Source organism: Pseudopipra pipra, chromosome W, assembly GCF_036250125.1.
Source record: "Pseudopipra pipra isolate bDixPip1 chromosome W, bDixPip1.hap1, whole genome shotgun sequence".
Classification (NCBI taxonomy): domain Eukaryota; kingdom Metazoa; phylum Chordata; class Aves; order Passeriformes; family Pipridae; genus Pseudopipra; species Pseudopipra pipra.
Window position 1 is genome coordinate 42569373 of NC_087580.1, and position 571270 is coordinate 43140642.

Sequence of the window (571270 nt, forward strand, 5' to 3'; positions counted from 1 at the left end):
CTTCTGAAGGAGTTGATCTTGTGTTATTCCTCAGTAGTTAGCACTGAAAATTCTGTATCTGAGACACTGAATGAAAAGGAGAGTTGCTGAGAGGCTTGTTTGGGGGCGAGTGTTTTTTTGGTTAGTTTTAGTGGGGGTCTTTTAGAGCCAAATGAAGGTTGGATCATGAAAATCAGTCTTTTTACAGACAAAAACAGTAAAGGCATTTAAATGCTTTCAGACGCTGTAACCATTTTCTTTTCTTTCACTTTCTCACCCCTTGCAAATCAGAGACAGTTCCTAGAGGACAGGAGAATAAAATAAACAAAACAAGAAATTGTTTTTCTACTCTTGAGGCCTGTGTCAGGTCTGTTTGGAATGCATTTGAATCCTACTGCTTCCATGCTCTTTTTCAAGTAGCACCAGATAAATACCTATGAACTACTGAGATGAGAGTGATCATTCTTCCTTCACAAAAGGTTTCTTTTTTTTTTTTTTCCTATCCTGTGTCCCTTTTGTGTTCCATGCTATGGACTGACTGTATTTTTGTTCTAAGCTAATTCACTGCTGCTGTTTTGGGTACAACTAATGTCAAACAGAAAACCTGTAACATGCCAGAAACAGGCTACAGTGGGTTGAAGACACAGCTTATGTTTGATGGTGTGTAAATACAGAGAGTTAGTTGGGTTTATCTGATAGCCTGGCAGAAGGAGAGAGGAGCAGGACAAACTGTTTTCAGTAACTGTGCTGTTCAGACACCTGATAAGATGGAGAGTGCTTTGGAACTACTGATGTGCTTTGAATAAGAAAAGAATAATCAGGTCCATTGGCACTGGCTTATCAGGAAGGAAGTAAAATGCCAGCACTTTTACATGAGCAAAAGGAAATGTTTTAGACACTTTGGGCCATTTTCCCATTGAAATTAAATAGCAGGGTGCTTTTGAGTGTGCTGTAAGGAGTGGAAGGATTTATTACCTTGACAGAATGACAGGTGAATGTATTCAGAGAGGAGTCCTCAGCAACAAGAACAGCTCTTTGGATAAGTGGCCACATGTGTTCATGCTTCTGGTAGAGATTCAGGAATTCTCTCCTTTCTTTCTCCTAAAGTGCAGTGGCTCACTTACAATGTGCAGTTTTTCAGAGTGTAACACACTTGTGCATTTTGTAATATCCTGGCAGCATATTTGATATTCGAGGTGTAACAGGCTGTTCATAAAATAATGCTGGATCATTGACTGGTGTGTCCTCTGCCTTCAGTCCCTGGGTATTTTCATGTTCCAAAAAGAATATATCTCAGCCTGTGCTGGGAAGGGAAGGTGTGATTCACCATTAACTTACCCCAGCAGGCATGAATCATGCTCAGATGCACTATTATCTTCTCAAAGTTGACTGATTTTTATTTCTGTACCTTTTCAAAATTTATTTCTAGGTTCTTTCACATGCTTACAATTAATTTGGAGATATTCAAATTCGATGAATTGTAGTGCAAGAACACATTTGATTGATTTTGGATTCTAATTGATTCCTGTCAATGAGATTCCTGTGACACTCTGAAATCAGTGATATGTGATTTAACCAAGGCACCACTGTTCTGTACATTAGGTAGCAGTTGGGAATTTAGGAACTAAATGTTCACAAGCTATAAATTGACAAAATGTTTAGATTTCAATAGCCCTTTGTTTGGCATTTATTCACCCAAATATGTTTCTCAGGAAAGTTAGTTTTCCAAAGTGCAGGCTTTCAGTAAAAGAAAGGTCATTGATTTAAGGTTTATTAAATTTTAGCTAAAAACAACAGGCTCCATTGGGATGTAAAATAATTTAAGTATTTCCTGCAGGCAACCTTCATGCTTTAGAGCTGTTGCTCAAAGGTTTCATTCTTCTCTGAAGATGTCAACTGTAAATATAAAAATGACTCACTGAAAATGTAATGGTTCAAAGATTCTAACTGAAATAAAAATTCCTGCCTGGGGAAAGCACTATAATCAAAATAAAGTGCTCTTAACTTTTTTTCCTGTGGAGACCGCACTTGAAAAGAGTGCTTCAAGGCAGCAGGGTTGGTAGGGAATGCCAGTTTTTATTTATTTATTTATCTACTCTCCCCCACAGATGATGACAGTCCAGCTTTGGAATCAGCAACACACTTCAGCCACTAATACAAGGCAATCTGTGAGCTGCTGCCGCTTCCAAAATGCAGTATCCTGGCATTTCAGTCAACTTTATAATCTGGCAAAAACCCACTTGGCAATATTAAAATCTAGCTTCTAAAGCACTTTTATTTCTGAAAGCTTTTGATGTCTTTTTATATCTTTTTAGCATATATTAAATTTCTTGGGAGCAGTGGCCAGGATGTACACTTGATGGATGACTGGGGTGGGGACTCTCTCCCCACCCCCTGCTTTTTTTTTTCCTCCCCTTTAATTTTAAAAAGAGGTGTGATAACTGTGCATTAGGTAAGGCTGGAACATGAATCCTGCAGATGCAGCTGTTTGACAACATTAACGTGGGGGGTTTATACCATTGGTAGGTAAGTTAGCAGAGATTTTCCAAGCTAAGAAGGACAGCCTGCTGCCAAGCTCTGGCAACTCTCTTAAGAAATCTTTTGCTTCAGGGATGCCCTGAGGAAAATGATGACTGTAATCTTTTCTAAAGGCACAAACTGCCTGTTTTCTCTTCCATAGCATTCAGAATGGGACTCCTTCTTCCAGCCTGCCTGTTCAGGTTTTTGTGGTGCTGGGTTAAGGGTTTCATGGGGTTTTTCTCCTGGGATAAAGTTGTGTACAGTGAATACTGATTATTCATCCCATGTCTGGGTCACTGTCTACATCTTGAATTTGACCCAGAGTCTGTGGAAATGAGGAATGCATTGAAACAAAGTCAAGGATCCTTCAGTGACTTGTTTCTCTGAGTTCAGCCTCCTGAGACCTCTGATGAGTCTGGCAGGGCAGTGCCTGTGTGCAGAGGGGCAGGGAAAGAGAGTCCCAGCACAGCAGCAGTGCCAGGGAGCAGCAGCATTTGGCCTGTTGAGAGCTGCTCTTTTTCTCCTGCCACCCTCCCCTTCTGGGCCTCGGCTGAGGCCTCAGTGCTCTGGCCCTTGGTCCCTGGGCTGGGCTGGGTCAGTCCTGTGGCCATGGCACTGCTGGCATGAGCTGGGCTCCACTGCACTCTTTCCACCACACAAGGGGCTCCATTTGCTCCGGGCACAGCCTGAATGAAGCCTCAGCTCTTCTTCTCAAGGGCTCTCAAGAAGAAGGCCAAGGAGCAGACTCTCCAGAGGGTCCTTGCCTTGCTGGTTTCTCCCTGGAGTCCGTGTGCTGCCCTCAGGGTCCCACTGGGGGGGCTGGAGGGGCTGAGGCTGCTCCAGCTGGTGCTGGTGGTGGCCAGTGCCCCTGGAGATGGCAAATGGGGCCTGAGGAGCCCGGGGCCGATTCTCTGCTGCTGTGCTGGGGAGCGGGGCTGGCCCTGGGGCTGCAGGAGCTGCCTGAGCTGATGATGTGCTGAGCATTGCAGACCCAGAGGGCCTGTCCCTGAGCTCCATGGCCTCCATGTCCTGCTGCAGGGCCAGACCTGAGTGTGCTGCTCTGCTGGGCTGGGGCAGGGGCAGGGAGATGGGGGGAGCAGGGAGGGGCTGGACTGGGCAGTGCCAGGGAGGGGAAAACCCCAATGTTGAGCTGAAGTGTGTGAGTGGGCAGGGTGGGGGCTCTGCCCCACCGAGGGCACCTCTGGAGTCAGCGTTTCCTTTGGCAGCACAACTTATCTCAGACAAGATAGTTTTCCAATGTTGGCTTTCCCCCCTCTTTCCCAAGGTTTTCTTTTCTGTTTTTTGTTCCCCTGAGGGGAAAAGGGGGAATAGAAGCACATGTTGATCCCTGCTTTTATCTGTATACAAAAGGAAGTTGGGGTGGGGGAGACAAAGCGATTTCTCCCTCTATTATCTCTCTTTTATCCCATTCCCGCCTATCTCGCCACACCCCGGGCGACTGTTTCACCGCCGCCCCTCCTCGCCCGTCCCGTGGAGCAGCTCTTTTAGCTCCGGGGCGGCGGAGACTCCCCCGGCGCGGCCCTTTGGTTTTCCTTGGTTTATTCTCCGGAGCTGATTCCGTTCCGAGCTCGCCCCCCCTCTCTGGCGACCCCCGCCAGGGCCCGTCCCGGGGCGGCTCCTTCAGTGCCACGGGCGGCAGGGACCCCTCGGGGCGGCTCCCCCAGGGCCCCGCCCGCCGCCGCCGCTCCCCGGGGCCCTCCCCGCTTCCTGCCGGGATCGGACACCGCCGGCGGCCCCGGCCCTGCCGGGCTCCATCAGCCTGAGCAATTGCTGCCAAGGAGGGGCCGGGGGCTTCCTCTTGGCCTTCGTCTCCCTGGCGCTGGGGCTCGGCTTCTACCTGCGCCAGAAGGTGAGGGGGGTCCCAGGGGGTCGTGTGTCCCCCCCAGAGCGTCTGTGCCCCCCCGGGGACCCCCCACCCCGGTGTCACCCCCTTTTCTCTCCCCACAGAGCTCCTGAGCCGGCGGTGGCCGCAGCCCCTCCCCGGGGCCTCGGGCCCAGCCTGGACCTTCCCTGTCCCTGTGAGGATTTTGGGGGAGTCGTGTGTCCCCCCCTCCCCTGCTGCCACTCCTGATCCCAGGAAAGCTTCCCAGTTCTCCCCAGTCCCGGTTATTGGAGGGCAGTGGGGAAGGGGCTTGGGGGAATCCCAAGGTGTGGAGCCGAGTTTGGGGGGGGGGCAGAACCGGCCCCGGGATGGATCAGGAATGGGGACCCCCTGTGTTCCCCCCTGTCAGTCCACTCTGCGGGGGCTTTGGGAGGGAACTAAGCCCTCAATAAGGCACCCAGCACACTTAGAAAGGTGCTGGGAACCCCCTAAACCTCCACACAGGCTCTGCAGGACTGCCTAAACACACTCAAAGCCCACTCAGGACCCCACCCAACCCCTTCTCTGGGGGGACTTCTCTGGGCACTGGTGGTGCTGGGAGCCCCCCCGGCTGCAGGTGAGGAGCTCTCGGGTGAGCGGAGGGTGACAAGGGGGAGGTTGGTGGGAAAAGTGGGGGTCAGAGGGGATAAAGGGGTGGTGGGACCCCAAACTGAGCATGAGAGGGCTGGGGAATTAGAGGGATGATATGGAAGTGGTGAGAGAGGGGGGAAAAAGTAGGGGTTAGGACCCCTAAAGTGATCAAAGGGGGGGCTGGGGATGAGGGGACCATGAAAAGGTGGAAGGAACAGGGAGAAGGGTGGAAAAGGGGAGGTGGTCTGGTGGGTCCAACAGTCCCATGGAGGTCTTTGGGCACAAGGGGGTTGGCAAAAGGGGGCTAGCCCCCTTGAGCTCCCAACTTACTGTGGGGTGCTGGGGGCTGCTGGATCCAATCTCAGCCTTGCTTTATGCCAACAGTTGCAGTTTAGAAAAATTACAGAGGTGGGACTGAAACACTTTTTTTTCCCAGTTTTTAATGATGGAAAATCATATTTATTGATAGAAATGAATTATCTAGGGTTCCAAATGGTCAGACGAAAGATCTTCATCAGAATTATTTACTGCACAATAGAAACACTAAAACTACCAGGAGTACAGGATAAGGTAGGACAGTGCTCTACACTAAAGCAATTGTTGAAGCAATTCTACTCAAGCAGGCACAAAAGCAATGATTGTTAATTAGAGATGGATGGAACTCCCCCACACCAACACTGGTGAGGAGATCTCTACTCTCAACCTCCAGGAGGGACCATAGGCGGTCCCCAGCCAAGGCAGGAATCTCGACACACCCCCCAGGAAGGGTTCTATTGGAAGAAGCTTCCCCTGGGAAAGGGGACTGGCCCTTTGTGGTCGAAAGGGATGGACTGACAGTCACTGGACTCCAGGGGTTGCCTCACCATCAGGGGGTTCATTCAAGGTGGAAGCAGCGACTGTTCTTCCCGCAGTCGGGGCTTCCCTTACCGGTGGGTCCGTTGGTGTTGGGTCAAGCCAGAGCTGTCGGTGAAGCTTTTCCCACACTCCCCACACGTGTAGGGCCTCTCCCCGGTGTGGATGCGCCGGTGGGTGACGAGGGCGGAGTTCTGCTTTCCCGCAGTCGGTGCAGTGGAAGGGCCTCTCATCCGTGTGTGTCCGCTGGTGCTGGATGACATGTGAGCTGCGTTTAAACCTTTTCCCACACTCCCCACACTTATAGGGCCTCTCTCCAGTGTGGATGCGCCGGTGTATGACAAGGGTGGAGTTCTGGTTGAAGCCCTTCCCGCAGTAGGTGCAGTGGAAGGCCCACTCCCCTGTGTGTGTCGGCTTGTGCTTCAAGAGATCTGAGCTGGTCTGAAACCCCTTCCCACATTCCAAGCACTTGTAGGGCCGTTCCCCGCTGTGGATGAGATGGTGAGAGTAGAGGCTGAAGCTGGTCCTGAAGCTTTCCCCACACTCAACACACTTGTAGGGCCGTTCCCCGGTGTGAATGCGATGGTGCACATGGAGGCCAGAGCTGTCATTGAAGCTCTTCCCACACTCCCCACACGTGTGGGGCCGTTCCCCAGTGTGCAAGCGCTGGTGGGTGAAGAGGTGGGATTTTCGCATGAAGCTCTTCCCACATTCCCCACATGTGTGGGGCCGTTCCATGGTGTGGATACGCTGGTGTCAGATCAGGTTGGAGCTGTCAGTGAAGCTCTTCCCACATTCCCCACACATGTAGGGCCGTTCCCCAGTGTGGATGCGCTGGTGGATGCAGAGGCTGGAGCTCTGCCTGAAGCTCTTCCCACACTCCCCACATCTGTAAGGCCTTTCCGCACTGTGGATAATCTGGTGCTGGATCAGAGTGGTGTTGCTCCTGAAGCTCTTTCCACATTGACCACACGATGTTCTCCAGTGTGGATGTGCTGGTGGGTGAGGAGGTTGGTGCTCCTCCTAAAGCTCTTCCCACATTCCAAACACCTGAAGGGTTTCTCCCTGCTGGGAGGCTGCTCAGGGATCACCAGCTCAGAGCTCCGCCTCAAGCTCCGGCCGCCTTCCCGGCACAGGCTGGCTCTTTCCTCCTCAGAGCACCCTGGGATGGCTTTGGAGCCCCTCCTGCGGGGGGATCTCTGGCCCTTTTCCTCCCCGCTGCCTTCCTGCGCTGGGGAGCCCTTCAAAACGGCCTCTCCCACCAGGGTCTCACGGGGGGATTTGTCCTCCGGGCTCTCCGTCCTCAGCTCGGGGCCTGGGGCAGGAAGCAAGAAGGACAGGGAGGGGATTTGCCTCCGGCCCACAGGGAAGGCCAAGGACATCCCCCCAACTCCGGCCCCGGCAGGACGGCGGCGCCAGCGGGGTTGTCCTGCAGCCGGGGCCATGCTCGGCTGACAGAGCCAGCACAACACCCACCCAAAGGGACACTGACTTCCTCCTCACCTGCCTGGGGGGCCCAAGGCATCTTCCTCTTCCTCGCAGCCTCCTCCTCCATCCGCCCAAGCTTTGGGAAGGACAAATCCTGATGGGGGGGAAAACAAGGGCTGAGTGCGTTGGCTTGGGGGTTCCTCCTGCCCAAGTCCATCTCTAGAACTCACCGGGCATCCTGTGACCATATAAACCTCCAAAACACCAACATTAAGTCCAGAAAACCCCAAATCATCGAGATTCAGGCAAAAGCCCTTCAGAAATAGTGAGAAGACTCCTGCCCGCAAAAAGTTGACATTCAGCTAAAAAATACTCTAAAATATGAAGATTAGCCCAAAAAAATTCTCCTAAGAGTTCCCCTTCTCTGGTTTCCCCCCTCTGGGGATGCTTGGGGTCCCACTTAGGGATGCTGGGAGTGTTGGGGGTCCCAGGGGTCCCTTCTCCTCTGACTCTCGCCTTCGGGATGCCGCATTCCCAGACATTCCCCCTCTCCAGGTTCTGCACTTTGTTGTCCTAGGGGATCCCAGGGGTCCCCACTGTCCAGACTTTCCCTTTTCCGTGCCCCCCCTCTCCAGGCTCTTGAAGCTCCTCCCTCTCTCCAGCCTCCCCCACACTCCAGGGATCAAGGCATGGGGACACCGAGGCACCCCAACAATCCCACTCCCGCTCTCCCCCCTCCTCTTACCCCCTGTCTCACCCCTTTCCCATCAGACCCCAAAACCCCGGCTCCCCCCAGCTCCCTTTAGGGGTGACCCACCACCCCTCAAGCTCCCTTTGGGGGTCCCACCCGCTCTTTTCACTTCTCTCTGTACAAAATTGCTTCCTAATATCCAACCTAAACCTCCCCTGGCACAGCTCAAGACCCAGCCCTCTTGTCCTACTGCTGCTTCCTGGCTGAACAGCCCCACCCCCACCTGGCTCCAACTTCCTGGCAGGGACTTGCAGACAGTCAGGAGGTCTCCCCTGAGCCTCCTCTTCTCCAGCCTCAACACCCCCAGCTCCCTCAGCCTCTCCTCACACCACTTGTGCTCCACTCCCTTCCCCAGCCTCGCTGCTCTTCTCTGCACCTGCTCCAGCCCCTCCAGGGCCTTCCTCAACTCAGGGGCCCAGAGCTGGACACAGCACTCCAGGGGTGGCCTCACCAGCGCTCAGTCCAGCCCAACAATCACTTCCCTGCTCCTGCTGACACACTCTTCCTCATACAGGCCACCATCCATTGGCCCTCTTGGCCACCTGGCCACACTCTGCCTCCTCTTCAGCTTCCTGTCCATCCACACTCCCAGCTCCCTTTCTGCCTGCCTGCTCTCCAGACACTCTGGCCCCAGCCCGGGGGGCTGACGGGGCTTCTTGTGGCCAAAGGGCAGGACCCAGCCCTTGGCCTGCTGGAACCTCATCCCCTTGCAATCAGCCCATGGATCCAGCTGGGCCAGGTCCCTCTGCAGAGCCCTCCTGCCTTCCAGCACATCAACACACCCCCAGCTTGGGGTCACCTGCACATTTGCTGATGAAATGCCTGGTTCTGCAGCAGCTGCAGATGCTCAAGGGGCAGCAGGACCAAGTCAGGGGCCTGGGGGGGCCTGGGGGGCTTTGGGGTGCGAGAGGGTCCTGGGGGAGCTGGGGAGGGGCTTTGGGGATTGGGGGTACAAACCAGGACAGACCAGGACAGACCAGTACCTCCTCACTGCTCCCCAGATCTCTCCTGGAGCTGGGCCACGTTGTCCTGGGACATCTGAGCCCCCACCACTGCCTTCCCAGTACAGCCCAGTGCCCCCAGTACAGCCCACTGTGTTCCTGTCCCAGGGTGCCGGGTGATCCCTCTTTGGGGGGGAAGTTGGAAGGGATTTGAGGCGGGGCTGGGGGAGATTTCAGGGGATCTAGGGGGGGGGTTGGATAGGAATTTGGGGAGTTTTGGGGTGCTTTGGGTTCATTTAGGGGAGTTAAAAGGGGTCTTGGGAGGTCAAAGGGATCTGTACAGGGAGGGGATTAAAAGGAAAATGGGAGTTGGGAGACATTTGGAGGGGTTAATGATGTCTAGGGGGAAAGAGGAGGGGCAGCACCAAGAGCAGGTGAGTCCTGAGACCCCCCTGGGGTTTTCAAGATCCTCTTGGTGTCCCTAATTCCCCCCTTAAATCCCTGAGACCCCCTTGGAGTCTCCAATGTCCCCAGGGCCTCTCCATGGCCATAATTCCCCCAATTCCACTGTCCCCAAACCCCATCCCTGATGTCCCCAACCTTCCATCTCACCCCAGGAGCCCACCCTGGACCCTCTGACACCAAAAACATTCCCCCTCCCTGCCATGTTCACAGAAAGGCCAAGGGCACCTGGGGACACACTGGGGACAGTCGGGGGGCTTTGGGTGGCACTGGGTGTTTACTGGGGGATATGGGACACACTGCGGGGAACCAGGGGGCACTGGCAGGGACTGGGGGCGAACTGGGGCACACTGGGGGGGGCACTGGCAGACAACTGGGGAGTTACTGGGGGATTATCAGGACACACAGGGGGGACACTGTGAGGTTACTGGGCCAAACTGGGGCCAACTGGGTGCTCAGTGGGATACATTGGGTGGTCACTGGGGGGTTACTGGGCCATCCTGAGGGTCACTGGAAGGTTATTGGGATATACTGGGGGCACTGGGATCCCCTTACCCGGATGTAGTATATCTCCCCCCTCCGATTTTGGGGGGCATCCCTAGGACCTCTCCCCTGGGGGCTGAGGGACCCCTCGAACCCACTGCTGGGCTTTAGGGGACTCCACAAAATCCCCTCAAAACCCCTGAAATCCTCTCAGAAATCCACCCCAGGACCCACCGAAAAGTCCTCAAAGACCCCCCAAATCCCCTAAGAGACCTCACCACCACCCCCCCCCCGGGCTCCCTAAACCCTCTCAGTGACCTGCAAAACACACCTGGGATCCCCCAAGCCCAGTCAGGGATCCCCCCAGTCCCTCTAAGGGAGCCTCAAAGCCGTCTGGAACCATCTAGAGACCACAAAAACTGCTGCAAAGGTCCCTGCAAAACCCACCCAGGACCCCCAAACCCCCTCAGAGATCCCCCAAGCCCACCTGTGACCCCCCAATCTCCTCAGAAACCCAAACTCCCTGAGAGACTCCCAAACTCCTTCAGCGACCTTCAACCTCCCCCCCCCCGAGTCCCCTCAGGACACCGAACGCCCTCAGGGACCCCTCAAAATCTCCTCAGGAACCCCTGAACTCCTCTGCTAAACCCTCCCGAGCCCTCCAGCCTTTCCACCCCCAGCCGCGCTCCCCGCAGCCCCCGAGGGGATCCCCAGACCCCGCTCCCCCCACAGACCCCCCCCAGCTCACACACCCAAGCGCAACTATTCCCGGAGCCGCCGCCCCCGAATCCTCCACGCGCCAAAGATGGCGCCCTTCGCGTGCTGCGGATGGACACACCCCCGCCGCAGCCAATCAGCGCGCGGCCACGCCCCCTGCCCGCCCTCCGCCCCGCCCCCGCCTGGCGCGGGGCACCCCGGGAGATTCCCCAGTCAGTGCCCGGGAACAGCCCCGGCAGCGCAGCCCCCAAGGGCACACGATGGGCTGTGGGCTGGAGAGGACCCTCCTCAGCCTGGGCAGCAGGGCTGCAGGGGGGGACTCCCTGACCCTCCCCAGATGGGCCCTTCCTGCCCACCAGCTCCTGCTCCAAAGGGCTCCCACACACCCTGGGCCACTTGTCCCACTTGGGCACTGGAGCTGCCCCAGGGCATCTCTGGGCAGTGGCCAGCTCTGGGACTGCTCTGGCAAGTCATGGCCTGAAGCCACGAGTGTGGAATTTAGGAGACACTTGAAACCTCTGGAGAACAGAATTCTTGGTAATTGCCGAAGGCTTCCAGGCCAGCATTGCCAGACCTTAGATTTTTTTTTTTTTAATCTCAACAATTTTTCTCCACTTGTTTTCATTGACAACACCTTCTATATATTCTATTAAGCTGATTCTTTCATTGTCTACATGAATAGTTTTCTGCAGCTACTTATCAAAGTAAATATCCCACCAGTGAGTCAATTATGGAAACCTGGCTCAGAGGAAGCTGCTGATTTTTGGGGCACCTTTCATCTCTCTAATTTTGCCTCTTTTCTTCTTCCTCTCCCTATTTTTGTCTTGAAAAAGCTCTCCAGGATGTGTGTGCCTGGGAGTATATTCATCCTCTGAGCTTTGCCCTGTGCCATGGGACAGGGGACAAATGCACCTTCCAGAGAAATCTGCCACTGCTGCTCACAGAAGCCCTCTGAGTGCCCAGGTGAGATGGTGCCCAGGCTGCTTTGCTGGTGTGGAATGAAAGGGCCAGGCCAGAAAGGCAGGAGGGGGATGGAGGAGACAGGGCCATTTGCAGGGGATGTGTGTGAGGCTGGGAGATGAATGTCCCTGGGCCAGTGAAGGCTGTTCCTGGAGTCACCCCAGAAGTGTCAGGGCTCTGACACGGCTCCAGAGGGCATCCTCAGTGCCCCTCCTCCCTCCACTTTTGGGGGGTCCCACTCCCCTCCCACTCAGTTTGGGGTCCCACCACCCCTTCTGTCCCCTCTGACCCCCCTTTTCCCACTGACCGCCCTCTTCCCACCACCCACTCACCCGAGAGCTCCTCGCCCACAGCCAGGAGGGCTCCCAGCACCACCAGTGCCCAGAGAAGTCCCCCTAGAGAATGGGTTGCGTGGGATCCTGGGTGGGCTTTGAGTATGTTTAGGCAGTCCTGCAGAGCCTGTGTGGAGGTTTAGGGGGTTCCCAGCACCTTTCTAAGTGTGCTGGGTGCCTTATTGAGGGGCAGGCGCCCTCCCAGAGCCCCCCAGAGCGGGCTGACAGGGGGGAACACAGGGGGGTCCCCATTCCCGATCTATCCCGGGGCCTGTTCTGCCCCCACCAAACTCGGCTCCACGCCTTGCGATTCCCCCAAACCCCTTCCCCACTGCCCCGCAATACCCGGGACTGGGGAGAACTGGGAAGCTTTCCTGGGATCAGGAGTGGCAGCAGGGGAGGAGGGGACACACGACCCCCCCAAAATCCTCACAGGGACAGGAGGGGTCCAGGCTGGGCCCGAGGCCCCAGGGAGGGGCTGTGGCTGCCGCCGGCTCAGGAGCTCTGTGGGGAGAGAAAAGGGGGTGACACCGGGGTGGGGGGTCCCCGGGGGGGCACAGACGTTCTGGGGGGACACACGACCCCCTGGGACCCCCCTCACCTTCTGGCGCAGGTAGAAGCCGAGCCCCAGCGCCAGGGAGACGAAGGCCAAGAGGAAGCCCCCGGCCCCTCCTTGGCAGCAATTGCTCAGGCTGATGGAGCCCGGCAGGGCCGGGGCCGCCGGCGGTGTCCGATCCCGGCAGGAAGCGGGGAGGGCCCCGGGGAGCGGCGGCGGCGGGCGGGGCCCTGGGGGAGCCGCCCCGAGGGGTCCCCGCCGCCCGTGGCACTGAAGGAGCCGCCCCGGGACGGGCCCTGGCGGGGGTCGCCAGAGAGGGGGGGCGAGCTCGGAACGGAATCAGCTCCGGAGAATAAACCAAGGAAAACCAAAGGGCCGCGCCGGGGGAGTCTCCGCCGCCCCGGAGCTAAAAGAGCTGCCCCGCGGGACGGGCGAGGAGGGGCGGCGGTGAAACAGTCGCCCGGGGTGTGGCGAGATAGGCGGGAATGGGATAAAAGAGAGAGAATAGAGAGAGAAATCGCTTTGTTCCCCCCCTCCCTCCCCACCCCAGCTCCCTTTTGTATACAGATAAAAGCAGGGATCAACATGTGCTTCCCTTCCCCCTTTTCCCGACAGGGGAACTGAAAACAAAAAAGAAAGCCATGACAAAGAGAGAGAAAAGCCAACTCTGGAAAACTATTTGGTCTGAGATAAGTTGTGCTGCCAAAGGAAACGCTGACTCCAGAGGTGCCCTAGGTGGGGCAGAGCCCCCACCCTGCCCACTCACACACTTCAGCTTCACATTGGGGTTTTTCCCTCCCTGGCACTGCCCAGTCCAGCCCCTCCCTGGTCCCCCCATCTCCCTGCCCCTGCCCCAGCCCAGCAGAGCAGCACACTCAGGTCTGGCCCTGCAGCAGGACATGGAGGCCATGGAGCTCAGGGACAGGCCCTCTGGGTCTGCAATGCTCAGCACATCCTCAGCTCAGGCAGCTCCTGCAGCCCCAGGGCCAGCCCCACTCCCTAGCCCAGCAGCAGAGAATCGGCCCCGGGCTCCTCAGGCCCCATTTGCCATCTCCAGGGGCACTGGCCACCACCAGCGCCAGCTGGAGCAGCCTCAGCCCCTCCAGCCCCCCCAGTGGGACCCTGAGGGCAGCACAGGGACTCCAGGGAGAAACCAGCAAGGCAAGGACCCTCTGGAGAGTCTGCTCCTTGGCCTTCTTCTTGAGAGCCCTGGAGAAGAAGAGCTGAGGCTTCAGGCTGTGCCCGGAGCAAATGGAGCCCCTTGTGTGGTGGAAAGAGTGCAGTGGAGCCCAGCTCATGCCAGCAGTGCCATGGCCACAGGACTGACCCAGCCCAGCCCAGGGACCAAGGCCCAAAGCACTGAGGCCTCACCTGAGGCCCAGAAGGGGAGGGTGGCAGGAGAAAAAGAGCAGCTCTCAACAGGCCAAATGCTGCTGCTCCCTGGCACTGCTGCTCTGCTGGGACTCTCTTTCCCTGCCCCTCTGCACACAGGCACTGCCCTGCCAGACTCATCAGAGGTCTCAGAAGAGTGAACTCGGAGAAACAAGTCACTGAAGGATCCTTGACTTTGTTTCAATGCATTCCTCATTTACCCAGACTCTGGGTCAAATTCAAGATGTAGACAGTGAACTAGACATGGGATGAATAATCAGTATTCACTGTACACAACTTTATCCCAGGAGAAAAACCCCATGAAAACCCTAACCCAGCACCACAAAACCCTGAGCAGGCAGGCTGGACCAAGGAGTCCCATTCTGAATGCTATGGAAGAGAAAACAGGCAGTTTGTGCCTTCAGAAAAGCATCCAGTCATCATTTTCCTCAGGGCATCCTTGTAGCAAAATATTTCTTAAGACAGATGCCAGAGCTTGGCAGCAGGCTGTCCTTCTCAGCTTGGAAAATCTCTGCTGACTTACCTACCAATGGTACAAACCCCCCACGTTAATGTTGTCAAACAGCTGCATCTGCAGGATTCATGTTCCAGCATTACCTAATGCATAATTATCACACCTCTTTTTAAAATTAAAGGGGAGGGAAAAAAAAGCAGGGAGTGGGGAGAGAGTCCCCACCCCAGTCATCCATCAAGTGTACATCCTGGCCACTGCTCCCAAGAAATTCAATATATGCTAAAAAGATATAAAAAGACATCAAAAGCTTTCAGAAATAAAAGTGCTTCAGAAGCTAGATTTTAATATTGCCAAGTGGGTTTTTGCCAGATTATAAAGTTGACTGAAATGCCAGGATACTGCATTTTGGAAGCAGCAGCAGCAGCTCACATATTGCCTTGTATTAGTGGCTGAAGTGTATTGCTGATTCCAAAGCCAGACTATCATCATCTGTGGGGGAGAGTAGATAAATAAATAAATAAAAATTGGCATTCCCTACCAAGCCTGCTGCCTTGAAGCACTCTTTTCAAGTGGGGCCTCCACAGGAAAAAAAAAAAGCGAAGACCACTTTCTTTTGATTATAGTGCTTTCCCCAGGCAAGAATTTTTATTTCAGTTAGAATCTTTGAACCATTACATTTTCAGTGATGCATTTTTATATTTACAGTTGACATCTTCAAAGAAGAAGGAAACCTTTGAGCAACAGCTCTAAATCATGAAAGTTGCCTGCAGTAAATACTTAAATTATTTTACACCCAAATGGAGCCCGTTGGTTTTAGTTAAACTTTAATAAACCTGAAATCAATGACCTTTCTTTTACTGAAAGCCTGCCCTTTGGAAAACTAACTTTCCCAAGAAACATATTTGGGTGAATAAATGCCAAACAAAGGGCTATTGAAATCTAAACATTTTCTCCATTTATACCTTGTGAACATTTAGTTCCTAAATTCCCAACTGCTACCTAATGTACAGAACAGTGGTGCCTTGGTTGAATCACATAGCATTGATTTCAGTGTCACAGAGATCTCATTGACAGGAATCAATTAGAATCCAAAATTAATCAAATATGTTCATGCACTGTCATTCATCGAATTTGAATATCCCCAAATTAATTGTAAGCATGTGAAAGAACCTAGAAATAAATTTTGAAAAGGTACAGAAATAAAAATCAGTCAACTTTGAGAAGATAATAGTGCATCTGAGCATGTTTCATGCCTGCTGGGGTAAGTTAATGGTGAATCACACCTTCCCTTCCCAGCACAGGCTGAGATATTCTTTTTCAAACATGAAAATACCCAGTGACTGAAGGCAGAGGACACACCAGTCAATGATCCAGCATTATTTTATGAACAGCCTGTTACACACCCAATATCAAACATGCTGCCAGGATATTACAAAATGCACAAGGATGTGACACTCTGAAAAACTGCACATTGTAAGTGAGCCACTGTGCTTCAGGGAGAAAGAAAGGAGAGAACTATTGAGTCTCTACCAAAAAAAGCATGAATAGATGTGGCCACTTATCCAAAGAGCTGTTCTTGTTGCTGAGGACTCCTCTCTGAACACATTCACTTGTAACTCTGTCAGGGTAATAAGTCCTTCCACTTCTTACAGCACACTCAAAAGCACCCTGCTATTTAATTTTAAGGGAAAATTGGCCCAAAGTGTCTAAAACATTTCCTTTTGCTCATGTAAAAGTGCTGGCATTTTACTTCCTTCCTGATAAGCCAGTGCCAATGGACCTGATTATTCTTTTCTTATTCAAAGCATATCAGTAGTTCCAAAGCACTCTCCATCTTATCAGGTGTCTGAACAGCACAGTTACTGAAAACAGTTTGTCCTGCTCCTCTCTCCTTCTGCCAGGCTATCAGATAAACCCAACTAACTCTCTGTATTTACACACCATCAAACATAAGCTGTGTCTTCAACCCACTGTAGCCTGTTTCTGGCATGTTACAGGTTTGCTGCTTGACATTAGTTGTACCCAAAACAGCAGCAGTGAATTAGCTTAGAACAAAAATACAGTCAGTCCATAGCATGGAACACAAAAGGGACACAGGATAGGGAAAAAAAAGAGAAACCTTTTGTGAAGTAAGAATGATCACTCTCATCTCAGCAGTTCATAGGTATTTATCTGGTGCTACTTGAAAAAGAGCATGGAAGCAGTAGGATTCAAATGCATTCAAAACAGACCTGACACAGGCCTCAAGAGTAGAAAAATAATTTCTTTTTTTTTTGTTTATTTTATTCTCCTGTCCTCTAGGAACTGTCTCTGATTTGCAAGGGGTAGAAAGTGAAAGGAAGGAAAATGGTTACAGTGTTTGAAAGTGTTTAAATGCCTTTGCAGTTTTTGTCTGTGACAAGACTGATTTTCATGATCCAACCTTCATTTGGTGCTAAAAGACCCCCACAAAAACAAACCAAAAAAATACTCTCCCCCAAACAAGCCTCTCAGCAACTCTCCTTTTCATTCAGTGTCTCAGATACAGAATTTTCAGTGCTGACTACTGAGGAATAACACAAGATCAACTCCTTCAGAAGGGCCACGGCTTGGAAGATTTTGCTCCCTGCCCAGCCCTAGGGAATAGGCACAGCATCTCCCTTCCTCCTTCTCAGGATGACAGGATATCCTCGGGATGAGCACAGTGTTGGAAGAGTTAAACATTAACCTGGCTGTGCCCTGGGCACTCTCATCTGGCTAAATGAAAAGTTCTGGAACACTGGAGAAATCCTGAGTTGCAGCTCTTTGATTAAGTACAGTCTTCTTTAGAAGCTGAAGCTCCAGCCCCTGAGGGGAGGATCCTTCCCACCACTTCTCCCACTGACAGTCCCCCTAAGTAATAAAATATCAAACATAAAAAGACAGTGGCATTCATCCTCCACAAAGACAGGACCAAATCCTGCAGTCAATTTGATGACAGAAAAAAAATTTAAAAGGAAATAAAGAATACACAGAAAATTTCTTGATCCTTAGTTACATTTCCGGTATATGGAGAACTACACAAACTGCCAGTAGCAGAGTGCTCAGAGTACATGAAGGAGTGTGATTTCACCATTTTGTTAAATATTGGTTTTACTAGATTTTTGTGTCTTTTATTTATTTAAAAATATTCACGTGTGAGATTGAAAAAAGTGTTTCTTTCAAAAACAGCTCTAGAAACCGACCCAGAAACAGGGGGAGAGGGGTGAAAGAGCAGCAGTCACGCGTACAAGAATGGTCTGAATACAGCAAGTCACCTCCTGCCCACCCATCCTGGCACCTGATGGGAAGGAATTTTGGAAATGCTTAGGAACAAGCTGGCACTACATTTTAGATATGACTTTTTCATCTCTACATCTACAGGACTTTAAACTGTTTCATGTCTGTAAGGGGGGTACTTTTGAATTAGATGATCAATGGAGCATAGAGGCGTGAGAAAGAAATCATATTAGGATGTGAAACCAGCTAGAGTATGGTACAATGTAACTTCATGGCTCAAGCTAATTGTAAGGTCCATTGTACTTTTTAGCAAGTCAGCTTGATATCCCCTATTATCAGAGCTGAGTTCTTCCTTGGTTTTGCTACATATTGCAAGATAGATACATCTACCCCTGAAACACAGTGGTAGAGGTCATACATAGGGGTGAGAAAGATGATGGTGAGCGGAAGATTCTGTGGGCAGGGGTCGCTGGCCCCTTGCCCTACAGCAGGGCATGCACAGACTGTTGCTATCAGGTGATGAACAGGTAGGGTTTGGCTGCCACTCAAGCATCACCTTATACTGTGTACTGGCCCTACGTGGTGTAATGTGGAGCTGATAAAATGGGGTGTCAGGACTGCTGGGGTGAGCGATCCTCATCCTGCCATGGAGACTGTGTTGTTCCACCGGGACGCCCGCTAAGCACGGGCACCGACCAGCTGCTGCAGATCCTGGCAGCCCTGGCCTGTCTGTGTGGGTAAGCACAGTTTATTGATAGGAAGCAACCGAGAAAGCAAATGTTTTATATCCTTTTTTGATATCCCTTTAGTTCCATTTTTTCAAGTTAATACTATAACAAAAGCTGTTCGTAGTATTCTATGAATGCCAACCGATAAAGCAGGTTTTTTGTATTCTTTTTCAGCTTTTGATTCTCTTTGCCTGTAGTTTTTTCTGTTCTCACTGCAATAAAAGATTTTTTGTAGTGTTTGAATGTCTGTTGTACTTGTCTTTATTCCGGGCATGTATTCAAATGAACTAATACACAGGGGCACAGCTCCTTGGGGCAGGAGACGAGCAGCACCCTTGCCAGGACTCGGGGCAGTGGCAGGTCTCCTTGGGCCAGGACTTGCCAGAGCTGCTGATTTGGGTGCAGCCCTGGCCAAAGGGCTCCCAACAGCATTGGTGCCCTTGCCCACACCTTCCTTCTCGGTGTCAGCCCCCCTGTTTAGGATGGCCACCAGCCAGCACTTCTCCCAAGGAGGCCGTGCCAGCTTGTGTGGAAGGCCCCGTACCCTTCCTGCTGCGACTGAGTCGGCGGCCGAGGGGGCTCCTTGTGCTGCCGTGAGCAGGCACAGGAGGGGAGTGTTTGCTCATTTCTTGAGCTGTTCCTACAGTTCAGGTCCAGCCAGATTAGATACTTCAGAGAGTGGATTCCCTCCAAGGTGGGGCAGGTTGGCGGGGCTGGGGGAGGCCCCAGGCCACGTGGCACTGTGTCCCAGGGCCCTTTGTGACACGCTGGGCACGGCCGGTGGGATGGAAGGGGGCAGGGTGTCCAAGGGCCCTTTATGACCTGCGGTGACAGAGGTGCTGCTGGTGACACGGCCACAGTGTCAACAGTGCTCCTCGGAGCAGGCGACGGGACAGGACGGGACAGAGCGGTGCTGTGCGGAGCCCCCGCGCAGCCAACTCGTGCCTTGCTGACCCGGAGCGTTTTAGAGGATTTTCTCGCTTTCAGGTGACCTCGAGGCATTTCCACAGGATTTGGAGACCCGGAGTTTCTCCGAGGTGTCTCTAATTCCTGTGGCAGGTGCCCTTGAGACCCTTTTGCAGGACTTGGAGACCCGGAGTTTCTCCGAGGTGTCTCCAATCCCTGCGGCAGGTGGCCTCAAGGCCATTCTGCAGGACTTAGGGCCCGGAGTTTCTCCGAGGTTCTCTTTCTCTCTTGCAGGTGCCCTGGACACCAGACTGTGGCATGGCAGGGAGACGCTTCAGCCTGCTCAGGCTGTTCCGGAGGAAGAAGGAGGAGGAAAGCCCTGGGGCTGCTCCAGCACAGCAGCCTGAAGAGGTGCAGCAGGTGCAGCCCCCGCAGGAGGGTGAGTGCTGGAGCTGGGCCACAGGGCTGGTGGCTGCAGTCCCCTTGGCCTCATCCTGTCCCATCCCGTCTGGACATTCTCAGGGAAAGGGAGTTGGGCAGAGGGGCTGAACTCCTGGCAGCCGTGCTCCATCCACTGGGCATCCCGGGGCTGGCCCTGCCTGCTCCTGGAGCCCAGGCCTGGGCTGTGTTCTCCGGCCTCTCCCGCACACCCTCAGCTCTGAGCACGCTCGCTCTTTGCCAGATGCAGGCCAGGAGCGGACAGAAGAGCAGCTCCGTGCCCGTGGCCGCTTCCGCAGGGCAGCACAGGTACCTGCAGCCATCCCCGCCTGGGCTGGGCCTGCTCTCACTGCTCAGCCCGGCACTGCTGTCGCGGCCCTCCAGGGGAAATCCCTCCCTTCCCTGCCCTTCTTTCTCCTGCAGACATTTATGAAATTCATGGGCAGTCGGCGTAGAAAGGCCAGGATCACACCAGCTGATGTCCAGGCCCAGCCTGACACCATCCCGACCCAGGTGACAAAGCCTGATGTCAGCACCGCGTCGACTGCTGTGCCAGCAAAGTGTGACACCGCAACCAGTGATCACACAACCCACTGGGACACCACGTCCACTGATGATGTGTCACACTGTGACTCTGTGCTGCCTGGTCTCACGGAGGAGGCCGACGCCACAATGATGGAGGCCGTGGCGAGCACTGACGCCGCGCCTGTTCAGCGCCTGGCCGATACCCCCAGCCTGGAGTTTCTTGAGGAGAGAGCTGTCTCTGCTGAAGTAAGCAGCCTGTGGCCCCCCAAGCTGGGTGCGCTGGGCCCCCTCAGCCTTTGAGGCTGGCACAGTGTGCTGGGAAGGGAAGCATTTCTCAGGGGAAGCTGGGCAAGTTGCTCACTCTGGCAGCTCTCCACCTCTCCCCTGTGCATCCTCCAGGCCAGACTGTGGGACCTGGGGACCTGGGGCTGCTCAAGGCATCTCCAGTCCCTGGGGCAGGTGCCCTCGAGGCCAGACAGTGGGACTAGATGAGGCGAGGCATTTCCCAGGCTTCTCTCTTGCAGCTGCCTTCAAGGCACGACTGCAGGACTTGAGGAGCCAAAGCTTTTCCATGGCATCTCTGCTGCAGGTAGCCATAACACCAGACGGAGACATGCAGCAGAGACCCCCTACGGTGCCCAAGCTGGCCTGGGTGAAGGAGGAAAGCCCTAGGGCTGCTCCAGCACAGCAGCCTGAAGAGGTGCAGCAGGTGCAGCCCCCGCAGGAGGGTGAGTGCTGGAGCTGGGCCACAGGGCTGGTGGCTGCAGCCCCCTTGGCCTCATCCTGTCCCATCCCCTCTGGACATGCCCAGGGAAAGGAAGGGGGCAGAGGGGCCGGGGCTAATCTCCTGGCAGCCGTGCTCCATCCACTGGGCATCCCGGGGCTGGCCCTGCCTGCTCCTGGAGCCCAGGCCTGGGCTGTGTTCTCCGGCCTCTCCCGCACACCCTCAGCTCTGAGTGCGCTCGCTCTTTGCCAGATGCAGGCCAGGAGCGGACAGAAGAGCAGCTCCGTGCCCGTGGCCGCTTCCGCAGGGCAGCACAGGTACCTGCAGCCATCCCCACCTGGACTGGGCCTGCTCTCACTGCTCAGCCCAGCACCGCTGTCGCAGCCCTCCAGGGGACATCCCTCTCTCTTCCTTGCCTTTCTCCTGTAGCTGGTTTGCAGATTCATCAGGTGCATTTGGCGTGAAGAGGCCACTTTCATGGCCACTGGGGACACGGCAAACTCGGACCTCTTCAATGCCCAGACCAGCGCTGCCCTGCTGGATATGCTGGTGGAGAACGGTGTCTACAAAGCAAAGCAAGTAAGCAGCCTGTGGCCAGGGCTCCAGTCCCCCAGGGATGCTGTGGCCCCTCACACCGGCTGCGCTGGGCCCCCTCAGCCTTTGAGACTAGCAGAGTGTGGTGGCAAGGGGAGCACTTCTTGGGGGAAACTGGGCAAGTTACTGGCTCTGGCAGCTCTCCAACTGTCCCCTGTGTCCCCTCCAGGTGCCGGCCACAGTCAGGTGCATCCATCAGTGGCTCACATCCAATGTGTCTGATGAGCACAGGCTGGAAAAGACTCTGGTCCTGCTGACCAAGGCACACCCCATGGATGTTGCAGTGACCCTGCTGCGCTCTGCCCCAGCCTGTGACAGGTATGGGGCCCACCTGCCTTGAAGGCTCACCTGCCTTTAGACCCCATCCCCCTGGACAGCCTGTCTGAAATGGGGTGCCAGAGACATGGAGACTTCCAGGACACTCCAGCTCCTCTCTTTGCCAGCTTTGGCATGTCAGCCTCCAATCCTGAGACCAGCCTGCCTCCCTGCCCCACAAGGCACCGTGGCTCTGTCACCTGGGCCTCGCAGTTGCCCAGGCCACATCGCTGTGTCCCAGACCCCCCTGAGCCAGAGTTGTGACTCCACAGAGCTGCTCGCACCATGTGGAAGACGCTCATCTCCTCCAGATGGACTAAGGAGCCGGTGCTGCAGATCCTCTTCCGTGTGCTGGAATACTGGCCAGCGCACAGGAGACGCACCTCTGATGGGGATGAGAGGGATGTCTTTGCCCTGGCTGTGAGTTTCTTGAGCTGGCCTCTGCTCGCCCCCAGGTTGCCTCTGGGACGCCTTTCCATCCTTCCTCACCACTGCTTCTCCCTGCCCCAGGCACTGGGCTGCATGCCTGGCTTAGGGGCAGGTTCAGGGACACCAGGCTGGGGGATCCCCCTGTGTCTCCCCTGGCCTGTCCCTGCCACGCTTGGGCCCTGCCACATGGACATCTGGGCCCTGAGAGCTGTCTCTGGGTGCTTTGTCTTTGGCAGGCAACTGTGGCACTCTGGGAGATCATCCAGCTGTCCCACTCCTGGTGCCCAAGTGCAGTGAAGGACAATTTCTCCCGCCTCCTTCTGACTCTGCTCTTCCAAGTTTTCATCAGCACAGAGGAGATGTCAGAGGAGGTCGAGACCTTCTGGAGGCGATGCCGGGAGCAGCGCAGCCTTCCCCCCAACCCCAACAGGCGCTCCATCCCAGTCCCCTCTCCCTGCCACGCCCTCGGGGCTGGGGCCAGGGCTCTGTGCCTGACCTGGGCTGTGCTCTGCACACAGGTTTGCAGTGCAGACCGTTAAAGCCCTGCTGCGCCAGCTGCTGGATGAGGACGTGTTGATGGCGATCGGTCGCAAGTGTGGCTGGGACATGCTCCTCAAGGCTGACAGCCACCACTATGCAGTGGGCCTACTGGCCAGGTGAGAGCCCTTTCTCCCCACTACCCCACACCCCCACAGGTCATTTCTGCCCTGTGCACAGGCCACCCCACACAGTGCCCGTGCTGCTGGGCCAGAGGGCCTTGGCAGCCAGGGATGGCTGAGCAGAGTGGAAAAGGCGGAGAGGGGCGGCTGCACAGGAGGAGCCACCTCCCAAAGTGCCCACGTCCTCTCCTGGGCTGGTGGTCAAAGACCAGGCCTGTGTGAGTCAGTCCCAGGAGAGCTTTGCCCACCTGGCTCAGGGTCTCTGGCGCCTTTATTCCCCCTTGCAGGGAGCTGTGCCGTGTCTCCCGCTCCTTCGGTCGCCGCATCGCCGTCAGCCTTCTCCTGCGGCTCAGCAGGGGAGAGCCCCTGTGGGAACTGCCTGCCCTGTCATTCCTGGTGGAGGTGAGCCTGATGGCGAGCGCTGCCTGGCCCAGCTGCCTCCCCCTCTCTGCCCTCTCACAGCGGCAGCCACCCGGGACGGTGCCTGCACCCTGTGCTGCTGCCTGGGCCCAGCCCCGGGCGGGTCCGGGCTCCTGCCGGCCGGGCACCCCGTCACTGCTCCCTGCCTTTCAGGTCCTGCACTGCCTGACCCCCAGACAATTTGGGCCCAGCGTCCTGCAGATTATTTCCAGGCACCTGCGCAGTCAGTGCCCGGAGAGGCGTCGCCTGGCGCTCCAAGGCCTGGTGGTGCTCAGCAGGGATCCCGCAATGGTGAGCAGGGGGCAGGGGCTGAAGCTGGGCCGGCAGCATGCGGCTGTGCAAGGCAGTAGCTTGGCCTTGGCTGGCCTTTGGCAGCTGTGGCAGCTGTTCCCAGTTCTCCTCCTCCCCATTCAGCTGCCCGACTCCTTTGGGAGGCACCTTTGGCCTCTGAGCCTCGCAGCAGCAGCGTGGGGCTGCACCACAGCATTGTGTTCCACACAGGCTAAGAGCATCCGGAGCCTGAATGAAAGCCTCCTGGAGCTACTGCAGGATGCAGACACAGACACAGTTCAGATGACCCTCTCCGTGTTCATCAATGTGCTGGGCTTGAAAATCATCCAAATATCCAGCCCAATAGCCCTGAAGTTGCTTGAGGTGCTGCGGCCACTCTTTGACAACGTAAGGCTCTGTGCCCCTCATCGTGGGCACTGAGTGCTGCCAGGAAACTTTGGGCCCAGTGTCTTTTCAGGCCTGTGCCCCGGTGGGCCTGGAGAAGCCAGTGCTGAGGTCTTTTCCTCTTCCTTTGCACCAGGAGCACAGCCAGCTGCAGCAGCTCTCCATGCTCCTCTTCCGAGAGCTGATGGAGGCGACAGAGAGGAGCAAGAGCCTAAAGCCACATGTGTACCTGAGTCTGGTGCCATTCTACTTCAACTGGCACAATGAGAACCAGCGTGTGGCAGAGGTGAGGACTCGTGGGCTCTGTTGTCCCCATGGCAGGAGGCTGCTGTGCCTCCTGCCCTGGCCCATGGTCGCCTGCAGCCTCCTCCTGGCCTTGGTGCAGGGATGCAGGTGCTGTGCCCTGGGCTGCGGTGCCATGACCCACTCTCTATTGCTGTGCAGGCCTCTCGGAGAGCACTGTTTGGTGCAGCCAGGTTCCTGAAGTGGAGGGATCTTGAGAACTTGGTAACCATGGAGCAGCCATGGAGGTTTCCTGAGTGCCTGGTAAGGACAGCCCCAAAGCCCCAGCCCCTGGCTCCCCGGGAGCACCCAGCCCTCCGCTCCCCCCAAAGCCTGGCCCCAGCAGCTGCTGGCCAGGCCTCAGGGCTCTGTGGGCAGGGGAGCCCTGTGCTGGGGGCTGGGAGTGCCCGGCCAAGGAGCAGAGCCGGAGCCCAGCCTTCCCTCCATGCCCTGGCGCTCTTTGCAGCTGGAAAAGGACAGGAGCCGAGTGGGCCAGTACGTGCGCCAGGCCCTGCCGTTCCTGGAGAGCCCAGAGGAGCCCCTGCGAAAGCTGGCCATCAAGTTTCTGGGTGAGCCACAAGGCCGGGGTCCCTCCCCACCCCGCTGCAGCTTGGCCCCAGCCCCGGCTGCTGCAGCGGCAGCAGGATGCGGCCCAGGGCATGTGGAGCCCCGAGTGGCCCCGAACGCCTGCTGCCGCCCTGTGCCAGCCCAGCCCTGGGGCGTCCCCATGCGGGAAGGCCCCGGGCTCAGCCCTGCCAGGGCAGGAGGCCGTGTGGCCGGGCTGGCAGCGCTGCTGCGGGGGACCTGTGCCTCTGGGGCCTGACAGGCTCTGTGTTCCCAGGGATCGCCGCCAGGTCCATGAAGCAGGAGCAGCCAGAGCTGCAGCTCATCTGCCAGGGTGAGCGAGGGCACCTTCCAGCTGATCCCCTTGGGCCCTGCTCCCTCCTGCCCATGGCAAGAGCTGGCTGGGATGGCCCTGGCAGGAGGGGCTCCTCACGTCACCACACCACTGGCCTCTCACCTTGGCTCTCTTCCTTTCTCTTTCAGCCCTTCAAGACATGACTGATGACAGCCCCGCCGTCTCAAACCTGGCCATTGAAACGCTCCACATCATCAGAGCTGTACGGAGAACTTCATTCTTCCCATTCTGGTAGTCTCCGTTGCTGCCTCTTCCAGCCTGTAGAGGCGTGACAGAAGACATCAGACTCACCATGGCAGGCCTGGCAATTCAACACTGCTACGTGCCAAGAGCTGTACAGATGGCTCCCTACTGCAGATTCCAGCAGCTCCAAGACTGGCTGTGCAGGGAGTGGAAGACCCAACCTTTTCCGCAGGGCAGTGTCTGCCTGTGCTGCTGCAGCTCTGTGGAGAACTGATGCAGGAAGCTCCATCTCCTGGGGCCACCTGAGCCTGTGGGGAAGATGCCTCTTCCCTGCAAGCACCTCCTTTGAGCCCAGCATGGGAACATGACCAACATGTTATCACGCACAGAGGCCCAGGAGCTTTTTTTTGGTGCCCAGTGTGCACAGGGCCTTGGGGAAGAGGGGAAAAGGGCTCCCCGCGCTCAGCAACACTTGCCCCGCTGTGAGGGTGCCAGCAAAAGACCCGCAGGGGAGGGGGCACTGGGAGGCCAGGAAGGGGTGAGGTGCTGTGGAGGCCCTGATGGGACAAGGGAACAGGAAGCCTTGAGGGGAAACTGTGAGGGGGTGGGTGGCAGAAGGCTGCGAGGGGACAGACTGGGCGCAGGCCCCAAGGGGCAGGGTGGAGGGAAAGGCCCCCAGGACTGGGGGGGCAGAGGCCATAAGCAGCCCCCAGGCAGCCACCTCCTTCCCTGCCAGCTGGCTGCTCTGGTGCTTTCCCGAGGCATCTCCCAGCCCTGTGGCAGAAGCCCTGGAGGCCGGGCCTCAGCAGCAGGGTGGGCACACCCCCAAGGGGGCCAGGCTGGCCTGGATGGGGACAAGGAGGGCAAGGGGTCCCTGCCAGGGCACGTCTGCCGGGTGCTGCCGGCGAGGGGCAGTGGCACAGGCAGGGCTGGCGGCCAGCCCGGGCCCCCGTGGCTGCCCAGGCCATAGGGCTGTGGCCGACACGCCCCTGAGCCAGAGCTCTGGGCCCACAGAGCTGCTGCTACCACGGGCAGGGTGCTGGGCTCCCCGGGCAGGGCTGCGCACTCGCTGCTGCCCAAGCGGCTCCGCGCCCCACAGACAACAGCACCAGAGGCTGCCCAGGAGCAGCAGCACCCACAACGCCTGGGCCTCCTCACCCAGGCACCCACACCCGCCAGGACACCAAAAGTGGGCAGACTGTGGGCACAGTTGCACCCACTTTGGCAAAAGGCTTCAGGGCAAGTGGCCACCACAGCTTTCCAGTGACTCCTCAGCTTCACAACAACCCTTGGCAGCTTCAGCTGCAGCCTGACATCCTGACTGACTTCAGTGGCCCTGCTTGAGGCTGGACACACCTTCCACACTCAGGTGTCCCCAGCCAGCACCACTGGTGCCATCCTTAGAGACTCTGCTGGGACACCAGCCTTGGGCTGCAGCTGTTCAACCTCTCCTCCACGCAGGCACCTTCAAAACACGGCCATGGGCTTCTAAGCTCTACATCCAGCACTTGAGGGCAACAAAGGAAGAAGCGGCAGAAGCTGAAGCAAAGCAGGGCCTCATGTGGTGGAGCTTCAGGGATGGAGGGGAAGTAAGCACCGTGGTGTCTGCTGAAGAGATGGCCCAGTTCACCAGCTCACACTTTGCTGCTGGACGTTCCTCCTTTGGTCCTGCTGGAGCCCATTCCCTACCAGTGCACGGCCCTGCCTTGTTCCCGGATCCAATCTCCGGGAGCCCTGGCAACAAGTGGGCCCTGTGTCCACCTAGAGCAGAAACTGCCAGAACGTCTCTGTTTCCAGCACTTCTCTTGGCTGCTCCTTCAGGCGGGTGGCACCTTCATGGCAGACACAGAACAGCTTCTCATCCCAGATTTCTCCCTGTCCCCTGCACTTCCCCAATGGACTGGACATCAGCTGCTGGCCACAGCTGAGCACACAGACACTGGAGTGTTGAACATGCGAGACTGGGCTGATTTTTTTTCCAGAAGGCAAGAAAACAAGCAAAAAGAACACAAGGAAGCTTGAGTCTCTCTGTCCAATCTAATTGTCCTCTGAAACTCAGCAGCTGATGGTGGTTTTGTGCTGCTGCTAATCACTTCCACCCAAAAATCAGGCCAGGAAGGAGCAACAGCTTCTGACAGATGACAAGTCTTGGCACTAATTGCTCCAGCTGCCGCTCCCAACAGCCACCTGCAAGAGGGCAGACCTCAGTGCCCCTTGGCTTTGGCTGCCCTCTGGTAGAGAAGTCCCCCGGGGGCACAGCTCTTTGGGGCAGGAGACAGGCAGCAGCCCTGAATCCAAAAAATCAGTCTGAAAAACTGCTCAGAGACTTTTTTATCTTTAAGCAGCAAGGTATTTGTTTATTCAATGTTGGGAGCAAGCCAGCTCGCGCTGGACAAACTTGCTCGCCGGCTCCTCAGAAAATCAACACTTTTATACAATTTTCAGATATGATTAAATGCATATTCAAGTGATTACAACATCTATCAATGCATATTAATAATAGGTGGAGTATAGGTGGAGCTCAGGCGGGGCTTGGGGCGGTGCTTCTCTTGGCTCCCCATTTCGGAGGGTAGTTCCCATCTTCCTCCATAGGGGAAGGGGCTTCAACTCATCTTCCTCAGCTTGACCCTTCTTCCTTTCCATTGTTCTTGACCCGCTCACTGAAGCTTGGAAAAAGCCCTGGCTCCAGGCCTATTTCTCCTATTCAAATGTCTACCTGATCCTGTTATATTTCTAATTTATTGCTTCTAGGCCTATTACATGTTCTTGTACTATTCTCTGAAGCTTTGGTCCAATAAGTAGAACAGAATGAGCACAGATCATTTTGGATGTTGGTAACTTGTTAGCAGGCCCAAATTTCTTAGTTAACTCTTTTGGGCCTGGCCTCCTGTTTCAGCCTTGCCAGGACTTGGGGTGGTGGCAGGTCTCCTTGGGCCAGGACTTGCCAGAGGCTTTCCCTCAAGAATCCCAAGAGGAGGCAGGGAATGCTGAGCAGAGCAAGCCCTGCCCGGATATCCCATCAGGATGACACTGTTCTAGGGGGAATTCACTGTATCTGCTAACTCTTCCTGACTGGCTTAATGACTCAGCCATGGTGTGTCCCTGTCACTCAGATCCCTTCTTGGCCACACCTGATGTTGTGATTCGTGTGACTGACCATACCTTTACCATCCCTGTAAGTAATCCTTCTTATTTTAGTTGTCATGGCTGAGCTTCGTGAACGAAGATTTGGGGAGGGCTCTACCCAAGTTTGTTGCAAGCGCGTTGGTGGCTAAAAAGGCCAATACAAGATAGGCATGTCCGGTTGCAAAAGGCACAGCAGAAAGACTCCTTAGGTGGTATATTCTGCAAGGCAAGATTCTTTCTGCGTTGTCTTTTCTCCTCAAGGGTGATCCGGCATGCTTTCTCGAAAGCATCAGCAGCGTTATAGATGGTGTGTCTCCAGGCCTCACGATTGGAGGCCAGAGTAGACCAGTTATATTTTGATCAATATGGCCAAGGCTGAGATGTTGTTTCAGGGAGTCCTTGTATCTTCTCTTTGGGGCTCCTCTCTTGCGGCAGCCGGTGGCAAGTTCACCATAGAGTACGAACTTAGGGAGGCGGTGGTTGGTCCTTCATCCTGGAGACGTGCCCTGCCCATTGCAGCTGTGTTCTCAGCAACATGGCCTCAGTGCTTGTGACTGCTGCTTGTTCTAGAACAGATGGATTGGTCACATCATCTGACCAGTGGATGTTTAGGATTGTGCAAAGGCAGCGCTGTTGGAAGCGTTCTAGGAGTCACAGGTGGTGGCGGTAGATGACCCATGATTCAGATCCGTATAAGAGAGTGGACAACACTATGGCTCTGTAAACACTGATCTTGGTGCTTTTCTTCAAGTGTTTATTTCGCCAAACTCTTTTATGAAGCTTTCCAAAAGCTCTCTATGCCTTTGCTAACCTGTTGTCTATCTCTGTCAATCTTACCATCCGAGGAGATGAGGCTGCCTAGGTAATTAAACTGCTGAACTGATTTGAGTTCTGATTGGCCAATGGTGATATGGGGATGATGGAAGACTTACTGAGGTGCCAGTTGATAGAGAACTTCTGTCTTCTTTAAGCTGACTTCCAGCCCAAAGAGATCAGCAGTATCTGCAATGCAGGATGTTAAACGCTGCAGAGCTGCTTCTGTGTGGGCAACAAGGGCGGCGTCATCAGCATAAAGCAGCTCCTGGACAAGATGGTTTAAGGTCTTGGTGTGGGCCTTCAGTCACCTTAGGTTGAAAAGGCTTCCATCAGTACGGTATCGAATGTAGATACCATCCTGATCATCGAGGTCTGCCGTGGCCCTTTAGATCATCCTGCTGAAAAAGACTGTGAATAGGGTTGGAGCGAAAACGCAGCCTTGTTTCACACCATTGGTTATTAGAAAGGGCTCAGAAAGTTCATCGCCATATCTGACTTGTCCGTGCTGATCCTCGTGGAGTGAGATGATCATTTTAAGGAACTTCGAGGGACAACCTAAACATTCCAAAATCTGCCACAGACCTTTTCTGCTCACAGTGTCAAAAGCCTTGGTGAGGTCGACAAAGGTTACATAGAGACTTTTGTTCTGTTCCCTACACTTCTCTTGCAGTTGTCTGAGAAAAAACACCATGTCTGTGGTGCTCCTGTTGGCTCTGAAACCACACTGACTTTCAGGTAGCATTCCTTCTGCTATAGCAGGTATTAGTCTGTTCAAGAGTATTCTTGCCAGGATTTTGCCAGCAATGGAGAGCAGAGTAATACCAGGGTAATATGAGCAGTCTGATTTAGTACTTTTCTTCTTATACAAAGTGATGATGACTGCATCTCGAAGGCCTGATGGTAGTTCGCCTGGTTCCCAACAGCGCACCACAAACTCATGAAATTTAGCATGGAGTGCAAGGCCCCCACGTTTCCAGACTTTGGGTGGAATTCCATCAACCCCAGCTGCCTTGCTGATTTTCACCTGCTGTATGGCCTTAAGGGTTTCTCCTAAAGTGGGGGCAGTATCCAATTCATATTTCACTGGTTGTTGTGTGATGGACTGAATTGCTGAGTCTTGGACTACACAGTTGGTGCTGAAAAGAGTCTGAAAGTGTTCAGACCATCGATTCAGAATGGAGGTTTTATCTGTTAGAAGCGTTTGTCCATCAGCACTGAGTAGAGGGCTTTGGGCTTGGTATGTAGGCCCGTATGCTGAATAAAGGACTATCTTCTTGTGTATACATATTGATGCCTTAAGCCCCTAATGGTTTTCATTTTTCTAATATTTGTAAGACTTATGAGTTTTATAAGTAGGTTTAAAAGCAGAAACCCCTTCCTTCTTTGTCCCTTGTCCCTTTCCCTTTCTCCAGTACCCTTGTTTATACATTCCCTAACCCTCTTACCCCATTCTGTGCTCCCCATATCAATCCTGCCTCTGAATACAGCAGAATTGTTTAGTCTTTTGTCAAGGCAAGGCCTAGACAGTTGACAGAACAGCATATCAGGGCCTAAACCACAGAGTACGGTCAAAAACTAGGTAACAATGTGCCCTTTGTACTCTGATGAAGCTGAAGATGATGAAGTAGGTGGTCCCAAAAGACCCCAGACCCAATTCTCAGGGGGAGGGCCAGGGGCGGTCCAGAGGAAGGGCCAAAGGGTGGACACATCTGGGATTGGATGGATAATGTTATAAAAGGTAACCTTTCGGACACGGCCGGCGCGCGCGTCTATATCACCTATTGCCTTGGCAAATAAACCCTTTCATATCTCACCCCTAATTAACTGCTCCGGAGATTTTTTTCAGAACCAAAATACACCGGCAACAGTGGTGGAACCCGCACGGGGAGAACTGGACCGGGGACTTCTTCAGACTGGAATTTTCATCAGCAGGAATATTCCTCAGCAAGCCGGCTTTTATCTGAGAGAAATTCCCGCCGGTCTGAGAAGCCCAGCTCCACGGAACCCACGAAAACAAGCACGGAGCATAGAGGTGAGATAAGGAAACGGTACCTATCTGGTTAATTAGCAGCTGCGGGAAAGTTTTGTGTCCCGGGATAGGGGGCACGGATTCCTGAAAATTTTGACTTGGGCCCTCGAAACAGTCTAGAGAGTCAATTTTCAGGGGGAGGCGAACGGGTTGGTTCGCCAATTACCCAGGTCAGGGCGGGAGTTCAGCCTAGGGGCTGTTCTGGTTTTGGAGGGGACGCCCTCCGGTGCTCTGACGCTGTGGGAGAGCCGGTGGGGCTCTGGAGTCGGTGTGACTCGGTAAATAGCTGAGAGGTTACGTTAACAGCCTCGTGACCTAAAGGTTGTCATCTCGAGACCCAGTGTGTTTGACTGGTTTGCTTCTGTTTTGCAAGCATGGGTTGTGTGGATTCAAAATTTAAGATCCCTAAAGAAACCCCCCTTAGTTTGGTTCTAAAACACTGGAAAACTTTAGCTGGTTCTGAGGCACCTTTAAAGAAGGAAGAGCTGTGTAGGTTGTCTCTAAATATTTGGCCGTTGTTTGGACAACTGAGAGGGATAGCATGGCCGAAATTTGGTCCGTTTGAACTCAATACAGTGCTTCGATTGATCTCGCTTCTTCATGTAGAACAGAGGTGGCGAGAAATTCGATACGCAGAGTTGTTTTTGTTCCTATTAACACGTCCTGGATTGGGGGTGGAAGATAAGAGAAACGAAAGCTCAGAAAGGGCAGAAAAATCGGAAATAGAGTTAGAAAAAGAGGGAAAAGATCAAGTTAAAACTACCCCTGTCTCACGAGTTTTATTTAAAAACACGGGGAATGGTGATTTAAATGTGTTAATGTCACCTAATGAGAGAACAAACAGCCCGGGAGAGGCTAGAGATGCAGGAGAAGCTGCCCGGGGACCAGCCCCTGCTGAGCAGGCAGGAGCCATCGGCGGACCCCCTGGTGTGGATTTGGCTGCACCGGGAGGGATTAGGCAAATTAAAGCCTCTGGAGAAGTTAGCTCAGGTCCAACGGAAGTGAGTCCTGTCGGTTTAGTTGGAGTACGCACAGAGGTGCAGGTGAAATCAACTTTTGTTGAAGCCGCTTTCAGCGCGGCAGAGCAGAGCGAAAGTTATGCAGACGCTGCGGGGCTGGCTAGCCCAGAAATAACATCTAGTTTGATTGCAACAAGAGAAACAGCAGGAGAAACTCCTGGCCCCACAGGGGCAATGGCTGCGGAGTCTGCCCTGTCTGTTCCACCGAGCAGGGAAGCAGTCTGTAGCTCTGCAGCAGCTGGCAGCTTTGCCAGGGTAGATAAAGTTGTCATAACAGCGGCAGAAGTGAGCTCGAAAGTAGAGAAACTAGTAATAACTGAAGGTGATAGTTGTACCGGTAGCAGTGAAGAGAAGGCGTCGGCCCCAAATGTAGAAGTGTTTCTGAGAACGAGTAGCCCAGCACCAAGGATGGGTGCTCAGGCAGCTGGTTTTATCGGTGGTGATAGCGATATAAGAACTGTTAGAACGGAATTGCATGCCCCAAGTGCAAGGGATATGAACTGGTCCAAAATGTATGAAACCAGGCAAAAGGCAAATGAGTCGCCCACAGAGTTTTTGAACAGATTGAAAGATGTTGTTAGAAAATATATTGATATTGATTTAGAATCAGACGTGGGAAAGAAACAGCTGGCACGCTTGTTTGTGGGACGGTCCACAAACGATATAAAAAAGAAATTATTAGAGATAGCTTGGGCAGTATACCAGAACAGAGAGCAGAAAGCTAGTACGGTGGGCGGTGAGGCGATTATAAGAACAGCCATTGCCGCGGCAACAGAACTCCCGGCTCAGAGAGCAGGGGAGGCTTCTAGAATGGCCGTTACCATGGCGACAGAACTGGCTGGTGCCGTGAAGAAAAAAGTGTTGCCTGTGTGTGATACAGTGAGGATGCGTGTGATGGAGAAAGCGAGATTAGAGCAGGGAGCGATCCCGAAGCTTAAAACTGTGGCGAGCACAATGAAGCGAAGACAGGAAAAGCTAGTCCCAGTTGTTGCTCCGACCAATGAAGAGGTTTTGGCTCCTATTGGTATGGTCCAGGCAGAGACAGCAAATGCGAGTACCAGGAAGGCTATGAGACCGTTGAGCGTAGCAGCGCGCGAGAGAGATGGGGCCACTGACTTTGCAGGGGTGGCGGGACCCAGCTCTGCCCTTGCTGCTTCGGGAACCGCCCCAGGTGTGGCAGGCGTGACCAGAGGTCGGGAAGTAGCAATGACACCGGGAGCTGCGAGAAAGGCTAGAACAAACAGAATAGATGAGAGTATAGAGCCTCCCCTATCCGTACGAGCTGGCATGGGGGGAATAGTTCCTTCCCCTGTAACATCTAATCCCACGCAGGCAGCTGCAGTGGATGCGAGTGTCGTGGAGATTTTAAAGCCACCCGACGACTTTACAGTTGTCATAACAATAAAGATGCCTGCTCCCATAACAAGCGGAGCAAGGCCGAGAGCCAGAGCAGCCAGTGCCCAACCTACCCCAATGTGTAGGAAAGGAAGGAGAAAATCACATGACCGTCGCAGGCACTGGCACCGCTCTGCGAGTGCCGGGGCAGCGTTAACCACCAACACACAAAGAGTGAGTCCAACTGTGGGACAGTTAAAATCTAGATTTGCTACAGGAGCTGCTGCCGCCTCCGCAGACAGAGCGGGGGCCGTAGCAGGGGCAAAGGCAAATTATTTCCTGGCTGTGGCCAACACGAGTGGAGCAATTCATAACACCTTAGCGGCTGTGAGCAAGAGAGCGGTGTCAGTAGCTAGAGTCCCAGTCCAGTCTAACACAGGACCCTCCGCTCCCCCCATCAGACCGAAAGGGGGGAAGGGAAGACAAAAGCAGTATAAATTCCCGGCGAACACAAAAACTAAAATCCGCTGGTGCAATATATGTCATAAGGTAATAAGGTGATGCTTTGAAAACTGTGAGAACTATCTAAGGGAAAAGAAACTATTTACTAACCCTTACATCTTCTATCTTTTAAAACTGCCGCAGGCTCATAACCTGTGAAAGAATATTTCCTACCCTAACTCACAAAAGGGGAATACTGATCTATTTTAAATGTAAACTAACAATGTGTCAGAAGTTAAATGTTCACAGACAGTTTGTTCCAGCAAACAACCCTGGAAGCTGTACCACTAAAATTCAAACTGAGATGCCATGAGAACAACTTTTATGCAAGAGTAGACACATGTCTCAACTGCAAACGCAATACACCAGACCAAGAGTGAGTAGGTAAAAGCCTTCTGACACAATTGAAATCAGTTTGCACTAAAAGGTGGTACAGAAACGTATACATATACTGTAATTATTGTGTTTCTTTGTCACTTACTATTTTATATTGTTTTAAGCTTCGCTTTTTGTTAGCTTAATTGCTAAGAATTGAAGGCTTATATTGCTTTTGCTTTTGTTACATGAATTGCTTCGAAGCCTACAATGTTTGTACTTGCACTTATCTTGTTCCAACAAAAATTTGTAAACATCTATGTCTCTCTGCAGCTTGTGGAAGAATTTCTCCTAAAAGCAGTTTGATGAAGGGTCCGTAAAATTTGCATGTGATTGTGGAATCTGTTTATCTTTTTAAGATGCTTTTTATCTAGTGTCATCTAGGAATGTGTGTGAACCTGAATTTGCAAAGAAAGTCCTACACTGAAACAGAGGACGGATAAGAAAGTGGCATCAATGCTGTAGTGAAAAGCAGCGGAGCCAAGAAAGCACAAAGTGACCCTTTACCTGGATGCCATCACAGCTTCTGTAAAGCAGCGGTACTACTCTAGCAGGTTCAACGCTGCATCATGAGAATCCTGCTTCTGATTGCTAACCAGGAATTACAGCACTGGTTTTGTGAACCCTCCAATAAGACCCAAAATCTGGCTTGCACCATTGCTTACAATCCTTGAGACAATCCGGTAACATCGTTGTTGGAATAATAGGTTTAAGTTACTTAAATAGTGTACTAAAAATGCTTTCTTAACTTTATTGCTTGGTTGATATTCCCATATCTATAAATGTACCTATTTTAACAGGTGAGGCAGCTTTTATCCATGGAGGCAAGGAGTCCCTGTAAGACTACTCCATGAGGTAAAGATGATTGACTGCAGTCTGGGACAGGTTGGAACAGGACAACCTGCCCCCGGTAAGGCCTAGAATTTGTCCAGAGAGTATAAGCTCTCTGCGGTGGGCTACTGGCACTGCCAGGGTGCTGTCTGCATCCAGACGCAGTCTGCTTCAGGTAAGCTCTTGACTGGCCTATTATATCTGTGACTGGCAGTTAATCGCTTTATTTGATAAAAGCACAAGCTCCTCTCTCAGAAGATTGAAATGCAGGAATTCCAAGATCCAAAATTCCTGTGAAATTGTCATCAGAGAGTCACACTTCATGGACTCCCTAGTTGCATAAAGAGGTTTATCTGTAGAATTGTTTAATGTTTTAAGATCTGCTTTGCAGGAACTGCAAAAATACATCATGTCACCTAAGCCTGTGAAGCTAGACACTCCTGCTCATCTGTTCCAGCCCAAGGACTAAGTTTATGTTACACTAAAGACTGAAACTCCTGCAAGCCAAATGGAAAGAACTGTTTTTAAGTCCAGCAGACCATCTCCAACGTGGACAGTTATCATCAAGGACCCTGAATTTCATCCAAGAAGAAGAGAAACCTCTGTTCCTGAGACGAGTAGAACAGCAAGGACTGTTACAAGAACTGTTAAAATAGTGTTTAAGTTTGCTTTTCTTGTTTGTATTGCTTAGTATGGCCAGGAACTATGAATTAAGTTTAAAGCCTAAATTTACATTTGGCTTTAGCAAAATGCACCAAACATTCTTTATAAGTGAGTGCTGAATTTGCACTACGGATTTGGCTGAAATTTAGCAACAAGTTTAAATTGCATATTGGTAATTCTTAAGATGTTTCATTAAGTCTATTTTCACAAACTTACTTCATGGTTACCAGGCTAAATCTGAATACTAGTGTAAAAACTGGATAGCTTATTATATAGTTGCTGTAGGTGTAAGTAGTAGAGATTGGACAAAGACCTTTGGGTTTTGTCCAGTCTCTAAGGGGGGAACTGATGCCTTAAGCCCCTAATGGTTTTCATTTTTCTAATATTTGTAAGACTTATGAGTTTTATAAGTAGGTTTAAAAGCAGAAACCCCTTCCTTCTTTGTCCCTTGTCCCTTTCCCTTTCTCCAGTACCCTTGTTTATACATTCCCTAACCCTCTTACCCCATTCTGTGCTCCCCATATCAATCCTGCCTCTGAATACAGCAGAATTGTTTAGTCTTTTGTCAAGGCAAGGCCTAGACAGTTGACAGAACAGCATATCAGGGCCTAAACCACAGAGTACGGTCAAAAACTAGGTAACAATGTGCCCTTTGTACTCTGATGAAGCTGAAGATGATGAAGTAGGTGGTCCCAAAAGACCCCAGACCCAATTCTCAGGGGGAGGGCCAGGGGCGGTCCAGAGGAAGGGCCAAAGGGTGGACACATCTGGGATTGGATGGATAATGTTATAAAAGGTAACCTTTCGGACACGGCCGGCGCGCGCGTCTATATCACCTATTGCCTTGGCAAATAAATCCTTTCTTATCTCACCCCTAATTAACTGCTCCGGAGATTTTTTTCCGAACCAAAATACACCGGCAACAATATATATACACACACACTGAACAGAGTGAAAAAGTTGAAGTCTACTCAACTGTTGGTCATAAAGTGGAATTAAGTTTAGGAGAAAACATAACCTAATTAGGAGGTTATGAAAGGCACATTAGTATGTGCTGGAAAAGTAATTTTTATATATGAAAACTATTTTATGCTTTATATTATCTGTATAATACACAGTCTTACACAAACAAACCAAGGATGTGCATGAAGTTCACACTAAAGCTCTGTACTATATTTATTGCTCTCTGTGATCAGTGCTGCATTCAGGTTACATTTGACCTGCAGATGTAATGGAACCTCAGCAGAGTACAAGAGGGCAATCAAGAAAATAATGATCTTGGGGTGGCAAAGAGGTTTCTCTACATTGCTTTTCTGTGATGAAGAAATCACTGTCCCAGACAAATCTTTGCAGGTGACAGGCTTGAAAAGGAAACACCTTCACAGCCAGAGCCAGGAGATCAGAAACCTTGCAAAATTCAACTGCAGCCAATGTGGAGGAATCTGACTTAGTCTTGGTTTTAAATATGACTAATACTCCTCTTCCTTTAGCAGATGCACTAATTCATTTCTATAACCTGCAGCCTCCCCCAAAGTGCAGAAACTCCAAAAGTGAAATTTGTTGAAGCTGAACATCAGATCAAAAGCTTCAGGCCTCTTCCAGCACGATTTCATCAGCTCTGCCTCCTCAAGAAGTCAGGAAAAAAAATACAGCTACATGAAAAGTAAATGAGCAGCTTTTTCTGACTCTGAAACCAGAAAATAATGACATGAAACCCAGATCAAATGCAGCACTATCACTTGTCTTTCCAAATGCCAGCATTAATTCTCTCTCTTGCAGCTCCCAGAGACTTGTCATCCTGATTATCCTCCCCATGCCGTTGGGGGCATTTTTGGAGCCAATTTACACCTCTAATATTTTTTTCTCTCCTGGAGAGAGAACTGATTTTGCTTGCACATTGTAATCCTTTCAGAAGAACTTTTCCCTTTCCCCCCTAGTTTTCCTCACTTGTTGTTATTACTTTTTCCCCTTAAGTTTAAAAATTAAAGCCTTTGCTCTGAAAGAGGGTGAAGGAAGAATGACGAAGCTTCAAACCAAGGAGAAAAACCTTAAAATCCGAATTTCCATGAGCAGCACAAGTCTCCTCCTGCATTAATGCTGCCTCACAAAACGGCAATGGCCTCTGCAGGCAGCTGCCTAAAAACACCCACGGCTCCTCAGGAAAACAGAAATGCAATTGTTATATTTCCCCCCCCCCCCAAAGATTTAATTTTTCTCTCTTTTCATTCAGCCCCTCGGTGACTCCCGAGAGCCCTCTGCAAAGCCATACACTGACTTTTGGAGGAGCTTTTGGACACCCGCTGGGATTCTCCCCCGCGCTGCCGTGGGGCCCGTGGGTGTGTGAGGGGCTGAGGGGTCGAGCGCCTGGACACTGATAAATAAATATCGGCACGCAGGGATACGGGCCCGCCCCCGCCGCGCTGCGCAAACGGCGCAGCAATACGCAAACGGCGTAAGATGGCACCGCTGGCGGCAATGGAGCGGCGCTACGCAAATTGCGTAAGGGGCTGGCAATGCTCGCCGCGCTACGCAAACGGCGTAAGGGGGGTACTGGTAATGGTAATGGAGGGAGTTACGTAAGTTGCGTACGGTTACGCAAATGGCGCAAGGGCCCTGCCTTTAGCGCTACGCAAATGGCGGAAGGACCCCGGTGGCTTCCTAAGGGCTCGCAGACCTTTCCCGGTTCATCCCAGTCCTCTCCAAAGGGCTCCCAGTCCCTTCCTAAGGGCTCCCAGTCCATCCCAGTCCGCCCCAGTCCGCTCCTAACGCCGCTGCCCACAGCCCTACACAAACGGCGTAAGGGGCTCTGCCGTTGCCCACAGACCTACGCAAACGGCGTAAGGGGCTCTGCCGTTGCCCACAGACCTACGCAAACGGCGTAAGGGGGCGCCGGTAACGGCAAGGGAGGGGAGCTACGTAAACTGCGTAAGGCTACGCAAGTGGCGTAAGCGCCCTGCCCTCAGCGCTACGCAAATGGCGGAAGGGCCCCGGTTCCTTCCTCGGGGCTCCCAGTTTATCCCAGTACCTCCCAATCCTTTCCTAAGGGCTCCCAGTTCATCCCAGTTCATCCCAGCTATCGCCGCGTTCTCGCGCTTCCAGAATTTTCTCCCTCCGCTTCCCAAATATAAAAGGGACTTTCTGTGCTGACCACCGAGCCGGGAGCGCTGACGGGCTCGGCGCAGGGGCCGTGTGGTACTTGGTTTCTCTACAATTCATCTTTTATACTGAAGGGGGAAAAGAAGGAAGGGAGCTGCTCCTGCCAGCATGCCAATAATCTTTTGCAAAGGACTCGAGCTCTCAGACCCAATTAGTCCTCCAGTGAACCATTTAGCTGCTGAAATAAATCCAGTCCCAGGCACAGAATCAGCAGGATTTGAGACAGAAAAGCCTGTGTGGGTACTCAGGGCATTGAGCTCATGCAGATTCGTGCACAGATGCAACTTGGTACATTTTAATACTGAGTGCTTTTGATACACAAACTGGCCACTGAAACTCCCTCGGGTCACAACGTGCAAAGGTGGGACAGCTTTATCCAGAACACATAGACCACACAATTTCTCAAAGCTAGATCAGAATCTGTGCCAGCCTGTGGTGGAACCATGAAAGCCACCCACAGGAGTTGCATTTCCCATTCGGATATCAGGTGGGGACAAGTCCCTGCCACAGGAATGGTAAATCCATGGTGGGGTGGGAAGGGCCAAGATGCTGCCCTGGCAGAGAAGGGTGGATGTGCCACTGCCACATCTCCCAGCAACGCTGCTGTGGGTGGAAAAACACCATTAAGGTGGGACAAAGTCTAGGAAAGCAACTGCAGAGTCTGTCTCCTCTAAATGTGATGTCTCCCTCATCCAGACACAAAGCCATGCTTTGGACCTCCCTGCACCAGTCTTGGATTTCCAGCTCCTTAACCGCATCAGAACAAGACCAAAAAAATTACTTCTTTTTATATTCTTGTAGTGAGTTGGCCCTGGCCAGATATCAGGTACCCACTAAAGCCGTTCTCTCACTCTCCCTCTGCAACTGGGCAGAGGAGAGATACAAAAAAACCAGCTAAGAATTCCTGAGCAGAGATAAGAGCTGGGAGAGGTCAGTGACTGATCACCTTCATGGGCAAAACAGACTCCAAGTGGGAATAGTACTTAAATTTATTACTAACAGGATAAGAGCCAAAGAGTGAGAAATAAAAGTCTTAAAAACACCTCCCCCCCACCCCTCTTTTCATGTTCTCCCTCCTCCCCCTCAGCGGTGCAGGGGGACGGGAATGGGGGTCACTGTCAGTTGTTTCTGCCACTGCTCAGGGAGAGGAGTTGGAGTCCTTTCCCTGCTCCCATGGGGTCCCTCCCATGGGAGACAGTCCTTGATGGACCTCTCTGTCGTGGGTCCATCCCTCGGGCAGCAGCTCTTCCCAACCTGCTGTCCCATGGGTCACTCCTCCATGGGGTCAGTCCTTCACGGATGAGCTGTACTGGTGTGGGTCCCCCACAGGGGCCATGAGTCCTGCCCAGGAAAAGCCTGCTCCAGCCTGGGCTTCCCTCTCCACGGGCTGCAGCTCCCTGCCAGGACCCTGCTCCATCCTGGGCCTGCCACGGGGTCACAGCCCCCTTCCTGCATCCACCTGCTGCAGCGTGGGAGCCTCCATGGGCTGCAGGGGGGTCTCTGCACCCCGATGGTTTCCCATGGGCTGCAGGGGGGTCTCTGCACCCCGATGGTCCCCCAGGGGCTGCAGGGGGGTCTCTGCACCCCGATGCTCCCCCAGGGGCTGCAGGGGCACAGTTGCCCCACCCTGCTCTGCCCCACGGGCTGCAGGGCCTCAGCTCCGGCGCCTGGAGCACCTCCTGCCCCTCCTCCTGCCCTGCCCTTGGGGTCTGCATTGCTGTTCCCATGTTCTCACTCCGCTCTTTCCTGGCTGGAATCCCTTCTTTTTCTTAAATATGTTATCCCAGAGGTGTTACTGTCACTCCTGACTGGCTCAGCCTTGGCCAGAGGCAGGAATTCCATCCTGGAGCCGGCTGGCATTGGCTCCACGGGACAGGGGAAGCTTCTGGCAGCTTCTAACAGAAGCCAGCCCTGTAGCCCCCCCGCTACCAAAACCCAGCCACAGAAACCCACCGCACCCAGTTACTTCCACTTGCCCCAGGATGGTTCCAGTTTCCATCAGGATGATCCCAGTCACTCCCAGTCACTTCCAGTTTATGCCAGTTGCCTCCAGCATGCACCCTGTCACTCCCAGTTACTCCCAGTTTATGCCAGTTGCCTCCAGCATGCACCCTGTCACTCCCAGTTACTCCCAGTTGCTTCCAGCAGGATCCCAGTTGCTCCAAGGATGTTCCCTGTTGCCTTCCAGCATGGTCCCACTGGATCCCAAATCCCCCCTGTGTAGTTCCAGTCACTCCCAGTTTGATCCTGCTCCCTTACAGTCACTCCCACTATGATTCCAGTATGGTGCTGGTCACTCCCACTATGATCCCAGTCACTGCCAGTCACACCCAAGAGGATCCCAGTTGCCCCCAAGGTGGTCCCAGTTGCTCCCAGTCACCCTCAGGATGGTTCCTTTCACTCTCAGGGACTCCCAGTCTGAGTCCAGTATGGCCCCAGTCACTCCCAGTCTGAGTCCAGTATGGCCCCAGTCACTCCCAGTCACTCCCTGGAGGATGCCATTTGCCTTTTGCATGGTCCCAGTTGTTCCCAGGATGAGTCCAGTCACTCCCAGTATGATCCCAGTAACTTCCAGACACTTCCAGTATGAAGCTAGTTTGATCCCACTCATCCCCAGCATGGCTGCAGTCCCTCTCACACACTCCCAGTATTATTGCAGTCACTCCCAGTAAGACCCCAGTATGACCCCAGCAGGGGCCCAGCTGCCACCAATATGGTTCCAGTTGCTCCCAGTCACCCCTACTATGGTTCCAGTAACTCCCAGAATGATCCCAGTCACTCCCAGCCACTCCCTGTATATCCCAGTTGCCTCCAGCATGCTCCCAGTCAGTCCCAGTATGATCCCAGTCTCTCCTAGTAGGACCCAAGTTACCCCCTGCATGGTCCCAGTTGCTCCCAGTCACCCCACTGTAGTTCCAGTCCCTCCCAGTCTCTCCCAGTACAGCTCCAGTATGATCCCAGTGACCCCCTATATGGTGGCAGTCACACCCAGGATGAACCCAGACATTCCCTGGCACTCCTAGGATAAACCCATGTGCCCCCAGCAGGATCCCACTTGCTCCCAGTCACCCCACTAGAGTTCCAGTCCTTCCCAGTAGGATTCCTGTCACTCCCAGTCTCTCCCAGTATATCCCAGCTGACCTCAGCATGCTCCCAGTCAGTCCCAGTACACTCCCAGGCAGTCCCAATATGATCCCAGTCACTCCTGGTCTCTCCTAGTATATCCCAGTTGCCTCCAGTGTGGTCCCACTCACTCCTGAATGCTCCCAGTAGCTTCCAGCATGATCCCAGTTGCTCACAGCCACTCCCAGTCACGCCCAGTGGGGTCCTAGTGCCTCCCAGTATGATCCCAGTCACCTCCAGCATGATCCCACTTGCTCCCACTATATCCCAGTTGCGCCAACATGGTCCCATCTGCCCTCAGAATGCTCCCAGTCACTCCCAGTATGACCCCAGCCACCTTCACTGTGGGCCCAGTTGCTCCCATTATGATCCCAGTTGTGCCCAGCATGGTCCCCGTCGCTCCCAGTTCCTCCCAGTGTGATCCCAGTAGCTCCCAGTTGTCCCAAGCATAGAACCAGTTGCTCCCAGTATGATCCTAGACTGATCCCAGTATGATCCCAGTACAATCACAGTTGCCACCAGTATGATCCCAGTGACTTCCAGACACTTCCAGTACAAATCCAGTTTGATCCCAGTCATCCCCAATATGGCTGCAGTCCCTCACACACTCCCAGGATTATTGCAGTCATTCCCAGTATGATCCCAGTATGATCCCCATTGCCCCAGTTCTGGTCCCAAAGCATCCAGTCCAGATCTTGGTGTATCCCGGTGTCCCCCCTGTCCCCCCACCCCGGTGTCACCCCCTTTTCTCTCCCCACAGAGCTCCTGAGCTGGCGGCGGCCGCAGCCCCTCCCCGGGGCCTTGGGCCCAGCCTGGACCCCCCCCCGGCCCCGCGAGGATTTTGGGGGATTCGTGTGTCTCCCCCTCCCCTGCTGCCACTCTGCCTCCGCCCGTCTGCTCCCAGTGTTCCCAGTAAAGCTTCCCAGTTCTCCCCAGTCCCGGTTATTGGGGGGCAGTGGGGGAGAGGCTTGGGGGAATCCCAAGGGGTGGAGCTGAGTTTGGGGGGGGCAGAACAGGCCCTGGGATGGATCAGGAATGGGGACCCCCGTGTTCCCCCTGTGTCAAGCCACTCTGGGAGGGTCCTGGTGGGGCACCGGCCCCTTAAAAGGCACCCAGCTCACCCCAAAAGGTGCTGGGACCCCCCCTAAACCTGCACACAGGCCCAGGAGAACCCCCCAAACATACTCAGAGCCCATCCAGGACCCCACCTGACCTCTTTTTTTGGGGTGGTGGGACCCCAATCTGAGTTGGATGAAGCTGGGGATTGAGGGGATGAAGTGGAAGATGTGAGAGGAGGGGAAAAATGGGGCTTGGGACCCCCAGAGAAATCCGGGGGGGGGTGGGGATTGAGGAGACTATGAAAAAGTGGAAGGAACAGGGAGAAGGGTGGAAAAGGCGGGTCTGGTGGGGCAGATGGTCCCATGGGGGTCTTTCGGCACAGGGGGGTTGGCAAAGGGTGGTGGCCCCCCTGAGCTCCCAACTTCCTGTGGGGTGCTGGGGGCTGATGGATCCAATCTCAGCCTTGGATTATGCCAACAGTTTGTTTAGAGGAATTACAGGGGTGTGACTGAACCACTTTTGTTCCCCAGGTTTTAACGATGGCAAATCAGATCTATTGATAGAAAGGAATTTATTTAGAGATACAAATGATCAGACAAAAGATCTTCAGCAGAATTATTTACTGCACAAGACAAACACTAAAACTACCAGGAGTGCAGGATAAGATAGGACAGTGCTCTACACTAAAGCAATTGTTGAAGCAATTCTACTCAAGCTGGCAAAAAAGCAATAATTCTTAATTAGAGATGGATGGAACTCCCCCAGACCAATGCTCGTGGGGAGATCTCTGCTCTCATCCTCCAGCAGTGACCTTGGGGGGGTCCCCAGCCAAGGCAGGAATCTCCACACACCCCTCCAAGAAGGGTTCTATTGGAAGAAGCTTCCCCTGGGAAAGGGGACTGGCCCTTTGTGGTCGAAAGGGATGGACTGACAGTCACTGGACTCCAGGGGTTGCCTAAACATCAGGGGGTTCATTCGGGGTGGAAGCAGCGGCTGAAGCTCTTCCCACACTCGGAGCACTGGTAGGGCTTCTCTTACTGGTGGGTCCGTTGGTGTTTGGTCAAGGTAGAGCTGTGGGGGAAGCTCTTCCCACACTCCCCACACTTGTAGGGCCTTTCCCCGGTGTGGATGCGCCAGTGGGTGCTGAGGTGGTAGTTGTGCTTGAAGTCCTTCCCACAGTCAGTGCAGCAGAAGGGCCTCTCATCCGTGTGTGTCCGCTCATGCCTGTAGAGATGTGAGCTGGTCTTAAACCTCTTCCCACATTCCAAGCACTTGTAGGGCTGTTCCCTAGTGTGGATGAGCTGATGGGTGCGGAGGCTGGAGCTGTCCCTGAAGCTCTTTCCACATTCCCCACACGTGTAGGGCCGTTCCCCAGTGTGGATGGCCTGGTGTCGGATCAGGTTGGAGCTGTTCTTAAAGCTCTTCCCACAATCATTACACACGTAGGGCCGTTCCCCAGTGTGGACCTGCTGGTGTTTGATCAGGTGGAAGCTCTGGTTGAAGCTCTTCCCACATTCACCACATGCGTAGGGACGTGCCCCAGTGTGGATCTGCTGGTGTCGGATCAGGTGGGAGCTGTTCTTGAAGCTCTTCCCACATTCCAAGCACCTGAGGGGCTTCTCTCTGCTGGGAGGCTGCCCAGGGACCACCAGGTCAGAGCTCCCCCTCAAGCTCCAGCCGCCTTCCCGGCACAGGCTGGCTCTTTCCTCCTCAGAGCACCCTGGGATGACTTTGGAGCCCCTCCTGCGGGGGGATCTCCAGCCCTTTTCCTCCCCGCTGCCTTCCTGCGCCGTGGAGCCCTTCAAAACGGCCTCTCCCACCAGGGTCTCACGGGGGGATTTGTCCTCTGGGCTCTCCGTCCTCAGCTCGGGGCCTGGGGCAGGAAGCAAGAAGGACAGGGAGGGAATTTGCCTCCGGCCCACAGGGAAGGCCAAGGACATCCCCCCAACTCCGGCCCCGGCAGGACGGCGGCGCCAGCGGGGTTGTCCTGCAGCCGGGGCCATGCTCGGCTGACAGAGCCAGCACAACACCCACCCAAAGGGACACTGACTTCCTCCTCACCTGCCTGGGGGGCCCAAGGCATCTTCCTCTTCCTCGCAGCCTCCTCCTCCATCCGCCCAAGCTTTGGGAATGAGAAATCCTGATGGGGGGAAAACAAGGGCTGAGCGCGTTGGCTTGGGGGTTCCTCCTGCCCAAGTCCATCTCTACAACTCACCAGGCATCCTGTGTCCATAAAAACCTCCAAAACTCCAAGATTCAGCCCAGAAAAACTGAAGCCACCAACAAGATTCAGGCAAAACCCCCTCAGAAATAGCAAGAAAACCCTCACCACCCCGAACTGCAAAAAGTTGAGATTCAGCTAAAAAATACTCCAAAATATGAAGGTTCAGCCCAAAAAAAGGTGATGGGGACTGATTTTAACCCTCCAGCAGGAGAGTTGTTTGATTTCAAGCTCGTCTTCAAGGCGCGGCGTGGGATTGGAGCCTGGGCTCTAATTAACCTCTCCTGTGCTTACCAAACAACAGGAGCTGTATGGCCAAGGGACAAACTCTGTGATCCCTGTCAGTGTCCATGGCCCCTGTCAGTGTCCTTCAGGGAAATTGGGAGGAGGAAATGAAGAAACCGGTTTGGAACTAAACTGGTGTTAAAGTGGGAAAAACCTCCTTCCATGGAAATAAAACTTAGACAGTTTTTCCTGGGCTGAACGAGCTCATTCAGAGATGAAGGACTGGGACTTCTGTCAACACCTGTGCTGGTTTCTTTGGACACTCGTGTTCCTTCAGAGAACCCCTGGAAACACTCTGCTGTTCACTCCCAGTGCCACCAGTGCCTGGGTCCTGTCTGCAGCAGCAGATTGCAGTGGGACGGGAGAAATGCTTTTCTGAGCCTCTGGGCTGGACACAGGCACAGCCTGACCCTGAACCCAAGGGAAACAAAGACATATTCCATGGCTTTAGCTGGACCAAGGGTGGGGGGGTTTCCTGAGGGCAGCACTAACCAGACTTTTGTGTGTGTGTGAGACAGGCAGAACCACAAATGCCTGCACAGCCCAGAGCAGTCAGTGTGGGGCTGTGCTTGCTGCTGCAGAGACCCCCAGGGGACAAACCCAGGCAATAGTTTGGGTTTATTCCTTGCTCTGTGTCAGTGCAATAGAATGTTCCACAGGAGCTCTGTCCCCCTCTGTGGCACTGGGTGGCTCAAAGCTGAAGAGAGGGGGGGGTCAAGTGCAAGTTCCCTTCTGAAGTGTGTGTCCCTAAGGAGGACACTTGCCTTATTATTGCTTATTATGTGTAATATCTTATAGATCTATCATACAACAGCTAAGGATGGATTCTATAGAATATGTGCCATATATATGATACAGAATATATCTGATTATTGCTTTATCTGTCTGTCCAGACAGATATTGTGTATGAAGAGAGATTGTATTTGAGGAATATGTTCCTCTCTATACCCTGTGAGCTCCACTCCCAAGGCCAGCAAATTCCTGAAGCTCCCACTTCTGTGCCCTGCAGGTTTTGGCAGATTTGCAAGAGCAGGGGAATCATTCCCTGCAGCCCCTTTGCACTGTAGGAAATGGGAGCCCTGTGCACATCCTGCTGCCTCCAGATTCCATTCTGGGTGTGGGAAGGACCCTGTGGGGAGCAAAGAAATGCCTGGTTCTGCAGGAGCTGCAGATGCTCAAGGGGCAGCAGGACCAAGTCAGGGGCCTGGGGGGCTTTGGGGTCCAGGAGGGTCCTGAAGGAGCTGGGGAGGGGCTTTGGGGATTGGGGGTACAAACCAGGACAGACCAGTACAGACCAGGACAGACCAGTACCTCCTCACTGCTCCCCATATCTCTCCTGGAGCTGGGCCACCTTGTCGTGGGACACCTGATCCCCCCCCAGTGCCCTCCCAGTACAGCCCAGTGCCCCCAGTACAGCCCACTGTGTTCCTGTCCCAGGGTGTGGGTGATCCCTCTTTGGGGGGGGTTGGAAGGGATTTGAGGGGGAGCTGGGGGAGATTTGAAGGGATCTGGAGGGGTTGCATGGGGATTTGGGGGGGTTTGGGGGTCTCTGGGTGTATTTGGGGCAGTTAAAACAGGTTTTGTGGGCATTGGGGCATCAAAGGGATCTGTGGGGGGAGGAGATTAAAGGGAAAATTGAGGTTAAGGGACATTTGGGGGGGTTAAAGAGGCCTGAGGGGGGGAGGGGCTGCACCAAGAGCAGGTGATTCCTGAGACCCTCCCTGGTGTCCCCGAGACCTTCTTGGTGTCCCCAGATCCCCCCTGGACACCCCGAGACCCCCCTGGTGTCTCCAATGTTCCCAGGACCTCCCCATGGCCCCAATTCCCCCCTTGACACCCCCAATTCAACTGTCCCCAAACCCCTCCCCACTGTCCCCAAACCCCATCCCTGATGTCCCCAACCCTCCACCTCACCCCAGGAGCCCCCACTGGACCCTCTGACCACAAAAACGCCCCCCCACACACTCACAGAAAGGCCAAGGGCATCTGGGGACACAATGGGGACAGTTGGGGGGCTTTGAGGGGCACTGGGTGATTACTGGGGGATACTGGGACACACTGGGGGGAAACAGGGGGCACTGGGAGGGACTGGGAGGTTACTGAGGGACGCTGGGAGGGCACTGTGAGGGACTGGGGAGTTACTGGGGGATTACCAGGACACACGGGAGGACACTGGCAGGTTATTGGGCCATACTGGGGGTTACTGGGTGCTCACTGCAGGATCACTGGGCCATCCTGGGGGGCAGTGGGAGGTCACTGGGACACACTGGGTGGTCACTGAGGGGTTACTGGGCCATACCGAGGATCACTGGGAGGTCATTGGGATATACTGGGGGCACTGGGATCCCCTTACTCGGATGTGGTACATCTCCCTTCCCGGATTTTGAGGGGCATCCCTAGGACCCCTCCCCTTGCAGATGGGGGACCCCCTGAACCCCACTGCTGGGCTTTAGAGGACACCTCAAAATCCACTCAAAACCCCTGAAATCCCCCCCTCGACCCATCGAAACCTTCTCCAGGTCCCCTCAAATCCCCTCAGAGACCTCATCCCTCCCCCGGACCCCCCAAACCTTCTCAGTGACCCGCAAAACCCACCTGGGACCCCCCAACCCTATTCAGGGACCCCCCACTCCCCCTCAGGGACTCTCAAAAACGTCTGGGACCCCGTAAACCCCCTGGAGACCCCAAAACTAGCTAAAAGGTCCCCAAAAATCCCCCAGGACCCCCAAGCCCCCTCAGAGACCCCCAAAGCCCATCTGGGACACCTCAAATCCCCTCAGAAACCCAAACCCCCTCGGAGACTCTCAAACCCCTTCAGAGACCTTCAAACTCCCCCTTGAGTCCCCTCAGGACACTGAATCCCCTCAGGGACCCCTCACAAAGACCCCGGGAACCCCGGAACCCCCGCGCTAAACCCTCCCGAGCCCTCCAGCCTTTCCACCCACAGCCGCGCTCCCGAGGGGATCCCCAGACCCCGCTCTCGCCGCCCCCCCCAGCACTCACAGCTCAGCGCAGCGGACGCCGCCTCTTCCCCACTCGTTTCCACGCGGACAAAATGGCGCTCGCTCTGCGCGCGCATCGTCCTTAGAAACCCGCCCCGCAGCCAATCAGCGCGCGGCCACGGCCCCTGCCCGCCCTCTTTGGGCTTCCGCCCCGCGCGGTGCATTGTGGGAGTTGTAGTCCTTGCGGCGAGACAGGGTAGGACTTTTGGGGTTTAGTTTTTCTCTCTTTTATTATCTCCTTTTTCTTTCTTTCGTTTCTTTCTTTCTTTCTTTCTCCTTTTTTTATTCTCCTTTTTTTCTTTTTTCTTTCTCTTTTTCCTTTTTTTTTGGTCTTTTTTCTTTGTTCTTTCTTTTTGTTTTTTTTTCTCATTTTTTCCTGTTTTTTCTTTTTTTTTATTCTCTAAAGTCTAGACAACTTTAGGAATAAATTTAAAAGCCAACACAGTGCCACACATGTAGGATGTGAACGTAAGGAAGTAGTAATGAAATCTTTGGCAAGACTGTGCTCACTAATACTTATCACATCATAAATATCTGCTTTCTTAAAAATGTTAGAAGACAGTCGATCCAGGGAATAAAACTTATGAGCTGGGAAGACAAGAACAGAAAAGCCCTCCTTCTGAAACAGTCACAGAAAAGGCAAATAACGGAGACACAATTATGAAGTGATGAAAGGGAGGTCACACAAGGAAATATTTTAGAGATTTGCAGAAGAATTACAAGCATTGCCCCATTTTGACTAATTCTTCCTTACTTTATTTGCTATGATAAGTAGCACAACTCTCTGTTTAAAACTGGGAGAATTTTACTGATTAATACACTACAGACTACGGGGAGTTTGTGTGCCAGTTCTGCTTCTCAGTAAAGCTGAGCAGAACTTCTGATTAGACAGGAATCCCAAGTGGCTGAATACTGTGCTAGAAGGGAGCAAATCACCCTGAAAAACAAAGTCCCAGTGCTCCCTGGGAGTGCAGAAGAGCAGGGACGGTGTCAGCAAAGACACCTCCTGAGAGGAACACAAACTGAACTCAAGTCCAGTTTTCTTTTTCCTTCTATCAAAGTTATTTGGGAGACAGTTGTGACAGTTTTTCTATAAAATGCAGGTAGAAGGCCAAATCTTGATTTCCTTGGCTTTGGCATGACTGACATATTTGGGCACTTTTTCATTCTCTCACTTCAATTATATGGCAAGACAGCAGAGAACTCTGGGAAAAGGTTTCTTTAACACAAGTTGAAAATTAAGAGGTTATTTTTAGTTTGAAAAAAAAATTGTGATCTTGCCTTATTTTGCATAAAGGTCATATTCACTCACCTGATGATAGCAAAAAAGCCAAAAAGCAACATCAGAAATCTCAGACATTAAGGTATGTTTGGCAAGTATCATTACTATAGAAAAGAATAAACTGCTGTATCTTCCCTTTCTCTCTCCTTTTCTCTCTTCACTCTCAGTGGCCTTTGTGTCTCATTGTCTCAGAATTTTGCAGGGATTTACATTTTCCACACCTTACAGCACAAGGATATCCCCTTTGACATGGTAGCGAAGCTAATGTTTGGTTGGAAACAAGCTATATGAAGGAAAAATATTTTAATTATGCAAACGGTTTCAAGAATTCAGATATAAAATTTCAGATTTTTAAAATTCAATTTCAGATCTTTTTCAAAACTACAGAGAAAAATCCTACAGAGTAATTTTTAACTGTAAATGGAACCAGCAAAAAAAGCAAAAGCACTTTTATGTTTCTCATGTTTAAGAAAGATCATCTTTAGTTTTGTCCCCAGCTAAAGACGGGAACAAAGCAGTGATTTGATTCCCTCTACATTTCAGCCTCAACAAGATCTTAAAAGAATCTTCATTTTCCCACACTTAAGCTTCCCCCCCCCCCCAATATGAAAAGGTGATGAAAATGTAAGAGGGTGACAGAACTTTCCTGGAGGAACACAGAGTTCATTGCAAGCAGAGGAACTTCAAAGCTTCCTCAACTGGGCAAAGTGGCTCAAACCTTCAAACCCTGTCCCTTTACTCAAGTGCTTTATGATGACCAGGCTCACTTCCATAATCCAGATGCTTCAAATGCAGAAAATACAGAATGACATGACAAAAAAACTTCAACCAACAAACAAACAACTCACAGACATTTACCTTTGCTGACAGTTAATGAAAATGCCATTTTATTCTGAAAACTGTAGGGGCAGGAGTTGTCAAAAATTAAAAAATATTAAAAAGTGAGCTTTTTAGAAAAGCAGTGCAAACCACAGGAGTAAAGTAACATTAAAACTGATCCAATTTTTAATACTTACATATATGTGGAAAATGGTTCTAAAGAGAAATTTCAAAGTGTGATTTTCCAAATGTCTCCTGTAGATTTTCACCAGGAATTTCAGCATCATTTTATTGTAGAATTCCTTCAACAGGAGAACCTAACTTGTCACATAAATAAGGTTGACTTTAATTACAGTACTGAAAATCCAGTTGATTTACACAGAATGAAAAGAAAAACCAAAACAAAAAACCCCAAGCATGAATACGATTGAGATTATATAAAAATGGCATACTTCATCTAAATTGTGTCCTTTTCTGTGTAAAACTGAAATTGTTCTAAAATAGGTTAATGTGATTGTAGGTAGTAATTTTCAATAATAATCTACAGCTACATTTCACATTACACATTTTCCCCATTTTTATATATTTTTCTTTTTTTTAGAAGTATAAGCAAGCTGCAGTTTTGCAGCAGGAAATCTCCTCTACCACAGAGCTCTTCCCAGAGATCTTAAGCACAGCCTGGATCTCATGCTAAGGCTGAGGTTTTGGAGAGACCTGGAGTGAGACCTCTGCAATGAGGTGAATTCCCTGCTCACAGATGATCAATCAGCTCTTCCAAGCTGTTGTGCAGTTCTCCCTTTCTCACCTGGCTCTCCCTAAACAGGCAAAAACATCCATGTTCTCCCAGGCAACTCCAACTGCTGTTTGGATCTTCGTGTCCCAACTGTCTCGTGCAGCTCCAGAAGACAGAAAGCAACCCCAAAGCTGATCAGTGCAGGTGCCACATGTCTGCAGCATGGAAAGGGCCCAGCTGGAGCTGGGGGAGATCTGCCCAGCCCCAAAAGCACAGGGGGTGGAGGCAAAGGGAAGGAGGGAATCGGAAGAGAAGGACACAGTTGGAGTGTCACTGCCTGCTGGAAAAACTCCACAGTTTGATGAGCAGGGACTTCCATTAAGCCTCAGTTTAAAGCAACCTTGAGGTGGCCCTTTATGATGTGTGGGGTCGGGCTGAGCCCCAGCTGGCTGCAGTTTAGGAAAGGGAGCAGCAAAGAGGGCACCTCTGTGCCTCCCACTGCCAGAGGCTGAAGACACAACTGTTCAGGAAGGAGACTCACTTCTCTCATCTCTTGCCCTCCACAACACCCACCCAAAACCAAGAACAGACACAGGGTGAGCTCACTGAGAGATGTGCTGAACAGCCTGGGAGAGGGGAAGAAAAGAAGAAAGTAGCACTAATGAAAATGACAATCAGTTCAACACTGCCGAGCTTAGAGAAGAATTCTGGTTTCATTAGAACAACTCCCAATTTTCCACACAAGCACTTTTGCAATCCTACCCTTGTATCCCCATGAAATCATCTTTCTGGACAAAAGGAACTGGAATGGACAATGCACAGCTTGCCACTGACACTATTTAATTAGCTGGGTCATTGATGAGAGATGTAGGAGAGCTCTTTCCTCCTCCCTGCTCTATCCTGCTGTCTCCTTAAACTGCCTCAAGAAAAGAAATGGTCACAATTTTTCATTTAAGAACTTTGTTTAAAACATTTCCTGCTCTTCATCAAAATCAGAGATTATATTTTTCTGAAGTTAGATAGACATCATGCAAATGTTTGAGAATTTGGAACATATTTAAATGTGATTTTTTTCACAAGGAGCTTTTAATTTTTCTTTTCATTTTTAAATTCACATGAAGTGACATAAGAGAATGTAAGAGAAGAAAAATGAAAAAGAAACAGAAGATATAGAATAAAACAAATCCCATTGGAAAAGAATCCTGGTGGAAAGAAGGAAAGAAGCAAAGAAGAGAAAAAGAAGAGAGAGAGAAGAAAGATGAGAGAGGAGAGAGAGAGAGAGAAAGGAGGGAAAGAAGAGAGAGAAAAGACAGAGAGAGAAAGAGAAAGAGGAGGAGGAGAGAGAATAACAACTGTTGTATCCAAAGGACTGAAATTTGTCATAAAGGAAATCTTTCAAAAAGAGTTTTATGATGTGACTCTCAATGCAATACTAAGCAAAATGGAAAAACAAATCTGTCTCACAGGGAAAAATCTCATATATCCAGGCTTGATCTTTTCTCCTAATTAATTCTGACCTAACATCAGTTTGCTGTGTTTGCTGAATATTCATTCCTGTAAGGAGGTCTGTTGGCTTCAGTGATCCACTTGCATGAACAAATTCTTTCAGATGCAAATATAAGTTGTATGATAGGATTCCTACTTGTTTGCATGATTAGATCAGGTATCCTATGATGGGGTTCAACATCCAGTCCCAGAGGTGTTGCTGCCTAAACTAACAGTGGCTGAGATCCCCTGGCTGCAGGAACCATCTCCTGCAGAGATTGAACCAACAGCAGCAGCTACAGGTCCGTAGGGTCAGTGTTGGCTGCTGGGGACAAGCCCAAGCCCATAGGCAGAGGTAATGCAGTATTCCATAGGCAGAGGCAGTGCAGTATTCCATAGGCAGAGGCAGTGCAGTATTCCATAGGCAGAGGCAGTGCAGTATTCCATAGGCAGAGGCAGTGCAGTATTCCATAGGCAAACAAACAGACAGGAAAGGGCAGGTGCTAAAGAGTCCAAAGCAAAATCTCACATCTTTCACTGCTGAACATTCCTGTGTTGTGCAAATCACAGACAGAGCACATGAGAGCTTAAAGAAGCACTTCACTGCTCAGGCCATTCTTTTTTCAGAGTATCATCCCTTTTTCATATCTTCTCTGAGCCTTGCCTGGTGCAACTTCAGGTCATTTCCTCTCTTCCTGTCACTAAAGGCTTTGCAGAAGAGACCAACCCCCACTCCTCTAAAACCTCCTTTCAGGTCATTGTAGGGAGTAATGAGGTCCCCCCTGAGCCTCCCCCTCTCCACACTCAACCAGCCCAGTTCCCTCAGCCGTCCCTCAGCAGACATGTTTTCCAGACCCTTCCCCAGCTCCGGTCCCTTCTCTGGACACGCTCCAGCCCCTCAAGGGCCTTTTGGCACTGAGGGGCCAGAACTGGACACAGCACTCCAGGTGGGGCCTCCCCAGTGCCCAGCACAGAGGGGCAATCAGTTCTCTGCTCCTGCTGGCCACACTCTTCTCCACAAAGGCCACGATGCCCTTGGCCTTCTTGCCCCCCTGGGCACACTCTGCCTCATATCCAGCCGCTGTCAAGCAGCACCCCCAAGTCCCTTCCTGCTGAGCAGCTCTCCAGCCCCTCTGCCCCCAGCCTGGAGCATTCCAGGGGGTTGTTGGGAGCCAAGGGCAGGCCCTGACACTTGGCCTTATTGATCCAGCCTGTCCAGATCCCTCTGCAGAGCCTTCCTGCCCTCCAGCACATCCGCACTCACACCCAGATCAGTCAGTCTCCCAAACAGGACAAAGTCTGACCACCAGCAGTCCAAGGTGTCAGTCCTGCTGCCCCCTCCTTCCTCCACCCCGAATGGAAAACTCCATCATTTTGGGGTCTCTGTGCCCATCATCTCCAACCACCACATCCCCCACCAGTCACAGAATCATGGAATGGTTTGGGTTGGAAGGAACCTTAAAGAGCATCTCAGTCCAACCCCCTGCCATGGGCAGGGACACCTTCCACTAGACTCAGAGCTCAGAGCCCCATCCAACCTGGCCTTGAACACTTCCAGGGATAGGGCAGCCAGAACTTCTCTGAGCGACCTGTGCCAGGATCTCACTACCATCACAGTCCAGAAATTCTTCCTAATATCCCATCTAATCCTTCTCTTTCTCAGTGTGAAGCCATTCCCCTTGTCCTGTCACTCCAGGCCCTTGTCCAAAGTCTCTCTCCATCTTTCTTGTTGGCTCCTTCAGGCACTGCAAGGCCACAATTAGGTCACCCCAAAGCCTTCTCTTCTCCAGCCTGAACAATCCTAATTCTCTCAGCCTTTCCTCACAGCAGAGCTGCTCCATCCCTCTGATCCTCTTGCTGGTCCCCTCTGGACTCACTCCAACAGGTCCATGTCCTTCCTGTGCTGGAGCCCAGAGCTGGAGGCAGCTCTGCAGGGGTGACAACATTACAGCCCTGTGTGTTCCAGCAAGGACACTGTGGAACCTCCTGGAGTAAAGGGGCCATTGTGACACTGTAGGGCCTTCTGGAGCCAAAGGAACCCTGGGACACTGTGGAATCTCATGGAATCAAGGGAGCATTGTGACAATGTGAAAACTCATGGAATTAAGAGGCCATTGTGATACTGCAAGGCCTCATGGAACCAAAGTAACCCTGGGAGACTGTGGAAACTCATGGAATCAAGGGGCCATTGTGATGCTCCAGGGCCTCATGAAATCAAAGGAATCCTGGGACACTGTGGAACCTCATGGAACCAAGGATTCATTGTGCCATGAAGGGCCTCATGGAACCAAGGGAGCCCTGAGACATTTCAGGACCTCATAGAATCAAGAGGCCATTGTGACACTGCAGAGCATCATAGAGACAAAGGGACCCCGGGACACTGTGGACCTCAAGAAATCAAGAGCCCATATTGGCACTGTGGAACCTCATGGAATCAAGGGGCCATTGTGACACTGCAGGGCTCATGGAACCAAAGGATTCCTGGGACACTGTGGAATCTCATGGAACCAAGGGGCCACTGTGATATGTGGGGCCTCCTAGAACCAAAGGAGTCCTAAGACATTTTGCAAACCCATGGAATCAAGGGTCCATTATCACACTACAGAGCCTTATGAAGCCAAATGGACCCTGTGACTCTGTGGAACCTCATGGAATCTAGTGGCCATTCCCACACTGTAAAACCTCAAGGATACTCTCAGGTTCCCATTATTAAAAGACGCCTCTGCCCAAATTCAGCTGCAAAGGAGACCATGTGCCAAAGTCAGCAGTCCAGCTTTGATTTAACAGTAAATAGGAGGGAGAGAAAGAAAGAAATAGAAAGAGAGAGAAAGAGAAGAAGGGGGCAGTGGGAAGCCAGTGAGAGAGAGACAGAGATTAAGTAAATGTATCACACCATGGAGATCCCTGAGGCTCCCACTGGTCCTTCTTCACCCTGCTCTGCTCGGTGGAGGGTCCCCAAGTTGTGCTTCTGGGCTATCACTTTTATACAGCCCAAGCCCCGGGTATTCAGGGGGGTAGATGCTGTTCCCACAGCTTGGGCTGGCACGTCTACAAGGACTTGCTTCCTTTCCCACAGCTTGCCATGGTGGGAGTTTTGCCTGTTGTACTTCCAGTCTACAGGTGGGAATGTTTGCCTGGATGGGTTCCCCAGACCTGCCTTACCAGCCCTGGCTTCCTGTTGGGGCTGTCTGCTCTTTCCCACAGTCTGCACAGTGCAATTCTGTCCTGGGGGCTACTTCCAAAGCTTCACCTCCCTTTAGGCCTTGGAATTAAATGCCTTCCTGTTTGCCACCAGTGCTTATGTGTTGTGGTGCCTTATGGCATTTTCCTGCTTTGACAGTGTTTTGAGACTGTGCCCTTCAAGTCCTCCCATGTGCACACACACACTACTCTCACCAGTGTCTGGCCCTCCAAAGAACACAAGACCTGATGATTTGTAGCTCCCACTCCAGTGGTTGGCACTTGGACCTCCCTCCGTACCCAGAGCTCGGAGCTCCCTTGTCCCAGAAAGTTTAAAGAGATTGTGCCTCATTCTGCCAAGACAACCCTTGGAAAAAAGTGTCCCTCTGTGTTTCCTGGGATAAAAGCACTCTTTTGTCATCTTCCAAAACCTGGAGAGGTCCCAGAGATCTCCCAGGAAGGAATTTGGGGCCTCAAGCACATGACCCATATATAGAGGCTGAGGACTCAGGGGTCAGTGGTGTGAAGATTGAGGACAGTAGAGGAGTAGCCTGAGAGATCTGGAAGGGGGGTGTGAGAGCTGGTGGAACTTTTCTTCCTGTCAGAAAACAGCCTAAGAAAGAACTAGTGCCACCAAGGGTAGTTGGGGTGGCCTAGACTGGGGACAAGAAGTCAGAAATTTCCCTCCAAGGTCAGTGTTGTGGTGCAATATGTCACAAAGAAGGAGTCTGGATGAGCCCAAGGCTTTGTGTGTGCAGGAAGAGCCAGGGAGGACGCAGAGATGTCAGTGCAGGAAGGTGCCAGCCAGGTGGGGCAGCCGGGGGGATGACGACAGCCTGCAGGGAAAGGGGCAGGGCATGGACACCGTAGGACAGCCTGGGCTGGAGAGGAGACAGGGATGGGGAGAAGCTGAAAGGCCCTGACACAGCCACCTTCTGCAGGCCTTTGGCCATGGCTGCTGTCTGTGCCCCTGATGCCAGGAGGAGGGGAGTGGCCCTTGCAGCCCTGGGGCCTCATGGCCTCCTTGTCCCTGCTCAGCAGCCTGGCAGGTGCCACCCCATGGTCCTGCCCTTGGCATTGCACATCCCACATCCCAGTGCCCCAGGAAGAGCCCTGAGGAATGAGGCAGGGACAGGATCTGCCTTCCCAAGGGCTGGTGGTAAGGCCTTGCCCCTTCAGATTAATGAAACACATCCAGGTTTCCTCAGCATCAGAGCCACCTTTCCCTTGCTTGTCCATCCTTGTCATCACTGCCATTTTCTGCTCTAACTGGAACCTGGGGACACTTTCTCAGTTGTGTCCCTCAGTGAGACTCATTAGCACTATGACAAACTTTAGTGTTTCCATCTCACTTTGACTTCTTGAAAAGTTGTTTGAACTTCCTCTCAGGGACTGAGTGTCATGTAAACAACATCAAACCCCCTGAGGGTCATGAAATGCCTGGGGCTGTTGCTGTGCTGCTGAGCTGGGCCGGGCTCCTGGCACACAGGTTGCTCCTGGCAAGCAAGAAGAGTTTCAAAGAGACAGCTCTGCTGGTGAGCAGTTCCTCTGCACAGCCCAGCAGGGCTGAGGGCACTGCCTGCAGCACCCAGGGCACAGGAGAGAAGGCAGAGAGATGAGAGGCAGCCTGGGCTGGGAGGTCACTGAGCTCTCACTACAGGAGAAACCTTCCCAGGATTTGAAGGAAGAATTCTCTGGCTGTGGGAAAGTTCAACTTGCCTTCCTAGAGGCATCTCCTAAAGCTGCCACATCCCACAGCTTCCAGGATCTTTCAGCAGGACTCTCCCAGTTGCTGCAGTGCAGAGTAAGTGGCCATATGGCAGAGCAGGGCAGGAGCTGCAGGCAGCAAGGGCAGAGAGGAGAAGGGAGCAGGAGGTTCAAGGGATCCTGGGGTGGGAGGACAGGGCAGAGCTGCTCAGGGGAGGAACCTTGCCAGCCCTTTGCCACGGTCAGGCTGTGGCTGCAGAGCAGTGCAGGTGAGTTCCTGCAAGTGCCTCTCCCAGCTGCCAAATGGCAGCAGTGGCAGGAGGTGTCAGGATGGCTCTGCTGGATTTCCTGGGGTGCAGCAGGAGAAGCTGCTGCAGAGCAGGACTTGCTGCTGCCCCATCAGAGGCCCAGGGCCAGAAGGTTCCCTGTGGCAGGGCTGGCTGTGGGGTGGGAAGGTGGGGGTGCAGCCAGGGGTGCCCAGGGCTGTGGTGCAGAGCAGGGTCCTGCCCCCAGGGCTCTGTGTGCTGGGGCAGGGACTCTGCTGCCTGCCAGGGTCAGCTCTCAGCCCGGCCAAGGAGCTGCCACGGCCCTGCAGGGAGAAGAGGTTGGTGGAAGGAATGAAGGAGTGACCCCTCAGGGCATGGCAGGGCTGGGCAGGGCCCTTCAGCTGCAGGCTCAGGGCTCCTCACAGCTTTCGCTCCACCTCCTGCCATTTCCAGGGGCCCTTCTCAGGAAGCACATCCCCCCAGAACACCTCCCCCTTCCCAACCACCACAGGCTGTCTGGGATCTGCTCTGCAGCCCCTGCCCAGGCAGAGCTGCCCCTGGGCACTGGGCTGGGGATGGCTCTGGCAGCACTGGCAGGGAGCTGAGCTGGGCACAGGCAGGGGCTGCTGGCAGGAACAGCTCCTCACCCAGAGACAGGCAGGCAGGGAGAGGCAGCTGCTGCCACAAGGGCTGGGCAGGGGGATGTGGGCCCCTCCCTGCTGTCCCTGTGGCACAGACCCCTTCCCTGAGCAGCTCCTCCCCGGGTTCCTTTCCCAGCCTAAGCAGAGCCTGTGCCCTCAGGCCCACGGGGGCTGGGCTGTGCATTGCCCTGCAGCAGCCAGAGCCCAGGCAAGGACAAGGCCCTGATTTCCAGCTGTCTCTCTGTGTCCCTCCTCCCTTGGCAGCAGCACTGTGGCATTTCACTGCCATCCCCTGCTGCCTGGGCTCTCCTTGTTCTCACCAGTGGCTTTTCTGAGCCACTGTGGGGTTTTGGGGGGGGCAGATTCCTGTCCAGACACAAACCCTTTGGGTGCTGCTGTGGGGATGTGTCTGTGGGAGCCAAGTGCCCTCCAGGCACCTTCAGGTTATTCAGCTGTTTGCCTGGGTGTCCTGCAGGGCTGCAGGTGCCCTCCAGAAGGGCACAGCTCAGCCACAGTATCTCTGTGCTGCACAGGATCCCCATGGAGAAAACTCCTCAGTGCTAAATCCATGGAAATGCTCTGGGCAGCTGCAATGAGTGTTTTGTGTCTGAGTCTGGGAGGGGAGAGATGAAAAGGTGAGGAGTGTGTCAATCTGTTCTTTGGACATGGATTCCTGGATCTCTGTGCAGTTTCTCTGTAGGGGAACAGTTGAGTGTGATGCTCCTCCAGCTCCAAGCTGCCAACACAGCGCACCTGAGCCCAGGACTGATGGGCAGAGCAGCTCTTCTCTCTGCACTAAGGGACTATCCCTGTGCCCCTCAGAACCCACAAGACTTGACCTGCAGTGCAATAGAAATGTCAGGGATTTCAAAATTCCACATCCACTCTGAACTGTAGCAGGTGCAAGTAAGTGAACAAATACAAAGTATTCTTTCAGCTCAGTCCTTCATTTGGGCAAATTGCAAACAGCAAAGCTGAGAAGTTCTTTAATGTATCACGAGTACATTTAATTTGAGGTCACCCTGCATTCCAAGTTCCCTCTGTCAGCAGAGCAAGAAGGAGTCTTTGGGAGCCCAACACGGATTTACTGCTTCCAATGCTGCCCTCAGCCAGCAAAAGCCAGAGAGCTCAGGGGAGGGAGCTGCAGGGAGGTCTGAGTGAGTAGAGAGAGCCTGAGAGTGGGGTGGCTGTGAGATGTGTAATGTTTGGCTGCAGAAGCCTGGTCTAACTCAGCAGTGACTTTTTCCTCCTCAACAGATTGAAATACTCTTAGGAAGGAGCAAATGCCCAACAGCAGCTCCATGCCCCAGTTCCTCCTCCTGGCACTCGCAGACAGGAGGGAGCTGCAGCTCCTGCACTTCTGGCTCTTCCTGGCCATCTCCCTGGCTGCCCTCCTGGCCAACGGCCTCATCCTCAGCGCCGTAGCCTGTGACCACCACCTGCACACCCCCATGGGCTTCTTCCTGCTCAACCTCTCCCTCACAGACCTGGGCTGCATCTGCACCACTGTCCCCAAAGCCATGCACAATTCCCTCTGGGACACCAGAACCATCTCCTACAAGGGATGTGCTGCCCAGGTCTTTTTGCTGCTCTTCTTCCTTGCAACAGAGTTTTCCCTCCTCACCATCATGTGCTACGACCGCTACGTTGCCATCTGCAAACCCCTGCACTACGGGACCCTCCTGGGCAGCAGAGCTTGTGCCCACATGGCAGCAGCTGCCTGGGCCACTGGCTTTCTCTATTCTCTGCTGCACACAGCCAATACATTTTCCCTGCCCCTGTGCCAGGGCAATGCCCTGGGCCAGTTCTTCTGTGAAATCCCACACATCCTCAAGCTCTCCTGCTCACACTCAGGCTACCTCAGGGAAATTGGGCTCATGGTGGTTAGTGCCTGTTCAGGGTTTGGTTGTTTTGTTTTCATTGTGTTCTCTTATGTGCAGATCTTCAGGGCTGTGCTGAGGATCCCCTCTCAGCAGGGAAGGCACAAAGCCTTTTCCACCTGCCTCCCTCACCTGGCTGTTCTCTCCCTGTTCCTCAGCACTGGCATATTTTCCCACCTGAAACTCCCCTCCATCTCCTCCCTATCCCTTGACCTTGCCCTGTCAATTCTATACTCAGTGGTTCCTCCAGTACTGAACCCCCTCATCTACAGCCTCAGGAATCAGGAGCTCAAGGATGCTCTGAGAAAAATGATGACTGGATTCTTTTCAGGAGCAGTAAAGTGCCGGTTGTCTGGTGCATAGCATTCAGAATGCGACTCACTAATGGCCCAGCCTTCCTGCTCAGGTTTTTCTTTGAGGTCAATAGATTCTTGCAAAAATTTTCTGTGCAATTAAATATTATTATGCATCTGTCTTCTAATTTAGTGTCTACCCATTGAATTTGACCCAGAGATGTATAAATGATGAATTGTGCTCTCTGACTATTTAAACAAAATAAAGAACCCTGCAGTGCCTTCTTTGTCCAAGACCCTTCTTCTTCGATGTTCCTAAAGGACAGCACACTGCAGGACAGGGGGTATTTGCAAACAGGAATGGGACAATAATCCCAGCCCAGCAGCACTGCCAGGGAGCAGCAGTGCTTGGTCTTTGCAGAGCTGCTCTCTTGCCACTTCCACACTGTCCTCCTGAGCCCCTTTCTCGCTGTAAGGCCTGAGTGCTCTCTGAGCACAGTCCTGTGGGCTGGAAGCCCTTGGAGCACAGACAGGGACAGGCCTGGGAACTTGTGAAGCAGAGCTGGGCTCCCTTACAGCACCTCCAGGATGCTGTGGGATCTTCTGAGGGCAGGGCATGGACTGGGTCACTTCTTGTGTGACCTTGCTCCAGGGCTGGAACTCTCCTGCAGTGTCCCCATGACACTCCTGCTCTCTGCTTCCAGGTTCCATTTTCACATCCAGTCTTCCCCTCCTGTTCACAGGGACATCCTGGGAGTGCTTCAGAGCTGCCATCCTGGGGCAGCTCCTGCCCAGCGTGGGCAGGCACAAGGTCTCTCCACCTGCTCCTCTCACCTCCCCAGTGCCACTGTTTTCTGCAGCCTCCTCCTCCTTGCCCAGCACAGCCCTCCTGGCACAGTTGGACACAGCCCTTGTTCTACCCCCTCCTCAGGCACCTGCCCAACCCCCTCAGCTCCAGCCTGATGGCCAGAAACCTTCAGGGCAGGGAGGCACCGGGGAAAGTGCTGAGGAAACCTTTCAGCTGCACTCAAATCCAATTGGAGGGGTTGGCCTTGAGGAATAAATCCCTTCTTATTCTCCAGAACCACCAGGACAACCTGTTTTGTGTCCTGGGCACTCCTCTGGAAGTGTGGGATGTTGAAAAGGTTTTGGTGTCAGGGCTATTGAGAAGGCTGGGCAGTGTCACTGGGAGACCTCTCCCAAACCCTTGGAAAGGCCAGAGCCAGCCCAGAGCTTCCTGGGGCCTTGGCAAAGGCAGACATGGAACCAGTCTGCAAACAGGGCAGCAAGGAGGGTTGGAAGAGTTCCCGACTGCTCAGGCTCAGCAGGAAAGGCGATATGGCAAGTCCTGCTGCAGCCATTGCCAGACATGGGAAGGACAAGGCAGGGATTGCAGAACCCCTGTGGGAGGGAATAGAAGAGGATGTTGTGTGTCCAGACTTTATCAAGGCCCCTAGCATGGTCTCCTGTGGTCTCCTTATGGCCAGACTGGTGACAGCTGGACTGAAGAAGTGGAAGATGTGGTGGGTGGGAAGTTGGCTGAATGAAGAGTGTCAAATAAAATCCATGGTACAAAGTCCTCTTGGCAGCAACTTCCTGGTGAAATCCCTCAGTGACCAGCCCTTGAACACCACTAGAGAACATCTTTATTATCTCTCTGTACAATGGGACAAAATGTATTTTCAAGTCCTTTGTGGATGATGGCAAATTTCAGGGAGCCCTTGAGCAACCTGTCCTGGTTTAAAGACACATATTGGGGTGGGAACTCCAATAAAATTAATTCACTCCTCTTTTATTCCCCACCAGTAAGTACAAGGAGACAAAATATAAGGAGGTAGAGGTGAAAACAATAAGAGTTTACTGACAAGAAATATAGCAGCAAAACCAGCAATACCAACAGAACAGTTCAAAGCAACAGCAGAGAGAAATTGCCTCCTCTCTATCCATCTGCCCCAACTCCCTTTTGTAAAGAGATAAAAACAGGGATCAACATGTGCCTCCCTTCCCCCTTTTCCCTCTGAATGAACAAAGAAAAAAAAACAAAACCAGGGGAGAGAGGGGGCAAAGCAAAATGTGGGAAACTCTCTGGTCTGAGATCAGTTGTGCTGCCCAAGAACACCCTGACTCCAGAGGTGTCCAAGCGGGGCAGAGCCGGCGACTCCGGTCCGTGCAGTGGCGGGGGGGAGGCAGCGGCTCTGCTTGATTCCATGGAGTTCTGGGGAGGCACAGTGGCCCCTTGGTTCCACGGGGTTCTGAGATGTCTCAGAGTTCCTTTTGTTCCAAAGAGTCATGGAATGGGCCCTTGTCACAATGGTCCCTTGGTTCCATGAGATTCCACAGTGTCCCTGCATTCCTTTGGTTCCATGAGGCCCTGCAGTGTCACGGTGCCACTTGATTCTGTGACGTTACAAAGAATCAGAATGGCCCCTTGATTTAAGGCCAACTGCACATGGGGCTGCCTTGGGGGGAGTGTGGGCACCCAGACAAGGGAGTTGTCACCCCCCTGGACTCAGCCCTGGGGTCACCACATCGGGACTGGTCTGTCTGGGTGTGAGGTTCCCCATTCTGGAGGAATGAGGAAGAACTGGAGAGGATCTAGAGGAGATCTGACAGAATGGAGCTTTTCTCCATATTGGAAATAGAATGAAATCTCCACAAAGAGTAGTACTGAAGGTTCATACTGAAGGTGAGGAAAAAGAAATGTCACTCAATGGGGCCCCTTGTGCTGAAAGAGGTGACCCAGAGGGAGTCAGGATCAGCCCATGGCTTTGTGTTCCAGGGAACAGGCAGAGCTGGTGCAGAGACATCAGGGAGGGTCTAGAAATGCTGCTGGGAGGGGGGTGGGAAAGCAGGAGGGGTGTGTGCAGCCTGCAAGGCCAGAGCAGCAGCAGGGCCAGGGCAGGACAGCCTGCAGGAGAGATGGCCAAGGGCTCTGGCAGGGCTGCAAGGCCCAAAGGCACCCAGGCCTTTGTCCCCTTGCCTCTGGCAGCTGCCTCTGCCACTCAGGCCACCACAACCAACTTGCCTGGCAGGTTCTGCCCTTGGTTTCTGCCTCGCCCCTCCCTCAGGAGCCTGGCAGGGGTTGCCCAGTTTTGGGCCTTTGTTGTTCCTCCCCCTCCCATCCCAGTGCCCCCCAAACAGCCCTGAGCCAGCTGGGAGGGACAGGATCTGCTGGGCCAGGGCCTGGGGCTCAGGCCTTGGCCTTTGTGCTCCACAAAACCAAGGCAGGCTTTGCTCAGCATTGCAGGGGCCTGCCCAGAGCCTTTGTCTGCCTGCACTCCTGGACTCCAAGGAGCTGCTACCAAGGAGTCCCTGGGGAGGCTTTGGCAGTGCCTGCCCTCAGTGGGGCCCAGCAATGCTTCAAGGCACTTGGAGTTTGGCTTCTGACTTCTTCAGCAGCTGCTTCAATCTTCTCTCAGTACCTCAGGATCATGGGCTGGGCTGCAAACGCACCGTGGGGCTCATTAAATTCCAGAAATCCCTCAGGATCTCTTTGTCTTCCTTTAATTGTCTTCAAGGCAATTTCAAAACAAGTTTTCAAAGTTTGTACTTTTTTTTGAAATCAAAGAATGGATATATTTTAGTTCAGAGAAGAGGTGATAGAGGTGTTCTCTGAGTGATTTTGATGCTGAGTGTCTCCTCAGGAGATCCAGACTGACCCTGTATGATCCACCTTGCTCCTCACCCCCCAACCTCACCAGTTCTGACATGGCCCATCTTGGACTGACAGCTGATGCAACTCCGAACAACTGTGGGACCCATTAAAACATTGAAAAACAAATTATTTTTCTTTCTTTAATTGTCCTCAAGACGTCAACAACTAATTGGAGTTGTTTTATGGTTTACCTAAGGAGGAAGATTTTAAAGTGGACGTCACAAAAAATATATATTTTTTTAAGAAAGAGAATGATTTACACAGAGCCTTGGGATGCAAGAGGGTCAGGGTGCAAAGGATTTTGACACAAATATAAGGGGGCAAAAGAGATTACTAGCATTTAATTATTGACCAGTTTAACAGTTATCAAGTGATTCAATAGCATTTGCTACAATTTTAACAATGACTGAATTATAGATTCACAATAACAACATTCACACCACAGTCAATTCACACCCACACCCAGGCAGAGATGTGTGGACACATCAATAGCTGGGTGTGGAAAGGTCCCTCTCCAAATTCTCCTTGTTTCAGGGAAACACTCCCCCAAATCCCTTTGTGTTTGCCACCAGACAAGGGTCCCAGCTGGAGGAGTGTTTGTTGAGGGGATCAGAATTGTCCTGGGCATCAGCGCCGGTCTTTGGAGTGTTGCAAACTGGAGGGTTCCCGAGCTGGGAGAGGCTGCCAGAGGTGTCCCACTGAGAGGGAGGTTTCTGGGGAGCTGCCAGGGCCTCCCTCAGCCCCACTGGCTGTGGGCTCCCAAGGTGACTGGCTTTAGTTATCTGCTGAATTTCCATCCTGGTGTCAGGAATGACTGGAGTTTCCAAAATATTTGGGAATTCTATCCAATCTGGTCCATTTGGGCTACAATACAGGCAGGGAATGTTCCAAGGCTTTTATGGGATGACTGATTATCCTGTGTTCCCCTGCTGTCCCACTCCGGATTGTTCCCACCTTTATCATCCAGGAATACCTGGTCCAGTCCAGGGACACTTCCCCACACCCCTGGAAGATCCAGTTCAGGGGCTCTTCATTGCTCAGCTGGTTTGGTCAAGGCTTGTCAGGAGCTCCTGAGATCATCAACCAGACCTGAGGAGAATGGGGGGAGGATGCACCACCACAGAGGCTTCTGAGAAAGATGGGGACAAACTTTTTGTAGGGACATCCCTGAGCACTCTCCAAGGTGTTTGCAGATGAAAACATTGTGCTCATAGTCTGAGATAGTCACAGTCATATGTTTTACCAAGGCCTGTATTGACAGAATATGGGGCAATGGATTTAAACTGGAATAGGGGAGCTTTATATTGGATAATAGGAGGAAATATTTGCCAATGGGGCTGGCAAGAACTGCAACAGGTTCCCAGAGAAGAGGATGTCCCATCCCTGGATTTTTCCAAGGTCAGGATCTTTGAGCAGCCTCAATTAGTGAAGATGTCACTGTCTATGTGCAGGAGTTTGGACCACATGAGCTTTTGTATCCCTTCCAAGCCAAACCATTCTGGGATTCTTTGAGTCTAATTTCCCAAACTCCTTCTCCAAAGTATTTCCATGTTGAGGACATGAATTACCATGTTTTTGAAGAAGCCATTCTAAGCTCAAAAGGTAACAAATTAATTCCAAGGAAGTTCCAAGGTATCTGTATGAAACTTTAAGCAAGTGGGTCAATGGCAGAACCTCTCAGGGTGACCTTGCAGCTGAGGAGGGGGGATTCGGCCTTGGGCTCTGAGACTCATGATGGGCAGACAGAAAGGGGATTTGGGGACTGGGCAAGACTTGTCATGGGATGTCTAGGAAAGAACCAAAGCAAGGGTAGAATTACAATGGTCACTGGAGGAACAAGCATGAGAAAACAGAGAGCAAAGAGGATGAAAAAGCTGGTCCTGTTAAACAGGAGGCTGGTCAAGACACGTCCCTGGCTGTGCCCTGCAAGTGATCCCCACAGCCTGTCCCGTTTTCTTAAGAACTCCATGGCCAAGAAGTTTCTGTGGGGAGGGACCTCTCTGCTCCTGGCACATATCGTGGCCCAAGTTCCAGCCACTGCAGCAGGAGCCACAACTAGTCAGGTCTTGTGTTCTCTGGGGGGCCAGACTCTGCCCAGACTGGGGGGTGTGTGTGTTGGAAGTACAAAGAGTGAAGCAAATGCCAAGCTTAACACCCAATGTAACCTGACTTTGTCCCTAAGTGGGGAATGAGAATTGGACACAACATGTGCAGGGACAGATGGAGGGGTTTGTCCCCCTGGCCCTGCCCAGAAGGGACACCTTTCAGGAAGGGTTGTGGCCTTGGCTGTGCTGAGGGTTGACCCAGGCAATGCAGCTTGGGATTGCAGTGGCACTGTCAGGGCTCTGCAGAGCTACATCACAGCTCCCCTGTGACATCACATCTGCCCTGTGGTGTCACATCCATCATATGACATCACACCTCTCCCGTGATATCATATAATCCCTGTGTCGTCCTGTCCTCCTGTGACATCATATTGTCCCTGTGCCATCACATCTCCCCTATGACATCACACCTCCCTGTGGGAAAGGACTGGATGGTAGGCCTTGAATTTGAGCAGTTGCAGCTCTGAAGTTGCAGAGGAATGTAAACAACTCTAAGGAAATATTTACTGCAATGCTGGATGGGACAAACATAATGCAGCCGAGACCAAAGGTCACCAATCCAAATGTGTGTAGTGTCACCATGAAAGTATGTACAGTGTCTTCTGTGTTACCAATGAAAGTATGTACAGTGTTTTATGTTTGAGACTTTTAATCAATTATGTTGTAGCACGATAGTATACAAAGAGTATAAAAGAAACACTTGAGAGCAATAAAGTAGCCGTGTGCCTTTCCCTGCTGAGTGCATTCTTGGCCGTTGTCAAACGGTGAACCCCGACGTGATTTATTGCGCAGAAGATTTACTGCAAGGAGAATTCCTTGCATAAGACAGTGCACCTTAGAGCGGTGACAGAGAAGATTTATTGCAGAGGATGTGCCACAGACCTTAGAGCAGTAGGGAGGGGATTTATTGCCGTGGATCTGAGAGCAGTGACTGTGGACCTCAGAGCAGTGAGGATGGAACCCCAATGTAGCATTTGTCGGTGGACCTTAGAGCCGAAAAGTAAGTCAAGACCTACAGACACCTGGAAAGAAGGTGAGCCACTGGGGAATAAATAATGGAAGCACAGATATCCGTGGAGGAGGAATCTGCTGGCATAGTGCTAACAGAGATACTAGAGAAGCACGGTGTGCGATATCAGAAATGTGTGCTCTGCACCTTATATAGTTGGTGTAAAAGAAATGGGGTAGATGCTCAGTCAGCATTTGGTACAGACATTTGGGACTCTGCAGGGAGAGTGCTTTTTAATGCAGCCACTGAGTCTCTTAAGCAGGCTGCCAGCATCCTGAAACTGTGGCGAACGGTCTTTAAAACTTCAAAAGATCATGCTTCTAAAAAATCACCACCCTTCAAGCCAGAAAATAAAGAAAAACCCAGCAAATCACCCTCAGAGACAGTAAAAAGAGAAAGGCCACCCCTCCTTGCCGCTGATAGGAGACTTTTCGGCCATGCAGTCGCCCTGCTGGAAGGGGTAGCACATCCCTGCCCAGCGTGCACTGCACCGATCGAACAGTGTGAGTTCCAGTCGTGGCCGCTGCCACCCCGCGCAGAGTTGTGGTGCAGACGAACACCAGAGAGCCACTCCGGCTGCTGGAGAATCCTAAGGGCGTGGTGAAGCAGAGCTGGCAGCGCCGCACGGGTAGGGCCGGAGTGCCCGGGAGCCGGCGAGAGGACAGCCCGGCAGCAGCAATGCACGAAAAAGCCAGGAACGGAGCAGCCCCAGAGGGAAACAAGAACAGAGCAACCCCGACAAAGTGCCACTTCTCCTTGACAGGAGAGGCAGGCTAGAGAACTGCCTTCCCGTATCTCTGTTAACTCTCCTGTTAATTGCGTTGTGTGTCCAATGTCGCCGTGAGCTCACAGTGTTGCTGACGGTACCGTGCTGGCGTGTGTGTGTGTTGGGGGTTGTGTGTGTGTGGAGAAGCGACCATAAGTTTGTTAGTCACTGTTAAACCCCAGAGATGAGAGTCCGGGAGGCTCTCCTCCCGTTAGAACGGCAGGAGAGGCTGCAGTCAGAAAGAGAAACCAAAGAGTCTTCTTTCCCTTTTCTGTTACTCTTGGGGAATAAGTATTTAAAACAAACAGGTACACACCTTTCCATAGTTCTCGTTTCCATCTTTAACTCCTGCCATTTGGAAATTAGGGAGAGACCGGGGATTTGCCCCGCAGAAACCAAGCATGTAAGTGGTTGAGAAAAGAAAGCAAAATCTCTCTCTTTAGTCCTTCTAAACACCTGGAGATAACTTAAAACCAAAGAATTGCGTTTAACTGCAAGCTAGTATGCAGACAGTTTTAGGGAGTTTTTCCGGGAAATGAGGCTTTGTACAAAAGTTTTAGTGAAACGCCTTCTTGATTGTATTGTACCCCTATAAAAACCTTCTGCCAAAACTTTGTATTCAGAAAAAAAAAAAAAAAAAAAACAAAAAACAAAAAAACCCACAGGGTTTTGACAAAAAGGATAAAAAGCCCTCTTGCAAAACTTGGCCTTTGCCTTAGCAGAGAAAGAGAGAAGGTGTTAGTAGCTCAAACAATAGAGATAATTTGTTGCCTAGGAACCGAGTGGGAGGCTTAAACCTCCTCTGTCCGAACTCAAAAAAGTTTAAATTACCAGTGTCTCGGGGTTGGGGGGGGGAATAGAACCCCCCTGCTTTCTAAAAACTACAGCTTTGCAAATAAGATAAATGGAAAGCCATCAGGCTGAGGATTTCCTTAACTCTTAGATAAAACATCTTTCTATCTCCCTGTTATAAACTGAGAAGTGACCGTGACAGTGGAGTGACCCTGTCAGGTTCTGTGTGTACTTTGCTCAGGGTTTCTCTAGACCCTCAGTCTGCAGGAGTGGGGGAACTGTCTTCTTGAAGCACCCCCACAGCTGGTGCTGTGAATACAAGTGGTATAAAAGGATTAAAGCCAGAGGCCTTACCCTGGGTCGGCATTATGCTGATCACATCTTTAGAACTGTGTTTAAAAAGTTTACTCAGCTGATTTTTACATGATCTTACAACGAGTTATTTGCTCTCCTTTGTGCTGCTTATGTTGTGAATTTTGTTCTCTTACCAGAATTTCATAGACAAAAAAACCCTAAAAATACAAGCAGATAATATAGATCACATCTAATGAACCAGCTGCAAGCTGGAATCTGGCCTTCTCCATCCTTGATTAGAATTTTGGAAAAAGAGAGAAAACAAAACTAAATCTTTAATTTGATCCCAAGTGCAAAAAATGTATAGTCTGTATTGAAAAGACCTGAGATGCACCCGATGTTGTAATTAATATGACTAGCAATACCTTTAATATGCCTTCAAGTGATCCTTATTTGTTTAGTTATATCACAAATCCAAAAGTATTCACTCTCAATCTATCATTAGTAATTCTCATGAATAAGAGGAGCCAATCTGTGGCTCTGGTGAGCCAAGCCCGAGACTGAGAAGATGATGCAGAACACAGTAAATGAGAGAAACTGTTCTAATTGCTTTTGTCATCTTTGTATTAATCAGAACAATAACTACAGCCATGCATTAGCCATTCAATGCAGGCCATGCATCTTGAAGAACAAAATGCATTGGTTTTTTCTTTCTTATATAGCAGGCCTCTTGCCCTAATAGATCCCTGAATCTACTATTACAGAGTTAAGAAAGTCTCTGTCACCAACAATGTGTTTTAACTTATTCTTTCTGTATGTGGTGTTGTATTGCTGGTGGGCGAGGATCAGAGTTAGAGTCAAAACTTGCATTTTTCTCCAGTATAGAGGGTTATAATATAATTGAATTTGTATTATGAATTAGCTAAAATTTGAAAAACAAACTCAAACTTCTGTATCATATCCAGACTGGAAAGGCTTTGAAAGGGTGGATTGCTTGTATAGTTTGAATACTGCTGTCAGGTTGCCAGGCAATACTATAGTTATTGATATTATGTTTTATTGTCTTTCATGAAGATGGGTGTTGTTTATATATGTTTTGTCCCAGTGGCTTTATAGCAAGTGGCAAGGATTGTTTTGAATCTCTCTCTCTCCTCTCTAACTACTGCAACATATGAAGGAAACCTCTTAGTTTAGGAGTCCACACAAGATTATAAATAACAGTGCAAGGGGGGCTGGGCCTCACGGAAGAAGGGGCCTGTGCTGAAAAGCAAAGAAAGTGTCTAGTCCCCCCATAGGCCCCAGCTCGCATCATGCCTGCAATCTTTATTAGACTGCTAACTTCATAGCATGATGGTTGGTTTAAGTTGTTTGAATGTTTTGTCTAACTTGTGCATTGCTTTACTGAATGCCTTCGTTGAGTGAATTTTGATCATGCCCTGGATATTTTTCTTCATGCTCTTCATGCTCTTGGGTTCTTCACAGCACACAGGCCTTGACCATTTAACACAAGCAGTGACAGTGCCTGGTGCCTGATTGTATTGCACTACCTGCTTTGTCCTACATGATTCTCTACAGCCTTTTATTAGTAACTGACAGCCAACCACTTCGTGCTATAGAACCTAAATTCCTCTCATACAGCCAAGTTACAAAAATTCTGAAATTTGAAATTCTTTTGTGAAAATTGTTTAATAGTCCAGGCTCTACTTTGCAGAAATTCTACAAGTTCATTCTGTGCTCTGGACCTGTGAGATTGAGCACTCCTATTCATCTGTTCCAACTTGGAAACTAAGTTTACGTTCAAAAGTAGGATGCTGACCCCCTGTATGCTGACTGCAAAGAGATTATGATTACTTACAGCCACAGCATAGCATGCAAGTGACCCTGGCTGACCCAATGATGCAGGAACAGCTGGAACCTATTCCAATCTCTTCACTAAAGATGGATATGGTTACAAAGAGATTATTGTCTACGCTTTTACTATGAGTCCTTTGTTGTGGATATTTTATGTTGTTTTCCTTGTTTTTCATCAATACACTGTTTAAGTTGTTCAACAATGGCATGGTCCAACCACAGACCATGCGGTGGGAATGTATTTGTGCTTAACTGGATGATGCAAGCGCTGATAGACGGGAACTTTGTCCCTGACACAATCATCTTGTATAACTTGAGATTAATTGGTATTTTGTGCCTAGTTGACAACCCTCCAAAAACATTTGACAGAAACAGTGAAAAAGAAGATGATGTTAAGACAGACCCCTGAGATACAGCACGCCACAGGCAACTTATATAAAAACCTGTCCTTACACAGGACACTAAGCTCAAAGTCAACAAAGCAAGGCTTTTTATTCATGTAACAACTAACCTAACAGTTTAATTTAGGTACAAAAAAAAAAAAAAAAAAAGGGATGGGGAGGGAGTGAGGAAACACAGGTTCATGAGATGGTCCTACTAACTGTTTTTTTGAAGTTGTTTATGTAAACAGTCAAAATTGTTTTAAGATGCATACATGAAAGTGGTGGAGAAGTAGAGCTTTTGAAGTTTTTGTAATAACTACTGACAAGTTCTCTTTGAAGTCCAAAAGCCCATTTGCATAGAAAAGTGTGTGTTTTGCTTTAAAAATAGAAGGAGTATATATTTATCTTTAAACTATAAGAATGTTTGTATGTATTTGGGTTTTGAATTGAACGTGAAGCAGAAATATGTTTATGTTTTCCAAGTTATACTTTCATAAAAACAAGAAATACATAATTAGATCTTACTCACCTGAGGGCAAAACACAAGAATGATAATTTTTCAGCTCACAACCAGAAAACACAGTAAAATACAACTCAAAAATATGTTTGTGTGAGAGCATGAAGTGATGGCCATCACGCATGAAAGTTGTGTGAATGTATGCATGTGAATGTGTGAATATATGATTATTAATATATTCTGGTTTTGCTCACAAATGCATAAACTATATTACCTCACATATGCATAAGCACCTTTAGACAAAAAATAAGAGACACATAACCCTGAGTTAAATGAAGTTTCATTTGCAGAAGAAGTTTTGTGTATTTTATTATGTGTCCCCTGTTTGATATCTTGTGTTCAACGAGTAATTGGTCAGAATTTCTCCCAAGCCTTATTTTTCAATTTAAAAACAAAAAGGAGGAATTGTGGGAAACGACTGGATGGTAGGCCTTGAATTTGAGCAGTTGCAGCTCTGAAGTTGCAGAGGAATGTAAACAACTCTAAGGAAATATTTACTGCAATGCTGGACGGAACAAACGTAATGCAGCTGAGACCCAATCTGAGTGCATTCTTGGCCCTTGTCACCTCCCCATGACATCACAGCTGCCCTGTGACATCACATCCTTCCTGTGACATCACATCTCTCCTGAGATCTCATATCATCCCTGTAACATCCCGTGCTCGACTGTGACATCACAGCTGCCCTGTGACTTCACATCTCCCCTATGGTGACACATCCATCATATGACATCATACCATTTCTGTGACATCACACTTCCCATGTGACATCACAGCTCCCCTGTGACATCACATCTTTGTTGTGACATCAAGGATTCTCTATGACATCACATCCATCATATGACATCACATCATATCATCCCTGTGAAATCACATCCTCCCCATGACATCACAGCTCTCCTGCGACATCACAGCTCCCCTGTGACATCACATCTTTCCTGTGTCATCACAGCTCCCTCATGACGTCACAGTCATCATATGACATCACATCTCTCCTGTGATATCATATAATCCCTGTGATGTCACATCCTCCCCTGTGACATCACAGCTCTCATGTGACATCACATCTCCCCATGACATCACATCTTCCCCGTGACATCACAGCTCCCCTCTGACATCACACCTCCACAGTGACATCACATCTCCCCTATGACGTCACAATCATCATATTACATCAAACCTCTTCTGTGAAATCATAACATCTCTGTGATGTCACATCCTCCCCTGTGACATCACAACTCCCCTATGACATCACAACCATCATATGACATCAAACCTCTTCTGTGAAATCATAACATCTCTGTGACATCACATCCTCCCCTCTGACATCACATCCTTCCTGTGACATCACATCCTTCCTGTGACATCACATCATCCCTATGATGTCACATCATTCCTATGACGTCACATCCTTTCTGTGACATCACATCTCTATGACTTCACATCCATATATGACATCACACCTCTCCTGTGATATCACATCCTCCCCTGTGACATCACATCGTCCCTGTGACATCACATCTCCCCGTGATATCACAGCTCCCCTGTGACATCACATCCAGTCACATCCAGATCCATCCCAAGGTTGGGGGTGTGTGTGAGACAGGCAGAACCACAAATGCCTGCACAGCCCAGAGCAGTCAGTGTGGGGCTGTGCTTGCTGCTGCAGAGACCCCCAAGGAACAAACCCAGGCAGTAGGTTGGGGAGGGTGGTGTCCCTAAGGAGGACACTTGCCTTATTATTGCTTATTAGTTGTAATATCTTACAGATCTATCATACAACACCTAAGGATGGATTCTATAGAATATGTGCAGAGATATTTGGGTTGGGTCTGGCTGAGTTGCAGTTCAGTTCCCCACAGCAGCCCTCCCAGGGCTGGGCTTGGCATTGGCAGCTGGAAGGGTGTTGAGAACACACCAGTGTTTTGGCCACTGCTGAGTGATGCCTTAAGCCTCTAATGGTTTTTATTTTTCTAAGCCTTGTAAGTTTCATAAGTAGATTTTAAAAGCAGCAACCCTCCCTCCCTTGGCCCTTTCCCTGTAGCACCCTTGTTTACACATTCCTTAACCCTCTTACCCCATTCTATGCTCCCTATATCACTCCTACCCCTGACTACAGCAGAAATGTTTAGTCTTTTGTCAAGGCAAGGCCTAGATTGTTGGCAGAACAGCATATCAGGGCCTAAACCACAGAACATGGTCAAAAACTGGGTGACTATGTACCCTTTGTGCTCTGATGCTGGTGAAGATGGGATGAACAGAGGGTCTCAAAATGCACCCCAGACCCCTTTTCAGGGGGTAGACCTGGGGTGGTCCAGAGTAAAGGCCACAGGGTGGACACATTTGGGATTGGATGGATGGTGTTATAAAATGTAACCTCTTGGGCACAGGGGCGCACGTCTTGTACCATCTTCTGCCTTCACAAAATAAACCCTTTCTTATCTCACCCCTAATTAACTGCTCCGGGAGATTTTTTCAGCACCTAAATTCTACAGCAACATGAGCACAGCACCAACACTGGGACATTCCTTCCTTAGCTGAGGGCAAGAGCCTGGCAGGGGACCCAAGTAGGCCAGCTGAGCCCAACTGACCCAAGGGACATTGCAGACCATGGGAGGTCAGCTCAGCTCTAAAAGCTGAGGCAGGGAGCAGGAGGGGGGCATTCATTGTCTGATGGCTGCCTGCTGAGGAACCGTCCCGCGGACCCAAGCCCTGCTCCTCGGGAGTGGCCGACCATGGCTGCTCATGGGAAGCAGAGAACAAACCCTGCTGTCTTTTGCTTTAAATAAACTGCCTTATCTCAACCCACAAGCTGGTTTTTTTTCCACCTTACTCTCTCCCCTGTCCTGCTGGGAAGGGGAGTGATAGAGCGGCTGGGAGGGCACCTGGTGTCCAGCCAAGGTCAACCCACCACACACCTGAACACTTCCAGAGACTCCACCACCTCCCTGGGCTGCTTGTTCCAATGCCTGAACACTCTCTGTGGAAAAAGGTTACTTTAACATCTAATATGAACCTTGCCAATGCAATTTAAGGCCGTTTCCTCTCTTCCTGTCACTAAAGGCTTTGACGAAGAGACCAACCCCCACCCCACTAAAAACCTCCTTTCAGGTCATTGCAGAGAGCAATGAGGTCCCCCCTGAGCCTCCCCTTCTCCACACTCAACCAGCCCAGTTCCCTCAGCCGTCCCTCAGCAGACATGTTTTCCAGACCCTTCCCCAGCTCCGTTCCCTTCTCTGGACACGCTCCAGCCCCTCAAGGGCCTTTTGGCACTGAGGGGCCACAACTGGACACAGCACTCAAGGGGGGCCTCCCCAGTGCCCAGCACAGAGGGGCAATCAGTTCTCTGCTCCTGCTGGCCACACTCTTCTCCACAAAGGCCACAATGCCCTTGGTCTTCCTGCCCCCCTGGGCACACTCTGCCTCATATCCAGCCCCTGTCAAGCAGCACCCCCAAGTCCCTTCCTGCTGAGCAGCTCTCCAGCCCCTCTGCCCCCAGCCTGGATTGTTCCAGGGCGTTGTTGGGACCCAAGGGCAGGCCCTGACACTTGGCCTTATTGATCCAGCCTGTCCAGAGCCCTCTGCAGAGCCTTCCTGCCCTCCAGCACATCCACACTCAAACCCAATGTGGTGTTGTCCATGAATTTCCCGAGGGGGCACTCGATCCCCTGGCCCAGATCATCAAGAATGATGTGAAACAGGAGCAGTCCCAACCCTGAGCCCTTGGGAACCCCACTAGTGACCACCCCACCTGGATTTCCTTCCATTCCCCACCACTCCCTGGGCCATCAGACACTTTGTCACCCAGCAAACAGTTCCCTGGGCAAGCCATGAGCAGCCAGTTTGTGCAGGAGATGCTGGGGGAGATGGTGCCAAAGGCCTTCTGGAATTCCACAGAGACACATCCCCAGCCTTTCCCTCAGCTGCTGAGCGGGTCCTTTGTCAGAGAAGGAGATGAGGTTGGTCAGGCAGGACCTGCCTTTCCCAACCCCACACTGGCTGGGCCTGATCCCCTGGTTGTCCTGCCCCTGCCATGGGATGGCACTGAGGAGGATCTGCTACATGGACTTCCCCGGTCCTGAGGTCAATGGGACAGGCCAGGAGTTCCCCAGATGCTCCTTTGGGCCCTTCCTGTGCATGGGCATCCCATGTGCTTGTTGCCAGTCAGCTGGGATTTGTGCAGTTGTGCAGCACTGCTGGGGAATGAGTGAGAGTGGCTTGGCCAGCTCTTTCTCCAGTTCCCTCAGGACTCTTGGCTGCATCCCGTGTGGGCCCAGGCACTTGGGGGGGTCTCGTTGGCAGAGCAGGTCACTGACCATTTCCTCCTGCATTGTGGGGGCTTCACTCAGCTCCCCATCACCAGCTTCCAGCCAAAGCCTGCCTGCCAGGTGTCAAAGGGGTCAGTTCTGCTGCCCCCTCCTTCCTTCCCCCACAATGGAAAACTCCCTCATTTTGGGTCCCTGTGCCCCAGACGGCTCCAACCACCACCTCACCCACCAGTCCCACAATCATGGAATGCTTTGGCTTCGGAGGGGCCTTCAAGAGCATCTCAACACTCTCATAAGAATTCATTCCTATCTCCTCCAACCCTTCCCTCGATCCGTGTGAAGCCACTGCCCCTTGTCCTGTCTCTCCAGGCCCTTGTCCAAAGTCTCTCTCCATCTTTCTTGTTGGCTCCCTTCAGACACTGGAAGGCCACAATTAGATCACCCCAGAGCCTGCTCTTCTCCAGCCTGAACAATGCCAGTTTTCTCAGCCCTGAGATATTTCTGAACCTCCCAGAATCCAGGGGCCATTAGGACCCTGCAGAACCTCCTGCATTCAAGTGGTCCTTGTGAAACTGCAGGCTCTCCTGGAACCCAAGGATTCCTGGAACACTGCAGAGCTCACGGAACCAAGGGGCCACTGTCCCACTGCAGCTCCTTCTGAAGCACAAGGGACCCTGGGACAGTGGGAAATGTCTGAGAATCCAAAAAGCATTTTGGGACTGCAGGGCCTCGTGGAACTAAAGGAACCTTTGGAGACTGTGGAAGCTCATGGAATCCAGCGGCCATTGGGACATGTGGGGCCTCCTGGAAGCAAAGGAACCCTGAGAATTTCTGTGGGAACAAGTTAAGGCAGCAGCAGCTGCATTTAGTTAATCAGGATCCAAAAGGAGTGTTTTGGCCTTGACTGGTGTTTTCCATCCAGAGAGTGCTGTTTGCCAAAGTGGAAACCACTTGGAACGCTCTGCATGGCAGCCTGTGTTTTTGTCTGGTGGCTGAACACAGCCAGCACATGAGGGGAGGGGAATGTGTGGGATCAGGGCACTGCTTTGGGGCCATGCTGGGAATTCTGGTGGACTAAAAGACAAAGCCCAGGTGCTGTTTCCAAAGGAACCCCAATGAAAGGGGGACGCCGCAAAGATGGGAGGACAAGTCTCGTAATGGAACTCTGTGTATGCAGTCTCATTTTCTCCTTCAGCACCCACAGGAGAGAGGGGGGAAAAAGTGGGGGTTGGGACCCCAAAGCTGTTTGGGGGGGAAACTGGGGATTGAGGGGACAATGGGAAAGTGGGAGGAACAGGGAGAAGGGTGGAAAAGGGGAAATGGTCTGGCCAGTCCAATGGTCCCATGGGGATCTCTGGGCAGAGGGGCTGGGAAAGGAGTGAGGCCCCCCTGAGCTCCCAACTTCCTGTGGGGTGCTGGGGGCTGCTGGATCCAATCTCAACCTTGGATTATGCCAACAGTTTTTATTTAGAGGGATTACAGAGGTGTGACTGAACCACTTCTGTCGCCCAGGTTTTAATGATGGCAAAACAGACCTATTGATAGAAACAAATTATTTAGGGCTACAAATGATTAGACAGAAGATATACATCAGAATTATTTACTGCACACTATATACACTAAAACTACCAGGAGTAAAGGATAAGATAGGACAGTGCTCTACACTAAAGCAATTGTTGAAGCAACTCTACTGAAGCTGGCACCAAAGCAATCATTCTTAATTAGAGATGGATGGAACTCCCCCAGACCAACGCTCGTGGGGAGATCTCTGCTCTCAACCTCCAGCAGTGACCTTGGGGGGTCCCCAGCCAGGGCAGGAATCTCCACAATCCCCCCCCAAGAAGGGTTCTGTTGGAAGAAGCTGCCCCTGAGAAAGCGGACTGGCTCTTTCTGGTAGAAAAGGATGGACTGACAGTCACTGGACTCCAGGGGTTGCCTCACCATCAAGGGCATCTTTCGGGGTGGAAGCAAGGGCCAAAGCTCTTCCCGCAGTCAGGGCACTGGTAGGGCTTTTCTTATTGGTGAGTCCATTGGTGTCTCGTCAAGGCAAAGCTGTGGGTGAAGCTCTTCCCACACTCTCCACACTTGTAGGGCCTCTCCCCTGTGTGGATGCGCTGATGCCTGACAAGGTGGGAGTTCTGCTTGAAGCCCTTCCCGCAGTCGGTGCAGCGGAAGGGCCTCTCATCCGTGTGCGTCCGCTGGTGCTCGAGGAGATGTGAGCTGGTCTGAAACCTCTTCTCACATTCCAAGCACTTGTAGGACCGTTCCCCGGTGTGGATGCGCTGGTGTTTGCGGAGGGTGGAGCTGTCACTGAAGCTCTTCCCACATTCCCCACATGCGTAAGGCCGTTCTCCAGTGTGGATGTGCTGGTGTTGGATCAAGTGGGAGCTCTTCCCAAAGCTCTTCCCACATTCCCCACACGGGTAGGGCAGTTCCACAGTGTGGATGCGCTGGTGTTTGATCAGGCTAGAGTACTGGGTGAAGCTTTTCCCACATTCCCTACACATGTAGGGTCGTTCCCGAGTGTGGATGTGCTGGTGGGTGAGGAGGTTTGAGCTCTTCCTGAAGCTCTTCCCACATTCCAAGCACCTGAAGGGCTTCTCCCTGCTGGGAGGCTGCTCAGGGACCACCAGGTCAGAGCTCCCCCTCAAGCTCCAGCTGCCTTCCTGGCACAGGCTGGCTCTTTCCTCCTCAGAGCACCCTGGGATGGCTTTGGAGCCCCTCCTGCGGGGGGATCTCCGGCCCTTTTCCTCCCCGCTGCCTTCCTGCGCTGGGGAGCCCTTCAAAACGGCCTCTCCCACCAGGGTCTCACAGGGGGATTTGTCCTCCGGGCTCTCCGTCCTCAGCTCGGGGCCTGGGGCAGGAAGCAAGAAGGACAGGCAGGGGATTTGCCTCCAGCCCACAGGGAAGGCCAAGGACATCCCCCCAACTCCGGCCCCGGCAGGACGGCGGCGCCAGCGGGGTTGTCCTGCAGCCGGGGCCATGCTCGGCTGACAGAGCCAGCACAACACCCGCCCAAAGGGACACTGACTTCCTCCTCACCTGCCTGGGGGGCCCAAGGCATCTTCCTCTTCCTCGCAGCCTCCTCCTCCATCCGCCCAAGCTTTGGGAAGGACAAATCCTGATGAGGGGAAAACAAGGGCTGAGCGCGTTGGCTTGGGGGTTCCTCCTGCCCAAGTCCATCTCTAGAACTCACCGGGCATCCTGTGTCCATAAAAACCTCCAAAACACCAAAATTCAGCCCAGAAAAACTCAAACCTCCGAGATTCAGGCAAAAACCCTCTCAAAAATAGCAAGAAGACCCTCGCCCACACAAACCGCAAAAAGTTGAGATTCAGCTAAAAAACTACTCCAAAATATGAAGGTTAACCCAAAGAAATTCTCCCAGGAATTACCCCTCTCTGGTCTGTCCCCTCTGCGGTTGGGAACAGCTTCCCTTTCTGAGATGCTGGGGGTCCCACTCAGGGATGCTGGGAGTGTTGGGGGTCCCAAGGGTCCCTTCTCCTCTGACTCTCGCTTTCAGGATGCCGAGTTCCCAGATATTCCCCTTCTCCAGGTTTTCTACTTTGTTGTCCCAGGGATCCCAGGGGTCCCCACTGTCCAGGTTTCCCCTTCTCCGTGCTCCCCCCTCCAGGCTGCCGGGGGTCCCCCAGCTCCGGCATCGCCCCGCTCCGCCCTCCACACTCGGCAGCTCCCGGGCTCCACACCCACCCCCGGCACTCCCAGGGGGCCCCAAACCCGCTGTGTCCCCCCCGCTGGCACCGGGCTGACAATGGAGCCGGCGGGGCCTGACCCAGAAACACCAACCCCCACCGTGGGGGGGGACCCACATCCCCCCACCCACCGCCGCGGATCTGCTTCCAACCCAGCCCAGCCCCCCCAAAAAACACCTCCTGTCCACCCACAAGAGCCCCCAGTGGTGGAGCAAAAACAGCAACAGGAGGAGAACAATCACCCCCCCATCCCACAGGTGCCCGGGAAGGGGGAACTCGTCCCAAATATCCTGGGTGTAGCGCAGGGGGTCATGACATACTCAGGCTGCCAGCACAGATTTCCCTGCAAAGTCTGCAGTGAGTCAAGCTCTGCAGAGGAGATTGTGCCCCATGGATGGGATTGAAGAGGCTCCCTCAGGTCCCCAGCAGGAATCAGCAACAAGGAATACACACAAAAGGCGCCCACAAAGATTTCAGAGGGAGTGACCTGTAGGGATGGGACAGTGTCACCCCACCAGGCCAGGGCTGGCAACTGGGAGGTTGCTCCCAGGGTCTGCAAGAGGCCTCGTGCTCTGCTCGGCCCCACCACTGCCTGGTACCAACACCCCCGGCTGCCCCCGGCCCTGGGCAGCTCTGCTGCCACAGGCTGTGCCCTCACCACCGCCCTGCAATGGCCATGCCTGTCCCTCACCCGTGGTCCTGTCCCTTGGCTCTCTCTCTGCCAGCTCAGTGTGGGGCACACGGGCTGGGGGTCCCTCCCAAGCCCCCCGGGCAGCCGGCGTTGGCTGGGGGGATGTGAGGGCTGGGCCTGCTCAGCACAGCCCCGGCCTCGTGCCCAGCGCCTCTTTCCTGACCCACACAAGAGCTTCCCGGACCCCCAGGGCTCCCCTGCTGCTGCCTCTGCTCCTGGCCCTGCCTTTGCTGCTCCCTTGGCTGGGGCAGCGGCTGCAGGGGGGGGATGGCAGCAGCTTCAGCTCCACGGCACTTCCTGGGGGGAGCTCAGCCCGGGGGGGGACGGGCAGGGACCTGATGGGGATGGACAGGGGCCCAGCAGGGACAGACAGGGCCTGCAGGGAAGGCACAGGGACAACCTGGCCCCCCACACTGCCAGGGCTGTCTCTGCTCCTCCTTGCAGGCTCCGTGGCCAGGCACAGTTTGTGTTCCTGGGTGCCCACCATCTCAGCACTTGGAGACGCTCAAATCAGCGCCCGCAGCTCTGCAGCAAAGCCCCAGCTCACCTGGCACACAGGGGATGGACACAGCACCTTCTCGGGGATGGGCACTCACAGCTTTGTCCCTTCCCCACCTCGGGGATGGGCACTCACAGCTTTGTCCCTTCCCCACCACGGGGCTCTCCTTCCTCAGCAGCACCTCTGCCTTGCACTTATTCTCAGCCTCACCTCAGGGACAGCTCTGGGCTCACCTCCACGCCACTTCTCAGCCTCACCTCAGGGCCTGGGCTCAAGGACAGGAACCTGCAGGGAGGGGACATCAGGTGCAAGCTGAGGGCTGCCTGCTTGCACTGGCCTCTGGGCTTCTTTCTCCTTCTACAACCAGCCCACAACTTAGCCTGCTTTGCTAACACCACACATTTACAGACTAACTTTGGAGATAGATATGGACAGACATCTCTATCACCCTGGGGATAGAGCCTCAAGCATGTGCTCCCATAGGAATGGCAATCACAGAATCACAGAATCAGCTGGGTTGGAAAACACCTCCGAGATCATCAAGTCCAACCCTTGATCCAACCCTGCTGTGCTTCCCAGACCATGGCACTGAGGCCACATCCACTCTCACCTTCAACATCTCCAGGGACGCTGACTCCACCCCCTCCCTGCCCAGCCCATTCCAAGGCCTGATTACTCTCTCTGTAAAAAATTGCTTCCTAATATCCAACCTAAACCTCCCCTGGCACAGCTCAAGACCCAGCCCTCTTGTCCTACTGCTGCTTCCTGGCAGAACAGCCCCACCCCCACCTGGCTCCAACCTCCTGGCAGGGACTTGCAGACAGTCAGGAGGTCTCCCCTGAGCCTCGTCTTCTCCAGCCTCAACACCCCCAGCTCCCTCAGCCTCTCCTCACACCACTTGTGCTCCACTCCCTTCCCCAGCCTCGCTGCTCTTCTCTGCACCTGCTCCAGCCCCTCCAGGGCCTTCCTCAACTCAGGGGCCCAGAGCTGGACACAGCACTCCAGGGGTGGCCTCACCAGCGCTCAGTCCAGCCCAACAATCACTTCCCTGCTCCTGCTGACACACTCTTCCTCAGCCAGGTCCCTCTGCAGAGCCCTCCTGCCTTCCAGCACATCAACACACCCCCAGCTTGGGGTCACCTGCACATTTGCTGATGAAATGCCTGGTTCTGCAGCAGCTGCAGATGCTCAAGGGGCAGCAGGACCAAGTCAGGGGCCTGGGGGGACCTGGAGGGCTTTGGGGTCCAGGAGGGTCCTGGGGGAGCTGGGGAGGGGCTTTGGGGATTGGGGGTACAAACCAGGACAGACCAGTACAGACCAGAACAGACCAGTACCTCCTCACTGTTCCCCGGATCCTTCCTGGAGCTGGGCCACGTTGTCCTGGGACACCTGAGCCCCCCCCCCCCCGTGCCCTCTCAGTACAGCCCACTGTGTTCCTGTCCCAGGGTGCCCCCCTCTTTGGGGGGGGTTGGAAGGGATTTGAGGGGGGGGCTGGGGGAGATTTGGGGGGATCTAGGGGGGGTTGGATGGGGATTTGGGGGGTTTTGGGGGGCTTTGGGTGCATTTAGGGGAGTTAAAAGGGGTCTTGGGAGGTCAAAGGGATCTGTAGGGGGAGGGGATTAAAGGGAAAATGGGGGTTGGGAGACATTTGAGAGGTGTTAATGATGTCTGGGGGTAAAGAGGAGGGGCACCACCAAGAGCAGGTGAGTCCTGAGACCCCTCTGGTGTCCCCAAGACTTTCTTGGTGTCCTTAATTCCCCCCTTAACACCCCGAGACCCCCCTGGTATCTCCAATGTCCCCAGGGCCTCTCCATGGCCATAATTCCCCCCAGTTCCACTGTCCCCATACCCCTCCCCATTGTCTGCAATGTCCCAAAACCCCATCCCTGATGTCCCCAACCCTCCATCTTACCCCAGAAGCCCCCCCAGACCCTCTGACACCAAAAATGCCCCCCCCTCTCCCCCTAGAAAGGCCAAGGGCACTTGGGGACACACTGGGGACTTTGGGGGGCACTGGGTGATTACTGGGGGATACTGGGACACAGTGGGGGAACCAGGGGGCACTGGGAGGGACCTGGGGGGAACTGGGGAACACTGGGGGACACTGGCAGAGAACTGGGGTGTCACGGGTGACAGTGGGTCTGTCAGCACCTTGGCACATACTGACGAAGCAATAGATGTTGACCAGATCAAAGTATACCCCTGAGATGGACTGAAAGAGAGGACTGAAAATGGAGGCCCTGATCCTGACAACATACTGATGCATCCTGAAGAAGCTGTCCTGTGGGAACAGAGAACACTGTCTCATGAGAACAAGGACCTGTTTTGAATGAGAGTAGTTGGGAAGAACATCAACATGAGAGAAAAATAAGAGCAGGTGCTCGGGACTGTTGTGGGAAAGAACTGGGCTGTTTTGAGAAAGAGCAAAGTTGTTGTGAGAAAGTAGAGTTTAGAAAATGCACCTATTAGCTGTAAGAATTCTGGTGTGAAAGTTTGAACTGTCCTATCCGTGTGCATTACGTGTGTTCAAAAACTGTACTTAAGGGGCTGCGCAGCAGCCCCGGCTGTCCCTGCTTTTTTCTTGGAATAAACTTTGCTGGAACCTTTTTTCGTGTCGCTTTGGCCGTTCCGACACTTTCAGCGACACTGGGGAGTAACTGGGGGATTATCAGGAAATATGGGGAGACACTCGGAGATTACTGAGCCATACTGGGGGTTACTGGGTGCTCACTGGGATACACTGGATGGTCACTGGGCTATACTGAGGGTCAGTGGGAGGTTATTGGGATATACTGGGGGCACTGGCATCCCCTTACCCAGATGGAGTATATCTCCCCCCCTGGATTCTGGGGGGCATTCCTAGGACCCCTCCCCTGGGGGCTGGGCTACCCCCCAAACCCAGTGCTGGGCTTTAGAGGACTCCACAAAATCCCCTCAAACTCCATGTAATCCCTTCAGAAATCCACCCCAGGACCCATCGAAACCTCCTCAAGGCCCCCCCAGCTCCCCGAGGAAACCTTATCCCCCCCCCCCCCGGACCCTCTAAACCCTTTAGTGACCCGCAAAACACACCTGGGACCCCCCAAGCCCATTCAGGGATCCCCCCAGTCCCTCTAAGGGAGCCTCAAAGCCGTCTGGAACCACCTAGAGACCACAAAAACTGCTGCAAACGTCCCCGCAAAACCCACCCAGGACCCCCAAACCCCTCAGAGATCCCCCAAGCCCACCTGTGACCCCCTAGTCTCCTCAGAAACCAAAACTACCTCAGGGACTCCCAAACCCCTTCAGCGACCTTCAACCTCCCCCCCCCCGAGTCCCCTCAGGACACCGAACGCCCTCAGGGACCCCTCAAAATCTCCTCAGGAACCCCTGAACTCCTCTGCTAAACCCTCCCGAGCCCTCCAGCCTTTCCACCCCCAGCCGCGCTCCCCGCAGCCCCCGAGGGGATCCCCAGACCCCGCTCCCCCCGCAGACCCCCCCAGCTCACACACCCAAGCGCAACTATTCCCAGAGCCGCCGCCCCCGAATCCTCCACGCGCCAAAGATGGCGCCCTTCGCGCGCTGCGGATGGAGACACCCCCGCCGCAGCCAATCAGCGCGCGGCCACGCCCCCTGCCCGCCCTCCGCCCCGCCCCCGCCTGGCGCGGGGCACCCCGGGAGATTCCCCAGTCAGTGCCCGGGAACAGCCCCGGCAGCGCAGCCCCCAAGGGCACACGATGGGCTGTGGGCTGGAGAGGACCCTCCTCAGCCTGGGCAGCAGGGCTGCAGGGGGGGATTCCCTGACCCTCCCCAGATGGGCCCTTCCTGCCCACCAGCTCCTGCTCCAAAGGGCTCCCACACACCCTGGGCCACTTGTCCCACTTGGGCACTGGAGCTGCCCCAGGGCATCTCTGGAGAGTGGCCAGCTCTGGCACTGCTCTGGCAAGTCATGGCCTGAAGCCACGAGTGTGGAATTTAGGAGACACTTGAAACCTCTGCAGAACAGGACTCTTGATAATTGCTGAAGGCTTCCTGGCCAGCATTGCCAGACCTTTGATTTTTATTTTTTTTTTTAATCTCAACAATTTTTCTCCATTTGTTTCCACTGACAACACCTTCTATATATTCTATTAAGCTGATTCTTTCATTGTGTACATGAATAGTTTTGTTCAGCTACTTATCAAAGTAAATATCCCATCAGTGATTCAGTTATGGAAACCTGGCTCAGAGGAAGCTGCTGATTTTTGGGGCACCTTTCATCTCTCTAATTTTGCCTCTTTTCTTCTTCCTCTCCCTATTTTTGTCTTGAGAAAGCTCTCCAGGATGTGTGTGCCTGGGAGTGTTTTTGCACTCTGAGCTGTGCCCTGTGCCATGGGACAGGGGACAAATGCACCTTCCAGAGAAATCTGCCACTGCTGCTCACAGAAGCCCTCTGAGTGCCCAGGTGAGATGGTGCCCAGGCTGCTTTGCTGGTGTGGAATGAAAGGGCCAGGCCAGAAAGGCAGAGGAGGGTGATGGAGGAGACAGGGCCATTTGCAGGGGATGTGTGCAAGGCTGGGGAGATGAATGTCCCTGGGCCAGTGAAGGCCATTCCTGGAGTCACCCCAGAAGTGTCAGGGCTCTGACAGGGCTCCAGAGGGCATCCTCAGTGCCCCTCCTCCCTCCACTTTTGGGGGGTGCCACTCCCCTCCCACTCAGTTTGGGGTCCCACCACCCCTTCTGTCCCCTCTGACCCCCCTTTTCCCACTGACCGCCCCCTTCCCACCACCCGCTCACCCGAGAGCTCCTCGCCCGCAGCCGGGAGGGCTCCCAGCACCACCAGTGCCCAGAGAAGTCCCCCCAGAGAAGGGGTTGGGTGGGATCCTGACTGGGCTTTGAGTATGTTTAGGCAGTCCTCCAGAGCCTGTGTGGAGGTTTAGGGGGTTCCCAGCACCTTTCAAAGTGTGCTGGGTGCCTTATTGAGGGGTTAGTTCCCTCCCAGAGCCCCCCCAGAGCGGGCTGACAGGGGGGAACACAGGGGGGTCCCCATTCCTGATCCATCCCGGGGCCTGTTCTGCCCCCCCCAAACTCGGCTGCACCCCTTGGGATTCCCCCAAGCCCCTTCCCCACTGCCCCCCAATAACCGGGACTGGGGAGAACTGGGAAGCTTTCCTGGGATCAGGAGTGGCAGCAGGGGAGGGGGGGACACACGAACCCCCCCAAAATCCTCACAGGGACAGGAGGGGTCCAGGCTGGGCCCGAGGCCCCAGGGAGGGGCTGTGGCCGCCGCCGGCTCAGGAGCTCTGTGGGGAGAGAAAAGGGGGTGACACCGGGGTGGGGGGTCCCCGGGGGGGCACAGACGCTCTGGGGGGGACACACGACCCCCTGGGACCCCCCTCACCTTCTGGCGCAGGTAGAAGCCGAGCCCCAGCGCCAGGGAGACGAAGGCCAAGAGGAAGCCCCCGGCCCCTCCTTGGCAGCAATTGCTCAGGCTGATGGAGCCCGGCAGGGCCGGGGCCGCCGGCGGTGTCCGATCCCGGCAGGAAGCGGGGAGGGCCCCGGGGAGCGGCGGCGGCGGGCGGGGCCCTGGGGGAGCCGCCCCGAGGGGTCCCCGCCGCCCGTGACACTGAAGGAGCCGCCCCGGGACGGGCCCTGGCGGGGGTCGCCAGAGAGGGGGGGCGAGCTCGGAACGGAATCAGCTCCGGAGAATAAACCAAGGAAAACCAAAGGGCCGCGCCGGGGGAGTCTCCGCCGCCCCGGAGCTAAAAGAGCTGCCCCGCGGGACGGGCGAGGAGGGGCGGCGGTGAAACAGTCGCCCGGGGTGTGGCGAGATAGGCGGGAATGGGATAAAAGAGAGATAATAGAGGGAGAAATCGCTTTGTTTCCCCCACCCCAACTCCCTTTTGTATACAGATAAAATCAGGGATCAACTTGTGCTTCCGTTCCCCCTTTTCCCGACAGGGGAACTGAAAACAAAAAGGAAAACCATGACAAAGAGAGAGAAAAGCCAACTCTGCAAAACTATCTCGTCTGAGATAAGTTGTGCTGCCAAAGGAAACGCTGACTCCAGAGGTGCCCCAGCGGTGGCAGAGCCCCCACCCTGCCCACTCACACACTTCAGCTCCACATTGGGGTTTTCCCCTCCCTGGCACTGCCCAGTCCAGCCCCTCCCTGGTCCCCCCATCTCCCTGCCCCTGCCCCAGCCCAGCAGAGCAGCACACTCAGGTCTGGCCCTGCAGCAGGACATGGAGGCCATGGAGCTCAGGGACAGGCCCTCTGGGTCTGCAATGCTCAGCACATCCTCAGCTCAGGCAGCTCCTGCAGCCCCAGGGCCAGCCCCGCTCCCCAGCACAGCAGCAGAGAATCGGCCCCGGGCTCCTCAGGCCCCATTTGCCATCTCCAGGGGCACTGGCCACCACCAGCACCAGCTGGAGCAGCCTCACCCCCACAGCCCCCCCAGTGGGACCCTGAGGGCAGCACATGGACTCCAGGGAGAAACCAGCAAGGCAAGGACCCTCTGGAGAGTCTGCTCCTTGGCCTTCTTCTTGAGAGCCCTGGAGAAGAAGAGCTGAGGCTTCAGGCTGTGCCCGGAGCAAATGGAGCCCCTTGTGTGGTGGAAAGAGTGCAGTGGAGCCCAGCTCATGCCAGCAGTGCCATGGCCACAGGACTGACCCAGCCCAGCCCAGGGACCAAGGGCCAGAGCACTGAGGCCTCAGCCAAGGCCCAGAAGGGGAGGGTGGCAGGAGAAAAAGAGCAGCTCTCAACAGGCCACATGCTGCTGCTCCCTGGCACTGCTGCTGTGCTGGGACTCTCTTTCCCTGCCCCTCTGCACACAGGCACTGCCCTGCCAGACTCATCAGAGGTCTCAGAAGGCTGAACTCAGAGAAACAAGTCACTGAAGGATCCTTGGCTTTGTTTCAATGCATTCCTCATTTACACAGATTCTGGGTCAAATTCAAGACATGGGATGGATAACCAATATTCGCTGTAAACAACTTTATCCCAGGAGAAAAACCCCATGAAACCCCTAACCCAGCACCACAAAACCCTGAGCAGGCAGGCTGGAACAAGGAGTCCCATTCTGAATGCTATGGAAGAGAAAACAGGCAGTTTGTGCCTTTAGAAAAGCATCCAGTCATCATTTTCCTCAGGGCATCTTTGAAGCAAAAGATTTCCTAAGACAGATGCCAGAGTTTGGCAGCAGGCTGTCCTTCTTAGCTTGGAAAATCTCTGCTAACTTACCTAACAATGGTACAAACCCCCTATTGAAATGTTGTCAAACAGCTGCATCTGCAGGATTCATGTTCCAGCATTACCTAATGCACAGTTATCACACCTCTTTTTAAAATTAAAGGGGAGGGGAAAAAAAGCAGGGGGTGGGGGGAGAGTCCCCACCCCAGTCATCCATCAAGTGAACATCCTGGCCACTGCTCCTAAGAAATTGAATATATGGTAAAAAGATATAAAAAGACATCAAAAGCTTTCAGAAATAAAAGTGCTTCAGAAGCTAGAATTTAATATTGCCAAGTGGGTTTTTGCCAGATTATAAAGTTGACTGAAATGCCAGGATACTGCATTTTGGAAGTGGCAGCATCTCACATATTGCCTTGTATTAGTGGCTGAAGTGTGTTGCTGATTCCAAAGCTGGACTATCATCATCTGTGAGGGAGAGTAGATAAATAAATAAATAAAAATTGGCATTTCCTACCAACTCTGCTGCCTTGAAGCACTCTTTTCAAGTGAGGCCTCCAAAGGAAAAAAAAAAGTGAAGACCACTTTATTTTGATTATAGTGCTTTCCCAGGCGGGAATTTTTATTTCAGTTAGAATCTTTGAACCATTACATTTTCAGTGAGGCATTTTTATATTTACAGTTGACATCTTCAGAGAAGAATGAAACCTTTGAGCAACAGCTCTAAAGCATGAAGGCTGCCTGCAGGAAATACTTAAATTATTTTACACCCAAATGGAGCCTGTTGTTTTTAGCTAAAATTTAATCAACCTTAAATCAATGACCTTTCTTTTACTGAAAGCCTGCACTTTGGAAAACTAACTTTCCCAAGAAACATATTTGGGTGAATAAATGCCAAACAAAGGGCTATTGAAATCTAAACATTGTCTCCATTTATAGCTTGTGAACATTTAGTTCCTAAATTCCCGACTGCTACCTAATGTACAGAACAGTGGTGCCTTGGTTGAATCACATAACATTGATTTCAGAGTGTCACAGGGATCTCATTGACAGGAATCAATTAGAATCCAAAATTAATCAAATATGTTCGTGCACTATCAGTCATCGAATTTGAATATCCCCAAATTAATTGTAAGCATGTGAAAGAACCTAGAAATCAATTTTGAAAAGGTACAGATATAAAAATCAGTCAACTTTGAGAAGATAATAGTGCATCTGAGCATGTTTCATGCCTGCTGGGGTAAGTAAATGGTGAATCACACCTTCCCAGCACAGGCTGAGATATATTCTTTTCGGAACATGAAAATACCCAGGGACTGAAGGCAGAGGACACACCAGTCAATGATCCAGCATTATTTTATGAACAGCCTGTTACACCCCCAATATCAAACATGCTGCCAGGATATCACAAAATGCACAAGTGTGTGACACTCTGAAAAACTGCACATTGTAAGTGAGCCACTGCACTTCAGGGAGAAAGAAAGGAGAGAATTCTGAATCTCTACCAAAAGCATGAATAGATGTGGCCACTTATCCAAAGAGCTGTTATTGTTGCTGAGGACTCCTCTCTGAACACATTCACCTGTCATTCTGTCAAGGTAATAAATCCTTCCAGTCCTTACAGCACACTCAAAAGCACCCTGCTATTTAATTTCAAGGGAAAAATGGCCAAAAATGTCTAAAACATTTCCTTTTGCTCATGTAAAAGTGCTGGCATTTTACTTCCTTCCTGATAAGCCAGTGCCAATGGACCTGATTATTCTTTTCTTATTCAAAGCACATCAGTAGTTCCAAAGCACTCTCCATCTTATCAGGTGTCTGAACAGCACAGTTACTGAAACCAGTTTGTCCTGCTCCTCTCTCTTTCTGCCAGGCTATCAGATAAACCCAACTAACTCTCTGTATTTACACACCATCAAACATAAGCTGTGTCTTCAACCCACTGTAGCCTGTTTCTGGCATGTTACAGGTTTGCTGCTTGACATTAGTTGTACCCAAAACAGCAGCAGTGAATTAGCTTAGAACAAAAGTATTGTCACTCCATAGCACGGAACACAAAAGGGACACAGGATAGGAAAAAAAAAAGAGAAACATTTTGTGAAGTAAGAATGATCACTCTCATCTCAGTAGTTCACAGGTACTTATCTGGTGCTACCTGAAAAAGAGCATGGAAGCAGTAGGATTCAAATGCATTCAAAACAGACCTGACACAGGCCTCAAGAGTAGAAAAATAATTTCTTTTTTTGTTTATTTTATTCTCCTGTCCTCTAGGAACTGTCTCTGATTTGCAAGGGGTGAGAAAGTGAAAGGAAGGAAAATGGTTGCAGCATCTGAAAGCATTTAAATGCCTTTACAATTTTTGGTCTGTAAAAAGACTGATTTTCATGATCCAACCTTCATTTGGCACTAAAAGACCCACACAAAAACAAACCAAAAAACCACTCTCCCCCAAACAAGCCTCTCAGCAACTCTCCTTTTCATTCAGTGTCTCAGATACAGAATTTTCAGTGCTGACTACTGAGGAATAACACAAGATCAACTCCTTCAGAAGGGCCACGGCTTTGAAGGTTTTGCTTCCTGCCCAGCCCTAGGGAACAGGCACAGCATCTCCCTTCCTCCTTCTCAGGATGACAGGATATCCTCGGGATGAGCCCAGTGTTGGAAGAGTTAAACATTAACCTGGCTGTGCCCTGGGCACTCTCAGCTGGCTAAATGGAAAGTTCTGGAACGCCGGGAGAAATCCTGAGTTGCAGCTCTTTGATTAAGTACAGCCTTCTTTAGAAGCTGAAGCTCCAGCCCCTGAGTGGAGGATCCTTCCCACCACCCCCTCCCACTGACAGTCCCCCTAAGTAATAAAATATTAAACATAAAAAGACAGTGGCATTCATCCTCCACAAAGACAGGACCAAATCCTGCAGCCAATTTGATGACAGAAAAATATTTAAAAGTAAATAAAGAATACACAGAAAATTTCTTGATCCTTAGTTACATTTCCAGTATATGGAGAACTACACAAACTGCCAGTAGCAGAGTGCTCAGAGTACATAAAGGAGTGTGATTTCACCATTTTGTTAAATATTGGTTTTACTAGATTTTCGTGTTTTGTATTTCTTTGAAAGTATTCACGTGTGAGATTGAAAAAAGTGTTTCTTTCAAAAACAGCTCTAGAAACCAACCCAGAAACAGGGGGAGAGGGGTGAAAGAGCAGCAGTCACACGTACAAGAATGGTCTGAACAAAGCAAGTCACCTCCTGCCCACCCATCCTGGCACCTGACGGGAAGGAATTTTGGAAATGCTTAGGAACAAGCTAGCACTACATTTTAGATATGACTTTTTCATCTCTACATCTACAGGACTTTAAACTGTTTCATGTCTGTAAGGGGGGTACTTTTGAATTAGATGATCAATGGAGCATAGAGGCGTGAGAAAGAACTCATATTAGGATATGAAACCAGCTAGAGTATGGTACAATGTAACTTATGGCACAAGCGAATTGTAAGGTCCATTGTACTTTTTAGCAAGTCAGCTTGATATCCCCTGTTATCAGAGCTGAGTTCTTCCTTGGTTTTGCTACATATTGCAAGATAGATACATCTACCCTTGAAACACAATGGTAGAGGTCATACATAGGGGTGAGAAAGATGAGGATGGGAGGAAGATTCTGTGGGCAGGGGTCACTCGCCCCTTGCCCTACAGCAGGGCATGCACAGACTGTTGCTATCAGGTGATGAACAGGCAGGGTTTGGCTGCCACTCAGGAATCACCTTATACTGTGTACTGGTCCTACGTGGTGTAATGTAGAGCCTTTAAAATGGGGTGTCAGGACTGCTGGGGTGAGCGATCCTCATCCTGCCATGGAGACTGTGTTGTTCCACCGGGACGCCCGCTAAGCACGGGCACCGACCAGCTGCTGCAGATCCTGACAGCCCTGGCCAGTTTGTGTGGGTAAGCACAGTTTATTGAGAGGAAGTAATTGAGAAAGCCACTGTTTTATATCCTTTTTTGATATCCTTTTAATTCCCTTTTTAGTAGTTAATATTGTATTAAAAGCCACTCGTAGTATTGTTTTAATATCCTTTAAATGTTCCTTTAATTCCCTTTTTACTAGTTAATACTATAATAAAAGCTGTTCATAGTATTGTATGAATGCCAACTGATAAAGCAGTTATTTTGTATTCTTTTTTAGCTTTTGATTCTCTTTGCTAGTTTTTTATTCTTACTGCAATAAAAGATTTTTTGTACTGTTGGAATGTCTGTTGCACTTGTCTTTATTCCGGGCATGTATTCAAATGAACTAATACACAGGGGCACAGCTCTTTGGGGCAGGAGACGGGCAGCAGCCTTGCCAGGACTCGGGGCAGTGGCAGGTCTCCTCCGGCCAGGACTTGCCAAAACTGCTGATTTGGGTGCAGCCCTGGCCAAAGGGCTCCCAACAGCATTGGTGCCCTTGCCCACACCTTCCTTCTCGGTGTCAGCCCCCCTGTTTAGGATGGCCACCAGCCAGCACTTCTCCCAAGGAGGCCGTGCCAGCTTGTGTGGAAGGCCCCGTGCCCTTCCTGCTGCGACTGAGTCGGCAGCCGAGGGGGCTCCTTGTGCTGCCGTGAGCAGGCACAGGAGGGGAGTGTTTACTCATTTCTTGAGCCGTTCCTACAGTTCAGGTCCAGCCAGATTAGATACTTCAGAGAGTGGATTCCCTCCAAGGTGGGGCAGGTTGGCGGGGCTGGGGGAGGCCCCAGGCCACGTGGCACTGTGTCCCAGGGCCCTTTGTGACACGCTGGGCACGGCCGGTGGGATGGAAGGGGGCAGGGTGTCCAAGGGCCCTTTATGACCCGCGGTGACAGAGGTGCTGCTGGTGACACGGCCACAGTGTCAACAGTGCTCCTCGGAGCAGGCGACGGGACAGGACGGGACAGAGCGGTGCTGTGCGGAGCCCCCGCGCAGCCAACTCGTGCCTTGCTGACCTGGAGCGTTTTGGAGGATTTTCTCTCTTTCAGGTGACCTCGAGGCATTTCCACAGGATTTGGAGACCCAAGAGTTTCTCCGAGGTGTCTCTAATCCCTGTGGCAGGTGCTCTTAAGACCCTTTTGCAGGACTTGGAGACCCGGAGCTTCTCCGAGGTGTCTCCAATCCCTGCGGCAGGTGGCCTCAAGGCCATTCTGCAGGACTTAGGGCCCGGAGTTTCTCCGAGGTTCTCTTTCTCTCTTGCAGGTGCCCTGGACACCAGACTGTGGCATGGCAGGGAGACGCTTCAGCCTGCTCAGGCTGTTCCGGAGGAAGAAGGAGGAGGAAAGCCCTGGGGCTGCTCCAGCACAGCAGCCTGAAGAGGTGCAGCAGGTGCAGCCCCCGCAGGAGGGTGAGTGCTGGAACTGGGCCACAGGGCTGGTGGCTGCAGTCCCCTTGACCTCATCCTGTCCCATCCCCTCTGGACATGCCCAGGGAAAGGGAGGGGGGCAGAGGGGCTGAACTCCTGGCAGCCGGGCTCCATCCACTGGGCATCCCGGGGCTGGCCCTGCCTGTGGAGCCCAGGCCTGGGCTGTGTTCTCCGGCCTCTCCCGCACACCCTCAGCTCTGAGCACGCTCGCTCTTTGCCAGATGCAGGCCAGGAGCGGACAGAAGAGCAGCTCCGTGCCCGTGGCCGCTTCCGCAGGGCAGCACAGGTACCTGCAGCCATCCCCGCCTGGGCTGGGCCTGCTCTCACTGCTCAGCCCAGCACCGCTGTCGCGGCCCTCCAGGGGACATCCCTCTCTTCCCTGCCCTTCTTTCTCCTGCAGACATTTATGAAATTCATGGGCAGTCGGCGTAGAAAGGCCAGGATCACACCAGCTGATGTCCAGGCCCAGCCTGACACCATCCCGACCCAGCTGACAAAGCCTGATGTCAGCACCGCGTCGACTGCTGTCCCAGCAAAGTGTGACACCGCAACCAGTGATCACACAACCCACTGGGACACCACATCCACCGATGATGAGTCAAACTGTGACTCTGTGCTGCCTGGTCTCACGGAGGAGGCCGACGCCACAACGACGGAGGGCGTGGCGAGCACTGACGCCGCGCCTGTTCAGCGCCTGGCCGATACCCCCAGCCTGGAGTTTCTTGAGGAGAGAGCTGTCTCTGCTGAAGTAAGCAGCCTGTGGCCCCCCAAGCTGGGTGCGCTGGGCCCCCTCAGCCTTTGCGGCTGGCACAGTGTGCTGGGAAGGGAAGCATTTCTCGGGGGAAGCTGGGCAAGTTGCTCACTCTGGCAGCTCTCCACCTCTCCCCTGTGCATCCTCCAGGCCAGACTGTGGGACCTGGGGACCTGGGGCTGCTCAAGGCATCTCCAGTCCCTGGGGCAGGTGCCCTCGAGGCCAGACAGTGGGACTGGATGAGGCGAGGCATTTCCCAGGCTTCTCTCTTGCAGCTGCCTTCAAGGCACGACTGCAGGACTTGAGGAGCCAAAGCTTTTCCATGGCATCTCTGCTGCAGGTAGCCATAACGCCAGACGGAGACATGCAGCAGAGACCCCCCACGGTGCCCAAGCTGGCCTGGGTGAAGGAGGAGGAAGAAGGAGGAAAGCCCTAGGGCTGGTCCAACACAGCAGCCTGAAGAGGTGCAGCAGGTGCAGCCCCCGCAGGAGGGTGAGTGCTGGAGCTGGGCCACAGGGCTGGTGGCTGCAACCCCCTTGGCCTCATCCTGTCCCATCCCCTCTGGACATGCCCAGGGAAACGAAGGGGGCAGAGGGGCCGGGGCTGATCTCCTGGCAGCCGTGCTCCATCCACTGGGCATCCCAGAGCTGGTCCTGCCTGCTCCTGGAGCCCAGGCCTGGGCTGTGTTCTCCGGCCTCTCCCGCACACCCTCAGCTCTGAGCGCGGTCGCTCTTTGCCAGATGCAGGCCAGGAGCGGACAGAAGAGCAGCTCCGTGCCCGTGGCCGCTTCCGCAGGGCAGCACAGGTACCTGCAGCCATCCCCGCCTGGGCTGGGCCTGCTCTCACTGCTCAGCCCAGCACCGCTGTCGCAGCCCTCCAGGGGACATCCCTCTCTCTTCCTTGCCTTTCTCCTGTAGCTGGTTTGCAGATTCATCAGGTGCATTTGGCATGAAGAGGCCACTTTCATGGCCACTGGGGACACGGCAAACTCGGACCTCTTCAATGCCCAGACCAGCGCTGCCCTGCTGGATATGCTGGTGGAGAACGGTGTCTACAAAGCAAAGCAAGTAAGCAGCCTGTGGCCAGGGCTCGAGTCCCCCAGGGATGCTGTGGCCCCTCACGTCGGCTGCGCTGGGCCCCCTCAGCCTTTGAGACCAGCAGAGATTGGTGGCAAGGGGAGCACTTCTTGGGGGAAGCTGGGCGAGTTACTGGCTCTGGCAGCTCTCCAACTGTCCCTCGTGTCCCCTCCAGGTGCCGGCCATAGTCAGGTGCATCCACCAGTGGCTCACGTCCAATGTGTCTGCTGAGCACAGGCTGGACAAGACTCTTGTCCTGCTGACCGAGACACACCCCACGGATGTTGCAGTGACCCTGCTGCGCTCTGCCCCAGCCTGTGACAGGTATGGGGCCCACCTGTCTTGAAGGCTCACCTGCCTTTAGACCTCATCCCCCTGGACAGCCTGTCCCAAATGGGGTGCCAGAGACATGGAGACTTCCAGGACACTCCAGCTCCTCTCTTTGCCAGCTTTGGCATGTCAGCCTCCAATCCTGAGGCCAGCCTGCCTCCCTGCCCCACAAGGCACCGTGGCTCTGTCACCTGGGCCCCGCAGCTGCCCAGGCCGCAGAGCTGTGTCCCAGACCCCCCTGAGCCAGAGTTGTGACTCCACAGAGCTGCTCGCACCATGTGGAAGACGCTCATCTCCTCCAGATGGACTAAGGAGCCGGTGCTGCAGATCCTCTTCCGTGTGCTGGAATACTGGCCAGCGCACAGGAGACGCACCTCTGATGGGGATGAGAGGGATGTCTTTGCCCTGGCTGTGAGTTTCTTGAGCTGGCCTCTGCTCGCCCCCAGGTTGCCTCTGGGACGCCTTTCCATCCTCCCTCACCACTGCTTCTCCCTGCCCCAGGCACTGGGCTGCAAGCCTGCCTTAGGGGCAGGTTCAGGGACACCAGACTGGGGGATCCCCCTGTGTCTCCTCTGGCCTGTCCCTGCCACACTTGGGCCCTGCCACATGGACATCTGGGCCCTGAGAGCTGTCTCTGGGTGCTTTGTCTTTGGCAGGCAACTGTGGCACTCTGGGAGATCATCCAGCTGTCCCACTCCTGGTGCCCAAGTGCAGTGAAGGACAATTTCCCGCGCCTCCTTCTGACTCTGCTCTTTCAAGTTTTCATCAGCACAGAGGAGATGTCAGAGGAGGTTGAGACCTTTTGGAGGCGATGCCGGGAGCAGCGCAGCCTTCCCCCCAACCCCAACAGGTGCTCCATCCCAGTCCCCTCTCCCTGCCACGCCCTTGGGGCTGGGGCCAGGGCTCTGTGCCTGACCTGGGCTGTGCTCTGCACACAGGTTTGCAGTGCAGACTGTTAAAGCCCTGCTGCGCCAGCTGCTGGATGAGGACGTGTTGATGGCGATCGGTCGCAAGTGTGGCTGGGACATGCTCCTCAAGGCTGACAGCCACCACTATGCAGTGGGTCTGCTGGCCAGGTGAGAGCCCTTTCTCCCCACTGCCCCACACCCCCACAGGTCATTTCTGCCCTGTGCACAGGCCACCCCTCACAGTGCCCGTGTGCTGGGCCAGAGGGCCTTGGCAGCCAGGGATGGCTGAGCTGAGTGGAAAAGGCGGAGAGGGGCGGCTGCACAGGAGGAGCCACCTCCCAAAGTGCCCACGTCCTCTCCTGGGCTGGTGGCCAAAGACCAGGCCTGTGTGAGTCAGTCCCAGGAGAGCTTTGCCCACCTGGCTCAGGGTCTCTGTCACCTTTATTCCCCCTTGCAGGGAGCTGTGCCGTGTATCCCGCTCCTTCGGTCACCGCATCGCCGTCAGCCTGCTCCCGCGGCTCAGCAGGGGAGAGCCCCTGTGGGAACTGCCTGCCCTGGCGTTCCTGGTGGAGGTGAGCCTGATGGCGAGCGCTGCCTGGCCCAGCTGCCTCCCCCTCTCTGCCCTCTCACAGCCGCAGCCGCCCGGGACGGTGCCTGCACCCTGTGCTGCTGCCTGGGCCCAGCCCCAGGTGGGTCCGGGCTCCTGCCGGCCGGGCACCCCATCACTGCTCCCTGCCTTTCAGGTCCTGCACTGCCTGAACCCCAGACAATGTGGGCCCAGCGTCCTGCAGATTATTTCCAGGCACCTGCGCAGTCAGTGCCCGGAGAGGCGTCGCCTGGCGCTCCAAGGCCTGGTGGTGCTCAGCAGGGATCCCGCAATGGTGAGCAGGGGGCAGGGGCTGAAGCTGGGCCGGCAGCATGTGGCTGTGCAAGGCAGTAGCTTGGCCTTGGCTGGCCTTTGGCAGCTGTGGCAGCTGCTCCCAGCTCTCCTCCTCCCCGTTCAGCTGCCCGACTCCTTTGGGACGCACCTTTGGCCTCTGGGCCCCGCGGCAGCAGCGTGGGGCTGCACCACAGCATTGTGTTCCACACAGGCTAAGAGCATGCGGAGCCTGAGTGAAAGCCTCCTGGAGCTACTGCAGGATGCAGACATGGACGCAGTTCAGATGACCCTCTCCGCGTTCATCAACATTCTGCGCTTCCAAATCGTCAAAATATCCAGCCCAATAGCCCTGAAGTTGCTTGAGGCGCTGCGGCCACTCTTTGACAACGTAAGGCTCTGTACCCCTCATCGTGGGCACTGAGTGCTGCCAGGAAACTTTGGGCCCAGTGTCTTTTCAGGCCTGTGCCCCGGTGGGCCTGGAGAAGCCAGTGCTGAGGTCTTTTCCTCTTCCTTTGCACCAGGAGCACAGCCAGCTGCAGCAGCTCTCCATGCTCCTCTTCCAGGAGCTGATGGAGGCGACAGAGAGGAGCAGGAGCCTAAAGCCACACGTGTACCTGAGTCTGGTGCCATTCTACTTCAACTGGCACGATGAGAACCGGCGTGTGGCAGAGGTGAGGACTCGTGGGCTCTGTTGTCCCCATGGCAGGAGGCTGCTGTGCCTCCTGCCCTGGCCCATGGTCGCCTGCAGCCTCCTCCTGGCCTTGGTGCAGGGATGCGGGTGCTGTGCCCTGGGCTGCGGTGCCATGGCCCGCTCTCTGTTGCTGTGCAGGCCTCTTGGAGAGCACTGTTTGGTGCAGCCAGGTTCCTGAAGTGGAGGGATCTTGAGGACTTGGTGACCATGGAGCAGCCATGGAGGTTTCCCGAGTGCCTGGTAAGGACGGCCCCAAAGCCCCAGCCCCTGATGCCCAATGTGTGGGGCTGGCAGGGTGCCTGTGTCCACTGCTGCACCCACAGACACCAGCCTGTGCCCCACACACTGCTCCCTTCCCTGGGGCATGCGGGCTCTTTTCCAGGCTCCCTTGCCCCCGCAGCCAGGCTGCCATGGAGCTCCGGCCCAGCTGGGCTGTGGGGCAGGGCCGCCCCACGGCTCCCCAGGAGCACCCAGCCCTCTGCTCCCCCCAGAGCCCGGCCCCAGCAGCTGCTGGCCAGGCCTCAGGGCTCTGTGGGCAGGGGAGCCCCGTGCTGGGGGCAGGGAGTGCCTGGCCAAGGGGCAGAGCCTGAGCCGAGCCTTCCCTCCGTGCCCTGGCGCTCTTTGCAGCTGGAAAAGGACAGGAGCCGAGTGGGCCAGTACGTGCGCCAGGCCCTGCCGTTCCTGGAGAGCCCAGAGGAGCCCCTGCGAAAGCTGGCCATCAGGTTTCTGGGTGAGCCACAAGGCCGGGGTCCCTCCCCACCCCGCTGCAGCTTGGCCCCAGCCCCGGCTGCTGCAGCGGCAGCAGGATGCGGCCCAGGGCATGTGGAGCCCCGAGCGGCCCCGAGCGCCTGCTGCCGCCTTGTGCCAGCCCAGCCCTGGGGCATCCCCATGCGGGAAGGCCCCGGGCTCAGCCCTGCCAGGGCAGGAGGCCGTGTGGCCGGGCTGGCAGCACCGCTGCGGGGGACCTGTGCCTCTGGGGCCTGACAAGCTCTGTGTTCCCAGGGATCGCCGCCAGATCCGTGAAGCAGGAGGAGCCAGAGCTGCAGCTCATCTGCCAAGGTGAGCGAGGGCACCTTCCAGCTGATCCCCTTGGGCCCTGCTCCCTCCTGCCCATGGCAAGAGCTGGCTGGGATGGCCCTGGCAGGAGGGGCTCCTCGCGTCCCCACACCCCTGGCCTCTCACCTTGGCTCTCTTCCTTTCTCTTTCAGCCCTTCAAGACATCACTGATGACAGCCCTGCCATCTCAGACCTGGCCCGTCAAACGCTCCACATCATCAGAGCTGTACGGAGAACTTCATTCTTCCCATTCTGGTAGTCTCCGTTGCTGCCTCTTCCAGCCCATAGAGGCGTGACAGAAGACATCAGACTCGCCATGGCAGGCCTGGCAATTCAACACTGCTACGTGCTGAGAGCTGTACAGATGGCTCCCTACTGCAGATTCCAGCAGCTCCAAGACTGGCTGTGCAGGGCGTGGAAGATCCGGCCTTTTCCGCAGGGCAGTGTCTGCCTGTGCTGCTGCAGCTCTGTGGAGAACTGATGCGGAAAGCTCCATCTCCTGGAGCCACCTGAGACTGTGGGGAAGATGCCTCTTCCCTGCAATCACCTCCTTTGAGCTCAGCATGGGAATATTACATCCATGTTATCACATACAGAAGCCCAGGAGGTTTTTTTGGTGCCCAGTGTGCACAGGGCCTTGGGGAAGAGGGGAAAAGGGCTCCTTGTGCTCAGCAACACTTGCCCCACTGTGCAGTGTGCCAGCAAAAGTGGGCAGAAGCCCCTTGGCCTTTGGTGGCTCTGCTGGAGCCTCAACGTTTCCAGCAAAATGGAGGGGCAGAGGCTGGAGCTGTGGGGAACCCTGAGCACCTTGTCCTTGGAGATGGCCACAAGCCCTCCCCAGCCAGGAGGCAGCATCTGTGTCCTGCCTGTGTGTTACTGCCTGGATTGCTCCACGCTCCCAAGTGCCTCTGGAGCTCCTCTGGAGCTCCTTCAGGGCTGCGCCACTGCCGGGCAGGTTGGCGGGGCTGGGGGAGACCCGCAGGGGAGGGGGCGCTGGGAGGCCAGGAAGGGGTGAGGTGCTGCAGAGGCCCTGATGGGACAAGGGAGCGGGAAGCCTTGAGGGGAATCTGGGAGTGGATGGGTGGCAGAAGGCTGCGAGGGGACAGACTGGGCGCAGGCCCCAAAGGGCAGGGTGGAGGGAAAGGCCCCCAGGACTTGGGGGGGCAGAGGCCATAAGCAGCCCCCAGGCAGCCACCTCCTTCCCTGCCAGCCGGCTGCTCTGGTGCTTTCCTGAGGCATCTCCCAGCCCTGTGGCAGAAGCCCTGGAGGCCAGGCCTCAGCAGCAGGGTGGGCACACCCCCAAGGGGGCCAGGCTGGCCTGGCTGGGGACAAGGAGGGCAAGGGGTCCCTGCCAGGGCACGTCCGCCGGGTGCTGCCGGCGAGGGGCAGTGGCACAGGCAGGGTTGGCGGCCAGCCCGGGCCCCCGTGGCTGCCTAGGCCATGGGGCTGTGGCCAACACGCCCCTGAGCCAGAGCTCTGGGCCCACAGAGCTGCTGCCACCACGGGCAGGGCGCTGGGCTCCTCGGGCAGGGCTGCACACTCACTGCTGCCCAAGCAGCTCCGCCCCACAGACAACAGCACCAGAGGCTGCCCAGGAGCAGCAGCACCCACAATGCCTGGGCCTCCTCACCCAGGCACCCACACCCGCCAGGACACCAAAAGTGGGCAGACTGTGGGCACAGTTGCACCCACTTTGGCAAAAGGCTTCAGGGCAAGTGGCCACCACAGCTTTCCAGTGACTCCCCAGCCTCACAGCAACCCTTGGCAGCTCCAACTGCAGCCTGACATCCTGACTCACTTCAGTGGCCCTGCTTGAGGCTGGGCACGCCTTCTACACTCAGCTGTCCCCAGCCAGCACCACTGGTGCCATCCTTAGAGACTCTGCTGGGACACCAGCCTTGGGCTGCAGCTGCTCAACCTCTCCTCCACGCAGGCACCTTAAAAACATGGGCATGGGCTTCTAAGCTCTAAGTCCAGCACTTGAGGGCAACAAAGGAAGAAGCAGCAGAAGCTGAAGCAAAGCAGGGCCTCCTGTGGTGGAGCTTCAGGGATGGAGGCAAGTAAGCACTGTGGTGTCTGCTGAAGAGATGGCCCAGTTCACCAGCTCACACTTTGCTGCTGGACGTTCCTCCTTTGGTCCTACTGGAGCCCATTCCCTACCAGTGCACGGCCCTGCCTTGTTCCCGGATCCAATCTCTGGGAGCCCTGGCAACAAGTGGGCCCTGTGTCCACCTGAGAGCAGAAACTGGCAGAATGTCTCTGTTTCCAGCACTTCTCTTGGCTGCTCCTTCAGGCGGGTGGCACCTTCATGGCAGACACAGAACAGCTTCTCCTCCCAGACTTCTCCCTGTCCCCTGCACTTCCCCAATGGACTGGACATCAGCTGCTGGCCACAGCTGAGCACACAGACACTGGAGTGTTGAACATGCGAAACTGGGCTGATTTTTTTTCCAGAAGGCAAGAAAACAAGCAAAAAGAACACAAGGAAGCTTGAGAGTCTCTCTGTCCAATCTAATTGTCCTGTGAAACTCAGCAGCTGATGGTGGTTTTGTGCTGCTGCTAATCACTTCCACCCAAAAATCATGCCAGGAAGGAGCAACAGCTTCTGACAGATGACAAGTCTTGGCACTAATTGCTCCAGCTGCCGCTCCCAACAGCCACCTGCAAGAGGGCAGACCTCAGTGCCCCTTGGCTTTGGCTGCCCTCTGGTAGAGAAGTCCCCCGGGGGCACAGCTCTTTGGGGCAGGAGACAGGCAGCAGCCCTGAATCCAAAAAATCAGTCTGAAAAACTGCTCAGAGACTTTTTTATCTTTAAGCAGCAAGGTATTTGTTTATTCAACGTTGGGAGCAAGCCAGCTCGCGCTGGACAAACTTGCTCGCTGGCTCCTCAGAAAATCAACACTTTTATACAATTTTCAGATATGATTAAATGCATATTCAAGTGATTACAACATCTATCAATGCATATTAATAATAGGTGGAGTATAGGTGGAGCTCAGGCGGGGCTTGGGGCGGTGCTTCTCTTGGCTCCCCATTTCGGAGGGTAGTTCCCATCTTCCTCCATAGGGGAAGGGGCTTCAACTCATCTTCCTCAGCTTGACCCTTCTTCCTTTCCATTGTTCTTGACCCGCTCACTGAAGCTTGGAAAAAGCCCTGGCTCCAGGCCTATTTCTCCTATTCAAATGTCTACCTGATCCTGTTATATTTCTAATTTATTCCTTCTAGGCCTATTACATGTTCTTGTACTATTCTCTGAAGCTTTGGTCCAATAAGTAGAACAGAATGAGCACAGATCATTTTGGATGTTGGTAACTTGTTAGCAGGCCCAAATTTCTTAGTTAACTCTTTTGGGCCTGGCCTCCTGTTTCAGCCTTGCCAGGACTTGGGGTGGTGGCAGGTCTCCTTGGGCCAGGACTTGCCAGAGGCTTTCCCTCAAGAATCCCAAGAGGAGGCAGGGAATGCTGAGCAGAGCAAGCCCTGCCCGGATGTCCCATCAGGATGACACTGTTCTAGGGGGAATTCACTGTATCTGCTAACTCTTCCTGACTGGCTTAATGACTCAGCCATGGTGTGTCCCTGTCACTCAGATCCCTTCTTGGCCGCACCTGATGTTGTGATTCGTGTGACTGACCATACCTTTACCATCCCTGTAAGTAATCCTTCTTATTTTAGTTGTCATGGCTGAGCTTCGTGAACGAAGATTTGGGGAGGGCTCTACCCAAGTTTGTTGCAAGCGCGTTGGTGGCTAAAAAGGCCAATACAAGATAGGCATGTCCGGTTGCAAAAGGTACAGCAGAAAGACTCCTTAGGTGGTATATTCTGCAAGGCACGATTCTTTCTGCGTTGTCTTTTCTCCTCAAGGGTGATCCGGCGTGCTTTCTCGAAAGCATCAGCAGCGTTATAGATGGTGTGTCTCCAGGCCTCCCAACTGGAGGTCAGAGTAGACCAGTTATGGTGATCAATATGGCCAAGGCTGAGATGTTGTTTCAGGGAGTCCTTGTATCTTTTCTTCGGGGCTCCTCTCTTGCGGCAGCCGGTGGCAAGTTCACCATAAAGCAGGATCTTAGGGAGGCGGTGGTTGGTCCTTCATCCTGGAGACGTGCCCTGCCCATTGCAGCTGTGTTCTCAGCAACATGGCCTCAATACTTGTGACTGCTGCTTGTTCAAGAACAGATGTGTTGGTCCTACAAACTGATTTACATGTGCACATGAGCAAAACATGAAAATGCAAATATATTGTTTGTACTGAGTATCTCTCCAAGTGTCTATTTATAGATTTGGCTCTTTTTCAATATTTTTTATTCCAAATGCTTTCAAATCTTTGCATGTGTATGTGTTCTCTCATATAAAAATCACCCATAAGGAATCCCTATGCATGTGTCATTTGATGGGGTCACTTTTCTGTGTTAAGTTCCCTGGAATACACCCTCCTTAAAATATGACAGCTGATCCATTTGGAAACTCACCAAAGGACATTTCTACTTTCCTTCATTATCTCCTGAAATTTGATATTCAGGGGCTGAAACATGATGGTCTCTCCTTCTGTCCTGATCTGTCTCCTCTAAGCCCTCCTTTTCCTGTTCACATGCCTTCCACTACCTTGTTAGCTTCTCATCCCCCCCCCCCCCGCTTTACAGCCCCAAATAACACGTTTTTCCTCTCCCCCTGTGAGCCATCACTACTTTTCTCTCAACCATCTTCCATCCAAGCCAGCAGTTCTCTTCCCTGCCAGTGCTGCTGCTTGGAGAACCAGAAATCCTGGGCTGTCCTTTGCATGTTGATAAACAAAGCAATTGGCTTCTACCCCTGGGGACTGAAAGTGTCACCTCCCCCAGACTGGGGCCTGGAATTCCAACCACATTCCTGAGCTTGGGTTTCAGTTTGGGGGAGGGGAAAAGAAAAAAAGGTCAAGAGATTACAGCAGCAAGGAAACTGGGGCTAAGTGTACCTTCATTTTCTCAAGCTGTTCTGTAGAAATAAATAAAAATAGTACTATGGAGGAAAAAAAAAAGCTCAAGCCAGCTATCAGTTTCCTGAATTTGATCAGGGAATGCAGAAGAAGAACATGCCTGCAAACACACATCTGCACTAACTTATCAAACTGTACAGTGCAAAATCTGACCCCAAGGAGTCTGTACAAAACAGTGGGAATGGAATCAGAGAGGGGAAGGAAAAAATCATCAGCAGTGCCTGTCCCAGTCAAGGGGCATTACTGAGCAGCACCTACATTCCCATGGCTCTCTGGGCAGGTCATTTTTCATGTGTGCCAAACAGCACATCTTGAAGCTTCTTCCCTTTGAAATACTAGAGACATTTCAGGGCATCTGAACAGCCAGATTCTTAAAGCACAATGACCTCAAGGCAAGGGAAGAAGTGAGATTCAGTGGCACTTGGCAGAAGCTGCCCAGTGCATTGTGTCAAATGGGTATTTACCAAAAGGAGCAACAAGCTCAAGCCATCAGTGAAAGAGCCAGATGATGGAAGGGTGTTAGCTGCTGAGAATTTCTTTGGGAAGAAGTAGACTTTTAACTTGAGATAGAAATTTGCAATATACCATGGAACCTTATTCAAAGTCCAGCTGCAAAATACCTTGTTGTTAAGAGTGTGAAATAAATCCTAAAGTGTCATCAACTATGTGATTTCCTCTTTATTCCCAATCACTGATTAAAGAAACATAACTTAGATGTGATCTCACTCTGTGCTCCAGTGACATTAACATTAGAACAATATTGTCACTGTCTACTGGTCTCTTGTGCTCCTCACTGGAAGGCACTTGGTGCACCCCTGGATATCCTGCTAATGAGGTAAAAAACTAACCCTTCTAAAGTTCCAGATTTTCCTCACCTGTTTGGACACAGTTGGACAAACTGGACCAAGTTATTCCTTGAAAGCCACCTGCTGGATTTAGCATTAATTACTCCTTGTTTTGATCTGAGGGAAAAAAGCTCACACAACACAATCTCTGAATGCTCCTTTGAACTTACCCACAGTGTGTTCACAAAGACACAGAGCAAGGCTTTTAGCTTTTGCTGCTACCCTCAGTTCCAGCATACAAAGAAATGTCTCTGTGAAATAACAGCAATTGCCTTTCCATGTTACTGAACTACATTCAGTTTATCTGGTCTCAAATAAATACTCCATATTTTCTCCTTGTTTTATTTTCAAGGGCATGGGTATGGGTATTTAGATGACTGCTTTCACTGATACATGATAGAAACTGTTCACATTGCTATAAATGAATATTATTCTCCTGACAAAACACCTTTTCCAAAGCCTCTGACAAAAAGAAAGGGAAAAAAACTCCAGAGAGGAGTGACCCACCAAAAAAGTCTCCTCCCTAAAGATAATTCAGGCACACCCTTCAATATGGATCTCTCACTATCACCCCAATCTCTTTTTTAGTGGAAGTTTCTGTAGGGAAGCTGAAGTGCATCACTGTCTCAGACAGCCAAGGATAAGATGACTGAGGGAATTCAGGTGCTCTCTTTAATTAATACAGGATTATTTCCCTTTCATTTGGTGAAGCTAATAATATGACTGGTGGAATGTCAGTAACAATTAAATCATAAACTAGTGCAGCACCAAAGGGAAAATTTACTTTAGTTATGGAGTACTACCAGCAGAAACCTTGAAAATCTTATGCATATTTAGACTGATAAAATACCACATGTACTTCATGGGATACTGCAAGCTTTCTACAATCCTTGTGACATGTCTTTACAGAGCGAGAGTGAACATTTTGAGATGATACCTTTATAAATGTGTTGCAGTTCTATTGTTTCTTGAATGTTAAGCACCACATCCTAAATGCAGGAACACATTCAAGGTCAATGTCCTATTTTAGACCTTTTCATCACCTGTGATATTGTGATAATCACACTTAAAACATTCCTCTAGAAAGAGTAAATTAGCCCTTTTCACTAGAAGGATTCTTATGATCAAAAACAAATCTGAAAGGGAACCAATTCAGATTTCTTTGTTTGTTTGTTGGTTGTTTTGGTTTTTTTTCAGCAATGCAATAAATTGCTGTCCCGAACTGGGATGGCTTTTCTACCCAAGAATTAACAACAAAACCCCAAAGTTCTGCACTTTATTCTGCACTTATATTACCTTTTGGGTTTTGGGGGGTTTTTTTGAGGCCTCACTTATGTAAAAATACCTTCCTTAAAATGCATTTATGCTTTCTGTAAGAACCAAACCATTCCAGCTGACAAACCATTCTATCACCAATACTGCAGGGAAATGTAATATCCCGCTGAAGCAGAAGGGAAAGAAGACAACTGAGCATCAGCAGCTATTCCTAAGCAAGATTAGGGGTTTAGCTCCATCTAACTGAAGGATGAGATGTGCCCCTCATGGGTCTCTTCCCACTCCCCCACCAGCCCTTCTACCCGACTGCAAGCTTAAAGTTCTAAAAAGAGAAGAAGAAGCTGGAGCGTCTATTTCCCCAGTGCAAACCCCAATAATCTTTGCTGGGAGCTGACAGGAATTGCTGTTCCACTGCCCTGGGATATCCTGGCTTGAGGCGAGAGCGCAGCCCCGCCCAGAGCCCCCAACCCCTCTGAGAGCTTTTGTAGCGTCTGTTTGTCCATGTCCCTGTGGCAGAGGCTCCCCCGACATCTGCCGTGGAGCTGGTCCAGCTGCTGGACCAAACAAGGCATTGTCCAGCCTGCCTTCCCCCAGCCCCGACCGCCCCAGCCCATCTTCCATCGCTCTGCTTCCTTTTCCTGCCCCTGCTCCCCCTCCGCTCCCTTCCCTCTGGTATTTTTATGAGGAACGTTCTGGCTGTTCTCACTGTCCAAGCATAAGCTGATCCCCAGGGGAGCCTGTGGAATGTAACCCCTCAAGCACTAAATTCCTTCCCCTGTGCCAAAGACCCAGGTTTGTTGTTGCTGCCCCTCCCGCCGAGCACCAGCTCCATCTCCTGCTCCTGCCCAGCGGCTTTGCAGAAATCCAGGGCTGGGTGTGGATTGAAGGCTGTGGCAAGGGACAGGATAAAGTTGTTTGGCTTCCACCCTTGGTGTCTCAGTGTTTGTGATCTTGGGAATCCTCACAAACCTGAAACAATGGCAGATAATCTGTTGTTGTAAGATTTTTGAAAAAAAAAGAACAAAGAAAAAAAGAAGAACGACAAAGAAAAAAAAAGAGAAAAAGGAAAGAAGAAAGAAAAAAGAAAGAAAAGAAAGAAATAAAAAAGAGAAAATAAAAGAAGACAGAAAAACTAAACCCCAACAAGTCCGGTCCTCCCCCACCGCAGGGAATACAACTCCCACAATGCACCGCGCAGGTGGGGGCGTGGCGAAGGGCGGGCAGGGGCCGTGACCGCGCGCTGATTGGCTGCGGGGCGGGTCTGTAAAGGCGGAGGGCGCGCGGAGCGAGCGCCATTTTGGCCTCGTGGTCGGGAGTGAGGAGGACTCGCCTGCGGCCGCTGCACTTCGCTGGGTGAGTTGGCGGGGGGGCGGCGAGAGCGGGGTCTGGGGATCCCCTCGGGGGCTGCGGGGAGCGCGGCTGTGGGTGGAAAGGCTGGAGGGCTCGGGAGGGTTTAGCGGGGGGGTTCGGGGGTTCCCGGGGACGTTTTGAGGGGTCCCTTCAGGACTCAGGGGGGAGGTTGAAGGTCCCTGAAGAGCTTTGGGGGGCTCTGATGCGGGTTTTGTTTTCTGAGAAGATTTGGGGTGTCCCAGGTGGGCTTTGGGGGTCTCTGGGGAGGTTTGGGGTTCCTGGGAGGCTTTGCGGGGACCTTCGAGGCAGTTTTGGGGTCTCTAGGGGGTTTAAGGTGTCCCAGACGGTTTGCAGGGCCCGTGGGGGGGATTGGGGGTCCCTGAATGGGCTTGGGGAGTCTCAGGTGGGTTTTGTGGGTCACTGAGAGGGTTTAGAGGGTGCTGGGGAGGGATGAGGGGTTCTTGAGGAGGTTTCGATGGGTCGAGGGGGGGATTTCGGGGGTTTTTAGTGGATTTTAGGGGGTCCCCTAAAGCCCAGCAGTGGGGTTCAAGGGGTCCCTCAGCCCCCAGGGGAGGGAGCCTAGGGATGCCCCCCAAAATCCAGGGGGGGAGATTTACCACATCCGGGTAAGGGGATCCCAGTGCCCCCAGTATATCCCAGTGACCTCCCAGTTACCCTCAGTATGGCCCAGTAACCCCCTCAGTGACCAGCCAGTGTGTCCCAGTGACCTCCCACTGCCCCCCAGTATGGCCCAGTGATCCTGCAGTGAGCACCCAATAACCCCCAGTATGGCCCAGTAACCTGCCAGTATCCCCCCCGTTGTCCGGGTATCCCCCACTAACTCCCCAGTTCAATGCCAGTGCCCCCCAGTGTGCCCCAGTTCCCCCCCAGGCCCTCCCAGTGCCCTCCCAGTGTCCCTCACTAACCCCCCAGTCCTCCCAATGCTCTCTGGTTCCCCCCAGTGTGTCCCAGTATCCCCCTGTAATCATCCAGTCCCCCACAAAGCCCCCCAACTGTCCCCAGATGCCCTTGGCCTTTCTATGGGAGGGGGAGCATTTTTGGGGTCAGAGGATCCAGAGAAGAGCAGCGAGGCTGGGGAAGGGAGTGGAGCACAAGTGGTGTGAGGAGAGGCTGAGGGAGCTGGGGGTGTTGAGGCTGGAGAAGACGAGGCTCAGGGGAGACCTCCTGACTGTCTGCAAGTCCCTGCCAGGAGGTTGGAGCCAGGTGGGGGTGGGGCTGTTCTGGCTGGAAGCAGCAGTAGGACAAGAGGGCTGGGTCTTGAGCTGTGCCAGGGGAGGTTTAGGTTGGATATTAGGAAGCAATTTTTTCCTGGGAGAGTAGTCAGGCCTTGGACTGGGCTGGGCAGGGAGGGGGTGGAGTCAGTGTCCCTGACAGAGCTCCCTGAAGAGCCCCCTGAGAGGCTGCCATGACCCCTTGTAAAAGGTCTCAGTGGGTACTGGCACGTGCTTGCCATGGAATCACCACCAAAGGAGCCAAAGCCCCGGAGGGGACTCCAAAGGGGTCCTGACACACAGCCCAGCCCTGACACACACCCCAAAGACATGGAGTCTTTGGCAGTGAGAGCAGGGACTACTGAATGCCCCCTTTTGCCTCTGGGGTTTGGGTCTCGCTCCATAACTCCAAACCACTCTGTGACAGCCTGACCCCAGCCCTGACATGGTCCATTGAACCCAATCTTCCTATGTCTACCTTCCCAGTGACCCAAAGCTTTTCCCATGGACTCGTGTCTCACTATGATGCCCATTCCCACTGTGCTTTTCTCCTGCTAAAAGGTGACTGGGATTTTCCTGCCTGAGGGGCTGCTGGGAGAGAACACAGCTGTAAGACCTGCTCCTCCCTACCAGGATGGCTTCCATTGCCCTGTCAATCTTCTTGTGCTGGGGCTCACTCTTCATGCTCATGGCCAGAGTCAGGTGCTCCTCAGCCTTCCCCCAGTTCTCTACTGTGGCAAACACCAGCGCGATGTTGCAGAGAATCTGCCGGAGGGATGGGGGCAAGGAAACGAGCTATGGGAGCAGCCAGACCAGGAGGGCAGCACAGGAGAGGACAAGCAGGGTGGTGGCATTGCACCAGCTTGCTTGTTTTTTGCAAAGCACAAAGAGAGCCTGGCTATCTTCTTAGATTTCTTGTGCTGGAGAACAGACTTTTGGGATCAAAACTCACCTCACAAGCAAAGAGCCTGTAGCACAGCCCCAGGATCTTGTAGTCAATGAGCTGGTTGCCTCGCAGCTGGGCCAGTGCCTCTTTGAAATCTTCAATGGCCTTTTCATTGCTGTGGAGGAGAGGACAAGGGTGTCACCAGGTTGTGGTGGCAACCTGCCTGCCTCCAAGCCTATGCCTAAACTTGTGGGAGTTCAGTTGGCTCTCTCCTTGCAGTGTTTCAGACACACCAGGGAAGGAGAGATGATCCAAGGCTGGTGTTAATCCCAGGACTGCAGTGCTGAAGAACAGGAGCCTGTTTGACCTCAAGGGGTTCCAGTTTGGTCCTTGAGGTACCAATCTGCCTGGGGGCATCCTGAGCTGAAGGCGACTGTCTCCACAAGCAGCAAAAGTTAAACTTTAAACCCTTCCACTCACTTCCGCCTCCGGTAAAACAGGGCCAGGCAGTGGGCCTGCCACCTCACCGAGGAGGAGTTAGACTCCAGCAGGAAGCAGTGCAGGAACTGGATGAGGGTTTCCTTGTCAGCAAACTTGTTCAACTGGTTCACCAGAGCTGTGCACAGCTGATCTTCCTGACTGCCTGAACCCTCCCCTGTGGGCACAAGGAACACTTCAGAAACAAGATAAACGCAGTATCTCACAGTCAGGCCACTTTCCTATTTTATACATCACAGAGAGAGGATAATGGGGACAAATTGCTGTGTTTCGGGTATCAAGCAAGTTTAACATTCCCATCTTTTTCAAAAATATAGCCTAGTTCTCCCAACTAACAGAAAAAAATGCTGGAAAACTTGCCACTAAAAACGTGAGAAATGTGCTACACATCCTGATAAAAAGAAAAGGATTGACCATGAGGCACTAAAACGACTCACAGAGAACCATCTGATAGTGAAAGCCAAAATGGTTCCTTGAAGGAAAGCCAAGGCAGAATTTATGCCCATGACTTTTATAGGAAAGCTTAATTACTTTCCCAGGACTGTGGATATTCATTAAGTAGCAGCCCTGGCTCCAACAGAGCTTCCGAGGCAGCCAGAGGAAACAAGTCTGAACACAATCGTTGAAGAGCAGAACTAACTGGGTGTGCATCTCCAGGACTTGTTTTAATCCTCATGAGCATTTCAGCCTCCTACAACCCAGGACAGGCAGGTTAAGTGGGAGCTACTTCATTATTAGATGAAGTAACTTCCATTAGACAACTTCAAGCCCATTCAAGTTAATAAACACGGGGGGGTTGGGAAGTCCTCGCCACTCAATTTCAGCCCAACTCTTAGGGCACAGAGCTTCATCTTTGCCACACACGGATGAGAGGCCCTTCCGCTGCACCGACTGTTGGAAGGGCTTCAACCGGAACTCCCACCTTGTCACCCACCGGCGCATCCACACCGGGGAGAGGCCCTACAAGTGTGGGGAGTGTGGGAAGAGCTTCAGTGACAGGTCTACCTTGACCAAACACCAACGGACCCACCAGTAAGGGAAGCCCTACCAGTGCCCCGACTGTGGGAAGAGCTTTGGCCGCTGCTTCCACCTTGAATGAATCCCCTGATGGTGAGGCAACCCCTGGAGTCCAGTGACTGTCAGTCCATCCCTTTCGACCACAAAGGGCCAGTCCCCTTTCCCAGGGGCAGCTTCTTCCAACAGAACCCTTAGGGGGGTGTGTGGAGATTCCTGCCTTGGCTGGGGACCCCCCCAAGGTCTCTCCTGGAGGTTCAGAGCAGAGATCTCCCCACAAGCATTGGTCTGGGGGAGATCCATCCATCCTTAATTAACAATTATTGCTTTTGTGCCAGCTTGAGTAGAATTGTTTCAACAATTGTTTTAGGGTAGAGCACTGTCCTGTCTTATCCTGTACTCGTGGTAGTTTTAGTGTTTCAATTGTGCAGTAAATAATTCTGATGACGATCTTCTGTCTGATCATTTCTATCAAAAGATCTGGTTTGCCATCATGAAGACCTAGGGGACAAAAGTGTTTCAGTCACACCTCTGTAATTCCTCTAAATTTAAAATGTTGGCAAGATTCAAGGCTGAGATTGGATCCAGCAGCCCACAGCAACCCACAGGAAGTTGGGAGCTCAGGGGAACCACTCCCTTTCCCAAAACCTGGTGCCCAAAGACCACCATGGCACCACCGAACCCAGCAGACCACCCCTCATTTTCCACCCTTCTCCCAGTTCCTCCCACTTTTCTGTGGTGCCTTCAATCCCCAGCCCAACCAGGATCACTTTTGGGGTCCCAACCCCTACTTTTTGCCCCCCCCCACGCCTTCGACATCATCCCCCCACTCCCCAGCCCCCCCATGCTCAGTTTGGGGGTCCCAACCTCCCCTTTTCCTTACTCTTCTGACTTCTCCCACACGTTTCCCATCATCTCCAAACCTCAGAGCCCCTCCTCACTCCACTTTTGGGGGGTCCCACTCCCCTCCCACTCAGTTTGGGGTCCCACCACCCCTTCTGTCCCCTCTGACCCCCCTTTTCCCACTGACCGCCCCCTTCCCACCCCCCGCTCACCCGAGAGCTCCTCGCCCGCAGCCGAGGGGGCTCCCAGCACCACCAGTGCCCAGAGAAGTCCCCCCAGAGAAGGGGTTGGGTGGGGTCCTGAGTGGGCTTTGAGTGTGTTTGGGGGTCCTTGAAAGGCTGTGTGGAGGTTTTGGGGGGGTTCCAGCATTTTTTGGCTTGAGCTGGGTGCCCACTGAGGGGCAGGTGCCCTCCCAGAGCCCCCCCAGAGCGGGCTGACAGGGGGGAACACAGGGGGGTCCCCATTCCCGATCCATCCCGAGGCCTGTTCTGCCTCCCCCAAACTCAGCTCCATCCCTTGGGATTCCCCCAAGCCCCTTCCCCACTGCCCCACAATACCCGGGACTGGGGAGAACTGGGAAGCTTTCCTGGGATCAGGAGTGGCAGCAGGGGAGGGGGGGACACACGAACCCCCCCAAAATCCTCACAGGGACAGGAGGGGTCCAGGCTGGGCCCGAGGCCCCAGGGAGGGGCTGTGGCCGCCGCCGGCTCAGGAGCTCTGTGGGGAGAGAAAAGGGGGTGACACCGGGGTGGGGGGTCCCCGGGGGGGCACAGACGCTCTGGGGGGGACACACGACCCCCTGGGACCCCCCTCACCTTCTGGCGCAGGTAGAAGCCGAGCCCCAGCGCCAGGGAGACGAAGGCCAAGAGGAAGCCCCCGGCCCCTCCTTGGCAGCAATTGCTCAGGCTGATGGAGCCCGGCAGGGCCGGGGCCGCCGGCGGTGTCCGATCCCGGCAGGAAGCGGGGAGGGCCCCGGGGAGCGGCGGCGGCGGGCGGGGCCCTGGGGGAGCCGCCCCGAGGGGTCCCCGCCGCCCGTGGCACTGAAGGAGCCGCCCCGGGACGGGCCCTGGCGGGGGTCGCCAGAGAGGGGGGGCGAGCTCGGAACGGAATCAGCTCCGGAGAATAAACCAAGGAAAACCAAAGGGCCGCGCCGGGGGAGTCTCCGCCGCCCCGGAGCTAAAAGAGCTGCCCCGCGGGACGGGCGAGGAGGGGCGGCGGTGAAACAGTCGCCCGGGGTGTGGCGAGATAGGCGGGAATGGGATAAAAGAGAGATAATAGAGGGAGAAATCGCTTTGTCTCCCCCCTCCCTCCCCACCCCAGCTCCCTTTTGTATACAGATAAAACCAGAGATCAGCATGTGATCTCTATCAGCATGTGATCTTCTATTCCCCCTTTTTCCCTCAGGGGAACAAAAAACAAAAAAGAAAACCTTGGGAAAGAGGGGGGAAAGCCAACATTGGAAAACTATCTTGTCTGAGTTAAGTTATGCTGCCAAAGGAAACACTGACTCCAGAGGTGCCCAAGCAGCAGCAGAGCCCCCACCCTGCCCACTCACACACTTCAGCTCAACATTGGGGTTTTCCCCTCCCTGGCACTGCCCAGTCCAGCCCCTCCCTGGTCCCCCCATCTCCCTGCCCCTGCCCCAGCCCAGCAGAGCAGCACACTCAGGTCTGGCCCTGCAGCAGGACATGGAGGCCATGGAGCTCAGGGACAGGCCCTCTGGGTCTGCAATGCTCAGCACATCCTCAGCTCAGGCAGCTCCTGCAGCCCCAGGGCCAGCCCCGCTCCCCAGCACAGCAGCAGAGAATCGGCCCCGGGCTCCTCAGGCCCCATTTGCCATCTCCAGGGGCACTGGCCACCACCAGCACCAGCTGGAGCAGCCTCACCCCCACAGCCCCCCCAGTGGGACCCTGAGGGCAGCACATGGACTCCAGGGAGAAACCAGCAAGGCAAGGACCCTCTGGAGAGTCTGCTCCTTGGCCTTCTTCTTGAGAGCCCTGGAGAAGAAGAGCTGAGGCTTCAGGCTGTGCCCGGAGCAAATGGAGCCCCTTGTGTGGTGGAAAGAGTGCAGTGGAGCCCAGCTCATGCCAGCAGTGCCATGGCCACAGGACTGACCCAGCCCAGCCCAGGGACCAAGGGCCAGAGCACTGAGGCCTCAGCCAAGGCCCAGAAGGGGAGGGTGGCAGGAGAAAAAGAGCAGCTCTCAACAGGCCACATGCTGCTGCTCCCTGGCACTGCTGCTGTGCTGGGACTCTCTTTCCCTGCCCCTCTGCACACAGGCACTGCCCTGCCAGACTCATCAGAGGTCTCAGAAGGCTGAACTCAGAGAAACAAGTCACTGAAGGATCCTTGGCTTTGTTTCAATGCATTCCTCATTTACACAGATTCTGGGTCAAATTCAAGACATGGGATGGATAACCAATATTCGCTGTAAACAACTTTATCCCAGGAGAAAAACCCCATGAAACCCCTAACCCAGCACCACAAAACCCTGAGCAGGCAGGCTGGAACAAGGAGTCCCATTCTGAATGCTATGGAAGAGAAAACAGGCAGTTTGTGCCTTTAGAAAAGCATCCAGTCATCATTTTCCTCAGGGCATCTTTGAAGCAAAAGATTTCCTAAGACAGATGCCAGAGTTTGGCAGCAGGCTGTCCTTCTTAGCTTGGAAAATCTCTGCTAACTTACCTAACAATGGTACAAACCCCCTATTGAAATGTTGTCAAACAGCTGCATCTGCAGGATTCATGTTCCAGCATTACCTAATGCACAGTTATCACACCTCTTTTTAAAATTAAAGGGGAGGGGAAAAAAAGCAGGGGGTGGGGGGAGAGTCCCCACCCCAGTCATCCATCAAGTGAACATCCTGGCCACTGCTCCTAAGAAATTGAATATATGGTAAAAAGATATAAAAAGACATCAAAAGCTTTCAGAAATAAAAGTGCTTCAGAAGCTAGAATTTAATATTGCCAAGTGGGTTTTTGCCAGATTATAAAGTTGACTGAAATGCCAGGATACTGCATTTTGGAAGTGGCAGCATCTCACATATTGCCTTGTATTAGTGGCTGAAGTGTGTTGCTGATTCCAAAGCTGGACTATCATCATCTGTGAGGGAGAGTAGATAAATAAATAAATAAAAATTGGCATTTCCTACCAACTCTGCTGCCTTGAAGCACTCTTTTCAAGTGAGGCCTCCAAAGGAAAAAAAAAAGTGAAGACCACTTTATTTTGATTATAGTGCTTTCCCAGGCGGGAATTTTTATTTCAGTTAGAATCTTTGAACCATTACATTTTCAGTGAGGCATTTTTATATTTACAGTTGACATCTTCAGAGAAGAATGAAACCTTTGAGCAACAGCTCTAAAGCATGAAGGCTGCCTGCAGGAAATACTTAAATTATTTTACACCCAAATGGAGCCTGTTGTTTTTAGCTAAAATTTAATCAACCTTAAATCAATGACCTTTCTTTTACTGAAAGCCTGCACTTTGGAAAACTAACTTTCCCAAGAAACATATTTGGGTGAATAAATGCCAAACAAAGGGCTATTGAAATCTAAACATTGTCTCCATTTATAGCTTGTGAACATTTAGTTCCTAAATTCCCGACTGCTACCTAATGTACAGAACAGTGGTGCCTTGGTTGAATCACATAACATTGATTTCAGAGTGTCACAGGGATCTCATTGACAGGAATCAATTAGAATCCAAAATTAATCAAATATGTTCGTGCACTATCAGTCATCGAATTTGAATATCCCCAAATTAATTGTAAGCATGTGAAAGAACCTAGAAATCAATTTTGAAAAGGTACAAAAATAAAAATCAGTCAACTTTGAGAAGATAATAGTGCATCTGAGCATGTTTCATGCCTGCTGGGGTAAGTTAATGGTGAATCACACCTTCCCTTCCCAGCACAGGCTGAGATATATTCTTTTTGGAACATGAAAATACCCAGTGACTGTAGGCAGAGGACACACCAGTCAATGATCCAGCATTATTTTATGAACAGCCTGTTACACCCCCAATATCAAACATGCTGCCAGGATATCACAAAATGCACAAGTGTGTGACACTCTGAAAAACTGCACATTGTAAGTGAGCCACTGCACTTCAGGGAGAAAGAAAGGAGAGAATTCCTGAATCTCTACCAAAAGCAGGAATAGATGTGACCACTTATCCAAAGAGCTGTTATTGTTGCTGAGGACTCCTCTCTGAACACATTCACCTGTCATTCTGTCAAGGTAATAAATCCTTCCACTCATCACAGCACACTCAAAAGCACCCTGCTATTTAATTTCAATGCAAAAATGGCCCAAAGTGTCTAAAACATTTCCTTTTGCTCGTGTAAAAGTGCTGGCATTTCACTTCCTTCCTGATAAGCCAGTGCCAATGGACCTGATTATTCTTTTCTTATTCAAAGCACATCAGTAGTTCCAAAGCACTCTCCATCTTATCAGGTGTCTGAACAGCACAGTTACTGAAAACAGTTTGTCCTGCTCCTCTCTCCTTCTGCCAGGCTATCAGATAAACCCAACTAACTCTCTGTCTTTACACACAATCAAACATAAACTGTGTCTTCAACCCACTGTAGCCTGTTTCTGGCATGTTATGGGTTTTCTGCTTGACATTAGTTGTACCCAAAACAGCAGCAGTGAATTAGCTTAGAACAAAAATATAGTCACTCCATAGCACGGAACAGAAAAGGGACACAGGATAGGGAAAAACAAAAGAAACATTTTGTGAAGTAAGAATGATCACTCTCATCTCAGCAGTTCACAAGTACTTATCTGGTGCTACTTGAAAAAGAGCCTGGAAGCAGCAGGATTCAAATGCATTCAAAACAGACTTGACACAGGCCTGACACAGTAGAAAAATAATTTCTTTTTTGTTTATTTTATTCTCCTGTCCTCTAGGAACTGTCTCTGATTTGCAAGTGGTGAGAAAGTGAAAGAAAGGAAAATGGTTACAGCATCTGAAAGCGTTTAAATGCCTTTACAGTTTTTGTCTGTAACAAGACTGATTTTCATGATCATGATCATTTGGACCTAAAAGACAAAAACAAACCAAAAAAACACTCTCCCCCAAACAAGCCTCTCAGCAACTCTCCTTTTCATTCAGTGTCTCAGATACAGAATTTTCAGTGCTAACTACTGGACTGTTCTCACATGCATAGGGGTAGCTAATTATATTTCGGCAGGTTATCATATAAATAAATGTGCACAATTCTGTACAAGGACACTCTAAATGGCTTGATTAGACCGAGAACAAGGAACTTCTATTCCATACACCCTGATATACCAACTTACCACAGCACATGGCCATCCTTCTCCAATTTCAGACTTAAGGTTCTGTGTTAGTGTCACAAACAGTAAGAATTTTTTGGTTTGTTTTGCCTCATAAATTATTTTGATCTAAATCCTTAAATTTCATCAGGATTTCATACAAATTCAGAATGGTGACCCATGGTAAAAATCAGACATTCAGTGGTACAGAAAAACAGCACATGCTTATCTTACACTGTGTGAAAGTACCTACATTGCTCTAATTTTCATTAGATACATTAATAGATATTTCTTCTAGAAAGTAGAGGAAGCTGAAGTGAAAAAAATAATTTTATTTCAATTTTAAAAGAATTGGGAAATGACGCCCTGATTAAAAAGCTACACTACTTAAAACAGGAAAATAATTGGAAATTAGACAAGATTCCCTTTAATGCAAACCTACTATATTAAGGAATAGCAAAAAGAAAAGCCCCTCTTTGAAGGAAATAAAAAATAGTTGAAAAAACATTACAAGTGTTGCCACCTCTCCGGGCAGCCCCTTCCAATGCCTGACAACCATTTTCATCAAGAAAAGCTTCCTCATGATCACACACAAAGCCTCCTGAGGCCTTCAGTGCACCCCAGGCCCCCCAGAAGAAACCACCCTGCCAGGGCTTTCCATGCCACAAGTGTAATACAGAGCTCTTCACTCATTTCCAGCTTCAAGCTCTGGAGCCCCAGCACTTCCCAGGAGCTCTGGGATCCTCTGCAGCCCACTCAGGGCTGAGTGTTCCTTCATGATTCCATCCTTCAGTGCCTAGGGAGGGTCACCGGAGACCCTTTGAGGCCACACAGCTGCAATGCAGGGCTCAGTGGGGCATTTTGTGGTACCGGAGATGGAATTTGTAGTCCACCAAGGAAACGTGTGGCTCTGCAGCTACAATTCAAGGCCGATGGGGATAGTTTGGGATACCAGGGATGAAATTTGAGGCCCCCTGCAGAAAACTAAAGGGCTCTGTGCCTGTAGTTTGGGGACAAGTGAAGCCTTTTGGGGTGTTGGAGGGGGATTTGGGCCCTGCAGCTGTGACATTCCAATCTCTGGGAGACAGCCAACCCCCGCAGCCACACTCAGCCCAAAGCCCCCCCCAGACCTGCCACCCTCCATCTCCCAGAGCTGCTGACACATCCCACTGCCTAAAATAAGCATGACTGCCCCAAAAGTGCCACCTCAGCAGGCCTGAGGGGATGGACTAAGGGAGGGGAGGGAGCCCAAGCTGCTGTGGGGGAAGTTTGAGGGCAGTGGTCATGATGTGGGACAATCTGGAGTCTGGCAATGTCTCCGGGTGAGCTCCTGGTCCTGTGGCAGCTGCAGCACAGGGCTTGCTGCTGTGCCACCTCCTGGGGTGCTGGGCCTGGGAGGACACAGGGGTCACAGAGTGGGGCACCGTGTGGGGACACAGGGATAACTTTGGCTGCCCAGGCTGGAGAAGAGAAGGTTTTGGGGTGACCTTCCAGCCCCTTCCAGTGCCTAAAAGATGCTCCAAGGGAGCTAGAGATGGATTTTGGACGAGGGCCTGGAGTGACAGGACAAGGGGGAATAGCTTCACACCGGCAGAGGGCAGGGTGACATTGGCAGTGGCCCTGAAATGGGGTGAGAAGGCTCAGGCAGCAGCTTGTCCTTTAGCCAAGGTGGCTTCTCCCAGGGAAAGCCCCAGCCAGGGCTCAGCTTGTCCCACAAGCCTGGGGCCAGGGATGCTGAGGGGGGAGCGTCCCGCTGCCTGCGGGACAGCCCAGGAAGGACACGGTCGGCTCGGCACACTCAGCACCGCGCAGCTGAAGGACACGAGGGCTTTGGGCACGTTGTTCCAGCTTTATTCAGCCCCAGTCCTTTAGCCAAGGCAAGCTGCACCTCTGCCGGGCTCACGGCCAGCAGCAGCGCAGTGCTCGCAGGAGGCCTCTTGGTCTTTGCTGCACGCAAGGACTCCTCAGAATGGAGGCTGTCCGAGCTGCCAAGGAGCTGACAGAGATGTCCCAGTCATTCTCCAAGGGCTGAAGTGCTGCGACGGAGAGAAACAGAGCCCAGATAAAACCCCCCGTCTGCAGAGAGCCTCTGGATTCCCCACAGACAACACTCCCCACTCACCGCTCAGGATGTCAGCCTGACTCTCTGTGGTCTGCTCCCTCAGGCGCCGTGTGATGAGTCCTGGGCACAGAGCTCCATTAGCCCCTGCTCCCCAGCCTGCTCCCAGCAGCAGGGCCCCCAGTCCTCCCCTCCTCCCCCTCAGCAGGGCTGAGCCCAGGAGCCCCTAGAAGCTCAGGGCAGTGGGACTGAGCAAGGCGGCCACCAAGCCGTGCTGTGTGGGCAGGGCTGGCAGAGAGAGGCAAGGCCCTGCCCGGGGTGGCCGGGGCTGGGGCAGCCCCAGGACTGCCCCTCGTTGCTGGGGTAGCCCCAGGACTGCCCCTCGTTGCTGGGGCAGCAGTGGCACAGGGGCCAGGCTGCCCCAGAGGCACCGCAGGGGCTGGCACTCACCGATGAACCTGACGGCCGCCAGGCGCACGTTGGCCTGAGGGTCCTGCAGGTAGGGCAGGCTCTGGTGGATGAAGTCTTCAGCCCTGCTCCTGCTCTTCTGCAGCTGCAGAGAGAACAAGGCATGTCTCTCCAGGGCTGTCACTGGGGCAGTTGGCTGGAGCAGTGCCTCCCACCAGCACCCCCTGGGACGGAGAGGCCTCCCCTCCTGCTGGCTACAGGGAAGGGACAGGGGCCAGCAGAAGAGCCCCTGGGGCTCTGTTCTTGAGGGCAGCAACAGGGATGCAGCTCCAGGCTCTGCCCAGCTGCAGAGCTCCCAGCCCAGACATGGGATGAGGGCAGCCCTCCCCCAGCCCGGGCCCCTCAGCTTGTCCTTACCAAGCACGCTCCAAGCTCCCACAGCCGCTCTCTCTGCAGCAGGTGCTTGAGCGTCTTCCACTTCAGCAGCTCTGCGGCAGCAAGAAGGGCTTCCCTGGAGGCCTGCAGGACAGCATGAGCTCAGGGATGGCCCGGGGGCCTGGGCAAGGAGACATCTTGGCTCTGTTCCTGGGGGATCCTGCCTTTAGGAAGCTGGGACATGCCCTAGCCCAAATGTCTGGGAGCCTTTGGGGACAGCCCTCGGGGACAGGCATGGAGGCTCAAAGGCCTGGCCTCTGACACAGCCTGTGGTGATGCCCCTGCTCAGGCCGTGGTGGCCATGGGCTGCTGCCGAGCCCTGCAGGAGCAGGCAGGGCAGGTGTTGCACAGGGCCGTGCCAGCTTCTCCGGCCCTGCTGGCGCTGGCTCCGCATGGACCTTCCCATGGGCTGTGCTGGGGAAGCGCTGCCCGCTGCCAGCTGCCCTTGCCCCGATGCCCAAGAGCCCTGGGGGTGTCAGCTCAGCCCTCTGTGTGTCAGGGCTCAGCCTTCAGCGCTGTACCTTGGCCACGCTGGGGACCTGGTCGCTCATGCGGAAGAGGAGAGGTACCAGTGCTCGCCACACCTCCTTCCTCATCCTCTTCTCATCCCTGCCGACCACCAACTGCAGCAGCTCTGTGAGCATGCAGATGGAGAGCTCTCGCAGCTCACTGCACTCCTGGCAGGAAGCAGGAAAAGGGAGTTTTGCAAACAGCAGCTCCCTGCCCACAGTGAAGAGGGCCGTGATCATGGCTGTGGGGAGGGCAGCGGCTGCGGCCTCACATCCCAGAAGAAGGAGCACTGGGCTGCACGGCCCAGAAGCCATCCCAGGAGAGCCCAGGGGAGCAGAGCTGGCTCCAAGTGCTGCTCACAGGGCTGGGCTGCAGGGTAGCTGTCATTGCCCAGCGCCCATCTGAGGGGCTCAGGCTCCACATCAGCCTTACCGAGTCAAAGAGGGGCAGGAGCCTCCCCACAAGCTGCACAGCGATGAAGCTGGCCTTGGTCTTCTTCAGCTGACGCAGAACGTTTTGCAAGGCCAGCAGGATCTTCATTTTGGCGTCTTCGCTGCCAACTTGCAGGATCTTCATCATGCCCGGCAGGAAGAGTTCAATGTTTCTTGCCTGTAGAGAGAAGAGAATGTCCATTGGGTGAAGAGGGCCGTGCCTGAAAAGCTCCCCAGGCAGCCACCCCAGGCCCTACCATGGCAGGGAGGGCGTTTGGAGCAGTCACCCCACGTTCTGAGTCCCAGGCCAGGCCAAGCCACTGCTTTCCACACAGCCCCAGCCCCCGTTTGCCGACAGGGCTGCCACTGACACCGCCCTGCTCACCATCTCGGCTCTCTGTGACAGCCCGACGAGCCCTTCCAGCAGCAGCCTGGCCGTCCTCTCGTTTGGACAGCCCTGATGGCTCTCGATGTCGGGCTCGTCAGCCAAATCCTCCCACTCAGCCTTCCTGGAGGATGACTGCAGGAGCAAACAGAGTCGTGAGAGGCCGGCAGAGCCTGCAGGGCTGGCGGGAGGGGACCAGGGCCTTTAGTGGTCACTCACAGCCATGGGCTGGGTGCGGGGGCCTTCTGCGGAGCAGCGGAAGCACTGTCTGTGCAGCAGGTTGGCAAAGTCCTCCAAGATCTTGGCCAGTGTCTCCGGCATGGAGGACATCAGCTCCCACAGCTCCGGCGCAGTGCTGGAAGGCAGAGCACTGTCAGCAGGGCTGCCTCAGCCACAGTGCTGTGGCCTGGAGCAGCCCCCCAGAACCTACCCCTTGGAGCCCTGGCTGCACGTCCCTGGGGGCCCTGCCCGTGTGGGCAGGATGGGGCTGAGGGCGTGTTCCCCGTGGGGCTGGAGCACCGTGCTGGCTCTGGGCTGGCTGGGCCAGCTTTGCCTGCTGTGAAGCCAGACCAGCCAGCAGGGCTGGAAAGCGTGGGGGGATGGAGGGCCTGACTCTGCAGGCTGTCCCGCAGCATTCCTTGGCTCTGGCAGCCAGAGAGTCTTGGGGTCCCTTTCCCCACAGGGAACAAGCCCACCCTCAAGGCCATCAGGGCCAGTACCTGTCTCCTTGAAGAGCCGCCTTGCACAGGAGGATGACCACTGTGGTGGGGTACAGGTTGGTCATCAGGCGAAGCAGTGACTCCGCTTTCTCCCACGCTGCCTGTGTGCTGCAGTATGGCAGGCTCTCAAGGATGCTGCTGACTATCTTGGGCGCCTGCAGGGGATACAGGTGAGGATGGCACTGCCCCCGGAGTGCAGCCATGTGCTCAGTTGCCCTTCCCATTCCTCTCTGCTGCCTTGAGGTGGCTTGGGGGGCCCAAGTCACCTGTGCTTGGGAGGGAGGGATGCAGGGATGAACAAGGCCCAAGAGGGCTGAAGGGCACAACAATGCAGCCACAGGCCACTTACGTCCGTCAGCCAGACGTCCGGGTCTTCCAAGGCCACATCCAGCAGGCTGCTGGGCACCTGCTGGTCGAGGATGCTGGCATCTCCCATGGCCTCGATGGCCACGAGGATGACATCCGTCCTCTCGTGGGACTGCAGGTATTTTCCAAAGGTCTATGGCAGCAAGGAAGGAAGAGATGTTGCGCTGAGTGCCCTGATGGTGCTGCTTGGCTGAGCAGCTTGAGGGGCCCTGGCCGGATGTGCCCACCACTGCTGACAGCAGTGCCCACAGCAAAGCTGGCAGCAGTGCCTGTAGTCCCTGCATGGCAGAAGATGAGCAGAGAGGGTCCTCCTGCTGGGGGAGGAGGGCTCATGGGCACAGGCTGCTGGCCCCACCGAGAACCAGGGACTTGCTGGTGGCCAGGAGCACTGGAGCTCCTGCTGGGGCTGAAGCTGCTGCTGGGCCACTGGAGTGCAGCCCTCATGCTGTCCCTGCTCAAGGATGGCAGGAACCCTCTCCCCAGGGAGCTGAGGGCACGCCAGCCCCACTGCTGCGGGGTCCTTTGGCTCACACCAGTGCCCTGCTGGTGCCACGGACAGGAGTCCCAGCAAGGGCGCAGCTCCTTACCTTGGCACAGTCCCTGGCGCTCAGAGAACACAGCGCGGAGGTGGTCACGGCTTCCCAGTGGACTTGGTCTGCTCTGTCCTTTAGCCTGGATTCGACTAAACACCGGGGCAAACACACAAGAGTCAGGAAGGCAGAGCAGCTTTGCCAGCAAGCTCACCAAACCTCCCTGGCATCTGCTGGCAAGGGGGCAGGACAGGAGCAGCCCAGGATTTCATGAGGGCATCAGGAACAGCTTCTTGCTACAGGCACTGGAGGGACCAGCCAGGGTGGGGGATCTGCTCTTCCCCACCAGGGAAGACGTGGCTTTGGGACAGGGAAGTCAAGAGGGGCTTTGGTTGTGGGGCCCACAAACCAGCGGGCTGCAAGATCCTGAAAGGAAGGGGAGGAAGGAGAGCAGCAGCAAACAGATCCTGGCCTTGAGCAGAGCACTCAGCCTCTGCAGCAAAGTGGCAGCTGGGAAGCTCTGGGAAGCAGCTGGGAGGGGCAAAGGGGGTCAGGAAGCAGATCTATCAGGAGATAGAGTAGATGAAGCCCAGCACTGCTCTGCCTTTTTTACTTACAGATGAACTCAGCCAGGGCAAAAAGAGCATGGAAAGCTGCACAGCTTGTCTGCTCCTCGGAGAACCGGAAAAGGATGAGACGCCCCAGCAGCTTTCCTAGGAGTGGGAGCTGGATCTCCCCAGAGCAGACAGGTCCAGCAGTGCCTCTTCTGATGTTGGCATTGGCCTAGATGAGGGAGGCATGAGCAGAAGGGCTGAGGGCACAAAGGTGGTGCCAAAGCCCCCCTCCCGAGAGTCTGCCCAGGGCTGGATTCCTGGAGAGACCAGACTTTGCAGAGCCCTGCGTCCCCGTCTCTCAGAGCAGCCATGTGGGCAGCAGCCCTGGCATGGAGAGCAGCAGGGATGGGGGCATGGCCTGGCTGGAGGGGGCCTGGTCCTTACCTGCAGAGTAGAATAGTCGGACAGCACACAGGTCAGCACATCGATCCTTGCCATGGCCCTCTCCCTCACAGCCTCTCTCTCGCATCTGGTGAAGTCCAGCAGCAGCTGGGACAAGAGAAGCAGCGGGTGAGCCCTGGGAGCAGACTCCAACACCAGCAGCACAGCTCCACTGCTGGGCCGCACTCGTCCCATCCCTCAAGGCTTCCTCTCCCCTCCAGCAAAGCCTGCAGTGGGGTGTCTGCCCCTGGATTCCCACCCAGGTCGGGCACACAGGCCCAGAGCCAATCTCATGGCCAGGCAGGAGGGCAGGTGCCACCCTCTGCAGCCCCTGTGCTCCACAAGAGCCTGGGGCCTGCCCCTGCTTCCCCACAGGAGGTGGGCACCCTCCCCGCAGGGCACTCTGCCTGTTCAGCACTGCTCTGGGCACCACTCAGCCAGCAGTGGGCAAACCCTCCCCTCCAGGCTGAGGAACAGCCCTGCCCCCCCCCCCTTTTTGCTTGTGCCAGACCTCCAAGATGCCCTGCAGCTCCTCGCTGACTCGAGAGGCAGGAAAGCTGAGCACCACTGTCCTCAGCATGCTGTCCATGGAGTTCAGGTGTAGCATGTGACCCTTGTATAACAAGGAATAAGTGATGCTCCTCGTGCGGTGGTGAGACAAAGAGATTTTATTCGAACTCGCGCGCCCTTTTATCCTTACATATCATGTGACTTTCTTAACCAACCAGTTTACTAACTCTGGGGCATGCTCCTTGGGCTCTGTACCTGGCACATCCTCTGTGCCACCTTTGGCCCGCCCCTACACATCCCCTCTTTTAATTATATTAAGAAGTCACAAAAACAGTATGAACAAAAATGCAAACAACAATGCAAACAACAATTTTAACAATCAAAACATTATAAAACTACCAAGCTTCGCAGTGATCCGGCACATTGCTTGCTCAGTTGCTTAACTCTAATGTAAACCTTTTAAAACCTTCTTATATTCCTATAGGGTAGTGCAACTTGGATAATTACTTTATTAACTTGGGGCTTATCTTAACTGTCTATAAACTTATAACTTTTTAATCTGAGGGTTTTTATAACTGGGGATTTCAAACTTTATTTAAGAACAGGGTAATCTTAGCAAACTACAATTTCTCAAAAGCGACCTGTGGCTGAGGTAATGTTATTTGTGAGGTGTTTGGTTTTTATTATTTGACCAATCACACAACCATTTTCATTCACACACTCATATCATACATCGGTGGCCACCGCACTGAACACACACATGAACACACACACACACACACATTCCAGAGATTGCTTTTCACCACGTTGGTCATTTCCTAATGTAAACTTGAAAACATAACATAACTCTTTTCCAAACTTCTGCGTTGCTCTGGTTCCTGTTGCTGTGGTCACATATTTGAATAGGGTTTTACACACCTGGAAGAAACTTGCTTGAGTTCTTTTCTATAACTTTTAGGCATAGCTTTCTCTCCATGTCACAAACCTAGGTATCTCATCCATCGTCCTGAAATCAAATCTTACTATGATTAGCAACTTTGGAGAAACAAACGCCTGAGGTGTGTGCTGCTTATCAGACCTGCTTCTTTCAGCACTGTCACAACTCAAAAATTGATAACATACATAGCTTTTTCCAGATGTTCTTACAGGTTACACCAGTTCTCCCCCCTTTTGTTTAAACTTAGCACGTGTTTCAATATGTGTCTTTACTGTTTTATGGATTAGTGTGAAATACTTGACGTGAGAATTTTCCTATTTCATAGGAAGTTAACAGCTTATTATTAATGTTAATCCATTTTAGAGTACCAAAGGTTTGCTAAGCAACTAACTTATGTGTTTTACACCTTTGTGTTTTGTCTAGTGAATGTAGTGGCAGTTATGTTTTGTGAATGTATATCTATTTGCATGTACAATTTCAATACGTCCAATTCAAAATGTATATCTCTGATCGCCAAGCCTCATTTGCATTTAACTCTCTAGGGTGGTTTCCTGACAGTGTGGCATACTTTGATGATGTAGCTTTATTGATTGTTATTTTGAATGGTCTCTTAGAGAACCTGTATTCTGATGGAGAATGAATGAAGCAATTGCTTGCTTTAAAACTCTGGGTATAGTGTTAAACATTGCTGCTTTAGCAGCTTTCTAGTTTCTGTCAGTCATTGGCTGTGGCAGGTCAGGATGTGATTTTGCGTGCATTTGTGTACAAATCATACCTTTTGTAACTCACAGGAACCAATCAGAACGCATTTCAAAAAACAGGTAAGGGTTAACAATATCTCAAGGAAATTAACTTTCAAAACAGATTATCAACTTCATAGCATAATAAGCACAATTATAACATCAAAGGATTGTTTTAAAATTTTCCCAAGGTAATGACAATCAGTCCAGAACTATACAGAAGCTTAGTTCATGGCTTGAAGTTTTCTCACTGTTCTGTGGCAGGATTTATTTAAGTCTATTGCAGCATATTGTGTTTTCCTAGATGCATATGTGAAGGCCCTGAGGCCTTTCATTGGTTCAGTATTGCATCTGGTGTGGCCTTTAAAGGTAAACTGTTGAATTCTGCCACAATCTGTGCTTAAGGAGATGGATTAAATATTACCACCAAAACTTGCCAGGGCATCTTGAAATCCAGCGTCCTCAGCTGTCATCCTATCCAAATTGTCCTTTCAAGGCTGGAATGTTGGTAAAGGCAGGATTTCTTCCGTCCAGATCCTCAGTCGTGCTCTGCCCTAAATGACAAGCTTACAAACTCAATAGCAACTTACACAGATTTAGGTGGTGGGGTATGACTGAAAGAGCTGTTTTAGAACTAACAGCGGCTTCTCTCAGTTTGATCCCACTGAAACAAAGCTGCAATGCTTCATACCTGCTGGAAACAAAAACTAGGCAGATTTGCCTTTCAGGATCTCCCCTGTTTTGTTTGCTCTTTGTTACCTTGGTATAATTCTCTAATTTTTGGTTTGCCTCTGTAATCAACAATTTGTCAGACTTTAAGTTGGAGTTCTCCCCTAGCAACACAAAGAGAGGTTGTAGGTTCCCTCTGTTTATGGCTAAAACCGGTTTTAAGCAACTGGTAGCCTTCTGAGGTTTCTGCAACTCGTGTAAATACAAGTGTTTTTTACCTCGAACTGTGTCACCTGTGTAGAGCTTTTTTGCTGTGTTGTCTTTTCCATGGCAAGTCCAGAATTGTGGTCGTTGGGTCCTTCCTGAAACAAACTGAAGATCTGCACCTTGGGCAGTTTCGGTTAAAACAGCAGGAACAATTAGCAGTTCATTTCTCGTGGCATTGGTTATTACTGTGTTTTCTGCATAATGATGTATTATGGCTGTCTGATACTTCATTGAGGTATTTTGCATCTCCTGAGGAGGTACAGCCCAGCAGTGAGTTTGAATAGTTTGTGCACTGCTTAAAACCATGATGGGAAAGAGGGGTTTCTGGGCATCCTCAGGGTGACAGAGAATGGTAAAAGAAAGGTTTTTTGAATCAGTTACCACTTGTGACAAATTTGCTAGAAACCCTTTAAATAGAGGCAGTCCAATCTGCAAGGCTTCTGCATGTGTTTTGACTGCGTGTTCTGCTGTTAGCATCTGTAATGTTTTCCACCTGTCACCTTTCTTTGGGGTACCGGGTACATGGTTATTTTGGGGGCTGGTTATTGGTGTGTGGCTTGCCTTAAGTAGTTTTCTCTTTTGCACATGAACAGTAGTGCTAAAAAGGAGTACAGCTAGCAATGCTATTACAAGCAATACAATACTTGTAGCACATCTTTTGTTTTGCGTATGGCACCCTTGGTACAACTGAGTCATTTCTCTGCTGCTAGGGTGTTTATGGAATGTTGCAATTAGGGGTTTCCAGGGACAATTCTCCTGATAGTGATTCACTTCTCCACAACTAAAACAACTAGTTGTGTGTCTGACTTCCTTGTGTATTCTTATCTGGGCATCTAAAGCTGCAGCTAGAGAGGCAGGTAGCTGCTTCTCAGAGCTAGCCTTTTGATAGGGTTGCACTAGCTCAGTAAAGTCACAGTTCTCTCTTGCAGGAGAGCTCTGCAAGGCTCTTGCATTTTCTCTTTCAAAAGCCAAATGCTTGTACAGCATCTCTCTGGCTTCATTGTATTCAATTTGCTTATTTAAAGTCAACTGTAGCTGGTCCAAACATCTTAAATTCAACTCAGTATAACTTTGTAACTCTTCACTATTGGATAGATAATCATTTTGATCTGCAGTGATAATGTTTTTCATAGCTTTTAGGGCTTGCCTGGCTATCTCTTTATGGTATTTTGATTGTGAATCTAAATTATAATTTGCTTTTCCGCCTGATTGATGTGCCGTGGTGTCTGTCTGTAGGTATTTAATATGAATAGAGCAATTTTTCTGGAAATCAGCTAACCAGACTGTATATTGGGTGTCACTGAGAACTAGTTTTATCAGTTCTTTCCAGTCAGATGTAGTGAGTGGGTAGGTGTAACTCAATGCCTCCAAATATTTAAATATATTGGTTAAGGACAGACCAGAACCACTTATCAATTGCCTCAGGAATTCTGCGGCCTCATACAAGGCCTGACTCTGAGGGGGCTGGCTTAGGCTCATATCGCCTGGGCAAGCCTGAATAATATTCAGGTTTTCCTTTCGTATTGCCTCGTCCAGACATTGTTCCCACATGTTAGCTGAAATTTTCCCCTGTGCTCTATTGATCCCTCCCGTTGGAACTATGTTTGGCTCTTTCTCCCCCTCCTTCTCCCCTTCCTTCTCTCCCTCCCTCCATTCGTCCCATTCCTCCCATCCCTCCCCCCTTTTGGTTTCGGCAAACCCGGTTCCCTGTGGGGGGATGGTGGTCAGTGCAGGTGGCGAGTGGGGGGCGGGGCTGGGCTCTCGGCCGGAAAAGAAAGGTTGGAGTACAGTTTGTGTGGGGGAGGAAAATGGCTGCGGCCATGGCTGGCCATGTGGTCGCGGTGCATTTGCAGCGAAAGGGGATGAATACATTAAATTACTCTCCCCATCACTGTAACAGGACTGCCTTGTGTGGACCCGGGGGTCAGAAGTTCGCATGGCAGTGTCTGTCTCTTCCCAGCGACTCGTTTTGCGTGGCTCACGTGTCTCCCGGTATGATCCCTGAGTTTGTGTTATCATGTTGTGCTGTGCTTACTTTCAGCAGTGTGTGCGGGGGGGGGTGTGGTGTGGGTTGTTTGTCTTTCTCTGTGTGCCTCGTGCAGGCAGAGTTTATCAGAGTAAAACTGCTTTATGTTGCAAAGTTTAGCAAAGCTCTAGAGTCTGAGTTTTGTTTCAATGTATCAGAGGTTTCTATGGAAACAGGTGTCTTATGTTACCTTATTTCTAGCGGCTGGGAGCACACGTTTTGAGTCCCTTTGTAGCAGATTGGGCTAACTGCAGTCTTTTTTCTGCGGCTTTTGGGAGGTCCGGGCTGTGTCGGCTGCGGCGAGGGGGGTGCTGCTCCGGCGGCGTGGGCGGTTCTGCGCACGGCTGGAGGCGGCTGCAGCTCGGGGCAGGTCCCGGTGCGGGGGCAGGCTCGGCAGATGCTGGTTCGGCGATGGCAAACCGTGGGGCTCCGGCGCTGGCGGCTGGTGTCCCGGCGCAGACTGCAAGCTCGGGACAGCGGCGGCGGCGGCGGCGGCGGCGGCGGGGGGGCTAGGACCCGCGGGGGCGGCTCCGGCGGCGTGCTCGGGGCCGCGCGGTCCTAGCGCCCGGGCCGGGGCCGCGCGGGGCGGTCCTAGCGCCGGGCCGGCGGCGAAAGGCGGCGAAAAGCGGCAGAAAGTTCTTTTGGGGTTTCCGCGGTTTCTGAAAGGTTTTTCCTCAACTTGAAGGGTCTACACTATCGTCACTAACAGGCAGGGGCCGGCAGGAGTTTGGCCAAGTCTCCTCCGGTGCGCAAGACAGCGCAGGGGGCGGCCAGCACACGTGCTTGGCTCGGCCGCTTCTTGGGTACTTTCAAACTATGGGTTTAGTAGTTGCTAGGCAACAGGCACTAGGTGCCGGCCGGCGGTGCAGCGGGCACGGAGTTCTGCGCTTTCCGCTAGGCAGAAAGGCAATGCGGGGGTCGCGCGGTGGGGCTGGGATGGTACGGGCGGCAGCGAAAGCTTCTCGCACGTGATCCAGCAGCAGTCGGTAGCGGAATACCGCTTTTACCAAACGACCGACACTTAGGGAATCAACAGGCTTTTCCCTGACGATCTTAAGGTGCTCCGCAGCTCGGGGCTCCGAGCTGCAGCCACGTCTCGCCCAGGGATCAGTCTTAGACGTGCGGTACGTCCCAGACAGACTCACCGCCTTTGATGTTGCATGGACCCTCTCCGCACTCTCCGGCTGCCTGCTCTGACCTCTCGGCTTCTTCCTTAACTCTTTCTTCTCTTCTTCCGTGCACTACCTAATCTTTTTTGAGCTCGCTAACTAACTATCCGTCTCTTAGATGCCACTAAGACCACGGGGTTTACTGACGTCAAAGTTTTTTGCGGTAAAGACTCCCATCTCCGAAAAATCGAGACGATCCCGGAGTCACCGGCTAATCTCCTGATTCAGGATATTTATCTCACTTAATATAAGCTAAATTTGTCCCGTTCGAGCGCCATATGTAGCATGTGACCCTTGTATAACAAGGAATAAGTGATGCTCCTCGTGCGGTGGTGAGACAAAGAGATTTTATTCGAACTCGCGCGCCCTTTTATCCTTACATATCATGTGACTTTCTTAACCAACCAGTTTACTAACTCTGGGGCATGCTCCTTGGGCTCTGTACCTGGCACATCCTCTGTGCCACCTTTGGCCCGCCCCTACATTCAGGGTCTGCAAGGAACACAGAGAGCAGTGGCAGTCATTCTGCTGTTCCTCCCAGCCCCAGGAGAGCCATCTGAACCCCCTATGCCACAGGAGGAGGATGCCCACACTTCCTGGGAGAAACATGGGCATAGACAGTCTTAGGGGGTAGAGCAGCCTGTGGCACGGGATGCGGCCAGGCCCATGGGAAAAGGACAGAGGCATGAGGGTGGGAAAGACCCTGCCCTGCCTGGGATCCCTGCTCCTGTGGCAGCATGGGGTAGCCAGGGAGCAGGCCAGAGGGGCTGGAGGCCCCTGGAGCTTAGCCAGCACTTACCTTGATATAGAGGGCAAGGTCTGCTTTTGGCATTTCCTTCTCTGCAGGCAGCCAGAAGACACTTGAGAAACACGTGCGGAGGAGGCTTTTGGCTTTGCCCTCCAGCGCTGTGTCCACCAAGCTGCAGGGAGAGGGCAGGACACGGGTTGCACACGGGTGCTGGAAGCAGCCCCTCGACGACTCGTGTGGGTGGCATCGGACCTCTGGGCCAGGGGGCCCACGACAGATGGGCAGGTACCTCAATTTCTCCAGAGCCAGCATGGAAAGATGCCGAAGGTCTGTGCACAGCTGGTCCCTTGGCTCTTCTTCCAGCAGCGCCTGCAGAGCACAACCGGGATGGCACCTGGCAGCTGCCAGCAGCCAGGGCCTCCAGTCCCTGACCCGCCCAAGCGCTGTCCACACAGGCTGCCTGTGCCAGGGGGCTTTGCTCCCTTCACCACATTGCCCAGAGTGCCCTCACCTTGATGTTCTCTGCCAGCTGGTACATGTCACAGAACAGATCCAGGCCCTGGGTCAGGCCGTGGTTCAAGGCGCTTCTGCACAGCACGGAGATGCTCTGAAGAAATGTGGCCTTGTCTCTCTCCTCCTGCCAGCCAGGGGACAGAGACACAAACACGGATTGTGAGTGGGCAGACACAGCCAGCGGGACTGCAGCACAGGGGGTGCAGTGCCCTGTGGGAGAAGCAGCCCTGCCCTGCCAGCACCCCTCCAGCAGCCTGGCAGCAGAGCCCCTGCCAGCAGACAGCAGCACAGCCGCCCTCCAGCTGGCCACAGTTACCTTGTTGGGGCTGGTGACAAAGGCCAGGATGGAATCAACAGCTTCCTGCTCCTCCTTGTAGATGGGCAACCAGCTGGCATCTAAGGGGGGAAGGAGCAGGGAGAGCTGCAGAGGGTCCAGTGAGAGGAGGGGACAGAGGATATCTGCCCTCCACCCAGCTCTCTGCCCACTGCCTTGGCACAGCCTTTCCTTGCAGCTCCTGGCTGGAGGGTGCCCGGCAGAGGAGCTGCCATGCCTGGGAAAGCCCCAGTGCCCCGGGCTGAGGAAAGCAATGGCAGACAGGCAGGAAAGGCCCAGGCTCCCACAGCACGGCTGCCTCCTGCCAGCCCAGCTGGCCCTCGCTGCCCACAGCCCAGAGCCCCTCTGCCCTGTCCTTCTTTGGGAGAGGCTGTGCTGGGGCCACGCTCCAGCCCTGAGCAGTCCCAGCTTTCAGGCAACATCATGGCTGACCCCCGAAACCCTCATTGTCAGCTGGCCAGGAAAGTGGGATCCCGGTGTGCTACAGGGTGTGCTGGTGGGCCCCAGCCCTGCCCAGCCCCACAGGGCCCCTCACTCACCGAGCTTGAGGGGCTGCATGGTGGTCACCTCGTAGGAGGACAGAAGCTGCAGACCTGGAGAGCGGCTCTCCTGGGAAGAGCTATCTTCCATCCAGGCCTGCCAGGGGCAGGCGGGAGGTCTCTTCTCCATCCTGTGAATCAAAGAACACAGGGGAGCCTGCCTACGGAGGGCGTCCGAATGGTGGAGTCGAACACCCTCGGGAAAAATGCCGCGGCCAAATCGCCTCAGGCAAAGTGCCTCAGGCAAAAGGCCTCAGCAAAAGGCCTCAGCCAAAAAACCAAGGCAAAGTCCCTCAGCCCAAAGGCCAAGGCAAAGTGCCTCAGCCAAAAGGCCAAGGCAAAGTGCCTCAGCCCAAAGGCCAAGGCAAAAGGCCACAGCCAAAGGCCAAGGCAAAGCACCTCGGCCAAAAGGCCAAGGCAAAAGGTCTCAGCCAAAAGGCCAAGGCAAAGTGCCTCAGGCAAAGCGCCTCAGCCAAAAGGCCTCGGCCCAAATGCCTCAGGCAAAAATGCTTCGGCAAAACGCCTCAGCAAAACGCCAAGTTCCCACGGGGCCACCAAGGGTCGTGGACAAGATGTGGACTGCAGTCGGGGGCTTCTCGCCAGCACCGCACTCCTCTCCTGTCCGGTCGCCGTCCTGACGGACACTGACCCACCGTGGGCCACGGCCGCGCTGAGCACACCTGCTGCAGTGGGTGTCACAAAGGGCCCCTCTGTGACCCGCTACCGGCCGCTAGCAATGGGTCCCAGTGCTTGTTGACATGGCACCTGCCCCCAGCAACGGGTCCCAGGGAGCCACCACGCAGGCTGGCACAGGCAGGGTGTCCCTGGGGACACAGGCCTGCCTCAGCCCTTGGCACTCAGCTGCCCTCAGAGTGTCTCCAGGCCCCACTTTGCTCTCATGTCTCCTTGGGACATCCCAAGGATCCCCATGTTCAGACAGCCCTGCGTGCCCCCAGGACATTCCTTTCCTGTCCCCACACTGCAGAGCCTGGCCTCAGAGCCCTTCAGTCACATTAAATGCATAACGTTTGCTCAAGCTTAACTGAAACCATGGCTTTTGTTGCATCTTCTCTTTCTCCCACTGACCAGCAAGAGTTTTTCCCCACTCAACAGCTCTTCCAGCACCAGGCCGCTCAGGAGCCCTCCCAAGGCCTTTGCCGCACCCCAGACCCCTGCGCGTCACCCTGAGCTGCCCCAGGGGTGGCTGAGTGGCCCTGCCAGGCTGGCGGAGTCTTGAGGGAGGCTTAGGGATGAAGGGGGGAGGATGGCACCCAGGGGGATTCCTTGGATTCACCAAGGAAGGCCTAGACTAAACTACCCCAGGGATCCAGTTGGAAGGGCCAGGCTCCTCAGCATGCTGGGAGCTGTCATCTGCTGGCACAGCCCAGCTGAGCGGCCGCATTGGTCCATCTGAGGGGCCAGGAGCTGTAGTCCTGCTGCTCTTGCCTCAGTTCTGTGTCTCTTCTACAGAATCAGACCAAAGAAGCCCCCAGAAGCCCAAAGGGCCCTGGAACAGCCCCTCTCTGACAGCCCCAGAGGTGCCCGGAGCTGCCAGCCAGCCCAGCTGGCCCTCGCTGCCCACAGCCCAGAGCCCCTCTGCCCTGTCCTTCTTTGAGAGAGGCTGTGCTGGGGCCGCGCTCCAGCCCTGAGCAGTCCCAGCTTTCAGGCAACATCATGGCTGACCCCCGGGATTCCTACAATAAATAACTCAAGTGGCCGTTGTTTTTCTACTTTGCTCGATCCCGGAAGTTGCTGCTGCAGCAGGCCTGTGTCTAAAGCTGCTCTTTCCAAGTCTCATAGTCCTGGTGTTCGCCTACAAAAAATTGATGAATTTAAAAAAAAGAAAAGATGTGGCAGTGCTGTTCATGAAGCCTTCAGCAGTCACCAAGAGTTCTTTTCTGCAGAGATTTCAACTATTTCCTAAATTCCACACTCGTGGCTTCAGGCCATGACTTGCCAGAGCAGTCCCAGAGCTGGCCACTGCCCAGAGATGCCCTGGGGCAGCTCAAGGGCCCAAGTGGGACAAGTGGTCCAGGGTGTGTGGGAGCCCTTTGGAGCAGGAGCTGGTGGGCAGGAAGGGCCCATCTGGGGAGGGTCAGGGAATCCCCCCCTGCAGCCCTGCTGCCCAGGCTGAGGAGGGTCCTCTCCAGCACAGCAGCACATTGTGTGCCCTTGGGGGCTGGGCTGCCAGGGCTGTTCCCAGGAACTGACTGGCCAAGGTGAGGAGTCAGAGACTGAAATGGTTCATGACTGTCATGGGTTAAAAAGGGTTTTCCCCTGGAGTTGGAAAGTGGTTAACCCCAGGAGGTGGTATTCTTGGTGTTGACCCAATCAGCACCCCTGCAAAATTAAACATATCACAACAGGCCAGAAAAGAAGAGATTACGTAGCTGAAACAAGAGCAGCAGCCATGGTCTGAGACCACGAGGAGAGAGGGGGGCCAGGGAGCCCTGCTGGGGGCCAAGACCCCCCAGCCCCCCGGCTGGGGCTGTAGAAACTCGGAACAGTGTTAAACTGGGCTGAGTACTGTGGCCAAGAGCCGAGGGAGTTTTTCTCCACTGTGAGTGGGCAGCAGGAGCGGCGGCAGAGACAGCACCAAACAGAGAGCTGTGGCTGAGAGCCAAGAAGACAGTCAGCAGGAACGAGGTGGCACAGAGCCAAGCTGAGAGACACAGAGATGCCCGACGGAGAGACAGAGCACCAGGCTCAGCAGAGACTGTTTGGGGTGAGCCTGGCTTTATTTCTCCAAACCCTTTGAGACCCCTCTTGGAAGGAGGGGGTGGACTTCCACTTGAAGGGAGTCCTGAAATGCAGCAGCAACTAGAGAGAGAGAGAGAGAGAAAAGCTGAGAAGCTCAGAGATGTCCTGGAGCTGGACCAGGACAGCCAGGAGGAATGTGGAGGGGGGAAGAGGCCTTCCTGCCCCCCTTTGCCATGCTGACAGTTTGAGACGGAGCAAAGGAGCTCTGCTAGAACGCGTGGGGCAAAAACTGAACTGAAAGCCCTAAACGTTCTGACTCAGGAGGAACTTGAATCCCCTGAGGAAGGGACTGTCAGGGGTGCCCAGTACCCCTGTGATATGACTGTGGAGAGGTGAGCCTTGTCCCTGCTTTTGCAGTCCACGGGAGAGAGACCTTCGGCTGGAGCCAAAGGGCCAAGGGGTGAGAGAAGACCCCTGTGTTGTAATGGAGACAGAGATTTTCCAGCTACGACAAATCCAGCTGCGACTGCTGCCTTGAACAGGAGAGACAGTGCTGCCCTGAAAGTGGAAAGGATCTTTTCATCTTCCTTTCAGAACTTTTATTGGAGGGAAAGGAGGGATTTGATCTAATGTAAATATATTGCTTTTCCATAGGAGAGATAGTTAGAATTGTGTATATATTGTATTATAGTATTTATTTGTGTAAGTAATAAACTGTAATATAATTCCTTTCCCCCCATACTGAGCTGTGTTTTGTCTGAAAACCCTCTCACACTGAAACAAATTGGGGGGTGGGGGGCTAGGACATGGAAATTGGATTTGTGAGGGTCTCAAACTCCCACAATGATTTATGCATTCTAGGATTGCCAGGGCACTTTTGCAGGCTGGGAAGAGGCAGCTGGACCCATCCCCCCTGCCAGTGTTGCTGAAGGTGTCAAGCCCTGAAAAGGCGAGAAGAGACGTGTTCACCAGGCCCCTCACGGGAACTCTGCACAGGCCCAGCAGACCTTGGAGGCTCAAGGCACGGCCCGGGACACCATCCATGGATATAATAACTCATAACTTCTTGGAGTGTGGGGGCTTCCCTCCCTTACCCCAAACGCATCAAGGCCACCACTTCAACTGACAGACATGGAAGCTGCAACTCCCAAGTTCCATCGCTGGACTCCGTGAGTGGTGACTATGGACATCTTTTCACTCTCATCTCTGCTTTCCCTTACTCTCCCTTACCCTTATCCTGCCTTTCCCATATGCATTTTCCCTAAAGGTTCTCTTTATGCCATATTGCTGAAGATGAGAGATATAGATGATAACACCCAAAATGGCAACATACCTGTTTACCTTTGAAACAAAAGTGTTCTAAAATAAACCCTACATATATATGTTTTCAAACACTGATTATTTAGTTTCATTTCACTCTAATCCACCCCAAGGGATTTATTAATAAGAACCTGGTTACCCCCCCTTTCTGGGGTGGGTGGTAACAGACCCCTTGTAGCAGGATGTTCTACCTGGAAAAGAATCTCATCAGAGAATGCAAGCACTGCCAGCTCTCTGTGGGGAGTTACTGCTGGTGCCAAGGGGTTGGTTTAGTGTTGAATTGTGCCAAACCCAGCCTGGTTCCCCAACCTTCCAACACACATGCTGCTTTTGGAAGCAGAGTTTGACAGATCAGCTGCTCACTGGCCTGGGAATATGTGACTGGCCATCCATCACTGGATAAGCATAAAAGCCCAGGGCCAACTTTGACAGAGCAGATTCTTCCACAGACTTTGTTGAAGTGTGTGGAGCTTCTGCTGTGAAGCAGGGACAGCTCTTGATGGTCACTGCTTGGGCAGTAAAAGATAGAGAGAGATCTGCTTTGATTTATTTCTATCAGACCCCGCCGGGCCCTCCCCGCTTCCTGCCGGGATCGGACACCGCCGGCGGCCCCGGCCCTGCCGGGCTCCATCAGCCTGAGGAATTGCTGCCAAGGAGGGGCCGGGGGCTTCCTCTTGGCCTTCGTCTCCCTGGCGCTGGGGCTCGGCTTCTACCTGCGCCAGAAGGTGAGGGGGGTCCCAGGGGGTCGTGTGTCCCCCCAGAGCGTCTGTGCCCCCCCGTGGACCCCCTACCCCGGTGTCACCCCCTTTTCTCTCCCCACAGAGCTCCTGAGCCGCCGGCGGCCGCAGCCCCTCCCCGGGGCCTCGGGCCCAGCCTGGACCCCTCCTGTCCCCGTGAGGATTTTGGGGGGTCGTGTGTCCCCCCCTCCCCTGCTGTCACTCTGCATCTGCCCGGCTGCTCCCAGTGATCCCAGTAAAGCTTCCCAGTTCTCCCCAGTCCCAAGTATTAGGAGGGTACTGGGGTAGGAGCTTGGGGGAATCCCAAGGGAGCTGAGCTTGGGGGGTGCAGAACCAGCCCCGGGATGGATCGGGAGTGGGGACCCTCCTCTGTCCCCCCGTGTCAACCCGCTCTGGGAGGGCTTTGAGAGGGCACCTGCCCCTCAATAGGCACCCAGCTCACCCCAAAAGGGCTGGGAATCCTCAAAGCTTCCCCAGAGCTCCCCAAGGACCCCCAAACATACTCAAAGCCCACCCAGGACCCCACCTAACCTTGTTTTTGGGGGGACTTCTCTGGGCACTGGTGGGGCTGGGAGCCCTCCCAGCTCCAGGCGAGGAGCTCTCAGGTGAGTAGGGGGTGGGAAGGGGGCAGTCAGAGGGAAAAGGGGGGTCAGAGGTGATAAAAGAGGTGGTGGGACCCCAAAATGAGTGGGATGGGCATGGGACCCCCCAGAAGTGGTGAGGGATGGGCACTGAGGTTTGGGGGATGATGGGAAGTGCGTGGGAGAGATCAGAAGAGTGGGGAAATGGGAGGGTGGGACCCCCAACCTGAGCAGGAGGGGGCTGGGGAGTGGGGGGATGATGTCCTCCAGGTTTTAATGATGGCAAATCAGATCTATTGATAGAAAGGAATTATTTAGGGATACAAATGATCAGACAAAACATCTTCATCAGATTTATTTACTGCACAATAGAAACACTAAAACTATCAGGAGTACAGGATAAGATAGGACAGTGCTCTACACTAAAGCAATTGTAGAAGCAATTCTACTCAAGCTGGCACAAAAGCAATAATTCTTATTTAGAGATGGATGGAACTCCCCCAGACCAACGCTCGTGGGGAGATCTCTGCTCTCATCCTCCAGCAGTGACCTTGGGGGGTCCCCAACCAAGGCAGGAATCTCCACACACCCCTCCAAGAAGGGTTCTGTTGGAAGAAGCTGCCCTTGTGAAAGGAGATAGGCCCTTTCTAGTCAAAAGGGATGGACCTCCAGTCACTGGACACCAGGGGTTGCCTCACCATCAGGGGGTTCATTTGGGGTGGAAGCCGCGGCCGAAGCTCCTCCTGCAGTCGGGGCACTGGTAGGACTTCACTTACCGGTGGGTCCGTTGGTGTCTGGTCAAGTTAGAGCTCTTGGTGAAGCTCTTTCCACATTCCAAGCATTTGTAAGGCCGTTCCCCAGTGTGGAGGCGCTGGTGACTGCTTAGGGTAGACCTGTCGGTGAAGCTCTTCCCACACTCCCCACACTTGTGGGGCCTCTCCCCGGTGTGGATGCGCCGGTGGGGTGACGAGGGTGGAGTTGTGCTTGAAGCCCTTCCCGCAGTCGTTGCAGCGGAACGGCCTCTCATCTGTGTGCGTCCACTCATGACTGAGGAGATGTGAGTTGGTGTGAAACCTCTTCCCACATTCTTCACAGAGGTAGAGACGTTCTCCACTGTGGATGTGCTGGTGTTGGATCAGTCTGGAGCTGTTCCTAAAGCTCTTCCCACATTCCGCACAGAGGTAGGGACGTTCCCCAGTGTGGATGTGCTGGTGTTGGATCAGTCTGGAGATGTTCCTAAAGCTCTTCCCACATTCCTCACAGAGGTAGGTATGTTCCCCAGTGTGGATGTGCAGGTGTTGGATCAGGCTGGAGCTGCTCCTGAAGCTCTTCCCACATTCCCCACATGTGTAGGGCCGTTCCCCAGTGTGGATGTGCTGGTGTCGGATCAGGTGGGAGCTCCGGCTGAAGCTCTTCCCACATTCCCCACACTTGTAGGGCTGTTCTCCAGTGTGGATGTGCAGGTGTCGGATCAGGCTGCAGCTGTCACTGAAACTCTTTCCACAATCATTACACACGTAGGGCCGTTCCCCAGTGTGGACGCGCTGGTGTTTGAACAGGTGGGAGCTCTGGTTGAAGCTCTTCCCACATTCCCCACACATGTAGCGACGTGCCCCAGTGTGCATCTGCTGGTGTCGGATCAGGTGGGAGCTGTTCTTGAAGCTCTTCCCACATTCCAAGCACCTGAAGGGCTTCTCCCTGCTGGGAGGCTGCTCAGGGTCCACCAGGTCACAGCTCTGGCTCAAGCTCCGGTTGCCTTCCCGGCACACGCTGGCTCTTTCCTCCTCAGAGCACCCTGGGATGGCTTTGGAGCCCCTCCTGCGGGGGGATCTCCGGCCCTTTTCCTCCCCGCTGCCTTCCTGCGCCATGGAGCCCTTCAAAACGGCCTCTCCCACCAGGGTCTCAAGGGGGGATTTGTCCTCCGGGCTCTCCGTCCTCAGCTCGGGGCCTGGGGCAGGAAGCAAGAAGGACAGGCAGGGGATTTGCCTCCGGCCCACAGGGAAGGCCAAAGACATCCCCCCAACTCCGGCCCCGGCAGGACGGCGGCGCCAGCGGGGTTGTCCTGCAGCCGGGGCCATGCTCGGCTGACAGAGCCAGCACAACACCCGCCCAAAGGACACTGACTTCCTCCTCACCTGCCTGGGGGGCCCAAGGCATCTTCCTCTTCCTCGCAGCCTCCTCCTCCATCCACCCAAGCTTTGGGAAGGACAAATCCTGATGGGGGGAAAACAAGGGCTGAGCGCGTTGGCTTGGGGGTTCCTCCTGCCCAAGTCCATCTCTAGAACTCACCGGGCATCCTGTGTCCATAAAAACCTCCAAAACACCAAGATTCAGCTCAGAAAAACCCAAACCACTGCCATTCAGGCAAAAAATTTTCAGAAATAGCAAGATCCTTAGTCCCTCAAACTGCAAAAAGTTGAAATTCAGCTAAAAATACTCCAAAATATGAAGATTAGCCAAAACATTTCTCCCAGAAGTTCCCCCTCTCTTGTCTCTACCCTCTGGGGTTCAGAGGGTCTCCCCTGTCTGAGACGCTGGGGGTCCCACTTAGGGATGCTGGGAGTGTTGGGGGTCCAAAGGGTTCCTTCTCCTGTGACTCTCGCCTTATGGGTGCCGTTTTCCCAGACATTCCCCCTCTCCACGTTCTCCACTGTGTTGTCCCAGGGATCCCAGAGGTCCCCAATGTCCAGGCTTCCCCTTCTCCGCTCCCCCATTTCAGGCTCCTGGGTCACTTCTCTCGCCCCTTTCCCATCGTGGCCGCTCCGCTCACCCAACAGCGGCAGGAAGGGCAGGGACAGGGGCGGAGCAGAAACACGAACAGCAGCAAAACCAGCACCTCCCCCCCATCTCGTGGGTGCTCTGGAAGGGGAACTCATCCCAAATATCCTGGGGAGTGTGCGGGTGGTCGTGACATACTCGGGCTGCCAGCACAGATTTCCCTGCAAAGTCTGCAGTGAGTCAAGCTCTGCAGAGGGGATTGTGCCCCATGGATGGGATTGCAGAGGCTCCCTCAGGTCCCCAGCAGGAATCAGCAACCAGCAATACACACAAAAGGCCCCCACGAAGATTTCGGGGGGAGTGTCCTGTAGGGAAGGGACAGTGTCACTCTGCCAGGGCGGGGCTGGCAAGTGGGAGGCTGCTCCAGGGGTCTGCAAGAGGCCTCGTGCTCTGCTCAGCCCCAGCACTGCCTGGTACCAACACCCCCGGCTGCCCCCGGCCCTGGGCAGCTCTGCTGCCACAGGCTGTGCCCTCACCGTGGCCCTGCAATGGCCCTGCCTGTCCCTCACCCGTGGCCCTGCCCGTGGCCCTGTCCCTTGGCTCTCTCTCTGCCAGCTCAGTGTGGGTCACACGGGCTGGGGGTCCCTCCCAAGCCCCCCGGGCAGCCGGCGTTGGCTGGGGGGATGTGAGGGCTGGGCCTGCTCAGCACAGCCCCGGCCTCGTGCCCAGCGCCTCTTTCCTGACCCACACAAGAGCTTCCCGGCCCCCCAGGGCTCCCCTGCTGCTGCCTCTGCTCCTGGCCCTGCCTTTGCTGCTCCCTTGGCTGGGGCAGCGGCTGCAGGGGGGGGATGGCAGCAGCTTCAGCTCCACGGCACTTCCTGGGGGGAGCTCAGCCCGGGGGGGACAGGCAGGGACCTGATGGGGATGGACAGGGGCCCAGCAGGGACAGACAGGGCCTGCAGGGGAAGGCACAGGGACAACCTGAACCCCCACACTGCCACCGCTGTCTCTGCTCCTCCTTGCAGGCTCCGTGGCCAGGCACAGTTTGTGTTCCTGGGTGCCCACCATCTCAGCACTTGGAGACGCTCAAATCAGCGCCCGCAGCTCTGCAGCAAAGCCCCAGCTCACCTGGCACACAGGGGATGGACACAGCACCTTCTCGGGGATGGGCATTCACAGCTTTGTCTCTTCCCCACCACGGGGCTCTCCTTGCTCAGCAGCACCTCTGCCTTGCACTTATTCTCAGCCTCACCTCAGGGACAGCTCTGGGCTCACCTCCGCGCCACTTCTCAGCCTCACCTCAGGGCCTGGGCTCAAGGACAGGAACCTGCAGGGAGGGGACATCATGTGCAAGCTCAGGGCTGCCTGCTTGCACTGGCCTCTGGGCTTCTTTCTCCTTCTACAACCAGCCCACAACTTAGCCTGCTTTTCTAACACCACACATTTACAGACTAACCTTGGAGATAGATATGGACAGACATCTCTATCACCCTGGGGATAGAGCCTCAAGTATGTGCTGCCATAGGAATGGTAACCACAGAATCACAGAATCAGCCAGGTTGGAAAAGACCTCCGAGATCATCAAGTCCAACCCTTGATCCAACCCTGCAGTGCTTCCCAGACCATGGCACTGATGCCACATCCACTCTCACCTTCAACACCTCCAGGGACGCTGACTCCACCCCCTCCCTGCCCAGCCCATTCCAAGGCCTGATTACTCTCTCTGCAAAAAATTGCTTCCTAATATCCAACCTAAACCTCCCCTGGCACAGCTCAAGACCCAGCCCTCTTGTCCTACTGCTGTTTCCTGGCAGAACAGCCCCACCCCCACCTGGCTCCAATCTCCTGGCAGGGACTTGCAGACAGTCAGGAGGTCTCCCCTGAGCCTCGTCTTCTCCAGCCTCAACACCCCCAGCTCCCTCAGCCTCTCCTCACACCACTTGTGCTCCACTCCCTTCCCCAGCTTCGCTGCTCTTCTCTGCACCTGCTCCAGCCCCTCCAGGGCCTTCCTCAACTCAGGGGCCCAGAGCTGGACACAGCACTCCAGGGGTGGCCTCACCAGCGCTCACTCCAGCCCAACAGTCACTTCCCTGCTCCTGCTGACACACTCTTCCTCACACAGGCCACCATCCATTGGCCCTCTTGGCCACCTGGCCACACTCTGCCTCCTCTTCAGCTTCCTGTCCATCCACACTCCCAGCTCCCTTTCTGCCTGCCTGCTCTCCAGACACTCTGGCCCCAGCCCGGGGGGCTGACGGGGCTTCTTGTGGCCAAAGGGCAGGACCCGGCCCTTGGCCTGCTTGAACCTCATCCCCTTGCAATCAGCCCATGGAACCAGCTTGGCCAGGTCCCTCTGCAGAGCCCTCCTGCCTTCCAGCACATCAACACACCCCCAGCTTGGTGTCACCTGCACATTTGCTGATGAAATGCCTGGTTCTGCAGCAGCTGCAGATGCTCAAGGGGCAGCAGGACCAAGTCAGGGGCCTGGGGGGACCTGGGGGGCTTTGTGGTGTGGGAGGGTCCTGGGGGAGCTGGGGAGGGGCTTTGGGGATTGGGGGTACAGACCAGGATAGACCAGGACAGACCAGTACCTCCTCACTGCTCCCCAGATCTCTCCTGGAGCTGGGCCACGTTGTCCTGGGACACCTGAGCCCCCCCAGTGCCCTCCCAGTACAGCCCAGTGCCCCCAGTACAGCCCACTGTGTTCCTGTCCCAGGGTGCCGGGTGATCCCTCTTTGTGGAATGGGGGTTGGGAGGGATTTGGAGGAGGAGCTGGGGGAGATTTGGGGGGATCTGGAGGGGTTGGATGGGGATTTGGTGGGTTTTGGGGGCCTTTGGGTGCATTTGGGGAAGTTAAAAGAATCTTGTGGGCATCGGTGGGTCAAAGGTATCTGGGGGGGAGGGGATTAAAGGAAAAAAAGGAGAGTTGGGGGATGTTTGAGGAGGTTAATGGGGCCTAGAGGGGGAGAGGAGGGGCTTCCCTACAAGCAAGTCAGTCCTGAGACTCCCCTCATGTCCCCAAGGCCTTTTTTGGTGTTTCCAATTCCCCCCTTGACATACCCAATTCCACTGTCCACAAACCCCATCCCTCATGTCCCCAACCCTCCATCTCACCCCAGGAGCCCCCCCTGGACCCTCTGACCACAAAAACGCCCCCTCCCATGCTCACAGAAAGGCCAAGGGCATCTGGGGACACACTGGGGACAGCTGGGGGGCTTTGGGGGGCCCTGAGTGATTACTGGGGGATACTGGGACACACTAGGGGGAACCAGGAGGCACTGGGAGGGACTGGGGGGTTACTGAGGGATCCTGGGAGGGCACTGGGAGGGACTGGGGAGTTACTGGGGAATTACCAGGACACAGGGAGAGACACTGACAGGTTACTGGGCCATACTGGGGGTTACTGGGTGCTCACTGGAGAATCACTAAGCCATACTGGGGGGGCAGTGGGAGGTCACTGGGACACACTGGCTGGTCACTGAGGGGGTTACTGGGCCGTACTGAGGGGTACTGGGATCCCCTTACACGGATGCGGTACATCTCCCCCCCGGACTTTGGGGGGCACCCCCAGGACTCCTTCCCCTGGGGGCTGGGAGATCCCCTGAACCCCACTGCTGGGCTTTAGGGGACCCCCGGGCCCCAGTCCCTTTGGGGTCTCTGTGTGCTGCGTGTTGGGGGTCTCTGGGGTTCGGGGGGGGCATTGGGATCCCCTTTCCCTGGGGTCGGTCCGCCGGGCCGGCAGGGGGCGCTGTGGCAGGAGGGGTAATGGCGGGTCGCGGGCAATGCCGGCGGGTAACGCCGGCGCGCCTGCGCAGTGCACCCACGGTGCTGGGACAGCCCCACGCCCTCCGCGCGGGTTCCAGGCCCCGCGCTCTGACCCTCGGGAACCCCCGAACCCCTCGGCTAAACCCTCCCGAGCCCTCCAGCCTTTCCACCCACAGCCGCGCTTCCCGCAGCCCCGAGCGGATCCCCAGAATCGCGCTCTCCGAGCGCAGCCGCACCTCCACCGCTACCGCTGCCCCGCAGACAACATGGCGCTCTGCGCACGCCCCGCCTCTCGAGCCCCCGCCGCAGCCAATCAGCGCTCGGCCCGTCCCCGCCCCGTCCCTGCCGGTCCCGCCCTGTCGGGTGAGCGGGGCGGGCACGGCGGGAAAGCGGCGGGGGGAAAGAGCGGGGGGGACCCCAAAGGGAGCGCGAGGGGCGGGGGGTCACCCCCAAAGGGAGCTGGGGGAGCCGGGCTGTGAAGGGACTGCTTTTCCAAACTGCCCTGCTTATCCCGCATGTGCACACTTCTCTCCTGCTGGGATCTGGCCCAGACAAACCTGAAAATACCTGGAAGTGCCACCTCCACCAGCACTTCCTCCACAGCTGCTTTCAAGGATTTCTCTTCAATTTGCCAAGGAAATGCTTCCAGATCATACTTCCATCTACAAGTCAGAACAGCAGCCTGCACCAGGACTCCTGCTTGTTTTCCCTGCACTTGCTGACAGGAGGTGCAGAGGCAGGATGTCAGCACTTCATTACCAACAGCCTTAACGGGGGATGACTCCACTTTTTAACCTTGGAAGAAGAGCAGCTTTTCCTTTTCCTCTCCTGTTTTTTGGGGTTAGTTTTTTTTTACCTTCTGAATAAAAGAACACATGTGTAAATTGAAATAATCTGAACCCAACTTTTAAGAAGACTGACACCTTTGAGCAGCTTCCTCTTAACCCTCTCTCCATGTTGGAGGAGTGGCCAGATGAAGAGTTACCAGCCCATCCTGGCTTCCAGAATGGCACAGCTGGTGGTTAGAGATTCATCTCACAGTTATCTAGAATATGCCCAAACTTGTTCTGCCCTTCCTAATTCCTAACTCAGACCAATGGCTCCAAACCCAGCATCTGGGAGGCTGATTAGGTTGGCAAGAACATTTCCCTGTGTGACAACAGTGTGGGCACAAGGACTGGGAGTGTGTCATAAGAAATCTGACTTGCATACATGGGGTAGGAGGTAAAAAAAAACACAGATAAGCAGAAAATGTTTGCAAGGAAGAATTGGCAGCAAGATCAGTGTCAGAAGATCAGTGCAGGTGACTATCAAATACAGGAGAAAACATGATGAAAGGAGTAACTCATGACTCTATCTGAGCTATGAAATGAACAGTAACTTCAGCCACTGATGAGAGATTTTTTTAAATACAGAAGTGAGTTTGCAGTTGTAGCATTTTCCACATTAAAGCCTACAGCTGGTAAATAATAAAATAAGCAATTAAAAAGCAATCAAGCTTGCTGCATGAAAACCGCTCAAACAGGCTGCTTCAAACAGCAACAGTCTTCTTGCTCCCCTCCTTCCCCCAAGCCCCAAAACTTCACCACATCCCAGGTCTGTACTACTCACACACATCACTTGGCAGAGGTAAGCCACACAAAACAAAAGATAAAGAATAATGACTTGTTTTGGTAGGTACTGATGGTCACGTGTGTTGAATGGGAGGTCCCAAGAGGAGTGTCAGCTTGGTGGAGGGTCCCTCTTGGGAAGTACAGTAAGTCACCTGGCTGCAAGAAAATTGATATATTTAGGGCACCAGGTCAAACCTTACTGCAGTCAGAGAAAATACTCTCTGAGTAGGCAGTCTGACAGTATATATCCTTTAGAATCACAAAATGGAGCAGTCCTGCAATGTACACTTTAATAACATAAAGAACACTAAGCCAGAAGTTCAGAACCTTAAACTTTCCAACCTGCTGTCAATATTTACTGAAAACGTGAAACAAGCTTTTTAACATTACAGAACACACAGACTCCCACTGAGCTGCAGGAAGAGGACAAAGAAGCAGCTGAGATGGACCTGCTGGCAACACAGTGGGCTGGCAGAGGAGCAGTGAAATGGAGATTTGGTCAGATCACATCAAAAGAAAAGGCTAGTATTCCACGAGAAAAGCCAAATATTCTATAAAAATGGTAATCTGTTACAATACTGTTGTCTGAGATTTTCAGTTAAAGCACTTAAAAAACACGTACGCCCTTCCTCCTCCTCCTCTCTATCTTTCTTCTCACCTATGTAAATTAAAACTCCACACTGAAAAAAAACTAGATAAGGAAAGTCAAGACAAGAAAGGTGTAAAGCACATAAAATTGCCTCCAAGAAGGAAATAAAAGTTTACTTATGGCTTGTCCTGTAAACACCTATAGAGTTGGACAGCACAGTCAAAGAAAACTGACTTCCTTACCAGAGTGGGGACTACACCAACCAAGAGTATTCTGAATTCTCTTCATTTGAAAGATGGAGAAAGGAAATATTCTAGAAAGATGTTTAGGGAGGAAATAGAGTCAAACAACAGCATCCCTCTCAGAGGCAGCCACAAAGAGACAACCAAACTTTGACACCAGCCACCCAGAAGAAATGGGTCACAGGAAGTGAACAACAGCAAACAGAAGAAAAATAAATTAAAAACTTGGATAACTTTTAAGCCCATCATTATTCCATAAAAATGAAAGGCACTGAAGTCTGGTCCAAAATATTCCAGAAATGAAAAAGGGAACTGTAATTTACTAGACTTTGCATTACCCAGTACACGATGACGATTGAATATTCCCCTCTGTCAAATAACACAGCTCATGATGTCAGCATCCCATCCAATGGGTCACACTATTCCTAAAACACCTACACCATCCAACATGTCACACTATTCCTAAAACACCTACACCCAAATGCAGCTCTGCACACTGAGAAGAGCAGAGAGAGGCTCCATAACAGGCCAAAAGGCAGAGAAACTCCTGAGGATTCCAACATGGAGCAGCACCACCAGCTGGACAAGTACCACTTCAAAAGCAGGTAAAACAGAACAGGACAAGCACCAGATTCCCTGCTGACACTCAGTAATCTTCATGAAATGTTCCTTTTATTCCAAAAATCAACCACCAACCAAACACTTGAATTTCAGGTTTGGAAAAAGGAAGAGCAATTAATACAGCAAGTTTATATGGGGTTTGGTTCATGCTTTTCTTTATCAGCCAAGGATAAATATTTAAATCTCATTCACCAGAACAGTGACAATGTTCAGTGCAGCAGTAAGTCTCAGTGCACAGAAGGATTAGCCTGAGGGATTACAGGCAGCATGTAAAAGCATAAAAATGTTTTATAACCATACACAAACCCAGTGTTTTTTCTGCACACAACTCCACAAACATGACCTAGGAGTCAGGGTGCCCAACCTGGAGAGTACTAGTCAATTTACAGAAATAACTGGGGGTTTTGGCCCATTATTTAAATACTAGAAGCAAAGGATACCTTTAAAAAAGGATACAGACAACTATCACCCAAATTTCTCGTGCTCGCAGTGTGCAAACCCTCCCCTCAGTTTCACAGCCACAATCACTGCCTTCAAGAAATGGACCACTTTTAACTTTTCTGGCAATCACAGCCCAGACCACCTAAGGCAATGAAATTCTCATACCTTTAATATGAACTCATGTGTGGGATTCCCAATCCTATCTTCTGATTCCACATCATATTCCCGAGCTAAAGGCACCCTTGGTTTATAGAGCCGCCAGTGTTTCTCGCCTTCCAGATGAAGGATAAACACCTGCAAAAGACCATAAATCCAAATCCATAAGGAAGTAATTCCTTTCACATTAATTTTTAGATAGCTACAATTCAGAGAAATTTAAATTTGAACTAATTTTTTTTGTCTCTATTTAGAGACAACAGACAGAGGAGTTGTGAAGTGGGATCTGTTTTATCCTAAGGCGGGCATTTGGAAATCCCTGTTTCTCTCCAGTCACTTAAGTAAGTGCTAGAGAACTAACCCAAAAGGAACATCTGCCACACAAATATCCAGAATTTCAGGGGAAAGAGGCTTATCCCCAACAGAGCATCAGAAACCTCTATAGGGTGCCCAATGGGGGTAGGTGGCATGAGTTAGAAATGCTGGATGTGAGGCTGCTGAATAACAAGCATAAGGAAAATGAAACTCCAGGTGTATTGAATGGAAATGAAAATATTAAAAAGCAAAATATACATATAAGGATTGGATTTTTTGATTTGGTTTAAGTGGGATAGTCCAATTTTTTCTTTATAACGCAGTGTATATTTGTATGTTTCTTTTAGAAGCTGATTTAAAATGCAGTTGGACCACAGGAATTCATCATATCAGTAACTTCTTAAAAACAGCAGGACCAACAAGCACAACCAGTCTGCTGTTACAGTCCAGCTGAAGAAAGAGCAAGTACTTAGCAAAGGAAAAAGGACTTGTAAATTCTTGGGGCCTGAATGAAGTGAAAATGAAAAAACAGGTGCTAGAAAGCTTCTGCAGCTCTGAAAACAAACTTCTCTTTCTATCTAATGGAAATACCAGGTCTGGAAAACCCAGTTTACATGATATTATGATTAGATATTACTATTAGTAAATTTTCAGCAAAAATATGTAAGAAAAACGACTACAAGGAAACACAAATAAAAAAACCCCAACATTTTCCTATAATATTTAGTGGGGGGGAGGGTTAGAAGCACACACACAACAGCAAACACTGCCATCAGCAAAAGCCCATGCACAATTTCACAGGCAAGGTTGTGCTGTCCTACCTCAACATCATCATAGTGAGGAGGAAGGCCCTGGGATCCCTGGGGAGTGATGTAAACATTGGACCCCACCAGAGACCCAAAGTAGAACTCCAGCTTCTCCTGAATCTTCCACAGCTCCTCCTGTAAAAAAAAAAAGATGCTGTTACTTGCTGAAGAGCTCAGCCAAGCCCAGCCCACATCCTCCCCATGGCTTGGGAAGAATGATCACATCAGGGACACAGAGGCTGGGAAGGAAGGTGCTCTGTACCAGTGTTTCTCCTGAAGGAGAGCACTGGAGATGCAAAGGGGATCTGCCATGAGAGTCATTGCTAAGCCAGAAAGTCTGGTGGCCCATCCTGGGTTTGTTCTCTTCCCTGTGCCATCTTTAGGCTGCACAACCAGACAGACAAGGCTGAACAGAGGAAAATAATCCCACAAACAGCAAAACACCATAAAACAATAAGCACATGCAGGACCTGCATTCTCTCACCAGAGAGAACATACAAAGGTTAGAGACCTTTCACCAGTTACTCCAATCATTTGGGAATATTCAAAACCAAACTTGACTCATCCACACCCCACATGTGACAGACAAGGCACCGAAGGGAAACAGCAGAACGTGCCAAGTACCAGATCCACACAAGTGCAGCTTGGCCATTAAAGCTGACATCAGCCAGGAACACTATACCTGGGACTCAGCTTGTATTTGGGATCTTATTTGGGTCCACCTCACAATTCAATTGTGTTGACACCTTCAAGACTACCTGAATCAAAGCACCTCCAAGAATCCAAGTCCTTTACACAACTGTGCAGCACCACTGTCTCGTTCTCAAACTCAAGGACTGAGAACACTCAGCTAAAATGGGCTGGTACCTTTCCACGGTGCAATTCACTGGCAAGAACACTGGAAATGTTTCACATGGTTTCACACCTTACCCTCCATTAAAGGGAAGTGGCTCAAAAGCCACAAAGTTTGCACAAGGAAACAGTGGGGCAGAAGGGATAATTTAAGCACAGATGCCTAATCATCAGTTTTGTGCATTTGGTTTTGTTTCCAAACTTTTATGTGACAGAGCAAAATTTTAAAAAGAATATATTATTATACATATTATAGCATGAATCAGATTTTGTTCTTACTGCAGAGCAGTGAAACATGATGGACAGTGCAAAAGTATAAACTGTGTCTTAATACAGCTCATGTAAAGATTTCAGCAGGTCATCAATGTCAACCACTTCCCCCGGGGACAGAGATGAAGCCATGTCTAGTGCAACTCAAGCAAAACACACCACATTATTAAGCCAGCATCAATTATATCCAGTGAAACAATCCCACCTTAAATCTCTGAGGCTGATGAAACTGTATTCTTGCCTTTTTCTGGTCAAAATCCTTCTTCAGCTGCATGTAATTCACTTTGCCTTCTTTATTTAAAACCTTCTTCTTTCCATTCACACACTGCAGATATTCACACCTCGCCCATAGTACAGGCCCTGGCTGCACAGCTCCTTCAAGTCTGACAGCTGGAACAGGGACAGGCAGTAAGCAGCCACCAGGGGATCATTGCTCTGGACGAGCAGTGGCTTTTGCTCCCAGTACTCCTTGAAAAACACCTCTTCTTTGATGGGGGAGATCAAGCTCCCGAAGAGGCTGTCTGGGTTCTCAAAACTCAGGACTGAGGGAGAACAAGCTGCTTCCAGCTTTGCTCGTTTACACTGTGTCTGTGTTTCTTTTCCCATTTCAGCATGCTTCCCTCCTTTCTTGGGCATGGTTCCTGTTCAAGAGGAGAGAGGACCAAAACAATCAACCAGCAACACAACTCAAGAGCTCACGGGCCCAGAGCAACAACTCTTACCCTACCCAGTGGGATATCAGAGTATCCCGGGAACAGCTCTGGTTTCAGAGCCTCACTATTTGCTCCAAAGCATTAACAATTTACAGAAGACAGGGAACATTGTTAGGCCTTCCTGTTGATGCTCTGTAATTACTACATTTACAAGTTTAAAACTTGTAAAATTTACCAGTTTAAGGACTAAAAGGCCAAGATTCTGCTTTCAGTCCTGTCGAGCTGTCAAACTTTGTTTATGTAGAACAAAAAGAATTCTTTCATACAAGCACAGACATTTCATTTTAAAGCTGGAAGTCATTTACTCTGTTTTTCCCAGGCAGATAGTATGATTGTGTACCATTATGCAAAAATAAAGAAGTTGATCTACAAATGGTTTGGCTGCCAAATTCTCAGGAAAGTTAAGGGGAAAATCAAGTAACTGTAGGTAGGTAACTGTGCAAGTCTGGAAAGCCAACACCTGAGAAGTTTGAACGTGCTGATGCCATAATTTCTAAGTAAAAATGACAGCTCTACTCCCTACACCCATTTGATAGGAAATGCTATCAATTTGTTGAGATACTTTTATTTACACAGATCCCGTATTTTGAAACTTAAACTCCAGTTCTGGTATTTACATGCAGCACTTAGTTCTTCTGTGCAGCAGGACACCCTTGCTGGCCCACTAACTCCTGGGCAGTGTTTCATCAGCAGCTCCTGCACAGCCTGTCCCTCAACAGTAACCGAGGGTCACCTCAGCCCTGCAGGAGGGAATTCACATCACCTCCTTCCTGAGAGAATGAACATTCCCAACTGCAGCACGAGGCAAGGGAATGCGTAAAAAATTAAAGACTGAAAATCAGTCCCTGACTGACAGCAAGATCTGAAGATGCTGCTGAAGGCACCAAGATCTGAAGCTGACATCCCCAAACGACAGCAACACAAATGCAACCAAGCCTGGATTAATAGTTTTGAATTCCAGACCTAAATCCATTGTAGCAACCTCTCAGCTCATTCACACTGATTTAAAGAAGTTACATTCAGATATTTACTATTCATAGAACGCAGCTTCATTTACAACACGGGCTGTTCTGTAGCGTTCTGCTGGTTATTACAGCTGTTCCAAGCCCCCTGCCATGGGCAGGGATACCTTCCACAAGATCTAGTTGCTCAAAACCCCATCCAACAGGATCCAACCAGGCCTTGAGCACCGCCAGGGATGGGGCATCCACAGCTTCTCGGGGCAACCTGAGCCAATGCCTCACCACCCTCCAGCAGAACAAAATTCTCCCTTACATTTAGTCTAAACCTAAACCGTTCAGCTTAAACCCATTGCCCCTTGTCCTGCAGCTACAGGCCCTCATAAAAAGTCCCTCTCCATCTTTCTTGCACCACTTAAGTACTGACAGGCTGCAAGGAGGTCTCCACAGAGACTTCTCCAGATTGAGCCATCCCAACTCTCCCAGCCTGTCTCCGCAGCTGCTCCATCCCTCTCATCATCTTCCTGGCCTTCCCTGGACTTGATCCAACAGGTCTGTGCCCTTCTCACGCTGGGAGCTCCAGAGCTGGATGCAGCGCTCCAGGTGGAGAATCACCAGAGCGCGGCAGAGGGGCAGAACCCCCTCCCTCACCCACGGCCCGCTGAATGGGATGCAGGATACGCCCGGATTTCTGGGCTGGGAGCTCAGCGCCAGCTCAGCCCCAACTTTCCATCCACCAGCACCCCCAATTCCTTCCGGGCCGGGCTGGAGGACAAACCCCAGCGCAGAACCCCACACGGGAGCAGCTGCTCCCCGCCAGGGCTGTTCCCTCCCACACCACGGCAGCTCCCTGGGAAGCGGCGGGAATACCGCCGGGCACGGCGGGAATACCGCCGGGCACAGCGGGAATATCGCCGGGCACAGCGGGAATAACGCCGGGCACAGCGGGAATAACGCCGAGCACAGCGGGAATACCGCCGGGCACAGCGGGAATACCGCCGGGCACAGCGGCTCCGAGGACACGCGGTGTCCCCGCTCCCCCCTCCCGGCTCCCGCCGCCTCCATCCAGCCCCTTCCCGTCCCGCGGCCCCGCACTCACCCGGGCAGGAGGGAGGATCGCGTGGGATCGGGGCGGGCCGGGATGGATCGGGGCGGGCGAAGGGAGGCGAGGCCAGGCAGGATGTGCCGGCTGGAAGCGGGAGGCGGTCCTGCCGCGCTGGGAGTCACGGGAGGAGCCGCTTCCGGGCGGCCAGTAGGAAATCCGGCGGCACTCCAGTGTCATTCCAGTGTGTATTCCAGTGGGAATGCAGCAGCACTAAGGTTAATCAATCTGCTTCATACAACGGTGCCTGGGCTTCAGCTGCGTTATTTATTTTTTTTTCCTGGACCAAAAATCTTCTTCTAGAGTCTCCCTGAGTCTCCCTCAAAGAAAACTTTGGAATCCTCACCGAGCACGTGAAAACTTCCAGAAATATTTTTAGATGCCCGTTAATGGTTTGGTTTACGTTGGCTAATGATGTCAGAAACAAAAGGAAATGTTAGGTAGGCTTTGCTGAAGCTTTGTTCTTGTGTACTGGCTTGAAGGATACGAAGCAGAACTAGCAGAAATAAAAAAGGTGGATTTTGGAAACCTCAGCAGCCTTACAGTGCACGGCTGCTGTTGGTACAAAGTTACACTGCCATAAGTGTAACTAGAAGGACCTTTCAATGACAGGTAAGAGAGGGGACTGTGTCCTGTCAACAACTTAAGGAGGGAGAATAACAGAGCCTTGCACATCTCCAGCACCAGTTCAAATCCTTCCCTTTACGGAAAGTGGTTTTCAGTCTTGTTCCTCCTCACAGTGTGGTTGTTACACAGTCATAACTTCTGCTTCCCTGGCACTAGCTGGATCATTTGGAACAAATGTCGTGATTCCAGTGGGTTCTGCATTCATGGATGCATCCAGCAAATTCCTGTGTGCTGAGCAGAGAAAGTGGCAAAGTATAATATATAGAAAAGGGGGATGGAGGAGAAAAAAAGGCAAATGCTGCTCATACTGTTCAGTCCTTGTTCCTTTACCACCTGGACCGCTCTGTCACCAGCTGACCAAAATATCATGGTCACTTGAACATGAAATAAGGATTAATCAGCATGTGGCTGGGTTACCAGCAGAGAGATTTTGCCAGGGGTGAACCTACAGCTGTCCTAATTGTAGAAATGTGTACAAATTAGATAAAAAAATTTAAGTTTCTCTAGAAAGCTTTTTTTTTTCATAGGCCTGTGAGCTTCAAAGAAAAAGAAGACAATCTCCACTTTCTAATTCTGAGTTCATCACTACATCCCTCAACATCCAGGACATTTTGCAAAACTTATTAAACTTCAAATATTTTAATGTAAATGCTCACCAATAGTTGGTATATTCAAAGTGAAAAATAGGTCACTGTCATGAAATTCTCTTTATTTCTTTCATGAGAATTAGCAAGCTTTGAAGAAGGAAGTAGTTCTCCAGACTTAAAAGGTTGCATCACCTAAATTAACACTCACAGGATGTTTTCTCACTACAGATGGGCGTACCAGCAGATGCTAAAAATAGAGAGGCCACATCCTGCACCTCAGCCGGTCACAGACACCATTAAAAGATGTTATTTCTGTTCCAAAAATCCAAAAAGTACCTCAGCCTAACTGCCTGAACACCATCAGGGTGAATACTCAAACAAATACACATTTACAGAATGGCTGTGGTGTTTTTAATTTGCTGTGGGACATAAACCCCACACATCTGACCGGTGGTGCTGGACAAGATCGTCCAGTGACGAAGGCAAGTGCTTCCAACTCCAGGGCTGTCTCTTGAGCCGCCTCTAGAGTAGAATATCAGGGAATATCTCCGCATCTCTGTTCCTTCCTGCGATAGCCTCCATCCCTTCCCCAAGCTCTGGCAGTCCTGGTGGACTGCAGGCAGATTAGCCTCTGCCTAAGGGACAAAATCCAGCCTATACGGCAAGGACTTCAAGTATTTCAGTTTTGAGCCAGTAGGGCACTGCAGTACTGTTGTGTAAACACTAAATAAGGAGAAGGGGAAGGAAGAAAATAGAAACTTTTTTTTTTGGTTGCAAATAGGTTTTTGTCGCGTGGGTTTAGGGTGGATATTTGGGAAAGGTTCTTCCCTCCGAGGGTGGTTGGCACTGGACCAGGCTCCCCAGGGCAGTGGTCACAGCACCAAGGCTGGCAGAGTTCAGGCACACGGTGTGACTCTTGGGGTCGGTGCTGTGCCAGGCAAAGGCTTGGACTCGACGCTCCTCGTGGGTCCCTTCCACCTCAGCATGTTCTGTGATGGTGCGATGAGTTCCCTCTCTTTCAACACTTTTGTTCTTTTTAGGGCTCCTCGCTGCCCGGGGGCCGAAGCCCGCCTTCCGCGCGCCTGCTTCCCTGCCCGTTGTGGCGGCCGCAGCCAGGCGCTGAGTGCCCGCTCCCGGGCGGGCACGGCCGCTCGCTCCAGGAGTGGGGGGGCAGCGCCGGCGCCCCGAGGATTCCCGGGATTCCCTCGCTGGTTTCCAGGCAACGCTCCCCGCGCGCTCCTCGCTCCAGGGCCGAACGTGCGCAGCCAATGGGAGGCGGCGGAGTGGGCGGGGCGAGGCGGGGATTAGGCGGGGCGGGGGCGGGGCCGAGAGGGGCGGTTAGTGGGGTTTGGGTGGGAGCGGGCAGGGCCGGGAGCGGGAGCGCTGCCGCTGAGCGACCCCCGGGCAGCGACCCCCGGGCAGCGGCCCCCCGGGGGAGGGACCCCCCCCGTGCGCGGCTCCCGGTGAGTGACCGCTGCTGAGCGACACCCGGCGAGTGACCCCCAGTAAGTGACACCGGTGAGCGACTCGCGGTGAAGAAGCCCCGGTAAGTGAACCCCGGGGAGGGACCCTCGGCGAGTGACCCCCGGCGACTGAGCCCCGGGGAGGGACCCCCAGTGAGTGAGCCCCGGGGACAGTCCCCCGGTGCGCGGCCCCCGGGGGTGTCTGTCCGGGGCTGGGCGCGTTCCTTCCCCGTGCAGAGCCGAGCGGGGCCGTGGCGGGAGCGGGGCCGGAGCGGAGCCGGCCGGGGGGGCAGAGGGGAGCCCTGAGTCGCCTTCTGCCGAGGGGGCTGCTGGAAAGGAGCCTGCGCTGGGAGGAGCGGGGGACGTGGCCCGAGGCTGAGGCAGGGGAGCTTCAGGTCAGCTCCTGGAGAAAGGTTTCTCCCTGTGTTTTTCGGGGGTAGCTCGGGCACTGCAATGGGTTGCCCAGGCGGAGCCAGCACCCCGGCAGGTGTTTCAGAGGCGCCTGCATGTGGACACGCTTTAGTGGTTTGGAGGTTTCTGGGGCAGTGCTGGGCTGACAGTTGGACTTGATGGAATCATGGAACGTTCTGAGTTGGGAGGGTCCCACCGGCACCGTGGAGTCCAGCTGCTGAGTTTTAGGCACCACTAAAGGAACTGAATCTGGATCGAGCTGTTTGGCTCCAAAAACTCTTCTGCCCCTAGTCTACACTGCCAAGTAAAACAAAACAGACCGTGCAAAATAGAGGCCTGTGTTCCCCCCAAAGGGAAGGCAGGCAGTTACAAACCAGGACAATAAATCAAAGCTCAGAGCTTACATTCATGGTCCCCACAGTTGTATCACACATCAAACCAGTCCTCTGTTCATTACCCGTGTAGAACTCTCATCAGGAACCCCAAACTTTCTTGTGTGTATTTGTATACATATGTATATATACACATACCTATGTATAGATACCTATTTCTGTGTATCTCTGTAAGATTCTGTATCTTTGGATGTGATATTGGCATGCTATTGTTGTGTGGCAACAAGTGGACTTAAAAGGTTACAAGACTTTAGGAGATCACCTTTCTGCTTGTGGGTTCTATTTTTTAAAGAAGGTAACAAGAAAAGAACTCTTTAGCCAAATATAAGTTAAGGGCTCCTCGCTGCCCGGGGGCCGAAGCCCGCCTTCCGCGCGCCTGCTTCCCTGCCCGTTGTGGCGGCCGCAGCCAGGCGCTGAGTGCCCGCTCCCGGGCGGGCACGGCCGCTCGCTCCAGGAGTGGGGGGGCAGCGCCGGCGCCTCGAGGATTCCCGGGATTCCCTCGCCGGTTTCCAGGCAACGCTCCCCGCGCGCTCCTCGCTCCAGGGCCGAACGTGCGCAGCCAATGGGAGGCGGCGGAGTGGGCGGGGCGAGGCGGGGATTGGGCGGGGCGGAGGCGGGGCCGAGAGGGGCGGTTGGTGGGGTTTGGGTGGGAGCGGGCGGGGCCGGGAGCGGGAGCGCTGCCGCTGAGCGACCCCCGGGCAGCGACCCCCGGGGAGCGACCCCCGGTAAGTGACACCCGGTGAGCGACCCGCGATGAACAACCCCTGGCAAGTGACCCCCGGGGAGGGAGCCCCGGTAAGTCACCCCCGAGGAGGGACCCCCGGTGAGTGAGCCCCGGGGACAGTCCCCCGGTGCGCGGCCCCCGGGGGTGTCTGTCCGGGGCTGGGCGCGTTCCTTCCCCGTGCAGAGCCGAGCGGGGCCGTGGCGGGAGCGGGGCCGGAGCGGAGCCGGCCGGGGGGGCAGAGGGGAGCCCTGAGCCGCCTTCTGCCGAGGGGGCTGCTGGAAAGGAGCCTGCGCTGGGAGGAGCGGGGGACGTGGCCCGAGGCTGAGGCAGGGGAGCTTCAGGTCAGCTCCTGGAGAAAGGTTTCTGGCTGTGTTTTTCGGGGGGGGCTCGGGCACTGCAATGGGTTGCCCGGGCGGAGCCAGCACCCTGGCAGGTGTTTCAGAGGCGCCTGCATCTGGCCATGGCTGACACGCTTTAGTGGTTTGGGGGTTGCTGGGGCAGTGCTGGGCTGGCAGTTGGACTTGATGGAATCATGGAACGTGCTGAGTTGGGAGGGTCCCACCGGCACCGTGGAGTCCAGCTGCTGAGTTTTAGGCACCACTGAAGGAACTGAATCTGCATCGAGCTGTTTGGCTCCAAAAACTCTTCTGCCCCTAGTCTACACTGCCAAGTAAAACAAAACAGACCGTGCAAAATAGAGGCCTGTGTTCTCCCCAAAGGGAAGGCAGGCAGTTACAAACCAGGACAGTAAATCAAAGCTCAGAGCTTACATTCATGGTCCTCACAGTTGTATGACACATCAAACCAGTCCTCTGTTCATTACCCGTGTTAAACTCTCATCAGGAACCCCAAACTTTCTTGTGTGTATTTGTATAGATATGTAGAGATATGTATAGGTAGATAGATATACATAGATAGATATGTATAGGTATATATTTGTGTGTATCTCTGTGTGATTCTGTATCTTTGGATGTGATATTGGCATGCTATTGTTGTGTGGCAACAAGTGGACTTAAAAGGTTGCAACACTTTAGGAGATCACCTTTGTGCTTATGGGTCCTATTTTTTAAAGAAGGTAACAAGAAAAGAACTCTTTAGCCAAATATAAGTTAAGACATTAATCAGAGCAAATGTATTGATTTTTATTTCCAATTGTACAGCAAGTCATTCAACTATTTGCATACTCCAAAGCTGGGTTGGAAACTTCTCCCTCAGAAATAAGAAAAACTGTTTTCTGAGGCTGTTACTGACAGCCATGGCAGAGTTTCCAATAACAACTCCCCATCCTTGAAATGCAAAGCCTGAAAAATGAAACAAGCATTAACCTAGAATTCTGGTTGCCAGCACTGATCTGGACAGAAGTTATTAGAGAGTGGAGCAAAGCTAGCACCACAAACAACCTTGGGCTCTGCATTTGTTGCCCAGGGAAGTTCAGCAACAGCACCATTCATTAAATGAACTGTTCTGGACCAGCCATCCCAGAGAGATTGAGCTCCAGTGCTAAACCCCATAGAGTGCCAAGTGCCATAAGAGCTGATTTTTGGCTTCGCTGAGATTCTCTCTTGTTTCCTTTGGTGTAGCTGGCACAACTGGAGCGAAGGCTCTGGGTAAAAGTACATCCTTAGAAGGGTCCAGTACAAATCATGTGGCAAGATTAGCGATTTCTCTAATTGAGGAAGTATATTAGATACAGGAATGTATTTTTCTACCTCCTCTTTCCGCACTGCTGCTGTATTCCTTCATCATGCCCTGTGAGCAGTCCCAGTGTTCTGTGATTGACGCCATAAGGGACTTGCTAACAGGGAACAAACACCTCCGAGACAAAAGGTGCCACCACAGAAAGCGCTTGCTGCACAAGAAGTGCCCAGGCTGCCCCAACAACTGCACCTGAAGCCAAAGGATCCAGACTTTCTTTCCTGGTGGAAAGGGTTGCTGATTCCATTTTTTCAGCCCTGCTCTGCAATGGCCGGGCCCACCTTTTGAAAAATTCAATACAAATGACGATTCCTGCCAGACAAATGGTGCCACCACAGAAACCTCTTGCTACCCAAGAAGTGACCAGTCTTTCCCACACAGTGCACCTCAAAGCCAAAGCTTCCAGACATTCATTCCTTAGGAAAAGAGCTGCTGTTCCCTTTTTTCTGCCCTGCTCTGCAATGGCCGGTCCCACCTCCTGGAAAATTCAATCCAAATGAAGATTCCTTCCAAACAAAAGTTGCCACCACAGAAAGCTCTTGCTGCCCAAGAAGTACCCAGGCTGCCCCACCAACTGAACCTCAAAGCCAAACCATCCAGACTATTTTTCCTGAGGGAAAGGGCTGCTACTTCCCTTTTTTTTAGCCCACTCCTGAATAGGCCAAAGGAACACCCAAAATAGATTCCAGATAAAGATTCCTGCCAGACAAAAGGTGCCACCACAGAAAGCTCTTCCTACCCAAGAAGTGCCCAGGCTGCCCAACCAACAGCACCTCCAAGCCAAAGCTTCCAGACTTTTTTTCCAGGTAGAAGGAGCTGCTGTTCCCTTTTTTCTGCCCTGTTCTGCAATGGCCGGTCCCACCTCCAGAAAACTTTACTCCAAATGAAGATTCCTGCCAGACAAAAGGTGCCACCACAGAAAGGTCTTACTGCCCAAAAAGTGCCTAGGCTACCCCATCAACTACACCTGAAGCCAAAGCTTCCAGACATTTTTTCCTGGTGGCAAGAGCTGCTGTTCCCTTTTTTCAGCCCTGCTCTGTAAAGGCCTGTCCCACCTCCTGAAAACTTCAATCCAAATGAAGATTCCTGCCAGACAAAAGGTGCCACCACAGAAAACTCTTGCTGCCCAAGAAGTTCCCAGGCTGCCCCACCAACTACACCTGAAGCCAAAGCTTCCAGACATTTTTTCCTGGTAGAAAGAGCTGCTGTTCCCTTTTTTCAGCCCTGCACTGCAATGACTTGTTCCACCTCCTGAAAAATTTATCTCAGCTGAAGATTCCTGCCAGACAAAAGGTGCCACCAAAGAAAACACTTCCTGCCCAAGCCGCGCCAAAAACTGCACCTGAAGCCAAAGGATCCAGACTTTTTTTCCTGGTGGAAAGAGCTGCTGTTCCCTTTTTTCAGCCCTGCTCTGCAATGGCCGGTCCCACCTCCTGGAAAATTGAATCCAAACGAAGATTCCTGCCAGACAAAAGGTGCCACCACAGAAGGGTCTTGCTGCCCAAGAAGTGCCCAGGCTGCCCCAACAACTGAACCTCAAAGCCAAACCTTCCAGACTTTTTTTCCTGGTGGACACAGCTGCTGTTCCCTTTTTGCAGGCCTGCTCTGCAATGGCCTGTCCCACCTCCTGAAAATATGAATCCAAATGAAGTTTCCTGCCAGACATAAGGTGCCACCACAGAAAACTCTTGCTGCCCAAGAAGTGCCCAGGTTGCAACAACAAGTGCACCTCAAAGCCAAACCTTCCAGCCTTTTTTTCCTGATGGAAAGTGCTGCTGTTCCTTTTTTTCAGCCCTGCTCTGCAATGGCCTGTCCCAGCTCCTGGAAAATTTACTCCAACTGAACATTCCTGCCGCCCAAAAGGTGCCACCACAGAAAGCTCTTGCTGCCCAAGAAGTGCCCAGGCTGCCCCAACAACTGCACCTGAAGCCTAAGCTTCCAGACTTTTTTTCCTGATGGAAAGAGCTGCTGTTCCCTTTTTTCAGCCCTGCTCTGCAATGGCCGGTCCCACCTCCTGGATAATTGAATCCAAATGAAGGTTCCTGCCAAACAAAAGGTGGCACCACAGAAAACTCTTGCTGCCCAAGAAATGCCCAGGCTACCCCAACAACTGCATCTCAAAGGTTCCAGACTGTTTTTCCTGGTGGAAAGAGCTGCTGTTCCCTTTTTTCAGCCCTGCGCTGCAATGACTTGTTCCACCTCCTGAAAACTTCAATCCAAATGAAGATTCCTGCCAAACAAAAGGTGCCACCACAGAAAACTCTTCCTGCCCAAGAAGTGCCCAGGCTGCCCCAACAACTGAACCTCAAAGTCAAACCTTCCTGACTATTTTTCCTCAGGGAAAGGGCTGCTAATTCCCTTATTTTTAGCCCACTCCTGAATAGGTCAAAGTAACATCCAAAATAGACTCCAGATAAAGATTCCTGCCAGACAAAATGTGCCACCACAGAAAACTCTTGCTGCCCAAGAAGTGCCCAGGCTGCACCAACTACACCTGAAGCCAAATCTTCCAGACATTTTTTCCTGGTAGAAAGAGCTGCTGTTCCCTTTTTTCAGCCCTGCGCTGCAATGACTTGTTCCACCTCCTGAAAAATTTATCTCAGCTGAAGATTCCTGCCAGACAAAAGGTGCCACCACAGAAAAAACTTCCTGCCCAAGAAGTGCCCAGGCCGCGCCAAAAACTACACCTGAAGCCAAAGGATCCAGCCTTTTTTTCCTGGTGGAAAGAGCTGCTGTTCCCTTTTTTCTGCCCTGCTCTGCAGTGGCCCGTCCCACCTGCTGAAAAATGGAATCCAAAGGAAGATTCCTGCCAGACAAAAGGTGCCACCACAGAAAGTCTTGCTGCCCAAGAAGTGCCCAGGCTGCCCCAACAACTGCACCTCAAAGCTTCCAGCCTTTTTTTCCTGGTGGAAAGAGCTGCTGTTCCCTTTTTTCAGCCCTGCTCTGCAATGGCCAGTCCCACCTCCTGAAAAATTGAATCGAACTGAAGATTCCTGCCAGACAAATGTCTTACCACAGAAAGCTCTTTGCTGCCCAAGAAGTGCCCAGGCTGCCCCAACAACTGCACCTCAAAGCCAAAACTTCCAGCCTTTTTTTCCTGGTGGAAAGAGCTGCTAATTCCCTTTTTTTTAGCCCTTTCCTGTATAGGCCAAAGTAACTCCTTAAATAGACTCCAGATGAAGATTCCTGCCAGACAAAAGGTGCCACCACAGCAAGTTCTTGCTGCCCAGGTGGTGCACAGGCTGCCCCACCAAATGAACCTCAAAGTCAAACCTTCTAGCCTATTTTTCCTGAGGGAAAGGGCTGCTAATTCCCTTATTTTTAGCCCTCTCCTGAAAAGGTCAAAGTAACACCCAAAATAGACCGCAGATCAAGATTCCTGCCAGACAAAAGGTGCCAGCAAAGGAAGCTCTTGGTGCCCAAGTAGTGCCCAGGCTGCCCTAACAACTACACCTCAAAGCCAAAGCTTCCAGACTTTTTTCCTGGTGGAAAGAGCTGCTGTTCCATTTTTTCAGCCCTGCACTGCAATGGCCGGTCCCACCTCCTGAAAAATTGAATCCAACTGAAGATTGCTGCCAGACAAAAGGTGCCACCACAGAAAGTTCTTCCTGCCCAAGAAGTGCCTAGGCTGCCCCACCAACTACACCTGAAGCCAAAGCTTCCATCCATTTTTTCCTGTTGGAAGGAGATGCTGTTCCCTTTTTTCTGCCCTGCGCTGCAATGACCGGTCCCACCTCCTGGAAAATTCAATCCAAATGAAGATTCCTGCCTAACAAAGGTGCCACCACAGAAAGTTCTTGCTGCCAGAGAAGTGCCCAGGCTGCCCCAACAACTGCACCTCTAAGCTTCCAGACTTTTTTTCCTGGTGGAAAGAGCTGCTGTTCCCTTTTTTCTGCCCTGCGCTGTAATGGCCGGTCCCAACTCCTGAAAACTTCAGTCCAACTGAAGATTCCTTCCAAACAAAAGGTGCCACCACAGAAAACTCTTCCTCCCAGGAATTGCCCAGGCATCCCCAACAACTGAACCTCAAAGTCAAATCTTCCAGACTATTTTTCCTCAGGGAAAGGGCTGCTAATTCCCTTATTTTTAGCCCACTCCTAAATAGGTCAAAGTAACATCCAAAATAGACTCCAGATAAAGATTCCTGCCAGACAAAAGTTTTCACCACAGGAAGCTCTTTACTGCCCAAGAAGTGCCCAGGCTGCCCCAACAACTGCACCTCAAAGCCAAAGGATCCAGACTTCTTTTCCTGCTAGAAAGAGCTGCTGTTCCCTTTTTTCTGCCCTGCGCTGCAATGGCCGGTCCCACCTCCTGGAAAAATTGACTCCAAATGAAGATTCCTGCCAGACAAAAGGTGCCACCAAAGAAAACACTTCCTGCCCAAGAAGTGCCCAGGCTGCCCCAAAATCTACACCTGAAGCCAAAGCTTCCAGACTTTTTTTCCTGGTGGAAAGAGCTGCTGTTCCCTTTTTGCAGGCCTGCGCTGCAATGGCTTGTCCCACCTCCTGATAAATTTACTGCAACTGAAGATTCCTGCCTGACAAAAGGTGCCACCACAGAAAGTCTTGCTGCCCAAGAAGTGCCCAGGCTGCCCCAACAACTGCACCTGAAAGCCAACCGATCCAGACTTTTTTTCCTGGTGGAAAGAGCTGCTGTTCCCTTTTTTCTGCCCTGCGCTGCAATGGCCGATCCCACTGAAACGGGAGGCCAGACCCAAAAGAGTTAACTAAGAAATTTGGGCTTGCTAACAAGCTACCAATATCCAAGGCAATCTTTGTTCGTTCTGTTCTACTTACTGGACCAAAGCTTGAGAGAATAGTACAAGAACATGTTATAGGCCTAGAAGCAATAAATTAGAAATATAACAGGATCAGGTAGACATTTGAATAGGAGAAATAGGCCAGGAGTCAGGGCTTTTCCCAAGCTTCAGTGAGCAGGTCAAGAACAATGGAAGAGAAGAAGGGTCAGGCTGAAGAAGATGAGTTTAAGCCCCCAGACCCACAAAAATTGAGGGCCAAGACAAGCACCGCCCCCAACCCCGCCTGAGCTCCAGCTATACTCCACCTATTATTAATATGCATAGATAGATGTTGTAATCACTTGAATATGCATTTAATCACATCTGAAGATTGTATAAAAATGCTGATTTTGTGTGAAGCCTTTGAGCAAGTTTGTCCAGCGCGAGCTGGCTTGCTCCCAACGTCGAATAAACAAATACCTTGCTGCTTAAAGATAAAAAAGTCTCTGAGCAGTTTCTCGGACCGATTTTTCGGATTCACTTGGCGACCTGCAGCAGCACACCTTCTCCACCCGGCTGCGGAATCCCCCGGAGGACGGGACCCCCCTGGGCGCCCTTGGGTAAGTCTTTCTACCCGAAGGGGCTCCCTTCTTCGGTGGCTTCTTGCGGGGGCTGGACAAGAACACTGCCTATTGATAAAAGGTATTTGTATCTGGTTTCTGGGTTTGTTTATTCTGGTTCTAGATACCCGTGAGTCGAGGCGGGACGCCGTCTCGCAGGGGACATGGGAGAGGACGCTCTCCCAGGGGAATATCCCCTCTGGTCTGGTCTGGTTTTGTTTGTATTTGGCCAAGTATTGTTATTGTGTACCTGATATATCTTGCTTACCTTGAAACATCCAGGAGCACATAGTTAAAGGTATTATCATGCTAAGAGTTGCTATATGAGAGGTAGTGCTGAAGAGTTAACTATAAGCACATCACTTTGGATAAGACCTAGAATTAAGATTTGTCAGTTTTGCAACTGTTAGTTATATGTATGAGCCTTGTGTAACAGATGTAAGGTTTGCCTCCCCGACAGACAAGGCTGGGTAGAACCAGCGTGCATATTGCAGAAAAGAGGGACACTGGAAGCAAGAATGCCCTGAATTAACAGGTGGAAATACAGGCACAGGAGAGGCTGTTGTTGCTTACAGAGTACTGAGTGAAGGGGGGGGCCTGCAGGCCAGTTCCTAGGGGACCTGCTGGTAAAAATTAAGCTAGGGGAAGAAAAAGAAGAATTAGATTTTCTAATTGATACTGGAGCTACATTTTCTGGTTTGAATTAATACCTACAAGTGATAAATATGTTTAAGTCGTGGGTGCCACTGGCCAATCAGAAAAGCTTTCTTTTGAAATCCCTAAAGTTCAAAATTGGAAAACAAATGGGAGTGCATCAGTTTTGGTATTTACCAAATTTATCCAAAATCGTATTGGGCAGAGACCTACTAGAAAATCTGGGAGCTGTAATAGAATTCAAACAAGGTAAAATTGAACTTAAGGTAAAGGAAGAACAATTAATAGCAGCTCTGAGTTTAGCAATGAGCTATGTGGAGCCAAGCCAGGGTAATTCAGATGTCAATCAAATTTTAGATCAGGTATACCCAGGAGTTTGGGCTATTGAAACACCAGGAAAGTCAAAAAGAGCAGCTCCCATTGAAATAGAATTACGGACAGGAGCAAACCCAGTAGTTAGGAAGCAATATGCACTGAAGCTGGAAGATAGAAGAGGAATTGAGCCAATAATAGACAACTTTTTGAAATTAAGGTTTTGTAGAGTGTGAATCAGATTGCAACACCCCAATTTTACCAGTCAAAAAGACAAATGGAACACATAGGTTGGCTCAGGATTTAAGAGCAGTAAATAAAATAGCTAAAACATACATGCAGCTGTTGCAAACCTATATACCTTATTAACAATATTAAAAGAAAGTGTAATTTGGTTCACAGCATTAGACTTAAGAGATGCCTTTTTCTGCCTTCCCTTAACACAGGAAAGTCAAAGGATATTTGCCTTCAAGTGGGAAAATCCCACCACAGGAAGGAAAACTCATCTCATTTGGACAGTGTTACCTTAAGGGTTAGAAAATATTCCCACAATTTTGGGAATTAATTAGCTAAAGAATTGGAACAATGGCAGTCACCACCAGGAAAGGGTGTACTTTTATAATATGTGAATGATCTATTGATTGTTACTGAAAAACAAGAAGAATGTGTTCAATGGACAGTACCAAATATGCCTTTGGCATAGTTCACGCTCATGGAGCAATTTGGAAAAAGAGGACTTTTAACTCTTCAAGGAAAAGTTGTGGAATATACTGAAGAAACTCTATGATTATTAGAAGCTGTACAACTCCCCTCTCAGGTGGCAATTATGCACTGCCAAGGACACCTGAAAGGTAACGCTGTCCCGGAAATAAGAAACAGAAAAGCTGATGCAGAAGCTGAATTAGCTGCTGCAAGAAGTAAAGAACTACCAGTAGCAGCTTTAGTGCTAGAAGAACTAGACACAGATCAACAGGTAGAATATCAAGAAACAGATTATAAGTGGATACATGAAAATGAAGGTAAGGTGTTAGACAATAGATGAGGTTAACTAAAAACAGGTCAGTTAATACTGTTAGAAAAATTAGTGTGGCAATTTGTAAAAGTAAAACATGATAAAACTATTGGGGCTTAGACTCACTCTATTAGCATTTAAGGACTAGAGTAGCAGGACCAAATTTATTTATCACAATAGAGCCAGTCACATCCCAATGTGAACTTTGTCTTTAATACTGGAACAAAAATACACCAAAGGGTAATAAGTAAAGGGCATTTCCCAGGTGAAATTTGGCAAATTAATTTCTCTGAGCTCCCAAGAAAAGGGGGCGGGGGGGGGTCCTGTTATCTCTTAGTTTTGACTGACACATTTTCTGGATGGCCTGAAGCTTTCCCATGTAGAAAAAAATGAATCAAAAGGAGTGGTTAAAGTCTTGTTGAATGAGATTATACCACAGTTTGGAATGCCTAAGAGCATCTCTTCAGATAGAGGTTCACACTTCTGTGCATGAATTGTACAAGCAATAAGTAAAGCACTAAAAATCAATTGGCAACTGCATATGCCCTACAGACTCCAAGCAAATGGGCAAGTAGAAAAGATGAATCTAAAATATGTCAAGAAACAAATTTTCATTGGTATCAAGCTTTACCTATTGCTTTAATCAGGCTAAGGGTCAAGCCAAGATCAAAAGGGAAACTGAGTCCATTTGAAATTCTATTGGGCAGACCCTACGTGATGCAAACTGTGAATAGTGAAGCTGTAGATCAAATCAGTAATCAATATGTGTGTGATCATGTTATGGCTGTAGGAAAACAATTGCAGAAAAATGCTACAGTGGTGTTAGAACACCAACCCAAGCAGCCTGATTGTAAGTTACATCCATTCAACCCTGGTGATCAGGTATATGTTAAGAATCTTTCAGGAGATCCACTACGGGAGAAGTGGGATGGACCCCAGCAGGTGCTGATGACCACCTTCACAGTGATCTGGGTGAAAGAGAAACCCACGTGGATCCACTACTCTCGAGTCAAGAGAGTTCCAGAGGAAGCATGGACCTCGGGAGAGGAATCATCTACTATCAAGCCTCCTCAATGCTGGTCTTTGGACTGATAAGTACATTAGTGTTAAATCAAACTCTTGCCCAAAAATTATTATGGTCTCAGGCCTATAATGGGAATTCTAGTCTATGATTTGCTATAAATACAGATATTCTGAATTCATCTGAACTGAACCAATACAATGCATCTGTTATAGTCCTCCAAGGAACAAGGGTACTGAATAATTGGTAAAATCCTGGTACCCCATACAATGCAAGTGTTTTAATAGGCACAGATCAGATGGTCACCCAAAATTGACGTTACTGTGAAATGTAATTAGTGGCTGATCAGTGTTGGCACACCTTCACTCTAGATAAATCAGTTTCTGTGATGTGTCAGTGGACATTCAGGGAAGGAAATATAACCAGGAGATTTCCAACCAGCAAATCTCCTACCACCCCATTGACTAAGACCACCACCAGTTCTACAACTCCTTCTTTAACCTGTGAGAGTGTCCACAATTTAACTTATGCTGGACACTCAAATGATTAGACACTCAAATGAGCAGAAGCTGTTGTTAGATCCCCCATATTCACTGAAGAGGGTTCGAATAAACCTTCAAGTAAACATATCAAACATACAAAAAGATTGTCAGCCCTGTATTCAACAAAGCCTTAAAGGCTGGCATGCATAGATGATGGCCAGATCCCCTCGTACCAGAATTCAAAGAGATGAAACCAGATGGTTTGGCACAGGATTAAGTGTATTAAACACCATAGATCAAGAAGTATTAGTGAATAAACTAAGTGCTGTCACATCTGATCTAGGAAACATCTTTGCTCACTTTGGCAGAAACACAATCATTGGCAGTTAAATTGTTAACATTAGTAGCTAACCGCACTGCAAAGGATTTCACCAAGATTATTGACAATGCTGGTGTCATCCATAAAAGGTTTGCACTTGCAATACAATGTCTCCAAACTCAACAGTGGGTACAATCTGTAGCTGCAAGAATATTAAGGGAAGGAACCTCAGGAATATTACCACAAGAAGTAAGAGAAATAATAGCTAGAAACAGTTCTACTACACAATTTGAGAAAAATTACCAGGCGTGGTGGCAGTTAGAGAACTTCACTTACAATCCTCAACATGAACAAATTGAAGCTTATGTACTCACTATCAGTGCAGCCAAAGAAAAGACCATCTTTCCTATCCTGACATTAGGAGCCATACACCAGAATGTAATTGTCAGACCCATAGACCATAATGTTTGGGCAAGTTATGATCACACCAAGAAAAAGTGACAGTCAGTCAGTCCTGAGGCATGTATTCCTAAAGGACAATTAGGATATATCTGTGAAAATGCAGTCGTAAGAAATGAAGATTTATGCTTAGATATTGAAGATAGTGTGTGTACCTTTGAAATGCTTCCCCATACTAAAACCCAATCACAAGTCTATTACGTAGGAAATGGATGTGCATGTGTTAGAACCTTTTGTGTTAATTTTACCATAGATACTTGACATGAAGTAGTCAGTGGTACTAATTTTTTTGTTTTACTAAAATAATAGGCTGTGACTTTGATTATATCATTCTAGTGACTACTAGACAACTGATTGAAGCTGATTATACAATGTATCATGATGTGCCGAAATTGCAGATAGGAATGAACATTAATCTTCTAAAGCAATGCTTAAACATCCTGATATAGAAGAACTGGTCCAGGAAGTAAACAGAACGACTAAACGAATGCTCTGCAAGTGGAACACAACACTGAGAATATAAAAACTGTCTTAACCAAAGTGGAAAAAGTGGGAGAACATCACTGGTTGGATATCTTTACTGGATACTCCCCCACGGCATCACAAGTGTTCCACTATTTGATACATTCAATATTGGTTTTAGGAGCTAGCATGATTATACTGCTGATCCTAATTATTTGGCTATGGTACAAATCAAGCATCATGGTTAGAAAGATGCAGATAATGTGGGCTGTGATGCACACCTACCAAAATCCATTAGAGCTTGACGAAGGAATTTGTAAATTCTAAACAGAAAGGGGGGAATGATATAGGAGGCTAGGCCCCAAAGAGTTAACTAAGAGATTTGGGTCTGCAAACAAGTTGATTTGGGCCTGCAAACAAGTTACCAATATTAAAACGATCTGTACCCGTTCTGTTCTACTTACTGGACCAAAGCTTAAGAGAATAGTACAAGAACATGTAATAGGCTTAGAAGCAATAAATTAGAAGTATAACAGGATCAGGTAGACATTTGAATAGGAGAAATAGGCCTGGAGCCAGGGCCTTTTCCAAGCTTCAGTGAGCGGGTCAAGAACAATGGAAAGGAAGAAGGGTCAAGCTGAGGAAGAGGAGTTAGAGACCCCTGCCCTATGGATGAAGATCGGAACTACCCCTCGAAATGGGGTGCCAAGAGAAGCACCGCCCCAAGCCCCGCCTGAGCTCCACCTATACTCCGCCTATTATTAATATGCATTGATAGATGTTGTAATCACTTGAATATGCATTTAATCATATCTGAAAATTGTATAAAAGTGTTGATTTTCTGAGGAGCCGGCGAGCAAGTTTGTCCAGCGCGAGCTGGCTTGCTCCCAACGTTGAATAAACAAATACCTTGCTGCTTAAAGATAAAAAAGTCTCTGAGCAGTTTTTCAGACCGATTTTTTGGATTCAGGGCTGCTGCCTGTCTCCTGCCCCAGAGAGCTGTGCCCCCGGGGGACTTCTCTACCAGAGGGCAGCCAAAGCCAAGGGGCACTGAGGTCTGCCCTCTTGCAGGTGGCTGTTGGGAGCGGCAGCTGGAGCAATTAGTGGCAAGACTTGGCATCTGTCAGAAGCTGTTGCTCCTTCCTGGCATGATTTTTGGGTGGAAGTGATTAGCAGCAGCACAAAACCACCATCAGCTGCTGAGTTTCACAGGACAATTAGATTGGACAGAGAGACTCAAGCTTCCTTGTGTTCTTTTTGCTTGTTTTCTTGCCTTCTGGAAAAAAAATCAGCCCAGTCTCGCATGTTCAACACTCCAGTGTCTGTGTGCTCAGCTGTGGCCAGCAGCTGATGTCCAGTCCATTGGGGAAGTGCAGGGGACAGGGAGAAGTCTGTTCTGTGTCTGCCATGAAGGTGCCACCCACCTGAAGGAGCAGCCAAGAGAAGTCTCTGCTGGAAGCAGAGACGTTCTGCCAGTTTCTGCTCTCAGGTGGACACAGGGCCCACTTGTTGCCAGGGGTCCTGGAGATTGGATCCAGGAACAAGGCAGGGCCATGCACTGGTAGGGAATGGGCTCCAGCAGGACCAAAGGAGGAACGTCCAGCAGCAAAGTGTGAGCTGGTGAACTGGGCCATCTTTTCAGCAGACACCACAGTGCTTACTTGCCTCCATCCCTGAAGCTCCAACATACGAGGCCCTGCTTTGCTTCAGCTTCTGCTGCTTCTTCCTTTGTTGCCCTCAAGTGTTGGACGTAGAGTTTAGAAGCCCATGCCCGTGTTTTGAAGGTGCCTGTGTGGAGGAGAGGTTCAGCAGCTGCAGCCCGAGGCTGGTGTCCCAGTAGAGTCTCTAAGGACAGCTGAGTGTGAAAGGCGCGTCCAGCCTCAAGCAGGGCCACTGAAGTCAGTCAGGATGTCAGGCTGCAGCTGAAGCTGCCAAGGGTTGCTGTGAGGCTGAGGAGTCACTGGAAAGCTGTGGTGGCCACTTGCCCTGAAGCCTTTTGCCAAAGCAGGTGCAACTGTGCCCACAGTCTGCCCACTTTTGGTGTCCTGGCGGGTGTGGGTGCCTGGGTGAGGAGGCCCAGGCGTTGTGGGTGCTGCTGCTCCTGGGCAGCCTCTGGTGCTGTTGTCTGTGGGGCGCGGAGCTGCTTGGGCAGCAGCGAGTGTGCAGCCCTGCCCGAGGAGCCCAGCGCCCTGCCCGTGGTGGCAGCAGCTCTGCAGGCCCAGAGCTCTGGTTCAGGGGGGTGTCAGCCACAGCCCTGTGGCCTGGGCAGCCGCGGGGACCCGGGCTGGCCGCCAGCCCTGCCTGTGCCACTGCCCCTCGCCGGCAGCACCCGGCGGACAAGCCCTGGCAGGGCCCCCTTGCCCTCCTTGTCCCCATCCAGGCCAGCCTGGCCCCCTTGGGGGTGTACCCACCCTGCTGCTGAGGCCCGGCCTCCAGGGCTTCTGCCACAGGGCTGGGAGATGCCTCAGGAAAGCACCAGAGCAGCCGGCCAACAGGGAAGGAGGTGGCTGCCTGGGGGCTGCTTATGGCCTCTGCCCCCCCCAAGTCCTGGGGGCTTTTCCCTCCACCCTGCCCCTTGGGGCCTGCGCCCAGTCTGTCCCCTCACAGCCTTCTGCCACCCACCCCCTCACAGATTCCCCTCAAGGCTTCCTGCTCCCTTGTCCCATCAGGGCCCCCACAGCACCTCACCCCTTCCTGGCCTCCCAGTGCCCCCTCCCCTGCTGGTCTTTTGCTGACACGCTGCACAGCGGGGCAAGTGTTGCTGAGCACAGGGAGCTATTTTCCCCTCTTCCCCAAGGCCCTGTGCACACTGGGCACCAAAAAAAAACTCCTGGGCCTCTGTGCGTGATAACATGTTGGTCATGTTCCCATGCTGGGCTCAAAGGAGGTGCTTGCAGTGAAGAGGCATCTTCCCCACAGGCTCAGGTGGCCCCAGGAGATGGAGCTTCCTGCATCAGTTCTCCACAGAGCTGCAGCAGCACAGGCAGACACTGCCCTGCGGAAAAGGCCGGGCCTGCCATGCTCTGCACAGCCAGTCTTGGAGCTGCTGGAATCTGCAGTAGGGAGCCATCTGTACAGCTCTCAGCACGTAGCAGTGTTGAATTGCCAGGCCTGCCATGGCGAGTCTGATGTCTTCTGTCATGCCTCTACAGGCTGGAAGAGGCAGCAACGGAGACTACCAGAAAGGGAAGAGTAAAGTTCTCCATACAGCTCTGATGATGTGGAGCGTTTCAATGGCCAGGTTTGAGACGGCAGGGCTGTCATCAGTCATGTCTTGAAGGGCTGAAAGAGAAAGGAAGAGAGCCAAGGTGAGAGGCCAGTGGTGTGGTGACGTGAGGAGCCCCTCCTGCCAGGGCCATCCCAGCCAGCTCTTGCCATGGCCAGGAGGGAGCAGGGCCCAAGGGGATCAGCTGGAAGGTGCCCTCGCTCACCTTGGCAGATGAGCTGCAGCTCTGGCTGCTCCTGCTTCATGGACCTGGCGGCGATCCCTGGGAACACAGAGCCTGTCAGGCCCCAGAGGCACAGGTCCCCCACAGCGGCGCTGCCATCCCGGCCACACGGCCTCCTGCCCTGGCAGGGCTGAGCCCGGGGCCTTCCCGCATGGGGACGCCCCAGGGCTGGGCTGGCACAGGGCGGCAGCAGGCGCTCGGGGCCACTCGGGGCTCCACATGCCCTGGGCCGCATCCTGCTGCCGCTGCAGCAGCCGGGGCTGGGGCCAAGCTGCAGCGGGGTGGGGAGGGACCCCGGCCTTGTGGCTCACCCAGAAACTTGATGGCCAGCTTTCGCAGGGGCTCCTCTGGGCTCTCCAGGAACGGCAGGGCCTGGCGCACGTACTGGCCCACTCGGCTCCTGTCCTTTTCCAGCTGCAAAGAGCGCCAGGGCATGGAGGGAAGGCTAGGCTCAGGCTCTGCCCCTTGGCCGGGCACTCCCTGCCCCCAGCACAGGGCTCCCCTGCCCACAGAGCCCTGAGGCCTGGTCAGCAGCTGCTGGGGCCAGGCTTTGGGGGGAGCAGAGGGCTGGGTGCTCCTGGGGCGCCGTGGGGCGGCCCGGCCCCACAGCCCAGCTGGGTCGGGGCTCCATGGCAGCCTGGCCGCGGGGGCAAGGGAGCCTGGAAAAGAGCCCGCACGCCCCAGGGAAGGGAGCAGTGTGTGGGGCACAGGATGGTGTCTGTGGGTGCAGCAGTGGACACAGGCATCCTGCCAGCCCCACACATTGGGCATCAGGGGCTGGGGTTTTGGGGCCGTCCTTACCAGGCACTCAGGAAACCTCCACGGCTGCTCCATGGTCACCAGGTTCTCAAGATCCCTCCACTTCAGGAACCTGGTTGCACCAAACAGTGCTCTCCGAGAGGCCTGCACAGCAACAGAGAGCGGGCCATGGCACCGCAGCCCAGGGCACAGCACCCGCATCCCTGCACCAAGGCCAGGAGGAGGCTGTAGGCGACCATGGGCCAGGGCAGGAGGCACAGCAGCCTCCTGCCATGGGGACACCAGAGCCCATGAGTCCTCACCTCTGCCACACGCTGGTTCTCATCGTGCCACTTGAAGTAGAATGGCACCAGACTCAGGTACACGTGTGGCTTTAGGCTCTTGCTCCTCTCTGTCGCTTCCATCAGCTCCCGGAAGAGGAGCATGGAGAGCTGCTGCAGCTGGCTGTGCTCCTGGTGCAAAGGAAGAGGAAAAGACCTCAGCACTGGCTTCTCCAGGCCCACCGGGGCACAGGCCTGAAAAGACACTGGGCCCAAAGTTTCCTGGCAGCACTCAGTGCCCACAATGAGGGGCACAGAGCCTTACGTTGTCAAAGAGTGGCCGCAGCACCTCAAGCAACTTCAGGGCAGTAGGGGTGGATATTTGGATGATTTTCAAGCCCAGCACATTGATGAACACAGAGAGGGTCATCTGAATTGTATCTGTGTCTGCATCCTGCAGTAGCTCCAGGAGGCTTTCATTCAGGCTCCGGATGCTCTTAGCCTGTGTGGAACACAATGCTGTGGTGCAGCCCCACGCTGCTGCCGCGGGGCCCAGAGGCCAAAGGTGCCTCCCAAAGGAGTCGAGCAGCTGAATGAGGAGGAGGAGAGCTGGGAGCAGCTGCCACAGCTGCCAAAGGCCAGCCAAGGCCAAGCTACTGCCTTGCACAGCCGCACGCTGCCGGCCCGGCTTCAGCCCCTGCCCCCTGCTCACAATTGAGGGAGCCTTGCTGAGCACCACCAGGCCTCGGAGCGCCAGGCGACGCCTCTCCGGGCACTGACTGCGCAGGTGCCTGGAAATAATCTGCAGGACGCTGGGCCCATATTGTCTGGGGTTCAGGCAGTGCAGGACCTGAAAGGCAGGGAGCAGTGACGGGGTGCCCGGCCGGCAGGAGCCCGGACCTGCCCGGGGCTGGGCCCAGGCAGCAGCACAGGGTGCAGGCACCATCCCGGGCGGCTGCGGCTGTGAGAGGGCAGAGAGGGGGAGGCAGCTGGGCCAGGCAGCGCTCGCCATCAGGCTCACCTCCACCAGGAACGCCAGGGCAGGCAGTTCCCACAGGGGCTCTCCCCTGCTGAGCCGCGGGAGCAGGCTGATGGCGATGCTGCAGCAGAAGGAGCGGGAGACACGGCACAGCTCCCTGCAAGGGGGAATAAAGGTGACAGAGACCCTGAGCCAGGTGGGCAAAGCTCTCCTGGGACTGACTCACACAGGCCTGGTCTTTGACCACCAGCCGGGGAGAGGACGTGGGCACTTTGGGAGGTGGCTCCTCCTGTGCAGCCGCCCCTCTCCACCTTTTCCACTCTGCTCAGCCATCCCTGGCTGCCAAGGCCCTCTGGCCCAGCAGCACGGGCACTGTGAGGGGTGGCCTGTGCACAGGGCAGAAATGACCTGTGGGGGTGTGGGGCAGTGGGGAGAAAGGGCTCTCACCTGGCCAGCAGACCCACTGCATAGTGGTGGCTGTCAGCCTTGAGGAGCATGTCCCAGCCACACTTGCGACCGATCACCATCAACAGGTCCTCATCCAGCAGCTGGCGCAGCAGGGCTTTAACAGTCTGCACTGCAAACCTGTGTGCAGAGCACAGCCCAGGTCAGGCACAGAGCCCTGGCCTCAGCCCCGAGGGCGTGGCAGGGAGAGGGGACTGGGATGGAGCACCTGTTGGGGTTGGGGGGAAGGCTGCGCTGCTCCCGGCATCGCCTCCAGAAGGTCTCGACCTCCTCTGACATCTCCTCTGTGCTGATGAAAACTTGGAAGAGCAGAGTCAGAAGGAGGCGCGGGAAATTGTCCTTCAATGCACTTGGGCACCAGGAGTGGGACAGCTGGAGGATCTCCCAGAGTGCCACAGTTCCCTGCCAAAGACAAAGCACCCAGAGACAACTCTCAGGGCCCAGATGTCCATGTGGCAGGGCCCAAGCGTGGCAGGGACAGGCCAGAGGAGACACAGGGGGATCCCCCAGCCTGGTGTCCCTGAACCTGCCCCTAAGGCAGGCTTGCAGCCCAGTGCCTGGGGCAGGGAGAAGCAGTGGTGAGGGAGGATGGAAAGGCATCCCAGAGGCAACCTGGGGGCGAGCAGAGGCCAGCTCAAGAAACTCACAGCCAGGGCAAAGACATCTCTCTCATCCCCATCAGAGGTGCGTCTCCTGTGCGCTGGCCAGTATTCCAGCACACGGAAGAGGATCTGCAGCACCGGCTCCTTAGTCCATCTGGAGGAGATGAGCGTCTTCCACATGGTGCGAGCAGCTCTGTGGAGTCACAACTCTGGTTCAGGGGGGTCTGGGACACAGCTCTGTGGCCTGGGCAGCTGCAGGGCCCAGGTGACAGAGCCACGGTGCCTTGTGGGGCAGGGAGGCAGGTTGGCCTCAGGATTGGAGGCTGACATGCCAAAGCTGGCAAAGAGAGGAGCTGGAGTGTCCTGGAAGTCTCCATGTCTCTGGCACACCATTTGGGACAGGCTGTCCAGGGGGATGGGGTCTAAAGGCAGGTGAGCCTTCAAGGCAGGTGGGCCCCATACCTGTCACAGGCTGGGGCAGAGCGCAGCAGGGTCACTGCAACATCCGTGGGGTGTGCCTGGGTCAGCAGGACAAGAGTCTTGTCCAGCCTGTGCTCAGCAGACACATTGGACGTGAGCCACTGATGGATGCACCTGACTGTGGCCGGCACCTGGAGGGGACATGGGGGACAGTTGGAGAGCTGCCAGAGCCAGTAACTTGCCCAGCTTCCCCCAAGAAGTGCTCCCCTTGCCACCAATCTCTGCTGGTCTCAAAGGCTGAGGGGGCCCAGCGCAGCCGACGTGAGGGGCCACAGCATCCCTGGGGGACTGGAGCCCTGGCCACAGGCTGCTTACTTGCTTTGCTTTGTAGACACCGTTCTCCACAAGCAAATCCAGCAGGGCAGCGCTGGTCTGGGCATTGAAGAGGTCCGAGTTTGCCGTGTCCCCAGTGGCCATGAAAGTGGCCTCTTCATGCCAAATGCACCTGATGAATCTGCAAACCAGCTACAGGAGAAAGGCAAGGAAGAGAGAGGGATGTCCCCTGGAGGGCTGCGACAGCGGTGCTGGGCTGAGCAGTGAGAGCAGGCCCAGCCCAGGCGGGGATGGCTGCAGGTACCTGTGCTGCCCTGCGGAAGCGGCCACGGGCACGGAGCTGCTCTTCTGTCCGCTCCTGGCCTGCATCTGGCAAAGAGTGAGCGCGCTCAGAGCTGAGGGTGTGCGGGAGAGGCCGGAGAACACAGCCCAGGCCTGGGCTCCAGGAGCAGGCAGGGCCAGCTCCGGGATGCCCAGTGGATGGAGCACGGCTGCCGGGAGATCAACCCCGGCCCCTCTGCCCCCTTCGTTTCCCTGGGCATGTCCAGAGGGGATGGGACAGGATGAGGCCAAGGGGGTTGCAGCCACCAGCCCTGTGGCCCAGCTCCAGCACTCACCCTCCTGCGGGGGCTGCACCTGCTGCACCTCTTCAGGCTGCTGTGTTGGACCAGCCCTAGGGCTTTCCTCCTTCTCCTCCTCCTTCACCCAGGCCAGCTTGGGCACCGTGGGGGGTCTCTGCTGCATGTCTCCGTCTGGTGTTATGGCTATCTGCAGCAGAGATACCATGGAAAAGCTTTGGCTCCTCAAGTCCTGCAGTCGTGCCTTGAAGGCAGCTGCAAGAGAGAAGCCTGGGAAATGCCTCGCCTCATCCAGTCCCACTGTCTGGCCTCGAGGGCACCTGCCCCAGGGACTGGAGATGCCTTGAGCAGCCCCAGGTCCCCAGGTCCCACAGTCTGGCCTGGAGGATGCACAGGGGAGAGGTGGAGAGCTGCCAGAGTGAGCAACTTGCCCAGCTTCCCCCGAGAAATGCTTCCCTTCCCAGCACACTGTGCCAGCCGCAAAGGCTGAGGGGGCCCAGCGCACCCAGCTTGGGGGGCCACAGGCTGCTTACTTCAGCAGAGACAGCTCTCTCCTCAAGAAACTCCAGGTTGGGGGTATCGGCCAGGCGCTGAACAGGCGCGGCGTCAGTGCTCGCCACGCCCTCCGTCGTTGTGGCGTCGGCCTCCTCCGTGAGACCAGGCAGCACAGAGTCACAGTGTGACACGTCATCGGTGGACGTGGTGTCCCAGTGGGTTGTGTGATCACTGGTTGCGCTGTCACACTTTGCTGGGACAGCAGTCGACGCGGTGCTGACATCAGGCTTTGTCAGCTGGGTCGGGATGGTGTCAGGCTGGGCCTGGACATCAGCTGGTGTGATCCTGGCCTTTCTACGCCGACTGCCCATGAATTTCATAAATGTCTGCAGGAGAAAGAAGGGCAGGGAAGAGAGGGATGTCCCCTGGAGGGCCGCGACAGCGGTGCTGGGCTGAGCAGTGAGAGCAGGCCCAGCCCAGGCGGGGATGGCTGCAGGTACCTGTGCTGCCCTGCGGAAGCGGCCACAGGCACGGAGCTGCTCTTCTGTCTGCTCCTGGCCTGCATCTGGCAAAGAGCGAGCGTGCTCAGAGCTGAGGGTGTGCGGGAGAGGCCGGAGAACACAGCCCAGGCCTGGGCTCCACAGGCAGGGCCAGCCCCGGGATGCCCAGTGGATGGAGCATGGCTGCCAGGAGTTCAGCCCCTCTGCCCCCCTCCCTTTCCCTGAGCATGTCCAGAGGGGATGGGACAGGATGAGGTCAAGGGGACTGCAGCCACCAGCCCTGTGGCCCAGCTCCAGCACTCACCCTCCTGCGGGGGCTGCACCTGCTGCACCTCTTCAGGCTGCTGTGCTGGAGCAGCCCCAGGGCTTTCCTCCTCCTTCTTCCTCCGGAACAGCCTGAGCAGGTTGAAGCGTCTCCCTGCCATGCCACAGTCTGGTGTCCAGGGCACCTGCAAGAGAGAAAGAGAACCTCGGAGAAACTCCGGGCCCTAAGTCCTGCAGAATGGCCTTGAGGCCACCTGCCGCAGGGATTGGAGACACCTCGGAGAAGCTCCGGGTCTCCAAGTCCTGCAAAAGGGTCTTAAGATCACCTGCCACAGGGCTTAGAGACACCTCGGAGAAACTCCGGGTCTCCAAGTCCTGCAAAAGGGTCTCAAGGGCACCTGCCACAGGAATTAGAGACACCTCGGAGAAACTCCGGGTCTCCAAATCCTGTGGAAATGCCTCGAGGTCACCTGAAAGAGAGAAAATCCTCCAAAACGCTCCGGGTCAGCAAGGCACGAGTTGGCTGCGCGGGGGCTCCGCACAGCACCGCTCTGTCCCGTCCTGTCCCGTCGCCTGCTCCGAGGAGCACTGTTGACACTGTGGCCGTGTCACCAGCAGCACCTCTGTCACCGCGGGTCATAAAGGGCCCTTGGACACCCTGCACCCTTCCATCCCACCGGCCACGCCCAGCGTGTCACAAAGGGCCCTGGGACACAGTGCCACGTGGCCTGGGGCCTCCCCCAGCCCCGCCAACCTGCCCCACCTTGGAGGGAATCCGCTCTCTGAAGTATCTAATCTGGCTGGACCTGAACTGTAGGAACGGCTCAAGAAATGAGCAAACACTCCCCTCCTGTGCCTGCTCACGGCAGCACAAGGAGCCCCCTCGGCCGCTGACTCAGTCGCAGCAGGAAGGGCACGGGGCCTTCCACACAAGCTGGTACGGCCTCCTTGGGAGAAGTGCTGGCTGGTGGCCATCCTAAACGGGGGGGGCTGACACCGAGAAGGAAGGTGTGGGCAAGGGCACCAATGCTGTTGGGAGCCCTTTGGCCAGGGCTGCACCCAAATCAGCAGTTGTGGTAAGTCCTGGCCCAAGGAGACCTGCCACTGCCCCGAGTCCTGGCAAGGCTGCTGCCCGTCTCCCGCTCCAAAGAGCTGTGCCCCTGTGTATTAGTTCGTTTGAATACATGCCCGGAATAAAGACAAGTACAACAGACATTCAAACAGTACAAAAAATCTTTTATTGCAGTGAGAATAAAAACTAGCAAAGAGAATCAAAAGCTAAAAAAGAATACAAAATAATTGCTTTATCAGTTGGCATTCATACAATACTATGAATGGCTTTTATTATAGTATTAACTAGTAATAAGGGAATTAAAGGAACATTTAAAGGATATTAAAACAATTCTACGAGTGGCTTTTAATACAATATTAACTAGTAAAAAGAGAATTACAAGGATATTAAAAAAGGATATAAAACATTTGCTTTCTCAGGTGCTTCCTCTCAATAAACTGTGCTTACCCACACAGACAGGCCAGGATCTGCAGCAGCTGGTCGGTGCCCGTGCTTAGCGGGCCTCCCGGCGGAACAACACAGTCTCCATGGCAGGATGAGGATCGCTCACCCCAGCAGTCCTGACACCCCATTTTATCAGCTCTACATTACACCACGTAGGGCCAGTACACAGTATAAGGTGATGCCTGAGTGGCAGCCAAACCCCACCTGATAGCAACAGTCTGTGCATGCCCTGTTGTAGGGCAAGGGGCCAGCGACCCCTGCCCACAGAATCTTCCTCCCATCATCATCTTTCTCACCCCTATGTATGACCTCTACCACTGTGTTTCAGGGGTAGATGTATCTATCTTGCAATATGTAGCAAAGTACTCGCAACCTCCCCGTCGGGGAATCGAACCCCGGTCTCCCGCGTGACAGGCGGGGATACTCACCACTATACTAACGAGGGGCCTCTGGTGGTCTAGTGGTTAGAGTGCCTGACTCTCACCACTGCGACCCGGGTTCGATTCCCGGCCCCCTGGGCAGGTGGAGCTCGTCAGCCTTGGTAGGCAATCCACCTAAGAGAAGGTCACTCTAAACAAACCTACATCCTGGGGACCTCACTGCCACTGTCCAAGCTTTGCTCGGCCCCGGCAGATGAACCTCAGGACTAAAGGGTGGGCTCAGTTCAGCGCACGCTGTGTCTCACCTAAAAAATCCACTGCGCAGGCTGGAAGGGTTAATGACCTTTCCCAAAATCTTCGCTCGCGAAGACTGGCCATTATTATTATTTATTATTATGTAGCAAAACCAAGGAAGAACTCAGCTCTGATAACAGGGGATATCAAGCTGACTTGCTAAAAAGCACAATGGACCTTACAATTCGCTTGTGCCATAAGTTACATTGTACCATACTCTAGCTGGTTTCACATCCTAATATGATTTCTTTCTCACGCCTCTATGCTCCATTGATCATCTAATTCAAAAGTACCCCCCTTACAGACATGAAACAGTTTAAAGTCCTGTAGATGTAGAGATGAAAAAGTCATATCTAAAATGTAGTGCCAGCTTGTTCCTAAGCATTTCCAAAATTCCTTCCCAGCAGGTGCCAGAATGGGTGGGCAGGAGGTGACTTGCTTTATTCAGACCATTCTTGTACGTGTGACTGCTGCTCTTTTACCCCTCTCCCCCTATTTCTGGGTTGGTTTCTAGAGCTGTTTTTGAAAGAAACACTTTTTTCAGTCTCACACGTGAATATTTTCAAAGAAATACAAGACACGAAAATCTAGTAAAACCAATATTTAACAAAATGGTGAAATCACACTCCTTTATGTACTCTGAGCACTCTGCTACTGGCAGTTTGTGTAGTTCTCCATATACTGGAAATGTAACTAAGGATCAAGAAATTTTCTGTGTATTCTTTATTTACTTTTAAATTTTTTTCTGTCATCAAATTGGCTGCAGGATTTGGTCCTGTCTTTGTGGAGGATGAATGCCACTGTCCTTTTATGTTTGAGTTGATATTTTATTGCTCAGGGGGACTGTCAGTGGGAGGGGGTGGTGGGAAGGATCCTCCACTCAGGGGCTGGAGCTTCAGCTTCTAAAGAAGGTTGTACTTAATCAAAGAGCTGCAACTCAGGATTTCTCTGGGCCTTCCAGAACTTTTCATTTAGCCAGCTGAGAGTGCCCAGGGCACAGCCAGGTTAATGTTTAACTCTTCCAACACTGCGCTCATCCCAAGGATATCCTGTCATCCTGAGAAGGAGGAAGGGAGATGCTGTGCCTGTTCCCTAGGGCTGGGCAGGAAGCAAAATCTTCAAAGCCGTGTCCCTTCTGGAGGAGTTGATCTTGTGTTAATCCTCAGTAGTCAGCACTGAAAATTCTGTATCTGAGACACTGAATGAAAAGGAGAGTTGCTGAGAGGCTTGTTTGGGGGAGGGTGTTTTTTTGGTTTGTTTTTATGGGGGTCTTTTAGTGCCAAATGAAGGTTGGGTCATGAAAATCAGTCTTGTCACTGACAAAAACTGTAAAGGCATTTAAATGCTTTCAGACCCTGTTACCATTTTCCTTTCTTTCACTTTCTCACCACTTGCAAATCAGAGACAATTCCTAGAGGACAGGAGAATGAAATAAACAAAAAAAAGAAATTATTTTTCTACTCTTGAGGCCTGTGTCAGGTCTGTTTTGAATGCATTTGAATCCTGCTGCTTCCATGCTCTTTTTAAAGTAGCACCAGATAAATACCTATGAACTGCTGAGATGAGAGTGATCATTTTTACTCCACAAAATGTTTCTCTTTTTTTTTCCTATCCTGTGTCCCTTTTGTGTTGCGTGCTATGGAGTGACAATACTTTTGTTCTAAGCTAATTCACTGCTGCTGTTTTGGGTACAACTAATGTCAAGCAGCAAACCTGTAACATGCCAGAAACAGGCTACAGTGGGTTGAAGACACAGCTTATGTTTGATTGTGTGTAAATACAGAGAGTTAGTTGGGTTTATCTGATAGCCTGGCAGAAGGAGAGAGGAGCAGGACAAACTGTTTTCAGTAACTGTGCTGTTCAGACACCTGATAAGATGGAGAGTGCTTTGGAACTACTGATATGCTTTGAATAAGAAAAGAATAATCAGGTCCATTGGCACTGGCTTATCAGGAAGGAAGTAAAATGCCAGCACTTTTACATGAGCAAAAGGAAATGTTTTAGACACTTTGGGCCGTTTTTCCATTGACATTAAATAGCAGGGTGCTTTTGAGTGTGCTGTAAGGAGTGGAAGGATTTATTACCTTGACAGAATTACAGGTGAAGGTGTTTAGAGAGGAGTTCTCAGCAACAAGAACAGCTCTTTGGATAAGTGGCCACATCTATTCATGCTTTGTTTGGTAGAGATTCAGTATTTATTTATTTATCTACTCTCCCCCACAGATGATGATAGTCCAGCTTTGGAATCAGCAACACACTTCAGCCACTAATACAAGGCAATATGTGAGCTGCTGCCACTTCCAAAATGCAGTATCCTGGCATTTCAGTCAACTTTATAATCAGGCAAAAACCCACTTGGCAATCTTAAAATCTAGCTTCTGAAGCACTTTTATATCTGAAAGCTTTTGATGTCTTTTTATATCTTTTTAGCATATATTGAATTTCTTGGGAGCAGTGGCCAGGATGTTCACTTGATGGATGACTGGGGTGGGGACTCTCCCCCCACCCCCTGCTTTTTTTTCCCTCCCCTTTGATTTTAAAAAGAGGTGTGATAACTGTGCATTAGGTAAGGCTGGAACATGAATCCTGCAGATGCAGCTGTTTGACGACATTAAAGTGGGGGGTTTGTACCATTGTTAGGTAAGTCAGCAGAGATTTTCCAAGCTGAGAAGGACAGCCTGCTGCCAAACTCTGGCATCTCTCTTAAGAAATCTTTTGCTTCAAGAATGCCCAGAGGAAAATGATGACCAGATAATTTTCTGAAGGCACAAATGGCCTGTTTTCTCTTCCATAGCATTCAGAATGGGACTCCTTGGTCCAGCCTGCCTGCTCAGGGTTTTGTGGTGCTGGGTTAGGGTTTTCATGTGGTTTTTCTCCTGGGATAAAGTTGTGTACAGTGAATATTTATTATTCATCCCATGTCTGGTTCACTGTCTACATCTTGAATTTGACCCAGAGTCTGGGTAAATGAGGAATGCATTGAAACAAAGTCAAGGATCCTTCAGTGACTTGTTTTTGTGAGTTCAATCTTCTGAGACCTCTGATGAGTCTGGCAGGGCAGTGCCTGTGTGCAGAGGGGCAGGGAAAGAGAGTCCCAGCACAGCAGCAGTGCCAGGGAGCAGCAGCATTTGGCCTGTTGAGAGCTGCTCTTTTTCTCCTGCCACCCTCCCCTTCTGGGCCTCGGCTGAGGCCTCAGTGCTCTGGGCCTTGGTCCCTGGGCTGGGCTAGGTCAGTCCTGTGGCCATGGCACTGCTGGCATGAGCTGGGCTCCACTGCACTCTTTCCACCACACAAGGGGCTCCATTTGCTCCAGGCACAGCCTGAAGCCTCAGCTCTTCTTCTCAAGGGCTCTCAAGGAGAAGCCCAAGGACCAGGCTCTCCAGAGGGTCCTTGCCTTGCTGGTTTCTCCCTGGAGTCCGTGTGCTGCCCTCAGGGTCCCACTGTGGGGGCTGGAGGGGCTGAGGCTGCTGCAGCTGGTGCTGGTGGTGGCCAGTGCCCCTGGAGATGGCAAATGGGGCCTGAGGAGCCCGGGGCCGATTCTCTGCTGCTGTGCTGGGGAGCGGGGCTGGCCCTGGGGCTGCAGGAGCTGCCTGAGCTGATGATGTGCTGAGCATTGCAGACCCAGAGGGCCTGTCCCTGAGCTCCATGGCCTCCATGTCCTGCTGCAGGGCCAGACCTGAGTGTGCTGCTCTGCTGGGCTGGGGCAGGGGCAGGGAGATGGGGGGACCAGGGAGGGGCTGGACTGGGCAGTGCCAGGGAGGGGAAAACCCCAATGTGGAGCTGAAGTGTGTGAGTGGGCAGGGTGGGGGCTCTGCCCCACCTAGGGCACCTCTGGAGTCAGCGTTTCCTTTGGCAGCACACCTTATCTAAGACCAAATAGTTTTCCAGAGTTGGCTTTTCTCTCTCTTTGTCATGGTTTTCTTTTTTGTTTTCAGTTCCCCTGTCGGGAAAAGGGGGAAGGGAAGCACATGTTGATCCCTGGTTTTATCTGTATACAAAAGGGAGTTGGGGCGGGGGAGACAAAGCGATTTCTCTCTCTATTCTCTCTCTTTTATTCCATTCCTGTCTCCCTTGCCACACCCCGGGCGACTGTTTCACCGCCGCCCCTCCTCACCTGTCCCCCGGAGCTGATTCCGTTCCGAGCTCGCCCCCCCTCTCTGGTGACCCCCGCCAGGGCCCGTCCCGGGGCGGCTCCTTCAGTGCCACGGGCGGCGGGGACCCCTCGGGTCGGCTCCCCCAGGGCCCCGCCCGCCGCCGCCGCTCCCCGGGGCCCTCCCCGCTTCCTGCCGGGATCGGACACCGCCGGCGGCCCCGGCCCTGCCGGGCTCCATCAGCCTGAGGAATTGCTGCCAAGGAGGGGCCGGGGGCTTCCTCTTGGCCTTCGTCTCCCTGGCGCTGGGGCTCGGCTTCTACCTGCGCCAGAAGGTGAGGGGGGTCCCAGGGGGTCGTGTGTCCCCCCAGAGCGTCTGTGCCCCCCCGTGGACCCCCTACCCCGGTGTCACCCCCTTTTCTCTCCCCACAGAGCTCCTGAGCCGCCGGCGGCTGCAGCCCCTCCCCAGGGCCTCGGGCCCAGCCTGGACCCCTCCTGTCCCTGTGAGGATTTTGGGGGGGTCGTGTGTCCCCCCCTCCCCTCCTGTCACTCTGCCTCTGCCCAGCTGCTCCCAGTGATCCCAGTAAAGCTTCCCAGTTCTCCCCAGTCCTGGTTATTGGGGGGCAGTGGGGGGGGACTCCGAGGGGTGGAGCCGAGTTCGGGGAAGGCAGAACTGGTCCCAGGATGGATCGGGAATGGGGACCCCCCTGTGATTTCCCCTCTCAATAGGCACCCAGCACACCCCAAAATGAGCCAGGATACTCTGAAAGCTTCCCCAGAGGTCCCTAAGGACCCCCAAACACACTCAAAGCCCACCCAGGACCCGACCCAGCCTTTTTTTGGGGAGACTTCTCTGGGCACTGATGGTGTTGGGAGGCCCCCTGGCTGCAGGTGAGGAGCTCTGGGGTGAACAGGGGTTGAGAAGAGGGAGGTCACTGGAAAAGCAGGGGTCAGAGGGGATAAAGGGGTGGTGGGACCTGAAACTGAGAATGAGAGGGCGGGGGACTGGAGAAATGATATGGAATTGGTGAGAGAAGGGGAAAAAAGTAGGGGTTAGGACCCCTAAACTGCTCGGTGGGGGGCTGGGGATGAGGGGACCATGAAAAGGTGGAAGGAACAGGGAGAAGGGTGGAAAAGGGGGGGGGGGTCTGGTGGGTCTGACAGTCCCATGGGGGTCTTTGGGCAGAGAGGGGCTGGGAAAGGGCGATGGCCCCCTGAGCTCCCAACTTACTGTGGGGTGCTGGGGGCTGCTGGATCCAATCTCAGCCTTGCTTTATGTCAGCAGTTTCAGTTTACAGGAATTACAGAGCTGTGACTCAACAACTTTTGTTTCCCAAGTTTTAATGATGGAAAATCAGATTTATTGATAGAAATGAATTGTTTAGGGTTCCAAATGATCAGACAGAAGATCTTGATCAGAATTATTTACTGCACAATATACGCACTAAAACTACCAGAATTACAGGATGAGATAGGACAGTGTTCTACACTAAAGCAATTGTGAAAGCAATTCTACTCAAGCTGGCACAAAAGCAATAATTCTTAATTAGAGATGGATGGAACTCCCCCAGAACAATCCTCTTGTATGGCCTCTCCCCGGTGTGGATGCGCCGGTGGTGGAGTTCCATTTGAATCCCTTCCCACAGTAGGTGCAGTGGAAGGCCCACTGCAGTGGAAGGCCCACTCCCCTGTGTGTGTCGGCTTGTGCTTCAGGAGATCATAGCTGGTCTGAAACCCCTTGCCACATTCCCCACACTTGTAGGGCCGTTCCCCAGTGTGGATGTGCTGGTGTCTAAGCAGGTTGAAGCTGTCCCTGAAGCTCTTCCCACATTCCCTACAGGTGTAGGGACATTCACCAGTGTGGATGTGCTGGTGTCTGAGCAGGTTGAAGCTGTCCCTGAAGCTCTTCCCACATTCCAAGCACCTGAAGGGCTTCTCCCTGCTGGAAGGCTGCTCAGGGACCACCAGGTCAGAGCTCCCCCTCAAGCTCCGGCCGCCTTCCTGGCACAGGTTGGCTCTTTCCTCCTCAGAGCACCCTGGGATGGCTTTGGAGCCCCTCCTGCGGGGGGATCTCCGGCCCTTTTCCTCCCCGCTGCCTTCCTGTGCCGTGGAGCCCTTCAAAACGGCCTCTCCCACCAGGGTCTCACGGGGGGATTTGTCCTCCCGGCTCTCCGTCCTCAGCTCGGGGCCTGGGGCAGGAAGCAAGAAGGACAGGGAGGGGATTTGCCTCCGGCCCACAGGGAAGGCCAAGGACATCCCCCCAACTCCGGCCCCGGCAGGACGGCGGCGCCAGCGGGGTTGTCCTGCAGCCGGGGCCATGCTCGGCTGACAGAGCCAGCACAACACCCACCCAAAGGGACACTGACTTCCTCCTCACCTGCCTGGGGGGCCCAAGGCATCTTCCTCTTCCTCACAGCCTCCTCCTCCATCCGCCCAAGCTTTGGGAAGGACAAATCCTGATGGGGGGAAAACAAGGGCTGAGCGCGTTGGCTTGGGGGTTCCTCCTGCCCAAGTCCATCTCTAGAACTCACCGGGCATCCTGTGACCATAAAAACCCCCAAAACACCAAGATTCAGCCCAGAAAAACCCAAACCACCGAGATTCACACAAAAATCCCTCAGAAATTGCAAGAAGACCCTTAGCCCCTCAAACTGTAAAAAGTTGAAATTCAGCTAAAAAATACTCCAAAATATGAAGATTAGCCAAAAAAATCTCTCCCAAAAGTTCCCCTTCTCTGGTCTCTCCCCTCTGGGGTTCAGAGGGTCTCCCTTGTCTGGGATGCTGGGGGTCCCACTTAGAAATGCTAAGAGTGTTGGGGGTCCTAAGGGTTCCTTCTCCTCTGACCCTCGCCTTCAGGGTGCTGCGTTCCCAGACATTCCCCCTCTCCAGGTTCTGCACTTCATTGTGCCGGGGATCCCAGGGGTCCCCACTGTCCAGGCTTCCCCTTCTCCGTCCCCCCTTTCAGGCTCCCGTCTGGGACATCTTAAACCTCCCAGAGACCCCCAAACTGCCTCGAAGGTCCCCACAAAGCCTCCCAGGAACCCCAAACCTCCCCAGAGAGCCCCAAAGCCCACCTGGGACACCCCATATCTTCTCAGAAAACAAAACCCGCATCAGAGCCCCCCAAAACTCTTTAGGGACCTTCAACCTCCCCCCCGAGTCCTTTCAGGGATCCCTCAAAACGTCCCCGGGAACCCCCAAACCCCCCCGCTAAACCCTCCCGAGCCCTCCAGCCTTTCCACCCACACCCGCGCTCCCCGCAGCCCCCGAGGGGATCCTCAGACCCCGCTCTCGCCGTCCCCCCCGCCAACTCACCCAGCGAAGTGCAGCGGCCGCAGGCGAGTCCTCCTCACTCCCGACCACGAGGCCAAAATGGCGCCCGCTCCGCGCGCCCTCCGCCTTTACAGACCCGCCCCGCAGCCAATCAGCGCGCGGCCACGGCCCCTGCCCGCCCTTCGCCACGCCCCCACCTGCGCGGTGCATTGTGGGAGTTGTATTCCCTGCGGTGGGGGAGGACCGGACTTGTTGGGGTTTAGTTTTTCTGTCTTCTTTTATTTTCTCTTTTTTATTTCTTTCTTTTCTTTCTTTTTTCTTTCTTCTTTCCTTTTTTGCTTTTTTTCTTTCTTGTTCTTCTTTTTTTCTTTGTTTTTTTTTTTTTTTCAAATTTTTTCCTGTTTTTTCTTTCTTGTTTTCTCTTTTTTCCTCCTTTTTCTTTTTTTTCTTCCTTTTCTTTGTTTTTCTTTTTCTTTTTCTTTTTTTTCCTTTTTCCTTGTTTTTTACACATTGTTTTCTATCAGTTGTACTTTCAATCAGTTGTACTTTCAAGGAAAATGTAAACACATATCAAAACAATCTCTAGGTACATATCTTACAACAACAGATAATCTGCCATTGTTCCAGGTTTGTGAGGATTCCCAAGATCACAAACACTGAGACACCAAGGGTGGAAGCCAATCAACTTTATCCTGTCCCTTGCCACAGCCTTCAATCCACACCCAGCCCTGGATTTCTGCAAAGCCGCCGGGCAGGAGCAGGAGATGGAGCTGGTGCTCGGCGGGAGGGGCAGCAACAACAAACCTGGGTCTTTGGCACAGGGGAAGGAATTTAGTGCTTGAGGGGTTACATTCCACAGGCTCCTCAGGGGATCAGCTTATGCTTGGACAGTAAGAACAGTCCTGGCTCTCTGGGAAGGTCCCAGATGATTGGAGGTTGGCGAATGTCACCCCAATCCACAAAAAAGGCTGCAAGCAGGACCCTGGCAACTACAGACCTGTCAGCCTGACCTCGGTGCCTGGCAGGGTTATGGAGCAGATCATCCTGAGTGCAATCACACAGCACCTTCAGGATGGACAAGGGATTAGACCCAGCCAGCATGGGTTTAGGAGGGGCAGGTCCTTTCTGACCAACCTGATCTCTTTTTATGATCAGGTGACCCACCTGGTGGATGAGGGGAAGGCTGTGGATGAGGTCTATCTAGACTTCAGCAAGGCCTTTGACACTGTCTCCCATAATATACTCTTGGAAAAGCTGGCAGCCCACGGCTTGGAGAGGGGCACCCTGTGCTGGGTCAGGAACTGGCTCGAGGGCCGGGCCCAGAGAGTGCTGGTGAATGGAGCTGCATCCAGCTGGCGACCGGTCACCAGTGGTGTTCCCCAGGGGTCAGTGCTGGGTCCAGTCCTTTTTAACATCTTTATCGATGATTTAGATGAGGGGATTGAGTCCATCATCAGCAAATTTGCTGATGACACCAAATTGGGAGGGAGTGTCGACCTGCCGGAAGGCAGGAGGGCTCTGCAGAGGGATCTGGATAGACTGGAGAGATGGGCTGACTCCAATGGGATGAAGTTCAATAAAGCCAAGTGCCGGGTCCTGCACTTTGGCCACAACAACCCCCTGCAGCGCTACAGGCTGGGGACAGAGTGGCTGGAAAGCAGCCAGGCAGAAAGGGACTTGGGGGTCCTGATCGACAGGAGGCTGAACATGAGCCAGCAGTGTGCCCAGGTGGCCAAGAAGGCCAATGGCATCCTGGCCTGCATCAGGAACAGTGTGGCCAGCAGAAACAGGGAAGTGATCCTTCCCCTGTACTCTGCATTGGTGAGGCCACACCTTGAGTATTGTGTTCAGCTCTGGGCCCCTCAGTTCAGGAAGGATATTGAGGTGCTGGAGCGGGTCCAGAGAAGAGCAACGAGGCTGCTGAAGGGACTTGAGCACGAGTCCTATGAGGAGAGGCTAAAGGAGCTGGGGATGTTTAGTCTGGAGAAGAGAAGGCTTAGAGGCGACCTCATCACTCTCTTCAACTACCTGAAGGGAGGTTATAGCCAGGCGGGGGTTGGTCTCTTCTCCCAGGCAACCAACAATAGGACAAGGGGACATGGGTTCAAGCTCTGCCAGGGGAGGTTAAGGTTAGATGTTAGGAAGAAATTCTTTACAGAGAGGGTTATCAGGCATTGGAACGGCCTACCCAGAGAGGTGGTGGATTCACCATCCCTGGAGGTTTTTAAAAAGAGATTGGACGTGGCCCTTAGTGCCATGATATAGTAATTGGAGTTGGATCAGGGGTTGGACTTGATGATCTTGGAGGTCTTTTCCAACCCAATCTATTCTATGATTCTATGATTCTATGATTCTTTAAATTGCTTTGGGCAAGGTTCATATTAGATATTAAAGAAACCTTTTTCCACTGAGAGAGTGTTCAGGCATTGGAACAAGTAGCCCAGGGAGGTGGTGGAGTCTCTGGAAGTGTTCAGGTGTGTGGTGGGTTGACACCAGGTGCCCTCCCAGCTGCTCTATCACTCCCCTTCCCAACAGGACATGGGAGAGAGTAAGGTGGGGAAAACAAAATAGTGGATTGGGATAAGGCAGTTTATTTAAAGCAAAAATTAATGTGAAGCTTGTGCACACAGAATCAAAAGATAGCAGGGTTTGTTCTCTGCTTCCCATGAGCAGCCATGGTCGGCCACTCCCGAGGAGCAGGGCTTGGGTCCACGGGACGGTTCCTCAGCAGGCAGCCATTAGACAATGAATGCCCCCCTCCTGCTCCCTGCCTCAGCTTTTAGAGCTGAGCTGACCTCCCATGGTCTGCAATGTCCCTTGGGTCAGTTGGGCTCAGCTGGCCTACTTGGGTCCCCTGCCAGGCTCTTGCCCTCAGCTAAGGAAGGAATGTCCCAGTGTTGGTGCTGTGCTCAGCAGTGGCCAAAACACTGGGGTGTTCTCAACCCCCTTCCAGCTGCCAATGCCAAGCCCAGCCCTGGGAGGGCTGCTGTGGGGAACTGAACTGCAGCTCAGCCAGACCCAACCCAAATATCTATGGCACATATTCTATAGAATCCATCCTTAGGTGTTGTATGAGAGATCTATAAGATATTACAAATAATAAGCAATAATAAGGCAAGTGTCCTCCTTAAGGACACCCCCCACCCAAAACTACTCGCTGGGTTTGTTCCCTGGGGGTCCCTGCAGCAGCAAGCACAGCCCCACACTGACTGCTCTGGGCTGTGCAGGCATTTGGGGTTCTGCCTGTCTCACACACACCCCCAACCTTGGGATGGATCTGGATATCACTGGATGTGATGTCACAGGGGAGCTGTGATATCATGGGGAGGTGTGATGTCACAGGCACGATGTGATGTCATGGGGGAGGATGTGATATCACAGGAGAGGTGTGATGTCATATGATGGATGTGAAGTCATAGAGATGTGATGTCACAGAAAGGATGTGATGTCATATGATGGATGTGACATCATAGGGAGGATGTGATGTCCAGGGATGATACGATATCAAAGGAGAGGTGTGATGTCATATGATGGCTGTGATGTCATGGGGGATTGTGATGTCACAGGAGACGATGTGACATCACAGATATGTTATGATTTCAGAGAAGAGGTGTGATGTCATATGATGGTTGTGATGTCATAGGGGAGATGTGACGTCACAGTGGAAGTGTGATGTCAGAGGGGAGCTGTGATGTCACGGGGAAGATGTGATGTCACAGGGGAGCTGTGATGTCGCAGGAGAGCTGTGATGTCACAGGGGAGGATGTGACGTCACATGGATTATATGATATCACAGGAGAGATGTGATGTCATATGATGACTGTGATGTCATGAGGGAGATGTGATGTCACAGGAAAGATGTGATGTCACAGGGGAGCTGTGATGTCGCAGGAGAGCTGTGATGTCACAGGAGGACGTGATTTCACAGGGATGATATGATGTGATGTCATATGATGGATGTGATGTCATAGAGAATCCTTGATGTACTAACAAAGATGTGATGTCACAGGGGAGCTGTGATGTCACATGGGAAGTGTGATGTCACAGAAATGGTGTGATGTCACAGAAATGGTATGATGTCATGAATCCGAAAAATCGGTCCAAGAAACTGCTCAGAGACTTTTTTACCTCTAAGCAGCAAGGTATTTGTTTATTCAACGTTGGGAGCAAGCCAGCTCGCACTGGACAAACTTGCTCAAAGGCTTCACACAAAATCAGCAATTTATACAATCTTCAGATGTGATTAAATGCATATTCAAGTGATTACAACATCTATCTATGCATATTAACAACAGGCGGAGTATAGCTGGAGCTCAGGCAGGGCTTGGGGCGGTGCTTCTCTTGGCCCTCAATTTTGGGGGGTCTGGGGGCTTCAACTCATCTTCCTCACCTTGACCTTCCTTCTTTTCCATTGTTCTTGACCCGCTCACTGAAGCTTGGAAAAGGCCCTGGCTCCAGGCCTATTTTTTCTATTCAAATGTCTACCTGATCCTACTGCATTTCTAATTTATCACCTCTAGGCCTATTACATGTTCTTTTACTATTCTCTTAAGCTTTGGTCCAGTAAGTAGAACAGAACAAGCACAGATCGTTTTGGATGTTGGGAGCTTGTTATCAGGCCCAAATTTCTTAGTTAACTCTTGGGCCTAGCCTCCTGTTTCATTCCCCCCTTTTTGTTTAGAATTTACAAATTCTTTCATCAAGTTCTAATGGATTTTGATAGGTATTCATCACAACCCACATTATCTGCATCCTTCTAACCATGATGCTTGATTTGTACCATAGCCAAACAATTAGGACCAGTAGTAGAATCATGCTAGCTCCTAATACCAGTATTGGATGCATTAAATAGTGAAACACTTGTGATGCTGTAGGGGAGTATCCTGTAAAGATGTCTCACCAGTGGTGCTCTCCCACTTTTTCTACTTTGGTTAGAACAGTTTTTATGCTCTCAGTGTCATGTTCTACTTGCCAGAGCATTCATTTAGTCGTTCTGTTTACTTCCTGGACCAGTTTTTCTATATCATGATGTTTAAGCATTGCTTTAGAAGATTAATGTTCATTCCTGTCTGCAATTTTGGCACATCATGATACATTGTATAATCAGCTTCAATCAGTTGTCTAGTAGTCACTAGAATGATATAATCAAAGTCACAGCCTATTATTTTAGTAAAACAAAAAAATTAGTACCACTCACTACTTCATGTCAAGTATCTATGGTAAAATTAACACAAAAGGTTCTAACACATGCACATCCATTTCCTACGTAATAGACTTGTGACTGGGTTTTAGTATGGGGAAGCATTTCAAAGGTACACACACTATCTTCAATATCTAAGCATAAATCTTCATTTCTTACGACAGCATTTTCACAGATATATCCTAATTGTCCTCTAGGAATACATGCCTCAGGACTGACTGGTTGCCACTTTTTCTTGGTGTGATCATAACTTGCCCAAACATTATGGTCTATGGGTCTGACAATTACATTTGGGTATATGGCTCCTAATGTCAGGATAGGAAAGATGGTCTTTTCTTTGGCTGCACTGATAGTGAGTACATAAGCTTCAATTTGTTCATGTTGAGGATTGTAAGTGAAGTTCTCTAACTGCCACCACGCCTGGTAATTTTTCTCAAATTGTGTAGTAGAACTGTTTCTAGCTATTATTTCTCTTACTTCTTGTGGTAATATTCCTGAAGTTCCTTCTCTTAATATTCCTGCAGCTACAGATTGTACCCACTGTTGAGTTTGGAGACATTGTATTGCAAGTGCAAACCTTTTATGGATGACACCAGCATTGTCAATAATTTTGGTGAAATCTTTTGCAGTGTGGTTAGCTACTAATGTTAACAATTTAACTGCCAATGACTGTGTTTCTGCCAAAGTGAGCAAAGATGATCTTAAAGGGACTTTGAATTTTCCTAGATCAGATGTGACAGCACTTAGTTTATTCACTAATACTTCTTGATCTATGGTGTTTAATACACTTAATCCTGTGCCAAACCATCCGGTTACATCTCTTTGAATTCTGGTACGAGGGGATCTGGCCATCATCTATGCATGCCAGCCTTTAAGGCTTTGTTGAATACAGGGCTGACAATCTTTTTGTATGTTTGATATGTTTACTTGAAGGTTTATTCGAACCCTCTTCAGTGAATATGTGGGATCTAACAACAGCTTCTACTCATTTGAGTGTCTAATCATGTAAGGTCCAGCAAAAGCTAAATTGTGGACACTCTCACAGGCTAAAGAAGGAGTTGTAGAACTGGTGGTGGTCTTAGTCAATGGGGTGGTAGGAGATTTGCTGGTTGGAAATCTCCTGGTTATATTTCCTTCCCTGAATGTCCACTGACACATCACAGAAACTGATTTATTTAGAGTGAAGGTGTGCCAACACTGATCAGCCACTAATTACATTTCACAGTAACGTCAATTTTGGGTGACCATCTAATCTGTGCCTATTAAAACACTTGCATTGTATGGGGTACCAGGATTTTACCAATTATTCAGTACCCTTGTTCCTTGGAGGACTATAACAGATGCATTGTATTGGTTCAGTTCAGATGAATTCAGAATATCTGTATTTATAGCAAATCATAGACTAGAATTCCCATTATAGGCCTGAGACCATAATAATTTTTGGGGGAAGAGTTTGATTTAACACCAGTGTACTTATCAGTCCAAAGACCAGCATTGAGGAGGCTTGATAGTAGATGATTCCTCTCCCGAGGTCATCAGCACCTGCTGGGGTCCATCCCACTTCTCCCGTAGTGGATCTCCTGAAAGATTCTTAACATATACCTGATCACCAGGGTTGAATGGATGTAACTTACAATCAGGCTGCTTGGGTTGGTGTTCTAACACCACTGTAGCATTTTTCTGCAATTGTTTTCCTACAGCCATAACATGATCACACACATATTGATTACTGATTTGATCTACAGCTTCACTATTCACAGCTTGCATCATGTAGGGTCTGCCCAATAGAATTTCAAATGGACTCAGTTTCCCTTTTGATCTTGGCTTGACCCTTAGCCTGATTAAAGCAATAGGTAAAGCTTGATACCAATGAAAATTTGTTTCTTGACATATTTTAGATTCATCTTTTCTACTTGCCCATTTGCTTGGAGTCTGTAGGGCATATGCAGTTGCCAATTGATTTTTAGTGCTTTACTTATTGCTTGTACAATTCATACACAGAAGTGTGAACCTCTATCTGAAGAGATGCTCTTAGGCATTCCAAACTGTGGTATAATCTCATTCAACAAGACTTTAACCACTCCTTTTGATTCATTTTTTTCTACATGGGAAAGCTTCAGGCCATCCAGAAAATGTGTCAGTCAAAACTAAGAGATAACAGGACCCCCCCGCCCCCTTTTCTTGGGAGCTCAGAGAAATTAATTTGCCAAATTTCACCTGGGAAATGCCCTTTACTTATTACCCTTTGGTGTATTTTTGTTCCAGTATTAAAGACAAAGTTCACATTGGGATGTGACTGGCTCTATTGTGATAAATAAATTTGGTCCTGCTACTCTAGTCCTTAAATGCTAAGAGTGAGTCTAAGCCCCAATAGTTTTATCATGTTTTACTTTTACAAATTGCCACACTAATTTTTCTAATAGTATTAACTGACCTGTTTTTAGTTAACCTCATCTATTGTCTAACACCTTACCTTCATTTTCATGTATCCACTTATAATCTGTTTCTTGATATTCTACCTGTTGATCTGTGTCTAGTTCTTCTAGCACTAAAGCTGCTACTGGTAGTTCTTTACTTCTTGCAGCAGCTAATTCAGCTTCTGCATCAGCTTTTCTGTTTCTTATTTCCAGGACAGTGTTACCTTTCAGGTGTCCTTGGCAGTGCATAATTGCCACCTGAGAGGGGAGTTGTACAGCTTCTAATAATCATAGAGTTTCTTCAGTATATTCCACAACTTTTCCTTGAAGAGTTAAAAGTCCTCTTTTTCCAAATTGCTCCATGAGCGTGAACTATGCCAAAGGCATATTTGGTACTGTCCATTGAACACATTCTTCTTGTTTTTCAGTAACAATCAATAGATCATTCACATATTATAAAAGTACACCCTTTCCTGGTGGTGACTGCCATTGTTCCAATTCTTTAGCTAATTAATTCCCAAAATTGTGGGAATATTTTCTAACCCTTAAGGTAACACTGTCCAAATGAGATGAGTTTTCCTTCCTGTGGTGGGATTTTCCCACTTGAAGGCAAATATCCTTTGACTTTCCTGTGTTAAGGGAAGGCAGAAAAAGGCATCTGTTAAGTCTAATGCTGTGAACCAAATTACACTTTCTTTTAATATTGTTAATAAGGTATATAGGTTTGCAACAGCTGCATGTATGTTTTAGCTATTTTATTTACTGCTCTTAAATCCTGAGCCAACCTATGTGTTCCATTTGTCTTTTTGACTGGTAAAATTGGGGTGTTGCAATCTGATTCACACTCTACAAAACCTTAATTTCAAAAAGTTGTCTATTATTGGCTCAATTCCTCTTCTATCTTCCAGCTTCAGTGCATATTGCTTCCTAACTACTGGGTTTGCTCCTGTCCGTAATTCTATTTCAATGGGAGCTGCTCTTTTTGACTTTCCTGGTGTTTCAATAGCCCAAACTCCTGGGTATACCTGATCTAAAATTTGATTGACATCTGAATTACCCTGGCTTGGCTCCACATAGCTCATTGCTAAACTCAGAGCTGCTATTAATTGTTCTTCCTTTACCTTAAGTTCAATTTTACCTTGTTTGAATTCTATTACAGCTCCCAGATTTTCTAGTAGGTCTCTGCCCAATACGATTTTGGATAAATTTGGTAAATACCAAAACTGATGCACTCCCATTTGTTTTCCAATTTTGAACTTTAGGGATTTCAAAAGAAAGCTTTTCTGATTGGCCAGTGGCACCCACAACTTAAACATATTTAAGCTCCAGTATCAATTAGAAAATCTAATTCTTCTTTTTCTTCCCCTAGCTTAATTTTTACCAGCAGGTCCCCTAGCACTGGCCTGCCGGCCCCCCCCTTCACTCAGTATTCTGTAAGCAACAACAGCCTCTCCTGTGCCTGTATTTCCACCTGTTAATTCAGTGTCCAGTGACCAGTGCTTCCAGTGTCCCTCTTTTCTGCAATATGCACGCTGGTTCTACCCAGCCTTGTCTGTCGGGGAGGCAAACCTTACATCTGTTACACAAGGCTCATACATATAACTAACAGTTGCAAAACTGACAAATCTTAATTCTAGGTCTTATCCAAAGTGATGTGCTTATAGTTAACTCTTCAGCACTACCTCTCATATAGCAACTCTTAGCATGATAATACCTTTAACTATGTGCTCCTGGATGTTTCAAGGTAAGCAAGATATATCAGGTACACAATAACAATATTGGGCCAAATCCAAACAAAACCAGACCAGACCAGACCAGAGGGGATATTCCCCCGGGAGAGCGTCCTCTCCCATGTCCCCTGCGAGACGGCGTCCCGCCTCGACTCACAGGTATCCAGAACCAGAATAAACAAAACCAGAAACCAGATACAAATACCTTTTATCAATAGGCAGTGTTCTTGTCCAGCCCCCGCAAGAAGCCACCGAAGAAGGGAGCCCCTTCGGGTAGAAAGACTTACCCGAGGGCGCCCAAGGGGGTCCCGTCCTCCGGGGGATTCCGCAGCCGGGTGGAGAAGGTGTGCTGCTGCAGGTCGCCAAGTGAATCCGAAAAATCGGTCCGAGAAACTGCTCAGAGATTTTTTTTTATCTTTAAGCAGCAAGGTATTTGTTTATTCGATGCTGGGAGCAAGCCAGCTCGCGCTGGACAAACTTGCTCAAAGGCTTCACACAAAATCAGCATTTTTATACAATCTTCAGATGTGATTAAATGCATATTCAAGTGATTACAACATCTATCTCTGCATATTAATAATAGGCGGAGTATAGCTGGAGCTCAGGCGGGGTTTGGGGCGGTGTTTGTCTTGGCCCTCAATTTTGGTTGGTCTGGGGGCTTAAACTCATCTTCTTCAGCCTGACCTTTCTTCTCTTCCATTGTTCTTGACCCGCTCACTGAAGCTTGGAAAAAGCCCTGGCTCCCGGCCTATTTCTCCTATTCAAATATCTACCTGATCCTGTTATATTTCTAATTTATTCCTTCTAGGCCTATTACATGTTCTTGTACTATTCTCTGAAGCTTTGGTCCAGTAAGTAGAACAGAACGAACACAGATCGTCTTGGATGTTGGTAGCTTGTTAGCAGGCCCAAATTTCTTAGTTAACTCTTTTGGGCCTGGCCTCCTGTTTCAGTGAGATCGGTCATTGCAGCGCAGGCCTGCAAAAAGGGAACAGCAGCTCTTTCCACCAGGACAAAAAGTCTGGATCCTCTGGATTCAGGTGCAGTTAATGGGGCAGCTTGGGCACTTCTTGGGCAGAAAGAACTTTCTGTGGTGGCACCTTTTGTCTGGCAGGAATCCTCAGTAGGATTCAATTTTTGAGGAGGTGGGACCGGCGATTGAATCACAGGGCTGAGAAAAAAGGTAACAGCAGCTCTTTCCACCAGGAAAAAAAAATTGGAAGCTTTGGCTTCAGGTGCAGTTGTTGGGGCAGCCTGAGCTCTTCTGGGGCAGCAAGAACATTCTGTGGTGGCACCTTTTGTCTGGCAGGAATCTTCATTTGGATTCAATTTTTCAGGAGGTGGGACAGGCCATACCAGTGCAGGGCTGAGAAAAGGGAACAGAAGCTTTCCGTAAGGAAAAAAAGTCTGGAAGCTTTGGCTTTAGGTGTAGTTGGTACAGCCTGGGAACTTCTTGGGCAAAAAAGAGCTTTCTGTGGTGGCACCTTTTGTCTGGCATGATTCTTTATATGGATTCAATTTTCAAGAGGTGGGACAGGCCATACCAGCGCAGGGCTGAGAAAAGGGAACAGCAGCTCTTTCCCTAAGGAAAAAAAGTCTGGCAGTTTTGGCTTCAGAGGCACTTATTGAGGCATCCTGGGCACTTCTTTGGCAGCAAGAGTTTTCCGTGGTGGCACCTTTTGTCTGGCAGAAATCTTCAGCTGGATTCGATTTTCCAGGAGGTGGAACAGGCCATTGCAGAGCAGGGCTGAAAAAAGTGAACAGCAGCCCTTTCCACCAGGAAAAAAAGTCTGGTAGCTTTGGCTTCAGGTGCAGTTGTTGCAGTCTGGGCACTTCTTGGGCAGCAAGAGTTTCCTGTGGTGGTACCTTTTCTCTAGGAATCTTCATTTCGATTCAAGGTTCCAGGAGGTGGGACCAGTCATTGCAGCACAGGGCAGAAAAAAGGGAACAGCAGCTCTTTCCACCAAGAAAAAAAGGCTGGAACCTTTGGCTTTGAAGTGCAGTTGTTGGGGCAGCCTGGGCACTTCTTGGGCAGCAAGAACTTTCTGTGGTGGCAACTTTTGTCTGTCAGGAATCTTCATTTACATTAAATTTTTCAGGAGGTGGGACCGGCCATTGCAACGCAGGGCAGAAAAAAGGGAACAGCAGCTCTTTACACCAGGAAAAAAAGTCTGGAAGCTTTGGCTTCAAGTGCAGTTGGGGCAGCCTGGGAACTTCTTGGGCAGCAGGAGTTTTCTGTGGTGGCAACTTTTGTCTGGCAGGAATCTTCAGTTGGATTCAATTTTTCAGGAGTTTGGACTGGCCATTGCAGCGCAGGGCAGAAAAAAGGGAACAGCAGCTCTTTCCACCAGGAAAAAAAGTCTGGATCCTTTGACTTTGAGGTGCAGTTGTTGGGGCAGCCTGGGCACTTCTTGGGCAGTAAAGAGTTTTCTGTGGTGGCAACTTCTGTCCGGTAGGAATCTTTATTTGGTTTCAATCTTCCAGAAGGTGGGACAGGCCATTGCAGCACAGGGCTGAAAAAAGGGAACAGCAGCTCTTTCCACCAGGAAAAAACAGGCTGGAAGCTTTGGATTTGAGGTGCAGTTGTTGGGCACTCTGGGCACGTCTTGGGCAGCAAGAACTTCCTGTGGAGGCACCTTTTGTCTGGCAGGAATCTTCATTTGGATTGAAGTTTTCAGGAGGTGGGACCGGCCATTGCAGCGCAGGCCTGAAAAAAGGGAACAGCAGCTCTTTCCACCAGGAAAAAAAGTCTGGAAGCTTTGGCTTTGAGGTGCAGTTTTTGGGGCAGCCTGGGCACTTCTTGGGCAGGAAGACCTTTCTGTGGTGGCACATTTTGTCTGGCAAGGATCTTCATTTAGATTCAGGTTTTCAGGAGGTGGGACCAGCCATTGCAGCACAGGGCAGAAAAAAGGGAACAGCAGCTCCTTCAATCAGGAAAAAAACTCTGGAAGCTTTGGCTTTGAGGTGCAGTTGGTGGGGTAGCCTAGGCACTTCTTGGGCAGCAACAGCTTCCTGTGGTGGCAACTTTTGTCTGGCAGGAGTATTCAGCTGGATTCAATTTTCCAGAAGGTGGGACCGGCCATTGCAGCGCAGGGCAGAAAAGAGGGAACAGCAGCTCTTTTCCTAAGGAAAAAATGTCTGGAAGCTTTGGCTTCAGGTGTAGTTGGTGGGGCAGCCTAACCACTTCTTGGGCAGCAAGAACTTTCTGTAGTGGCACCTTTTGTCTGGCAGGAATCTTTATTTGGATTCAATTTTCCAGAAAGTGGGACAGGCCATTGCAGCACAGGGCTGAAAAAAGGGAACAGCAGCTCTTTCCCCCAGGAAAAAAAGTCTGGAATCTTTGGCTTTGAGGTGCAGTTGTTGGGGCAGCCTGGGCACTTCTTGGGCAGGAAGCGTTTTCGGTATTGGCACCATTTGTCCGGCAGGAATCTTCACTTGGACTAAATTTTTCAGGAGGTGGGACAGGCCATGCAGCGCAGGCCTGCAAAAAGGGAACAGCAGCTCTTTCCACCAGGAAAAAATGTCTGGAAGCTTTGGCTTCAAGTGTAGTTGTTGGGGCAGCCTGGGCACTTCTTGAGCAGCAAGAGCTTCCTGTGCTGGCACCTTTTGTCTGGCAGGAATCTTTATCTGCGGTCTATTTTGGGTGTTACTTTGACCTTTTCAGGAGTGGGCCAAAAAAAAGAGAGTTAGCAGCCCTTTCCCTCAGGAAAAATCGTCTGGAAGGTTTGACTTTGAGGTTCATTTGGTGGGGCAGCCTGGGCACTTCTTGGGCAGCAAGAACTTTCTGTGGTGGCACCTTTTGTCTGGCAGGAATCTTCATCTGCAGTCTATTTAAGGAGTTACTTTGGCCTATACAGGAAAGGGCTAAAAAAAAGGGAATTAGCAGCTCTTTCCACCAGGAAAAAATGGCTGGAAGCTTTGGCTTCAGGTGCAGTTGTTGGGGCAGCCTGGGCACTTCTTGGGCAGGAAGACCTTTCCGAGGTGGCACATTTTGTCTGGCAAGGATCTTCATTTAGATTCAGTTTTTCAGGAGGTGGGACAGGCAATTTCAGCGCAGGGCTGAGAAAAGGGAACAGCAGCTCTTTCCACCAGGAAAAAATGTCAGGAAGTTTTGGTTTGGAGGTGCAGTTTTTGGGGCAGCCTGGGCACTTCTTGGGCAGCAAGAAATTTCTGTGGTGGCACCTTTTGTCTGGCAGGAATCTTCAGTTGGATTCAATTTTTCAGGAGGTGGGACTGGCCATTGCAGCGCAGGGCAGAAAAAAGGGAACAGCAGCTCTTTCCACCAGGAAAAAAAGTCTGGAAGCTATGGCTTCAAGTGCAGTTGGTGCAGCCTGGGAACTTCTTGGGCAACAAAGAGCTTTCTGCGGTGGAACCTTTTGTCTGGTAGGAATCTTCATTTGGAGTAAATTGTTCGAGGAGGTGGGACCGGCCATTGCAGCGCAGGGCAGAAAAAAGGGAACAGCAGCTCTTTCCACCAGGAAAAAAAGTCTGGATCCTTTGGCTTTGAGGTGCAGTTGTTGTGGCAACATGGGCACTTCTTTGGCAGCAAAGAGCTTTCTGTGGTAAGACATTTGTCTGGCAGGAATCTTCAGTTGGATTCAATTTTTCAGGAGGTGGGACCGGCCATTGCAGCGCAGGGCATCAAAAAGGGAACAGCAGCTCTTTCCACCAGGAAAAAACAGGCTGGAAGCTTTGAGGTGCAGTTGTTGGGGCAGCCTGGGCACTTCTTGGGCAGGAAGAGTTTTCTGTGTTGGCACCTTTTGTCCGGCAGGAATCTTCAGTTGGAGTAAATTTTTCAGGAGGTGGGACAGGCCATTGCAGAGCAGGGCTGAAAAAAGGGAACAGCAGCTCTTTCCACCAGGAAAAAAAGTCTGGATCCTTTGGCTTTGAGGTGCAGTTGTTGGGGCAGCCTGGGCACTTCTCTGTCAGCAAGAACTTTGTGTGGTGGGACCTTTTGTTAGGCAGGAATCTTTATTTGGATTGAATTTTTCAGGAGGTGGGACCGGTCATTGCAGCGCAGGGCACAGAAAAGGGAACAGCATCTCCTTCCTCCAGGAAAAAATGGATGGAAGCTTTGGCTTCAGGTGTAGTTGGTGGGGCAGCCTAGGCACTTCTTGGGCAGGAAGAACTTTCTGTGGTGGCACCTTTTGTCTGGCAGGAATCTTCAGTTGGATTCAATTTTTCAGGAGGTGGGACTGGCCATTGCAGCGCAGGGTAGAAAAAAGGGAACAGCAGCTCTTTCCACCAGGAAAAAAAGTCTGGATCCTTTGGATTTGAGGTGGAGTTGTTGGGGCAGCCTGGGCACTTCTTGGTCAGTAAAGAGCTTCCTGTGGTGGCAACTTTTGTCCGGCAGGAATCTTCAGTTGGATTCAGTTTTTTAGGAGTTTTGACTGGCCATTGCATCACAGGGCAGAAAAAAGGGAACAGCAGCTCTTTCCACCAGGAAAAAAAGGCTGGAAGATTTGGCTTCAGGTGCAGGTTTTGGGGCTGCCTGAGAACTTCTTGGGTAACAAAGATCTTTCTGTGTTGGCACCATTTCTCTGGCAGGAATCTTCATTTGGATTCAGTTTTCCAGGAGGTGGGACCGGCCAATTCAGTGCAGGGGAGAAAAAAAGGGAACAGCAGCTCTTTCCACCAGGAAAAAAATGTCTGGAAGCTTTGGCTTCAGGTGTAGTTCGTGCAGGCTGGGAACTTCTTGGGCAGCAAAAGTTTTCTGCGGTGGCACCTTTTGTCTGGAAGGAATCTTCAGGTGGATTCAATTTTTCAGGAGGTGGGACCGGCCATTGCAGCGCAGGGCTGAAAAAAGGGAACAGCAGTTCTTTCCACCACGAAAAAATGTCAGGAAGCTTTGAGGTGCAGTTGTTGGGGCAGCCTGGGCACTTCTGGGGCAGCAAGAGCTTCCTGTGGAGGCACCTTTTGTCTATCAGGAATCTTCATTTGGATTGAAGTTTTCAGGAGGTGGGACAGGCCTTTGCAGAGCAGGGCATCAAAAAGGGAACAGCAGCTCTTTCCACCAGGAAAAAAAGTCTGGAAGGTTTGACTTTGAGTTCATTTGGTGGGGCAGCCTGGGCACTTCTTGGGCAGCAAGAACTTGCTGTGGTGGCACCTTTTGTCCGGCAGGAATCTTCATCTGGAGTCTATTTAAGGAGTGACTTTGGCCTATACAGGAAAGGGCTAAAAAAAAGGGAATTAGCAGCTCTTTCCACCAGGAAAAAAAGTCTGGAAGCTTTGGCTTCAGGTGCAGTTGTTGGGGCAGCCTGGGCAGTTCTTGGGCAGCAAGAATTTTCTGTGGTGGCACCTTTTGTCCGGCAGGAATCTTCATTTGGATTGAAGTTTTAAGGAGGTGGGACCGGCCATTGCAGTGCTAGCCTGAAAAAAGGGAACAGCAGCTCTTTTCCTAAGGAAAAAATGTCTGGAAGCTTTGGCTTCAGGTGTAGTTGGTGGGGCAGCCTAGGCACTTCTTGGGCAGGAAGGTTTTCTGTGGTGGTACCTTTTGTCTGGCAGGAATCTTTATTTGGATTCAATTTTCCAGAAGGTGGGACCGGCCATTGCAGTGCAGGGCATCAAAGAGGGAACAGCAGCTCTTTCCACCAGGAAAAAAAGTCTGAAAGCTTTGGCTTTGATGTGCAGTTGTTGGGGTAGCCTGGGCACTTCTTGGGCAGCAAGAGTTTTCTGTGGTGGCACCTTTTGTCTGGCAGGAGTATTCAGCTGGATTCAATTTTCCAGAAGGTGGGACAGGCCATTGCAACGCAGGGCTGAAAAAAGGGAACAGCAGCTCTTTCCACCAGGAAAAAAGTCTGGAAGCTTTGGCTTTGAGGTGCAGTTGTTGGGGCAGCCTGGGTACTTCTTGGGCAGCAAAGAGCTTTCTGTGGTAAGACATTTGTCTCTCAGGAATCTTTATCTGGAGTCTATTTTGGATGTTACTTTGACCTATTCATGAGTGGGCTAAAAAAAAAGGAATTAGCAGCTCTTTCCCTCAGGAAAAATAGTCTGGAAGGTTTGACTTTGAGGTTCAGTTGTTGGGGCAGCCTAGGCACTTCTTGGGCAGGAAGACCTTTCTGTGGTGGCAGCTTTTGTCTGGCAGCAATCTTCAGTTGGATTCAATTTTTCAGGAGGTGGGACCGGCCATTGCAGCGCAGGGCTGAAAAAAGGGAACAGCAGCACTTTCCACCAGGAAAAAGAGTCTGGAAGCTTTGGCTTTGAGGTGCAGTTGTTGGGGTAGCCGGAGCACTTCTGGGGCAGCAAGAGCTTTCTGTGGTGGCACCTTTTATCCATCAGGAATCTTCATTTGGATTCAATTTTTCAGGAGGTGGGACCGGCCATTGCAGAGCAGGGCTGAAAAAAGGGAACAGCAGCTTTTTCCACCAGGAAAAAAAGGCTGGAAGCTTTGGCTTCAGGTGTAGTTGTTGGGGCAGCCTGGGCACTTCTTGGGCAGGAAGACCTTTCTGTGGTAACACATTTGTCTGGCAGGAATCTTCAGTTGGATTCAATTTTTCAGGAAGTGGGACAGGTTATTGCAGCACAGGGCTGAAAAACGGAACAGCAGCTCTTTCCACCAGGAAAAAAGGCTGGAAGCTTTGGATTTGAGGTGCAGTTGTTGGGCACCCTGGGCACTTCTTGGGCAGCAAGAGCTTCCTGTGGTGGCAACTTTTGTCTGTCAGGAATCTTTATCTGGAGTCTATTTTGGGTGTTACTTTTACCTCTTCAGGAGTGGGCTAAAAAAAAGGGAATTTGCAGCCCTTTCCCTCAGGAAAAATAGTCTGGAAGGTTTGACTTTGAGGTTCAGTTGTTGGGGCAGCCTGGGCACTTCTTGGGAGGAAGACCTTTCTGTGGTGGCACCTTTTGTTTGGAAGGAATCTTCATTTGGATTGAAGTTTTCAGGAGGTGGGACAGGCCATTGGAGCGCAGGCCTGCAAAAAGGGAACAGCAGCTCTTTCTACCAGGAAAAAATGTCTGGAAGCTTTGGCTTCAGGTTCATTTGGTGGGGCAGCCTGGGCACTTCTGGGGCAGCAAGAGCTTTCTGTGGTGGCAACTTTTGTCTGGCAGGAATCTTCATTTGAATTCAATATTTAAAAGGTGGGACCGGCCATTTCAGAGCAGGGCTAAAAAAAGGGAACAGCAGCTCTTTCAACCAGGAAAAAAAATCTGTAACCTTTAATTCAGGTGTAGTTGTTGGGGCAGTGTGGGCACTTCTTGGGCAGGAAGTGTTTTCTTTGGTGGCTCCTTTTGTCTGGCACGAATCTTCAGCTGGATTCAATTTTCCAGGAGGTGAGACAGGCTGTTGTAGCGTAGGGCTGAAAAAAGGCGACAGCAGCTCTTTCCACCAGCAAAATAAGTCTGGAAGCTTTGGCTTTGAGGTGCAGATGTTGGCGCAGCCTGGGCACTTCTTGGGCAGTTAGATTTTTCTGTGGTTGCACCTTTTGTCTGGCAGCAATCTTCAGTTGGATTCAATTTTTCAAAAGGTGGGACCGTCCATTGCAGCGCAGGGCTGAAAAAAGGGAATCAGCAGCCCTTTCCCCCAGGAAAGAAAGTCTGGAACCTTTGGCTTCAGGTGCAGTCGTTGTGGGAGCCTGGGCACTTCTTGGGCAGCAAGAGCTTTCTGTGGTGGCACCTTTTGTCTCGGAGGTGTTTGTTCCCTGTTAGCAAGTCCCTTATGGTGTCATTTACAGAACGCTGGGACTGCTCACAGGGCATGATGAAGGAATACAGCAGCAGTGTGGAAAGAGGAGGTAGAAAAATACATTCCTGTATCTAATATACTTCCTCAATTAGAGAAATCGCTAATCTTGTCACATGATTTGTACTGGACCCTTCTAAGAATGTACTTTTGCCCAGACCCTTTGCTCCAGATGTGCCAGCTACACCAAAGGAAACCAGAGAGAATCTCAGCGAAGCCAAAAATCAGCTCTTATGGCACTTGGCACTCTATGGGGTTTAGCACTGGAGCTCAATCTCTCTGGGATGGCTGGGCCAGAACAGTTCATTTAATGAATGGTGCTGTTGCTGAACTTCCCTGGGCACGTTGCAATTGGCTACTGAGGCTGAAAGGTTTCCTGTAAGGATTTTTATCTTTTGAAACTACAGGCTGAATTTGAGGGATAAACTCCAGTATTCTGAAAGTGGAAAGTTGATAAAACAGAAAAGACTGTTTCTTCTACAACAGATTTGAAATAGTCCACTTGTAAAAATCACAAAGCTTGAAGCCTACTCAGCAGAGCTGATTCCTCATCTGCACTGATCATCAGCAACTGGCCTCTCTCCTATTTCAGGGTCTCATCTGTGTACACTGGATTAAGGCCTTCTAACTTCTTAAGAAAAGTAGTGTTATAAGCTCACAGTTCTGGCAAGGTTTCCTTAGCAGATGGGTTGAAAAGCAAAACTTTGTTGCCATGACCAACAAATGCAGAGCCCAAGGTTGTTTGTGGTGCTAGCTTTGCTCCACTCTCTAATAACTTCTGTCCAGATCAGTGCTGGCAACAAGAATTCCAGGTTAACGCTTGTTTCATTTTTCAGGTTTTGCATTTCAAGAATGGGGAGTTGTTATTGGAAACTCTGCCATGGCTGTCAGTAACAGCCTCGGAAAACAGTTTTTCTTATTTCTGAGGGAGAAGTTTCCAACCCAGCTTTGGAGTATGCAAATAGTTGAATGACTTGTTGTACAATTGGAAATAAAAATCCATACATTTGCTCTGATTAATGTCTTAACTTATATTTGGCTAAAGAGTTCTTTTCTTGATACCTTCTTTAAAAAATAGGACCCATAAGCAGAAAGGTGATCTCCTAAAGTGTTGCAACCTTTTAAGTCCACCTGTTGCCACACAACAATAGCATGCCAATATCACATCCAAAGATACAGAATCTTACAGAGATACACACAAATATATACCTATACATATCTATGTATGTATATCTATCTACCTATACATATCTCTACATATCTATAGAAATACACACAAGAAAGTTTGGGGTTCCTGATGAGAGTTCTACACGGGTAATGAACAGAGGACTGGTTTGATGTGTCATACAACTGTGGGGACCATGAATGTAAGCTCTGAGCTTTGATTTACTGTCCTGGTTTGTAACTGCCTGCCTTCCCTTTGGGGGGAACACAGGCCTCTATTTCGCATGGTCTGTTTTGTTTTACTTGGCAGTGTAGACTAGGGGCAGAAGAGTTTTTGGAGCCAAACAGCTCGATGCAGATTCAGTTCCTTCAGTGGTGCCTAAAACTCAGCAGCTGGACTCCACGGTGCCGGTGGGACCCTCCCAACTCAGCACGTTCCATGATTCCATCAAGTCCAACTGTCAGCCCAGCACTGCCCCAGCAACCCCCAAACCACTAAAGCGTGTCAGCCATGGCCAGATGCAGGCACCTCTGAAACACCTGCCGGGGTGCTGGCTCCGCCCGGGCAACCCATTGCAGTGCCCGAGCTCCCCCCGAAAAACACAGCCAGAAACCTTTCTCCAGGAGCTGACCTGAAGCTCCCCTGCCTCAGCCTCGGGCCACGTCCCCCGCTCCTCCCAGCGCAGGCTCCTTTCCAGCAGCCCCCTCGGCAGAAGGCGGCTCAGGGCTCCCCTCTGCCCCCCCGGCCGGCTCCGCTCCGGCCCCGCTCCCGCCACGGCCCCGCTCGGCTCTGCACGGGGAAGGAACGCGCCCAGCCCCGGACAGACACCCCCGGGGGCCGCGCACCGGGGGTCCCTGCCCGGGGGTCAGTTGCCAGGGGTTGTTCACCGCGGGTCATTCACCGGGGGTCCCTCCCCAGGGGTCACTTACCGGGGCTTCTTCCCCGCGAGTCGCTCACCGGGTGTCACTTACTGGGGGTCGCTCACCGGGGGTCGCTCACCAGCGGCCACTCGCCGGGGGCCGCACACGGGGGGGTCCCTCCCCCGGGGCCGCGCACCGGGGACCACTCGCCGGGGGTCTCTCCCCCGGGGGTCTCTCCCCCGGGGGCCGCTGCCCGGGGGTCGCTCAGCGGCAGCGCTCCCGACCCCGCCCGCTCCCACCCAAACCCCACCAACCGCCCCTCTCGGCCCCGCCCCCGCCCCGCCCAATCCCCGCCTCGCCCCGCCCACTCCGCCGCCTCCCATTGGCTGCGCACGTTCGGCCCTGGAGCGAGGAGCGCGCGGGGAGCGTTGCCTGGAAACCGGCGAGGGAATCCCGGGAATCCTCGAGGCGCCGGCGCTGCCCCCCCACTCCTGGAGCGAGCGGCCGTGCCCGCCCGGGAGCGGGCACTCAGCGCCTGGCTGCGGCCGCCACAACGGGCAGGGAAGCAGGCGCGCGGAAGGCGGGCTTCGGGCCCCGGGCAGCGAGGAGCCCTAAAAAGAACAAAAGTGTTGAAAGAGAGGGAACTCATCGCACCATCACAGAACGTGCTGAGGTGGAAGGGACCCACAAGGAGCGTCGGGTCCAAGCCTTTGCCCGGCACAGCACCGACCCCAAGAGTCACTCCGTGTGCCTGAACTCTGCCAGATCCCAGTCCAGCATCAGCTTCATGTGCCGTGAGGCCCCACGTGTGTGTTTGCTCCCCGTGTCTAGTGGGAGAGATGACACTCCCTTCGAGTGGAATAAAGATTCTCCTAGACTGGAACTGGCAGCTGTGATAAACTGTATCCCGAGAGCATTTAACTGGCAGCAGTTTTCCCTGGGCTCTAGCTTGCTATTTATTATAGTTATTTGCAGACAGGAAAGGTGAGAGAATTAAAAAATCTCCTTCTCCTTGCCCCCTCCACAACAAGTTGGAGGACATGTGGGTGTTGAAACATAGCTTAACAAACAGTCCAGCCTTGAGAGAGTGGGGAGAGCACAGGGGGCTCAGTTTAACCGTTTGTCTGGTTTTCTTCCTTTCTAAGGAGGATTTATTTTTCTTAGGCGGGAAATTGCCAAAAATAGACAGCAAAATCAGACTGCAGTTCAGAGATCACACTCTTATCCCCGTGGAACCAGATCAAGAGAATGCTGTGGGTACAGTGAAGCCACCTCTGTGCATTTGGGGTGGGCTGGGGAGTGCATGTGAGGCATGTGAGTTGTTGCTCTCCTCTGCAAAAGGTCTGTAAGGGTCATGCAGTTACACTGAGCTGGATCCTGCATCCCATTAGGGTTTGTTAGGATACTGTGGGGTTGTTTGTTGAGTGATAGGGCACATTCCAACCTTCTGGAGGGGGGGCTTCAAAACTAAATTCAGCCTATGATTCTCTAGGGGAGGAACATGGCTTTTGTCTCAGGTTTGATGGGGTAGATCATTACAGCAGGTCTTGATAATAGGGGTTTTTTTCTATTCTTTGTATTTAAGAACAGGAATAATTTATAAAAATAGGTTTTCTCAAGAGAGGGAATTCTGCTGGTTGCAGCTGCTGCTGTGGCTGCATTTAGTCTTCACTTCTGGGTTATCTCTGTATCCAAGCAGGTGCCAGGGGCACTACTAAGTTGTTCCACAACATTGATCCATGCATCTTGCATTATGCTGTGTTTATACTGCTTCTTATCCATGAAGGTGTTTTAGTATGAAATTGTAGAAGTGCTTTTTATCTCACTTTAAAAAAAAAAAAAAGGGGGGCGGGACACACAGCAAAGATTATCTTGTACAGTTTGGGGTTTGTTTGGATGAATTGAATGTTTCCCAAGAAAAACACACCATAACTTTCTGATTTTTTTCCTCCATCTTGCTTGTGTCCCTATTGAGACTGTGTAGGTTTTGGAGACTTTTTCCCCCCAATTTTTGGGCCACCTTGCCTTCTGATGTCACACAGATCAACCCAGGATGACAGGACACATGGAAGACTTGTGTCCACAAATTCCATGTGCAACCTGCCCAGAGAGCTCTGAATTGCTTTGCACAGCTCTGACCAAGGACTGATGATGGGCATGTGATTTTTAAGAAACAGATCAGTATCAGGCTGGAAATGTGTTGAGGCACAGCTATTCATTAATACTTTCCCTTAAATGGCCTGTTTCCTGTACAGCATCACTCCTGGGACTCTAGCAGGGGCAGTTTTAAGGCAGAAGATGATTGTAAATAAATTTTCAGAGGTGTTTTGGAGAGTCCCTTATTGCTGTCGGAGGTGGCTGTTGGAAAATTCCTTTGGGAGGGTGACTTGCATGCTTTGTTGTAAGAGTGACTCCAGAATTAAGGAGCATTGGCAAGTGCAGTGAGATGAGTCTGAGGCTGTGGATCACATGTAACTGTTTCCTCCCTGCTGTCTTTTAGGATGAAATTCGCAGGGAGATGGTTTATGTGTATCATTCCTTAAGGAACAGGAGAGACACTCCCATGATGGGGACAGATGACACTGCCAGTGAGGATGGCACGGCCCAGGTTTGTTCCTGCAGACACACCAAAAATTATCTTTCCATGCTGGGTTTTGCTGCCTGAGATGAGCTTGCCCAAAATGGCAGCAGGGCCTGGGTTCTGCCGTGATCCTCAGCACCCAGAGCCTTTCTGCCCAGCCCTGCAGTGCCCAGATGAGCTGAGGCTGCACCACAGAGGCAGTTTAACAGTGGAACTGAGTAATGTGATCTCATGCTTAATTAAACACTGGAGATGTTAACAGGATTTCTGGTGCATGCCTTATGGCCCAGTGAGCAAAGCTACTGGAGCAACTAAAAGAAGCTCTTACTGGTGTGTCCTTAGCACATCCTCTACTGAGGCTACTGGATAGGCCAGCAGATATTCCCTAGGGATCACTGCCATGCTAAACCCAGGTTAGATTCTGTATCCAATGGAACACACTGCAGGGGTGTTCATTTTAGGGTAGGGTGGGTCAGCACTGTGAGTAAAGACCTACCTTGTTCTGAAATGGACTTTTCAGGTTGTCTCTGTTCCTGCTTGCAGGTACAGTGTGCTTTTGCTGGGTCATAAATCCTTCCTAAGCATGGCTTTGAGCTTTGGAACCTTTATTTCTGCTTTTTTGGCAGTGAAATGCTGTGTCTTAGCTCTGTGATCCGAAACACTCAAATGGCAAAACAGGGCACAGTCTGTCCTTGTCTTGGTAATTACAGCCAGGCTTTTTGCCTGGCACTTATTTTTCTTTGGAAGTCAATCTCACTGGTCCTCCAGAGCTGAGGTTGTACACTGGCACCTGAACAACATGTGCAGATCCCAGAACATTCCTTCTTGCCCTTGAAGACTCCAGGCCTGGGAATGGAGCTCCTCTGTGGTTGTGTCAAACTATATCCAAAGACTGCGTGTGGCAGCTAGAAATAAACTTCTGTGAGCTTCCAAAAATCATGGGTAGGGCTAGGCAAGAGTGTAAGTTTAAGGCTATTTAATTCTTCCATGTGTAAACCACAGGAGAAAGCCACATGCTGTAAACATCCCCACCTCAAAAAGCGTGCTAGAACACGGAATAGAGTTCAGCATTTTCCCTACGAAGATAAAACAGGCCTGGATAAAACCGAGTCTTCTGGAGAATGCTCTCAGTGACACCAGTGCCATGTGGGAAGGGAGCACATTCCTGCTGCTCCCTACCCACAGCCTCACACACTGCTGTGCAATAAGGACACTGCTCTCAGCTGAAGGATTTTTTTTCTGTTTCTTCTTCCCCAGCAGACTCACGGGCTGCGCTTTCCTTTGTCATACTTGGAAGCACTGAAGCAGATTTGGAGTAGCAGCACTGTTCATGTTAAAGAGCTCAACCTCACCTCAGATGAAGAGAAGGAAAACCTTGCCTTGTCCCTGTGGAGTGAATGTCTGATTGAAGTTCTTTGATGCTTCTGTGAATTAGCTGCTCCTCTAAAGGAGTGTTTCTGTCTATTAAGCATCTCCTGAGAGCGAGGCTTATTAAATTACTTTTTTATCCATCCAGCCTCTGGTTTGTGGTGCTGTCTAAACAAATACTTGCTTTTCTTTCCTCAGTTTTAGGAAACTGGGCATGGGGAAAAACAGGTAAGCTGCTCACTGTCTAGTGAGCTACAGCTCCATGTCTGGGGATGCACAAAGTCACTCCCAGTGACACCAGTGCTGTGGTATCCCCTTGGATCCCCCTGGGAGAGATACTGGGAGGGAACTGGGAGCACTGGGAGGGAACTGGGAGCACTGGGAGTGATACTGGAAGCACTGGGAGGGAATTGGGAGCACTGGGGGAGGAGTGGGAGTGAACAGAGAGTGAACTGGGAGCACTGGGAGGGAACTGGGGGCACTGGGAGAGAACTGGGAGCACTGGGAGGGAACTGAAAGCACTGGGAGGGAACTGGAAGTGAACTGAGGGCACTGGGAGAGATACTGGGATAGAACTGGGAGCACTGGGAGAGACCTGAGAGTACTGGGAGTGAATTGAAAGCACTGGGAATGAACTGGGAGCGCTGGGGGAGAACTGGGAGTGAACTGGGATATACCGGGAGCACTGGAAGGGAACTGGGAGCACTGGTAGAGAACTAGGAGCGATACTGGGGTAGACGTGGGAGTACTGGGAGAGAACTAGGAGGGAACTGGGAGCACTGGGAGAGAACAAGGGGGGAACTGGGAGCACTGGGAGGGAACTGGGAGCGCTGGGGGAAAACTGGGATCACTGGGAGGGAACTGGGAGCATCGTGGGGGAACAGGGTGTGAACTGAGGGAACTGGGAGAGCTCGTGGGATGGAACTGGGAGCACTGGGAGGGAACTGGGAGCACGTGGGGGGGAACTGGGAGGGAACTGGGAAGGAATTGGGAGCACTGGGAGGGAACTGGGAGCACTGGGAGGGACCTGGAAGCACTGAGAGAGAACTGGGAGCACTGGGGGGGGAACTGAGAGTGAGCTGGGAGCACTGGGAGGGGACTGGAAGCACTGAGAGAGAACTGGGAGCACTGGGGGGGGGGAGTGGGAGTGAACTGGGATGGAACTGGGAGCACTGGGAGGGAACTGGGAGCACTGGGAGGGAACTGGGAGCACCGTGGGGGAACAGGGAGTGAACTGGGAGGGAACTGGGAGCACTGGGAGAGACCTGAGAGCACTGGGAGGGAACTGAAAGCGCTGGGAATGAACTGGGAGCACTGGGAGGGAACTGGGATGGAACTGGAGGGGAACTGGGGGGTTACTGGACGCACTGGGATGAAACTGGGATATACTGGGGAGGAACTGGGAGTGAACTGGGATATAGTGGGAGCACTGGGAATGAACTGGGAGCACTGGGAATGAACTGGGAGCACTGGGAGGAACTGGAAGTGCTGGGGGGGAACTGGGAGTTAACTGGGATGGAACTGGGAGCACTGGGAGGGAACTGGGAGTGATACTGGGAGTGAACTGGGAGCACTGGGAGAGATACTGGGATGAAACTGGGAGCACTGGGAGGGACCTGGAAGCACTGAGAGGGAACTGGGAGCACTGGGGGAGGAGTGGGAGTGAACAGAGAGTGAACTGGGAGCACTGGGAGGGAACTGGGGGGCACTGGGAGAGAACTGGGAGCACTGGGAGGGAACTGGGAGAGAACTGGGAGCACTGGGGGGGAACAGGGAGTGAACTGGGAGTGAACTGAGGGCACTGGGAGTGATACTGGGATGGAACTGGGAGCACTGGGGGGGAACTGAGAGCACTGGGGGGGAACTGAGAGCACTGGGGATGGAACTGGGAGTAAACTGGGAGCACTGGGATGAAACTGGGAGCACTGGGGGGGGAAATGGGATGGAACTGAGAGGGAACTGGAAGCACTGGGGGAAACTGGGAGTGCTGGGGGGGACTGAGAGTGAACTGGAAGTGAACTGAGTGCACTGGGAGGGAACTGGGAGGGAACTGGGAGCACTGGGGGGGGAAATGGGAGTGAACTGGGATATACTGGGAGAGACCTGGAAGCAGTGGGAGGGAACTGGAAGCACTGGGGGGGAACTGGGAGTGATACTGGGGTGGAACTGGGAGCACTGGGAGAGAACTAGGAGGGAACTGGGAGCACTGGGAGGGAACTGGGAGCATCATGGGGGAACAGGGAGTGAACTGAGGGAACTGGGAGAGCTCGTGGGATGGAACTGGGAGCACTGGGAGGGAACTGGAAGCACTGGGGGGAACTGGAAGTGAACTGGAATATACTGGGAGCACTGGGAATGAACTGGGAGCACTGGGGGGGGAACTGAGAGTGAGCTGGGAGCACTGGGAGGGGACCGGAAGCACTGAGAGAGAACTGGGAGCACTGGGAGGGAGTGGGAGTGAACTGGGAGCACTGGGAGGGAACTGGGAGCACTGGGAGGGAACTGGGAGCACCGTGGGGGAACAGGGAGTGAACTGGGAGGGAACTGGGAGCACTGGGAGGGAACTGGGAGCACTGGGAATGAACTGAAAGCACTGGGAATGAACTGGGAGCACTGGGAGGGAACTGGGATGGAACTGGAGGGGGACTGGGGGGTTACTGGAAGCACTGGGATGAAACTGGGATATACTGGGGAGGAACTGGGAGTGAACTGGGATATAGTGGGAGCACTGGGAATGAACTGGGAGCACTGGGAGGAACTGGAAGTGCTGGGGGGGAACTGGGAGTTAACTGGGATGGAACTGGGAGCAGTGGGAGGGAACTGGGAGTGAACTGGGATATACTGGGAGCACTGAGAATTAACTGGGAGCACTGGGAGGGAACTGGGAGCACTGGGAGGAACTGGGAGTGCTGGGGGGGAACTGGGAGTTAACTGGGATGGAACTGGGAGCTCTGGGAGGGAACTGGGAGTGAACTGGGATATACTGGGAGCACTGGGGGGGGAAATGGGAGGGAACTGGGAGGTAACTAGGAGGGAACTGGAAGCACTGGGGGGAACTGGGAGTGCTGGGGGGGGACTGAGAGTGAACTGGGAGTGAACTGAGTGCACTGGGAGGGAACTGGGAGCGTTGGGAGGGAACTGGGAGAGATACTGGGATAGAACTGGGAGCACTGGGAGGGAATTGAGAGTGATACTGGGAGTGATCTGGGAGCAATGGGAGAGATACTGGGATAGAACTGGGAGCACTGGGAGGGACTGGAAGCACTGGGAGAGGAGTGGGAGTGAACTGGGATGGAGCTGGGAGCACTGGGATGGAACTGGGAGAACTTGGGGGAACTGAGAGTGAACTCGGAGAGAACTGGGAGCACTGGGAGAGATACTGGGATGGAACTGGGAGCACTGGGAGAGACCTGAGAGCACTGGGAGGGAACTGGGTGCACTGGGAGAGATACTGGAATGGAACTGGGAGCATTGGGAGGGAACTGGGATGGAACTGGGAGGGAACTGGCAGCACTGCCGGGGGTAACTGGGACGGAACTGGGAGCAATGGGAGGGAACTGGGAAAGAACTGGTAAAGAACTGGGAGGGAACTGGGAGCACTGGGATTTGGGATCCAGGGGCGGAGGGAAGCAAAGAGCCGCCATTTCCCTTTGCCAGGACTACAATTCCCGTGATGCCCCGCGCGCGGGAAAGGCGCAGGCGCGGCTTTCCCACCGCCTTGGCAGCACTGCGCAGGCGCAACGGCGGAGTCCTCGTCAGGGAACTTTGACTCCCATGAGGCCTCGCGCGATCCGCCATTTTTTTTTTCTGCCGCAGCGCCCCCTGCCGGCCCGGCGGACCGACCCCGGGGAAAGGGGATCTTAATACCCCTCCCGAACCCCAGAGACTGTACTGGGAGCACTGGGAGAAACTGGGAGGCACTGGGAGAAACTGGGAGGCACTGGGAGGCACTGGGGGTAACTGGGAATAAACTGAGATGGAACTGGGAGCGCTGGGAGGGAACTGGGAGTGAACTGGGATGGAACTGGGAGCACTGGAAGGGAACTGGGTGGCACTGGGAGGCACTGGGCTAAACTGGGAGACACTGGGAGGCACTGGGCTGTACTGGAAGGCACTGGGATAAACTGGAAGGCACTGGGAGGCGCTGGGAGGGAACTAGAAGCACTGGGATAAACTGGGAGGGACTGGGAGGCACTAGGGGGAACTGGGAGCATTGGGAGGGAACTGGGAGCACTGGGAAGGAACAGGGAGTACTGGGAGGGAACTGGGAGCACTGGGAGGGAACTGGGAGCACTGAGAGGGAACTGGGAGCACTGGGAAGGAAATGGGAGTAATACTGGGAAGGAACTGGGAGTGAACTGGGAGGAGAACGGGGAGCACTGGGATGGAACTGGAAGCACTGGGGGGAACTGGAAGTAACCTGGAATATACTGGGAGCACTGGGAAGGAACTGGGAGCACTGGGAAGGAACGGGGAGCACTGGAAACAAAATGGGAGCACTGGGATGGAACTGGGAGCACTGGGAAGGAAATGGGAGCACTGGAAACAAAGTGGGAGCACTGGGATGGAACTGGGAGCACTGGGAAGGAACTGGGAACACTGGGCGGGAACTGGAACCACTGGGGGGAACTGGAAGTGAACTGGAATATACTGGGAGCACTGGGGATGAACTGGGAGCACTGGAGTGAACTGGGAGCACTGGGGGGGGAACTGAGAGTGAGCTGGGAGGGAACTGGGAGCACTGGGAGGGGACTGAAAGCACTGGGAGAGAACTGGGAGCACTGGGGTGGAACTGGCAGCACAGGGGGGGAACTGGGAGTAAACTGGGATGAAACTGGGAGCACTGGGAGGGAACTGGGAGCACTGGGGGGGGGCTGAGAGAGAACTAGAAGGGAACCTGGAGGGCACTGGGAGTGAGCTGGGATGGAACTGGGAGTACCGGAGGGGGGAACTGGGAGCACTGGGAGGGAACCGAGGGCGCTGGAAGAGATACTGGGATGGCACTGGGCAGCCATGACCCGCCTCGAGGACTACAACTCCCGTGGCGCCCCGCGCGAAGGCGGGGCAAAGGCCGCGGCCGCGCTCTGATTGGCTGCGCTGGGTCGTGTGACCCTGGCGCACGCGCACAGCGTCTCGCTGCTTTGCGCAGGCGCGGCGGCTGCGAGCTCGTGAGGTGACTACAACTCCCATGATGCCCCGCGCGGTCCGCCATTTTCTTTCCTGCCGCAGCGCCTCTTCCGGCTCGGCGGACCGACCCCGGGGAAAGGGGATCTTACTACCCCTCCCGAACCCCAGAGACTGTACTGGGAGCCACTGGGAGGGCACTGGGAGGGGACTGGGATAAACTGGGAGGGTCTGGGAGGAGGTTGGGGGCGACTGGGACGAACCGGGCCGAATCGGCAGCGCTTAGTCCCGCCCCCCGATCCCTATTGGTCAGATCATCCCGCGCCCCGAGCTCCCATTGGTCCGATGTAAAACCGTTGCCGCTCCCCCTGTTGTCCCGCCCTTGCTCGCTTCCCATTGGCCGCCTCTTACATCACCCCGCTCTCCCATTGGCTGGCGCGCAAGGGGCGTGGCCGCGTGGCGCGGCGGGAAAACCGTGAGGGGAAACGGGGGGGGGAGGAAGAATTTGGGGTAAAATCGGGGGAAAATGGGGTCGAAAACGGGCGGGAGCGGCGGTGAAGGGGCGGGGAGAGGGGGTTAAAGGGAACCTGGGGGGTTTAAGGCGGTCTGGGAGGGGAAAAGTGGGTTTGAGGGGGTAAAACGGCGGGTTTGGGGCTCCGTGAGGGCCTTTGGGGGGGGGGGGGGGGGGGGCGGGAGGTTTGGGGGGTCCCTGAGGGGCTTTTGGGGTCTCCTGGATGGATTTTGGGGGTCCCTGAGTGTCTTTTGGGGATCCCTGAGTGTCTTTTGGGGGTCCTGGGGGTGTTTTCGGGGTCCCTGGGTGATTTTTGGGGGTCCTTGAGTGTCTTTTGGGGTCTCCTGGACGGTTTTGGGGGGCCCTGAGTGATTTTTGGGGGTCCCTGAATATCTTTTGGGGTCTTTTGGGGGTGTTTTTGGGTCCCTGAGAGTCTTTTTGGGGTCTTTGAGTGTCTTTTGGGGAGTCCTGGATGGGTTTTGGGGGTCCCTGACCATCTTTTGGGGGTCCCTGAGTGTCTTTTGGGGGTCCTGGGGATTTTTAGGGTCCCTGAGCATCTTTTTGGGGTCCCTAAGTGTCTTTTGGGGTCTCCTGAGTGATTTTTGGGGGTCTCTGATTGTCTTTTGGGGGTCCTGAATGGACTTTGGGGGGTCTTTGTGTGTCTTTTTGGGGTCCCTGAGTGTCTTTTCGGGGTCCTGGGGGTGTTTCGGGGGCCCCTGATTGTCTTTTAGGGGGTCCCTCCCCATTTTGGGGGTCCCTGAGCTTTTTTTGGGGGTCCCTGAGTGTCTTTTTGGGGGTCCCTGAGTGTCTTTTGGGGTCTCCTCGGAGATTTTTGGGGTCCCTAAATGTCTTTTTGGGGTCCCTGAGTGTCTTTTTGGGGGTCCTGGGAGTCTTTTGGGGTTCCCTGAGTGTCTTTTGGGGGGTCCCTGAGCATCTTTTGGGTGTCCCTGAGTGATTTTTGGGGGTCCCTGAGAGTCTTTTTGGGGTCCTGGGGGTGTTTTGGGGGTTCTGAATGTTTTTTTGGGGGGTCACTGAGGGCCTTTTGGGGTCTCCTGGGAGGTTTTTGGGTCCCTGAGTGTCTTTTGGGGGTCTTTCAGTGTCTTTTGGGGGGTCTTTCAGTGTCTTTTGGGGTCTCCTGGGACGTTTTGGGGGTCCTGGATGGATTTTGGGGGTCCGTGGGTATCTTTTGGGGTCCCTGAGTGTCTTTTGGGGTCTCCTGGGGTTCTTTTGGGGGTCCTGAGCCATTTTGGGGGTCTCCTAAGGGTGTTTTGGGGGTCCCTGAGTGTCTTTTGGGGGTCCTGGGGTGTTTTGGGATTCTCTGACTCTTATTTGGGGGTCCCTGAGTGTATTTTGGGGGGTCCTAGGGAGGTTTTTGGGGTCCCTGAGCATCTTTTGGGGGTCTCTGAGTGTCTTTTGGGGTCTCCTGGAAGGTTTTTGGGGTCCCTGAGTGTCTTCTGGGGGGTTTTGGGGGTCCCTGAGTAATTTTGGGAGTCTTTGAGTGTCTTTTGGGGGGTCCTGGAGTTGGTTTTGGGGTCCTGAGTGTCTTTTGGGGTCTCCTGAGTGTCTTTTTGGGGTCCCTGAGTGTCTTTTGGGGGTCCTTGAATGTCTTTGGGGGTCCTGGAGGGATTTTTGGGGTGCCTGAGTGTCTTTTGGGGGGTCCTGGGAGTGTTTTGGGGTTCCCTGAGCATCTTTTTGGGGTCCCTGAGCATCTTTTGGGGGTCCCTGAGTGTCTTTTGGGGGTCCTGGGGGTGTTTTGGGGGTCCCTGAGTGTCTTTTTGGGGTTCCCTGAGTGTCTTTTGGGGTGTCCTGGATGGATTTTAGGGTCCCTGAGTGTCTTTTGGGGTCCCCTGGGGTTGTTTTGGGGGTCCCTGAGTGATTTTTGGGGTCTTTGAAGCTGGTTTTTTGGGGGTCCTGGAGAGGTTTTTGGGGTCCCTGTGTGTCTTTTGGGGGTCCCTGAGTGTGTTTTGGGGTCCCTGAGTCATTTTTGTGGGTCCCTGAGTGTCTTTCGGGGGTCCTGGGGGTGTTTTTGGGGTCCCTGAGCATCTTTTTGGGGTCCCTGAGCATCTTTTTGGGGTCCCTGAGTGTCTTTTGGGGTCCCTGCGGTGTTTTGGGGGTCCCTGAGTGATTTTTTTTTGGGTCCCCGAATGTCTTTTTGGGGGTCCTGGGTGGTTTTTTTTGGGGGTCCCTGAGCATCTTTTGGGGGTCCTGGGGGTGTTTGTGGTCCCTGAGCATCTTTTTGGGGTCCCTGAGAGTCTTTTGGGGGTCCCTCTGTGTCTTTTGGGGTGTCCCTGGGGAGGTTTTGGGGTCTCCTGGGAGGTTTTGGGGGTCCCTGAGTGATTTTGGGGGTCCCTGAGTGTCTTTTGGGTCTCCTGGGGGTGTTTTGGGGTCCCTGAGCATCTTTTGGGGTCCTGGGCAGGTTTTGGGGTTCCTGAGTGTCTTTTGGGGTCTCCTGGATGGATTTTGGGGTTCCTGGAGGGATTTTTGGGGGTCCTGAGTGATTTTTGGGGGTCCTGAGTGTCTTTTGGGGTCTCCTGAGGGGATTTTGGGGTCTCCTGGGTGTTTTTTTGGGGTCTCCTGAGTGATTTTTGGGGGTCTCTGAGTGTCTTTTGGGGGTCCTGGGGTGTTTGGTGGTCTTTGAGTGTCTTTTGGGGGTCCCTGAGTGTCTTTTTGGGGGTCCCTGAGTGATTTTTGGGGTCCCTGAGCATCTTTTTGGGGTCCCTGAGTGTCTTTTGGGGTCTTCTGGTGATTTTTGGGGGTCCCTGAACATCTTTTTGGGGTCCCTGAGTGTCTTTTTGGGCGTCCCTGAGCGTCTTTTGGGGTCCCCTGAGCGTCTTTTGGGGGTCCCTGAGCGTCTTTTGGGGGTCCCTGAGCATCTTTTTGGGGTCCCTGAGCATCTTTTTGGGGTCCCTGACTGATTTTTGGGGGTCCCTGCCCATTTTTAGACCCCCTTTTCTTCCCCCTCCAGCCCCCCCAAAAAAATGTCCCATGAGGGAGCCTCCGCCCGCTTCCAGGTGAGTTTTTTCCCCCCCAAAACCCCCCAAAATCACCCCAAAACCCCCCTAAATTTTTGGGGGGGGTCTCTTTTTGTGTCTCCCCCCAAAAAACAGGCGAAGCCCCCCCGTCCTGACTCGGCTGCTGCAGATTTTGGGGACGAGGGGCTGAGACCCCAAGTCAGGAAGGAGCTGCACAAGGTTTGGGGGGACCCCAAAAACCAGTTTGGGGGTCCCCAAAAAAATTTGGGTGGGTCTGGGGGGAATTTTGGGGTCTCTGAGGGGATTTTTGGGGGGTTTTGAGTGGATTTTTGGGGATTTTGAGGGATTTTTGGGGTTTTTTAGTGGATTTTTGGGGTCTCTGAGGGGATTTTTGGCGCCATTTTGTGGGGTTTGGGCGCCATTTTGTGGTTTTTTGGGGTCATTTGGTGGATTTTTGGGGTCTCTGAGGGGATTTTGGGGGTTTTTTAGTGGATTTTTGGGGTCCTAGAGGGGATTTTGGGGTCATTTTATGGATTTTTGGGCTCATTTGGTGAATTTTTGGGGGTTTTTTAGTGGATTTTTGGGGTCTCTGAGGGATTTTTGGCGCCATTTTGTGGGGTTTGGGCGCCATTTTGTGGATTTTTGGGGTCTTTAGTGGATTTTTGGGGTTTTTTAGTGGATTTTTTGGGGGGTTTTAGTGTATTTTTTGGTCTTTGAGTGGATTTTGGGGGTTTTTTAGTGGATTTTTGGGGTCTCTGAGTGGGTTTTTGGGGTCATTTGTTGATTTTTGGGGTCTTTAAGAGGATTTTTTGGGGTCTTTGAGGGATTTTTGGGGTTTTTGAGTGGATTTTTGGGGGCATTTTGTGGATTTTTTGGGATCTTTGAGTGGATTTTTGGGGTCTTTAGATGCATTTTGGGGTCATTTTGTTAATTTTTTGGGTCTCTGAGTGGATTTTTGGGGTCTCTGAGTGGTTTTTGGGGTCATTTCATGGATTTTTGGGGTCATTTTGTGGATTTTTGGCTTTTTTGTTGAATTTTTGGGGTCTTTGAGTGAACGTTTGGGGTCTCTGAGTCAATTTTTGGGGTCTCTGAGTGGATTTTTGGGGTCATTTATGGATTTTTGGGACCTTTAAGTGGATTTTTGGGGTCCTTGAGTGAATTTTTGGGGGTTTTAGTGGATTTTTGTGGTCTCTGAGTGGATTTTTGGGGTCATTTTGTTGATTTTTGGGGTATTTGAGTGGATTTTTGGGGATTTTTAATGGATTTTTGGGGGGGTTTAGTGGATTTTTGGGGTTTTTAGTGGATTTTTGGGGTCGTTTTGTGGATTTTTCGGGTCTTTGAGTGGATTTTTGGGGATTTTTAGTGGGTTTTGGGGTCTCTGAGTGGATTTTTGGGGTCATTTCATGGATTTTTGGGGTCTCCGAGTGGATTTTGGGGTTTTTTTAGTGGATTTTTGGGGTCTCTGAGTGGATTTTTGGGATCTTTAAATTGATTTTTAGGGTCTTCGAGTGGATTTTTGGGGTCATTTCATGGATTTTTGGGGTCTTTTTGTCCATTTTTGGGTCTCTGAGTAGGATTTTGGGGTCTCTGAGTAGATTTTTGGGGTCTCTGAGTGGATTTTGGGCTCATTTCCTGCCTTTTGGGCTCCCCCAGGCCGAGGCCTCCCTGGCCCGTTCCCAGGAAATCCGGTTCCGCTGGGAAACCCTCTGGAGAATTTTGGGGGAGATCCTGAGGGACCCCCGGGATTTGGGAGCCTTCTGTGAGTTCAAAACCCCCCCAAAAACCCCCAAAAAAAAACCCCAAAACCTTCCCCAATTCGGGGGGATCCCGAAAATCCCAAAATCCCAGAAAATTCCCATTTTTCCAGGTGCTGCAGGAGCTGCAGGAGGAGCTCACCTGGGCCCAGGTGAGGAGGGGCCACCCCGAAATCGCCCCCCTGGTGCCTCCCCCCAAGGTGAGACCCCAAAAACAACCCCCAATTCTGGCTTGGGGACCCCCAGAACCCCAAAAACCACCCTGGGAACACCCAAAATCCCTCAAAAACCACCCAAAAATCCCCCAAAACCACCCTGGGAATCCCAAAAATCCCCCAAAACCACTCAAAAACCACCCTGGGAACCCCAAAATCCCTCAAAAACCACCCGAAATCCCCAAAAACCCTCAAAAACCACCCTGGGAACCCCAAAATCCCTCAAAAACCACCCAAAAATCCCCAAAAACCACCCAAAAACCCTCAAAAACCACCCTGGGAACCCCCAAAACCACCCAAAAACCACCCAGAAATCCCCAAAACCACCCAAAAACCCTCAAACCCACCCAAAAATCCCAAAAACCACCCCAGGAACTGAAACACCACCCAAAAATCACCATAAAAGCCCCAAAAACCACCCTGGAAACCCCAAAATCCTCAAAAACCACCCAAAAATCCCCAAAACCACCCTGGGAACCCAAAGAATCCCCAAAACCACCCTGGGAATCCCAAAAATCCCCCAAAACCACCCTGGGAACCCCCAAAATCCCCAAAAACACCCCAAGAACCTCAAAAACCACCCAAAAATCCCCAAAAACCTCCCTGGGAACCCCCAAAATCCCCAAAAACCACCCTGGAAACTCCAAAATCCCTCAAAACCACCCAAAAATCCCCAAAAACCACCCTGGAACCCAAAGAATCCCCAAAAACCACCCTGGAACCCCAAAAATCCCCAAAAACCACCCTGGGAACCCCCAAAGTCCCCCAAAACCGCCCTGGAACCCCCAAAATCCCCCCAAAAAAACCCCACATCACCCCAGGAACCCCAAAACCCTTCCAGACAACCCCAGGAACCCCAAAAATGACGCTAAAACTCCCCAGACCCATCCCAGAAACCCCCAAATCACCCCAGGATCCCCCAAAACCACCCCAGGACCCCCCAAAATCCTCCCAAACAACCCCAGGAACCCCCAAAATCACCCCAAGACGCCCCAAAATCCCCCCAACACCCCCCAAAATCCTCCCAAACCCACCCCAGGACCCCTCAAAATCACCCCAAGACCCCCCAAAACCCTCCCAAACAACCCCAGGAACCCCAAAAACCACCCCTGGACCCCCAAACCCATCCCAGGACCCCCCAAAATCACCCCAAGACCCACCAAAAACTCTCCCAATCCACCCCAGGAACCCCAAAACCCTCCCAGACAACCCAGACCCCAAAAAACACCCCAAGAACTCCAAAAACCACCCCAGAACCCCTCAAAATCACCCCAAGAACCCCCAAACCCTCCCAAACAACCCCAGGAAGCCCTAAAACCCTCCCAGGAACCCCCAAACCCACCCTACAAGCCCCCAAATCACCCCAAGACCCCCCAAAATCCCCCCAACCCCCCCCAAAATCCTCCCAAACCCACCCCAGAAACCCTAAAACCAAACCCAGGAACCCCAAAAACCACCCAAGACCCCCAAAACCCTCCCAAACTCACCCCAGGATCCCCAAAAACCACCCCAGGACCTTCCAAAATCACCCCAAAACCCCCCAGAATCACCCCAGGAACCCCCCAAAAAACCCCAAATCACCCCAGGAACCCCCCCAAAAACCCCAAATCACCCCAGGACCTCCCAGAACCACTTCAGGAACCCCCAAAATCACCCCAAGATCCCCCAAAACCCTCCCAAACAACCCCAGGAACCCCAAAAATGACCCCAAAACCCCCCAAACCCACCCTGGGAACCCCAAAATCCACCCCAGACCCCCCAAATCACCCAAGACCCCCCCAAAATTCTCCCAAACAACCCCAGGACCCCCAAAAATTACCCCAAAACTTTCCAAACCCACCCCAGGAACCCCCAGAATCCTCCCAAACCCACCCCAGGATCCCCCAAAACCACCCCAGGACACCCCAAAATCCTCCAAACAACCCCAGGAACCCCCAAATCACCCCAAGACGCCCCAAAATCCCCCCAACACCCCCCAAAATCCTCCCAAACCCACCCCAGAAACCCCAAAAACCGCCCCAGAACCCCCCAAAATCGCCCAAGACCTCCCAAAACCCTCCCAAACAACCCCAGGACCCCCAAAAACCACCCCAGGAACCCCAAAATGACTGCAGGACCCCCCAAAATAACCCCAGGACCCCCCAAAACACTCCCAAACCACCCCAGGATCCCCCAAAACCAGCCCAGGAACCCCCAAACCCATCCCAGGACCCCCCAAAATCACCCCAAGACCCACCAAAAACTCTCCCAATCCACCCCAGGAACCCCAAAAACCCTCCCAGACAACCCCAGGAACCCCAAAAGCACCACAAGACCCCCCAAAACCCTCCCAAACCACCCCAGGAACCCCAAAAAAACACTCCAAGACCGCCCAAAATCACCTTAGGAACCCCAAAAACCACCCCAGGAACCCCAAAAACCGCCCCAGAACCCCCCAAAATCACCCCAAGACCTCCCAAAACCCTCCCAAACAACCCCAGGAAGCCCCAAGACCCCCCAAAAGCCCCCAAACCCACCCCAGGACTCCCCAAAATCACTCTAAAACCCCCAAATCCCACCCCAGGACCCCCCAAAACACTCCCAAACCACCCCAGGATCCCCCAAAACCATCCCAGGAACCCCCAAAATCACCCCAAGACCCACCAAAAACTCTCCCAATCCACCCCAGGAACCCCAAAAACCCTCCCAAACCCACCCCAGGAACCCCAAAAACCCTCCCAGACAACCCCAGGAACCCCAAAAACCACCCCAAGAGCCCCCAAAACCACCCAGACCACCCCAGGAACCCCAAAAAACCACTCCAAGACCACCCAAAATCACCTTAGGAACCCCAAAAAACACCCCAAGAACTCCAAAAACCACCCCAGAACCCCTCAAAATCACCCCAAGAACCCCCAAACCCTCCCAAACAACCCCAGGAAGCCCTAAAACCCTCCCAGGAACCCCCAAACCCACCCTACAAGCCCCCAAATCACCCCAAGACCCCCCAAAATCCCCCCAACCCCCCCCAAAATCCTCCCAAACCCACCCCAGAAACCCTAAAAACCAACCCAGGAACCCCAAAAACCACCCCAAGACCCCCAAAACCCTCCCAAACTCACCCCAGGATCCCCAAAAACCACCCCAGGACCTTCCAAAATCACCCCAAAACCCCCCAGAATCACCCCAGGAACCCCCCAAAAAACCCCAAATCACCCCAGGAACCCCCCCAAAAAACCCCAAATCACCCCAGGACCTCCCAGAACCACTTCAGGAACCCCCAAAATCACCCCAGGACCCCCCAAAACCCTCCCAAACAACCCCAGGAACCCCAAAAACCACCCCAGGACCCCCAAACCCATCCCAGGACCCCCCAAAATCACCCCAAGACCCACCAAAAACTCTCCCAATCCACCCCAGGAACCCCAAAAACCCTCCCAGACAACCCCAGGAACCCCCAAAATCCCCCCAAAAGCCCCCAAACCCACCCCAGGACTCCCCAAAATCACTCTAAAACCCCCAAATCCCACCCCAGGACCCCCCAAAACACTCCCAAACCACCCCAGGATCCCCCAAAACCAGCCCAGGAACCCCCAAACCCATCCCAGGACCCCCCAAAATCACCCCAAGACCCACCAAAAACTCTCCCAATCCACCCCAAGACCCCCCAAAACCCTCCCAAACCCACCCCAGGACCCCCCAAAATCACTCTAAAACCCCCAAATCCCACCCCAGGAGCCCCAAAACTCACCCCAGGATCCCCCAAAACCACCTCAAGACCCCTCAAAACCCTCCCAGACAACCCCAAGACCCCCCAAAACCCTCCCCAGGACCCCCAAAATCACTTCAAAGCTCCCCAAACCTACCCCAGGACCCCCCAAAACCCTCCCAATCCCACCCCAGGAACCCCAAAAATCACGCCAAGAACCTCAAAAGTGCCCCAAGACCTCCCAAAATCCTCCCAAACCCACCCCAGGACTCCCCAAAATCACCCCAGGACCCCCCAAAACCACCCCAGGACCCCCCAAATCACCCCAGGACCCCCCAAAACCCACCCCAGGACCCCCCAAAACCCACCCCAGGACCCCCCAAAACCCACCCCAGGACCCCCCAAAATCACCCCAGGACCCCCCAAAACCCACCCCAGGACCCCCCAAAATCACCCCAGGAGCCCCAAAACACACCCCAGGAGCCCCCGAAACCACCTCAAGACCCCTCAAAACCCTCCCAGACAACCCCAAGACCCCCCAAAACCACCCCAGGACCCCCCCCAAAAACCCCCAAATCACCCCAGGAACCCCAAAAACCACCCCAGGACCCCCCAAAACCCTCCCAGACAACCCCAGGAACCCCAAAAATGACCCCAAAACTCCCCAAAATCACCCCAAGAACCCCCAACTCCTGGGAACTGGGAGCACTGGGAGGGAACTGAGAGTGAACTGGGAGCACTGGGGGGAACTGGGATATACTGGGAGGGAACTGGGAGCACTGGGAGGGAACTGGGAGCACTGGGAGAGAACTGGGAGGGAAATGGGAGTGAACTGGGAGCACTGGGAGGGAAATGGGAGTGAACTGGGAGCACTGGGGGGAACTGGGATATACTGGGAGGGAACTGGGAGCACTGGGAGAGAACTGGGAGGGAACTGGGAGCCCTGGGGGGGAACTGGGAGGAACTAGGAGTGAACTGGGAGCACTGGGAGTGGACTGGGAGGGAACTGGGAGCACTGGGAGAGAACTGGGAGGGATACTGGGAAGGAACTGGGAGCACTGGGAGGGAAATGGGATGGAACTGGGAGCAGTGGGAAGGAGCTGGGAGGGAATTGGGATATACTGGGAGTGAACTGGGAGCACTGGGAGGGAACTGGGAGCACTGGGAGGAAACTGGAAGTACTGGGAGCACTGGGAGTAAACTGGGAGCACTGGGAGAGAACTGGGACAGAACTGGGAGCACTGGGACAACTGGGAGCACTGGGAAGGAACTGGGAGCACTGGGAGTGAACTGGGACAGAACTGGGAGCACTGGGATGGAACTGGGCTCCAATTTAACCCCATTTTCCCCCCCAAATTCCCAATTTTCCCAATTTTTCCCAATTTTTCCCGTTTTTCCCAGCGCTCCCCGTCCCTCCCCCCCCTCCTGCTGCCGGAGCTGGAGCGGCGCCTGCGGGAACAGCGGGAGCAGCTCCAGGAATTCCTGCTGGGAATTCCCCCAAATCCCCCAGGAATTCCCGAAAATCCCGAAGGAATTCCCGAAAATCCCCCGGGAATCCCCGGAATTCCGGAGAAACCCCCCGAGGGGCTCCTGGAGGCCCAAAAGCTGCGGCTGAGGCGGGAGAAGCGGCGGGAGAGGGAACTGCGGGAACGGCTGCAGAGGAGCCGGGAGGGATACGGACAGGTGGGAAGGGGGGGTCACACGGATTCACACGAGTTCACCCAAATTCAGCCAAATTCACCCAAAATTCAGCCAAAATTCAGCCAAATATTCACACAGATTGGAGCAAAATTCACCCAAATTGGAGCAAAAAATTCAGAAAAATTTGACCCAAAATTCACCCAAATTGGACCCAAATTGGACACAAAATCACCCAAAATTCACCCAAATTAGACCCAAAATTCACCCAAATTTGACCCAAATTTAACTCAAAATTCACCCAAATTTGACCCAAAATTCACTCAAATTAGACCCAAAATTCACCCAAATCGACCCAAATTTGACCCAAAATTCACCCAAATTGGACTCAAAATTCACCCAAATTAGACTTAAAATCCCCCCAAAATTCACCCAAATTTGACCCAAAATTTACCCGAATTAGACCCAAAATCCACCCAAATTGGACCCAAAATTCACAAAAATTTGACCCAAAATTTACCCGAATTAGACCCAAAATTCACACAAATTGGACCCAAAATTTACCAAATTGGACCCAAAATTCACCCAAATGGGACCTAAATTTCACCCGAAATTCACCCAAATTGGACCCAAAATTCACCCAAATTGGACCCAAAATTCATTCAAATTTGACCCAAATTCCCCCCAAATTTGACCCAAAATTTACCCAAATTGGACCCAAAATCCCCCCAAATTTGACCCAAAACAGCGGGAAAGGGAACTCCGGGAAAAGCTGGAAAAGACCCGGGAGGGATACGGAGAGGTGGGAATGGGGGGGGGTCACACGGATTCACCCGAATTCACCCAAATTCAGCCAAAATTCAGCCAAATATTCACACAGATTGGAGCAAAATTCACCCAAATTGGAGCAAAAAATTCAGAAAAATTTGACACAAAATTCACCCAAATTGGACCCAAATTGGACACAAAATCCACTCAAAATTCATCCAAATTGGACCCAAAATTCACCCAAATTGGACCCAAAATTCACCCGAATTAGACCAAAAATTCACACAAATTTGGACCCAAAATTCACCCAAATTAGGCCCAAAATTCACACAAATTTGACTTCAAATCCACCCAAAATTCACCCAAATTGGACCAAAATCCACCCAAAAATCACTCAAATTGGACCCAAAATACACCCAAAATTCATCCAAATTGGATCCAAAATTCACCCAAATTGGACCCAAAATTTACCCAAATTGGAGCAAAAATCAGCCAAATCGACCCAAAATTCACCCAAATTTGACCCAAAATTCACCCAAATTGGACCCAGAATTCATCCAAATTGGACCCAAAATTCATCCAAAATTCACCCAAATTACACCCAAAATTCACCCAAATTACACCCAAAATTCACCCAAATTGGACCTGAAATTCACCCAAAATTCATCCAAAATTCCCTCAAAATTCACCCAAATTTGACCCAAAATTCACCCAAATTGACCCAAAAATTCACATAAATTGGACCCAAATAGGACCCAAAATTCACCCAAATTGGATCTGAAATTCACCCAAATCGACCCAAAATCCACTCAAAATTCATCCAAATTAGACCCAAAATTCACACAAATTAGACCCAAAATTCACACAAATTAGACCCAAAAATTCACCCAAATTGGACACAAAATTCACAAAATTTGGACCAAAAATTCACCCAAATTGGACCCAAAATTCACCCAAATTGGACCAAAAATTCACACAAATTAGACCCAAAATTCACCCAAATTAGACTCAAAATTCACCTAAAATGGACCCAAATTCACCCAAATTGGACCCAAAATAACACCCAAAATTCACCCAAATTGGACCCAAAATACACCCAAATTGGACCCAAAATACACCCAAAATTCACCCAAATTGGACCAAAAATTCACCCAAATTGGAACCAAAATTCACCCAAATTGGACCCCAAATCCCCCAAATTTGACACAAAATTCCCCCAAATTGGACCCAAAATTCACCCAAATTTGTCTCAAAATCCCCCCAAAATTCACCCAAATTTGACTCAAAATTCACCCAAATTGGACCCAAAATCCCCCCAAATTGGACCCAAAATTCACCCAAATTGGACCCAAAATTTGCACAAATTGGACCCAAAATCCACCCAAATTGGACCAAAAATTCACACAAATTGGACTAAAAATCCAGTCAAAATTTACCAAATTGGAACCAAAATTCATCCAAATTTGACCCAAAATTTACCCAAATTTACCCCAAATTCAGCCAAATTGGACCCAAAATACACCCAAAATTCATCCAAATTGGACCCAAAATTCACACAATTTGGACCCAAAATTCACCCAAAATTCAGCCACTTTGGACCTAAAATCCACCCATATTTGACCCAAAATCCCCCCAAAATTCACCCAAATTTGATCCAAAATTCACCAAAATTTGACTCAAAATCCCCCCAAAATTCACCCAAATTGGACTCAAAATTCACCCAAATTAGACCTAAAATGGACCCAAAATTCACTCAAATTGGAACCAAAAGTCACCCAAACTGGACCCAAAATTCATCCAAATTGGACCCAAAATTCACCCAAATTGGCCCCAAAATTCACCCAAATTGGACCCGAAATTCACCCAAATTTTGGGGGGATTAAAGGGGATTTGGGGGGTCTTGGGTTGATTTTTGGGGGTCCTGGGAGAGTTTGGGAGGGTTTTGGGGTAATTTTGGGGGGTCCTGGGTTGGTTTTTGGGGTTCCTGGAGTGGGTTTGGGGGGTTTTGGGGTCATTTTTGGGGTTTTTGGGGTTCCTGGGGTGGTTTTGGGGGGTCCTGGGGTTGTTTCGGGGGGGTTTGGGGTCGTTTGGGGGGTTCTGGGGTGATTCTGGGGGGTCCTGGGGTGGTTTTTGGAGTTCCTGTGATCCCAAAATTAAATGGGATTTTGGGGCATTTAAAGGGGATTTGGGGGGATAAAAGGGGATTAAATTGGATTTTTGGGGGGATTAAATGGGAATAAATGGGAGTTTGGGGGGATGAAATGAGATTTTGGGGGGATTAAAGTGGATTTTGGGGGGAATAAATGGGATTTGGGGGGGTTAAATGGGATTTTTGGGGGGATAAAAGGAGAATAAATGGGATTTTGGGGGAATTAAATTGGATTTTGGGGGGATTAAATGGGATTTGGGGGTTAAAGGGGAATAATTGGGATTTTGGGGGGATGAAGTGGGATTTTGGGGGGAATAAATTGGATTTTTGGGGGTATTAAATGGGATTTGGGGGGGATTAAATGGGATTTTGGGGGGATGAAATGAGATTTTGGGGGGGATAAACGGGATTTAGAAGGAATAAATGGGATTTTTGGGGGGGATAAAAGGGAATAAATGGGATTTTTGGGAGGATTAAGTCAGATTTTGGGGGGTTTAAAGTGGAATAAATTGGATTTTTGGGGGGAATAAATTGGATTTTGGGGGGAATAAATGGGATTTTTGGGGGATTAAATGGGATTTTTGGGGGCAATAAATGGGAATAAATGAGATTTTTGGGGGGATTAAATTAGATTTTGGGGGGATAAAAGTGGATTAAATTGGATTTTGGGGGGATTAAATGGGATTTTGGGGGGATTAAAGGGGAATAAATTGGATTTTGGGGGGATTAAATGGGATTTTTGGGGGGGTTAAAGGGGAATAAATGGGATTTTGGGGGGAATAAATGAGATTTTTGGGGGTATAAAAGTGGATTAAATGGGATTTTGGAGGGATTAAATGGGATTTTTGGGGGGGTTTAAAGGGAAAAAAAATGGGATTTTTGGGAGGATTAAATTGGATTTTGGGGGGTTTAAAGGAGAATAAATTGGATTCTGGGAGGCATTGGGGGGATAAAATTGGATTAAATTGGATTTTGGGGGGATAAAAGGGGAATAAATGAGATTTTGGGGGGAATAAATGGGATTTCTTGGGGATAAAAGGGGAATAAATTGGATTTTTGGGGGAATTAAATTGGATTTTTGGGGGGATTAAATTGGATTTTTGGGTGGATTAAATTGGATTTTTGGGTGGATTAAATGGGATTTGGGGGGGTTAAAGAGGAATAAATGGGATTTTGGGGGATAAAATGGGATTTTTGGGAGGATTAAATCGGATTTTAGGAGGATTAAATGGGATTTTGGGGGGATTAAAGGGGAATAAATTGGATTTTGGGGGGATTAAATTGGATTTGGGGTGTTTAAAGGGGATTTTAGGGGGATTAAAGGGGATTTTGGGGGGGAATAAATGGGATTTTTGGGGGGGATAAAAGGGGAATAGATGGGATTTTTTGGGGGATAAAAGGGGAATAAATTGGATTTTTTGGGCATAAAAGTAGATTAAATGGGATTTGGGGGGGGATAAAAGTGGATTAAATCACATTTTGGGGGGGATTAAATGGGATTTCGGGACTTTTAAAGTGAATTAAATGGGATTTTGGGGGGATGAAATGAGATTTTGGGGGGGATAAATGGGATTTAGAAGGAATAAATGGGATTTTTTGGGGGAATAAAAGGGGATTAAATCAGATTTTGGGGGGAATAAATGGGAATAAATGGGATTTTTGGGAGGATTAAATCGGATTTTAGGAGGATTAAATCGGATTTTGGGGGTTTAAAGTGGAATAAATTGGATTTTGAGTGGCTAAAACCAAATTAAATTAAATTTTGGGGGTTTTGGGGCTGATTTGGGCCCCCCTGACCCATTTTTCCCCCCCCTGCAGCTCCTGGTGCAGCTCCAGTCCCAGCTGTCCCACCTGGAATCGCTGCGGGCGGCGCAGGAGCCCCTGGACGGGGCCCGGGGGCAGCACCTGGAGGGCAAGGCCCGGCTGCTGCTGCTGCGGGCCCGGTGAGGGCGGGGCCTCATTAGCATCTCATTTGCATAACGCCCAGGAACTCCCAGTAACTCCCAGTAGCTCCTGGAGCCCAAACCAGTAACTCCCAGTAATTCCTAGTGACCCCATATCAGTAACTCCCAGTAACTCCCAGTAACTCCCAGTGACCCCAGACCCCAAACCAGTAACTCCCAGTCCCTCCCAGTAACTCCCAGTAACTCCCAGACCCCAAACCAGGAACTCCCAGTATAAACCAGTAACTCCCAGTAACTCCAAGTTCAACGCAGTAACTCCCAGTAACTCGCAGTAACTCCCAGTGACCCCAGAGCCCAAACCAGTAACTCCCAGTAGCTCCCAGTGACCCCAGAGCCCAAACCAGTCCGGGGCCCGGGGGCAGCACCTGGAGGGCAAAGCCCGGCTGCTGCTGCTGCGGGCCCGGTGAGGGTGGGGCTCATTAGCATCTCATTTGCATAACGCCTGGGAACTCCCAGTAACTCCCAGTAGCTCCTAGAGCCCAAACCAGTAACTCCCAGTATAAACCAGTAACTCCCAGTGACTCCCAGTAGCTCCTAGAGCCCAAACCAGTAACTCCCAGTAACTCCCAGTGACTCCCAGAGCCCAAACCAGTAACTCCCAGTAACTCCCAGTGATCTCCAGACCCCAAACCAGTAACTCCCAGTAACTCCCAGTGACTCCCAGACCCAAAACCAGTAACTCCCAGTATAAACGAGTAACTCCCAGTAACTCCCAGTAACTCCCAGTGACTCCCAGTAACTTCCAGTAGCTCCCAGTAGCTCCTAGAGCCCAAACCAGTAACTCCCAGTAACTCCCAGAGCCCAAACCAGTAACTCCCAGTATAAACCAGTAACTCCCAGTGACTCCCAGTAACGCCCAGTAACTCCCAGAGCCCAAACCAGTAACTCCCAGTATAAACCAGTAACTCCCAGTAACTCCAAGTTCAACGCAGTAACTCCCAGTGACTCCCAGAGACCAAACCAGTAACTCCCAGTAACTCCCAGTAACTCCCAGTGATCCCAAACCAGTAACTCCCAGTCCCTCCCAGTAACTCCCAGTGACCACAGACACCAAACCAGTAACTCCCAGTAACTTCCAGTAACTCCCAGTAACTCCCAGACCCAAAACCAGTAACTCCCAGTATAAACCAGTAACTCCCAGTAACTCCCAGTAACCCCCAGACCCCAAACCAGTAACTCCCAGTATAAACCAGTAACTCCCAGTAACTCCCAGTGATCTCCAGACCCCAAACCAGTAACTCCCAGTAACTTCCAGTAACTCCCAGTAACTCCCAGACCCAAAACCAGTAACTCCCAGTATAAACCAGTAACTCCCAGTATAAACCAGTAACTCCCAGTAACTCCCAGTGACCCCCAGACCCCAAACCAGTAACTCCCAGTAACCCCCAGTAACTCCCAGTAACCCCCAGTAGCTCCTAGAGCCCAAACCAGTAACTCCCAGTATAAACCAGTAACTCCCAGTAGCTCCCAGAGCCCAAACCAGTAACTCCCAGTAACTCCCAGTGACCCCCAGACCCAAAACCAGTAGCTCCCAGTATAAACCAGTAACTTCCAGTAACTCCTAGTAAATCCCAGTGACCCCAGACCCCAAACCAGTAACTCCCAGTAACTCCCAGTAACTCCCAGACCCCAAACCAGTAACTCCCAGTAACTCCCAGTGACCCCCAGTAACTCCCAGACCCCAAACCAGTAACTCCCAGTAAGTCCCAGTGACCCAAAACCAGTAACTCCCAGTATAAACCAGTAACTCCCAGTAACCCCCAGTAACTCCCAGAGCCCAAACCAGTAACTCCCAGTATAAACCAGTAACTCCCAGTAACCCCCAGTAACCCCCAGTGACTCCCAGTAACTCCCAGTAACCCCCAGACCCCAAACCAGTAACTCCCAGTGACTCCCAGAGACCAAACCAGTAACTCCCAGTGACCCCAGATGCCAAACCAGTCCCTCCCAGTAACTCCCAGACCCCAAACCAGTAACTCCCAGTAACTCCCAGTGACTCCCAGTAACTCCCAGTGACACCCAGTAACTCCCAGTAACTCCCAGTGACCCCCAGACCCCAAACCAGTAACTCCCAGTAACTCTCAGAGCCCAAACCAGTAACTCCCAGTATAAACCAGTGACTCCCAGTAAGTCCCAGTAACCACCAGACCCAAAACCAGTAACTCCCAGTATAAACCAGTAACTCCCAGTGACCCCCAGAGCCCAAACCAGTAACTCCCAGTAACTCCCAGTGACCCCCAGACCCCAAACCAGTAACTCCCAGTAACCCCCAGTGACCCCCAGACCCCAAACCAGTAACTCCCAGTAACCCCCAGTAACTTCTACACCCCAAACCAGTAACTCCCAGTGAGCCCCAGGCCCCAAACCAGTAACTCCCAGTAACTCCCAGTGACCCCCAGAGCCCAAACCAGTAACTCCCAGTAACTCCCAGTAACCCCCAGACCCCAAACCAGTAACTCCCAGTAACTCCCAGTAACCCCCAGACCCCAAACCAGTAACTCCCAGTATAAACCAGTAACTTCCAGTGACTCCCAGACCCCAAACCAGTAACTCCCAGTAACTCCCAGTAACCCCCAGACCCCAAACCAGTAACTCCCAGTAACTGCCAGTAACTGCCAGTAACTCCCAGTATAAACCAGTAACTCCCAGTAACCCCCAGTAACTTCTACACCCCAAACCAGTAACTCCCAGTGAGCCCCAGGCCCCAAACCAGTAACCCCCAGTATAAACCAGTAACTCCCAGTAATTCCCAGTCACCCCAGACCCCAAACCAGTAACTCCCAGACCCAAAACCAGTAACTCCCAGTATAAACCAGTAACTCCAGTGACCCCCAGACTCCAAACCAGTAACTCCCAGTAGCCCCCAGTAACTCCCAGTAACTCCCAGTGACCCCCAGTAACTCCCAGTAACTCCCAGAGCCCAAACCAGTAACTCCCAGTATAAACCAGTAACTCCCAGTAACTCCCAGTGAGCCCCAGAGCCTAAACCAGTAACTCCCAGTATAAACCAGTAACTCCCAGTAACTCCCAGAGACCAAACCAGTAACTCCCAGTAACTCCAAGTAACCCCCAGACCCCAAACCAGTAACTCCCAGTAACTCCCAGTGACCCCAGACCCCAAACCAGTAACTCCCAGTAACTCCCAGTGACCCCAGACCCCAAACCAGTAACTCCCAGTAACTCCCAGTCCCTCCGAGTAACTCCCAGTGACCCCCAGTAACTCCCAGTAACTCCCAGAGCCCAAACCAGTAACTCCCAGTGTCCCCAGACCCCAAACCAGTAACTCCCAGTAGCCCCCAGTAACTCCCAGTAACTCCCAGTAACCCCCAGACCCCAAACCAGTAACTCCCAGTAACCCCCAGACCCCAAACCAGTAACTCCCAGTAACTCCCAGTAGCTCTCACACCCCAAACCAGTAACTCCCAGTATAAACAAGTAACTCCCAATAACCCCCAGACCCCAAACCAGTAACCCCCAGTTCCCCCCCACCCCCTAATTAGCATCTCATTAATATTCATTAGGATGGAGGAGCTGCAGCTCCTATTGGACACTTACCCCGCCCACACCCTGGCGGCCCATCAGCGAATCAGGTGAGGGCAGGACCCCCCAAGCCCCGCCCACCTCATTTGCATAACCCTGACCCCTCCGTGTCATAACTCACTCCCTCATTAGCATAACCTCATTAGCATAACCCCACCCCTCATTAACATGATCCCATCCACCACACAACCTTTTCTGGCTCATTACCATAACCCCGCCTTTTCCTGTTGTAACCACGCCCCTTCCATCAACACTTCATTACCATAACCCCGCCCCTTCCTGCCATAACCACGCCCCTCCCACCAACACTTCATTACCATAACCCCGCCCCTTCCTGTCATAACCACGCCCCCTCCTAACAACACTTCATTGCCATAACTCCGCCCCTTCCTGTCATAACCCCGCCTTTTCCCAACAACACTTCATTACCATGACCCCACCCCCTCCCACCATAACCCCGCCCCTCCCAAATCTTCATTACCATAACCCTGCCCCTCCCCAAACTTCATTAACATAACCCCACCCCTTCACAGCTCTTCATTACCATAACCCCGCCCCTTCCAAACCTTAACCCTGCCCCTTATAACACTTCATTACCATAGCGCCGCCCATTTCCACCTTAGCCCTGCCCATCCTACCAGTTCATTATCATAACCCCGCCCCCTTCCCAACATTTTGTTACCATAACCCCGCCCCCTCCCACTTTGACCCTGCCTCTCCCAACACTTCATTACCATAACCCCGCCCCTTCCTGACATAACCCCACCCCTTCCAGCACTTCATTACCATAACCCAGCCCCTTCCCAACACTTCATTATCATAACCCCGCCCCTCCAACCACCACTTCATTACCATAGCCCCGCCCCTTCCTGTCATAACCCTACCCCTCCCAACACTTCATTACCATAACCCCACCCCTTCAGAGCTCTTCATTACCATAACCCCGCCCCTTTCCACCTTAGCCCTCTCCCCCTATAACACTTCATTACCATAACCCCGCCCCTTTCCACCTTAGCCCTCTCCCCCTATAACACTTCATTACCATAACCCCGCCCATTTCCACCTTAATCCCCACCTATCCCACCAGTTCATTATCATAACCCCACCCACTCCCAACACTTCATTACCATAACCCCACCCTTAATTACTGTAACTCCGCCCCCTCCCACCATCACTTCATTACCATAACCCCGCCCCTCCCAGCTCTTCATTACCATAACCCAGCCCTATCCCCATGTAACCACACCCCCTCATTAGCATCATTTCATTACTATGCTCATTAGCATAACCCCACCCACTGCAACCCTTCTGGCTCATTACCATAACCCCACCCCTTCCCACCTTAACCCTGCCCCTCTGAGCACTTCATTACCATAATCCCGCCCACTCCCCACTTCATTACCATAGCCCCGCCCCTCTCACCAACACTTTATTACCATAACCCCGCCCATCCAACCACCACTTCATTACCATAACCCCACCCCTTCACAGCTCTTCATTACCATAACCCCGCCCCTTCCCACCTTAGCCCCACCCACTCCCAGCACTTCAGTTCCATAACCCCGCCCCTTCCCACCGTAACCCCGCCCCTTCCAGCACTTCATTACCATAACCCCGCCCCTTCCAACTCATCATTACTATAACCCCGCCCCTTCCCACCGTAACCCCGCCCCCTCCCAACACTTCATTACCATAACCCCGCCCCTTCCCTCCTTTAACCCCCCCCAACACTTCATTACCATAACCCTGCCCCCTTCCCGGATTGGCCACGCCCCCTTATTACCACAATGGGATTACAGGTTATTGATATAATTAACATTAAATTAATGTAAAATTAACATAAAAAATGGCATAAAAATTAACATAAAATTAATATAAAATTAACATAAAATTGACAGGAAAAATAAGGTAAAAATTAACATAAAATTCACATAAAAGTAACATAAAATTCACATAAAATTAATATAAAACTAACATAAAATTTACATAAATATTAACATAAAACTAACAAAAATTAACATAAAATTAACATTAAAATAACATTAAAATAATATAAAATTTGCATAAAAATAACATTAAAATTCACATAACGCTAACAAAAAATTAACATAAATATTAGCATTAAAGTAACAAAAAATAACATTAAAATAACATTAAAATTAACATAAAAATAACATAAAATTCACATAAAATTAATATAAAAATAGCATAAAATTTACTTTAAAATAGCATAAAAATTCACATGAAACTAACAAAAAATAACATAAAAGTAACATAAAATTTATTTAAAAATAACATAAAATTAACATAAATGTTAACATAAATATAACATTAAAATAACATAAAATTAATGTACAATGAACATGAAAAATAAGGTAAAAATTAACATTAAAATAACATAAATATTAACGTAAAAGTAACAAAAAATTCACATATAATTAATATAAAAATAGCATAAAATTAAAATTAAAATAACATTAAAATAAGAATAAATTTGCATTAAAATAGCATAAAAATTGACATAAAACTATCAAAAAATACATAAAAATATTATAAAAATAACATGAAATTAACATAAATGTTAAGATAAAAATTAACATAAAATTCAATTAAATTAAAATAACAAAAATAACAGAAAATTTACATAAAAACAGCATAAAAATTACATTAAAATCCCATTAATTGAACCTCAAATTAGCATATAATTACCATAGCCCCGCCCCCTCCAGGGCGTGTCTCTCCGAGTCCCTGCAGGGGGCGGAGTCGGAGGCGGTGGCGCTGGGGGCGGAGCTTGCGGCCCGCCGGGAGCTGGGCCCGGAGCTGCTGCCACTGGCCCAGGAGCTGGGGCGTGTCCGCCAGGGGGCGGAGCTCGCCCGGGAGGCCCTGGGCAAGCTCCGCCCACCCCGGCCCTGACCACACCCACTTGAAGGCGGGGCTTCGTTCATGGCACAAATTAAAATAAATAAATCGGGTTTTTTGGGGACTGGTTTTGGGAATTTATAGGGGAGGGAACTGGGAGGGGATTGGGGGGGACTGGGAGGGAACTGGGATGGAACTGGGAGCACTGGGAGGGAACTGGGAGGGAACTGGGAGCACTGGGAGGGGACTGGGACTGATACTGGGATGGAACTGGGATATACTGGGAGCACTGGGGGGGAACTGGAGGGAAATGGGAGCATTGGGAATGAACTGGGAGCACTGGGAGTGAACTGGGAATGAACTGGGAGCACTGGGAGGGAACTGGAAGGGAACTGGAAGTGAACTGGGAAGGAACTGGGACCACTGGGAAGGAATTGGGAGGGAACTGGGAGTCAACTGGGAGCACTGGGAGGGAACTGGGAATGAACTGAGAGCACTGGGGGGGAACTGGGATGGAACTGGGAGCACTGGGAGGGAACTGGGAGCACTGGAATGGAACTGGGAGTGAACTGGGAGCACTGGGGGGGAACTGGGATGGAACTGGAAGCACTGGGAATAAACTGGGAGGAAACTGAGATGAAACTGGGAGCACTGGGAATGAACTGGGAGCACTGGGAGGGAACTGGGAGTGAACTGGGATATACTGGGAGCACTGTGGGCGTGTCCGCCAGGGGGCGGAGCTCGCCCGGGAGGCCCTGGGGAAACTCCGCCCACCCCGGCCCTGACCACGCCCACTTGAAGGCGGGGTTTAGTTCACGGCACAAAAATAAAATAAATCGGGTTTTTTGGGGACTGGTTTTGGGAATTTGGGGGGGAGGGAACTGGGAGCACTGGGAGGGAACTGGGATGGAACTGGGAGCACTGGGAGGGAACTGGGAGAGAACTGAGAGGGAACTGGGAGCACTTGGAGTGAACTGGGAGCACTGGGAGGGAACTGGGAGCACTGGGAGGGAACTGGGAGCACTGGGCGGAACTGGGAAGGAGCTGGGAGGGAACTGGGAGCACTGGGAGGGAACTGGGAGAACTGGGAGGGGACTGGGAGGGAACTGGGAGCACTGGGAGGAAAACTGGGAGAACTGGGAGGAAAACTGGGAGAACTGGGAGGGAACAGGGAGCACTGGGAATGAAGTGGGAGCACTGGGAGGGAACTGGGAAGGAACTGGGAGGGAACTGGGAGTCAACTGGGAGCACTGGGAGTGAACTGGGAATGAACTGGGAGCACTGGGAGGGAACTGGGAGCACTGGGATGGAACTGGGAGGGAACTGGGAGTCAACTGGGAGGGAACTGGGAGTAAACTGGGAGCACTGGGGGGGAACTGGGATGGAACTGGGAGCACTGGGAGGGAGCTGGGAGCACTGGAATGGAACTGGGAGTGAACTGGGAGCACTGGAATGGAACTGGGAGTGAACTGGGAGCACTGGAATGGAACTGGGAGTAAAATGGCAGCACTGGGGGGGAACTGGGATGGAACTGGAAGCACTGGGAATGAACTGGGAGGAAACTGAGATGAAACTGGGAGCACTGGGAATGAACTGGGAGCACTGGGGGGGAACTGGGAGTCAACTGGAAGCACTGGGAATGAACTGGGAGGGAACTGGGAGCACTGGGAGGGAACTGGGAGTGAACTGGGATATACTGGGAGCACTGGGGGTGTGTCCACCAGGGGGCGGAGCTCGCCCGGGAGGCCCTGGGGAAGCTCCGCCCACCCCGGCCCTGACCACGCCCACTCGGAGGCGGGGCTTCGTTTGTGACACAATAAAATAAATAAATTGGGGCTTTTTGGGGACTGGTTTTGGGAATTTGGGGGGGAGGGAACTGGGAGCACTGGGAGGGAACTGGGATGGAACTGGGAGCACTGGGAGGGAACTGGGAGAGAACTGAGAGGGAACTGGGAGCACTTGGAGTGAACTGGGAGCACTGGGAACTGGGAGGGAACTGGGAGCACTGAGAAGGAACTAGGAGCACTGGGGGGGAACTGGGAGAACTGGGAGGGAACTGGGAATGAACTGGGAGGGAACTGGGAGTAATACTGGGAGGGAACTGGGAGCACTGGGAGGGAACTGGGAGAACTGGGAGGGAACTGGGAATGAACTGGGAGCACCGGGAGGGAACTGGGAGCACTGGGAGGGGACTGGGAGAGAACTGGGAGTACTGGGAGCGAACTGGGAGCACTGGGAGGGAACTGGGAGCACTGGGGGGAACTGGGAAGGAACTGGGATGGAACTGGGAATGAACTGGGAGCACTGGGAGGGAACTGGGAGCACTGGCAGGGAACTGGGAGTGAACTGGGAGCACTGGGAGTAAACTGGGAGCACTGGGAGGGAAATGGGATGGAACTGGGAGCATTGAAAAGGAACTGGGAGGGAACTGGGAGCACTGGGAGGGAACTGGGAATGAACTGGGAGGAAAACTGGGAGTGAAATGGGAGCACTGGGATGGAACTGGGAGCACTGGGAGTGAACTGGGAGCACTGGGAGGGAACTGTGAATGAACTGGGGCACTGGGAGGGAACTGGGATGGAACTGGGAGCACTGGAGAGGGACTTGGAGTGAATTGGGATGTACTGGGAGCACTGGGAAGGAACTGGGAGGAACTGGGAGCACTGGGAAGGAACTGGGAGGAACTGGGAGCACTGGGAGGGAACTGGAAGAACTGGGAGGGAAATGGGAGCACTGGGAATGAACTGGGAGCACTGTGAGGGGACTGGGAGGGAACTGGGAGCACTGGGAGGGAACTGGGATGGAACTTGGAACACTGGGATTGAACTGGGAACACTGGGAGGGAACTGGGAGGAAACTGGGAGCACTGGGAGGGAACTGGGAGTAAACTGGGAGCACTGGGAGGGAACTGGGAGCACTGGGAGGGAACTGGGATGGAACTGGGAGCACTGGGAGGGAACTGGGAGTGATCTGGGAGCACTGGGAGGGAACTGGGAGCACTGGGGGGTTGGGGGTGATTGACACGGCTTTGTGGGCGGGGCCTAAGGGCTGATTGACAGGGGCGGGCTTCCCAGTTCATCCCAGTTCATCCCAGTTTCTCCCAGCTGCCCCCAGTTGACCATAGACCCCTTCCCAGTTCATCCCAGTTCATCCCAGTTGACCCCAGAGCCCTTCCCAGTTCATCCAGTTGACCCCAGTTGACCATAGACCCCTTCCCAGTTCATTCCAGTTCACCCCAGTTGACCCACAACCCTTCCCAGTTCATCCCAGTTGCTCCCAGTTTGACCATAGACCCCTTCCCAGTTCATTCCAGTTCATCCCAGTTGACCATAGCCGCCTTCCCAGTTCATCCCAGTTTGACCAATGACCTTTCCCAGTTCATCCCAGTTGCGCCCAGTTTGACCAGTGACCCTTCCCAGTTCATCCCAGTTTGACCGGTGACCCTTCCCAGTTCATCCCAGTTTGACCGGTGACCCTTCCCAGTTCATCCCAGTTTGACCAGTGACCCTTCCCAGTTCATCCCAGTTTGACCAATGACCTTTCCCAGTTCATCCCAGTTGCTCCCAGTTTGACCAGTGACCCTTCCCAGTTCATCCCAGTTCATCCCAGTTGACCCCAGAACCCTTCCCAGTTCATCCCAGTTGACCCCAGTTGACCATAGACCCCTTCCCAGTTCATCCCAGTTGGCCCTTGACCCTTCCCAGTCCCTCCCAGTCCCTCCCAGTCCCTCCCAGTGCCCCCCCCCGTCATCCTCATGGGCCGACACCTGGAAGGGACTGGGAGGCACTGGGATATACTGGGAGGGGACTGGAGCGAACTGGGAGGGACTGGAAGGGTTTCAAGGGGACTGGGGGGCACTGGGAGCAACTGGGAGGGAACTGGGAGGGAACTGGGATATACTGGGAGTGAACTGGGAGCACTGGGAGGGAACTGGGAGGGAACTGGGAGCACTGGGAGGGACTGGGATTGAACTGGGAGTGAACTGGGAGCACTGGGAGGGAACTGGGAGCACTGGGAGGGAACTGGAAATGAACTGGGATGGAACTGGGATACACTGGGAGCACTGGGGTGAAACTGGAAGCACTGGGAGTGAACTGGGAGGGAACTGGGAGGGAACTGGGATTTGGGATCCAGGGAAGGGATTTTTTGCCCCTTTTTCCATGGATTTGGTGCCTTTTTTCCATGGATTTTTTCGCCCCTTTTCCATGGATTTTCCTTCCCTTTTTCCATGGATTTTTTGCCCTTTTTCCCATGGATTTTTTGCCCCTTTTTCCATGGATTTGGTGCCTTTTTTTTCCATGGATTTTTTTTGCCTTTTTTTTCCATGGATTTTTGCCCCTTTTCCCATGGATTTGGTGCCTTTTTTCCATGGATTTTTTGCCCCTTTTTCCATGGATTTTTGCCTTTCTTTCCATGGATTTGGTGCCTTTTTTTCCATCGATTTTTTCCCCCCTTTTTTCCATGGATTTGTTGCCCTTTTCCCATGGATTTGTTGCCCTTTTTTCCATGGATTTTTTCCCCTTTTTCCATGGATTTTTTTACCTCTTTTTCCATGGATTTTTTTCCCTTATTCCATGGATTTGTTGCCTTTTTTCCATGGATTTTTTGCCTTTTTTCCTTGAATTTTTTCCCCTTTTCCATGGATTTTCCTTCCCTTTTTCCATAGATTTGTTGCCCCTTTTCCATGGATTTTCCTTCCCTTTTTCCATAGATTTGTTGCCCTTTTTCCATGGATTTTTTGCCCTTTTTCCCATAGGTTTGTGACCCCTTTTTCCATGGATTTGTTTCCCTTTTCCATGGATTTTTTGCCCCTTTTTCCATGGATTTTTTCTTCTTTTTCCGTGGATTTTTTGCCCCTTTTTCCATGGATTTGTTACCATTTTTCCATGGATTTTTTTGCTCCTTTTCCATGAATTTTTTCCTCTTTTTCCGTGGATTTTTTGCCCTTTTTTCCATGGTTTTTTTGCCCCTTTTTCCAGGGATTTTTTGCTCCTTTTTCCTTGGATTCTGTGCTCCTTTTCCATGGATTTTTTGCCTCATTATCCATGGATTTCTTGCCCCTTTTTCCATGGATTTTTTGCCCCTTTTTCCATGGATTTTTGCCCCCTTTTCCATGGATTTTTTGCCCTTGTTTCCATGGATTTCCCGCCCTGTCCCCACGCTCTGTTGCCACGGCAACCACCTCCCCCCCCATCATTCCCACCTATTTTCCAACTGTGAGAAATAGAAACCCAATCGGGCAATTTCCAATCAGAATTTTATTATATGATAAAAGCAATTTCAGCGCTGGGTGATCAGGGAAGGGGTCCAACAACTCCCAACGCCTGTCACACCCAAAGAAGATAGTTGTTCTACATTTATTCCCGCTACTTCATGCATATTCATTATACCTAAGCATAAACATTACACATTGTTAAGTCAGATATTCAACAGATGCTTTCTTAACAAGAATGTTATCTATAAGCATCCATAATATATTGTCAAATCAGACACTCTGCAGATGTTTGCTTGCTATCTATACAAAGTTATAAATTTCAAGAAAGGTCCTATTATCTATCTAACTAAACAAAATTGTCTCACTATAAATCCTACACAAGGTAAAAGGGAGGTAACTTGTTTTATCTCTTTATAGGGGCCCAATTAAGTTTTACGACTTGTTTTTCTTTTCTCTCCAGGTCATATTGACCCTTCACTGTTTCCTCTTAATCAACTCGAATTATTTTCTCAATTTATCACAATCCCTCCTCTCTTTCTATAAAATTATTAATTCGAGTTTTTTTGCTCTAATCTGGACAATATTAATTTGACATTTTCTTCATCCCGGGAAGGTGGAGTTCTGGTGACTAACAGTACTTTGGCACTTTGAGCCATCTTTGGATCTATCGACATTGTTGATATTTGCATTTCTTCTACTACAGAAACTATCAACCTAATGAAACCAAGGATTAAACATGGTAAAAAAATATTATACTGGCCAACACGCATCCACTACAAATCTAGCACTTAGGTAAATTTAAGGTTTGAATAATATGTTCCATTAAATCAATATATAGGTTAGTTCCATAACTCGGGAGTTGCCAATCTTCTCCTAGTTTGTTTTTCAATTTCTGGTATAAGTCACCTGTGTTGGAAGGCTTTCCTTGTGTGGTTTCTTTTAATGTAGTTTGCACTCTCTGTTTTATTATTTCCTCCCTTTTCAAGTCCTGCATTCTACCACCATCAGAAATGTCTCAATGGCCTTCTTGAGTGAAACAAATCTATTCCTCTCCCTTAGGACAACTAAGTCCCAGCCTAGTTCTCCCTTTTCCTAAATTTTTGCTACCCATAGTTGCTGAGAACCCGTGTTGTAAGTGTTCAGTTGTCTAGAGTCATAGCAGACTTTGTTGACAAATGAGTGGTAGCTTAAGCTTTGAATCATACGGCCTTTGTATCGTGTAATTTGGTAGCATTTTGTACACTCGTCAGACAGGACGTGATCTTAAAAGCAGCAGAGTATCCAAAAGGGTCCAGCATAACTTAAGCCTCCACGGCCCATGCCCAAACGGGGTTGCATCCCGTGGCTGGCTGTCAGTGGCAGGTTCAGAGGTTAACCTGGTCTTGCCCCTTTTAGATTTTCTAAGCTAATTAAGGCCCAGTTTTCCTTTTCCAAGTTAAGGTTCGCTTTATCTCACAACAACGGATTCTGTCAACAAAATTATTCCCACTAATTAGTCAATATATAAATTGTTAGCCATTGTGACATTCTTTACATGGGGTCTATAAAGTTAAAGTCATCCAGTGGGCAGTCAATTTGGGCTGTTTCTTCAGAGAATTTCTTCGCACTGTATCTTAATGCTGCATACCAGTCAGTTTCAAATATTTCCCAATTTACTGGTAATAACAGTTCTCACCCACAGAACAGCTTATTTATCTGTACTGACTCCAATTGGGGTTGACCTCCTTGTGTGTCACGGCACACAGGGCAATGTATATGTCGGTTAAAGGCCACACAGGACCATTTACGGTGACAGTGCCTACACTGACACTCTACCCAACCATCATGCTGAGCCCACGGATGTTTTATACAGCGTATGCGATCTGGTGGTGGTGGTCCAGGAGTTAGGGGATCTTCTTTTTCAAGGTCACAAGCTAACGCCAGGATTAGGTTAACTAAACGATTAGTAAAATATGCACCTGCCCCTCCACTCTGCCAGGGGATGGCTCCTTCTTTCCAGGAAACAAAACGCTGTCTCCTAAGAATTTGTCCTGGGACTAATTGAAACCAAGATCTCAGGCTAGGTTTTATACAGAAACTTTCAGGAAATACTTCTCGGGTCTTTAAGTCTCTTTGTTCTGGGGATAACTCATTCCAGCCTTCGATATGTTTTCTCCATTCAGGTGATGGATTCATAAAGGTCCTTTTTGGAGTTTAAGTCGTAGGTCCCCAGGCGCTGACGACACAGTCCACTCTTTCAGAGGTGATGGAGCAACAAGTCCCTTCACTCTGGTCGCGTGTTTGCATTTGCAGTTGAGACATGTGTCTACTCCTGCATAAAAGTTGTTCTCTTGGCTTCTCAGTTTGAATTTTAGTGGTACAGCTTCCAGGGTTGTTTGCTGGAACAAACTGCCTGTGAACATTTAACTCCTGACACATTGTTAGTTTACATTTAAGACAAAACCCCTTTCCGAGTTAGGGTAGGAAATATTCTTTCACAAGTTATGAGCCTGCGGCAGTTTTAAAAGACAGGGGATGCAAGGGTTAGTAAATAGTTTCTTTTCCCTTAGATAGTTCTCACAGTTTTCAAAGCATCACCTTATTACCTTATGATATATATATTGCACCGGTGGGTTTTAGTTTTTGTGTTCGCCGGGAATTTACACTGCTTTTGTCTTCCCTCCCCTTTCGGTCTGATGGGGGAGCGGAGGGTCCCGAGTTAGACTGGACTGGGACTCTAGCTACTGACACCGCTCTTTTGTTCTCTTGCAGCCTCTGCCCCCCAGCCGATCTCTTGCTCGCAGCCGCTAAGGTGTTATGAGTTGCTCCGCTCGTGTTGGCCACAGCCAGGAAATAATTTGCCTTTGCCCCTGCTACGGCCCCCACTGTGTCTGCGAAGGTGGCAGCAGCTCCTGTACTAAACTTAGATTTTGCCTGTCCCACAGTTGGATTCGTCCTTTCTGTGCGCGTGGTTAACGCTGCCCCGGCACTCGCATCTGCTGTCTCTGCCTGGACCACAATAGCAGGAACTAAAACTTCTTCACTAGTCAGAGCAACAACTAGGACTAGCTTTTCCTGTCTTCGCTTTATTGTGCTCGCCACAGTTTTAAACTTCGGGATTGCTTTCTGCTCTAATTTCGCTCTCTCTGTCCCCAGATCTTTTCCTGTCACACGCATTCCCACTGTATCACACACAGGTAACACTTTTTTCTTCACGGCGCCAGCCAGTTCTGTCGCCATGGTAACGGCCATTCCGGAAACCTCCCCTGCTCTCTGAGCCGGGAGTTCTGTTGCCGCAGTAACGGCTGTTCTTATAATCGCCTCACCGCCCACCGTACTAACTTTCTGCTTTCTGTTCTGATATACTGCCCAAGCTATCTCTAATAATTTCTTCTTTATATCGTTTGTGGACTGCCCCACAAACAGGTATACCAGCTGTTTCTTTCCCAAGTCTGATTCTAAATCAATATCAATATATTTTCTAACAGCATCTTTCAATCTGCTCAAAAAGTCTGTGGGCTTCTGCTTTTTGCCTGGCTTCATACATTTTGACCCAACTTATTTCTCTTGTCGTTTCCTCTACAACAGTACAGCCCGCAGCAAACTTTGGGGTCTCTCTTGCACTTTCTTACACTCTCTTGCACTCTCTTACACTCTCTTGCACTTTCTTACAGCTCTCATATCAGTAGCGTCACCAACAGAATCAACTGCCTGAGCACCCATCAGTGGTGCTGGGCTACTCGTTCTCAGAAACACCTCTACATTTGGGGCCGTCGCCCCCCCTGGGGCCGACGCCTTCTCTTCACTGCTACTGATACAACTATCAACCTTAGCTGTTACTAGTTTCTCTACTTTTGAGCTCACTTCTGCCGTTGTTATGGCAACTTTATCTACCTCGGCAAAGCTGCCAGCTGCTGCAGAGCTACAGACTGTTTCCCTGCTCGGTGGAACAGACAGGGCAGACCCCGCAGTCATTGCCCCTGTGGGGCCGGGAGTTTCTCTTGCTGTTACTCCCATTGCAATCAAACTAGATGTTATTTCTGGGCTAGCCAGCCCCGCAGCGTCCGCGTGAGCCTCCCTCTGCTCTGCCGCGCTGAAAGCGGCTTCAACAAAAGTTGATTTCACCTGCACCTCTGTGCGTACTCCAACTAAACCGACAGGACTCACTCCCGCTGGACCCGAGCTAACTTCTCCAGAGGCTTTAATTTGCCTAATCCCTCCCAGTGCAGCCAGATCCGCACCAGGGGGTCCTTCAATGGCTCCTTCCTGCTCAGCCAGAGCCGGTCCAGGAGGAGCAACCACCACCCCGGCAGCTCCAGCCCCCCCCACCGCTGCTGCAGCAGGGAGTCCGATTTGTGGAACTCCCGGGCTACTCTCTCTCCTGTCAGGTGATATCAACATATCTAAATCATCCTCTCTGGTGTTCTTAAATAGGATTTGTGGGATAGGAGCAGCTTTGACTCGATCTTTCTTTTTCCCTCTTTTTCTAACTCTATTTCCGATTTTTCTGCCCTTTCTGAGCTTCCATTTCTCTTACCTTCCACCCCCAATCCAGGGCGTGTTAATAGGAACAAAAACAACTCTGTGTATCGAATTTCCCGCCACCTCTGTTCTACATGTGAAAGCGAGATTAATTGGAACACTGTGTTCAGTTCAGACGGACCAAATTCCGGCCGTGCTACTTCTCTCATTTGTCCAAACAACGGCCAAGCATTTAGAGACAGCCTACACAGCTCTTCCTTCTTTAAAGATGTCTCAGAACCAGCTAACGTCTTCCAATGTTTTAAAACCAAACTCAGGGGGGATTCTTTAGGGATCTTAAATTTTGAATCCACACCACCCATGCTTGCAAAACAAAGCAAACCACAGTCACACACTGGGTTTCAAACTTGCTACCTTTAGGTTACAAGGCTGTTTCGCAACCTCTCGGCTATTTACCAAGTCACACCGACTCCAGAGCCCCACTGGCTCTCCCACAGCGTCAGAGCACCGGAGGGCGTCCCCTCCAAACCACACAGCCCTAGGCTGACCCGCTCTGACCTGGGTAACTGGCAAACCCCCGTTCGCCTCCCCTGAAAATTGACTCTCTAGACTGTTCCGAGGGCCCAAGTCAAAATTTTCAGGAATCCGTGCCCCCTATCCCGGGACACAAAACTTTCCCGCAGCTGCTAACTAACCAGATAGGTACCGTTTCCTTATTTTTCTTTAGTCCACTCAATCATGCAGTACTGAATCATTTTTGGTTTTTCTTTATTTTTAGTACTCTCCCTCTTTTCCCAGTTTAAAATCCTTACCCTAGAGGACTGTCTAAGGGTATATCCGGCAATGCCTGCCTGCTCCTTTCCTTCCTGGGGCAACTTAATTTACTAATTCCCTGCCCCATATTCCTGAGGTCCCTTCTAAAGTTTTCCTTCCCACCGATCCTCTGGGATCCCTTCTAGGATTTTTCACTGACTCAGTGGTCCTTCCTGAAAAACTCCCACCGACCCCAGAGGTCCACTCATCAATTCAACCACTTCGTCCCTTCACCTGCCGCATTCCTCGCGGAAAAACGGAAACGAGGTTAGAAGGACTCCACTCTCGTGTCGCAGCTATGCTGCGTCTCATTCACCATTCACTCCGACCTCTTTATCCGCCCCCCGAAGTGATACTCACAGTCCATTGTTCTCACTCGGGCCTTCGTGCACAAGAATTATGGGCTTTTTGCTGCAGCACTCCAGGAGCTTTTAATTCCTTGCTTTTATCATATACATGTGTTACCCTTGGTCCTTGTTGAAATATTAGGCCTGTGAATAGGCCGCTGAAAAGCAGCGGGCGCGCTCCTATCTCAGGCGCTAAGTATCTCCCAGAACACAAAGGGTATCACGTCGGGCGAAGTCACCAAGTTTTGTGAGAAACAGAGACCCAGTCGGGCAATTTCCAATCAGAATTTATTATATGATAAAAGCAAATTCAGCGCTGGGTGATCAGGGAAGGGGTCCAACAACTCCCAACGCCTGTCACACCCAAAGAAGACATTTGTTCTACATTTATTTCCAGCTACTACATGAATATTCATTATACATAAGTATAAACATTGTTAGGTACATGAGTATAAACATTACACATTGTTAGGTACATGAGTATAAACATTACACATTGTTGGGTTAGATATTTCTTAACAAGAATGTTATCTATAAGCTTTCATAATATATTGTTAAATCAGACTTCCAGCAGATGTTCACTTGTTATCTATACAAAGTTATAAATTTTAAGAAAGGTGCTATTATCTAGCTAACTAAACAAAATTCTCTCATTATAAATCCTACACAAGGTAAAAGGGAGGTAACTTGTTTTATCTCTTTATAGGGGCCCAATTAAGTTTTACGACTTGTTTTTCTTTTCTCTCCAGGTCATATTGACCCTTCACTGTTTCCTCTTAATCAACTCGAATTATTTTCTCAATTTATCACATCATGGTTCTTCAAAATTAGAAATGATTTCATTATAGAGGTCAACTGGTGGAGCAGCCCAGTCTGGTCTGGCCCCACAGCAGTGCCCAGCCCAGGGTGCTGCAGAGCTCTGGGCACTCCCCCCACAGCCCCAGCCCCTCTGAAGGGCACAGCAGCTCCTGGGGCACAGAGAGGAGTCTCAGCATCCCCATCAGCTCTGGGGCTGGACACTCAGCATGGCAGGAGGAAATGGAGGTCAGGGAAACTGCAGGAGCCCTGGTGTCACCTGCAGGAGATGCCCAGCACAGCCTGACTGTGCCCCTCAGTGCCAGCCCCTCTGCCCAGCCCAGCACAGAGTCCTGGCCCAGGGACAGAACAGCCTGTCCCCAGGGGGGGCTGCAGAAAGAGGTGTCTCTGTGTCAGGGCTTCCTCTCTGCAGGCCCAGAAATGCTGTCTTGCTCTTCTCCAGGGACATCCCTTTGCCCAGGTCAGTGTGTCCAGGCTGCCTCGACCAGTTGCAGATCCCAGCCTGGGATCCCTGCAGGGCCCTGAGCTGGAGGTGCTGCTCTGCACAGGGAGGGGTTGTGGCACCCTGGGCTGACCCTGCACTGGCCATGCTGGTCAGGGTGGGGAGCAGACCCAGCAGGATGGGGATCTCTCCTCTCCACCCTCTGCCATAGTCCTGGAAGGCTCAGTAGCCAAGAACAAGGCTGGGCAGGACCATGGGCTGTTTCCAATGGCACAAAGAGCAGGGCAGGGCTCCACTCCATGCAGCCTGTGGGCTGGAGAGTTCTTCAGGACACCCTCCTGGAAAGCCCACCCCTGGCTCTGGTACAGCCCCCCCTGAACTGGGGAGGCACAAGGGGAGTTCACTGTGGGTGAGACGAGTCACTGGCCAGAGTCCTTTCTCTGTTCCTGCTGCATCCCCTGGGGTTGCAGAACTCTCCTTTACCAGTTCACAGGCAGATTTAGTACTTGATCTCTGGTAACTCCACCCTGGGCAGGATTCTGCTCCAGGGCTCCATTCCCTGCTGACTGGATGGGATGGGCTGTCCCTGCAGATCCTCTGTGCTCTCCTGCACTTCCTGAGTTCCTACAGACAAGTCCTCACCTGCCATCAGAGCCCTCACAAGCTGCAGAGCCTCAGGCAGGTGACTTGGAGACCATTTGTCACTGGCCACCAGCACAGAACATCTGAACCAGCCCTCAGGCCCTCAGGTACCCCAGTGAGTCACTTCTCTCACTGCAGGGACTGAATGGGGAAAGAAGCACAGCAATGAGACTTTGCAGAGTCTATTCCTTGGCCTTGTTCTTTACACCAACCTTTCAAAAAGAACAAAGTCTTCAGGAACTGCCCAGGGGGATCCCCTTTCCTGATGGAAATGATGTCAAGGAGCCCAGCTCTGTGCCAGCAGTGCCCAGGGCCTGTCCCTGCCCATGGTCACAGGACTGACACACAGCAGGGACTGAGCTGCCAGAGCACTCAGGCCTTGGGCAAGGAGCAGAAAGGAGAGGGAGGCAGTGGGAAAAGAGCATCTCTGAAAAGTCCAAAAGCTGCTGCTCCCTGGCAGTGCTCCTGTACCAGGACTCTTTAGCCCTTCTCCTCTGCACACAGGCACTGCCCTCCAGCTTCAGGGAAGTTCTTGGAGGGAGAATCTGGAAAAAAGAATTCAAGTCCTTTATTCTACTCAGAGATTGTGATTCCTCATGTACAGAATAACAAAGGCAGGATGTTTGACAAATACCTTGCTGCAAGAACTTTTATTTTGTTTAAATGCACACAGAGAATGATGCCTCATTTACACAATTGTGGGTCAAAACAAGGAGTAAGAGAGTGAATTAGGTATGAGATGAAGAGTAAATTTCTGTGTAAACAACATTTAAAGAGGAAAAAATGTAGGAAACAGCCCCAACCACCACTCTCAAAAGCTTTAGAAGGCAGGCTGGGCCAGTAAAGGGTTACACAATGAGTGTTGTGCAGAAGAATAGAGGCAGGTTTGTTCTTCTTGAAAAGCATCCAGTCATCATTTTTCTCAGAGCATCCTTGAGCTCCTGGTTCCTCAGGCTGTAGATGAGGGGGTTCAGTGCTGGAGGTAATACTGAGTACAGAACTGACACCACCAGGTCCAGGGATGGGGAGGAGATGGAGGGGGGCTTCAGGTCAGAAAATGTGCAGTGCTGACAAACAGGGAGACCACGACCAGGTGAGGGAGGCAGGTGGAAAAGGCTTTGTGCCGTCCCTGCTGAGAGGGGATCCTCAGCACAGCCCTGAAGATCTGCACATAGGAGAAAACAATGAAAACAAAACAACAGAACACTAAACAGGCACTAACCCCAATGAGCCCAATTTCCCTGAGGTAGCCTGAGTGTGAGCAGGAGAGCTTGAGGATGGCAGGGATTTCACAGAAGAACTGGCCCAGGGCATTGCCCTGGCACAGGGGCAGGGAAAATGTATTGACTGTGTGCAGCAGAGCATTGAGAAAGCCAGCAGCCCAGGCAGCTGCTGCCATGTGGGCACAAGCTCTGCTGCCCAGGAGGGTCCCGTAGTGCAGGGGTTTGCAGATGGCAACGTAGCGGTCGTAGCACATGATGGTGAGGAGGGAAAATTCTGCTACAAAAAAGAAGACAAGCAGAAAGACTTGGGCAGCACATCCCATGTAGGAGATGGTAGTGGTGTCCCAGAGGGAATTGTGCATGGCTTTGGGGACAGTGGTGCAGATGCAGCCCAGGTCTGTGAGGGAGAGGTTGAGCAGGAAGAAGCCCATGGGGGTGTGCAGGTGGTGGTCACAGGCTACGGCGCTGAGGATGAGGCCGTTGGCCAGGAGGGCAGCCAGGGAGATGGCCAGGAAGAGCCAGAAGTGCAGGAGCTGCAGCTCCCGCCTGTCTGCGAATGCCAGGAGGAGGAACTGGGAGATGGAGCTGCTGTTGGACATTTGTTATTTCTTAGCACAGGATCTGTTTCAGAAAAGGAAAGGACAGAGAACAATTAAGACAGCCCCCTCTTGGCAAAGCCAGAGCAGTTTTCAGGGAAATCCCCTCCAAGTCAAGGCATTTCTTTTCTCTGGTTTGTGCTCTCTGAGGCTGCTGTGAGGAGCAGGAGCTCTGCCCATGTGCTGCCAAGGACTCAGCTTTGCTCTGCTGCAGTGCAGACATGGAGCTGGTTTGGGACAGCTCTCATGATCACAGGGGTTGTCACATGGAACCCAGCTTTGGTGGAAGAGTTCAATTCCTGTACTGTTGTCTTGGAGAAATTTCGGCTGCAGAAGAGAGGCACAGTGTATCCTTAAATTAATTTTGACTGGGTTTTTGGTTACAATCATAACACTTGGGGGGTGTTTTTTAGGGGTAAATTTTTCTGATGACAAATCTGACGAGTGTTGAGACAGGACAGGCAGAAGGGCTGAGCTCTCCGTTGCTTATTGCAGAGCCAGGAGAGCTGCAGTGCCTCTCAGTCTGTTTCCCATCTGCCCTGCACTTTCCCTTGGGCTGCCTTGAAGATGACTTCGCACACAGATTCATCTTTACAAACCCCACCACGATCTGTGTTGAGAGCAGGGCAGTGCTGCTTGAAAGGGTAGCTCTGTGAAGTGTCCCCTGTGCCAGCCCAGAGGTGCAGCTGTGCTGGACAGAGCAGGACAGGAACCCAGAGAAGCCAAGGGCTGGGACAGGAGAGTGCCCACCCCCAAGGGAAGGCTCAGCACGGCCCAGGATCCTGTGCTCATTTCTGATCCTGTCTGAAATATTCATGTCTGAGAGTAAAAGAGTTGGAATTTCAGTGCAGCCTCCTGAACTGAGAAAACAATGTCTCTGCTACAATGCCTAAGTAGGAAACACACCTCAGGACTAATTCTTTTCCTGTAGCCCCTGTCTTTTGTGAGCTTTGCAAAAAATTCTCCATTCAATATGGTGTAGTGGTCTGGAGATGTGAGCTGGTCTGACCCTGCAACAGCAAGACATGGAAAAGATCCTCCCTTAGCTGCCAGGTTTGTTCCTTGCCCACAGCCCTTCTGCCCCAGCCCTGGGAGCAGCGCCCCAGGCCGGCTGAGAGCTGCCCCTGGCAGGCAGCAGAGTCCCTGCCCAGCACAGCGCCCTGGGCTGCAGGACCCTGCTCTGCCCCACAGCCCTGGGCACCCCTGGCTGCACCCCCGGCCTCACAGCTCTTCCAAAGTGCCCCAAAACAGCCCCTGCTCACCCATCCCATCAGCTGGGGCTGGGCCAGCTTTAGGAGATGCCTCCAGGAGCTGCCCCTGCACTGCCCTGCAGCCACACACTCACCATGTGCAGTCCTGCCAAGATTCCTCCTGCAGGGAGCTCTCAGTCCTCCTGCCAGTGCTGAGCCCCTTGAAGCTCTGTCTGTGCCCTGCTGGTGTCCCTGAGGTGCCCTGGCAGTGCCCTCAGCCCTGCTGGGCTGTGCAGAGGAGCTGCTCACCAGCAGAGCTGTCTCTTTGAAGCTCTTCTTGCTTGCCAGGAGTTCCCTGTGTGTCAGGAGCCCGGCCCAGCTCAGCAGCACAGCAACAGCCCCAGGCATTTCATGACCCTCAGGGGGGTTGATGTTGTTTACATGAGACTCAGTCCCTGAGAGGAAGTTCAAACAACTTCTCAAAAAGTCAAAGTGAGATTGAAACACTGAGGTTTCTTGTAGTGCTAATGAGTCTCACTGAGGGACACAACTGAGAACTGTCCCCAGGTTTCAGTTAGAGCAGAAAACTGCAGACAGTGATGACAAGGATGGACAAGCAAGGGAAAGGTGGCTCTGATGCTGAATAAAAATTGACTTGTTTTCTTAATCCAGAGGACCAAGGCCTGACCCCCAGCCCCTTGGAAGGGACATCCTGCCTCATTCCTCAGGGCTCTTCCTGGGGCACTGGGATGTGGGATGTGCAATGCCAAGGGCAGGACCATGGGGTGGCACCTGCCAGGCTGCTGAGCAGGGACAAGGAGGCCATGAGGCCCCAGGGCTGCAAGGGCCACTCCCCTCCTCCTGGCATCAGGGCCACAGACAGCAGCCATGGCCAAAGGCCTGCAGAAGGTGGCTCTGTCAGGGCCTTTCAGCTTCTCCCCCTCCCTGTCTCCTCTCCAGCCCAGGCTGTCCTACGGTGTCCATGCCCTGCCCCTTTCCCTGCAGGCTGTCCTCATCCCCCCGGCTGCCCCACCTGGCTGGTACCTTCCTGCACTGACATCTCTGCATCCTCCCTGGCTCTTCCTGCACACACAAAGCCTTGGGCTCATTCAGACTCCTCCTGGGTGACGTGTTCCAGTCCAGTGTTTTCCATGGAGTGAAATTCCTTTTTCCTCATGTCCACTCAGGACCTCCCCAGCTGCACTTGGCATTAATTCTTTCTTTCTCATGCTCTTTTCTGCTCTGACAAAAGGATCCACCATCTCTAAATCCTCCCTTCAAGCCCTCTCAGGGCTATCCTGTGCTGTCCTCAGTCTCCACACCATTGAGGCCACAGCTCCTTAGCCCCTGTTTAGTGCTCATGTGCTTGAGACCTTTAAAGCCCATCTTGGGAGATCTCTGGGCACTCACTAATGTTTTTGCAGATGAAAATATTGTGCTCAAAGCCTAAGTAAATCACAGTTGCCATGACAACCAGCATGCATTACCATTGCTATGGTCAGTTACCATGGCAAATAGAATACATTCCCATTGCCACAGTCAGTTACCATGGCAACCGTAATACATTATCATTGCTATGGTTGGTTACCGTGGCAACCATAATTGCTACAGTCATTTACTGTGGCAAACAGCATACTTCCCACTGCTGTGGTCAGTTACCATGGCAAACAGCATATATTCTCATTGCCACGGTCAGTTACCACAGCAACTACCATACATTCCCATTGCTAAGGTCAGTTACCATGGCAACCATCACACATTCCCATTCCTACAGTCAGTTACTGTGGCAATGATCATACTTTCCCACTGGTATGGTTGGTTACCATGGCAACCAGCATACATTCTCATTGCCATGGTCAGTTACCACGGTAACCATCATATATTGCCATTGGTACAGTCAGTTACCATGGTAACCATCATACAGTCCCTTTTCTACAGTCAGTTACTACAGCCAACCATCATACTTCACACTGGTACAATCGGTTACCATGGCAACCGTCACACATTCCCATTTCTATGGTCAGTTACCATGACAAACATCACACATTCCCACTGCTACACACAGCTACCATGGCAACCATCACAAATTCCCGTTGCTATGGTTGGTTACCATGGCAACCATCATACATTCCCGTTACCACAGTCAGTTACCATGGCAACAAACATACTTCCCACTGCTACAGTCAGTTACCATGGCAAACGGCATACATTACAATTGCCACGGTTGTTACCATGGCAACCATCATACATTCCCATTGCTAAGGTCAGTTACCATGGCAACCAGCATACATTCTCATTGCTATGGTTGGTTACCATGGCAACCACCAGACATTTCCATTGTTATGGGCAGTTACCATGGAAAACAGCATACATTCTCATCGCTACAGTCGGTTACCATGGCAACCATCATACTTCCCACAGGTACAGTCAGTTACCAATGGCAACCAGCATATATTCCCGTTGCTATAGTTAGTTACCATGGGAACCATAACACATTCCCATTCCTACAGTCAGTTACCATGGTAACCATCATACATTCCCATTCCTACTGTCACTTACCATAGCAAACATCATACATTGCCATTTCCACAGTCAGTTACCCTGGCAACCATCACACAGTCCCATTGCTACTATCAGTTACTATGGCAACCATCATCCAGCCGTGTTGCTACGGTCAGTCACTATGGAAACCAGCATACAATCCAATTGCTACGGTCGGTTACCATGGAAACCATCATACATTCCCATTCCTACAGTTGGTTACCATGGCAACCATCATACATTCCCATTGTTACAGTCAGTTACCAAGGCAATCATCATACATTCCTATTGCTACGGTCAGTTACCATGGTAACCACCATACAGTCCAACTGTTACGGTCGGTTACCATGGCAACCACCATACATTCCCAGTGCTATTGTCGGTTACCATGGTACCCATCACACATTCCCATGGCTGTAGTCGGTTACCATAGCAACCATCATACATTCCCTTTGCTATGGTCGGTTACCATGGCAACCATCACACATCCCATTGCTGTGGTTGGTTACCATGGCAACCATCATACGGTCCACTGCTACAATCAGTTGCCATGGCAACCATCATACAGCCACGTTGCTATTATCAGTTAGCATGGTAACCATGTGAATTCCAGTTTCTATGGTCAGTTACCATGGCAACCATCATACAGTCGTCTTGCTACAGTTGGTTACCATGGCAACATTATACATTCCCGTTCCTACTGTCAGTTACCATGGAACCATCATACATTCCCATTGCTACAGTCAGTTACCATGGCAAACATCATACAGTCCCATTGCTATCATCAGTTACCATGACAACCAGCATACATTCCCATTGCTACAGTCAGTTATCATGGCAACCATCATACTTCCCACTGCTGCGGTCAGTTACTATGACAACCAGCATACATTCTCATTCCCACGGTCAGTTACCATAAGAACCACCATACATTCCCATTGCTACAGTAGGTTACCATGGCAACCATCACACATCAGCATTGCTATGGTCAGTTACCATGGAAACCATCATACAGTCACGTTGCTATGATTGTTTACCATGGCAACTAACATACATTCCCGTTGCTACAGTCAGTTCGCATGGAAAACATCATACATTCCCACTGGTACAGGCCGTTACCATGGCAACCACAATACATTGTCGTTTCTATGCTCAGTTACTGTGGCAACCATCATACATTCCTGTTGCTACAGTCAGTTACCATGGCAAACATCATACTTCCAGTTGCTACAGTCAGTTTACCATGGCAACCATGACACATTTCCATTGCTACGGTCAGTTACCGTGGCAATCATCATACTTCCCACTGCTATGGTCAGTTACCATGGCAACCACCATACATTCCCATTGCTATGGTTGGTTACCACGGCAAGCATCAATCATTTCGGTTGTTACAGTCACCATGGCAACCATCACACATTTCCATTGCTATGGTTTGTTACCATGGCAACCATCATAGATTCGCATTGCTATGCTCAATTACCATGGCAACCATCATAAAGTCACATTCCTATGGTCGGTTACCATGGCAACAAGCATACATTGCCATTGCTACAGTCAGTCACCATGGTAACCAGCATACATTCCCATTACTATGGTCAGTTACCACAGGAACCATCACACTTCCCACTGGTACAGTCGGTTATCATGGCAACCATCATACATTCTCATTGCTACTATCAGTTACCATGGGAACCATCATACGTCTCACTGGTACAGTCAAATACCATGGCAACCATCATACATTGCTGTTCCCATGGTCAGTTACCATGGCAACCATCACATATTCCCGTTGCTACGGTCGGTTACCATGGCAACCAGCATACATTCCCATTTCTACAGTCAGTTACTGTGGTAACCTCTTGGTTCCTCTTGGAGAGAAGCAGATGCAGATGAACCTCCCTGTTGTCCACCAACCTTTAGAGCAGCTGTGCTCTAAAAGCCTGTGTGCCAAGGGGTGTCTTGACCAACACCCTGCACAAACCTCTTGGACTCTTTGCTGTCGTGGTGCCTTTCCAGTGAATTCCAGGGTTATCAAAGCCAACTTCAATGGGCTCTTTGTCTCACTCCACAAGGGCACCCAAACCAGTCTCACCTCTGACCCTCACCCACAAAAGTTCACCCAATTTCTTCATCCCCTGGAGCAGCTCCACAGCTCCAAGAAGCTCCTTCCCACTGAGGACACTTCTCTCCTGCTCTTTCTCTCCTGTGTCTCCTTGGCCTTCTCTGCCAACCCATCACAGCCCTGCAACCTGGGAACTGTCTCAGCAGGCCTGGGCTGTTATTGCCTGCAAGTGGAATGAAGAGAGACTTGGGGCTGCAGCTCCTCCTGCCTGTGCCCCACACGCAGGGCATTGGGGCCTGTCTGGCTGCAGCCCCTCAGTGGGGGCACTGGGGTAAGAACAGACTTGCAGTGGGGAAAGCTGCTCTGAAAGCCCCGAGAGCTGGGCTGTGCAGAGGCTTTGCTGACAATGGCCTTGGGGGTGGACGTGCTGGGACTCAGGCCCAGGGGGAAAATCCCAGGCCTGATCCCTGAGGAGATCAGCACATGCTGCTGAAATGCTGGGGGAGAGAAGAGCCAGCAGAGGGAGGAAACAAGTGTGGACAGCCTGGGCTGATGTGCTTTGGACTCGTGCCTGGCCCGGCCTTGGCTGGGCAGAGAAGGGACAGCCTTTGTGTCCCTGCAGGGCTGGGATTCACTCCCTGCTCCAAAGGCACCCAATGTGTCTGAGAAGCCCTGGGTGGTGCCTGTCCCACAGCTGCTGGGAATGGGGACGGGCTTCCTGCACAGGCCCTGTGCTGTCCAGGGCAGCTGCTGCACTTGTGCTGCAGAGCCCTGGCACCTCCCCTGGCACTACAGGCCCCTCTTTGGTTGTTCAATCCAGGCTCAGCTGCCCTGAATTAGGTTCAGCAGTGAAGGGATGTCCAGGAGACAATTGCCATTGTACTCCAAGGACATGTAGAAAATACCCTGCTAAAGAACAGGAGAGAGACCTTTCTCCCTGTGCCACCTGACTCCATTTGGTCACCTGAACACACCTACGGGCTACCCTGGACAGAAGGAACAGTGACAGGTTCCCCTGTCCTACATGTGGGCACCTTCTGCCACTGAAGTTGGCCAAAGCAATGTCCCAGCAGCCTCCAAGGAGATCCCACAGCTGCTGCCCTGTCCCTAGGAACTGCTCCATTGGAGCCTGCAGATCCCAGCAGGAATCTCGGTCACCTCTGGCCCCTCAGAAGGAACCAGGGCTTTGGTCCCAGCAGGTCACTCCTGGCTTTGGTCTTCCTTCATTGCCATGGGAGCTGGGACAAGGAGTCACCTGCAGGGGCCTGTTTTGGGCCCACTGAAGTGGGGCAGGAGGAATCCCAGCCCATGGGGGTTGTGGAGGGAGCTGTGTTCTTCTGGCCCCAGGTCTGCAGAGCCACAAGGAGACACCTCTGTTGACTCAGCAGAGTCCCTTCCCTCAGTGCAGGTGAAGGAGATCCCTCCTGGGCACTGTCTGGGTTTCCTGTCTAATGATGGGACATGAAAAGGGGACTCTTGGACTTAACTCTGTGTCTGTTTGGTAAAATGACAGTGCTGAAACAAGTGTGTCTGTGCCCAGCTGAGAGAAGGAACATCATTATTTCCTTCAGCTATGTGCCAGCAGGTTCCCCTGGAGCCCCAGGGAAAGCTGGAGGGAGCCCAGAGGGGCAGAGAAAGGGCTGCCTGGGGCTGTTGCTGTGCTGCTGAGCTGGGCTGGGCTCCTGGCACACAGGGAGCTCCTGACAACCAAGAAGAGCTTCAAAGAGAGAGCTCTGCTGGTGAGCAGCTCCTCTGCACAGCCCAGCAGGGCTGAGGGCACTGCCTGCAGCACCCAGGGTACAGGAGAGAAGGCAGAGAGATGAGAGGCAGCCTGGGCTGGGAGGTCACTGAGTTCTCACTATGGGAGAAACCTTCTCAGGATTTGAATGAAGGATTCTCTGGCTGTAGGAAAGTTCAGCTTGCCTTCCTGGAGGCATCTCCTAAAGCTGCCACATCCCACAGCTTCCAGGATCTTTCAGCAGGACTCTCCCAGTTGCTGCAGTGCAGAGGAAGTGGCCACATGGCAGAGCAGGGCAGGAGCTGCAGGCAGCAAGGGCAGAGAGGAGAAGGGAGCAGGAGGTTCAAGGGATCCTGGGGTGGGAGGACAGGGCAGAGCTGCTCAGGGCAGGAACCTTGCCAGCCCTTTGCCACGGTCAGGCTGTGGCTGCAGAGCAGTGCAGGTGAGTTCCTGCAAGTGCCTCTCCCAGCTGCCAAATGGCAGCAGTGGCAGGAGGTGTCAGGATGGCTCTGCTGGATTTGCTGGGGTGCAGCAGGAGAAGCTGCTGCAGAGCAGGACTTGCTGCTGCCCCATCAGAGGCCCAGGGCCAGAAGGTTCCCTGTGCCAGGGCTGGCTGTGGGGTGGGAAGGTGGGGGTGCAGCCAGGGGTGCCCAGGGCTGTGGTGCAGAGCAGGGTCCTGCCCCCAGGGCTCTGTGTGCTGGGGCAGGGACTCTGCTGCCTGCCAGGGTCAGCTCTCAGCCCGGCCAAGGAGCTCCCACGGCCCTGCAGGGAGAAGGTGTGGGTGGAAGGAGTGACCCCTCAGGGCAGGGCAGGGCTGGGCAGGGCCCTTCAGCTGCAGGCTCAGGGCTCCTCACAGCTTCAGCTCCACCTCCTCCATTTCCAGGGGCCCTTCTCAGGAAGCACATCCCCCCAGAACACCTCCCCCTTCCCAGCCACCACAGGCTGTCTGGGATCTGCTCTGCAGCCCCTGCCCAGGCAGAGCTGCCCCTGGGCACTGGGCTGGGGATGGCTCTGGCAGCACTGGCAGGGAGCTGAGCTGGGCACAGGCAGGGGCTGCTGGCAGGAACAGCTCCTCACCCAGAGACAGGCAGGCAGGGAGAGGCAGCTGCTGCCACAAGGACTGGGCAGGGGGATGTGGGCCCCTCCCTGCTGTCCCTGTGGCACAGACCCCTTCCCTGAGCAGCTCCTGCCTGGGCTCCTTTCCCAGCCTAAGCAGAGCCTGTGCCCTCAGGCCCACGGGGGCTGGGCTGTGCATTGCCCTGCAGCAGCCAGAGCCCAGGCAAGGACAGGGCCCTGATTTCCAGCTGTCTCTCTGTGTCCCTCCTCCCTTGGCAGCAGCACTGTGGCATTTCCCTGCCATCCCCTGATGCCTGGGCTCTCCTTGTTCTCACCAGTGGGTTTTCTGAGCCACTGTGGGGTTTGGGGTGGCAGATTCCTGTCCAGACACAACCCCTTTGGGTGCTGCTGTGGGGATGTGTCTGTGGGAGCCAAGTGCCCAAGTGCCCTCCAGGCACCTTCAGGGTCTTCAGCTGTTTGCCTGGGTGTCCTGTAGGGCTGCAGGTGCCCTCCAGAAGGGCACAGCTCTGCCATAGTATCTCTGTGCTGCACAAGATCCCCGTGGAGAAAACTCCTCAGTGCTAAATCCATGGAAGTGCTCTGGGCAGTTGCAAGGAGCATTTTGTGTCTCACTCTGGGAGGGGAGATATGAAAAGCTGAGAAGTGTGTCAATCTGTTCTTTTGACATGGATTTCTTGGATATCTGTGCAGTTTCTCATTAGGGGAACAGCTGAGTTTGATGCTCCTCCAGCTCCAAGCTGCCAGCACAGGCCAGCTGAGCACAGGACTGATGGGCAGAGCAGCTCTTCTCTCTGCACTAAGGGACCGTCCCTGTGCCCCTCAGAACCCACAAGACTTGACCTGCAGTGCAATAGAAATGTCAGGGATTTCAAACCTCCACAACCACTCCTAAGTGTGGCAGGTGCAAGTGGGTGAACAAATACAGAGAATTCCCTCAGGTCAGTCCTTCATTTGGGCACATTGCAAACAGCAAAGCTGAGAAGCTCTTGGATGTATCACGAGTACCTTTAATTTGAGATCACCCTGCATTCCAAGTTCCCTCTCTCAGCAGAGTAAGGAGTCCTTGGGAGCCCATCACAGAGTTACTGCTTCCAATGGTCCCCTCAGCCAGCAAAAGCCAGAGGTCAGGGGAAGGAGCTGCAGGGAGGTCTGAGAGAGGAGAGAGAGCCTGAGAGTGGGGTGGCTGTGAGAGGTGTAATGTTTGCCTGCAGAAGCCTGGTCTAACTCAGCAGTGACTTTTCCTCCTCAACAGATTAAAATACTCTGATGATGGAGTAAATGTCCAACAGCAGCTCTATCACCCAGTTCCTCCTCCTGGCATTCGCAGACAGGCGGGAGCTGCAGCTCCTGCACTTCTGGCTCTTCCTGGCCATCTCCCTGGCTGCCCTCCTGGCCAACGGCCTCATCCTCAGCACCGTAGCCTGTGACCACCACCTGCACACCCCCATGGGCTTCTTCCTGCTCAACCTCTCCCTCACAGACCTGGGATCCATCTGCACCACTGTCCCCAAAGCCATGCACAATTCCCTCTGGGACACCACTACCATCTCCTACACAGGATGTACTGCACAGGTCTTCTTCTTTTTCTTCTTCATCTCAGCAGAGTTTTCCCTCCTCACCATCATGTGCTACGACCGCTACGTTGCCATCTGCAAACCCCTGCACTACGGGACCCTCCTGGGCAGCAGAGCTTGTGCCCATATGGCAGCAGCTGCCTGGGCTGCTGGCTTTCTCAATGCTCTGCTGCACACAACCAGTGCATTTTCCCTGCCCCTGTGCCAGGGCAATGCCCTGGGCCAGTTCTTCTGTGAAATCCCTGCCATCCTCAAGCTTTCCTGCTCACACTCAGGCTACCTCAGGGAAATTGGGCTCACTGTGGTTAGTTCCTCTTTAATATTTGGTGGTTTTGTTTTCGTTGTTTTCTCCTATGTGCAGATCTTCAGGGCTGTGCTGAGGATCCCCTCTCAGCAGGGACGGCACAAAGCCTTTTCCACGTGCCTCCCTCACCTAATCGTGGTCTCCCTGTTTGTCAGCACTGCCATATTTGCCTACCTGAAGCCCCCCTCCATCTCCTCTCCATCCCTGGATCTGGCCCTGTCAGTTCTGTACTCAGTGGTGTCTCCAACACTGAATCCCTTTATCTACAGCCTGAGGAACCAGGAGCTCAGGGAAACTCTGAGGAAAATGATGACTAGATGCTTTTCAGCAGCAATAACCTGCCTATTTTCCTCTGTACAGCATTCATAATGAAACTCATGAGCATCTCAACCTTCCTTCTCAGGTCCTTGGTGGTAGTCAGGGGGTTCTTCTTGTCAATACATTGCACACAATGAAATTTTTTTATTCATCCCCTCATCTGGATCACTGTTTACCTCTTGAATTTGTCTCTCTAACTCTGTAATTGAGTAATCGTGCTATCTCTATATTTCAACAAAATAAACTCTCATGCAGTGCCGTGTTTATCTGGGATCCTTCCTCTGCGACTGTGGTGTGTTGACCTTGGTCAGGTGCCCACCCAGCCACTCCATCACTCCCCTTTCCAGTGGGAAAGGGAGTGAGTAAGGCAGAAAAAAAAAACAACAACCATGGGTTGAGATAAGGCAGTTTATTTAAAGCAAAAAGGAAAGCGAAGCTTGCACGCGCAGAAGTGAAAAACAGCAGGGTTTGTTCTCTGCTTCCCATGATCAGCCATGGTTGGCCACTCCCGAGGAGCAGGGCTTGGGGACACGGGAGAGTTCCTCAGCAGGCAGCCATTAGACAATGAATGCCCCCCTCCTGCTCCGGGCCTCAGCTTTTAGAGCTGAGCTGACCTCCCATGGTCTGCAATGTCCCTTGGGTCAGTTGGGCTCAGCTGGCCTACTTGGGTCCCCTGCCAGGCTCTTGCCCTCAGCTAAGGAAGGAATGTCCCAGTGTTGGTGCTGTGCTCAGCAGTGGCCAAAACACTGGGGTGTTCTCAACACCCTTCCAGCTGCCAATGCCAAGCCCAGCCCTGGGAGGGCTGCTGTGGGGAACTGAACTGCAGCTCAGCCAGACCCAACACACCAACAGAGAGGAAAGATTTTGATGAGGTAAAAACAGACTCAGGGAATGCTGAGGGTGCTGAAACACTGACGGTGCAAACACTCCTGTTAGGCCTTTACTCTCTTTGTAACTTCAAATCCCAACACTACCTAAAAGTGCTGCCCCCCCCAATTGAAAGGAATCCAGTGCTCTAATTCCAAACTCACCCTGAACTCAAAGGCAAAGTCCAAACCCAGAACTCCAGACTCTTACCAATCCCAAACCTGTATGGTTGGTATGAAAACCTAAGCTTTAATCCTAACCCAGCCCAAAACCCTCTTCCCCTAATCATGAACCAGACACTGCCAGCAGAACAACAAACCTCCCCAAGTTCTGCCTAATCCCCACCCTGAGCTCTAAACCCCAAGCCCTGACCATTCAGCACCCGCACAGCCCTTAGGAGCAGGGCAAGGACCTAGAGGGCCCAGAGCAGGCCCAGGGGGTTGGCAGAGGAATGGGAGGTGACCTGGATCTGTTCAGCTCTGCAGTGACCCCCAGGAGAAGGGCCTGGGCTCTGGCAGGGATGTCCTGTGGCACAGGGGCTCAGGATCCAAGTTCAGAAGGCCAAGTGCACATGGCAACAGCCAGAGCTGGTGCAGAGACATCAGGGAGGGTCTAAAAATGCTGCTGGGAGGGGGTGGGAAAGCAGGAGGGGTGTGTGCAGCCTGCAAGGCCAGAGCAGCAGCAGGGCCAGGGCAGGACAGCCTGCAGGAGAGATGGCCAAGGGCTCTGGTAGGGCTGCAAGGCCCAAAGGCACCCAGGCCTTTGTCCCCTTGCCTCTGGCAGCTGCCTCTGCCACTCAGGCCACCACAAGCAACTTGCCTGGCAGGTTCTGCCCTTGGTTTCTGCCTCGCTCCCCCCTCAGGAGCCTGGCAGGGTTTTCCCAGTTTTGGCCTTTGTTGTTCCTCCCCCTCCCATCCCAGTGCCCCCCAAACAGCCCTGAGCCAGCCGGGAGGGACAGGATCTGCTGGGCCAGGGCCTGGGGCTCAGGCCTTGGCCTTTGTGCTCCACAAAACCAAGGCAGGCTTTGCTCAGCATTGCAGGGGCCTGCCCAGAGCCTTTGTCTGCCTGCACTCCTGGCCTCCAAGGAGCTGCTCCAAGGAGTCCCTGGGGAGGCTTTGGCAGTGCCTGCCCTCAGTGGGGCCCAGCAATGCTTCAAGGCACTTGGAGTTTGGCTTCTGACTTCTTCAGCAGCTGCTTCAATCTTCTCTCAGTACCTCAGGATCATGGGCTGGGCTGCAAACACACCGTGGGGCTCATTAAAATGCAGAAATCCCTCAGGATCTCTTTGTCTTCCTTTAATTGTCTTCAAGGCAATTTCAAAACAAGTCTTCAAAATTTGTATTTTTTTTAATTCAGTTAGGGATATTTTTTTAGTACAGAGAAGAGGTGATAGAGTTGTTCAAGTGATCTTGATGCTGAGTGTCTTCTGAGGAGATCCACACTGACCCTGTATGATCAAACTTGCTCCTCACCCCCCAACCTTACCAGTTCTGACATTGTCCATCTTGGACTGACAGCTGATGCAGCTCCAAACACCGTGGGGCTCATTAAAACACTGAAAAACAATTTATTTCTCTTCCTTTAATTGTCTTCATGTCTTCAAGACATCAACAACTAATTAGAGTTGTTTTGTAGTTTAGCTAAGGAGGAATATTTTAAAGTGGAAGTCACGAAAAAAATATATTTTTGATGAAAGAGAATGATTTACACAGAGCCTTGGGATGCAAGAGGGTCAGGGTGCAAAGGATTTAGACACAAAGATAAGGGGGCAAAAGAGTTTAGTAGCACTTAATCATTGACTAATTGAGCAGTTTTCAAGTGATTCAATAGCATTTGCCACAATTTTAACAGTGACTGAATTACAGATTCACAGTAACAACCTTCACACCACAGTCAATTCACACCCACACCCAGGCAGAGCTGTGTAGACACCTCAGTAGCTGGATGTGGAAAGGTCTCTCTCCCAAATTCCCTTGTCAGAGAAACACTCCCCCAAATCCCTTTGTGTTTCCCAACAGACCAGGGTCACAGCTGGAGGAGTGTTTGTGGAGGGGGATCAGAATTGTCCTGGGCATCAGCGAGGGTCTTTGGAGTGTTGCAAACTGGAGGGTTCCCGAGCTGGGAGAGGCTGCCAGAGGTGTCCCACTGAGAGGGAGGTGCTGGGGAGCTGCCAGGGCCTCCCTCAGCCCCGCTGGTTGTGGGCTCCCAAGGGGACTGGCTTTAGTTATCTGCTGAATTTCCATCCTGGTGTCAGGAATGACTGGAGTTTCCAAACTATTTGGGAATTGTATCCAACCTGTTCCATTTGGGTTCTGATTCAGGCAGGGAATGTTCCAAGGTTTTCAGGGGATGACTGATTGTCCTGTGTTCCCCAGCTCTTACACCCATCCAAATCAGCTGGATGGTTTATTGACAATGTGTCCCAAGGGGCGGCACCTCTGATGCCATAGAAACCCCTCCCCCTGGATTAGGAAACCTTTGGAATTCAGGAGGTGTTCCAGTGGAGCATGAAAATGAACAGCAATTTTCCTAAAGCCCAGACCCAAGCAGAACAAAGCCAGGCCCCCTCAGTGGCAGAGCAAAGGTCCCCCATCCCTGTGTCCCTGTGGCCGCTGAGGCGGCAGCGCAGGCCCGAGGCGGTGCCGGGTCCTGGTGCAGCCGGGGCAGAGCGGCGGCTGCGCGAGCGGCAACCCCGGCGGTGAGTGCGGCAGCCCCGTGGGAGCGGCGGCTCCGGGCACAGACGCCGGCGGCAGCCGCTGTGGCTCGTGGAACCGAGTGGCCATTGGGACACTGCAGGGCCTCCTGGAATCCAGGGGCCGGTGGGACACTGGGGAGCCTCTTGGAGCCAAGGGAACCCTGGGATGTTTTGGAACATCCTGAAATCAAGGAACCATTGTGACACTGCAGGGCCTCATGGAACCAAAGGAACCCTCAGAGTTTTGGAACTTCATGGAATCAATGCACCATTTCTGGCAGGATGGTCTGATCTGACAATACCTAAAAACTGGTCAGAGAATGCAAACAATGCACACTCTCTGTGATGAGTTACTGCTGGTGTCAAGGTGCTGTTTTTAATGTTGAATTATGCTAAACCCAAAATGCTTCATGAAAATTCAAACACACATCCTGCTTTTTGAAGCATGATTTGACAGATAAGCTGCTCCCTGGCCTGCAAATATGTCTGGGAGTCAAACCCTTGATAACTATAAAAGCCCCGTCCAACTGTCATGTGGCAGATTCTTCCACAGACTTCCTTGAAGTGTCTGGAGCTTCTGCCATGAAGCAGGGACAGCTCTTCATGGTCACTGCCCAGGGGTTGGGTGGAAGAAAAAGAACTACCCCCTGTCATTGTGGGGTGAGTTACCTCAATCTCTGCTGCAGGATTGTTTCTTTTTGCTGGCTTTGATCCAACTACTTTAATAGAATGACTTTGATAGACTGCACTGTCCTATCTTACAGTATACTACTAGGAGTTTTTGGCTTCTATACTGTGCAGTAAATAATTCTGTTTATGGCCTTTCATCTGGTCACTTGTCTGATCAATTGTCTGTTCATTTGTCATAATAAATAATTATTTTATGAAAATATTTCAGATTTGCCATCACTAAAACCTGCAGGACAAAGTGATTGCATCACACCTCTATAATTCCTTCAATTGAAATGAAAATCTGAGCCTGAGATTGGATCAAGCCACAGCCAGGCTCCTCTCTGAGAAGGAATTTGTTAAGCAAGGGGGTCCTTTCTGCCCCTTGTAGCTCAGCGAGACGGCTTCTGCCATCAACTTTGTCTAAGCCTTCCACCCTCCCAGCCCCGAGCCGTGACACATGGGCATGTCTTGTCCATGCAGTGCAAACATGGACCCCTGAGCTGGTCATTTGATGTCCCTCCTTGGAGGGAAGAACAAGCCCAATGGCCTGGGGTGAGAGGCCAGTGCTGGGAGCGGCGCTGGCTGTGCCAGGGCACTGCTGGGTGCCCCCACCCTGAGCACTCCCACCCTTGTGCTGGTCACTGCTCTTTTCCTCTGCAGGGCATTGTGTTGGGCACATCCTGGAGAGCAAAGTGGAAAGCAGATGGAAGCTTTGAGGCCCTGGCCTGAGGAGATGCCCCTGTAGGATGGCAGTGCTGCTGCAGAGGTCAGCTCTGTGCCAGCAGTGCCCGTGGCTGTCCCTGCCTGCAGTCCCTGGACAGTCCTGCAGCAGGACTGGGACCAACTGCCAGAGCACTGAGGCCTCCAACAACACAGGGCTCTGCAGGACAGTGTGGAAGGGAAGGGAGAGGAGGCCATGGAGGAGAAGGGCTGCTGCTCCCTGGCAGTGCTGCTCTGCTGGGACTCTTTTCTGGCCCAGCTCTGCACAGAGGCTCCAACCCTGCAGCTGCAGAGAAGTCAGAGAGGAAAGATGTCAGGCAAACAAGTCAAGGCAGAGTTCTTTATTTGGTTTAAGCACGCAGTGAGTACAATTGCCAATTTGTACAGCCTGTGGGCCAGGCTAGAAAGGCCTACACTGAATTGAAAATAGTGTTTACATATATATATATATATATATATATATGTTTATATATATATTTATAGTTATAAAGATTTTTAGGTGTGAAAAAATTCTCACAAAAATAACACCTCTACCAGCAGTAAAAAGTAGAGAAGATATGGTGGGCCTTTAATGAAGTCCATAACAGGATTGGTCTTTAATGAGGAAGATAACATGCAGAAGAAGGAGAGTTTATTGCTTCTGAAAAACACCCAGTTATGAGTTTTTTCAGGGCATCCTTGAGCTCCTGGTTCCTCAGGCTGTAGATGAGGGGGTTCAGTGCCGAAGGCACCACCGAGTACAGAACTGATAGTGCCAGATCCAGGGATGGGGAGGAGATGGAGGGGGGCTTCAGGTTGGAAAATATGGCAGTGCTGAGGAAGAGGGAGAGCACGGCCAGGTGAGGGAGGCACGTGGAAAAGGCTTTGTGTCGTCCCTGCTGAGAGGGGATCCTCAGCACAGCCCTGAAGATCTGCACATAGGAGAAAACAATGAAAATGAAACAACCAAACCCCAAAAAACCACTAAGCATAAGAAGGCCAATTTCCCTGAGGTAGCCTGAGTGTGAGCAGGAGAGCTTGAGGATGTGTGGGATTTCACAGAAGAACTGGCCCAGGGCATTGCCCTGGCACAGGGACAGGGAAAATGTATTGGCTGTGTGCAGCAGAGAATAGAGAAAGGCAGTGGCCCAGGCAGCTGCTGCCATGTGGGCACAAGCTCTGCTGCCCAGGAGGGTCCCGTAGTGCAGGGGTTTGCAGATGGCAACGTAGCGGTCGTAGCACATGACGATGAGAAGATAATACTCTGCTGAGATGAAAAACAGAAAGAAAAAGAGCTGTGCAGCACATCCCATGTAGGAGATGGTTCTGGTGTTCCAGAGGGAATTGTGCATGGCTTTGGGGACAGTGGTGCAGATGCAGCCCAGGTCTGTGAGGGAGAGGTTGAGCAGGAAGAAGCCCATGGGGGTGTGCAGGTGGTGGTCACAGGCTACGGCGCTGAGGATGAGGCCGTTGGCCAGGAGGGCAGCCAGGGAGATGGCCAGGAAGAGCCAGAAGTGCAGGAGCTGCAGCTCCCGCCTGTCTGCGAATGCCAGGAGGAGGAACTGGGGCATGGAGCTGCTGTTGGACATTTGCTGCCTCTGGACATGGGGACCTGTTCAAGGAGGAAATAACAGTGACAAGTTAGGGCAGAACATTCTGAGAAAAATCAAAGCTGCTTTCCAACACCCCTCTCACTGCTCCATTGGTTTTCCTTTTCTAGGAATCTCTCCTTCAATTCCATGGCTGGAGCCCTGGTTGGGGCTCACTACATCTTCCATGAGGAGCAGACCCTCTGCCCACTGGCTGTGAGGGGTCAGCCCTGCTCTGCACCCGTGGGGTCATGGGCATGGTGGGCACAGGGACCCCTCCTGGTGTTCAGCTGTGTCAGATGGAACTGCTCCCAGTGCCAACGGGCTTGTCAGCATCTGCACTCCCAGTTTCTGAGAAAAACCAGGACAGCAGAAGGCAGTGTCACAGGTTTTTTTTGTTTACCTTTTTTTTTTCCCCAAATCCCTCATCTCTCCTGAGGAGTGTTCCTGGATGTCAGAACCCCTCAGCATTTCTGATGCACTCAGGGAGAACAGAGCAGGTCCTGCCCGGCAGAAGGATTGTCTGGGGCTTTGTGCAGAATGAGGGGAGCTGGTCTGTCCCTCTCTCTTGTTCCCAACTGCCCTGGCTTTGCTCCTTCTTGAGATGGAGATTGATCACACTCCCATTTTGGTCTGAAAAGCCACCAGACACTGTTGAGAGCAGAGAGATCCATCCCAGAGCCCTCAATGTCTCAGCCTGTCTCAAGGGCTCAGCACCCCACTTGGAGCCAAGGACACCCGTTGCTCATCTCCCCAACCCAACAGCATCTCCTGGCATGGGCACAGCATCTCTTCCCCTCTCCACTGGGGCTTTCAGAGAACACAGCTGTGCTGGGAGGATGATTTGCATTCTCCAGGGCAGCTCCCACCTTAGAAGGACACCTCAAAAAAGAGCCAAGTGTCCTAATGACGGGGTCTGATTGAGGGGAAAAGAGCTCCTTACCCAGGCCCACAGACTTCACTGCTCACACCCCACAGGGCAGAGGACAAGTGGAATGTCTCATTCCAAGGGACACATCTGCTGTAGGGGAATCCTGGGATCAGTGTTGGACTGTGTAGCTTGAACTCCCCTCCCAGTGAGCCTGACTGAGAGAAGGAGGGAACAACCTCAGGACCAGGGGCAAGCTGAGAACCAAGGAAATGCACAGGGAGGGTCCAGCTGGGAGAGGCCAGAGCAGAGCCCACTGGGCACTCAGGGCAGCATCACCCTGAGCCAGCTGGGCCACCTCTCAGACACCAGCAGTGCCAGCAAGTTGTTCTCAGCCCTGGGCAGCTCCTCAGAGTTCCCTCTGGAACTCAAACCAGCAGGCACATGGCTTGAGAGCTTGAGAGAAATCCCTGCTTGGACCTTCCCCTTGAAGTATCCCTTGGAAAATATCCTGGGGTGCTCTGGTTCTGTGAGCAGCCCTGACCCATGAAACTCTCACTCAATAGCAGAAGAAACTTGCCCTGCCCTGCCAGGCTTTGCTCTTTCCACCCCCAGCCTCTGCCCAGCCCTGAGGGAGCTCCCCAGCCTGGCTGAGAGCTGCCCCTGGCAGTGGCAGAGCTCCTGCCCCAGCACAGCCCTGGGCTGCAGGACCCTGCTCTGCAGGACAGCTTGGGGCAGCCTGGGTGGCACAGCCCGGCTTCACAACCCTGCAGCCATCCCTGGGAGAAGGGAACCCTGCTGGGATGTGCCTGGGATGGTGCAGCAGGGACTGGGATGTGCCAGCATTAGGAGATCTTTGCACCAACTGCAGACACATTGCCCTTCATGCTGACTCACCGTGAGGAAGCCTGGAAAGATTCCTCCTCCAGTGGATCTTCCTCTTGACTTCCCTCACAGCTCAGGATGTGTGTAACCTCTCTCTGCCTTGCTTTTGTGCCCTGGGTGCTGCAGGCAGAGCCCTCAGCCCTGCTGGGCTGTGCAGAGGAGCTGCTCACCAGCAGAGCTGTCTCTTTGAAGCTCTTCTTGCTTGCCAGGAGCTCCCTGTGTGACAGGAGCCCGGCCCAGCTCAGCAGCACAGCAACAGCCCCAGGCATTTCATGACCCTCAGGGGACATTGAGGTTGTTTACATGAGACTCAGTCCCTGAGAGGAAGTTCAAACAACTTTTCAAGAAGTCAAAGTGAGATTGAAACACTAAAGTTTGTCATAGTGCTAATGAGTCTCACTGTGGGACACAACTGAGAACGTGTCTCCAGGTTCCAGTTGGAACAGAAAACTGCAGACAGTGATGACAAGGATGGACAAGCAAGGGAAAGGTGGCTCTGATGCTGAATAAACTTTGACTTGTTTCCTTAATCTAACAGGCCAAGCCCTGACTCCCAGCCCCTGGGAAGGCAGATCCTGTCCCTGCCTCATTCCTCAGGGCTCTTCCTGGGGCACTGGGATGTGGGATGTGCAATGCCAAGGGCAGGACCATGGGGTGGCACCTGCCAGGCTGCTGAGCAGGGACAAGGAGGCCCTGAGGCCCCAGGGCTGCAAGGGTCACTCCCCTCCTCCTGGCATCAGGGGCACAGACAGCAGCCCTGGCCAAAGGCCTGCAGAAGGTGGCTGTGTCAGGGCCTTCCAGCTTCTCCCCATCCCTGTCTCCTCTCCAGCCCAGGCTGTCCTACGGTGTCCATGCCCTGCCCCTTTCCCTGCAGGCTGTCGTCATCCCCCCGGCTGCCCCACCTGGCTGGCACCTTCCTGCACTGACATCTCTGCGTCCTCCCTGGCTCTTCCTGCACACACAAAGCCTTGGGCTCATCCAGACTCCTTCTTTGTGACATATTGTACCACAACACTGACCTCAGAGGGAAATTTCTGACTTCTTGTCACCAGTCTAGGCCACCCCAGCTGCCCTTGGTGGCACTAGTTCTTTCTTAGGCTGTTTTCTGCCAGGAAGAAAATCTCCACCAGCTCTGACACCCCCCTTCCAGACCTCTCAGGCTACTCCTCTACTGTCCTCAATCTTCACACCACTGACCCCTGAGTCCTCAGCCTCTATATACGGGTCCTGTGCTTGAGGCCCCAAATTCCTTCCTGGAAAATCTCTGGGACCTCTCCAAGGTTTTGGAAGATGACAATAGAGTGCTCTTATCCCAGGAAACACAGAGGGACACTTTTTTCCAAGGGTTGTCTTGGCAGAATGAGGCACAGTCTCTTTAAACTTTCTGGCACAAGGGAGCTCTGAGCTCTGGGTATGGAGGGAGGTCCAAGTGCCAACCACTGGAGTGGGAGCTACAAATCATCAGGGCTTGTGTTCTTTGGAGGGCCAGACACTGGTGAGAGTGGGGTGTGTGTGCACATGTAAGGACTTGAAGGGCACAATGAACTGTCTCAAAACACTGTCAAAGCAGGAAAATCCCATAAGGCACCACAAGACATAAGCCCTGGTGGCAAACAGGAAGGCCTTTAATTCCAAGGCCTAAAGGGAGGTGAAGCTTTGGAAGTAGTCCCCAGGACAGAATTGCACTGTGCAGACTGTGGGAAAGAGCAGACAGCCCCAACAGGAAGCCAGGGCTGGTAAGGCAGGTCTGGGGAACCCATCCAGACAAAGATTCCCACCTGCAGACTGGAAGCACAGCGGGCAAAACTCCCACCGTGGCAAGCTGTGGGAAAGGAAGCAAGTCCTTGTAGATGTGCCAGCCCAAGCTGTGGGAACAGCATCTACACCCCTGAATACCCGGGGCTTGGGCTGTATAAAAGTGATAGCCCAGAAGCACAACTTGGGGACCCTCCACCGAGCAGAGCAGGGTGAAGAAGGACCAGTGGGAGCCTCAGGGATCTACATGGTGTGATACATTTACTTCATCTCTGTCTCTCTCTCACTGGCTTTCCACCCCTCCTTCTTCTCTCTCTCTCTTTCTATTTCTTTCTCTGTCTTTACCTCCTATTTACTGTTAAATCAAAGCTGGACTGCTGACTTTGGCACATGGTCTCCTTTGCAGCTGAATTTGGGCAGAGGCGTCTTTTCATAATGGGAACCTGAGAGTATCCATGAGGTTTTACAGGGTGGGAATGGCCACTAGATCCCATGAGGTTCCACAGAGTCGCAGGGTCCATTTGGCTTCATAAGGCTCTGCAGTGTGATAATGGACCCTTGATTCCATGGGTTTGCAAAATGTCTCAGGACTCCTTTGGTTCTAGGAGGCCCCATATTTGACAGTGTCCCCTTGATTCCATAAGATTCCACAGTGTCCCAGAAATCCTTTGGTTCTGTGTGGCCCTGCAGTGTCACAATGGCCCGTTGGTTCCATGAGGTTTTACATTGTCCCAGGGCTCCTTTGGCTAAATGAGGTTCTTCAGGGCCACAGTGGCCCCTTGATTCCAGCATTCCATTGTGTCCCAGGGTCCATTTAGCTGTATAAGGCTCTGCAGGATGACAATGGTCTCTTGATTCCACAAGGTCCTGAAATGTCTCAGGGTTCCTTTGGTTCCATGAGGCCCCGCATGTCACAAAGGCCCCTTGACTCCATCAGGTTCCACAGTGTCACAATGGTCACTTAGGCTCAATAATGCCCTGCAGTGTAAGAATGTCTCCTTTATTTGATGAGGTTCCATAGTGCCAATATGGGCCCTTGATTTCTTGAGGTCCACAGTGTCCCGGGGTCCCTTTGTCTCCATGACGCTCTGCAGTGTCACAGTGGCTCCTTGATTCCATGAGGTTCTGAAAAGTCTCAGGGTTCCTTTGGTTCCATGAGGCCCTGCAGTGTCACAGTGGCCTCTGAGTCCCCGAGGTTCCTCAGTGTCACAATGGCCCCTGATTCTATGAGGTCCCGAAATGTCTCAGGGCTCCCTTGGTTCCATGAGGCCCTTCATGGCACAATGAATCCTTGGTTCCATGAGGTTCCACAGTGTCCCAGGGTTCTTTGGCTCCAGAAGGCCCTACAGTGTCACAATGGCCCCTTTACTCCAGGAGGTTCCACAGTGTCCTTGCTGGAACACACATGGCTGTAATATTGTCACCCCTGCAGAGCTGCCTCCAGCTCTGGGCTCCAGCACAGGAAGGACATGGACCTGTTGGAGCGAGTGCAGAGGGGAGCAGCAAGAGGATCAGAGGGATGGAGCAGCTCTGCTGTGAGGAAAGGCTGAGAGAATTGGCATTGTTGAGGCTGGAGAAAAGAAGGCTTTGGGCTGACCTAATTGTGGCCTTCCAGTGCCTGAGGGGAACCAACAAGAAAGATGGAGAGAGATTGTTTACAAGGGCCTGGAGTGACAGGACAAGGGGAATGGCTTCACACTGAGAAAGGAAAGGGTTAGATGGGATATTAGGAAGAATTTCAGGACTGTGATGGTAGTGAGATCCTGGCACAGGTTGCTCAGAGAAGTTCTGGCTACCCCATCCCTGGAAGTGTTCATGGCCAGGTTGGATGGGGGTCTGAGCTCTGAGTCTAGTGGAAGGTGTCCCTGCCCATGGCAAGGGGTTGGACTGAGATGGTCTTTAAGGTCCCTTCCAACCCAAACCATTCCATGATTCTGTGACTGGTAGGGGATGTGGTGGTCGGAGCCGACGGGCACAGAGACCCCAAAATGGTGGAGTTTTCCATTCTGGGTGGAGGAAGGAGGGGGCAGCAGATCTGACACCTTGGACTGCTGGTGGTCAGAGTTTGTCCTGTTTGGGAGACTGACTGAGCTGGGTGTGAGTGTGGATGTGCTGGAGGGCAGGAAGACTCTGCAGAGGGATCTGGACAGGCTGGATCAATAAGGCCAAGTGTCAGGGCCTGCCCTTGGGTCCCAACAACCCCCTGGAACGCTCCAGGCTGGGGGCAGAGGGGCTGGAGAGCTGCTCAGCAGGAAGGGACTTGGGGGTGCTGCTTGACAGCGGCTGGATATGAGGCAGAGTGTGCCCAGGGGGGCAAGAAGGCCAAGGGCATCGTGGCCTTTGTGGAGAAGAGTGTGGCCAGCAGGAGCAGAGAACTGATTGCCCCTTTGTGCTGGGCACTGGGGAGGCCCCACCTGGAGTGCTGTGTCCAGTTCTGGCCCCTCAGTGTCAAAAGGCCCTTGAGGGGCTGGAGCATGTCCAGAGAAGGGAACGGAGCTGGAGAAGGCTCTGGAAAACATGTCTGCTGAGGGATGGCTGAGGGAACTGGGCTGGTTGAGTCTGGAGAAATGGAAGCTCAGGGGAGATGTGATGTCATATGATGGATGTGATATCATAGAGGAGATGTGATGTCGCAGGAAGGATATGATGTCACAGGGAGAATGTGATGTCACAGAGAAGACATGATGTCTCAAGGGAGATGTGATGTCATATGATGGATGTGACATCATAAGGGAGCTGTGATGTCACATTAATGATGTGCTGTCATAGGGGAGCTGTGATGTCATGGGGAGGTGTGATGTCACAGGAAGAATGTGATGTCAGAGGGGAGGACGTGATGTCACAGGGATGATATGGTTGTGACATCGTAGGGGAGATGTGATGTCTAAGTGGCAGTGTGATGTCAGAGGGGAGTTGTGATGTCACGGGGAGGACATGATGTCACAGTTGATATGAGATCACAGGAGAGATGTGATGTCATATGATGGATGTGATGTCATAGGGGAGATTTGATGTCACAGGGAGGTGTGATGTCACAGGAAGGATGTGATGTCATAGGGGAGGTGTGATGTGATAGGGGAGGTGTGATGTCATGGGGATGATATGATATCACCGAAGAGATGTGATATGATTCATGTGATGTCATAGAGGAATCTTGATATCACAACGAGGATGTGATGTCATGGGGAAGCTGTGATGTCACAGGGATGATGTGATGTCACAGGAGAGATGGGATGTCATATGATGGATGTGACATCAGCTGTGATGTCATAGGGGACATGTGATGTCACAGGGAAAATGTGATGTCATATGATGGTTTTGATGTCATAGGGGAGCTGTGATGTCATAGGGGAACTGAGATTTCATGGGGAGGATGTGATGTCACAGGGATGGTATGGTATCACAGGAGAGATATGATGTCCTATCATGAATGTGACGTCCTAGGAAAGATGTGATGTCATAGGGGATGTGGGATGTCCCAGGAAGGATGTGATGTCACAGGGAGCATGTGATGTCAGAGAAGAGGTGACACATCCTCCCCTCAGCCTTGCTCCAGCTAAAGCCCTCGAATTTGTCTTTGTTTTCCTTGGGTCCAAGGTCAGGCTGTTTTATTTCCGGGGATGTCTAGAGATGAGTTAAGGGGAGCTCAGACCTTTTGGTGAGGAAGGAGTTGTTTACTCTGAAGCATTTGAACTCAGCCTTTGTTCCTGGTTTCTTCCCACTCTTTCAGAGCAGTTCATTTCCCAGGGTGAAAGCTCTGATTCCCCAGCACAGTCAGGTTCTCCTGAGCTCAGGATCTTTCACTGGTCTCATTTTTCTCTGGTATTGATTCTGTGCCAAATTCTGAGCGCGACCGTGCCAAGTGCGTGGGGTCGGCCACGGGAACTTTGCTTTTCCCTGCAGAGCGCACGGAGGATGGTTGCCGGGCGCACATGGTGTATTAGGGAGGGTTTGAGACATACTGAAACTTGAAAACCAAGACACCATTAAAAGCTTAACAAAAACCAATATTTATTATCAAGAGGTGGCCAACAAAACAAACAAACCCAAAAGGGAGGAAGGAGGAGAGAAAGAAGCCCCCAGCACGACCTCCTCAGTTACCCAACTGTTGTCCATAAATTTATCTTACCGACCTAGCATACCTGTAATTACCCATAGCAGAAGTTGCATCCTTGGAGAGTCAGTAAGTTCACAAACTGGCAGGCGTCCCCGCCAAAAGGCAACATTGTCCTTGGTGTGAAGTTAGCTCCCTTCCAAGAAAGCACTATCTGCTTTTATACAACTAACTGAGTGACCACAACCTCCCAGGTGTGGCCAGCACCGCCCAGCCCGAGGCCCTCAGTCCCACCCCCGGTTATGTCAGTGCATCTCTTCTGGGCACGCGCGAGAACTTCGGAAATCCCCTCACGCACGCGCAGAGTGTTTTGGGGGTCTTTCTTAATTGAGTCTGGGGGTGCTACTTCATCCTTCTCCTCCTCAAATTCTCCTTGAAGCGAACTTGGAGGACAATTAGCCAATAACACAACACCAATTAAAAGAGTTTATACAAGAAGCTCTCTTCAAGGACAACTTACCTATTTATCAGTGCTTGTTTTCCCATAACTTGGCAGGGAAAGAGCAAAACTTTCACAGGTGGTAGGGCCAAACACAGACCAAAAGTATAAGCATAAACTCACCCTGGTACACTCACCAAAAGGCCTGAGCTACCCTTAACTCATCTCTAGACATCCATGGAAATAAAACAGCCTGACCTTGAACCCAAGGGAAACAAAGACAAATTCCACAGCTTTAGCTGGAGCAAGGTTGGGGGGGGAATGTGTCACTCCTCTATGACTTCACATGCTCCCCACGACATCACATCCTTTCTGTGACATCACACCTCCCCTACGACATCAAATCTCTCCTGTGATGTCACATCCATAATATGACATCACATCTTTCCTGTGTTATCATGTCATCCCGGTGACATCACATTCTCCCCTGTGACATCAAAGCTCCGCTGTGACATCACATCCATCCTATGACATCACATCTCTCCTGTGATATAATATAATCCCTATGACGTCACATACTCCCCTGTCATCACATCACCCCTGTGACATTACATCTCTCCTATGACATCCATAATATGACATCACATCTCTCCTGTAATACCATATCATCCCTGTGACGTCACGTCCTCCCGTGACATCACAGCTCTCCTGTGACATCACATCCTTCCTGTGACATTGCACCTCCCTGTGACATCACACCTGCCCTGTGACATCACATCAACCCAGTGACATCACAGCTCCCCTATGACACCATATCCATCATATGACATCACATCTCTCCTGTGGTATCATATAATCCCTGTCATTTCACGTGCTCCGCTATGACATCACATCACCCTTGTGACATCACACCTGCCCTGTGACATCACATCCTCCCTGTGACATCACAGTTCTCTTGTGACATCACATCCTTCCTGTGACATCACCTCTCCCCTATGACGTCACAAGCATAACATGACATCACATCTCCCTTATGACATCACACCCCCTGTGACATCACATCCTTCCTGTGACATGATGCCTAATGGTGCTGAGAAAAGAAAAACTCTGGAGCAGTTAATTGCAGGTGAGATAAGGAAAGGGTTTAATTTGTGCCCAGGTATAGATGTTACAAGATGCGTGCAGGCCGTGCCTGAGATGTTACCACCCGACCAATCCAAGTTTTGTCCATTCCGTTGCTTTTGCCCTGGTCCACCCCTTGGCCCACCCCCTGGGAATTGGGCTGGGGTGTATTTCGGGACCCCTTCTTCATCATCTTCATCATTTTCAGAGCACAGAGGGTACATGGTCACCCAGTTCTTGACTGTGTTCTGTGGTTCAGGCTAAGATATGAGTGTTCTCTAAACAGCATAGGCCTGCCTCGACAAAAGACTAAACATTTTCTACTGGAATACAGGGGTAGGATTGATATGGGGAACATAGAATGGGGTGATGGGGTAGGGAGTGTGTAAACTACTTGTGCTAAAGGGTGAGGGATAAGGGTTGCAGCTTCTAAAACCTACTTCTATTACTTAACTACTTATAAAACTTATAAAATTAGGAAAATAAGAAAAAAAACAGATGGACCTTACGGCATCAGTCTCCCCTTTCGAAATTGAACAAGACTCAAAGATCTTGTTCAATCTCTACTACTTATACTTAACACGATATCAGTAAGATGACTAATATTTATAACATTAATCACATAACAAGCTATTATGTAGATTTAACACTATATTCTATTAACATGAATGGCTGTTCTATTCAGGTTTAGTTTGGTAACTATGAAGTAAGTCTGTGGAAGCAAATTTAATGAAATATTTCTAAGAATTACCCAATATATATATAATTTAAACTTGTTGCTAAATTTCAGCCAAATTCATAGTGCAAATTCAGCACTCACTTTCATGAAGAATGTTAGATGTATTTTGTCAAAGCCAAATGTAAATTTAGGTTTTAAACTCAATTCATAGTTACTAGTAGTACTAAGCAATACAGACAAGAGAAAAAAAACTTAAATATTATTTTAACAATCTTTGTAATAGTTTCTGTTGCTCTACTCATCTTAAGAACAGAGGTTTTCTTCTTCTTGGGTGAAATTTAGGGTTCTTGATAATAACTCTGACCATGATGGAGATGGTTCGCTGGATTTGAAAACAGTTCTTTCCGTTTGGTTTGCAGGAGTTTCAGTCTCATTGTTTAATACAGACTCAGTCCTTGGGCTGGAACAGATGAGCAGGAGTGTCCAGTTTCATAGGCTTAGATGATACGATTAATCTCTGCAGTTCCTGCAAAGCAGATCTTAAAACATTAAACAATTTCACAAATAAACTTTTTTATGCAACCAGGGAGTCGATAAAGTGTGACTCTCTATTTGATGACAATTTTACAGGAATTTTGAATCTTGGAATTCCTGCATTTTGATCATCTGAGAGAGGAGCTTGTGCTTTTATCACATAAAGTGATTAACTGCCAATCACAGATTTAACAGGCCAGTCAAGAGCTAACTTGAAGCAGGCTGCGTCTGGATGCAAGCAGCACCCTGGCAGTGCCAGTAGCTCACCACAGAGAGCTTGTACTCTCTGGACAGATTCTAGGCCTTATCGGGGCAGGCTGTCCTGTTCCAGCCTGTCCCAGACTGCAGTGGATCATCTTTACCTCATGAAGTGGTAATACAGGTACCTCTTGCCTCCATGGATAAAAGCACCCTCATTTATTGAATTAGGTGAATTTATATATTGTGAGTACTAACAAAACAATAAAGCTAAAAAGCGATTCTAAGCAAAGCATTTAAATGATCTAAACAAATTATCTTAACAACTATGTTACCAGTTTGTTTCAAAATTGCAGGCAATGGTGCAAATTAGGTCTCAAGGTCCCATGGGAGAGTCTACAGAACCAGTGCTGTTGCAGTGCTGCCTCAGCACTGAAGCTACTTCCTTATTTGTCCTTTGGTCTCAGTGCAGGACTTCTTATGCAATTCAGCATTCATATATTCCTAGATGACACTAGATAAGAAAGCATCTTAAAAGCATAAGTATATAAACATGATTTCACAATCACATGAAAATCTATTTTTCATTTAACTACTCTTTCAGGAGGAATTCTTCCACAAGCTGCAGTAACTAAAGAGACAGAGATGTTTACAAATTGCTGCTGGAACAAGATACGTGCAAGTACAAACATTACAAACCTTAAAACAATTCATGTAGCAAAAGCAAAAGCAATGTAAGCTTTTAATTTTCTGCAGTTAAGCTAACAACAAGAGAAGCTCATAAGTAAAATAGAATAGAACATAATACAATAGATACAATAATCATAACACATATATATGTACCACCTTTAGAAGTTACACATTGATCTTACAACAGTTCTCAATCGTGTCAGAAGGCTTTTATGTTAGCTTCTTGTTTACTCACTCTTGATTTTATTGCAGTTCAAAACTCCTTGTCCTGGTGTATTTCACTTGCAGTTGTCAAGACATTCATGTACTTCTGCACAAAAGTTGTTTCCATGACTCTTAGTTTGAGTTCTGGTGGCACAGCTTTTAGGTCTGTCTGCTGGAACAGACTATCTGCAAACAGTCAACTTCTGACACATTGTTAGTTCACATTAAGAGCAAAACAATGGCCCCCCTTTTGATTTTGCCACAGCTCCCCGAGCTCAATCAGGGCACAGAGGGCAGAAATATTTACAGCCTGTGAGACTGAAACAGGTTTAGAGTACAGAGGATATAGAGGTCAATAGACAGTTTTTATTCTTCTAGTTTTGCTTGTTGTGGACAAATTACTTGCTTTCCCTTCAGACCTAGACAATTTCTTTTTTAGTGTCCTCTCTCTTTGTGGAAAGAACACTCACCATTTGCTTCATCATGTTGGTAATAGTATTCCTAATTTTTGTGGTGTACACTGTATTTGTAGCATTCCTGGTAATTGTTGGTTTTGGTCTGAGCGTGATGCTGGCCCATACCATTGGGATGACAGCACTCTCAGCTTTTGCAGGGATTTCTTCATGGTTCTCCTGTATGAAAAAGATAGCTGCTTTGACACAATTAGTATCAAAAATCATAACTTTTATCTCCCCTTTGCAGAATTTGATTTCAACTTTTAAGTTCTCTAATGAACTCCTACTCAACAAAGGATTAGGAGAGTTTAACATACAGAAGAATCGATGAATTACCCAATATTTACTCAATTTAAATCCTAAAAGTTCAAAGAGTGGCTTGGTTTCAGTTATTCCTGTAATTTCAATTACAGTTATGGTATTATAACTAAATTTTTCTTTCAAAGTATTACCTATTACATATATTGCACTGGCAAGCTTTAGCTTTTATGTTTGTTGGAAATGCACACTGATATTGCCCCCCCCTTTTGGCCTGGTGGGAGGGTATGGATTATGAAGGCTTAGGAGAGCTGGAGGGGGAGTGACAGCTCCATCTCTGCCCCTAATGGTGGAGCCAGAGGGTCCAGTGTTAGGCTGGGCTGGGACTCTAATTACAGACATTGCTTTAGCTTTTTCTGCAGCTTCTGTAGTTTTAGCTGGTCTTTTGTCTGTAGTTGCACCTGTGGCAGCTGCTTGCGTGGGATCAGCAGCTCCAGGGGAAAGGGCTACTCCCTCTACATTAGTTAGTACAGGCGGGGTAGGTTTTACATGCTTATTCATTCTCCTTGTCCCTGCTTTCCTCGCAGTTCCCGGTGCCTTTGTTAGGACTCTATCTACAGTCCTGTTTGTTATGCCTGGGGCAGTCCTTGGAACAGCAGGGGTAGGGCTGGGTCCCGTCACCTCCGCAAAGTCAGTGGCCTCAGCACTCCATCGTGCCGCCGCGCCTAATGGTCTTAGAGCTTTCACAGCACTTGCATCTGCCACCCTTGCTTGGGTCACACTAGCAGGGACTAAAGCCTCCTCGTCAGCCAAAGCAACAACTGGGACCAGCTCTGCCTGTCTCTGCCCCACTCCCTCTGTCCCCCTCCTTTCTCGCTTGCTAGTATAGTTGGGACAAACTTCGTTTGTTTTTGTCTGGTTATGCGCACTCCTACAGCACTAGGAACAGGCAGCAACTTTCTTTTCCCTGTGCCAGCTGGCTCTGTCACCGTGGTAATGACCATTCCAGAAACCTCCCCTGCACTCTGAGCTGGGAGTTCGGTTGCTGCAGCAACGTCTGTTCTTAAAATTGCTCCACCGCCCATCGTACTCACCTTCTGTTCTCTATTGCAATATACTGTCCAAGTTATATCCAATAACTCATCAATATCCTTTTCATTACCACCTGCTCTTTACAGTTTTTTCTTTATATCATTTGTGGACTGTCCTACAAACAAATACACTAGGCATTTTTTCCCCAGGTCTGACTCTATATCAATATCAGTGGATTTCCCTATGACATCCTTCAGCCTATTCAGAAAATATATGGGCGACTCATTTGTATCCTGTCTAACTTCATACATTTTAGACCAGTTTATCGCCTTTGTATTCGCCACTACAGTAGCACAGTGCTGTGTTTGCAGCAGTCAGCCCTGGGGTCTCTCCTGCAATCGGGGCACGCAGCCCCGTTTTTACAGCTCTCACGCCGCTATCGCCACTGACAGAATCAACGGCCTCAGCACCTGTCTGCGGCTGCTCAGTTCCACAAACACCCCTGGGGCTCTTGTCATTTCTGGGGCCGACACTTTCACTTCACTGCCACCGTCAGAGCCAGCAACCCCTACGCCTGTCACCATCACTACACTGGCCGGTCTCGGCGCATTTCTCGCCGCGATTTCTAAAGTCTCCCTTGCCTCTACAACAGATGCTGCATCTATAGTAACTTTTCCTGGTGTCACCACGCCAAAAGCAACTCTAGTAAAAGCCGACCTTTTAGACTTCACAGTTCTTGTCACGTCACTGGTAGAACAACTTTAGTTCTCAGTCGCTCTGCTGTGCCTGGGCTCACCTCTGTTGTTACCATGACAACCCCATCTGCTCTGGCAAAGCCGCCGTCAGTTGCAAGGGAACGGGCTGCTCTCCCCACACTCATTGGAACAGGCGGGGAGGGTCCCGCTTCCATTGCCCCTGTGGGGCCAGGAGCCGCTCCTGCTGTTATCCCTGTTGCGATCAAACTAGACACTACCTCTGAGTTGGCTCCGCAGCGTCTGTGTTACCCCCGCCCGGCTCTGCCGCGCCGAAAGCCGTTCTAACAAAAGCCGATCTTACAGATCTTATCTGCGCCGCTGTGCCTCCTCCGGCCAAACCGACAGCCTCTGCTCTACCATCTACACCAGCAGGACTTGCTCCCGCCGCCCCCGAGCCAACTCCTCCAGAGGCCCCGATTTGTCCAACTCCCCTGGTGTGGCTGCACCAGGGAGTCCTCCAGCAGCCCCCGTCTGCCCATCCCCTGCCTGTCCAGCAGGAGCTGGTCCAGAGGCTGCCACCCTGCAGCTCCAGTCCCCCCCCGCCACCGCAGCAGCGGGGAGTCCTCTCTCCATCCAGGGCATGTTAATAGAAACATAAACAACTCTGCATACCGGATTTCTTCCCTTTCCTGTTCTACATTAAGAAGCGAAATTAATTGCAACACTGTGTCTAGTTCAAAAGAACCAAATTCCGGCCAAGTCACCCCTCTCATTTGTCCAAACAGAGGCCAAGCACCGACAGACAGCCTACAAAGTTCTTCCTTTATTAAAATTGTCTCAGGACTGGTCAAAGTTCTCCAGTGCTTCAAAATCAAACTCAGAGGAGACCCCTTAGGAATCTTAAACTTTGAATCCACACAACCCATGACTACAAAACACAAACAAACCACACCAGGATTCCAACTCGTTACTTTAGGATTACAAAGCTGTTCCTGTAACCACTTAACTACAGAGCCCACCTGGTTCCTTGCAGCAACAGAGCACTCTGGAAGGGCGTCCCCCTCCGACCTAAAGGAAACCCAGCCCTAGGCTGACAAATCCACTCTGATCTGCTCTCACCAAAAAACCCCTTTCGCCTACTGGAAATTGACTCTCGTGACTATTCTGGGCCCAAGTCTAAGCCTTTCCAGTCTTCCTGTGTTCCCTATCTCCCCGGAAACACAAAAACTCTTTCGCAGCTGCTAACAAAAGAAGGTACCTTTTCCCCTTCTTTTGCCTTTTCTTATCTCACCTCTGTGCTCCGTGCTTGGTTTCGTGGGTTCTGTGGAGCTGGCTTTCTCAGACCAGGGCAGGAATTATCTCAGATAAAATGCCGGCTTGATGAGGAATTCCTGCACGATGAAATATCCGATCTGAGGAAGTCCAAGTCCAACTTTCCCCGTGCGGGCAACAGCTGATGCCTAATGGTGCTGAGAAAAGAAAACTCCGGAGCAGTCAATTGAGGGTGAGATAAGGAAAGGGTTTAATTTGTGCCTAGGCATAGATGTTACAAGACGCGCGCAGGCTGTGCCTGAGATGTTACTGCCCGACCAATCCAAGTTTTGTCCATCCCGTTGCTTTTGCCCTGGTCCACCCCTTGATCCACCCCCTGGGAATAGGGTCTGGGGTGTATTTCGGGACCACCTCTTCATCATCTTCATCGCACAAAGAGGACGTGGTCACTCAGTTCGTGACTGTACTTTTGTGGTTCAGGCTGGGATTAGATGTCCTCAAACAGAAGAGGCCTGCCTGCCTTGACAAAAGACTAAACATTTTCTACTGAATTCAGGGGTAGAATTGATATGGGGAGCATGGAATGGGGTGAGAGGGTTGAGGAATGTGTAAACTAAAGGGTGCTAAAGGGTGAGGGAATAAGGGCTGCTGCTTCTAAAACCTACTTTTGCTACTTAACTACTTATAAAGCTTATGAAATTAAGAAAATAATAAAAATCCAGATGGACCTTACGGCATCACTCCCCACACTTGTAGGGCCTCTCCCCGGTGTGGATGTGTGGATGCGCCGGTGGGTGACGAGGGTGGAGTTCTGCTTGAAGCCCTTCCCGCAGTTGGTGCAGCGGAAGGGCCTCTCATCCGTGTGCGTCCGCTGGTGCACGAGGAGACTGGAGCTGGTTTGAAACCTCTTCCCACATTCCAAGCAATTGTAGGGCCATTCCCCAGTGTGGATGCGCTGGTGGATGCGGAGGTTGGAGCTGCTCCTAAAGCTCTTCCCACATTCCCCACATGTGTAGGGCTGCTCCCCGGTGTGGATGAGCCGGTGGGTGAAGAGGGTGGAGCGCTGGTTAAAGCTCTTCCCACACTCCCCACATGTGTAGGGCCGTTCTCCAGTGTGGATGTGCTGGTGTCTGCAGAGAGTGGAGCTCTGGTTGAAAGTCATCCCACACTCCCCACATGTGTAGGGCCGTTCCCCAGTGTGGATGCGCTGGTGTCTGCGGAAGATGGAGCTCTGGTTGAAGCTCATCCCACATTCCCCACATGTGTAGGGACATTCCCCAGTGTGGATGAGCTGGTGGGTGAGAAGGCAGGAGCTCTTCCTGAAGCCCTTCCCACATTCCCCACATATGTAGGGCCATTCCCCAGTGTGGATGTGCTCGTGTCGGATAAGGTCGGAGCTGTCCCTGAAGCTTTTCCCACACTCCCCACACTTGTAGGGCCGTTCCCCAGTGTGGATGCGTTGGTGTCGGATCAGGCTGGAGCTCCAGCTGAAGCTCTTCCCACATTCCCCACATGTGTAGGGCCATTCCCCAGTGTGGATATGCTGATGGTGGAGGAGGTTGCTGCTCTTCCTGAAGCTCTTCCCACATTCCAAGCACCTGAAGGACTTCTCCCTGCTGGGAGGCTGCTCAGGGACCACCAGCTCAGAGCTCTGTCTCAAGCTCCGGCCGCCTTCCTGGCACAGGTTGGCTCTTTCCTCCTCAGAGCACCCTGGGATGGCTTTGGAGCCCCTCCTGCAGGGGGATCTCCGGCCCTTTTCCTCCCCGCTGCCTTCCTGCGCCGGGGAGCCCTTCAAAACGGCCTCTCCCACCAGGGTCTCACGGGGGGATTTGTCCTCCGGGCTCTCCGTCCTCAGCTCGGGGCCTGGGGCAGGAAGCAAGAAGGACAGGGAGGGGATTTGCCTCCGGCCCACAGGGAAGGCCAAGGACATCCCCCCAACTCCGGCCCCGGCAGGACGGCGGCGCCAGCGGGGTTGTCCTGCAGCCAGGGCCATGCTCGGTTGACAGAGCCAGCACAACACCCGCCCAAAGGGACACTGACTTCCTCCTCACCTGCCTGGGGGGCCCAAGGCATCTTCCTCTTCCTCGCAGCCTCCTCCTCCATCCGACCAAGCTTTGGGAAGGACAAATCCTGATGGGGGGGAAAACAAGGGCTGAGCACGTTGGCTTGGGGGTTCCTCCTGCCCAAGTCCATCTCTAGAACTCACCGAGCATCCTGTGACCATAAAAACCTCCCAAACACCAAGATTCAGCCCAGAAAAACCCAAACCTCTGAGATTCAGGTAAAAACCCCCTCAAAAATAGCAACAAGACCCTCGCCCCCCAAAACTGTAAAAAGCTGAGATTCAGCTAAAAAACTACTCCAAAATATGAAGCTTAAGCCAAAGAAATTCTCCCAGGAATTCCCCCTCTCTGGGGTTGGTAACAGCTACTCTTTCTGAGATGCTGGGGGTCCCACTTAGGGATGCTGGGAGTATTGGTGGTCCCAAGGGTTCCTTCTCCTCTGACTCTCGCTTTCGGGGTCCTGCGTTCCCAGACATTCCCCCTCTCCAGGTTCTCCAATTCATTGTCCCAAGGATCCCAGGGGTCCCCACTGTCCAGGCTTCCCCTTCTCTGCGTCCCCCCTTCAAGGCTCCCCGGGGTCCCGGGGCTCCTCCCTCTCTGTGCTCCCTCCTCCAGGCTGCCGGGGGTCCCCCAGCTCCGCCATCGCCCCGCTCCGCCCTCCACACTCGGCAGCTCCCGGGCTCCACACCCACCCTTGGCACTCCCAGGGGGGCCCCAAACCCGCTGTGTCCCCCCCGCCGGCACCGGGCTGACAATGGAGCCGGCGGGGCCTGACCCAGCAACACCAACCCCCACCATGGGGGGGACCCGCATCCCCCTGCCCACCGCCGGGGCTCTGCCACCAACCCAGCCCGGCACCCCCAAAAAACACCTCCTGCCCACCCCCAAGAGCCACCAGGGGTGGACCAGGAACAGGAATAGCAGGAGAACAATTGCCCCACATCCCATGGGTGCCCAGGAGGGGGGAACTCCTCCCAAATATCCTTGGGGGAGCGTGCGGGGTCGGGACATACTCGGGTTGCCAGCACAGATTTCCCTGCAAAGTCTGCAGTGAGTCAAGCTCTGTAGAGGAGATTGTGTCCCATGCATGGGATTGCAGAGGCTCCCTCAGGTCCCCAGCAGGAATCAGCAACAAAAAATGCCTCCCTGAGGATTTCAGAGGAAGTATCCTGTAGGGAGGGGACAGTGTCACCCCACCAGGGCAGGGCTGGCAAGTGGGAGGCTGCTCCAGGGGTCTGCAAGAGGCCTTGTGCTCTGCTCGGCCCCAGCACTGGCTGGTACCAACCCCCCCGGCTGCCCCCGGCCCTGGGCAGCTCAGCACAGCCCCGGCCTCGTGCCCAGCGCCTCTTTCCTGCCCCACACAAGAGCTTCCCGGCCCCCCCCAGGGCTTCCCTGCTGCTGCCTCTGCTCCTGGCCCTGCCTTTGCTGCTCCCTTGGCTGGGGCAGCGGCTGCAGGGGGGGATGGCAGCAGCTTCAGCTCCACGGCACTTCCTGGGGGGAGCTCAGCCCGGGGGGGACGGGCAGGGACCTGATGGGGATGGACAGGGGCCCAGCAGGGACAGACAGGGCCTGCAGGGGAAGGCACAGGGACAACCTGGACCCCCACACTGCCACCGCTGTCTCTGCTCCTCCTTGCAGGCTCCATGGCCAGGCACAGTTTGTGTTCCTGGGTGCCCACCATCTCAGCACTTGGAGACGCTCAAATCAGCGCCCGCAGCTCTGCAGCAAAGCCCCAGCTCACCTGGCACACAGGGGATGGACACAGCACCTGCTCGGGGATGGGCATTCACAGCTTTGTCTTCTTCCCCACCAAGGGGCTCTCCTTCCTCAGCAGCACCTCTGCCTTGCACTTATTCTCAGCCTCACCTCAGGGACAGCTCTGGGCTCACCTCCGCGCCACTTCTCAGCCTCACCTCAGGGCCTGGGCTCAAGGACAGGAACCTGCAGGGAGGGGACATCAGGTGCAAGCTGAGGGCTGCCTGCTTGCACTGGAGCTGTAGCCTTCTTTCTCCTTCTACAACCAGCCCAGAACTCAGCCTACTTTTCTAACACCACACATTTACAGACTAACCTTGGAGATAGATATGGACAGACATCTCTATCACCCTGGGGATAGAGCCTCAAGCAGGTGCTGCCATAGGAATGGCAATCACAGAATCACAGAATCAGCCACGTTGGAAAAGACCTCCAAGATCATCAAGTCCAACCCTTGATCCAACCCCGCTGTGCTTCCCAGACCATGACACTGAGGCCACATCCACTCTCACCTTCAACACCTCCAGGGATGCTGACTCCACCCCCTCCCTGCCCAGACCATTCCAAGGCCTGATTACTCTCTCTGTAAAAAATTGCTTCCTAATATCCAACCTAAACCTCCCCTGGCACAGCTCAAGACCCAGCCCTCTTGTCCTACTGCTGCTTCCTGGCAGAACAGCCCCACCCCCACCTGGCTCCAACCTCCTGGCAGGGACTTGCAGACAGTCAGGAGGTCTCCCCTGAGCCTCCTCTTCTCCAGCCTCAACACCCCCAGCTCCCTCAGCCTCTCCTCACACCACTTGTGCTCCACTCCCTTCCCCAGCCTCGCTGCTCTTCTCTGCACCTGCTCCAGCCCCTCCAGGGCCTTCCTCAGCTCAGGGGCCCAGAGCTGGACACAGCACTCCAGGGGTGGCCTCACCAGTGCTCAGTCCAGCCCAACAATCACTTCCCTGCTCCTGCTGACACACTCTTCCTCAGCCAGGTCCCTCTGCAGAGCCCTCCTGCCTTCCAGCACATCAACACACCCCCAGCTTGGTGTCAGCTGCACATTTGCTGATGAAATGCCTGGTTCTGCAGCAGCTGCAGATGCTCAAGGGGCAGCAGGACCAAGTCAGGGGCCTGGGGGGCTTTGGGGTCCAGGAGGGTCCTGGGGGAGCTGGGGAGGGGCTTTGTGGATTGGGGGTACAGATCAGGACAGACCAGTACAGAGCAGTACCTCCTCACTGCTCCCCAGATCTCTCCTGGAGCTGGGCCACGTTGTCGTGAGACACCTGAGGCCCCCCCAGTGCCCTCCCAGTACAGCCCAGTGCCCCCAGTACAGCCAACTGTGTTCCTGTTCCAGGGTGCTGGGTGATCCCTCTTTGGGGGTGTTAGGAGGGATTTGGGGGGGGGGGGGGTTGGGGGAGATTTGAAAGGATCTGGGGGGGAGTTTGGGTGGGGATTTGGGGATTTTGGGTGTATTAAAAGAGGTCTTGGGGGCATTGGGGGGTCAAAGGGATCTGTGGGGGGAGGGGGATTAAAGGGAAAAAGGGGGTTAGAGGACATTTGGGAAGAGTTAATGGCACCTGGTGGGGGAGAGGAGGGGCTGCAATATGAGCAGGTGAATCCTGAGATCCACCTTGGTGAACCCAAGACACTCTTGGTGTCCCTAATTCCCCCCTTGACACCCGAAGACCCCCCTGGTGTCTCTAGCATCTCCAGGGCCTCTCCATGGCCATTATTCCCCCCTTGACACCCCCAATTCCACTGTCCCCATTGTCCCCAAACCCCATCCCTGATGTCCCCAACCCTCCATCTCACCCCAGGAGCCCCCCCTGGACCCTCTGAGCACAAAACGCCCCCCCCCCCCCCCCATAGAAAGGCCAAGGGCATCTGGGGACACGTTCAGGACAGTTGGGGGGCTTTGGGGGGCACTGGGTGTTTACTGGGGGATACTGGGACACACTGGGGGGAACCAGGGGGCACTGGGAGGGACTGGGGGTTACTGAGGGATTCTGGGAGGGCACTGGGAGGGACTGGGGGGAACTGGGGCACACTGGGGGTCACTGGCAGAGAACTGGGGAGTTACTGGGGGATACCAGGACACACGGGGGGGACATTGGGAGGCTACCAGGCCATACTGGGGGTTACTGGGTGCTCCCTGGGACACACTGGGTGGTCACTGGGGGGTTACTGGGCCATCCTGAGCGTCACTTGGAGGTTATTTGGATATTCTGGGGGCACTGGGATCCCCTTACCCGCATGTAGTATATCTCCCCCCTCCGATTCTTGGGGAGCATCCCTAGGACTTCTCCCCTGGGGTCTTGGGGACCCCCCAAACCCACTGCTGGGCTTTAGGGGACTCCACAAAATCCCCTCAAAACCCCTGAAATCCCCTCAGAAATCCACCCCTCTACCCATTGAAACCTCCTCAAGGTCCCCTCAAATCCCCTAAGAGACCTCATCCCCCCACCCCGGACCCCCTAAACCTTCTCAGTGACCCACAAAACACACCTGGGACCCCCCCAGCCCATTCAGGGACCCCCCAGTCCCTCTAAGGGAGCCTCAAAGCCGTCTGGGACCCCCTAAACACTACCAAAACTGCCTCAAAATCCCCGCAAAGCCTTCCAACCCGTCTCAGAGACCATTCCAGCCCGCCTGAGACCACCAAATCTCCTCAGAAACCAAAACTCCCTCGGGGGCCTCCAAATCCTTTTCAGGGACCTTCAACCTCCCCCCCCCGAGTCCCCTCAGGACACCGAACCCCCGCAGGGACCCCTCAAAACTTCCTCGGGAACCCCCGAACCCCCCCCGCTAAACCCTCCGGAGCCCTCCAGCCTTTCCACCCTCACCCGCGCTCCCCGCAGCCCCCGAGGGGATCCCCAGACCCCGCTCTCCCCGCTCACCCAGCGCTCACCGCCTCCTCCTCCCGTTCCTTCCCACGCGCCCAACATGGCGCTCGCTCCGCGCGCTCCCCGCTCACGAGACCCCGCCGCAGCCAATCAGCGTGCGGCCACGCCCCCCGCCCGCCCCGGGCCCCCTCGGCCTCCTGAGGCCCCGCTGACTCCTGCCGGCATTGCCGCCCCTCTGCTCCTTGTGTGCCACGGGCTGAGCAGGGACAGGGCACCTCCCGTTCCTCTGCCAACCCCCCGCGCCTGCTCGGGGCCCTGCAGGGCCTTGCCCTGCTCCCGAGGGCTGTGGGGGTGCTTAATGGTCAGGGCTTGGGCTTTAGAGCTCAGGGTGGGGATTAGGCAGAAGCTGAGGGGGGTTTGTTGTTCTGCTGGCAGTGTCTGCTTGAGGATTAGGGGAAGAATTTTTGGGCTGGGTCAGGATTAAAGCTTGGCTTTTCACACTAACACTGCAGGTTTGGGAGTGGGCTGGGCACTGGAGTACAAAGAAGAGTCTGAAGTTCTGGGTTTTGGGCTTTGCCTTCAAGGTCAGGTTGAGGCTGGGAGTAGAGCAGTGGATTCCCTTCAATGGGAGGAGCAGCACTTTTAGGTGGTGTTGGGGCTTGAGGGTACAAAGAGGGAAAAGGCCCATCAAGAATGTTTGCACAGGCAGTGCTGCAGTACCAGCAGCCTTAACTGCACTTGTTTTTACCTCATGAAATCTTTGTTGTCCAAGCCCCTCTTTCCTTCCCCAGTTGTCTTATCCCTTTTGTCCCAGTTCCTCCTGATCTCCCCAAGTCTTTCATCTGGATGGACTCAGCTCTGTGATGACCCTCAGGACCCCTGAGCATCTGCCTGCCCTCCTTGGCCAGTCAGTTCTTGGGAACAGCCCTGGCAGCACAGCCCCCAAGGGCACACGATGGGCTGTGGGCTGGAGAGGACCCTCCTCAGCCTGGGCAGCAGGGCTGCAGGGGGGGGATTCCCTACCCCTCCCCAGCTGGGCCCTTCCTGCCCACCAGCTCCTGCTCCAAAGGGCTCCCACACACCCTGGGCCACTTGTCCCACTTGGGCACTTGACCTGCCTCAGGGCATCTCTGGGCAGTGGCCAGCTCTGGGACTGCTCTGGCAAGTCTGGAGAACAGAAGTCTTGATAATTGCTGAAGGCTTCCTGGCCAGCATCGCTAGACCTTTTTTTTTTTTTTACTTTAAACAATTTTTCTTTGATTTGTTTCATTGACAACACCTTCTATATATTCTATTAAGCTGATTCTTTCATTGTCTACATGAATAGTTTTGTGCAGCTACTTATCAAAGTAAATATCCCATCAGTGATTCAATTATGGAAACCTGGCTCAGAGGAAGCTCCTGATTTTTGGGGCACCTTTCATCTCTCTAATTTTGCCTCTTTTCTTCTTCCTCTCCCTATTTTTGTCTTGAAAAAGCTCTCCAGGATCTGTGTGCCTGGGAGTATATTCATCCTCTGAACTGTGCCCTGTGCCATGGGACAGGGGACAAATGCACCTTCTAGAGAAATCTGCCACTGCTGCTCACAGAAGCCCTCTGAGTGCCCAGGTGAGATGGTGCCCAGGCTGTTTTGCTGGTGTGGAATGAAAGGGCCAGGCCAGAAAGGCAGGAGGGGGATGGAGGAGACAGGGCCATTTGCAGGGGATGTGTGCGAGGCTGGGGAGATGAATGTCCCTGGGCCAGTGAAGGCTGTTCCTGGAGTCACCCCAGAAGTGTCAGGGCTCTGACAGGGCTCCAGAGGGCATCCTCAGTGCCCCTCCTCCCTCCACTTTTGGGGGGTCCCACTCCCCTCCCACTCAGTTTGGGGTCCCACCACCCCTTCTGTCCCCTCTGACCCCCCTTTTCCCACTGACCGCCCCCTTCCCACCCCCCGCTCACCCGAGAGCTCCTCGCCCGCAGCCGGGAGGGCTCCCAGCACCACCAGTGCCCAGAGAAGTCCCCCTAGAGAAGGGGTTGGATGGGATCCTGGGTGGGCTTTGAGTATGTTTAGGCAGTCCTGCAGAGCCTGTGTGGAGGTTTAGGGGGTTCCCAGCACCTTTCTAAGTGTGCTGGGTGCCTTATTGAGGGGCAGGTGCCCTCCCAGAGCCCCCCCAGAGCGGGCTGACAGGGGGGAACACAGGGGGGTCCCCATTCCCGATCCATCCCGGGGCCTGTTCTGCCCCCCCCAAACTCGGCTCCACCCCTTGGGATTCCCCCAAGCCCCTTCCGCACTGCCCCCCAATAACCGGGACTGGGGAGAGCAGGGAAGCTTTCCTGGGATCAGGAGTGGCAGTAGGGGAGGGGGGGACACACGACCCCCCCAAAATCCTCACAGGGACAGGAGGGGTCCAGGCTGGGCCCGAGGTCCCGGGGAGGGGCTGCGGCCGCCGCCGTCTCAGGAGCTCTGTGGGGAGAGAAAAGGGGGTGACACCGGGGTGGGGGGTCCCCGGGGGGGCACAGACGCTCTGGGGGGACACACGACCCCCTGGGACCCCCCTCACCTTCTGGCGCAGGTAGAAGCCGAGCCCCAGCGCCAGGGAGACGAAGGCCAAGAGGAAGCCCCCGGCCCCTCCTTGGCAGCAATTCCTCAGGCTGATGGAGCCCGGCAGGGCCGGGGCCGCCGGCGGTGTCCGATCCCGGCAGGAAGCGGGGAGGGCCCCGGGGAGCGGCGGCGGCGGGCGGGGCCCTGGGGGAGCCGCCCCGAGGGGTCCCCGCCGCCCGTGACACTGAAGGAGCCGCCCCGGGACGGGCCCTGGCGGGGGTCGCCAGAGAGGGGGGGCGAGCTCGGAACGGAATCAGCTCCGGAGAATAAACCAAGGAAAACCAAAGGGCCGCGCCGGGGGAGTCTCCGCCGCCCCGGAGCTAAAAGAGCTGCCCCGCGGGACGGGCGAGGAGGGGCGGCGGTGAAACAGTCGCCCGGGGTGTGGCGAGGGAGGCGGGAATGGGATAAAAGAGAGAGAATAGAGGGAGAAATCGCTTTGTCTCCCCCCTCCCTCCCCACCCCAGCTCCCTTTTGTATACAGATAAAACCAGAGATCAGCATGTGATCTCTATCAGCATGTGATCTTCTATTCCCCCTTTTCCCCTCAGGGGAACAAAAAACAAAAAAGAAAACCTTGGGAAAGAGGGGGGAAAGCCAACATTGGAAAACTATCTTGTCTGAGTTAAGTTGTGCTGCCAAAGGAAACGCTGACTCCAGAGGTGCCCAAGCAGCAGCAGAGCCCCCACCCTGCCCACTCACACACTTCAGCTCAACACTGGGGTTTTCCCCTCCCTGGCACTGCCCAGTCCAGCCCCTCCCTGGTCCCCCCATCTCCCTGCCCCTGCCCCAGCCCAGCAGAGCAGCACACTCAGGTCTGGCCCTGCAGCAGGACATGGAGGCCATGGAGCTCAGGGACAGGCCCTCTGGGTCTGCAATGCTCAGCACATCCTCAGCTCAGGCAGCTCCTGCAGCCCCAGGGCCAGCCCCGCTCCCCAGCACAGCAGCAGAGAATCGGCCCCGGGCTCCTCAGGCCCCATTTGCCATCTCCAGGGGCACTGGCCACCACCAGCACCAGCTGGAGCAGCCTCAGCCCCACAGCCCCCACAGTGGGACCCTGAGGGCAGCACAGGGACTCCAGGGAGAAACCAGCAAGGCAAGGACCCTCTGGAGAGTCTGCTCCTTGGCCTTCTTCTTGAGAGCCCTTGAGAAGAAGAGCTGAGGCTTCAGGCTGTGCCCGGAGCAAATGGAGCCCCTTGTGTGGTGGAAAGAGTGCAGTGGAGCCCAGCTCATGCCAGCAGTGCCATGGCCACAGGACTGACCCAGCCCAGCCCAGGGACCAAGGCCCAGAGCACTGAGGCCTCAGCCGAGGCCCAGAAGGGGAGGGGGGCAGGAGAAAAAGAGCAGCTCTCAACAGGCCAAATGCTGCTGCTCCCTGGCACTGCTGCTGTGCTGGGACTCTGTTTCCCTGCCCCTCTGCACACAGGCACTGCCCTGCCAGACTCACCAGAGGTCTCAGAAGGTTGAACTCAGAGAAAACAAGTTACTGAAGGATCCTTGACTTTGTTTCAATGCATTCCTCATTTACACAGGCTCTGAGTTAAATTCAAGATGTAGACAGTGACCCAGACATGGGATGAATAATCAATATTCACTGTACACAACTTTATCCCAGGAGAAAACCCACATGAAAACCCTAACCCAGCACCACAAAACCCTGAGCAGGCAGGCTGGAACAAGGAGTCCCATTCTGAATGCTATGGAAGAGAAAACAGGCCATTTGTGCCTTCAGAAAAGCATCCAGTCATCATTTCCCTCAGGGTATCCTTGAAGCAAAAGATTTCTTAAGAGAGATGCCAGAGCTTGGCAGCAGGCTGTCCTTCTTAGCTTGGAAAATCTCTGCTAACTTACCTAACAATGGTACAAACCCCCCACGTTAATGTTGTCAAACAGCTGCATCTGCAGGATTCATGTTCCAGCATTACCTAATGCACAATTATCACACCTCGTTTTAAAATTAAAGGGGAAGAAAAAAAAGTGAGAGGTGGGGGGAGAGTCCCCACCCCAGTGATCCATCAAGTGTACATCCTGGCCACTGCTCCCAAGAAATTTAATATCTACTAAAAAGATATAAAAAGACATTAAATGCTTTCAGAAATAAAAGTGCTTCAGAAGCTAGATTTTAAGATTGCCAAGTGAGTTTTGGCCAGATTATAAAGTTGACTGAAATGCCAGGATACTGCATTTTGGAAGCAGCAGCAGCTCACATATTGCCTTGTATTAGTGGCTGAAGTGTGTTGCTGATTCCAGAGCTGGACTGTCATCATCTGTGGGGGAGATTAGGTAAATAAATAAATAAAAATTGGCATTCCCTACCAACCCTGCTGCCTTGAAGCACTCTTTTCAAATGCGGCCTCCACAGGAAAAAACAAGTTAAGAGCACTTTATTTTGATTATAGTGCTTTCCCCAGTCAGGAATTTTTATTTCAGTTAGAATCTTTGAACCATTACATTTTCAGTGATGCATTTTTATATTTACAGTTGACATCTTCATAGAAGAATGAAACTTTTGAGCAACAGCTCTAAAGCATGAAGGTTGCCTGCAGGAAATACTTAAATTATTTTACATCCCAATGGAGCCTGTTGTTTTTAGCTAAAATTTAATCAACCTTAAATCAATGACCTTTCTTTTACTGAAAGCCTGCCCTTTGGAAAACTAACTTTCCCAAGAAACATATTTGGGTGAATAAATGCCAAACAAAGGGCTATGGAAATCTAAACATTTTCTCCATTTATACCTTGTGAACATTTAGTTCCTAAATTCCCAACTGCTACCTAATGTACAGAACAGTGGTGCCTTGGTTGAATCACATATCATTGATTTCAGAGTGTCACAGGGATCTCATTGACAGGAATCAATTAGAATCCCAAATCAATCAAATGTGTTCTTGCACTACCATTCATCGAATTTGAATATCACCAAATTAATTGTAAGCATGTGAAAGAACCTAGAAATAAATTTTGAAAAGGTACAAAAATAAAAATCAGTCAACTTTGAGAAGATAATAGTGCATCTGAGCATGTTTCATGCCTGCTGGGGTAAGTTAATGGTGAATCACACCTTCCCTTCCCAGCACAGGCTGAGATATATTCTTTTTGGAACATGAAAATACCCAGTGACTGAAGGCAGAGGACACACCAGTCAGTGATCCAGCATTATTTTATGAACAACCTGTTACACGCCCAATATCAAACATGCTACCAGGATATTACAAAATGCACAAGTGTGTTACACTCTGAAAAGCTGCACATTGTAAGTGAGCCACTGCACTTCAGGGGGAAAGAAAGGATAGAATTCCTGAATCTCTACCAAAAGCAGGAATAGATGTGGCCACTTATCCAAAGAGCTGTTACTGTTGCTGAGGACTCCTCTCTGAACACATTCACCTGTAATTCTGTCAAGGTAATAAATCCTTCCACTCCTTACAGCACACTCAAAAGCACCCTGCTATTTAATGTCAGTGGAAAAATGGCCCAAAATGTCTAAAACCTTTCCTTTTGCTCATGTAAAAGTGCTGGCATTTTACTTCCTTCCTGATAAGCCAGTGCCAATGGACCTGATTATTCTTTTCTTATTCAAAGCACATCAGTAGTTCCAAAGCACTCTCCATCTTATCAGGTGCCTGAACAGCACAGTTACTGAAAACAGTTTGTCCTGCTCCTCTCTCTTTCTGCCAGGCTATCAGATAAACCCAACTAACTCTCTGTATTTACACACAGTCAAACATAAGCTGTGTCTTCAACCCACTGTAGCCTGTTTCTGGCATGTTATGGGTTTTCTGCTTGACATTAGTTGTACCCAAAACAGCAGCAGTGAATTAGCTTAGAACAAAAATATAGTCACTCCATAACACAGAACACAATAGGGACACAGGACAGGAAAAAAAAAAGAGAAACCTTTTGTGAAGGAAGAATGATCACTCTCATCTCAGCAGTTCACAGGTACTTATCTGGTGCTACTTGAAAAAGAGCATGGAAGCAGTAGGATTCAAATGCATTCAAAACAGACCTGACACAGGCCTTGAGTAGAAAAATAATTTCTTTTTTTTTGTTTATTTTATTCTCCTGTCCTCTAGGAACTGTCTCTGATTTGCAAGTGGTGAGAAAGTGAAAGAAGGAAATGGTCACAGTGACTGAAAGCGTTTAAATGCCTTTACAGTTTTTGTCTGTGACAAGACTGATTTTCATGATCCAACCTTCATTTGACACTAAAAGACCCCCACAAAAACAAACCAAAAAAACACTCTCCCCCAAACAAGCCTCTCAGCAACTCTCCTTTTCATTCAGTGTCTCGGATACAGAATTTTCAGTGCTGACTACTGAGGAATAACACAAGATCAACTCCTCCAGAAGGGCCATGGCTCTGAAGATTTTGCTTCCTGCACAGCCACAGGGAATAGGCACAGCATCTCCCTTCCTCCTTCTCAGGATGACAGGATATCCTCAGGATGAGGGCAGTGTTGGAAGAGTTAATCATTAACCTGGCTGTGCCCTGGGCACTCTCAGCTCCCTAAATGAAAAGTTCAGGAAGGCCAGGAGAAATCCTGAGTTGCAGCTCTTTGATTAAGTACAGCCTTCTTTAGAAGCTGAAGCTCCAGCCCCTGAGGGGAGGATCCTTCCCACCACTTCTCCCACTGACAGTCCCCCTGAGCAATAAAATATCAAACATAAAAAGACAGTGGCATTCATCCTCCACAAAGACAGGACCAAATCCTGCACCCAATTTGATGACAGAAAAAAAATTTAAAAGGAAATAAAGAACACCGAAAATTTCTTGATCCTTAGTTACATTTCCAGTATATGGAGAACTACACAAACTGCCAGTAGCAGAGTGCTCAGGGTACATAAAGGAGTGTGATTTCACCATTTTGTTAAATATTGGTTTTACTAGATTTTCACATCTTATATTTCTTTGAAAATATTCACGTGTGAGATTGAAAGAAGTGTTTCTTTCAAAAACAGCTCTAGAAACCAACCCAGAAATAGGGGGAGAGGGGTGAAAGAGCAGCAGTCACACGTACAAGAATGGTCTGAATAAAGCAAGTCACCTCCTGCCCACCCATCCTGGCACCTGCTGGGAAGGAATTTTGGAAATACTTAGGAACAAGCTAGCACTACATTTTAGATATGACTTTTTCATCTCTACATCTACAGGACTTTAAACTGTTTCATGTCTGTAAGGGGGGTACTTTTGAATTAGATGATCAATGGAGCATAGAGGCATGAGAAAGAAATCATATTAGGATGTGAAACCAGCTAGAGTATGGTACAATGTAACTTCATGGCACAAGCGAATTGTAAGGTCCATTGTACTTTTTAGCAAGTCAGCTTGATATCCCCTATTATCAGAGCTGAGTTCTTCCTTGGTTTTGCTACATATTGCAAGATAGATACATCTACCCTTGAAACACAATGGTAGAGGTCATACATAGGGGTGAGAAAGATGATGGTGAGAGGAAGATTCTGTGGGCAGGGGTCGCTGGCCCCTTGCCCTACAGCAGGGCATGCACAGACTGTTGCTATCAGGTGATGAACAGGCGGGGTTTGGCTGCCACTCAAGCATCACCTTATACTGTGTACTGGCCCTACGTGGTGTAATGTGGAGCTGATAAAATGGGGTGTCAGGACTGCTGGGGTGAGCGATCCTCATCCTGCCATGGAGACTCTGTTGTTCCACCGGGACGCCCGCTAAGCACGGGCACCGACCAGCTGCTGCAGATCCTGGCAGCCCTGGCCTGTCTGTGTGGGTAAGCACAGTTTATTGATAGGAAGCAACCGAGAAAGCAAATGTTTTATATCCTTTTTTGATATCCCTTTAGTTCCATTTTTTCAAGTTAATACTATAACAAAAGCTGTTCGTAGTATTCTATGAATGCCAACCGATAAAGCAGTTTTTTTGTATTCTTTTTCAGCTTTTGATTCTCTTTGCCTGTAGTTTTTTCTGTTCTCACTGCAATAAAAGATTTTTTGTAGTGTTTGAATGTCTGTTGTACTTGTCTTTATTCCGGGCATGTATTCAAATGAACTAATACACAGGGGCACAGCTCTTTGGGGCAGGAGACGGGCAGCAGCCTTGCCAGGACTCTGGGCGGTGGCAGGTCTCCTCTGGCCAGGACTTGCCACAACTGCTGATTTGGGTGCAGCCCTGGCCAAAGGGCTCCCAAAAGCATTGGTGCCCTTGCTCACACCTTCCTTCTCGGTGTCAGCCCCCCCCGTTTAGGATGGCCACCAGCCAGCACTTCTCCCAAGGAGGCCGTGCCAGCTTGTGTGGAAGGCCCCGTGCCCTTCCTGCTGCGACTGAGTCGGCAGCCGAGGGGGCTCCTTGTGCTGCCGTGAGCAGGCACAGGAGGGGAGTGTTTGCTCATTTCTTGAGCCGTTCCTACAGTTCAGGTCCAGCCAGATTAGATACTTCAGAGAGTGGATTCCCTCCAAGGTGGGGCAGGTTGGCGGGGCTGGGGGAGGCCCCAGGCCACGTGGCACTGTGTCCCAGGGCCCTTTGTGACACGCTGGGCATGGTCGGTGGGATGGAAGGGGGCAGGGTGTCCAAGGGCCCTTTATGACCCGCGGTGACAGAGGTGCTGCTGGTGACACGGCCACAGTGTCAACAGTGCTCCTCGGAGCAGGCGATGGGACAGGACGGGACAGAGCGGTGCTGTGCGGAGCCCCCGCGCAGCCAACTCGTGCCTTGCTGACCCGGAGCATTTTGGAGGATTTTCTCATTTCCAGGTGACCTCGAGGCATTTCCACAGGATTTGGAGACCCAAGAGTTTCTCCGAGGTGTCTCTAATCCCTGTGGCAGGTGCCCTTGAGACCCTTTTGCAGGACTTGGAGACCCGGAGCTTCTCCGAGGTGTCTCCAATCCCTGCGGCAGGTGGCCTCAAGGCCATTCTGCAGGACTTAGGGCCCGGAGTTTCTCCGAGGTTCTCTTTCTCTCTTGCAGGTGCCCTGGACACCAGACTGTGGCATGGCAGGGAGACGCTTCAGCCTGCTCAGGCTGTTCCGGAGGAAGAAGGAGGAGGAAAGCCCTGGGGCTGCTCCAGCACAGCAGCCTGAAGAGGTGCAGCAGGTGCAGCCCCCGCAGGAGGGTGAGTGCTGGAGCTGGGCCACAGGGCTGGTGGCTGCAGTCCCCTTGACCTCATCCTGTCCGATCTGCTCTGGACATGCCCAGGGAAAGGGAGGGGGGCAGAGGGGCTGAACTCCTGGCAGCCGTGCTCCATCCACTGGGCATCCCAGAGCAGGCCCTGCCTGTGGAGCCCAGGCCTGGGCTGTGTTCTCCAGCCTCTCCCGCACACCCTCAGCTCTGAGCGCGCTCGCTCTTTGCCAGATGCAGGCCAGGAGCGGACAGAAGAGCAGCTCCGTGCCCGTGGCCGCTTCCGCAGGGCAGCACAGGTACCTGCAGCCATCCCCACCTGGGCTGGGCCTGCTCTCACTGCTCAGCCCAGCACCACTGTCGCAGCCCTCCAGGGGACATCCCTCTCTTCCCTGCCCTTCTTTCTCCTGCAGACATTTATGAAATTCATGGGCAGTCGGCGTAGAAAGGCCAGGATCACACCAGCTGATGTCCAGGCCCAGCCTGACACCATCCCGACCCAGGTGACAAAGCCTGATGTCAGCACCGCGTCGACTGCTGTCCCAGCAAAGTGTGACACCGCAACCAGTGATCACACAACCCACTGGGACACCACGTCCACCGATGATGTGTCACACTGTGACTCTGTGCTGCCTGGTCTCACGGAGGAGGCCGACACCACAACGACGGAGGGCGTGGCGAGCACTGACGCCGCGCCTGTTCAGCGCCTGGCCGATACCCCCAGCCTGGAGTTTCTTGAGGAGAGAGCTGTCTCTGCTGAAGTAAGCAGCCTGTGGCCCCCCAAGCTGGGTGCGCTGGGCCCCCTCAGCCTTTGAGGCTGGCACAGTGTGCTGGGAAGGGAAGCATTTCTCAGGGGAAGCTGGGCAAGTTGCTCACTCTGGCAGCTCTCCACCTCTCCCCTGTGCATCCTCCAGGCCAGACTGTGGGACCTGGGGCTGCTCAAGGCATCTCCAGTCCCTGGGGCAGGTGCCCTTGAGGCCAGACAGTGGGACTAGATGAGGCAAGGCTTTTCCCAGGCTTCTCTCTTGCAGCTGCCTTCAAGGCACGACTGCAGGACTTGGGGAGCCAAAGCTTTTCCATGGCATCTCTGCTACAGGTAGCCATAATGCCAGATGGAGACATGCAGCAGAGACCCCCCACGGTGCCCAAGCTGGCCTGGGTGAAGGAGGAGGAGAAGGAGGAAAGCCCTAGGGCTGGTCCAACACAGCAGCCTGAAGAGGTGCAGCAGGTGCAGCCCCCGCAGGAGGGTGAGTGCTGGAGCTGGGCCACAGGGCTGGTGGCTGCAGCCCCCTTGGCCTCATCCTGTCCCATCCCCTCTGGACATGCTCAGGGAAAGGGAGGGGGGCAGAGGGGCCGGGGCTGATCTCCTGGCAGCCGTGCTCCATCCACTGGGCATCCCGGGGCTGGCCCTGCCTGCTCCTGGAGCCCAGGCCTGGGCTGTGTTCTCCGGCCTCTCCCGCACACCCTCAGCTCTGAGCACGCTCGCTCTTTGCCAGATGCAGGCCAGGAGCGGACAGAAGAGCAGCTCCGTGCCCGTGGCCGCTTCCGCAGGGCAGCACAGGTACCTGCAGCCATCCCCGCCTGGGCTGGGCCTGCTCTCACTGCTCAGCCCAGCACCGCTGTCGCAGCCCTCCAGGGGACATCCCTCTCTCTTCCTTGCCTTTCTCCTGTAGCTGGTTTGCAGATTCATCAGGTGCATTTGACATGAAGAGGCCACTTTCATGGCCACTTGGGACACGGCAAACTCGGACCTCTTCAATGCCCAGACCAGCGCTGCCCTGCTGGATTTGCTTGTGGAGAACGGTGTCTACAAAGCAAAGCAAGTAAGCAGCCTGTGGCCAGGGCTCCAGTCCCCCAGGGATGCTGTGGCCCCTCACGTCGGCTGCGCTGGGCCCCCTCAGCCTTTGAGACCAGCAGAGATTGGTGGCAAGGGGAGCACTTCTTGGGGGAAGCTGGGCAAGTTACTGGCTCTGGCAGCTCTCCAACTGTCCCCCGTGTCCCCTCCAGGTGCCGGCCATAGTCAGGTGCATCCACCAGTGGCTCACGTCCAATGTGTCTGCTGAGCACAGGCTGGACAAGACTCTTGTCCTGCTGACCAAGGCACACCCCATGGATGTTGCAGTGACCCTGCTGCGCTCTGCCCCAGCCTGTGACAGGTATGGGGCCCACCTGCCTTGAGGGCTCACCTGCCTTTAGACCCCATTCCCCTGGACAACCTGTCCCAAATGGTGTGCCAGAGACATGGAGACTTCCAGGACACTCCAGCTCCTCTCTTTGCCAGCTTTGGCATGTCAGCCTCCAATCCTGAGGCCAGCCTGCCTCCCTGCCCCACAAGGCACCGTGGCTCTGTCACCTGGACCCCGCAGTTGCCCAGGCCACAGAGCTGTGTTCCAGACCCCCCTGAGCCAGAGCTGTGACTCCACAGAGCTGCTCGCACCATGTGGAAGACACTCATCTCCTCCAGATGGACTAAGGAGCCGGTGCTGCAGATCCTCTTCCGTGTGCTGGAATACTGGCCAGCGCACAGGAGACGCACCTCTGATGGGGATGAGAGGGATGTCTTTGCCCTGGCTGTGAGTTTCTTGAGCTGGCCTCTGCTCGCCCCCAGGTTGCCTCTGGGACGCCTTTCCATCCTCCCTCACCACTGCTTCTCCCTGCCCCAGGCACTGGGCTGCAAGCCTGCCTTAGGGGCAGGTTCAGGGACACCAGACTGGGGGATCCCCCTGTGTCTCCCCTGGCCTGTCCCTGCCACGCTTGGGCCCTGCCACATGGACATCTGGGCCCTGAGAGCTGTCTCTGGGTGCTTTGTCTTTGGCAGGCAACTGTGGCACTCTGGGAGATCATCCAGCTGTCCCACTCCTGGTGCCCAAGTGCAGTGAAGGACAATTTCCCGCGCCTCCTTCTGACTCTACTCTTCCAAGTTTTCATCAGCACAGAGGAGATGTCAGAGGAGGTTGAGACCTTCTGGAGGCGATGCCGGGAGCAGCGCAGCCTTCCCCCAAACCCCAACAGGTGCCCCATCCCAGTCCTCTCTCTCTGCCACACCCTCGGGGCTGAGGCCAGGGCTCTGTGCCTGACCTGGGCTGTGCTCTGCACACAGGTTTGCAGTGCAGACTGTTAAAGCCCTGCTGCGCCAGCTGCTGGATGAGGACCTGTTGATGGCGATCGGTCGCAAGTGTGGCTGGGACATGCTCCTCAAGGCTGACAGCCACCACTATGCAGTGGGTCTGCTGGCCAGGTGAGAGCCCTTTCTCCCCACTGCCCCACACCCCCACAGGTCATTTCTGCCCTGTGCACAGGCCACCTCACACAGTGCCCGTGCTGCTGGGCCAGAGGGCCTTGGCAGCCAGGGATGGCTGAGCAGAGTGGAAAAGGCGGAGAGAGGCGGCTGCACAGGAGGAGCCACCTCCCAAAGTGCCCACGTCCTCTCCTGGGCTGGTGGCCAAAGACCAGGCCTGTGTGAGTCAGTCCCAGGAGAGCTTTGCCCACCTGGCTCAGGGTCTCTGGCACCTTTATTCCCCCTTGCAGGGAGCTGTGCCGTGTCTCCCGCTCCTTCGGTCGCCGCATCGCCATCAGCCTGCTCCCACGGCTCAGCAGGGGAGAGCCCCTGTGGGAACTGCCTGCCCTGGCGTTCCTGGTGGAGGTGAGCCTGATGGCGAGCGCTGCCTGGCCCAGCTGCCTCCCCCTCTCTGCCCTCTCACAGCCGCAGCCGCCCGGGACGGTGCCTGCACCCTGTGCTGCTGCCTGGGCCCAACCCCGGGCGGGTCCGGGCTCCTGCCGGCCGGGCACCCTGTCACTGCTCCCTGCCTTTCAGGTCCTGCACTGCCTGAACCCCAGACAATATGGGCCCAGCGTCCTGCAGATTATTTCCAGGCACCTGCGCAGTCAGTGCCCGGAGAGGCGTCGCCTGGCGCTCCGAGGCCTGGTGGTGTTCAGCAGGGATCCCGCAATGGTGAGCAGGGGGCAGGGGCTGAAGCCGGGCCGGCAGCGTGAGGCTGTGCAAGGCAGTAGCTTGGCCTTGGCTGGCCTTTGGCAGCTGTGGCAGCTGCTCCCAGCTCTCCTCCTCCCCGTTCAGCTGCCTGACTCCTTTGGGACGCACCTTTGGCCTCTGGGCCCCGCGGCAGCAGCGTGGGGCTGCACCACAGCATTGTGTTCCACACAGGCTAAGAGCATCCGGAGCCTGAGTGAAAGCCTCCTGGAGCTACTGCAGGATGCAGACACGGACGCAGTTCAGATGACCCTCTCTGCGTTCATCAACATTCTGCGCTTCCAAATTGTCAAAATATCCAGCCCCACTGCCCTGAAGTTGCTTGAGGCGCTGCGGCCACTCTTTGACAACGTAAGGCTCTGTGCCCCTCATCGTGGGCACTGAGTGCTGCCAGGAAACTTTGGGCCCAATGTCTTTTCAGGCCTGTGCCCCGGTGGGCCTGGAGAAGCCAGTGCTGAGGTCTTTTCCTCTTCCTTTGCACCAGGAGCACAGCCAGCTGCAGCAGCTCTCCATGCTCCTCTTCCAGGAGCTGATGGAGGCGACAGAGAGGAGCAGGAGCCTAAAGCCACACGTGTACCTGAGTCTGGTGCCATTCTACTTCAAGTGGCACGATGAGAACCAGCGTGTGGCAGAGGTGAGGACTCGTGGGCTCTGTTGTCCCCATGGCAGGAGGCTGCTGTGCCTCCTGCCCTGGCCCATGGTCGCCTGCAGCCTCCTCCTGGCCTTGGTGCAGGGATGCGGGTGCTGTGCCCTGGGCTGCGGTGCCATGGCCCGCTCTCTGTTGCTGTGCAGGCCTCTTGGAGAGCACTGTTTGGTGCAGCCAGGTTCCTGAAGTGGTGGGATCTTGAGGACTTGGTGACCATGGAGCAGCCGTGGAGGTTTCCCGAGTGCCTGGTAAGGACGGCCCCAAAGCCCCAGCCCCTGATGCCCAATGTGTGGGGCTGGCAGGGTGCCTGTGTCCACTGCTGCACCCACAGACGCCAGCCTGTGCCCCACACACTGCTCCCTTCCCTGGGGCGTGCGGGCTCTTTTCCAGGCTCCCTTGCCCCCGCAGCCAGGCTGCCATGGAGCCCCGGCCCAGCTGGGCTGTGGGGCAGGGCCGCCCCACGGCTCCCCAGGAGCACCCAGCCCTCTGCTCCCCCCAAAGCCTGGCCCCAGCAGCTGCTGGCCAGGCCTCAGGGCTCTGTGGGCAGGGGAGCCCCGTGCTGGGGGCAGGGAGTGCCCGGCCAAGGGGCAGAGCCTGAGCCCAGCCTTCCCTCCATGCCCTGGCGCTCTTTGCAGCTGGAAAAGGACAGGAGCCGAGCGGGCCAGTACGTGCGCCAGGCCCTGCCGTTCCTGGAGAGCCCAGAGGAGCCCCTGCGAAAGCTGGCCATCAAGTTTCTGGGTGAGCCACAAGGCCGGGGTCCCTCCCCACCCCGCTGCAGCTTGGCCCCAGCCCCGGCTGCTGCAGCGGCAGCAGGATGCGGCCCAGGGCATGTGGAGCCCCGAGTGGCCCTGAGCGCCTGCTGCCGCCCTGTGCCAGCCCAGCCCTGGGGCGTCCCCATGCGGGAAGGCCCCGGGCTCAGCCCTGCCAGGGCAGGAGGCCGTGTGGCCGGGCTGGCAGTGCCACTGCAGGGGACCTGTGCCTCTGGGGCCTGACAGGCTCTGTGTTCCCAGGGATCGCCGCCAGGTCCATGAAGCAGGAGCAGCCAGAGCTGCAGCTCATCTGCCAAGGTGAGCGAGGGCACCTTCCAGCTGATCCCCTTGGGCCCTGCTCCCTCCTGGCTATGGCAAGAGCTGGCTGGGATGGCCCTGGCAGGAGGGGCTCCTCGCGTCCCCACACCCCTGGCCTCTCACCTTGGCTCTCTTCCTTTCTCTTTCAGCCCTTCAAGACATGACTGATGACAGCCCTGCCGTCTCAAACCTGGCCCAGGAAACGCTCCACATCATCAGAGCTGTACGGAGAACTTCATTCTTCCCATTCTGGTAGTCTCCGTTGCTGCCTCTTCCAGCCCGTAGAGGTGTGACAGAAAACATCAGACTCACCATGGCAGGCCTGGCAATTCAACACTGCTACGTGCCAAGAGCTGTACAGATGGCTCCCTACTGCAGATTCCAGCAGCTCCAAGACTGGCTGTGCAGGGAGTGGAAGACCCAACCTTTTCTGCAGGGCAGTGTCTGCCTGTGCTGCTGCAGCTCTGTGGAGAACTGATGCAGGAAGCTCCATCTCCTGGGGCCACCTGAGCCTGTGGGGAAGATGCCTCTTCCCTGCAAGCACCTGCTTTGAGCTCAGCATGGGAATATTACATCCATGTTATCACATACAGAAGCCCAGGAGTTTTTTTTGGTGCCCAGTGTGCACAGGGCCTTGGAGAAGAGGGGAAAAGAGCTCCCTGTGCTCAGCAACACTTGCCCCGCTGTGCAGTGTGCCAGCAAAAGTGGGCAGAAGCCCCTTGGCCTTTGGTGGCTCTGCTGGAGCCTCAACGCTTGCAGCAGAGTGGAGGGGCAGAGGCTGGAGCTGTGGGGAACCCTGAGCACCTTGTCTTTGGAGATGGCCACAAGCCCTCCCCAGCCAGGAAGCAGTGTCGGTGTCCTGCCTGTGTGTTGCTGGCTGGATTGCTCCGGGCTCCCAAGTGCCTCTGGAGCAGCTCCTCTGGAGCTCCTTCAGGGCTGCGCCGCTGCCGGGCAGGTTGGCGGGGCTGGGGGAGACCCGCAGGGGAGGGGGCACTGGGAGGCCAGGAAGGGGTGAGGTGCTGTGGAGGCCCTGATGGGACAAGGGAGAGGGAAGCCTTGAGGGGAATCTGGGAGTGGATGGGTGGCAGAAGGCTGCGAGGGGACAGACTGGGTGCAGGCCCCAAGGGGCAGGGTGAAGGGAAAGGCCCCCAGGACTTGGGGGGGCAGAGGTCATAAGCAGCCCCCAGGCAGCCACCTCCTTCCCTGCCAGCCAGCTGCTCTCGTGCTTTCCTGAGGCATCTCCCAGCCCTGTGGCAGAAGCCCTGGAGGCCGGGCCTCAGCAGCAGGGTGGGCACACCCCCAAGGGGGCCAGGCTGGCCTGGCTGGGGACAAGGAGGGCAAGGGGGCCCTGCCGGGGCATGTCCGCCGGGTGCTGCCGGCCAGGGGCAGTGGCACAAGCAGGGCTGGCGGCCAGCCCGGGCCCCCGTGGCTGCCCAGGCCACAGGGCTGTGGCCGACACCCCCCTGAGCCAGAGCTCTGGGCCCGCAGAGCTGCTGCCACCACGGGCAGGGCGCTGGGCTCCTCGGGCAGGGCTGCGCACTCGCTGCTGCCCAAGCGGCTCCGCCCCACAGACAACAGCACCAGAGGCTGCCCAGGAGCAGCAGCACCCACAACGCCTGGGCCTCCTCACCCAGGCACCCACACCCGCCAGGACACCAAAAGTGGGCAGACTGTGGGCACAGTTGCACCCACTTTGGCAAAAGGCTTCAGGGCAAGTGGCCACCACAGCTTTCCAGTGACTCCCCAGCCTCACAGCAACCCTTGGCAGCTTCAGCTGCAGCCTGACATCCTGACTGACTTCAGTGGCCCTGCTTGAGGCTGGACACGCCTTCCACACTCAGGTGTCCTTAGAGACTCTGCTGGGACACCAGCCTCGGGCTGCAGCTGTTCAACCTCTCCTCCACACAGGCACCTTCAAAACACAGGCATGGGCTTCTAAAGTCTACGTCCAGCACTTGAGGGCAACAAAGGAAGAAGCAGCGGAAGCTGAAGCAAAGCAGGGCCTCGTGTGGTGGAGCTTCAGGGATGGAGGGAAGTAAGCACTGTGGTGTCTGCTGAAGAGATGGCCCAGTTCACCAGCTCACACTTTGCTGCTGGATGTTCCTCCTTTGGTCCTACTGGAGCCCATTCCCTACCAGTGCACGGCCCTGCCTTGTTCCCGGATCCAATCTCCGGGAGCCCTGGCAACAAGTGGGCCCTGTGTCCACCTGAGAGCAGAAACTGGCAGAACGTCTCTGTTTCCAGCACTTCTCTTGGCTGCTCCTTCAGGCGGGTGGCACCTTCATGGGAGACACAGAACAGCTTCTCATCCCAGACTTCTCCCAGTCCCCTGCACTTCCCCAATGGACTGGACATCAGCTGCTGGCCACAGCTGAGCACACAGAAACCAGAGTGTTGAACATGCGAAACTGGGTTGATTTTTTTTCCAGAAGGCAAGAAAACAAGCAAAAAGAACACAAGGAAGCTTGAGTCTCTCTGTCCAATCTAATTGTCCTGTGAAACTCAGCAGCTGATGGTGGTTTTGTGCTGCTGCTAATCACTTCCACCCAAAAATCATGCCAGGAAGGAGCAACAGCTTCTGACAGATGCCAAGTCTTGCCACTAATTCTCCAGCTGCCGCTCCCAACAGCCACCTGCAAGAGGGCAGACCTCAGTGCCCCTTGGCTTTGGCTGCCCTCTGGTAGAGAAGTCCCCCGGGGGCACAGCTCTTTGGGGCAGGAGACAGGCAGCAGCCCTGAATCCAAAAAATCGGTCTGAAAAACTGCTCAGAGACTTTTTGATCTTTAAGCAGCAAGGTATTTTTTTATTCAACATTGGGAGCAAGCCAGCTCGCGCTGGACAAACTTGCTCGCCGGCTCCTCAGAAAATCAACACTTTTATACAATTTTCAGATATGATTAAATGCATATTCAAGTGATTACAACATCTATCAATGCATATTAATAATAGGTGGAGTATAGGTGGAGCTCAGGTGGGGCTTGGGGCGGTGCTTCTCTTGGCTCCCCATTTCGGAGGGTAGTTCCCATCTTCCTCCATAGGGGAGGGGGCTTCAACTCATCTTCCTCAGCTTGACCCTTCTTCCTTTCCATTGTTCTTGACCCGCTCACTGAAGCTTGGAAAAAGCCCTGGCTCCAGGCCTATTTCTCCTATTCAAATGTCTACCTTATCCTACTGCATTTCTAATTTATCACCTCTAGGCCTATTACATGTTCCTGTACTATTCTCTTAAGCTTTGGTCCAGTAAGTAGAACAGAACGAGTACAGATCGTTTTGGATGTTGGTAACTTGTTAGCAGGCCCAAATTTCTTAGTTAACTCTTTTGGGCCTGGCCTCCTGTTTCATTCCCCCCTTTTTGTTTAGAATTTACAAATTCTTTTGTCAAGTTCCAATGGATTTTGATAGGTATTCATCACAGCCCACATTATCTGCATCCTTCTAACCATGATGCTTGATTTGTACCATAGCCAAACAATTAGGACCAGTAGTAGAATCATGCTAGCTCCTAATACCAATATTGGATGTATCAAACAGTGGAACACTTGTGATGCTGTAGGGGAGTATCCTGTAAAGATGTCCCACCAGTGGTGCTCTCCCACTTTTTCTACTTTGGTTAAAACAGTTTTTATGTTTTCAGTGTCATGTTCTACTTGCCAGAGCATTCGTTTAGTCATTCTGTTTACTTCCTGGACCAGTTTTTCTATATCAGGATGTTTAAGCATTGCTTTAAAAGATTAGTGTTCATTCCTGTCTGCAATTTTGGCACATCATGATACATTGTATAATCAGCTTCAATCAGTTGTCTAGTAGTCACTAGAATGATATAATCAAAGTCACAGCCTATTATTTTAGTAAAACAAAAAAATTAGTACCACTCACTACTTCATGACAAGTATCTATGGTAAAATTAACACAAAAGGTTCTAACACATGCACATCCATTTCCTACGTAATAGACTTGTGATTGGGTTTTAGCATGGGGAAGCATTTCAAAGGTACACACACTATCTTCAGCATCTAAGCATAAATCTTCATTTCCTACTACAGCATTTTCACAGATATATCCTAATTGTCCTTTAGGAATACATGCCTCAGGACTGACTGACTGTCACTTCTTCTTGGTGTGATCATAACTTGCCCAAACATTATGGTCTATGGGTCTGACAATTACATTTTGGTGTATGGCTCCTAATGTCAGGATAGGAAAGATGGTCTTTTCTTTGGCTGCACTGATAATGAGTACATAAGCTTCAATTTGTTCATGTTGAGGGTTGTAAGTGAAGTTCCCTAACTGCCACCACGCCTGGTAATTTTTCTCAAATTGTGTAGTAGAACTGTTTCTAGCTATTATTTCTCTTACTTCTTGTGGTAATATTCCTGAAGTTCCTTCTCTTAATATTCCTGCAGCTACAGATTGTACCCACTGTTGAGTTTGGAGACATTGTATTGCAAATGCAAACCTTTTATGGATGACACCAGCATAGTCAATAATTTTGGTGAAATCTTTTGCAGTGTGGTTAGCTACTAATGTTAACAATTTAACTGCCAATGATTGTGTTTCTGCCAAAGTGAGCAAAGATGATCTTAAAGGGACTTTGAATTTTCCTAGATCAGATGTGACAGCACTTAGTTTATTCACTAATACTTCTTGATCTATGGTGTTTAATACACCTAATCCTGTGCCAAACCATCCGGTTACATCTCTTTGAATTCTGGTACGAGGGGATCTGGCCATCATCTATGCATGCCAGCCTTTAAGGCTTTGTTGAATACAGGGCTGACAATCTTTTTGTATGTTTGATGTGTTTACTTGAAGGTGTATTCGAACCCTCTTCAGTGAATATGTGGGATCTAACAACAGCTTCTGCTCATTTGAGTGTCTAATCATGTAAGGTCCAGCAAAAGTTAAATTGTGGACACTCTCACAGGCTAAAGAAGGAGTTGTAGAACTGGTGGTGGTCTTAGTCAATGGGGTGGTAGGAGATTTGCTGGTTGGAAATCTCCTGGTTATATTTCCTTCCCTGAATGTCCACTGACACATCACAGAAACTGATTTATCTAGAGTGAAGGTGTGCCAACACTGATCAGCCACTAATTACATTTCACAGTAACGTCAATTCTGGGTGACCATCTGATCTGTGCCTATTAAAACACTTGCATCGTATGGGGTACCAGGATTTTACCAATTGTTCAGTACCCTTGTTCCTTGGAGGACTATAACAGATGCATTGTATTGGTTCAGTTCAGATGAATTCAGAATATCTGTATTTATAGCAAATCATAGACTAGAATTCCCATTATAGGCCTGAGACCATAATAATTTTTGGGCAAGAGTTTGATTTAACACTAATGTACTTATCAGTCCAAAGATCAGCATTGAGGAGGCTTGATAGTAGATGATTCCTCTCCCGAGGTCCATGCTTCCTCTGGAACCCTCTTGACTCGAGAGTAGTGGATCCACGTGGGTTTCTCTTTCACCCAGATCACTGTGAAGGTGGTCATCAGCACCTGCTGGGGTCCATCCCACTTCTCCCGTGGTGGATCTCCTGAAAGATTCTTAACATATACCTGATCACCAGGGTTGAATGGATGTAACTTACAATCAGGCTGCTTGGGTTGGTGTTCTAACACCACTGTAGCATTTTTCTGCAATTGTTTTCCTACAGCCATAACATGATCACACACATATTGATTACTGATTTGATCTACAGCTTCACTATTCACAGTTTGCATCATGTAGGGTCTGCCCAATAGAATTTGAAATGGACTCAGTTTCTCTTTTGATCTTGGCTTGACCCTTAGCCTGATTAAAGCAATAAGTAAAGCTTGATACCAATGAAAATTTGTTTCTTGACATATTTTAGATTCATCTTTTCTACTTGCCCATTTGCTTGGAGTCTGTAGGGCATATGCAGTTGCCAATTGATTTTTAGTGCTTTACTTATTGCTTGTACAATTCGTGCACAAAAGTGTGAACCTCTATCTGAAGAGATGCTCTTAGGCATTCCAAATCATGGTATAATCTCATTCAACAAGACTTTAACCACTCCTTTTGATTCATTTTTTTTCTACATGGGAAAGCTTCAGGCCATCCAGAAAATGTGTCAGTCAAAACTAAGAGATAACAGGACCCCCCCGCCCCCTTTTCTTGGGAGCTCAGAGAAATTAATTTGCCAAATTTCACCTGGGAAATGCCCTTTACTTATTGCCCTTTGGTGTTTTTTTGTTCCAGTATTAAAGACAAAGTTCACATTGGGATGTGACTTGCTCTATTGTGGTAAATAAATTTGGTCCTGCTACTCTAGTCCTTAAATGCTAATAGAGTGAGTCTAAGCCCCAGTAGTTTTATCATGTTTTACTTTTACAAATTGCCACACTAATTTTTCTAACAGTATTAACTGACCTGTTTTTAGTTAACCTCATCTATTGTCTAACACCTTACCTTCATTTTCATGTATCCACTTATAATCTGTTTCTTGATATTCTACCTGTTGATCTGTGTCTAGTTCTTCTAGCACTAAAGCTGCTACTGATAGTTCTTTACTTCTTGCAGCAGCTAATTCAGCTTCTGCATCAGCTTTTCTGTTTCTTATTTCCAGCTGAGCCAGGACCCCCAGAGCCATTCCTTGTCGTTCATGGGAGAACAACCAAAAGGGCTTCGTTACGTCAGGCAAACCCAACGCCGGAGTCCTTGTGAGTTCTCATCTCAGCTGTTTGAAGGCTCCACTTGCTTCGGGGGTCCAGATGAGGTTGCCCTTAGTAATTTTCAGCAGGTCATATAAAGGCTTTGCAATTAGCCCATACTGATATATCTATAAACAACACCAACCTGTCATTCCTAGAAAGGCTTGAAGGTTTCTCACCATCTGTGGTTTCGGTGTCTGGCAGACAGTTTCCTTTCTTGTTGTCCCCAGTGATCATTGTCCTTCAGACACTTTGTAATCCAGGTACACCACTTGTTTCTGCACTGGAAGTGCTTTCTGTTGAGAGACTCGATACTCATTTAAGTCCATAAAGTTTAAGAGGTTTACTGTCCATTGGGCACATTCTTCTTGTTTTTCAGTAACAATCAATAGATCATTCACATATTATAAAAGTACACCCTTTCCCGGTGTGACTGCCATTGTTCCAATTCTTTAGCTAATTAATTCCCAAAATTGTGGGAATATTTTCTAACCCTTAAAGTAACACTGTCCAAATGAGATGAGTTTTCCTTCCTGTGGTGGGATTTTCCCACTTAAAGGTAAATATCCTTTGACTTTCCTGTGTTAAGGGAAGGCAGAAAAAGGCATCTCTTAAGTCTAATGCTGTGAACCAAATTACACTTTCTTTTAATATTGTTAATAAGGTATATAGGTTTGCAACAGCTGCATGTATGTTTTAGCTATTTTATTTACTGCTCTTAAATCCTGAGCCAACCTATGTGTTCCATTTGTCTTTTTGACTGGTAAAATTGGGGTGTTGAAATCTGATTCACACTCTACAAAACCTTAATTTCAAAAAGTTGTCTATTATTGGCTCAATTCCTCTTCTATCTTCCAGCTTCAGTGCATATTGCTTCCTAACTACTGGGTTTGCTCCTGTCTGTAATTCTATTTCAATGGGAGCTGCTCTTTCTGCCTTTCCTGGTGTTTCAATAGCCCAAACTCCTGGGTATACCTGATCTAAAAAATCACTGCTATTAATTGTTCTTCCTTTACCTTAAGTTCAATTTTACCTTGTTTGAATTCTATTACAGCTCCCAGATTTTCTAGTAGGTCTCTGCCCAATACGAGTTTGGATAAATTTGGTAAATACCAAAACTGATGCACTCCCATTTGTTTTCCAATTTTGAACTTTAGGGATTTCAAAAGAAAGCTTTTCTGATTGGCCAGTGGCACCCACAACTTAAACATATTTATCACTTTTAAGTATTAATTCAAAACAGAAAATGTAGCCCTGGTATCAATTAGAAAATCTAATTCTTCTTTTTCTTCCCCTAGCTTAATTTTTACCAGCAGGTCCCCTAGCAGTGGCCTGCCGGCCCCCCCTTCACTCAGTACTCTGTAAGCAACAACAGCCTCTCCTGTGCCTGTATTTCCACCTGTTAATTCAGGGCATTCTTGCTTCCAGTGTCCCTCTTTTCTGCAATATGCACACTGGTTCTACCCAACCTTGTCTGTCGGGGAGGCAAACCTTACATCTGTTACACAAGGCTCATACATATAACTAACAGTTGCAAAACTGACAAATCTTAATTCTCGGTCTTATCCAAAGTGATGTGCTTATAGTTAACTCTTCAGCACTACCTCTCATATAGCAACTCTTAGCATGATAATACCTTTAACTATGTGCTCCTGGATGTTTCAAGGTAAGCAAGATATATCAGGTACACAATAACAATATTGGGCCAAATCCAAACAAAACAAGACCAGACCAGACCAGAGGGGATATTCCCCCGGGAGAGCGTCCTCTCCCGTGTCCCCTGCGAGACGGCGTCCCGCCTCGACTCACGGGTATCCAGAACCAGAACAAACAAAACCAGAAACCAGATACAAATACCTTTTATCAATAGGCAGTGTTCTTGTCCAGCCCCCGCAAGAAGCCACCGAAGAAGGGAGCCCCTTCGGGTAGAAAGACTTACCCGAGGGCGCCCAAGGGGGTCCCGTCCTCCGGGGGATTCCGCAGCCGGGTGGAGAAGGTGTGCTGCTGCAGGTCGCCAAGTGAATCCGAAAAATCGGTCCGAGAAACTGCTCAGAGATTTTTTTTTATCTTTAAGCAGCAAGGTATTTGTTTATTCGATGCTGGGAGCAAGCCAGCTCACGCTGGACAAACTTGCTCAAAGGCTTCACACAAAATCAGCATTTTTATACAATCTTCAGATGTGATTAAATGCATATTCAAGTGATTACAACATCTATCAATGCATATTAATAATAGGTGGAGTATAGCTGGAGCTCAGGCAGGGTTTGGGGCGGTGCTTGTCTTGGCCCTCAATTTTGGTTGGTCTGGGGGCTTAAACTCATCTTCTTCAGCCTGACCTTTCTTCTCTTCCATTGTTCTTGACCTGCTCACTGAAGCTTGGGAAAAGCCCTGGCTCCCGGCCTATTTCTCCTATTCAAATGTCTACCTGATCCTGTTATATTTCTAATTTATTGCTTCTAGTCCTATTACATGTTCTTGTACTATTCTCTGAAGCTTTGGTCCAGTAAGTAGAACAGAACGAACACAGATCGTCTTGGATGTTGGTAGCTTGTTAGCAGGCCCAAATTTCTTAGTTAACTCTTTTGGGCCTGGCCTCCTGTTTCAGTGAGATCGGCCATTGCAGCGCAGGCCTGCAAAAAGGGGAATTAGAAGCTCTTTCCACCAGGAAAAAAAGTCTGGATCCTCTGGATTCAGGTGCAGTTGATGGGGCAGCCTGGGCACTTCTTGGGCAGAAAGAACTTTCTGTGGTGGCACCTTTTGTCTGGAAGGAATCTTCAGTAGGATTCAATTTTTGAGGAGGTGGGACCGGCGATTGAATCACAGGGCTGAGAAAAGGGAACAGCAGCTCTTGCCACCAGGAAAAAAAGTCTGGAAGCTTTGGCTTCAGGTGCAGTTGTTGGGGCAGCCTGAGCTCTTCTGGGGCAGCAAGAACTTTCTGTGGTGGCACATTTTGTCTGGCAGGAATCTTCATTTGGATTCAATTTTTCAGGAGGTGGGACCGGCCATTGCAGCGCAGGGCAGAAAAAAGGGAACAGAAGCTTTCTGTAAGGAAAAAAAGTCTGGAAGCTTTGGCTTTAGGTGTAGTTGGTACAGCCTGGGAACTTCTTGGGCAAAAAAGAGCTTTCTGTGGCGGCACCTTTTGTCTGGCATGATTCTTTATTTGGATTCAATTTTCAAGAGGTGGGACAGGCCATACCAGCGCAGGGCTGAGAAAAGGGAACAGCAGCTCTTTCCCTAAGGAAAAAAAGTCTGGCAGTTTTGGATTCAGGGGCAGTTATTGAGGCATCCTGGGTACTTCTTTGGCAGCAAGACTTTTCCGTGGTGGCACCTTTTGTCTGGCAGGAATCTTCAGTTGGATTCAATTTTCCAGGAGGTGGAACAGGCCATTGCAGAGCAGGGCTGAAAAAAGTGAACAGCAGCCCTTTCCACCAGGAAAAAAAGTCTGGTAGCTTTGGCTTCAGGTGCAGTTGTTGCAGTCTGGGCACTACTTGGGCAGCAAGAGTTTCCTGTGGTCGTACCTTTTCTCTAGCAATCTTCATTTCGATTCAATGTTCCAGGAGGTGGGACCGGCCATTGCAGCGCAGGGCAGAAAAAAGGGAACAGCAGCTCTTTCCACCAGGAAAAAAAATCTGTATCCTTTGGCTTTGAGGTGCAGTTGTTGGGGCAGCCTGGGCACTTCTTGGGCAGTAAAGAGTTTTCTGTGGTGGCAACTTTTGTCTGGTAGGAATCTTTATTTGGTTTCAATCTTCCAGAAAGTGGGACAGGCCATTGCAGCACAGGGCTGAAAAAAGGGAACAGCAGCTCTTTCCACCAGGAAAAAACAGGCTGGAAGCTTTGGATTTGAGGTGCAGTTGTTGGGCACCCTGGGCACGTCTTGGGCAGCAAGAGCTTCCTGTGGAGGTACCTTTTGTCTAGCAGGAATCTTCATTTCGATTGAAGTTTTCGGGAGGTGGGACCGGCCATTGCAGCGCAGGCCTGAAAAAAAGGAAGAGCAGCTCTTTCCACCAGGAAAAAAGTCTGGAAGCTTTGGCTTTGAGGTGCAGTTTTTGGGGCAGCCTGGGCACTTCTTGGGCAGCAAGAGCTTCCTGTGGTGGCACCTTTTGTCTGGCAGGAATCTTTATCTGGAGTCTATTTTGGGTGTTACTTTGACCTATTCAGGAGTGGGCTAAAAAAAAGGGAATTAGCAGCTCTTTCCACCAGGAAAAAAAGTCTAGAAGGTTTGACTTTGAGGTTCATTTGGTGGGGCAGCCTGGGCACTTCTTGGGCAGCAAGACTTTCTGTGGTGGCACCTTTTGTCTGGCAGGAATCTTCATTTGGATTGAAGTTTTCAGGAGGTGGGACCGGCCATTGCAGCGCAGGCCTGAAAAAAGGGAACAGCAGCTCTTTCAACCAGGAAAAAATGTCTGGAAGCTTTGGCTTTGAGGTGCAGTTGTTGGGGCAGCCAGGGCACTTCTTGGGCAGGAAGACCTTTCTGTGGTGGCACCTTTTGTCTGGCAGGAATCTTCATTTGGAGTAAATTTTTCCAGGAGGTGGGACCGGCCATTGCAGCGCAGGGCAGAAAAAAGGGAACAGCAGTTTTTTCCACCAGGAAAAAAAGGCTGGAAGCTTTGGCTTCAGGTGTAGTTGTTGGGGCAGCCTGGGCACTTCTTGGGCAGCAAGAACTTTCTGTGGTGGCACCTTTTGTCTGGCAGGAATCATCATTTGGATTCAATTTTTCAGGAGGTGGGACAGGCCATTGCAACGCAGGGCTGAAAAAAGGGAACAGCAGCTCTTTCCACCAGGAAAAAATGTCTGGAAGCTTTGGCTTTGAGGTGTAGTTGGTGGGGCAGCCTGGGCACTTCTTGGGCAGCAAGATCTTTCTGTGGTGGCACCTTTTGTCTGGCAGGAATCTTCAGTTGGATTCAATTTTCCAGGAGGTGGGACCGGCCATTGCAGAGCAGGGCTGAAAAAAGGGAACAGCAGTTCTTTCCAGCAGGAAAAAAAGTCCAGAAGCTTTGAGGTAGAGTTGTTGGGGCAGCCTGGGCACTTCTTGGGCACCAAGAGTTTCCTGTGGTGGCACCTTTTGTCTGGCAGGATTCTTCATTTGGATTCAATTTTTGAGGAGGTGGGACAGGCCATTGCAGCGTAGGGCAGAGAAAAGGGAACAGCAGCTCTTTCAACCAGGAAAAAATGTCTGGAAGCTTTGGCTTCAGGTGTAGTTCGTGCAGGCTGGGAACTGCTTGGGCAGCAAGAGCTTCCTGTGGTGGCACCTTTTGTCTGGCAGGAATCTTCAGTTGGATTCAATTTTTCAGGAGGTGGGACAGGCCATTACAGCGCAGGGCAGAAAAAAGGGAAAAGCAGCTCTTTCCACCAGGAAAAAAAGGCTGGAAAATCTGGCTCTGAGGTGCAGTTGTTGGGGTAGCCTGGGCACTTCTTGGGCAGGAAGACGTTTCTGTGGTGGCACATTTTCTCTGGCAGGAATCTTCAGTTGGATTCAATTTTTCAGGAGGTGGGACCAGCCATTGCTGCGCAGGCCTGCAAAAAGGGAAGAGCAGCCCTTTCCACCAGGAAAAAAAGTCTGGATCCTTTGGCCTTGAGTTGCAGTTGTTGCGGCAGCCTGGGCACTTCTTGGGCAGCAAAGAGCTTTCTGTGGTAAGACATTTGTCTGGCAGGAATCTTCAGTTGGATTCAACTTTTCAGGAGGTGGGACAGGCAATTGCAGAGCAGGGCAGAAAAAAGAGAACAGCAGCTCTTTCCACCAGGAAAAAAAGTCTGGAAGCTTTGAGGTGCAGTTGTTGGGGCAGCCTGGGCACTTCTTGGGCAGCAAGAATTTTCTGTGGTGGCACCTTTTGTCTGGAAGGAATCTTCATTTGGATTCAATTTTCCAGAAGGTGGGACCGGCCATTGCAGTGCAGGGCATCAAAAAGGGAACAGCAGCTCTTTCCACCAGGAAAAAAAGTCTGAAAGCTTTGGCTTTGATGTGCAGTTGTTGGGGTAGCCTGGGCACTTCTTGGGCAGGAAGAGTTTTCTGTGGTGGCACCTTTTGTCTGGCAGGAGTGTTCAGCTGGATTCAATTTTCCAGAAGGTGGGACAGGCCATTGCAACGCAGGGCTGAAAAAAGGGAACAGCAGCTCTTTCCACCAGGAAAAAAGTCTAGAAACTTTGAAGTGCAGTTGTTGGGGCAGCCTGGGCACTTCTTGGGCAGCAAAGAGCTTTCTGTGGAAAGACATTTGTCTGGCAGGAATCTTCAGTTGGATTCAACTTTTCAGGAGGTGGGACAGGCAATTGCAGAGCAGGGCAGAAAAAAGAGAACAGCAGCTCTTTCCACCAGGAAAAGAAGTCTGGAAGCTTTGAGGTGCAGTTGTTGGGGCAGCCTGGGCACTTCTTGGGCAGCAAGAATTTTCTGTGGTGGCACCTTTTGTCTGGAAGGAATCTTCATTTGGATTCAATTTTCCAGGAGGTGGGACGGGCCATTGCAGCGTAGGGCATCAAAAGTGGAACAGCAGCTCTATCCACCAGGAAAAAAGTCTGGAAGCTTTGGCTTTGATGTGCAGTTGTTGGGGCAGCCTGAGTACTTCATGGGCAGGAAGAGTTTTCTGTGCTGGCACCTTTTGTCTGGCAGGAATCTTCATTTGGATTCAATTTTTGAGGAGGTGGGACAGGCCATTGCAGCGCAGGGCAGAGAAAAGGGAACAGCAGCTCTTTCCACCAGGAAAAAGAGTCTGGAAGATTTGGCTTCAGGTGTAGTTCGTGCAGGCTGGGAACTGCTTGGGCAGCAAGAGCTTCCTGTGGTGGCACCTTTTGTCTGGCAGGAATCTTCAGTTGGATTCAATTTTTCAGGAGGTGGGACCGGCCATTGCAGCGCAGGCCTGCAAAAAGTGAACAGCAGCTCTTTCCACCAGGAAAAAAAGTCTGGAAGCTTTGGCTTCAGTTGTAGATGTTGGGGCAGCCTGGGCACTTCGTGGGCAGGAAGTGTTTTCTTTGGTGGCACCTTTTGTCTGGCAGCAATCTTCATTTGGAGTAAATTTTTCCAGGAGGTGGGACCGGCCATTGCAGCGCAGGGCAGAAAAAAGGGAACAGCAGCTCTCTCTACCAGGAAAAAAAGTCTGGATCCTTTGGCTTTGAGGTGCAGTTGTTGGGGTAGCCTAGGCACTTCTTGGGCAGTAAAGAGCTTCCTGTGGTGGCAACTTTTGTCTGGCAGGAATCTTTATCTGGAGTCTATTTTGTATTTGACTTTGACCTATTCAGGAGTGGGCTAAAAAACAAGGAATTAGCAGCCCTTTCCCTCAGGTGAAATAGTCTGGAAGGTTTGACATTGATGTTCAGTTGTTGGGGCAGCCTGGGCACTTCTTGGGCAGCAAGAACTTTCTGTGGTGGCACCTTTTGTCTGGCAGGAATCTTCAGCTGGATTGAATTTTCCAGGAGGTGGGACTGGCCATTGCAGCGCAGGGGAGAAAAAAAGGAACAGCAGCTCTTTTCCTAAGGAAAAAAAATCTGGAAGCTTTGGCTTTGATGTGCAGTTGTTGGGGTAGCCTGGGCACTTCTTGGGCAGGAAGAGTTTTCTGTGGTGGCACCTTTTGTCCGGCAGGAATCTTCAGTTGGAGTAAATTTTTCAGGAGGTGGGACAGGCCATTGCAACGCAGTGCTGAGAAAAGGGAACAGCAGCTCTTTCCACCAGGAAAAAATGTCTGGAAGCTTTGGCTTTGAGGTGCAGTAGTTGGGGCAGCCTGGGCACTTCTTGGGCAGCAAAGAGCTTTCTGCGGTAAGACATTTGTCTGTCAGGAATCTTTATCTGGAGTCTATTTTGGATGTTACTTTGACCTATTCATGAGTGGGCTAAAAAAACCAAAAATTAGCAGCCCTTTCCCTCAGGAAAAAAAGTCTGGAAGGTTTGACTTTGAGGTTCAGTTGTTGGGGCAGCCTGGGCACTTCTCTGGCAGCAAGAACTTTCTGTGGTGGCACCTTTTGTTAGGCAGGAATCTTCATTTGGATTGAATTTTTCAGGAGGTGGGACCGGTCATTGCAGCGCAGTGCACAGAAAACGGAACAGCATCTCCTTCAACCAGGAAAAAATGGATGGAAGCTTTGGCTTCAGGTGTAGTTGGTGGGGCAGCCTAGGCACTTCTTGGGCAGGAAGACCTTTCTGTGGTGGCACCTTTTGTCTAGCAGGAATCTTCATTTGGATTGAAGTTTTCAGGAGGTGGGACAGGCCACTGCAGCGCAGGGCAGAAAAAAAGGAACAGCAGCTCTTTCCACCAGGAAAAAGAGTCTGGAAGCTTTGGCTTTGAGGTGCAGTTGTTGGGGCAGCCTGGGCACTTCTTGGGCAGCAAGAACTTTCTGTGGTGGCACCTTTTGTCTGGCAGGAATCTTCAGTTGGATTCAATTTTTCAGGAGGTGGGACAGGCCATTAGAGCGCAGACCTGCAAAAAGGGAACAGCAGCTCTTTCCACCAGGAAAAAGAGTCTGGAAGATCTGGCTTTGAGGTGCAGTTGTTGGGGTAGCCTGGGCACTTCTTGGGCAGGAAGACCTTTCTGTGGTGGCACATTTTCTCTGGCAAGGATCTTCATTTAGATTCAGTTTTTCAGGAGGTAGGACCGGCCATTGCAGCGCAGGCCTGAAAAAAGGGAACAGCAGCTCTTTCCACCAGGAAAAAAAGTCTAGAAACTTTGAAGTGCAGTTGTTGGGGCAGCCTGGGCACTTCTTGGGCAGCAAAGAGCTTTCTGTGGTAAGACATTTGTCTGGCAGGAATCTTCAGTTGGATTCAATATTTCAGGAGGTGGGACAGGCCATTGCAGCGCAGGGCAGAAAAAAGGGAACAGTAGCTCTTTCCACCAGGAGAAAAAGTCTGGAAGCTTTGAGGTGCAGTTGTTGGGGCAGCCTGGGCACTTCTTGGGCAGCAAGATCTTTCTGTGGTGTCACCTTTTGTCTGGCAGGAATCTTAAGTTGGATTCAATTTTTTAAAAGGAGGGACCGGCCATTCCAGAGCAGGGCTGAAAAAAGGGAACAGCAGTTCTTTCCACCAGGAAAAAAAGTCTAGAAACTTTGAGGTGCAGTTGTTGGGGCAGCCTGGGCACTTCTGGGGCAGCAAGAACTTTCTGTGGTGGCATCTTTTGTCTGCAAGGAATCTTCAGTTGGATTCAATTTTTGAGGAGGTGGGACAGGCCATTGCAGCGCCGGCCTGCAAAAAGGGAACAGCAGATCTTTCCACCAGGAAAAAAGTCTGGAAGCTTTGGCTTCAGGTGTAGATGTTGGGGCAGCCTGGGCACTTCTTGGGCAGCAAGAACTTTCTGTGGTGGCACCTTTTGTCTGTCAGGAATCTTCAGTTGGATTCAATTTTTCAGGAGGTTGGTGCGGACATTGCAGCGCAGGGCAGAAAAAAAGGAACAGCAGCTCTTTCCACCAGGAAAAAGAGTCTGGAAGATTTGGCTTTGAGGTGCAGTTGTTGGGGCAGCCTGGGCACTTCTTGGGCAGCAAGAGCTTCCTGTGCTGGCACCTTTTGTCTGCCAGGAATCTTTATCTGGAGTCTATTTAAGGAGTTACTTTGGCCAATACAGGAAAGGGCTATAAAAAACGGAATTAGCAGCTCTTTCCACCAGGAAAAAAAGTCTGGAAGCTTTGGCTTCAGGTGCAGTTGTTGGGGCAGCCTGGTCACTTTTTATGCAGGAAGAGTTTTCTGTGGTGGCACCTTTTATTAGGCAGGAATCTTCATTTGGATTGAAGTTTTAAGGAGGTGGGACCGGCCATTGCAGTGCTAGCCTGAAAAAAAGGAACAGCAGCTCTTTCCACCAGGAAAAAATGTCTGGAAGCTTTGGCTTCAGGTGTAGTTGGTGGGGCAGCCTAGGCACTTCTGGGGCAGGAAGAACTTTCTGTGGTGGCACCTTTTGTCTGGCAGGAATCTTCATCTAGAGTCTATTTAAGGAGTTACTTTGGCCTATACAGGAAACGGCTAAAAAAAAGGGAATTAGCAGCTCTTTCCACCAGGAAAAAAAGTCTGGAAGCTTTGGTTTCAGGTGCAGTTGTTGGGGTAGCCTGGGCACTTCTTGGGCAGGAAGACCTTCTTGTGGTGGCACATTTTCTCTGGCAAGGATCTTCATTTAGATTCAGTTTTTCAGGAGGTTGGACCGGCCATTGGAGCGCAGGCCTGAAAAAAGGGAACAGCAGCTCTTGCCACCAGGAAAAAAAAGTCTGGATCCTTTGGCCTTGAGTTGCAGTTGTTGGGGCAGCCTGGGCACTTCTTGGGCAGCAAAGAGCTTTCTGTGGTAAGACATTTGTCTGTCAGGAATCTTTATCTGGAGTCTATTTTGGGTGTTACTTTGGCCTATTCATGAGTGGGCTAAAAAAAAAGGAATTAGCAGCCCTTTCCCTCAGGAAAAATAGTCTGGAAGGTTTGACTTTGAGGTTCAGTTGTTGGGGCAGCCTGGGCACTTCTTGGGAGGAAGAGCTTTCTGTGGTGGCACCTTTTGTTTGGAAGGAATCTTCATTTGGACTGAAGTTTTCAGGAGTTGGGACCGGCCATTACAGCGCAGGGCTGAAAAAAGGGAACAGCAGCTCTTTCCACCAGGAAAAAAAGTCTGGAAGCTTTGAGGTGCAGTTGTTGGGGCAGCCTGGACACTTCTCTGGCAGCAAGAACTTTCTGTGGTGGCACCTTTTGTTAGGCAGGAATCTTCATTTGGATTGAATTTTTCAGGAGGTGGGACCGGTCATTGCAGCGCAGGGCACAGAAAAGGGAACAGCATCTCCTTCCACCAGGAAAAAATGGATGGAAGCTTTGGCTTCAGGTGTAGTTGGTGGGGCAGCCTAGGCACTTCTTGGGCAGGAAGACCTTTCTGTGGTGGCACCTTTTGTCTGGCAGGAATCTTCAGCTGGAGAAAATTTTTCAGGAGGTGGGACAGGCCATTGTAGCACAGGGCTGAAAAAAGGGAACAGCAGCTCTTTCCACCAGGAAAAAAAGTCTGGAAGCTTTGGCTTTGAGTTGCAGTTGTTGGGGTAGCCTGGGCACTTGGGCAGCAAAGAGTTTTCAGTGGTGGCACATTTTGTCTGGCAGCAATCTTCATTTGGATTAAATTTTCCAGGAGGTGGGACAGGCCATTGCAGCGCAGGGCTAAAAAAAGGGAACAGCAGCTCTTTCCACCAAGAAAAAAAGGCTGGAACCTTTGGCTTTGAGGTGCAGTTGTTGGGGCAGCCTGGGCACTTCTTGGGCAGGCAGAACTTTCTGTGGTGGCACCTCTTGTCTGGAAGGAATCTTCAGTTGGATTCAATTTTTTTAGGAGGTGGGACTGGCCATTGCAGATCAGCGCTTAAAAAAGGGAACAGCAGCTCTTTCCACCAGGAAAAAAAGTCTGGAGGCTTTGCCTTTGAGGTGCAGTGTGTGGGAAAAACTGGTCACTTCTTCAGCAGCAAGACTTTCTGTGGTGGCACCTTTTGTCTGGCAGGAACCTTCATTTGGATTCAATTTCTCAAAACATGAGACCTGCCATTGCAGCACAGGACTGAAAAAAGGGAACAGTAGCTCTTTCTACCAGAAAAGAAAGTCTGGATCCTTTGGCTTCAGGTGTAGTCATTGGGGCAGCCTGGGCTCTTCTTGGGCAGCAAGAGCTTCCTGTGGTGGCACCTTTTGTCTCAGAGGTGTTTGTTCCCTGTTAGCAAGTCCCTTATGGCGTCAATCACAGAACACTGGGACTGCTCACAGGGCATGAGGAAGGAATACAGCAGCAGTGTGGAAAGAGGAGGTAGAAAAATACATTTCTGTATCTAATATACTTCCTCAATTAGAGAAATCGCTAATCTTGTCACATGATTTGTACTGGACCCTTCTAAGGATGTACTTTTGCCCAGACCCTTTGCTCCAGATGTGCCAGCTACACCAAATGAAACCAGAGAGAATCTCAGCGAAGTCAAAAATCAGCTCTTATGGCACTTGGCACTCTATGGGGTTTAGCACTGGAGCTCAATCTCTCTGGGATGGCTGGTCCAGAACAGTTCATTTAATGAATGGTGCTGTTGCTGAACTTCCCTGGGCATGTTGCAATTGGCTACTGAGGCTGAAAGGTTTCCTGTAAGGATTTTTATCTTTTGAAACTACAGGCTGAATTTGAGGGATAAACTCCAGTATTCTGGAAGTGGAAAGTTGATAAAACAGAAAAGACTGTTTCTTCTACAACAGATTTGAAATAGTCCACTTGTAAAAATCACAAAGCTTGAAGCCTACTCAGCAGAGCTGATTCCTCATCTGCACTGATCATCAGCAACTGGCCTCTCTCCTATTTCAGGGTCTCATCTGTGTACACTGGATTAAGGCCTCCTAACTTCTTAAGAAAAGTAGTGTTCTAAGCTCACTTTTCTGGCAAGGTTTCCATAGCAGATGGGTTGAAAAGCAAAACTTTGTTGCCATGACCAACGAATGCAGAGCCCAAGGTTGTTTGTGGTGCTAGCTTTGCTCCACTCTCTAATAACTTCTGTCCAGATCAGTGCTGGCAACAAGAATTCCAGGTTAACGCTTGTTTCATTTTTCAGGCTTTGCATTTCAAGAATAGGGAGTTGTTATTGGAAACTCTGCCATGGCTGTCAGTAACAGCCTCGGAAAACAGTTTTTCTTATTTCTGAGGAAGAAGTTTCCAACCCAGCTTTAGAGTATGTAAATAGTTGAATGACTTGTTGTACAATTGGAAATAAAAATCAATACATTTGCTCTGATTAATGTCTTAACTTATATTTGGCTAAAGAGTTCTTTTCTTGATACCTTCTTTAAAAAATAGGACCCATAAGCAGAAAGGTGATCTCCTAAAGTGTTGTAACCTTTTAAGTCCACTTGTTGCCACACAACAATAGCATGCCAATATCATCACATCCAAAGATACAGAATCTTACAGAGATACACACAAATATATACCTATACATATCTATGTATGTATATCTATCTACCTACACATATCTATACATATCTATAGAAATACACACAAGAAAGTTTGGGGTTCCTGATGAGAGTTCTACACGGGTAATGAACAGAGGACTGGTTTGATGTGTCATACAACTGTGGGGACCATGAACGTATGTTCTGAGCTTTGATTTATTGTCCTGGTTTGTAACTGCCTGCCTTCCCTTTGGGGGGAACACAGGCCTCTATTTTGCACGGTCTGTTTTGTTTTACTTGGCAGTGTAGACTAGGGGCAGAAGAGTTTTTGGAGCCAAACAGCTCGATGCAGATTCAGTTCCTTTAGTGGTGCCTAAAACTCAGGAGCTGGACTCCACGGTGCCGGTGGGACCCTCTAAGCTCAGCACGTTCCATGATTCCATCAAGTCCAACTGTCAGCCCAGCACTGCCCCAGCAACTCCCAAACCACTAAAGCGTGTCAGCCATGGCCAGATGCAGGCGCCTCTGAAACATCTGCCAGGGTGCTGGTTCTGCCTGGGCAACCCATTGCAGTGCCCGAGCCCCCCCCCGAAAAACACAGGGAGAAACCTTTCTCCAGGAGCTGACCTGAAGCTCCCCTGCCTCAGCCTCGGGCCACGTCCCCCGGTCCTCCCAGCCCAGGCTCCTTTCCAGCAGCCCCCTCGGCAGAAGGCGGCTCAGGGCTCCCCTCTGCCCCCCCGGCCGGCTCCGCTCCGGCCCCGCTCCCGCCACGGCCCCGCTCGGCTCTGCACGGGGAAGGAACGCGCCCAGCCCCGGACAGACACCCCCGGGGGCCGCGCACCGGGGGACTGTCCCCGGGGCTCACTCACCGGGGGTCCCTCCTCGGGGGTGACTTACCGGGGCTCCCTCCCCGGGGGTCACTTGCCAGGGGTTGTTCACCGCGGGTCGCTCACCGGGTGTCACTTACTGGGGGTCGCTCACCGGGGGTCGCTCACCGGGGGCCGCGCACAGGGGGTCCCTCCCCCGGGGCCGCGCACCGGGGACCACTCGCCGGGGGTCTTGGGGCCGCTGCCCGGGGGTCGCTGCCCGGGGGTCGCTGCCCGGGGGTCGCTGCCCGGGGGTCGCTCAGCGGCAGCGCTCCCGCTCCCGGCCCCGCCCGCTCCCACCCAAACCCCACCAACCGCCCCTCTCGGCCCCGCCCCCGCCCCGCCCAATCCCCGCCTCGCCCCGCCCACTCCGCCGCCTCCCATTGGCTGCGCACGTTCGGCCCTGGAGCGAGGAGCGCGCGGGGAGCGTTGCCTGGAAACCGGCGAGGGAATCCCGGGAATCCTCGAGGCGCCGGCGCTGCCCCCCCACTCCTGGAGCGAGCGGCCGTGCCCGCCCGGGAGCGGGCACTCAGCGCCTGGCTGCGGCCGCCACAACGGGCAGGGAAGCAGGCGCGCGGAAGGCGGGCTTCGGCCCTCGGGCAGCGAGGAGCCCTTAACTTATATTTGGCTAAAGAGTTCTTTTCTTGTTACCTTCTTTAAAAAATAGAACCCACAAGCAGAAAGGTGATCTCCTAAAGTGTTGTAACCTTTTAAGTCCACTTGTTGCCACACAACAATAGCATTCCAATATCACATCCAAAGATACAGAATCTTACAGAGATACACACAAATAGATATCTATACATAGGTATGTGTATATATACATATCTATACAAATACACACAAGAAAGTTTGGGGTTCCTGATGAGAGTTCTACATGGGTAACAGCGGACTGGTTTGATGTGTCATACAACTGTGGAGACCATGAATGTAAGCTCTGAGCTTTGATTTATTGTCCTGGTTTGTAACTGCCTGCCTTCCCTTTGGGGGGAACACAGGCCTCTATTTTGCACGGTCTGTTTTGTTTTACTTGGCAGTGTAGACTAGGGGCAGAAGAGTTTTTGGAGCCAAACAGCTCGATGCAGATTCAGTTCCTTTAGTGGTGCCTAAAACTCAGGAGCTGGACTCCACGGTGCCGGTGGGACCCTCTAAGCTCAGCACGTTCCATGATTCCATCAAGTCCAACTGTCAGCCCAGCACTGCCCCAGCAACCCCCAAACCACTAAAGCCTGTCAGCCATGGCCAGATGCAGGCGCCTCTGAAACACCTGCCGGGGTGCTGGCTCCGCCTGGGCAACCCATTGCAGTGCCCGAGCCCCCCCCGAAAAACACAGGGAGAAACCTTTCTCCAGGAGCTGACCTGAAGCTCCCCTGCCTCAGCCTCGGGCCACGTCCCCCGCTCCTCCCAGCGCAGGCTCCTTTCCAGCAGCCCCCTCGGCAGAAGGCGGCTCAGGGCTCCCCTCTGCCCCCCCGGCCGGCTCCGCTCCGGCCCCGCTCCCGCCACGGCCCCGCTCGGCTCTGCACGGGGAAGGAACGCGCCCAGCCCCGGACAGACACCCCGCGGGGGCCGCGCACCGGGGGTCCCTGCCCGGGGCTCACTCACCGGGGGTCCCTCCCCGGGGGTCACTTGCCAGGGGTTGTTCACCGCTGGTCATTCACCGGGGACCCCTCCTCGGGGGTTACTTGCCAAGGGTTGTTCACCGCGGGTCGCTCACTGGGGGTCCCTCCCCAGGGGTCACTTACCGGGGCTTCTTCCCCGCGGGTCGCTCACCGGGTGTCACTTACTGGGGGTCGCTCACCGGGGGTCGCTCAGCAGCGGCCACTCGCCGGGGGCCGCGCACGGGGGGTCCCTCCCCCGGGGCCGCGCACCGGGGACCACTCGCCGGGGACCACTCGCCGGGGGTCTCTCTCCCGGGGGCCGCTGCCCGGGGGCCGCTCAGCGGCAGCGCTCCCAGCCCCGCCCGCTCCCACCCAAACCCCACCAACCGCCCCTCTCGGCCCCGCCTCGCCCCGCCCACTCCACCGCCTCCCATTGGCTGCGCACGTTCGGCCCTGGAGCGAGGAGCGCGCGGGGAGCGTTGCCTGGAAACCGGCGAGGGAATCCCGGGAATCCTCGAGGCGCCGGCGCTGCCCCCCCACTCCTGGAGCGAGCGGCCGTGCCCGCCCGGGAGCGGGCACTCAGCGCCTGGCTGCGGCCGCCACAACGGGCAGGGAAGCAGGCGCGCGGAAGGCGGGCTTCGGGCCCCGGGCAGCGAGGAGCCCTGAAAAGAACAAAAGTGTTGAAAGAGAGGGAACTCATCGCACCATCACAGAACATGCTGACCACAAGGAGCGTCGAGTCCAAGCCTTTGCCCGGCACAGCACCGACCCCAAGAGTCACACCGTGGCCCTGAACTCTGCCAGCCTTGGTGCTGTGACCACTGCCCTGGGGAGCCTGGTCCAGTGCCAACCACCCTCGGAGGGAAGAACCTTTCCCAAATATCCACCCTCACCCCACGTGAAAAAAACCTATTTGCAACCAAAAACAAAAGTTTCTATTTTCTTCCTTCCCCTTCTCCTTATTTAGTGTTTACACAACAGTACTGCAGTGCCCTACTGGCTCAAAACTGAAATACTTGAAGTCCTTGCCGTATAGGCTGGATTTTGTCCCTTAGGCAGAGGCTAATCTGCCTGCAGTCCACCAGGACTGCCAGAGCTTGGGGAAGGGATGGAGGCTATCGCAGGAAGGAACAGAGATGCGGAGATATTCCCTGATATTCTACTCTAGAGGCGGCTCAAGAGACAGCCCTGGAGTTGGAAGCACTTGCCTTCGTCACTGGACGATCTTGTCCAGCACCACTGGTCAGATGTGTGGGGTTTATGTCCCACAGCAAATTAAAAACACCACAGCCATTCTGTAAATGTGTATTTGTTTGAGTATTCACCCTGATGGTGTTCAGGCAGTTATGCTGAGGTACTTTGTGGATTTTTGGAACAGAAATAACATCTTTTAATGGTGTCTGTGACCGGCTGAGGTGCAGGATGTGGCCTCTCTATTTTTAGCATCTGCTGGTACGCCCATCTGTAGTGAGAAAACATCCTGTGAGTGTTAATTTAGGTGATGCAACCTTTTAAGTCTGGAGAACTACTTCCTTCTTCAAAGCTTGCTAATTCTCATGAAAGAAATAAAGAGAATTTCATGACAGTGACCTATTTTTCACTTTGAATACCCCAACTATTGGTGAGCATTTACATTAAAATATTTGAAGTTTAATAAGTTTTGCAAAATGTCCTGGATGTTGAGGGATGTAGTGATGAACTCAGAATTAGAAAGTGGAGATTGTCTTCTTTTTCTTTGAAGCTCACAGGCCTATGAAAAAAAAGCTTTCTAGAGAAACTTAAATTTTTTTATCTAATTTGTACACATTTCTACAATTAGGACAGCTGCAGGTTCACCCCTGGCAAAATCTCTCTGCTGGTAACCCAGTCACATGCTGATTAATCCTTATTTCATGTTCAAGTGACCATGATATTTTGGTCAGCTGGTGACAGAGCGGTCCAGGTGGTAAAGGAACAAGGACTGAACAGTATGAGCAGCGTTTGCCTTTTTCTCTCCTCCATCCCCCTTTTCTATATATTATACTTTGCCACTTTCTCTGCTCAGCACACAGGAATTTGCTGGATGCATCCATGAATGCAGAACCCACTGGAATCACAACATTTGTTCCAAATGATCCAGCTAGTGCCAGGGAAGCAGAAGTTATGACTGTGTAACAACCACACTGTGAGGAGGAACAAGACTGAAAACCACTTTCCGTAAAGGGAAGGATTTGAACTGGTGCTGGAGATGTGCAAGGCTCTGTTATTCTCCCTCCTTAAGTTGTTGACAGGACACAGTCCCCTCTCTTACCTGTCATTGAAAGGTTCTTCTAGTTACACTTATGGCAGTGTAACTTTGTACCAACATCAGCCGTGCACTGTAAGGCTGCTGAGGTTTCCAAAATCCACCTTTTTTATTTCTGCTAGTTCTGCTTCGTATCCTTCAAGCCAGTACACAAGAACAAAGCTTCAGCAAAGCCTACCTAACATCTTCTTTTGTTTCTGACATCATTAGCCAACGTAAACCAAACCATTAACAGGCATCTAAAAAAATTTCTGGAAGTTTTCACGTGCTCGGTGAGGATTCCAAAGTTTTCTTTGAGGGAGACTCAGGGAGACTCTAGAAGAAGATTTTTGGTCCAGGAAAAAAAAAATAAATAACGCAGCTGAAGCCCAGGCACCGTTGTATGAAGCAGATTGATTAACCTTAGTGCTGCTGCGTTCCCACTGGAATACACACTGGAATGACACTGGAATGCCGCCGGATTTCCTACTGGCCGCCCGGAAGCGGCTCCTCCCGTGACTCCCAGCGCGGCAGGACCGCCTCCCGCTTCCAGCCGGCACATCCTGCCTGGCCTCGCCTCCCCTGCCCGCCCCGATCCATCCCGGCCCGCCCCGATCCCACGCGATCCTCCCTCCTGCCCGGGTGAGTGCGGGGCCGCGGGACGGGAAGGGGCTGGATGGAGGCGGCGGGAGCCGGGAGGGGGGAGCGGGGACACCGCGTGTCCTCGGAGCCGCTGTGCCCGGCGGTATTCCCGCTGCGCCCGGCGGTATTCCCGCTGTGCCCGGCGGTATTCCCGCTGCGCCCGGCGGTATTCCCGCTGTGCCCGGCGCTATTCCCGCTGTGCCCGGCGGTATTCCCGCTATGCCCGGCGGTATTCCTGCTGTGCCCGGCGGTATTCCTGCCGCTTCCCAGGGAGCTGCCGTGGTGTGGGAGGGAACAGCCCTGGCGGGGAGCAGCTGCTCCCGTGTGGGGTTCTGCGCTGGGGTTTGTCCTCCAGCCCGGCCCGGAAGGAATTGGGGGTGCTGGTGGATGGAAAGTTGGGGCTGAGCTGGCGCTGAGCTCCCAGCCCAGAAATCCGGGCGTATCCTGCATCCCATTCAGCGGGCCGTGGGTGAGGGAGGGGGTTCTGCCCCTCTGCCGCGCTCTGGTGATTCTCCACCTGGAGCGCTGCATCCAGCTCTGGAGCTCCCAGCGTGAGAAGGACACAGACCTGTTGGATCAAGTCCAGGGAAGGCCAGGAAGATGATGAGAGGGATGGAGCAGCTGCGGAGACAGGCTGGGAGAGTTGGGATGGCTCAATCTGGAGAAGTCTCTGTGGAGACCTCCTTGCAGCCTGTCAGGACTTAAGTGGTGCAAGAAAGATGGAGAGGGACTTTTTATGAGGGCCTGTAGCTGCAGGACAAGGGGCAATGGGTTTAAGCTGAACGGTTTAGGTTTAGACTAAATGTAAGGGAGAATTTTGTTCTGCTGGAGGGTGGTGAGGCATTGGCTCAGGTTGCCCCGAGAAGCTGTGGATGCCCCATCCCTGGCAGTGCTCAGGGCCTGGTTGGATCCTGTTGGATGGGGTTTTGAGCAACTAGATCTTGTGGAAGGTATCCCTGCCCATGGCAGGGGGCTTGGAACAGCTGTAATAACCAGCAGAACGCCACAGAACAGCACGTGTTGTAAATGAAGCTGTGCTCTATGAATAGTAAATATCTGAATGTAACTTCTTTAAATCAGTGTGAATGGGCTGAGAGGTTGGTATAATGGATTTAGGTCTGGAATAAAAAACTCTTAATCCAGGCTTGGTTGCATTTGTGTTGCTGTCATTTGGGGATGTCAGCTTTGGATCTTGGTGCCTTCAGCAGCATCTTCAGATCTTGCTGTCAGTCAGGGACTGATTTTCAGTCTTTAATTTTTTACGCATTCCCTTGCCTCATGCTGCAGTTGGGAATGTTCATTCTCTCAGGAAGGAGGTGATGTGAATTCCCTCCTGCAGGGCTGAGGTGACCCTCGGTTACTGTTGAGGGACAGGCTGTGCAGGAGCTGCTGATGAAACACTGCCCAGGAGTTAGTGGGCCAGCAAGGGTGTCCTGCTGCACAGAAGAACTTAGTGCTGCATGTAAATACCAGAACTGGAGTTGAAGTTTCAAAATACGGGATCTGTGTAAATAAAAGTATCTCAACAAATTGATAGCATTTCCTATCAAATGGGTGTAGGGAGTAGAGCTGTCATTTTTACTTAGAAATTATGGCATCAGCACGTTCAAACTTCTCAGGTGTTGGCTTTCCAGACTTGCACAGTTACCTACCGTTACTTGATTTTCCCCTTAACTTTCCTGAGAATTTGGCAGCCAAACCATTTGTAGATCAACTTCTTTATTTTGGCATAATGGTACACAATCATACTATCTGCCTGGGTGTCATGGTTTGAGATAGTCCCCAAATCCAATTCTCTAGTTCCATTCCCCCTCCCACATCTCAACCTAATGTGAGATGGGCTTTTCCAGACAAAACACACCAGACTCAAAGTGGGGGAAAGGGAATATATTACAATGACTGTACAAATAAATACCATATCACATTATACACACGATCACAACTATCTCTACCATGACATATGTATTTACAATGGACCAGATCTCTTCTCCCCTCCGAATAAAAGTCCAGGAGGGAAAGAAGGACAGATCCCTTCCAGTCTTTAAGCAGCAGCTCCTCTTCTGTCCTCCATGCAGCAGTAACTGGGTTGTTGTAGCTGGATCTCTGTTCAACATACACAAGGGGGTCTCCAAGCCCCTCGGCTCTCCTTCGGTCCAAGCGAAGGCCTCACCTGTGGACTGCCAGCAGGGACAAGACTCGCATCACCACAGGCATATCACGAAATGCCGGGGCATCTTCGTGAAAGTCCCTTCCTCAGGGGATTCAAGTTCCCGTTTGCAGAGCTCCGTGCTCTGTCTCTCAGGCTGCCACCGCGGCAGCAGTGCAAGGGGGGGGAGAACCAAGGTCAACTCCCCCCGCATTCCAGCTGGCCGTCCTGGTCCAGCTCCAGGACGTCTTTTGAGCTTCTCAGCTCCTCTCTCTCTGTGCTGTAGCGCTCCAAGGCTCTTTCAAGTAAGAGTCCATCATCTTCCTCCTTCCAGGAGGTCTCAAAGGAGTTTTGGGGGATCTGGTACAGTCTTACCCCAGACTCTGTCTCTCAGCTGCTGGTTCTCTCTCTCTCCCTTTCCAGGAGTCTTTTCTCTGGTGCTGCATGTTGCTTCTGCTGCTTCTTCAGTTCAGGTCTTATCTCCTGGCTCTCTGCCACCTTCTCCGGCCAGTGTCGGCTGCTGCTCTGCGCCCATGGAGAGAACATCTCCCGTCTTAACTGCAGGCACCTAGCCCAGCTTTATGCTGTTCCAGGGCCCTGCAGCCCCCCAGTCGGGGGCTGGGAGGGGGCCAGAGGCCCCAAGGGGCACAGAGCCCCTACCTCGTGGCTCACAACATGGCCACCACTTCTACAACCCAAACTACAACTCATCTCTTCCGGTCTGGTTGTGATATGTTTACATTTCTGCAGGAGCGTCCATTGGGCAGAATTTCAAAACTTCCAAGGGTTTCCACCCCTTGGGGTCTACTACTTTTCAGCCTCTGGGGGAAAACAAGGTCCAAACCACTACACTGGGGAAAACAGAGTAAATGACTTCCAGCTTTAAAATGAAATGTCTGTGCTTGTATGAAAGAATTCTTTTTGTTCTACATAAACAAAGTTTGACAGCTCGACAGGACTGAAAGCAGAATCTTGGCCTTTTAGTCCTTAAACTGGTAAATTTTACAAGTTTTAAACTTGTAAATGTAGTAATTACAGAGCATCAACAGGAAGGCCTAACAATGTTCCCTGTCTTCTGTAAACTGTTAATGCTTTGGAGCAAATAGTGAGGCTCTGAAACCAGAGCTGTTCCCGGGATACTCTGATATCCCACTGGGTAGGGTAAGAGTTGTTGCTCTGGGCCCGTGAGCTCTTGAGGTTGTGTTGCTGGTTGATTGTTTTGGTCCTCTCTCCTCTTGAACAGGAACCATGCCCAAGAAGGGAGGGAAGCATGCTGAAATGGGAAAAGAAACACAGACACAGTGTAAACGAGCAAAGCTGGAAGCAGCTTGTTCTCCCTCAGTCCTGAGTTTTGAGAACCCAGAGAACCTCTTCAGGAGCTTGATCTCCCCCATCAAAGAAGAGGTGTTTTCCAGGGAGTACTGGGAGCAAAAGCCACTGCTCGTCCAGAGCAATGATCCCCTGGTGGCTGCTTACTGCCTGTCCCTGTTCCAGCTGTCAGACTTGAAGGAGCTGTGCAGCCAGGGCCTGTACTATGGGCGAGATGTGAGTATCTGCAGTGTGTGAATGGAAAGAAGAAGGTTTTAAATAAAGAAGGCAAAGTGAATTACATGCAGCTGAAGAAGGATTCTGACCAGAAAAAGGCAAGAATACAGTTTCATCAGCCTCAGAGATTTAAGGTGGGATTGTTTCACTGGATATAATTGATGCTGGCTTAATAATGTGGTGTGTTTTGCTTGAGTTGCACTAGACATGGCTTCATCTCTGTCCCCAGGGCAAGTGGTTGACATTGATGACCTGCTGAAATCTTTACATGAGCTGTATTAAAACACAGTTTATACTTTTGCACTGTCCATCATGTTTCACTGCTCTGCAGTAAGAACAAAATCTGATTCATGCTATAATATGTATAATAATATATTCTTTTTAAAATTTTGCTCTGTCACATAAAAGTTTGGAAACAAAAACAAATGCACAAAATTGATGATTAGGCATCCGTGCTTAAATTATCCCTTCTGCCCCACTGTTTCCTTGTGCAAACTTTGTGGCTTTTGAGCCACTTCCCTTTAATGGAGGGTAAGGTGTGAAACCATGTGAAATATTTCCAGTGTTCTTGCCAGTGAATTGCACCATGGAAAGGTACCAGCCCATTTTAGCTGAGTGTTCTCAGTCCTTGAGTTTGAGAACGAGACAGTGGTGCTGCACAGTTGTGTAAAGGACTTGGATTCTTGGAGGTGCTTTGATTCAGGTAGTCTTGAAGGTGTCAACACAATTGAATTGTGAGGTGGACCCAAATAAGATCCCAAATACAAGCTGAGTCCCAGGTATAGTGTTCCTGGCTGATGTCAGCTTTAATGGCCAAGCTGCACTTGTGTGGATCTGGTACTTGGCACGTTCTGCTGTTTCCCTTCGGTGCCTTGTCTGTCACATGTGGGGTGTGGATGAGTCAAGTTTGGTTTTGAATATTCCCAAATGATTGGAGTAACTGGTGAAAGGTCTCTAACCTTTGTATGTTCTCTCTGGTGAGAGAATGCAGGTCCTGCATGTGCTTATTGTCTTATGGTGTTTTGCTGTTTGTGGGATTATTTTCCTCTGTTCAGCCTTGTCTGTCTGGTTGTGCAGCCTAAAGATGGCACAGGGAAGAGAACAAACACAGGTTGGGGCACCAGACTTTTTGGCTTAGCAATGACTCTCATGGCAGATCCCCTTTGCATCTCCAGTGCTCTCCTTCAGGAGAAACACTGGTACAGAGCACCTTCCTTCCCAGCCTCTGTGTCCCTGATGTGATCATTCTTCCCAAGCCATGGGGAGGATGTGGGCTGGGCTTGGCTGAGCTCTTCAGCAAGTAACAGCATCTTTTTTTTTTTACAGGAGGAGCTGTGGAAGATTCAGGAGAAGCTGGAGTGCTACTTTGGGTCTCTGGTGGGGTCCAATGTTTACATCCCTCCCCAGGGATCCCAGGGCCTTCCTCCTCACTATGATGATGTTGAGGTAGGACAGCACAACCTTGCGTGTGAAACTGTGCATGGGCTTTTGCTGATGGCAGTGTTTGCTGTTGTGTGTGTGCTTCTAGCCCTCCCCCCCACTAAACATTATAGGAAAATGGTTTTTTTTTTATTTGTGTTTCCTTGTAGTCGTTTTTCTTACATATTTTTTGCTGAAAATTTACTAACAGTAATATCTAATCATAATAGCATGTAAACTGGGTTTTCCAGACCTGGTATTTCCATTAGATAAAAAGAGAAGTTTGTTTTCATAGCTGCAGAAGCTTTCTAGCACCTGTTTTTTCATTTTCACTTCATTCAGGCCCCAAGAATTTATAAGTCCTTTTTCCTTTACTAAGTACTTGCTCTTTCTTCAGCTGGACTGTAACAGCAGACTGGTTGTGCTTGTTGGTCCTGCTGTTTTTAAGAAGTTACTGATATGATGAATTCCTGTGGTCCAAATGCATTTTAAATCAGCTTCTAAAAGAAACATACAAATATACACTGCGTTATAAAGAAAAAATTGGACTATCCCACTTAAACCAAATCAAAAAATCCAATCCTTATATGTATACTTTGCTTTTTAATATTTTCATTTCCATTCAATACACCTGGAGTTTCATTTTCCTTATGCTTGTTATTCAGCAGCCTCACATCCAGCATTTCTAACTCATGCCATCTACCCCCATTGGGCACCCTATAGAGGTTTCTGATGCTCTGTTGGGGATAAGCTTCTTTCCCCTGAAATTTTGGATATTTGTGTGGCAGATGTTCCTTTTGGGTTAGTTCTCTAGCACTTACTTAAGTGACTGGAGAGAAACAGGGATTTCCAAATGCCTGCCTTAGGATAAAACAGATCCCACTTCACAACTCCTCTGTCTGTTGTCTCTAAATAGAGACAAAAAAATTAGTTCAAATTTAAATTTCTCTGAATTGTAGCTATCTAAAAATTAATGGGAAAGGAATTACTTCCTTATGGATTTGGATTTATGGTCTTTTGCAGGTGTTTATCCTTCAGCTGGAAGGCGAGAAACACTGGAGGCTCTATAAACCAAGGGTGCCTTTAGCTCGGGAATATGATGTGGAATCAGAAGATAGGATTGGGAATCCCACACATGAGTTCATATTAAAGGTATGAGAATTTCATTGCCTTAGGTGGTCTGGGCTGTGACTGCCAGAAAAGTTAAAAGTGGTCCATTTCTTGAAGACAGTGATTGTGGCTGTGAAACTGAGGGGAGGGTTTGCACACTGCGAGCACGAGACATTTGGGTGATAGTTGTCTGTATCCTTTTTTAAAGGTATCCTTTGCTTCTAGTATTTGAATAATGGGCCAAAACCCCCAGTTATTTCTGTAAATTGACTAGTACTCTCCAGGTTGGGCACCCTGACTCCTAGGTCATGTTTGTGGAGTTGTGTGCAGAAAAAACACTGGGTTTGTGTATGGTTGTAAAACATTTTTATGCTTTTACATGCTGCCTGTAATCACTCAGGCTAATCCTTCTGTGCACTGAGACTTACTGCTGCACTGAACATTGTCACTGTTCTGGTGAATGAGATTTAAATATTTATCCTTGGCTGATAAAGAAAAGCATGAACCAAACCCCATATAAACTTGCTGTATTAATTGCTCTTCCTTTTTCCAAACGTGAAATTCAAGTGTTTGGTTGGTGGTTGATTTTTGGAATAAAAGGAACATTTCATGAAGATTACTGAGTGTCAGCAGGGAATCTGGTGCTTGTCCTGTTCTGTTTTACCTGCTTTTGAAGTGGTACTTGTCCAGCTGGTGGTGCTGCTCCATGTTGGAATCCTCAGGAGTTTCTCTGCCTTTTGGCCTGTTATGGAGCCTCTCTCTGCTCTTCTCAGTGTGCAGAGCTGCATTTGGGTGTAGGTGTTTTAGGAATAGTGTGACATGTTGGATGGTGTAGGTGTTTTAGGAATAGTGTGACCCATTGGATGGGATGCTGACATCATGAGCTGTGTTGTTTGACAGAGGGGAATATTCAATCGTCATCGTGTACTGGGTGATGCAAAGTCTAGTAAATTACAGTTCCCTTTTTCATTTCTGGAATATTTTGGACCAGACTTCAGTGCCTTTCATTTTTTATGGAATAATGATGGGCTTAAAAGTTATCCAAGTTTTTAATTTATTTTTCTTCTGTTTGCTGCTGTTCACTTCCTGTGACCCATTTCTTCTGGGTGGCTGGTGTCAAAGTTTGGTTGTCTCTTTGTGGCTGCCTCTGAGGGGGATGCTGTTGTTTGACTCTATTTCCTCCCTAAACATCTTTCTAGAATATTTCCTTTCTCCATCTTTCAAATGAAGAGAATTCAGAATACTCTTGGTTGGTGTAGTCCCCACTCTGGTAAGGAAGGCAGTTTTCTTTGACTGTGCTGTCCAACTCTATAGGTGTTTACAGGACAAGGCATAAGTAAACTTTTATTTCCTTCTTGGAGGCAATTTTATGTGCTTTACACCTTTCTTGTCTTGACTTTCCTTATCTAGTTTTTTTTCAGTGTGGAGTTTTAATTTACATAGGTGAGAAGAAAGATAGGGAGGAGGAGGAGGAAGGTTGTACCTGTTTTTTAAGTGCTTTAACTGAAAATCTCAGACAACAGTATTGTAACAGATTACCATTTTTATAGACTATTTGGCTTTTCTCGTGGAATACTAGCCTTTTCTTTTGATGTGATCTGACCAAATCCCCATTTCACTGCTCCTCTGCCAGCCCACTGTGTTGCCAGCAGGTCCATCTCAGCTGCTTCTTTGTCCTCTTCCTGCAGCTCAGTGGGAGTCTGTGTGTTCTGTAATGTTAAAAAGCTTGTTTCACGTTTTCAGCAAATATTGACAGCAGGTTGGAAAGTTTAAGGTTCTGAACTTCTGGCTTAGTGTTCTTTATGTTATTAAAGTGTACATTGCAGGACTGCTCCATTCTGTGATTCTAAAGGATATATATTGACAGACTGTCTGCTCAGAGAGTATTTTCTCTGACTGCAGTAAGGTTTGACCTGGTGCCCTAAATATATCAATTTTCTTGCAGCCAGGTGACTTACTGTACTTCCCAAGAGGGACCATCCACCAAGCTGACACTCCTCTTGGGACCTCCCATTCCACACACGTGACCATCAGTACCTACCAAAACAAGTCATTATTCTTTATCTTCTGTTTTGTGTGGCTTTCCTCTGCCAAGTGATGTGTGTGAGTAGTACAGACCTGAGATGTGGTGAAGTTTTGGGGCTTGGGGGAAGGAGGGGAGCAAGAAGACTGTTGTTGTTTGAAGCAGCCTGTTTGAGAGGTTTTCATGCAGCAAGCTTGATTGCTTTTTAATTGCTTATTTTATTATTTACCAGCTGTAGGCTTTAATGTGGAAAATGTTACAACTGCAAACTCACTTCTGTATTTAAAAAAATCTCTCATCAGTGGCTGAAGTTACTGTTCATTTCATAGCTCAGATAAAGAGTCATGAGTTACTCCTTTCATCATGTTTTCTCCTGTATTTGATAGTCACCTGCACTAATCTTCTGACAGATTTGCTGCCAATTCTTCCTTGCAAACATTTTCTGCTTATCTGTGTTTTTTTTATCTCCTACCCCATGTATGCAAGTCAGATTTCTTATGACACACTCCCAGTCCTTGTGCCCACACTGTTACCACACAGGGAAATGTTCTTGCCAACCTGATCAGCCTCCCAGATGCTGGGTTTGGAGCCATTGGTCTGAGTTAGGAATTAGGAAGGGCAGAACAAGTTTGGGCATATTCTAGATAACTGTGAGATGAATCTCTAACCACCAGCTGTGCCATTCTGGAAGCCAGGATGGGCTGGTAACTCTTCATCTGGCCACTCCTCCAACATGGAGAGAGGGTTAAGAGGAAGCTGCTCAAAGGTGTCAGTCTTCTTAAAAGTTGGGTTCAGATTATTTCAATTTACACATGTGTTCTTTTATTCAGAAGGTAAAAAAAAAGGTAAAAAAACCCTAAACCCAAAAAACAGGAGAGGAAAAGGAAAAGCTGCTCTTCTTCCAAGGTTAAAAAGTGGAGTCATCCCTCGTTAAGGCTGTTGGTAATGAAGTGCTGACATCCTGCCTCTGCACCTCCTGTCAGCAAGTGCAGGGAAAACAAGCAGGAGTCCTGGTGCAGGCTGGTGTTCTGACTTGTAGATGGAAGTATGATCTGAAATCCTTGAAAGCAGCTGTGGAGGAAGTGCTGGTGGAGGTGGCACTTTCAGGTATTTTCAGGTTTGTCTGGGCCAGATCCCAGCAGGAGAGAAGTGTGCACATGCGGGATAAGCAGGGCAGTTTGGAAAAGCAGTCCCTTCAAAGCCCGGCTCCCCCCAGCTCCCTTTGGGGGTGACCCCCCGCCCCTCGCGCTCCCTTTGGGGTCCCCCCCGCTCTTTCCCCCCGCCGCTTTCCCGCCGTGCCCGCCCCGCTCACCCGACAGGGCGGGGCCGGCAGGGACGGGGCGGGGACGGGCCGAGCGCTGATTGGCTGCGGCGGGGGCTCGAGAGGCGGGGCGTGCGCAGAGCGCCATGTTGTCTGCGGGGCAGCGGTAGCGGTGGAGGTGCGGCTGCGCTCGGAGAGCGCGATTCTGGGGATCCGCTCGGGGCTGCGGGGAGCGCGGCTGTGGATGGAAAGGCTGGAGGGCTCGGGAGGGTTTAGCCGAGGGGTTCGGGGGTTCCCGAGGGTCAGAGCGCGGGGCCTGGAACCCGCGCGGGGGGGTTGGGGCTGTCCCAGCGCCCTGGCTGCAGTGCGCAGGCGCGCCGGCGTTACCCGCCGGCATGACCCACAACCCGCCATTACCCCTCCCGTCACAGCGCCCCCTGCCGGCCCGGCGGACCGACCCCAGGGAAAGGGGATCCCAATGCCCCCCCCGAACCCCAGAGACCCCCAACACGCAGCACACAGAGACCCCAAAGGGACTGGGGCCCGGGGGTCCCCTAAAGCCCAGCAGTGGGGTTCAGGGGATCTCCCAGCCCCCAGGGGAAGGAGTCCTGGGGGTGCCCCCCAAAGTCCGGGGGGGAGATGTACCGCATCCGGGTAAGGGGATACAAGTGCCCCTCAGTACGGCCCAGTAACCCCCTCAGTGACCACCCAGTGTGTCCCAGTGACCTCCCACTGCCCCCCAGTATGGCCCAGTGATGTTCCAGTGAGCACCCAGTAACCCCCAGTATGGCCCAGTAACCTGCCAGTGTCTCTCCCTGTGTCCTGATAATCCCCCAGTAACTCCCAAGTCCCTCCCAGTGCCCTCCTAGGATCCCTCAGTAACCCTCTAGTCCCTCCCAGTGCCCTCTGGTTCCCCCCAGTGTGTCCTGGTATCCTCCAGTAATCACTCAGTGCCCTGCAAAGCCCCCCAACTGTCCCCAACGTGTCCGCAGATGCCCTTGGCTTTTCTGTGAGCGTGTGGGGGGGCATTTTTGGGGTCAAAGGGTCCAGGGGAGGCTCCTGGGGTGAGATGAAGGGTTGGGGACATCAGGGATGGGGCTTGGGGCCAGTGGAATTGGGGGTGTCAAGGGGGGAATAATGGCATTGGGGAGGCCCTGGGGACACTGGAGACACCAGGGTTGTCTTGGAGTGTCAAGGGGGGAATTAGGAACACCAAGAGGGTCTTGGGGACACCGGGGAGGTCTCAGGACTCACCTGCTCTTGGTGCAGCCCCTCATCTCCCCCCAAGACCTCTTTCACCTCCCCATATGACCCTTAACCTCCATTTTCCCTTTAGTCCCTGTCCCCCCACAGATCCTTTTGATGCCCCAATGCCCCAAAAACCTGTTTTAACTCCCCCAAATACACCCAAAGACCCCTAAACCCCCCCAAATCCCCATCCAAACCCCCAGATCCCTTCAAATCTCCCCCAGCCCCCCCCCTCAAATCTATTCCAACCCCCCTCCACGAGGGATCACCCGGCACCCTGGGACAGGAACACAGTGGGCTGTACTGGGGGCACTGGGCTGTACTGGAAGGGCACTGGGGGGGCTCAGTTGTCCCACGACAATGTGCCCCAGCTCCAGGAGAGATCTGGGGAGCAGTGCAGAGGTACTGGTCTGTACTGGTTTGTGCTGGTCTGTCCTGGTCTGTCCTGATCTGTACCCCCCAATCCCCAAAGCCCCTCCTCAGCTCCCCCAGGACCCTCCCACACCCCAAAGCCCCCCAGACCCACCCAGGCCTCTGACTTGGTCCTGCTTCCCCTTGAGCATCTGCAGCTGCTGCAGAACCAGGCATTTCATCAGCAAATGTGCAGGTGACACCAAGCTGGGGGTGTGTTGATGTGCTGGAAGGCAGGAGGGCTCTGCAGAGGGACCTGGCCAAGCTGGATCCATGGGCTGATTGCAAGGGGATGAGGTTCCAGTAGGCCAAGGGCCGGGTCCTGCCCTTTGGGCACAAGAAGCCCCGTCAGCCCCCCGGGCTGGGGCCAGAGTGTCTGGAGAGCAGGCAGGCAGAAAGGGAGCTGGGAGTGTGGATGGGCAGGCAGCTGAAGAGGAGGCAGAGTGTGAGCAGTGTGATGTTAGAAAAGCAGGCTAAGTTGTGGACTGGTTGTAGAAGGAGGAGGAAGCCCAGAGGCCAGTGCAAGCAGGCAGCCCTGAGCTTGCACATGATGTCCCCTCCCTGCAGGTTCCTGTCCTTGAGCCCAGGCCCTGAGGTGAGGCTGAGAAGTGGCGCGGAGGTGAGCCCAGAGCTGTCCCTGAGGTGAGGCTGAGAATAAGTGCAAGGCAGAGCTGCTGCTGAGGAAGGAGAGCCCGTGGTAGGGAAGAGACAGAAGCTGACAGTGCCCATCCCCGAGAAGGTGCTGTGTCCATCCCCTGTGTGCCAGGTGAGCTGGGGCTTTGCTGCAGAGCTGTGGGCGCTGATTTGAGCGTCTCCAAGTGCTGAGATGGTGGGCACCCAGGAACACAAACTGTGCCTGGCCACAGAGCCTGCAAGGAGGAGCAGAGACAGCCGTGGCAGTGTGGGGGGCCAGGTTGTCCCTGTGCCTTCCCCTGCAGGCCCTGTCTGTCCCTGCTGGGCCCCTGTCCATCCCCATCAGGTCCTTGCCCGTCCCCCCCGGGCTGAGCTCCCCCCAGGAAGTGCCGTGGAGCTGAAGCTGCTGCCATCCCCCCCCTGCAGCCGCTGCCCCAGCCAAGGGAGCAGCAAAGGCAGGGCCAGGAGCAGAGGCAGCAGCAGGGGAGCCCTGGGGGGTCCGGGAAGCTCTTGTGTGGGTCAGGAAAGAGGCGCTGGGCACGAGGCCGGGGCTGTGCTGAGCAGGCCCAGCCCTCACATCCCCCCAGCCAACGCCGGCTGCCCGGGGGGCTTGGGAGGGACCCCCAACCCGTGTGCCCCACACTGAGCTGGCAGAGAGAGAGCCAAGGGACAGGGCCACGGGCAGGGCCACGGGTGAGGGACAGGCAGGGCCATTGCAGGGCCACGGTGAGGGCACAGCCTGTGGCAGCAGAGCTGCCCAGGGCCGGGGGCAGCCGGGGGGGTTGGTACCAGCCAGTGGTGGGGCCGAGCAGAGCACGAGGCCTCTTGCAGACCCCTGGAGCAGCCTCCCACTTGCCAGCCCTGCCCTGGTGGGGTGACACTGTCCCCTCTCTACAGGACACTCCCCCAGAACTCTTCAGGGTGGGCTTTTGTGTATAGTCCTGGTTGCTGATTCCTGCTGGGGACCTGAGGGCCCCTCTGAAATCCCATCCATGGGGCACAATCTTCCCTCCAGAGCCTGACTCACTGCAGACTTTGCCGGGAAATCTGTGCTGGCAACTGCATCCTGATCCCGAGGGCAGTTTGTATCCCTGAGTGCTGATCCATCCTGGGGACCCAAGGGATCCTCTGCCATTCCATCCATGCAGGAGTCACCCTCCTGCCCTTGACTCCCTGCAGAGGAACAAGTGCCATCTCTCTGTTTGGGAGAAGCCAGATGCTGCCCCTGGGCCATCAGAAGTGGTGCTGAAGCCTCTTTCAGCCCAGCCCCGGGTGCAGTTTTCTCATCCCCTCACCGTGTGCCCACTCCCCCAGCCGGCACTGACCAACCAGGGCGTTTGGCACACGTGGTTTGGTGGTTTGGAGAAACAGCCCCAGACTGGCAGGGGGCCAGATAACCTCGAGGAACAGCCCTGGTGAGTTTGAAGTGACACTACATTAATAGAGCTTTAGATTAATATATAGCAACTCAATCAAGTGCTCATGAAATGACCTCAATCCCCTCATCGTCCTAATTAAATAGTATTTTCTTGGGCCAAATCTTGATATTTTGGAGTATTTTTGGCTGAATCTTAACTTTTTACAGTTTGTGAGGGGGTTTGTCTTTCTGTTTCTGAGGGGTTTTTTGCCTGAGTCTTGGAGGTTTGAGTTTTTCTGGGCTGAATCTTGGTGTTTTGGAGGTTTTTATGGACACAGGAAGCCCGGTGAGTTCTAGAGATGGACTTGGGCAGGAGGAACCCCCAAGCCAACGCACTCAGCCCTTGTTTTCCCCCCATCAGGATTTGTCCTTCCCAAAGCTTGGGCGGATGGAGGAGGAGGCTGCGAGGAAGAGGAAGATGCCTTGGGCCCCCCAGGCAGGTGAGGAGGAAGTCAGTGTCCCTTTGGGCGGGTGTTGTGCTGGCTCTGTCAGCCGAGCATGGCCCCGGCTGCAGGACAACCCCGCTGGCGCCGCCGTCCTGCCGGGGCCGGAGTTGGGGGGATGTCCTTGGCCTTCCCTGTGGGCCGGAGGCAAATCCCCTCCCTGTCCTTCTTGCTTCCTGCCCCAGGCCCCGAGCTGAGGACGGAGAGCCCGGAGGACAAATCCCCCCGTGAGACCCTGGTGGGAGAGGCCGTTTTGAAGGGCTCCACGGCACAGGAAGGCAGCGGGGAGGAAAAGGGCCGGAGATCCCCCCGCAGGAGGGGCTCCAAAGCCATCCCAGGGTGCTCTGAGGAGGAAAGAGCCAGCCTGTGCTGGGAAGGTGGCCGGAGCTTGAGGGGGAGCTCTGAGCTGGTGGTCCCTGAGCAGCCTCCCAGCAGGGAGAAGCCCTTCAGGTGCTTGGAATGTGGGAAGAGCTTCAGTAGGAGCACCACCCTCCTCACCCACCAGCACATCCACACTGGGGAACGGCCCTACCCTTGTGGGGAATGTGGGAAGAGCTTCAGCCAGAGCTCCCACCTGATCCGACACCAGCACATCCACACTGGGGAACGGCTATACCCATGTCAGGAATGTGGGAAGAGCTTTAGGGACAGCTCCAACCTGATCCGACACCAGCACATCCACACTGGGGAACGTCCATACACGTGTGGGGAATGTGGGAAGAGCTTCAACGACAGCTCCAACCTCCTTGCCCACTGTCGCATCCACACCGGGGAACGGCCCTACAAGTGCTTGGAATGTGGGAAGAGGTTTCAGACCAGCTCACATCTCCTCAGGCATGAGCGGTGGCACACAGATGAGAGGCCCTTCCGCTGCACCGACTGCAGGAAGGGCTTCAAGGAGAACTCCACCCTTGTCATCCACCGGCGCATCCACACCGGGGAACGGCCCTACAAGTGTGGGGAGTGTGGGAAGAGCTTCCCCAAGAGCTCTGCCTTGACCAGACACCAACGGACCCACCAGTAAGAGAAGCCCTACCAGTGCCCCGACTGTGGGAAGAGCTTCGGCCGCTGCTTCCACCCCAAATGAACCCCCTGATGGTGAAGCAACCCCTGGAGTCCAGTGAATGTCAGTCCATTCCTTTCGACCACAAAGGGCCAGTCCCCTTTCCCAGGGGCAGCTTCTTCCAACAGAACCCTTCTTGGGGGGTGTGTGGAGATTCCTGCATTGGCTGGGGCCCCCCCAATGTCACTCCTGGAGGCTGAGAGCAGAGATCTCCCCAAGAACATTGGCCTGGGGGAGTTCTATCCATCTCTAATTAAGAATGATTGCTTTTGTGCCAACTTGAGTAGAATTGCTTCAACAATTGCTTTAGTGTAGAGCACTGTCCTATCTTATGCTGTACTCCTGGTAGTTTTAGTGTTTCTATTATGCAGTAAATAATTCTGATAAAGATCTTTCGTCTGATCATTTGTAATCCTAAATAAATTAATTTCTATCAATAGATCTGATTTACCATAATTTAACCTGGAGGACAAAAATTATTCAGTTACACCACTGTAATTCCTCTAAACTGAAAGTGTTGGCATAACCCAAGGCTGAGATTGGATCCAGCACCCCACAGGAAGTTGAGAGCTCAGGGGGACCACCCCGCTTTCCCAACCCCTCTGTGCCCAAAGATCCCCATGAGACTATCCGACCCACCAGACCACCCCCCCTTTTCCCCCCTTCTCCCTGTTTCTCCCATTTTCCCATTGTCCCCTTAATCCTTATTTTCCCCTTGAAACAGTTTTGGGGTCCCAACCCCCACTTTTTGCCCCCTCTCCTGTGGGCACTGAAGGAGAAAATGAGGCTGCACACACAGAGTTCCATTCCGGGACTTGTCCCCCCATCTTTCCGGCGTCCCCCTTTCATTGGGGTTCCTTTGGAAACAGCGCCTGGGCTTTGTCTTTTAGTCCACCGGAATTCCCAGCATGGCCCCAAAGCAGTGCCCTGATCCCACACATTCCCCTCCCCTCATGTGCTGGCTGTGTTCAACCACCAGAGAAAAACACAGGCTGCCATGCAGAGCGTTCCAAGTGGTTTCCACTTTGGCAAACAGCACTCTCTGGATGGAAAACACCAGTCAAGGCCAAAACACTCCTTTTGGATCCTGATTAACTGATTGCAGCTGCTGCTGCCTTAACTTGTTCCCACAAAAATTCTCAGGGTTCCTTTGGTTCAAGGAGGCCCCACATGTCCCAATGGCCCCTTGATTCCTTGGGGTTCCACAGTCTCCAAAAGTTCCTGTAGTTTCATGAGGCCCTGCAAACCCAAAATGCCCTTTGGATTCTCAGAGATTTCCCATTGTCCCAGGGTCCTTTGTGCTTCAGAAGGAGCTGCAGTGGGACAGTGGCCCCTTGATTCCGTGAGCTCTGCAGTGTTCTAGGAATCCTTGGGTTCCAGGAGAACCTGCAGTTTCACAAGGAGCACTTGAATGCAGGAGGTTCTGCAGGGTCCCAATGGCCCCTGGATTCTGGGAGGTTCAGAAATATCTCAGGGCTGAGAAAACTAGGATTGTTCAGGCTGGAGAAGGCTTTGGGCTGACCTAATTGTGGCCTTCCAGTGCCTGAAGGGAGCCAACCAGAAAGATGGAGAGAGACTTTGGACAAGGGCCTGGAGTGACAGGACAAGGGGCAGTGGTTTCACATGGATTGAGGGCAGGGTTGGAGGAAATAGTAGGAAGGAATTCTTTTCTATGAGGATGTTGGGATGCTCTTTAAGGCCCCTCCCAAGCCAAAGCATTCCATGATTGTGGGACTGGTGGGTGAGGTGGTGGTTGAAGCCATCTGGGGCACAGGGACCCAAAATGAGGGAGTTTTCCATTGTGGGGGAAGGAAGGAGGGGGCAGCAGAACTGACCCCTTGGACACCTGGCAGGCAGGCTTTGGCTGGAAGCTGCTGATGGGGAGCTGAGTGAAGCCCCCACAATGCAGGAGGAAATGGTCAGTGACCTGCTCTGCCAGTGAGACCCCCCAAGTGCCTGGGCCCACATGGGATGCAGCCAAGAGTCCTGAGGGAGCTGGAGAAAGAGCTGGCCAAGCCACTCTCACTCATTCCCCAGCAGTGCTGCACAACCGCACAAGTCCCAGCTGACTGGCAACAAGCACATGGGATGTCCATGCACAGGAAGGGCCAAAAGGAGCATCTGGGGAACTCCTGGCCTGTCCCATTGACCTCAGGACCAGGGAAGTCCATGCAGCAGATCCTCCTCAGTGCCATCCCATGGCACGGGCAGGACAACCAGGGGATCAGGCCCAGCCAGTGTGGGGTTGGGAAAGGCAGGTCCTGCCTGACCAACCTCATCTCCTTCTCTCACAAAGGACCCGCTCAGCAGCTGAGGGAAAGGATGGGAATGTGTCTCTGTGGAATTCCAGAAAACCTTTGGCACCATCTCCCCCAGCATCTCCTGCACAAACTGGCTGCTCATGGCTTGCCTGGGAACTGTTTTTTGGGTGACAAAGTGTCTGATAGCCCAGGGAGTGGTGGGGAATGGAAAGAAATCCAGGTGGGGCCAGTCACTAGTGGGGTTCCCAAGGGCTCAGGGTTGGGGCTGCTCCTGTTTAACATCATTATTGATGATCTGGGCCAGGGGATCGAGTGCCCCCTCAGGAAAGTCGTGGATAACACCACGTTGGGTGTGATTGTGGATGTGCTGGAGAGCAGGAAGGCTCTGCAGAGGGATCTGGACAGGCTGGATCAATAAGGTCAAGTGTCAGGGTCTGCCTTTGGGTCCCAACAACCCCCTGGAACGCTCCAGGCTGGGGGCAGAGGGGCTGGAGAGCTGCTCAGCAGGAAGGGACTTGGGGGTGCTGCTTGACAGGGGCTGGATATGAGGCAGAGTGTGCCCAGGGGGGCAAGAAGGCCAAGGGCATTGTGGCCTTTGTGGAGAAGAGTATGGCCAGCAGGAGCAGAGAACTGATTGCCCCTCTGTGCTGGGCACTGGGGAGGCCCCACCTGGAGTGCTGTGTCCAGTTCTAGGCCCTCAGTGCCAAAAGGCCCTTGAGGGGCTGGAGCGTGTGCAGAGAAGGGAACGGAGCTGGGGAAGGCTCTGGAAAACATGTCTGCTGAGGGACGGCTGAGGGAACTGGGCTTGTTGAGTGTGGAGAAGGGGAGGCTCAGGGGGGACCTCATTGCTCTCTGCAATGACCTGAAAGGAGGTTTTAGTGGGTGTGGGGGTCGGTCCCTTCTGCAAAGCCTTTAGTGACAGGAAGAGAGGAAACGACCTTAAGGTGCATCAGGTGAGGCTTAGATTAGATATTCAAAAACCCTTTTTCCACTGAGAGAGTGTTCAGGCACTGGAACAAGTAGCCCAGGGAGGTGGTGGAGTCTCTGGAAGTGTTCAGGTGTGTGGTGGGTTGACTTTAGCTGGACACCAGCTGCCCTCCCAGTCGCCCTATCGCTCCCCTTCCCAGCAGGACAGGGGAGAGAGTAAGGTGATGAAAAAAAAATGTGGATTGAGATAAGGCAGTTTATTTAAAGCAAAAGATAGCAGGGTTTGTTCTCTGCTTCCCATGAGCAGCCATGGTCGGCCACTCCCGAGGAGCAGGGCTTGGGTCCGTGGGACGGTTCCTCAGCAGGCAGCCATTAGACAATGAATGCCCCCCTCCTGCTCCCTGCCTCAGCTTTTAGGGCTGAGCTGACCTCCCATGGTCTGCAATGTCCCTTGGGTCAGTTGGGCTCAGCTGGCCTACTTGGGTCCCCTGCCAGGCTCTTGCCCTCAGCTAAGGAAGGAATGTCCCAGTGTTGGTGCTGTGCTCAGCAGTGGCCAAAACACTGGGGTGTTCTCAACCCCCTTCCAGCTGCCAATGCCAAGCCCAGCCCTGGGAGGGCTGCTGTGGGGAACTGAACTGCAGCTCAGCCAGACCCAACCCAAATATCTATGGCACATATTCTATAGAATCCATCCTTAGGTGTTGTATGATAGATCTGTAAGAGATTACAAATAATAAGCAATAATAAGGCAAGTGTCCTCCTTAGGGACACACCCACAGCCCCCCAAACTCCTGCCTGGGTTTGTTCCCTGGGGGTCTCTGCAGCAGCAAGCACAGCCCCACACTGACTGCTCTGGGCTGTGCAGGCATTTGTGGTTCTGCCTGTCTGACACACACCCAACCTTGGGATGGATCTGGATGTCACTGGATGTGATGTCACAGGGGAGCTGTGATGTCACAAGGGAGGGTGTGATGTCACAGGGATTATATGATATCACAGGAGAGGTGTGATGTCGTAGGAGAGATGTGATATCACATGAAAGATGTGATGTGACATGGATGATGTGATTTCATAGGGGAGGTGTGATGTCACGGGAATGATGTGATGTCATAGGAGAGCTGTGATGTCACAGGAAGGTTGTGATGTCAGAGGGGAGCTATGATGTCACGTGGAGTATGTGACATCATAGAGGAGCACGTGACTTCACAGGGGTGATATGATATCACAGGAGAGGTGTAATGTCATATGATTGATGTGACGTCAGAGGGGGCTGTGATGTCATGGGGAGGGTGTGATGTCACAGGGAGCTGTGATGTCACAAGGATTATATGATGTCATAAGGAGACGTGTGATGTTACGGAGAGGATGTGACATCAAAGGGATGATATGATATCACAGGGGAGATGTGATGTCTTATGATGGATGTGATGTCATAGGTGGGATGTGATTTCACAGGAAGGATGTGATGTCATGGGGATGTGATGTCATTGGAAAGCTGTGATGTCACTGGCCAGGTGTGATGTCATAATGGAGCTGTCATGTCATATGATGGATTTGACGTCATAGGGTATGTCACAGGAAGGACGTGATGTCACAGGGCAGGTGTGATGTTACAGAGGAGAATGTGATTTCACAGGGATGATGTGTTGTCACAGGATCGATGTGATGTCACAAGGGTGCTGTGATGTCACAGTGGAGGACATGACATCACAGACCTGATGTGCTAACATGGGAGTGGTATGATGTCATTATGGATGTGATTTCATAGAGGAGTTTGTGATGTAACAAGAGCAATGTGATGTCATGGGGGAGGACGTGACGTCAGAGGGATGATGTGATATCACAGGAGAGGGTTCATGTCATATGATGGATGTGATGTCATAGGGGAGATGTGATGTAACAGGGATGATATGATATCACAGGAGAGATGTGATGTCATATGATGGATGTGACATCAGCAGTGATGTCACAGGAGAGGTGTGATGTCATAGGGGAGATGTGATGTCACAGCAAGGATGTGATGTCATATGATGATTTTGATGTCATATGGGAGGATGTGATGTCATAAGGGACTGAGATGTCACAAGGATGATATGATATCACAGGAGATGTCATATGATGGATGTGACGTCATAGGAGAGATGTGATTTCACGGGGGGATGTGATGTCACAGGGGAGCTGTGATGTCACAGGGGAGCTATGGTGTCACAGGGGACAGCATGACATCACAGGGATGATATAGTATCACAGGAGATATGTGATGTCATATGAGGGATGTGACAGCATGAAGAGATGTGATGTCAAAGGGGAGGTGTGATGTCACAGGAACGATGTGATGTCACGGAGAGCATTTGATGTCATAGAGGAGTGACACATCCTCTCCCCCAGCCTTGCTCCAGCTAAAGCCATGGAATTTGTCTTTGTTTCCCTTGGGTTCAAGGTCAGGCTCTTTTATTTCCGGGGGTGTCTAGAGATGAGTTAAGGGTAGTGCAGACCTTTTGGTTAGGAAAGAGTTGTTGACTCTGGAGCATTTGAACTCAGCCTTTGTTCCTGGTTTCTTCCCACTCTTTCAGAGCAGTTCATTTCCAATGCTGAAAGCTCTGATTCCCCAGCACAGTCAGGTTCTCCTGAGCTCAGGAGGTTTCACTGGTCTCATTTTTCTCCGGTATTAATTCTGTGCCAAATTCTTGCTTCCTAGGTCAGTGAATTGTTAGAAGAGAGAATCTCACCTGGATCTTTGACAGAACACTTCTAGACTTCTTTATTCTCTTGAATTCTTCCCTAATAGTTCTGGATGACAGGACACCCATGTGGAAAGTCCCTTTTCTGGTTTTCAGGACTTAAAAGAGATGCTTTTCTGATGTTGGTATTTATTGTAGTGTTATTTATTCAAGTGGGAGGGTTGAATTGAGTGTTCCTTGCACATTTAAAAAGCGCAACCGCTTTAATCTCTTTTTTTAAACCCATGCATTAGATGTCAGACAACATAAAGACAGCACATAGAGATAACCCTGATGTAAGTGATGGTTCCAGTCATCCCGTGTATGGAGAAAAGATTTCCAAGGCTTTGTTCCAAGGCTGGGTGCACATGGACTGGGGAGAACTTTGCCTGCTGGAGCCGCTGTCCCTGCACCGCCAGGAAGAGCAGGGACCGCATCGCCCCGGCCGCAGCGGCGCAGAGGCTGCTCGGGAGGTGACAGTGTGCTAGAGGGAGCTGCCCACTCGCTGTCCTTACTGCCTGCACAGCACAGGGCTGGGGGAATTGAGCCAGGCAGGAAAAGGGAATGGCGGCGATCGCACGGTGCTGAAATGATACGGGAAGTAGCAAACAGCCTGGCTGGGGGAGCACAGTTTGGGAAGGGGGCGCAGGGAAAACCCACTGTGATGTTCCGGGGTAAATAACAGAAAATAAACAGAGGAGGGTCCCCTTTCAGATATGGTTTATAGATCAGTGCACTGTGTATAGTGTAAGATAGCTTCAGAAATGTAAGAATGCAGTTTCTACAGCTTTTACTACAGTGACATGTTTTTTATAAAATATGTAAAGAGGTGATAAGTTGGGTGTTAGGTTGGGCTTTCTTTGGTCTGGGTTTTGGTTTTTTTTTTTTTTTTTTGGTGAATGCTTTGTCCCCTCCAACCTCCCCAAAGGAGCTTTCTTGAATGTACCTTCTTACAGCTAATTTGAAGGATTAGTTTAGATAAGCCTCTTAGAGGCTTATTTCATTTAAATGAAACCGGGGCACATGTCTTTTTGGCTCTGGTGCAATATTCAAACTAATTTTTTTCTTCCTCTTTGACTCAATTAAAAGTCATCTTAAAACACTACCAGTGCCAATATATTGTGTGAGCGCAGGGCTTGATGCGTGTGGGATTGAATAGACACAAAGAACTAACATTCAGAAACATATCTGCTTCCCTGTCTCAATTAATAAACCCCAGAGTTTGACACATTAATAATATCCATAGTAATTGTGATTTGACTACATATTGTGACAGGCATATGCACATGTGAGCATAAGGACATAGGAAATAGGTATTGTAGTTTCTGCAGTTCTTGTGTTATGGGTGAGGGGAGAGAGGATTCGAGCTAAAAATTGTCTGAACATTTTGAGAGTGCAGAGACATCTGTCTGACCATCACTAGGCATGCTTTGATTTTAAGGCAGAGCATGTTAAAGAGTGCAATAACTTAAAGCCAGCTGCAGTCTTGAATTTTTGCTCTTTCAACAATAACATAGCACTAATAACTACTAATAGTGAATGAGCTAACAGATGCAATAAATGTTTCTGCTCATTTTGACATATATGTCAGTTTAATAATTTTAAAAGGATCAGTGCATTCATAACAGGAAATCTCCCTTAACTTCTGATTACAATGTAACGTTGACTAAAGGATTATAGAGGGGACTTAATTTTACTGACTGTTTTAACAGTTGTCACAGCTGTTGGAAAAGGAAAGGCAATTGAAACACTCCAAAAAAGGGGGGTGGGGAGAGTGGGAGTAGTTTAATAAATTTAAACATGGTCTCTGAATGCCAAACATAAAAATTGAGCAGATCTGTAACTCCAGGAAGCTGCTGTACACTGTGTACTTTTGCCTTTTGTGGCTCACTGTGTTTCATTCATTTGAACACTGAGCAGTTTCCCTACTTTCTCCATTTAAAAATGTGCAACAGCGTTTAAATGTGGAACAAATTCAGCTGTTCATGTGCCTGGAGTTTCATCTTAGAATGCAACTGATAGAATACTCAACTGACAAGAAATAGAGGCAGTGTAGAATGGCTGTAACATTTAAAAAGTGGACACAGGTGTCACATCCTGTGAATGCTGCAGTGCAGTGATGGTTGGTGTACATATTTTATGTTTTTCTAATGGTTCTCATGTTGTGATGTGGGAATGGTGTGTGGAGTTCCCCTGCGAGTCTGTCTGGGTTATGTCTGTGTAGGGATGAACAGGAGTGTGTGTGTAGATTCCCATGCCTGTGTGTTTGTGTGTGTGCAGGGGGATTCTGTGCTAAACTCGTTGAGCTACGAGGTGCACAAAGGACCCCCTTGCTTTCTAAATTCCTTCTCAGAGAGGAGCCTGGGGGTGGCTGGATCCAATCTCAGACTCAGATTTTGGTTTCAATTGAAGGAATTACAGAGGTGTGATTCAATCACTTTGTCCTGCAGGTTTTAGTGATGGCAAATCAGAAATATTTCTATAAAAACAATGATTTATTATGACAAATGAACAAAAAATTGATCAGAAAAGTGAACAGATGAAAGACCTTAAAAGAGAAGTATTTACTTCAAATTATAAAAGCAAAAACCTCTAGTAGTATAGTGTAAGATAGGACAGTGGAGTCTATCAAAGTAACTCTATTAAAGCAATTGGATCAAAGCCAGCAAAAAGAAACAATCCTGAAGCAGAGATTGAGGTAACTCACCCCACAAGAACAGGGGGTAGTTCTCTCTCTTTCACTTAACCCTTGGGCAGTGACCATGAAGAGCTGTCCCTGCTTCATGGCAGAAGTTCCACACACTTCAAGGAAGTCTGTGGAAGAATCTGCCCCATGACAGTTGGATGGGGCTTTTATAGTTTGACTGTCAGACATATTTGCAGGCCAGGGAGCAGCTTATCTGTCAAATCATGCTTCAGAAAGCAGGATGTGTGTTTGAAGTTTCATGAAGCATTTTGAGTTTAGCATAATTCAACATTAAAAACAGCACCTTGACACCAGCAGTAACTCATCACAGTGTGCATTGTTTGCATTCTCTGACCATTTCATAGGTATTGTGAGAGCAGAGCATCCTGCCAGAAATGGCCCCTTGATTCCATGAGGTTCCAAAAACTCTGAGAGCTCCTTTGGTTCCTTGAGGCCTCTCAGTGTCACAATGGCTCCTTGATTCCACAATGTTCCAGAATATCCCAGGGTTCCCTTGGCTCCAAGAGGCTCCCCAGTGTCCCACCGGCCCCTGGATTCCAGGAGGCCCTGCAGTGTCCCAATGGCCACTCGGTTCCATGAGCCACAGCGGCTGCCGCCGGCGTCTGTGCCCGGAGCCGCCGCTCCCACGGGGCTGCCGCACTCACCGCCGGGGTTGCCGCTCGCGCAGCCGCCGCTCTGCCCCGGCTGCACCGGGACCCGGCACCGCCTCGGGCCTGCGCTGCCGCCTCAGCGGCCACAGGGACACAGGGATGGGGGACCTTTGCTCTGCCACTGAGGGGGCCTGGCTTTGTTCTGCTTGGCTCTGGGCTTTAGGAAAATTGCTGTTCATTTTCATGCTCCACTGGAACACCTCCTGAATTCCAAAGGTTTCCTAATCCAGGGGGAGGGGTTTCTATGGCATCAGAGGTGCTGCCCCTTGGGACACATTGTCAATAAACCATCCAGCTGATTTGGATGGGTGTAAGAGCTGGGGAACACAGGACAATCAGTCATCCCCTGAAAACCTTGGAACATTCCCTGCCTGAATCAGAACCCAAATGGAACAGGTTGGATACAATTCCCAAATAGTTTGGAAACTCCAGTCATTCCTGACACCAGGATGGAAATTCAGCAGATAACTAAAGCCAGTCCCCTTGGGAGCCCACAACCAGTGGGGCTGAGGGAGGCCCTGGCAGCTCCCCAGCACCTCCCTCTCAGTGGGACACCTCTGGCAGCCTCTCCCAGCTCGGGAACCCTCCAGTTTGCAACACTCCAAAGATCATCACTGATGCCCAGGACAATTCTGATCCCCCTCCACAAACACTCCTCCAGCTGTGCCCCTTGTCTGGTAGCAAACACAAAGGGATTTGGGGGAGTGTTTCCCTGACAACAAGGAGAATTTGGGAGAGGGACCTTTGCACACCCAGCTATTGATGTGTCTAAATATCTCTGCCTGGGTGTGGGTGTGAATTGACTGTGGTGTGAATGTTGTTGTGAATCTATAATTCAGTCACTGTTAAAATTACAGCACATGCTATTGAATCACCTGATAACTGTTCAATTGGTCAATGATTAAGTGCTACTAATGTCTTTTGTCCCCTTATCTTTGGATCCAAATCCTTCCTGCCCTGACCCTCTTGCATCCGAAGGATCTGTGTAAATCATTCCCTTTCATCAAAAAATATATATTTTTCATGACTTTCACTTTAAAGTCATCCTCCTTAGCTAAACTACAAAACAACTCCAATTAGCTCTAGAAGTCTTGAAGGCATGAAGACAATTAAAGGAAGAGAAATAAATTGTTTTTCAGTGTTTTAATGAGCCCCACGGTGTTTGGAGCTGCATCAGCTGTCAGTCCAAGATGGACCATGTCAGAACTGGTAAGGCTGGGGGGTGAGGAGCAAGTTTGATCATACAGGGTCAGTGTGGATCTCCTCAGAAGACACTCAGCATCAAGATCACTTGAACAACTCAATCACCTCTTCTCTGTACTAAAAAAATATCCATAACTGAATTAAAAAAAATACAAATTTTGAAGACTTGTTTTGAAATTGCCTTGAAGACAATTAAAGGAAGACAAAGAGATCCTGAGGGATTTCTGCATTTTAATGAGCCCCACGGTGTTTTTGCAGCCCAGCCCATGATCCTGAGGTACTGAGAGAAGATCGAAGCAGCTGCTGAAGAAGTCAGAAGCCAAACTCCAAGTGCCTTGAAGCATTGCTGGGCCCCACTGAGGGCAGGCACTGCCAAAGCCTCCCCAGGGACTCCTTCGAGCAGCTCCTTGGAGGCCAGGAGTGCAGGCAGACAAAGGCTCTGGGCAGGCCCCTGCAATGCTGAGCAAAGCCTGCCTTGGTTTTGTGGAGCACAGAGGCCAAGGCCTGAGCCCCAGGCCCTGGCCCAGCAGATCCTGTCCCTCCCGGCTGGCTCAGGGCTGTTTGGGGGGCACTGGGATGGGAGGGGGAGGAACAACAAAGGCCAAAACTGGGAAAACCCTGCCAGGCTCCTGAGGGGGGAGCGAGGCAGAAACCAAGGGCAGAACCTGCCAGGCAAGTTGCTTGTGGTGGCCTGAGTGGCAGAGGCAGCTGCCAGAGGCAAGGGGACAAAGGCCTGGCTCTGCCCCGCTTGGACACCTCTGGAGTCTGCGTGTTCTTGGGCAGCACAACTTAGACCAGACCAGAGAGTTTTCCAGATTTTGCTTTGCCCCCTCTTTTCCACTGGTTTTGTTTTTTGTTCTTTGTTCATTCAGGGGGAAAAGGGAGAAGGGAAACATGTTGATCCCTGTTTCATCTCCCAACAAAAGGGAGTTGGGGCGGGGGGGGAGAGAGGAGGCAATTTCTCTCTCTGCTGATGCTTTGAATAGTTCTGTTGGTATTGCTGTTTTTGCTGCTATATTTCTTGTCAGTAAAGTCTTATATTTTCACTTATACCTCCTTGTATTTTGTCTCCCTATAGTGGTGGGGAATAAAAGAGAAGTGAGTTCATTTGATTGGAGTTCCCACCCCAATATGTGTCTTTAAAGCAGCGGTTGCCCAAGGGCTCCCTGAAATTTGGCATCATCCACAAAGGACTTGAAAATGCATTTTGTCCCATTGTACAGAGAGATAATAAAGATGTTCTACAGTTCTGCTCAAGGGCTGGTCACTGAGGGATTTCACCAGGAAGTTGCTGCCAAGAGGACTTTGTACCATAGATTTTATTTGACACTCTTCATTCAGCCAACTTCCCACCCACCACATCTTCCACTTCTTCAGTCCAGCTCTCACCAGCCTGGCTCTAAGGAGACCACAGGAAACCATGTCAAGGGCCTTGAAAAAGTCTGGACACACAACATCCTCTTCTTTTCCCTCCCACAGGGGTTCTGCAATCCCTACCTTGTCCTTCCAGTGCCTGGGAATGGCTGCAGGAGGACTTGCCCTATCCCCTTCCCTGCTGAGCCTGAGCAGTCGGGAACTCTTCCAACCCTCCTTGCTGTCCTGTTTGCAGACTGGTTCCATGTCTGCCTTTGCCAAGGCCCCAGGAAGCTCTGGGATGGCTCTGGCCTTTCCAAGTGTTTGGGAGAGGTCTGCCAGGGACACTGCCCAGCCTTCTCAATATCCCCGACTCCAAAATCTTTGCAGCATCACACACTGCCAGAGGAGTGCCCAGGACACAACACAGGTTGTCCTGGTGGTTCTGGAGAATTGGAAGTGATTTCTTCTTTGAGGCCAACCCCTCCAATTGGATTTGAGTGCAGCTGAAAGGGTTGCTCAGCATTTTCCCCAGTGCCTCCCTGCCTTGAGGGTTTCTGGCCATCAGGCTGGAGCTGAGGGGCTGGGCAGGTGCCTGAGGAGGGTGTAGAACAAGGGCTGTGTCCAACTGTGCCAGGAGGGCTGTGCTGGGCAAGGATGAGGAGGTTGCAGAAAACATTGGCACTGGGGAGGTGAGAGGAGCAGGTGGAGAGACCTTGTGCCTGCCCACGCTGGGCAGGAGCTGCCCCAGGATGGCAGCTCTGAAGCACTCCCAGGATGTCCTTGTGAACAGGAGGGGAAGACTGGTTCTAAAAATGGAACCTGGAAAGCAGAGAGCAGGAGTGTCATGGTGACATGGAGAGTTCCAGCCCTGGAGCAAGGTCACAGAAGAAGTGACCCAGTACATGCAGTGGCCTCAGAAGATCCCACAGCATCCTGGAGATGCTGGAAGGGAGCCCAGCTCTGATTCACAAGTTCCCAGGGCCTGTCCCTGCCTGTGCTCCAAGGGCTTCCAGCCCCCAGGACTGTGCTCAGAGAGCACTCAGGCCTTACAGCAAAAAATGGGCTCAGGAGGACAGTGTGGAAGTAGAAAGAGAGCAACTCTCCAAAGAGCAAGCACTGCTGCTCCCTGGCAGTGCTGCTGGGCTGGGATTATTGTCCCCTTCCCGTTTGCAAATACCCCCTGTCCTGCAGTGTGCTGTCCTTTAGGAACATCTGAGAAGAAGGGTCTTGGACAAAGAAGGCACTGCAGGGTCCTTTATTTTGTTTAAATATTCAGACAGCACAATTCATCATTTATACAGTCTCTGAGTCAAAATCAAAAAGTGGACATAAAATTAGAAAGGAGGTGCCTAAGAATATTTAATTGCACAGAAAATTATTGCAAGAAGAACTTGATGACCTTCACGAAAAACCTGAGCAGGAAGGCTGGGCCATTAAGAAGTCCCATTCTGAATGCTACGTACCAGAAACCAGGCACTTTATTGCACCGGAAAAGCATCCAGTCATCATTTTTCTCAGGGCATCCTTGAGCTCCTGGTTCCTCAGGCTGTAGATGAAGGGGTTCAGTGCTGGAGGAACCACCGAGTATAGAACTGATAGTGCCAGATCCAGGGATGGGGAGGAGGTTGAGGGGGGCTTCAGGTAGGCGAACATGACAGTGCTGACAAACAGAGAGACAACGGCCAGGTGAGGGAGGCACGTGGAAAAGGCTTTGTGCCGTCCCTGCTGAGAGGGGATCCTCAGCACAGCCCTGAAGATCTGCACATAGGAGAAAACAATGAAAACAAAACCACCAAATGATAAACTGGCAATAACCCCAATGAGCCCAATTTCCCTGTGGTAGCCTGAGTGTGAGCAGGAGAGCTTGAGGATGGCAGGTATTTCACAGAAGAACTGGCCCAGGGCATTGCCCTGGCACAGGGGCAGGGAAAATGTATTGACTGTGTGCAGCAGAGCAATGAGAAACGCAGTGGCCCAGGCAGCTGCTGCCATGTGGGCACAAGCTCTGCTGCCCAGGAGGGTCCTGTAGTGCAGGGGTTTGCAGATGGCAACGTAGCGGTCGTAGCACATGACAGTGAGGAGGAAATACTCTGATGAGATGAAGGCGGCAAAGAAAAAGAGCTGTGCAGCACAACCCTTGTAGGAGATGGTTGTGGTGTCCCAGAGGGAATTGTGCATGGCTTTGGGGACAGTGGTGCAGATGCAGCCCAGGTCTGTGAGGGAGAGGTTGAGCAGGAAGAAGCCCATGGGGGTGTGCAGGTGGTGGTCGCAGGCTACGGAGCTGAGGATGAGGCCGTTGGCCAGGAGGGCAGCCAGGGAGATGGCCAGGAAGAGCCAGAAGTGCAGGAGCTGCAGCTCCCGCCTGTCTGCGAATGCCAGGAGGAGGAACTGGGAGATGGAGCTGCTGTTGGACATTTGCTGTTCCTTAGGACAGGGTCTGTTCAGAAAAGGAAAGGACAGAGAACAATTAAGACAGCCCCCTCTTGGCAAAGCCAGTGCAGTTTTCAGGGAAGTCCCCTCCAAGTCAAGGCATTTCTTTTCTCTGGTTTGTGCTCTCTGAGGGTGCTGTGAGGAGCAGGAGCTCTGCCCATGTGCTGCCAAGGACTCAGCTTTGCTCTGCTGCAGTGCAGACATGGAACTGGTTTGGGATAGCTCTCATGATCACGGGGGATGTCACATGGAACCCAGCTTTGGTGGAAAAGTTCAATTCCTGTACTGTTGTCTTGGAGCAATTTGGGCTGCAGGAGAGAGGCACAGTGTATCTTTAAAATAATTTTGACTAAGTTTTTGGTTACAATCATAACACCTGGGGTGTGTTTTTTTAGGGGAAAATTTTTCTGATGACAAATCTGACAAGTGTTGAGACAGGACGTGCAGAAGGGCTGAGCTCTCCCTTGCTTATTGCAGAGCCAGGAGAGCTGCAGTGCCTTTCAGCCTGTTTCCCATCTGCCCTGCACTTTCCATTGGGCTGCCTTGAAGATGACTACACACACAGATTCCTCTTTAAAAACCCCACCAAGATCTGTGCTGAGAGCAGGGCAGCGCTGCTCGAAAGGGCAGCTCTGGGAAGTGTCCCCTGTGCCAGCCCAGAGGTGCAGCAGTGCTGGACAGAGCAGGACAGGAGCCCTCCCACAGAGAAACCGAGGGCTGACACAGGAGAGTGCCCACTCCCAAGGGAAGGCTCAGCACTGCCCAGGATCCTGTGCTCATCTCTGATCCTGCCTGAAATATTCGTCTGAGAGTAAAAGAGTTGGAATTTCAGTGCAGCCTCCTGAACTGAGAGAACAATGTCTCTGCTACAATGCCTAAGCAGGGGAAACACACCTCAGGACTAATTTCTTTCCTGTAGTCCATGTCTTTTGTGAGTTTTGCAAAAAATTCTCCATTGAATGTGGTGTAGTGGTCTGGAGATGTGAGCAGGTCTGACCCTGCAAGAGCGAGACATGGAAAAGGTCCTCCCTCCCCTGCCAGGTTTGCTCCTTGCCCACAGCCCTTCTGGCCCAGCCCTGGGAGCAGCTCCCCAGGCCAGCTGAGAGCTGCCCCTGGCAGGCAGCAGAGTCCCTGCCCAGCACAGCGCCCTGGGCTGCAGGACCCTGCTCTGCCCCACAGCCCTGAGCACCCCTGGCTGCACCCCCGGTTTCACAGCTCTTCCAAAGTGCCCCAAAACAGCCCCTGCTCACCCATCCCATCAGCTGGGGCTGGGTCAGCTTTAGGAGATGCCTCCAGGAGCTGCCCCTGCACTGCCCTGCAGCCACAGACTCACCATGTGCAGTCCTGCCAAGATTCCTCCTGCAGGGAGCTCTCAACCCTCCTGCCAGTGCTGAGCCCCTTGAAGCTCTGTCTGTGCCCTGCTGGTGTCCCTGAGGTGCCCTGGCAGTGCCCTCAGCCCTGCTGGGCTGTGCAGAGGAGCTGCTCACCAGCAGAGCTGTCTCTTTGAAGCTCTTCTTGCTTGCCAGGAGTTCCCTGTGTGTCAGGAGCCCGGCCCAGCTCAGCAGCACAGCAACAGCCCCAGGCATTTAGTGACCCTCAGGGGGGTTGATGTTGTTTACATGAGACTCAGTCCCTGAGAGGAAGTTCAAACAACTTCTCAAAAAGTCAAAGTGAGATTGAAACACTGAGGTTTCTTGTAGTGCTAATGAGTCTCACTGAGGGACACAACTGAGAACTGTCCCCAGGTTTCAGTTAGAGCAGAAAACTGCAGACAGTGATGACAAGGATGGACAAGCAAGGGAAAGGTGGCTCTGATGCTGAATAAACATTGACTTGTTTTCTTAATCCAGAGGACCAAGGCCTGACCCCCAGCCCCTTGGAAGGGACATCCTGCCTCATTCCTCAGGGCTCTTCCTGGGGCACTGGGATGTGGGATGTGCAATGCCAAGGTCAGGACCATGGGGTGGCACCTGCCAGGCTGCTGAGCAGGGACAAGGAGGCCATGAGGCCCCAGGGCTGCAAGGGGCACTCCCCTCCTCCTGGCATCAGGGGCCCAGACAGCAGCCCTGGCCAAAGGCCTGCAGAAGGTGGCTCTGTCAGGGCCTTTCACCTTCTCCCCCTCCCTGTCTCCTCTCCAGCCCAGGCTGTCCTACGGTGTCCATGCCCTGCCCCTTTCCCTGCAGGCTGTCGTCATCCCCCCGGCTGCCCCACCTGGCTGGCACCTTCCTGCACTGACATCTCTGCGTCCTCCCTGGCTCTTCCTGCACACACAAAGCCTTGGGCTCATTCAGACTCCTCCTGGGTGACGTGTTCCAGTCCAGTGTTTTCCATGGAGTGAAATTCCTTTTTCCTCATGTCCACTCAGGACCTCCCCAGCTGCACTTGGCATTAATTCTTTCTTTCTCATGCTCTTTTCTGCTCTGACAAAAGGATCCACCATCTCTAAATCCTCCCTTCAAGCCCTCTCAGGGCTATCCTGTGCTGTCCTCAGTCTCCACACCATTGAGGCCACAGCTCCTTAGCCCCTCTTTAGTGCTCATGTGCTTGAGACCTTTAAAGCCCATCTTGGGAGATCTCTGGGCACTCATTGATGTTTTTGCAGATGAAAATATCATGCTCAAAGCCTAAGTAAATCACAGTTGCCATGACAACCAGCATGCATTCCCACTGCTATGGTCAGTTACCATGGCAAATAGAATACATTCTCATTGCCACAGTCAGTTATCATGGAAACCATAATACATTGTCATTGCTATGGTCGGTTACCATGGCAACCATAATTGCTACAGTCATTTACTGTGGCAAAGAGCATACTTCTCACTGCTATGGTCAGTTACCATGGCAAACAGCATATATTCTCATTGCCACGGTCAGTTACCAGAGCAACCATCACACATTCCCATTCCTACAGTCAGTTACCGTGGCAATGATCATACATTCCCACTGGTATGGTTGGTTACCATGGGAACCAGCTTACAGTCTCATTGCCATGGTCAGTTACCACGGCAAGCATCATACACTGCCATTGGTACAGTCAGTTACCTTGGCAACTATCATACATTCCCGTTTCTATGGTCAGTTACTACAGCAACCATCATACTTCACACTGGTACAATTGATTACCATGGCAACCGTCACACATTCCCGTTCCTGCAGTCAGTTACCATGGCAAACATCACACATTCTTGTTTGTATGGTCAGTTACCATAACAAATATCATACATTCCCATTGCTACACACAGGTACCATGGCAACCATCACACATTCCTATTGCTATGCTCGGTTACCATGGTAACCATCATACATTCTCGTTGCTATGGTCAGTTACCATGGCAACCATCATACATTCCCATTCCTACAGTCAGTTACCATAGCAAACATCATACATTGCCATTTCTATGGTCGGTTACCCTGGCACCCATCATACAGTCCTAATGCTACTGTCATTTACCATGGCAACCATCATACAGTCGCATTGCTACAGTCGGTCACTATGGCAACCAGCATACAATCAAATTGCTACGGTCGGTTACCATGGAAACCATCATACATTCCCATTCCTACAGTCAGTTACCAAGGCAATCATTGTAAAGTCCCATTGCTATGGTCAGTTACCAAGGCAATCATCAAACATTCCTGTTGCTATGGTCAGTTACCACGGAAACCACCATACATTCCCACTGTTACGGTCGGTTACTGTGGCAACCATCACACATCCCCATTGCTGTGGTTGGTTACCATGGCAACCATCATACAGTCCACTGCTACAATCAGTTACCATGGCAACCATCATACAGCAGCATTGCTACGATCAGTTAGCATGGCAACCATCTGAATTCCAGGTTCTATGGTCAGTTACCATGGCAACCATCATACATTCCCATTCCCATGGTTAGTTACTATAAGAACCACCATACATTCCCATTGCTACAGCAGGTTACCATGGCAACCATCATACATTGTCATTGCTATGTTTAGTTACCATGGCAACCATCATACAGTCACTTTGCTATGGTTGGTTACCATGGCAACTAACATACATTCTCTTTGCTATGGTCAGTTCCCACGGAAAACACCATACATTCCCTTTGCTACAGTCAGTTACCATGGCAACCAACATGCTTTCCACTAGTACAGTCCGTTACCATGGCAACCAGCATTGTCGTTTCTATGGTCAGTTACCATGGCAACCATCATTCATTCCCGTTGCTACAGTCAGTTACCATGGCAACCATCATACTGCCCACTGCTACGGTCAGATACCATGGCAAACAGCATACATTCCCATTGCCATAGTTGGTTACCATGGCAACACTCTTACATTCCCATTGCTATGGTCTGTTACCATGGCAACCATCATTCATTCCAGTTGCTGCAGTCAGTTACCATGGCAATCATCATAGTTCCCACTGCTGCGGTCAGTTACTATAAGAACCACCATACATTCCCATTGCTACAGCAGGTTACCATGCCAATCATCATACATTAGCATTGCTATGGTCGGTTACCATGGCAACTAACATACATTCTCTTTGCTATGGTCAGTTCCCACGGAAAACACCATACATTCCCATTGCTACAGTCAGTTACCATGGCAATCAACATACTTTCCACTGGTACAGTCCGTTACCATGGCAACCAGCATACATTGTCGTTTCTATGGTCAGTTACCGTGGCAACCATCATACTTCCCACTGCTATGGTAAGATACCATGGCAAACAGAATACATTCCCATTGCCATAGTTGGTTACCATGGCAACCATCATTCATTCCAGTTGCTAGGGTCAGTTACCATGGCAAACATCACACATTCCCCTTGCTACAGTCAGTTACCATGGCAACCATCACACATTTCCATTGCTTTGGTCTGTTACCATGGCAACCATCGCACATTCCAGTTGCTAGGGTCAGTTACCATGGCAACCATCATACATTCTTATTGCTACGGTTGGTTACCATGGCAACCAGCATACATTTCCATTGCTACGGTCAGTTACCACAGGAACCATAATACTTCCCGCTGGTACAGTCAGTTACCATGGCAACCATCATACACTCCCATTGCTATGGTCAGTTACCATGGCAACGAGCATACATTTTTCTTTCTACAGTCACTTACCATGGCAACCATCATGCATTCTTACTGCTATGGTCGGTTACCATGGCAACCAGCATACATTCCCGTTTCTACAGTCAGTTACCATGGTAACCATCATACTTCCCACTGCTACGGTCGTTTACCATTGTAACCATCATACATTCCGGCTTCTATGGTCGGTTACTATGATAACCATCATACATTCAAGTTGCTATGGTCAGTTACCATGGCAACCATCATATTTTCCTTTGGTACAGTCTGTTACCATGGCAACCAGCATACATTGTCATTGCCATGGTCAGTTACCATGGCAACCATGACACATTCCCATTGCTACAGTTGGTTACCATGGCAACCATGACACATTCCCATTGCTACGGTTGGTTACCATGGCAACCATGACACATTCCCATTGCTACGGTTGGTTACCATGGCAACCATGACACATTCCCATTGCTACGGTCGGTTACCATGGCAACCATGACACATTCCCATTGCTACGGTTGGTTACCATGGCAAGCATCAATCATTCCCGTTGCTACAATCACCATGGCAACCATCACACATTTCCATTGTTACGGTTTGTTACCATGGCAACCATCATAGATTCGCATTGCTATGCTCGGTTACCATGGCAACCATCATAAAGTTACATTCCTATGGTCGGCTACCGTGGTAACAAGGATACATTCTTGTTGCTACAGTCAGTTACCATGGAAGCCAGCATACATTCCCGTTGCTACAGTCAGTTACCACAGGAACCATCATACTTCCCACTGGTACAGGCAGTTACCATGGCAACCATCATACATTCTCATTGATACTATCAGTTACCGTGGGAACCATCGTACATTCCCATTGATACTATCAGTTACCGTGGGAACCATCATACCTCTCACTGGTACAGTCAAATACCATGGCAACCATCATACATTCCTGTTCCCATGGTCAGTTACCATGGCAAACATCACACATTACCATTGCTATGGTCAGTTACCATGGCAACCAGCATACCTTTCAATTGTTACAGTCAGTTACCATGGTAACCATCAGACATTTCCATTGCTATGGGCAGTTACTATGGTAACCTCTTGATTCCTCTTGGACAGAAGCAGATGCAGATGAGCCTCCCTGTCTTCCACCAGCCTGGCAGCTGTGCTTTAAAGGCCTGTGTCCCAAGGGCTGTCTTCACCAAGACTCTGCAGAAACCTCTGGGACTCTTTGCATCCTGTCGTGCTGCCTTTCCAGTGAATTCCAGGGTTATCAAAGACAACTTGAATGGGCTCTTTGTCTCACTCCACAAGGTCACCCAAACCAGTCTCTCCTCTTACCCTCACCCACAAAAGTTCACCCAGTTTGTTCATCCCCTAGAGCAGCTCCACAGGTCCCAGAAGCTCCTTCCTGCTGAGGACACCTCTCTCCTGCTCTTTGTCTCCTGTGTCTCCTTGGCCTTCTCTCCCAACCCATCACAGCCCTGCAACCTGGGAACTGTCTCAGCAGGCCTGGGCTGGTATTGCCTGCAAGTGGAATGAAGAGAGACTTGGGGCTGCAGCTCCTCCTGCCTGTGCCCCACACGCAGGGCATTGGGGCCTGTCTGGCTGCAGCCCCTCAGCGGGGGCAACGGGGTAAGAACAGACTTGCAGTAGGGAAAGCTGCTCTGAAAGCCCCGAGAGCTGGGGTGTGCAGAGGCTTTGCTGACAATGGCCTTGGGGGTGGACGTGCTGGGACTCAGGCCCAGGGGGAAAATCCCAGGCCTGATCCCTGAGGAGATCAGCACATGCTGCTGAAATGCTGGGGGAGAGAAGAGCCAGCAGAGGGAGGAAACAAGTGTGGACAGCCTGGGCTGATGTGCTCTGGACTCGTGCCTGGCCCGGCCTTGGCTGGGCAGAGAAGGGACAGCCTTTGTGTCCCTGCAGGGCTGGGATTCACTCACTGCCCCAAAGGCCCCCAATGTGTCTGAGAAGCCCTGGGTGGTGCCTGTCCCACAACTGCTGGGAATGGGGACGGGGTCCCTGCACAGGCCCTGTGCTGTCCAGGGCAGCTGCTGCACTTGTGCTGCAGAGCCCTGGCACCTCCCCTGGCACTACAGGCCCCTCTTTGGCTGTTCAATCCAGGCTCAGCTGCCCTCAATTAGGTTCAGCAGTGAAGGGATGTCCAGGAGACAATGGCCATTATACTCCAAGGACATATAGAAAATACCCTGCTAAAGAACAGGAGAGAGACCTTTCTCCCTGTGCCACCTGACTCCATTTGGTCACCTGAACACCTCTAGGGGCTGCCCTGGACAGAAGGAACAGTGACAGGTTCCCCTGTCCTACATGTGGGCCCCTTCTGCCACTGAAGTTGGCCAAAGCAATGTCCCAGCAGCCTCCAAGAAGATCCCACAGCTGCTGCCCTGTTCCTCGGAACTGCTCCATTGGAGCCTGCAGTTCCCAGTAGGAATCTCGGTCACCTCTGGCCCCTCAGAAGGAACCAGGGCTTTGTGTCCCAGCAGGTCACTCCTGGCTTTGGTCTTCATTCATTCCCGGGGGAGCTCGGACAGGTGCCTGGTTTGGGCCCATTGAAGTGGGGCAGGAGGAATCCCAGCCCATGGGGGTTGTGGAGGGAGCTGAGTGTCCTTCTGGCCCCAGGGCTGCAGAGCCACAGTGAGACACCTCTGCTGACTCAGCTGAGTCCCTTCCCTCAGTGCAGGTGAAGGAGATCCCTCCTGGGCACTGTCTGGGTTTCCTGTCTAATGATGGGACATGAAAAAGGGACACTTGGACTTAACTCTGTGTCTGCTTGGAGAAATGACAGTGCTGAAAGAAGTGTCTGTGCCCAGCTGAGAGAAGGAACATCATTATTTCCTTCAGCTGTGTGCCAGCAGGTTCCCCTGGAGCCCCAGGGACAGCTGGAGGGAGCCCAGAGGGGCAGAGCAAGGGCTGCCTGGGGCTGTTGCTGTGCTGCTGAGCTGGGGCAGGCTCCTGGCACACAGGGAGCTCCTGGCAAGCAAGAAGAGCTTCAAAGAGACAGCTGTGCTGGTGAGCAGCTCCTCTGCACAGCCCAGCAGGGCTGAGGGCACTGCCTGCAGCACCCAGGGCACAGGAGAGAAGGCAGAGAGATGAGAGGCAGCCTAGGCTGGGAGGTGACTGAGCTCTCACTATGCCAGAAACCTTCCCAGGATTTGAATGAAGAATTCTCTGGCTGTTTAACTTGCCTTCCTGGAGGGATCTCCTAAAGCTGGCACATCCCACAGCTTCCAGGATCTTTCAGCAGGACTCTCCCAGTTGCTGCAGTGCAGGGGAAGTGGCCATATGGCAGAGCAGGGCAGGAGCTGCAGGCAGCAAGGGCAGAGAGGAGAAGGGAGCAGGAGGTTCAAGGGATCCTGGGGTGGGAGGACAGGGCAGAGCTGCTCAGGGCAGGAACCTTGCCAGCCCTTTGCCACGGTCAGGCTGTGGCTGCAGAGCAGTGCAGGTGAGTTCCTGCAAGTGCCTCTCCCAGCTGCCAAATGGCAGCAGTGGCAGGAGGTGTCAGGATGGCTCTGCTGGATTTGCTGGGGTGCAGCAGGAGAAGCTGCTGCAGAGCAGGACTTGCTGCTGCCCCATCAGAGGCCCAGGGCCAGAAGGTTCCCTGTGCCAGGGCTGGCTGTGGGGTGGGAAGGTGGGGGTGCAGCCAGGGGTGCCCAGGGCTGTGGTGCAGAGCAGGGTCCTGCCCCCAGGGCTCTGTGTGCTGGGGCAGGGACTCTGCTGCCTGCCAGGGTCAGCTCTCAGCCTGGTCAAGGAGCTGCCACAGCCCTGCAGGGAGAAGGGGTGGGTGGAAGGAGTGACCCCTCAGGGCAGGGCAGGGTAGGGCCCTTCAGCTGAAGGGTCAGGGATCTTCCCAGCTTCAGCTCCACCTCCTGCCATTTCAGGGGCTCTTCTCAGGAAGCACATCCCCCCAGAACACCTCCCCCTTCCCAGCCACCGCAGGCTGTCTGGGATCTGCTCTGCAGCCCCTGCCCAGGCAGAGCTGCCCCTGGGCACTGGGCTGGGGATGGCTCTGGCAGCACTGGCAGGGAGCTGAGCTGGGCACAGGCAGGGGCTGCTGGCAGGAACAGCTCCTCACGCAGAGACAGGCAGGTAGGGAGAGGCAGCTGCTGCCACAAGTGCTGGGCAGGGGGATGTGGGCCCCTCCCTGCTGTCCCTGTGGCACAGACCCCTTCCCTGAGCAGCTCCTGCCTGGGCTCCTTTCCCAGCCTAAGCAGAGCCTGTGCCCTCAGGCCCACGGGGGCTGGGCTGTGCATTGGCCTGCAGCAGCCAGAGCCCAGGCAAGGACAGGGCCCTGATTTCCAGCTGTCTCTCTGTGTCCCTCCTCCCTTGGCAGCAGCATTGTGGCATTTCACTGCCATCCCCTGCTGCCTGGGCTCTCCTTGTTCTCACCATTCGGTTTTCTGAGCCAGTGTGGGGTTTGCGGGGGGTGGCAGATTCCTGTCCAGACACAACCCCTTTGGGTGCTGCTGTGGGGATGTGTCTGTGGGACCCCTCCAGGCACCTTCAGGTTATTCAGCTGTTTGCCTGGGTGTCCTGCAGGGCTGCAGGTGCCCTCCAGAAGGGCACAGCTCTGCCATAGGATCTCTGTGCTGCACAGGATCCCCACGGAGAAAACTCCTCATGCTAAATCCATGGAAATGCTCTGGGCAGCTGTACTTGGGAGCTGCAATGATCCCTGTGTGTGGCAGTCTGGGAGGATAGAGATGAGATCCTAATCAGGCATCCCGAGGAAAGGCAAGGATTCTGTCAATGTGCTCTTTGAAACAGGATTCCTCTGCTCCTAGAAGTGCCTTGTTACTTTTTTTAAGGGAATTCCTAAGGGTGATCCCCCTTTAGCTCTAAGCTGCCAGCCAGGGACAGCTGTGAACAGGAGAGATGGCCAGCTCTTGTCTCTGCGCCAATAGACCACCCCTTTGCCTCTCAGGACTCACAAGATTTCCCTTGGAGCACATCAGAAATGTCAGAGATTTCAACCATCCAAACTCCTCCTGGCAGGAGGAATTCGAAGAAAATCAAGTCCCCCAAATCCCCTCCCTCTGTTCTGCCCTTGGGCAAACTGTGACCAGCAGTTCTGGAAACACTTTGATACATCACAAGTGCATTTAATTGGAGGTCACCCTGTGCTCCAAGTTGCCTCTCACTGCACAGCAAGAAGGATTCTTCAGGAGCCCATTCCAGGGTCCCTGCTCTCAGTGCCCCCTTCAGCCAGCAAAACCCAGAGCTCAGGGAGAGGGATGCAGAGAGATCTTCCTGAAAAGAGGCCCTGAATGTTGAATTGCTATGAGACATGCAAGATGTTTTGCTGATTGAGCCTGGCCTAATTCAGTTCTGTCTTTATTCTCCTCAACAGAAAACAATAACCGGAGGCAGCAAATGTCCAACAGCAGCTCCATGCCCCAGTTCCTCCTCCTGGCATTGGCAGACAGGCGAGAGCTGCAGCTCCTGCACTTCTGGCTCTTCCTGGCCATCTCCCTGGCTGCCCTCCTGGCCAACGGCCTCATCCTCAGCGCCGTAGCCTGTGACCACCACCTGCACACCCCCAGGTACTTTTTTCTGCTCAACCTCTCCCTCACAGACCTGGGCTGCATCTGCACCACTGTCCCCAAAGCCATGCACAATTTCCTCTGGAACACCAGAACCATCACCTACACAGGATGTGCTGCACAGGTTTTTGTCTACATAATCTTTCTTAGAGCAGAGTTTTCCCTCCTCACCATCATGTGCTACGACCGCTACGTTGCCATCTGCAAACCCCTGCACTACGGGACCCTCCTGGGCAGCAGAGCTTGTGCCCACATGGCAGCAGCTGCCTGGACTGCTGGGTTTTTCATTGCTCTGCTGCACGCACCCAGTACGTTTTCCCTGCCCCTGTGCAAGGGCAATGCCCTGGACCAGTTCTTCTGTGAAATTCCACACATCCTCAAGCTCTCCTGCTCACACTCAGGCTACCTCAGGGAACTTGGGTTTATTGTGTTTGGTGCCTGTTTAATGATTGGGTGTTTCATTTTCATTGTTTTCTCCTATGTGCAGATCTTCAGGGCTGTGCTGAGGATCCCCTCTCAGCAGGGACGGCACAAAGCCTTTTCCACCTGCCTCCCTCACGTGGCCGTGGTCTCCCTGTTCCTCAGCACGTTATTCTTTTCCTACCTAAAGCCCCCTTCCATCTCCTCCCCATCCCTGGATCTTATTGTGTCACTCATGTACTCAGTGGTGTCTCCAACACTGAACCCCCTCATCTACAGCCTGAGGAACCAGGAGCTCAAGGATGCCATGAGGAAGCTGATAACTGGGTGTTTTTCAGAAGCAATAAACTCTCCTTCTTCTGCATGTTATGTACCTCATTAAAGGCCAATCCTTTTATGTACTTCATTAAAGGCCCACCATATCTTCTCTTTTACTCCTGGTAGGGTTGTTATTTTTGTGAGAATTTTTTCACACCAAAAAATCTTTATATGCATAAAGATATATATAAAAAAGTATATATATATAAATACCATTTTCAATTCTGTGTTTGCCTTTCTAGCCTAGCCCACAGGCTGTACAAATTGGCAATTGTACTGACTGTGTGCTTAAACCAAATAAAGAACTCTGCATTGTCTTGTTTGCCTGACATCTTTCCTCTCTGACTTCTCTGCAGCTGCAGGGTTGGAGCCTCTGTGCAGAGCTGGGCCAGAAAAGAGTCCCAGCAGAGCAGCACTGCCAGGGAGCAGCAGCCCTTCTCCTGCCTGGCCTCCTCTCCCTTCCCTTCCACACTGTCCTGCAGAGCCCTGTGTTGTTGGAGGCCTCAGTGCTCTGGCAGTCGGTCCCAGCCCTGCTGCAGGACTGTCCAGGGACTGCAGGCAGGGACAGCCACGGGCACTGCTGGCACAGAGCTGACCTCTGCAGCAGCACTGCCATCCTGCAGGGGCATCTCCTCAGGCCAGGGCCTCAAAGCTTCCATCTGCTTTCCACTTTGCTCTCCAGGATGTGCCCAACACAACGCCCTGCAGAGGAAAACAGCAGGGACCAGCACAAGGGTGGGAGTGCTCAGGGTGGGGGCACCCAGCAGTGCCCTGGTACAGCCAGCGCCGCTCCCAGCACTGGCCTCTCACCCCAGGCCATTGGGCTTGTTCTTGCCTCCAAGGAGGGACAGCAAATGACCAGCTCAGGGGTCCATGTTTGCACTGCATGCACAAGACATGCCCATGTGCCACGGCTTGGGGCTGGGGGGGTGGAAGGCTTAGACAAAGTTGATGGCAGAAGCCGTCTCGTTGAGCTACGAGGTGCACAAAGGACCCCCTTGCTTTCTAAATTCCTTCTCAGAGAGGAGCCTGGGGGTGGCTGGATCCAATCTCAGGCTCAGATTTTCATTTCAATTGAAGGAATTCTAGAGGTGTGATGCAATCACTTTGTCCTGCAGGTTTTAGTGATGGCAAATCTGAAATATTTTCATAAAATAATTATTTATTATGACAAATGAACAGAAAATTGATCAGACAAGTGAACAGATGAAAGGCCATAAACAGAATTATTTCCTGCACAGTATAAAAGCCAAAAACTCCTAGCAGTATAGTGTAAGATAGGACAGTGCAGTCTATCAAAGTCATTCTGTTAAAGCAATTGGATCAAAGCCAGCAAAAAGAGACAATCCTGAAGCAAAGATTGAGGTAACTCACCCCACAACGACAGGGGGTAATTCTCTCTCTTTCACTTACCCCTAGGGAGTGACCACGAAGAGCTGTCCCTACTTCATGACAGAAGCTCCACACACGTCAAGGAAGTCTGTGGAAGAATCTGACACATCAAAGTTAAGACGGGGCTTTTATAGTTATCAAGGGTTTGACTGCCAGACATATTTGCAGGCCAGGGAGCAGCTTATCTGTCAAATCTTGCTTCAAAAAGCAGGATGCGTGTTTGAAGTTTCATGAACCATTTTAGGTTTAGCATAATTCAACATTAAAAACAGCAGCTTGACACCAGCAGTAACTCACTACAGAGAGCTTGTATTGTTTGCATTCTGACCAGTTTTTAGGTATTATCAGAGCAGAACATCCTGCCAGAAACGGCCCCTTGATTCCATGAGGTTGCAAAAACTCTCAGGGTTCCTTTGGTTCCATGAGGTCCTTCAGTGTCACAACGGACCCTTGGTTCCATGAGGTTCTGGGGTGTCACAATGGCCCTGATGATTTCATGAGTTTCCACTATCTCTCCAGGATTCCTTTGGTTCCATGAGGCCCCTCACTGTCACAATGGCTCCTTGATTCCATAATGTTCCAGAATATCCCAGGGTTCCCTTGGCTCCAAGAGGCTCCCCAGTGTCCCACCTGCCCCTGGATTCCAGCAGGCCCTGCAGTGTCCCAATGGCCACTCGGTTCCATGAGCCACAGCGGCTGCCGCCGGCGTCTGTGCCCGGAGCCGCCGCTCCCACGGGGCTGCCGCACTCACCGCCGGGGTTGCCGCTCGCGCAGCCGCCGCTCTGCCCCGGCTGCACCGGGACCCGGCACCGCCTCGGGCCTGCCCTGCCGCCTCAGCGGCCACAGGGACACAGGGATGGGGGACCTTTGCTCTGCCACTGAGGGGGCCTGGCTTTGTTCTGCTGGGGTCTGGGCTTTAGGAAAGTTGCTGTTCATTTTCATGCTCCACTGGAACACCTCCTGAATTCCAAAGGTTTCCTAATCCAGGGGGAGGGGTTTCTATGGCATCGGAGGTGCTGCCCCTTGGGACACATTGTCAATAAACCATCCAGCTGACTGAGATGGGTGTAAGAACAGTTGGGGAACACAGGATAAGGAGTCATCCACTGAAAACCTTGGAATATTCCCTGCCTGAATCATAAGCAAAATGGAACGGTTCGGATGGAATTTCCAAATACTGTTGAAACTCCAGTCATTACTGAAACCAGGATGGAAATTCAGCAGATCACTAAAGCCAGTCCCCTTGGGAGCCCACAACCAGTGGGGCTGAGGGAGGCCCTGGCAGCTCCCCAGCACCTCCCTCTCAGTGGGACACCTCTGGCAGCCTCTCCCAGCTCGGGAACCCTCCAGTTTCCAACACTCCAAAGACCCTCATTGATGCCCAGGACAATTCTGATCCCCCTCAACAAACACTCCTCCAGCTCTGACCCTTGTCTGGTAGCAAACACAAAGGGATTTGGGGGAGTGTTTCCCTGACAACAGGAGAATTTGGGAGAGGGACCTTTCCACACCCAGCTATTGATGTGTGCACACATCTCTGCCTGGGTGTGGGTGTGAATTGACTGTGGTGTGAATGTTGTTATTGTGAATCTATAATTCAGTCACTGTTAAAATTGCAGCAAATGCTATTGAATCACTTGATAACTGTTAAACTGGTCAATAATTAAATGCTAGTAATCTCTTTTGCCCCCTTATATTTGTGTTCAAATCCTTTGCACCCTGACCCTCTTGCAACCCAAGGCTCTGTGTAAATCATTCCCTTTCATCAAAACATATATATTTTTTGTGACATCCACTTTAAAATCTTCCTCCTTAGGTAAACTACAAAACAACTCCAATTAATTGTTGACGTCTTGAGGACAATTAAAGAAAGAAAAATAATTTGTTTTTCAATGTTTTAATGGGTCCCACGGTGTGTTTGGAGTTGCATCAGCTGTCAGTCCAAGATGGGCCATGTCAGAACTGGTGAGGTTGGGGGGTGAGGAGCAAGGCTGATCATCCAGAGTCAGTGTGGATCTCCTGAGGAGACACTCAGCATCAAGATCACTTGGAGAACACCTCTATCACCTCTTCTCTGAACTAAAATATATCCATTCTTTGATTTCAAAAAAAAGTTCAAACTTGGAAGACTTGTTTTCAAATTGCCTTGAAGACAATTAAAGGAAGACAAAGAGATCCTGAGGGATTTCTGGAATTTAATGAGCCCCACGGTGTGTTTGCAGCCCAGCCCATGGTCCTGAGGTACTGAGAGAAGATCGAAGCAGCTGCTGAAGAAGTCAGAAGCCAAACTCCAAGTGCCTTGAAGCATTGCTGGGCCCCACTGAGGGCAGGCACTGCCAAAGCCTCCCCAGGGACTCCTTGGAGCAGCTCCTTGGAGGCCAGGAGTGCAGGCAGACAAAGGCTCTGGGCAGGCCCCTGCAATGCTGAGCAAAGCCTGCCTTGGTTTTGTGGAGCACAAAGGCCAAGGCCTGAGCCCCAGGCCCTGGCCCAGCAGATCCTGTCCCTCCCGGCTGGCTCAGGGCTGTTTGGGGGGCACTGGGATGGGAGGAACAACAAAGACCCAAAACTGGGCAACCCCTGCCCGGCTCATCAGGGAGGGGCGAGGCAGAAACCAAGTGCAGAACCTGCCAGGAAAGTGGCTTGTGGTGGCCTGAGTGGCAGAGGCAGCTGCCAGAGGCAAGGGGACAAAGGCCTGGGTGCCTTTGGGCCTTGCAGCCCTGCCAGAGCCCTTGGCCATCTCTCCTGCAGGCTGTCCTGGCCTGGCCCTGCTGCTGCTCTGGCCTTGCAGGCTGCACACACCCCTCCTGCTTTCCCACCCCCTCCCAGCAGCATTTCTAGACCCTCCCTGATGTCTCTGCACCAGCTCTGGCTGTTCCCTGGAACACAAAGCCATGGGCTGATCCTGACTCCCTCTGGGTGAGCTCTTGCAGCACAAGGGTCCCCGCTGAGTGACATTTCTTTTTCCTCACCTTCAGTCTGAACTTTCAATGCTACTCTTTGTGGAGATTTCATTCTATTTCCAATATGGACAAGAGCTCCATCCTGTCAGATCTCCTCTAGACCCTCTCCAGTTCTTCTTCATTCTTCCAGAATGAGAAGCCCCACACCCAGACAGACCAGTCCAGATGTGGTGACCCCAGGGCTGAGTCCAGGGGGTGACAACTCCCTTGTCTGGGTGCCCACACTCCCCCTAAGGCAGCCCCATGTGCAGTTGGCCTTAAATAAAGGGACCATTCTGATTCTCTGTAACGTCACAGAATCAAGTGGCACCGTGACACTGCAGGGCCTCATGGAACCAAAGGAATGCAGGGACACTGTGGTATCTCATGGAACCAAGGGACCATTGTGACATGCGGGGTCTCTTTTAAACAAAAGTATCCCTGAGATATCTCAGAACCTCCTGGAACCAAGGGGCCACTGTGCCTGCCCAGAACTCCATGGAATCAAGCAGAGCCGCTGCCTCTCCCCCGCCGCTGCACGAACCGGAGTCACCAGCTCTGCCCCACTTGGACACCTCTGGAGTCAGCGTGTTCTTGGGCAGCACAACTTAGACCAGAGAGTTTTCCAGATTTTACTTTGCCCCCTCTTTCATGTGGTTTTGTTTTTTGTTCTTTGTTCATTCAGGGGGAAAAGGGAGAAGGGAAACATGTTGATCCCTGTTTCATCTCCCAACAAAAGGGAGTTGGGGCAGATGGGTAGAGAGGAGGCAATTTCTCTCTCTGTTGTTGCTTTGAACTGTTCTGTTGGTATTGCTGTTTTTGCTGGTTTATTTCTTGTCAGTAAACTCTTATCTTTTAATTTATACATCCTTGTATTTTGTCTCCCTGTAGTGGTGGGAAATAAAAGGGGAGTGAATTCATTTTATTGGAGTTCCCACCCCAATATGTGTCTTTAAACCAGGGGTTGCTCAAGAGCTCCCTGAAATTTGGAATCATTCACAAAGGACTTGAAAATACATTTTGTCCCAATGTACAGAGAGATAATAAAAATGTTCTATAGTGGTGTTCAAGGGCTGGTCACTGAGGGATTTCACCAGGAAGTTGCTGCCAAGAGTGCTTTTTACCATGGATTTTATTTGACACTCTTCATTCAGCCAACTTCCCACCCACCACATCTTCCACTTCTTCAGTCCAGCTCTCACCAGTCTGGCCATAAGGAGACCACAGGAAACCATGTCAAGGGCCTTGATAAAGTCTGGGCAGAAAACATCCTCTTCTATTCCCTCCCACAGGTGTTCTGCAATCCCTGCCTTGTCCTTCCCATGCCTGGCAATGGCTGCAAGAGGACTTGCCATATCCCCTTCCCTGCTGAACCTGAGCAGTTTCCCAACCCTCCTTGCTGCCCTGTTTGCAGACTGCTTCCATGTCTGCCTTTGCCAAGGCCACAGGAAGCTCTGGGATGGCTTTGGCCTTTCCAAGGGTTTGGGAGAGGTCTCCCAGTGACACTGCCCAGTCTTCTCAATATCCCTGACACCAAAACCTTTGTGATATCCCACAGTTCCTGTTTAGTGCCCAGGACACAACACAGGTTGTCCTGGTGGTTCTGGAGAATGAGAAGGGATTTCTTCCTCGAGGCCAACCCCTCCAATTGGATTTGAGTGCAGTTGAAAGGTTTCCTCAGTACTTTCCCCAGTGCCTCCCTGCCCTGAAGGTTTCTGGTCCTCAGGCTGGAGCTGAGGGGGTTGGGCAGGTGCCTGAGGAGGGGGTAGAACAAGGGCTGTGTCCAACTGTGCCAGGAGGGCTGTGCTGGGCAAGGATGAGGAGGCTGCAGAAAACAGTGGCACTGGGGAGGTGAGAGGAGCAGGAGGAGAGACCTTGTGCCTGCCCACGCTGGGCAGGAGCTGCCCCAGGATGGCAGCTCTGAAGCACTCACAGGATGTCCCTGTGAACAGGAGGGGAAGACTGGATCTAAAAATGGAACCTGAAAAGCAGACAGCAGGAGTGTCATGGTGACACTGCAGGAAAGTCCCAGCCCTGGAGCAAGGTCACAGAAGAAGTGACCCAGTCCATGCACTGCCCTCAGAAGATCCCACAACATCCTGGAGATGCTGGAAGGGAGCCCAGCTCTGCTGCACAAGTTCCCAGGGCCTGTCCCTGCCTGTGCTCCGAGGGCTTCCAGCCCACAGGACTGTGCTCAGAGAGCACTCAGGCCTTACCCTGAGAAAGGGGCTCAGGAGGACAGTGTGGAAGTGGCAAGAGAGCAGCTCTGCAAAGACCAAGCCCTGCTGCTCCCTGGCAGTGCTGCTGAGCTGGGATTATTGTCCCCTTCCCATTTGCAAATACACCCTGTCCTGCAGTGCGCTGTCCTTTGGGAACAGCTAGGAAGAAGGGTCTTGGACAAAGAAGGCACTGCAGGGTTCTTTATTTTGTTTAAATACTCAGAGAGCACAATTCATCATTTTTACATCTCTGGGTCAAATTCAATGAGTAGACAGTAAATTAGAAGGCAGATGCATAACAATGTTTAATTGCACAGAAAATTATTGCAAGAAGAACCTGATGACCTCCACGACAAACCTGAGCAGGAAGGCTGGGTCATTAAGGAGTCCCATTCTGAATGCTACACACCAGAAAACTGGTGCTTTATTGCTCCTGAAAAGCATCCAGCCATCATTTTTCTCAGGGCATCCTTGAGCTCCTGGTTCCTCAGGCTGTAGATGAGGGGGTTCAGTGCTGGAGGGACCACCGAGTACAGAACTGACACCACCAGATCTAGGGATGGGGAGGAGTTGGAAGGGGGCTTCAGGTAGGCAAATGTGCCAGTGCTGAGGAACAGGGAGACCACGGCCAGGTGAGGGAGGCACGTGGAAAAGGCTTTGTGCCGTCCCTGCTGAGAGGGGATCCTCAGCACTGCCCTGAAGATCTGCACATAGGAGAAAACAATGAAAACAAAACAGCCAAACACGAAACAGGCACCAACCACAAGAAGCCAAATTTCCCTGAGGTAGCCTGAGTGTGAGCAGGAGAGCTTGAGGATGTGTGGGATTTCACAGAAGAACTGGCCCAGGGCATTGCCCTGGCACAGGGGCAGGGAAAATGTATTGGCTGTGTGCAGCACAGAATAGAGAAACCCAGCAGCCCAGGCAGCTGCTGCCATGTGGGCACAAGCTCTGCTGCCCAGGAGGGTCCCGTAGTGCAGGGGTTTGCAGATGGCAATGTAGCGGTCGTAGCACATGATGGTGAGGAGGGAAAACTCTGCTGAGATGAAAAAGGCAAAGAAAAAGAGCTGTGCAGCACATCCCATGTAGGAGATGGTTGTGGTGTCCCAGAGGGAGTTGTGCATGGCTTTGGGGACAGTGGTGCAGATGCAGCCCAGGTCTGTGAGGGAGAGGTTGAGCAGGAAGAAGCCCATGGGGGTGTGCAGGTGGTGGTCACAGGCTACAGCACTGAGGATGAGGGCGTTGGCCAGGAGGGAAGCCAGGGAGATGGCCAGGAAGAGCCAGAAGTGCAGGAGCTGCAGCTCTCGCCTGTCTGCAAATGCCAGGAGGAGGAGATGGGTGGGGGAGCTGCTGTTCCGCATTTGCTGTTCCTTAGGACAGGGTCTGTTCAGAAAAGGAAAGCACAGGGAACAATTAAGACAGCCCCCTCTTAGCAAAGCTGGTGCAGTTTTCAGGGAAATCCCCTCCAAGTGAAAGGCATTTCTTTTCTCTGGTTTGTGTTTTCTGAGGGTGCTGTGAGGAGCAGCAGCTCTGGTCATGTGCCGCCAAGCTGGTGCAGTTTTCAGGGAAATCCCCTCCAAGTGAAAGGCATTTCTTTTCTCTGGTTTGTGTTTTCTGAGGGTGCTGTGAGGAGCAGCAGCTCTGGTCATGTGCCGCCAAGGACTCAATTTATAGTGCCCACCCCCAAGGGAAGTCTCAGCACTGCCCAGAATCCTGTGCTCATTTCTGATCCTGCCTGAAATATTCATCTCTGAGAGTAAAAGAGTTGGAATTTCAGTGCAGGCTCCTGAACTGAGAGAACAATGTCTCTGCTACAATGCCTAAGCAGGAAACACACCTCAGGACTAATTCCTTTCCTGTAGCCCCTGTCTTTTGTGAGCTTTGCAAAAACTTCTCCATTCACTATCATGTATTGATCTGTGAGCAGGTCTGACCCTGCAACAGTGAGACATGGAAAAGATCCTCCCTCAGCTGCCAGGTTTGCTCCTTGCCCACAGCCCTTCTGCCCCAGCCCTGGCAGCAGCTCCCCGGGCCGGCTGAGAGCTGCCCCTGGCAGGCAGCAGAGTCCCTGCCCAGCACAGCACCCTGGGTTGCAGGACCCTGCTCTGCCCCACAGCCCTGGGCACCCCTGGCTGCACCCCCAGCTTCACAGCTCCTCCAAACTGCCCCAAAACAGCCCCCTGCTCACCTATCCCATCAGCTGGGGCTGGGCCAGCTTTAGGAGATGCCTCCAGGAGCTGCCCCTGCACTGCCCTGCAGCCACAGACTCACCATGTGCAGTCCTGCCAAGATTCCTCCTGCAGGGAGCTCTCAGCCCTCCTGCCAGTGCTGAGCCCCTTGAAGCTCTGTCTGTGCCCTGCTGGTGTCCCTGAGGTGCCCTGGCAGTGCCCTCAGCCCTGCTGGGCTGTGCAGAGGAGCTGCTCACCAGCAGAGCTGTCTCTTTGAAGCTCTTCTTGCTTGCCAGGAGCTCCCTGTGTGCCAGGAGCCCGGCCCAGCTCAGCAGCACTGCAACAGCCCCAGGCATTTCATGACCCTCAGGGGACATTGAGGTTGTTTACATGAGACTCAGTCCCTGAGAGGAAGTTCAAACAACTTCTCAAAAAGTCAAAGTGAGATGGAAACACTGAAGTTTCTTGTAGTGCTAATGAGTCTCACTGAGGGACACAAATGAGAAAGTGTCTCCAAGTTCCAGTTAGAGCAGAAAACTGCAGACAGTGATGACAAGGATGGACAAGCAAGGGAAAGGTAGCTCTGATGCTGAATAAACCTTGACTTGTTTCCTTAATCCAGAGGACCAAGCCCTGACCCCCAGCCCCTGGGAAGGCAGATCCTGTCCCTGCCTCATTCCTCAGGGCTCTTCCTGGGGCACTGGGATGTGGGACGTGCAGTGCCAAGGGCAGGACCATGGGGTGGCACCTGCCAGGCTGCTGAGCAGGGAAAATGAGGCCGTGAGGCCCCAGGGCTGCAAGGGCCACTCCCCTCCTCCTGGCATCAGGGGCACAGACAGCAGCCATGGCCAAAGGCCTGCAGAAGGTGGCTGTGTCAGGGCCTTCCAGCTTCTCCCCATCCCTGTCTCCTCTCCAGCCCAGGCTGTCCTACGGTGTCCATGCCCTGCCCCTTTCCCTGCAGGCTGTCGTCATCCCTCCGGCTGCCCCACCTGGCTGGCACCTTCCTGCACTGACATCTCTGCGTCCTCCCTGGCTCTTCCTGCACACACAAAGCCTTGGGCTCATCCAGACTCCTCCTAGGTGACGTGTTCCAGCCCAGTGTTTTCCATGGAGTGAAATTCCTTTTTCCTCATGTCCACTCAGGACCTCCCCAGCTGCACTTGGCATTAATTCTTTCTTTCTCATGCTCTTTTCTGCTCTGACAAAAGGATCCACCATCTCCAAACCCTCCCTTCAAGCCCTCTCAGGGCTGTCCTGTGCTGTCCTCAGTCTCCACACCATTGAGACCACAGCTCCTTAGCCCCTGTTTAGTGCTCATGTGCTTGAGACCTTTAAAGCCCATCTTGGGAGATCTCTGGGCACTCACTAATGTTTTTGCAGATGAAAATATCGTGCTTAAAGCCTAAGTAAATCACAGTTGCCATGACAACCAGCATGCCTTCCCATTGCTATGGTCCGTTACCATGGCAAATAGAATACATTCCCATTGCCACAGTCAGTTACCATGGCAACCATAATACATTCCCATTGCTACTGTCATTGACTGTGGCAAACAGCATACTTCCCACTGCTTCGGTCAGTTACCATGGCAACCATAATACATTCCCGTTGCTACAGTCAGTTACCATGGCAACCAGCATATATTCCAATTGCTATGCTCAGTGACCATGGCAACCATCACACATTCCCATTGCTACAGTGGGTTACCATGGTAACCATCATACAGTCATGTTGATACGGTCAGTTACCATGGTAACCATCACACATTCCCATTGTTACAGTCAGTTACCGTGGCAACAATCATACATTCCCACTGGTATGGTTGGTTACCATGGCAACCAGCATACATTCTCATTGCCATGGTCAGTTACCACAGCAACCATCATACATTGCCATTGGTACAGTCAGTTACCTTGGCAACCAACATACATTCCCGTTTCTATGCTCAGTTACCATGAACAACATCATACATTCCCATTGCTACACACAGGTACCATGGCAACCATCACACATTCCTATTGCTATGCTCGGTTACCATGGCAACCATTGCACATTCCCATTGCTACGGTCAGTTACCATGGCAACCATCATACAGTCCCGTTGCCACAGTCAGTTACTGTGGCAACCATCATACTTCCCACTGCTACAGTCAGTTACCATGTCAACCATCATACATTACAATTGCCACGGTCATTACCATGGCAACCATCACACATTCTGGTTTCTACTGTCAGTTACCATGACAAACATCACACATTCCCCTTGCTACAGTCAGTTACCATGGCAACCATCAAACATTTCCATTGCTTTGGTCTGTTACCATGGCAACCATCATACATTCTTATTGCTATGGTTGGTTACCATGGCAACCAGTATACATTTCCATTGCTACGGTCACTTACCACAGGAACCATAATACTTCCCACTGGTACAGTCGGTTACCATGGCAACCATCATACATTCCCATTGGTACACTCAGTTACCATGGCAATCATCATACAGTCTTATTGCTATGGTCAGTTACTATGGCAAGCATCACACATTTCCCACTGCAAAGGTCAGTTACCATGGCAACCATCATACAGTCCCATTGCCATGGTCAGTTACTATGGCAACCATCATACCGTCTCATTGCTATAGTCAGTTACTCTGGCAACCATCATAGATTCCTGTTGCTATGATCGGTTACCATGGCAAGCATCATACACTCCCATTGCTATGGTCAGTTACCATGGCAACAAGCATACATTTTCCGTTCTACAGTCAGTTACCATGGCAACCATCACATATTTCAGTTGCTACAGTCAGTTACCATGGCAACCTTCATACATTCCTACTGCTGTGGTCGGTTGCCATGGCAACCAGCATAAATTCCCATTGCTACAGTTGGTTACCCTGGCAACCAGCATACATTCCTGTTTCACAGTCAGTTACCATGGTAACCATCATACTTCCACTGCTATGGTCAGTTACCATGGCAACAAGCATACATTTTCCGTTCTACAGTCAGTTACCATGGCAACCATCACACATTTCAGTTGCTACAGCAAGTTACCATGGCAACCATCATATTTCCCTTTGGTACAGTCGGTTACCATGGCAACCATCATACATTCTCATTGCCATGGTCAGTTACCATGGCAAGCATCATACATTGCCATTCCTACGGTCGGTTACCATGGCGAGAATCAGTCATTCTCGTTGCTACAGTCACCATGGCAAACATCACACATTTCCATTGTTACGTTTTGTTACCATGGCAACCATCATAGAGTCTCATTGCTATGCTCGGTTACCATGGCAACCAGCATACATTCCCATTGCTACAATAAGTTACCATGGAAACCAGCATACATTCCCATTGCTATGGTCATTTACCACAGGAACCATCATACTTCCCACAGATACAGTCGGTTATCATGGCAACCATAATACATTCTCATTGCCACTATCAGTTACCATGGCAACCAACATACCTCTCACTGGTACAGTCAAATACCATGGCAACCATCATACATTTCTGTTACCATGGCAACCAGCATACATTCCCATTTCTACAGTCAGTTACTATGGCAACCTCTTGGTTCCTCTTGGAGAGAAGCAGATGCAGATGAGCCCTCTTCTCCACCAGCCTGGCAGCTGTGCTTTAAAGGCCTGTGTCCCAAGGGCTGTCTTGACCAAGACTCTGCAGAAACCTCTGGGACTCTTTGCATCCTGTCGTGGTGCCTTTCCAGTGAATTCCAGGGTTATCAAAGCAAACTGGAATGGGCTCTTTCTCTCACTCCACAAGGTCACCCAAACCAGTCTCTCCTCTGACACTCAACCAAAAAAGTTCACCCAAGTTGTTCATCCCCTAGAGCAGCTGCACAGCTCCAAGAAGCTCCTTCCCACTGAGGACACCTCTCTCCTGCTCTTTGTCTCCTGTGTCTCCTTGGCCTTCTCTCCCAACCCATCACAGCCCTGCAACCTGGGAACTGTCTCAGCAGGCCTGGGTTGTTATTGCCTGCAAGTGGAATGAAGAGAGACTTGGGGCTGCAGCTCCTCCTGCCTGTGCCCCACACGCAGGGCATTGGGGCCTGTCTGGCTGCAGCCCCTCAGCGGGGGCACCGGGGTAGGAACAGACTTGCAGTGGGGAAAGCTGCTCTGAAAGCCCCGAGAGCTGGGCTGTGCAGAGGCTTTGCTGACAATGGCCTTGGGGGTGGACGTGCTGGAACTCAGGCCCAGGGGGAAAATCCCAGGCCTGATCCCTGAGGAGATCAGCACATGCTGCTGAAAGGCTGGGGGAGAGAAGAGCCAGCAGAGGGAGGAAACAAGTGTGGACAGCCTGGGCTGATGTGCTCTGGACTCGTGCCTGGCCCGGCCTTGGCTGGGCAGAGAAGGGACAGTCTTTGTGTCCCTGCAGGGCTGGGATTCACTCCCTGCCCCAAAGGCCCCCAATGTGTCTGAGAAGCCCTGGGTGGTGCCTGTCACACAACTGCTGGGAATGGGGATGGGGTTCCTGCACAGGCCCTGTGCTGTCCATGGCAGCTGCTGCACTTGTGCTGCAGAGCCCTGGCACCTCCCCTGGCACTACAGGCCCCTCTTTGGCTGTTCAATCCAGCTCAGCTGCCCTCAATTAGGTTCAGCAGTGAAGGGATGTCCAGGAGACAACTGCCATTGTACTCCAAGCACATGTAGAAAATACCCTGCTAAAGAACAGAAGAGAGACCTCTCTCCCTGTGCCACCTGACTCCATTTGGTCACCTGAACACCTCTAGGGGCTGCCCTGGACAGAAGGCACAGTGACAGGTTCCCCTGTCCTACATGTGGGCCCCTTCTGCCACTGAAGTTGGCCAAAGCAATGTCCCAGCAGCCTCCAAGAAGATCCCACAGCTGCTGCCCTGGCTCTAGGAACTGCTCCATTGCAGCCTGCAGTTCCCAGCAGGAATCTTGGTCACCTCTGGCCCCTCAGAAGGAACCAGGGCTTTGTGTCCCAGCAGGTCACTCCTGGCTTTGGTCTTCCTTCATTGCCATGGGAGCTGGGACAAGGAGTCACCTGCAGGTGCCTGTTTTGGGCCCACTGAAGTGGGGCAGGAGGAATCCCAGCCCATGGGGGTTGTGGAGGGAGCTGAGTGTCCTTCTGGCCCCAGCTCTGCAGAGCCACAAGGAGACACCTCTGTTGACTCAGTTGAGTCCCTTCCCTCAGTGCAGGTGAAGGAGATCCCTCCTGGGCACTGTCTGGGTTTCCTGTCCAATGATGGAACATGAAAAGGGGACTCTTGGACTTAACTCTGTGTGTGTTTGCAGAAATGACAGTGCTGAAAGAAGTATCTGTGCCCATCTGAGAGAAGGAACATGATTATTTTCTTCAGCTGTGTGCCAGCAGGTTCCCCTGGAGCCCCAGGGGCAGCTGGAGGGAGCCCAGAGAGGCAGAGAAAGGGCTGCCTGGGGCTGTTGCTGTGCTGCTGAGCTGGGCCAGGCTCCTGGCACACAGGGAGCTTCTGGCAAGTAATAAGAGCTTCAAAGAGAGAGCTCTGCTGGTGAGCAGCTCCTCTGCACAGCCCAGCAGGGCTGAGGGCACTGCCTGCAGCACCCAGGGCACAGGAGAGAAGGCAGTGAGATGAGAGGCAGCCTGGGCTGGGAGGTGACTGAGCTCTCACTACAGGAGAAACCTTCCCAGGATTTGAAGGAAGAATTCTCTGCCTGTAGGAAAGTTCAGCTTGCCTTCCTGGAGGCATCTCCTAAAGCTGACACATCCCACAGCTTCTAGGATCTTTCAGCAGGACTCTCCCAGTTGCTGCAGTGCAGGGGAAGTGGCCATATGGCAGAGCAGGGCAGGAGCTGCAGGCAGCAAGGGCAGAGAGGAGAAGGGAGCAGGAGGTTCCAGGGATCCTGGGGTGGGAGGACAGGGCAGAGCTGCTCAGGGCAGGAACCTTGCCAGCCCTTTGCCACGGTCAGGCTGTGGCTGCAGAGCAGTGCAGGTGAGTTCCTGCAAGTGCCTCTCCCAGCTGCCAAATGGCAGCAGTGGCAGGAGGTGTCAGGATGGCTCTGCTGGATTTGCTGGGGTGCAGCAGGAGAAGCTGCTGCAGAGCAGGACTTGCTGCTGCCCCATCAGAGGCCCAGGGCCAGAAGGTTCCCTGTGCCAGGGCTGGCTGTGGGGTGGGAAGGTGGGGGTGCAGCCAGGGGTGCCCAGGGCTGTGGTGCAGAGCAGGGTCCTGCCCCCAGGGCTCTGTGTGCTGGGGCAGGGACTCTGCTGCCTGCCAGGGGCAGCTCTCAGCCCGGCCAAGGAGCTGCCACGGCCCTGCAGGGAGAAGGTGTGGGTGGAAGGAGTGACCCCTCCTGGCAGGGCAGGGCTGGGCAGGGCCCTTCAGCTGCAGGCTCAGGGCTCCTCACAGCTTCAGCTCCACCTCCTGCCATTTCCAGGGGCCCTTCTCAGGAAGCACATCCCCCCAGAACACCTCCCCCTTCCCAGCCACTGCAGGCTGTCTGGGATCTGCTCTGCAGCCCCTGCCCAGGCAGAGCTGCCCCTGGGCACTGGGCTGGGGATGGCTCTGGCAGCACTGGCAGGGAGCTGAGCTGGGCACAGGCAGGGGCTGCTGGCAGGAACAGCTCCTCACCCAGAGACAGGCAGGCAGGGAGAGGCAGCTACTGCCACAAGGGCTGGGCAGGGGGATGGGGCCCCTCCCTGCTGTCCCTGTGGCACAGACCCCTTCCCTGAGCAGCTCCTGCCTGGGCTCCTTTCCCAGCCTAAGCAGAGCCTGTGCCCTCAGGCCCACGGGGGCTGGGCTGTGCATTGCCCTGCAGCAGCCAGAGCCCAGGCAAGGACAGGGCCCTGATTTCCAGCTGTCTCTCTGTGTCCCTCCTCCCTTGGCAGCAGCATTGTGGCATTTCCCTGCCATCCCCTGCTGCCTGGGCTCTCCTTGTTCTCACCAGTGAGTTTTCTGAGCCATTGTGGGGTTTGGGAGGTGGCAGATTCCTGTGTAGACACAACCCCTTTGGGTGCTGCTGTGGGGATGTGTCTGTGGGAGCCAAGTGCCCAAGTGCCCTCCAGGCACCTTCAGGGTATTCAGCAGTTTCCTGGGGTGTCCTGCAGGGCTGCAGGTGCCCTCCAGAAGGGCACAGCTCTGCCATAGGATCTCTGTGCTGCACAGGATCCCCATGGAGAAAACTCCTCAGTGCTAAATCCATGGAAATGCTCTGGGCAGCTGTACTTGGGAGCTGCAATGATCCCTCTGTGAGGCAGTCTGGGAGGAGGAAGATGGAATCGTAATCAGGCATCCTGAGGAAAGGCAAGGATTTTGTCAATCTGCTCTTTGAACCAGGATTCCTCTGCTCCCAGAAGTGTCCTGTTTCTTTTTTAAGGGAATTCCTAAGGGCCATCCCCCTTCAGCTCCAAGCTGCCAGCCAGGAGCAGCTGTGAACAGGAAAGAAGGCCAGCTCTTGTCTCTGCACCAAGAGACCATCCCTTTGCCTCTCAGGACTCACAAGATTTCCCTTTGGAGCACATTAGAAATGTCAGAGATTTCAACCATCCAGAGGAACTGGAGCAAAATCAGGTCCCCCAAATCCCCTCCCTCTGTTCTGCACTTGGGCAAACTGTGACCAGCAGTTCTGGAAACACTTTGATACATCACAAGTGCATTTAATTGGAGGTCACTCTGTGCTCCAAGTTGCCTCTCACTGCACAGCAAGAAGGATTCTTCAGGAGCCCATTCCAGGGTCCCTGCTCTCAGTGCCCCCTTCAGCCAGCAAATCCCAGAGCTCAGGGAGAGGGATGCAGAGAGATCTTCCTGAAAAGAGGCCCTGAATGTTGAATTGCTATGAGACATGCAAGATGTTTTGCTGATTGAGCCTGGCCTAATTCAGTTCTGTCTTTTTTCTCCTCAACAGAAAACAATAACCTGAGGCAGCAAATGTCCAACAGCAGCTCCATGCCCCAGTTCCTCCTCCTGGCATTCGCAGACAGGCGGGAGCTGCAGCTCCTGCACTTCTGGCTCTTCCTGGCCATCTCCCTGGCTGCCCTCCTGGCCAACAGCCTCATCCTCAGCGCTGTAGCCTGCGACCATGTAGTGGTTTGGACTTTGATTTTCCCCAGAGGCTGAAAAGTGGTAGACCCCAAGGGGTGGAAACCTCTGGAAGTTTTGAAATTCTACCCAATGGGCGCTCCTGCAGAAATGTAAACATATCACAACCAGACCGGAAGAGAGGAGTTGTAGTTTTTGGTTGTTGTAGAAGAGGTGGCCATGTTGTGAGCCACGAGGAAGGGGCTCTGTGCCCCTTGGGGCCTCTGGCCCCCTCCCAGCCCCGGCTGGGGGGCTGCAGGGACCTGGAACAGCATAAAGCTGGGCTAGGTGCCTGTAGTTATGCTGGGAGATGTTTTCTCCATGGGCGCAGTACAGCAGCCGGGACTGACCGGAGAAGGTGGCAGAGAGCCAGAAGATAAGACCTGAACTGAAGGAGCAGCAGAAACAACATGCAGCACCAGAGAAAAGACTCCTGGAAAGGGAGAGAGAGAGAACCAGCAGCTGAGAGACAGAGTTTGGGGTAAGACTGTACCAGTACCAGCCCCTCAAACTCCTTTGAGACCTCCGAGAAAGGAGGAGTAGATGGACTCCTATTTTAGAGGAGCCTTGGAGTACAGCAGTACCAGAGAGAGAGGAGCTGAGAAGCTCAGAGACGTCCCGGAGCTGGACCGGGACGGCCAGATGGAATGCGGGGGGAGTTGACCTTGGCTCCCCCCCCCTTGCACTGCTGCCGCGGTGGCAACCTGAGAGGCAGTGGCACAGAGGCCCTGCAAGCAAGGAGCTCAGTCTCCTGAAGATACCAGACAGTCACGAAGACCCCCCTGTGTCTTCGTGATATGACGTGGTGATACGACCTTGTCTGGGGTTACGAAGTCCACGGAAGACCCCTCGGTTGTGAGGCGATGGGGCCGGGGGAGTTTGATACCTCCCTCGTTGAGTGCTGGCAGAAAGCCAGCTATCAGCTGCTGCATGTGGAGAAGACAGACAGACTGCTGCCTCAGAAGATGCTGCTGCTCAGAGACTGGAAGGGATCTGTCCTTCTTTTCCTCCTGGACTTTTATTTGGAGGGGAGAGGAGACCTGATCCACTGTAAATACTATATGTCATGGTAGAGATAGTTTGTGATCGTGTGTATAATGTGATATGGTATTTATTTGTACAGTCATTGTAATATATTTCCTTTCCCCCACTTTGAGTCTGGCGTGTTTTGTCTGGAAAAGCCCATCTCACATTGGGTTGAGATGTGGGAGGGGGGATGGAGTTAGGGAATTGGATTTTGGGGCTATCTCAAACCATGACAGACCACCACCTGCATGCCCCCAGGTACTTCTTCCTGCTCAACCTCTCCCTCACAGACCTGGGCTGCATCTGCACCACTGTCCCCAAAGCCATGCACAATTTCCTCTGGAACACCAGAACCATCTCCTACCACGGATGTGCTGCACAGGTTTTTCTCCTCATATTCTTTCTTGGAGCAGAGTTTTCCCTCCTCACCATCATGTGCTACGACCGCTACGTTGCCATCTGCAAACCCCTGCACTACGGGACCCTCCTGGGCAGCAGAGCTTGTGCCCACATGGCAGCAGCTGCCTGGGCTGCTGGGTTTCTCTATTCTCTGCTGCACACAGCCAATACATTTTCCCTGTCCCTGTGCCAGGGCAATGCCCTGGGCCAGTTCTTCTGTGAAATCCCACACATCCTCAAGCTCTCCTGCTCACACTCAGGCTACCTCAGGGAAATTGGACTTATGTTTTTTACTCTGTCTTTAGAACTTGGCTGGTTTATTTTCATTGTTTTCTCCTATGTGCAGATCTTCAGGGCTGTGCTCAGGATCCCCTCTCAGCAGGGACGGCACAAAGCCTTTTCCACCTGCCTCCCTCACGTGGCCGTGGTCTCCCTGTACCTCAGCACTGCCACATTTGCCCACCTGAAGCCCCCCTCCATCTCCTCCCCATCCCTGGACTTTGTGGTGTCAGTTCTGTACATTGTGGTGCCTCCAGCACTGAACCCCCTCATCTACAGCCGCAGGAACCAGGAGCTCAAGGATGCCATAGGGAAAACGATGACTGGATGTTTTTTTAAGACGCAATAAACTGCATCTTTTCTGCTGCAGAACACTCATTGTATAACACATTTTGGGCCCAGCCTGCCTTCTAAAGCTTTTGATAGTTTTTTTTTGGGGGGGGCTTTCCTGTTTTTTCCCACTGTTCATGTCATTAACACTGAAATTTTATTCTTCATCCCATATATCATTCACTCTCTACCTCTTTTTTTCACCACCAAAGTATACAAATCAGGAATCATACTTTGTGTGCATTGAAACAAAATAAAAGTTTGTGCAACAAGGTATTTGTCAAATATCTTGTGATAGTTTGTACATGAGGAATCACAATCTCTGAGTGTAAGAAAAAACAAAAATTCTTTTTTCCAGATCCTTCATCCAAGACCTTGCCTGAAGCTGGAGGGCATTTCCATGTTTGCAGATGTGGAGGGGAAAAGAGTCCCAGCACTGCCAGGGAGCACCAGCACTGGGTCTGTTCAGAGCTGCTCTCTTTGCACTCCCACCCTCTCCTTTCCTGTCCGTGCCCAAGGCCTGAGTGCTCTGGCAGCTCAGTCACTGTCCTGCTGTGGGTCAGGCCTGTGAGCACAGGCAGGGACAGGCCCTGGGCACTTCTGGGACAGGGCTGGGCTCCACAACAGCAGTTCCAGCAGCAAAGGGGTTCCCCTCCAGGCACTTCCTGAAGGCTGAGGTCTTTTCCCAACACTGCTATGGAGAAGAAGTCCAAGGAACAGACTCTCCAAAGTCTTGTTTCTTTGCTTGTTTCTCCATGGAGACAGTGCAGGGAGGTCAGGGATCCACTGGGACTGCAGGGACTGAAGGCTGGTTCACAGGTTGTGTGTTGGTGGCTGATGGCCAATGGAGGTGACAAATGATCTCCAAGTCACCTGCCTGGGGTTCTGCAGCTTGTGAGGGCTCTGATGGCAGGTGAGGACTTGTCTGTAGGAACTCAGGAAGTGCAGGAGAGCACAGAGGATCTGCAGGGACAGCCCGTCCCATCCAGTCAGCAGGGAATGGAGCCCTGGAGCAGAATCCTGCCCAGGGTGGAGTCACCAGAGATCAAGTACTAAATCTCCCTGTGAACTGGTAAAGGAGAGTTCTGCAACCCCAGGGGCCGCAGCAGGAACAGGGAAAGGACTCTGGCCAGTGACTCGTCTGACCCGCAGTGAACTCCCCTTGTGCCTCCCCAGTTCAGGGGGGGCTGTACCAGAGCCAGGGGTGGGCTTTCCAGGAGGGTGTCCTGAAGAACTCTCCAGCCCTCAGGCTGCATGGAGTGGAGCCCTGCCCTGCCCTTTGTGCCATTGGAAACAGCCCATGGTCCTGCCCAGCCTTGTTCTTGGCTACTGAGCCTCCCAGGACTATGGCAGAGGATGGAGAGGAGAGATCCCCATCCTACTGGGTCTGCTCCCCACCCTGACCAGCATGGCCAGTGCAGGGTCAGCCCAGGGTGCCACAACCCCTCCCTGTGCAGAGCAGCACCTCCAGCTCAGGGCCCTGCAGGGATCCCAGGCTGGGATCTGCAACTGGCCAAGGCAGCCTGGACACACTGACCTGGGCAAAGGGATGTCCCTGCAGAAGAGCAAGGCAGCATTTCTGGGCCTGCAGAGAGGAATCCCTGACACAGAGACACCTCTTTCTGCAGCCCCCCTGGGGACAGGCTGCTCTGTCCCTGGGCCAGGACTCTGGGCTGGGCTGGGCAGAGGGGCTGGCACTGAGGGGCACAGTCAGGCTGTGCTGGGCATCTCCTGGAGGTGACACCAGGGCTCCTGCAGTTTCCCTGACCTCCATTTCCTCCTGCCATGCTGAGTGTCCAGCCCCTGAGCTGATGGGGATGCTGAACTCCCCTCTGTGCCCCAGGAGCTGCTGTGCCCTTCAGAGGGGCTGGGGCTGTGGGGGGAGTGCCCAGAGCTCTGCAGCACCCTGGGCTGGGCACTGCTGGGGGCCAGACCAGACTGGGCAGCAAGTGGGGTTGGGAGAGTTCCAGACTGCTCAGGCTCAGCAGGGAAGAGGATATGGCAAGTCCTCCTGCAGCCATTGCCAGGCATGGCAAGGACAAGGCAGGGATTGCAGAACCACTGTGGGAGGAAAAAGAAGGCGATGTTGTGTGCCCAGACTGTTTCAAGGCCCTTGACATGGTCTCCTGTGGTCTCTTAGAGCCAGACTGGTGACAGCTGGACTGGACAAGTGAAACATGTGGTGAGTGGGAAGTTGAATGAATGAAGTGTCAAATAAAATCCATGGTACAAAGTCCTCTTGGCAGCAACTTCCTGGTGAAATCCCTCAGTGACCAGCCCTTGAACACCACTAGAGAACATCTTTATTATCTCTCTGTACAATGGGACAAAATGTATTTTCAAGTTCTTTGTGGATGATGCCAAATTTCAGGGAGCTCTTGAGCAAACCCTGGTTTAAAGACACATATTGGGGCGGGAACTCCAATGAAATGAATTCGCTCCTCTTTTATTCCCCACCACTATAGGGAGACAAAATACAAGGAGGTATAAGTGAAAAAATAAGAGTTTACTGACAAGAAATATAACAGCAAAACCAGCAATACCAACAGAACTATTCAAAGCAACAGCAGAGAGAGAAATTGCCTCCTCTCTCCCACCCTGCCCCAACTCCTTTTTGTAAACAGATAAAAACAGGGATCCACACGTGCCTCGCTTCCCCCTTTTCCCCCAGGGGAGAGAGGGGGCAAAGCAAAATCTGGTAAACTCTCTGGTCTGAGATCAATTGTGCTGCCCAAAAACACGTTGACTCCAGAGGTGTCCAAGCCGGGCAGAGCCGGTGACTCCGCTCCATGCGGCGGTGGGGGGGAGGCAGCAGTTCTGCTTGATTTCATGGAGTTCTGGGGAGGTACAGTGGGTGCCATGAGACTCTTCAGTGTCACTATGTTCCCTTGGTTCCACGGGGTTCTCGGATGTCTCAGAGTTCCTTTTGTTCCAAAGAGTCATGGAATGGGCCCTTGTCACAATGGTCCTTGGTTCCATGAGATTCCACAGTGTCCCTGCATTCCTTTGGTTCCATGAGGCCCTGCAGTGTCACAGTGCCACTTGTTTCCTTGATGTTACAAAGAATCAGAATGGCCTCTTGATTTAAGGCCAACTGCACATGGGGCTGCCTTAGGGAGAGTGTGGGTACCCAGACAAGGGAGTTGTCACCCCCCTGGACTCAACCCTGGGGTCACCACATCTGGACTGGTCTGTCTGTCTGTGAGGTTCCCCATTCTGGAGGAATGAGGAAGAACTGGAAAAGGGTCTAGAGGAGATCTGACAGGATGGAGCCTTTCTCCATATTGGAAATAGAATGAAATCTCCACAAAAAGTAGCATTGAAAGTTCAGACTGAAGGTGAGGAAAAAGAAATGTCACTCAACGGGGACCCTTGTGGTGCAAGAGCTCACCCAGAGGGAGTCAGGATTAGCTCATGGCTTTGTGTTCCAGGGAACAGCCAGAACTGGTTGCAGAGACATCAGGGAGGGTCTAGAAATGCTGCTGGGAGGGGGTGGGAAAGCAGGAGGGGTGTGTGCAGCCTGCAAGGCCAGAGCAGCAGCAGGGCCAGGCCAGGACAGCCTGCAGGAGAGATGGCCAAGGGCTCTGGCAGGGCTGCAAGGCCCAAAGGCACCCAGGCCTTTGTCCCCTTGCCTCTGGCAGCTGCCTCTGCCACTCAGGCCACCACAAGCCACTTTCCTGGCAGGTTCTGCACTTGGTTTCTGCCTCGCCCCTCCCTGATGAGCCGGGCAGGGGTTGCCCAGTTTTGGGCCTTTGTTGTTCCTCCCATCCCAGTGCCCCCCAAACAGCCCTGAGCCAGCCGGGAGGGACAGGATCTGCTGGGCCAGGGCCTGGGGCTCAGGCCTTGGCCTTTGTGCTCCACAAAACCAAGGCAGGCTTTGCTCAGCATTGCAGGGGCCTGCCCAGAGCCTTTGTCTGCCTGCACTCCTGGCCTCCAAGGAGCTGCTCCAAGGAGTCCCTGGGGAGGCTTTGGCAGTGCCTGCCCTCAGTGGGGCCCAGCAATGCTTCAAGGCACTTGGAGTTTGGCTTCTGACTTCTTCAGCAGCTGCTTCGATCTTCTCTCAGTACCTCAGGACCATGGGCTGGGCTGCAAACACACCGTGGGGCTCATTAAATTCCAGAAATCCCTCAGGATCTCTTTGTCTTCCTTTAATTGTCTTCAAGGCAATTTGAAAACAAGTCTTCCAAGTTTGTAATTTTTTTGTTTTAATTCAATGATGGATAATTTTGTAGTTCAGAGAAGAGGTGACAGAGGTGTTCTCCAAGTGATCTTGATGCTGAGTGTCTCCTCAGGAGATCCACACTGACCCTGTATGATCAGCCTTGCTCCTCACCCCCCATTCTCACCAGTTCTGACATGGCCAATCTTGAACTGACAGCTGATGCAACTCCAAACACTGTGGGACCCATTAAAACAGAGAAAAACAAATTATTTCCCTTCCTTTAAGTGTCTTCAAGTCATCAAGACTTGTACAACTAATTGGAGTTGTTTTGTAATTTAGCTAAGGAGGAAGATTTTAAAGTGGACATCACGAAAAATACATATTTTTTGATGAAAAGGAATGATTTACACAGAGCCTTGGGTTGCAAGAGGGTCAGGGCAGAAAGGATTTTGATCCAAAGACAAAGGGGGAAAAAGAGATTAATAGCACTTAATCATTGACCAGTTGAGCAGTTTTCAAGCAATTCAATAGCATTTGCTACAATTTTAACAGTGACTGAATTCTAGATTCACAATAACAACATTCCCACCACAGTCAATTCACACCCACACCCAGGCAGAGATGTGTGGACACATCAATAGCTGGGTGTGGAAAGGTCCCTCTCCCAAATTCTTCTTGTTGTCAGGGAAACACTCCCCCAAATCCCTTTGTGTTTGCCAACAGACAAGGGTCACAGCTGGAGGAGTGTTTGTTGAGGGGGATCAGAATTGTCCTGGGCACCAGCGACGGTCTTTGGAGTGTCACAAACTGGAGGGTTCCCGAGCTGGGAGAGGCTGCCAGAGGTGTCCCACGGAGAGGGAGGTGCTGGGGAGCTGCCAGGGCCTCCCTCAGCCCTGCTGGTTGTGGGCTCACAAGGTGACTGGCTTTAGTGATCTGCTGAATTTCCATCCTGGTGTCAGGAATGACTGGAGTTTCCAAACTGTTTGGGAATTGTATCCAAACTGTTCCATTTGGGTTACGAGTCAGGTAGAGAACATTCCAACGTTTTCAGGGCATGACTGATTATCCTATGTTCCCGAACTCTTACACCCATCCCACTCAGCTGGATGGGTTATTGACAATGTGTCAATTTGCGAGCGGCAACCCCGGCGGTGAGTGCGGCAGCCCCGTGGGAGCGGCGGCTCCGGGCACAGACGCCGGCGGCAGCCGCTGTGGCTCATGGAACCGAGTGGCCATTGGGACACTGCAGGGTCTCCTGGAATCCAGGGGCCGGTGGGACACGGGGGAGCCTCTTGGAGCCAGGGGAACCCTGGGATGTTTTGGAACATCCTAGAATCAAGGAGCCATTGTGACACTGCAGGGCCTCATGGAACCAAAGGAACCCTGAGAGTTTTTGCAACCTCATGGAATCAAGGGGCCATTTCTGGCAGGATGCTCTGCTCTGATAATACCTAAAAAATTGTCAGAGATTGCAAACAATGCACACTCTCTGTGATGAGTTACTGCTGGTGTCAAGGTGCTGCGTTTAATGTTGAATTATGCTAAACCCAAAATGCTTCATGAAACTTTAAACACACATCCTGCTTTCTGAAGCAGGATTTGACAGATAAGCTGCTCCCTGGCCTGCAAATATGTCTGGCAGTCAAACCCTTGATAACTATAAAAGCCCCGTCCAACTTTCATGTGGCAGATTCTTCCACAGACTTCTTTGAAGTGTCTGGAGCTTCTGCCATGAAGCAGGAAGAGTTCTTCATGGTCACTGCCCAGGGGTTGGGTGGAAGAAAAAGAATTACCCCTGTCGTCGTGTGATGTGTTACCTCAATCTCTGCTTCAGGATTGTTTCTTTTTGCTGACTTTGATCCAATTGCTTTAATAGAATGACTTTGATAGACTCCACTGTCCTATCTTACACTATACTACTAGGAGTTTTTGGCTTTTATACTGTGCAGGAAATAATTCTGTTTAAGGTCTTTCATCTATTCACTTGTCTGATCAATTTTCTGTTCATTTGTCATAATAAATAAATTAATTTTATTGAAATATTTCTGATTTGCCATCCCTAAAACCTGCAGGACATAGTGATTTAATCACACCTTTATAATTCCTTCAGTCAAAATCAAAATCTGAGCCTGAGATTGGATCCAGCCACAGCCAGGCTCCTCTCTGAGAAGGAATTTAGAAAGCAAGGGGGTCCTTTCTGCCCCTCGTAGCTCAACGAGACGGCTTCTGCCATCAACTTTGTCTAAGCCTTCCACCCCCCCAGCCCCAAGCCGTGACACATGGGCATGTCTTGTGCATGCAGTGCAAACATGGACTCCTGAGTTGGTCATTTGATGTCCCTCCTTGGAGGGAAGAACAAGCCCAATGGTCTGGGGTGAGAGGCCAGTGCTGGGAGCGGCGCTGGCTGTGCCAGGGCACTGCTGGGTGCCCCCACCCTGAGCACTCCCACCCTTGTGCTGGTCACTGCTGTTTTCCTCTGCAGGGCGTTGTGTTGGGCACATCCTGGAGAGCAAAGTGGAAAGCAGATGGAAGCTTTGAGGCCCTGGCCTGAGGAGATGCCCCTGCAGGATGGCAGTGCTGCTGCAGAGGTCAGCTCTGTGCCAGCAGTGCCCGTGGCTGTCCCTGCCTGCAGTCCCTGCACAGTCCTGCAGCAGGACTGGGACCGACTGCCAGAGCACTGAGGCCTCCAACTACACAGGGCTCTGAAGGACAGTGTGGAAGGGAAGGGAGAGGAGGCCAGGCAGGAGAAGGGCTGCTGCTCCCTGGCAGTGCTGCTCTGCTGGGACTCTTTTCTGGCCCAACTCTGCACAGAGGCACCGACCCTGCAGCTGCAGAGAAGTCAGAGAGGAAAGATGTCAGGCAAAGTGTCGCGACGGAAAGCTCTAGACACCTCAATGTGAGAATCCAGGAACTTCGTTTATTGTAGATTGACAACAGCTTAATATACACTCTATAATAGGTTCATGAATATTACAGAAATTAGGCTCATTATTGGTGCTCAGTTAGGTGGTGATATCATCTTAACTGTCTTTCATTGTTTACACAGGTGGCTCGTTAAGTGTCTTTGTTTTGGTAATGCCCAGCTCCTGTTTTTCAGCCCAATTTAGAATACCCAAGGACGTTGCTGCTTTCTCACGGCCCTGCTATCTCAGACTTTCTCATGGGCCTAGTCAGACTGCGTCTTATACTTTAGCAGCTCATCCATAGCCTTAGCCATGTTCATATGTCCTCGCATTTCTAACCAATCCTCTACAGCAAAGAAGTCAATGCAGTGTTCTTTATTTGGTTTAAGCAGACAGTGAATAAAATTCCCAATTTGTACAGCCTGTGGGCCAGGCTAGAAAGGCAAACACTGAATTGAAAATGGTGTTTATAGCTATATAAAGAGATATATATATCTTTATTTATATCTTTATAGATATAAAGATTTTTTGGTGTGAACAAATTCTCACAAAAATAACACCCCTACCAAGAGCAAAAAATAGAGAAGATATGGTGGGCCTTTAATGACGTCCATAACAGGATTGGCCTTTAATGAGGTACATAACATGCAGAAGAAAGAAAGTTTGTTGCTTCTGAAAAACACCCAGTTATGAGTTTCCTCAGGGCATCCTTGAGCTCCTGGTTCCTGCGGCTGTAGATGAAGGGGTTCAGTGTTGGAGGAACCACCGAGTATAAAACTGACACCACCAGATCCAGGGATGGGGAGGAGATGGAGGGGGGCTTAAGATAGGCAAAGAATAAGGTGCTGATAAACAGGGAGAGCACAGCCAGGTGAGGGAGGCACGTGGAAAAGGCTTTGTGCCGTCCCTGCTGAGAGGGGATCCTCAGCACAGCCCTGAAGATCTGCACATAGGAGAAAACAATGAAAATGAAACAACCAAATATTAAAAAGAAACTAACCACAATAAGCCCAAGTTCCCTGAGGTAGCCTGATTGTGTGCAGGAGAGCTTGAGGATGTGTGGGAGTTCACAGAAGAACTGGTCCAGGGCATTGCCCTGGCACAGGGGCAGAGAAAATGTATTGGCTGTGTGCAACAGAGAATAGAGAAATGCTGTGGCCCAGGCAGCTGCTGCCATGTGGGCACAAGCTCTGCTGCCCAGGAGGGTCCCGTAGTGCAGGGGTTTGCAGATGGCAACGTAGCGGTCGTAGCACATGATGATGAGGAGGGAAAACTCTGCTGCAAATAAGAATATGAGGAGAAAAACCTGTGCAGCACATCCTGCATAGGAGATGGTTGTGGTGTTATGGAGGGAATTGTGCATGGCTTTGGGGACAGTGGTGCAGATGCAGCCCAGGTCTGTGAGGGAGAGGTTGAGCAGGAAGAAGCCCATGGGGGTGTGCAGGTGGTGGTCACAGGCTACAGCGCTGAGGATGAGGCCGTTGGCCAGGAGGGCAGCCAGGGAGATGGCCAGGAAGAGCCAGAAGTGCAGGAGCTGCAGCTCCCGCCTGTCTGCGAATGCCAGGAGGAGGAACTGGGGCATGGAGCTGCTGTTGGACATTTGCTGCCTCAGCTTATTGTTTTCTGTTGAGGAGAAAAAAGGCAGAACTGAATTAGGCCAGATTCAATCAGCAAAACATCTTGCATGTCTCATAGCAATTCAATATTCAGGACCTCTTTTCAGGAAGATCTCTCTGCATCCCTCTCCCTGAGCTCTGGGTTTTGCTGGCTGAAGGGGGCACTGAGAGCAGGGACCCTGGAATGGGCTCTCGAGGAATCCTTCTTGCTGTGCAGTGAGAGGCAACTTGGAGCACAGAGTGACCTCCAATTAAATGCACTTGTGATGCATCAAAGTGTTTCCAGAACTGCTGATCACAGTGTGCCCAAGCACAGAACAGAGGGAAGGGATTTGGGGAACTTGATTTTGTTCCAGTTCCTCTTGCCAGGAGTGAGTTTGGATGGTTGAAATCTCTGACATTTCTAATGTGCTCCAAGTGAAATCTTGTGAGTCCTGAGAGGCAAAGGGATGGTCTCTTGGTGCAGAGACAAGAGCTGAACATCTCTCCTGTTCACAGCTGCCCCTGGCTGGCAGCTTGGAGCTGAAGGGAGATCACCCTTAAGAATTCCCTTAAAAAAGAAACAAGGCACTTCTGGAATCCCAGTTCAAAAAAGAGATTGAGAGAATCGTTGCCTTTCCTCAGGATGCCTGATTAAGATCTTCTTTTCTCCTTCCAGACTGCCACGCAGAGGGATCATTGCAGCTCCCAAGTACGGCTGCCCAGAGCATTTCCATGGATTTAGCACTGAGGAGTTTTCTCCATGGGGCTCCTGTGCAGCACAGAGATACTATGGCAGAGCTGTGCCCTTCTGGAGGGCACCTGCAGCCCTACAGGACACCCAGGCAAACAGCTGAAGACCCTGAAGGTGCCTGGAGGGCACTTGGGCACTTGGCTCCCACAGACACATCCCCACAGCAGCACCCAAAGGGTTTGTGTCTGGACAGGAATCTGCCCCCTCCAAACCCCACAGTGGCTCAGAAAACCCGATGGTGAGAACAAGGAGAGCCCAGGCAGCAGGGGATGGCAGTGAAATGCCACAATGCTGCTGCCAAGGGAGGAGGGACACAGAGAGACAGCTGGAAATCAGGGCCCTGTCCTTGCCTGGGCTCTGGCTGCTGCAGGGCAATGCACAGCCCAGCCCCCGTGGGCCTGAGGGCACAGGCTCTGCTTAGGCTGGGAAAGGAGCCCAGGCAGGAGCTGCTCAGGGAAGGGGTCTGTGCCACAGGGACAGCAGGGAGGGGCCCACATCCCCCTGCCCAGCACTTGTGGCAGCAGCTGCCTCTCCCTGCCTGCCTGTCTCTGGGTGAGGAGCTGTTCCTGCCAGCAGCCCCTGCCTGTGCCCAGCTCAGCTCCCTGCCAGTGCTACCAGAGCCATCCCCAGCCCAGTGCCCAGGGGCAGCTCTGCCTGGGCAGGGGCTGCAGAGCAGATCCCAGACAGCCTGCGGTGGCTGGGAAGGGGGAGGTGTTCTTGGGGGATGTGCTTCCTGAGAAGGGCCCCTGGAAATGGAGGAGGTGGAGCTGAAGCTGTGAGGAGCCCTGAGCCTGCAGCTGAAGGGCCCTGCCCAGCCCTGCCCTGCCAGGAGGGGTCACTCCTTCCACCCACACCTTCTCCCTGCAGGGCCGTGGCAGCTCCTTGGCCGGGCTGAGAGCTGACCCTGGCAGGCAGCAGAGTCCCTGCCCCAGCACACAGAGCCCTGGGGGCAGGACCCTGCTCTGCACCACAGCCCTGGGCACCCCTAGCTGCACCCCCACCTTCCCACCCCACAGCCAGCCCTGGCACAGGGAACCTTCTGGCCCTGGGCCTCTGATGGGGCAGTAGCAAGTCCTGCTCTGCAGCAGCTTCTCCTGCTGAACCCCAGCAAATCCAGCAGAGCCATCCTGACAGCTCCTGCCACTGCTGCCATTTGGCAGCTGGGAGAGGCACTTGCAGGAACTCACCTGCACTGCTCTGCAGCCACAGCCTGACCGTGGCAAAGGGCTGGCAAGGTTCCTGCCCTGAGCAGCTCTGCCCTGTCCTCCCACCCCAGGATCCCTTGAACCTCCTGCTCCCTTCTCCTCTCTGCCCTTGCTGCCTGCAGCTCCTGCCCTGCTCTGCCATGTGGCCACTTCCTCAGCACTGCAGCAACTGGGAGAGTCCTGCTGAAAGATCCTAGAAGCTGTGGGATGTGGCAGCTGTAGGAGATCCCTCCAGGAAGAGAATTTGAACTTTCCTACAGCCAGAGAATTTTTCTTTCAAATCCTCGGAAGTTTTCTCCAGTGGTGAGAGCTCAGTCACCTCCCAGCCCAGGCTGCCTCTCATCTCTCTGCCTTCTCTCCTGTGCCCTGGGTGTTGCAGGCAGTGCCCTCAGCCCTGCTGGGCTGTGCAGAGGAGCTGCTCACCAGCAGAGCTGTCTCTTTGAAGCTCTTCTTGCTTGCCAGGAGCTCCCTGTGTGCCAGGAGCCCGGCCCAGCTCAGCAGCACAGCAACAGCCCCAGGCATTTCATGACCCTCAGGGGGTTTGATGTTGTTTACATGAGACTCAGTCCCTGAGAGGAAGTTCAAACAACTTCTCAAGAAGTCAAAGTGAGATTGAAACACTGAAGTTTCTTGTAGTGCTAATGAGTCTCACTGAGGGACACAACTGAGAACGTGTCCCCAGATTCCAGTTGGAACAGAAAACTGCAGACAGTGATGACAAGGATGGACAAGCAAGGGAAAGGTAGCTCTGATGCTGAATAAACATTGACTTGTTTTCTTAATCCAGAGGACCAAGGCCTGACCCCCAGCCTCTAGGAAAGCAGATCCTGTCCCTGCCTCATTCTTCAGGGCTCTTCCTGGGGCACTGGGATGTGGGATGTGCAGTGCCAAGGTCAGGACCATGGGGTGGCACCTGCCAGGCTGCTGAGCAGGGACAAGGAGGCCATGAGGCCCCAGGGCTGCAAGGGGCACTCCCCTCCTCCTGGCATCAGGGGCCCAGACAGCAGCCCTGGCCAAAGGCCTGCAGAAGGTGGCTCTGTCAGGGCCTTTCACCTTCTCCCCATCCCTGTCTCCTCTCCAGCCCAGGCTGTCCTATGGTGTCCATGCCCTGCCCCTTTCCCTGCAGGCTGTCGTCATCCCCCGGCTGCCCCACCTGGCTGGCACCTTCCTGCACTGACATCTCTGCATCCTCCCTGGCTCTTCCTGCACACACAAAGCCTTGGGCTCATCCAGACTCCTTCTGGGTGATGTGTTGCATCACACCATTGCCCTCAGGGTGAAACTCCTTTCTCTTTGTTTCCAGTCTGGACCTCTCCAGCTGAACTTGACATTATTTCTTTCTCATGCTGCTTCCTGTTATGACAAAAGGATCCTTCATCTGTGAAAACCCCCTTCAAGCCCTCTCTGGCTACCCCTGCACTGTCCTCAGTCTCCACACCATGGAGCCCAGAGCTCCTTAGTCCCTAAAGAGTGGTCATGGGCTTGAGGCCTCCAAATCTTTTCTTGGGAGATCCCTGGGTACTCTCCAAGGTGTTTGCAGATGAACACATGGTGCTCACAGTCTAAGGAAATCACAGGGATATGTTTTACGAAGGCCTGTGTTGGCAGAATATGGGGCAATTGCCTTAAACTGAAAGACTGGAGTCTCATATTGATAATAGGGGTCACAAGTCCTGCCAGCAAATCTGCTCCAGTGTGGGCTCCTCCCCGGGCTGCAGGGGGGTCTCTGCTCCACCCTGGACTCACCCACAGGTCACAGGCCCTTCAGCTTGAGTTCACATGGAGTTCCAGCCACCACGGAGCCCCAAACTCTGACACACAGCCAGGAGCCCCAGGCAGCAGCAGCAGCTGCAAATTTCAGCAGCACACCCCAGACACATCTGTGGGTACCTCCAACACTCCCAACCCCACCCTGGACACCAACAAAGGCTGTTGTGGTTTCACCCCATGCAGCCCCCAAGCCCCTGCCGGTCACTCCTCATTCCCCCACCAGCAGGACAGTGGAGAGAACTGGGAGAGGAAAAGCTGGAAAACTCGTGGGTTGAGATAAAGACAACTTTAATAAGGACAAACAAAAGCTGCACGCAGGAGCAAAACAAAACAGGGGATTCATTCCTGGCTTCCCATGGTTGGGCAGGTGTTCAGCACCTCCAGGAGAGCAGGGCCCTATCCCATGGAATGGTGGCTTGGGAAAACAATCTCCATCACTCCAAACCTGTCCCAGCTGTGTCCCCTCCCAGCCTCCCCCACACCCCCAGCCCCTCCCCAGTGTGTCTGTGCCAGGGGCAGGAAAGGCCTTGGCTCTGGGTAAGCTCAGCACTAACAAAACCACCTCTGTGTTCTCAAGCCTGTACTCAGCACAGGCCCAAACACAGCTCCACACCAGCCCCTGCAAAGAAAATTAACTCCACCCCGGCCCAAACCAGCACATTCCAGCCCTTATTCCACACCAGTCCCATCGTGCCCAGGCCCCACACAACTCAATACAACTTCACCCCCCACCACCCCCTTCCCATTCTTTGCTATAACACACAGGTCTCCTTCCCTTAGTCTTTGCACCACCCCTGCAAAATGTCCATAAAATGGCCCCAAAGTGTCTGTTGAATTGCTCCAGTCCAGTCCTTTGGGCTCCCCCTGTTCTGGTGGTCCCTCGGGGCAGGAGAGGGGCTGTGTGGGGGGAGTTCCTGGGCACCAAAGGCAGCTCAGGTCGGGTCCCTCTGCCCTGCAACTGCTGCTTGGGAGGCTCCTCCTGCACTGCTTGGGGTGGTTCCTGTGACAGGAATTCCTGTCACACACTGGGCTGGCTTAAAAGGATGCACAGTTTGGGTTATACCCACATGGTGGTAAACTGGTCCCAGCCCCTGGAACCAGGACACAACTATAAGTGTGAACAGTGCTGCACTTATTGAAGTCCTTTGCCTCAGTTTTAGTTCTAGTCTATCTCATGATGATTGTACAGAGCTGCAGCCTCACTCTTTCCTTTATTTTCCTTCCACTTTGTAGAAAAAACCAAGTCTTTGTTTCTGGTGACCTGTTGTTCTGACTGAAAAAGTTCCCCCTTCTGTCAATGACAGCTCATGTGAAATCAACTCCCCCTGTCTGGAGGCTTTTATTGCTCTTCACACCTAGGCAGCAAGTAGCCCATGGCTCACCAGCTCTTGCTGGACCTTGTCAGCTTTTCTCTTTTGTCTACCTTGCGTGCCAGACGTTGTGTTTGGAATAGCCCACATCAGTCTCCAGCTTCAGATTACTCCAAGGGTTATTTTCCAGCTTCTATGCACAATACCTTATTAATGTCTTTGGATAATTTGCTTGGGATAGAGTTTTTTTCTGTATCAATTATGCTAGGGAAAAGTATCCATTTCTTAAACAAAGATAAATTCCTAGTTGTAAACTAGAAAAGCTCCACAGATACCCCCAGCCCCACAGATCCCTCCCAGCTCCACAGACCCCGCAGCATCCTGCCAGATCCAGCTCCCATCCCCAGCCAGGCTCTGTCCTGGCTTTTCTTCCAGACTGGCAGACAGATTGGACAGGGATATGAATCTCCTGTGCATACATTTGATGTGCTGCTCTTTTGTTGTTGGTCTCTAAATAAGGTTTATAGAGTGTTGCTTATTTTTGCTTTTCTAAAGATTCTACTCATGTAAATACATTCCATATATGGTTTATATGTTGTTGCTTTATTGTTGTTCTGTAAATGCATTTCATAGATTGTTGTTGTTTTACAGGCCCGTACAATGTAAATACATTTTATAGATGTTTTTATAAAGGCAGGGGTCCCTGGGGGTGGGGGGACCTGTGCCTAGAGGGGTCCCACTTGGGAAGGTGCCGGCCCTGGGCAGTGCTGGTGTCCCTGGGCTGGGGCAGAGCGGTGTCCCCAAGAGCAAAGCTGTCCCCAGCAGAGAGGGGGGTCTGACGTGAGCGGCCCCTGCAGCGCTGCCCCCACAGCAGGCAGGAAACCTCCTGCTGCCCTTCCTGCTGCAGCCAAAGGGATGTGGGAGAAGGTTTGGGAGCCGGAGGGGCTGATGTTTAAGGCTTTGGACCTCTAAGCGCTCCAGGCTTTGCTTCCCATCCTCATGGCATTCCCCTGGGCCGTCGGAGAGCCCAAAGCCAAACAAGGGACCCTCGCCCTGCCCAGATTCCTGCTGCTGGCAGTGGGCACTGGCCCATGTCCCCCACTCGGGCTGATGCCTGGAACAAACTGGTCTGGTGGCAGATGTCCCTGCCCATGGCAGGGGGTGTCAGAGACTGAAACAGTTAATGATTTATGCATTCTGGGAGACTTCTACAGGCTTTTGACTTTCTGGTGGGCAACTGGGCCCATCTCCCCCCCCTCCTTCAGTGCAGAAGATGTCAAGACCCGAAAAGGCGGGAAGAGCTGAGTTTGCCACGCCCTCCTCGTGGACTCCGCGCCAAAAGAGGGGGACGCCAACCTATGGGGACGGCTCCCCGCCCTGGGGGAGGTGCTAAGTATATGAATTTTGACTGGTGACTTTGGGGGTTTGGCGGGGTTTTTGCTTTTCCTTCTCCCCCCACCACCTGCGGATCAAGACATCGCTGGATCCAGTGGGCGGTGATTATCTCATCTTTTTTTTTTCCTTGCTCTCCCTTACTCTCACCCTGTCTTTCTCTGCCTTATGCATTTTTCTCCTCCCTAGAAAGGTTACAGCACCCAAAAATGTTATCTTACCTACTGATTCAAAATTGTTAAAATAAATCTTATCCATATATGTTTTCATACACCGATTATTTAGCGTCGTTTCGCTGTAATCCACCCCAAAGGAATTTTTGATGGAACCTGAGTTACCCCCCTCTCCCCTTTTCCTGGGGCGGGTCGTAACATTTTTGGCGTAGTCGGCAGGATCCTTTGGATGTGGTGGAGTAATCGGTGTATTCTAAAACTGATACCGAGGGCGAGTCAAATGGTGACCGTCCCCTCGCTGTAAAATTATAGTGAGAATTTTTCTCCTCTCGGTGTGACCCGGGCACATCAGACCTGTTGAAAGGTTTCCTGGTGTGGCCTGGACCTGTTGAAAGGTTCTCTGGTACCTGGACCTGTTGAAAGGTTTTCCAGGAGAGAGTCAAACCAGCCCTCAGAGGGTTAAGGGGGAGAAAGACATTAACCTAAGCTGGGTTAATGACTGAGGCAAAGGGGATGACACCCCAGGTTGAGTTATATGGGGATTATTCCCTCCTGATAGCTATCCTTGGTTTAGAATTGTTTTTTGTGGGTGCTGTCTTAGGCGTGTTCCTTAGAGCAGTGCAAAAGCAAAAATCAGCTATTCAGAAATCTGTAAGTGAAGGGATAAAATCTTTCCAAGAGTCAATGAGATCTTTGCAGGACCAGCTAGAAAAAGAGGCTATTCAAAAATCTACCGGTGAGGTGATAAGGTCTCTTCAAGAGACAATGAAGGCATTACAGGAGCAATTAGGAAAAGAACGCCAGCAGTTAACTGCTGAACGTCAGGCACTGGAGAAGGAGAGAGAGATTAACTCATTGCTTCGATCAGCTCTGCAAGATGAGGAGGAACAAAATGAAAGGCTTAAGAAGATACTGGAAATGAAAAATTGTGAATTGCGAGACATTAGTTCAAAATACCCTAAACCGGTAGATGTTAACAAATCCCTGTACCCCTCTGGGGAATTAGAAGAGTTGAAGCAAAGTTACCCGGAGGACGAGGCAATACATATGCATCCCCTCATTAAAACTGAAACCACTGGCCAGGGGGCAGATCGGCAAACTACCACACGAATTACCCTGTACACGGGGGAAGCACTGGCCAAAATTCAGGAAAAATACAGTCGTAAGGCCAGTGAATCAGAGACTGAATATGTGTGGAGAGTGTCCCTTACAGGAGGGGATCGGATTTTGTTAAGTGAGGATGAGGCCAGAGGATTTTGGGGCCCAGGGGTCTTCCTGACCACAAATGATAACCGAGCCCCGTGGCCGCTGACCCAGAGAGCTGCCTACTGGGCAGGCGGGTTAGACCCTATCGAAAGGGGAGATCCTCACACAATTAAAACCCCCACAATTGGCCACATTGTCGAAAGCGTACAAAAAGCTGCATGCCTCCAATTAATCCATACAAGATTGTTGGACTCGCGGCGGCATTCCCCTATGGAACTCGAAGCGGATCCACAAAGATTTCCTGCCCTGATAAGAGGCCTGCCTGATGCACTAAAAACTCATGCTAAACAACTACAAGAGCGCATAATGACAACCCCCAGAAGAAGGGGTGCTCCACTGGGGATGACCTGGTTAGAGGTAGCCCAAGAATTGGTAACTACTGGTCGACAGTTGGGGGTCTCTGATACAAGTAGTGTTAAGCAAAAAACAGATATCAGAAGGGTAGGAGAGATCCGAAAATCACCTTTGCCAGGTAATCGTCAGCAAAGTGCAACACCCAGTGAGCGAACAAGGTACAGTTTGTGGGTGGAGGGTATCGAGAAAGGAATTCCTCGAGAAGTGATGGATAAACTACCCACAGCTAATTTAGAACACTTGATAAAGCAGTGGGATAAGATCAAAGAGCGTGAGTCACCCCCTGGGGGCAACCCTCCCCAGGAATCCAACACTGTGGTTCCCTCAGCTCCACCAGAAATCAGTTTAACCAATCCCGAGCTGGGAAACGGGACTCGCCGCTCCCATTAAGTGAGCCGGGGAGCGATCAGTGGGTTTATATGAGAAGGCTCACAGAAAACAACCAGGGAGATATGGTGATCACTTTTCCTCTCGGCCCTTTTAAATCTTTGGTTACATTCCTGGTGGACACGGGTGCACAGGTCTCAGCACTCCAAACTGAAGCTGCTACCCAGTGTGGCATTAAGCCAGACAAAAAAAAAATATGGGTAACCGATGCCTTTGGCAAATCCCAACCCCAATACACTGCTCGAGTAAAATGCTGGTTACCGGGAGATGAGACAGTTACAGAAACTACCATGATTGTGGGGCCATTACCAGCTAATATTTTGGGGCTGGATTTGTTAAAGGGGAGGGCTTGGACAGATGCCAGAGGGATAGAATGGGTGTTTGGTCTCCCATCCCTCTCTGTCCGTCTGTTACAAACCGCTCCAAGTCTGCCTCCTTCTAAAGTAACAAACGTGAAACCCTACCCACTTCCTTTAGGGGCACGTGAGGGAATTGCCCCAGTAATTGCTGAGTTGCAAGAGCAAGGAGTGGTTGTTCCTATACACTCACCATACAATTTGCCAGTATGGCCTGTTCGTAAACCTAATGGAAATTGGAGGCTTACAGTAGATTATCGACGTCTTAATTCTAACAGTGGCCCCCTGACAGCTGCAGTACCTAACATAGCTGAGCTGATTGCTACAATTCAGGAGCAGACCCATCCAATTCTTGCAACTATTGATGTCAAAGATATGTTTTTTATGGTTCCCTTACAGGAGGCAGACCGAGATCGTTTTGCTTTTACCTGGGAGGGTAATCAATATACCTTTACTCGTCTACCTCAGGGATACCGACACTCCCCTACCTTGGCCCATCATGCACTTGCACAGGAGCTGGCTCAAATTACTCCTGAGGAGGGAACTAAGGTATATCAGTATATTGATGATATATTAATTGGTGGCTCTGATGTTATACCAGTGAGCCAGACCCAGAAAAATATTATCACCCACCTAGAAAGTTTGGGGCTTCAAATTTCCACAGAAAAGGTACAGTTTGCTTCCTCTGAAGTAAAATTCTTAGGTATATGGTGGAAAGGAGGAGCAGTGTGCATTCCTCCTGAAACCTTAAACACCCTAGAGCAAGTAAAGATGCCAGAGAGTAAAAGAGAGCTCCAGCATGTGTTGGGTTTGCTGGTTTTTTGGAGAAAACATGTGCCAGATTTCTCCATTATTGCTCGTCCCCTGTATGATCTGACACGAAAAAAAAACAACATGGGAGTGGACTCCCATGCATGAAGAAGCCCTAAAATTACTGATCTTTGAAACTAATGTATACCAAACTCTGGGGCCCATACATCCCACAGATCCACTCCAAGTTGAATGGGGATTTGCAATCCACAGTCTGTCCATACATATGTGGCAGCGGGGACCTGAAGGTCCCACTCGCCCCATTGGTTTTCATTCTCGCAGCCTAAAAGATGCTGAAAAACGATATTCTGCTTGGGAAAAAGGCCTGTTTGTGGTCTGCTTAGCCCTGCAGGAAGCAGAGAAGATAATTAGACATCAATCAATTATCCTGCAAGGGCCTTTTAAGGTTTTAAAGCCGGTGATATCTGGAACTCCCCCTCCTGTAGGGGTAGCTCAGAGAGAGACAGTCCGGAGATGGTATGCACAAATTGATCATTACTATCACTCTCGTCAAATAACTGAAGGAGCTCCAAAAATACTCCAAATACAAGAACAATCTTGTAAGCTACCTGATTCAAACCCTCCTCCTTCTTGTATAAAACCTACTCCCGCTTTTGAACCTCACTTAAAAAATGTTTGGTTTACAGATGCTTCTGCCAGACGAGAAGGAAAAGTGTGGAAATATCGAGCCGTGACTCTACATGTTGATTCAGGGAATAGGGTAGTGACAGAAGGAGAAGGGAGTGCTCAAGTCAGGGAGTTAGTAGCAGTATGGAGTGTATTTACCAGAGAAGTAGATATTGAAGGAGACACATACATTTATACAGATTCTTATGCAGTATTTAAGGGATGTACAGAGTGGCTCCCTTTTTGGGAACAAAATCAATGGGAAGTGAATCAAATATCAGTGTGGCAGCAAGAAAAATGGAAAGAGATTCTAAATATTGCTAGACAAAAAACATTCTTTGTGGGATGGGTGGCTGCACACCAAACAGATAACAACCCCGCTCATCTGTTAAACAATCAAGTAGACTCACTGACACGGTTGGCTAACAATAGAGGGAGAGGGACAAAATTGGGAACGTTTGTTAGAATGGTTACATGTAAAAAGAGACCATTCAGGAAACAGAGATTTGTTTAAAGAAGCAATTAGTAGAGGGTGGCCAGTCACCAGGGAACTGTGCAACACAGTGATCTCTGCCTGTAGTCTGTGCCGCACCAGGTTGAAAGATCATGATCCACGGAAGGATCCACCCCTGCACCTGAGGGATAACAAGGGATTGTGGGATACCTGGGAGGTAGACTACATCGGTCCTTTCAGAATTTCTTATGGAAAACAATACATCTTGGTTGGGGTAGAGATAATATCAGGACTAACCCTGGCTGAAGCTGTGCGACGAGCCACGGGAGAGAATACTGTTAAAACTCTAAAGCTATGGTTCAGTTATCTGCCTAAACCAAAGTCTATCCAATCAGATAATGGGAGCCATTTCACTGCCGGGGTGGTACAAGAATGGGCTCGAGAAGAGGGAATTCAATGGACCTTCCACACTCCATATTATCCACAAGCAAATGGTATTGTGGAACGTACCAATGGGCTCCTAAAGCGAGCCATAAAACCTCATAACCCTGAATGGGCCTCCAGAGTTTCTGATGCAGTAAACAAAATCAATAGCCGATGGGGAATAAATGGTTGCTCTCAAATTACAGCATTCTGCCCTGAACCTCCCACTATTGTACTGAGGGAAAACAAAAGTAAAGATCCTGTAAAACCACTCCATTATCCAGGCCAACCCGTATTAGTGAATCTACCCTCTGTAGGACAGGTGCTACTTACTCTAAAAACCCCGGTTAACCCTCATACATGGGTAGCCACAGATGCTCATGGGAAGGACCATCGAATAAACACTCGATGGATTCTTCCTTCTTTTTAACAATTGGCTCGTAATGGGCCAGATTTGTTCCTTTTGCAGAATTCTGTCAGCAGAAGAGATTACACCACATGGTATTGATGAAGTCTTCTACTGCTGCTATCATTAGTTCTCATTATCCTGTGACAACATAAAGTGATAACAGAACTGAAGAGTTATATTGGGGGTTTTTGTGGGTTTTTTTTTTATTATATTGGTTGTTTGTATGTGTTTTATCTTAAAAATGTTATGATTCTAACAGTTTTGAACCTACCACAAACATTGTGTTTGTGTTTTCTATTCTCAAAATTATTTATAATAAAGATTGTTAACTTGTTTGTGTAGTTTTCCTGAGATGTACTGTTCGTTTAATTTCTGTCAAGTTTAGTTTGTCTTTTTAAACGTCTAAATTCAACTAAATGTAACCTGGGAGTTGGCACAAGTATTTGTGCATATTTGAAATCATACAAATATGTACTATATACATTAGCCTTCTGTTTTGAGAGGTATTGAATTTTATACTTGGTTGAATTTAATAAATAGAACTAAATTTAGGCCCAAAGAGAACATAAGAAAACCTTTTACCAGCTCCCAAGTAATTTAATGTTTTAATGTATAATTTCAAGTATCTGTATATGTTTGTAACCTTATTAATGTTAAGAAATTTGATCGTAGTTTATTACTTACTCCGACTATTCATGAGGGGAGAATTGTAGTGCATTGGGGGTATTCCTTCTTTTTCTTTACTTTTCTGCTTTTCTGTCCACTATATGAGAAGTACCGCCCACAAAGAAGATTCACAGAGAGGAAAAAAAAATCATTGAATGCATAAATCACGGGGTGGTGTTAGAGACTGAAACAGTTAATGATTTATGCATTCTAAGAGACTCCTGCAGGCTTTTGACTTTTCTGATGAGTAACTGGAGCCATTCCCCCCCCTTTCCCCCAGCAGCGGCGGCGGCCGGATGTGGGAGCATTGCTGGGACAAGGAGAGCTGGGAATATTGGAGTGCAGCTGTTAAGCCCCGAAAAGGCGGGAAGAGCCAAGTTTACCACGCCCTCTATATGAATTCCGCGTCAAAAGGAGGACACCAACCTATGAAAACAACTCCCCACCCTGGGGGAGGTGCAAAGGATATGGATTTTGACTGGTGACTTTGGGGTTTTGGCGGGGTTTTTGTTCTTCCCTTTTCCCCCCACCATCTGCGGGTCAAGACGGCGCTGGATCCAGTGGGTGGTGACTATATGTACTTTTCTCCTCCCCAGAAAGGTTATGATAGCACCCAAAATGTTAGCATACCTATTGACACAAAATTGTTAAAATAAATCTTGTCAATGTATGCTTCAGACACCGATTATTTAGTGTTATTTTGCTTTAATCCACCCCAAAGGAGTTATTGATAAAATTTGGGTTATTCCCTTCCCCCCCCCCTTTCTTGGGGTGGGTTGTAACAGATGGTCTCTAGAAAGTCGTGTTCGAGTGGTTCTGTAGGCATTCTTCTTTCTAAAAATGAGGCTGGATTCACAATGTTAGTGACTTGGATGGTTACGTCATCTGACTCGGCTAATATTGCCTGGTACTTTAGGAATCTGGAAGGTGACAGCCAATGGCCTCCTTTCTGCTCGAGTACTGCGGATACAGTGTGAGACACTAACACAGTCATTTTCTGGCCCATTGTGAGTTTTCTGACCTCTTCTATATTTGTGATGACTGCGGCCACTGCTCTCAAACAGCTGGACCATCCTTTGCTTACTTCATCCAATTGTTTGGAGAAATAAGACACGGCTCTTTTGTGTGGTCCCAACTGCTGTGCCAAGACTTCTTAAAGTCATTCCTTGCCATTCATGAGAGAACAGCCAAAATGGTTTTGTTACATCAGGCAGACCCAAGGCTGGGGCTTTCATGAGTTCTTGTTTCAGTTTCTTAATAGCTCCTTCGACCTCGGGTGTCCAGGTTAGGACACTCTTAGTCTCTTTTAGCAAATCATACAGTGGTTTAGCGAGTATCCCGTACTGATAGATCCATAAGCGGCACCAACCTGTCATTCCCAGGAAGGCTCGCAGGTCTCTCACTGTTTCTGGTTTGGGCATCTGGCAGATGGTTTCTTTTCTTGCTGTTCCTAGGGATCTCTGTCCTCTGGAAATTTCGTATCTCAGGTACACTACTTTTTCTTGCACCAGCTGCGCTTTCCGTTGAGAGACTCGATACTCACTTAAACCCAGGAAGTTCAACAGAGAAATAGTCCAGTTAACACATTCTTTTTCTGTTTCAGTTGTTATTAGCAGATCATCTACATATTGTAGAAGAGTACCATCTCCTTGTGGTCTTTCCCATTGTTCTAATTTTTTTGCTAATTGATTTCCAAAAATTGTTGGGTTGTTTTTATAGCCCTGGGGTAACACTGTCCAGGTTAATTGAGTCTTTGTCCCTTTGCTAACAGATTCCCATTTGAAAGTAAAAACCTTTTGGCTTTCTGGGGCCAGAGGAAGGCAGAAAAATGCATCTTGCAGATCTAACACTGTGAACCAAATTAAATTGTCTTTTAATTTAGTTAGGAGTGTATAAGGATTGGTTACCACTGGGTGTAGTGTCTTTGTTATTGCATTTATGGCTCTCAGATCCTGAACTAGCCTGTAAGTTCCATTTGGTTTCTTAACTGGCAAGACTGGTGTGTTATAGTCTGATTCACATTCTATTAGTAATCCTAATTCTAAAAATTTTTCAATTATTGGTTCGATTCTTCTTCTATCCTCTAGCCTCAGTGGGTATTGTTTCCTTACTACTGGTCTTGCTCCAGTTATAAGTTCAACAACAATAGGTATTGCCTGTTTTGATTTCCCGTGTACGTCAGTGGCCCATACTAACGGGTATGCTTCTCTCATAATTTGCTCAATATTGTGGCTATCGGGTTTTGGTTCTACGCAGCTGATCATCAAGCTTAAGCTGTGATCAGTCGTTCTTCGTTTACCTGGAATTCAAATTTGTCTTAAATCTCTACTCAGTAGAGGCTTTGGTGAATTTGGTAAGTACAAATTTGTATTTGATAGGTTTTAGAAAATAAGCGTTTTCTGGTTGACCTGTTACTCCCACAATTTGTACAAATTCATCACCTTTTGGTACTAGTTCCTGCCCAGTCGCTGCCCTGATGTGCAATAGCAGCATTTTCAAATTCCTCATTTAGTTGAGGGCAGTCTCGCTTCCAGTGGCCTATTTGCAAACAATTCAAGCATTGATTCGGCCCTATTCTGGCTGGTTGAGGCTTGAATACAGACCTAGTATAATGTGGATGACCAGTTGCTTCTTTTGAATCTTTTTCTGCTTGGGTCTCAGTATCTGTTCTGTTCTTTTTCTTTTCCTTTGCTTTTCCTTGTCTCTGCTCCTCGTCCTCTTCTGCTCTCCAGGTGTTATTCTCGTCACCTATCTGCACCACCACTATCTTTAATTTCTGTATCTGAATCACTACGTTACTTTCTCCTCCATTGCAATTTACTTTGGGGGAGCTATCTATCGCTTTCTGATCTTGGCGTGCTAATTTTACTCTCATATCCCTCTGCTTCCCGTAGGCTACTTTCTGTCCTACAGCTTCTTGATTCATTCCTTGGTTTACTCTCTCCTACGTTCTTCTTTGACTCAAGCATCTGCCTCATCGTGCCAGCATTTTGATACGTCGCATTGTTTGTATTTGCAGTGTCAACTGCTGCTTCCTCTGGAGGGGCAGGTGTATTTGTTAAATTTTCCTGTCTCTTCTTCTCGTCTTCCTTGGCTACTTCAAACTGTTTTGTCAATCTAAAAATTTTAGCCTGCAGTTCAGTAAACGCAGTTTCATGCCTCGGTACATTCAGCTTTCTCTCTTCGGGTTTTCAGGTCTGTCAGAGTCTTGTCAAAGACTCTAAGTTTTTCTTCTAACAGTCCCTGGATAACTTTTTGTAATTTTTGGTCAACATCTTTTCTGTGTAATTTTTGGTCAACATCTTTTCTGGCTGTAATCTTTACTCGGAGTTCTGCCTCACAATCTTCTTCCATGTCTTCTAAGTCTAATCGAGCTAGGTTCCCACTAATATGCTCTAATTGAGTAGCTTTTGGTATGTCAGTGAATTTTCTCTTAGAATAATTTCTTTATTCTATTCTACTGCTTCAAAACGTTTCTTATTCTATTCCACAGTCTCAGGCACACAATGTCCATACGCTTCGTCTGTCTCTGGCCGTTCCCCTTGCGGAATGACGGAACCGCAGATCGAGACTTCGCAATCGCTTCGCGACGATGTCGCGTCTCAGACACACACACGCATACCCACACACTTAGAATAAAAGACTTTCCTACCTTCCTGTGCTATTTGGATAATCTGCGTCACCAAATTAGATCGCGAGATGCTGCTGCAGACCATAAAATACAGGTTTGTTACTGATCGGGTTACCAAGATGTCACTGTGAACTGTAAAATATATCTTTTTATAGAAAATGTAGCCAAGAGGTTATATATACTTGTCTATGAGTGTATTGACAGTAAAATCTTATCCATTTAGTTTCCGCTAAATCCTGATTTGACCAACAGCGTATGCAATGGAAAACAATAACAAAAGGACAGATTTTAATCCTAAGGTGTCGGCGTGCTAATGCACTCCCGTCTCTCTGTGTAGAATTACAATCACTTCCCATGTAAAGTTCTGCTAACACACAGGAGGCAAAAAGACAACAACAATCAATGCATCACAGGTAATAGAGCTATTCATGGTACTTTTCAAAGTTTCTGTTAATTGTTAGCACGAGCGATAGCAGTTGGAAAATATGCCTCCTTTTTTCCTTTTCTTTTTTTTTTTCCCTTTCTTTTTTTTTTTCCCCTCTTTTTTTCCTTTTCTTTTTCTTTCATACACAAGACACGAGCAATAGCAACTGGAAACACAGCAGCAACACTTTATCTCTAACTACAGCATTCCAGAGATTCCTTGGAGGTTTCCCTGGGTCCTAGAGCTTCTTTTCTCAAGAAAATCAAAAGAGAACACTCTCAAATGCAAGCAACAATTAAAGCAAAATGAGACAAGTTCTAAACATAAAAGACAAACATAACAACGTGACCTCAGGTCTGCTGCTCATAATTTCTGGGACTCTAACCCAGTTTTTAGGGATACTGCCGAGGCGTCCCTCCGGTTCCCTTTTTGAAAGCACTTTTCTTTATCAATTACAATACAAAAGTATACATACCTCTTAATTTGGAGGAGGAGGTTCGTCCGCCGGGACGTGGATCCAAGGGGTCCGGGGAGGCTCTGTCTACAAAATTCTGTCTAAGGGGGCCCGAGAGTGTCGCTTGGGCCCCCTGGATCAGCGCCCTGGGGAGTCTACCACTCCTGGCTGGCTCGCCAAAAATGATGCCAATAATTGCCCCCAAGAAGGTGCAGAGAACTGCTCAGAGACAAAATTTAGTCTTTAAGCAGCAAGGTATGTTTATTAGGCAACATTGGAGAGCAGTCAGCTCGCGCTGGACAAACTTCTCTGCCTTTCCAGTGAATTTACAGGTTTTTATACCATTTCTACAGGTGATTGCAACATGTTTACATAAATAGTCATATGATTGCAACATCTGATTATAATATTCATAATAGGCAGAGTCTAGGCGGAGTCGGGGGCGTGGTCTTCAATTTGGGGCGAATCTAGGAGGGTCGTTCCTGTTCTTCATCCTTATCAGCCCCTGGCCCAGGCTCCATCATCTTCATGAACTTTTCAACTTTCTTGATTTTGGCAGACTACATGGTGAATTTTGCAAGATTCTTGGACTCCAAGCTCCACTTTGCCCCTTACTTATCTTACTTAGGTTGGGTGTGTGTGCATTTCATTTAGTGTACGGTACCACCTAATCTCTATCTCTAGTTTCTGGCAGTACATCCTAGTTAAGTGTTTGAAAAGTTCTTTGTGTTTTCGTTTATACTTATATTCTTACATTCTGCTTATATTCTTAAATTCTACTTATATTCTTAAATTCTGACTTATATTCTGCTTTCTAGGCCTTGTCTGGCTTTACGAGCACGGAAACACTTGCTCGCCAGGGACGCCCCAGGCTGACAAACCAACTGCACCAAAAAACCAAAGTTTCCTGGCTATCTTTCCTGCAGAAAAGGACAGTCATTTCCTGTTTTCAGCACTGCTTCCCAACTGATAGCCCGATTCGCAAAATTGCATTTAAACAAATATTCCTCCCAGACTACAGATGCCAGCACAGAAACTCTTGATGTGCATGGAACCTCCAGTCTGACAAACCAACTACACCACAAAGCCAACACTTGCAGGCTTTCTTTCCTGGCGATAAGGGTTGTTGTTTCCTGTTTTCAGACCTGTCTCCCAACTGCCAGCCCAACTGCCAAAATTGCAGGCAAACAGAGATTCCTCCAAGACTAAAGTTCCCAGCACAGAAAGCTCTTGCTGTGCATGGACGCCCCAGGCTGACAAACCAACTGCACCACAAAGCCAAAGCTTCCTGGCTTTCTTTCTTGCGGATAAGGGCTGTTGTTTCATGTTTTCAGTCCTGACTCCCAACTGATATCCCAACTTCTAAAACTGCATAGAAAGAAATATTCCTTTGACACCAAAGATGCCAGCACGGAAACACTTCCTTCCAGGGACAGCCCTGCCTGACAAACCAACTGCACCACAAAGCCAAAATTTGCTGGCTTTCTTTCCTGCCGAATAGGACTGTAATTTCCTGTTTTCATACCTGCCTCCCAACTGCAGACTTGACTCCAAAAATTGCATAAAGACAAAGATTCCTCCCACACCAAAGACACCAGCACGGAAAATCTTGCTCCTAATGGAGTCTCCAGGTTGACAAACCAACTGCACCACCAAGCCAAAGTTTGCAGGTTTTCTTTCCTGGCGATTAGAGCTGGCATTTCCTCTTTTCAGACCTGTCTCCCAACTGCCAGACTGACTCCCAAAATTACAGATAAAGCAAGATTCCTCGCAGGCTAAAGTTGACAGCACAGAAAGCTCTTGCTGTTCATGGACGTCTAAGGTTGACAAAACAACCGCACCACAAAGCCAAAGCTTGCTGGCTTTCTTTCCTGGCGATAAAGGCTATTGTTTAATGTTTTCAGACCTGCCTCCAAACTGCCAGCCCGATTCTCAAAATTGCATACAGACAACGATTCCTCCCACACCAAAGATGCCAGCACGAAAACTCTTCCTACACATGGAGTCTTCAGGTTGACAAACCAACTACACCACAAAGAAAAAGTTTTATGGATTTCTTTCCTGGGGATAAGGGCTGTCATTTCTTGTTTCCAGCGCTGCGACGAATTTGCCAACCCGACCCCCTAAATTGCATACGGACGAGGATTCCTCCAGCATTAAAGATGCTATCCTGGAAACTCTTGCTGCCCATGGAGTCTTAAGGCCGACAAACCAACTGCACCACAAAGCCAAAGCTTGCTGCCTTTCTTTCCTGGCGATAAGCACTGTCATTTCCTGTTTTCAGCCCTGACTCCCAACTGCCAGACCGAGTCCCAAAATTGCATACAGACAAAGATTCCTCCAACACCAAAGATGCCAGTAGGGAAACTCTTTTTCCACATGGAGTCTTCAGGCTGACAAATCAACTGCACCACAAAGCCAAAAGTTGCTGACTTTCTTTCCTGGGGATAAGGGCTGTCATTTCCTGTTTTCAGACCTGCTTCCAACCCACCCGAACGACTCCAAAAATTGCATATAAAAAAAGATTCCTCCCACACCAAAGATGCCAGCACGGAAACTTTTGCTCCCCATGGAGTCTCCAGGTTGACAAACCAACTGCACCACCAAGCCAAAGTTAGCAGGTTTTCTTTCCTGGCGATTAGAGCTGGCATTTCCTCTTTTCAGACCTGTCTCCCAACTGCCAGACTGACTCCCAAAATTACAGATAAAGCAAGATTCCTCTCAGGCTAAAGTTGACAGCACAGAAAGCTCTTGCTGTTCATGGAAGTCTCAGGCTGACAAAACAACTGCACCACAAAGCCAAAGCTTGCTGGCTTTCTTTCCTGGCGATAAAGGCTGTTGTTTCTTGTTTTCAGACCTGCCTCCAAACTGCCGGCCGGACTCCCAAAATTGAGTACAGACAACGATTCCTCCCACACCAAAGATGCCAGCACGAAAACTCTTTCTACACATGGAGTCTCTAGGCTGACAAACCAATTACACCACAAAGAAAAAGCTTTATGGATTTCTTTCCTGTGGATAAGGGCTGTCATTTCCTGTTTTCAGACCTACCTCCCAACTACAAGCCCAACACCCAAAATTGCATACAAAGAAAGACTCCTCCCACACCAAAGATACCAGCACAGAAAGCTCTTGCTCCCCATGGAGTTTCCAGGCTGACATACTTACTGCACCACAAAGCCAAAAGTTCCAAGGTTTTTTTCCTGCGGATAAGGGCTGTCATTTTCTGTTTTCAGCCCTGACTCTTAACTGCCAGACTGTCTCCCAAAATTGCATACAAACAAAAATTCCTCCCACACCAAAAATGTCAACAGAGAAAGCTCTTGCTCGCCATGGAGTCTCCAGGCTGACAAACCAACTGCACCACAAAGCCAAAGCTGGCTGCCTTTCTTGCCAGCCGAAAATGGCTGTCATTTCCTCTTTTCAAACCTGCCTTCCAACTGCCAGCCTGACTCCATGGGTAGTAAAATCTTTCTGTGCTGGCATGTTTGGTGTGGGAGGAATCTTTGTCCATATGCAATTTTGGGAGTCGGACCGGCAGTTGGGAGGCAGGTCTGAAAATAAGAAACAACAACCCTTATCACTAGAAAACAAATCCTGGAAGCTTTGGCTTTGTGGTGCAGTTGGTTTGTCAGCGTGGAGACTCCATGGGGAGCGAGAGCTTTCTGTTCTGGCACCTTTGCTGTGGGAGGAATAATCATCTGTATGCAATTTTGGGAGTTTGTCTTGCAGTTGGGAGGCAGGTCTGAAAATAGGAAATGTCTGCCCTTATCACCGGGAAAAAAAGCCTGCAAGCTTTGGCTTATTAGTGCAGTTGGTTTGTCAACATGGGGAGTCCAATAGCAGCAAGAGCTTTCTCTGTTGGCACTCTTGGTGTGGGATAAATCTTTGTATGCAATTTTGAGAGTCGGTGTGGCAGTTGGAAGGCAGGTCTGAAAACAGGAAACAACAGCCACTATACCTAGGAAAGAAAGTCTGGAAGCTTTGGCTTTGTGGTGCAGTTAGTTTGTAAGCCTGGAGACTCCATGGGGAGCAAGAGTTTTTTGTGATGGCATCTTTACTGTCGGAGTGACGTTTTTTAATATGCAATTTCTGTTCTCAGGCTGGCAGTTGGGAGGCAGGTCTGAAAACAGAAAATGACAGCCCTTATCTCCAGGAAAGAAAGCTTCGATCCTTTGGCTTTGTGGTGCAGTTGGTTTGTCAGCCTGGAGACTCCATGGTGAGCAAGACCTTTCTGTGCTGGCACCTTTGGTGTGGGAGGAATCTTTCTTTATATGGAATTTTTGGAGCTGGTCTGGCAGTTGGGAGGCAGGGCTGAAAACAGGAAACAACAACCCTTATCACCAGGAAAGAAAGCCTGCAAGCTTTGGCTTTGTGGTGCAGTTTGTTTGTCAGTCTGGAAACTCCATGAGCAGCAAGAGCTTTCTCTGCTATCAACTTTGGTGTGGGAGGAATCTTTTAGGAGTCGAGCTGTCCGGAGGTAGGGTTGAAAACAGAAAATGACTGACCTTATCTGCAGGAAAGAGACCTGGATGCTTTGGTTTTGTGGTGCAGCTGATGTGTCATTCTGGACACTCAATGGTCAGCAAGAGCTTTCTGTGCAGGCATCTTTGTGTGGGAGGAATCTTTGTCCGTATGCAGTTTTGGGAGTCTGGCTGGCTATTTGGAAGCAGGACTTAAAACAGGAAACAACAGCCCTTATCCCCAGGAAAGAAAAGCCTGAAAGCATTGGCTTTGTGGTGCAGTTTGTTTGTCAGCTTGGGGCGTGCCTGAGCATCCAAAGCTTTCTGTGCTGGCACCTTTGGTGTGGGAGGAATCTTTGTTTATACGCAATTTTGACGGTTGGTCTGTCAGTTGGGACGCAGGTCTGAAAACAGAAAATGACTGCCTTTATCGACAGGAAAGAAACCTGGAACTTTTGGCTTGGTGGGGCAGCTGGTGTGTCATTATAGGCAATCCATGGCCGGAAAGAGCTTTCTGTGCTGTCATCTCTCATGTGGGAGGAATCGTCGTCCATATGCAATTTTGGGAGTCGGGCCGGTAGTTGCAATTCGGGGCTGAAAAGAGGAAATGATAGCGCATTTTCGCCGGAAAGAAAGCCAGTAAACTTTGTTGTTGCTATGTAGCTGGTTTGTTACCCTGAATAATACATGGTGAAAAATGGTTTTCTGGCAGGCATCTTTGGTGTGGGAGGAATCTTTGTTTGTCTGCAATTTTGATAGTCGAGCTGGCAGTTTTTCAACAGATCGGAAAACAGAAAATTACAGCCGTAAACCTAAGGAAGGAAGGCATGCAAGCTTTGCCTTTGTGGTGCAGTTGGTTTGTCAGCCTGGAGACTGCATGAGGAGCAAGAGATTCCTCCCACACCAAAGATGCCAGCACAGAAAACTCTTGCTGCCCATGGAGTCCCCAGGCTGAAAAACCAACTGCACCACAAAGCAAAAGCTTGCTGGCTTTCTTTCCTGAGGATAAGAACTGTTGTTTCCTGTTTGCAGACCAACTGACCAACGGAAAGCCCAACTCCCAAAATTGCATAAAAACAAAGATCCTCCTGTGGGAGCCCAAACCCAGCTTTCAGCAAAGGAAAACAAGGGCTGACAAAAACCTCATGATCTGAAGGAGCTGGACCCTTCTCACAAGACCTGTTAAAGTTCTACCTTATGGATCAAGCTTGGCTCCAGCAGAAATCAGAAAGGACTTTTGAGACGATTGTATCAAATCATGTCTAAACCCCTATAATCCCTCTATCCCCCATGTAATCCTACTAGAAGAAAAATTAACTATTTGGAAATTGCAGTAAAAACTTGTGGAACTCCCCAATTAACATAGGTTGTCCCCTTCATTAACATACAGCCCCAGATGCCTTTAAAATAGTGTCCTCGTGTTCAATAAACTATTCCAGTTTCCCCATACTGGGATCGTGTCTAGCTTTTATTTTTCAGACCGCCACTTCCTCCCACACCAAAGGTGCCAGCACAGAAAGCTCTTGCTGCCCATGGACTCCCCAGGTTGATGAACCAAATGCACCACAAAGCCAAAGCTTGCTGGCTTTTTTTCCTGGCGATAAGGGCTGTTGTTTCCTCTTTTCAGGCCTTCCTCCCAACTGCCAAACCGACTCCCAAAATTGCATACGGACGAAGATTACTCCCACACCAAAGATGCCAGCACAGAAAGATCTTGGTCCCCATTGAGTACCCAGAATGACATATCAGTTGCACAACAAAGCAAAAGCTTCCAGGATTTCTTTCCTTCAGATTAGGGCAGTCATTTCCAGTTTTCAACCCTACCTCCCAACTGACTGACCGACTCCCAAAATTGCATATAAACAAAGATTCCTCCCATACTAAAGTTGACAGCACAGAAAGCTCTTGCTCCCTATGGAGTCTCCAGGCTGACAAACGCACTGCACCACAAAGTCAAACCTTTCAGGCTTTCTTTCCTGGGGGATAAGGGCTTTCATTTCCTGTTTTCAGCCCTGCCTCCCAACTGACAGCCCGACTCTCAAAATTGCATATAAACAAAAATTCCTCCCACACCAAAAGGAAATGCAGACAACGCCCTTGCTGGTTTTGGAGTGCCCAGGCGAGCCCACAAACTACACCGGAAAGCCAAATCTTGCAGACTTTCTTCTGTGGCGATAAGGGCTGTCATTTCCTGTTTTCAGACCTGCCTCCCAACTGACAGCTTGACTTCTAAAATTCCATACAAACAAAGATTCCTCCCACACCAATGACACCAGCACAGAAAGCTCTTGCTCCCCATGGAGTCTCCAGGATGACAAACCAACTGCACCACAAAGCCAAAGCTTGCAGGCTTTCTTTCCTGGCGATAACCCCTGTTGTTTCCTGTTTTCAGACCTGCCTCCCAACTAACAGCCCGACTTCTAAAATTCCATAGAAACAAAGATTCCTCCCACTGCAAAGGTGGCAGTACAGAAACTTTGTTCTGTTCATGGAGTCCCTAGGCTGACAAACCAGCTGCACCACAAAGTCAAATTTTCCAGGCATTCTTTCCTGCCGATAAGGGCTGTCATTTCCAATTTTCAGCCCTGCCTTGAAATTGCCAGCCAGACCCCCAAAATTGCATACAGACGAAGATTTCTCCCACATCAAAGATGCCAGCACATAAAGCTCTTGCTCCCCATGGAGTGGTCAGAATGACACACCAGCTGCACTACAAAGCCAAAGCTTCTGGACTTTCTTTCCTGCAGACTAGGGTAATCATTTCCTGTTTTCAGCCCTACCTCCCAACTGACAGCCCGACACCCAAAATTGCGTACAAACAAAGATTCTTCCCACAGCAAAGCTGATAGCAGAGAAAACTCTTGCTGCTCATGGACTTCCCAGGTTGACAAACCAACTGCACCGCAAAGCCGAAGCCTCCAGGCTTTCTTTCCTAGGGGGAAGGGGTGTTGTTTTCTGTTTTCAGACCTGCCACCCAATTGACGGCTTGACTTCTAAAATTCCATACAAACAAAGATTCCTCCCACAGCAAAGATGCAAGCACAGAAAGCTCTTGCTCCCCATGGAGTCTCCAGGCTGACAAACCAACTGCACCACAAAACCAAACCCTGTTGGTTTTCTTTTTTGGTGATAAGGGTTGTCATTTTCTGTTTTCAGACCTGGCTCCAGATTGCCAGCCAAATTCCCAATATTGTATATGGATGAAGATTCCTCCTACTCCAAAGTTGCCAGCACAGAAAGCTCTTGCTCCACATGGAGTCTCCATACTGACAAACCAACTGCACCAAAAAGACAAAGCTTGCAGGCTTCCTTTCCTAGCGATAACCGCTGTTGTTTCCTGTTTTCAGACCTGCCTCCAAACTGACAGCCCAACACCCAAAATTGCATACAAACAAAGATTCCTCCCACAGCAAAGGTACCAGCACGGGAAGCTCTTGCTGCTCAGGGATGCCCCAGGCTGACAAACCAACTGCACCACAAAGACAAAGCTTCCAGGTTTTCTTTCCTGGCAATTAGGACTGTCATTTCCTCTTTTCAGACCTGCCTCCTAACTGCCAGACTGACTCCAAAAATTGCATATAAACAAAGGTTCCTCCCACAATAATGATGACAGCACAGAAAACTCTCACTGTTCACGGAGGCCTCAGGTTTACAAACCAACTGCACCACAAAGACAAAGCTTCCAGGCATTCTTTCCTGGCAATAAGCGCTGTCCTTTCATGTTTTCACACCTGCATCCAAACTGCAAGACCGACTCCCAAAATTGCATACAGACTCCTCCCACACCAAAGATGCCAACACAGAAAGCTCTTGCTCCCCAGGGAGCCTCCAGGCTGACAAACCAACTGCACCACAAAGCCAAAGCTTCCAGGCTTTCTTTCCTGGCGATAAGAGCTGGCATTTCCTCTTTTCAGACCTGTCTCCTAACTGCCAGACTGACTCCCAAAATTACAGATAAAGCAAGATTCCTCCCACACCAAAGGTGATAGCAGAGAAAGCTCTTGCTTTTCATGGACACCACAGGTTGAAAAACCAACTGCTCCACAAAACGAAAGTTTCCAAGCTTTCTTTCCTGGCGATAAAGGATTTCATTTCCTGTTTTCAGACCTGCCTCCCAACTGCCAGCCCAACTCCCAAAATTGCATATAAACAAAGATACCTCTTACACCAAAGATGCGAGAAGAGAAAGCTCTTGCTCCCCATGGAGTCTCCAGGTGGACAAACCAACTGCAGCACAAAGCCAAAGCTTCCAGGCTTCCTTTCCTGGCAATAAGGGCTATTTTGTCCTTTTTTCAGCCCTGCCTCCCAAATGCCAGACCGACACCCAAAATTGCATATATTCTTCCCATACCTAAGGCGATAGCAGAGAAAGCTCTTGCTGCTCATGGATTCCACAGGCCGACAAATCAACTGCACCACAAAGCAAAAGCTTGATCGCTTTTCTTCCTGGCAAAAAGATGCCAGTACAGAAAGGACTCACTGTGCACGAATGCCCCAGGCTGACAAACCAATTGCACCAGAAACCCAAACCTCAAGGCTTTCTTTCCTGGTCTGACAGTTGGGAGGCAGGTCTGAAAATAGGAAATGACAGCCATTATCACCAGGAAAGAAAGCTTGGAAACTGTGGCTTTGTGGTGCAGTTGGTTTCTCAACCTGGGGCGTCCATGAACAGCAAGAGTTTTCTGTGCTGGCATCTTTGATGTTGGAGGAAACTTTGTTTAGCTGCAATTTTGGGAGTCAAGCTGGCAGTTTGGAGGCAGGGCTGAAAACAGGAAATGACAGCCCTTATCGCCAGGAAAGAATGCCCGGAAGCTTTGACTTTGTGGTGCAGTTTGTTTGTCTGCCTGGAGACTAGAGTTTCCCAGATGGCATCTTTGTTGTGGGAGGAATTCCCCTCCATATGCAATTTTGGGAGTCGGGCTTTAAGTTGTGAGGCAGGGCTGAAAAGAGGAAATGAAAGCCCTTATCCCCAGGAAAAAAAAAAAACAGGAAGCTTTGGCTTTGTGGTGCAGTTGGTTTGTCAGCCTGGAGACTCCACAGAGAGCTAGAGTTTCCGTTCTGGCATCTTTGGTGTGGGAGGAATCTTTTTTTATATGCAATTTTTGGAGACAGGTTTTCAGTTGAGAGGCAGGTCTGAAAACAAGAAACAGCAGCCCTTATTGCCAGGAAAGAAAGCCTGCAAGCTTTGGCTTTGTGGTGCAGTTTATATGTGTGATAGTTTCACTCTGGACCTTCCTGGAGACCAGCTTGTAACCAGGAAGGAACTAGGAAAGTGATCACGGAAGTATTCCATGCTATTCCTTTACGTAACTTGAGGTATAAATAAAGCCAGCAGGAGGCACCTCTCCCTCTTCCTTTCCGACAAGGTTCGAGAACGGTGGGTCCCTGTCTCGGTCTGGCTTATCTGGAGCTAAGGTCTACAGTGACTGCTGTTATCTGCCACGCGTGAGGGAAGAGCGCTGGACCGTGTCTAACCATCCTGCCTTTTCAAAGGGAAGTGGTGAGATTTTTGCTAGTTTACCTTCAGTTGGCTGGTTGACTTGCTCGGTCTTTGCCCCTTTTTGTCCTTCTCCCTCCCCCTCTTCCCTTTTTGGGGAACTGTTTGGGATTTCTGGAGTTGCGGTGTGTGGTTTTCTCGTTTTGTGTATCTGTCTCATACGTATAATATATATACATATATATATTTTTGCTATAGCCTTGGCTGCTTGAGTACTTTCTTTTCTCTTCCCTCTCTGAGAAGCGGGCCCTTGTTGTCGAGTTTCGGGGGCTTGGCGGGAAGCCAGCTCGAAACTTGCACAATATGTCATCCTGGTGCGTACATGAAGAGCTAGTGCTTTCTGTGCTGGCCTCTTTGTTGTGGGAGGGATCTTTGTTTATATGCAATTTTGGGAGTTTGACTGGCAGTTGGGAGGCAGGTCTGAAAACAGGCAATGACAGCCCTTATCGCAAGGAAAGAAAGCCTGGAAGCTTTGGCTTTGTGGTGCAGTTGGTTTGTCAGCCTGGAGACTCCATGGCGAGCAAGACCTTTCTGTGCTGGCACCTTTGCTGGGGGAGGAGTCTCTTTATGCAGTTTTGGGAATCGGTCTGGAAGTTGGGAGGCAGCTCTGAAAACAGGAAACAACAGTCCTTATCCCCAGGAAAGAAAAGAAACCTGAAAGCTTGGGTTTGTGGTGCAGTTGGTTTGTCAATCTTGGGCCTCCATGAACAGTGAGTGCTTTCTGCTCTGGAATCTTTGTTATGGGAGGAATCTTTGTTTATATGCATTTTTGGGGGTCGGTCTGTCAGTTGGGAGGCAGGTCTGAAAACAAGAAATGACAACCCTTATTGCCAGGAAAGAAAACTAGTAAGCTTTGACTTTGTGGTGCAGTCGGTTTCTCAGCCTGAATACTTCATGGGGAGCAAGAGTTTCCAGGATGGCATCACTGGTGTGGGAGTAATCTTCATCCGTATGCAATTCTGGGAGTCGGTCTTGCAGTTAGGAGGCAGAGCTGAAAACAGGAAGCAACAGCCCTTATCGCCAGGAATGAAAGCCTGCAAGCTTTGGTTTTGGGGTGTAGTTGGTTTCTCAGCCTGGAGACGGCATCGGGAGCAAGAGTTTTTTGTGCTGGCATCTTTGCTGTGGGAGGAATCTTTGATTATATACAGTTTTGCGAGTTGGACTGGCGGTTGGGAATCAGGGCTTAAGACAGGAAATGACAGCCCTTATCCCCAGGAAAGAAAGCTTGGAAACTTTGGCTTTGTGGTGCAGTTGGTTTGTCAACCTGAGGTGTCCATGAAAAGCAAGAGCTTTATGTGCTGGCATCATTGGTGTGTGAAGAATCTTTGTTTATATGCAATTTTGGGAGTCGGTCTGTTAGTTGGGAGGCAGGTCTGAAAACAGGAAATGACTGTCTATCCCCCGGAAAGAAAGCCTGGAAGCTTTCGCTTTGTGGTGCAGTTGGTTTGTCAGCCTTAACACTCCATAGGAAGCAATAGCTTTCTCTGTTGGCATCTTTGCTTTGGAATAAGTCTTTTTTTTATGCAACTTTGGGTGTCACGCTGGAAGTTGAGAGACAGGGCTGAAAACAGGAAATGACAGCCTTTTTCGGCAGGAAAGAAAGACAGCAAGTTTTGAGTTTGTGGTGCAGTTGGTTTGTCATCCTCGAGACTCTGTGGGGTGCAAGAGTTGTCTATGCTGGCGGCTTTGCTGTAGGAGGAATCTTTGTATGCAATTTTGGGACTCGATCTGCCAGGTGGGAGGTAGTTCTGAAAACATGAAACAACAGCCCTTATCACCAGTGAAAAAACCCTGGAAACTTTGGCTTTGTGCTGCAGTTGGTGTGTTTGCCTGGAGACTTCATGAACTGTAAGAGTTTTCTGTGTTGGAAACTTTAGTCTAGGAGAAATCTTTGTCCATATGCAATTTTGGGGGTCGGGTTGACAGTTAGGTGGCAGGTCTGAAAACAGGAAACAACAGCCCTTATCCCTAGGAAAGAAAGTCTGGCATCTTTGCCTTTGCTGTGCAGTTGGTTTGTCAGCCTGAAGACTCCATGGGCAGCAAGCGTTTCCTTGCTGAATCTTTAGCGTGGGAGGAATCTTCGTCCGCATGAAATTTTTGGAGTCGGTCTGGCAGCTGGGAGGCAGGTCTGAAAACAGGAAATGACAGCCCTTCTCAGCAGGTTAAAAAGCCAGGAAGCTTTGGCTTTGTGGTGCAGTTGGTTTGTCAGCCTGGAGACTCCAAGGAGAGCTAGAGTTTCCGTTCTGGCATCTTTGATGTGGGAGGAATCTTCATTTGTATGCAATTTTAGGAGTCGGGTTGTCAGTTTGGAGGCAGGTCAGAAAAAAAGAAACAAGAGCATTTATCCTCAGGTGAGAAAGCTTGCAACGTTTGGTTTTTTGGTGCAGCTGGTGTGTCATTCTGGATACTCCATGGGCAGCAAGAGCTTTCTGTGCTGGCATCTTTGGTGTGGGAGAAATCTCCGTCCATATGCAATTTTGAGAGTCAGGCTGTCAGTTGGGAAGCAGGTCTGAAAACAGGAAACAACTGCCCCTATCGGCAAGAAAGAAAGCCTGGAAGGTTTGTCTTTGTGGTGCAGTTGGTTTCTCAGCCTGAAGACTCCATCGGGAGTAAGAGTTTCAGTGCTGGCATCTTTGGTGTGGGAGGAGACTTTGTTTGTATGCAATTTTGAGAGTCGAGCAGGCAGTTGGTCAGCAGGTCTGAAAACAGGAAATTGCAGCCGTAATCCTAAGGAAGGAAAGCCTGCAAACTTTGTCTTTGTGGTGTAGTTGGTTTGCCAGCCTGGAGACTGCATGAGGAGCAAGAGGTTCCTCTCACACCAAACCTGCCAGCACAGAAAGCTCTTGCTGCCAATGGAGTCCCTAGGCTGAAAAACCAACTGCACCACAAAGCAAAAGCTTGCTGCCTTTCTTTCCTGGGGATATGGACTGTTGTTTCCTGTTTGCAGACCAACTGACCAACGGAAAGCCCAACTCCCAAAATTGCATAAAAACAAAGATCCTCCCACACCAAAGGTGCCAGCACAGAAAATTCTTGCTCCCCATGGAGTCTCCAGGCTGACGAAACAACTGCACCACAAAACCAAAGCTTCCAGGCTTTCTTTCCTTAGGAAAAGGGCTGTCATTTCCGCTTTTCAGCCCTGCCTCCCACCTGCCAGACCGAATCCCAAAATTGCATACGGACAAAGATTCCTCCCGCATCAAAGATGCCAGGACAGAGAGCTCTTGCTGCCCATGGAGTGCCCATAATGACACACCAGATGCACCACAAAGCGAAAGCTTCCAGGATTTCTTTCCTTCAGATTAGAGCAGTCATTTCCTGTTTTCAGACCTGCCTCCAATCTGAAAGCCCGACTCCCAAAATTGCATACAAACAAAGATTCCTCCCACACCATAGATGCCGGCATAATAAGCTCTTGCTGCCCGTGAAGTCCCCAGGTTGACAAACCAACTGCACCACAAAGCAGAAGCTTGCTGCCTTTCTTTCCTGGGGATAAAGACTGTTGTTTCCTGCTTTCACACCTACTGACCAACTGAAAACCCAACTCCTCAAAATGCATACAAAAAAAGATCCTCCCACACCAACGGTGATAGTACAGAAAGATCTTGCTGTTCATGGACGCCCCAGGATGACAAACCATCTGCAGCACAAAGCCAAAGCTTCCCGGCTTTCTTTCCTGGGAATATAGACAGTCATTTCCTTTTTTCAGAAATGCTCCCCAACTGCCAGACCAAGTACTAAAATTGCATATGGAAGAAGATTCCACCCACACCAAAGATGCCAGCACAGAAAGCTCTTGCTTCCCATGGAGTATCCAGAATGCCACATCAGCTGCACCACAAAGCCAAAGCTTCCAGGATGTCTTTCCTTAAGATTAGGGCAGTCATTTCCAGTTTTCAGGACTACCTCCCAACTGACAGCCCTATTCCCAAAATTGCATACACACAAAGATTCCTCCCAGACTAAAGTTGACAGCACAGAAAGCTCTTGCTCCCCATGGAGTCTCCAGGCAGACAAACCAACTGCACCACAAAGCGAAATTTTCCAGGCTTTCTTTCCTGGGGATAAGGGCTGTCATTTCCTCTTTTCAGCCCTACCACCCAACTTACAGCCCGACACTCAAAATGCATATAAACAAAGACTTTTCCCACACCAAAGGTGCCAGCACAGAAAGCTCTTGCAACTAAATGAACTCCCCAGGCTGACAAACCAACTGCACCACAAACCCAAATCTTGCAGGCTTTTCTTCCTGGGGGTAAGGGCTGTTGTTTCCTGTTTTCAGACCTGCCTCCCAACTGACAGTCCAACTCCCAAAATTGCATACAAGAAAAGATTCCTCCCAGACTAAAGTTGACAGCAAAGAAAACTCTTGCTCCCTATGGCGTCTACAGACTGACAAATCTACTGCACCTCAACGCCAAAGCTTGCTGGTTTTTTTCCCTGGCGATAAAGGCTGTCATTTCCTGTTTTCAGACCTGCCTCCCAGCTGCCAGACCGACTCCAAAAATTTCATGCGGATGAAGATTCCTCCCACGCTAAAGATTCAGCAAGGAAACGCTTGCTGACCATGGAGTCTTCAGGCTGACAAACAAACTGCACCGCAAAGCCAAAGATTCCAGGCTTTCTTTCCTAGGGATAAGGGCTGTTGTTTCCTGTTTTCAGACCTGTTCGTCTGTCAGCCTAGGGTGCCCATGAAGAGCAAAAACTTTCTGTACTGGCACCTTTGCTGTGGGAGGAATCTTTGTTTGAAAGGAAATTTAGAAGTCGGGTTGTCAGTTGGGAGGCAGGGCTGAAAACAGGAAACAACAGCCCTAATCAGCAGGTAAAAAAGCCTGGAAGCTTTGGCTTTGTGGTGCAGTTGGTTTGTAAGCCTGGAGACTCCATGGGGAGCAAGAGCTTTCTGTGCTGGCATCTTTGCTGTGGGAGGTGTGAAAACAGGAAATGCCAGCCTTTATCACCAGGAAAGAAAGCCTGCAAGATTTGGCTTTTTGGTGTAGTTGGTGGACCAGCCTGGTCACTCCATGAACAGCAAGAGCTTTCTCTCCTTCTTACTTTTGATGTGGGAGAGATCTTTTTTGTATGCAATTTTGACAGTCTGGTTGTCAGTTTGGGAGGCAGGTCTGAAAAAAGGAAACAACAGCACTAATCGCCAGGAAAGAAAACCAGCAAGGTTTGGCTTTGTGGTGCAGTTGGTTTGTCCGCCTGGGGAGTCCATTTAGCAGCAAGAGCTTTCTGTGCTGGCACCTGTGCTGGAAAGAAAGCGTGGAAGCTTTGGCTTTGTGGTGCAGCTGATGTGGCATTCTGGGTACTCCATGGGAAGCAAGATCTTTCGGTGCTGACATCTTTGGTGTGGAAGGAATCTTCGTCCATATGCAATTTTGGGACTTGGTTTGGCAGTTGAGAGGCATTTCTCAAAACAGGAAATGTCTGTCATTATTCCCAGGAAAGAAAGCCGGGAAGCTTTGGCTTTGTGCTGCAGATGGTTTGTCATCCGGGGGCGTCCATGAACAGCAAGATCTTTCTGTACTATCACTGTTGGTGTGGGAGGATCTTTTTTTGTATGCATTTTGAGGAGTTGGGTTTTCAGTTGGTCAGTAGGTGTGAAAGCAGGAAACAACAGTCTTTATCCCCAGGAAAGAAAGGCAGCAAGCTTCTGCTTTGTGGTGCAGTTGGTTTGTCAACCTGGGGACTTCACGGGCAGCAAGAGCTTATTATGCCGGCATCTATGGTGTGGGAGGAATCTTTGTTTGTATGCAATTTTGGGAGTCGGGCTTTCAGATTGGAGGCAGGTCTGAAAACAGGAAATGACTGCTCTAATCTGAAGGAAAGAAATCCTGGAAGCTTTCGCTTTGTGGTGCATCTGGTGTGTCATTCTGGGCACTCCATGGGCAGCAAGCGCTCTCTGTGCTGGCATCTTTGGTGCGGGAGGAATCTTTGTCCATATGCAATTTTGGGATTCGGTATGGCAGGTGGGAGGCAGGGGTGAAAACAGGAAATTACAGCTGTTATCCTAAGGAAAGAAAGCTTGGCGCTTTGGCTTTGTGGTGCAGTTGTTTTGTCAGTCTGGAGAGTCAATGTGGAGCAAGAACTTTCTGTGCTGGCACCTCTGGATTAGGAGGAATCTTCATCCATATACACTTTTTGGAGTTTGGCTGGCAATTTGCAGTCAGGGTTGAAAACAGGAAATGACAGCCTTTATCGCCAGGAAAGAAAGCCACCAGGCTTTGGCTTTGTAGTGCAGTTGGTTTGTCAACCTGGAGACTCCATGGGGAGCAAGAGCTTTCTGTGCTGGCACCTTTGGTGTGGGAGGAATCTTTGTATGGAATTTTAGAAGAAGGACTGTCAGTTGGGAGGTAGGGCTGAAAACAGGAAATGACTGCCCTAATCTTAAGGAAAAAAAATCCTGGAAGTTTTCGCTTTGTGGTGCAGCTGATGTGTCATTCTGGGTACACAATGGGGAGGAGGATCTTTCTGTGCTGGCATCTTCCGTGTGGGAGGAATCTTCGTCCGTATGCAATTTTGGGAATAGGTCTGGCAGTTGGGAGGCAGTTCTGAAAACAGGAAACAACAGCAGTTATCACCAGGAAAGAAAGCCAGGAAGCTTTGTCTTCGTGGTGCAGTTGGTTTGTCAGCCTGGAGACTGCATGGGGAGCAAGAATTTTCTGTGCTGGCACATTTGGTGTGGGAGGATCTTTGTTTTTATGCAATTTTGGGAGTTGGGCTTTCCGTTGGTCAGATGGTCTGAAAACCGGAAACAACACTCCATATCCCCAGGAAAGAAAGGCAGCAAGCTTTTGCTTGCTGCTGCAGTTGGTTTTTCAGCCTGGGGACTCCATTGGCAGCAAGAGCTTTCTGTGCTGGCAGGTTTGGTGTGAGAGGAATCTCTTGCCCCTCATGCAGTCTCCAGACTGACAAACCAACTGCACCACAAAGCCAAAGCTTGCAGGCTTTCTTTCCTGGCGATAACCACTGTTGTTTCCTGTTTTCAGACCTGCCTCCCAACTGCCAGACAGACTCTAAAAATTGCATATGGACGAAGATTTCTCCGACACCAAAGATGCCAGAACGGAAACTCTTGCTGCCCATGGAGTCTCCAGGCTGACAAACCAACTACACCACAAAACCAAAGCTTCCTGGCTTTTTATCCTGCTGAGAAGGGCTGTCATTTCCAGTTTTCAGCCCTGCCTCCCAACTGCCAGCCCGATTCCCAAAATTGCATATAAACAAAGACTCCTCCCACAGTAAAGATGTCAGCACAGAAAGGTCTTGCTCCCCATGGCATCTCCAGGCTGACAAACCAACTGCACCACATAGCCAATGCTTTCAGGCTTTTTTTCCTGGGGATACGGGTTGTCATTTTCGCTTTTCAGACCTGCCTCCCAACTGCCAGCCCGATTTCTAAATTGCATACAAACAAAGATTCCTCCCACACCAAAGATGCCAGCCAGAAAACCCTTGTTCACCATGATAATTTGTCACACTTTAGAACAGTAGTTTACACATACCCAACCCTATTAACCCACTTCATACCAAACTTTCTAAATTCTTTGGCTTGTTTAGACTTCTCTCAAGGCAGGCCTTCATTCTGTTTAAGAACATTTGCACCCCAGGCCCGAGCAACAAGATACTATCATAAAGCAATTTTCAACCTCGAACCTTGGAGGGGCTCCAAGGACTGTACATGCTGTGAAGAAGAGGAAGATGAGGAAGTTACGACAGCCTAAAGATGCACTCAGACAAGTTGGTCGGCAAGGATTTTATTATAAACAAACTCGGGGGTTTTATCCTTTTTTTCCCTGTCCACCTGCCCGTATTTCATCTCTAATTGGTTTCTTGCTTCTATGCACGCAATTTAGTTCATCTCTTGATAGGTCATCAGCAGCTCTTCTCATGTCCAAACACATCTTTTTATCTGCAGCTGTTTTTCTTCTTTTTCTCACACTTTCTTCCTTAATGATGTTTTATTTGTTCTTTTGCCAGGTTACAGCTGTAGCTCAAGGTCAAAGCTGCTCACATCTCAACCATCCTCCACAAGGAAGGACGGGGGCCTTGGGGCCCCCTGACTAAATTTCCAGAGGGGCGTGCCAGGGGAGGATCTGGGGGGTGGATAATTCTGGGATTGGATGGACAATACCGTAAATTGAGGACACATGGGCATGCCATTCTGTACTCCCGTGGTTAAAGGCCTTCAATTAAAGAAACTGCTCTATATCTTATCTCTATACTAAATTTGCCTGGTGAGTATTTTTTTTGCTCCCGAGCAATCTCAAGGCATCAGCTGGGGCCCAAAAGGTGGAAACCTGGGACCTGTGACTTCTACAGATTGGGAAATTTCATCCTGTGAGAAATTCTTCCTCTGCCAGCATATTTTGGAGAATTCCACACACACCAATTCTGAGAAGCCCAGCTCCTGGGAACCTCACAGAGGTAAGCTAAAGAGCAGCTCTTTCTGGTTAATTTTGCTAGCAACTGTAAAGTGTTTTTTTCTGGAAATTGGGAGTACTTGGTTAGGACTGGGGTGTGACGTTCTTGTTGGGATCCCTGGGTGTTGTGAAAGTTGGTTGTTTTCCCCAGTCCGTGGGCGAAAATGTGACCCAGAAGTGGCTAGGCTGGTCAGTGTGTGGGTCTGTTTCATGAAGTTTTTCTTCACTTGGCGTTTCGCCCAGGCAGCAGCACCACTGCCTGGATTTGCTAGGGTTTTTTGGATTGACTTGGCATGGCTGAAAGAGAAAGATGAAGCTCTCTCTAAGACCTCTCCTGTATGGCTTGCCCTTACTTGAAGTCGTAGTGCAAGGTATTGCATTGTGGTTCAGTGATCATTAGGATCCTGATTTAAAACCTAGTCCTGGTAAATTTTTTCTCTGACTTTTTTTTCCTGCCTAATAGTTGTTATCATGGGCTGTGTTGAGTCCATAGAAGAGATCCTAACGGGACCTCCTGCATTTTTATTATGGCATTGGTATCATCATCAAGAATGGAAAAAGGAGTAAAGTCGCCAGAGAAAGCTCCTATTATACAGGGAAATAAGAGGAAACATTGTGAAAGGTATTCCATCAGTCAGATCTATGCTGGTAGCTCGGGTGGCGAGGATAGGGACCTGTTAGTCACTCCGAATATGCGAGGAGGGAGGGCTCCAGATGCTGCCGTGGCCACGGGACCAGCGGGGCCGGGACCAACCGCGCAGCCATTGCAAGCAAAGCCGCCCCGAGCGCTCCGCAGCTGCGGGCGAGGCTCCTGCTGCAAGTGGGGACGGAGCCGGGGCTGTTACAAGCGGAGCCGCTACCACTCGGAGTGGGGGGGCTCCAGGGGCTGCCGCCACTCCTGTTCTGAAAGGGGAGGTAGCTGCAGCGAGCAGCGAAACGGTTACCGGGGGCAGCTTCCCCGCCCCCACTCTCTCTGCCGCTGCCCCCGCTCCCCCCACCGCTATCTCGGCAATGACTGGGGACCGAAAGGGGGTCTCCGCCGTTACACAGGGGGACGGTTCTGACCCTGCGGCTTTCACGGCTTCCGCTTCGGCAGTTCCAAAAGGGAACGCGGTCTTTCCAACCACCTCCCCCCCCGACACCCTCAGTTTTCACCACACCAGGGAGCTGCTGCAGGTGCATTTGCATTTGCCACCCCAGTGGGGGAGGCAGCGCAAAATGGCTTTGGAGAGCACGGCCCCTGACCGCCCCACTCTCAGGCCAGCCCAGCCCCTGCCCGTGTCGTCGCCCTGCCTACTCAGACTTCTGGCTCGCAGTGTTTGCCATAGCAAGAGCACAGAGAGAGACGAAAACAGGGAAAGATACTTTTTATAACAGGGAAAAGAGTAGCTCCCAAAGGGAGCCCGCCAGGAATGGACCATCACCTGTGGGGAACTGCAGGGGGGTGCAGAAGGCCAGGCGCAGCGGCTCCTCCTCCCCCCTCCCGATGGACTGGCTAAGACGAAAAGGGGTGTGTGTGTGAAGGGAGTTTGCTTCTTTGCTATATTGGAGGCAACAAAACTCTGGTTTTGTCCTTAATGTGAACTAACCATGTATCAGAAGTTGACTGCAGAAAGTCTATTCCACTAGACAGATGTCATGGTTTGAGATAGTCCCGAAATCCAATTCCCTAGCTCCATCCCCCCTCCCACATCTCAGCCTCATGTGAGATGGGCTTTTCCAGACAAAACACACCAGACTCAAAGTGGGGGAAAGGGAATATATTACAATGACTGTACAAATAAATACCATATCACATTATACACACGATTGCAACTATCTCTACCATGACATATAGTATTTACAATGGATCAGATCTCTTCTCCCCTCCAAATAAAAGTCCAGGAGGGGTGAAGTGGCAAGATGGACGACGTCAGATACCAACAGATGTCATCAATAAGATTGTAGCCATGGCTCCACCCACCAACAAGAAGGAGACGCAAGCTTTCCTGGGGGCCATAGGCTTCTGGAGAATGCACATCCCTGGGTATAGCCAGATTGTGAGCCCTCTTCACTTTGTGACCCGTAAGAAGAATACCTTTCAATGGGGTCCTGAACAGCAACAGGCATTCAAACAGATCAAACAAGAGATTGCACATGCCGTGGCTCTTGGACCAGTTCGAACGGGACCAGATGTGAAGAACGTGCTCTACACTACAGCTGGAGATAAAGGTCCCTCCTGGAGCCTCTGGCAAAAGGTGCCTGGTGAGACACGAGGGCGACCACTTGGCTTCTGGAACCGAAGCTACAGGGGTTCTGAAGCCAACTACACCCCTGTGGAAAAGGAAATTCTGGCAGCCTACGAAGGCATACAAGCAGCCTCAGAAGTGGTTGGCATGGAAACACAGCTCCTCCTAGCACCCCGACTACCAGTCCTGAATTGGATGTTCAAAGGGAAGGTGCCCCCTACGCATCATGCCACTGATGCTACGTGGAGTAAGTGGATAGCCTTGATTACGCAGCGTGTACGATTGGGAAACTCAAATCGCCCTGGAATTCTGGAGGTTATCACAAATTGGCCTGAAAGTGGGAACTTCAGTCTGGCAGAAGAAGAAGAAGAGCCAGTGAGCCGAGCTGAAGAAGCTCCGCCATTTGATCAGCTGCCAGATGAAGAAAGGCGTTATGCCCTTTTCACTGATGGTTCTTGCCGTATTGTAGGAAGGAACCGGAAGTGGAAAGCGGCCGTTTGGAGTCCCACCCGACGAGTGGCAGAAGCTGCTGAGGGTCAAGGCGAGTCGAGTCAATTTGCAGAGTTCAAAGCCGTCCAATTGGCCCTGGACATTGCTGAACGAGAAGGATGGCCAAGGCTCTACCTCTACACAGACTCGTGGATGATAGCCAATGCCCTATGGGGATGGTTAGACCGATGGAAGAAGATGAACTGGAGGCGTGGAGGAAAACCCATCTGGGCTGTTGACTTGTGGCAGGACATCGCTGCCAGAGCGAAGAATCTGAATGTGAGAGTCCACCATGTAGATGCCCACGTGCCCAAGAAACGAGCTAATGAAGAACACAATAACAACAGAGAAGCAGACTGAGCTGCACAGATAGGAGTGTCACAAGTAGACCTAGACTGGCAGCAGAAAGGAGAATTGTTTCTAGCTCGATGGGCCCATGATGCTTCCGGTCATCAAGGCCGAGATGCCACCCACAGATGGGCACGAGACCGAGGGGTGGATTTAAGCATGGATGTAATTTCTGAAGTTATCCATGATTGTGAGACTTGTGCCGCTATTAAGCAAGCGAAAAGACTGAAGCCCCTCTGGTATGGTGGACGATGGGATAAGTACAAGTATGGAGAGGCATGGCAGGTTGATTATATCAAACTGCCACAGACCCGCCAAGGTAAGTGCTATGTACTTACCATGGTGGAAGCAACCACCGGATGGCTGGAGACTTTTTCAGTGCCCCACGCAACGGCCAGGAATACCATTCTGGGTCTTGAAAAGCAAGTCCTGTGGCGACACGGGACCCCAGAACGTATTGAGTCGGACAACGGGACTCATTTCAAAAATGACTTAGTCACCACTTGGGCGAGGGAACATGGTATCGAATGGGTGTACCACATTCCTTATCATGCACCAGCTGCTGGGAAGATTGAGAGATATAACGGACTGTTGAAGACAACTCTAAAGTCACTAGGTGAGGGAACTTATAAAAACTGGGACAAGAACTTAGCAAGGCTACCTGGCTAGTTAACACCAGGGGTTCTGTCAATCGAGCTGGCCCTGCACAAGCAGAATCCCTTCACATTGTTGATGGAGATAAAGTTCCAGCAATCCATTTGAGGGGAATGCTAGGGAAAGCTGTTTGGGTTACGCCTGCCTCAGGCCAAGACAAACCCATTCGTGGGATTGTCTTTGCTCAAGGGCCAGGATATACGTGGTGGATAATGAGGAAGGATGGAGTCATCCAGTGTGTGCCTCAAGGAAATTTAGCCTTGGGAAAAAACTAATTGTATGTCCTGAGTTGTGTTTTTACAGGAAGCCAGTCACCAGATGAAAGAGAGAGAGACCTGAACTAAGCTGATGCTGGTATCCAGTGATGAGACAGTCCAGTGATGAAACAGCCATAAATCAGAACTGTAATTGTGACTGAGGAGACCAAAGATCTGAACTGAACTGAACTGACATCGGTATTGATTTTCCAATGACGAGACAACTGCGCCGAGAGACCAACAAGGACTGTATATATGTATATGTGTATATAGATGCGCGGGATGTAGGCGAACGTGAGACATAGGCGTTACGTAAAAATAGTATGGAATAAGGGGTGGAGAATGTGGTGGTTTGGGCTAGGCCTTCCTTGGTGACCAGTTTGTAACCAAGGAAGGGTCCAGATTTACCCAGTATTCCCTACGATTTTTACGTAAGCCAGATTATAAGAAGAAAGGAGGAGAGGCCTTCGATCTCTTTCCTTCCGGCGGCTTGAAGGTGCAGGTTCCCTGCTGTTGAGTCTGCCGTGTTGGGGAACGAGGTCTGGTTAGGCCTTGTCGGCCTTGGGAGACAGAGGTTGCCGGCAATCGTTCCGGAGCGACTCTCGGTTGTCCCAGGAGAGTAGTGAGCTATTTCTTTGATAACTCTTTTAGTTGTTAGATATCGTGTCACTAATCGGGATACATATATATATATATATATATATATATTATTTTAGTTTTGTTCCCTTTTCCTTCCCCTTCCCTTTCCCTTTTGAAATTGTATATTTTAATTATATATATAAGTATAAATATATTTATATATATCACTTTGGTTGTCTCTCTCTCGCTTCGGGTTTTTCTTAGTTTTTTCTCCCTGAGGTTTTGGGGGGGGGGGGGGGGGGGGGGATGGACTTCTGGTGGTAAGGTTTGGAGACTTGGCAGGGAGCCAGCTTCAAACCATATCACCTTATTTTGGTGTTTCCGCCCGGTTATCTCTGATTATCTCCGGTTTGTTTTTGGTTTTGCCACGGTTGTTTGGGAACAAGTCTGGGAAGGAAAAGGGAACAAATCTAAAATAATATATATATATATATATATGTATCCCAATTAGTGACACGATATCTAACAACTAAAAGAGTTATCAAAGAAATAGCTCACTACTCTCCTGGGACAACCGAGAGTCGCTCCGGAACGATCGCCGGCAACCTCTGTCTCCCAAGGCCGACAAGGCCTAACCAGGCCTCGCTCCCCAACACGGCAGACTCAACAGCAGGGAACCTGCACCTTCAAGCCGCCGGAAGGAAAGAGATCGAAGGCCTCTCCTCCTTTCTTCTTATAATCTGGCTTACGTAAAAATCGTAGGGAATACTGGGTAAATCTGGACCCTTCCTTGGTTACAAACTGGTCACCAAGGAAGGCCTAGCCCAAACCACCACAACAGACTAGAAGGATGTGCCACCAGAAAACCCAGTCTGGGAGTAAAATGGATCAAAACAACTTTGTGCAGAAGTAAACGAATAACAGAACATGCCTTAACAACGGCAAGTGAAGTAATCATGACAAGAGGCCTTATCATCTGATACACCAAGACAAAGTTTTGGACTTTAACAAGACTTCCTGAGATGTTCAGGTCAGGAGTAAGTGAACAAGAAAGACCAATTTGTGGGAAAGCTTATGTCATGGTTAAGAACTATTTTAAAACAGGTTATCAGCCTTCCAAAGGCACTTTTAACAGAAGAATCAGACTCCAATCTGAATAACACTGTCAAAACACCAGACAGTGCAATGACTATTGTATTTTTATTTTTGTTATCTTCTATACTTTGATGCCTTTAGGCTTCTTTTATTGTTAGTCTAATTGTTAGACTGCTGCCTCTAACAGGTTGAAGTGGTACCGAGTTTTCTCCTTTGCAGGTGTCCCATAAGAAGGTGATATGGCAGCAGAATTGAAACATCATATTGTTTTACTACATTGGTTTGAAGTTTGCAATGTTTATATTTGCACATATTCTGTCCCAGCGGTTTGGCAGCATTTTGCAAGCACCATTTGGAATATCTGTGTCTTCTCTGAATACTGCAGTTTGTGAAAGAGATTCCTCCCTGGGATGGTTTGGTTTGGAAATCCACATAGAATTCCATGTGATAGTGAGAACAAGTTTATCTACCTTATTTGCCTCTAAAATGCTTTGTCATCCAGTGTCATCTAGGAGTGTATGAAGTGCAGAGCTTCACAGAAGAGTCCTGTGTTATGAGGCAAAGGAGGGTAAGAAGGTGGCTGCAGCACTGCAACAGCACTGGTTCTGTGGACCCTTCCATGGGACCCTGTGACCTGGCTCAAATCTTGCCTGAAATCTTTGAGACAAACTGGTAACATCGTTGGTGGGATAATATGTTTATATTGTTCAGATGATTTGTTTAGATTGTTTCCTAGCTTTACTGTAATACAGCTGTTTTGTTGGTGTTCACAAACACATATAGGCACATATACATGGGTGTACCTAAACCAGTACATGAGGATGTTTTTATCCATGGAGGCAAGAGGTACCTGCACTACCACTCCATGAGGTAAAGATGATTGACTGCAGTCTAGGGCAGACTGTGGCAGGATAGAAATATAAATATGGGAATTTATAATTAGTGTGCAATATTAAGGTAGTTATGTAATTTTTCCATCAAACCTTCCCCATTTGAGGGCTTGTTATCTGTTGTGGGACGTAGGAAGAAGTTAGAAAGTTCTTTCCCAAGAATTTTCTTGCTTCATGCTGGACAAGGTCACAGCTAGATAGCTATGGCTTCATGGAGATTTATACCAAGTGTTGCCTAAAGATTGGGAGCAGAAAAAACCCACCAGGCTAATTTAGTAGAGATAAGATAGAGAGCAGGTCTTTAGTGAAGACCTTCTGGTGCAAGGAGTATGAAAATGCACACGCACCCCGTGTCCAGGGGTTCCACAATTTATGGTCTGATCCAAGAACTACCAGCCCCCCAGATCTGCCCCCCAGGCATGCCTCCCCAGAAACTGAGTCAGGAGTCCCAAGACCCATTTCTTCCTCATCTTCCTCTTCTTCACAGCATGTACTGTCTTTGGAGCTTCTCCAAGGTTCCGGGCTTGAAGGTTGCTTTGACTATGATGGTATCGTGTTGTTCAGGCCTGGGGTGCATATGTTCTTAAATAGAATGTGTTTACTGTAGTCCTGCCTTGAAAGGAGCCTAAACAAGCCTAAAGAATTTAGAAAATTCGATATGAAATGGGGGAATAGGGTTTGGTAAGTGTTAACTACTATTCTAAAGTGTGACAGACTATACAGCTACATCAAAATCTACAAAAAGCTAAAAATTCTAAAAATTCAAAGGCATCACAAGAAAGGTAGTAGAGCCTAGGGCTCTATTTTCTCTCTGTAGTTAAGAGCTGTTTGTGAAAGCCTACATGTTTACTGTGGGAGGTATAAAGATTTCTCTATTACCAATATGTGTGCATGATAACAGAGGAAGAGAAATGTAAGGGCTTTATGGATAACACAGGGCCTATGCTCAGATGAGCCTGGCTTTTTATTTTTCATCCCCTGGAATCCATGCGAATATAAGTATTTGGAAGAATTTGGCAATATGCAACTTCCACCCTTGGATTTTCCCCACTATGGAAAAAATCATTCAAAGAAAATCTCTTCCTTGGGCTTTCTCATTCCAGTTCTTGATGATAAAGTCTCTGCTTCAGTTTTGAAGTTTGCTGTAGAAGGGACATTTATTTTTGAGTAACAGACCCACAAAGAACCTCTCTCTTTTCCCTTCACCTTTTAAAAATTATGAGAACTAAAACTTTGTAAAGGAATGATCTGAAGACTAATGTTCACCTGAAGATAATATAACACCTTAAAAGCAGTTTCCTGTTAATATTTTGGCTAAAGAAAAAAGTGATTGAGTTGCTGTGTAGCAAGAGAGTTTTGCTTTAATTCAACTGCTGTTTCTGTGTAACACTGTTGTCACAACCCACCAGTAGGGAGCGTGATGTTCATTGCAAATTCTCGTCAGACTGAACAAAGACACCGGACACGTGTCAGGAGACTCCTATGCTTTATTGTACAGTCACCATAACTCCAGCAACCAGCCCAATATTTAGACTCAAAAGCGTTGGCTAACAAGATCTTAATTTTTACAGTACACTTCAATAAGCTCTCAACCCCCACAAAAAGCTACTCAGAGGTGCTGGCTCACAAGCCACAACACACTTCCACAAGCTCCCCACTCCCACAACAAACCTCAGTATGGAGTACAGGGGAGAATATGATAGATGTCCTTTGCCCAGGCAAAGCAAAGGAGGAGAGAAATAAAGATAGAAAAGGGAGAGAGAGAACAAAGAATATCACCACTCCTTAGATCCTTGACATGTGGATGGTCCAGAGCTGGGCCAGTGAGACAAAGAAAGAGAGGAAAAAGAGAGTGAAGGGCCCCGATCCACTTCCTTTTATAGTTAACCTGGTGCAGCCTCTTATGTAAACTAGACTTTCCATTCCACTTCGTTTTCACACATGCAGCCAGCCCTTTTTGAGTCCTCCAGGAAGTGAGTTGGGGGGGAGTTGATGCGAGCATGATGAGCACAGTGTCTCAAGGCAGAACAGAAAGTTGGCTCAGAACAGTGCTCCCCCACTTCTGCAGGGCCCTCTCTTCCAATTGCAACTTTCCTGTCGCAACTTTCAGAATGCTTGAGACAAAACATACTTATGCCTGGTCCTCCACACATAGGGACTGTGTCCTTGCACTGTCCCCTACACTGTAACATCTCCCCAGGTGGTCCAGCTGCCCCAGGCATGGTGCTGCCCATGTGCTGTGCTCTCCCCACACTTCAGCTTTGTTCTCTGAGTCCCTTTTCCTGCCATGCACTGGGTGGGACCTGAAGTGAGCATCTGACAACAGTAAGGCCTCCCCATATACCTCAGAGCCCTGCTTTCCTCCATGCTGTCCCTTCCTTCTGCTCATCCATTTAAATCAGTCCTTGGAGCAGTCTTAAAATTTGGCAGAGATGTATTTTCCCTCCTCTTTCCAGTGGTTGTACTTACGATGGCACCATGCATGGCCAGTATCATGACACAACTGTGCAAAACAAGGCTGATTCACTGCCATAGCTGCATTCCAGGTTCCTTCCTTCAAGGTGTTTACTTGTGACCCTGCTGCAGCTTGAGGGGACAGGGAAGATGACAGATGACTCCTTACTTGGCTTCCCCTATTCACTCATGGTCATCTTTCTTTTATCCAAGTTTTTTGAGGAAGCTTCCCAGAGTGGTAGACTATCAGCCCAGCAAGTTAACAAGGATATCTTTGTGGACTTGCTTCCTAGTTTCTTTCTGTTCTGCAAAACATAGTGGTTCAGACACATAAAGCAGGACAAATCATGGGGTTTAGCTCCACTTTTGAATTATGTTGATTTTGTGCAGTTACACAACCTAAGGCAGTCCTTACATATATAGATAAATTTCAGGAATCGTCTTTGTTGCAAGAGGTTAACTTGTGCCCCAACACAAAAGATAACAATTACAGTAGTGGTACTCAAGTTAGGGGTCCACCAAATAGGAGTGAAGTTCAACACAAATTCAATAGCAAAATGGGGATTCACAAACAGGATTGGGTTTACAAGTCTGGGTGTGAACACAGAAAAACTGAGTTCCCCAACAAATAAGTCTGGAGTGCTAAAATCAATCTCCAAGTATGTGCTCCTAAGCCAAATAACACTATTTTACTTGCAGGGCACTTCAATTACATCACGGAATAAGGGACTGCAACAAGAAGGAATCACGCATTACCCCATATCTAATGCTGTTCTGTTTAAAAGAAACAAACACTGACCTATGCTCTGTTGTACTGTTATTTGGCTCTTCAGTATCTTTATTATGAAAATAACATTATAGAGGATTCAGTCTCTTTTTGCTTTCTCAGGTGACCTATAATAATTGCACAGATGCATAAGTTTAACTGCTCTCCATATCTGAAGGTGTGGTTTATGCCTTAGAGACTGGTGTTACCATCATGCTCACTTGGAAAAAACAGTTGTTTGCTTAAAGGACAGAAAGATTTGATTTGTTTTCCCTTATGAATAAATTAATAAAAATATTTAATCAGGAGAAAAATCAGTAAAATTTTGGATTTGTTTGTATTTTCTGATGTACAAACAATCAACTCAGTCATGTAAAAGCCCTAATTCCACAGGTACTTTTAAATATGTGGCTAAATTTAACCACAGAGAAGTCTCACTGAAGTTAGGATGAAAACATTAAAGAACCTTGTTGATCTAAAGAAATTCTAGTATATAAAAAACCAAATTTCTAAAAAGGAAATTCATAGCTTCAAATTTCCAGGTTTTTGTTAGGCTTGTATAATTAAAAAAATGCAACCAAGCTACTTAATGTATAAGACAGTGTTTCCAGAGAACATAAAGGAAACTAAACAAACACCATCGGAGTAATTACTTTTTGCTTTGTTTCACTCATTAAACAAAAATGTATTGTCGTTTTAACCTTTGACTCTAAATCTTAATGTATGTCTTTAATATAATCAAAGATAGCTGTAGGTAACCAATCTCTTTTATTTGACATGTTTCAGGCAACCTTTTATTATGTTTAAGTACAGAATATTTTACTTATTGCGAAGTATCCTGCATAATACAGGTGTTCTGCTATAAAATCTTTTATCTTGCTTATAATTAAGTCATTCTAAATTTAAAATATCAGTATGCAGTGCTAAAACCTCCAATTGAAATGTAATATAAAAATATCATCACAAAACTCCTTTTTAAAGTCTGTTTATTGTGAGCAACCCAAATACCTGTTTAATTACTATTAGTTGCAGTATATTAATAGACTTTGCACCTCTACACTTGCTAATTCATACCATCTCAGGTATTTTTATAAGACATGTTAAGTAAGAAAACAGTAAGTATTCAAAGGGTTAATTTGCTTAGAATAATGACAATAATAAATTAATTTCTTGCATCTTTTTCAGTTCAAAATCCAGCTTTGAGACCAAGGAAGGTTTCCAAATCACAATGAAATACGAGTGGTCCTTTTAACCAGTAGCAGTTTGATTGCCAATGACTCGAAGAATCTCTTTATGAATGCTTGGTTCCTGTGTATTTATACTTGTATCACCCACTTGACCATCTTCGTAACTAAAATAAGAGTACAGAAAATAAAATCAAATTATTGTTTTATTAATCTACCTAAAAACAGTCAAAACTCTGTTTCATTCAATAATCAAAAGTGTTTATTCCATATGTTGACATGTTTCCTATTAAAGTGCTCTGCTGCACTTCACTGTTATATACAGATCCTAAACTCTATAGAGAATGAAGGATGGTAGGGCTGCCCCTGTCATCAAAACCCTGAGGTTGAATAACCCACTAGGACCCAAAGGTAACTTCTGTTGGCACCTGGCCCACCAAGGCACATTAACAACTTCCCTCTTGCTGGAAGTATAAAAGAAAGGGCTGTTTCTGCAGATGCTCCCAGATTGCCCTATGGGAGGCTGGTGCCAAAGTATGCACAATGCCTGCAGTACCCAAACTCCTGTCACAAGTGGGCCTCCACTTAGTGGTGACACCATGAAAACCTCAAAGGTTTTTCTCCATATGAGAACTTGCCTGCATTAGGGATTTGCATGGATAAAGTAATCCTGATCACTGAAAACCCCAGTGTTGGTCAATCTGAAGTCAGCATGCTCCTCCACTGCTCTGCATGACTCTCTTTGCAAGGCTGAAATCTCTTCAATATATAATTAAAAGTCATAGGTGAGAGGGAAAATGCTCACATCATAGACAGGAAGACTTTAATGTATTCTTCAGATTTAAAACATACACCCAAATAGAAGAGATATTTTACAATACATCAATAGATTTAATATAACATGAGGTAATGCTATAGAGTGGGAAAAATCAATAACTCTCCATTAATTTATTCTATAACTAAACATCTCTCATAAAATCCTCATAGGCAAACTCAAGAAGTGTGGGTTGGATGAGTGGACAGTGAGATGGACTGAGAACTGGCTGAGTGGCAGATCCCAGAGGGTTATGATCAGTGGTAGAGTCTAGTTGGAGACCTGTTACTAGTGGTGTCCCCCAGGGTTCTATACCATTCCCAGTGTTTTTTAACTTGTTCATCAATAACTTGGATGAGGGGGTAGAGTGCCCCCTCAGCAAGTTTGCTGATGATACAAAACTGGGAGGAGTGACCAGTACCCTGGAGTGTTGTGCGGCCCTTCAGAGGGACCTCAACAGGTTGGAGAGATGGACAGTGAAGAACCATCTGAAGTTCAACAAAGGCAAGTGCAGGGTCCTGCACCTGGGGAAGAATAACCCCTGGCACCAGTAGAGGCTGGGGGCTGACCTTCTGGAAAGGAGTGCTGCAGATCCTGGTGGACAACAAGCTGTCCCTGAGCCAGCAGAGTGCCCTTGTGGCTAAGAAGGCCAACATAATCCTGGGATGCATTAGAAAGAGCATTGCCAGGAGGTCGAGGGAGGTGATCCTGCCCCTCTACTCAGTCCTGGTGAGACCACATTTGGAGTAGTGTGCAGTTCTGAGCTCCACAGTACGAGAGAGACATGGAGCTCCTGGAGCAGGTCCAGCGGAGGGCTACTGAGTTGATCAGGGGTCTGGAGAATCTCTCTTACAAGGAAAGGCTGAGAGAGTTGGGCCTGTTCAGCCTTGAGAAGAGGCAACTGAGAAGGGACCTCATTAATATGTATAAATATCTAAAGGGTGGGTGTCAAGAGGATGGAGCCAGGCTCTTCTCGGTGGTGCCAACCAATAGGACAAGAGGCAATGGGCAGAAATTGATGCACAGGAAGTTCCACCTGAACATGAGGAAGAACTTCTTTACTATGCGAGTGACCGTATGTTGGAACAGATTGCCCAGAGAGGGTGTGGAGTCTCCCTCACAGCAGATATTCAAGAACCATTTGGACGCAATCCTGTGCCATGTGCTCTGGGATGACCCTACTTGAGCAGGGAGGATGGACCAGATGACCCACTGTGGTCCCTTCCAACCTGACCCATTCTGTGATTCTATGATCTACTAAACCTTTGCCACTAACTTATACATACAATTCCTAACAAAACTAAGTATAGAGATAAATAAAAAATGAAGTGATAATTTAAAGATTTAGAAGAAACATCTTTTATCTACTTCATTCACAGCTATTGGAGGGAACATGGGGTAAAAGGGCCTAGAATGGACATATGTTGAATGTTAAAAGAAGCTTTGTACTCACACAAAGAAAAATCTTGTACACACGTGATCCGTATTCGGAACTACCCATATCTCTCCATGTTTGTGCAGATTGGAAGAAGTTATCACTATTAGGGAAAGAATAAATTCCATAGTGATGAAAACATGACTGGAAAATATTGCTTTAAAATATTTTCTTTTTTAAACACTTTAATATCCTTCTGGGAATGTGTAGTTTTCCAGTGCATGTCTGTGTCATGGTGTAGAATCTGAGCTGGCTGCTAGTACAAACAGGGAAATGAACTTGATTCTTGTTTCCAAAATATGTTATATTTTCCAGAAAACACAGATGTATGGCAGCCAGTTCTTAATTGGAATGCAAAAAGGAAAAGTATATTTATTAAAAAATGATTTTAAATGACCACAGGGCTATTAAAGAGCATCTGAGTCAACTAATCAGCCTTTGGAACAGAGATATTTGTGTTTGATGATGGCTGAGCCAAAAATAAGATGTGAAAGACAAAGCCTGCAACTGAGATGCCACAAAATATTTTTTAAAACTTAGCATAGCAATTATGACTCAAGGGGTTCACAAAGCTTGCCCAAACTTGCCCAACGTTTAGAAGACAGCAATGTATTTGTTGATAGGTTATTTATGAGCAAATGAAAGAAACCTTTTTATTGCTAGGAAGAATCTTTACTATCAGTCTATATAGAACTGAGATTAGCTCAGCTGGTTAGAGCATACTGCTAATAGCCCGGCCGGCCCCAGTCACGCTGAGGGGGCTTTCCCTCCCGGCCGGCCCCGGCCATGTCGAGGGGGCATTCCCTCCCGGCTGGCCCCAGCCACGCTGAGGGGGCTTTCCCTCCCGGCCAGCCCCGCCATGCCGAGGGGGCTTTCCCTCAGCCGGCCCCACCACGATGAGGGGGCTGCGGCCCCAGACGAGAGGAGAGGAGGAACTTCAGAGTGCACAGAGGTTTACCAGTCCAATTTGGGGGAGTGGGAGAGGGCACGGTGGGCCATGTGGTCCCCGGATGGGCGGGAGGGCGGACAGGGTAGTCCTGCTTGGAGGGTTGCGGGTGGGCAGTGCGAGAGAAGTCCTGTAGTAAAATATGTCCACAGGTAGGATGAGCTCACTAGCCTTCTGGCAGTCATCCTAGGAGAAGGACAACTCTGATTCCAAACCCAGGCAGATGGAGCTCGCTTAGCCCTGTAAGGCCATCCATCTAAGAGAAGGATACTCTAATTAAACCTACGTCCTGAGGACCTCGTTGCCACCGTCCAAGCTCGCTAGGCCCTGGCAGATGAACCTTAGGATTAAAGGGTGGGTCCAGATCTGCGCATGCTGCGTGTCACCTAAAAAATCCATTGCACAGGCCTGAAGGTTATACCAACATTTGTAAAGACCTGTAGCGACAGGCGAGGGTCAAAATGGCAGGTGAAAGGTGCACTGGAAGCCGCAAACCCAACCCTGCATGCAGGCGGTTCAGGACTTGGGTCGCCTGAGACTGATCCCGGAGATGATGGTCTATTTGGGCAGCACCCTGAATGACCAAGCAGCCTTTTACAAGGAGAGCACTGCTTGCTCCACATGGAGAGGGGCCTAGAAAAGGTGGCCTAACCAAAGCTCATCTCCACCCTTCACCTAGTTGGTTAACTGTGGCCAATGGGCATCTTCTAATGCGGTCAAACAAAGATTAAAAGACAAAGGCATACGCCTGCATTCAAAGGTGTACCCAAACTGACACTCGCATGCTGGAACATCAGAACCATGCTTGATACTGTGGATAGTGGATGCCCTGAGCATCACTCTGCCCTAATTGCCCACAAACTGTCTCGTCTCAATATCAACATAGCTGCTCTCAGTGAAGTTTGTCTCCATGAGGAAGGTATCCTTAGAGACCATGGTGCTGGTTACACACTCTTTTGGTGAGGTAAACCCAGAACTGAAAGGCATCTTTCAGGAGTTGGCTTCATGATCAAAAACTCTATTGTTCCTAAACTCGAAAATCTGCCAACAGGTCATTCTGATGGCATTATCTCCCTACACCTTCCACTACACAACAAGCAATGTGTTGTCCTCTTTAGTATATATGCCCCAACTCTCCAAGCTGACCCTGATGAAAAAGATAAATTTGACACTGACCTGTGCCACCTTACCCAAAAGGTTCCTGCAGATGATAAGGTCATTATCCTTGGTGATTTCAATGCCAGAGTAGAAAAGAACTTTGCAGTATGGAAAGGAGTATTAGGCAATCATGGTGTTGGAAACTGCAAGGATAATGGTCCCCTTCTGCTAGAATTCTGTGCGGAGCAGCAGCTCACCATCACCAACATTATCTTTCAGCAGAAAAATAGTCTGAAGACAACCTGGATGCATCCTATATCTAAGCATTGGCACCTCATTGATTATGTCTTGGTGCGACAGAGAGATGTTCGTGATGTTCACCATACCCGCGTGATGCCTAGTGTAGAATGCCAAACAGACCATCAACTTGTGCACTGTAAACTTAACTTCAACCTTAAATTCAAACCTAAAAGGGGCGGTATTCCAAGGAGGAGACTCCAAGTTAACGATCTTCAATCAGCCACAGTGAGAGACAGATTCCAGGCAAACCTTCAAACTAGGCTCGAAAACCATTCCATAGATCCCTCTCCTGAATCACTTTGGCAGCATATTAAAAACAGCATCCTGCAGTCCTCTGAAGAATCCTTAGGGTTCTCCTTCAAGAAGAACAAGGACTGGTTTGATGAAAACAATCAAGAGATCCAGGACTTGTTGAGGAAAAAGAGAACTGCCCACCGAGCACACCTTGCTCAGCCATCTTGTCATGTAAGAAAAGTAGCCTTTCATCTCACATGCAGCAAGCTCCAACAGAAACTCTGTGACATCCAGAACAAGTGGTGGATCAGTCTAGCAGGAAAAATTCAATTATGCACAGATACAGGTGATTACAGAGGATTCTATGAGGCCTTGAAAACAGCATACAGACCTACATACCAGGTCCAAAGCCCTCTGCTCAGCACAGATGGTCAAATGCTTCTCACAGATAAAACCTCCATTCTGAATAAATGGTCTGAACACTTACAGACTCTTTTCAGAACCAACCGTGTAGTTCAAGACTTAGCAATTCAGTACATTACACAGCAACCGGTGAACAATGAATTGGATACTGCCCTCACTTTAGGAGAAACTCTTAAGGCCATATGGCAGGTGAAAATTGGCAAGGCAGCTGGGGTTGATGGAACCCCACCTGAAGTCTGGAAGCACAGGGGCCAAGCACTCCATGCTAAATTTCACGAGTTTGTGGTGCACTGTTGGGAACTAAGCGAACTACCATCAGACCTTCATGATGCAGTCATCATCACCTTGTATAAGAAGAAGGGAGATAAATCAGACTGCTCAAAATACCGTGGTATTACTCTGCTCTCCATTGCTGGCAAGATCCTGGCAAGAATACTCTTGAACAGACTAATACCCGCTATAGCAGAAGAACTTCTTCCTGAAAGCCAACGTGGTTTCAGAGCCAACAGGAGCACCACAGACATGGTATTTGTTCTCAGACAACTTCAAGAGAAGTGTAGGGAACAGAACAAAGGTCTCTATGTAACCTTTGTTGATCTCACCAAGGCTTTTGATACAGTGAGCAGAATTTGGAACATTTAGGTTGTCCTCCCAAGTTCCTCAAAATGATCATCTCACTTCATGAGGATCAGCACGGCCAAGTCAGATATGGCGATGCACTTTCTGAGCCCTTTCTAATATCCAGTGGTGTGAAACAAGGCTGCGTTATTGTACCAACCCTATTCACAATCTTTTTCAGCATGATGCTCCAAAGGGCCACAGCAGACCTCGATGATCAGGACGGTATCTACATTCAATATCGTACTGATGGAAGCCTATTCAACCTAAGGCGACTGAAGGCCCACATTAAGACCTTAAGCCATCGTTCGTGAGCTGCTCTACGCTGATGACACCGCCCTTGTCGCCCACACAGAAGCAGCTCTGCAGCGTTTAACATCCTGCTTTGCTGAGGCTGTTGAGCTCTTTGGGCTGGAAGTCAGCTTGAAGAAGACAGAAGTTTTTTATCAGCCTGCACCTCAGGAAGTCTTTCATCATCCCCATATCACCATTGGCGAATCAGAGCTCAAATCAGTCCAGCAGTTTAATTACCTAGGTAGCATCATCTCCTTGGATGGTAAGATTGATGTAGAGATAAACAACAGGTTAGCAAAGGCATATAGAGCTTTTGGAGGACTCCATAAAAGAGTTTGGCGAAATAAACACCTGAAGAAAAATACAAAGATCATTGTCTGCAGAGCCATTGTACTGTCTACTCTCTTATATGGGTCATTTACCGCCACCACCTGCGTCTTCTACAATGCTTCCATCAACGCTGTCTCCGTACAATCCTAAACATCCACTGGTCAGATTATGTGACTAATACGTCTGTTCTAGAACAAGCAGCAATCACAAGTATTGAGGCCATGTTGCTGAGAACACAGCTGCGTTGGGCAGGACACATCTCAAGGATGAAGGACCACCGTCTCCCTAAGATCATGCTTTATGGTGAACTTGCCACAGGCTGCCGCAAGAGAGGAGCCCCAAAGAGGAGATACAAGGACTCCCTGAAGCAACATCTCACCCTTGGCCACATTTATCTCCTTTGCTGGTCTACTCTGGCCTCCAATCGGGAGGTCTGGAGACACACTATGTATAACGCTGCTGCTTCTTTTGAGAACGCACGCAGGATCACCATTGAAGAGAAAAGACAACGCAGAAAGAATCGTATCCTGCCGATACCATCCAAGGACTCTTTCTGATGTGCCTTTTGCAACCGATCTTGTCTATCTCGCATTGGCCTTTTTAGCCACCAGCGCGCTAGTAGCAAATGTGGGTAGAGCCCTTCCCAAATCTTCGTTCGTGAAGCCTAGTGTGCTAATAACACCAAGGTTGTGTGTTTGATCCCCATATGGGTCATTCACTTAAGAGTTGGACTCAGTGATCCTTGTAGGTCCCTTCCAACTCAGAATATTCTGCGAAATCACATTTGAAAAGATTTCTATGAGTGCGTTTAAACACTACCATGAATAAATGCGTATTCAATTTTTATCCCATATGTTATATGAATTGTAATTTTTAACAAACATTTTTCTATTGTAATTGATTTTATTTAAAATATATATTAACCACCTCCTCTAAACACTTTTTTTCACAGAAAAATGAAATAAATATGAATTACATAAAATATATTTTACCAAATATTTAAAATTCATCTATATAGGATCCATAATCCAGTAATAAATATGAGGAAAGAATGACATAGATGAAAAAGACCTTGGGAAAGATGTGATTTATATTTAGAAATTTCAGGTATTGAAGACCAAGTAAATTCTAGTAAACTCTAGATTCATTTCATATCTTCTGAAAGTTTTAGAACTAAACTTATGCATTTTTCTGTCCAGATCAAATTGCATTTTCATGTTGACTGACATCTCCTTAATCATATTAAATATTTCACTTTAAGCATATATAGCTTAAAGTTTCTATTTTCAAATAATTCTTTTCCACTATCTGTCTGAATGTTTACTTTTAAAAATAAATAAATGCTCAAAATGGAGGGCAAACTAAGTTTGATATAATTTCTTTTTGTTTGGCTAATGAGATTAATTACCAATTACTGGCACAATTATTATTCAAATTTCATAATTTGTTGTTCTCACAACCTGCTGAGGTTTCATTAATTATTAAAAGGATAGACAAGTCTTTCAAGAATGACCATGCTCATATGCACTGGATTTTAACTTCACAAAATTTCTGGAGCCAGAGAAAACAAGCTGCTTACCAGATGAAAAATATATTTGCCTGAGAAGTGAAAAAATATTTGGAAATTCAATAGGAAAGCTGTTTCTGACTTGTAGGTGTTTAATTGCTTGTCAAGAGCTTTCAAGAAGTCACTCTTTCAAATAAAGACTATGACTTAGGTTATATTGATGGCTTAGGAATATGATCATATTTGAAACACAGACCAGATGATCAGTTGCTATGTGCATATGATTATTTCATGAAAATTCAGCGTTACAGGTTTTGTTTGAAGAGGGAAATGTTCTGAACTGAAATATAATGGTCAGCTCTTAAGCAAGTACTTGTACGCTTATCAGTATTCTTTTACCTAAAAACAATACTGGAACTAAAGGTCTCACCAATTTGAATCCAGGAACACTGTGTCCATGACTAAAATAGTTTTTCAAGGGCTTTCAGCTTACCTTCACATAAGGCTATGCATTTTAAGTTACGACTTTGCAAAAATTGTGACTGTTGTCCTTTCTTCTGTAACTGAGATGTAAAAACATGAGAAAACTTAATTAGATTGAGGCAATCTATAAAACATTTCTATTGTATTTCTAAATGTAATAGAATTTCTAAAAACATTTATAAGATTTTTTTTTTTGGCATATCATGGGAGGGATTTGAGTTCCTTTATCCAGAAAGAAAATTCCTAATTGTTACAGAATGAATAATATTAAAAATATCAGTTTTACTGACAAACAAATTGATAGCAGAAAAATAATAATTTCAAGGTGAATTGGATCATGGATTCTTTGGCCACTACCCTGATATTTTACTGTCCTTCTCATTTCTGTGGGCTTCTGCTATTACACACCAATCTGTCTCCAAAGCTAAATTATTCTGTAGTTTTTACATGTTAACTATAGAGACTGATGTAAGATTTCTTTTTCAAAATGTAGCCCTACACATAACTGCTATGAGTTTGCTTTAGATAAAGCAGAATCCTACTTGTTTAATGTTAAAACTATGAAAAAGAAAACCTGACTTGCTATAAATGAAATGCTACTCATTTTTCAGTAATAACCACTCTCAATTTTGCATCATTCTTGTGAAAGTCTAGAACTCAGAAAGCAAGGGCTTGCTAAGGGTAATAATGCAATCTGTATTTTGTTTTCTTTCTCTTCCCAAATACTGTTATTTTGTTGTGGGTACCTTCCAACTCAGGATATTCTATGTTTCTATGATAAGAAGGGCACAGGGACCTGCAGTATACTCTGTAAATTGTTACTAAAAGCAGTTTGGCTGTATTTGATGGTCACAGTCTCTGAAGTCGTTGATTTTATTCAGTAAAATAAAACTGTTAGCTTTCACAAAGGGAACATTGCCTCCTTTTCAGCTATCAAGTTCCCAAACATAAAACCATAAATTTTCCAGACATGGTTGATGTACTATACCTGTGATGTATTACTGCCTTTACTGCCTGAAGCTGGTTCATCTTTAGCTGACACCTTCTGCTGCTTCTTGTTCATCCCTAAGAATATTAAAATAGTGTAAGATACCCTGGCATATAAACACCTTCATAAGCAAAGTTAAATATGAAGAATGGAACAGGTAGCACAGTGGGAATCACAGCCCTTTGCATGGCAGTCAAAAAGTTAGTTAACTTTGTCATAGAATATTTTGATTTAATCCTGCAAATTATCAAAACATCTGAATGTGTTGCAAAGACCTTATACCTTATAAAAATCAAATTAGCATTAAGCAGGTGCAAAAGCAGATAAACATGAGCTCAGAAATGCTCTTAGGTGGTTGCTTAAGAAAGTTGCATTTAAGCATGTCTTGAGTCTAATTGACCCTAATCAGGTTGAAATAACACAGTCTGATGTACAGTGGGTGGAACAGTAAAATCATGAGAGAAACAACTTTAGATATTAATCTTTAACACTTTATTTAGAGTCATTAAAAGTCTAAATTTTTAGGAGTAGTTAAGGCATATATAGTTTTAAAGTTTAGCTTGGTTTAATTTATCTGCATGAAAAAGTATTAAATTATTTGTCAGCCACCTTTGATCCAATTTCCAGCTCAGAAATCTAAACACCTACATTTGTGCCTTACATCTCTCTTATATTCCTCATGTTGGTTTATATAAAATTCCTGTATTGTATGCTACTTAAGGCTTCCTTGCTTTTCCAGTATTCCATATTTCTTGGCAGTTTGCAAACACAGACTGAATGATGGAGAAGTTTAAGTCTTTGAAATAATAGGCAGTGTAGGACTCCTCCGTGTTTTTCATTGGCATCAAATATTATATACTTTCTGGAGAAGACTGGATGGAAGGGACCCAGAAAAGTAGAGAGAAAAAAACATATTGAAGCTGACAAAACAATGTTGTCCAAAAAGAAAGGCATTTTGTTAGATAATGATACTTCAACCTGTACTTATAGTGAGTCCTAAAGAGTTCCCCTACTTGTGTAATCTCTGAAAAGCTAAAAGGGCATTTAGAGATTACTGATACTGAAATTCAATACATACTAGTAAAAATGCTGAGCTCTTAAAATCATGGCATTACCTAAAAATACTGAAAATCAGAAAGCATAACTAAAACTCACAGAATAAACTTTATCTACATGCATGCAAACACACTCCTTGACAGGAGGACTGGGACATTTACCTTGAAGCATTGTATGTTTATTCCTTTATTCCAATATGCTCCATTAAGTGCCTTTATAAGTTACCCTATCCTACGTTTCTGGCCCAACTTGGTGGTCTATTGTGCAAGGGGGTGGAATGTGGGGAGGAAGGGGTTGAAAACGGAAGATTGTTGAGGAGAAAGAAAAATAAGTTGGTTTTAGAACTATTTTTGCTCAGAGACCAACTTTGCATCTGGGAGATGCTAAAATGCTCTGTGTGGGAAATTTCAGGTATTTGTGTTTGCTTTGGGTTGTTTTCTGTCAGCTGAAAGAAATGGAATTCTCTCAAAGAAGATAACAGGATGTTGTTAAAGACTTAAAAGCATTCTTTCCCACAGGCCTGGGGGAAGGGAGATAAGAGAGTTCAGAGATTGTAAAAACACAGCCTGGTGAAGGATTGCTCTGGGTTAGGCCCTTTGATATGTAAGACAGGGCACAGGCCTGTTTGGATTTTTTGCCCCTGCTAAGTTTGGGCTAAACTTAGCAGTGTATATGTGTCCCTGAGAATAATGGAATAAATCTACTCTTCACATTTCAGCTGTGGTTCATGGCCATCTTGGTGTTACCTGCATATATTTAGTTTCCAACCCAAAGCATTCTAGGATCATATGAAATGGTAAATACAGCATAACTAAAGGAAAAAGTCACTGTAATTTAAAATCTTTATGAAAGTTTCTTAAAATACACATTGATGTGTCATGTATTGTGCTTCTATTTATCATTTTATTCTTACATGGAAAACTCTGCATCACTCACTTTTTGATTTATTAATGGGACAAATTATATTCCCTCCCCTTCTCATACTAAAATAAACACACTGTCCTGTACTTTCTATGTAACCCTAACATGGTGATACTTAAGAATATTCTTAAATATACACAGTTGAACATGTCTATTGATGAATATTTTTTTTGTCAGATCAGATCCTAAAAGCCCATAAATCCATATACAGTGTTATATTGACTTAGGCAAATACTGACAGAAAACCCCAAAACACAAAGTTGGATTTCCACTGCATAATCAAGACCTGCTCCATCGCACGCAGCATTCAGTATTAGCTACTATTGACTTCAAGCACAGTGTCAAGATACTCAGTACCTTGAAAAACAAGGACAGGTATTTAACAAGGGAACTTAGATTTCCTTTTTTTTAAAATAAATTAAATCTTGGCCTACAAAGATAAAATTTACTACAGTGTTGTAAACAGTGAAGCTGGTAAGAAAAGCAGCAGAATAAGATACCCCCCTATATTTCTCAAGCTTCAGAATGATTTATAAATATCACCTGAGTAACCAAATGATATGCTTGACAATGGACTAAGGTAGATTCCACTTCCAAACATTGCACCATGGAGCTGAAAAAAAGCAGTGACTGTTTAATATCAATTATCTGGACAAAATAATAATGATAGGCACAGATCTTAATGTAGCTAAGCATCTGCCTCACTTCACTAATTTATTGTCATAATAAATGGTGTTCAAAGAAGTCTTTAAAAAAATCATGCTGTGAATATACAACTAAGACACTGTATATTCTGGAAACCATGTCCAAATGCCCAAAGATAATTTTACATCATATTTACATATAAAATAGTTGCATTTTCTGTTTCTAAATCTAACATTACCATGGAGGATGCCACAGAGGGTGCTTCTGTAGATGGCCAAATACACCTTACCCTTAACAAGGCTGAGCAAGTTCAGCATGTGTCTCACATCAAAACCTATGCAGGAACCACAGCCTAAGCCAGACTTTGTGAATCATCATCAGCAACAGCTGCTTTTCTTTTCTTTAGGGTAAGAAATTAAGAGATGGTGATAACAGTCATGCTATAGAAAAATTCAGTCACTAGTTCAGCCTGAGTACTGGAGGAATCAAGCTTTGCCTGAGCCAATTCAGACTTACATATCCCATCATTTTAGGCCTGCACTTTAGCCATAATGCTATCAGTTCTCTGAAGAGAGTAAAGGGAAGACTCTTCTTCAGCAACATCACTGCTCCACGTCATGGAGCTTGGGCTAAGCAGAAAAACTGAGCACTTTTTGTTTTAGCACTGTGGTAATTTTCTTGTCTTGAAAGGGGGAAGTGTGGGCTTCACTTCTCCTCCAGGGACTGATTGCTTTATGTGGAAAAATATTTAAGGAAAACACACAAAGTAGCTGTTGGAGCACAAATGAGAACACAGAGTATCTCCTACCCAGGTAGATATTATGACCACTGAGTTTCAGTCATGCTCACCCTTATTTCTTTCCTCTGACCCAATGACATTATGTCATCTCTGCAATGTGCCAGAGCTCCCATAGGAATGTACAATCATGCTCTCACTTCTCCAGATCCTACAATGTTGTATAGGATCCCTGGTAAGTAGATATTTTTTCCTGACTGATTGGTACTGGGGTAAGCAAAATTAAATGGGCTCAGGATATGCCCTAGTTGTGTGAGAAATTTAAAAACTATGACTTGCATGAAAAATAACTTTACTGCTTTCTCCTCTTCCTAGTATCTCAACCCTGAACAAAAAAAAAATAAGCAGGAACAAAGGGTTTTTAGTGAATTTTAGTGTGTAAAACCTGCTTTCTTGGGAAAGTATCCTGCAAAGATGCTAATAAAATCACCCAAACCAGTAAGAGGAACAGCAGAGATTTCCATTCTTTAGTGATTCTTAGTCAGCACCCTGGGATCCTCCTCCAAGGATTCACGGACCCAGCTCCAGGGAAAGAGCTGTCAAAACCTTGATGCTAAAATACATTGAATTACAGATCCCCAGTCTCTCTGATACTGCCTACTTTGCTCTGCAATAGTGATGTCCAGATGATTCAGTTTGAAAAACCAAACTGAACTTTGCAATAGCTCCCTCCTGGCTAGTAAATCCATATTCCCTTCCCAAGGAAACCAGAGAAGATGCTGTAAATCCAGCTTCTGTAAACCTAGCTTCTGTAAACCTAGTATGCTCATAGTTGCTATAACATAGACATAGTTTATGTAGGTCTAAATTTTAATTCCTGAGACTGCTTTTAAGCAGTACTGAGCTAAGCCTCCTGGAGGTGCTGCTGTGCAACGTAAAATTGAAACACTGATGCCACTTATGGGATTTTTCAGCCATTTTAGCAAACACATTATTTCATTTTAATTGCTTCAGAAAAGTACCTATTCCAAGAAACATGAGCATATTTGAAATCAGCCCTTTTTTCCACCTATATGACTACCAGAACCACATCTCTTGAAAACTCACCTAAGCTTAATATGCAATCAAATGTGCACAGGTTAGCTAAAGTCTATTTAGTCTACTATTTACCTGCAACCTCGTATTGGAAGCAACAACTAAGCCATTCCTGAGGATGGAATGCCAATTTTCAATGTGTGAACCACTAAAAAAGTGAAAGAGAATGTGTTAAAATCCACAGTGTAAAATGCAAAATGAAATCAGTAATTCTGTAAAACAATAAATTCTCAGCTGTAAACCTCAAATGGCAAGAACACAAAAATAGCATAGCATTTTGGTAACCTTTGATTAATATGAATATATGTACTCACTGAAATGCAAAGGTACTTCCATAAAGATTTTTAGCAGCTCGGAAATTGGATTCTTTGGCTGGTGGACTGCTCAGAAGTAGGAACTGGTGGGGAGTGTGCATAAACTTCAGTTGCTGTAAAATATAACAGTGTACAAGTGAAAAGAAGTTGATTAACACAAATGGATTGTATTTCCATAATGGTAGTCCTTAAGACACCGTGTTGTTTCACACAATATATGACTGCATCTAAAGAACTACATGAACTAAGTTGAAATTGGTCTCATTACCATAGTTTTACCTGAAATCAAACAGTAAAAATGTCCTTCAGTTTATGAAACATATGAACATTTCTGAAACAATTCAGAAGTAAGGTTAAGATTTGAAAGGCTGCATATTACTATGCCCTTAATCAGAGGATCAAAGGCACACATACTCAGAAATTAATCTCAGCACCATCCCTCTAAAATTCTAGATCTATATTCTTTCTTACAGTGTATTCATATGTGGATCTCCTTGTACATCATGTCTGTGTACAATTGTGTATTTAATATTTGTCTCAGTTTAACTAGACAGAAGTGTTTGCTAAGGAGGACCGGTTATGAGGAAAATCAAGCTCCTGCCTCTAAGCAATTGTAAATCTGAAATTAAGAGGCTCCAGTCAAGGATATGTGGAGAAAGAAAAAAATAACAGCCCTTTAAAGAAAAAAACAAACAATCCTGCACCCAAATTCCCACCAAAACCATCATCATGGCTAGGCTTCGCGAACTAAGATTTAGGAAGGCTCTATCTACGTTTGTTACAGGCACGCTGGTGACTTATGAGGCCAATACGAGATAGACATATCCGATTGCAAAAGGCACAAGCAGAAAGACTCCTTAGGTGGTGTATTCAGCAGGATACGATTCTTTCTGCATTCTTTTCTCCTCGAGAGTGATCCTGTGTGCGTTCTCAAAGGAAACGGCAGCGTTGAAGATGGTGTGTCTCCAGGCCTCCCGGTTTGAGGCCAGAGTAGACCAGTTATGTTGATCAATGTGGCCGAGGCTGATATGTTGTTTCAGGGAGTCCTTGTATCTTTTCTTCGGGGCTCCTCTCTTGCGGCAGCCTGTGGCAAGTTCACCATAAAGCAAGATCTTAGGGAGGCGGCGATCCTTCATCCTTGAGACGTGCCCTGCCCAGCGCAGCTGAATTCTCAGCAACATGGCCTCAATGCTAGTGACTGCTGCTTGTTCTAAAACAGATGTATTGGTCACATAATCTGACCAGTGGATGTTTAGAATTGTACAGAGACAGCGTTGATGGAAGCGTTCTAGGAGACGCAGGTGGTGGCAGTAGATGACCCATGATTCGGAACCGTGTAAGAGAGTAGACAACACTATGGCTTTGTAAACACTGATCTTGGTGCTTTTCTTCAAGTGTTTATTGCGCCATACTCTTTTATGGAGTTTTCCAAAAGCACTACATGCCTTTGCTAACCTGTTGTCTATCTCCCCATCAAACTTACCATCTGAGGAGATGAGGCTACCTAGGAAAGTAAACTGCTGGACTGATTTGAGCTCTGACTGGTCAATGGTGATATGGGGATGATGGAAGGCTTCCTGAGGTGCAGGTTGGTAGAGGACTTCCGTCTTCTTTAAGCTGACTTCAAGCCCAAAGAGCTCAGCAGCCTCAGCAAAGCAGGATGTTAAACACTGCAGAGCTGCTTCTGTGTGAGCGACAAGGGCGGCGTCATCAGCATGAAGCAGCTCCCGGACAAGATGGTTTAAGGTCTTGGTGTGGGCCTTCAGTCGCCTTAGGTTGAAAAGGCTTCCATCAGTACGGTATCAAATGTAGATACCGTCCTGATTATCGAGGTCTGCCGTGGCCCTTTGGAGCATCATGCTGAAAAAGAGTGCGAATAGGGTTGGAGTGAGAACGCAGCCTTGTTTCACACCATTAGTTATTAGAAAGTGCCCAGAAAGTGCATCGCCATATCTGACTTGGCCGTGCTGATCCTCATGAAGTGAGATGATAATTTTAAGGAATTTAGGGGGACAACCTAAGCGTTCCAAAATCTGCCACAGACCTTTTCTGCTCACAGTATGGAAAGCCTTGGTGAGGTCGACAAAGGTTACATAGAGACCTTTGTTCTGTTCCCTACACTTCTCTTGCAGTTGTCTGAGGACAAATACCATGTCTGTGGTGCTCCTGTTGGCTCTGAAACCACACTGACTTTCAGGAAGAATTCCTTCTGCAATAGCGGGTATTAGTCTGTTCAAGAGTATTCTAGCCAGGATTTTGCCAGCAATGGAGAGCAGAGTAATACCACGGTATTTTGAGCAATCGGATTTAATTCCTTTCTTCTTATACAAAGTGATAATGACTGCATCTCGAAGGTCTGATGGTAGTTCGCCTAGTTCCCAACAGTGCACCACAAACTCGTGAAATTTGGTATGGAGTGCAAGGCCCCCATGTTTCCAGAGTTCAGGTGGAATGCCATCAACCCCAGCTGCCTTGCCGATTTTCACCTGCTGTATGGCCTTAAGGGTTTCTCCTAAAGTGGGGGCGGTATCCGATTTGTATTTCACCCGTTGTTGTGTGATGGACTGAGTTGCTGAGTCTTGGACTACACGGTTGGTACTGAAGAGAGTCTGAAAGTGTTCAGACCATCGATACAGAATGGAGGTTTTATCTGTTAGAAGCGTTTGACCATCTGTGCTGAGTAGAGGGCTTTGGACTTGGTATGTAGGCCCATATGCTGTTTTCAGGGCCTCATAGAATCCTTTGTGATCTCCCGAATCTGCGCATAATTGAGTTTTTTCAGCTAGATCGATCCACCACTTGTTCTGGATGTCACGGAGTTTCTGTTGGAGCTTGCTGCATGCAAGACGAAAGGCTGTTTTTCTTGCGTGACAGGATGGCAGTGCAAGGTGTGCTTGGTGGGCGGTTCTCTTCTTCCTCAACAAGTCCTGGATTTCTTGATTGTTTTCATCAAACCAGTCCTTGTTCTTCTTGAGGGAGAACCCTACGGATTCTTCAGAGGATTGCAGGATGCTGTTTTTAATATGGTGCCAGATTGTTTCAGGAGAGGAATCTGCAGAAACTGTGGAATGGTTTTCGAGCCTAGTTTGAAAATTTGCCTGGAATCTCTCTTGCTGTGGCTGACTGGAGCTTGTTAACTTGGAGTCTTCTCCTTGGGATGCTGCCCCTTTTAGGTTTGAACTTGAGATTGAAATTGAGTTTACAGCGCACAAGCTGATGGTCTGTTTGGCATTCTGCGCTGGGCATCATGCGGGTAAGGTGGACATCGTGGACATCTCTCCATTGCACCAAGACATAATCAATGAGGTGCATCCCGGTTGTCTTCAGACTATCTTTCTGCTGAAAGATAGTATTAGTGACGGTGAGCTGTTGCTCTGCGCAGAATTCTAGCAGAAGTCGACCATTATCTTTGCAGTTTCCAACACCATGCTTGCCTAATACTCCTTTCCAGGCTTCAAAATTCTTACCTACTCTGGCGTTGAAATCACCAAGGATAATGATCTTATCATCTGCAGGCACCTTTTGGGTAAGGAGGCGCAGGTCAGTGTAAAATTTATCTTTTTCGGAAGGGTCAGCTTGGAGAGTTGGGGCATATATACTAAAGATGACAACATGTTGCTTGTTGTTTAGTGGAAGGCGTAGGGAGAGGAACAATAGAGTTTTTGATCATGAAGCCAACTCCTGAGAGATGTTTTTCGGTTCTGGGCTTGCCTGACCAAAAGCGTGTGTAACTGGTACCATGTTCTCTGAGGCTGCCTTCTTCATGAAGGCGAACTTCACTGAGAGCGGCAATGTCGATGTTGAGACGAGCCAGTTCATGGGCAATTAGGGCAGACCGACGCTCAGGACGTCCGCTATCCACAGAATCGAGCATGGTTCTTATGTTCCAACATGCTAGAGTTAATTTAGGTATACCTTTGGAGGCAGGTGCATGCCTTTGTCTTTTGATCTTTGTGCGACTGCATTGGAAGAAGATGCCCATTGGCCTGCGGTTAACCAACCGGGTAAAAGTGGAGATGAGCTTTGTCTAGGTCACCTTTTCTTGGCCCCTCTCCGAGTGGAGCAAGCAGTGCTCTCCTTGAAAAGGCTGCTTGGTTGTTCAGGGTGCTGCCCCAAGAGACTGTCATCTCCGGTCAGTCTCAAATGACCAATATCCTGAACCGCCTGCATGCAGGGTTGAGTCTGCGGCTTCCAGTGCACCTTTCACCTGCCGTTTTGACCCTCGCCTGTCGCTACAGGACTTTTTGCATGTGGGTAAAGCCTTCAAACGTGCGCAGTGGATTTTTTAGGTGAGATGCAGTATGCGCGGAACTGAACCCACCCTTTAATCCTAAGGTTCATCTGCCAGGGCCGAGCAAGCTTGGACAGTGGCAGTGAGGTCCTCAGGACGTAGGTTTGAGTAGAGTGACCTTCTCTTAGATGGATGGCCTTACAGGGCTAAGTGAGCTCCATCTGCCCGGGTTTGGGATTGGAGTTGTCCTTCCCCTAGGATGACTACCAGAAGGCTAACGAGCTCATCCTGCCCAAGAATGTATTAAATCTGGTCCTACGGTTTGACCTGTCTGGCATGGGTGACCCTACCGGGGGCATGTACCACATAGCTCGCAACCACAATAGGGGTACACAGACTACATTCCTATTAGAACGATTTGGGCAAGTCTTTCATTTCCTACTTTATTATCACCTATCTATAAACAATCCGAAGGAGATACCCAGGAACAACCCTTTGTCCTGTCCACCGTTTCAGGATGTAACAGAGCAAAGCAAATATATCCAGAACATGCCGAACCTGGGCAGTAGCCACAGGTAAACCAAAAACAGACAGACAAACAAAGCAATTGTTCTGACCCCAGTACCCATCCAAGGCGGGGGTGCCTTTCATGGCCCCAGCCTGGCCAGGACCCCCATCATTCTAAAAGGACCCACTATCCGCCCTGACCTTATTTTTCCCCCACTGTGTTTCCACATATCTTCAGGTACACTGCTCACCTGCGACATTTCATACGGGATTGTCCCGCTCTCCCTCCTGCTGGTCGGCGGACCCCCTTGGCCCACTCGACACCCTACCCTAATCCTCCTCCCCGCCCCCTCCCCCCCTTCTCCCCCCAAACCTGGAATGGCAAACCTCTGCGTGCTCCGAAGCTTCCCTCTCCTCTTTCATGGAGGCGCAGTACCTGCCGGCAAGGCTCCACCAAAACCAATTAAGTACTTTTTGCCTTTTGGCGCAATTCTAACCACGACCAACAGGGGGTGCTGTTGGATCTCTGGAGGAGCGGAGGCTGCAGTTGCTCTCCGATGGCCGGCAGGACTATGGCACTAACTGCCGGGAGCTCAGATGCTGCGTGTTGAGAACGGAGAGGGCACGGCCACACAGGTCGGTCTGCCTTCCATGAGAGCAAAGAGTGAAGCCGTCTGTACAAAAGGCTTCTGGGCACCTGTCGGCTCCTAAGGCCCCACTGCAAACTCGGGAGGTACCACCCCCAGAGACTGCAGCACAGACTAAGCAAGACGTGCAGAGGAAAACTGAGGAGAGAGGGCTCTAGGGAAGGATCCGGCCAAGATGGCACGCACTTCTCCGATGAAATCCGAGGCAAGTCCAGGCCATGGCCAGGACAGGGCACGAGAGAATGGAAGAGAACCAGGACCAAAGACAGCCAGATGACCCAGCCGAAAACTAAATGAACCCCAGGGCTCCCCCTCCACACACACACACACCTCTGAGTCCGGGCAAAAGTAAAAAAGTGCCGTCTCCAGAGGAAAAAACACCTCCCCCACAGTTTTCCAAAGCAATTAGTCTGGAATGTGCGGCCACTCAACCAGTCCTTTGTGTGTATGCGGCTTCACTCTGTCCATCCCTTCCCCCCTCCCTTGCTCAACACCTTTCTTTCACAGTGGTAAAGGGAAAAAATTCAAAGCAGGGTTTTTTTTCTTTAAAACAAGAAAACCTATGACAATATTCTATATGGTAACAAAACAAATATCAACATTCTTCTCACCCAGACTCAGATGGCTACAAGGTAAACACTTGCATTTGAGCTACTCAAATAGGCTTTTTCTGAGCATTATTCCTTTGATCTATTTTAGATATTCACATGATTCTATGAGTCATGGTCTGAAACTGCCTATTTCTCTCCCCTGTCTATTAATGGAGCCCATGTGATTAATTTGAATGCAGATGCATTTGGACGGGAGACTCCCACCTAAAATGCTAATATGAGCCATGAGAAATGAGAAAATAATAAAGAACCCACAGACACTTACCCTATTCACCGGTAGTTTCACAATATGTGATCTATTACTAGAAATGACCCTAAAATAAGAAAGTTAGATGTATTAGACATGATAACCAAACAGGACTTTTCTTCTTGAGCATGTGTTATGAATGGCCACCACAAAGCACCCAGCTTCAGGCCTTCATCAAATTGAAGCAGACCAAACCTTTGATGTCTAAAAATTTTTAGGCATTTTGTATATTTTAATATAGCTGTATAATTTTCTTTCACTTTAGACAGTTTAGACAGTTACTAAAACCTTTTCTCACGGTTTGTGCTACATTCCAATGAATTTCTGTTTAACAATCTTTTCAAGAAAATTGATTTTAGCAAGGACATCCTGTTTGGGACATGCACCTGGACCGGAATAGTTAGACATATTGTAGTCAAAACAAGATAGAGGGCCCAGAAGCCTTGGAAAGGCTCCAATGGGACAGTTCTGAGGGTGGTACCAGGGGCAAAAATGTTTTTCGGGTTGGATGTACCTACTAGATATGATAATAAGTTAAAGTTATAAAAGTGTGAGAATTCTGTGTGTGTGTGTGCCTATGTACTCTGTGCACCTGAAAACTTTCAATAAAGAACTGCTCTCTACCTTATCTATATAATATTGTTTGGAGAGTTTTTTCTTCCATTTTAGGCATCACCTTGACTACAAATCAGATCTGAGGCCATACAAATAAAATGGAGTTCTTTCAGTATTTTCAGAAGGCCCAGATGGGGACCAGAAACAGCCCATAAAGAAATGCAGTTGCCAATGTCAACCCTGACATTAATTCTTAGGGCGAGTTTATACCAAACTTGTGAAATGATTATTCATTCAACTTGTTACTTTAATAATTATCATTTCATGTGAGTCAATTTTATACCATTGTAGAAGAGGATGAGCAAGTGGGTCTTGTTTGTCCATCTGCTTCTTTATTTCCAAGTACGGTGCCTAGAAGAGAGTAATTATCTTCTTTATTTATAGTTGAAATCATAGGGTTAAATTTTATATGTTACATCGCCCATGCGTCCATGATTTCGTCTATTAAAATGAATACATGGGACTCATTATTAGGCTTAAATCATAGTTTTACTGACATTTAGCATTGTGCCGTTATAAATGTCTTTTGACAGCAAGAAGAATTAATATAGCAATTACTTTCCCTGGAGTAAAATAATAAGCATATAATTGCCATCAAAATGTGTAAATTACAGCATACATTGGGGATCTTAGGGAGAACAGCAGAAGATGTCTATTTATGTTTGGCTCTTGGAATAAGGAACTGGACTGGAACTTCACAAATTTAAGTCTCTTGAAATACCCCAAGATAATCCACTCCAGTTTGTTAACTGTTTTATGGTATAAACTGGCAAAGTAAAATACTGTATCAACTTATAATCTCTTTGAGAACATTTCTTGATTTCAATCACAGAGCAAAGCATCCCTTTAAAGTTCTTCAGTCCAAGAATTATTTAAAAATTAAAAAAAAAAGCAAAACAGTGGTTATTTTTCTTTTAAAAAGACATATTAGGAAATAGAAATGACTGGGTTTTTTAATTTTTAAAAGATGTTAAAAATACCTGTTTTCAATTTATTTTACTACTCTCTATACACCTCATTCTTCATTCCAGAATCCTAAAGTACTTTATGAATACATATAGAATAAGATTTATAAACCTTTGTGAGGTTATATTTATATAACAGTTGGAAAAGCAAGGTACATAGGAGAGGTTTCAATAATCACTTCTAATCAACTGGGCTGGTTGGGAAAAGGAAGTGTAACAATAAACATAAGTACGGCTATCAGATTCTGTCCCACTGTGAATATTCCAAGTCCCCAACCATATTTAACCAAGTGTTTTGTTATAATAGAAATAAATCTATCATTCAGAACACTGTCACAAAATCGATTTCTTTTGCTTTGGAAATAAAAGACACAGTTTGATATTTCCAGAAATGCAGAAGTTGGTGATCATCTTGTTACAATGTCCCCTTTTTCCTGTTATTATCTCTTATTTAAAATTCAAAAGATCTGAGTTCTACTTCATCACTTTTATTTGACTGCTGTTAGGGATACTCTAGGTTTGCTATTTTTAACACACATTTTAATATTATTACAGTTCTATAGGAAAGAGATGATACTATTGACTTCCCCACTAATCATAGGCAAGCAATAAAAACATCTTCCAAGTTCTAGAAATGACGATTAGGTTATGTAAAGATTTTTGAACTCACCTGTGTCATCTCTCTAATAGAAGTGATACTATCCAATGCTTTCATGACTCGATCATAATTCTTCTTCTGATGCAGCATAAAATAAGCAAATAAATTAAAATAATATTGATCTTTGGCTCTACAAAAACATGAATTCTTTGAGTGCTCATAAAACCAAAGTTAGGACCAATGTTCAGTAAACCACTCCTTTCAAATATTTCTAAGCAATGGATTCCATCCACCTTACACACAGACTCTGTCATTCACAGTCCAGGAAAAGTCCCTGAAAAAATATTATCATGATAGTTTTTCTTTGAATTTCACTGGAATCTCCAACACACAACAATGTGACTCATGTAAAAAATTAGGCCACTTTTTAAACAAGTATTTGTAACTAAACACAGTGTTTGCCAGTTATTTGGACAATATTCTATTAAGTTAAATAAATGTAGTGAAAAAATAGATTTTAAATAAAATACTAAATAAGTAGATGTGTTTACTTTGCTAACAGCTCTATAAAACTTCAGAGGCATTTCAGCTTTCCCTCTGCCTCACAGTGAGCCTTGTCTACCTCCTTACTGGGAACTGTTACCAGAGGGCTCCACGTTTTTCTGAGCAGATGAGCTTAACAGTCCATGTGTCACCAGTTCCACATGCCATGATGCCTTCAGGAGCATCATTGTTCCCCATCTTTGGGTCTTGTAAACTTCTGCCCTTGGGTTTTCACCTCGCCCATGCTGGCAAGAAGTTGGGAGGAGGTGATGTGGGCCCTGCCAGCTCAGGAGCTCTCTCCCCTTCTGGTGTGACCCCTTTTAACATTCCCTCATCTGCTTCAAATCCCCACCCTGCTTATCTGCCAGACTAGCTGTCTCCTCATCATCCCCTTTCCAAGAACCTCTTGGCAAATCTTCCTTCCTGAACGCTACAGAACACACTCGTCCCTTCCTCTGAGAAAGACCACTGCTAACTGGCCTTTGTTCAGAAAAAGTGAAATGCATCACAATTCAGGATGTCCAAAGTTCTCATTTTATGCCCTTGACGTGGCTCAAGTGAGCTGTAATAGTTCACAGCTTCTCTAGGGCTTTCCTGAGAGGCAGCATTTGCAGCCTGAGGACCAAATAGTGCAAACACAATTCTTTACTTCCAAATTGATGCTTGTAAAAAACTTGACTGTTATGTCCAACATTTCACAGAATCATAGAATCAACTAGGTTGGAAAAGACCTCTGAAATCATCAAGTCCAACCTATGACCTAACACCACCTTGTCAATTAGACCATGGCACTAAGTGCCACATCCAGTCTCTTCTTTAACACCTCCAGGGACAGTGACTCCACCACCTCCCTGGGCAGCCCATTCCAATGTCCAATCACTCTCTCTGTAAAGAACTTCTTCCTAATTTCTAACCTAAGCCTCCCCTGGTGCAGCTTAAGCCTGTGCGCTCTTGTCCTACTGCTGGTTGCCTGGGAGAAGAGACTGACCACCACCTGGCTACAACCTCCTTTCAGGTAGCTGTAGAGAGTGATAAGGTCTCCCCTGAGCCTCCTCTTCTCCAGGCTGAACAACCTCAGCTCCCTCAGCCTCTCCTCATAGGACTTGTGCTTGAGTCCCTTCACCAGCCTCGTTGCCCTTCTTTGGACATGCTCCAGCATCTCAATATCCTTCCTGAACTGAGGGGCCCAGAACTGGACACAGCACTCGAGGTGTGGCCTCACCAGTGCTGAGTCCAGGGGGAGAACCACTTCCCTGCTCCTGCTGGCCACACTATTCCTGATACAGGTCAGGAAGCCATTGGCCTTCTTGGCCACCTAGGCACACTGCTGGTTCATGTTCAGCTTCCTGTCAATCCAAACTCCCAGGTCCCTTTCTGCCTGGCTGCTCTCCAGCCACTCTGTCCCCAGCCTGTAGCACTGCAGGGGGTTGTTGTGGCCAAAGTGGAGGACTCGGCACTTGGCCTTGTTGAACCTCATACTGTTGCATATATCCAGCCTGTCCAGGTCCCTCCGCAGAGCCCTCCTGCCTTCTAACAATTTAAAATTCAGTTTAAGGACATAATTGTTTGTAAGGAGAAAATGAGATGACAGCAATAACCACTTTATGAATAAAAAGATGGACTAGAAATCCCCCAGTCTACGTTGTCTACATCTCCTAAAGGCCATTGTATTGGGTGTGGCTGAGATGGAGTTCATTTTCCCATAGCAGCCCTCACAATGCTGTGCTTTGCATTGGTAGCTAGAAGGGTGTTGATAAAACCAGCGTTTTGGCTACTGCTGAGCAATGCTGGCACAGCATCAGCACTGTCTCTCAACATGCCCCCCTGCATTCGTGCTTAATTAGATGCTGCTAATTTTGGTCTGTGTTTGGCCCAGCCATCTGTGAGAGCCTGTTCTTTTCCTGCCAAGTTATGTGAAAACAAGCACTGATAAACAAGAACTTCATCCTTGAAGGAAGCATCTTGTATAAACTGAAATTAATTGGGGCCTCACTGTTGGCTGATGGCCCTCCAAGGGCATTTGAAGGGGAAAGTAAAGAGGAGGAGGATGAAATAAGCGCCCAGACTCATTTTGGAAAGACTGTCGGAGGTGTAGCACGCAGGCACAGGGAAATTCCAATGTACACACGCGTGTGCAGAAGAGGTACCACTTACATAACGGGGAAGGGATCGAAGGCCTCTAGCTGGGCGGTGCTGGCCACACCTGCCCAGGTAGACGTCACAGGTTAATTGTCTAAAAAGCAGATAGCTCTTGTTGGGAGCAGAACTCAAGCTTCACATGGAGGACAACGTTGCCTTTGCAGGGACGCCTGCTATCTTGTGAGCCTGCCGACGCTCCAGGGATGCAGCTTCTGCTTTGGGGAATTCTAAGCATTCTGGGATCAGTAAGACAACCTCGTAATTAACGCCTGAGTGAGTGGGGGGTTGTCTTGGGGGCTTGTTTCCCTTCTCTTTCTTGTCTCTTGGTTTCTCCTTTTGTTAGCTACTTTTTTGTAATAAATATTGTTTTGCTGGCCTTTCAACAGTATACTGGTTTCAGTTTCAGCATTCTCCCTGCTACACCCCCTCCATCAAGGGTGGGCAAGATCCTGGGGGGGGGGGGGGACACACAACCAGGCCAGCTGACCCAAATTAACCAAAGGGATATTCCATACCATATGATGTCAGCTCAGATATAAAAGCTAAGAAAAGGAGGAGAAAGGGGGGCATTTTTTTTTTTGCAATGTTTGCCTTCTGGAGCAACTGCTATGTGTGCTGAAGCCCCGCTTCCTGGGAAGTAGCTGAACACCACTTGCGGATGGGAAGTAGAGAATAAACCTTTTTTTTTACTTTGCCTGTGCACACGCAAACTTTCACTTTTGCTTTAGTAAACTGCCTTATCTCAACCTGCAAGTCGTTTTCCATCTTATTCTCTCTCCCCTGTCCGGCTGGGTAGCGGAGTGATAGAGCAGCTTGGTGGAAACCTGGCATCCAACCAAGGTCAAAGCACCACAGCCATCTTTCTCTTTGTGTCCAATGTGTACACTGAAAGACACTAAGAATACCTAGAACTTGTACCCTGAAAGAAGTGTAGTGGGTTTCTGTGGCTAGGTTTTGGTAGTGGGGGGGGCTACAGGGCTGGCTTCTGTTAGAAGCTGCTAGAAGCTTCCCCTGTCTGCTGGAGCCAATGCCAGCTGGCTCCAGGATGGACTTCCTGCTGCCGGCCAAGGCCAAGCCAATCAGGAGTAATAATAACAACGCCTCTGTGATAACATATTTAAGAACAGAAAATTATTGCGCAGTAAAAATTCCAGCCAGGGAAGAGTGGAGGGAGAATATGGGAACAGACACCAAGGTCAATGCAGAAGGAGGGGGAGGAGGTGCTCCAGGTGCCAGAGCTGAGGGCCCTGCAGCCCGTGGTGCAGACCATGGTGGAGCAGCTGTGGAGCAGCCCGCGGAGGACCATCAGGGTGCAGAGTCCCACCTGCATCCCATAGAGGAACCCATGCTGGAGCAGGTGGATGCATGAAGGAGGCTGTGACCCCGTGAGAGGCCCAAGATGGAGCAGGGTCCTGCCGGAGACCTGCAGCCCATGGAGAGTGGAACCCATGCTGGAGCAGGTTTTTCCCAGGTAGGACTTGTGGCCCCTGTGGGGGACCCACGCCGGTACAGCTCATTCGTGAAGGACTGCACCCCATGGAGGAGTGACCCACAGGACAGCAGTTTCGTGAAGAACAGTTGCCCGTGGGATGGACTCATGCCGGAGAGGTCCATCAAGGCCTGTCTCCCGTGGGAGGGACCCCACAGGAGCAGGGGAAGAACTCCAACTCCTCTCCCTGAGCAGCGGCAGAAACAACAACTGACCATAACCCCCATTCCCCATCCCTCTGCACCGCTGGGGGAAGGAGGGACAACATGGAAGGAAGGAGGGGTGGGGGGAAGGTGTTTTTAAGATTATTTTACTTCTCGCTCTTTTGCTCTGACCCTGTTAGTAATAAATTCAATTAATATCCCCACTTTGAGTATGTTTTGCCTGTGATGGTGGATCAGTAAGTGACCTCTCCCAACTCTTAGCTTATGAATCCCTCGCTGGTTTTTTTTCTCTCCTATGTCCAGTTGCAGAGGGGAGTGAGAGAGTGGCTTTAGTGGGTACCTGGCATCCAGCCAGGGTCAACCCACTACCAGAAGCTATTAACTTCAACATAACTTTGAATGCAACTTATGATTTATTCACAAATACCTTCTCAGATGCAATTAAAAAAACTACAAAGTTCTGAAAATAGTCACACACTTGTGCTATATTCTGGAGCTGTATCTCTTACAGTAAAGGAGACTGAAGAGGCTTTGCTTTGAAATCTAACACATGCCTCTAACCAAGCCATGGCATAATGAAAGATAATTACTTACCCTAGGGTTAAAGGCCAGCATCTGAGGATCATTGGGATCAACTACAGAAGGATATGGCTCAAAAATGACAACTTTCCTAGGTGACTCTAACGCAGACCGACACATAGATACTAATAGATCAACCACCTAGGGATAAAGAGAAATATTTATTTAATATATGTACTTTCATATTGTATCATCCAGTCTGCTTTTTTTTACACATTAGAGTAATACTATATTTCATTGTTATCTATATTACTCAAACTATGTTATCCACAGGACATAGTTTAGGACTGAAATTTTTCCATTGACCTCAACAGGCTTTGGGTCCAGCCCTGGTACATTACTCCAGGTGCATAATTAGGACCAGTATCTGGTCCTAAATGTGTTATTATGTCCAATACATTGCTTGCAGTCCTGCTTTTTCTTGTGTACCTGTGGCAATTCCTGGATGAAATTAATTCTCTAGAGAAATGAAGTTGTACTGAATCTGTGTATCTTTGTGCCAGTGAAAAATGTTGAAACAGGAAGGAATTGTGAATCTGTACTGCTGCCTGATGTTCTCCCGAAGATCGTAATCATGGTAATACTAGCAAACATTACTTCTACTAAAGCCAGAACAGTGCAGTGATTTAAGTTATTTACATGGCTCGCATTGGGAGATCCTCTTCCATACTTCCCATTGTACAGAATTATGACGTGGCTTTGAATATGTATGATTTCCAAGATTTCACTGTAATATCATGCATGTAATGTGTACACAGGCATGTATTCACATATGTGCACCTAGGCACATAGGCACAAGTAACAGATTTCTGTATAATTGTTTCAAAATTGTAACTCAGAGTTTAAAAATAGACTACAGCAATCACAAAACTGAGAGAATGCAACTTTCTGGCAACTGTAAAACCTAAATCCAACTCATAATAAAATTCAAAATTGCTAGATAAAATCATAGCTGCAAATTAGCTTATTTCCCCCTAGTTTCTCTGTGCTTTCTGAAAACATTCCTGTGTAAAAACAGACTTTTCCATGAAAAAAGGAAAAGCTGAGATGAGCCATATTTATTAGGCATCCCTGGTTCCTCCCACAGTTCTACATGGATCAGATCTCATTTCACAGCTCAAGCTGTTCTATAAGTTATTAATACCTGCCATTGTATCTGATCATTTAGAGTAAAAAAAAAATTGATGGCCCTTTAGAGTGGCAGAATGAAAATAAGAATCATGAAGAAAGGGAAAAGGAACTGCTCTGTAGTGTCATACTGTTGCTATTCTCCTCTGCTCCTTTAGCATGAATGGACAATTTTCTCTATCAGTTAAAAAATAGTTCGTTACTAAATATTTTGCATATATTGAAAAATGAAGTTGTTGAAATAATGATTCCTTCCTCCATAGTCCTCTGATTTCTTTCCAGTTTATAATACCTACAAGCGTGATGAACGTTTCAAAATAGGGCATCCACATAAGCATTTGCAGGGGAGACCAACAGTCTGGATGCCCAGCCAGGTCAGGCAACAGGCCTGCAACTGTGCAAATTACCATGAAATTGAGCCTGAGTTCATACACCCTGCTTCTCAGAAGCACTTCTTAGCCTCCATTTCCAAAACACTACTGAGTCCCCAAACCTCTTAATACAGTGACCCAAAGTTGTCTTGCTTTATGATTTGCACAAGGGGATTTTTGTCTTAAAATTGGCATAGTTTTTCTTAGGACACAATCACAAAGCCTTCCTTTAAAACAACTGTTGACTCCTATATTGTTTCTTACCGTGATACCAGCATATTATTTTGACATGGGGGAAAACATGCGTAGATCAGGCTTAATTAAACCCTTGATTTCCCATGAGATCATTTTTTTGAACTGTTGGAATGCAGAGCAACTTAAACTGGAAGGTAAGTCTAATACAAACGTCATAATACAAACTTGTTTATGTGTTCCTTGGTAATAGGAGGTGCTGTGGATCTAGTAAACGTCCTTTTATCTGGGCCTGAACTTCTCCTTAACAGTAGGTACTGAAGTACATAAGTTAGGTGTCTGTCATGGGTTTTAGTAGCAGGAGGGGGGCTACAGGGTGGCTTCTGTTACAAGCTACTAGAAGCTTTCACTGTCCTATGAAGAGCCAATGGTAGCCAGCTGCAGGAGGGATTTCCTGCTGCCGACCATGGCTGAGCCAATGAGATGCGCTTCTGTGATAACGTATTTAAGAAAAAAGTTGTGCAGAAGAAATTCGAGCCAGGAGGATTGTAGAGGGAAGCTGCCGGGGCCGGGCCCTGTGGCTCCGGCTCTGGGCAGGCGTGGCCAGCGCTGTGGCTGGGCTGGGGAGGTCCCCCGCCGCCTCCCTCCGCCATAGGCCGGGGGGCAGGCATGGTGCTGGAGCCAAGCCGGGCCGGCCCTGCCAGTGGGCACTGCCCCCCCCTCGTCCCAGCCGAGTCAGGACGGGCCGGAGGTGGCCCTGCCGCATTGCAGCTGAGCCCATGATGGAACAAGTGGATGCATGAAAATAAAGGAGGACTGCTACCCTCATGGGAGGCCCAAGAGGGAGTGGGGTCCTTCGGAAGATCTGTGGCCCATGGAGAGGGAAGCCCACGCTGGAGCAATTTTTTCCGGGTAGGGCTCTGTGGCCCCTGTGGGGAACCCATGCTGGGACAGGACCCTCCGTCAAGGACTGCATTCTATGAAAAACCATCAGGATATAGAGACCCCCTGCACCCTAGGACCTGCGGACCAGGGGAGGGGTGGACCCATGTTAGAAGGGTCCACCGAGGACTGTTTCCCATGGGAGGGACCCACGGGACAGGGGAAGGACTCGGAGCTTTGGCCCCCCTGTAGCCTGTGGTGAGGGACCATGGTGGAACAGACTGTCCTCTGCAGCCCATGGAAGGGTGACCCACAAGTGCAGCAGATATGGAAGACCTGTTGCCCTGTGGGTGAAGAAGGGTGACCCATAAGTGCAGCAGATATGGAAGACCTGTTGCCTTATAGGTGAACTTCTCTTCCTGCACTGATGCAGGGGGAGGAGGGATGGTTGAAAAGTGTGTTTAAAATTGTTTTATCTCTCACTCTTTAGCTCCTATCCTGTTAGTAATAAATTTTAGTACTATCCTCATGTTGAGTCTGTCTTGCCTGTGTAACCTCTCCCAGCTCTTAGCGATTTTCATGGGCGCCTAGATTCCAGCCAAGGTCAACCTACAACAGTGTCCTAGTTAGAGCAGCCGAGACAAGTTCATCACTGTGTGGGTGTAACCTAAACTATGTATTCTACACCCTCTATGTCATTTCCCAGGAACTGTTAACAATAGACCATTTGCAGCAGCTGCCCAGAGCACACCTGACCCCTCAGGCTATAGGCTGGGTGTTGGGAAGCCTGTGAGATAGGAGGATGTTCCTATCCTCACACCAATGACTCAGGTGTGATGACTCCCCTCCAGGGAGTCATTAGCACCTCCACACCCAGCCTGAGGGGTCATGTCTGCTAATGGGCCACCAAGGATTCCAAAAATATCTCATGACTCATAATCACCCATTGTGGAACTCCCCGCCCTGGGGGAGGTACTGGGCATTCCCACTCGAACCTGAGTGTATATAATCTTGGGGGTCTTAGGACTTCGGGCCCATTCATTTGATCCAGAGGAGGACCAGAACCTCGACCGGACTGCGACCACCACTCTTGACCAGACTGCGATCACCACCCTCAACCAGACTGCGACCAGCACTCTCGCCAACAGGTTTTCCTTTCCTTTTACTTTGGACTCAGGGGGACCACATGGGGCTCAGTACAGGGGCCAACAAACACCATTCTGTTTGTGCCCCAGGGTGCTAGGTTATACATCGGGGTTTTGTGGGTTAAAACCAATTGTTTGTCTGTATAATTGTATTTATTGTATTATTTTTATTAAATTGTAACTCTGACATAATCTCTTTTGAATTGGGTTCATTTCTCCTGCCGGTTTACCTTTAAACCAGCACATTAGGATTTAAATATTTTCAAGGAGGACAAGATGACACTTGTTGATGGCAATTATCTCTTACGGCATCAATCTCTCAGACAGCACCTCTTGCTCTGCAGAGACTCTACAGGAAATCTGAACTATCAACAAATCAGACATTTAATTTTCAGGCATTTTGACTACGTGGCTAAAATAAGGCAAGGTGACTTCGGGTTTGAAAGTTTTAAAATGTACAGTCTCATTATTAAGAAGGAGCCATCAGAATATTGTGAGTGACAAAGTAGGGATGTACACCTTAGGAAACTAGCTGAAAGCACAGCAGAAAGTATAGGATGTGATTTCTAATAATGGGAACCTATATTTAGGCTCTTTGACTACAGAAAATGATTTGGAGGAAGATTCATCTGATGAAATGTAGAGATTCACAATGTAAACATCTACCTCTTACTAGTCAGTCTAGTCTCTCTTTATAATCAATGGAGAAAATAACCACTGTGCTGATAGTCTATGCAGTGATTCACACCATCCTAATGTCAAAAATAACTCAGATGAATCAAACCCTAAAAAGTGTTAAATTCTTTCTGCAAACAGGAACGGGAGCTCAACCAGATAAGATGTAGTGAGCTGGGTGCAATGCTATCACTAAAGTGAGGCTTAGCAAAATTTGGTCATCTCAATCCAATGGGACAATTGACAAAATCTATCTAACACTTTTAAGTACCATTAAGGTTGAAATCACTTCAGTAATCTTCAGCAAAGCTCTGTAAGATGTAGAGGTACTCTAGAGCAAGTTCTGCATATGCCTGCAACAGTGATACCTACATAAAACACAGAGTGAGTGCAGACCAGGACCACGTTTACTGTCATCTATATTTAAAAAGAGAAGTGAGAGCTACTTGTTTGTACCTAAATACCATGTAAGTGCCTACACTGAAAAAACAAAACTCTAGCTCCACAGAAACACATAGCTGAGGTCTATCAGAGGACTTCAGGCTGGGGAAGAGGTGGGGCTTCATCAGCACACCTCTACATTTCTTGCAAGCGTGCACAGGTATCCCAATGTTTGGCATGCTAGATGTTGCAAATATAGCTATCTAACTGTCTTCAGACATCAGATGAGTTGATGTTCAGATCCCACAATTATATACTCATGTGAAGAAGCTGGTGTACACTGATTCAAGTTTCTTCCTTTGAGGATATGTCCATAGGTGGTATTCAGGCACTTAGCCGAATAGTTTATTTCCAGTGGCTAGACTCACTAGTGCTGGTTAAAGTTAACTGAACTGAACATTTGGTCTTCAAAAAACATATTGCTTACTATGTAAGTGCATAGTAAGTGACATATGTTTAGGAATTCAGAGGAATGCACTTTTCCATAAGATGTATAAATTTTTAATTTAAGATTTTAAACATAATGTCTTTTAATTTTTTTTATTTATTGAAGTCCTCTAACTATTGTAATCTAAGATTAAATGTGATTTGGAAACAGTTTAAAATACATTGTTTTAAAGAACATACAAAATTATGAAATAAAACAATGATAACTGAACTTGGAGTCAGGAAGCAAGCTTATATTAAATTCCTGATCCTTGAGAAAAGAGAAAAAAAAAATCTATGTAGCAACATCAGTAAGAACTTTTCCACTGTTATTTGATGATCAAAACAACAGATGCTCAGTGGATAGCTGCATCCTAACACCACAAACAGGAAGTAGCTTATTAATTGCATGAGAGTAGTAATTGCTCATTAGGTGAAAATAAATGGGGATTATCTCCAAATGACAATAGCTGCCTTTATTAACAACCCAGGTGACCTAACTGAATACAACATAAGGAGAAAACAGGGTTAATCTAATTACACAGAAGCAAAACAATGGAAGCACCTCATTAGTACTATTTGAAAATGTCATGCATAAAACAGTGTATTTACAGCTATAAGAGTGGAAAAATAAATAATACTTACCCGAGAGTACTCATATGGGGAATACTAGTCAAAATAAATACTAAAAGAGATTGAGAAGACTGAGTATACTCCAGAAAATCAGATGTAATAAGCATTAGATAGTTCTACCTGAGCCCCAGTTGCAATTTCATCAGCAGCTTCATTCATGACTCCTAATGTTTGGAAAGCAAATACACAGAGCTCCCGTTCACAAACAGTGGGCTACACAGAGAAAGTAAGTTAATTATATTTTTGTTTTAATTTTGCATTTTTAATTTTACCATGCAATACCTACAACAAAACCCAAACACATTTAATGTGATTTTTTTTTGTTCAGATATTAACTAAAACATTAATTTCAAATTATGAATACATGTCAATTAATGAGGAAGATACATTAGAAAACCATTTTAATAATCTGAAGAACAAGTGTTAAGAACTCTAAAACTAATAAGTATTCACAGAGGCTACACTAAAAGAAATCCAATCAGATTGCAAATTAGCAATAGTACCCAAATTTCCTTAACCCTGTCCTACCCATGCTGGAGCAGTTTGTGGAAGACAGAGCTATTTCATGTCTTCATCAATGACATAGACAAAGGGATCGAGTGCACCCTCAGCAAGTTTGCAGATGACACCAAGCTGAGTGGTGCAGTGACACACATGAAAGATGGGGCCATCCAGGGGGACCTGGGCAAGCTCGAGAAGTGGGCCCATGGGAACCTCATGAGGTTTAACAAGACCAAGTGCAACGTGCTGCACCTGGGTCAGGGCAACCCCTGGTATCAATCCAGGCTGGGGGATGAACAGCTTGAGAGCAGCCCTGCCGAGAAAGACTTGGGGGTACTGGTAGATAAGAGGCTGGACATGAGCCAGCAATGTGCGCTGGCACCCAGAAAGCCAATCGTATCCTGGACTCCATCAAAAAGCAGCATGGGCAGCATGTGAAAGGGGGATTCTGCCCCTCTGCTCTGGTGAAACCCCACCTGCAGCACTGCATCCAGCTCTGGGGTCCTCAACACAGGAAAGACGTGGACCTGTTGTAGCAAGTTCAGAGGAGGCCACAAAGATGATCAGAGGGCTGAAGCACCTCTCCTATGAGGAAAGGCTGAGACAGTTGGGACTGTTCAACCTGGAGAAAAAAAGGCTCCTGGGTGACCTTATTGCAGCCTTTCAGTGCCTGAAGGGAACCTACGTGAAATCCAGAGAGGGACTTTTTGGAAGGATGTGTAGTGACAGGACAAGGGGGGATGGCTTCAAACTGAAAGATAGTAGGTTTAGGTTAGATATTAGGAAGAAATTCTTTACTATGAGGGTGGTGAGGCACTGGCATAGTTTGTCCAGAGAAGCTGTGGATACCCCATCCCTGGAAGTGTCCTAGGCCAGGTTGGACAAGGCTTTGAGCAAGCTGCTCTAGTGCAAGGTGTCCCTGCCCATGGCAGGGGGTTGGAACGAGATGATCTTTAAGGTCCCTTCCAATCCAAACCATTCTGTGATTCTATGATGACTGTGTCCTGTGGGAGGGACCCCAAAGTGGAGGAGGGGAAGAGTGAGGAAGGAGCAGCAGAGACAGCATGTGATGAACTGACTGCAACCCCCATTCCCCACCCTCGTGCACCACTTGGGGAGGAGGAGGTAGAGAAGTTGGGAGCAAAGTTGAGCCTGGGAAGAAGGGAGAGGTGGAGGGAAAGTGTTTTTAAGATTTGGTTTTATTTCTCATTATCCTACTCTGACTTTTGATTGGCAAGAAATTAAATTAATTTCTCTGAGTTGCATCTGGTTTGTCCGTGATGGTAGCTGGTGAGTGATCTCTCCCTGATGTTATCTCAACCCATGAGCCTTTCATCATATTTTCTCTCCCCTGTCCAGTTGAGGAGGGGCAGTGAGTATCTGCAGTGAGGAGGCTTTGTGGGTACCTGGCACCCAGTCAAGGTCAACCCACCACACTAATTTAACAATTTATTTGTAAACTTTAAGAAAATGCATTATATTTTTATATAATAAACACTGTATTTGAGAAGACCACATGTTATTTTATAAATAAAGACACTTGTTTGCTTTTTTCAGATATAAAAAATAATAAAAAAACCTTACTGTTGAACCATTCTTTGTCTATCTTTTTGAAAATTTAATTCACAATTGCCATCACAATGATCAAATAAAGCAATATATTTAAACTTCTTTATATTGAGTGAGAATTGAGTGTTCTGCCTTCATGAAGCAAAGAAAACCAAAACGAAAAACACATCTTTAAGTAAAGAGAATAAGCATATCTTCATAAGCTTCCTAACTGGTTACATCCCTTACAGTAACTCCATACTTATTTACTGAAATCAACTTTTTAAAGGCTTAAGTAATGAATAATATAAATGGCACACTAGACAAAAAATATTTATTATTGTCATTATTCTTAGATTTTCCACATTCAGAAGGTGGTTAAATCATTTGCTTAGTTGGGGAAGTATGGTGCCTCTACCACCTTGACTATCATAATTGACAGTATACATGGAGTCCTTTGTATTCCAGAACAAGGAATTACTCTGGAATAGCAGAGCAATCTAAGTTTAGTCATGCTTGTCATGAAGAAAAGCATTAAGAAAATACTTACTGTTGTCATTTTGTTTATAACCTCAACAACGTAAGTTACCCTGAGACTTAAAGATGGCAAATGGGACACAGGATTTGTCATCTTTGCTCTTAGTTTTTTTCCTTTTTTTTTTCTGTTATAATCTCAGATATGTCTGAATATCTGTAAAAGGGAAGTTAGGAAAATGGTCATTGTACTTATGTTTGACATTTGAAAGGTCTTTTTTCTCTCAAGTGGACACTGGGGTTAGGATCTTAAGGCTGAAAAACTGTAGGTATGAGGAGAAGCAAGACAGCAAAATTTGAGCTCTGAAAAGGAACAGATATTACTGTTAGGGTCTATAAAATTATTTTGCTTTTATGCATTTGATGAATCTTTATGCCCACTGAATATTTTGTAGAATAAAGACTTCACAAGACAATGCTGATAAAGTAACATTTTAAGCAATGGAAAGAGTGATGGATCACTACATTTCCAAGTTACTCACATCTGAGTATCCATTTCAATATTCAGACAATATACATACAGAAAATATCTTGAAATTGAACACAAAATCATTCAAGAGCTCCAAAAGAATCTCCAGAACCTCACATTCTAGTCAGTGTGATATAATATACAATAAATTATGTGATAATAAAACCAGAGGATCTGCTTTGCTATCTTGGTCTACCTCCTTCAAAACACAAGAAAAAAACACCATTCCCAATAATGGTGTCCTAGTTAGGACAGCTGAGACCGGTTCATCACTGGATGGGTGTAACCCAAAACTGTGTATTCTATAGCCTTCCATGCCACTTCCCAGAAACTGTTATCAATGAACCATTTACACTATCTGCACATAGAGCCTGACTCCTCAGGCTATAAACTAGGTGCTAAGAGGCCTGCGAGATAGGAGTTGCTCTTGTCCTCACACCCATTAAGGAACCCCCCGCCCTGAGGGAGGTACTGAGCATTCCTGCCTGAACTGGAGGATATATAATCTTGGAGTCTTGGGACCTTTTTAACCACTCGTGGGATCCAGAGGAAGACTGCAGATCACCGCTCTCAACCAGACTGCAGACCACTGCTCTCAACCAGACTGCAGACCACCACTCTCGACTGGACTGCAACCACCACTTTTCAGCCAGACTGCAACCATCACTCTCAATCGGACTGCAATCACCACTCTTGACCAGACTGCAACAGCACTCTCACCAACAGGTTTTCCCCTCTCCTTTTCCTTTGGACTCAGGGGGCCCAAAGAACACCACTCTGTTCATGCCCCAGGGTACTGGGTTATATATTTGGGTTTTGTGGGTTAAAACCAATTGTTTGTCTGTATAAACGTACCTATTGTATTATTTTATTAAATTGTTATTCTGACTTATAATGTCTCTTTTGAGTTGAGTTCATTTCCCCTGCTGGTTTACCTTTAAACCAGCGCAAATGGGAATGGGTTTCACCAAAACCATTTCTATTTGAGAAGCAACATTTATTTCAGGAAGCCACAAAGTTCTGCTGTACAAAATTCTAGTAATAGTAAACACCATTTCCAGATTATTAACATTTTTTAAAATGCTATTAAAAATTTAAGGTATCTTTAGTCTGAATTTGTCTCCCTTGACTCACTACATCTTTAATGCATTTTTATGGTAGATTCTGTCTAATTTCAGAAATCATTAATTCCCCGATTGAAGTGGCATTGGTTAAAGAAAAAACACAAAAACAACTCCCCAAAAAATTAAACTCTATACAATGTCTGCATTCTACATACTCTCTTTAACTAAAAGATGGAGCAAATACATAGTTTTGCATTGAATGAAAACATATGGGGTCTGCCAATCTAATGTGGAAAATAACCCAAACCCAGATACTCTAGTAGCCTGCCTTCATATATCCACCCTGGATGCCTTCTTACTCAAACTCCATCCATTTTAAGAGCACTTTTGGATCTTTTTTTCCTGTTTTTTTCCCAATTTAACCAAATCAGAAGATTTCAACATAAATTTCCCATAAGTGTTCATAGAGTGTTCCAAGACATGTTGGTATGGCCATTTCACTGTCCTCTATTCCAGTCATTAGTTATGTTCAAGCATTAAACTCATTTCTTTCCCTCAAAAATGAAAAGATTGGCTTACAACTAAGAAGCAAACATTTGGAGGGCTTTTGTTTGTCACATGATGTTGACTTATCTATTCAGTGTCACATTTCCATATTTTGGTTTTGTCCACAACTCTGCATGCTAGAACCAATGAAAACATATGAAAACTAAATTAATAAATCAATTCTAGAATATGGAGCTTAAAGAAAATCAGAAGCTTTATGGTAAAACTGTGATTCAAGGCTGCTCTTACACTGCTGCTAGTGTTTTGCATATTGTCCTTCATGTCTCCATCTACTTGTCTCTTTTATAATAGGATGTGAACCCTTGGGATAGGAACAGTCTTGTTCTGCTTTGTATCGTAAATGCCCTAGCCACAGCCAACAAACAAGAACAACAACAGTAACACATTAATAAACATTAGGTTATTCCAATGTCATTTTTGGATACTCTTATTTTGGTTCAAGTCCACATACTATTCAGCAAGCTGAACTATCTAACGACTTTCATGTACATACGTGAAAGTATAGACATTCTTTCCAATGTGGATCAATAGCCAACTTCTATCAGATTACTAGTTTCCATTGTTTTCAAAGGGAAAATACATGACTCTTGTTCTGGGAGGGAGTATCGAGCCAGGACCGCCGACAGAGTTCTCTCGCTGTGGTTCCTGTCTCTCACTGCTTTCCAACTGCTTTTCATTATGACAGGACCACCCCTGGCACTTTCTTGCTGCAGTTCCTGCATCAGGTACTTTTCAGGAGTTCCCATCATCGCAGGTCCCATGCCTTTGCTGGTTGCTGCTGCAGCCATGCCAAAGGGACTTGAGAGTTCCCCTTTGTGAACTGCACGAGGTGCCTGGTCACTCGGCCCCAGCTCTGCTCCAGCTACATGGTGATCACGTGACCCCCATTGGGACCTCGCTGCCTTCTCAGTGGCATAGGACTCCTTTCTCTTTGAACGAAATACTCTTTCCAGGTTTTCATTTTAACCAAGAGGGGAGAGGGTGGTTTAGGTGACATTTTTTCTGCTATTGTTTGTTTTTTGTTTTGTTCTGTTTTTTTCTCTGTTTTTCAGTAAAAATTGTTATATTTTTCCTCCTTCATTCAGACACCTAGTAACTTCAAAAATTTGTAATTTAGGGGGAGGGAAATAAACAAAAGAGAAGGAGAGAGCTACCTCATCAAAGGTCCCACCTCCTGAGACATATTGTCATTAAACCAAGACAGCTGACTAGCTGGGCAACTTTGTTCCCCAGTACCTGAAGAGGGCAGCTGTAACTCCCATTCAACAAGAGCATCCAGTGGTCTCACATATACTTTATTTTTAACTTGAAAGGAGAAAATTAACATAAGACCATTGGTTTCCACAAAACTATTAGCTAAGTGAAGATCATTGGTGCTGAGAGACTATTTAGGATAATTATTTCAGTGGGGAAAAGACAGAAAAAAATAACAGCTGGATAGTTAACGTGAGACCACAAATGCTTGGAAGCAGAAGGCACTGATAGAAGCAAAAAGCAATTTTTTGAGCGAAGTTTTTCAGTGTTTTCCTTTAGCCACCCCCATTCTTTACATGTTCAGTAGCAGCCACCGAACTGCTACTGTGAAAAAAGTGCTCATTCAGAGTTTCCATATGCAAGAATGCAAGTGTCACTTCTTACAGCAGTGACTATGAATGTCAGACAAGCAAATCACCTAGATATGACATATTCTGGTTCTTGGACTCATGTATTATTTAAAATATTTTCCAGACATGCTTTTAATTCAAAAAAGTTGAAACTTTCATAGCTGATATTGCTCTATCATGCTACTTTCTAATGTGTGCTGCAGCTGTGCCCAGAAAAGCAATGTGGCAGGCAAAATAAGATTGGTTGCCGTCTCTACCACCTGAGTCTGTATTACCTAAAGGATCAATTATATTTGGGCCACTAAGGATAACATTACTACATCTGAAACAGAATACAGAATTGTAGGAAAGGGTCTCTTTTGGTTGTGTCATAAGTTACATCTGTTAGTCCCAGTTTTAGATCATAGAATCATAGAATATGCTGAGTTGGAAGGGACCCATCAGGATCATTGAGTCCAACTCCTGGCCTTGTGCAGGACACCCCAAGAATCACACCATGTGCCTGAAAGCATTGTACAAATGCTTCTTGAACTCAGACAAGCTTAGTGCTGTGACCACTTCCCTGTTCCAGTGCTCAACCTTTTCTTGATATCCAACCTAAACCTCTCCTGACTGAACTTCATGTAATTTCCTCGAGTCCTGTCACTGGTGATGAGTAAAGAGATCGGTATCTGCCCCTCTGCTTTCCCTGCATTTCCACAGAATATGCCGAGTTGGAAGGAACCCACAAGGATCATTGAATCCGACTCCTGTGTCCGACAAGATTCACACCATGTATCCAAGAGTATCGTCGAAATGCTTCTTGAACTCTGTCAGGCTTGGTGCTGTGACCACTGCCCTGGGGAGCCTGTTGCAGTGCTCAACCTCCCTCTGGGGGAAGAATCTTTTTCTAATATCCAACCTAAACCTCCCCTGACACAACTTCAGGCCATTCCCTCGGGTCCCGTCACTGGTCACCACAGAGAAGAGATCAGTGCCTGCCCCTCCTCTTCCCCTCACAAGGAAGTTGTAGATTGCAATGTCTCCCCTCAGTCTCCTCTTCTCCAGGCTGAACAAACCAAGTGACCTCAACCACTCCTCATATGGCTTCCCCTCAAGGCCCTTCACCATTTTTGCCAACCTCCTTTGGACACTCTCTAATGGCTTAATATCTTTCTTATATTGCGATGACCAAAACTGCACACAATATTCAAGGTGAGGCCGCCCCAGGTCAGAGCAGAGCGGGACAATCACCTCCCTCGACCAGCTGGCGACGCTGTGTCTGATGTACCCCAGGACATGGTTGGCCCTCCTGGCTGCCAGGGCACTGCTGACTCACATTCAACTTACTGTCTACCAGGACCCCCAGGTCCCTTTCTGTGGCACTGCTTTCCAGCATCTTATTCCCCAGTCTGTATGAACATCTGGGGTTGCCCCATCCCAGGTGCAGAATCCGGCACTTGCCCTAGTTGAACTTCATATGATTGGTAATTACGCAGTTCTCTAATTTGTCAAGGTCTCTCTGCAGGGCCTCCCTGCCTTCAAGGGAGTCAACAGCTCCTCCCAGTTTTGTGTCATCTGCAAACTTGATGGATGGGGAGTTTAGACTGTAAGGGTATAATTGCCCAGGGATTTCTTTGTTCGGGGTCCCTCTTTTGAGGTACCAGTTTGAGCTATCAGATCTTGTGATTGATCTGTGCCAATAAATCTATCTGATGGGGATGAGAACCTAGTGTCAAAAATTTCTTTAAATGCACAGTACAGCAGAATTACCTGAAGACTGTGCAATAACTTTGTGCCAAGAGAATTGGCCTGTTAAAACCTGGTTTGCTAGCTCAGCAAAACAATGGCCATCACAAGGAACTTTTTATAAACACAAATTCGCTTTTCTGTGGCAATATCTGGAAGATGGATTCCCAGATCAAATGGGTTATTGGCATGTTTGGAACAGTTGTGACTGTATGAGAAGTCTGCTGAGGGAAATCAAACTGATGGTAATACATGCAGTTGTGGGTAATCCCAGCACACTGTCTGGATCGTCACCAGCTTGTGTGGTCATGGGGAATCCTGGCACTCTGCCTATGACGGCACCAGTTCATGTGATTACAGGGAATCTCGGTGCTCTGCCTGCATCATCACCTTATGGGGTTACAGAAACTGCATAAAACAAAGTAGGAATCCTGGCACTTTATCTGTATTGGCACTACCTTATGTGGATGTGAGGACTGAGACCCAAAGCTGGAGTCCTGCTGCTCTGCCTCCATCAGCAATGCCCTATGAGATCGTGGGGACTAAGCCCCAAGGCTGGAAACCCAATAGTCTGCCAGCATTGGCATTGCCCTATGAGGTTGTGGGAACTGAGGCCCAAAGTCCCAGTGCTCCGCCTGTGCCGGCACAGCCCTACCCTGTACATACTCCTTCAAAACTATCTAGCTTTCCTCCTATAGGGGTCTATCCTATGATCCTACTGTTTTACCAAATCCCGCTGCATTGCAACCAGGGATAGCGGCGGGAAGGGCACCACCTTTACTCCAACTTCTGGATCCCTTTCCCCACCCACGGCGTGGGGCGGCCCAGTTCTAGTTCCATCTCCATCTGAAGAACCATTCCGACGTCTTGAAGGATGGGGAAAGGGAACTCCAGCATCAGGGGTTTCTTCAGGTCCTGAACCTGGAGGGGAGAGGTGCCCTCCCCTCCCCCCATGCACGTGGTCCCATGGTCGGCAGGGAGACAGCACACTGGGCGTGGAGAGGAGGTAAGAGAGTGTTTATTGTTGGGGATGTTACATTTATAGGGTTTAGGAGGATTCACAAAGTAACCAATTAGAAGTCTCAAGGGGCTTACAGGAACACCCAATCACAGGAAGGGGTTAACAAGGTCCAATGAGAAACACCTCAGGACACCTTCCCAGGACATTCCTGAGATAACACTACCGTGGGGGGTCTTGGGAAGAAGAAAGCATGAGTTAGCAAAAAGACTACAAAAAGTCATTTTGAAACATGTTTAAACAACAGTTTTCTCATATAATGCAGGTTTAGTGCCACACCAACTGTATACCAGGCACCCTTGGAATCCAAGTGATTTAGCATTATGGGGGACTCAAATGCCAAGATTGAGGGAGGATGCTGAGAAATATGATCAACTGTTCTCTAATATATGCACTGGACATAACCCAAACTGGGGGGATGCTCAAATGCTTTTGAAAGAACTATTCCATTCAGATGAAAGGGAAAAAATAATTAATAAGGATGCAGAACTGGCTCAGCGGGTGGGAGGAAATAGGAACCCCGGACAGTGAATGACCCAAATTTGGATTATAATACTGTAGGGGGCAGGGTTTCTTGTCAGACTGGTTGAAGAAATAAGATTGTGTGGGGAATGAGGGGTTAACTGGACTAAAGTACTAGAATGTAGACAAAAGATGGACGAACATACTAGCCATTTTTTGGGCTGCCTTCATCAGGTTTTACTGAAATATGGGGGAATGACATCACAAAACTTTAATGATACACTTGCAGTTAGTGTCTTTGTAGACTAGGCAGCCCCTGACATCTGGAAATATTTGAAGGAGCATATGCCAGGGTGGCAGGGAGAAAGCCTGTGGAAAATTTTAAGTGTAGCAGTATTCATGTAGGATGGGAGGGAAGAAAGGCAGAGGACAGATCAAGGAATGGAGAAGAACAACATTAAAGAAACAGTGGTAAGTCTAGTGGACATTGCTGTGAGAAAAAAATCTCCAGAAGAAAGAGAGGAAGAGGGGAAGGCCAAATACATTTAAGGGACCTAGACCAGAGAACAGAAGAAGGATTGCAGGAATGGGGTGTTACTATTGCGGAAATTTAGGACATAGACTAAGAGACTGTCCAATTTATACAATTTATGGAGAACACCCCTGGATCATCAGGGACATAGAGTATGTGGGGTGGAGGGTTGCAACATCGAATTTCTGGTAGATATGGGGGCCACATTGTCCCTCTTAAACTTTACTCCAAAAGGGTCAGTAACCACAAAGTTTTATTACATGGAGTCACTGGGCAGAAAAATAAGTATTTGAGTAAACCCTTGTTAGTAACAATAGGAAATGAGTGTATGGGGGAGATTTGTATTAGCAGAGACTCCCCAGTGTGCTTGTTGGGGAGAGACCTTCTGCAGACCTTAGACAGAGAATTGCGTTTATTGCCAGAAGTAATGGATTTAATAATTATGGGACTGAGTGTGATTACTGAGAACTCCAGAAGTGAACAAAAGATACTAGAACCATTAAAAGTCATACCCTCAGAATTCTGGAGTAAGTCCAGTACAGATGTGGGACTGTTGGTTTCAGCACAGCCCATATGTATTAAAACTAAGGGAGTGTCACTCACTGTGGGACAGGACCCTATTCCCCTGGAAGCTGAGAAGAATATCTAGAAGCAGACAGACCAATACTTATCCCAAGGGATTTTGAAGGTATGTGTGTCTCCATATAACTCCACTATATCTGTAAAGAATAGGTTAGATGAAGATGGAAACCCTGAGTACAGCTTTGTGCAGGATTTGTGGGCATTTAATTAACCAACATGTAGTGACTCCTCACCCAGTGGTGCCAGACCCCTAGACTATACTTTTACAAAAACCACCTACAGCCGAATATTTTACTATAATTGATTTTAACAACTGCCATTTTCAGCATTCCCTTAGATAAAGAAAGTCAACTTTTGTTTGCCTTCACCTGGAAAAAACAGCAACTGACTTGGACACATCTTCCCCAAGGGTTTGCTGGATCCCCTACCATTTTTTCACAAATATTGGGGGATGATTTAAGGGGTATAAAATTACCAGGAGAATTGGTTCTTGAACAGTATGTAGATAATTTGTTATTAGCAAATAGTGATGAGAATGCTTGTATATTTATGTATTGCCTTAGCAAAAAAGGAGACACTGTGCATCTCGTTCCAAACTTCAGCTGTGTCAAAAGGAAGTTAAATATTTAGGCTTTATTTAGGGGAAAGGAAACGAATGATAGATCCAGAAAGAATAGAGGCCATAATTAGCTCCCATGTCTGGTCACAAAAAGCAGGTATGAGGTTTTCTGGGAGCTGTGGGATTTTGTCAGCCATGGATTCCTGGGTTAGGGGAATTGACTAAGTCTCTGACTGAGGCAACCAAGAACAAAGAGATAGAGCCTATTGCATGGGGCCCAGAGAGGGAACAAGCTTTTAAAGCAATAAAAAGAGCTTTGGCATCTGGTCCTGCTCTTGGGCTCCCAGATTATACAAAAGCTTTCAAATGGTAATTATACCTAGATACCAGGTTCCAGAGTCAATTGAATCAGGCAAAGGTGCTCATTTTACAGCAAATATAATTGATCAGCTGTATAAGACTTTGGGCATAGAGAGAAAACTACATACACCATATCACCCACATTCTTCAGGACAAGCAGAAAGGATGAATAGGACATTAAAGGAAAAGATAGCAAAAATACATGCATGCACTAATCTGAAATGGCCAGAAGCTTTAAATTTGGCTCTGAGACAACCCATAGGACTAATACCAGCAGAAATTTTCTTTGAGAGGTGTGAGAGACTGGATTCAAATCTCACTGGATTATTTATTGGGTTGGAACAAACTCTGTGTGTGGGGAAGGGGCCAAGACTGCAGCCTCATGGCAGCCATGGCAGAGCGCATGGAAGTCACATGGCACAGCCTCACGGAAGCCACATGGCAGGGTGCATGGAACCTGTCAATCAAAAGGCCTGCCTGGTAACCCACCCACACCACACCCCCTGGAACCCCTGACCCAGCCTCTGATTAGCTGCACCACCCCTCACTCTGGCCTGGAGGGCACTGAGTGGTCAGTGAGCCAGACATCCCACCTGGGACGGGTGGCCATGGTGGCCAGACCATATAAATACAGGAGCACAGAGTCTCCTCTTTCTCTTCTCTAGCCATCACCATGTGAAGGATTCTAAACGGTAACTATTGTTCTCTTCTTCTAGTCTCTTTCTTTATTCCTTCTCTCTTCTCTCTCTCTTTTCTCCTGTTTCTTCTCTTAATCTCTTTTCTTTCTTTACTCTTTCCTTAATTTCTTTTGGGTAACTTAAAACTGATTGCTTGTATTTTACTAAGCTGATGTGCTGGGTACTTTGGTGAAATACTTTGTGATGTTACCTCTTTTAACCTTGTGCCAAAATGCCTATTTTCCCCCTAAATTAAAAGACATCTCTTGGGAAATTGCATTGACTTTTTCTCTTTACACAACCTCAAGGTATTAAGAACCAAAGGTTCTGCAAGAGTTCAGTAGGAACTCTTGGAGTCTTAAATAAAAGTAATACTCCCAGTAAAGCTTGAGGCTTCAGGACTGGGGTGTTAGAAGAGGAACTTAGCTGCTATACCATAGGCTTATATCCCAGCTAAGACCAGCCTGCTGGATGGACATGAATGCCTGACCCAGTATGTTATATATATGCAGAAAGGTTCAAAGAGCAGAGAAACTATGCACAGTAGTATCAACCCAACCCACCTGAAATACAGGTACATAATATACAACTTGGGGATGAAGTGTTAATCAAAATATTCTCATAAAAATTCAAAGTAGAACCTAAATGGGAGGGGCCATAAACTGTCTTACTGTGTTCTTATTTTGCTGTTAAAATTTTGGGTAAGGAAAACTGGATACACTGTTCTCATATCAAATGAGAAGTGAATGATCAACCAGTTGGTCAATCACTGACTTGAGAACCTTTTGTGGTTTTGTCTTAATAATTTCTACCCTGTGATAATCTTGTTAGCCTTAATTCTGTTGTGTTTGTCACTTGTAATAATGCATAAGGGCAATGGTTAAATGCCCTGAAACTTTTCTTTTTCCTTTTAAGTGTATTGGCAGGTATGCTCGATTAAAACAAAGGAAGGGCTATTGAGGAATACATTTATTGCAGGTAGGTTGGTGTGCAGCTCCAGTGCAAGCTGCAGATTGAGCTCTGGGTGGCAGGAAATGGCTGGAGCCCCAGGTAAGAGGGTGTGACCTGGCACCAATCTTTTGCACAACAAAGGGCATGAGACCTGTGATGCCAGCCAGGTGACCTGCCACTCACAGACACAGCAGGAGCCAATGACTCAGCAGGAAAACCCCAGACTATCAGGCACATAGACTGTAAGGGTACAAAAGCCCAGGGATTCCTTGGTTCAGGGTCCCTTCCCGGATGCACCAAGCTCAAGCTGTATCTGTGTTACTGTGCCATGATTAAATTGCTTTAAGGATCCAGAGGTCTGAGACTCTGCTATGGAAAACCTAGTCTGACTCTGTGAGTGTGGTGTGTGTAGGGAGTCAAGTGGGGCACCCATCGGCTCACTGGAGCCACCCGCTGCAAAGGGGCTCCGGTCCCAGCCAGTTAAACTCTCTGGTGGTAGGAATGTGACTGCCAGAGTGCCTCCTGAATGGTCAGACAGGAACGCTTCCTTGAAAACTAAGTGGGTTGTCTTGTCATAGAAGGAGAACAGGTCAGTCAAGTAAGACCTGCCTTTCATAAGCCCATGCTGGCTCAGCCTGATCCCCTGGTTATCCTGTATGTGTCACATGATGGCATTCAAGATGATCTGCTCCATGACCTTCCCCAGGACTGAGGTCAGGTTGACAGGCCTGTAGTTCCCCAGATCCTCCTTCTGACCCTTCTTGTAGATGGGCATCACATTTTTCAACTTTTAGTCTCCTGGGTCCTCCACAGTTGACCAGGACTGCTGGTAAAGTGATTGAAAGTGGCTTGGTGAGCTCTTCTACCAGCTCCTTCAGTACTCTTGGGTGGATCCCATCTGGCACCATGGACTTGTGTGGGTCTAAGTGGCATAGCAGGTCTCTAACCATTTCATCCTGTATTATGGAGACTTCATTCTGCTCCCCATTTCTGTCTTCCAGCTCAAGGAGCTGGTTACCTTGATGACAACTTGTCTTGCTATTAAAGACTGAGGCAAAGAAGGCATTAAGTACCTCAACTTTTTCCTCATCACTATATTTTTTGTCACTATCTTTGACCCCACATCCAACAAAGGATGGAGATACTCCTTGGCCCTCCTTTTGTTGCTGATGCATTTGAAAAAACATTTTTTGTTGTCTTTTATGGCAGTAGCCATATAAGTTCTAGCTGAGTTTGGCCCTTCTAATTTTCTCCCTGCATAAGCTCACGACATCCTTGTAGTCTTCCCAAGTTGCCTGCCCCTTCTTCCAAAAGGTGAAACACTCTTTTTCCCCCTGAGTTCCAGCCAAAGCTCTCTATTCAGCCAGGCTGGTCTTCCCCTCTGGCTAGTCTTTTGGCACATGGGGACAGTCTCCTCCTGTGCCTTTAAGATTTCCTTCTTAAAGCAGGTCCAGCTCCTCTGCCCTTCAGGACTGCCTTCCAAGGAACTCTCTCAAGCAGTTTCCTAAACAGGCCAAAGTCTGCCCTCTGAAAGTCTAAGGTAGCACTTCTGCTGACCTTCCTCCTTACTTCTCTGAAAATTGTAAACTCTATCATTTTGTGATCACTATGCCCAAGCTGGCCTCCGACCATCACATCACCCACCAGTCCTTCTCTGTTCACAAACAGCAGCTCCGGCAGGGCACCTCCCCTGGTTGGCTCACTCATACATGCACATTTCAAATTGCAGTCTGATTGTCAGCCCTCTCTATCAAGTGACCCAGAAGAAGAATGATTTCAAATGGACCCCTGAGGAAGGACAAGCCTTTGAAAGAATCAAACAGGAGATAGTTCATGCAGTAACACTTTGACCCATCTGGACAGGGCAAGATTATCCCTGGATGTGTTCAAGTCCAGGCTGGATGGTACTCTAAGTAACCAGGTCTAGTAGAAGGTTCCCTTCCCATAGCAGGGGGATTGGAACTAGACAAACTTTAAGGTTCCTTCCAAACATTCTAGGATTCTATGATTTCAAGATGTAAAAAATGTGCTCTACACTGCAGCTGTAGAGAATGGCCCTACCTGGAGTATAGGAACAGCTAGACAGACAACACCAGCCACTCGGATGATAAAAGAAGAAGAAGAAAATACTAAAGAAAAAATATTGTGGTCCTGAGTGAGCCAGAGCTAAGATTAGTGCGTGTGAAAAGAATCACCAGGTCAAGCTGGAAAGCTGCTTGAGGCGTGATCGTTCTTTGTGACTGAAAGCAGTCAGGTGGGCGTGTGTGGTATGTGTGGGGATAAGAAACATCTGGCCTGGCTTGATAGCTCGGCCCCCTATTCTGTATATTATATGGGGTAATAAAGTTACGAGTTAGTTCTGCCTGGACAAAGTCTGTCTCCGCTTGGATTCATTCACTGCACTGGAGCCTCTGGCAGAAAGCAGCAGGGAAGACTCAAGGTCAACCCCTCGGCTTTTGGAGTCAGGGATACAGAGGATCTGAAGCCTGCTATACTCCAACTGAAAGAGATACTGGCAGCTTGTGAAGGGGGTTTGAGCTGCTTCAGAGGTGATTGGTACTGAAGCACAGCTCCTCCTGGCACCCTCGTTACCTGTGTTGGCTTGGATGTTCAAAAGGAGGGTCTCCTCTGCACATCATGCAACTGATGCTACATGGAGTAAGTGGGTCGCACTGATCGCACAATGAGCTTGAATAGGAAACGCCAGTCATCCAGGAATCTTGGAAGTGATCATGGACCGGCCAGAAGGTGAAGATTTTGGAATATCATCAGAGGAGGTGACACATGCTGAAGAGGCCACACTGTATAATAAATTACCTGAGAGAAGTACTATGCCTTGTTTACTGATGAATCCTGCTGTATTGTGGGAAAGCATCAGAGGTAGAAAGTGGCTGTATGAAGTCACTACATCATGGCTAGGCTTCACGAACGAAGATTTGGGGAAGGCTCTACCCACGTTTGTTACAAGCGCGTTGGTGGCTAAAAAGGCCAATATGAGATAGGCATGTCCAGTTGCAAAAGGCACAGCAGAAAGACTCCTTAGGTGGTATATTCTGCAAGGCACGATTCTTTCTGCGTTGTCTTTTCTCCTCAAGGGTGATCCTGCATGCTTTCTCAAAAGCATCAGCAGCATTATAGGTAGTGTGTCTCCAGACCTCCCAATTGGAGGCCAGAGTAGACCAGTTATGATGATCAATATGGCCACAACTGAGATGTTGTTTCAGGGAGTCCTTGTATCTTTTCTTCGGGGCTCCTCTCATGCAGCATCCGGTGGCAAGTTCACCATAAAGCAAGATCTTAGGGAGGCGGTGGTCCTTCATCCTTGAGATGTGTCCTGCCCAGCGCAGCTGTGTTCTCAGCAACATGGCCTCAATACTTGTGATTGCTGCTTGTTCTAGAACAGATGTATTAGTCACATAATCTGACCAGTGGATGTTTAGGATTGTATGGAGGCAGCATTGATGGAAGCGTTCTAGGAGTCGCAGGTGGTGGCTGTAGATAACCCATGATTCAGATCCATATGAGAGTAGACAGCACAATGGCTCTGCAGACAATGATCTTTGTACTTTTCTTCAAGTGTTTATTTCGCCAAACTCTTTTATGGAGTTTTCCGAAGGCACTATATGCCTTTGCTAACCTGTTGTCTATCTCTCCGTCAATCTTACCATCCAAGGAGATGAGGCTACCTAGGTAATTAAACTGCTGAACTGATTTGAGCTCTGATTCGCCATTGGTGATATGGGGATGATGGAAGACTTCCTGAGGTGTGGGTTGATAGAGAACTTCAGTCTTCTTTAAGCTGACTTCCAGCCCAAAGAGCTCAGCAGCCTCAGCAAAGCAGGGTGTTTAACGCTGCAGAGCTGCTTCTGTGTGGGCGACAAGGGCAGTGTCATCAGCATAAAGTAGCTCCCGGACAAGATGGTTTATGTCTTAGTATGGGCCTTCAGTCGCCTTAGGTTGAATAGGCTTCCATCAGTACGATATCGAATGTAGATACTGTCCTGATCATCGAGGTCTGCTGTGGTCCTTTGGAGAATCATGCTGAAAAAGACTGTGAATAGGGTTGGTGCAAGAATGCAGCCTTGTTTCACACCATTAGTTATTTGAAAGGGGTCAGAAAGTGCATTTTGTGGGAAAGCATCAGAGGTGGAAAGTGGCCGTATGAAGTCCCCTACAATAAGTTGCAGAAACTGCAGAAGTTGAAGGTGAATGGAGTCACTTTACAGAGGTGAAAGCTCTCCAACTGGCTCTAGATATTGCTGAATGAGAATAACGGCCAATATTTTATCTCCATACTGATTCATGGATGGTGGCAAATGCCCTGTGGGGGTGGTTGCAGCAATGGAAGCCGAAAAACTGGCAGTGTAGGGTAAACCCATCTGGGCTGCTGCATTGTGGCAAGATATTGCTGCTTGGCTGGAGAACCCGACTATGAAGGTATGTCACATAGATGCTCATGTAGCAAAGAGTTGGGCCACTGAAGAACACCAGAACAACTAGCAGGTGGATCAGGCTGCTAAGATTGAAGTGGTTCAGGTGGATTTGGATTGGCAAGTTAAGGGTGAATTATTTCTGCCTCAGTGGGCCCATGACATCTCAGGCCATCAAGGAAAAAACCCAACATATACATGGGTTCATGAGGAAGGGGTGGACTTGACCATGGACACTTGCAGGGAGGCAGGGGGAATGAGTGAGCAGCTGCATGGTGCCTAGTTGCTGGCTGGGGTTAAACCATGACACGTGACCTATGGAAAAAGACAGGCATCCAAGAGTATAAAGCCATATGTAAATTGAAATATATATTAAAAACAAACCACACAATACTGAGAAGAAATCTTGTGCTGTAAGAGACTAATTTGAAGATACTGCATAACTAAGATAAAAACATAGCCTGTAGAGCAAATCTTCAGAAAGAAAAAACTTTATCTCACAGTTTCATTTGCTACCTTCAGCTGTCCTGAGGATGAGACATCAGAATTATCCAAGTCATTAATAATCAGCACAAAAATTTACACACAGATATGAGAGTTTACAGTATTAAAAGAATGTACTTATTGTGTGATGGCAATTGTTGAATTTTTTAAACTGCATTTCAAGACAATTAATTAAACTACAGTATAGTTCAGGAAAGGTGTCAGGCTGACATACTGGAGGATTACAGAATCAAATAAAAGCAATAAATTTTCTATGCTTTTATAAATTCATATGCTTTCTTCATTGTTGAAAAAGAAGTCCAGAAGGTAAAAGGGAACTCATCATTAAGGATACACACACCCAGACATGACCCTGTGTGCATCTGTGTCAGGAACTATTCTTTAAAGGAAGAGACTGTTGAACCATCTAGAACTATTTAGTCTGTGGCATCTCTCGTGATACAACCAACTACAGATAAAGCCTATCTAAATAATGCCTTTGAGATATGGATGTCTGTAGAAAATGGGATTAAGACACAGAATCTAAAAATATAAGCAGACTGTAACAAGGTTCTGATCATTATGAAATCTGATAAAGTTACTGTGGTATCAAAACCGTGAACACTCTAAAGCTCTTTATGAAGTCTAGGAATACTGCATATGGGATCCATTAAGTGACACAAGGCCCCCTGCATTCTGCTTAATAAAGTGCTGTATTTCTAAAATCTGCTGTTGCAGCAGTATTAAACATAAAATGCTCTTTCAGTTGGGTCATTCTTTATTCCCTTTACATGCATCATATATATATGTATGTATCTGTGTCTGTGTGTGAAGCATACAAATAAACCCTAAAATTGACTACTTTAGGCTTCCTCTGCCAGAACTCTCAGCATAATGAAGCATAAATTTCCTTAAGATTCTTTGGCAAACTCATGCTCTATTCAAACTGAGATCCTTCTACAGAACTGCAAACTCATTAATGGCTCTGTATTGCTTATTGAGTCATTCAAACATACACAGAGCATGCTAGATTTCTTCCTGCTATCTCCTTCTTTCTGGGTTATATAAGGACACTTTTTCATTTTTGCAAAGTTTGCTAGGTTATGCTGCTTGCAAAAGCACTGATGAATATGTAATTAGTGACAAACATGTTTGCACTTTCCTCTGTTTTGAAGGACTGACAAACTCTCAAACGGATGGCTAAAATGACCTCTTTTTAAACTGAAGACAGAAAAGTCATTCTGAGGGATTTTGATCTCTGAGGTGGGAAAGCAAGAATTATGATTTTTTAATTTAGAGCAGATGACTTTCCATTCTGTTTTCTTTTAATAGTTCATCATGTGAACTGGAATAAATCCTACTGTTTGCTTTGTCCTATGGATGACAGATAAAACCCAATTATTTAAATTATTTTATTATCCAAATTTCACAGATTATTCAATTTGCATTATCCTGTCACAGGTAATATGCATAGCAGTGCATTCAAAGATGAACTACAAGGAACTGGTACCTTTTCTATACACTTCTAATAAGGGTTTGGTTGCTCATAAATCTGTCAGAAAAAACATGGGTTTAAAAGGTACATATGAGCTTGAAGAGGCAAATAAACACCTAATAAGATTTTCAAAATTACAGAGGTTTAACCATGACTTAAAATGGGGTTAACTGAATATGTAGATGCTTTTGCAAATCCTATTAGCAGCCTATTTACATACCCTGCCTGAATTGTTTATCCCAGCAAGCATACCACTTACCCTCAGCATAGGGCCATTCTGGAACACATGGGGTTCGTCACAGACTACACAGTATTCATTCAATACTGGTATCCGCTGCTCAGCAAATTCAATTGTCTGGGAACAATGAAAATGAGAAAAACAACATCTGCTTAAAAATAATTAACAGTCAGCTCATGCTCCACAGTGTTTCATAAATGGATAAGATATGACATCCTACCTGCACAAGAAAGCCACGGTCTTGTACCAAAATGCATTTTGCACCATAATTTTGCTGCAAGGAAAAAGTTCAGGGAATTTCAGTGTTGGTAAACTAATTATAAAGAATTTTTTTCTGTGCCATCTGTCATTTGCATAAATCAACCATTACAAATTATCATACCTTTTACTGTTTGGTGAGTGTGGGGTAGATTTTTCTTTTTCATTCTTAAATGTGATGTATCTGTTTTGTATCTCAGCATCCCAAAACCTTTAATCTCAAATGGAAACACCAGGACCTTCACTCCATTCTAATCAACTAGCATTTGGTAACTTCCTTTGAATTTTAACTGTGTATTGTCTGTTCAGATATGGGCTATATGCTTAGGCTTGAGTGATTAATATAACTCTCAGAACAGCTGAAAATATTTTTTATTTAAATATTTGCTAAGATCTCACTTCTGTGAGCACCACGCTAACAGACCTCTGTGCTCAGATCTCACACAGATTCTTTCTGCATTTTTATTTCAATGTACAAAATTTAATTAGAAGGATCTTTTATTATAGGAGTCACTAATGTACAAAATTCCTCTGGGCTGATATTTATATCAATCAGCTCTATTTACAGCTTTTTGGGGGGTTGTTTTTGTTTATAGTCTTATTTTCTTTCATTTCTCTAATTCCAGTATGATGATGACCACAGCTGAAAAGACCAGAAGGAGAGGTGACTTGGCACCCAAACCAGCCAACTGACAGTTCCTTCCCCCACAAAGCAAATAGGGAAATGAGAAAAGACCTGTGTGATCAAGCCAATTTTGCAGCACAGAAGCTCACATTCTACCTGCAGCAAGAAAGGAGGCAGGGAAAGAAGTGGATCATTGAACTTTTCCTATTGCCAGCAGCTTTGCATTGTTGAGCTGTATTCAATGTGAGATGTAAAATCTCTGTCTTGACCTAAGCAAATTCTGAGTTTATAACTTAAATATATGTGCATGCACAGTTGCTTAAATCCTCCTTAAAAGGCTGACTCCATTGCTCTTGTCTTCCAATATATTTAATATATCCAATATATTCACTAAAATATGTCCTAAATACTAATGTCTTTGCATAATAAGCATAATCGTACATTTGGAAAGGGGGCCCCCTGGTGGTCTAGTGGTTAGGATGCGGCGCTCTCACCACCGCGGCCCGGGTTCAATTCCCGGTCAGGGAACCCCTCCGGGCAGATGGAACTCGTCAGCCCTGTAAGGCCATCCATCTAAGAGAAGGTCACTCTAAACAAACCTACGTCCTGAGGACCTCGCTGCCACTGTCCAAGCTTCGCTTGGCCCCGGCAGTTGAACCTTAGGATTAAAGGGTGGACTCAGTTCAGCGCACACTGTGTCTCACCTAAAAAATCCACTGCGCAGGCTCGAAGGGTAATGACCTTTCCCAAATCTTTGTTCGCGAAGACTGACCATACATACACATTTGGAAAATAATAGGAGGAAAATGAGCAGAATACAAAAATTATTACTCACAGCAGTTTGTGAAGGAGATGAGGAAGATGATGTTAATATCCCAATAAGCCCTGAGGTAAGAGAGAGACTCCTGCCCTCTGCTGTGGTGAACTCTTTCAAAGGCTTCATTCTGGATGATTTAGGGGCATTGGAGTAAGTCTTGCTGAGTAATTTGTGGTTCTTCAATCCATCCAATTCTTCCATTCTAAGATTACTGGAGTAGGACCTGCTTAAAAATTTGTGGGACTTCAAGGTGCTGTTGTGTTCACATCGAGGGTCCCCAGAACATGACCTACTTAATAGCTTATGTGGCTTTAAAGTGATGCACTCCTCCTGCTTGACAACTGAAGAGCAAGAACGGTTCAACAGTTTGTGTGATTTAATAGCTATTGTCTGTTCTGCCCTAGCATCACTCAACAATGAGCATCCAAAGGTTCTGTGAGATTTTGTGGCACACACATCCTCTGCCTTAACTGTTCTAGAGTAAGTCCTTCTCAGTAGCTTGTGAGTTTTGGAGATCCCATCCTGTTCTGATTTCAGTTTTGATTTATTTTTACCACAGCCAGGTGGAGGATAGTTTGGTGACCTTAAAAATAAAGAAAGAGAAGACATAGTTGAAGAATAATCAGTCTTGTGCTAATAAAAAAAAAATAAGTCCAGATATATTTACAAATTTTTAAATGCCACCTGTTTTTATGTATTTCACTAGTGATAAACACAGCTCAACATTAAAAAAATGATCAATTGTATGTAGGCCTAATTTCCTAATAATAGACATCTTACTCCTATTTATACACAAACCCATCCATTGAAAAGATGACTAAGTACTTAAGACGTGAGAGATATATCCTTTGTAAAGACCCCTATATCTCAAAACAAACTATTTATTCAGATTATACTTGAAATGAAAACCACATATTTCACACAAGATTATATCATATTTTTCTTATCAAAATCTACCTTTCCTATGTAATCATCATGGCGCAATCCCATTAAAGTTATTGTCTTATGGACATGACATAACAAATTCTGTGTCCAGATCCAATGAGCAGTGAAACTTGCAGGCAGTAAATAAGATTTAATTCAACTGAAATGAACCTTTTAAAAAAAATCACAATAATCTGGGTGCTTTGCGGAAGACAATTTGATGCCCTTCTCTCCTGTTTTAGACAAACTCTAGCTCTGTAACACTAAAAATGAGAATGTGAGGAACCGAAATTATTGTCATGGTTTAGGAATGGTATTCTCCAATTTAGTACTCCCACTAAAACCATACACCCTCTCCCTCCCTCCTCCAATTGGAGACACAAAAGGTAAAGATCATGGGTTGAAATAGGAACAATTTACTGGAAACAGCAATGAGATAAAACGAACAGTAATAGCAACAATATTAATGACAAAGGGTATAAGAAAAGAAACCATTCACATGAACATCCCCCCCCCATCCCTGCCCCGATGGCTCCCTCCCCCGCATTTTCTTGACTGGAAGGAACCCCTTTTCCCCAGAAGAGAGTCCCTTTCCCCTGCCCCCAGCAATGAGATGAGGTGGTAGAGAAAAACCTCTGTGTCCTAGCCATGCCCCCTCCCAGCTACTGCAAAAATTAACCCTGTCCCGGCCAGAACCAGAACAATTATAAATGCAGAAATAAAGAAAAAAGTTTTTTCTGAAAGAACATTCACATGAACTGTCACATTTTAATAAGGTTCATGTTCATCTGTCCTTCCAAAGCAAGAACCAGTATGAGGTATGCTGAATCATTTTTCTACACTTTACAAGCAACCCTAAACTATGTTACCAAGTTGTGACAGTGGAAAATGCATGTGAAGGTTGCTGACTCACTGTTGCAGTTGGCTAATTACCGCCCTTGGGCTGACAGGAGGAAGGAGTGGTGCTTTAGGGAGCAAGAGAGGGTTTCCGTTTGGGTTGAGTGGTCTTTGGACAGGCACTGCAGCAGAAACAGCCAAATCAAGAGGAGAAAGACCAAGTTGGCTTTTGTATGCCCTTTCTGAATAAAATCAAACCCCAAGTTACAGCCTACACTTGGCAATGATGGGTGGCATGGTAGGGAATGGGTAAGCTTTCTACTTAAAACACCATCTTCCTCTTCTGCCTTTGAAAAGACAAAAAATCTTTTGTTATCTTTGACATTCCTCCCTGTCTTGGTTTAAATGTCTGCCAAGGAAGGTGGGACAAATGTCTGCCAAGGAAGGTGGGAACCTTGCTGGAATAGAAAGAAGACCTCTCCCTCTGAGTTATTATAACTTTGAAATTAAGAGGCTTTCAGGCAAAAATGTAGAAAAAGGAATGACAGATCTTTACTAAAAATATATAGAACAAAAACAGAACAAACAACAACACCGTAACTGAAACTTTCAAACAATTAAGTCCTACTTTCCCTTTCGGTGCAGTTATAACCACACCAAGCAGGGGGCACTGGTGGGCTCTGGCAAGGCAAAGGCTGCAATGACTCACTCAAGGCCGGCAGGGGGGAGCTGTTGGGCTCCGATGGCAGTGGCTCCACCGCATCTGCAGGAAACCAGTGCGTGGGAGGAAGCTGGGTCAGTCCAATGCAAGCTCGGAGCTTCCCTGGGTGATGCAGGCTGCTGCTAGCATGAGAAGGGAAAAAGGGGGTGGTCTTCCCTTCAGGGGGTTCCTGCGAACTCACGCTGTAGGTGGCTGAGGTCTGAGTCAGCAGGGGAGGTAGCTGGGACCCTGTGAGCAGCTGGCACAGGTGAGGGGTGCAGGTAGCAACTCCACTGCAATGCTGAGCTGGGCACAGCAATTCAAGGTGAGACAGCACAGCTCAACGCCCACGTGGGCACAAAGCAGCCCCAGTCCCAGAGTGAAAAAGGCAGCTCCAAGCCAAAACTACCAGTCCTTTATTTGACTCCACTCCTCCCTCACAGCCCTCCCTTTGGGTGATCCAGTTGGTATGCAAGGCTATTAGCTTTTCTGTGGGAGAGCCATTTAGATCTGAGCTAGAAAGACAATTGAACCTTGATGTTTATCTCTCCCTAGTAGAAAAGACTTGCTGCTTTTCCTTCAAAACTGTGTGTTGGTGTGGAGGAAATTCATCAAAGGGTTTAAACACATAACATTCTCTTCTTCAGTGTGAGTGATCATTGTGCTCCCTCTCTTTTTTATATGTGGAATTTAGAATGGCAACATTAATCAAAAAGAAGGAATGTTCAAAGAAGTATTCAATTCAAATATACAGAAGTGGTGATCTGTCAACCTTTCATAGACAGGAAAATACGCTAGAATAAATAATCGCATCATTGAAAGAGGTAAAATCAGAGGATGATTTTACAGATACTTAAGAGTATGAGTAACTGGCAGACGTCATAATGAATTCAAATGAACTATTTGCAAACTACTAATCATGTTTTTAATGCCTTTGTTTTTTGAAATTCTGTGCCTGTATTTCAGAAGTGGTAAAAATTCAGTAAGCTTTCTGTATGTTTTACGCCAATATTAATGAAATCACTAACATTTTTCATTCACTGTCATATGCAGTTTTAGGGTCCAATGATCTAGACAAGATGTTGCTCCTTGGTGAAATTTGAAGTCAATTCAGTGACACCAATATTGGTGTAAAACATACAGAAAGCTTACTGCTTGATCCTGGAGTTTTGTTTAAGCTGGATATGTTTCAAACACTGCAAAATAAAATATTTTTTTATCTATTCAGGCCTTTTCTCCCTTTTTGCCTTGTTCTCACAGAACGAGCTGTAAGCATTTGAAAGTACAAAATTTGAAATGCTTCGCTAGAAAGGTTGGGTGGTTGGGTGGTTCCGGCTTAAGAAAGAAGGTTTTTGGGTGGTTCTGGCTTCGGAAAAAGGTTTTTGGGTGGTTCTGGCTTAGAAAAAGGTTTTTGGGTGACTCCAGTAGAAGAGGAGGCTAGAGAGTATAAAGACTGTGTGTGTGCCAAGGGAGGACCATATCCTGGAGCGTGTGTGTGTTCACTCCTCAGGATGGGGGCCGGGAAAAGTAAAAGGTCCCCGGGAAAGAAAGGGTCAGGAAAGAAAGGGTCAGGAAAGACCCTAGGCATTCCTTAGGATAGCCCATTGGGTAGGATGCCGGATAGGTGGGACGAGTCAGGAGAGACTCAGGGTAAGGATAAGGCGGTTATGATTCAATACTGTATGTATGAGTGGACTAAAGGTCCTATAAGATCAGGCAATATTTACTGGCCCAAATTTGGTTCATTTGAAGATTAGATTTGTCAAGCATTGAATGTTTATGTGAATAGGAAGGGACCGTGGAATGCGGAGGAAAGTGAATATGCTGCTTGTTGGACAGGGTCTTTCGGGTTATTCCCGGTCCATACAGTTAGTGGTGATCAAAGTAATGATCAAAGTAACCAGAAAAAGAAGAAGGGTTCTGAGTGGGATCCTTTAGAAAATCTTTCAAGTAATATGATCTTAAATCCTCTCCCATATAATCTTGGGGAGTATGAGGTGCAAAACTCGAACCCAACACCTTCTCCAGGCCCTCCGCGGATGCGGGGTAGAGCCAGGAGGAGACAGGGTTTGAAGGCACCCAGGGAACTGTATCCCCTTAGAGAAGTCCCAATGCAAAGGGCACAAGGGGATATAGGCTATGTGAATGTCCCTCTGATGAGTACTGAGATATAGGAATTTGGGAAAGGAATGAAGAAACTACTAGAAGATCCATTAGGTCTGGCAGAGCAATTTGACCAGTTTTTAGGACCTAATATATACACGTGGGATGAAATGCAATCTGTTATAGGGATAGTATTTTCTGTGGAGGAGAGGGAAATGATCAGGGCAACGAGAATCCGTATTTGGGACTGGGAACATCCCCAAGGGGTGCAGGGTCAAAATAGAGAAACAGAGACAAAAGACCCGGTTGATGGTAGCCACAGTTAAAGAGGTGAATAAACAAGAGGATAGACAGGTTACAGGGAAGGGATGTGCAGGGACATCACAAAAAAGGTATGGTAATCATGAAGGCGGCAAAGGACAAGAAGTTCAAACTTTCAGGGGACCTCCTCAAGTGCTGTACAAGAGGGGAAGGGACAGTGCTATAACTGTGGGCAGAAAGGACATTTCAAGAGAGAATGCCCGAGGCTACAGAAGGACATCTGGGTCTTCCAACCACAGGAGTATTCGGACTAGGGGTGTCAGGGGCTTTACCTCCTGGGGTAGAAACAGAAAGGGAGCCCTTCATAAATTTGAAATTAGGACCCCAGGAGGAGGACACCACCTTTCTGGTGGATTCGGGAGCTCAACAGACCTGCTGTCGTGGTTTGGACCTTGTTTTCCCCCAGAGGCTGAGAAAAGTGGTAGACCCCAAGGGGTGGAAACCCTTGGAAGTTTTGAAATTCTGTCCAATGGGCGCTCCTGCAAAAATGTAAACATATCACCAGAACGGAAGAGATGAGTTGTAGTTTTTGGTTGTTGAGGAGAGGTGGCCATGTTGTGAGCCACGAGGAAGGGGCTCTAAGCCCCTTGGGCCCTCTGGGCCCTCCCAGCCCCTGGCTGGGGGCTGCAGGGACCTGGAACAGCATAAAGCTGGGCTAGGTGCCTGTAGTTATGCTGGGAGATGTTTTCTCCATGGGCGCAGTACAGCAGCCGGGACTGACCGGAGAAGGTGGCAGAGAGCCAGAAGATAAGACCTGAACTGAAGGAGCAGCAGAAAACAACATGCAGCACCGGAGAGAAGACTCCTGGAAAGGGAGGAGAAAGAGAGCCAGCAGCTGAGAGACAGAGTTTGGGGTAAGACTGTACCAGCCCCTCAAACTCCTTTGAGACCTCCGAGAAAGGAGGAGTAGATGGACTCCTATTTTAGAGGAGCCTTGGAATACAGCAGCACCGGAGAGAGAGAGGAGCTGAGAAGCTCAAAAGCCGTCCCGGGAGCTGGACCGGGACGGCCAGATGGAATGCGGGGGGAGCTGACCTTGGCTCCCCCCCCCTCGCACTGCTGCCACGGTGGCAGCCTGAGAGACAGGGCACAGAGGCCCTGCAAGCAAGGAGCTGAGTCTCCTGGTGATACCAGACCGTCACGAAGAACCCCCTGTGTCTTCGTGATATGACGTGGTGATACGACCTTGTCTGGGGTTACGAAGTCCACGGAAGACCCCTCGGTTGGAGGCGATGGGGCCAAGAGAGAGGCTTGGATACCTCCCTTGTGGGTGCTGGCAGAAAGCCAGCTATCAGCTGCTGCATGTGGAGAAGACAGACAGAACCTGCTGCATTAGAAGATCCTGCTGCTTAAGGACTGGAAGGGATCTGTCCTTCTTTCCCTCCTGGACTTTTATTTGGAGGGGAGAAGAGATCTGGTCCATTGTAAATACTATATGTCATGGTAGAGATAGTTGCAATCGTGTGTATAATGTGATATGGTATTTATTTGTCGAAGGGAAGAGGGGGGAAGGGAGAAGGGAAAGGATAAAATAGGGGTAACTCAGCCCCCCTTGGGAGTAGAAGTATCTGATCAGAAAGTTATTGCAATGGGAGCTAAGGGGGAGAAATTTAAAGTTTTTGTGGCACCCTCAGTATTGATATGAGGGAATGAGAAGACATTGAAAAGGGATTTATTAATAATGCCCCAGGCTGGGACAAACTTGTTAGAAAGAGATTTAATGGGGCCATTAGGGATAGGACTAATACCTCAGGGAAGAGAACTTAAACTTTTTGTATTGAGTGTTTAGATATAAATTCGCAGGTATGGGCTGAAAATGGGAATGGGGGAGACTAAAAATAGAACCTTTTTCAGTAAAACTATATATGGAAGTTCCTATTTGGATTAGGCAGTACCCCACCTCCCTAGAAGGAAGAAAAGGATTATCCCAGATTATAGTAGCAGAACCAAATTTTTGTATGAGAAATTACAGGATAGTGCTTCCAAGAGAGATAATTGGGCAGAGTATTCCTCAGAACAAGAAAAATTTGAGGAACTAAAAGAAATTTTGATTCAAGCTCCAGTATTGTCATTACCGGATCTAAAAAAACCTTTCGATCTTTACATGAATACTTCAGAAGGTATAGCAAAAGGAGTAGTGACCCAGGAGTGGGGAGAGATCAGAAAGCCAGTAGCCTTCCTATCAAAGCTCTTAGACCCAGTGATCAGGGGATGGCCAACCTGTGTGCAGGCAGTAGCAGCCACAGCAATACTGGTAGAAGAGACTAGGAAACGGACTTTTGGAGCAAAAATCAGTGTGTGCACCCCACATGCAGTGAGAACAATTTTAACCCAGAGGTCAGGAAGATGGATGACAGACTCCTGGATTTTAAAATATGAGACTATATTGATGGAAAGAGATGACCTCACCCTAACTATCAATTTGCATGTAGATCCTTCCCAGTTTCTATATGGACAAAAAGAAGTAGGATATCAGGTTGAGCACAACTGCTTAGACATCATAAATTACCAAACGAAGGTCAGAGAAGATTTAATGGATAGTCCAATAAAAGGAGGAATGCATCTATTCACTGACAGTTCCTCAAGAGTGGTGGTTACGCAGTGGTGGATAAGGAAGGGTTCACTGTAGTAGAATCAGGAGTCCTTCTGAGTGACTGATCAGCTCAAGCATGTGAAATATATGCTGTGATTAGTGCATTACGGATAGTGGGGGAAGGAATAGGGACCATCTACACTGACTCGAGCTATGCCTGGGGAGTAGTGCATGTCTTTGGAAAAATCTGGTATGAAAGAGGGATGATGACATCTCAGGGGAAGAATTTGAGCGATTACAAACTTCCGGAAATGTTGCTGAAGGAAATTCAGTGACCTCAAGAGGTTGCGGTTGTACATGTAAGAGGACACCAGAAAGGGAAGGATGTAATCTGTCAGGGAAACAGATTAGCCAATCAGACAGCTCGAGAAGCAGCCTTGAGTCATGACATACCTGAGGTTAGAATAATGGCTTTAATGCCAGTGTTGAAAGAAATTTCATAACCAATATTCACTGAAAAGGAAGAACAGAGGTTAATTGAAATAGGACCCCAAAAGAATGAGGAAAGAAAATAACTCCTTCTGGATGGGAGACAAATGTTATCCAAAGCAATTGCACGAGAACTATTAAAAGAGTTGCATAGCAGCACTCATTGGGGAGCCCAGGCTCCAGCAGAGACATTCTTAAGGACTTATGGTTATTTGGGAATATATACCATCACAAAACAAATAACAGATCAATGTTGGATTTGTCAAAAGGTTAATAAGAAGGTGCAAAGAGCCCGTCCCTCTGGGGGACGAGAACTTACCAGCCAACCTTTCCAGAAAATTCAAGTAGATTTCACAGAATTACCTCTAGTGCAGAGATAGAAATATCTCCTTGTAATTGTAGATCACCTCACTCACTGGGTAGAGGCACTCCCAGTCTTAAGAGCTACTGCACAAAGTGCACTTAAAGTATTATTGGAACAAATAATCCCTAGGTTCAGGGTGCCTGAAACCATCGACTCTGATCGGGGACCACAGTTCATCTCAAAACTTTTAAGACTGATATGTGAAGCCTTACGGATAAATTGGCAGTATCACACTCCATGGCATCCACAGAGTTCAGGAAGGGTGAAACGTATGAATCAGACCTTGAAGTGAACAGTCACTAAATTAACATTGGAAACGGGACTTCCCTGAACTAAATGCTTGCCTCTGGCCCTTTTTTTCGAATCAGAACAGCTCCCAGAAGAGACTTGAATTTATCTCCATACAAAATGTTATGTGGGCTACCTTATCCTGCATGTTATGGGCCCCCTGGTGGTCTAGTGGTTAGGATGCAGCACTCTCACCGCTGCAGCCTGGGTTTGATTCCCGGTCAGGGAAACTCCCCCAGGCAGATGGAGCTCGTCAGCCATGTAAGGCCATCCATCTAAGAGAAGGTCACTCTAAACAAACCTACGTCCTGAGGACCTCACTGCCACTGTCCAAGCTTGCTCGGCCCTGGCAGATGAACCCTAGGATTAAAGGGTGGGTTCAGTTCAGTGCACACTGTGTCTCACCTAAAAAATCCATTGCGCAGGCTCGAAGGGTAAAGACCTTTCCCAAATCTTCGCTCGCGAAGACTGACCATACATCCCGCATGTTATAAAAATAGTAGTAAGACCCCCACTCTGAAAGTGGGTGATAAGCACCTCAAAGAATATATTACAGTGATAGCAAAAAGACTAAAAGATCTAAGGCAATGAGGACTATTGCCTCAAACTGTGAAACTGAAAATGAAAACACGTAATATTTCTGCAGGGAACTGGGTTCTAATAAAGATTTAGAAGGAGAAATCACTAAAACGAGAGTGGGAGGGACCTTACCAGGTAATATTAACTATCGAGACAGCAGTAAGAACAATGGAGAAAGGGTGGACTCAGTGCAAGAGTCAAAAGACCAGTAATGCCTACTCCTGCTGTCCCTAAATGGGAATGCCAAGGAGAATTTCCCAAGATAAAAATAACTCGAAAGTAAATCTCTTGCAGAATTCGAGAAGGAGAAGCATTTCAGAAAGACATCTTGCTGTGGAACAAAGCAGGATCTCTGGTTCATGAGAAGTGACGCCAGTGAGAAAATCGGTAAAATAGATACAAGCTGAGTTGTAAGGGCAAGATACAAACACAGGAGATGGACTTATGTCTTACAGTTAGATTAAGGTGTAGTTTGTCCTGTATCAAAAATAGCGTGGCCAGCAGGACCAGGGAAGTGATCCTTCCCCTGTACTCTGCGTTGGTGAGGCCACACCTTGAGTATTGTGTTCAGTTCTGGGCCCCTCAGTTCAGAAAGGATATTGAGGTGCTGGAGCGGGTCCAGAGAAGAGCAACAAGGCTGGTGAAGGGACTGGAGCATAAGTCCTATGGGGAGAGGCTGAGGGAGCTGGGGTTGTTTAGCCTGGAGAAGAGGAGGCTCAGAGGTGACCTCATCACCGTCTATAACTACCTGAAAGGAAGTTCTAGCCAGGTGGGGGTTGGTCTCTTCTCTCAGGCACTCAGCAATAGGACAAGGGGGCACGGGCTTAAGCTCCGCCAGGGGAAATTTAAGTTGGATATCAGGAGAAAATTCTTTACAGAGAGAGTAATCAGGCATTGGAATGGGCTGCCCAGAGAGGTGGTGGATTCACCATCCCTGGAGATTTTTAAACGCAGATTGGACGTGGCACTGAGTGCCATGATCTAGTAAATGGACTGGATTTGGACCAAGGGTTGGACTCGATGATCTCGGAGGTCTTTTCCAACCCAATCGATTCTATGATTCTATGATTCTAACTGGGGATACATTACCTCTTTATACAAAGCATTGTGAATCATGTATTACCGTTGGATGAATATAATAGCTTTTACCAGCTTTTAGTACACTGACTGGGTCCTTGATGTCACTGAAGAAAATATAATAGAGGGCAAAACTGGTTTGGCCTCTGTACCTGCCACAAAGAAGATCTTTTACCCTGCTGTTGGCTGCAAACCAATAGGCATGGGGAGTGGAGGCACATGTCATGCTGGACCTCTGCTTACTATAATAGTGTTACAGCTGGTGATTATTACTGTTGAAAGCAGCTGTCCAAAATGTTATCACAATGCTTATTACAAAGAAAGTGTAATACAGACCTTTAGGGCACACAAATACGTGAACAAGGCATGTAATGATAAAGACGAACAAAAAACTTTTGTGAAGGGCTATAAGTGGTACTGGGTGGTGATAAATTTGAGATCGATAGGAACCAGACTAGGATCAGACTGTCCAGAGGATGAGGAATGGATTTGTTGGGATATTTCGTCTGAGGAAGGGGGTCAGGATTTAGCAAAAGAAGAAATCATTACCAATGTAAAACAGAAAGTACAGCAAAATAAAACACCACTATCATTGCTGAACAATTTATATCTTGACCTAAAGCAAAAATTAATCAAATACTTGGAATTCCCTTCAGTAGGACAAAATTTATTTATTAATCTAGCAGAAAAAATAGCAGTTGAGTTCAACCTTACTCATTGCTGGGTTTGTGGAGGACCCCTAATGACCGAAAAGTGGCCTTGGAAAGGTACTGCCCTAGGTGCGAAAGAAATACTTAAATGGAATTATACCTTTACCAACAGCAAGATAAGTCAACCAGAAGGATGAGTATTGAGTTTTACAACAATTGGGATAGATTATTTGCAAAAAATAGGAACCCCTTTTTCACAATCAGTTGGAAATACCCCCTGTAAAAGAATCTTAAGTACAAATTCAGTTTCTAGTAAATATGTCCCCCGAGCTCCCAGGACTTACTGGACAGGCAAAAACACTTCTGACTGTAGATGGATAGAAAATTGGAAATTGTACAAATGCAAAGGTACAAAAATGAACCCTTTCTCAGGGATAAGGGAAATTTCGAAGTTCTGGAAAAACATAGATAATATCTCCAAAAATTTTGGAAGGCACCGAATGAGCTTTTCTGGATATGTGGAAAAAGAGCACACACTCTCCTCCCAGGAAAATGGACAGGATGCTGTACTCTGGGGTTAACACAACCTGGGTTTTTCTTGTTACCTTTAGAGAAGGAAAATGAACTGGGGGTTCTGCTGTATGAAGATTTAAAATGGGAAAAAAGGACAATTGGAAGAACTCAGAGATGGGGGAAAGATAAATGGCTTCCTCAAAGAATTATAGAAACATAAGGCCCAGCCACATGGGCATACGATGGAAGCTGGGGTTATCAAACTCCTATTCACATGCTTAACCAGATAATACGATTGCAAACAGTAGTTGAGATAATTACTAATCAAACTGCACAGGACTTGGAGTTACTGGCCCACCAGCAAACCCAGAGTAGAGCAGCCATATACCAGAACCGGCTGGCGCTAGACTACCTCTTGGCAGAGGAAGGAGGGGTGTGTGGTAAGTTTAATACTTCAGACTATTGTTTGCAAATAGATGACAATGGAGAAGCAATAACAAATATAGCCACCAATATCTGAAAAATAGCCCATGTACCAATACAAAAATGGAAATCGATACTAAATGAGGGGTAGTGGAGTAATTTATTCAGGAAAAGGTGGTGGAAATGGCTAGGCTTCCTTCATTTCAAACCTTTGCTGGATTGTTATTTCTACCCTGTTTAATTCCATATCTTATAAGATTAATCCTTAGTGTAGTTCAAGGAATGCACCTGACCACCATACTGATGGATCTGAAAGACGCTACACTTAGAAACCCTGAGACGCGGAGGATCATGGTCCTATGCCCCGGCTCCGAGCAAGTAAAGAATAAGACCGAAGCACTAAAGATGCTAACTAAATGGGAACGATCTCGGAAGGACAATGGAAACATCTAATGTTTAGCTTGTAATAAAACCATGAAGAAAAAGAAAAAGGGGAGAATTGTAGGAAATTAATAAGACAGTTTTATTACAAGCAGGGGTTCCCATGGTTGCCTCGTGCTGAGATACCTGGAGGTCATTTTATTTGGGGAGTTGGGGAGCCATCTTGTGGTCGAGGACTGGTGGGTTGCTTACTGTTCTGCTTACAGGGTTGCTTACAGTTACTGTTACTTACAGTTACAGTAAGAAGGTGGGCCGGAAAGTATGTAAGGCAGTAAGACCAGTCTGGGCTCACTGCCAAAGGACCATGCGGCCGGGGGCAGGGAAACAACTTGATAGGTTGGTTAAAACAACCAATGGACTGCAAGAAGACTATATCACCTTTTAAGGAAGAAAAGAGCGAGGCTTGGCATGGGAGGAGCAAGGGAGTGGTTATGTAAATCAAAGGGTCTTAAAAAGGCTCGTCCCTCCCATTCGGGGTGTGCTCAGACCTGGTCATGAGTCCAATGCACCCAGCGTGCTGTTAATAAAGTTCTTTGTTTCACTTTATTTGGCCGTCTCTGAAATTTTAATTAGAGATATTTCTCACAATTCCACCTGAACATGAGGAAGAACTTCTTTCCTGTGCTGGTGACCACACATTGGAACAGATTGCCCAGAGAGGGTGTGGAGTCTCCCTCACTGGTGATATTCCAGAACTGTCTGGACACAATCCTGTGCCATGTGCTCTGGGATGACCCTGCTTGAGCAGGGAGGTTGGACCAGATTACCCACTGTGGTCCCTTCCAACCTGACCCATTCTGTGATTCATGTATTCAAACAATGGAGAGGGGTGGGTGCACAGTCATTAATGACCATTCTACCTTAGAAACATTAAAAATATACACAGTTGTGGAAAAAAGCATCTAGACAACCACAAAAATATTTATATATAAATATTTATACATATATTATGTGTATATTTTTGCTATTCAAGTAACAGTCAAATGCTACCTATCTAGTAAAGATAAAAATACAAAGAAATTGAGTAATAAAAAATGAATTATTGCCAATTCTAGGTTAGTCATGGCTGTTTGAGAGAACAGGGCACTGAAATACTCTGCCTTCAAATAGTCTCAGAAGTTGCAATAGTACCTAATTCACTTTTGATGCCATGCAAGGCAAGGACTGGAAATCCACAAGGTATGATTGAAACAGAGCACTTCTCTGTGGAGAAAAGTCAACACTTCACCTTGCAAAGTTTGCTGTGGATTTTTAACAGGATATGTTGGTAACAGCTCAGTTTCCTTGCTATTACCTGCGCAATGTAGAAAAGATGTGCAGAGGGGATTTCACCTTTTTGTCAGACTCCTTCTTATTGTGTGTACAATTAGATTTTTCTTTGCTGTTCTTCCACTGTTGTGTAACAAATGTCTGCATGATTCTGCAAAATAAAGAAAGAAAAAAAGATTTTCTTATTCCAGCCAAGACATACTCACTTTAATACTAGGGTCACAGTTCACTACATAGGTCACATGATGCAATGACCTCAGATAGAATTTCTCTGTCACACATATGGACTGATGATTGGGTGTTTCAGCTCCTCAAGAATGTGGGGGGTTTTCCACATAGAACTAATTCACATGGAATTCTTATTGAGAATACAGTGTGTGTAAACAACAAGATATTTTAATAACATTACTTCATTTGTATGATTACAAAAATGCTGCACTGAATTTCTTTAAACACCAAACAGCAAAAGACATTTTTTTCTTAAGGGATTCTTACTGTTGTAAGGGTCAGATATTAAACTCTATATTCTTGTCACACATACACAAGCATATGTGAAAAGATGACTCAGCAACGTTATTAAATTGAATTGTACCATGAACAGATGAAACTGCTAATTTTTTCAACCATTCTTCCCTCTTGTCCTCAAAACTTGGATGACCAAATTACTGTGGTACATCTTAGAGGCCACCATGAAAGCATAGTCCCCTTAGGGTATGAATTATGCTAAAAAAAAGATTATTGCTCCAGACTTCACAAAGCAAAAACATTAAATTGAACACTCCTACTGACAGTCTTTTTTTTACTTTTGTAGCTTAGTTCCTAAAAGACAATAAAGTGACAAAAAAACCTGCCAGGCAGCACAAATCAAGTTCTCTCCAAAAGGATCCTTGCACAGGAGTTAAAAGGTCTCATTGAGAGAGCTTTGAACTATATTTAAACAGGGAAGGGGATAAAATCAGGATTGCTGGAGATATGCCTGGGGGCGGCACACCACTGTTTGAGAGACACCATGCTAGCTAGGTCCTTCAATCTGCTGTCTTGGTAGAGGTAGGAGATGAGGATCCATGCAACAGCAAGGATGCAAGAATTGATGTGCTAGAAACTGCTGAAGTGCCTGAGAAGGTTCACTGAGGAACTGGAGCTTCTCCCCCTGAAAAGGCAGTGGGGTTGCTATCCCAACTGAAGTACGTTTACACCAATGCATGCAGCATGGCAACAAACAGGAGGAACTGGAAGCCATGGTGCAGCAGGAAAACTATGACATAGTTGTCAGCACAGAGACATGGTGGGACAAGTCACACAACAGCAGTGCTGCAATGGATGGCTATAAACTCTTCAGAAGGGAGAGGCAAAAAAGGAGAGGTGGTGGAGTTGTGTGTTAGGGACTGTCTTGATTGTCAAGAGCTTAATGATGGTGATAGTATTGAGTGCTTATGGGTAAGAATCAGGGGGAAGGCCAACAGAGCAGATATCCTGGTGGAAGTCTGTTATAGACCACCCAACCAGAATGAAGAGGCAGATGAAATATTCTATAAGCAGCTGGGAGAAGTCTCATGATCTCTGGCCCTTGTTCTCGAGGGGGACTTCAAATTACCAGATGTCTGCTGGAAATGCGAAACAGCAGAGAGGGAGAAATCTAGGAGTTTCCTGGAGTGTGTAGAAGAGAACTTCCTGACACAGCTGGTGAGTGAGCCTACCAGGAGAGGTGTCCTACTGGAGCTGCTGTTTGTGAACAGAGAAGGACTGGTGTGATGTGATGGTCAGAGCCGTCTTGGGTACAGTGAACACAAAATTATAGAGTTTTCTGTTCTCAGAGAAGTAAGGAGGGGGGTCAGCAGAAGTGCTACCTCAGACTTTCAGAGGGCAGACTTTGGCCTGTTTAGGAAACTGCTTGAGAGAGTTCCTTGGAAGGCAGTCCTGAAGGGCAGAGGAGCTGGACCTGCTTTAAGAAGGAAATCTTAAAGGCACAGGAGGAGACTGTCCCCATGTGCCAAAAGACTAGCCAGAGGGGAAGACCAGCCTGGCTGAATAGAGAGCTTTGGCTGGAACTCAGGGGGAAAAAGAGTGTTTCACCTTTTGGAAGAAGGGGCAGGCAACTTGGGAAGACTACAAGGATGTCGTGAGCTTATGCAGGGAGAAAATTAGAAGGGCCAAACTCAGCTAGAACTTATATGGCCACTGCCATAAAAGACAACAAAAAATGTTTTTTCAGGAGGGCCAAGGAGTATCTCCATCCTTTGTTGGATGTGGGGTCAAAGATAGTGACAAAAAATATAGTGATGAGGAAAAAGTTGAGGTACTTAATGCCTTCTTTGCCTCAGTCTTTAATAGCAAGACAAGTTGTCATCAAGGTAACCAGCTCCTTGAGCTGGAAGACAGAAATGGGGAGCAGAATGAAGTCTCCATAATACAGGATGAAATGGTTAGAGACCTGCTATGCCACTTAGACCCACACAAGTCCATGGTGCCAGATGGGATCCACCCAAAAGTACTGAAGGAGTTGGTAGAAGAGCTCACCAAGCCACTTTCAATCACTTTACCAGCAGTCCTGGTCAGCCAGGGAGATCCCAGGAAACTGGAACTTGGCAAATATGCTACCCATCTACAAGAAGGGTCGGAAGGAGTGATGCCTTAGAAATTTTAAGATTTGTAGCATTTGTATGACTGTAAAGTTTCTCACACTTTAAATAGCAGTTGACAGTTACCAAACCCAGTTCTCATGATTCATATCAAATTTTCTAAATTCTTCAGGTTTTTTTAATGTTCTTCTTAAGGGAAAAGACTCTAGCAAGCACTTTTTGTTTAGGACATATGCACCTGGACCGGAATAATAAGATGTCATTATAGCCAAAGCAACCTTGAAGGCCCAGGAAGAGCTTGGAAGAGCTCCAAAGACAATGCATGCTGTGAGGAGGAGGAAGATGAGGAAGAAAGGGGTCTTGAGACCTCCAACTCAATTCTGGGGAGGAGTGCCGGGGGGCAGATCTGGGGAGGATCTGGGAGCAGATAGTTCTTGGATTGGATGGATTAGTACTATAAAATTGTAAAACCCCTGGACACGTGTGTGTGCCTATGTACTGTGTACACTTGAAGGCCTTCATTAAAGAACTGCTCTCTATCTTATCTATACTAATATTCTTTGGAGAAATTTTTTCTTCCATTTTAGGCATCAGGAGGATCCGGAGAACTACAGGCCTGTCAGCCTGACCTCAGTCCTGGGGAAGGTCATGGAGCAGATCATGAGTACTATCACATGGCACATACAGGACAACCAGGGGATCGTGCCCAACCACTATGGGCTTATGAAAGGCAGGTCCTGCTTGACTGATCTGTTCTTCTATGACAAGGTGACCCACCCAGTGGATGAGGGAAAAGCTGTGGATGTGTCTACCTGGACTTCAATAAAGCCTTTGACACCATTTCCCACAGCATTCTCCTGGAGAAACTGACTGCTCATGTCTTGGATGGGTTTACTCTTTGCTGGGCAAAAAACTGGCTGGATGGTTGGGCCCAGACAGTGGTGGGGAATGTTAAAACCAGATGGCAGCTGATCACTAGTGGGGTTCCCCAGGGCTCAGTAGTGGGGGCGGTTCAGTTTAATATCTTTATTGATGATCTGGATGAGGGGATCAAGTGCACCCTCAGCAAGTTGCAGTCGACACCAAGTTGGGGGGGAGTGGGTATTTTCTTGTGATTAGAAAGGCTCTGCAGAGGGATCTGGATAGGCTGGATAGATGGGCTGTGGCCAATTGTATGAGGTTCAACAAGGCCAAGTGCCAAGTCTTGAACTTGGGTGACTAACAACCCCATGCAGTGCTACAGGCTTGGGGCAGAGTGGCTGGAAAGTGGCCCATTGGAAAAGGACCTGGAGGTGTTGGTCAATAGCAGCTGAACACGAGCCAGCATGTGCCCAGGTGGACAAGAAGGCCAATGGCATCCTGGCTTGGATCAGAAATAGTGTGGCCAGCAGGACTGGGGAAGTGATTGTCCTTCTGTACTTGGTACTGGTGATGCTGCATCTCAAGTACTGTGTTCAGTTTTGGGCTCCTGAATTCAGGAAGGACTTTGAGGTGCTGGAGCAGGTCTGGAGAAGGACAACAGAGCTGGGGAAAGGTCTAGAGCGTAAGTCATGAGGAGCAGCTAAGGGAGCTGGGGTTGTTCAGTCTGGAGAAAAGGAGGCTCAGGGGAGACCTTATCACTCTCTACAACTCCCTGAAAAGGGATTAACAAGTGGCAGGATGAGAGGAGATGGCCTCAAGTTGCACCAGGGAAGGTTCAGGTTAGATATTAGGAAAAATTTCTTCACTGAAAGGGTTGTAAAGCATTGGAACAGGCTGCCCAGGGAAGTGGTGGAATCACTATCCCTGGAAGTGTTCAAAAGGCATGTGGATATGGCACTTGGGAAAATGGTTTAGTGGTGAACACGGTGGTGCTGGGTTGTGGGAACAAACTGAGTCAGATGCACCTGCATTCAGTTAATTAGAATCAAAAGGGAGTGTTTCGGCCTTGGAGCTGAGGAGTGTGTGAATCAAAACACTGAGTTTTCAAAAAGTCCTGGGAATTCTAGTTAACTGAATGACAACACCAGGTGCTGTTTACCAAAAGAACCCTAATAAAAGGGGAATGCAGAGAAAGCTCTGTGGAGAATCCTGAAAACTGAATCATGGTGTGTGTGCAGCTTCATTTCTTCAGCACCCATATTTGCCATACTGGGTTAATGGTTGGACTCAATGATCTTGGAGGTCTTTTCCAACCTTAATGATTCTATGATTCTAACTGTCAAAACTAAACTTAAAAAAGCAAAACCTTTTATTTTTTCATTTAAAGAAAAACAAGTTCAAAACACTTTGATCCCACTAACCTGACAACCTGTGAATTTTATTGCACTTGACATGGTCTTGGAAACTAAAAAGTGCAATATTTACTTAAAACACTTTAAACACTTTTCCAGACTTACTTTTTTAGCTGATGTCCCAGCCCAAATCTTTCCTTAGTAGAGATCTGAAATACATCCACAGTTGGCACTACAGAAAAAGGATATATCGTTGATATACAAACTTAAAACAATAATCAAGAACTCATGACCATACAAGTCATATTAAAATATTCCCACAATATTCTATCTGGACCTTTACCATAGGCAATGCCATTGAACAAATAGTGAAAGCAGACATGTCATCTTAGTCTATGAACAAATGAATACATGATTTGTAATCATCATCTAAGTGCCTGATGTATGAATTCCAGTGGTCAAGGATTACCTTGAATTTTCCTCAAGACCTGTCCTAATGTTGGTATATCCATAAAGTGTAAGAGGTGAAGGCTGGAAGTCAGCTCCTGGTATTACTAAAATCCTTTAATAGCATTTACTAGATAGAAGGGGCATGTGGATTCCAGTACTTTTTGAGAGACTCTCAGGTCCTCGAGACAGGACAACAGCCAACACATATTACAAGCATGAATAGACTTTGTATTAAATAAGGAAGTAATGACTATAGTAAAAGAAAAAGGAATGAAAACAAAAATCTGGGGCAGATTCAAATTTAATTAAAAAAGGAAAATCAGTATTTTGAAATCTATATTGTTCTAATCACTGAGAAAACCAGATTTTATTCAGAATATCAAAGTTTATCCTTTATTTTCCCATTAATAAATTAATTTTTAAAATAAAATGCAAGATATATATATAACCTGACTATTCAATTTCACTTAGTTCAAAGCACCATAGATACCTTTCCTTTAATCTTATTTTTCAAATATAATAATGACAAAATGATGAATTTTTCAAAAGGGACAAATATTTTGATTAGAGGTAGCAACGTCTTTAGATTGTCAAATTTAGGACACGTGGCGGGGGAGAATATTTTCAGTATCAATCATCATGCCTAGATCGGCAATATTAAAATTTGATATCTAGATTACAATTGTTGTCTAAACTCTACAACCAGAGGACACAGGACAGTACCTCCAAAGGCTGATTCATCCTAATGTAAGACAGGTTTTTAAGGCACATGGGAGAAACTGCTCACAGGTACAATAATAAGACATTAATTAGAAGAATAACCATCTGAAATCAGGATATTAAACAGCTACAATGCCGTAGGTATACCTCTCGTGTTTTGGAGTATACTGCATTTCTGTTTCTTCTATCAATGAAAAGAAAGTACTATAGTAGAAAAATATGTAGCATAAAATTATGGTCCAATAATCTCAAAACAACATAATTAAGGGGGAAGAGGAATACACAAAGAGTTTTGTTAACACAAAAGATGTTGGATCTCATTGTCCTCTGGTAAATAAATAAACACGGCTGCAACAGCAGTTGAGCTCATAAAACCAGTAGCAGTGAAGCACTTGCCTCTGGCCCTGATCTTGCCTTTCTTGGTACTCAGGCACTCCTACAATCAGTCAGCTTCAGGACAGGGAACTAAGCTTCCTGTTTTAACCTTGTTAATGGTGCAGAAGATATCTTGTTACTTCTAATTTCACTAAATCATTTCATACTGCATGCTGCTCTTTGTGCTTCACTCTCTCCTATTTGCTGCACTTTTTTATTTTTTACATTACATTTTGATAGAAATATTCTGAATACTAACATTGCTACCTGTTATGGCAAATACATATTCTAAGATCTGCATATTTACAAAAAAGATTGCATCAATCAAATACAAAAAGACCAAAGTCAAGCAAAAAAAAAAATTACTGATGTAATGAAATGCTTATTTGAATGAACAGAACATGGCTTTTAGTTAGAATCGACAGACAACATATCCTATAAAAATAGCTCATTGAGACAGATTTTGCTAAATATATTATGATTGGAAATATCTATTGATTTTCCAGAGGCAGAATTCTCCCACAGATACAAGCCTGCATTGACAGCTTGCACTGGAAGCCTCCAAAACTGAGCAAGTTATGTTTCAAATGACACACTTAGTTCTGACTTTCCATTGTAAAAATATATCTGGAGTTGACTCTTGCATATGAATGTTTCCAAATCTTTAATCTCAGTTGATTCTTCATGAGTCTGACCATTTTTGCTCTCATGAGAAAGCTTTACTCACATAACAACCAGAGAGTAGGATGTCAACATTTAAAATTCTCATTCAAATTTAAAGATCCCCAGAGTACCCACAGTCACACAGAAATCAGAAGCTGGCACGATAATTACCATGGCCTGATTCTTCAAAGGTGCATGAAAAAGGGCATATGTCCTGCACAGATCTGTGTATGTATACCTTATTGGTGATATCTGCATCTATGAAGATGATCCCTGATTTCCAAAATCTAGAAATCACATATAAGAAAATGTTGATCTTTATTCCTTAACCCCTAGTTCCTAGGGGAAGCAGCTGCATTTCAAAGGATATCAAGAAAAGAAGTTCCAAAACTCAACCTATGAAAGTTTAAACTAATGTCCACATCATTATTGAGGGCCTAGCCATGCAAATATATGTAAGTATAATTTCAAACTAGTAGGACTGCTCTCAGTGGTAGATTTAAGTGCATGCAGGGTCAAAGATTTGGCAGAGCATCTATCACCTAGTACATGGCTTAGATCGAGACACCATACAGTCACATGAAGAATACATCGGTGACTAACCTGGACCATTTAAGTACTGTGTAAGTGAACAGTGCAATCGCACTATTATAGGCTCTGTGCGAATTACATCCCAAGCCACAGCAATCTCTTCCTAGTTCAAGATAAAAAGAAAACAACAGACACCATTATCTATCATGAGGAACTGTTGCATTTTGTCAGTCTACCTTAGGGTTGTTATAAACACTATCCATCTATTTAGCCAGTCATGGAATATCTACTCCAACTCTAAACTTGAGACATAGGACAAACTATTGCCTGCTAATGTCTCTAAAAGCATTGTTAGACTGCTTCCAGTTCTTGAGTATGCTCACTTAAACTGAACACAGGTTTCTATACAACACTACATCTGCAATGCAGGCAGACATTACCATCAATCAAGAGATACTGCTTCAAAGCTGAGAAGCAAAGAAGCAAATAAAGATGGAAAGGAAACTCATGCCATGACACAGGACAAAGGAAATGTTTGCTCCTTCTTAAGACTGATTACAATAATTCAAGGTATGATCAGATTTTCTTAAATTTTAGAAGAGCTTGAGAACGTATGTGCTGTGCTGACCTGAGAAAATGACGTATCTGTGCAAAAGCTAATGATGCCTCTAAAAGCACTAATTTTCATTCTACATCTAGAGGACAGGAAGTTACTGCACAGATGAGGTGAGGAAATGTGGAGTTACTGACAGCATAACTGTTATAGGAGCCATGCTGCTAGTCGACAGCACAGTGCTACTGTGCTGTCTCCTTTGTCACTGAAGCCTCTCCCTAATCAGCTGCAGATGCTGAGAAGCACATAGGAAAGCTTCAGCCAAGGTCTTCCTCCCTCCAGGACTTTGTGAAGTGTTTTCACCTAACTAATGTCTAGGATAGCAAAAAAAAAAAATAATTTCATTTATATCAGTTAAAACACCATTCACAAAGCATATTTGGAAGAAAATACATATGCAGTAAATAAAAGCCTACGAAACATTTTAACAATGTGATCATAAAAGGAAAAAGAAAGAAACCTTTCCACTGAGTAGCAAACAATAATGTGACAGTCACTTGTGAAGATCAAGTCTCTGAAAAAGCAAAGTCTCAGTGGTTGTCTAGTCTGATGTATAGCAGAATTAAACGGGTATTAATGTTCATTATTTAACCCTGTGATTAGATTACTTACATCAAGAAAGCTAACATCAATATGCAGATCAATATCTACATCATCAATAGTTCCATATTCCCTGAAAGAAAAGAATTACATTACATTAGAGCTCTTTAAGACACTCCTCAGCCCATAAGTACTTATAATATTTTTTAAAGGATAATCTTGTGTGTAAAGTCAGAATGGTGATAAAATACACATTTACATAGATTGGATCAATATTCCCAGTGGGTGACTGCTGCACTGAAATCTTCTTTCAGTAGATCTTGCTTAAATAGGTTATATCTTTTTTCTACTAATTCCTCAAATTTTCATTGCTGCTATGTAAAGAAAATAATAATGGTCACATGCTGCTCCTATTTATGAAAAAAAAATGCTAGTTAATTGTTACAAGTATTTTAGGCTAACAGCCAGCAACTAAGAATCATAGAATCAGAATATCCTGAGTTGGAAGGGATCCACGGGGATCGTCTAAGTCAAACTCCTGGCCCTGCACAGGACAGCCCCAAGAATCACACCATGTGCCTGAGAGTATTGTCCAAACACTTCTTCAACTCAGACAGGCTTGGTGCTATGACCACTTCACTAGGGAGTCTGTTCCAGTGCCTGACCGCCCTCTGGGTGAAGAACCTTTTCCTAATATCCAACCTAACTCCCCCCCAACATAGCTTCATGCCATTCCCTCGGGTCCTATCACTGGTCACCAGAGTGAAAAGATTGGTACCTGCCCCTCCACTTCCCCTTGTGAGGATGTTCAAGACTGCAATGAGGTCTGCCCTCAGTCTCCTCTTCTCCAGGTTGAACAAGCCAAGTGACCTCAGCTGCTCCCTGTATGCATTCCCCTCAATTTGTGTGCTTGCCCTTAAAATCAAACCACTTCCACATGCATACATCCACAAAAGAAACTTTTTTAAACGGCACTTAACAAGACGTATATATAGCTGTGGCAGCCAGCATGAGAAACAAGAAGTGAAAGACCTGAGAAAGGTCTAAATGACCTTGTGTTGTTTTCTCTAGGCTGTGATTTACTGCCCAGAAACAAGCTCAGCTATTCTGTTTGCATTCTTACCATATGTGGGTGTGAAAAGAAGTTCCTTGAAACTCCAAGGTTTATGTGCGTGTTGTTTGTGTGAACAGGCCGGCCTGAGAGAGTGATGGATGTGTGACTTGCAGCTGTATTCTGTCTTGATTTGCTTAACCACTCCCAGCTAAAAGTGAATGATATAAAAACCCTGAGTGATGGGTAATAAACTGATTTCTGTCCACCAAGTCAGGAGTCCGTAATCTTCATTCCATCTATAAATGGCACCCAGACGAGGCTGAATTATAGCACACAGTGCTCTGGGATGGAAGCTGCATCCGAACGGGGTTGGTCATTTTGCGCACATCATCCTGTGTCGGGATCATCACCCACTGTCATGTGTCATAGTTTGAGCTGCTCCCCCCGGGGCTGAGAGCTAGAGGTGGTTGGTCCCAGGAGAGTTTCCCCTGAGGGACCAATCACAGCTGTTCTTTTTTGCTCCTGTGAAATTAGATATTCACAACAGCCGGAAGTTGTTGGCAGAGGAGGTGTGTGTGAGAGTATGTGAGAGAGAGAGAAACCGAGGGGTGGACGGGGACCCCCTGAACCCGGAGGGACCCCTGTGCCCCCACGGCCCTGGCTCGGCCAGGGTTGGAGGCAGCGTGTAGGAGTGTGTGTGTGTTGTGAGGGAGAGACTCACAACCATGAGGTGAGAGGGGGGAGGCCTCTGGCCCCTTACGGGAGCCAGGCCCTCTTCCCCCCCCCCCCCCCCAGCTAGGCTGCGGGGCTTGTGACAGTTTATAACTGGACTAAGTACCTTGCGGCCAAGGCGAGTGGGCTCTTTTTCTTCCCCCACTGCCCAGGGAGGAAGTGGTGTGAACTCAAGGCAGGCGAGGCATTGGAGCTGAGCCAAGAGACGGGCCAGAGTGGTCCGACTGCCCAGAGAAGCAGTTGCGATTTGTTACCAAAGCTGGAAAAACTCCAGGCAGAAATGGGAGATGGGCCAGAGGGCTCGGAGGTGCCGACGTGGGTTTGGACGTGGGCTACCGAAACTGAAAGCTGCAGCAGCTAAGGAAGAGAGCCAAACCAACAGGTTTTTCTGGGTAAGGACTTTTTGGTGAAAACTATTTGGGGTAAAGGACTGAGCAGAGACCCAGAGCTTGCAACCTGTAGAGTGAGAATGGAACATCTTACTGGGAGGAAACCTTCACGAAACCAGGGAGAAAGGACTCAGAGCTGACTCCCTGGACCTTTCATGATGAAGATACTGATGACGCAAGTTGTTTCCCTTGCAGCTCAGGATGAGACCTCAGTGTGGAGCTGAGGGCTGGTGGGGGTGCACAAGAACCCCTTTTCCCACATACCCTAATGAGAGAGAGACTTTTTCACTATCGCCCTGAAGACTTCTTCTGAACTGATGTGGGAGGGTCCAAGGGGTGGTAGAAGCTGTGTTAATATTGTGTATATAATTGCTTTATAGGGTCAGCTTGGAGAGTTGAGGCATATATACTAAAGAGGACAACATGTTGCTTGTTGTGTAATGGACGCCGAAAAAGATAAATTTTACACTGACCTGCGCTGCCTTACCCAAAAGGTGCCTGCAGATGATAAGATCATTATCCTTGGTGATTTCAATGCCAGAGTAGGAAAGAACTTTGAAGCCTGGAAAGGAGTATTAGGCAAGCATGGTGTTGGAAACTGCAACGATAATGGTTGCCTTCTGCTAGAGTTTTGTTCAGAGAAACAGCTCACCATCACTAATACTATCTTTCAGAAGAAAAATAGTCTGAAGCAACTGGGATGCATCCTAGATCTAAGCACTGGCACCTCATTGATTATGTCTTGGTGCAACGGAGAGATGTCTGCCATGTCCACCATACCCGCGTGATGCCTAGTGCAGAATGCCAAACAGACCACCGACTTGTGCACTGCAAACTTAACTTCAATCTTAAATTCAAACCTAAAAGGGGCAGTATCCCAAGGAGAAGACTCCAAGTTAACAATCTCCAATCAGCCACCGTGAGAGACAGATTCCAGGCAAATCTTCAAACTAGGCTCGAAAACCATTCCATAGATTCTATAGATACCCCTCCTGAAACACTTTGGCACCATATTAAAAACAGCATCCTACAGTCCTCTGAAGAATCCTTAGGGTTCTCCTTCAAGAAGAACAAGGACTGGTTTGATGAAAACAATCAAGAGATCCAGGAATAGTTGAGGAAGAAGAGAACTGCTCACCAAGCACACCTTGCACTGCCATCCTGTCACGTAAGAAAAGCAGCCTTTCGTCTTGCATGCAGCAAGCTCCAACAGAAACTCCGTGACATCCAGAACAAGTGGTGGATTGATCTAGCTGAAAAAACTCAATTATGCGCAGATAGGGGTGATCACAGAGGATTCTATGAGGCCCTGAAAAGAGCGTACGGACCTATATACCAGGTCCAAAGCCCTCTACTCAGCGCAGATGGTCAATGCTTCTAACCAGATAAAACCTCCATTCTGAATCGATGGTCTGAACACTTTCAGACTCTTTTCAGAACCAACCGTGTAGTTCAAAACTCAGCAATTCAGTCCATCACACAACAACCGGTGAAGTATGAATTGGATACTGCCCCCACTTTGGAAGAAACTCTTATGGCCATATGGCAGGTGAAAATTGGCAAGGCAGCTGGGGTTGATGGAATTCCACCTGAAGTCTGGAAACATGGGGGCCTTGCACTCCATGTTAAATTTCACGAATTTTTGGCGCGCTGTTGGGAACTAGGCGAACTACCATCAGACCTTCGTGGTGCAGTCATCACCACTTTGTATAAGAAGAAAGGAGTTAAATCAGACTGCTCAAATTACCGTGGTATTACTCTGCTCTCCATTGCTGGCAAGATCCTGGCAAGAATACTCTTGAACAGACTAACACCCGCTATAGCAGAAGGAATTCTACCTGAAAGCCAATGTGGTTTCAGAGCCAACAGGAGTACCACAGACATGGTATTTGTTCTCAGATAACTGCAAGAGAAGTGTAGGGAACAGAACAAAGGTCTCTATGTAACCTTTGTCGACCTCACCAAGGCTTTCGATACTGTGAGCAGAAAAGGTCTATGGCAGATTTTGGAATGTTTAGGTTGTCCTCCTAAGTTCCTTAAAATGATCATCTCACTCCATGAGGATCAGCACGGCCAAGTCAGAGCCCTTTCTTATAACCAATGGTGTGAAACAAGGCTGCGTTCTCACTCCAACCCTATTCGCACTCTTTTTCAGCATGATGCTCCAAAGGACCATGGCAGACATCGATGATCAGGACGGTATCTACATTCGATATCGTACTGATGGAAGCCTATTCAACCTAAGGCGACTGAAGGCCCATACTAAGACCTTAAACATCTTGTCTGGGAGCTGCTTTATGCTGATGAAACCGCCCTTGTTGCCCACACAGAAGCAGCTCTGCAGCGTTTAACATCCTACTTTGCTGAGGCTGCTGAGCTCTTTGGGCTGGAAGTCAGCTTAAAGAAGACTGAAGTTCTCTATCAACCAGCACCTCCGGAAGTCTTCCATCATCCTCATATCACCATTGGAGAATCAGAGCTCAAATCAGTTCAGCAGTTTAATTACCTAGGCAGCCTCATCTCTTCGGATGATAAGATTGATGGAGAGATAGACAACAGGTTAGCAAAGGCATATAGTGCCTTCAGAAAGCTTCGTAAAGAGTTTGGCAAAATAAACACTTGAAGAAAAGTACCAGAGCCATTGCGCTGTCTACGCTTTTATATGGATACAAATCATGGGTCACTCTTGAGGAGAAAAGACAACACAGAAAGAATCGTGCCTTGCAGAATATACCACCTAAGGAGTCTTTCTGCTGTGCCTTTTGCAACCGGACGTGCCTATCTCGTATTTGCCTTTTTAGCCACCAACGCGCTTGTAAGAAACGTGGGTAGAGCCCTTCCCAAATCTTCGTTCGCGAAGCCTAGCCATGATGATGATGATGAATTGCTTTGTAGTTTCTATAGTATGAGTATTTATTGTGTATAGTAATAAATTGTATATAATTCCCTTCCCCTATACTGAGATGTGCCTGTCTGAAAATTTCTCTTCGGTGTTGAGGAGAATTGTGGAGGGAGCTTGGAGATTGGATTTTTGGCGTCAAACCCCCACATCGTGACAGAGGTGAGCGGCTGCAGAATGTTGTGGGTCAATCAATGTCAAAGGAACATAAGTTATATGCAGAAATTCTGCATCGCATTTTGAAAGAACAGGGATCTGCTGCTAAAATGGCTGATGTGGTCAAATTGCTTGTATGGGTTAGAGATTCTTGTCCCTGGTTTCCTAAACATGGTTCTTATGATGCTGCTTTATGGACTAAGATTGGTGAGGAACTTCTAACAAAGACTGATTTAGCTTCGGATACTCCGACCAAAATTGTAGTTGCTTGGAAAGCTGTGTATACAGCTTTAAGAGCTGTAGAACAAACAGACACCATGTTGCAGGCCTGGTCCACAGTCGCCAAATGAGGAATTCTCTGGGGGTAATAAAATACTTAATGACCCATTGACAGTGACTGATGAGCTTAATTAGCCCTTTTGATCTGAATCCTGCAACCCCTGAAAAAGCGACAGCTCTATATCCCCTAAAACAGGTAAAACTGTTATCGGCTTCTGCTCCGACAGCAGAGGAAGTTTTACAGGCACAGTATAATCATCCTGAACCTCTGTTATCCAGGCTGCTACACACAGTGCCAGCGCAACCGGTGCACTGCCCAGAGGCAAATGTGGATTCCTTTATTTTGGAGGACTGTAAATTGGCTGCTTTAAAATGCGAGGATGTCGAACTCTTGAACGCTATGCCAGTATTTTATAGACCACACTGCCCACCTCAATTTGAACATCTTCCTTATGAAGTTGTAAAAGAGGTTCGTAAATCTGTCAAAGAGTATGGATTACAGTCATCATATACACTGAGGTTAGTTGCAGCTATGGGAGATTCTTACGTTATGACCCTGTCTGACTGGAAAGGCTTTTTATGTTTAATCTTGTCCGCTGCGCAGTTTAAGGTGTGGATTGCTGAATATTGTGAACTGGTCAATGCTCAAGTTAGGGACAATGTCACAAATGGGACAGCTATCGGCTGTGATGAGCTAATGGGCAAGGCGCAATATCTTACCTCAATGACACAGATCACATTGCCACAGCTTGTTTTCACTCAAGCTACTGATCTGACCACGAAAGCCCTTAGAAAAGCTCCAGGCGCCAAAAACAGAGAGCCGTCTTTCGCAGCTGTTAAACAAGGCCCACGGGAACCTTACATGTCATTCATCGATCAATTGCAGACTGCAATTTCGTGGCAGATAGATAATGACACAGCAGCACAGGTTTTGCTTTTTCAGTTAGTAATTGACAATGCAAATACAGATTGTCAAAGAGCTTTGGTGCCTTTAAGAAATCAGACTAAGTCGGTTGCCTAACTTATTACGGCTATTCACTGTTATCAGTGTAATCAAGAAGGACATATTAAAAGAGGTTGCCCCTTGGGGAATAAAAAGGGCAATATTCCCCCCCACACCCATGTCCAAAATGCAGCAGAGGATTTCATTGGGCAAATCAGTGCCCATCCAAATTTACTAATGACAGCAAACCCCTTTCGGGAAACTTCAAAGGGGACACGGGGCCTGGTGCCCTGAAACAAAATTGGGTCCCACCTGTCGAGAATCACAACAGAGCATGGAACTTCACGTCTCACAGCCCTCAGACAAACAGGACATACGCAGCCTCCAACTTGCCACCTCAGGAAGCGCTGGGCTGGATTTGGCCCTCGCCACAGGAATAAACATACCAGATGATGACAGTTAATCACGCAAATGGATTCAAAACAGGATTTTTCTCAGAGGCCACTGTGCAACAGCCATGGCTCAAACTAGCCTGGAAAGCACTCTGTTTTGGGTGGATCAGTGGACTTTGAAATCAGAGCATCTAGAATGGACACAGAAATTAGTACAAGAGCAATTAGAAGTAGGACATATTATTCCATCGAACAGTCCCTGGAACACACCTATATTTGTAATCCCAAAAAAGTTAGGAAAATGGAGATTATTGCAAGATTTAAGAGCAGTGAATGCTGTCCTTCAACCTATGGGAGTGTTGCAGCCTGGAGTTCCTAATCCAATGCTTATCCCTGACTCTTGGGACATGGTTGTTCCGGATCTGAAGGATTGGTTTTTTTACCATCCTGTTACATGAGAAAGATAGTGAAAGGTTTGCTTTTTCTGTTCCCAGTATTAATTACAGCACTTCTATATGATGATATCAATGGGTTGTATTGCCTCAGGGGATGATGAATAGCCCTACAATCTGCCAGTTAGTTGTTGATTCTGTGTTACAACCAGCGAGACAGCAGTTCCCAAAAGCTCACATATGTCACTATATGGATGATATCTTAATAGCAACAGCTAATTCAGTGACGGTTGAGCAAATTTTTATGGTGGTACAACAGTCTCTGAGACTTTATGGCTTACAGATAGCACTGGAAAAGGTACAAAGAGAAGCTCCATGGAAGTATTTAGGCTGGAAAGTTTTTGAAACTACAGTATTTCCCTCTTCTATAAAATTGCACACTAATGTCAAAACACTCAATGATTTACAGAAATTGCTAGGGACCATTAACTGGATTCAGCCAATGCTCGGAATTACTACAGAAGAATTATCCCTTCTTTTTGATCTGCTAAAGGGTGACCCTGATTTACCATCTCCACGTCAATTCACTGAAACAAGCCAGCAAGCTCTGCAATTGGTCATCCGAAAAATTCACACGGTTTTTGCAGGCCGTCTGCGACTGAATGTTCTGATTGCTTTATTTGTAATTTACAGTTCTTTTCAACCTTATGCTCTAATAGGACAATGGGTTACAGAGGAACAACAAGTCAAAATTTTAGAGTGAGTTTTTTTGTCACACGTGTTTCCTAAAACATTAACTACAACTGTGGATATGCTAACTTCTCTGGTACACAAAACACGTCAGCCATGCCAGGTTCTGGTTGGCTTGGACCCAGCTGTAATTTATCTGCCTTTCAAGAAAGATGTTTTTCATGGTTTACTTTTGCAATCTTTATCTTTGCAGACTGCCTTTGCTGACTTTTTAGGAGAAATTGTCTTTCAACTGCCGAGACACGGGTTTCTACAGCCGTTATCTGAATTACCCATTCAGTCACAAGATCTCTGTTCCAGGACTCCCATAGCTAATGTCATCACTGCTTTTATTGACGGTTCAGGCAAGATGGGAAAGGGTGCTGTTGTATGGAAGCCTGATAGTCACTCTCCCTGGCAGTCAGCAGTGATTACCGTTTCTGCATCAACACAGATTGTCGAGCTTTCTGCGGCTATAAAAGCGTTTGAGCTATTCAGTGACCAAGTTTTAAATATTGTTTGTGACTCTCAATATGTCGTAGGTATCATAGCTTGGGTCGGAGACTCTTTCATCAGAGAATCCTCTAACAAGCTGTTGTTTGAATGCTTTATTTTGTTTGTCATATTTGTTCTCATACCAACTTGCCAGGACCAATCGCAGAAGGTAATTCAGTGGCAGATAAATTACCCATGCCAGCTGTGGTACCAAGTTTTCTGTTTTTTTTGTTGATCAGGCATGTCTGTCTCATTCCTTTTATCATCAAAACACCTTGTCCTTACAGAAATTTTTTTTTAACAAAGTGCAGGCACAGGATATCATTTGTGCATGTCCTTATTACCCACGGCAGGAGGAGTTAATCCCCGAGGCCTTTCAAGCAACAAACTTGGCAACCTGATGTTACATATGTGCCTTCATTTGGGACCCTTAAATACTTACATTGATACTTTTTCTGGTTACATTTAGGCATCTGCTAAAACAGGTGAAAAGGCTAAAGATGCTCGAAGCCACTGGCTCGCTGCTTTTGCAGTCATGGGTGTGTCAAAATCTATCAAAACAGACAATGACTCTGCCTATGCTGCTGCTTTGATGCTGCATTTTTTGCAGGACTGGGGAGTCACTCGTTACTGGTATCCCTCATTCCTACGGGCCAAGCTATTGTGGAACGTACTCATCGCACTTTGAAAGCGATGCTGGAAAAAAAAAGGGGGAAACCCTAACCTCAGTGCATGATCGGGTACAAAAAGTCCTGTATGTTTTAAATTTTTTGAATATGCAGGACGATATCTCTCCAACTCCTGCAGTACAATGACATTTTTTAGCAAAACCCTTTTCAGCATCTAAACCAAAGGACCCAGGTGGTTGCCAGCTAAATATATACAGCCTTATCATGAGCTGGAACGACAAACTGCAGAATCCACTTCCAGAAATCCAGGGCCTGTAAGTGGTACCTTGGAACAACAGAGCCAGGAAGAGAGAACAGATGACCAGTGACACCAGCATTATCTGGGGTCGACTCGAATTTCTAGAGGAGCAAGTATAATGTATCATGACAACAGTGGGTATGGTGTAAACCCCTGGCAACTTCAGTTTAGCTTATTTGGCCTTGATCTTTTCTGCATCTAAGGTCTGTATTGCTTAGTTATTCTGTATCGTATCAGCAGTAGTCACTTTAGTTACTGTCTCTGTCACAGTCACGTTATTAACAGGAAATCTGTGTAGATTACACTGCCTCTAATAACATCTTGTAAAAGCTATGAATTTAAGTAAGTTAATTAAGCCCTTATGGTTTGTTTAGATGCCTTAGAATCTGCTATCATGTGGTTAGACGATAGACGACATGCCTTGTAAACTAGAAGTTGTGGTGTGAACTATAGTAATCTTTGTTAAGTTTTGCAGTGATTACATCGAATTTCCCATCGAGCACCGAGCGATGGTTGTCTTCCTCCATTGTGTTGAATACAGAAAGGGGGGAGATGTGGCAGCCAGCATGAGAAACAAGAAGTGAAAGGTCTGAGAAAAGTCTAAGATGACCTTGTGTTGTTTTCTCTAGGCTGTGATTTACTATCCAGAAACAAGCTCAGCTATTCTGTTTGCATTCTTAATATATGTGGGTGTGAAAAGGAGTTCCTTGAAACTCCAAGGTCTGTGTGTGTGTTTGTGGTGGTTTTAGTCTAGGCCTTCCTTGGTGACCAGTTTGTAACCAAGGAAGTGGTCATATTACCCGGTATTCACCACGATTTTTACGTAAGCCAGGGTTATAAAGAAGAAGGGAGGAGAGGCCTTTGCTCTTCCCTTCTGGTGGCTCTGGAGGTGCAGGTTCCCTGCTGTCTGTTCTGCCGTGTGGGGGAGTGGGGCCTGGTGAGGCCTAGTAGGACCTTGGGAGTTGGAAGATGCCAGCAGGTTGTCCAGCGCGATTGTGCTGTCCCAAGGAGAGTAGTAAGATATTCTTTTGCTAATTCTTTAGTTTCTAGATATTGAGTTTTTGATTGTGTATATTTTATTTTGGTTTTGTTCCTTTTTCCTCCCCCCCTTCTCTTTCCCTTTTCCTTTTGAAATTGATTGTACATAGTATTTCAACTGTATATAACATAAATACATTCATTTTCATATAGTTTGGAGTTTGGCTAGTTTGGATTTTTCATAGTTTTTTTTTTCCTTAGCTTATTGCCGGAGTTTTTGTGTGTTGGGTCTGGGGACTTGGTGGGGAGGCAAGTAAAACTTAGACAGTGTTGTTTGTGTGAACAGGCTGGCCTGAGTGAGTGATGGATGTGTGACTCGCAGCTGTGCTCTGTCTTCATTTGCTTAACCACTCCCAGCTAAAAGTGAATGATATAAAAACCCTGAGTGATGGGTAATAAACTGATTTCTGTCCACCAATTCAGGACTTCATAATCTTCATTCCATCTATATATAGCTTGTTCCTGCCAATGTGTGGGTTGCACTCATATAGTCCTGCTTCACCCTGATGTATCAGGGGTTAATTATGCTGATACTTTTGGTCTGTGAAAGTTTTGCTCTTTCCCTGCCAAGTTATGGGAAAACAAGCACTGATAAACGGGAAAGTTGTCCTTGAAGAGAGCACCTTTTGGTGCAATTCTAACCACGATCAGGAGGGGGCGCTGTTGGATCTCTGGAGGAGCAGAGCCTGCAGTTGCTCTGTGTTGGCCAGCAGGGGGCGCTGTTGGGCTCTGGCAGTTGCCACGTGGGGGTCCCGGTGCGCAGGGGAAGCCAAAATGGAGATCTCCCCCCCACTGAGAAGGGGAAGAGGAAAAGGGGAAAAATGGGGTTCTTCCCGTGAACTCACACTGGCTCCAGCCAGGACTCCCCAAAGGTTCCTTCGCAGACAGGTCAAGCCTCTCCGATGAAATCTGAGCAAGTCCAGGCTGGGGGCAGAACAGGGCACAGGAGAATGGAGGCGAACCGGGACCAGAAGCAGCCAGATGACCCAGCCGAAAACAAAGCCAACAACCTCGGAGCCTTTCCACACACACCCTCCCTGAGTCAGAGCAAAAGTGAAATGCCGTTTCCCGTGCAGAGGGAAAAAAAATACTCCTCACCTCCCCCCCCCCCCCCCCCCCCCCCCCCAGTCTTCTCAGGGCTATCAGTCTGGAATGTGGGTCTGCTAGCTAGTTCCTTTGTGTGTGTCAATCACCCTAGGCAAACACCTTCCCCCTCCCTCCTTCAACATCTTTCTTTTACAGCGATGCAAGGGAAAGAGAAAAAAAAAATCCCCCCTCGGTTTTTTTTAGAACAAGTAAACCTATGACACCCAAGAAAGATTTTCTTTTTGTCCTTGATGCCTCAGAGGTTTTTGGATTTTTTAACTTTTGTAGATTTTAGAAGTAGTTGTGTAGTAAATGTAGATTTTAATGTAGTTGCATTATATTCCTTACCCTGTAGCATAATAGTTACACATACCCAACTCTGACCTTATTATAAAATCATAGAACCACTGTCTGGGGGCGCACATCATGTTTAGTCTTCTCTTCAAGGTAGAATTGTAAAAAAACAATGTCCTGCTCCAGACAGCCCCCGGGCCCACCCCGCCTCCGGAGTAGGCAGTGCCCTGCCTACTCGTGCTCATGTCTTGCTATTGTTGCCATAGCAACAGAGTCCAGGAGTAGTCGAAAACCCGGGAAAGATACTTTTTGCAACAGCGAGAAGGGAAACTCAGAAGGGAAGCTTGCCCGAGACTTGCTCTGTCCCTGTCCCTGTGGTGAACTGTGAGGGGGAAACGGGAGGTACGGAAGGCTGAGCGACCGGCACTGTCCCACTGCTGTGGCCCCTCCGCTCACCCGTTAGACTGGCTAACACAAAAAGCAAGGGAAAGAAGAGCTAACTATATTGGTCCCTGTGTGCTCTGGGCCTGTTCCAGGATCAGAGCCTGTGAATATTCCTGCCCTCTGTGCCCTGATTGAGCTCGGGGGGCTGTGGCAAAACCAAAAGGGGGGGGGCACTGTTTTGCTCTCAATGTGAACTAACAATGTATCAGAAGTTGACTGTTTGCAGAAAGTCCATTTCAGCAGACAGACTTGGAAACTGGGCCACCAGAACTCAGACTGAAAGTGGTATGGATGGAAACAACTTTTGTGCAGAAGTGAACTAATGCCTTAACAACTGCGAGACACACCAATACAAGAAGCTTTACCTTCTGACACACCAAGACAAAGGTTTTGGACTGTAACAAGAATTTCTAAGATGGGTAAAAGCTTCTGTCATGATTAAGAACTGTTGTAAGATAAGCCTATGATCTCCAAAGGTGGTAATACAAGAATCAGACTGCAATTTGAATAATACTGTCAGAACACTAGACAGTGCCATGACTACTGTATTTGTTTTTGTTATCTTCTGTCCTATGTTGCTTTTAGGCTTCTCTTACTGTTAGTCTCGGACGCCACGCCGGGCAGGCCCCCGGCGGACACCCTGGAGGAGGGGAGCAGAGAGGAGGAACTTCGGAGTGCACAGAGGTTTACCAGTCCAATTTGGGGGTGGGGGAAGAGGGCGGGGGGGGAAAAGGGAGGGGTGGGGGGGGTTGGGGGAGATGGGGGGGGAAGGGGGGGTGGTGGGGGTCTCGCGGGCAGCCCTGGAGGAGGGGAGTAGAGAGGAGGAACTTCGGAGTGCACAGAGGTTTGCCAGTCCAATTTGGGGGGGGGAGTGGAGCAGTTGGGGGGGAGGGGAGATTGGGGGGGCTGGGGGGGTTGGAGGGGGTGGGGGGGGAAAGGGGGCATGGAGGAGAAGGGGGCTGAGAGGGGGTGTGGGGGGTCTGGTGAGCCATCCTGGAGGAGGGGAATAGAGAGGAGGATCCTCGGAGCGCACAGAGGTTTGCCAGTCCAATTTGGGGGGAGAGGGTTGGGAGGGAGGTTGGAGGGGGTTGGGAGGGGGAAGGGGGGGAAAGGTGGGGTGGGGTCTGGCAGGCCGTCCCAGAGGAGGGGAGTAGGCAGGAGGATCTTCGAAGTGCACAGAGGTTTGCCAATCCAATTTGGGGATGGGGGAGGGGGTCTGATGGGCCGTGAGGTCTCAGTGGGGAGGAAGCCTGTGTATCCCTATGAGGTTGCGAGCTATGCTGGCAACGGTACATGCTGTCGGCAGGGTCTCCCATGCCAGTCAGGTCAAAACCGTAGGGTCAGATATAATATGTCCATGGGCAGGATGGGCTCACTAGCCTTCTGGCAACCACTGTAGGAGAAGGACAACTCTAATTCCCAAACCCGGGCAGACGATGCTCACTTAGCCCTGTAAGGTCATCCATCTAAGAGAAGGTCACTCTAATCAAACCTACGTCCTGAGGACCTTACTGCCACCGTCCAAGCTTGCTCGGCCCTGGCAGATGAACCTTAGGATTAAAGGGTGGGTTCAGTTCCGCGCATACTGCATCTCACCTAAAAAATCCATTGCGCAGGCTTGAAGGCTTTACCCACATGCAAAAAGCCCTGTAGCGACGGGTGAGGGTCGAAACAGCAGGTGAAAGGTGCACTGGAAGCCACAGACCCAACCCTGCATGCAGGCGGTTCAGGATACTGGTCATTTGAGACTGACCGGAGATGGCAGTCTCTTGGGCCCGCACCCTGAATGACCAAGCAGCCTTTTTCAAGGACAACACTGCTTGCTCCATTCGGAGAGGGGCCTAGAAAAGGTGGCCTAGACAAAGCTCATCTCCACTTTCACCCGGTTAGTTAACCGCAGGCCAACGGGCATCTTCTTCCAATGCGGTCGCACAAAGATCAAAAGACAAAGGCATGCACCCACCTCCAAAGGCGTACCTAAATTAACTCTAGCATGCTGGAACATCAGAACCATGCTCGATTCTGCGGATAGCGGACGTCGTGAGCGCCATTCTGCATTAATTGCCCATGAACTGGCTCGTCTTAATAGCGACATTGCTGCTCTCATCGAAGTTCGCCTTCATGAAGAAGGCAGACTCAGAGAACATGGTGCCGGTTATACTCTCTTATGGTCAGGTAAGCCCAGAACTGAAAAGCGTATCTCAGGAGTTGGCTTCATGATCAAAAACTCCATCGTTCCTGATACCTTAAGCCCCTAATGGTTTTTTATTTTTCTAATATTTGTAAGACTTGTAAGTTTTATAAGTAAGTTTTAAAAGCAGTAACCTTCCCCCCCCTTGTCCGTTGTTCCTTTCCCTTTCTCCAGCACCCTTGTTTATACATACCCTAACCCTCTTACCCCATTCTATTCTCCCCATATCAATCCTACTTCTGAATACAGCAGAAATGTTTAGTCTTTTGTCAAGGCAAGGCCTAGACAGTTGACAGAACAGCATATCTGGGCCAAAACCACAGAATAAGTCAGAAATTAGGTAACTATGTACCCTTTGTGCTCTGATGATGATGAAGATGAGGAAGGGGGGGTCCCAAAATACACCCCAGACTAATTTCAAAGAGGTGGACCCAGGGCGGACCAGAGGAAAGGCCAAAGGGTGGGCACATCTGGGATTGGATGGATGATATTATAAAATGTAATCTCTCAGGCACGGCCTGCGCGTGTCCTGTAACATCTTAGCCTTGGCAAATAAACCCTTTCTTATCTCACCCCTAATTAACTGCTCCGGAGATTTTTTTCAGCACCAAAATACAGCGGCAACATTCCTAAACTTGAAAATCTGCCGACAGGTCACTCTGACCGCATTATCTCCCTTCTCCTTCCACTACACAACAAACAACGGTATCTACATTCGATACCGTACTGATGGAAGCCTATTCAACCTAAGGCGACTGAAGGCCCACACCAAGACCTTAAATCATCTTGTCCGGGAACTGCTTTATGCTGATGACACCGCCCTTGTCGCCCACACAGAAGTAGCTCTGTAGCGTTTAACATCCTGCTTTGCTGAGGCTGCTGAGCTCTTTGGGCTGGAAGTCAGCTTAAAGAAGACTGAAGTTCTCTATCAACCTGCACCTCAGGAAGTCTTCCATCTTCCCCATATTACCATTGGCCAATCAGAACTCAAATCAGTCCAGCGGCTTAATTACCTTGGTAGCCTCATCTCCTCGGATGACAGATTGACGGAGAGATAGACAATAGGTTAGCCAAGGCATATAGTGCTTTCGGAAAATTCCATAAAAGAGTGTGGCGAAATAAACACTTGAAGAAAAGTACAAAGATCAGTGTTTACAGAGCCATTGTGCTGTCTACGCTTTTATATGGATCTGAATCATGGGTCATCTACCACCACCACCTGCGTCTCCTAGAACGCTTCCATCAATGCTGTCTCCGTACAATCCTAAACATCCACTGGTCAGATTATGTGACCAATACATCTGTTCTAGAACAAGCAGCAGTCACAAGTATTGAGGCCATGTTACTGAGAACACATCTGCGTTGGGCAGGACACGTCTCAAGGATGAAGGACCACGGCCTCCCTAAGATCTTGCTTTATGTTGAACTTGCCACTGGCTGCCGCAAGAGAGGAGCCCCGAAGAAAAGATACAAGGACTCCCTGAAACAATATCTTAGCCTCGGCCATATTGATCATCATAATTGGTCTACTCTGGCCTCCAACTGGGAGGTCTGGAGACACACCATCTCTAACGCTGCTGCTTCCTGTGAGAATGCATGCCGGATCACTCTCGAGGAGAAAAGGCAAAGCAGAAAGAATCGTGTCTTGCAGAATATACAACCTAAGGAGTCTTTCTGCTTGTGCCTTTTGCAATCGGATATGTCTATCTCGTATTGGCCTCATTAGCCACCAGCATGCTTGAAACAAATGTGAATAGAGCCTTCCTAAATCTTCGTTCATGAAGCCTAGCCATGATGACTGTTAGTCTAATTATAGCAGAATTGAAAGCATATATTGCTTTTGCTACACTGATTGCTTTAAAGTTTGCAATATTTATATTTGTAAATGTTCTGGCCCAGCAGTTTAACAGCAGTTCGTAAACACTGTTTGGAATATCTGTGTCTCTTTGACTACTGCAGCTTGTGAAAGGGATTCCTCCCGAAGGAATGGTTTGGTGGGGAAATCCACACAGGATTTCATGTGATTGTGAGATCAGATTTATGTACCTTATGCCTCTAAAATGCTTTCTCATCCAGTGTCATCTAGGAGTATGCGAATGCTGAGGAGCCAGAAGAACAACCAAAACCAATAGCAGTCGCCCCTGTCCAGAAAAGGAAATCAAAGACTAAATCAGTCCGTATAGCAAATGATGACGAAGAAGCAGGACCTTCACATCCACCGGAGGAGACGGAGCCAGAAATAATCACTCGGTCCCTATCCCTGGGTGAGCTACGTGAGCTCTGGAGATAGTTCACACAACAGGTGAACGAGTCCATTCTGACCTGGCTGGTCCGAATCTGGGATGCTGCAGCTAACGATACAATCCTAGATGGGAGTGAAGCCAGACAGCTGGGATCCCTGTCTCTAGATGTAGTCATTGATCAGGGGATTGGAAGGAGGCAGGAGACTCTCAGCCTCTGGCGGCGACTGTTGTCCAGTGTGAGGGAGAGATACCTTTGCAAGGAGGACCTCCACGTACAGCAAGGACAGTGGAACACAATGGAACAAGGTATCCGGTGCTTAAGAGAATTAGCTGTACTGGAGATAATCTTTTCAGAGGATGAAAGATTCCCTAAAAGTCCAGATGGTGTACAGTGCACCTCCCAGATGTGGTTAAAGTTTGCACGACTCAGGTCAGAAATGTATTCCCGCTATTTAGCAATATTACAATGGAGGGAAGGAGAGGACAAGGTGGGTGCATTGGTCAGTAAACTCAGGATTTATGAAGACACTGTCACTGCCCCATTACGAGCCCACGTCTCATCTGTGGAAACCAAACTGGCTGAACATGTCCGAAGCCTGGAAGAGAAGATTGAAGAGGGACACCAGAAGCTAAGAGAGGAAATTAAGGAAGGGATCTTCCATATCTCACCAGGACAAACAAGAGTCTCTGCTATCAGGAGCCAGCGTCCCCCAGCTAAGGAGAGAAGGTACACTCCACGTGGCAATCTATAGTTTTACCTCCATGAGCACGGAGAAGATATGAGGAAGTGGGATGGGAAACCCACATCTTCCTTAGCAGCCCGGGTATGTGAACTAAAAAGAGGAACAAGTACCACAAGGAACTCTTCAAGGGTAAATGCTGCTCCAGTCTCTCGTGGGCAAGACTCCAGACGGTACAGGAATGATGATATGTCTGATCCTCTTGAAGGGACCTCCAGGTCATACTCACAAGAAGAGCACAATGAGTACCATGACCAGGACTAGAGGTGCCCTGCCTCTAGCCAGGTAGAGGAGAGGGACAATTGAGTCTATTGGACAGTGTGGATTCGGTGGCCTGGCACATCAGAGCCACAAAGATATAAGGCCTTAGTGGACACCAGCGCACAATGTACTTTAATGCCATCAAGATACGTAGGGGCAGAATCCATCTCCATTTCTGGGGTAACAGGGGGATCCCAACAGCTGACTGTACTGGAAGCTGAAGTGAGCCTGACTGGGAAGGAATGGCACAGACACCCCATCGTGACTGGCCCAGAGGCCCCGTGCATCCTTGGCATAGATTACCTGAGGAGTGGGTATTTCAAAGACCCAAAAGGACTTCGTTGGGCTTTTGGCATAGCTACTGTGGAGACAGAGGAAATTAGACAGTTGAACACCTTGCCTGGTCTCTCAGAGGACCCCTCTGCTGTGGGACTGCTGAAGGTTGAAGAACAATTGGTACCGATAGCCACAGCAACAGTGCACCGTCGGCAATACCGCACTGACCGAGACTCTGTGACCCCTATACATAAGATGATCTGTGACCTGGAGACCCAGGGGGTGGTCAGCAAGACTCGCTCACCCTTTAATAGCCCTATATGGCCAGTGCGTAAGTCCAGGGGAGAGTGGAGGCTGACAGTGGATTACCGTGGACTCAATGAAGTCACACCACCCCTGAGTGCTGCTGTGCCGGACATGCTGGAGCTCCAGTATGAGCTGGAGTCCAAGGCAGCCAAGTGGTATGCCACCATTGACATTGCCAATGCCTTTTTCTCCATTCCTTTGGCAGCTGAGTGCAGGTCACAATTTGCTTTCACTTGGAGAGGTGTGCAGTACACCTGGAATCGACTGCCTCAGGGGTGGAAACACAGTCCCAGCATTTGCCATGGACTGATCCAGACTGCACTGGAAAAGGGCGAGGCTCCAGAACATCTACAGTACATTGACGACATCATTGTATGGGGGAACACAGTGGGGGAAGTCTTCGAGAAAGGAGAGAAGATAATCCAGATTCTCCTAAGAGCTGGTTTTGCCATTAAACGGAGTAAGGTCAAGGGACCTGCTCAGGAAATTCAGTTCCTAGGAGTGAAGTGGCAAGATGGACGCCGCCTAATTCCAATGGAGGTGATCAACAAAATAGCAGCCATGTCCCCACCAACCAGCAAGAAGGAAACACAGGCTTTCCTAGGCGCTGTGGGCTTTTGGAGGATGCATATCCCCGAGTACAGTCAGATTGTAAGCCCTCTCTACCTTGTGACACGGAAGAAAAATGATTTCCAGTGGGGCCCTGAACAACAACAAGCCTTTGAACAAATTAAACAGGAGATTGCCCATGCGGTAGCCCTTGGACCAGTAAGGACAGGACAGGACATGAAGAACGTGCTCTACGCTGCAGCCAGGGAGAATGGCCCTACTTGGAGCCTCTGGCAGAAGGTGCCTGGGGAGACCCGAGGACGACCGCTGGGATTCTGGAGTCAGGGATACAAAGGATCCGAAGCCAGCTATACACCAACTGAGAAAGAGATCCTGGTTGCTTATGAAGGAGTTCGAGCTGCCTCAGAAGTGATCAGCACCGAAACGCAGCTCCTCCTGGCACCCTGACTACCAGTGCTGGGCTGGATGTTCAAGGGAAGAGTTCCTTCTACACACCACCCCACCGATGCCACATGGAGTAAGTGGATCGCTCTGATCACACAGCGAACCCGGATAGGGAATCCTAATCGCCCTGGGATTCTGGAAATTATCACCAATTGACCCGAAGGTGAGAGTTTTGGACTATCCTCTGAAGAAGAAGAGGAGTCTACATTGGGCAATTCTTGAGGATGTCTTATTAGGTTTATGGAGATATCTTCCACAAACTTACTTCATGGTTACCAAATTGGACCTGGATAAAACAACTGTGTATATTAGTGATGTACATAGTTAGTATTTGTGAAATAGCTCACTGCATGACCCGATGATGTAGGTGTTGGTCATCCCTTTGGTATAATGCTAGGTATAAGTGGTAGAGATTGGACAAGATTGAGTTTTGTCCATCTCTAAAGGGGGAGACTGATGCCTCATAGCTTTTTGAATTTTTTAACTTTTGTAGATTTTAGAAGTAGATGTGTAGTGAATGTAGATTTTAATGTAGCTGCATTATATCCCTTACTCTGTAGCATAATAGTTACACATACCCAACTCTGTTACCCCATTTCATATCAATCCCTCTAAATTCTGTTAGCGTGTTTAGTCTTCTTTTTAAGGTAGAATTGCAGAAAAATACCCTAAGGCCTAGACCAGAAGATATCACACAGACCCAGCAACCTTCAAGCCTGGAACTTTGGAGAAGCTTCAAGGACTGTGTGTGCTGCGAAGAAGATGAAGATGAGGAAGAAGGGGTCTCAAATGCCCCCAGATCCAATTCTCAAAGGGGCATTTCAGGGGGCAGAACTGGGCAGAACCAGGGGTGGACAAATCTGGGATTGGATGGACCTTATTATAAAATCATAGAACCACTGTCTGGGGGTGCGCATCATGTGTATTCCACTGGCCTGAGGCCTGATTAAAGGATCTACTCTCTTTATCTTATACACTAAACTGGCCTCGAGTCTTTTTCTCCGCGGTCTCTCTTAAGGCAACATCCTCAACATGACTTTTGTACCACATCTCATGTTTGCGTTCATTCTGGACCTTGAGGCTTCTGGACACATGCTAAAGTGGTGACAAAGGAACCCCCAGAACCAAGTTCAGGAAGTTGGGAGGAAAAAAGGAGGATGCATATTGGCTGCCCTTTCCCCTGAGGCTTGTCAGATGCAAATTTAAACCAGTATGTTTCAGAATTTCAACCCCCATTCAGCATTTTTTATCTTTTACTTTTTTGCTAAAATATTCTGACAGGCAATGGCACTGGTCAGCCAGTTCTTTTTGTTGTGGCTAGAGGATTCTATGTATGAACAATGTGGGTGAGTTGTGTCCAAAGTTAGAAGAAGTGCCACAAAGGTCTGTGAAATTTTGTTCCTGGGCTTGCTCCATGCAGTGTAAGGTGGGTGCAAATGGATCATTTGGAGGCACACTAGTTCCTGTGTTGTGGATATGAACAGAGCACATCATAGGTGCATGCTCTTGGGCAGTCACCAAGAGCAGTCTAACAGTGTTCCTGTGGAGTTGCAGGAATGGAGTTTATTGCTCAATGTCCATCTTCCAAATGGATCATACAAATTAGCACTTGAAACTGTGAGGAGTAAAGGGAAATGCTAGATTTCATCTATCCTAAAAAGCAAAGCGGATGCTCCTAAATATTTATAAGACCAAATCACTAGCTAGGGTAGTTCAGCAGAATTTAGAAAGGAAGTCTCAGAAGTCTCAGTCAGCAGCCAGACTATCCTCAAGTAACCTGTTGCATGATTTTAGCTTAAGGGCAGGCTTGAGATAAATCACTGAAGATAAATCAACATAGCCTAGAGGGTGACATACCTGTGGTATTGCTTCTTACATTCAAGAATTTGCTTGTCAAAACATAAAGATCTCCCTTATAATGTGCTCAAGGCAATAGTTACCTTATTTTATGTGTTACATGTAGTATTGCTGAAATCCCCAAGGTGCAGATTTAACTTATGCTTATAGGGGTTTCTTTGTCATCTTGTTAAAGAAACTTCCCTGTCTGATCATTCTGAAGCCACTCTGGCACTCACACTCGCACCACCTGAGCTGGGACCAAGGCCCCTTTGCAGCTTCACCGCCCCACATTCACACAGTCAGATCAGGTTTCCTTACTGGCTTGGCCCCAGGTTTCCCATAGCAGAGTCTCAGACATCTCGATCCTTAAAGCAATTTAATCATGGTGCAATAACAAAATAACAGCTTGAGCTGGCGTGCCCAAGGAGGGACCCTGAACAAAGGAAACCCTGGGCTTTTATACCCTCACAGTCTAAGCATGCAAAAGTCTGGGGTTGTTGACTCCTGCTGTGTCCCTGGGTGTCCGATCACCTGGCTGGGACACAGGTCCCATGTCCTTTTTATGTGAAGGTTGACACCAGTTCATAGCCTCTTGCCTGGGGCTCTCGTCCCCCAGAGTTCAATCTGCAGCTCACAATGCGGCTGCACCCCAAGCTACCTGCACTGAATGGATTCCTCAACAATCTGAAATCTTACATTTAAAGTGTGATTTTTCTGCCTCTTATTTTCTCTTTCTGATTGCCCTCCCCTAATGTACTTGAAGACTTCTGAAAAATCAGGGTAGAAAATACTCATTCCTATACATAAATAAATAATTACTTTCCTTTTCGTTTAAATTACTTAAGTGGACAAGTCTGTAAAAGCGCAATCACTCTCACTTTATCACAAATAAGCTTCTAGTCAATAGGCCTCTCAGCCCATGGTAGGACCTAGCTTGCATGGGAAATTCCTTGACCTCTTGGGAAATTTTGTGGAGGGAACCCCTTTCACCAAAATTTGGCATACCAGTGGTTCTCTCTGGTAAGGTCAAACCTAAAGTCTCTCTCTAGCTCGGATGCATCCGCACATGGCACACAAGGGGCATGTGAACAGCTGACTAGGGCTGCATTACCTGGAGGCTTCCAAGTCACCCTTATGGCTGCTCCAGAGTCTGCTCACCCAGAGCCATACAAGCACTCATTGACCTTCTACAGCTCACTGAAGATCTGACTTTGAAACAGTGAAATTCTCCACCTACTGAATGGCTTAGCCAGTATGCTACACAACAGTGGCCTCAGATCTTTTTGTAAATTTTCCAGAAGATCCAAAGAAAAAATTGCTATGAACTCCTAAGTAATGTTTATAAATGCAGGCTGGTGTTGCTCATGACTGAGATTCAAAAGGCAGTTAACAGGCCTGCTTGGAAAATCTGATTTCCTTTTATGAAAAGGTAACCCACCTAGCTGATCAAAGGAAGCCAGTTGATGTAATCTTTTTGGATTTCAGTAAATTTTTTGATATTGTCTCTCCCAGGATCCTTCTGGACAAACTGTCCAGCCCACAGCTGGATAAATACACCATGCGATGGATGAGCAACTGGTTCATGGGTTATTTATAGTGACTGGGGTCACATCAGACTGGCAACCTGTCACTAGTGGGGTTCTGCAGGACTCCATCTTAGGCCCTGTGCTCTTCAATGTCTTCATAAATGATTGGGATGCAAGACTCGAAGGGATACTAAGTAAATTTGCTGTTGATACTAAATTGGGAGGAACTGTTGACTCCCTCGAAGACAGGGAGGCCCTGCAGAGAGACCTCAACAAATTAGAGGGCTGGTTAATCACCAACCGTATGAAGTTCAACAAAGGCAATGCCAGACTCTGCACCTGGGACAGGGCAACCCTGGATGTAGGGACAGACTGGGGAATGAGAGGCTGGAGAGCAGTGCCAGTAAAGGGACCTGGGGATCCTGGTCGATGGCAAGTTGAATATGAGTCAGCAGTGCCCTGGTAGCCAGGAGGGCCAACTGTGTCCTGGGGGGCATCAGGTACAGCATCACCAGATGGTCGAGGGAGGTGATTTTCCCGCTCTATTCTGCACTGGGGCAGCCTCACCTCGAGTCCTGGGGGCAGTTTTTGGGTGCCACAATATAAGAAAGATATTAAACTATCAGAGAGAGTAATGAATGATTCCTGCCAAACATTCCAATTAAAAAGAAAACAAGTAAGGTCAGTATAACCTGGAGAAGGAAGAAAAACAAATAAATCATAAAACTTAATTGGGCCCCCATAAAGACATAAAACAGATTACCTCCCCTTTTACCTTGTACATAAGTTATAGCTGAACCAAACTTAGCCAACAGGAATGTTAACACTTTCTTATCAAAGCTATGAGAATTTACAACTTTTTGTAGATAACAGATTAGTCTAAGAAAACATCTGTTGAATTCCTGAAATAACGATGTATGATGTTTATGCTTGTGTATAATGAATATGCATGAAGTAGCTGAAATAAATGTCGAGCCTATGTCTGCTTTTGGTGTGACAGACCTCAGAGGAGCTAAACTCCTCCTGTTCACCCAGTGTTGTATTTGCTTTTATCATATAATAAATTCTAATTAGAAAATTACTTGGCCTGAGACTCTGTTTCTCACAAACTTAGTGACTTGCCCAACGTGATACCCTCCGTGTTCTGGGGGATATTTAGTACCTGGAATAGGGGCGCGCCTGCTGTTTTTCAGCGACCCATTCACAGGCCTAGTTTCCTGACAGAACCAGGGTAACGCATATATGGTAAAAACAAGGAATTAATAAGCTCCCAGAGTGCTGCAGAAAAAGGCCCATAATTCTTGTGCATGAAGACCCAAGTGAGAACTGTAAGTATACTCGGGGGGGGGCAGATAAAGAGGTCAGAGTGAATGAGACGCAGTGTAGCTGCGAATCGAGAGCGGAGTCCCGAGGGTCTCGTTTCTGTCTTCCCGCGAGGGGCACAGCAGGTGAAGGGACAAAGTGATTGAATTCCTGATTGGACCTCTGGGGTCGGTGGAAGTTTTTAGAGGGGACCTCTGTGTCGGTGGAAAAATCCTAGAAGGGATCCCAGAGGGTCGGCAGGAAGGCTTTAGAAGGGACCTCGGAAACTATGGGGCAAGGAATCAGTAAATTAAGTTGCCTCAGGAAGGAAGGGAGTAGGCAGGCATTGCCAGACATACCCCGTGACAGTCCTCTTGGGGTAATGATATTAAACTGGGAAAATAGAGAGAGTACCAAAAATAAGGATAAATCAAAAATGATTCAGTTCTGTATGATTGAATGGACTAAAGAAAAGGGATGATAATATCTCTTGGCCTGTGTATGGATCATTTGAGGGCTGGATATGCCAAGCCCTCAACATTTATGTTAACAGCAAGGAGCCAATTAACCCTGAAGAAAGTGAATATGCTGCTTGCTGGAAAGGGGAGGTTTGGCCAGAACCTATTAAGGTTTATAAGTTAATGAAAAAAAGGCCAGCCGAAAAGGAATTAACAGAAACCAAATGGGAGCCATTAGACAATTTACCTCCACCCTATAATCCACCCCCTCCCCAACCCCTTTTACAACCCTCTTCCCAACCCCTTTTACAACTCCTTCCACAGCCCCTTTCACCACCTTCCTCACAGCCCCCTTCAATGGCTGTTCCCACAGCGCCTCTGAGTAATTCTCCCCCTGTACAGCCTCCTTTGACTGCAGACTCCACTGCCCTGCAAAATCGTAAAAGTGAGAGTCCTGAAAAACATAAGACTCGAAGAAAGAGGTGAACCACCCCAAGGGAAGTTAGAGCTCTTTTAGTAGATCAAGAAAGCTCTAGTGAGGAACATGAAGGTTTACACCCAACACAGGAATTATACCCACTTAGAGAAGTACCATTAGGGGGAGCACAAGGGGGAATTGGGTTTGTAAATGCTCCCCTAAGTTCAGGTGAAGTTCGAGCATTTAAGAAGGAGATGGGAAGGTTATTAGAGGACCCCTCAGGGGTATCTGAACAACTAGATCAATTCTTAGGACCAAACACATTTACTTGGGGAGAAATGCGATCCATTCTGGGAATCCTATTCAACCCGGAAGAGAGGCAAATGATACGAATGGCAGGGATACGAATATGGGATAGGGAGAACCTATTAGGACTCCCAGGAGATAATAAAATGCCCATTAATCCTCCCAATTGAGACCACAATTCTATTGTGGATCGACAACACATGGCAGATTATTGTACTTTAATAATAAGAGAAATTAAAGAAGCTGTGCCTCGTGGGCAAAACGTCACAAAAGCATTTAAAAGTCAGCAAGAAAAAGATGAAACTCCGAGTGCATGGCTAGAAAGGTTAAGAAAAGACTTACAGCAATACTCAGGGATTGACCCAGAAACTCCAGCTGGACAAGTGGTACTAAAGGTCCACTTTGTAAGTAATTCCTGGAACGATATCAGGAAGAAATTAGAAAAATTGGATGATTGGCAGAACCGGGGGCTTGAGGATTTGCTAAGAGAAGCACAAAAGGTTTATGTGCGAAGAGATGATGAAAAAGCAAAAACAAAGGCAAAAGTCTTAGTAGCCGCCATCCGAGAATCACAAAAAGGTGTAAAATCAGATGAAAAGAGGAACTTTAAAGGAGAATGGAAAAAGGGGGGTCTTAATGCAGACAACAAACCCCAGCGAATTGTCTCAAGGACTCAGGAGTTTGAATGCTTCTATTGCGGGGAAAAAGGCCATCTGAAGAGAAACTGTCCAAAGAGACAGAAGGACTTGAAACTGTTTGAAGAAGCTGAAAGGGATTAGGGAAGTCAGGGGCTTTATTTCCTGGGAGAAAAACATCATAAGAAGCCCTTGATAAAGCTAAAATTGGTACCCCAGGATGAGGAATATGAATTTCTTGTGGACACGGGCGTGGATTGAACATGTATAATCAAAATTCCTCAAGGTTGTAAAGCCAGTAAAGACACAATTAGAGTAATTGGAGCAAAGGGGGAGGGATTTCCAGTGCCTTTAGTAAAACAAGTCCAAACTGAGGGAGAAACTAGAATTGCAGTGGGAGACTTACTGCTAGTACCTGAAGCAGGTTATAATCTTTTAGGAAGAGACCTACAAGTTTCCCGAGGAATAGGGGTTATACTGGAGGAAGGAGAGATGAGAGTTAAAATAATGACTCTCAAAGAGGAAGATGAGGAAAAGATTAACCCCAGCTTATGAGCCTCAGAAGACCAAGTGGGAAAATTAAAAATTGATCCCATAAAAATAGAAATCATTGATCCAAATCGTCCAATACAGGTGAAACAATATCCTATTTCTCAAAAAGGAAGGATGGGCCTCAAACCCATCATAGACAAACTACTGACAAATGGGACTCTAGAAGTCTGCATGTCCCCCCATAACACCCCCATCCTTCTGGTTAAAAAAGGAGATGGCATCTTTAGACTAGTTCAAGATTTAAGGGAAGTAAACAAAAGAACTATTGCCTGGTTTCCTGTGGTTTCGAATCCATATACACTTTTAAGCCATATTCCCCCTAACTATATCTGGTACAGTGTTATAGATCTAAAAGATGCCTTTTGGGCTTGCCCACTAGATGAAGGAAGTAGAAATATATTCGCCTTTGAGTGGGAAGATCCGCAAACACAGAGAAAACAACAATTAAAATGGACAGTTCTCCCTCAGGGGTTCACAAAATCCCCAAACCTGTTTGGACAGGCCCTAGAAGGACTATTATTAGAATTTCCTAAACCTCCAGGAGTAGAAATTATACAATATGTAGATGATTTATTGATTGCTGGGGAAAGTGAAGAGGAAGTCAGAGAAATCACAATAAAACTCTTAAACTTCCTTGGAAAAAAAGGATTGAAAGTTTCCAAAAAGAAATTACAATTTGTGGAGCAAAAGGTGAAGTATTTAGGTCACTGGCTAGATAAGGGGACTAAGCGACTAGATGCTGAAAAAGTAAGAGGAATATTAACCATAACTCCCCCAAAAACTAAGAGGGATATAAGAAAGTTACTGGGATTATTAGGATATTGCAGATTATGGATTGAGAGTTATAGTGGATTAGTAAAGTTTTTATATGAAAAGCTTACCCAAGAAGTAGTGAAGTGGAATGAAAAAGATGATGAAAAGCAAGAAGAAATTAAAAGAGCTCTAACCAGGACCCCAGTTCTGACCCTTCCTGAGTTGAAACAACCATTTCAGCTGTTTGTAAATGTAGAACAAGGAATTGCCTATGGGGTACTTACACAAGAAAAAGGAGGACACTGAAAGCCAGTAGCATATTTGTCAAAATTACTGGATCCAGTCAACAGAAGTTGGCCTGTATGCTTGCAAGCAGTAGCAGCCACTGCTGTACTAGTGGAAGAAAGCTACGAGATCACTTTCGGGGGAAAAATTGTAGTTTACACTCCCCATGCTGTGCGAGCACTACTGAATCAAAAAGTAGAAAAATGTTTGACTGACGCCCGCATTTTAAAATATGAAGTGTTATAGATTATAAATCTGAGAGAGGAATTTTTTCTTTCCCTGCTTCCCTGTAAGAGAAACGGAGTTTCGAATAGGGAAGGGGGAAGGGAGGTAATTAGCCTTACAAAGGAACTGGCTCGCCAGACTGCATTCCTCGCTGATGGAACATCAGAGAGGCTGGGGAGAGAGGGGGGGCTGGTTCTGTTCAGAGGGGAGAGGGTCAGACGGCAGAGTTGGCTCTCATAGGGAGACGGGGGTCTGCGTGCAAGCATTTGGGGAGAGGGACTGGGATCTGGTTTTTTTGGCTTCTCATCCTGATCAGCTCGGACTGCTGGCTTTGACTTGCCTGGCTGTCCCGCTCCCCGTATCTGCTGTGTTTCATCGGAGACGCCGTCACCTGGGACAGCGGTGAGTGGGAGTGGACTGCTTCCCTTCCCTTTTTCCTCCCACTGAGAGAAGGGTCCCCCATTTCCTTCTCGGCTTCTCCCGCGATCCGGGACCACCCCCCCCCCCCCCGGACCCCTCTCCCTGCTTGGTGACCTCCAGAGCCCAACAGCCAAACAGCCCCCCTGCCGACCACAACAGAGAACTGCAGGTTCTACACCTTCAGTGATCCAACAGCGCCCCCTGCAGGCCACGACAGGGTACTGCAGGCCCTGCACCTTCAGCGACCCAACAGCACCTCCTGCAGGCCACGATTAGGACTGCGCTAAAGGACAGAGAAGTATTCATTCAGACCTTTTTTTTTCCTAGGATTACTGTCTAGTTTTTTTGTGTTCTGTTACTGTTTTTGCCAACATACATATATCTTTTAATAAACGGTTGTTATTTCTTCTGTTTGTTTCCACACTTCCTTGATTAAAACCCCCTTAATTTTGAATTTACAAGTGCTGATAGAGAGGAGTTTGGTCTATCTTATAACTAACTCATCCTCTTTAGCAAACATTCCAGTCTCCTCAGACTGAGACAGAAGCTATACTAATCCATAGTCCAGACTTAGAACTCACAGTAACTAACAACCAGAACCCTGCACAATTTCTGTATGGAGAACCAAGTGAACTGACTCAAATTTTAGAACATAACTGTTCAGAACTGATACAATTACAAACCAAAGTCCGAGAGGATTTAGAAGAAGTGGAATTAGAAAAAGGAGAGAAATATTTTGTTGATGGCTCCTCCTGATACAAAGATGGGAAGAGAATTTCTGGATATGCAGTAATCAATGGAAGCAACATGACAATCATAGAATCGGGGAAACTTAGTCCAGCCTGGTCAGCACAAGCATGTGAGTTATATGCCCTCTACCGGGCTCTTGAGTTATTGAAAGGAAAGAGGGGAACTGTCTTCACCGATTCAAAATATGTCTATGGGGTCGTACATTCATTTGGGAAAATTTGGAAAGAAAGGGGGTTAATAAGTACGAGAGGTAAATCATTAATACATGAAGAATTGATAAATCAAGTATTAGAAGCTTTAAGAAAACCCCTAGAGATAGCAGTAGTCCATGTAAAAGGACACCAAAAGGGTATATCCTTCGTAATCTGGGGAAACAACTTAGCAGATGAGGTGGCCAAAGAAGCAGCCGAAAAAGGAGAAATAACCAAGTTACATATATTAAGTTTACAACAGCCCGAAGATTTAGAAGTACCAGTATTTTCAGAGAGAGGAGAAAGAACTAACACAAATAGGTGCAAAGAAGCAGGAGGGGGGAGCGTGGATCCTGGTAGATGGGAGAAAAATGGTTTCCAAACCAATAGCACGAACAATATTAATGAAGTTACATCAAGTTACTCACTGGGGAACACGGGCTCTATGTGATCAATTTTTGCAATGTTATGGGTGCATAGGAATTTTTGAAATCGCTAAGCAAGTTACCAGTCACTGTTTGACATGTCAAAAAGTGAATAAAAAGGTTATGAGAAATATTCCTGTAGGAGGACAGAATATTGCATACCAACCCTTCGAGCGAATCCAGGTGGATTTCACAGAACTCCCACCTGTGAATAAATGGAAATATCTATTAGTAATAACTGACCATCTGACCCATTGGGTAGAAGCAGTACCTACTGAAAGGGCCACAGCAAATTTTGTAATCAAGGTGCTACTTGAAAATATAATCCCCAGATATGGAATAGTATATAGCATAGATTCGGACAGAGGAACTTATTTCACATCAAAAATACTCAGAGAAATAACAATTGCGTTAGGAATCAAGTGGAAACACCACACTCCCTGGCACCTCCAAAGTTCAGGAAGAGTCGAATGAATGAATCAGACCCTGAAGCAAGCTCTAACCAAATTGATAATCAAAACTCAGATGTCATGGGTTAAATGTTTACCATTAGCTTTATTGCGTATCCGTACCCAGCCCAGGGCAGACCTTGGTTTATCACCATATGAAATGCTTTATGGAATGCCTTATATTTGGCTAAAAGATGTAATAGGCGACTATAACAATGTTGACACTAAATTAAAGCCATATATAGAGGTGTTCACAAAAAGACTAACAGAGATAAGAGAACGAGGGGCCTTAGCCCAGACAGCACCCTTAGATTTCAAAATACATAAGATAAATCCTGGAGATTGGATTTTAATAAAAAGATGGAAAGAAACATCCTTAACTCCTTATTGGAAAGGTCCTTTTCAGGTACTGCTCACAACAGAAACCGTGATCCATATGGCAGAACGAGGTTGGTCCCATGCTACCAGGATCAAAGGACCAGTGGATCCACCACAGCTAAAAGAGTGGACTGTATCATCGACACCTGGAGACGTACGACTTAAACTCCAGAAACAACCTCTATGAATCCATCCCCTGAATGGACGAGACACATTGAGGACTGGAATGAATTAACTCCGGAGCAGAGAAACTTAAGAGCCTCGCAAGTATTTCCTGAAAGTAGAGGTGTGAGACCTAGTTTGAAATCCTGGTTTCAATTGCCCCCAAATCAGACTCTTAGGAGCCTGAAGTTTTTTCCATGAGACCGAGAAGACCTCCCTTGGCAAAGTGGAGGAGCAGGATTATATAAACTCGAGCATCAATTCTGCCCAATTTTTGCATTAGCTTGTGATATTGAGAAGGTGGGTTCTCAAATCCCCGAACCGTCACTACCAGTTTCAATATGTTGTATAAAACATCCAAAGTCAGAACATACTTGTTGGGTAGAGTGTCAATGTATGACTTGCCACCGTATCTGGTCCTGTGTGTCATATAGACAATACCTATATTGCCCTAAGTGCCGTAATGGACACGAGGATGGACATCTATTTATATCAGCACAAATAAAGAAATTGTTCTGTGGGTGGGAATTATTCTTACCAGTAAATTGGGAAATATTTGAGACAGACTGGTATACAGCATTCGGATACTGTATAGTAAGGGTTGCTAGGGAAAAGGTCCAGGGAAATTATCGACCGAGCGACCTTGGCTTTGTATTTTAAATAAACCCAAGGTAAGAAATGTTGCAATGGCCATAAACCTCTATATACTGATCAACTAGTGGGAATAAGGAAATTACCGAGAGAACACGGTGTTTGCAAGATAAAATCTTAATCAAATCTAAAAATCTAAAAGGGGCAAGACCAGATTAACCTCTGAACCTGCCACTGACAGCCAGCCATGGGCTGCAGCCCCGTTCGGGCATGGGCCGTGGAGGTTTAAGTTATACTGGACCCTTTTGGGTACTTTGCTGCTTTTGGGCTCAAACCCTTTCCGACGAATGTGCCAAATGCTACTGATGCCTTAAGCCCCTAATAGTTTTTATTTTTCTAATTTTGTAAGCCTTATAAGTTTTATAAGTAGCGAAAGTAGACTTTAAAAGCAGCAACTCTCACATCCCTTTCCCTGTAGCACCCTTAGTTTACACATTCCTTAACCCTCTTACCCCATTCTATGCTCCCTGTATCACTCCTACCCCCGAATCCAGTAGAAATGGTTAGTCTTTTGTCAAGGCAAGGCCTAGACTGTTTGGAGAACAGCATATCAGGGCCTGAATAACAAAACAGAGTCAAGAATTAGGTGACTATGTACCCTTTGTGCTCTGAAGATGGTGAAGATGACGAAGTAAAAGCCCCCAGACCCATTTCTCAGGGGATGAACCCAGAGCTGTCCAGAGTAAAGGCCACAGGGTGGACAGACACATTTGGGATTGGATAGATGGTAGTATAAAATGTAACATCTCGGGCACAGCGGGTGCGCGTCTTGTAACATCTTTTGCCTTGGCACATTAAACCCTTTCCTTATCTCACCCCTAATTAACTGCTCCGGAGTATTTTTTTAGCACCAACATCTCCACGGCATCACTACCAAATTACACGGTATAAAGGCCTCATGATTCAAAGTTTAAGCTACCATTCATTCGTCAACAAAGTCTGCTATAACTCTGAACAGCTGAACACTTGCAACACAGGTTCTCGGCAACTCTGAGTAGCTAAAAATTTAGGAAAAGGGGGAATGAGGCTGGGACTTAGTTGTCCTAAGGGAGAAGAATGGATTTGTTTCACTCAAGAAGGTCATTGGGACATTTTTGACAGGGGTGGAATACAGGACTTAAAAAGGGAGGAAATAGTAAAACAAAAAGTGCAAACTACGTTAAAGGGAACCATGCAAGAAAAACCTTCCAACATGGGTGACTTATACCAAAAATTAAAAGACAAACTAGGAGAAGATTGGCAACTCCCAGGTTATGGGACTAACCTATACATTGATCTAATGGAACATATTATTCAAACATTAGATTTATCTAAGTGCTGGATTTGTAGTGGACCCTTAATGACAGAAGAGTGGCCCTGGAAAGGGACCAACCTCACTCCATGGGAAATTTTAAAATGGAATCACTCCCAGAAGGCATCAGAATCTAGGCCCCAAGGCTGGATATTAACTTCTGACGTAGTCGGACAAGAATGCATTGAAAGAAGAGGTAGGGAAACATATAGGACTAAAGTAGGAGAGTCCCCATGCCTATCAGTAAAAATTATAAATACCACAGGAGAATTCTGGCGGCCAAAAGAACCATTAGGATATTGGACTAACAATGTGACTGCAGGTTGTACATGGCACAATGATACCCAAAGCTGGTGATGTGATAAAACAAATTCGAAAAATCCTTTTGAAGGTATAGAGGAATTGAAAATATATTGGGACCAAGCGAATAGCACCAGTTTGAACTGGGTAGCCCCAGAGGGACTATTTTGGATATGTGGAAAGCGAGCATATACACAGCTCCCTAAAGACTGCAGAGGAGTCTGTACACTGGGTATAATCCAACTGGGGTTTTTCTTACTGCCCCTCGAAAAGGGTACGAATCTAGGTGTACCCTTGTATGATGATTATGGGACCATACACCGGAAAAAGAGAGATGAAATTGGAGGAACCCAAAAGTGGTACGATGATGAACGGCCTCCTGAGCGGATCATTGCTACTTATGGACCAGCTACTTGGGCCCAAGATGGGATCTGGGGTTATAGAACCCCCATATACATGCTAAATAGAATTATCTGCCTTCAGGCAGTCATGGAAATAGCCAATAAAACAATTCAGACTCTAGACCTAATTACAAGCCAACAATCGAAAACGCGAGCTGCCGTGTACCAAAATCTACTTGCCTTAGATTACCTGTTAGCTGAAGAAGGAGGGGTGTGTGGGAAATTTAATACCTCAGATTGTTGCTTAAAAATTGATGATAATAGACAAGCAGTTATGGACATTGCAAAAGATATTAGAAAACTGACTCACATACCAGTACAAAAATGGAACTCCATGTTAGATAGCAGCTGGTGGGACAACTTGTTAGGGACGGCTTGGTGGAAGAAAGTAGGATTCTTTTTATTATGTGCCCTAGCCAGCATAATATTTTTACCATGCCTTATTCCTTGCTTCATTAGATTAATAATTTCTGTCGTACAAGGGATGCAAATATCGACCATGCTGATAGATCCAAAGACTGCTCAAAGTGCCAAAGTGCTATTAATCACCAGAACTCCACCTTCCCGAGATGAAGAAAATGTCAAATTAATATTGTCCAGATTAGAGTAAAAGACACAAATCAATAATTTTATTAAAAAAGAGGAGGAATTGTAATAAATGAAAAGAATGATTCGTGCCAAACATTCAAATTAAAAAGAAAACAAGTAAGGTCAGTATAACCTGGAGAAGGAAGAAAAACAAATAAATCATAAAACTTAATTGGGCCCCCATAAAGACATAAAACAGATTACCTCCCCTTTTACCTTGTACATAAGTTATAGCTGAACCAAACTTAGCCAACAGGAATGTTAACACTTTCTTATCAAAGCTATGAGAATTTACAACTTTTTGTAGATAACAGATAAGTCTAAGAAAACATCTGTTGAATTCCTGAAATAACGATGTATGATGTTTATGCTTGTGAATAATGAATATGCATGAAGTAGTTGAAATAAATGTCGAGCCTATGTCTGCTTTTGCTGTGACAGACCTCAGAGGAGCTAAACTCCTCCTGTTCACCCAGTGTTGTATTTGCTTTTATCATATAATAAATTCTAATTGGAAAATTACTTGACCTGAGACTGTTTCTCACAGAGAGCATCCAAAGGAGGACTATGAAGATGGTGAAGGGTCTAGAGGGGAAGTCAAATGAGGAGTGGCTGAGGTCACTTGGCTTGTTCAGCCTAGAGAAGAGGAGACTGAGGGGAGACCTCACTCAAAAAGAGTAGAAAGGAGGACCCTGGGAACTACTGGCCTGTCAGCCTCATCTCTGTGGCTGGAAAGGCCAAGGAGCAGATCCTCCTAGGAGCTCTTCTAAGGCACATGGAGGACTGGGAGGTGACTTGAGGCAGCCAGTACAACTTCACCAAGAGCAAGTCCTGCCTGACCAACCTAGTGGCCTTCTACAACAGAATGACTACATCAGTGGACAAGGGAAGAGCTACAGACATCATAAATCTGCACTTCTGTAAGGCCTTTGACACGGTTGTGGAGGACCAGACATAAGCATGTTTTGTCTCAAACATTATGACTGTTACAAAAGGAAAGATGTGCTCCACCTTGAGACTCGTGCTCAGTCCCCCTTCCCCTCAACTCACTTCCTGGAGGAGGGCTGAAAGGGCTGTCTGTGCATGCGTGAACAAAACAGTGTGAAAAATCTAGTTTACATAGGAGGTGTGCACCAAGTTAACTATAAAAGGAAGCTGATTGGGCCCCTTCTCTCTCTTTTTCCCTTCTTTCTCTTTCACTCTCATTATTTACCCCAGCTCCAGACTATACACACGGCAGGACCAATGCAGGTTAGCCAGCGCATTTGAGGAGTTTGTTGCCGGAGTTGATGCCTCAAATGTGCTCCTCATGATTCCTCCCGCCTGTTCCAATGAGCGGAGGAAAAGTTCTTTCCCCCGCAGCTCTGGCTTTAGCCCCTGCCGACGTAACACAAGCAGGGGCGACAGGCACACTCCCTAAAGGGGGGGCGGCAGCTCTCTCAGGAGCTGTGGAATCTGACGCTGCCCTGACCGCCGGTGCATCTAGAGCAAGTCCAGCCGCGAAAACACCAAGTTCTGGGACTAGCATGGGAGATGCCACGGCCCTGACGGACGGAGCAGGAACCGCGGCAAGCGCGGAGGCAGACCTCCCCCCGGCTGTGACTGGCACGAACACAGCTGCCCATGGTACCTCAGCAACTACAGGCAAAATGCCCGCCGAAGCTGTGAGAGGAGGAAGAACGGGAGCGGTGTCTACAGCTGGGGCCCCCGCCCCGGATGACACAGGACCCTCTAACTCTGCCATTAGGGGCGGAGACAGAGCCGCCTCCTTCCGTCCCCCCTACCAAGAGAGGGGCGGCTACTTTAGCTGAGCCGCCCAGCTATACTGCGGAGGGGAAAGAGGAAATAAAGGAATTTTCAGTCTCTGCCCCTCATAAGGAGGGAACAGAGACACAAAAACGGGGCAAGACAATTTCGGATGCTGACAGGAGGCAAAAGCGAGGTCTCCCCTCATTTGATCCTATAAGCATGAAAGCCGAAACCCGAGGCAGGGGTTTCACTGACACAGGCACAGAGGCCTTTGATGATGAATCAGGCTATAACTCAGAGGAGAAAGAAAATTCAACCCCAGCAAAATCTCTAGTTGCAGATAAGCTGAGAGAAAAAGGAGTGGAGTTATTGATTAATACAGGTACTGCATATTCCGTATTAAATACTTTAAAAAAGTAACTGAGTTGAGATACTATAACTGTGGTTGAGGCTATGGGGATAAGTGAAACCAAAACATTCAGTGAACTTTTGGGATTTAAACTGGGTAAGCATTGGGTGACTCACCAATTTCTCTATATGCCAAATTCTCCTAAGCCTTTATTGGGTAAACCCTTAAGGCCATACAGCAGGTGAAAATTGGCAAGGCAGCTGGGGTTGATGGAATTCCACCTGAACTCTGGAAACATGGGGGCCTTGCACTCCATGCTAAATTTCACGAGTTTGTGGTGCACTATTGGGAACTAGGCGAGCTACCATCAGACCTTCGTGATGCAGTCATCATCACTTTGTATAAGAAGAAAGGAGTTAAATCAGACTGCTCAAATTACCATGGTAATACTCTGCTCTCCATTGCTGGCAAAATCCTGGCAAGAATACTCTTGAACAGACTAACACCCACTATAGCAGAAGGAATTCTACCTGAAAGCCAATGTGGTTTCAGAGCCAACAGGAGTACCACAGACATGGTATTTGTTCCCAGACAACTGCAAGAGAAGTGTAGGGAACAGAACAAAGGTCTCTATGTAACCTTTGTTGACCTCACCAAGGCTTTCGATACTGTGAGCAGAAAAGGTCTATGGCAGATTTTGGAATGTTTGGGATGTCCCCCCAAGTTCCTTAAAATGATCATCTCACTCCATGAGGATCAGCACGGCCAAGTCAGATATGGCAACGCACTTTCTGAGCCCTTTCTTATAACCAATGGTGTGAAACAAGGCTGCGTTCTTGCATCAACCCTATTCACAATCTTCTTCAGCATGATGTTCCAAAGGGCCACGGCAGACCTCGATGATCAGGACGGTATCTATCGTACTGATGGAAGCCTATTCAACCTAAGGCGACTGAAGGCCCATACTAAGACTTTAAATCATCTTGTCCGGGAGCTACTTTATGCTGATGATGCCACCCTTGTCGCCCACACAGAAGCAGCTCTGCAGCGTTTAACATCCTGCTTTGCTGAGGCTGCTGAGCTCTTTGGGCTGGAAGTCAGCTTAAAGAAGACTGAAGTTCTCTATCAACCTGCACCTCAGGAAGTCTTCCATCTTCCCCATATTACCATTGGCCAATCAGAACTCAAATCAGTCCGGCGGCTTAATTACCTAGGTAGCCTCATCTCCTCGGATGGTAAGACTGACGGAGAGATAGACAATAGGTTAGCCAAGGCATATAATGCTTTCGGAAAACTCCATAGAAGAGTGTGGCAAAATAAACACTTGAAGAAAAGCACCAAGATCAGTGTTTACAGAGCCATTGTGCTGTCTACTCTTTTATATGGATCTGAATCATGGGTCATCTACCGCCACCACCTGTGTCTCCTAGAACGCTTCCATCAATGCTGTCTCCGTACAATCCTAAACATCCACTGGTCAGATTATGTGACTAACACATCATTCCTAGAACAAGCAGCAATCACAAGTATTGAGGCCATGCTGCTGAGAACACAGCTGCGCTGGGCAGGACATGTCTTCAGGATGAAGGACCACTGCCTCCCTAAGATCATGCTTTATGGTGAACTTGCCACCAGCTGCCGCAAGAGAGGAGCCCCAAAGAGAAGATACAAGGACTCCCTGAAACAACATCTCAGTTGTGGCCATATTGATCATCATAACTGGTCTACTCTGGCCTCCAATCGGGAGATCTGGAGACACACTATCTTTAACGCTGCTGATGCTTTTGAAAAAGCACTCAGGATCACTCTTGAGGAGAAAAGGCAATGCAGAAAGAATCGTGTCTTGCAGAATATACCACCTAAGGAGTCTTTCTGCTGTGCCTTTTGCAACCGGACATGTCTATCGCGTACTGGCCTTTTTAGCCACCAGCGTGCTTGTAACAAACGTGGGTAGAGCCCTTCCCAGATCTTCGTTTGTGAAGCCTAGCCATGATTATTGGGTAAGGATTCATTAGAAAAATTAGAAGCTGAAATTAAATTCTACAAAGGGGAGATAAAAGTTATGATTTTTGATACTAAATATGTTGAGTCAGCTACCTTCTTCATACAGGAGAACCATGGAGAGATCCCTGCAGAGGTTGAGAATGCTGTCATCCCAATGGTGTGGGCCAGCATCACACTCAGACCAAAAACATCCATTTGGTCAAAGATGTATAAGGGAAAGCAAGACGAGACTGAGTCTCCAAAAACAGTAACTACCAGGAATGCCACAGACACAATGTGCACCACAAAAGTTGTGGATGCAATTGCCAACATGATGAGGCAAATGATGAGTGTTCTTTCTGTGAAGGGAGGGGGCACTAGAGAAGGAGTTGTCTAGGTTTGAAGGGAAAGCAGCTGATTTGTCCCCAGCAAGTGAAGCTGGGGGAATAGAAAAAACTATCTGTTGACCCCTGTATTCTAAAACTGTTTCAGGCTCACAACCTGTGAATGTCTCTGCCCTAATTCAGCTCGAGGGGCAGTAGAAAAACCAAAAGAGGGGTACTGTTTTGTTCTGAATATAAACTAATAATGTATCAAAAGTTGACTGTTTGCAGAAAGCTTTTTCCAGCAGTACCACCAAAACCCAGGCTGGGAATAAAACGAGTGAAACCAACTTTTGTGCAGAAGGGGGCGAATGTCTTAACAACTGCAAGAGAAATACACCAAGACAAAGAGTTTTGGACTGCAATAGAGAACTGTTGTAAAATCAGCCTGTGACTCCCAATGGTGGTACATGTGTTTATTGTATCTATTCTGTTATCTTCTTTCCTATGTTACTTTTGAACTTCTCTTACTGTTAGCTGAATTGCAGAAGAATTGAAAGCTTACATTGCTTTTGCTACACTAATTCTTTTAAAGTTTGTAATATTTATACTTGCATATATCCTGTCCCAGCAGCAGTTTGTAAACATTGTTTAAAACATCTGTGTCTCTGACTACTGTAGCTTGTGAAAGAATTCCTCCTAAAGGATGGTTTGATGGAAAGTCCACATAAAATTTTTAGGTGATTGTAACATTATATTTATACACCTTATGCCTTTAAAGAAATGCTTTCTCATCCAGTGTCATCTAGGAGTGAGTGAACGCTGAGTTTCACAGAAAAAGTCCTGTGTTAAGGTGGAAAGAGGGTGCGAAAGTGGCTGCAATACTGCACAGCACTGGTTCTATGGACCCTCCCATGAAACCCTGAGACCTAACTGGCATCTTACCTGCAATCTTGGAGACAAACTGGTAACAGTTATTAGGACAATTTGTTTAGATTGCTTGAATGATTTGCTTAGAATCGCTTCCTAGCTTTATTGTTTTGTTGGTGTTCATATATACATGAGTGCACCTAATCCAATACATGAGGATGCTTTTATCCATGGAGGCAAGAGGTACTTGCATGTTATAGGTTAGAAATCCAAGAGGGGGGAATTTTTCTTCCCCCTGCCCCCACTGTAGGAAAGACAGAGTTTGAATGGAAAGGGGGGGCGATTAGCTTTACAAAAGAACCTAGCTGGCCGAGCCGCATTCCTAAGGGATGGCTCATTCAAGACTGGGGGGAGGGGGGAGGAGTTTTGGGGGAGTTGCTGGCCCTCCTCACACAGGACGGTACAGATTGCTGGGTTTGCTCTCTGGAACGGAGACGGGGTTTGTGTGTGTGTATTTGGAGAAAAGCCTGGAGGTCGGTCTTTTCTGGCTTTTCGACCTGGCCAGGCCTGACCACTGGCCACGGCTTGCTTGCAAGCTGCCTTTGCCTCCAGCCCGCACCTGCTGTGTTTTCATCGGAGAGTTTTGTGCTCACTGGGAGAAAGGGAGGAGCCTTGAGACACCGACATCTGAGAACAACAGTGAGTTCCGTGGGGGTGGACTGCTTTTCTTTTCCCCTTCTTCCATTGGGGAAAGGGTCCCCATTTTCTTTTCGGCTTCTCCCGCGATCCGAGACCACCCCCAGACCCCCTCCCTGTGCTGTGACCACCAGAGCCCAACAGCGCCCCCTGCAGGCCAACACAGAGCACTGCAGGCTCTGCACCTCCAGTGATTCAACAGCGCCCCCTGCAGACCACGACAGAGTACTGCAGGCTCTGCACCTCCAGTGATCCAACAGCACCCCCTGCCAACCATGATTAGAACTGCGCTAAAGGACAGAGAAGTATTCAGACTTTTTCTTTTGTTTGAAGGGGACCTTTGGGTACAGGACTATTGTCTAGTTGTTTTTGTGTTCTGTTACTGTTCTTGCCAACATACATATATCTTTTAATAAGGGGTTGTTATTTCTTCCTTTTTTTTTCCACACTCCCTCGATTAGAGTCCCTTAATTTTGGATTTACAATTGCTGAGAGAGACGAGTTTGGTCTGTCTCATAACTCATCCTCTTTAGCAAACATTCCAGTCTCATCAAACTGAGACACTGCAGTACCACTCCATGAGGTACAGATGATCAACTGCAGTGTGGGGCAGACTGTGACAGGATGGTCTGTCCCCTGATAAGGCCTGGAATCTGTCTAGAGAATGCAAACTCTCTGTGATAAGCTACTGGCACTGCCGGGGTGCTGTTTGGTGTTGCATTCAGACACAGCCTGCTTCTGGTAAGCTCCTAACTGGCCTATAGATCTGTGACTGGCAGTTAATCACTTTATGTGATAAAACCACAAGTTCCTCTCACACAGTCAAGATGCAGGAATTCCAAGATTTAGAGTTCCTGTGAGATTGTCATCGGACAAAGTCACACTTCATCGACTCACAAAACACAAATAAACAGGGTTTGTCAAGAAACATCTATGATGTGGGTTCAGGCCTTGCCTATGGCCATATTAAAAATCCACATACAATCCAAAAGAAAACAACATACTCCCTATTAACATAAAGGAAAGTTTATTAGCAAGATTGTTTAATGGTTTAAGCTCTGCTTTGCAGGAACTGCAGAGATTCATCGTGTCATCTAGACCTATGGGACTGGACACTCCTGTTCATCTGTTCCAGCCCAAGAACTGAACCTATATTAAACAATGAAACTGAAACTCCTACAAACCAAACGGAAAAAACTGTTTCAAATTCAACAGACTATCTCCATTGTAGTCAGAGTTGTTGGCAAGAACCCTGAATTTGCTACCCAGAAGGAAGAAAGCCTCTGCTCCTAAGACAAGCGAAACAACAGAAACTATTACAAAGACTGTTAAAATGATGCTTAAGCTTTTTCCTGTGTGTATTGTTTAATAGTACCAGTAACTATGAATTGAGTTTAGAACCAAAATTTACATTTGGCTTTAGCAAAATGCACCCAATATTCTTCATGAAAGTGAGTGCTGGATTTGCACTATGGATTTGGTTGAGATTTGGCAACAAGTTTAAATTATATGTATTAGACAATTCCAAAAATATCTTCTACAAACTTACTTCACAGTTACCAAATTAAACCCGGATAGAACAGCTATTCATGTTAGTTGTATATAGTGTTAAATCTGCATAATGGCTTGTTGTATAATTAGTGTTATAAGTGTTAGTCATCTTACTAATATAATGTTAAGTAGTAGAGATTGGACAAGATCTTTGAGTCTTGTCCAACTTCTAAAGGGGAGACCTGATGCCTTAAGGTCTTTTTAGTTTTTTGATTTTTCTAATTTTTATAAGTAGTTATATAGTAAAAGTAGATTTTAGAAGCAGCAGCATTTATTCCCTTACCCTTAGCATAGTAACTACACACATTCTCCAACCCTTTTACCCCAATTCCCCATATCAAATATCCCCTGAATTCCATTAGAAATGTTTAGTCTCTCTTTAAGATAGGGCCCTTCTGTTTGAGAACACTTGTACTCTGGCCTAAACTGCAGAGTACAGTCAAGAACTGGCTAACCATGTGCTCTTTATGCTCTGAAGAAGACAAGGGTGACAAAGTAGGTGGTCTCGAGAGACCCCAACCCCAATTCCCTAGGGGCGGACCAGAGGTGGACTGGGGCAAAAGACAGAGGGTAGATAAAACCTGGGATTGGACAAGCAGTATTATAAATTGTAACACCTAAGGCAGAAGGGGCACACGCGCATTTTGTAACTTCTGTGCCTTGGAGACATGATTACATCCTTTTCTTATCTCACCTCTAATTAAATTGCCCTGGAGTTTTTTTTCCTCAGCTCCTTTAGGCATCAGAGTTGAGAACTTATTGAAGTGTACTGTACAAAATTAAGAGCTTGTTATCCAACACTTTTTGTGGGAATGTATTGTAAGAATTTAAGGGCTTGTTAGCCAACACCTTTTGGGTCTAAACAGTGGGCTGGTTGGCAGAGTTATGGCAACTGTACATAAGAGTTCCCTGACACATGTCCAGTGTCTTTGCTCAGGGTGACAAGAATTTATAACAAACATCATGCCCCCGACCGATGGGTTGTGACAATGGTCCCCAACAACATCCTTCTCTTCAAATTACAGAGAGAAGGATTTATGGGTGGACTGTTCGGTAGATGAGGAATTGGTTGGATGGTCACATTCAGAGGGTAGTGGTTAATGGCTAAATGTCCTGTTGGACATTAGTGACAAGTGTCCCTCAGGGGTCCGTATTGGGACCAGTGCTATTTAATATCTTCATCAATGACATAGACAAATGGATCGAATGCACTCTCAGCAAGTTTGCAGATGACACCAAGCTGAGTGGTGCAGTTGGCACTCCTGAAGGATGGGATCACATCCAAGAGACCTGGACAAGCTCGAGAAGTAGGCCCATGGGAATCTCATGAGGTTCAACAAAGCCAAATGCAACGTGCTGCACCTGGGTCGGGGCAACCCCCGGTATCAGTACAGGTTGGGGGATGAACAGCTCGAGAGTAGCCCTGCCAAGAAGGAGTTGGGGGTACTGGTGAATGAGAGACTGGACATGAACTGGCAATGTGCGCTGGCAGCCCAGAAAGCCAATCGTATCCTGGGCTGCATCAAAAGCCTCATGGGTAGCAGGGCGAGGGAGGGGATTCTACCCCACTACTCCACTCTTGTGAGACCACACCTAGATTATTGCGTCCAGCTCTGGAGTCCTCAGCACAGGAAGGATGTGGACCTGTTGGAGCCAGTCCAGAGGAGAGCCACAAAAATGATCAGAGGAGTGGAGCACCTCTGCTATGAGGAAAGGCTGAGACACTTGGGGTTGTTTAGCCTAGAGAAGAGAAGGCTTTGGGGAGACTTTATTGTGGCCTTTCAGTACTTATCGGGGGCTTCTACGAAAGATGAGGACAGAGTTTTTAGCAAGACCTGCTGCAATAGGACAAGGGGTGATGGTTTTAAACTAAAAGAGAGTAGATTCAGGCTAGATATAAGGAAGAATTTTTTTACAACAAGGGTGATAAAACACTGGAACAGGTTGCCCATGAGAGGTGGCAGATGCTCCATGTAGGAGACTGGAGGAACAATTGACTGGCTCAAACCACCAGGTGGGAAAGTGATGGGGGGACAGGATGAGCTCTGCATAGGTGGGACAGCCACTGCTCCCCCCACCCTTCCCTTGAGCCTTCTCACACTCCACTGCACAGTGCATGAGCATTTGAAAAGTCAGCTATGGTTGGCACTGGGATGGGGCCGGTCAGGCACATGAGCACCACGAAGGTTCTGGCACTGCGTAAAGTGCAGATGTGAAACTTTGGCACTGAAATTAGCATAGGCCCACCCAGGGGAGGGCCAGAGGTGACTGGAACTGATAAATGGATGGTAAGGTGTGTGCCACGAGGCCCACTCTGCTACCCTGGATATAAAAGCTGCTGAGACCACACTGGATCCTAGGGTGGTGACTGTCTACACTCTCCTTTTTCTTTCTTTTTCTCTTTCTTCTCCTACCTTCTTCTTCTCAAAATATATTGTAAGCTGGACCAAAAAATCCAGTCAATGCCTTGCTAAGTGCCCTTATTCTGTCTGGATGGTCTTAAGTTTGCCAAGTGCCTTAAAGTTTGTGAGTAAAAGTTGTTTGTTTATATCCAACTACCTTCCCCTAAACCCACCAAGCAGGACAGGGCATTTACATCCCATCCCTGGAAACATTCAAAGTCAGGTTGAATGGAGCTGTGAGTTATCTCACCATTGTAGGGTGGGTTGGACTAGATGACTTTTAAAGGTCCCTTCCAACTCAAAGTATTGTATGATTTTATATCATAAAACAATATACACCTATTTGGATTTTAATTACCCAGGTCCTCAAAATGTAATTTCCACCTAATTTGAGAAGGTATAGTACACCATAGTTGTAGACATGCTCTCCTTATACAGAATTTATTGTTTAGAGGTTAATGGGAATTGTTACTTGGAATCTATGTATGTCTAAGGTTATTATCTTCTCAGTATTTTATTATTTGGTTTGTGTGACAACTTTGACATTTTCTTTGTAATACACCTGACAGGTCTGTTCCATCTTGTCTACCTGTTATTTTTATGATATGATTAAGATTGTATAGATGGAAAAATGAAGTTATAAAAAACCTAAAGCATATTAAAAATATCATACAGCTATGCCCTACATCAGAATCATGACCATTCATATATGCTAAACAGAATTTTTGTGTAATTACTCTTTGCAATCCACCCCTAAATGAGGTTCCACCACTTCCCTTTGTAGGATAGTTTAGTTTCCCACAATTAGAAAGCTTTCCTAAAATTTATTCAAATTCTTGTTTATTGCTAACAAAGCTAGTTTCTTATTGTCTCTCTCATGATGACAATAGAGAACATTTGATCACTCTTCCTATATACAAACAGCTTTATTTTTTTAAGAACTTTTATTTATGTCCTCTCCTTCTGTCTTTTTTCCAGACTAGACAAATCCAATTCCTTCAATCTTTCCCTAGGGAAATCATTTACTAAATCTTTCATGATTCCTCTTCTTCACTTTCAGGGTAAAAGACAGGATATGACAGAAGTTTAACAAGCATTTAGGGTAATGCTGAGTAGGAATTTTCAACAAGATACAAGTCTGTTCAAATACTGACTGAACTGCAAAAGACAGTGATGTTTTAGAACAGGCTAGTCAGTTGTATCAGTACTCAACCACAAAAAAGAAAAAACAAAACCAGCATTATTGCTAGCCAGCAGTGTTCCTTCCTTTTGCCACAATATACAGAAATCATCAGAAGAGACTTGTGTTTTGGCAGCAAGGTAAGGTTCACATGGAAGTCAGTCTCGAAAGCATTAAAGGTTCCACAATACAGAAGGGTCAATGACATACCTGAGGGATACTGCATTAGGTCCATAGATCTCTCTCACTGCTGTCAAATCAGCTTCCAGCTGTGGGTGCTTGTGAAGATCTCCATCATAGCTAACCTACCAGAAAAAAAGTATTCTAGGAGTTCTTATTTATTTCATTACTGGCACCTAATCTAGGCTCTTGAAAGTTCCCCCTGCAAAATATGCTGCATAAAGATTCCTTAATGCTATGCTCAGAAGGGACACTGTTGATAAGGTGAAGCACTGAGGTGGTCTTGCTCCCTAAACAAAGCCATTTGCAAAGCAAATTTTCTGCATCAAAATTCCAGAGAGTGTCTCTTCTGTTTGTGGGAAGAGAAGCTGCAAAGGACTCATCCCTCTGTCCTGTCTTGTCCTGGGGTCTGTTCTGGGCCACTTGTGATTTTTAAAACTGGTTAATAGGAGAAGAACCAGATCTCCCCAGTCATAGCATCCCACTCCAACCACTATAGGACAAAGGTTTGCTCCCTTTTGCTTATTGTCAAACTCTCATACATTAGACACAGAATGGCTTGGGTTTAACAAGAGAAGCACTATATATATATAGTATATACTAAGTGTCTCAGCATCTGTTACATTTTCAATCTCCTCATTGGATGTATTTAACTATTATATCCACCAATACAAATATATCAGATCAAAAAGGAAAATAATTAAAGAACACTTTCACATTTTAATTATTTTACCAGAGAAGGTATAAAGAAATGTTTAGACACCATCCTCACTTTTTAAAACTCTGCATGGAAAGTGGAAACAGTTACATTAGTGCTTATACTATAAAGAAAAATTGTGAGCTGGTTTGGTTGGGCTGCATGAAGTCAAAATCCTATCTTCTACAAGGACCAAAATACCTTTTTAGGCTTGTAGCAATCTATTTAAAGTCTATTACTACTTTCTCTTTAAGCAATATGCTCCTGATTGTGTGAGTCTAATTGTACTTTACACCAATTAGAATGACCAGAATTCCACAGAAGTCGATTATCTCCCTAGATTTGGGCAGATGCAGAAATGAGAGTAGGATCTGGCTTGTACATTTGATAAATGCCAAGAGCAAAGCACAAGAATGTAATTTATCCCTTTAGACATATATACTGCTGCTGAGAATTCTTGCTATTACAGAATCATATGTAACTGCAGTACTGTTTCTTCTATTTGTACATCCAAATCTGTAGATCAGTGCTGTGACACTTTCAGCTCTGATACCTAGAGATGTACTTTTCTATCTAATTAAATAAATTTCAAGAGAATTAAAATAATAATCAGCTGATCACTTTTTACATGTGAAAATTAGCAAAGAATAATTTGATTAGACTTAGAATTCTTCAAATATAAGGCACGGAATTCATCAACATAGCATGGATATGTATTTATTAGATATCAACAATATTCATGACCAGAAGGGTATAAGCCAAATACTCCTACCTTGTTTGGGCAGGCATGTCAGAATAATTTCCTAAGTAGCAGAGCACAGGAAGAAAACTTTTACTATAATTTTTTTACACTTAAGGTATGAGCAAACCAATGCTTTTTACATGCTCATTACTCAAAGATGA

At 49.7% G+C, this 571270-nt stretch overlaps 8 protein-coding genes, 7 long non-coding RNA genes, 1 other non-coding gene and 2 pseudogenes across 19 annotated transcripts; 9 read left to right on the forward strand and 9 right to left on the reverse strand.

Annotated features, from left to right (window-relative positions):
- Positions 1-5753: 5753 nt before the first annotated feature.
- LOC135405218 (zinc finger protein 729-like) lies at positions 5754-290753 on the reverse strand (annotated as a pseudogene).
- LOC135405230 (uncharacterized) lies at positions 20784-21566 on the forward strand. Its single transcript, XR_010425812.1, has 3 exons — positions 20784-20862; positions 21111-21175; positions 21288-21566. It is a non-coding gene; the product is annotated as an uncharacterized LOC135405230 (long non-coding RNA).
- LOC135405229 (uncharacterized) lies at positions 24700-25720 on the forward strand. The gene is made up of 3 exons (XR_010425811.1): positions 24700-24801; positions 25074-25130; positions 25280-25720. It is a non-coding gene; the product is annotated as an uncharacterized LOC135405229 (long non-coding RNA).
- LOC135404731 (olfactory receptor 14J1-like) lies at positions 60155-61231 on the forward strand. Its single transcript, XM_064639473.1, has one exon. It carries the CDS (start codon positions 60272-60274, stop codon positions 61229-61231), a length of 960 nt encoding a protein of 319 aa, XP_064495543.1. The 5' UTR covers positions 60155-60271.
- Positions 94834-96031, forward strand: LOC135405226 (uncharacterized). The gene is made up of 4 exons (XR_010425807.1): positions 94834-94973; positions 95317-95468; positions 95717-95781; positions 95894-96031. It is a non-coding gene; the product is annotated as an uncharacterized LOC135405226 (long non-coding RNA).
- Positions 97286-98386, forward strand: LOC135404732 (maestro heat-like repeat-containing protein family member 7). The gene is made up of 4 exons (XM_064639474.1): positions 97286-97458; positions 97748-97862; positions 98034-98226; positions 98295-98386. The coding sequence occupies exons 1-4, from the start codon at positions 97379-97381 to the stop codon at positions 98384-98386; spliced, it is 480 nt and encodes a 159-aa protein (XP_064495544.1). The 5' UTR covers positions 97286-97378.
- LOC135404733 (uncharacterized) lies at positions 119938-125553 on the reverse strand. The gene is made up of 14 exons (XM_064639477.1): positions 125458-125553; positions 124950-125054; positions 124569-124734; positions 124009-124103; positions 123405-123554; positions 123056-123210; positions 122556-122691; positions 122337-122471; positions 121881-122129; positions 121532-121687; positions 120993-121094; positions 120618-120720; positions 120231-120290; positions 119938-120144 (listed from the first exon to the last, which is right to left on the reverse strand). Exons 1-14 carry the CDS (start codon positions 125551-125553, stop codon positions 120008-120010), a joined length of 1845 nt encoding a protein of 614 aa, XP_064495547.1. The 3' UTR covers positions 119938-120007.
- On the reverse strand, positions 173015-179317 carry LOC135404734 (uncharacterized). Its single transcript, XM_064639478.1, has 16 exons — positions 179021-179317; positions 178255-178781; positions 177761-177911; positions 177448-177512; positions 177096-177335; positions 176853-177001; positions 175771-175908; positions 175366-175480; positions 175057-175194; positions 174670-174846; positions 174387-174536; positions 174127-174228; positions 173637-173739; positions 173308-173364; positions 173085-173158; positions 173015-173029 (listed from the first exon to the last, which is right to left on the reverse strand). The coding sequence occupies exons 1-16, from the start codon at positions 179139-179141 to the stop codon at positions 173015-173017; spliced, it is 2322 nt and encodes a 773-aa protein (XP_064495548.1). The 5' UTR covers positions 179142-179317.
- Positions 180870-180941, reverse strand: TRNAD-GUC (transfer RNA aspartic acid (anticodon GUC)). The gene has a single exon. It is a non-coding gene; the product is annotated as a tRNA-Asp (tRNA).
- Positions 209769-212674, forward strand: LOC135405738 (uncharacterized). 2 transcript variants are annotated; one of them, XR_010425989.1, is made up of 3 exons: positions 209769-209835; positions 211083-211190; positions 212421-212674. It is a non-coding gene; the product is annotated as an uncharacterized LOC135405738 (long non-coding RNA). The 2 variants fall into 2 exon arrangements; XR_010425988.1 differs by lacking the exon at positions 209769-209835 and having other exon boundaries at positions 210814-211190.
- Positions 290754-302508: 11755 nt separating the features above from the next.
- LOC135405099 (uncharacterized) lies at positions 302509-305753 on the forward strand. 3 transcript variants are annotated; one of them, XR_010425736.1, is made up of 8 exons: positions 302511-303049; positions 303289-303353; positions 303468-303815; positions 304151-304301; positions 304551-304615; positions 304728-304877; positions 305062-305210; positions 305480-305753. XR_010425736.1 is itself a non-coding variant. In XM_064639812.1 (6 exons), exons 1-6 carry the CDS (start codon positions 302929-302931, stop codon positions 304755-304757), a joined length of 780 nt encoding a protein of 259 aa, XP_064495882.1. In that variant the 5' UTR covers positions 302511-302928; the 3' UTR covers positions 304758-304912. The 3 variants fall into 3 exon arrangements, 2 of the variants coding, with proteins under 2 accessions (XP_064495880.1, XP_064495882.1); XM_064639812.1 differs by lacking the exons at positions 305062-305210; positions 305480-305753 and having other exon boundaries at positions 304728-304912; XM_064639810.1 differs by lacking the exons at positions 304551-304615; positions 304728-304877; positions 305062-305210; positions 305480-305753 and having other exon boundaries at positions 302509-303049; positions 304151-304499.
- On the forward strand, positions 304776-309172 carry LOC135405058 (maestro heat-like repeat-containing protein family member 7). Its single transcript, XM_064639776.1, has 11 exons — positions 304776-304877; positions 305062-305210; positions 306155-306292; positions 306583-306697; positions 306869-307006; positions 307217-307393; positions 307527-307676; positions 307835-307936; positions 308324-308426; positions 308699-308755; positions 308905-309172. The coding sequence occupies exons 1-11, from the start codon at positions 304776-304778 to the stop codon at positions 309009-309011; spliced, it is 1338 nt and encodes a 445-aa protein (XP_064495846.1). The 3' UTR covers positions 309012-309172.
- A 63571-nt stretch (positions 309173-372743) lies between these two features.
- On the forward strand, positions 372744-374066 carry LOC135406488 (olfactory receptor 14J1-like). The gene has a single exon (XM_064640834.1). The coding sequence runs from the start codon at positions 373087-373089 to the stop codon at positions 374056-374058; it is 972 nt and encodes a 323-aa protein (XP_064496904.1). The 5' UTR covers positions 372744-373086; the 3' UTR covers positions 374059-374066.
- Positions 374067-380818: 6752 nt separating this feature from the next.
- On the reverse strand, positions 380819-381872 carry LOC135405059 (olfactory receptor 14J1-like; the record flags this gene model as incomplete). Its single annotated transcript, XM_064639777.1, has 1 exon — positions 380819-381872. A coding segment is annotated over one exon (927 nt), but the record flags the coding sequence as incomplete, so codon positions are not given.
- An 18526-nt stretch (positions 381873-400398) lies between these two features.
- LOC135405060 (olfactory receptor 14A16-like) lies at positions 400399-401453 on the reverse strand (annotated as a pseudogene).
- A 55657-nt stretch (positions 401454-457110) lies between these two features.
- Positions 457111-469088, reverse strand: LOC135405127 (uncharacterized). The gene is made up of 6 exons (XR_010425746.1): positions 469019-469088; positions 468139-468187; positions 461878-461990; positions 461639-461711; positions 459631-459700; positions 457111-457187 (listed from the first exon to the last, which is right to left on the reverse strand). It is a non-coding gene; the product is annotated as an uncharacterized LOC135405127 (long non-coding RNA).
- Positions 469089-500927: 31839 nt separating this feature from the next.
- LOC135405130 (uncharacterized) lies at positions 500928-503178 on the reverse strand. Its single transcript, XR_010425749.1, has 3 exons — positions 502626-503178; positions 501128-501181; positions 500928-501024 (listed from the first exon to the last, which is right to left on the reverse strand). It is a non-coding gene; the product is annotated as an uncharacterized LOC135405130 (long non-coding RNA).
- A 12963-nt stretch (positions 503179-516141) lies between these two features.
- Positions 516142-524938, reverse strand: LOC135405131 (uncharacterized). The gene is made up of 4 exons (XR_010425750.1): positions 524875-524938; positions 523722-523812; positions 521076-521142; positions 516142-516269 (listed from the first exon to the last, which is right to left on the reverse strand). It is a non-coding gene; the product is annotated as an uncharacterized LOC135405131 (long non-coding RNA).
- Positions 524939-571270: the final 46332 nt, after the last annotated feature.

What these genes read in the sequence shown, in the direction of transcription:
- LOC135404732 (XM_064639474.1), top strand. Translation starts at nt 97,379, where the DNA reads ATGGCGATCGGTCGCAAGTGTGGCTGGGACATGCTCCTCAAGGCTGAC. An exon ending in GCAGTGGGTCTGCTGGCCAG is followed by an intron (nt 97,459 to 97,747) that starts GTGAGAGCCCTT and finishes TCCCCCTTGCAG; the next exon opens with GGAGCTGTGCCGTGTATCCC. An exon ending in CCCTGGCGTTCCTGGTGGAG is followed by an intron (nt 97,863 to 98,033) that starts GTGAGCCTGATG and finishes CCTGCCTTTCAG; the next exon opens with GTCCTGCACTGCCTGAACCC.
- LOC135404734 (XM_064639478.1), bottom strand. Translation starts at nt 179,141, where the DNA reads ATGGCAGGGAGACGCTTCAACCTGCTCAGGCTGTTCCGGAGGAAGAAG. An exon ending in AGAGAGCTGTCTCTGCTGAA is followed by an intron (nt 177,912 to 178,254) that starts GTAAGCAGCCTG and finishes TCTCTGCTGCAG; the next exon opens with ATAGCCATAACACCAGACGG. An exon ending in GCTGGCCATCAAGTTTCTGG is followed by an intron (nt 173,365 to 173,636) that starts GTGAGCCACAAG and finishes CTGTGTTCCCAG; the next exon opens with GGATCGCCGCCAGGTCCATG.
- LOC135405099 (XM_064639810.1), top strand. Translation starts at nt 302,929, where the DNA reads ATGGCAGGGAGACGCTTCAGCCTGCTCAGGCTGTTCCGGAGGAAGAAG. An exon ending in GGTGCAGCCCCCGCAGGAGG is followed by an intron (nt 303,050 to 303,288) that starts GTGAGTGCTGGA and finishes GCTCTTTGCCAG; the next exon opens with ATGCAGGCCAGGAGCGGACA. An exon ending in GCTTCCGCAGGGCAGCACAG is followed by an intron (nt 303,354 to 303,467) that starts GTACCTGCAGCC and finishes TTTCTCCTGCAG; the next exon opens with ACATTTATGAAATTCATGGG.
- LOC135404731 (XM_064639473.1), top strand. Translation starts at nt 60,272, where the DNA reads ATGCCCAACAGCAGCTCCATGCCCCAGTTCCTCCTCCTGGCACTCGCA.
- LOC135406488 (XM_064640834.1), top strand. Translation starts at nt 373,087, where the DNA reads ATGTCCAACAGCAGCTCCATGCCCCAGTTCCTCCTCCTGGCATTGGCA.
- LOC135405058 (XM_064639776.1), top strand. Translation starts at nt 304,776, where the DNA reads ATGGCCACTTGGGACACGGCAAACTCGGACCTCTTCAATGCCCAGACC. An exon ending in TCTGCCCCAGCCTGTGACAG is followed by an intron (nt 305,211 to 306,154) that starts GTATGGGGCCCA and finishes CTCTGCACACAG; the next exon opens with GTTTGCAGTGCAGACTGTTA. An exon ending in GCTGGCCATCAAGTTTCTGG is followed by an intron (nt 308,427 to 308,698) that starts GTGAGCCACAAG and finishes CTGTGTTCCCAG; the next exon opens with GGATCGCCGCCAGGTCCATG.
- LOC135404733 (XM_064639477.1), bottom strand. Translation starts at nt 125,553, where the DNA reads ATGCTACACCTGAACTCCATGGACAGCATGCTGAGGACAGTGGTGCTC. An exon ending in CGGACGTCTGGCTGACGGAC is followed by an intron (nt 123,211 to 123,404) that starts GTAAGTGGCCTG and finishes TATCCCCTGCAG; the next exon opens with GCGCCCAAGATAGTCAGCAG. An exon ending in TGTCACAGAGAGCCGAGATG is followed by an intron (nt 122,130 to 122,336) that starts GTGAGCAGGGCG and finishes TTCTCTCTACAG; the next exon opens with GCAAGAAACATTGAACTCTT.